Source organism: Anabrus simplex, chromosome 2 (assembly GCF_040414725.1).
Source record: "Anabrus simplex isolate iqAnaSimp1 chromosome 2, ASM4041472v1, whole genome shotgun sequence".
NCBI lineage: Eukaryota > Metazoa > Arthropoda > Insecta > Orthoptera > Tettigoniidae > Anabrus > Anabrus simplex.
In genome coordinates this window covers 804,820,593-805,397,308 of record NC_090266.1, presented here as the reverse complement: position 1 = coordinate 805,397,308, position 576,716 = coordinate 804,820,593, and the positions used below count along the sequence as shown (strand labels likewise).

At 41.2% G+C, this 576,716-nt stretch overlaps 1 long non-coding RNA gene across 1 annotated transcript; it reads right to left on the bottom strand.

Moving 5' to 3' along the window:
* Nucleotides 1-20,519: 20,519 nt before the first annotated feature.
* LOC137498555 (uncharacterized) lies at nt 20,520-28,583 on the bottom strand. The gene is made up of 2 exons (XR_011017840.1): nt 27,496-28,583; nt 20,520-22,628 (listed from the first exon to the last, which is right to left on the bottom strand). It is a non-coding gene; the product is annotated as an uncharacterized lncRNA (long non-coding RNA).
* Nucleotides 28,584-576,716: the final 548,133 nt, after the last annotated feature.

Below are 576,716 nucleotides of genomic sequence, written 5' to 3'. Positions count from 1 at the left end.
ATTGACGCTGGGACGTTTGGACCTCGCTCGGGCCCTGTGGAAAATTCCCGGGCACAAATAGGCAGTGAAGTTGGTTGCGGTCTATTGCTCGGCCTTCAGCGGCGAGTTGCGTGCGGGTGCATGTGTGGATGACAGGACATGCCTCCACGCAGTTCTTTAGCAAGTAGCTTCCCCTACCACCTAATATGGTGTTGAAATGAAAGCTAACACTGAATGTAAATACACTAATATGCAGGAAAGCATTTCTTTTGTATGCTTGAGTCCGATGGCAGGGAGGAGAGACATGGTCAGCTAAAGGGTTTGGGATGATAAAGAGCCCCGCGCTGCTGAAAATCCCAACCAACACGACCACCGTTCAAATCCCGGTTAACGCAAGCAGGATTTTGTAATGAAATGTCACGTCCCTGTATTTAGGACTCAGCGGTATGCAGAAGGTCACATGGTTATTGATTATCAGATGAAGAGAGACGCAGAATTGCAAGCTTGTTTTCTCTTTTTAGTATCCTATATTTCTTTCTGATTCAGCACTTACACATGGTTTTCCTCATCTTTACCTATATACTCGTAACCGAGTCATTAAATCACGGTCCATGGATGGAGTGAGAAAATTGGATGTTTCAATTGGTTACGTGAACGCTGGTGATCCACGAAATATCACTGTAATATTTGTCACAAATGGAAGGTAATCATTGATTTACTGAAATAAAGTCTCAAATCCCAGGTAGATTAAGAAATACCGTCGTTACTAGCAAGAAATATGAGTACGTACATACGAGCTGTAAACAGGAGTCCATTATGTTGCATTCCGCTGCTTGCGCCGTTTTTTGTTTCTATCTTGAGGTCCAGGGCTGGCACGGATGAATGGGAGTGCTATGTCTGTGATCTTTGTTATCTTTGTCCATATGTCTTGCATTCCGCTGCTCGCGCCGTCGTTTGTTTTTTCCTTAAGGTCCAGGGCTGGCACCAACGAGCTCTAGCTCTCTTTCTAGCTCGTTGGCTGGCACCGATGAATGGGAGTGCGGGTATTTTGTTGAACCCAAAATAGCATGATCCCTGGACCAATACATATATATATATTAAAAGGAAAATAGCATGATCCCTGGACCAATAAATCGGTTAATGAATCAGTTATAGTGCTCTTGAAGTGACAGCCCATCAAATTACATCGAATGAGAAAAATCAATAAAACGACACCAAAGAACTTCAGTGAGCAAAGACATCACAGACGACAGTGTTGGACAAACAAAACACTTACGGAAGCGCTGCGACGTAGCAGAAATAGTTGTAAGGCAGTAAAGTATGTATTCTCTAAAATAAAATATTTCGTATTATTTCTTAATTTACCTGGGATTTGAGACTTTATTTGAGTAAAAACAAGTACTCTCTTCAATTTGTGACAAATATTACAGTGATATTTCGTATATCACCAGCGTTCACATAACCGTTTCAATTTCATAGCTGACGCTGGCTCTCCTGAGTGTGGTTTTACCCAAGATCACCCTCTCCTTCCCTCTCTCTTTCCCTCTTAGCCTCCATAGATTACAGAATACTGAAGAAAGGCTGTTAGGCTGCAACCCACTCTCCCTCCCTCCATCCCTCCCCCCCCCCCCACACAGATGAAACTGATCTTAAGTTGCCCTGAGTCATGAAATTGAAATTTTGTAAAACGGGAAGTATTAATGATAAGAAGCGAAACGAACAGTGCTAAACAGAAGAAAATCATGACGACATTGGAAAACGCCTGAAAAATCTCCTAAGAAATCACTTGGAATCTCTATTAACCTAATAGTTGTTATTCCATAAGCGATCGTTTCACCCCTGTTCATGCTATGAATACAATGGCAAATCTCAGCCCATTATTCAATTTGATTAACGTCGCACCGATACAGATATGTCTTCCTTCCCACCTAGCCACTTCCTGTCCCAGCGTCGCCATAAGACCTGTCTGTGTCGGTGCGACGTAAAGCAAATTGCAAAATTCTGAGTTCCAAATCGCCATCTGTGCCCATATATCTCGAGCTCCAGCTTTTCATCTCCAGGCTCTAATGCCTAATTATTGGAGGTAATTTCCTCTGTCATCAGTCCACCTTTTCCTGGGTCGTCTTCTTCTTCTTGTTCTCCTCCCGTCAAGCTTTCCGGTATACATTCTCTTGACAGTCCGAGTATGAGGCGTTCTCTGTGTACGCCCAGCCCACCTTATGGTCTCCTGCTAACTTTTGCCACTGTGTTCGGCTGCCTAAACACTTCTTGTAATTCTATATATTGTCCTCATTCTCCAGCCGTTTTCATCTCTCACTTTCTTACTATTGCTATCAATGCTTACTTTATAAATAATGGCTGGTTCCTCGGTCCTCTGTGCAGAAAAATATATTTAAAGACTAGAATGCCTAAGAAGCTACACGTTTGCATGCATGTAGCTTCTAACTCGCAAGGGAGCAGGAAAATTCCGGAAATTCCGCCATGGGTTCTGAAAAGGAGGAGTTACCCAAAAAGAAAATCAAATTGTAAAAGGGGTGTTGTATTCATTGGCTCCCTTTTAAGAAATTCTTGTGGGCAGTTTGGACTCAAGAACTCCCTATGAGAGCAGTTTGGAAGGTCGGGGTAGTGATGGCGGTGTGAGTGTGTGTGTCGAAGTTGGTCCAAAAATGAACGAAAAGAAATCTCAAAGATTAGCTGGATGTTTGCATGCAGGTAGTCTTTAACCTGTAACGGTGCAGGGTTACTTGGCAACCGAACTTTCCACGGGTATCTCGACAAAGGGAATTGTCCTAAAAACTGAATCAAAGAAGTCCTTTCTAATTTCGTAAATGTTATACTTTGTATAAGGAGTAAGAGGGAGGGATGAAGCTCAACTCGTAGCTGCTGGCTCGTCACTCATTCTGTCGAAGTTCTATAACCTACCTCAGTTCATCAGTCCACTAGCGATCGCTGTTTGACTTCCTCTCACAAGGGGAACGCATCGAGAGTACTTCTTTGTTTTACTGTTGCTGTTCCCTTAATTAGGAGCTTTCACTTAGTTTTGAATTTGGTTCATTGTTATTTGTTACGACTTCTTTCAATTAGCGAAGTTAGGATGTCTGACCCTGCTTTACACATAACCGCATCAGAGCTTTTCATTTCACGACTATCATCTACAGATACATTAACTTGTAATAATTTATAACTTATAATAATTTATAACTTATAATAATTTATAAATAAACTCGTTGATTTTTTAATGGTTGTGATGTTAACCTTTCTTTCTTTCTTAATCTGTTTACCCTCCAAAGATGGTTTTTCCGTCGGAATCAGCGAGGAATCTCACCTCTACTACCTCCAGGGCAGTGTTCTGGAGCGTAAGACTTTGGGTCGGGAATAAAACTGGGGAGGAGGACCAGTACCTCGTCCAGGCGGCCTCACCTGCTATTCTGAACAGGGGCCTTGTGGGGGGATGGGAAGATTGGAAGGGATAGACAGGGAAGAGTGAGGGAAGCGGCCGTTGCATTAAGTTAGGTACCATCTCGGCATTCGCCTGGAGGAGAAGTGGGAAACCACAGAAAACCAGTTCGAGGATAGCTGAGGTGGGAATCGAAACCACCTCTTCTCAGTTGACCTCCCGAGGCTGAGTGGACCTCCTTCCAGCCTTGTACCACATTTCAAATTTCGTGGCAGAGTCAGGAATCGAACCCGGGCGTCCGGGGGTGGCAGCTAATTACGCTAACCACTACAGTACAGGGGCAGAGAGTGATGTTAATAATAGCATTATTTTTTCGAATTTTGTGTGGCCATTGCTAGCTTTGTAAGACAGACCCTCCGACAAGAGTGGGCAGTGTCTATCGTGCATCAACACAGCTTTGAGTCCCAAACCAAACCAAACCCCATGGCGCAACAGCCCCGAAGGGCCTTGGCCTACCAAGCGACCACTGCGCAGCTCGAAGACCTGCAGATTATGAGGTGTCATGTGTTCGACACTATGAATCCTCTCAGCCGTTATTCTTGGCTTTCTAGACCGGGGCCGGCATTTCATCGCCTAATAGCTCCTCAAATGTATCACAGGCTGAGTGGACCTCAGATCCCAGCAAAAATCCCTTACCTGGTCGGGAATCGAACCCGAGGCCTCCATGTAAGAGACATGCACACTACCCCTACACTACGGGGCCGACTTTAATGTAAGCTCTACCCAAACAAAACATTAAAATACCGGGCTGATTGGCTCAGACGGATGAGGCTCTGGCCTTCTGACCCCAACTTGGCGGGTTCGATGGTATTTCAAGGTGCTCAAATACGTCAGCCTCGTGTCATTAGATTTACCAGCACGTAAAAGAACTCCTACGGGACTAAATTTCAGCACCTCGGCGTCTCCGAAAACCGTAAAAGTAGTTAGCGGGTCGTAAAGCCAATAACATTATTATTATTAAACTTTAAAATACGACAATAAGACTGAATTTAACTTGTATTTTTTTGAGGTAGTCCATGCAACGGTTGGTATGGAAAAACAAACCGAACAACAACTAAGCTTATAGTTTTACGTGACTTGATATCGTAATCACAATCAAGGGACTTCCAAATTTACGTGGAATCCAAACTACAAGGACTTGACTTTATATTTCAAAGATCCTACATTATTTGCCGAGATTAGAAACTCGACTACACAGATGTGAAACCAATGATGATGTCACTCAATCATCACGCCCCTGTTGTTAGTATGATTGTTGATTGATGCTAATTTGGGTACTTCGAGGGAGAATTCTTACGGATCGAGTTAAATAATGTTGCTGAAAAAGAGTAGGTCGAAAACAAGTTGCTGATTCTAAAAAATAAGCTAGTAGCTTTAAGAATACACTGTACCTAAATGCTGATGGACAGTCGTTTCGACTAGAGGGAGTAAAAACTGATGGAACACCGGCAGAAGATAACGTGAATGAACATAAGCTACTACGTAACAGAGTTTCTACAACATCCCAATTACACAAGAATTCCTGAAAGTTCAGTGTCGACATGAGCGGGAAATTAATGGATGGGACACAACTGGCGTAATCGGGAGTGGGCAAAGGTTCCCAGTAGTGTGCGACTTATGGCGCAGTTGGCTAGGGGCAAAGGTCTCTTTCCTGCCCGGCATGTTTTCATAGCCGCTGGTTCCTAGTTCTCAAGCTCCCTCCGTGAGTCACCGGTGGAGTGTCAGCCTCGGGTTCGAACCCGGCGGATACAGTAATGTGTTGTTAGAATTCGGCACTTCATATCGTACAATGTCGGCTTACAGATGATAACTTATCTGGTGACATATTCGGTGTTTAAACGACAAAATTCATTCAACTTGCATCAACGTAGGTTATCTGTCCGACTCATCGGCTGAACTGTCAACGCTGAGGCCTTCGGCTCAGAGGATCCCGGGTTCGATTCCAGGTCGGTTCGGGGATTTTAATCGTCTCTGATTAATTCTCTGGCGCGGGGACTGGGTGTTTGTGTTTGCCCCAAAACTTTCCTCTTCATATGCACACAACACACTACACTACCAACCACGACAGAAACACGCATAGTGATTACATCCCTCCATATAGGGTTGGCGTCAGGAAGGGCACCCGGCCGTAAAATAGGGCCAAATCCACATGTGCTACAGAGGTCGCACCCCCGACCCAACAGGTGTGGGAAAAACGGTAGAATAATAATAATAATAATAATAATAATAATAATAATAATAATAATAATAACAATAATAATAATAATAATAATAATAATAATAATAATAAGAGACGTAGGTTATCTGTGTGGCAATAGTGAGCTCACCTGCATTATAATCAAGGACATAGCCAAGGGGGGTTGGAATCCCGCAACTCCATAGAATTTTTACAAAAGAAAATAAACAGAAACTGACAATTAACAAGTGAAAGTCGATTCAGTGGGTTGGCTCTTTTGAACATTCACAAAGGCACAATCGTAAAATCAACAGATCTCTTGAATCTATTTTCAAAGAAACCTCGAAAATTGGATTCTAGGTTGTAAACTGAACACACCATTCACTGTAAAACAGTTGACCATGATCATATTGTTCTTGTTCTGTATTTTAATGTAAGATTTTGCACTGTACCGGTACTGCAATCTGAATAACAGCACAATTTACTTGTATCAGTCCTTATAATTACACTCTTGCATGCGCGCACCACACGCGCCCAAACCATTTTGTATCTATAACCCCCACTATCGGTCGATCCTGGCTACGGCTCTTGATTATAATGCTGTCTAATTGGTTTGTGTGTGCTTTGCCATTCCTTGGAATGCCACCGTCAATATGTTACAATCTCCGAAATAGTTCGTGTCTCGGACTCATTCCACTCAAATCCGGTTTGCTAGTCCTATCGCGGAAGGCGTCCTCAGAGATACTCCTTTCGAGGTGACTGCTCGTTGTGGCTAAGGAGCACAAGGACTCATGGCTGGCAGAACCCCTTCCTTTACTGGAAACAATTATATCAATGCATCCATCGTTGGTCGCGTTCCCACTTAGGGTGAGTTAATACGTATTAGGTCTCCTGATTATCCGTATCTATATAAATAAAATTGTTCGTGTCTGTTTGTTTTGTCTGTCTGTTTGTCTGTTCCACCATCACGTCGAAACGGCTGGATAGATCTCAACCAAACTTCATATTTAGAGTATACTCATCCCGGGGAAGGTTTTGATATGCATATCATTTTAAAATCTTTGAATACACGGGGAGTTTATAGGAAAACCAGAATGGTTTTTCCACCATCACGTCGAAACGGCTGGATAGATCTCAACCAAACATCATATTTAGAGTATACTCCTCCCGGGGAAGGTTTCGATATGCATATCATTTTAAAATCTTTGAATACACGGGGGGTTTATAGGAAAACCAGAATGGTTTTTCCACCATCACGTCGAAACGGCTGGATAGATCTCAACCAAACTTCATATTTAGAGTATACTCCTCCCGGGGAAGGTTTCGATATGCATATCATTTTAAAATCCTTGAATACACGGGGGGTTTATAGGAAAACCAGAATGATTTTTCCACCATCACGTCGAAACGGCTGGATAGATCTCAACCAAACTTCATATTTAGAGTATACTCCTCCCGGGGAAGGTTTCGATATGCATATCATTTTAAAATCTTTGAATACACGGGGGGTTTATAGGAAAACCAGAATGGTTTTTCCACCATCACGTCGAAACGGCTGGATAGATCTCAACCAAACTTCATATTTAGAGTATACTCCTCCCGGGGAAGGTTTCGATATGCATATCATTTTAAAATCTTTGAATACACGGGGGGTTTATAGGAAAACCAGAATGGTTTTTCCACCATCACGTCGAAACGGCTGGATAGATCTCAACCAAACTTCATATTTAGAGTATACTCCTCCCGGGGAAGGTTCCGATATGCATATCATTTTAAAATCTTTGAATACACGGGGGGTTTATAGGAAAACCAGAATGTTTTTTCCACCATCACGTCGAAACGGCTGGATAGATCTCAACCAAACTTCATATTTAGAGTATACTCCTCCCGGGGAAGGTTTCGATATGCATATCATTTTAAAATCTTTGAATACACGGGGGGTTTATAGGAAAACCAGAATGGTTTTTCCACCATCACGTCGAAACGGCTGGATAGATCTCAACCAAACTTCATATTTAGAGTATACTCCTCCCGGGGAAGGTTCCGATATGCATATCATTTTAAAATCTTTGAATACACGGGGGGTTTATAGGAAAACCAGAATGTTTTTTCCACCATCACGTCGAAACGGCTTGATAGATCTCAACCAAATTTCATATTTAGAGTATACCCATCCCGGGGAAGGTTTCGATATGCATATCATTTTTAAATATTTGAATAGACGGGGGTTTATAGGAAAACCAGAATGGTTTTTCCACCATCAAGTCGAAACGGCTCAATAGATCTCAACCAAACTTCATATTTAGAGTATACTCCTCCCGTGGAAGGTTTCGATATGCATATCATTTTAAAACCTTTGAATACACGGGGGGTTTATACGAAAACCAGAATGGTTTTTCCACCATCACGTCGAAACGGCTGGATAGATCTCAACCAAATTTCATATTTAGAGTATACCCATCCCGGGGAAGGTTTCGATATGCATATCATTTTAAAATTTTTGAATAGACGGGGGTTGATAGGAAAACTAGAATGGTTTCTCCACCATCACGTCGAAACGGCTCGATAGATCTCAACCAAATTTCATATATAGAGTATACTCATCCCGGGGAAGGTTTCGATATGCATATCATTTTAAAATCTTTGAATAGACGGGGGTTTATAGGAAAACCAGAATGGTTTTTCCACCATCACGTCGAAACGGCTCGATAGATCTCAACTAAACTTCATATTTAGAGTATACTCATCCCGGGGAAGGTTTCAATATGCATATCATTTTAAAATCTTTGACCGGGCGAGTTGGCCGTGCGCGTAGAGGCGCGCGGCTGTGAGCTTGCATCCGGGAGATAGTAGGTTCGAATCCCACTATCGGCAGCCCTGAAGATGGTTTTCCGTGGTTTCCTATTTTCACACCAGGCAAATGCTGGGGCTGTACCTTAATTAAGGCCACGGCCGCTTCCTTCCAACTCCTAGGCCTTTCCCATCCCATCGTCGCCATAAGACCTATCTGTGTCGGTGCGACGTAAAGCCCCTAGCAAAAAAATCTTTGAATAGACGGGGGTTTATAGGAAAACCAGAATGGTTTTCCTCCATTTTCTCTTATACTATTGATTTACTGTAAGCTTCGTTTACCGTACGTGAAACGTCTCTTCATTATAAACAACTTTCGTTATGTTCATAATTTACCTTACTCTTTACATGACGGAGAAATTTACAATTTTCTGCTGGTACCATGCTCTGCATTGAGTGACCGACAGACCGACAACGAACCTACAGGTTACCATGGCAACGTCTCTGACTGCATGCCAGCAGGTAAGTAACGTATGGCCATTTTCCTCATTATGCTTTTAAATTCGTGGTTGTTCCTTGAGTAGAAGGCAAGAGAGGCGTCAATCGGCCTATCTGCGGGATATTGGCGGAATATCGTTGGATGTTATAACCGCCTTCGAATAGATTAAGTAATAACACCATTAGTCATCTTCTTATTATTTGTTTACCTAGGAATCAATGGACCTAAATTTCTCCTCTGTTAACGTTTTATTATATCCATAACTCACACTAGCATAATTTATTGAGGGGCATTTGATTTTCCAATACATTAACTTGGCATTTACATATTTGTCGTTATCCGGCTGTCCTCAGTTATAATCCTTTTTCTATTACTTTCAACTTTCTTAAGTGTATTATTTTCTTCCTTAATTACGCCGTATGTACGCGAGTGCTACAAACTACTGGATGTATTTCCACCAATACTCATATTTAGAATACACCTGTCCTTGATAGGTTTTAGGGCAAATATTGTTTCTAAATCCCTGAACTGACTGGGAGTTTATACGAAACCGAAACAGTGATTTTGCACTTCCACAAAATATACACAACCGACGTTAATTTAAATCTACCTGCCTTGGTAGAAATTAATTTCTAAACCTTTTTTCTCATGTGCATCATTTCGATACGAGGATTAATAAGGGAGATATCATTAACGGACCGTTTTTTTGTACAAGTCCCATCGGACCTAACTCACGAGCGGGTGGGTGTAAAGCGTATTCCTTACAACTTGAAAACTACTGAAGACATTCGAACCAAAATTCATATTTAGCATCCACCTGTCCAAAGGTAGGTTTTAAACGTAAATGACATTTCATGTTCCGGAATGGACTGGCGGTTTATAGGGAACCGAAATGGTGATTTTATTCTTCCACAATATATACAGAACAAGACCAACCTGACTGGAAATCGACCAAACGTGATGGAATTCCACCTCTAAACCTTTTTTTTCATGTGCATTTTTTCGTCAGGAGGATTAATAAGGGAGATATCATGAATGGTCACTTTTGCAGGTTAAGTCCAGCGGACATAGCCAAAAAGGTGTTTTACATGGAGCAGATTCTTTATCTATATAAATCAAATCGTAACGACTGTGTGCCTCTACACTGACTATTTTGGCGAAATTTTCGTACAGCTTTCCGTTTAAGGGGTAATAATGACCATCTGCATAATTTTTGGTTTAGTTTCCTGAAAGTCCTAATTTTTACCCGCCTCGCCCAAAATCCAGATTGCGGCATAATCTGCCAGAAGAAAAAGAAGATAATTGAAATTTGACAAAATTATACGTTTTAGCCTGTAACAAACGGAAAACATCCAAGATCATAAAATTTTTCACTTTTTATCCCCGAAGAATATCGAAATATGCAGGCAATTTTAATGATGGTGCAGACCATCGGAAATTCCTATCACATAACAGATTGCACAATCTCCGTTCAATTTGGAATGATCTACAACCTTGGTCTTATGACTTTTTGCCGTATCTGTATCCCTTTTACGTTTGATTTTTCTCTATTAATGGATGTTAAGTCAATTTGGAATTTTCACATGCATAATTCATACCTTCGATTACTTATATGAAATACAGAATCATCAAACTCTTCACGAAAATTGGCCCACCCAGTAGCCATATATGAGCCAAATGCTATGTATGTAGCTGTCACATAATTATCCGAAAAGTAATGTAATGTGAGATAATCTTACAAGAACGTTACCCTGTTCCACGTTTCTAACTCAATCTGACCCAAGAATAGATGACATATCATAGGACCAGCCATTTAGGCCACTAAATCCGGCGTGTCTTATGGTATAATCCTTTGTCGATATGACGTACGTTTAGTAGCAGTTAATCTGTAAATGAAGGTCTTCAATATTGTAAACACGCATATACTTTCGTATGTCGATCTATATATATTCACTGATGTCGATTTGTAGCGATCGAGAAAGGGTGGGTCTGCTATTGTAATCAGTACTCCCCACACCGACTTTGACTGGCAGTAGGAAAGGGTTCCTTCTCCAACTCCTGTGTAACTGTCATTAGTAAGGAAGGTCTACAATTGTAATGAATAGTTCACTTCTCGATTTGACTTGCAGAAGGCAAGTGAGCATGCAGTTTTGTTTAAAACTCCCCTACCCGATTGTGTTTGGCAGTAGGCAAGGGTGCCCGCCATTATAAAGAAATGTCCTCATCTAAAATGTGACTGGCATTTGGCATAGTGGCCTGCTATTTTGATGGAAACTCACCAACTTGGTGTGACTGGCAGTAAGCTGGCTGGAAGTAGGAAAATGGGCCTGGCATTATAATGATAACTGCACAACTCAATTTCGAGTGATAGTAGGGTAATTGCCTGCCATTATAATAAAAACTGTAATCTGTCTGGAAGTAGGAAAGGGGGGCTGCCATTTTAACGAAAACTCCCCAAATCGATTCTATCCGCATAGTAGGCAATGGGGCCTGCAATTATAATGTAAACTTCCCAACTCGATTGTGAATGGCAGTAGGCAAGTGAGCCTGCCTTTATATCACAAATCCATAACAAACACTTTACATTGGAAACAACGTACGGGGACCTCCCCATGCTCTTTCTCGGATAACGCTAAGAGACATGCAATTTTAAAACAATCTTATTTACTGCATGCACACTATTTACTTCGATATTCGAATACAATGTAGAATACGGTAGCGAAGCACGGGTACATTCGCTAGTCTATATAAATAAAATTGTTCGTGTCTGTTTGTTTGTCTGTTCCACCATCACGTCGAAACGGCTGGATAGACCTCAACCAAACTTCATATTTAGAGTATACTCATCCCGGGGAAGGTTTCGATATGCATATCATTTTAAAGTCTTTGAATACACGGGGGGTTTATAGGAAAACCAAACTTCATATTTAGAGTATACTCATCCCGGGGAAGGTTTCGATATGCATATCATTTTAAAATCTTTGAATACACGGGGGGTTTATAGGAAAACCAGAATGGTTTTTCCACCATCACGTCGAAACGGCTCAATAGATCTCAACCAAACTTCATATTTAGAGTATACTCCTCCCGGGAAAGGTTTCGATATGCATATCATTTTAAAATCTTTGAATACATGGGGTGTTTATAGGAAAACCAGAATGGTTTTTCCACCATCACGCCGAAACGGCTGGATAGATCTCAACCAAACTTCATATTTCGAGTATACTCCTCCCGGGGAAGGTTTCGATATGCATATCATTTTAAAATCCTTGAATACACGGGGGGTTTATAGGAAAACCAGAATGATTTTTCCACCATCACGTCGAAACGGCTGGATAGATCTCAACCAAACTTCATATTTAGAGTATACTCCTAGCGGGGAAGGTTTCGATGTGCATATCATTTTAAAATCATTGAATACACGGGGTGTTTATAGGAAAACCAGAATGGTTTTTCCACCATCACGTCGAAACGGCTCGATAGATCTCAACCAAACTTCATACTTAGAGTATAATCCTCCCGGGGAAGGTTTCGATATGCATATCATTTTAAAATCTTTGAACAGACGGGGGGTTTATAGGAAAACCAGAATGGTTTTTCCACCATCACGTCGAAACGGCTCGATAGATCTCAACCAAACTTCATATTTAGAGTATACTCCTCCCGGGGAAGGTTTCGATATGCATATCATTTTAAAATCTTTGAATACACGGGGGTTTATAGGAAAACCAGAATGGATTTTCCACCATCACGTCGAAACGGTTCGATAGATCTCAACTAAACTTCATATTTAGAGTATACTCATCCCGGGGAAGGTTTCAATATGCATATCATTTTAAAATCTTTGAATAGACGGGGGTTTATAGGAAAACCAGAATGGTTTTCCTCCATTTTCTCTTATACTATTGATTTTCTGTAAGCTTCGTTTACCGTACGTGAAACGTCTCTTCATTATAAACAACTTTCGTTATGTTCATAATTTACCTTACTCTTTACATGACGGAGAAATTTACAATTTTCTGCTGGTACCATGCTCTGCATTGAGTGACCGACAGACCGACAACGAACCTACAGGTTACCATGGCAACGTCTCTGACTGCATGCCAGCAGGGAAGGAACGTATTGCCATTTTCCTCATCATGCTTTTAAATTCGTGGTTGTTCCTTAGGTAGAAGGCAAGAGAGGCGTCAATCGGCCTATCTGCGGGATATTGGCGGAATATCGTTGGATGTTATAACCGCCTTCGAATAGATTAAGTAACAACACCATTAGTCATCTTCTTATTATTTGTTTACCTAGGAATCAATGGACCTAAATTTCTCCTCTGTTACCGCTTTATTATATCCATAACTCACACTAGCATAATTTATTGAGGGGCATTCGATTTTCCAATACATTAACTTGGCATTTACATATTTGTCGTTATCCGGCTGTCCTCAGTTATAATCCATTTTCTATTACTTTCAACTTTCTTAAGTGTATTATTTTCTTCCTTAATTACGCCGTATGTACGCGAGTGCTACAAACTACTGGATGTATTTCCACCAATACTCATATTTAGAATACACCTGTCCTTGATAGGTTTTAGGGCAAATATTGTTTCTAAATCCCTGAACTGACTGGGGGTTTATACGAAACCGAAACAGTGATTTTGCACTTCCACAAAATATACACAACCGACGTTAATTTAAATCTACCTGCCTTGGTAGAAATTAATTTCTAAACCTTTTTTCTCATGTGCATCATTTCGATACGAGGATTAATAAGGGAGATATCATTAACGGACCGTTTTTTTGTACCAGTCCCATCGGACCTAACTCACGAGCGGGTGCGTGTAAAGCGTATTCCTTACAACTTGAAGACTACTGAAGACATTCGAACCAAAATTCATATTTAGCATCCACCTGTCCAAAGGTAGGTTTTAAACGTAAATAACATTTCATGTTCCGGAATGGACTGGCGGTTTATAGGGAACCGAAATGGTGATTTTACTCTTCCACAATATATACAGAACAAGACCAACCTGACTGGAAATCGACCAAACGTGATGGAATTCCACCTCTAAACCTTTTTTTTCATGTGCATTTTTTCGTCAGGAGGATTAATAAGGGAGATATCATGAATGGTCACTTTTGCAGGTTAAGTCCAGCGGACATAGCCAAAAAGGTGTTTTACATGGAGCAGATTCCTTATCTATATAAATCAAATCGTAACGACTGTGTGCCTCTACACTGACTATTTTGGCGAAATTTTCGTACAGCTTTCCGTTTAAGGGGTAATAATGACCATCTGCATAATTTTTGGTTTAGTTTCCTGAAAGTCCTAATTTTTACCCGCCTCGCCCAAAATCCAGATTGCGGCATAATCTGCCAGAAGAAAAAGAAGATAATTGAAATTTGACAAAATTATACGTTTTAGCCTGTAACGAACGGAAAACATCCAAGATCATTAAATTTTTCACTTTTTATCCCCGAAGAATATCGAAATATGCAGGCAATTTTAATGATGGTGCAGACCTTCGGAAATTCCTATCACATAACAGATTGCACAATCTCCGTTCAATTTGGAATGATCTACAACCTTGGTCTTATGACTTTTTGCCGTATCTGTATCCCTTTTACGTTTGATTTTTCTCTATTAATGGATGTTAAGTCAATTTGGAATTTTCACATGCATAATTCATACCTTCGATTACTTATATGAAATACAGAATCATCAAACTCTTCACGAAAATTGGCCCACCCAGTAGCCATATATGAGCCAAATGCTATGTATGTAGCTGTCACATAATTATCCGAAAATTAATGTAATGTGAGATAATCTTACAAGAACGTTACCCTGTTCCACGTTTCTAACTCAATCTGACCCAAGAATAGATGACATATCATAGGACCAGCCATTTAGGCCACTAAATCCGGCGTGTCTTATGGTATAATCCTTTGTCGATATGACGTACGTTTAGTAGCAGTTAATCTGTAAATGAAGGTCTTCAATATTGTAAACACGCATATACTTTCGTATGTCGATCTGTATATATTCACTGATGTCGATTTTTAGCGATCGAGAAAGGGTGGGTCTGCTATTGTAATCAGTACTCCCCACACCGACTTTGACTGGCAGTAGGAAAGGGTTCCTTCTCCAACTCCTGTGTAACTGTCATTAGTAAGGAAGGTCTACAATTGTAATGAATAGTTCACTTCTCGATTTGACTTGCAGAAGACAAGTGAGCATGCAGTTTTGTTTAAAACTCCCCTACCCGATTGTGTTTGGCAGTGGGCAAGGGTGCCCGCCATTATAAAGAAATGTCCTCATCTAAAATGTGACTGGCATTTGGCATAGTGGCCTGCTATTTTGATGGAAACTCACCAGCTTGGTGTGACTGGCAGTAAGCTGGCTGGAAGTAGGAAAATGGGCCTGGCATTATAATGATAACTGCACAACTCAATTTCGAGTGATAGTAGGGTAATTGCCTGCCATTATAATAAAAACTGTAATCTGTCTGGAAGTAGGAAAGGGGGGCTGCCATTTTAACGAAAACTCCCCAAATCGATTCTGTCCGCATAGTAGGCAATGGGGCTTGCAATTATAATGTAAACTTCCCAACTCGATTGTGAATGGCAGTAGGCAAGTGAGCCTGCCGTTATATCACAAATCCATAACAAACACTTTACATTGGAAACAACGTACGGGGACCTCCCCATGCTCTTCCTCGGATAACGCTAAGAGACATGCAATTTTAAAACAATCTTATTTACTGCATGCACACTATTTACTTCGATATTCGAATACAATGAAGAATACCGTAGCGAAGCACGGGTACATTCGCTAGTATTTTAATAAATGTGTGTATGTCAAATAAGCTATCCGTTTCTCAATTACGCCTACCCGTATGACTCACGAGCGAACTACATACCTCTCATGCCGAAACCTTCCTTGCTTCCGGCTCCATGGCTAAATGGTTAGCGCGCTGGCCTTTGTTCACAGGAGTCCCGGGTTCGATTCCCGGCGGGGTCAAATCAAAAGACCTGCATTTGGCGAGCCGAACTTGTCCTCGGCCATTTCATTTCATTTACCTTCCTTGCAATTCCAGTGGCAGAAGCGATGTACCTCTTGATGTTTACCGATTCCGTATACGGAAAAAATTATCAAAATCGTCTACGATTTCGATTTGTTCCACAATCTGAATCTCAATATTCACGAGAGAAAGAATATTCTTCACACCGAGCTCGATAGCTCCAGTCGCTTAAGTGCGGCCAGTATCCAGTATTCGGGAAATAGTAGGTTCGAACCCCACTGTCGGCAGCCCTGAAGATGGTTTTCCGTGGTTTCCCATTTTCACCCCAGGCAAATGCTGGGGTTGTACCTAAATTAAGGGCACGGCCACTTCCTTCCCACTCCTAGCCCTTTCCTGTCCCATTGTCGCCCTAAGAACTATCTGTGTCGGTGCGACGTGAAACAACTTGTAAAAAAATATTCTTCACATCCAAGCCTTTGTACACAATCAGCTGTCTTCTCCAAGGTTTACAAAAATGGAGAAATATGCGTGTTACAAGGCAGGGTATGTTCATGACAGGCATGGTCACTTTGAAAACCCAATTTAATTTTCCTTTCTTTTCATGAACTCTGACAATTCATGCCCTTTTTGTAACTTTCTCTCTCTCTATTCAAATGCTCGTAGTGCAAGGCTTATTTATGCCTTATCCACTTTTACTACAGTATTCATTTGTGTGACTGGAAACAGGTTGTGGATTTCAAATGTGGATTTTCATTCATTTGTGTGATGTTTACACTGAATAGAAAGTGTAATTAAAGTACTTTATACAAGCAATAGAATATTTGTTGTAACTAAAATAGTTTTCTTCGGCAATAACTGTTCTTTTCCTTACATGATAATGTGTCGGAGTTCACATACATTACTATATGTGTACACAGGACCGCGTGGAGTGGCGGCGATTGTCGAGGCTAGGGAAGTAATGTGTGTGCGAGTGAGGCGGGCCTCCTACGCGGTCATGCCGTCTCTGAGGCGAGGAGATCTGTACTGATGAGACGTGAGGAGAATGTGAGAGGGTTGGCGGCCGTGGCCTAGGCCTATACTGCGAACTCTCCCAGCATTCGCCTTAGTGCAGGAGAATGGAAAACCACGGAAACAGGACATCCGACAGTGGGGACCAGCCCCTCTCCGTCTCTCGTATACAGGGGCATAGAGCCGTGGCCACCCTTCCTCTGCTCGGTTAGCTGGTCGAAATGCAGAGCTGTTGGACCACGGACCAGCTGTGGCCCACTCTGCGTCCGCCGACCAGAAAGAGTGAGAGCGTGGCAGATGAAATGGCTGGCGGCGCCGCCTACACCTGCTTCCCGCCGCTCACTCCCGTCTATGCGGTGCTCAAATGAGCAAATTTTGGCACCAGGGGCTAAATATACGATTGTGGTGAATAAAACATTCCTACTGAAGTCGTTGTCCCAAATCTCAATCAGATCGGAGACTTAGAGATGAAAGGGTTTCCTTGTTATTTAGCTGAGGATATTTAGGCATTAAAATTGCTGTTTTAGGCAGCCTCAGTGGGCAGTGGATGTATGTATGTTCAGTATTCAGCCCAAAGTCTGGTTGGATCGTCGACAGCTCCGCCAACAGAAAAATAATAAAATAAGAACTAAATATAGGCGTTATCAACATTTTTATAAATTGTATAAACAATTTCTTCTTCTTCTTTCACTTTTACCACATCCTGGTGATGTCGTGGGTGCGAACTGTGTTGCATATATGAACTTGGCCCTGTTTTCCTGCCGCATGTCCTTTCTGACGCCAAACTCATGTGGAAGGATGTATACAATGTTTCCGCTGAAGTTGTCAGTGTGGTGTGTTGTGGCAAACTCAAACACCCCGTCCCCAAGTCAAAGAAATAAACCTGCCGCGGTTTAAATGGCAAACCCGACCAGGAATCGAACCAGGGACCCTCTAAACCAGGGCCTCTCAGGGTGCATGCGCCTGGTGCACGGTGCAAAAGACGACTTCGCTTGGTTGACCAGTGTGCAGACCCCCACTCCTCGATTTGGAGCAATAGCGCTGTCTCTCTCTTTCCCCACGCCTGTCTCGCTCGCTCCCCCTGTCTCCCTCTTCCTCACTTGCTCCGTAGCGCTCCAAATCCGAGCCGAGTTGAGCCGAGCTTAGCCGAGTAGCCCAGAGACAAAGCGTTGGTCCGAGCCGAGCCGAGCGGGACCGATACACAGTGCAAGGAGCTCATGCGTCTCGATTTGCACGCTTGAGATTTTGGGCGTTTGAGAGGCCCTGCTCTAAACCATGGCCTCGACACTGGCTATTCAGGCAAGGAGCCGGACTTTGTATAAAAACTATTTTAAATTGAAATAATCTGGTAAACAATGTTATATTCGGCTCCTTGGCCTAATGGTCAGCACAGTAGCCTTCGGCTTCGGTTCTGAGGGTCTCGAGTTTGATTTCCGGCCTGGCTGGAGATTTCAGCCGCGGTGGGTTAATTTTTCTAGCTCGGAGACTGGTTGGTCTTGATCGTCTTGATACACATCTGCATACAACACACTACACTATCAGCCACCACAGAAATGGGCATAGACAGTACTTCCCTCCGCATAGGACTGTCGTCAGGGAGGGCATCTGGCCATATAACTGGGCTTAACTCACATTAGCGTTTACCCAGGATAACTGGGAAAGGGCCAGAAAAGATCTACGTATGGGATTTGTTATTGATCTCAATGCTGTGAAGGCAGAATGAAACGGTTCTGAAACAACTTACACTCCACCTACATTACAGTTGACTACTGTGTATTTTCAAGGTTTTCAGGTGTATGTTTGCCCCGTTTCTGTCAGGATATTTCTAAATCGAGAGAATGTCCTAGCATCCTCAGAGGGTGTTATCGGGCTCTACTTCCGGCCGACTTACTCGATATATCCAAGGAAAATATCCACTGTTCTAGCCCCTCAGTCAAGCAACTCAATGTTGAAAACACCCAACGGATATGAGCTACGAATTTTAGATAAAACACATACAGTAAAGTATGAGAATATATTCTTTATTCGTTCCTAAAAATTACATTCCTTTCCTTAATCATCGTTATGCGATCGATTTGATTAGCAGTTTGAATTTTTCTACCACTACGAGCGCTAACGTGAGTCAAAGCAGAGTTTCACATAATCCCTTATAATATATATATTTTGCTATTTGCTTTACGTCGCACCGACACAGATATGTCTTATGGCGACGATGGGATGGGAAAGGCCTAGGAAGTGAAAGGAAGCGGCCGTGGCCTTAATTAAGGTACAGCCCCGGCATTTGTCTGGTGTGAAAATGGGAAACCACGGACAGTGGTGCTCGAACCCACTATCTGCCGGTTACTGGATACTGGCCGCACTTAAGCGACTGCAGCTATCGAACTCGGTCCCTTATAATAACATTTGGTGTGGATATTCTTCAAAAATTTAAAAACCGCCTGAGGTTATTGTACCAAGGAACACATTACGGAAAAAAAGTATAAATAAGTTACATTGGCTGGGATTTGAATAAAAAAGAAAACGAGTAAACAAAGAAACATTTTAAGACTGGTTTTCCGGAACTGCATTCAGGCCGGAAGTGATTTTCGATTTTTTTGTAGTTTGATAGAGCCATGCAAGACTCAGAATTTGAAATCTTTTCGGGTCCTTTACCCCTTCAACTTTCGGTGCAATTGCAATTAGCTTTACGTCGCACCGACACAGATAGGTCTTATTTGGTGACGAAGGGATATGAAAGACCTAGGATTCGGAAGAAAGCGGCCGTGACCGTGGCCCAGCATTTGCCTGGTGTGAAAATGGGAAACCACGCAAAACCATCTTCAGGGCTGCCGAGAGAGGGGCTCGAACCCACTATCTCCCGGATGCAAGTACACAGCCGCACACCCCTGACCGCACGGCCAACTCGCCTGGGTCGGCACAATTGAGGAAATTGATTAATTTTACTTTTTTTATAATATGGGGACCGCTACTTTGTTTGCTAAGATATGTTTTCAATATTAAAATGAAATAACATTTAACAAAAGTGACGCAATTAAACTGTTCATTTCTCGCAAAATAGCCGCTAACGGTCAAAATAGTCATATATAGGCACTAACGAATGTTTTTTATTCATCATAATTGGACCTAAAACGGATTTTTAACTTTACTCCTCATGTTTAGCTGTTACGGGAACAAACAGGCATTTTACGAAAGATTATCAGCGTAATAATTTGCAACTAAACATTGTTTACGTACCTGTATGCTGGTTATTTCTCAGGACAGGATTTTCTTGACCAATAAATTACTTTTAAAACAATGCATTTATAATCTAGAATACTTCAAAAAATCTTAAAATGACCTAAAGTATCTTCTTCTTGTATCAAGTGCGCTAGTAATAAATAATGTCAATCAGTCAGCTCACAAGTAGGGTAACGATTTATTTGGCATACCATGTAAATAACATGACCTTGCCGTCCGTCTCCTTAGTGTAACGGTTAGTACGATAGTTAAGTTTGTAGCTCAACAACATTTATATTTTTACAGGTACTGAGCTATCAGGTTCCGATAGTTCAATATCGCGCTGAGCCTTATCTATTCAATCGAAATGAGAAGACAATTTGATGTTACTTGTTTATTAACTTAGCTGATTATTCCTATGTACAACTGTAGATTAATTACATCTCTACTATGATCAGGGATCGAACCCGTGATCCGAGACGTGCGAAGCCTGAGAGCTTACTAGTCTGTAGCTGACTGGTTGACGAATGAGTAATAAGTCTTATGAGACTGTTGGTTTTATATGCTTAGCTTTCAGGTTACAATCACGTGTCAGTCCACTGGAAAACAATCTTACATGTTTTTGACAAGATGGGTTGGTGACGTATAGTTGAGCAATATTGCAACACACTTGTGAAATATTGCAGTAAGTCGTGAGTGCCACCAAATCTGAACAACACATATTTTCTCAGAAAAGGAGGGTAATCTTGTTATTGTCAAAGTTTGTTATTCTCAAGAAACCCATGTTTCTTGGAGAGCGTTTCCTAAGTGAAATAATGTGAAGCAATATAATTTTACTTCCTCGTGAAACGACCAAGTATGGTCTTAGTTTATAATATATATTTAAAATCCCAAATTCTGGACTGTGAAAGTCCTGGACTCGACACTAGTTGTCGGGATACATAACTCCTCCACCGTCAGTTGCTTATTACCGTCCTCGGTAATATCTTTCTTATTTTTACATTTTACATTTTTACATAGATTGCATAGTTGATACAGTCTTTTCCTAAAGATTAACGAAATAATACACAATATACTTATTATAAAAATTACAGTCGTATATATAAAATGCTTTGTAGTAGTATTACCTTTTGGTACAGGTGTCAGGTCTGATTTCAGTTTCTTTACATCGAGGTGGGAGAAATGGAATTTTATTTCATTCCTTACATAGGGTTCGTCTTGGATTGATATGAGTGGGAATGAGTATACATAATTTGTTGGATGCTGTTGCAAGGTTATACTCATGCTGGAAATAGGGCAGGATTCATTGGTATATATAATATTTGGTCCGGATAGCTTGATAGTTCTTTGAAAATCTTGGCATGTCTGCAAAATAACCTGAGGGGTTTTGCTAAAAAAGAGAATATGTTCCCTGTTTAAGGGTTGAAATAATTGTACATCATTGTTAACAAAAGCAAATTCACATCCTGAAGTGTCTGTTAGATTACACTTAGTGGTTCTGACATTATAATATATACATACATAAGATTGAGTATTCTTAATACAAGGTACACTTGACCATTTCAAGGTGGAACCTTGTAAATAGTATCTTTCTGAAGGAATTAATACAAGATTGTTAATACTAGGCATAGGTGAAATTGAATACATTTGATACTGATTTCCATCTGTGATTGGCATAGCAAGAATCACAATCATTTCTTTGTCCATCATGAGAACTTGCGTTCTTGATAATTTAAGATTTTCGATTTGATGGTATTGATCAGTATGAATCAAAGTCTTAGTGGGATATATTGATATTAAATGATTTATTATATTTGATAGGTCTCTTTGTGAAAAGATTTTTATATTGGTCATTTCATTAAATGATAAATTGATGGTTTCTTGTAGCACTCGCACAATTTTATTAAATTTACTCGCGCACAGTAACACATATTGTAAATGTTCCAATATATTTATCTTGAAGTCTTCTTCCTGTAAGATACCTTGGATTACCTTCATATTATCATTGACATGGTTCATTTCATCATAGAATTTTTGAGTAATTGAGTTAGCAAATGATACAAGTTTATTTATGTGTTTAATTTCATTATTATGACTTTGTTTTAATGATTCTATTTGACTTTGCAAGTTGTCTAAATCATTCTGATCCAAATTTCCAGAGATGAATTTGATCACGGTACCTAAGCCATTTATTAAACCTCTTTTAGTCCTAGGTGTGTTAGGTAATATTTTATTTAATTCTTTCTTTGCTTCCTTAATGGCTTCATTTAATTCGGACATTAAATAAGGGAAAGTGTTATTACTTCGAGATATTAGGCTTGTAACAGTGTTGCGAATATTATTATAAGATTCTCTTAAACTATTGAGATCAAAATGAAACATGAACTTGTGGTAATCGTTAATTATTGTGGCAGGTCCCATTGAGTCAGCATAAAATCCTTGGGTTTTTATGGGCTGAGTGAGGATGGAGCCGTATCCGAGGAGGAACCTGGAAGTGTAAGAATACTTCTTTTAGGTTTTATGTCCCGGAAATTTCTTACATGTATTTTACCATTTTTCATTTTACAATGTACCCTGTTTTCTTCAATTTTGGTTATTACACCTTCATTGTACAGGTTTTTTGATTTCTTGTTTCTAGTGAGTGGATCTAATACATACACAGTGTCATTAATTTTGTATGTGTGATCAAAAGTGTCGTGTTAGGTTTAGTGCAACTATCTTTTAGAATTTTCAACTGATTTCCTTGTCTTTCAATATACTCATTGATTTTAGGAGAGGGTGAGAAGGTATGGTCTAACGCTTGGTAGTAAGGACCATAGAGAACGTTAAATGGAGGTCGTTTAGTTGTGGAATGGATTGAGGAATTGTAATTTATGATTATTGTGGTTACAAGTTCCGAGAGTGGAGTGAATTTATCAGAGTCTCTTGAAATACGTAATTTTTCAAGCAAGGTTGAATTGAATCTTTCTACTGGAGAGTTAGACGAAGAATTCAAAGGAGTGGTAGAATGGTACTCAATATTTGTGGCTTTACAGTATTCTTTAATGACCTTGTTCTCGAATTCTCCTCCTTGATCATGGGTAATTTTCTTTGGAAACCCATGGTGTGAGAAATATACTTGTAACTGACTTAGCACGGCTAAAGCTGTGCCATTCGGCAGTACATATGCTTGTCCGTATTTTGAAAATACATCTATCACAGTTAAGATGCGATTCTGTTCAAAATGGAACGTATCAATGTGCACTTGCGAAAATGGGTGATCCGCTGTTATGGGACCTTGGTTCTCTACTTCGTTAGGGTGTCTCTCATATTTGTTTCTCTGGCAAAGATTACATTGGTTTATCAGTGTTCTAATGTGCTCACGTAAGTGTGGCCAATAGTACTTAGTTCGAAGGTGTTCATAGGTTTCTATGATACCATTATGATTTTCAGAATGATAGTGCAAGATTAATTGCCTCTGAGTTTCTGGACATTCAATGTCTTCCAAGAACTTGCATGATCTAATGATAATTAGTTCAGAAGTAAATAATTTCTGACATGCTCTAATAAAGGGGATTTCTAGAGTTATGTCATCGAAATAAGTAGCATACTTATTAGATGTGACAATTATTTTGAGTAGCTGATCACTCAAATCTTTCTGAAAATTATTTCGTGTAACGATCATAATGTGCCGTGTATATTTCTTGAATAATTTTTGTTCAAGAATCTTAGGAGAATTGCCATATTTAACAATGATCTGATTACGATTCTGATTCAGATTTCGTTCAGATGATTTTAATGTAAATATGGGGTCTTCTTGGTTGGAGTGTATAGTTTCATTGTCCAATTCATTCTGGTATGCATCATCTCCGGGGATAGCTGCATTGGAAACTGTTTCATCATTTGCATTTATTTCTACTCTAGAGAGTGCGTCTGCTACATAATTAGTTTTGCCTTTGACGTACTTAATGTCAAAGTCAAATTCTCCGAGTTTTATCTTCCATCGATAAAGTCTCGAACTTGGGTCCTTCAGAGTGAAGAGCCATTGTAGCGGGCGGTGGTCACATTCTACTTGGAAGTGCCGTCCCCATAGATAGGGCTTAAAATGTTTGCTACTATCTACGATAGCGAGTAACTCTCTTTCTATTGTGGAGTAGTTTCTTTCTGCGGGATTTAAGGTTCTCGAGTAGTACGCTATGGGGTGTCCTTTCTGTGACAGAACGCTTCCCAGAGCAAAATCTGAACTGTCCGTAGTTAACGTGAATGCTTCTTCGAAGTCTGGGTAGACTAGCACAGGAGCATTTATTAAAAGGGTCTTAAGAGTTTTAAATGCGGACTTGTATTCAGCATTTTCTGCGTCGACTTTTGTTCCTTTCTTTAGATAGCGAACCATGGGTTGTGCTACTTTCGCGAAATCCTTTATGAATTTTCTATAAAATCCAGCTAGGCCAAGAAATTGTTTAATTTCCTTGGTAGATTTCGGAATAGGGTAGTCTTTGACTACTCTGATTTTTTCAGGATTCGGTTTTACTCCATCTCGTGATACAACGTGTCCAAGAAAGGCGACTTCTTTATGGAGAAACTCCGTTTTGTCGAGTTGTATCTTGAGATTTACTTCCCTTAATTTCTGCAGCACAAGAGTTAAGTGTTGCATGTGCTCGTCTAGAGATTTGCTATATATGATTATATCATCAATATACACAAAGCAGAATTTATACAAAAAGGGGCGTAGGACATTGTCCATTACACGCTGAAAAGTGGCTGGAGCATTTTTAAGACCAAATGGCATTCTTCTGAACATTAGATGCCTATTGTCAATAGTAAAAGCAGTCTTCTCTATAGACCGGGGATCCATTTCTATCTGGTGAAATCCCTGGGCTAAATCTAAAGTACTGAAATATTGGCAATGACCGAGGTTGTCTAAAATTTCTGTTATTCTTGGGAGGGGATATTTATCCTCGATCGTCTTTCTATTTAGCTGTCGAAAGTCTAAAACCAATCTCCATTTCTTTTCCCCTGAAGCGTCTAGCTTCTTGGGTACAATCCAGACAGGATTACAATATGGAGATTCACTATGCGTGATTATTCCTTGGTCAAGTAGCTTTTCTACTTCGTCATTTAGTAGTTTCTTTAATGTGGGTGGATACCTATAGTTCCTTTGATGTACCGGATCTTCATCTGTAGTGCGGATGAAATGTTTTACTGCACTAGTAAATGTCAAGTCACATCCTGGGTAGTAGAAAACGTCTGAGAATTCAGAGCATACGCTTCGAATTGCCTGGTCTTCTAAATCGTTCATGTGTTGGGTACGAAGATATTCGTTAATGTCTCTTTCTGTGATTGAATTTATTTCTAATGGTTGAATAATTATATTGTCTAAAGGTTCAACTAAAATAGGTTCAGTGAATTCTTGTTTCAATTGGGTGTTTGTTGGATAAAGAACATGGTAGTCCTCAGCGCATAAAATTGCATCTGAAAAATACTTTCCATCATATTCGAACCCAGGAACGTATACGTCTCCTTGTTGAATATTGACTGGAATAGCAGTAGTGTGCGCATCTAATGTTGGTTGAAAACGTTTCTGCTTATTGGAGGAGTGAAAGTGAAAAGGTATGTCTTTGTTGGCTAGAACAACTAGGTTCGATGCATAGTCAATTTTTGCTCTTAATCGGGCAAAATCAGCAGTACCAATTAATGCGTCGAAATAATTATGCCATTGCATAACTCTGAAATTTACAGGGGTGTCAATATTATATTCGGAAAAAATAGGAAATCGGACATTGTCTTCTCCTATTGTTTCAGAGTGAACCGATTGTATGCAAAATGGGTCCTTGAATATAAAATCTGAAAATAATGTATGTGCTATTGACGGATTCATGATTGAATTGCAAGCACCACTGTCAATCAAAATTTTTAGTCCAAATAGGTTGATAAATGGTAATTTGGGAGTATTACAAATATTGTTTAAGTCTTCGACTTGGATGACTGGGTTATACGAAAATCCTGACATTGTTCTTCATTGTCGTACTCATTTGAACAGTAGGGAGAGTTAACCTCAATGCTATATTCATTTGAAAAGTTAGGTGAGTCTGACTGAGGGTCGAACTCATCTTCTTGCTGAAATATTCCTGCTACGGAATATAATTCTTCTGGCTGTGTATTTTCAAGTGGTTCCATGTGAGAATTTACATTTCCTCTAACGGTTGAAACACCAGACATAGGTTGCGGAAAGCTTTGGTTTGGGCGGTTAGTAGGAGTGAAACGTCTACCAATGTTATTTGGAGTAGGGTAAGGACGATTCGTTGGAGCTGTGGATTTAAAAGGTTGTTGCTTTGTAGGCTGGAAAGGTTTGAAGTTAGATTGATTTGGATTGTTATTAAAGAATGATCGGTTAGGTTGATTCTGAGGTATGAATTGATTAGTTGGTCTTTCTTGGGTATTAATGTTGTGATTTATGAATGGGTTGTGTCTTGTGTAATTTACTGGCTGAGTGTTTTGAAATCTGTTAGGAGGTAACTTTGGTGTTCCTCTCAACTGATCCATGTAACTCTCATGTGCCCTGTCATTGTCAAAAGATCGACAAAGTCTGAGCGCTTGATTTAGGTCCGTAATGTGTGCGTATCTTAAGAAAGAACGGTAAGGTTCTAAGATACCGGCTTTGAATGTGGTCAAACTCAAGTCTTCTAATTCTCGAAGTTTTAATTCTAGAATCTGATCCCGATAGTTTATTTTACACAAACTTTTACATTGAAGAGTCAATGTGTCCAGTTTGTCATGATACTCTGTATACGACTCGTTCCGTTTCTGGTAACAATTCGAGATCTCTTGAACCAAGAGTCTTTCATCTTTGACATTACCATATTTTCTTATGAGTTTTTCTTTAAATTTCTCATAATTACTGTTAGCGTCTAAGTCTAAGATGCTACATGCTTCTCCTTTTAATTTGGCTTTAACTACATTAAAAAGAAAGTCATTAATTATGGCCGCATTGGGAGCTGTGGCAGCTCTCTTATGCGTGTTTAGGAAAGATTCACATCTTGCTATAAAATAATCTAGACTGCAAGATGAACTGCCGCTAAATTCCGGTAGTAATTGAATTTGCGCGTATTCAAATTTTGATAATAGCTCTGTTTCTGACATGTTGAGCTTATTAGTAATGAATAAATATAATAAATATTTAAATGATTATTAATTCAATTAACTGTGACAAGCGAAAGGTCTTATAGATTCTACACTATATTCACGTTAATATGAAAGGCAAGAAATTATTATTAGTTTTGTTTAGTGCTCATTCGCTGGCTTCGTTTGTTACACATGAAATGAACCAAGCTAATTAATATTCAGGCTCACAAATAAGGTATTTGTAGTAGACTTACAGGCATGAAAAGATGATCAGCGTTGACTGCATCCTGCATGAGCTGTGGAAGTCGGGTGTCTTCTCTGGTCGTCGTGATGGTCCGAAAGGCGCCTGGTCAGCGTTGTCGGTTCCAGCAGGTCGACAGGCGTTGTCAGTAGGCGGATGTGTCGAAAGGCCCCTTCCTTAAGGAGTTGTCGCTCGCCTCCGACAGTCTGCGATGATGAAGTAGTCGAAAGGCCCCTGGCGGAGTTGTCGTTCTACTTCTTTCAGAGCAGCTTGGCTTCCGATGAATAGATTTCTCAGTGTTGCGAATGGCTAATTTGGTGTCGCTAGCAAAGTCACGAAAGGCCTCCTTGTGAGGTTGTCAGTAAACTTCACCACCTTACTCGTAGATTATTGTGAATAATCATTAGCCATCCCGGACGGGCCCCCAGTTAAGTTTGTAGCTCAACAACATTTATATTTTTACAGGTACTGAGCTATCAGGTTCCGATAGTTCAATATCGCGCTGAGCCTTATCTATTCAATCGAAATGAGAAGACAATTTGATGTTACTTGTTTATTAACTTAGCTGATTATTCCTATGTACAACTGTAGATTAATTACATCTCTACTATGATCAGGGATCGAACCCGTGATCCGAGACGTGCGAAGCCTGAGAGCTTACTAGTCTGTAGCTGACTGGTTGACGAATGAGTAATAAGTCTTATGAGACTGTTGGTTTTATATGCTTAGCTTTCAGGTTACAATCACGTGTCAGTCCACTGGAAAACAATCTTACATGTTTTTGACAAGATGGGTTGGTGACGTATAGTTGAGCAATATTGCAACACACTTGTGAAATATTGCAGTAAGTCGTGAGTGCCACCAAATCTGAACAACACATATTTTCTCAGAAAAGGAGGGTAATCTTGTTATTGTCAAAGTTTGTTATTCTCAAGAAACCCATGTTTCTTGGAGAGCGTTTCCTAAGTGAAATAATGTGAAGCAATATAATTTTACTTCCTCGTGAAACGACCAAGTATGGTCTTAGTTTATAATATATATTTAAAATCCCAAATTCTGGACTGTGAAAGTCCTGGACTCGACACTAGTTGTCGGGATACATAACTCGATTACCTGCCGTCCTCAGGGACCCGGCTTCGATTCCCGGTACAGTCAGAAATGTAAGAATGGCAGGAGGGCTTGCACGTGGTTGCAATGGTACATGCAGCTTACCTCTGTTGGGGGTGTGCATGAAAAGAGCTGCACGACCTCGGGGCGAGAACACAAGTTTACTTTGTCCGGCTCCTCGGCTGAATGGTTAGCGTAGTCGACTTCAATTCAGAGGGCTCCGGGTTCCATTCCTGGCCGGTTTGGTGATTTTAACCTTAAATGGCTTTAAATAGTTATTTCAACTAGTTCGGCAATTGGGCTTTAGTACTGACCCCCAACATCACTGAAACTCACATACCGCATACAACACAATAACACGCAATATCCTATTCACAGCAGACGCCGCTCACTCTCTGCCTTACAAGGGCTGCACCAGGCATGCCATAGCCACACGAAATTATTATACCAGGCCTTACTATAAGAATAAATGCATTTATGATCTAAAATAAGGCTCTGGGCTATGTTTGACCTATGTGGTAAAAGGAACTTCCTCAGTCAGACACCTTGATTGCAGGTTACAAGGCGTAGAAAACAAACATCGGCTTGCATAAACCATACTGGGGTTTGATGTCAAATTATTATTTTAATGAAAATCTACAACATGGTTGTCCAGTCTTTGACCGGGTCAGGGATGTAATGAATGAACCATATATAGGCTGTTATTACAATGGGCTCGCCCCTTCCAAGGTGATTATTAATGACTGATAAAAGCGAGGAAATGATAAAGGAGAGAGTTGCTGGAATGAAAGATGACAGGGAAAACCGGAGTACCCGGAGAAAACCCTGTCTCGCCTCCGCTTTGTCCAGCACAAATTTCACATGGAGAGACCGGGATTTGAACCACGGTATCCAGCGGTGACAGGCTGACGCTCTGCCGTCTGAGCCACGGAGGCTCACGCTATTCTTTTATGATTACTTCAAATATAATCAGTTAAAGAAGGCCTGTCATCAGAGTACATGGTGTTAGGAATAAAATACCGTCTGCTTTATCGATCTACTTTATTCTATAATTATCCAATTACTATACACACACATACATCAACAACAAAATTATATTCAACTATAATGACCACACTCCACTAATTTCTGTCTATTATTACGTCTCTCACAGCAGGACTCCAGCTGGCTAGTCTCTACCTGGAATGGGCTGTAATTCTTATTGACAGGCTTCACCTTTCACTTTCGCTCCGCACGCTCAGACAATTCTCACACAACAGCTGCACGCAGACAGGTTTGAACACAGGACTGTTGAACAGCACAACACATAACGACTGTTCCTTGGCTCGACTCCAGAGTTAGTACGCCACTCATTCAGTCAGTGGCCGCTCCATACAGTGAACTACCCAACACTCTCAAATAAAAACAGCGGTCACATAACAGCAACAATTCATCGGTGATAACAAGCAATACAGTATTCCTCATAACAACACAATTAACACTGCTCCAACTTAACTCACACCAACTGTTCCACACACTGACTCCACGTTCGTACACATACAGTACTCAACTTAGTACTGCAAGGCAGTACACACACAGTACTCCGCTCAGTATACGACGGCACTGACTCCGGAGGGACACTGACGACAGCCGGCACTACTGCTGTCCCATTCCAATTACACCAACGGATTGACTTTTCGCGGCGAGTCTCATTTTATATCGCTGGTGATGGAGTACTAGAATTTTCGGGCCACAGCTAAAGGCGGAATATTCTCTTTTCTTGTTCGAGGAGGCGCACGGAAAAATCAGAGCAAGAGAACAATAGGAATAGTGGCTGCAGCATGTCCTCGGGCCGGCTTGGAGGTCCAAGACTGGCTTACTCATCCCTTCCAGAAATAACAAATGAGGCTACGACAGAGCTGGCATGTTACAATTGTTTAATTTTGAGCTGCAGTATGTAATAAAGGATTCCTGCAAGTTAAAAAAAGAAGAAATGACTAACGAGTGTCACCTAGCAAACTCTTTTTATATCGAAGAGCTGTGTTCAACATCAACTGACACAATAGGAGCATATTTAAAATGCAAAATGTCACAAGGTTCTAATTTAGTTTCTCTCTCTCTAAATGAACATTCCTCTACACACAGTAAATCATGAATAGAGCACATTGTTGTATATCCTACACTTTTCCAAGTACCTTTCCCGCCTCGTCTCTCACTTGCACCCCAAATTTACGTGGAACTGCCCCTTAAGTAGGACTGAATTTTTGTTTGTTAGCACTTCGATCATCCAATGTAGCTCCAGATGTCTCCAGTGAAGTTAAAGCGGAAGGCAGAAATCCGAAATTTGGCTTTATATAGCACACCTTTTCTTTCGTTGGCAGTCTGGTAAAAGCTCCTGTGCTGCTCATATACACACTGCCCTACTGTTGTCGAACGAATTTACCACGTCTTTCACTACTTAATCATTTTCACAGTGGTATCTACAAGCTTTTATCGACGTTCCCCGTCTGGTAAGAATAGGGTCGGGTGGCAAGAATACGTATGTCATGTAACGGTTCAAATCCCGTTACAAGGTGATATCTGTATTTTTATTATTTTATTATTTTATCTTTATTATTATTATTATTATTATTATTATTATTATTATTATTATTATTATTATTATTATTATTATTATTATGTCAGTATTATTATTATTATTATTATTATTATTATTTTATCTGTGAGATTACTATTATTATATTATCATTCTTATTCAATTCGATTATGCAATGCTTGTCGCTTGCATGATTGTAGTTAATTATATGCATATATATGTGTGTGTAGATTAACATTAAATACATGTACAGTGAGAATTGTTATATATCAGATGTTGGATATGACATCGTTACATTGTGCAATACTGCTGGAGTAAATGCAGAGTCATCGCCACGTCATGGCTACGTCATCGTGCGTATTTGGCACTGAGCTCAGTTCCTTTGATTTTCCTAGGGAGCCCCAGGGGATTTCACCATTACATGTAATATCTGTTGCGTTGTGGGAGTAGGTCATTGTTATTTCTGGAGATTACGTAGGTGTGTCATCCCAACGTCTATATAAGGTGGCTGTATCTTGTAGCGTCAGTCATTATTTAAACGGAAGCAGTACAGCGAAGAAGCCAAAATGGATAAGTGAACAGTCAGTATTCAGTCGGAAGGAGAGGCGACAGTTGGTCGGAGTGTGAACGAGATGCAGAGGCCTCAGTCGGTCATTAAGTCAACGGGAGTCTACGGGAAGGAGAAGACTCAGTGAGCCATTAGTTTTTGGTCATTGAGAGAGTGAGGCCAAAGTTGGTCGGTCACTTAGTTGAATACCATACAGATTTACCAAGAAATCATATGATATGGAGAAGAAGCAGTCACAAGGATGCATCACCAAGTTAGTCGTGACACATCTGCAGTAAACACCAGATCTAAGGAATACGTCGTAATTACACTCAAAATGTTGAAGGTACAGTCAAGTGAAACAGTGAGGGATATATTCTGTATAAACTGTTAAATGTCCGGTCAAGAAGAATTCAAATTCATGCCTAGTTTCTTTCAGTTGCAATGTCATAATTTCATATTCTCATCTGTTTTATCGCAACAAGTTTCACTATTTTTTATATATTATTTAAAGAATATATTTTGTTCTATCAAATGAATTTATAGTATTATTTCAATGACAGTAAAATATCTTAACCTCAAAATGAATGGGGAAACCGAACGCCAATCTCCTTTTCCCAGAACTTATATGGTATGTGTTCAAAAGTAAGCTTATTACCCCACACCCTAGAGATAGTCAAGATTCTCATTCTATTATTGCTGCACTGAGTGGTAGCTGGCGCCCTTCAAATAACGTATGTGTAAGTAAGCAGGTAAGAAGTAAGTGTGAGTCCAGGGTTCGACGATCGCGTATTTTATTTAATGAATGTTGATTTTCATAATTTCCATTTTAAATGCAGATATTGCATATTTTTCAATATAAATGCAGTTTTGTATGTTTCAAAAGTTAGTCAGCGAGTTAGGAAAGTCTCAGTCAGAACCATGAGACTTATAGGACAACAGACTTGATGGAGCCTTGAGAAGAACCCTCCTTTTTTGGTATTTGAAATTAATCTCTCTACATTTGGAAAGTGACTTATTGCAAAGAAGAGCCTTCATACCTTTACATAATGCTGACTGAATATGCTGCCTTCTGTAAGTCCTCACATGTACACTCTCCTCGTTCATTAATGATCACTGGAATGTCCTTCCTGGTACCTTTTTATGCTTTTAGTATCAATACATATCCTCCTATTGCTCCCTGAAATGAATATGGCTGCCAGTTACTTTGCCATCATGTTATCCATAGCTGATTTCTTCGCTAAATTCAATTTCCTAGTAAGCTCCTTCATTCTCTCCTTTCTCTCGCAAATATTCCTAACGCTATTTCTTTCTAATCTGCGCCTCCTCCTTAATATCTTTATTTCCCTGTTATACTGTACTGTAATATAATGGGTCCTTACCATTCCTTACTGCTTTCAAAGGCGCATACATGTTTTCACATTCTTTAACAATTACTTAAAACCCATTCTAAGGCTATTTACATTTTTACCTTTTCCTTTGATCATAATTGCTGTTTAAACATGTCCCTATGCCTCTTTTATTAACCAACAACAACCTGAGGTGCAGATGCCTGAACTACTGGTGCCTGAGCATCAAAGTCATGAAAGAACCCACGGGGGGCGTTCAGTCAGTAGACAATAATGTAGTAAACTTCTTTGAGCGTATACCAAGGCACGGACCAGGTGCACAGTCCCAGCTTACCCAGACTGAGAACTCACTGGAAGGCAAGGGAAGTGCTAGATAATGTGAATGAATTTATGTCAGCCAAAATCTCGAGAATGACACCTTCAACAATTCAATTATTCAGTCTTCATCCTGGTGAGATTTTTACTAGAACCAGTATGTGGGCATCCGATCTTAAACTCCCAGCCCGGTTCTAATTATTTACCGTATCTTACCAAAGTCGGAAGGATACAGTGCGTATAGAAATACAAGTACTATTGTGCTAGATATGCTATCTGGACACTAAATACGCACGCACACATATACTCACTCGTAGGTTAAAAGGAAAACTATAAATTATACTCACTGTTAAAAAGAAGTGACGAGGAGAAGAAGAAGAAAAATTACGCACCAAGAAGGATTCGTCAAAATAGCATGACATATAATATTGGTGATTCTAATGTTGATGTAAGTGGTTACAATATCTGAGCGAAAGTATAGTTTGGAACAACTGAAAGGAGACTTGTATCCTGTGGTTCTGTCTCTAGCTTGGATAATAGATGTGATTCGCAGTTTCCCTGTTACTGCATACCCTTTGGTGGTGCTATTTGAGGATTCAACCAGCCTCCGGGTTTACGACCTAACAGACAGACAGACAGACAGACAGACAGACAGACAGACAGACAGACAGACAGACAGACAGACAGACAGACAGACAGACAGACAGACAGACAGACAGACAGACAGACGAGCGTGCATGGAGGCATTCAGGTTTCATATGGTATCCTGCGGGCTATCTATCTATGTTTGCTGTAAGTGGTGCTCTAGATCGCGTAAACTCCTAACCTGCTGGAGTTGGCGTCCAAGTTGTTTCCAGATATGCTCTATGGCTGATAAATCTAGCAAACGGGCAGGCCACAGAAGTGTGTCAACGTTGCGGAGGTATTCCTGTGATTCCGTTACTGTGTGCGGCCGGAAAATGTCTCTTTGAAGCCTCGGCATGAAGGAAAGGACACGCGGCTGCGGAATGTACTTTGTACTGCACATATAGCTGTGCTATCAATGCCCCTGGTATCACCACCAGAGACGGCTGTCTGTCGTATGCGGTGGCTTCCCAGACCAGAACACCGGCATTGGAGGGCGGTGCGTTACGCCGCAGCAAAGGTTACGATTGTCAGTCATCCTTATTTTAGTACGACAGTCCGGCTTTGGGGCATCAAAATGACGCCTTGCTTTGTAGGTAAGCCAGACACGTTCTGTTCTCGTGTTTTTACCACAGTAATTGCCTTAAACGTAATAAAGTCAAAGATGACTGAACTTCAAACTTGTGCAACGCAGTGACGATGATCGTGAATATGATAGGTAGTTTTGAAGCGTTCACCTGGAGACCTTCAAACACGAACACGGTCGTCATCAGTGCTCAAAGAGAACCTAGATGCGTCACTAAAACAACTCCGTTCCAGTCCATAGCTGTCCATGTTTGTCGTTCATGACACCACTGTAAATGGAAATGACGGTGGATGGGTGTCAATGACAGGGTATTTAACGGGCGCCGTGAAACTAAATTTCCTTTAGCTAAGGGCCTGGAAATAGTTCGGGCAAACACAGAAGTCTGTAACGATGGTGCTATATGTGGCTGGATGGCGGACACTGTAACGGTTGGATCTGCTCGTGTTTGCCGGAGGATCAGACGATCCCCTCTCCTGGTGGTCAGTCGATGGTGTCCTGAGCCCAATTGCCGTGTGTACGTGCCCTCGCCCATTCAATATTATCAACATGCCCTAACAGTCTGGTCAGAACGTTTTAGGTGATGGTCGGTTCGTCGCTTCGATCATTCAGCCTCGAGCATTCCAAATTGCACACCCACTCAGAATCTGATAACTGTGCGAAATCTCTTTGATTGCGCCCAAGAAGCATGTCGAGTGAACGATGAGCTTTCCACAACCGGGAGCAGCGTTCAACTACATACGAGTCACCACCCCTCCCCTCTAGATCATTCGTCGACTTTGTGACTCAGTCGCGCATATTGTGGCCTATCAACCGGCACCGGTTTTGAGTGTCCTATATTAATGTGTTAATTCCCTGACTTGCGTTGCTTGCTGGTGTTGGATTTGAATTTGGACGTGAGGTCATGGCGGGCCAGTCTGTGGCCTGGCGCTAGGCGGCGGTATTAACTGAGTATGATATTTGACCTCTTGTATTTGAGGTCTTGGGTTTCGTAGTTGCCTAGTTGGTGGACGAGCGGGTTGCCTACATTAGGCATTAGGCAGTCCGTTATATACGAGAGCGAATCAAAAAGTCAGTTACATTAGCTCGTCGCTAGAGCACACTGTGTGACGTGACCGTGGCCAATGCGGAGCAAGCTACAGTAATTGCTGACACGTCCAATAGGAAGATTGGTGTGGTATCCCGTCGTGTTGTGTGTTTAGAGCGGGCTAGGCTCAATGGCGCGTCAACTGGATGTTCACTCCAAATTGGAGGTGCGGGTAACGATCAGATTTCTATCGGCTAAACAGCCCAATTGCATGAAAATTAATCGTGAAATCACTGCTGTATATGGTGAGCGTGCAATTTCTTGCCCAGGTATTGTAAAGTGGTGTAAGCAATTTGATGCCGGACGCGCGGATCTCACGGAAGAATATCGTGAAGGCAGGCTCGCAATGTCCGGTACCGTTGCAAATGTTGACCGTGTGGAGGGGATCATTAGAGGGAATTGGTGCAGAACACTGCAGGAAATTACCAGCATGCTGAACATTTTGTATGGCCGTGTGTTCTGCATTGTTAACCAACACCTTGGATTTTGTAAACTGTGTCAAAGATGGGTCCCATGTCTGCTCATCGATGTTCACAAGGGAGAACGTTTCCAATCATCATTGGCATTTATGGAACGGTATTCTGTGGAGGGAACGAGTTTCTGCGGCGAATCATCACAGAGGATGAAACGTGGGTCCACCACTTCACCCTCGAAACAGAGAGAACATCGATGGAATGGGTGCACACCACACCACCACCACGAAAGAATGCCAGGGTCCAACCTTCAGCAGGAAAGGGAATGGGGACAGTGTTCATTGAGAAGGAGGTTGTGGTGCACGTGGAATTTATGCCGGAAGCCATGACAGTCAACTCGTTTGCGTAAGGCAAGTCAAGAAAAGCGGCGGGGAAAATTGAGCGCCGGTGTGATTTTGTTTCACGATAAAGCAACACCTCACACGGCCCGGCAAACGTCCGAACTGCTGCAGCGATTCAAGTGGGAGGTATGGCAACACCCTCCATACAGTCCACACTTAGCGCCATGCGATTATCGTGTGTTCGGTAAGCTGAAAAAGGATCTCGGTGGGCGACGATTCCAAAACGATGAGGAGGTGAAAGCAGCTGTCCCCAGGTGGATACATAGCGTTGGAGGTGATTTCTACGCATTCGGAATCGAGAAGTTGGTTGACCGCTCCATGAAATGTTTACAGTCTCTTGATAACTATGTGGAAAAGTGAACTTACATTGTATATTGTCATAGCCGTGTTGCCTAAATATAAATGGTTTCATAAATGGTCATAACTTGGAAGTGTAACTTACTCTTTGATTCGCCCTCGTAGTTTGGTAGCCATGGCTCTACGTCTCTATTTGAGAGTAGTTATGTGACATTTGTTATAAATGTCGGCATTTCGTGTGAACTTATGTGCAATGTGCCCGGTTCTTGACAACCTGCACCCTATTTAGGTGGCCGTCGACGACAATGCCCCATACAGGACAGGCATACTCGAGTAGCGGCCTAATCATAGTAACAAACAGTAGGAGGTTGTTTTCTGTGGAAAGGCTATTGTCAGCGTTCGGTAAAAGAATAGTACATAATGCAACAAGCGTATAATGGCAATAATTAAGACACGAATACGTTTGTAAAACGAGTGAAGCGAGTTTTATGTTTTCAATACGAATGTCTTAATTACCATTATAGGTGAGTTGCATACGACTGTTTATGCTCGACGATAATCATAACTCTATTTTTTAATATTCATAAATTTATGTCCCGATGTCACTTGACAGTTGAGTTTACTGAACACAGCTCAGAGCGCATACGCTGGGTTATTGATTTTCCGTGAGTGGATCGGAGACGTTAACAATGCCACATGTTTTCAAAGCTTTGATAGAAGGTTATCATAACCTAGCTTTATTTCAAGTACAAATTATTTATTGTACAGTAGGTGAAGTGAACTTGCGGGAATGTGCTGTTTGGTTGTGGAATATTGGAAATAGAAGGTGCATTGATGTTAATATGTGTGTCCGACATGCTTGATTTTGGAAACAAGCGCGAAGCTAGTGCGATGAACGCAGGTGCGATGCTATCATTAACTAATTGGTCAAACAGTTGTATAATAATGAAAATATTAACTTGAACTATGAGTCTCATTAAGATTCAGTTTTCTGGCATGTAATATTTATATTTCGGCATTGTCGAGCATAAACAACTTGAATACCCTTCTGTTGGCTAAGGCAGACATTTGAGTGATATGCTGATGAACCGTTAGACCTCGGTCCGTGTAGTTAGAACTTGGAGACCATCTGATGACTTCTCCGAAGAAGATCAGACCGCCTTCAAATCTAGAAGTTCGTTTCGTGAATAGGGCCGCGTGACACTTATTCATATTAATTTTGATTCTCCCCTGCTCGAACCAGGGTTCGAGGGCGGAGAGACTGTCCTGGAGGTAGCATTCGACTCTGGGGGCCTGCCATGAGACCACGGAGATTGCCGTATCGTCAACATATAAGTATGGGGTTTAAGCATGACGGAGATAAATCATTTGAAAAGACAGGGTGCTATCACGCTGCCCTGGAGCACACCAGCCGTGATAGTGCGGGCAAAGGATAGCGCCTTCTGAACTCAAATTTGGAATTTCCTCTCTATGGGATAGTTCGTAATGAGAGTGGTCAAATGAGATGGAAAGCTGATTGCTTCTTTTATAAATTAGTCCGTCATGCAGACCTTGTCGAAGGCTTGTGTGATGTGCAGGATGTATCTGTGATGTGCAGGATGTATCTGTTGTTGAAGTTTTTGGGTTTAGCTCCATATTGACATCATCAAAACTTGTTTGGATATGTGTTAGAAGTATCATTTCGAATAGCTTCGAAATGATGGATAATAGAGATATGGGCCTGTAGTTCTGTGGGAACGTCCGGTCAGATTGAAGTTTAGTGAGCATAATTACTTTCGCAGTTTTCCAGAAGACTGGAAAGTGAGCGAATCGAAATATAGCATTAGATAACTTTGTAAGAAAGGTGATAACCTTCGTGGGGAGGTCCTTTAAGAAAACTGCTGAAATCGAGTTTAGGTCGGAGGTTTTACAATTTTTTAGCCTCTTTATATGAGACACGACTTCAGCAGTAGAGACGAATTTGAATTCCACAGGCGAGTGGGGGTCATGTGCTTCGAGCAGATTTTCCTCCACCTCGAATATGACGTCCTTTTTCGCATGTTCGGCATTAGGAGAACACGTTGATTCCAACGTGTCCTCCAGTGCCTCTGCCTTATCCTCATCAGTGTAAGCTAACATCTCTATCAGTGTAACGCGGGTATGCCTGTCCTTTCACCAGTAAACTTACGAGCCATGCGGTAGACGAAGTCGTCTGCTGCACTTAATTCGAATAATTTCGACTTGAATGCAGCTCTGCGATGATGTTCTAGTAGGGTTCAGAGGTTGTGCGTGGGTCTATTCCAGAGGAGGTGTCTGATGTTCATCCACATGGCGCGAAACCTGTTCTTGATGTTCATAAGTTGGAGCACCTCAGTGGGAAGAGAGCTCTTCACAGGTCCTACGGTGGAAGTTTCAGCTGCATTCCTGATGGCCGTCGTATTTACTTCCGCTTGGAGGTCTATATCCTCGGCTGAGTGAGTGTTGTGATTGTAATAGCATTATTCAGTGTATTGCGATAATGGCTCCAGTCTATGGTGCAGTGGTACAGCGGGATAGTATCAGGGTCGTGCTGCGGGACGGCGCGGCGTCTAGTTTGAGTAGGACAAATTTGTGTTCAGAATCAAGGAAGTCTTGTGTGGTAAGATACGGGAACAAGTTCAGGTTACGGGAAAGGGCTATGTCAAGGTTGTCGGGGAGTCCGTTAGGGTTGTAGGTTTACCGGTGGCTTGAACTAATACGTAGTTTCTATCGCAGTACCTGGCCAGGATACGACTTCGTTGTGTGGTAAGGCGACTGTTCTATCAAATGTTCTTGCAGTTCAAATCCCCCACGAGGATTGATCTTAGTTTGATTCGTAGAACCACTTTCCGTGGTTTCGGTGGTATTAAGTTGAGCATGGGGCGGTAGGTAGCACGATGCAACAACTAGAAGTCCTCTACTGGTCTCTGCTTCTACTGTTGTGGCATCTAGGGGTGTGAGGCCACCAGGGGTTCGTAGGCGAGTGTGTCAGCTTATTCTTGATAAAAATACACGTACCTCCGCCGATTCGAGTACCTCAGTGGGAAGGGAGCTCTTCACACGTCCTACGGTGGAAGTTTCTGTACTGAATCCGAGTGACTTAGGCCCCTAGTCAGTCATGATTTGATTGATAAAATAATATATGGTACATTTATTGAAATACAGAAGTGTAGTTGAAAATATTTCATCTGTGTAATGTGGAAATATGAGCGAGGAAGGACGACAGACTGGAGCCTGACGGATTAGCTCGACACAACAACATTTAGCTACTTCACAGCAGGGGATCTCATTAGTTGGCGAACAGGGAAATACAAGTCAACAAATAAGTCTTCGTCAGAAAGAGAAAGGGGGTAGGTGATACAAAGGAAGCTCGCAACATGAGTAATGCGCTGGGATATTTTTGGCAGGACGGAGATTCCCGTGACGTCATGGAAAGCTACAGCGGTTGCGAGGACATTCGCTAGCCTAGGTTCGGGCAGGTGGAGATTTAAATCACGTGACCGCTTGCTGGCCAATCGCTAAAAGTTGATGGAAGACTCAGGGATACCATCTTAAGGAATGATGGATGAGATATTCTCGTAACTTCAAAAGTAATCAGTAATAAATTATTGTGAGTACACGGATCGATGTAATGAATTTATTAGATGTCACGCATGGAAAAATAATCAATAATTATTGGCAAATTAAATAAATTGGAGGCTGGATTTCTTGGAAACCAGACAGCTTGAATGTCATTGGCTGGACGAAGACCACGTTGTAAGGGACGCTTCCGAAGGCGCGAAATGTGAGGAGCTAAATCCACCCGTATCTCCTAAATCTGTGATCGCCAGGAGTTCATATTTAATCCAGCAAATATGCTAGCGGAGTGGATTAATTTGATGTAAATTTTAACGTCCAATTCGGAGTGCAAGTACCGATATTAAAAATCCACCCCCTCCCTCAGGGGTATGACGTCAATGAATCCGCGAGGGAAAGCTTCATCCATATATACGGGACAAGGGATCCTCGCCACACACTTGAAATGAATCTCTGGAGCTGAACTGTCGGTCGCAGCTAACTTCAAATTCTACGGGCGTATAGTAACTCAACATTTAATGGCGCGAGCATCCGCCAGTGTTTAGAAAATGTGATCGCGCTCAAGCAACATGAACTGGAAATAGTTAACGTAGGACAGTGTTTGTCAGTTATAAATATCAGTGAAGTAAAGTAATTGCACTGTAGGAGAGTAATATAAATTGTACCACAATAAGTACGTAAATAACATACTGTGTGACGAACAGTACTTTAAGAGAATAATAGCCTGTACTTTGCAATATCGAACCGCTATCATGAACACTTCAAGAAGGCCGTATGAAACGGGCGTATCGCGCCGGACGACATAAATCGCGACGGGCGTAAAATTTAACACCTCGTCGTACGTGTCCAGGTCCATTGTGCGGAAATTGGACGAAGATTAAAATAGTGTAAAATATTAAATTTTTGGGTCTAGGATATTAATTTGTTGTATAAAAGTTAAAGTGTTCAGTTTTAACGTTGTCAATGGTGAAGTTTTGTGATAATTAAGGTATTAGTGTAAAATGGTAATGTGCCAGGAAATCTTTTGTGGAACTACGCCATCAAGAATGGAGGAGTAAATAGCAGAGAGGGGCCGAAAGGAGCCTCTCATCTGCAAAGCTGTAATGGAATACCGAGAAACTAAGATGAGTACATAATGTAAATAATATTTGGGAAATGTTGTCGTGATGGGAAAAATGGGAATAATTTGATTAGACTTGGTTACCTTCTGTAACAAGATGAGTCGCTTAACGACCCCATCCTAAATTTGTAGCACGGACAGTAGTAAATATAACAATGTAATAATAATCGGGTTTTTCTATGTATTCAGTTTGTTGTAGATGTAAATTTTGTAGATATAGGGTAGTACGTTAAGTCATGCATGCATTCATATTTTCTTTGTAGTCAAGAATAATTTTCTTTACATTTGATTTTGGTTATTATAGTTAAATAGACCCGATATGTCTTTTTTGTTTGTCATTTTAACGAGCTATGTAATGACATTGAAGGAAAGTCCAGCCTTGTCATACCAGTTGTGTTTTGTCGTTGATTAGTATGTTCATATTTTCAAAGTGAAGTTGTTAAAATTGTGAGAAGCGATAATAATAATAAAATTTCCAAGTAAATCATATCTGGATTGATTAGTGCCAAAATAAACCGAAATTGTAAAAGGGGTTATGCGTTAAACATATTAAGAGTGGACTACCGTGTAACAGGCGAAAATTAATTTTTTAAAATTCATAATAATAATAAATATAATAAAACTACGTTTTTAAGAAGTTTTTTTATAAATTTGGATATAATAATAATTCATGTGATATTGGAATTTTTAGTGAGCCGTGCGTAATAATAAAGTCAAGTGATCAGGTGTTGAGTTTATCAGGAATCATTTAATGACGGGATGTCGTTTTTAATTCGGAATTAAAGTGTGTGGTAATTTAACTTGATAAATTAATAATATTGAAATTTAAGATCGGTGCTAATAATCCATACATGCTAATGAACGTGTGGTTTAAATTACGGTCCAATATATTTTTACGTATAAATGTCGTGTCTTAAATTTGCAATTCAGTAGCCGGAACACGTAGGACTAATGTTACGAAACCATGATTGTCAAAATTTTGGTAAATATAATTTCAAAATGTTACGATTATTTGTGGAGAACGAACTAAGGCGTAGATCAACATGAGATAAAAAAAATGTTAAAGAATCTGCAGTCAGATAATAAAAGGTCGTACGATGTCAAAAGTGGAATAAGTAAGTCAGTTGATAATTCTGTGAGAAATAAATGAATCAAGGAATATTGAGATAGAAAGGAAAATAAATTCCGTACGAGAGACACTTGGGATATAAATGAGTGTAAAATGTACGGGCAGTGTCACAGAGAAATACTGAGTTACGTAGCGGGTAGAATTCGAACCCGGGACAGCATGTACGAAATAAATAGACTGCACCGCTATTCGTTGAGATACTACGGATCTAAGGATAATGAGAGTTCAGAGTCCACATAAATGATCGTATAGTGTAATCATTGTAATGACGAGCGATGACAATCATGATGTCGTGATAATAATAATAATAATATTGCAGATAAAGGATTGGACCGCCTTAATTAATTGAGCGTTGATAAAGATGTTAAACGGGAATCTAAATGATAATATGCAACCGATAATAATAATAACAATGTAAGGACGATGTTAAATCATCGCGGTCAGATTAATAATAATTGTCATAATAATAACAGTAATGATGCCGTTGGTTGATCAGTGAAATATTATAATTGCGACCGATATCTTAATATATTTTGGCGGAAGTGACCGGTTCATTAATAATAATAACCTCTTGAGTGACGTGAATAATAATAATAATAATAATAATAATATCTTGAGTCACCTATTCATTAATAATACTAATAACCACGAGAGGGATATAATAATCATAACAGTAATAACCATTTGTGTTTGCATCCCGCATAATATTGACGATATTAATCAAACGTGACAGTGCCAGGAACCGTTGAGTAATAATAATAATAATAATAATAATATTAATAATAATAATAATAATAATAATTGTACCGGGCGGTACACCTCCACGCCGCTAATTTAAAATGTGCGCCAGTTGAAACTCCTCTGCTGGAGGAAGTCTGAACTTTATTGACGGTATTAATTTTCTACTTTCACAGAAGATGTCACTACCTGTAAATTTCGGAGTTTTAGAACTGTGTCACTTTTGATGTGTTTTTGTTTTGCTTGAAGTAAGAAGTGTGAACTTTCTCTTCTAGAGGACACTACTGAAGAACTACAATAGTGCACCCTATTGCGAAGAAAAATAACTGTTCCTTGGAGAAAATTTTATTTCAAAAGTTTGTTCTTTGTTAAATTCCTTTCTGTTATTGTTTAAGTTGGCTGTATACCCCTCTCTTTCCCCTTGTTTGCATTTAACCAATCCCGAATTTCCGTTATTAATTTCTGACCAATCATAGGTATCTTCCCCCAACTTGAATATGTTGCTGTATCCTACCCAATAAAAAGTTTGTGGGAGGGTGTTTTCATTCCCCTAACACCTAGAACCTTCCGCGAGAGTATATAAACTGCTGATTTTAGGGTCTCTGCGCCACTTCTGTTCCATCTTTCTGTGTGTAAAGTACATAGCAGGGGGCGGGAAGCGCCTCTTTCTTCGGCAGCGGTCAACAACAAGGTAATGGCCAATTAATAACTTCTTTCTTTGCTAGCTCAGCAGTTTAACTCTCGGGGCGGGTCCGAAGTTTTTCCATTATGTAACCTTCCGTAAAATGTAAAGAAACTGGTATCTATCCTATCTTTTAAACTGCATATCGGGATAGAGAGTGCTTAACCCTCTCGAGCTCCCAATCATATTGTTTTGAGGTGAACTTATTTTCTCAACCTATTCTTCGTTAACGTAAAACAAATTGTTCTTTTCTAAAGTCACCTCTGTAGTATGGGATTAGCCCTTGCATTAGTGGCCTAGAGCCGGATTAGGTTTTAAAAACAAGTGTATTAGGAGTGCAGATCGCCTCCTCTCAAATTGTTATTTTAGAGGTCATGTAATTACCCCTTTTCATTTAATAGACCTCAGTAGGTTGGGTATTTTACCCCTGTGTCTATGTCCAGTGAGGACAACTTGAAGGTGGAGTTCGGTGTGGCCTTTGAGAGGCTTAAAGTTGAGAGCGAGTGGCTCTTTTTGTAAATTGAGTGTTGTATGCCTCGTGGAGGCTTTTCAGTGTAATTTGGAGCTAGGGCTCCTAGGCATGAATGGGGTTTTCTGCCCCTCTGTTGAAACTTGTGTTTGGGGTAAAACTGAGCTGATTGCCCAAGCATTGTGTTTTCAGGGCTCGAAGCCCAAATCCTGTAAATATTGTAACTACCCTTTGACTTGCTACTTTGTACCTGCCATGCTTGTTATTTCTTTGTTTTTCAAAAGAAAATATAACCTTGTTAAATTTTAAATTAATTTTACTTTCGTAGTTTGAGACCCGTTCACACCCGCACCTTCTTTCACGCATAACTACCACAGAAACACGGTAACAAGTGGTAGCAGAGCGTGGTTGAATGGGTCTCAATTTAGCCCCTTTTGACGGCTAAACAATGTTTTGTTCCGAACTCTAACAATTTTCTCAGTTGCTGGAATTTTTTTTTGAGTTTTTCAAAATTGTTCTGTCATCATGCCCGGACCTCGCGATGTTCTCCATCTTAACTATTTGCGCAAGGAGGAGTTGATCTATGAGTTAACTATCAGAAATGTACAATCTGGAGGCACGGTTGCAGTAGACACAAACAAGCTTAGAGAGTCCTTAGATTTGCCCATTTCCATCCCCAATTTGGGAGAGAAAGAAATTGACGACTCTCTTTCCACGATCACGGAGAATATTACTGGGCTAGCTTCTGTAGTTAGTTTTTTTGATGAAAATGATCCTTCTCCCAATCAAATTAAGCGTGTGCAAGCTAGGCTGTTTCATTTTTCGAATAGAGTTAACGATCTGTTGTCTCTAAAGTTGAATGACGTTCAGAAGAAGGAAGCTAGTACGCTGCTTGAAAATATGTCTGAATTATCTAGCAAGGTCACTCAATTGTTAACTGGGGAAGTTCCTCCCAAAAGCGACCTACCCACCACAGTGAATGCAGGTAGTGAGGAAGCGCCTCCCAAGGGAGAAGTCAATAGGATAACCGTTGCTGCTCAAACTATCCCTGCCCCATTGGACAACGAATCTGAACGCCGTGCATCGTTGAGTAACATCCGTTCGGAATTAACTTCCTTGCCATTGAAACCTTTGCCTACTATGTCACCCGGGTTCAGTAGCTTGCCTCATCCATTGGCAATGTTGCTCAGAGGTATCTCTAAATTTTCCGTTAACACCACCAGTGACGTAATTTCATTTTTAAGATTTCTAGTTGAATTTCAGGATCATGCCATTGTGTTTTCTCTTTCTCCATGTCAAATTTTGCAAATTATCTATCCTTATGCAATTGGTATTCTCTCTGACAAAATAGTAAGAGCCATAGCCGAACAGTCATCTATTGAAGATTTTCATGCACATCTGCTTGCAAATTTTATTCCCGCCCGCGCGAGGTCATCTCTGATTCAGAAGTACTATTATCGTGTACAGCGTTTGGATGAAAACCTGGCTGACTTCATCCAAGATATTAAATTCTATACTAGGGTGTTTGCTCTTCACTTTCCGGAGGATCAGATTGTACAGGCTATTGTAGAGGGAATTTCACCTCCCTATAGGTCATATTTGTGTTTCGCGGCGTGCCCGCAAACTTTCTCTGAACTTGAAGCATTGGCCGTCTCAGCAGAAGGAGTTAGATACGCCGATTCTTTGCGTGTAGCGAAAGAACCCCCGCCTTCCTTTAGTAATACTCGGCCTCCACCTCGCCGATCAGTCACCCCTCGTAAATGTTATGCTTGTGGGTCGCCTGACCACCTGCGCAATAAGTGTCCACTGATCAAGTCGAGTGGGACAAGGAATGGGGCTGGTTCATCACAAGGCTGTTTTAAATGTGGGGCTTTCTCACATATCGCCAAGAATTGCCCAAACTCAAACAGCACCCCCTCCTGCTCAACTTCTGGTGCAAATCCCACCTATGCCAATAATAAAAAGTGACTAGTGGCTTCGGCTGAGTCGACTAATCCATCTTCCCGGGACTCAGCCCCTGGTAAACAGGTTGTAAATTCAGGGAACGAGCAGTCTTCAAATTCATCTTTTGAATGCCCTAAAGAATGTCTTAGGATTGCGGCGGATACCCCCGCACCTATTCCTTTTCTTAAGGTTGAGTTAAATAACGAGCCTATAACCGCTCTATTAGATTCAGGTAGTGTTTGTTCAATTATTTCGGACCTATGGTATTCAAAATTTAAGTCTGTTTGTAAACTACCTGACTTTGTCTCCTCTCCTGTTCAATATGTTTCGGCTAATTCATCCCCATTAGAAATTCTAGGTTCCTTACTGGTCAAAATTCGTATTTTTAAATTTACATGGAAAACCAAACTGTTTGTGGCTAAGCACTTGTCTTGCCACATCATACTGGGAGCGGACTTCATTTCTCACACTGGTCTTGTGCTCGATCTTCAGAGTAAGTCGTGCACATTCAAATTTGCGTCCAAATGTAAAATTCCCTTGTTAAAGTGTAATTCTGTGTCATGTTCATCTATTTCGCCTACCCAGGATGAGATGTTGTTAGACCTTAGACATCTACCTGAGGAGCAGGCTGATAGTATTCGTAAATTATGTCAGTCATTTCCAGAGGTGTTTTCTGATACTCTTGGTGTTACTGACCTTATTGAATACAAAATTGAGGTCACGGATTCGATTCCTGTCCGTTTTCCACCATATAGGCTATCTCCACCTAAAATGAAGGCATTGAAAGAAATCATCGATCAAATGTTGAAGGATGGTATTATTAGGCCCTCTAAGTCGGCGTATTCTTCGCCTATTTTTCTAGTCCCGAAACCCCAAGGAGGCTTCAGGCCTGTCATTGATTATAGGGCTCTCAATCGGAAGGTGGTGTTGCAATCTGTGCCCCTTCCTGACCTTCATTCTTGCTTTTCATGGTTTCGTAAGGCCAAGTTCTTTACTATCTTGGACTTGAATCAGGCCTATAATCAAATTCCCCTTGCCGAAGAGTCTAAACATCTTACAGCGTTTGCCACGGACTGGAACTTATATGAATACAACCGCGTGCCTTTCGGGCTCCCCACGGGAGCAGCTGTACTCACTAGGCTACTAGATAGGGTCTTCTCCGACATCAAATTTGAGTACTTATATCACTACTTGGATGATGTCGTCGTATTTTCAGAGACTTTTGAAGAACATCTAGATCATCTGCGAGAAGTTCTCAATCGCCTTCGTAAGGCTGGGTTAACCGTTAAGTTGTCCAAGGTCGCCTTTGCTAAGCCCTCTATGTCATTCCTAGGGCATATTGTGTCACCTGATGGTGTAGCGGTCGATCATTCTAGAACACAGGCCATCCGTGATTTTAAACCTCCCAAGGACATTAAAGGTATCGCCAGGTTCATTGGTATGGTGAATTTCTTCAGGAAGTTTATTCCTAACTTCGCTAATAGAGCGGCGCCCTTAAACCTTCTTCGTAGGAAAGGCATCAAATTCGAGTGGGGACCTTCTCAACAAGCCGCTTTTGAAGATCTTAAATTAGCTCTCTGTAATGCCCCTGTACTTGCTATGCCTGATTTCTCGAAGAAATTCATCGTCCAAACCGACGCGTCGTCGCCAGCTGTTGCGGCAGTCCTTCTTCAAGAGACTGAACTAGGGAGGCGACCCATCGCCTATGCATCTAGGACTCTATCGGCTCAAGAAACCAAGTATTCCATCTATGAGCTCGAAGGTTTGGCAGTCTTATTCGCCTTAGAAAAGTTCCGTCTCTATCTGGAACACGTCAAATTCGACCTGGAGACAGATAATCAAGCTTTAAGCTGGGTCTTAGGTAGGCCGCGTCGTACTGGTCGTATAGCCCGTTGGGCCATCCGTATTTCTGCCTTCCAATTCGATGTCAGGCATATCAGAGGTACCGAAAATGTTGTTGCTGATGGACTCAGCCGTATGTTTTCTAACGACGTCGAGACCCATGAACCGGTCGACAGTTCATCACCTCCCGAGCCCATACTATCTGGTGTTAATGCCATCTTAACAGATGCTCCCATGCTTTTTAGGGATATTGAGAAATACCAACGTGAAGATACGACGCTGGCTCCGATAATGGAAACCCTTTCTTCTGGGGAACATGTCGTCCCTTATGTTCTGAGGAATGGTGTTTTATGTTGCCCTTCGAGGCATGACAAGATGATGAAGGTTGTCGTTCCAGCTGTTCTTGTGCCTATGATCTTCAAATACTATCATGAGATCCCATTAGGAGGGCATCTGGGTATCTTTAAAACTCGTGAAAAGATTCGTGAAATGTTCATCTGGAAGGGTATGGACGGTGAAATCCGTGAACTCGTAAAAGCGTGTAAACCTTGTTTGCTTAGTAAACCCACCATGTCCACCAAGGTAGGCCTTCTGTCTTCGCATCAAGCGTCGCGCCCCATGTAACGCCTGTATATCGATTATGTAGGACCCTTCCCCCAGTCGAAGGGAAATGCCAACAAATTCATCTTTGTATGTGTAGATGGTTTTACAAGATTTTCCTGGTTATTTCCGACTAAGCTGGCTACCGCTCAGTCCACCATTACTTGCCTAAATTCTATTTTTGCTTCTTTTGGTCCGTGCCAATATGTTGTGTCTGATAATGCTAAGGCGTTCACATCAAACCTTTTTTGTAAATTCTGTTTTGACTTGTCTATTTCTCGTGTAACTACTTCTGCTTATTACCCTCAACCATCGCTGGCTGAACGGGTTAACCGTAATCTCAGGTCCGCGCTTATTGCCTATCATCATGAAGATCATTCCAGGTGGGACACGTCCTTGCATTGGTTAGCTTTTGCTTTGAATTCGGCAGTTCATGAATCACATAAATTTACTCCAGCCTCGTTGATGTTCAAGTTTGTTCCCAACACGCCGCTCTCTAACCTCTGGTCTCTGAGTGACATTCTACCCGAGACAATAGATCCGGACAACATTAAAGATCTTTGGAAGAAGGCTAAAGCCAATCTTAAAGTGTCTCATGAAAAGGTTAGGGAAAGGTATGATCGTGGACGGAGACCCACCCCTTTGAAGGTAGGTGACCAAGTTATGGTCAAGAACTTTGTTCCCGCGGGCAAGCTTGCCCCCAGATTTCATGGGCCTTGTATCATTCTCGATTTTCTTACGCCGGTTACATTGTTAGTAAGCAATCCAGCCACCGAGAGGATATTTAGGGTTCACCTGTCCCAGGTGAAACCGGTGTAATTTCTGTGTTAACTTGCTTCATATAATTTGAAAGGAATATGAAGGTTATATTTTTTTTTGAGTTTCACTTTTAAGGCATTCTGCTCCTCCCATTATATTTTGTTTTATATGTAAGCTTTTGTAAGACCTTCCCCGATCCGTTAAACTGCCATTCTGTCCTTACCACGGCCATTACCACGCTCCCGTCTCCTGCTATACACACTGTGGCTTGCGTATATTAAATGCCATGGATATCTGCACGCCGCTGGCCCCTCAACTTCTCCACCAAGCCTGTGCCCTCAAAAAAAAATGATGATGGTCCAACAATTCTGCCGCCTAGTTTTAATGTTTCAGTGCCCCCGCAGCCGCGTGGCGCCGTGCCGCGCCTGGGCTCGAGGAAGGGCCCCCTCGACCCCAGCGAGGACGACTTGTGCACGGCGAGCCGGAGCTCTCCTCCCGGCCAAGGCTGATGTGCGGCGCACGACCTGCTACTTGCCCGCAGCCTGTATATGTTCACCGCGGGCGCGGCGTGTTTCAATACCACTGCTCCCCTCATAGTGCGGGCGAGCGGTATCTCAGGGTACTTGAGGGGTCCGGGCGGCCTCCTCTGGACGCAAGCTGCAATGGCCGGTCTGGCCATCCAACTTAATCAACATCAACTATATGGACATTCCAAATCAACTTTACTACCCTTTCTTGGGTATTCTACGGCAATTTTTGGTGGACTTAGAAAATTTTCCACAACTTTAAAAACTAAAGTTTTCCTTCTGAATTCAACTTCTACAAACATAAAAACTGTACTTCTCCAGTTACAACAAAAATTTTGAAACGGAATCAAACCTCATTACGAAAATCTTATAAATTCTTCAGCAATTAATCTTCATATCTACATCATAACTTGGACCTTGTCTCAAACAGATTTCATGTGTAACCCCTGGAGGAACTTTTGGGGGGGGGGGGGGAGGTCTGTACCGGGCGGTACACCTCCACGCCGCTAATTTAAAATGTGCGCCAGTTGAAACTCCTCTGCTGGAGGAAGTCTGAACTTTATTGACGGTATTAATTTTCTACTTTCACAGAAGATGTCACTACCTGTAAATTTCGGAGTTTTAGAACTGTGTCATTTTTGATGTGTTTTTGTTTTGCTTGAAGTAAGAAGTGTGAACTTTCTCTTCTAGAGGACACTACTGAAGAACTACAATAGTGTACCCTAGTGCGAAGAAAAATAACTGTTCCTTGGAGAAAATTTTATTTCAAAAGTTTGTTCTTTGTTAAATTCCTTTCTGTTATTGTTTAAGTTGGCTGTATACCCCTCTCTTTCCCCTTGTTTGCATTTAACCAATCCCGAATTTCCGTTATTAATTTCTGACCAATCATAGGTATCTTCCCCCAACTTGAATATGTTGCTGTATCCTACCCAATAAAAAGTTTGTGGGAGGGTGTTTTCATTCCCCTAACACCTAGAACCTTCCGCGAGAGTATATAAACTGCTGATTTTAGGGTCTCTGCGCCACTTCTGTTCCATCTTTCTGTGTGTAAAGTACATAGCAGGGGGCTGGAAGCGCCTCTTTCTTCGGCAGCGGTCAACAACAAGGTAATGGCCAATTAATAACTTCTTTCTTTGCTAGCTCAGCAGTTTAACTCTCGGGGCGGGTCCGAAGTTTTTCCATTATGTAACCTTCCGTAAAATGTAAAGAAACTGGTATCTATCCTATCTTTTAAACTGCATATCGGGATAGAGAGTGCTTAACCCTCTCGAGCTCCCAATCATATTGTTTTGAGGTGAACTTATTTTCTCAACCTATTCTTCGTTAACGTAAAACAAATTGTTCTTTTCTAAAGTCACCTCTGTAGTATGGGATTAGCCCTTGCATTAGTAGCCTAGAGCCGGATTAGGTTTTAAAAACAAGTGTATTAGGAGTGCAGATCGCCTCCTCTCAAATTGTTATTTTAGAGGTCATGTAATTACCCCTTTTCATTTAATAGACCTCAGTAGGTTGGGTATTTTACCCCTGTGTCTATGTCCAGTGAGGACAACTTGAAGGTGGAGTTCGGTGTGGCCTTTGAGAGGCTTAAAGTTGAGAGCGAGTGGCTCTTTTTGTAAATTGAGTGTTGTATGCCTCGTGGAGGCTTTTCAGTGTAATTTGGAGCTAGGGCTCCTAGGCATGAATGGGGTTTTCTGCCCCTCTGTTGAAACTTGTGTTTGGGGTAAAACTGAGCTGATTGCCCAAGCATTGTGTTTTCAGGGCTCGAAGCCCAAATCCTGTAAATATTGTAACTACCCTTTGACTTGCTACTTTGTACCTGCCATGCTTGTTATTTCTTTGTTTTTCAAAAGAAAATATAACCTTGTTAAATTTTAAATTAATTTTATTTTCTTAGTTTGAGACCCGTTCACACCCGCACCTTCTTTCACGCATAACTACCACAAAAACACGGTAACAATAATAATAATAATAATAATAATAATAATAATAATAATAATAATAATAATAATAATAATAATAATAATAATAATAATAATAATAATAATAATAATAATAATTTCAAGGATGATAATTTCGTGGATAAATGAATATTCTGACGATAGTTAATAAATTAATTGGTGACAACATCCCTCTACTCTTATGTTTGAATAATAAGAATAATAAATATTTAGTCATTTGTTACCTCGTTATCGTACGGTTTCCGCACGGTATTTCCCACCGCTTCTCGTTATCTCATATGTGGCAGTAGTCTACTGAGGCTACTTTGTACCATCTCAGATCATGTGTAAATAAAATATAAATGCTAATTCAGTGGAATGGCATCAGCTGGACATCGTAAGATAGGAACTGTCCGTGTAATCCATTTTTCGTAATTCACGAGAAACATTACCCAGTCCGAGTACCGGTCTCGGAAAAATGTATATAGCCGGGGTACATCATCTTAGTTAAAACGGGAAGCCGACCGTAACATGGGTTATGCTCGGGCTCCCGATAGAAGGAAGCTATATCCTTGAACAACGGTTCGATTCAAATGGAATCGATCCGTAAGTTATACTCCACTTGTAATTTCTTTCAGAAGCAACCCAGCAACATATTGATACCACTTGCGGTATGGCAAGTGATTTATTTATGTAACATGTGTGGGAATTTAAATATCGTTGCCAAATGTATCAAAGTCGTACGTCGGATGGCGTAATAAACTGCTCCTTCTGGCAAATTATTTCAAAGGAAACCATTCTCATAATCTTTTATTGTAGTTAGATGATGCCCTTTTTAAAGTTAACAGTCACTTCCTAGTCCTATCATGGAGTCCTTAAATTCAAGTTTACACTCGAGCTTTCCCCATTTTAATTTTAAATTGCTCCGTTCATTCCCGTGTTCATTTATGCCGCTATATTTATATTTGATGACTTAAATAATGAACCGACACCCCTGAGATAAATGCTAATCTGGGACTCGGGAGGTGGACGGGTGCAGTACAGAATGTAGTTTTGTAAGTGTAGAGATAAATGAGGTGTAAGCTGAGTTTCCCCAACTGTAAGGCTGAGGTCTGTTCAAAAATATCATACTAAGTAGTTTGACGATTGACCACCTTATCCGTCTGCAGCAGAGCATGGCATCTCATAAGGCAGTCGCCTCATGTGTCCAAGTTTGTTGCACATTCGGATCGTACGAATGGTATTTAAAAATACTCAAATAGCGAGAAATCATTTTTAGTACCTTAGCAGAAAGATAAAGCAAGCTCTTTTCAGACCATAATCCTGTCACGTTGGCATAAGTTAACTGCGCCGTACGGGCCGTGAGGTTGCGCTCCGGAGATTGTGAATTCTAATTTCATAGCAGGCAGCCTTAAAAATGGTTTTCCTTGGTTTTCCACTTTACACCGTCAAATCCAAAATTAAAAATCTAATTGCTTAAAGGTCGTTAAATGCACAGCAACATTATCGTTCTCTCTAATTTTGAACTTACGGTAATGAAATGGCGTATGGCTTTTAGTGCCAGGAGTGTCCGAGGACAAGTTCGGCTCGCCAGGTGCAGGTCTTTTGATTTGACTCCCGTAGGCGACCTGCGCGTCGTGATGAGGATGAAATGATGATGAAGACGACACATACACCCAGCCCCATTGCCGGCGAAATTAACCAATTAAGGTTAAAATTCCCGACCCTACCGGGAATCGAACCCGGGACCCTCGTGACCAAAGGCCAGCACGCTAACCATTTAGCCATGGAGCCGGACGAACTTACGGTGACCGATACATTAGAGTATACTTACTTTTACGAACTCGATAAAAAGCAAGCGTTATCAGACTATTATGTACGCTGGCTGACGGTCAAAATACATCCGCAGCCTCTGAAACAAGTAAACAACGATTAGTGTGTTGACCCCAGAACTATTTGTTTCTAGATTGAAAATTGCGCATTCATTCTTTCCCTGTGACATTGTTGTTAACAAAGAACCATCAAAGGAGCACGTTTACTTCAACAATGTGCGAAAAATGAAATGCACACATGAACGTCATATTGTATTACTTACCTATTTGCTCAGAGCTTATTTTCACATTGGACCGAGCTTCAAATCCTTTCATAAAACTACGGCGACGAAATTGAGATATTAGCTCATGAATTTTGTGATAATGGATTCTCCGTCACGTATTAGGGTCTAAGCTTATAAAATTCAAACATGAGATTTTATACTACTGAGGACTTTGGTCCGGAAACTGACGTCTTACTTTAGCAGAAACATACGTCTCTTGCAGTACTAAATACTCAGATTACGGTTGTGTACCTATGTTCCGTACGCAAAATGACTTAATGCTTCTAATTTAAGAAATATTGTTTCATTAACCTTATAATAATAATACTAATACTAATAATAATAATAATAATAATAATAATAATAATAATAATAATAATAATAATAATAATAATAATAATAATAGGAGCCTCCATGGCACCCTGTCACCCCATGTGAGATTTGTACTGGACAATGCGGAGGCGGGACAGGTTTTTTTTCCTCCGGGTACTCCGGCTTCCTCTGTCATCTTCCACCCCAGCAACACTCTCTCACATCATTTCATTTCATCCATCAGTCATTAATCATACCCTCAGAGGAGTGCCACAGGCTTCGGCAGTCGGCACAACTCCTATCCTCGCCGCTAGATGGGGGCTTCATTCATCCCATTCCTGATCCGGTCGAATGTCGAAACAGGATGGAGATTTTCGTTTTCAATAATAGTGGTGGTTGTAGTGATAATTGTTTTAAGAGGAAGTACAACTAGGCATCCATCCCCTTTCAATAATAATAATAATAATAATAATAATAATAATAATAATAATAATAATAATAATAATAATAATAACATACATACATACATTATCATTATAGACTGTTATGCCTTTCAGCGTTCAGTCTGCAAGCCTCTGTGAATTTACTAAACGTCGCCACAATCCTCGATTTGCAACTAGTGTTGTGGCCTCATTTAGTTCTATACCTCTTATCTTTAAATCGTTAGAAACCGAGTCTAACCATCGTCGTCTTGGTCTACCTCTACTTCTCTTACCCTCCATAGCAGAGTCCATTATTCTCCTAGGTAACCTATCCTCCTCCATTCGCCTCACATGACCCCACCACCGAAGCCGGTTTATGCGTACAGCTTCATCCATCGAGTTCATTCCTAAATTAGCCTTTATTTCTTCATTCCGAGTGCCCTCCTGCCATTGTTCCCACCTGTTTGTACCAGCAATCATTCTTGCTACTTTCATGTCTGTTACTTCTAACTTATGAATAAGATATCCTGAGTCCACCCAGCTTTCGCTCCCGTAAAGCAAAGTTGGTCTGAAAACAGACCGATGTAAAGATAGTTTTGTCTGGGAGCTGACTTCCTTCTTACAGAATACAGTCGATCGCAGCTGCGAGCTCACTGCATTAGCTTTACGGCACCTTGATTCAATCTCATTTACTATATTACCATCCTGGGAGAACACACAACCTAAATACTTGAAATTATCGACCTGTTCTAGCTTTGTATCATCAATCTGACATTCAATTCTGTTGAATTTCTTACCTACTGACATCAATTTAGTCTTCGAGAGGCTAATTTTCATACCATACTCATTGCACCTATTTTCAAGTTCCACGATATTAGACTGTAGGCTTTCGGCACAATCTGCCATTAAGACCAAGTCGTCAGCATAGGCCAGACTGCTTACTACATTTCCACCTATCTGAATCCCTCCTTGCCATTTTATACCTTTCAGCAGATGATCCATGTAAACTACAAACAGCAAAGGTGAAAGATTACAGCCTTGTCTAACCCCTGTAAGTACCCTGAACCAAGAACTCATTCTGCCATCAATTCTCACTGAAGCCCAATTGTCAACATAAATGCCTTTGATTGCTTTTAATAATCTGCCTTTAATTCCATAGTCCCCCAGTATGGCGAACATCTTTTCCCTCGGTACCCTGTCATATGCTTTCTCTAGATCTACGAAACATAAACACAACTGCCTATTCCTCTCGTAGCATTTTTCAATTACCTGGCGCATACTGAAAATCTGATCCTGACAGCCTCTCTGTGGTCTGAAACCACACTGGTTTTCATCCAACTTCCTTTCAACGACTGATCGCACCCTCCCTTCCAAGATGCCAGTGAATACTTTGCCTGGTATACTAATCAGTGAGATACCTCGATAGTTGTTGCAATCCTTCCTGTTCCCTTGCTTATAGATAGGGGCAATTACTGCTTTTGCCCAATCTGAAGGTACCTTACCAACACTCCACGCTAATTTTACTACTCTATGAAGCCATTTCATCCCTGCCTTCCCACTATACTTCACCATTTCAGGTCTAATTTCATCTATTCCTGCTGCTTTATGACAATGGAGTTTATTTACCATCCTTTCCACTTCCTCAAGCATAATTTCACCAACATCATTTTCCTCCTCCCCTTGAGCTTCGCTGTTCACAACACCACCAGGATGATTTCCTTTTACATTGAGAAGATGTTCAAAATATTCCCTCCACCTCTCCAGTGATTCCCTGGGATCTATTATGAGTTCACCTGAATTACTCAAAACACTGTTCATTTCCTTTTTCCCTCCCTTCCTAAGATTTTTTATTACTGTCCAGAAAGGTTTCCCTGCTGCTTGACCTAGCCTTTCCAGGTTGTTACCAAAATCTTCCCATGACTTCTTTTTGGATTCAACAATTATTTGTTTCGCTCTGTTTCTTTCATCTACATACAACTCCCTATCTGCCTCGGCCCTTGTTTGGAGCCATTTCTTATAAGCCTCCTTTTTACGTTTACAAGCTGCTCTCACTTCATCATTCCACCAAGATGTTCGCCTTTTCCCGTCTTTACACACAGCTGTTCCAAGGCATTCCCTGGCTGTTTCTACTACAGCATCCCTATATGCCACCCATTCACTTTCTATATCCTGAACCTGCTTAATGTCTACTGTTCGAAACTTCTCACTAATCATATCCATGTACTTCCGTCTAATTTCCTCGTCCTGGAGATTTTCTACCCTTATTCGTTTGCAGACAGATTTCACTTTCTCTACCGTAGGCCTAGAGATACTTAGTTCACTACAGATCAGATAGTGGTCTGTATCATCGAAAAATCCCCGGAAAACTCGTACATTCCTAACAGATTTCCTGAATTCGAAGTCTGTTAAGATATAGTCTATTATGGATCTGGTACCCCTAGCCTCCCACGTGTAGTGGTGAATAGCCTTATGCTTGAAGAATGTATTTGTAACAGCTAAACCCATACTAGCACAGAAGTCCAGCAAACGCTTCCCATTCCCATTAGCTTCCATATCTTCCCCACATTTACCAATCACCCTTTCGTATCCTTCAGTTCTATTCCCAACTCTCGCATTGAAATCGCCCATTAGCACTACTCTATCCTTGCTGTTTACCCTGACTACGATGTCACTCAATGCTTCATAAAACTTGTCAACTTCATCCTCATCTGCACCCTCACATGGTGAATACACGGACACAATTCTAGTCCTAATTCCTCCAACTGACAAATCTACCCACATCATTCGCTCATTTACGTGCCTAACAGAAACTATGTTCCGTGCAATGGTATTTCTGATAAAGATCCCTACCCCAGACTCTGCCCTTCCCTTTCTAACACCCGTCAAGTACACTTTATAATCTCCTATCTCTTCCTCGTTATCTCCCCTTACCCGAATATCACTTACTCCTAGCACATCCAGATGCATCCTCTTTGCTGACTCAGCCAGTTCTACTTTCTTTCTTCCATAAGCCCCATTAATATTGATAGCTCCCCATCGAATTCCATTTCGTTCGCCAAGTTGTTTCCAAGGAGTCCCTCGCCTGTCAAATGGGAGTGGGACTCCGTTACTCCCATAGGTCCGAGGCTTGCTTAAAATGTTCTGAGCTCGGTCGATTCATTAAGCAGGATGCTGCCCTACTTGCACATAGTCCAAGTGAGGATCTCTCCTCTAACGGGTTATGGATTAATAATAACGGGAATATCGTGGATTGCGGAGGTAAGTTTCTTAAGAAGTATTGCCGGAAGGTGCCGGGCTGAATGGGCGGACAGGGAAATGACCAGAGCATAAGTTAAAGCACTAAATTTTGAAATGTTATTTCTTTCTTTTTTCTTTTTTTAGTTTAAAATTTGATAGATAGAAAATCTGAATAAACAACAACAATATACTAATGACCTCGTCGGCTCTCACAACAGCAATGACTTAAAGTACAAAATCTGATACAAAATTAGAGAGAATTATCAACGTGATAATATACAAGGGGATGAGCATTGTAGCCCCGAACAGGTACGCTATTTATCAGAGCATGTTTGCTCTACTAATTTACATAGCCAAGGAGTCTGAGCTCCTAAATTGAATATAGTCCAGCCTTCCAGAGGCATAAGTTTCTTACAAAGTGATGCCTGACAAACTTTACAGTCAATTCTGCTCAACAGTTTGTTACACACTGGTCTATAAACAATCACAATTTAAACAGGGTCAATGAGTGCTCATTCTAAATGGCCTTAATGTATAAAGCAAAAGGTTTAACATAATCGGCCATGATTAAAGGATAGGAGGCGACACATATGCACAACTTTTAGAAAATTTCTTAAAACTCTAAGTGGGCTTATGGCCCGAAATTGCAAAGGCTAAACCCATTTTACAGAGGAGTGGCTAAACGAGAAATCTGAAATGCCTAAAACGAGTTAAGAATTTAGAGGATTAGAAAAAATTAGTCACCCCATACCAAGTTGAAGGAGAATCAACATAGGGTAATCACACTTTGTTCCCTTAGTTAACATTTTTCCCAGCCGGAATTCGAGCAGGGTCCTCCTTAATACACGCCACACACGATCAACTGGAGCGATGAAGATAACAGTACGGCCTTAAAGCGCCCAGCTTTTGTGGCGTCTCCGAGGGGAAGTTTCCATAACTCTTTACAGATAGGTTGAATGACTATACAAACCCCCGATTTTAATTGACTAGAGGAAATATTCCAAAAATTCCTAATTGTTCAATAACTAAGAAAAGAGGAAGCAATGGGAGTGTTGACAACGTCGATACATGAAAAACCCCACAAAAACTAAAGGTTTGCCACCCGTCGCGATAAAAATTTCTTAATAAATTAGTTAGAGTTCGATTCGCTAGGGGGAGCAACAAAATCGATTATACAGACATCTAGCGGTAGAAAATCCAAATATATTGTATAACAGTATTTCAAGTTCCGTAACACAGATGGCCTTATAGTATTCGCGCAGTTTAACAGGACGGGGAAGGTGTACCCCTGGTACAATAATAATAATAATAATAATAATAATAATAATAATAATAATAATAATAATAATAATAATAATAATAATAATAATAATAATAATAATAATAATAATAGTACCGTGGGCACACCTTCTCCGTCCCGCTGAACTGCGCGCCTTCTAGAAGGTAATCTATGTTATGAATCTTAAACTATGTAACTCAAGATATTTGGATCTTTAACTTTTAGATGTCACTACTATCGGCCTATGTGCCCCCTCTGATGGGATAACTGACAATTACCTTTTAAAGGAATTTTCTGTTTTCGATATTTGTAAACTTTAAGTTCTTGTAGGTTTTTTAATGTGGTAAGGTTGTCAAAACTTCTGCGGCTTCCTTCATCCTTAGTTATTAACCTGTCAGGAATTTTGTGTATATTTTTCCATCCAATTAAAATTGGGGGTGTGTACAGGCATTCTGCCGATCTCAAGAGAGTTCTGGAACTTTCTCCTCTGAGATGCTATAAAAGCTGGGCGCTTTAGGGCCGTATTGACATCTTCATCGCTCCCGTCTAGTATGTGTACGGCGTAATAAGGAGGCAGGAGCTGTAGGGCCGCATTCGAAAGGCCCAACAACTCAAGGTAATGGCAGAGATTTCTTAACATGTAATAGAGACAGGCAGATAACTTGAGGGGAAGGTTTCAAACATCTTTTATTAATGCAAAGTTCTAAAATCAATGTTTAAATGTAAACTTTCGGGAAGGCTGAGGACTTTGTTCAAATCCCTGGTGGGAAATTTAGGGAATAAGAGTGTTCACCTTCTGTTAAAACCCGTTCAACTTGGTATGGTTTGACCAAGATTTTCTAAACCTCTAAATTCTTCACTCAGCTTTGGTACTTAATATTTCACATCTAGTCACCTCTTTGTAATAAAGGCTTAGCCTCTGCAACTTCGGGCCATAAGCCCATTTAGGATTTTAAGTGTCTTTCAAAAAGGAGTGCAAGTGTTTCCCCTCCTAGCCTTTTGTTCATGGCCGATCGTCTTAAACATTTTATTTTGTACATTATGGCCATTTAGAATGGACACTCATTGCCCCTTTTTAAATTGTCATTATTTATAGACGAGTGTGCAACAGACTGTCGAGCAGAAACGTATTATCTGTAGTTTGTCAAGTATGATTGTATAAGAAACTAGTGCCTCCAAGAGGCTGGATTATTACATTCACTTTTGAAGCTCGACGTACTAGACGATGCGAGTGGAGCAATTATACTCTTTGTAAAATAGTGTACTTTCAGAGCTATATTGCTCATCCTTTGTAAATTATTGTGTTGATCATTTTCTCTATTGTACCTGATTTCTGGACTTATAATAATACATTTATTGCGGCAAAATGACCAGACGAAAAGAGGTAAATTACATCCAGATATAAATTATTCAAGTAATTTCACGTTTGCGCTCTGGCGCCTTGGTTTGCATAGTCTTTAATTGATTTAGTTCTTTTCCTGCACAGTTCTATGTGGTAACGTTCACATGTTTTTCAGCATAAGTTGTACTCGCACGTCTCAGCTGGCTCAAGGTATGATGTGTTCGTACAGATGAGATGATGAAAACCGTGTACCGCTAGTCTAGTAAACACGTGCCTCATCTAAAAATTCGATGTTCTCCATCATCATTTCTGTCTTAGATAAGTTGATCTCGAACTCATGCTTGGAGCACCATTTCTCTATGTCAATTATAGTGTTTTGAGTTTAATGATGTATTTTGATCCAACCACTACATCGTCGGCGTATGCGCATGCTACTATGTTCTCTCTTTGGGTTATTCGCAATGTTTCTTCTACTGCAAAAATGAATAGTAAAGGGCTTAATGGATCTCCCTGCAGTACTCCGTTTGTTTGGAATATCGGCTCTGTGACTAATACATTGTCCGAGATTTTTATTTTGTTCCATTGGAGCATTGAGCTTACAATTCTCATCCATATATTGTTCTTGCCTAGAGTCTCTTCCAGTTTCTTTATTACCAGCTTCCGGTTTACGAAATCGAAAGCCTATAAATACGGCGTCTATGAATACGGCGCAAAACTTTTCTTTTCCTTCGAGGGCTTCCCAGATGTCATTCAACAGCAGTTCTATTGCGATTAAAGTTGATCTTCCTTTTCTGAACCCGAATTGATTTTCTGGGAGATGTTCGATGATTGTTTCTTTTATTCTCTCAGTTATAATTTTTGTAAATATTTTGACGGGGATATTCTCCAACGCAATGCCTCTGTATTTATTGAGGTCTTTGGGATCTCCTTTTTCTTTATACAGCATTTTGATTATTGATTGTCTCCACCACTCTGGTATTGATGCTGTCTCCACGCATTTATTATATCGTTTTGTCCTGATAGGTACCGGTAGATAGTTGTCTTTCATATATTCACTATATAGCCTGTCTGGTCCTGCAGCTTTTCTGTTTTTTGTTCCTGCGATTATATATTGGATCTCACTTGAAGTCAGTGGGGCCCATTATGTTGGTAATTGCAGGTTTTAGCGCTTTTTAGTGTGTCTTTTAATCCTTCCTTGTCGAGAATGCATTGATAAATGCCTCGCATGCACAAATGATGAATGGGATGTCTACCAACTGATTTTCACAGGGAAACTACTGCCAGCGGGCAGGTTACGTCAGAATATGAAGAGATATTCTGTCGCTCGCAGCATGTTACTCAGCGCTACTGGTCTAATGCACCTCTTGTATTAGTAAACATCGTTTTCAACCGCATAGTTCTAGGCTGGTGTATAGTACAGCCGCACTATATTTGCTGTCTGCATTTCCGCAATGGCTAGTGTGATCAGCAGCGGTGAATGCACAGACATTATTGTAAGCTGGACAACCTGGCAGGAGTACAACAGAAGCTCCAAACAGACGTACGCCTTCTACACACATATTTCGCTGAACAGTATTAGTTTTTGTTCCATACAATCAACTCTTTTATCGAGTTGAATGTCTACACTTGTCTACATGAATTTATTAGTTTCATTTGCTGCATCTTTGGCGTGTCTACAAACAGTAGCGGTGATTAGGGGGTGGGGTGAGGAGGGACAGTCGCTCCCACCCCCACTTTCTAGAGTAAATATTACATTTTATTCCACTTTAGCCAGCTGGAACTAGGAATTATTTAAAAAAAGCTATTTGTACAAGCCTTGTTGTCTTATATGCTAAATCTTTCCTTTATTGTATAGCACCACGGCAGGTAGTGGATACTTTGCATGTGCTGTGAGGTAAGATAGTAGGAGTACATATTTATTGCCGAGGTCGTGGCCACTGAGTGGGCTTCCTTCCCATAAATTCTATCTGTGTCGGTGCGACGTAAAGTCAATTGTAAAAAAAGATATATTTAATTGTAATTGTAATTTCAACGCGAGAGAATACCAACTTTACTTTCACCGGACTAAATTATTTCGTTTGTATTATGTTATTTTATACGTAAATGTAAAAATCTACCCCGTGGATTATTGGTAATAATAGATTTTTAAGATTTTGATTCAATGCTGTATAATAAAATTTTCACCAGGTCACACAAACATACTACGGTGCATTTACTTAATAAATAACATAACACAAAGAAATAATTTAGGAACGTTGGTATTAGCTCCCGTTGAAATACGATTACAACTGAATATTTTTCTTTTACAGTTGGCTTTACGTCGCACCGAAATAGATAGGATTTATGGCGACGATGAGACAGGAAAGGGCTACGAATGGAAAGAAAGCGACCGTGGCCTTAAATAAGGTACAGCCCCAGCACTTGCCTGGTGTTAAAATGGAAAACCACGGAAAATCATCTTCAGGGCTGCTGACAGTGGGATTCGAAACTACTATCTCCCGAATGCAAGCTCAGAGATGCGTGCCCGTAACCCCACGGCCACCTCTCCCGGGATGATTAAATAGAAGTACGGCATGATTATGCAATTAAACATCATTTAGTATTTGAATACTCACGAAGAAACTAACAGACACTAAATAGACTGCCAGACTGATGAATGCGCGCGGCAAGTGAGTGAATTATAACTCAGTGGCCTCGACCGCGGCAAAAAAATATGTACACCTGCTACCCTACCTCACAGCACATGCAAAGTCTCCACTACTTGCCGTAGTGCTATACAAATTGGTTAGTCGACGAACAGCATTTTGTGCATATTTCCGTCAATAATTATATTAATAATTAAAGAAAATAAACGAAGGAATTAGCAGACAAGATAACGAGGTTTGTACAAACAGCTTTTTTAAAAGTAATTCCTAGTACCAGCTGGCTAAAGTGGAATAAAAGTGTAATTTTTACTCCACAAAGTGGCGGGGGAGCGGACTGTCCCTCACCCCACCCCCTAATCGCCGCTACTGCTTGTAGACACGCCAAAGATGCAGAAAAGAAAATCGAATAACTTATTAATTCATACACGTGTAGACATTCCACTCGATGGAAGAGTTGCTTGTATGAAACAAAAACTAATACTGTTCGGTGAAGTACGTGTGTAGAAGGCATACGTCTGTTTGGAGTTTCTGTTGCATTCCGACCAGATTGTCCAGATTAAACTAATGTTTGTATATTCGTCGTTGCTGATCACACTAGCTATTGCTGATATGCAGACAGCAAATATAGTGCGGCTGTACCATACACCAACCTAGAACTATGCGGTCAAAAACTATGTTTACTAATACAGGGGGTGCATTAGACCAGTAGCGCCGAGCAACATGCTGCGAGCGACACTCCGTTTCTTATCTCTTCATATTCTGACGTAACATGTCCGCTGGCAGTAGTTCCCCTGTGAAAATCAGTTGGTAGACATCCCATTCATCATTTGAGCATGCGGGGCATTTATAGGTAGAAAGTACGGCGTTCGATAGCCACCTGGTATAATGTGTCTGCGCTTGCTTATAGTCCACCGTTGTTATCCGAGCTGAGGAGCTCTTTAGCTATTTGCTGCTGCTTATTCAGATTATCTATCAAATTTTAAAACTCAAATTTCAAAATTTAGTGCTTTAACCTATGCTCTCATCATTTTCCTGTCCACCCATACACCCCGGCACCTTCTTACACCTATCAGATCCACAAAATTTTGGTAACAAGTGGTTGCAGAGCGTGGATTAATGGGTCTGGACAAAGCCCATTTTGACGGCTTTTCTTAAAGGTTGAAATTGAACACTAGAAATTTTTTGGTTTGTGATTTTTCCAAATTTTTCAAAATTTTCATTCATTTTGTCTGTTGCTACTTGCTCCTTGGTAACTATCCAAGGAAGAACTTAATTATGAACTATCAATTAGAAAGGTCCAGTCTTGTGGCACGGTTGCAACTGACACATCTAGACTTAAAGATTATTTCGAGTTTCCCATTAGTATTCCGGAGTATGCAGAGAAAGCAACTGGTGACGCTATATCCACTATCACCGCTAACATTACTGAACTTGCTTCTGTTCTGTGTTTTTTTAACGTGCTGAACCCTCCAGTAACCAACTTAGACGTGTTCAAAGTAGGTTATTCCACTTTTACAATAGGGTGCGGGACCTATTGTCTTTGAATCTCAACGATGAACATTCTAGAATAGCTAACTCTCTGAATCAACGTATTTCTGAGTTGTCTAATCAAGTTAATCAATTGCTGTCTGGGTCTGCGAGTGGAAAGTGTGACTATGCTGTCCCATTAGATGTCCATACGGAAGAGGACGCTAATAAGTCTTCTGAGAGTGCTGAATCGATTGAGCCACAACAAGCCTTTGCCCCATCCGAAAAGGTCGTAAACCCCATTAGTAATCCACAATATCTTCCTCCACTTTTTAAAATCAGTAACGCCACTTTCGAACCACCTCAACCTCCGGTGCCCTCTCCGGTCATATCACCAGGCTTTAGTAGTTTACCTCACCCTTTAGCCATGTTGCTTAAGGGGATTTCAAAATTCTTGGTTAATTCAACTAATGGTCCTGAAATTCCACAAGAAATCTTAAGAATAATTTTAATCTAGCTTTTGGACTCTGCGAGAGCGTTACCATCTTTAATTTAAAAATATTACTTCAGAGTCCAAAAGCTAGATTAAAATGATTCTTAAGATTTCTTGTGGAATTTCAGGACCATGCCTGAGTGTTTGCCCTCTCGCATTCACAAACCTTACAGATAATTTACCCCTACTCTGTTGCTGTCCTCCAAGATACCGTATGATTGTCAAGGCCATAGCGAAAAGAAGTTCATTCGAAACTTTTCATGCTCATCTGTTGGCGAAATTTTTCCCTGCTAGAGCGTTGTAATCTTTAATTCAATAATATTACTTCCGAGTCCAACGGCTAGATTAACATTTAGCAGACTTCTTACAAGATATTAAGTTTTACACCAGAGGGTTTGCCTTACATTATTCCGAAAGTCAAATAGTAGAGACTATTATTGAAGGGATTTCTCCATCTTACAGATCATATTTATGTTTTTCTTCCGGTCTGCAAACGTTTTCTGAACTTGAGGCTATGTCAGTATCCGCGGAAGGAGTAAGATACGCAGATACTCCGCAAGTCGCTAGGGAACCACCACCGTCTTCTAATATTTCTCGGCGACTACCTCGTCGAACCTTTTCTTCCCGCAAATGTTATGCGTGTGCATCGGCGGACTATCTTGGGAGAAGTGTCCTCTTAATAAAAACTAATGGACCAAGAAATGTTTCAAATTCGGTCGTTCATGCACCTCGCTAAAACTGTATCCCATCTAATAGTACACCTTCTTGTTTTACTTCTGGTTCTACCCCAGCTAACCAAAATAATAGAAAATGACTAGCGTATCCGGCTGAGTCACCACTATCAGCTTTTCAAGGCTCAGCCCATCTTAATTCTGGCATCGTATTTTCTGAGGAAGGAAGACCCTCTAAAACACCTTCTGAAGGTCCTAAAAAATGTCTCAAAATTGTCTCGGGTACTCCAGCATTTGTACCCTTCCTCAAAATTGAAATAAATAACGAACCGGTCACGGCCCTTTTAGCTTCAGGAAGTATTGGCTCCATTATTTCAGAAGAATGGTATTCCAAATTAAAAGTTTGTTGTAGATTTCCTAGATATATTTCTTTTGTTAAAAGTGTTTCGGCAAATTATACACCTTTAGAACTTTAGGATTTATTCAGTTTTAAATGCGTATTTCTAAATTTACATGCAAGTTCAAGTTGTTTGTTGCCAAAAACTTGTCATGCCCTGTGATATTAGGGGCAGATTTCATGTCATATTCTGGTCTTGTGCTCGATCTTCAAAGTAAATCCTGCATATTAAAATTTAACCGTAATTTCCATTTATGGCCTATCCCTTATAAAATGTAGTTCTGCGTCGTCTTCTATGATTCTCCTACCCAGAGAGAGATATCATTAGACGTTAGCCATTTAGCTGAGAATCGGGCTAATAGTATTCGTAAATTATGTCATTTTCCGATGTGTTTCCAGAAAATCTTGCTGTGACTGATTTAATTGAATACAAGATCGAGGTGACGGATTCGGTTTCTGTAAGTTTTCCTCCACATGGGCCATCTTCGCCTAAAATGAAGGTCCTCACGAAATCATAGATCAAATGTTGAAAGATGGTATCATTGAATTCATGTTTTCCTTGGTTTCGTGACGCTAAGTTATTCACCATCCTAGATCTTAACCAATCCTATAACCAGTTACCTCTGGCGGAAAAATCGAAACATCTGACTGCTTTCGCTACCGACTGGAATTTGTATGAATACAACCGCGTGCCTTTCGTGCTTCCCACTGGAGCGGCTGCTCTTACTATGCTGCTAGATAGGGTCTTCTCCGAGATTAAATTTGAATACTTGTAGCATTATCTAGATGATATTATCTTCTCTGAGACCTTTGAAGAACAATTAGCTCATCTAGAGAAAGCTCTAAATCGCCTTCGTAAGGCTAGATTGACAGTCAAGTTGTCAAAAGTATCATTTGCCAAACCATCTATGACCTTCTTAGGGCACCTGACGGAGTTTCCTTCGATCATTCCAGAACGCATGCAATTCGTAACTTTAAGCCTCTCAAAGATGTTAAAGGGGTTGATAGATTCATCGGCATGGTGATTTTTTTAGGAAGTTCATCCTAACTTCACTAATAGGGCGGCACCTCTAAATCTTCTTCGTGGGGAAGGTGTCAAGTTTGAATGGGGACCGTCGCAGCAAGCTGAGTTCGAGGATTTGAAATTAGCTCTCTGTAACGCACCAGTCTTGGCAATGTCAGATTTCTCCAAGAAATTCATCGTAAAGACAGATGCCTCGTCCTCTGCGGTCGCTGCGGTCCTTCTTCAGGAATCTGAACTGGGAAGGCGGCCAATTACCTATGGGTCTGTGACCTTATCATCTCAAGAAGCCAAGTACTCTATATACGAGTCAGAAGGACTGGCTGTCCTATTTGCTTTGGAAAAATTCCGTCTTTATCTTGAACATGTTAAATTTGAATTACAGACCGACAGCAGCCTTTGAGCTAGGTTTTGGCAAGGCCCCGTTGTTCCTGGCGAATCGCCCTTTGAGCGATTCGAATTTTTGCATTTCAGATTAACGCACGACATATTCGGGGATTTAAAAATGTGGTCGCAGATGGATTAAGCCGAATATTTTCTGGCGATTTCGAGTCTGTTGACCCGGAGGAAAGTCCTTCAACTTCTACTTCCATACCTCCTAGTGTAAGCGCTATTTTGACCGATGCCCCTATGCTATTTCATGATATAGCGAAATATCAACGTGGTGATCCGGTGCTGGTTCCTATTATGGAAACCCTGTCTCCCGAGGAACACGTTATCCATTATGTTTTGAGGAATGGGGTTCTGTGTTGCTCTTCGAGGCATGATCAGAAGATGAAAATTGTGGTTTCAGCTGTTCTAGTGCCTACGATTTTCAAGTATTCGCATGAGACCCTATTAGGGGGATACCTGGGCATCTTCAAAACTAGAGAGAAGATAAGAGAAATGTTTATCTAGATGAGTATCGACGGCGAGATTAGGAAGCTGGTTAGAGCATGTAAATCTTGTTTGATTAGCAAGCCCACGTTGTCTACTAATGTAGGGCTTTTCTCATCTCACCATGCATCTCGCCCTATGGAGCGATTGTACATAGAATATGTCGGGCCTTTCCTTCTATCTGAAAGGAACGGGGATAAATTCATTTTTGTGTGTGTGTGGATTGTTTCACACGGTTCTCATGGCTGTTCCCAACTAGGCTTGCCACTGCTCAGTTCACTATTTCTTATCTCAATACTGTTTTTGCATCTTTTGTACCTTGTCAATATATCGTTTCTGATGTCGATAAGACGTTCAACTCTAATTTATTTCGTAAATTCTGTTTTGATGTATCCATCTCACATGTCACGACGTCAGCATACTACCCACAGCCATCTCTAGGTGAGCGGGTTAATCGTCATCTTCGATCTGGCCTGATTATTTTCCACCGCGAGGATCATTCTCGTTGGTACACTTCATTACACTGGTTATCATTTGCCTTTAACTCGGCCGTTCACGTATCACACAAGTTTTCTTCCACATCTCTTATGTATAAATTTGTTCCCCACACGTCCTTGTCCAATTTGTGGTCAATAAATGAGCTTTCACCAGAGACAACAGACCCAGATAATGTCAGGGTTCTGGTGGAGAAAGGCCAAAATCAATCTTCATTCCTCTCATGAGAAAGTAATAGAGAGATATGATCGTGGACGGAGACCCACCAATTTAAAAGTAGGATATCAAGCCATGGTTAAAAATTTTGTTCCAGCAGGCAAGCTTGCACCCAGATTTCATGGACCTTGTGTAATCTTGGATTTCTTAACTCCAATCTCCCTCTTCTTGAGCAACCCTGAAACAGAAAAAGAAATCGTGTTCATCTGTCTCAAGTAAGGCCTGTGTGAACACTGTTGCTTTTCGTTATAGGCCACCAAGTGATGACATTTCCGATCTAATTATATTTCTTTCCTTAGTTTCAGTTTTGGGTAAGCAAGTTTAAATGAGGAGGCCTTCTGCCCCTGTTGGTGGTGAACATTTGTAGGTATTTAAGTTATTGTTAATTTCAAATTTTGTTGAAATAAATTCGTCCTTCGGCACTGCCAAACTTAACAGCTCCACCATGTAACACTGTCTATAAACCAGTTACGTTCGCCCTGAAATTCAATTGTTACAGTGGCCTAGTTTCACCTGAGGCCACGTCGTGACAACTGGCAGGGGATGCCGGCGCGGGGTATGGGTCCGCCTCGTTCCGACCATGTCTCCTTCTTTACGGCCGACTTGAGGACTGTCATCGGGTATCTGAGGGTACTTGGGGGTTCCGGGGGACCCCATCCCGACATCAGCAGTGGCGGCCGCTCTTGCCGTCGCGTGACTGACCGGACTTCTACAAATTCACATACAACACCAGTATTTCTTGATTTCAAAAACCCATTTAAAACAAACACTCTATCAAGACATTTCCATGTATGTTCAAAATTCAAGAGTTCCTAGATGTAAGATTTCAAATCTGTTCTGACTGTGGTAAGATCTTACGGGGCGGAGATCTCTACCGGGGTTACACCCTCTCCGTCCCGTTGAACTGCGCGCCTTCTAGAAGGCCATCTGTTTTATGAATCTTAAACTGTGAAACTCAAGGTACTTGGACTTAACCCTTTGATGTGGGCCTGTGGGTCAACTCTAGCGGGATTGCAGAAAATTACCTTTTAAGGGAATTTTTAATTTCAATGTTTGTTAACCTTAAGTTTTGTAGATTTTTTTATGTGCAAAGGTTGTCAACACTCCTACAACAACTACCTTCTTCCTTAGTTATTAACAAATCAGGAATTTTGTATATTTCTCAAGCCAGTTAAAATTGGGGAGTGTGTACAGGAATTTCAGCCGATCTCAAGAGAGTTCTGGAACATCCCCCTCTGAGATGCTATGATAGCTGGGCGCTTTAAGGCCGTCCTTTCATCTTGATCGCTCCAGTCTAGTCTGTTTATGGCATAATAAGGAGTGAGGGGCTGTAGGCCCGCGTTCGCAAGGCCCAACAACTTAATTCAATGGCAGAGATTTCTTAACATGTGATAGTGCCAGGCAGATAACATGAGAGGAATTTTCAGACTTCTTTGATTTAATGTAAGGTTGTAAAATCACTGCTTAAATGTAAACTTTCGGCAAGTCTGAGGACGTTGTTCAAATCCCTGCTGGAAAACTTGTAATTTAGGGAATAAAGAGTGTTCACCCTCAGTTAGTTCCTATTCAACTTGGTACGGGCTGACTAAGATTTTCTGAACCTCTACATTTTCACTCTGCTTTGGTACTTAATACACACTTCAAAATAATTAGGGGAACTTGCTCTTGAACCTATGCCGTGCTCCACAAACCAGTACCTCACACCCAGGTATATTACCAACTAAACTTTTATTCTTTACCGTCGAAGTATACAAAAGAACATCGGCGGATTCGCATTCATATTCAGACCATAAACGGAAATGTCCAAATAGGGGCGCAAACAAAGTGATAACAGTTCTCCAGGGTGGATTTTTATAACAGTTGGAGAGCTTCAGTATGGTGTATGTCCTCCACGAACATTTATCACAGCTTGCTCCGTATAAGTCGACGGAGGTCAGGTTGCGGTATCAGGTCCCATTCCTCAATCAGAGCCTGTTCGAGGTCTTGGAGTGTCTGTGGTGGAACAAGGCACCCGCGAACAATTCTGTCAAGCCAATCCCACACATGCTCGATGGGATTAAGGTCGGGACTCACTGCTGGCCATTCCATCCCTTGAATGTCCAGTTCTCGCAGGACAGCTCTGGTGATGCGCGCTACATGAGCCCTGGCATTGTCGTGCATGAGTATGATTATCATGGACGAAGACAAGATCCGTACGGCCATCAATATTGATGCCACCCCACACATCACAGAAACTTGTCCGAATCGGTCGCCTTCCTGGACAACACTGCTCACCACGGCGTCCCGATACACGGTGACGTCCATCACACTGTGACAGGGAAAATCTGAACTCGTCTGTGAAAAACACAGATCTCCATTGACGAAGTTACCAGTTGACGTGGGTACGGACAAAGAGAAGGCGAACTGCGCGATGTTACTGCGTTAAACGGGGCTCTCGAACAGGACGTCTGGGTCGTAAGGACACTTCTCTTAACCTGTTCCTTACTGTCTGGTCCAACACCGTGACTCCAGTGACCCTCCTGAGGTCATGTTCCAGTTCTCTGGCAGTTGCTGAAGGACGCCGCAACGCACAGATGGTCGGATATTGGTCATCGTGTGGGGTTGTCATGCGTCCACGACCTTATCCAACCCTCCTTGTGAACTGGCCCGTCTCACTGTTTCCGCAAACGGTGAATAACTGACGAAGAGACATTGAAATCCACCGCATTGCGACGAAAAGTCCATCCTTCCTTGATCAAAGTGACGGCCTTTGCGACTTGAACCTCGTTAAGATTTCTCATGGGATGTGCTGGTTACGTACAACGTGCTCAAATGACCGCAGTAGTCTGTGTATTTCACAACGACACACGGACGCACCGCTATTCACTTTGTTTTGAGGGGTCCCTTGACAGTTTAATGCATGGCTACGCCTACAGATGGAGTACAACTTCGATTTGGCATACCCTGGGTACCAATATAAATGGTCCATTATTGGACATTATAAATTTTCAAGCTAACTCATTCTTGGTTGCCAGCGTTTCGCCCTCGTGTGCTAGGGTTGGCTCATCAGTTGGTACCTAGCACACCTACCAATACGCTGGCTAGTGCATACCGTGGAGGCCATTGCGTAGGCTAACTGGAGCCACCGGCAGTGCCAATGCACTAAGAGACTTTGTCTCATTATCAAAAATTGATGCCTGCTTGGCCATCAGATGACATAGATGTTGATTCCTATAGCGAATCTGAAATATTTGTCCTGAATGAGTAAATTTATAATACCAATATAAATGGTCCATTATTGGACATTATAAATTTTCAAGCTAACTCATTCTTGGTTGCCAGCGTTTCGCCCTTGTGTGCTAGGGTTGGCTCATCAGTTGTTACCTAGCACACCTACCAATACGCTGGCTAGTGCATACCGTGGAGGCCATTGCGTAGGCTAACTGGAGCCACCGGCAGTGCCAATGCACTAAGAGACTTTGTCTCATTATCAAAAATTGATGCCTGCTTGGCCATCAGATGACATAGATGTTGATTCCCATAGCGAATCTGAAATATTTGTCCTGAATGAGTAAATTTATAATACCAATATAAATGGTCCATTATTGGACATTATAAATTTTCAAGCTAACTCATTCTTGGTTGCCAGCGTTTCGCCCTCGTGTGCTAGGGTTGGCTCATCAGTTGGTACCTAGCACACGTACCAATACGCTGGCTAGTGCATACCGTGGAGGCCATTGCGTAGGCTAAATTTACTCATTCAGGACAAATATTTCAGATTCGCTATGGGAATCAACATCTATGTCATCTGATGGCCAAGCAGGCATCAATTTTTGATAATGAGACAAAGTCTATTAGTGCATTGGCACTGCCGGTGGCTCCAGTTAGCCTACGCAATGGCCTCCACGGTATGCACTAGCCAGCGTATTGGTAGGTGTGCTAGGTACCAACTGATGAGCCAACCCTAGCACACGAGGGCGAAACGCTGGCAACCAAGAATGAGTTAGCTTGAAAATTTATAATGTCCAATAATGGACCATTTATATTGGTATTATAAATTTACTCATTCAGGACAAATATTTCAGATTCGCTATGGGAATCAACATCTATGTCATACCCTGAGTAGCTAAGGTCTCAAGGTACGACCATTGGAAGCCCATGTACCAAATTAAGGTTAACATAATGAGGACACACGTAGACCTATATTTTATTCGGCACTCCTTCTTCTATACTCAGACGATTCCATCACCATAACAATTGATCTGGCACACAACACCAGCAAATTCGATATCCCACCCTCGTATTTACCTTGGCTCGCAAGTATTTTACATTATTTAGACTTCGATCCCAATTATTGTATTGTTTCTTTTAATGAACATATCACTTTATCATTATCGACTTCTAGAAGTCTTTAGTTCGGTGAAATAATTATTCGATTTCTACGTAACTGGTTATTATTATTATTATTATTATTATTATTATTATTATTATTATTATTATTATTATTATTATTATTATTATTATTATTATTATTATTATTATTCCCAAAAAACATCTAAAAGAGTTGAATACCGGGCACATATTACTCAAACACGAAAAAGAAATACAAACTCACCGTAAATTAAATGGAACTTCATTCAATTTGCTGTTAACTATGACTGACGTCAATTGATATCAATTGTCAACTTAGGACTTCCATAAATCAAAAGGGGACTGAGATCGATAGCTGCAGTCGCTTAAGAGCGGCCAGTATCTAGTATTCGGGTGATAGTGGGTTCGAACCCCACTGTCGGCAGCCCTGAAAATGTTGTCCGTGGTTTCTCATTTTCACACCGGGAAAATGCTGGGGCTAAACCTTAATTAAGGCCACGGCCGATTCCTTCCCAATCCTAGTCCTCTCCTGTCCCATCGTCGCCATAAGACCTATCTGTGTCGGTGCGATGAAAAGCAACTTGTACAAAAAATCACAAGGAAGATCAAATAAGCGTGAAATCTTCGAATGATATGAGTCATAACTACACTCTTACATAGAAACATGGTTATTATTATTATTATTATTATTATTATTATTATTATTATTATTATTATTATTGTACCGGAGGTACACCTTCTCCGTGCACTTGAACTGAGCGCCTTTTAGAAGGCTATCTGTGATGTAAACCCGGAACTGTGTATTGGAAGATGTTTTGGACTTTAATCTTCAGATGTCTCTACTGTCGACTTATGTGCCCCTCTGGTGGGAGGACGGACTATTAATTTACAAAGGAATGTTACATTTTTTATGTTTGTTAACCTGAAGTGATTGTAATTGTTTTATATGTTGAATTTGTCAGCACTACATAGCCTCCTTCTTCCTGAAATTATTATCCAATCAGAAATGTTGATATTTATTTTGTTAGCCAATAAAAATTGAGGGTGTGTAGAGGCCATCGGCCTAGAGAGTACTGAAACTTTCCCCTCCGCTATAAAAGCTGGGAACATTTAGTCATGTGATCTTCTTCATCGCTCCAGTCTAAAGTGAATACGTTAGTGGAGGCAGGGAAAAGCCTTGCCCACATTCGGAAGGCCCACCAGCTCAAGGTATTGGCAGACATCTTTTGAATATGTGGTTGCTCCTGAAAGCTAACTTGAGGGGAAGGTTTAAAAATTTTTCTTAATGTAAATTTCTAAAGTTTAACATCGCCGTATAAATGTAATTTTCAGGAAAGTCTAAGGACTCTGTTCAAATCCTTGCTGTTAAAGATGTAACCTAGAGAATAAAGAGCGTTCACCCTCTTTTAATTCCCATTCAACCTGGTAATGGGGTGACTACGATTTTCTAAAATTTTAACTCCATTTTTGGAGCTTAATGTTTGTCATCATCTAGTCACCCTCTGTAGTATAGGCTTAGTCTTTGTAACTTCGGGCCATAAGCACAGACAGAATCCTAAGTATTTCCAAATATACTTCAAAAGGAGTGCAAGTGTTTCTCCTCCTAGCATTTTGTTTATGGCCGATTTCTTAAACCTTTTCTTTTAACCATTAAGGCCATTTAGAATGGTCACTTATTGCCTCTATTTAATTTCTACTTACTCATAATCTGTCGTGGATCAGACTGTCGAGCAGAAAAGAGAGTGTACTCTGTTCTCTAGTTTTATCTATTGTTTAGATATGAAATTGTTCCTTGGAGATGCTAGATTGTGGTAAGTTTTGGAGCTCAGTCTCCTGGAGTGTATATTGAATGGAGCAAAGGTGTTCTTTGAAAATGGCATACCTTTTGGCTACAAACTCCGTTTTTCTTACTTAAATTTTTACTGTGAGTTAATGCTGCGATCAGAACTATCGAGCTCACCGGCAGTCTATTCAAATTTCATTTCGTGTTGTTCATCAAGTTAAAAGCCAGAAAAAGAAAGGAAAGAAATAACATTTCAAATTTTAGTTTTTTAAATTACCCTCTCATCTTTTCTCTGTGCACCCATTCAAGCCTGCACCTTCTTACACCTCTGCGTTCCACAGAAACTCCGTAACAATTTTTTCGCTAGTAGCTTTACGTCGCACCGACACAGACAGGTCTTATGGCGAAGATAGGAGGGGAAAAGGCTAGGAGTGGGAAGGAAGCAGCCGTGGCCTTAATTAAGGTGCAGCATTTGTCTGGTGTGAAAATGGTAAACCACGGAAAACCATGTTCAAGGCTGCCGACAGTGGGATTAGAACCCACTTCTCCCCGATGCAAGCTCACAGCTGCGCGTCCCTAACCGCACGGCCAACTCGCCCGGTCAGAGTTATTATTATTATTATTATTATTATTATTGTTATTATTATTATTATTATTATTATTATTATTATTATTAAATATATAAAATATGTATAATATAACTATATATATTTTACCAGGAAAATAGCCCAACTTTATGAATTAATTTTAAAGTTAGCACGAAGTAGATCTCAGGGCAATACTGGATGATTTCTAGCTATGGCTTGGTACAGGAGGCAGGGTCCTATCTACAAGAAAATTTTTAAATAGATTGAATAATAGTTTTTATTCAGAAAATGCATTTAAAGTGCACATCACCTTACTGTTGATAGTTGCTGTCTTCAACATCGTCTTTTGATGACCCCTGCTCCCAGTTCACCTGGCTGAACGGGACTGGAACACGTTCTGCAAGTTGCCGATATTACGTTGCGATAAGGCTGGAACACACAGGTCGATTTGATATGGGTTTGATTCTCGAACATTCGACGTTCTGGACGATCTCCGACGTTCTCCGATATTCTCCGAAGATCTCCGACGATGTTGCTGAGTAATCACTCATCACATAACTTACACGAGTGTCCAAATTTAAACAGTCCCCCGACACTTTGGTTTAACAGCACTCTTTCATTTAATATGGTTGGGATATGCCGTCGAATTCACTCTCAACCTTGTAGATAGAATTTATAAGTTCACTAAAGATGAAGATGTGGGTAGCATCGAGAATGGAAGAAAATAAAGCACTGTTCATGAATAGAAATAATGAAACAGAAAATTTTTCACGCACTTGGCACAGTTCGTGGTGATTTTCCACTAAATATAGTAGCACTTGACATCGAAAGAAATGTATGCTAACTCTAGAGTTTATCAAAGACACTGCTGTCCGTCATGACATAATACTAAACACTTTGACGAAGAAATAAGGTTGAAATGAAAAGCACAGTTAGTTGTTAGGCGCACTTGACAATAAATAAAAGAGGTGACTGTTCGAGAGTTTATCAAAGAAACTGCTGTCAGTCACACACAAATAATTTACTCAAGTTCAGAAGAAATAATACAAAGTTAGTTTGAATTGGATAAAAAACACAGTTTGAGTTCGGAGTGAAACACTGGTGTCGTAGCACACGATTATGCAATCACTTGCATTAACATTCATGTGAATGTTCGAACACTTTCACAAACACCTTTGTTTATTAATGAAATTATGCCGACTGAGATTTTTAAAAAATGTCACAGTTAATAGTATAACGTAGTAGTGTCACACTGAAATTAATTATATGCGTTCAGAGATTAAGTTCTGCTGACTGAGATTTAAAAAGAAATATCATAGTTCCTAGTATATCGCAGTAGTGTCACATTGTAATTAATAATGTTTGTTCAGAGACTAAGTTTCACACAGGTAACGTGGTAATAAACTCAGTTCAACGAGAACGAAAATAAGTTATATCGAGAAGTTTCTACATGCACACAGAATATAAGTTCGACTTGACTGTTGTCACCTAAGTCCAATACACGACTTTTCATAATCAGAGTTCAAACACGCGCGCAGATGATAAGTTCAACTTGACGGATATAATCCAAGTCTACTACAAAGACTTTGAATAATTTGATCTTCAACACGCGCAAAAATTCGATGTTCAACTTCGACTAATAGACTCAATGTCCATCATAAAGACTTTTAGTTTAACACGCGCACAAATTATAAGTTTAACACGCCTGTCAGAGTTTAAGTCCCACATGAAGACTTTGAATATTCGAAGATAGCCTCTGTCAGCACTTCAACGAACACAGCAGCGTGGAGAGTTAGGCTGGACACCCAGCTATGACTGTCTGATCAGGTCAAGTGAGCTCATCTTATATTCAGTTTGGGGCTCCTACGTCATCAGATAACGTGATCTCTTCGAAGTTGATTATCTCGTGAATCCCTCTACGGATTTTCTTGAGATTCACAATTTGAGACGTTTATGTTATCCTCTTCAAAATGACGTATTGCTCAAGTCGCTGCGATTATTATTATAGAATTTTAAAATTTTTCCACATCGAATGTTCGCGAAGGGGTGACGTTCATATCCAGAACACACCAGGTCATACAGGCCACACATGGCGTCGGGCAGGTAGTCAATCTTATCCCTACAGCTACGTCACACACCCAGTTGTCGCCGGCTCGCCTGCTCGCTCCTCCGAACGTCAACAAACCAAGTTCGCTCTGAACGTCTTGCGTGATGATGGAATAAAAATAATAGTCCAAAAATACGGCATGTACATGTCGTAACCGGTACATATCCCTCCCTCGCAGGGAAAGCGTAATTACTATGAGGATTTTCTTTTGATTTCGTCTTACTCAAAGTAATTTTTGAAATTTGAGGCGTTGTAGATGCCTTTACGGCTGCCATCTGGTTTGGTGATCTTATAAGTACCGTCGTCCAAGGATTCAACAATCCTGTAAGGGCCAAAATACAAAGGGAAATTTTTTCATATACCCATAATTCTGGACGAGGCATCGGAGGTTTCCGAATTAACACCTTATCTCCCACTTGCAAGGGCTGTCTAAACTTACGGTTCCTATTCCCTCGTTGTCTGATAGTGGCAGCATGCCTCAATTTCCCTAAGGCTTTAGCGATTCTTGCTTCTTGATCGATCGCTGCATCTGGCGAAGTAGGGAGAATAGCATCCCATGTTCGATCAGGTGTATGCCCATGATGCACCAACATTGGAATATCTCCAGTAGATTCGTGGATAGTGGAGTCGACTATCTTCTGCATAACTGGAAGCACATCAGTCCATTTCCAGTGTTCTTCATGGTAGTATACACGACGGAATCTGGCGAACTCCCTCATCAGTCGCTCAGCAGGGTTAGCTTCTGGATGACGAATTGAATTCATTATATGATTAATTTATAACTCTTCTAAAGCCGCCTGCAATCCTGCGGATGTGAACTGGCTTCCATGATCTGTCAGCAGGAATGAATGTTTTCCCATCTCAGGAAAACCATTCCTGCGAAGTCTCCTTAAAATATTCCCGGTGTTCGCCCTCTGGATAGCTAACTACATGGTGAATTTCGAGAGGACGTCAACGATGACTAAGACGTGCTTGTTACCTCGGGTCGCCTTCGGAAATGGGCCGTGCAGGTCGAGCGCCATTACTTCCCGTGGCTTCTCAGGGATGATAGGCCTTGGATATTCCCTCATAAGATAATTATTCGGTTTAATCTGTTGGCATAGCTCGCAAGTTCTTACAGTCCTTCTAATATCATTCCGGAGGTACTCCGAGATGAACCTTTCTTTTATTACACTGGCCACTTTATCCACTCCAGCATGTCCTGTGATGAAGTGGCAATGCCAGATGATGGCTTCTCGAAATTTAGCCGGGGCATATATCCGTTTAGTGGTCCTGGTTGCGTCAACACACTTATAGAATAGGTTGTTGTCCCATGAGAAGGATTGGGCTGCCTGTCTAATCCGGGCATGGTGTGGATCGTGCTATGGAATCGATACTTCACAGAAACGAATAATTTCTCTTAGCCTGTGGTCTCTCCGCTGGGCTTGGTATAGATACCGAAGTCTTCTTAAAAACTCATCATCACTATCGGTGATTGAAATCGGACAGGCTATGGCTGTATCTGCGGGATTCCGACTGAGGGCGTCGGCTAGTACGTTTTTCTTTCCAGGTCGATGCACGATCAAGACATTAAATTGCTGAATGAATAGCGCCCAACTAGTGACCCGTTCATTTGTGAGATCGGAAGACAGAATGAAAGTTAGTGCCTTGTGGTCCGTATAGATAGTGATCGGGAACCCAAAGACAACTTTCTTCCAATACAGAAACGAATATACAATAGTTAGGGATTCTAGCTCTGTGATGGTGTACACTATCTCATGCGCCCTTAGCTTCCGACTTACGAAATGAACAGCTTGACATCGGGCTCACTAGGATCGACCTGGTAGAGAACTGCTCCGATCCCTATCCTACTGGCATCTCATTCAATATGGAAAGGCCATTCTTAATTAGGATAGCAGAGCTACACATTGTTCCTGAGCATCCTTTTAGTGGCAATAAAGGATTGCTCACATTCAGTAGTCCATTTCCATCGATTATCTTTCTTCAGTAATTGCTGGAGAGACGCTACAGTCTCTGTGTACTGAGAAAAGTGTTGCGAAAAAAATTGACAAAGTGCAAGGAATTGCCGAACATACTTAATCCTGCCAGGCCTAGGAAAATCCACATTGCATTGAATTTTAGCAGGATTTGGGCGGATGCCCTCACCACTGATGACATGACCAAGGAAAAGAACTTCCGTCTTGAAAAATGGGTTTTTCTTCAAATTAATTTTCAAGTTCTTTTCTCTCAATTCTTTGAGCACTATGTACATCTTCTAAGTGTTGCTCCCAGGTATCGGATGCTACCAATATATCGTCTACAGAAATAGTGGCGATGGCCTTTACTTCTTCAAATATTTGCTTTCCAACACTCTTATCAAGACGGCTCCCGAGTTCTTGATGCCAAAGCGCACGCGGTTGAAGACATATGTGATGTTATCAAAGATAAACCCAGTAAAGAGCCGGCTGTGCTCGTCCAATACAGTATGGAAGTAAGATTATGTCATGTCCATGCCTGAAAAATATTGTTTCCATAAAATCGCTTAATGACATCTTTAAGCGGAGGAGGGTAGTCGTACTTAAGTACCAGTCGGTCATTTAAGACACGAGCGTCCAAACATAATCGCAGGTTACCATTGGGTTTCCTTACTATGGTGAGCGGATTAATATAGGGCGTAACGCACTTGGAGATAATTCCGTCAGCCTCCATCCGACGAATCAGTGTCCTGCTTTCATCCTTATACTTCTCAGGCACCGGGTAGGGCTTGCGTTTATAGGGCGAAGAAACCTTGACGTTGAAGTGATGTCTAAAGAAACTGATCTCTCCAGGCTTCTTATCGAAGACGTCCGGATATGTCTGATAAATCTCTTCTTCCGCCGCTACTATGTTAGGGCGGCAATCTGGGTTTCAGTTACACTTGAGATGTAGGTGAAAAAATCAGGCCCTTTGTCATTCAAAATTTCATCGATGGTCCCTCTTCATCGGGATCACTCTCTTCCTGTGACAATGGTCCATCTTCATCATCATCATCATCATCATCATCATCATCATCATCATCTTCTTCTTATTATTCTTCTTCTTCTTCTTCCGGTTCACCCTCTTCTTTCTGTACCTGGTCGACTGAGGTGGCATCACCAATCACACCATCGACATGTGTTCGGGGTAAATCAATCCCTTGAACTCTAAGATCTTCACCGTCTACCAGCTGTAACTCTACAGATCCAATCCCACATAGATGAATAGTGTTGGCAGAGTAGTCAATGATAGCCTTGTATTTAGATAGAAAGTCTGAACCCAATATAAGGTTAAACTTCATAGGCGAGACTGTCAGAAATATATGATCACACACTTCTTCATTGATAGCAAACTCAAGGAAGACTTGTACCTTACATTTGATATTCCTGTCAGGAATAATGCCCTTGATCTTAACTTGCGTTGCTGGAAAAATGAGAATGTTATATCTGCCCTTGATTAATGTTATCAACTTGTCAGATATTAGGGAAACTTGCGCTCCCGAATCCACTAGTGATGAGACTTGAAGTTTCCCAGTGGTAATATTGATAATCGGAAGACTTCATTGGACATGTTGACGAATGGGTAATTCGTCCTCAGATAATAAATTATTATCATCAAAGTGCCAATAATTAACTATGTCCACATGGAATGACCCGAAATCCTCATGTTCAGGCAATCTTTTTTTTCCGAAAAAAAATTTCTTTTGCAACAACATCTGTGGACTCTGGATTCTGATCAAAGGTGTTGTTTCTCTTATGGTATTCTTGGTATTCAAGAGAAGTCGCTCCAGGTTGATGACCCTCTTGTTTCTACTGATGGAGGTAGTCCTGCGTTTCTTTCCACCGTTTGTGCAAGTCGGAATTGTTCGAGTCTCTACTCTCTTCTTGTCTTTTCTCTTGTTTTAACCAGGTAGGTTTGGTTTGATATGGCGCCTGGCCACGGTATGGGCGTTTCCTATACCCTTTGTACCGCGTAAGTTAAGATTGAGTATCTCTCCCTTCCCTTCTATTCGCTCGTTCAGGACCAAGGCCCCACACTGCTGGCTGCGCAGAAGCCTGTGCCTGGGGAAGACATGTCCATGCGCGTACCGCCATGTTGCGGGCGCTCCTCAACTTGACGCAGAGATCGTATGGAATTCATGCTTTAACTTACATTTCGCACACATGAAAACATTCACCTTATAAAATTAATGACAGCCTACACCGACTACTGTGTACACACGCAATAAATATACATAATATCAAGACTGTGGTAATATTAAAATATACTTCTGTATAAAAACTGAAAAATCTACACAAATCCTTTGGATAGCCTATAGGTGGCGCACCTAAAAGATTAGCAGACTGAATAAGAAGACTAAAAACTACACTACTACAAAAATACACTAGCGGTACCTCGAAAATGATCATGTCGCTCACTTTAATATAAGGGTCATGTTTGTAACTGATGTGTTTGAACATTGTATGGCAAGAAGGCCAGACTCAAAAGACGAGAATCACGTGGCAATCTGTCTCTTGAGAAACCTAGGATCAACAATTATTTAGCTTTATTGAAAATATGAAGACATGTTCAAAAAGCGGCCTACAACTGAAGTATGATTACATATCGTGAGATAAAAATTATCTGTCTCTCAGCAGGCTGGAGAACACATAAATTAAATATCTACAAACTCCTGTACCGATAACAATAATCTTCAATATCAACAAAAAAGGAAACCTGTGAAATAAAATCTTTCTATGAAAGGTAAATAGCTTATGATTCCTCTCAGATAAGTCATTACAGCAATACTATTTTTGCTAGTGGCTTTACGTCGCACCAACACAGATAGGTCTTACGGCGACGATGGGATAGGAAAGGCCTAGGAGTTGGAAGGAAGTGACCGTGGCATTAATTAAAGTACAGCTCCAGCATTTGCCTGGTGTGAAAATGGGAAAACACGGTAAACCATCTTCAGGGCTGCCGACACTGGGATTCGAACCCACTATCTCCCGAATGCAAGCTCACAGCCGCGCGCCCCTAACCGCTCGGCCAAACAGCAAATTTTACTGAATTATCTGAACAGATTGTTTAAAAAGTACATGACTGCAGAAATCTTTCTAAAACAATCAGATACATGTTTTATCATTTTCTGAATACGAAATGCCGGCTCTGCGGTGTAGGGATAGCATGTCTACTTCTTACCCGGAGGCTCCGGGTTCAATCCCCGGCCAGGTCAGAGATTTATACCTGGATCTGAGTGCTGGTTCGAGGTCCACTCAGCGTACGTAATTACAATTGCGGAGCTATCTGACGGTGACATAACGGCCGAAAGGATTAGCCGTGCTGACCACATGACACCTCGTAATCTGCAGGCCTTCAAGCTGAGCAGCAATCGCTTGGTAGGCCATTGCCTTTCGGGCCTATTGTGCCACGCGGTTTGGTTTGGATATGAAATAACGTAATTGGATGAGTAGATGTTAAATTATCATGTTTGTATGATTTGGATTTAGGTAAGTGCTGCCTGACATTCGTTACACTGGTGCTAATCTTCTATTGTGTATTTCTTAAAATTAAATTAATGTCTAGGGTTAGTTTGAGTTTCTCTGCGAGGTTTAGGCTGAAGTTTTATTTTTTACAGTTTGCTTTACGTCGCACCGGCACAGATAGGTCTTATGGCGACGATGGGATAGTAAAGGCCTAGGAATGGGAAGGAAGAGCCCGTGGCCTTATTTAAAAGTACAGCCCAAGCATTTGCCTGGTATGAAAATGGAAAACCACGGAAAACCATCTTCAAGGCTGCCGACAGTGGGGTTTGAACCCACTATATCCCGGATGTAACTTCAAAGCTGCCCGGTCCTTACCGCACGGCCAACTCGCCCGGTTAGGCTTAAGTAAGAATGTTATCATTTAAGATGTAAAACCCTCCTCATAATATTATCTTCTTAAATATTACTGCTTTTACAAACTCATTCTGAATTAACGTTATCTGAGCACATAAAAATTGAAAGTGCGTTCTAATTTTTCTCTAATATGAGCACCATGATTTACATCAGAAATAAAATAAAATGAAATTGAAAGTAAAGCACTTGCAAACAAAAAGGATTAATATCATAGTGAAAAGTTAATTTGATTACATTTTTCTAATGCAGACTAGGATTGACAAGATTGTAATGAGCTTTGTTTAGACTTTATATTGTCAGATTTTTCTGGAATAGCGTATTAACAGTTTTATTGTATTCTTTTATTAAAAAGCAAGTGGGAAAAATTGGAGAAAATAAGACACACGATATTAATAAATATTTTTTCACATAATTGGTAATTTGAAGCAATACCTTACCCTAATATTAGAAGGTTTTATCAAGTTGTATCAATCATATCTTACGGATTCTATGCCCAGGTTTATCAAATTTGTAATACCGCTGCACAGTTTGTATGAAAAACATGTAGTCTTTTTCAGATCGGTTTTTTAGTTCTAAACATTTGTCCCAGATGAATTGGAAAGAGGCAAACAAGAAAAAGAAGCCTAAATATTCTAAATTTCATGTCCATGCATTCTCTGAATCAACCACCCTATAACCTGTTTAGTTCTCGATTATGGTAAATGAAAGTTATATTTAACACTTCAATTTCTACTCACATGTGAAAAGAAATACCAGATCCCTTCAGATAGCAGTCTGTACAAATGAAGGCTGCACACGAATTCACCCTCGTGAATATATTTCCATTCCAGAGGTAATGCCTAACTTTAGGCCTAATATAGCCGGTCATTTTAACTAACGTAATGTATCAGCTCTCACATTCATTGAAAATATTTGACAATATATTATCACTCCGTCACATATAATACCAAACCAGATCTACTAACAGGCATGATTCAAATCGAAAACATGCAAGTGTCTGTAAACATTATCACGTGCTAGCCATGCATTCGAAGCTGAAGCGCCCGCAATATGGCGATGCGCGAAAGTGTTCAATATTCCGCTTAGCATCAGCGCGCTCTGTGAGTCTAGATAAGTAGTATTAAAGTCTTTGTTCAGGACTTTGTCGCGATGATTCAGAAGTGTTACCCTGAACTAGATGGGCGGCTACGTCCTACCTCTTGCTCGGTTTCAAAGTACCCTGCGCATGAGCAGTATCAAGACGTCGTAATACAGCATCTAATTGATCCAAGTTCTGAATGTTCGCTGCTACTAAGATCTCTTGAACGTGAGAAGGATACTGTAACGTAATGAGCTGTATGTGTTCCTTCTCAGACAAAGGAGGGTCTAAATACTGCATCTTCTTCAACTGAGAGAATAAAGTAAAAGTAAAGTAAACTCGTGTGCTCATACCGAGGTGGTGCAGCTCTTTTCAGGCACACCCCCATTGGAGGTGAGCTGCATGTACCAATTGAACCACATTCCAGCCCTTCTGCCATTCTTAAATTTCTGGCAGTACCGGGAATCGAAACCGGGCCCCCGAGGACGGCAGCTAATAACACTAACCGTTATGCTACGGAGGCCGACAACTGAGATAAAAAATCTGCATATCGAGAGGTGTTGATGGAGGTGTTATACCTTCTCGAATACAGTTGAAGTTTTATAAGATTCTGAGTTTCTGCATTCCAAAAACGTTCAATTAAAGCCTTCTTAAAGTCAGAGTATGTCTTAAAATTAAATTTGAAAACGGCGTACCATGAAAGAGCCGTGCCTTCTAATAATCGGGCGACTGTTCTTAATTTTCTATCTACGCTAATTTTGTGTTCTTGGAAATATTCCTCTACATTGAGCAGAAACACTTTAGCCGTGTAATCTTCTTTACCGGAGAATTTAGGAGGTTCTTCCTCTTGTACTTTAACAATAATCGTCTGGTATGATGTTTCGCCGACTCCTTCTATTGAACTATGTTTAGGTCTGGACGTACCTCGAGATTCAAGATTAACAACTTTAGTGGCTAGTTGATCGAGATAATTCTTGACATCTCCCAACTGGTGTTGGACTATTCCTTCGACTTGTTTGACATCATTCTTTAATTCAGCTTTAAGTTCACCAACATCTTTACCAATACGACTAATGTGTGTGGTCGTATTATTGGCTTGCTGAGTGAATCGTTTATCAAACTCTCCCTGCCTAGCTTTTAATAACGTAACTTCGTTTCCAACTCTGGAAATGTCATTCTTAACAGTGTCCCTAAGAGTATCTTGGACAGAAACAATCATAGCCTGCATTTGTGAAAGCTGACCATGTGACTCCTGAAATTCAGTCTTGAAATCCTCAATGTCCTGCGAAAGCAGTTGGACTGAAGGAAGAACTTCTATGACTTGATCTTTGATAGTGTTTTTCATCTCTTCGACATTACTAGTTAGTTGAGAATGGATTTCTGTGAATCGATCATCAATTTTCTTATTGGACTCTGTAAATATTTTTTCTATCCTAACACTTGCTTGGTTGAAACGCGATTCTAAGTTCGCATTCATTTCAGTAAATTGGGATTGAACAACATCATGTAAGCGCTTATCTAACCTGGCATCAGCTTCAGCTAATCGCCTATCCAAGTTGGTGTTTGATCCACCTAAATTGTTTAAACGCTTCTCTAGCTTAGCCAAATTAGCATTAGCTTCGGCATTTGATTCAACATTCACTCAGTCTAAGTTATTTAAACGTTGGTCTACATTAGCCAAATTAGCATTAGTTTGAACATTAGCCTCAGCTATGATAGAGATTGCTATTAGTCTCTGTGAGACGACGCTCTAAGTAAGCACATGTTGCAGTAAGCCTAGTCTCTAAATTGGCGTTAGCCTCACCCATATTAAGCCTAAGGGCTTCAATTGCTGCAAGCATATTAGCCATATTGTGGCAGTTTTAATATCTAAAATGTGGCACATAGACATTTTCAATCGTAAATGGAAATATCAGTGGCTTTAAAAGTTCAAGAGCAAAATCAACCATATGACAAGAACACATAAAACACATAAATTATTTGCCCCGTCCAGGGGTAATTTTCACTTTGTAAAAAGAAACACCACGTCCAGGGGTGTTGTGATTGTCTATTAATCTGACAGCACTATTGACATAGCTATCGTGCCCCAACGTGTAGGGTGCCACGTATTTTACCCTCCCCTCTGTACCAGTAAAATAGCCCGACTTTATGAATTAATTTTAATGTTAGCCCGAAGTAGAGCTCAGGGCAATACTGGATGACTTCTAGCTAGGGCTTGGTACAGGAGGCAGGGTGCTATGAACAAGAAAAAATTTAAATAGATCGAATAATCGTTTTTATTCAGAAAATGCATTTAAAGTGCACATCACCTTACTGTTGATAGTTGCTGTCTTCAATATCGTCTTTTGATGACCCCTGCTCCCAGTTCACCTGGCTGAACGGGACTGGAACCCGTTCTGCAAGTTGCCGATATTACATTGCAATAAGGCCGGGCAACCCAGGTCGATTTGATATGGGTTTGAGTCTCGAACTTTCGAGGTTCTGGACGATCTCCGACGTTCTCCGACGATGTTGCGGAGTAATCACTCATCACATAACTTACACGAGTGTCCAAATTTAAACAGTCCCCCGACACTTTGGTTTAACAGCACTCTTTCATTTAATATGGTTGGGATATGCCGTCGAATTCACTCTCAACCTTGTAGATAGAATTTATAAGTTCACTAAAGATGAAGATGTGGGTAGCATCGAGAATGGAAGAAAATAAAGCACAGTTCATGAATAGAAATAATGAAACAGAAAATTTTTCACGCACTTGGCACAGTTCGTGGTGATTTTCCGCTAAATATAGTAGCACTTGACATCGAAAGAAATGTATGCTAACTCTAGAGTTTATCAAAGACACTGCTGTCCGTCATGACATAATACTAAACACTTTGACGAAGAAATAAGGTTGAAATGAAAAGCACAGTTAGTTGTTAGGCGCACTTGACAATAAATAAAAGAGGTGACTGTTCGAGAGTTTATCAAAGAAACTGCTGTCAGTCACACACAAATAATTTACACAATGTTCAGAAGAAATAATACAAAGTTAGTTTGTATTGGATAAAAAACACAGTTTGAGTTCGGAGTGAAACACTGGTGTCGTAGCACACGATTATGGTAATCACTTGCATTAACATTCATGTGAAAGTTCGAACACTTTCACAAACACCTTTGTTTATTAATGAAATATATTATGCTGACTGAGATTTAACAAAAATGTCACAGTTAATAGTATGACGTAGTAGTGTCACACTGAAATTAATTATATGCGTTCAGAGATTAAGTTCTGCTGACTGAGATTTAAAAAGAAATATCATAGTTCCTAGTATATCGCAGTAGTGTCACATTGTAATTAATAATGTTTGTTCAGAGACTAAGTTTCACACAGGTAACGTGGTAATAAACTCAGTTCCACAAGAACGAAAATAAGTTATATCGAGAAGTTTCTACATGCGCACAGAATATAAGTTCGACTTGACTGTTGTCACCTAAGTCCAATACACGACTTGTCATAATCAGAGTTCAAACACGCGCGCAGATGATAAGTTCAACTTGACGGATATAATCCAAGTCTACTACAAAGACTTTGAATAATTTGATCTTCAACACGCGCAAAAATTCTGTATTCAACTTCGACTAATAGACTCAATGTCCATCATAAAGACTTTTAGTTTAACACGCGCACAAATTATAAGTTCAACACGCCTGTCAGAGTTTAAGTCCCACATGAAGACTTTGAATATTCGAAGATAGCCTCTGTCAGCACTTCAACGAACACAGCAGCGTGGAGAGTCAGGCTGGACACCCAGCTATGACTGTCTGATCAGGTCAAGTGAGCTCAGCTTATATTCAGTTTGGAGCTCCTACGTCATCAGATAACGTGATCTCTTCGAAGTTGATTATCTCGTGAATCCCTCTACGGATTTTCTTGAGATTCACAATTTGAGACGTTTATGTTATCCTCTTCAAAATGACGTATTGCTCAAGTCGCTGCGATTATTATTGTAGAAGTTTTAAAATTTTTCCCCATCGAATGTTCGCGAAGGGGTGACGTTCATATCCAGAACATACCAGGTCATGCAGGCCACACATGGCGTCGGGCAGGTAGTCTATCTTATCCCTACAGCTACGTCACACACCCAGCTGTCGCCGGCTCGCCTGCTCGCTCCTCCGAACGTCAACAAACCAAGTTCGCTCTGAACGTCTTGCGTGATGATGGAATACAAATAATAGTCCAAAAATACGCCATGTACAGGCCGTAACCGGCACAATATGTGTAGGCTATAAATGATATTAAAAATTACACACACAGATTTATTCTGAAGTTACACACTATTACCAATAACTAATTACTACTCCGTAGCACTCGCCTGTCACAGTTCACTTGTCGATAGGCAGCTTCGCTATTTATCATCTGTACCTGATTAATAATAATAATAATAATAATAATAATAATAACACTAATAATAATAGTAATAATAATATTAATAATAATCATATCGGATGACATCTAGCGTGGCCTTCTCTACCATTTACGAACAAAACGTACAAACAACATTCCTAGATTGTAGCACTTACATTTTGGCGATGCAGTTCATCGGCAGCCGTCCTTTTCTTACCGCGGCTCCATGATTATGGACTTAACTTAGGCTATATAATCAACGGAAGGATTCAGGATAATCCGATATGCACTTCTTTGGAGATACATTTTCTTGACACACTAATGAAACAATGTCGCAAATATATAAAACTTACACACACACACACACACACACACACACACACACACAGATGTACACTTAATATTAAGTTACACACGATTGCCTATAACTAATTACTTCTCCGTAGCACTCGCCTGTCACAGTTCACGAATCGAAAGGCTGAGAATACGTAAAGCGGCAGCTTTGTTATATATCTTCTATACCTGCCTAAACTTCTTCTCAGTTTGCACTGTCTTAATGTGTTTATAACCGTCAGCTTTGCCGGTTACTTGAGGGTCTCAAATCTATCTCTACCTGACTGTTGGTTCACGGGCTCACGCACTCGGCAAACATTGTTAATGTGACCAAAAATATGGCTTCCGATTGAGATAGCTAAATTAAATTCAGAAAACTTAATCGTCAAAAAGTACCTGTGTTTTGCGCCAGTGTGGCATAGGCTCATCAGTTGGATACCGCACCTTCCCAAGACACTGGCCGGCTATCACGCCGGTAGTGACACAACTTTTTTTAATGCTTTCATTCCGCACCCTGAAGGGGTGAGGTGGCCACTTAGATGGCAAAACCCTCTCTCTTACCGAGCTCGATAGCTGCAGTCGCTTAAGTGCGGCCAGTATCCAGTATTCGGGAGATAGTAGGTTCGAACCCCACTGTCGGCAGCCCTGAAAATGGTTTTCCGTGGTTTCCCATTTTCACACCAGGCAAATGCTGGGGCTGTACCTTAATTAAGGCCACGGCCGCTTCCTTCCCACACCTAGCCCATTCCTGTCCCATCGTCGCCGTAAGACCTATCTGTGTCGGTGCGACGCAAAACAACTAGCAAAAAAAAAACCCTCTCTCTGGATGGGAGAGTGGGCATGATTAAAGGAGGTGAGAATTATAAATGAGGGGTATGGAAGGGTATGGTGATGTCTTAGAGGTAGTTTTAATCGGTTTTTTTTGCTATGGGCTTTACGTCGCACCGACACAGATAGGTCTTATGGCGACGATGGGATAGGAAAGGCCTAGGAGTTGGAAGGAAGCGTCCGTGGCCTTAATTAAGGTACAGCCCCAGCATTTGCCTGGTGTGAAAATGGGAAACCACGGAAAACCATCTTCAGGGCTGCCGACAGTGGGATTCGAACCTACTATCTCCCGGATGCAAGCTCACAGCCGCGCGCCTCTACGCGCACGGCCAACTCGCCCGGTAATCGGTTTTTTTTGGGTAAGGGGTTATTTTATTTGGGTATATTTTATTTATTTGTTTGTTTGCTGAATATTGGTGGTATGGGTTCATCATATATTCTTTCTTTTTCCTTTGTTTTTTCTTCATATGTATACGAAAAGACTTATTACTGGTAAAGTCTGTATTTTAATACACTATTATAGATATGGGTGTGAACTATTTTTTTGCAATCGGTATGCTATTGGAACATAGAATAATAGTTGCATCTGAATCTGAGATATGTTACAAAGGTACAAACACCGAATGAATTGGATCAATGATATATATACACTGACTGACAGTGACAATGCAACACCAAGGAGGAGTGGTTCGAAAGGGATGAAAGTTGGGGAAAAACAGAGACGGCACGGATGAATAATTGATGTTTATTTCAAACCGATATGCAGGTTACACAATGCGCACGGCATCGACTCAGTAGGATGTAGGACCACCGCGAGCGGCGATGCACGCAGAAACACGTCGAGGTACAGAGTCAATAAGAGTGCGGATGGTGTCCTGAGGGATGGTTCTCCATTCTCTGTCAACCATTTGTCACAGTTGGTCGTCCGTACGAGGCTGGGGCAGAGTTTGCAAGCGGCGTCCAATGAGATCCCACACGTGTTCGATTGGTGAGAGATCCGGAGAGTACGCTGGGCACGGAAGCATCTGTACACCTCGTAGAGCCTGTTGGGAGATGCGAGCAGTGTGTGGGCGGGCATTATCCTGCTGAAACAGAGCATTGGGCAGCCCCTGAAGGTACGGGAGTGCCACCGGCCGCTGCACATGCTGCACGTAGCGGTGGGCATTTAACGTGCCTTGAATACGCACTAGAGGTGACGTGGAATCATACGCAATAGCGCCCCAAACCATGATGCCGCGTTGTCTAGCGGTAGGGCGCTCCACAGTTACTGCCGGATTTGACCTTTCCCCACGCCGACGCCACACTCGTCTGCGGTGACTATCACTGACAGAACAGAAGCGTGACTCACCGGAGAACACGACGTTCCGCCATTCCCTCATCCAAGTCGCTCTAGCCCGGCACCATGCCAGGCGTGCACGTCTATGCTGTGGAGTCAATGGTAGTCTTCTGAGCGGACGCCGGGAGTGCAGGCCTCCTTCAACCAATCGACGGGAAATTGTTCTGGTCGATATTGGAACAGCCAGGGTGTCTTGCACATGCTGAAGAATGGCGGTTGACGTGGCGTGCGGGGCTGCCACCGCTTGGCGGCGGATGCGCCGATCCTCGCATGCTGACGTCACTCGGGCTGCGCCTGGACCCCTCGCACGTGCCACATGTCCCTGCGCCAACCATCTTCGCCACAGGCGCTGCACCGTGGACACATCCCTATGGGTATCGGCTGCGATTTGACGAAGCGACCAACCTGCCCTTCTCAGCCCGATCACCATACCCCTCGTAAAGTCGTCTGTCTGCTGGAAATGCCTCCGTTGACGGCGGCCTGGCATTCTTAGCTATACACGTGTCCTGTGGCACACGACAACACGTTTTACAATGCCTGTCGGCTGAGATATCACGGTACGAAGTGGGCCATTCGCCAACGCCGTGTCCCATTTATCATTCGCTACGTGCGCAGCACAGCGGCGCATTTCACATCATGAGCATACCTCAGTGACGTCAGTCTACCCTGCAATTGGCATAAAGTTCTGACCACTCCTTCTTGGTGTTGCATTTGCTCTGTCAGTCAGTTTATAATGAATAGATGGATAGGATTTACGTTAACACTGACTTACAAACTACTTTTGAATAGGCCGTAATAATATATACAATACTTGTATACATGCAATGATAGATGAACTGTGTATGAGTCATAAGGCACATTGAAAATGGAGAATATGAGATAACAGATGGTACAACTGAGAGGTCAATGGTGAGGAGAGCCAACAGGTTGCCTGAGCACATAACTGTTATCCACCGATGACCACTGCTGGAGGGGGGTGGACTTGAAGTTGGGGATTCTCGATAAGGTTTATCCCAGTGCAGCCTCTTCCTGTGGAGGTGGCCTGTCTGTGAGTTCGGTGAGGATGCAGTGATAGTGAAGTGGGGATAGGGTATATAGGGGGATCATAGGGTGGATTGTACGAACTGGGATGTGACAGGGTTGTTGGGATCTAAAGCCTTGTCGAGGAATATTTGGAAGAGAAGGGAAATGTGGGTGTCAAGTTTGGGGAGGGGAAGATGTCGTATAGGTCGTTGGTATGTAATAAGGGAGGGAGTCGAAGGGCAATGCGAACTATTCGGCGTTCCATAGACAGGAGGGGACGATATAGGATGGGCTTCGTGTGGGACACAGCTGCCCAAGCGGGGTGACATAGGTGATGGCTTAGCGGATAAAGGTTTTGTATGTTGGGAGTGCCGGCCCCGTGGTGTAGGGGTAGCGTGCCTGCCTCTTACCGGGAGGCCCCGGTTTCGATTCCCGGCCAGGTCAGGGATTTTTACCTGGACCTGAGGGCTGGTTCGAGGTCCACTCAGCCTACGTGATTAGAATTGAGGAGCTATCTGACGGTGAGATGGCGGCCCCGGTCTAGAAAGCCAAGAATAACGGCCGAGAGGATTCGTCGTGCTGACCACACGACACCTCGTTATCTGCAGGCCTTCGGGCTGAGCAGCGGTCGCTTGGTCGACCAAGGCCCTTCAAGGGCTGTAGTGCCATGGGGGGGGGTTATGTTGGGAGTAGTAGTTTGGAGTTAAGACCCCAACTGGTGCCGGAAAGCCGACGTACCAGATGAGATCTTTTGGAGGATTTGGTTTGTAGGTTCTGGAAATGGGGGCGGAATGTGAGGTGCTGGGCTATGGGAACGCCAAGGTATTTGAGGGAAGATTGAGGGCGGATGGGGGTGTCATCGAAGGTGAGTCGGAGGCTGGCAGGATTGCAGATGATGAAAAAGACCGTTTTGGGAGGTCGGATTAGGATGGATTGGGTTTTGGAAGGATTGAGGTGGAGGTACCATCGGTCTCATCAAGAGATATAGGTGTACAGGAAGGGTTGCAGTGGTCTATTGATGCTCTGGACGGAAGGGATTGGGGCAAGGATGGCGGTGTCATCGGCGAATTGGAATATTTGGATGGGTGGCGGTGGATGGGGAATGTCGGCGACGAAAAGAATAAAGAGTAGTGGGGAGAGGGTACACCCAGGGGCATGAGGAAGGGTGGCGATAGTTGGCGGTTGAGTGATACACAGTTCGTACGGTTATTAAGGTAGGCAGCGAAGAAACGGATGTAGGAGGCTGGTAGTGTGAAGTAGTGGAGCTTGAAAATAGGGGCAGGGTGCCAGACGGAGTCGAAGGCTTGGGGAAAGTCGAAGGTGATTAGTAAGGACGGTCGGGCTAGGTTGAAGTTGTTGCTTATGGATTGGATGAGACGAAGGAGTTGGTGAGATGTAGATAGTCCTGGGCGGAATACGCATTGTGATGAAGGTAGTAAGTTAAGGGACTTCGGATAGCGGTGCAATCGGTGGATGAGGATTTTATCTAGGATCTCGGCAAGGATTGTAATGAGACACATGGAGTGGAAGGAGTCTACGTTGGATCGGCCTTTTCCGCGTTTGGGGAAAAGGAGCATTGTGGATCTCTTCCAGGATGTAGGATAGAAACCGGAGGTGAGTATGAATGTATAGAGGGATACTAGGAGCGTGAGGAGTTCGATAGGGGCTTGACGGATATCACGGTACCGGATTTCGTCGGGAGATGGAGCGGTGTCACGGGTGCTGAATAGGGCATTGGTAACATCGGTTTCAGTTATCGGGGTGTTCAGGACGTGGGGTGCGAGTGTGAGAGTAGGAGAGGGCTGAAGGGGGGAGGAAAGGATATTCTGTTAAACGGTGGTATCGGGCGGAGATGAGTGATGGTAGGGAGAAGGAGTGAACCGTTTGCGGAAGTAGGAGGTGAATATCTTTAGCTTTTCCTGAATTTTCGATGGAGATGTTCCGTTATGGATGGTTGACCGAGGAGGGAGGATTGCTTGCGCCCGAACTGAGAAGGTGAGGCATGGATGGAATTGAGGGACGTGCAGTTTTTGGGCCAAGTTATCCGCCGGTGGGCTTTCAAGTAGTTGGAAACTGTCCGCATGGTCTGACGGTGGGGAAGAAGGAAGTAGGGGTCACGTGTACGGGATAATTCGGATAGGTAAGATAGAGAGAGTTCCTGGAGGTGCAGGAACTTGGGTAGGAGACGGGGTTAGGAGAGCGTATGGAGGGAGATGGGAATGTGGGTCTTCGAGGCATTAGCTGTGGTGGCATGGATGTAGTTGGATAAGGTATCTATACGGACTCGGCATCAGTAGGAAGGAAACGTGATTGTGCGAGTGATTTTGTAATATGTTCACGGTATCCAGTCCAATTGGCTTTGGCGAAGTTTGGGTAACAAACGTGAGGGAGGAGGTTTAGGACGTGTGCGGGTGTTTGGAGGAGGATGGGGAAGTGGTCGCCGCCGATGCTTGGGAGGTAGGAAATGTTTAGAAGGTGGATTAAGGAGTTGTGAGAAATGACAGCGTCGGGGGTTGTTTGAGAAGGAGGGCGATAGGGACCCGGGAATGTAATTAGTGAAGAGTCAATATGGTTGAGGAAGCTGTTGAGGCGTTGGATCTCGCCAGATGAGCGACTATGTAGGTAAAGATCTGCAAGAATTATAAAATGACGGAATGTGGTGTGAATATAGGCCATGAATTCTAAGGGAAGGGGGCTGATGTTTCGGGTGTGGATGGTGGCGAGGTGCTGGATCCGGGAACGGAAGTATATGGTAGCGATGATGGATTGTGGATAGGAGTGTGGAGAGGTGGTGGATTGTGGACGCGTGTTGAGAGGGAATGGCGAACCGCAATGGCTACACACCCCCACGACCGATACCATATGGGTGGTCTGCTCTGTGGAGTGTGAAGCCAGGTAGATGGGCGGGCTGTATGTCACGGAGGATGGTTTCGTTGAGAAGAACTGTGTGTGCAGGGTAGTGTTGTAGGACGACACCACTACAAGCTATGCATGTGCTAAGCACAATGCAGTGCCGACGTACTAAGGGAGAATTGCATCTCCACTTGCATTATATGCCCTCCCGGGCTAGCTTGACAGAAATGGCTTCCAATTGAGACAGCTAAATGAAATTCGGGAAACTCGTCAAAAATGTTAATGTGACTTAAGTTCTTACTTTTGTCTGTCACAAATGAAAGTGCTCAAGCGCGCCATCCGTTATTCTTCCGATACACCTAATATCTCGCAAAACTGTTCTATACTGAATTCGCATAATGAATTGTCTCTCTTATACACAGTGAAGAAAAGAACACCGTTTCTAAACACTAACTGAAATATTCAATGAAATACTTTGTCACTTTACCGAACACGGACCGACACGTGAGGCTCGCAAGATTGCTGATGATTGTATCTGCTAGACACAAAGGTTCTTGGTCGTTTTGAAGACTGGAAACGCCTACATTCCTCCGCAAGAGGTGCGGCTTCACAGAGTCTTTCTTGACAGATCGTCGGTTCGAGGCGTCCATTCGGTTGTAATTCACATCCTAAATTCTCATTCAAAAGCCACAATTCACTATTCTTCCACATTCGATGGTAGTAACTGTCTGAAAATCGAAATGCGGGGGGCAGTAATACACACTTATAAAAGTAGAGGAACATGTTTTTGAACGTATGCCATGCTCCACAAAAAATACCTCTCACCCAAGTATATAACCAACTAAACCTTTATTCTTTACCGTTGAAGTATGCAAAAAAAAAAAAAAAAAAAACCGATGGTATCGCGTTCATTTATCAGGTCCCATTCTTCAATGAGAGCCTGTTCGAGGTCTTTCAAAGTCTGTGGTGGAACGGGACGCTCACGAACACTTCTGTCAAGCCTATCCCACACATGCTCGATGGGATTAAGGTCGGGACTCACTTCTGGCCATTCCATCTCTTGAATGTCCAGTTCCCGCAGGATAGCTCTGGTGATGCGCGCTACATGAGCCCTGGCATTGTCGTGCATGAGTACGAATTCAAGGCAAACACCGTATGCAGCAACGAACACATGCTGTAGCAGTATCTGCTGGATGTACCCCGCAGCGGTAAGATTACCATGGATGACGGCAAGATCCGTACGGCCATCAATATTGATGCCACCCCACAGCATCACAGAACCTTGTCCGAATCGGTCGCCTTCCTGGACAACATTTGGCATGTACTGATCACAACGGCGTCTCCTTACACGTTGACGTCCATGACACGGTGTCAGGGGAAATATGAACTCGTCTGTGAAGGTCTCCATTAGTGAAGTTGCCAGTTGACGTGGGTACGGGTGATCAAAAGGCGAGCTGCGCGATGTTGCTGCGTTAAACGCGGCCATCGAACAGGACGTCTGGGTCCTAAAGACACTTGACACTTCCATGTAAATGAAAGTATAATTTTGTCTGTATAACTCAACAGTTTTTACTCATACTTTTTTAAGCCTCAGTTATTTATACAAAAGTAGGTTCAATTCAATTTCCGTCCGTTTGTCAGTCTGTCCGATTGTTTATTACGACAGCTCGACAAAACAGCTTAACGAAATTTCTCGAAATTTTGTGTTCAAGATAGCAGGGTTGTGCACTAGTCTGTATACCGTAGTATTTGGCTAGTATTCATACAATTACTTCAATTATTTCTATTTATTTTTTTACAGTTTGCTTTACGTCACACCGACGTAGATATGTCTTATGACGACAATGGGACAGGAAAGGGCTACGAGTGGGGAGGAAACGGCCGTGGCCTTAATTACGGTGCAGCCCAAGTATTTACCAGGTGTGAAAATGGGAAACCACGGAAAACGATTTTCAGGGCTGCCGAAAGTGGGACTCACACTCACAACAAACCACACTGCCAATTACCACAGAAATACGCAGTAGTGAACACATCCCTTCAGGCTTCAGGAAGGGCATCGGGCCTTAGAACATGGCCAAATTTATATCCACTATAGACTTCGCACCTATAACCCAACCAGGGCGTGGGAAAAGGTCTGGATTATTATTATTATTATTATTATTATTATTATTATTATTATTATTATTACTAATAATAGTCCGCCTCTGTGGTGTAGTGATTAGCGTGATTAGCTGCCACCCCCGGAGGCCCGGGTTCGATTCCCGGCTCTGCCACGAAATTTGAAAAGTGGTACGAGGGCTAGAATGGGGTCCACTCAGCCTCGGGAGGTCAACTGAGTAGGGTTGGGTTCGATTCTCACCTCAGCCATCCTGGAATTGGTTTTCGGTGGTTTCCCGCTTCTCCTCCAGGCAAATGCCGGGATAGTACCTCACTTAAGGCCACGGCCGCTTCCTTCCCTCTTCCTTGTCTATCCCTTCCAATCTTCCCATCCCCCACAAAGGTCTCTGTTCAGTATAGCAGGTGAGGCCGCCTGGGCGAGGTACTGGTCATTCTCCCCAGTTGTATCCCCTGACCCAATGTCTCACGGTACAGGACACTGCCCTTGAGGCGGTAGAGGTGGGATCCTTCGCTGAGTCCGGGGGAAAAGCTAACCCTGGAGGGTAAGCAGATTAAGAAAGAAAGAAGGAAAGAAAGACAATAATAATAATAATAATAATAATAATAATAATAACAATAATAATAATACAGCGATGACAGTCGGGAAGAAACCCAAAAGGAAACACAGATGAATCATTTCAAATACTCCAGAAGTTTATTCTCCCAGGATGGAATTGTCTGTCTGTTAGGTCATCAGCCCACAGGCTGGTTGGATCCTCAAATAGCACCACCAAAGGTTATGCGGTTATAAGGAAACCCCAAAAACCAATGGCAGCACCAAAATGAGGCGTACTAGGCAAGATGAGGAGTGAGGTAGTTTGCCATTGCTTTCCTCACTGGGTCAGAAAGTACTATTGCAACACAACTGACCCTATGAGCAGCACCTTTCATAACACTCAGTTGCACTAGTCATGCTCTGAATGTCATTACTCAGCACTACTCATACCCCAGCAACTTCCATATTGTCACAGCCATGGATGTTGACTGGGACTTGGGTGGAAGCTACAGTTTACTCTGGCCTGTGCCAAGAGATGGATGCAAAAGTACTGTATCCATCAATAAATGACAGCAGGCAGAAGGATGGTATTATAGTAAGTGAAATCGAATGAAGACATTGCAAAGCCAATGCAGTGAGCTTACAGTTGCGATTAACGATATTTTGTAACAAGGACGTGAGTTCTTGTGTGTGCGTCTTTGAAAATGTAATCGCGAGTATCTCAGTTATTATTCCACGCACGGTAAAAAGCGCTTGTGATAGGAAATTACATTTTGCACACCGTTTATTACGTACATGTTGTCGATAGGTTAATATTAATAGAGAAATTAGATACTTCCTGACTGAGGTCCGTAATACCGCTACGCCAATGTACTGTATAGGCCGACTCGAAAGTAATGGTTGTGAATATGATAATACGCTGGAGAAATTTCCTCGAAGCGTTATGTTCCACCTGGGAATTAAGGGATACAAGTACCGAGCGAGTTGGCCGTGCGATTAGTGTCACGCTTTTGTGTCCAGTTCCTTCGCTGAATGATCAGTGTAGCTCCAGGCCTGGTCGGTGAGTTAAATCTTGAATGGTTAATTCCCTTGGCTCAGGGACTGCGCCTTCGTGCTCTCCCTAACATCGCTGCGACTCATAACATCACATATAACAGTAGCCTCCACCACAATAACTCGCAGTCTCACTTACACGGCAGACGTCACCCACCATCTGCCTAACAAAGGCTCCATGCACCAGGCTGGCAATAGCCACACGAAACTGCACCGATCAACAATTGAATTAGAGATAGCTACTGTTTTGGCAATATGGCGATGTGGCCAGTCTGGTAAATGTAGACAAACTGTACAGTGTAAAACGTGACTGCGATATCCTCGGACCTCGCATTGGTCGTGTGAGTGTCAGGTGACCACAGTACGGGCAAGACATGAGATCTCTAAGTACGATTGCGGCCAGATTATCGGTGCCATATGTATGGGTCATTCCATCTCCAAAGTCGTACAAATCCTGGGCTCTCCATGCACCACCGTTTCAAGAGTGTTCCATGAGTACGTGTAATCAGAAAATGCCATCACGATCAGGGTCAAGTGCCGTGAAGTACAACGTGTTGATGACGAAGGTCATCGTCGACTAGCTCTGTGAGTAAGAGGTGATAGACGGACCTAGAATCCAGCAGGTAACTAGGCAGTTCAATCCTTGACAACAGGGAAGTGTGAGAAGCCACCGTATGCCATCCGGAACCGTGTCATTCGCAATAGGGGACAGATGTCGCCATCCCTTATGGTTACCTCTGCTCATCGTTCGTCAAAAGGGGCAGTGACTGACTGGGTCAAAGGAACACCGCCTATTCGAAATATAGAAAAATGTCGCCTTTCAGATGAGTCGAGGTACCAGTTGGTATAAGACGGCGGCAGTGTACGAGTGCGCCACCCAGCATATGAGACAAAGGGGACCTCTTGCCAATAGGTCACAGTTCAGACGGTGATGGCGGTATCCTTGTATGAGGACTGTTCACGAGGGGTGAATGGGACCCGTGGTATATCTGCCAAAATCCCACCAACGAACGTTGCAGGAACCTGGTTTGTGGTGTTCCACTTGTCGCCTCCAGCATACTGCAGGAAACCTTCTCCTGTAGCAGGAAAACCCATCGTTCCCGAATTACGGCCGATTGGTTCAATGAACCCTCCTCAGACATGAGGATGCTCGGGTAGTCGCGAAGGTCACCCTAAGTTAATCCTTTTGAACACCTCTGAGATGCCATCGAGAGAGACCTGCACGCAGTGTACCCTTCTCCAACAAAACTCCATGCACTATAGAAGGTTGTGTGGTGGTCATAGATCAGTATGGCTCCCTAACGCCTTCGGCAGCCTATATTGTGGAGTCCATGTCACGTCACGTCACTGCCATCATCAGGATGAAAGGGGATGAAATGAAATGTCGTATGGCTTTTAGTGCCGGGATATCCCAGGACGGGTTCGGCTCGCCAGGTGCAGGTCTTTCTATTTGACTCCCGTAGGCGACCTGCGCGTCGTGATGAGGATGAAATGATGACGAAGACAACACATATACCCAGCCCCCGTGCCACTGGAATTAACCAATTAAGGTTAAAATCCCCGACTCAGCCGGGAATCGAACCCGGGACCCTCTGAACCGAAGGCCAGTACGCTGACCGTTCAGCCAACGAGTCGGACATGAAAGGGGATGATACACAGTTAAAGCCAGGTATTTTAAATTGCTCGTCAGTGCCTATAGTACCGTTTTAGTCTTGGAAATGCTAATTTTCGTATGATACTCACTGCACCTCCGTTCAGTAATAATAATAATAATAATAATAATAACAACAATAATAATGATATTTGTAGTTTATCATTACTTATTGGTACAAGTGGAGATGATGAAGACAAGAGGGGCTGTGAACCGTCTTCTTTTATTTAATAAAAACAATTCAGCTACCAATTACATGAAGAATGGGAGTGTATACCCAACGGAAGGGGAGTGGCAGGGGTCAATTCTGTATAGAGACGGTATGCCTCACTCATGCGTACCATGACGTCAGCGGAGTAATCTCCACTACAAGGCAGTCGCTCGGCAAACAGTCCTTGTTTGGAAACAAGTTCGGTCTCAAATGTTCTACCTATCAGGGTGTCACTGAGGTTATCACGCGGCAAGAATTTTCAATATTAGTCTTTTATAAACGCTAGTGCCTTATCCAACCTGGACGTTTGTACTCAAGTCAGTGTTCTAAGCTATGCCAGGGGTCACTCCCCGGACACACTGAGTAGGCGTTTACTTGAAATGTGGCGAACCCCTTCCCGTTCCTCCACTAGCTAGTCGTCCGACTCGTTGGCTGAATGATCAGCGTACTGGCCTTCGGTTCAGAGGGTCCCGGGTTCGATTCCCGGCAGGGTCGGGAATTTTAACCATCATTGGTTAATTTCTCTGGCACGGGGGCTGGGTGTATGTGCTGTCTTCATCATCATTTCATCCTCATCACAACACGCAGGTCGCGTACGGGAGTCAAATCAACAGACCTGCACCTGGCGAGCCGAACATGTCCTCGGACACTCCCGGTACTAAAAGCCATACGCCATTTCATTTCACTAGCTAGTCGATAGCACGAGGGCTAACTGTCCGATGGTTACCACGAGCAATGCTGATTAACTTCGGAGATCTGCTATTTCATATGGCCACGCCATTTGTGTATTACTTTTTTACAACAACTATAATAATAATAATAATAATAATAATAATAATAATAATAATAATAATAATAATAAAATAATAATAATTAGCTGAAACCCGGCAAGACAAGACGGTTAATGGGTCAAATATTTATTGATAGATTTCCTTATAGACGACATTCCTTGCACTTTACTTTTTACAGTTTTCTTTGTGTCACACGGACACATGTAAGTCTTACGGCAACAATGGGAAAGGAAATGGCTAGAAATGGGAAGGAAGTGACCGTGGCCTTAATTAAACTACGGCCCCAGCATTTGCCTGATGTGAAAATGGGAAGCCACGGAAAACGATCTTCAGGGCTCCCAACTGTGGGGTTCAAACCCACTATCTTCCGAATGCAAACTGATAGCTACGTGATTGAAACCTCGCAGCCACTTGCTCGGTGCATTCCTTGTAGAATCACCTTTTGGCACTACTGCAACTAGACATTGCAACATTGCCCGGCTCCATGGCTAAATGGTTAGCGTGTTGGCCTTTGGTCACAGGGCTCCCGGGTTCGATTCCCGGCAGTGTCGGGAATTTTAACCTTAATTGGTTAATTTCGCTGGCACGGGGGCTGGGTGTATGTGTCGTCTTCATCATCATTTCATCCTCATCACGACGTGCATCTCACCTACGGGAGTCAAATCAAAAGACCTGCATCTGGCGAGCCGAACTTGTCCTCGGACAGTCCCGGCATTAAAAGCCATACGCCATTTTATTTCATTGCAACATTTAACTGGCCATGGCTCAAAACTGGCTGAGGTAAATAGAGACCTACGCGTCCCTTGAGGTACATTCATCGTGATACAAAATGCCAAGCAAATTGGGAATTGATGCCTCTTCAAAGAAAATCGAAGTGTTTTATCGGATATTGTTAAGTCAATTCGAGGGATTAGAGCTCTCTGTCCAGCTTTATCTTCCCTTATTTTTTCCAAATCTAAACAATTTTTGTATATATTTATTAGAATTAGGCCCTAATCTGGTTACGTTTAGAAGCTGTTGAGAAACATTCCGATTTTTAAGGAGCATAACTATGGCTCAAATTTTTATAATAAGAATGTGTGGAGGCAAACCATTAATTCCAAGGAATTCAAGAATTATGTAGGAAATTGAAGTAGCTACGTAGCTTCCATCTTCAGTATTAATTTGTTGACGCTAGTGTATGGTTTTGAATTACCGGGTAAAAGCCCAATTACTTTCAAATCGCTACTGATCAAATGATCACAATGTCCCAAGTCTCTCACATGAAGGGAGAACAATTTTCTTGTATAAAATCATCTGCTTGCTAGGTAGTCAGTTTCTTTGTAACCGACGGTATGCATATTGAAACATTCAAGAGGCTCTAAATGTTGACAGAAGACGAAAGAAAAGGGTTGAACAGCTCGGCTCAAGTGGGCAGGATAAACGGAGTTCTCTGATTGGTTACTGTAGGCCGAGCCTCCAGCTCGCCTGAGTAGGTCATTGAGCTAGTTAATAGCACCACAAAATATTTTCCCACTGAGAAGGAAAGTACGTGACTGGCAGAGAAGCCTCAGTTATTTCCACACTGTATCGCGACCGAGCGTTGCGTAACGAAACCTTGGCCATGATTAACTACCTCCCCTGACATTCTATCGAATACTTCTTGAATGAACTGAGCAGCACGCAGCAGTTCCTTCTCAGATGGGTATACATTCATTCTGATTACCGCTGGCGGTAAAGCGCACATTTACTCTTGGGCATTACCGAGCTCGATAGCTGCAGTCGTTTAAGTGCGGCCAGTATCCAGTATTCGGGAGATAGTAGGTTCGAACCCCACTATCGGCAGCCCTGAAGATGGTTTTCCGTGGTTTCCCATTTTCACACCAGGCAAATGCTGGGGCTGTACCTTAATTAAGGCCACGGCCGCTTCCTTCCCACTTCTAGCCCTTTCCTCTGCCATCGTCGCCGTAAGACCTATCTGTGTCGCTGCGACGTAAAGCAGCTAGCAAAAAAAAAATACTCTTGGACATGCGACATGGGACACGACTGAAGTAGCTTGTTCTGTCTCGTGTCCCATGGGCCACGTACATGCACATCTCTGGGTCATTAGGTTAAGATGCCCTCAAAGGATTTGGAAGGCTTGCGGTTACTTCGAGAATTACGAAGAAAACGGGCGACCAGAAAGAAAAAGAAAGGAGATTTTGGGTCAACCCATATAATGTGGAATGCCTAGAGCACCTTAAAATAACATCGGACTGAACTACGATCGAACCTGCCAAGTTGGGGTCAGAAGGCCACGTAAGAAACTTAAGACACTTCATGAAGATTTTTCACAATTTCATACATTTTATTGAATTAACTGGGGGACGTTTCAAGAGTTACTGCATATGGTAAAACCGCTAACTGAGAAAAAATATACCAAATTCAGGGATCCTATTCTATCGGCTGAAAGATTATTGATAATACTCTTGCTGAATGCTTCTCCTATTTCTCGCCAGATATTTTCACATATGGGCCTATTTTAATATTCCTTTAATGTGTAATTATACAGCACTTCATGCTTCTCCATTTCCGTTATAAAATTTAAAGTAGACCGGGCGAGTTGGCCGTGCGCGTAGAGGCGCGCGGCTGTGAGCTTGCATCCGGGAGATAGTAGGTTCGAATCCCACTATCGGCAGCCCTGAAAATGGTTTTCCGTGGTTTCCCATTTTCACACTAGGCAAATGCTGGGGCTGTACCTTAATTAAGGCCACGGCCGCTTCCTTCCAACTCCTTGTCCTTTCCTGTTCCATCGTCGCCATAAGACCTATCTGTGTCGGTGCGACGTAAAGCCCCTAGCAAAAAAAAAAAAAATTAAAGTTGTTGCCTCTGTTGAGCTGCACATATTTAAATCACTACCGGTATACCAAACTCACGTGCGAAGTGATGCGACACGTCCTACGAAATGCAACAGGCGATACATGCCCGCTGACACATGGGAGAGTCCATGCCCTTGACCCATAAGTGTGCAGGCTTCCTCTTGATTGCACGTGGTGTTGCATCCACTTGGAACATATCCTTTTTGTTGCATCCCATGTGTCGTGTCCCTTGACCATTAAGTTCATTAAGTGTGACGACACTCATCAGGCCACCGCGACAAGAGATGTACAAACAATCTCAAAGTCCCCTTTCAAACAAAGATCGATATATAGAATTAATTCAGTGGATAAGTATTTCCTTAGAGCTCCAGCTCCAAATGTTCTATTTATTTATGCATCCAAATTGACAGTTCATTAAAGTGATTGTTGTATGTCGAATTTGCAGATATGTGCTCTATTTGTCCAAAATATATTTTATAACTTTCTTCTGAAGAGATGTTTCTCTTGAGATCTCTCTGTGAAGCCTTTTATCAGCTGCTGTTCAGATATATCTTGGTTCAGAACATGTAGTGCCTCTTTAATTTCGATTTTTTATTTTCCATTGTATTTCGACGCAGATGCCTCTAAAAGAATAAAACTTCCTTCCACACTGGCCCTCTGTTTTTCCCTTGAAGTACAATTACTCAAAAGTAATTGATTTTCCACATTTTCCTCTTCCCGGTATCCCGCAAGTACAGTTCTCAAAAGTAACTGAACTTCCACAATTTCCCCTCCACGGTATCTCCAAAGTACGGTTGTCTCAAAAGTAACTCAGTAAAAGTAACAGCGGACCATTTTTGAAGAAACTGATTAACTCTTCAGCCAAACCGATTATTGCTTGTATTATTATTATTATTATTATTATTATTATTATTATTATTATTATTATTATTATTATTATTATTATTATTATTATTATTATTCCAGGCCTTTTCCCACACCCTGGTTGGGTTATAGGTGCGAAGTCTATAGTGGATATGGATTTGGCCATGTTCTAAGGCCCGATGCCCTTCCTGGAGCCAATTCTGTGTGGAGGGATGTGTTCACTACTACGTATTTCTGTGGTATTGGTAGTGTGGTGTGTTGTGAGTGTATGAAGAGGTGTTTATTGAGACAAATACAAACACTCATTCCCCGATTCAGAGGAATTAACGAAACGAGGCTAAAATCACCGCCCGCCCGGGAATCAAAATCGGAGCCCTCTAAACCAAAGGCGACGACGCTGACCATTCAGCCAAAGAGCAGAACTCTGATTATTATTATTATTATTATTATTATTATTATTATTATTATTATTATTATTATTATTATTATTATTATAACGGAGATATCCGTGGTAGTTAGAGGTGAAAGAAGGTGCGGGCTAGAATAGGTCTCAACTACAAAATTAAAGTTAATTTAAAACTTTAACAAAGGTTATATTTTCAAAACTTAACAGTGGTGACATAGAATTTGAAAACTTAACAAGTCAACAACAAGCCAAAATCAGGTACCAAGAAATTATAAGTGTTAGGGGATAATACAAGATCTGGGCTTCTAGCCCCACAATTACAATCTTTGAGCTATGAGCCCAACTTTACCTATGTACCCAGTTCACACAAAGGGGCAGAAAACCCCAATCATGCCAAAGGAGCACTTGCTCCCAATTACCATGTTAAGCCTCCTAGAGGCACGTTTCACACACAAGAAAGAGCAGATGCGCTCTCAAAGTCTTCAAGCCTATTTAAGAGGCCATACACTGACTTTATATTAACTGCTCTCAAGGCACACATACAGTGAAACAGGGGTATCTAATACCCTATCTACTGGGCCTTCGCAGGAAGGAAAACAAAACGGGTTAAGTAAATGGCCCAAAATACAAAATTGAATGGAGGCGATAACTTGCACTCCTACACCAAATTTTTGTTTAAAACCTATGTGGCGCTAGGCCGATCATACAGGGGCTAATCCGAAGCTAGGGAGGTGACACGTATGAGAAAACTTTACTACATTAAAGAAGAGAAGAACGGTTATGAAAACGTAGTCACCTCCTTTTTCAAAAAAGAAGGGGAGTTCGAGAGGGTGAAGCACTCTCTATCCCAGCTTTACAGATTTATAATTTATAGATTTTACATAGACAGAAAAGAATTTACATTTTAAAAAGGTAGGTTACATACTATAGGTTTCGAACCCTCCCCGAGAGTTAAACTGCTGAGCTAGCAAGAAATGAAGATGTTAACAAGCCATTACCTTGTAGAAGAACTGCTGCTTGAAGAAAGAGGCGCTTCCCGCCCCCTGCTACATATTCACACGGTAAGAGAGATGTTACTGAAGTGGCACCGAGACAAGAAAATCAGCAGTTTATATACCCTCGTGGAACATTCGAGACCTTTCAGGAATGAGTAGACACACCCTTTCGTTTTTATTGGATAACAGCAAAAACTAATACACAAGACGAGGATGAAACATCTTATTGGTGGAAAATTAATTACGGAAATTCCCGATTGGTTACATTCAAAACGGGCGGAAAGAAAGGATTTATATTGCCAACCCACAAACTACAGAACAAAATTTATTAAAAATAAAACTTAGGAATACAATATTTCTTCAAGAAAGTTCATTCCATTGCACCAGAGTGTGTTACCATAGTTTTGGGTAGCGACATCTGTTAGAGATTGTCCACACCTCTTAATCGTTGAAAAACAAAAGGCAAATAAAAACACTCAGTGACATCTTCTGAATAACCGTGGAATTAGTTCAGTAATTAAAGTTCCAAGTTTCTCCAGTAGAGAAGTTTCAATTGGCGCAATATTTGAATTAGCGGCGTGGAGGTGTACCGCCCGGTACAATTATTATTATTATTATTATTATTATTATTATTATTATTATTATTATTATTATTATTATTATTATTATTATTATTATTATTATTATTTGGTACTCGTTTCAGACAGCTATGGGCTACGGTTGCTTAACTGCCATCATTTCCTTGAGTTCTTTTATCTTTCCTTCATCTTTTGCCAGTACTCCTTCATTCTGTGGCTCGCCCTACCTCATTATTCTTACGAGGATATTCTTTTTGTTTTCCTCGGTGGATCCTTCGCTATCACAAGTTTCTTTCTCAACATTTCCTATTTTCTACATCTGCTAGTTGCTTTACGTCGCACCGACACAGATAGGTCTTATGGCGACGATGGGACAGGAAAGGGCTAGGAGTGGGAAGGAAGCGGCCGTGGGCTTAATTAAGGTACAGCCTGGTGTAGAAATGGGAAACAATGTCTACATCTGCTGTCTTGATCCCACATTACGAAAATTCGTGATGGACTTCTTTCACCCAAAGGACTTGCATTTTTCTATTCCACAGGAATGTGATGATCTTCTTTGATATTCTTTCTGGGTCCAGTTTTTTAATGTGTCCATAAAAAAGCCTGTTTCCTTTTCTTCATTCTTGAGATATTCTCAAGCTTTACATACAGCTATTTCTTTACTCTCAGACGGAAAGTAAACTCATCTGATTTGATATTTTGTGTCCCATGATCTTACCTAAATATTTTCTGTTTTTCTTTTCTATATCGTTGTAGATAATGTTTCTGATGCGTATAAACATTCTGGTTTGACCACTGTACTGTAGTGCTGGAATTTGGCCTGATAAGATAGGGATTTAGACTTGTAAGTCTCCTGACACAGTCTGAACGCCAGCTCCATCGTTCTTGCCGTTCTTCAATAAATTGCTGCCTTTTAGTTGATATTCGAGGTCAGAATTTAACCACGGTACAGTACATAACTTGTTGGTCTTTGGGAATTGGCAGCATAAGGGGTGGCATTAGGCCTGGTAGTATCGCTCATATCTCAGTTACTTTCATATTGTCAAAGCCAAGCATGAGTATGAGACAGGAAATTGAAAATAAGAAATGTGCTCTAGCGCATACCAGAAGATACAGTGCATTGTAAACATTAGGTCTTGCCAGAAACGGCGCGTAAGTTATATACTCTGTCTTTTTGAAAGATATCTGCAACCCTGCCTTTTCTACGGTTTCCTTCAGAACTTCTATGTATTGATCGCAATCTCCAGAGTCTCTACAAAGAAGATTGTATTATCGGCATAGGCAAGACATTCAAATGTAAGCCCAGTCTCTTTTAGGTCTGCGGTTTTCTGATACTGCTTGGAGTACTGTACTGGCACATTTCTTCCCGCCATTCCCTACTAATCCACTCTAAAACACACAGTTGAACAAAATCGGAAAGAAGCCATCTCCTTGTCTCACACCTATTCTAATTCGAAAGGGTTCTGATTGGTCTTCTAAGAACTTGATCTATTATTGTGTGTTTACTAATGTTTCCTGCATTAGTGTTCTCATCTTATCGTCTCTTCCAAATTCTTTCAGCATTTTAATCAAAGTAACCCGTCTCCCGTATGTCTCTTTGTAGTCCATAAATGTTTTTTTTGCTAGTGGCTTTACGTCGCACCGACACAGATAGGCCTTATGGCGACGATGGGGTAGGAAAGGCAGTTGGAAGGAATCGGCCGTGGCCTTAATTAAGGTACAGCCCCAGCATTTGCCCGGTGTGAAAATGCGAAACCACGGAAACCATCTTGAGGGATGCCGACTGTGGGATTCCAACCCACTATCTCCCGGATGCAAGCTCACAACCGCGCGCCCCTAACCGCACGGCCAACTCGCCCGGTAGTCCATAAATGTCTTGATCGCCTTTTTATCTCCAACAAGACTCTTTGTCTTGATCAAGATATTGATGCTGAAGATTTATTCCGCATGTTATGGTGATGATTTTGGTACTTCTTCTTCTTCTTCGTATTATTATTATTATTATTACAGAATGTAACTCTAACTTCTTGGTACAGGGTCTGGGATGAGATCAGATGAAATTATATGGGATGATTTTATGGCCGGATGCCCTTCCTGTCGCCAACCTTAGTTGATGAGCTAGTGGAGATTAAGTGAATGGTTGTGAATGAAATTGCTTAAGGAGGTGGAAGAAATCGGCTCTGGACTATGAATATGACATCCATTTTTCTACAGTTGGCTTTACGTCGCACCGACATAGATACGTCTAATGGCGGCGATGGGATAGGAAAGACCTAGGAGTGGGAGTGAAGCGGACGTGGCCTTAAATTAAGAAACAGCCCCGACATTCGCCTGGTGTGGAAGCAGAAAACTACAGAAAACCATCTTGAGGACTGCCGACAGTGTGGTTCGAATCCACTATATCCCGAATGCAAGCTCACAGCTGCATGGCCCTAACAGCACGGTCAACTCACTCGGTTGAGTAGGAACTGTCCCAGCGATTGTCTGGAGGTGAAAATAGGAAACCACGGAAAACCATTGTCAGGGCTGCCGACAGTGGAGTTCGAATCCACTCATCTCCCGAATGCAGAGCTTGGCTCCAAAACCGTAGCGCGTTACGACGCGTGGCCACTCTACTTGGCATTATTATTATTATTATTATTATTATTATTATTATTATTATTATTATTATTATTATTATTATTATTATTATTATTCATGGTGAGGGTTACTGTAGCCACGTCCTAAATCGTGAACGATGGGCAACGGATGGGCAGCCTAGTAAGTGGTCCTGAGAGTCGGGATACCAGTTGTTACGGAATGGGAGTGGGCATCTCGGACATATTCTGAATTATGGCCCTCCTTGTGCTCAGGCGGCTAGGACTATGCAATCCACCGTTGGTCCCTAACCCGTTAGAGGAGAGATCTTCACTTGGACTATGTGTAAGTATGGGTAGCATCCTGCGTCATAAATTTTTTCATCGAGCTTGCTCAGAAAATTTTAAGCAAGCCTCGGACATAAGGGAGAAACGGAGTCCCACTCCCATTTGACAGGGGAGGGACTCCTTGGAAACAACTTGACGAACGAAATGGAATTCGACGGGAAGCCATCAATATTCATGGGGCTTATGGAAAAAGAAAGTAGGAAATGCGTCTGGATGTGTTAAGAGGTAATGGTATTCGGGTAAAGGGAGATAACGAAGAAAAGATAGGATATTATATATTGTACTTGACGGGCGTTAAAAGGGGAAGATCAGAGTGTGGGGAAAGGGCTATTGATCAGGTATACTAATGCACGCAACATAGTTTATGTTAGGCACGTAAATGAGCGTATGACGTGGGTAGATTTGGCGGTTAGAGGAATTAGGATGTAAACTGTCTCAGTGTATTCAGCATGTGAGGGTGCAGATGAGGATGAATTTGACACGTTTTATGAAGCATTGAGTGGCATTGCAATCAAGGTCAACAGCAAGGATAGAATAGTGCTAATGGGCGATTTCAATGCGAGAGCTGGAAATAGAACTGAAGGATGTGAACAGGTGACTGGTAAATGTGGGGAAGATATGGAAGCTAATAGGAATGGGCAGCGTTTGCTGGACTTCTGTCCTAGTATTGGATTAGCAGTTACATTCTTCAAGCATAAGGCTATTCGCCGCTACGCATGGGAGGGTAGGGGCACCAGATCCATCGGTCTAACGGACTACATCATAACCGACTTTGAATTCAGTAAATCTATTAGGAATGTGAGGGTATTCCGGGGATTTTCTGATGACACAGACCACTATCTGATGTGTAGTGGACTAAGTATCTCTAGATCTAGGATAGAGGAAACGGACTCTCTCTGTAGACGCATAAGAGTAGAAAATCTCCATAACGAGGAAATTAGACTCAAGTACATGGATAGGATTAGTGAAAAGTTCCGAACAGTCGACATTAAGCCGGTTCAGGATATAGAAAGAGAATGGGTGGCATACAGCAATGCTGTAGCAGAAACAGCAAGGGAATGTCTAGGAAAAGCTGTGTGTAGGGATGGGAAACAGCAGCAAGGATAGAATAGTGCTAATGGGCGATTTCAATGCGAGAGTTGGAAATAGAACTGAAGGATGCGAAAAGGTGGAATGATGAAGTGAGAGCAGCTTGTAAACGTAAAAAGGAGGCATATCAGAAATGGCTCCAAACAAGGACTAATGCAGAAAGGGAATTGTATGTAGAGGAAAGAAACAGAGTGAAACAAATAGTTGTTGAATCCAAGAAGAATTCGTGAGAAGAGTTTGGTAATAACTTGGAATGGTTAGGTCAAGCAGCAGGGAAACCTTTCTGGACAGTAATAAAGAATCTTAGGAAGGGAGGGAAAAAGGAAATGAATAGTGTTTTGGGTAATTCAGGTGAACTGATTATAGATCCCAGGGTATCACTGGAGAGGTGGAAGGAATATTTTGAATATCTTCTCAACGTAAAAGGTACCTGGTGATGTCACAAACAACCGAGGTCATGAGAAGGAGTACAATGATGTTGGTGCACTTGATGATGTGGAAAGGATCTTAAATAAACTCCATTGTCATAAAGCAGCAGGAATAGATGGAATTAGACCCGAAATGATGAAGTATAGTGGGAAGGCAGAGAAAAAATTTCTCCACAGAGTAATAATATTAGTGTGGAGTGTTAGTAAGGTACCTTCAAATTGAACAAAATCAGTATTGCACCTATCTATAACCAGGGAACAGGAAGGATTGCAACAACTATCGAGGTATCTCATTAATCAGTATACCAGGCAAAGTGTTCACTGGCATCTTGGAAGGGAGGGTACGATCAGTGTTTGGGAGGAAGCTGGATGAAAACCAGTGAGGTTTCAGACCACAGAGGTGTTGTCAGAATCAGAGTTTCAGTATGCACTAGCTAATTCAAAAATGCTACGAGAGGAATATACAGTTATGTTTATATTTCGTAGATCTAGAGAAGGCATATGACAGAGTATTACAAACTTAGTATTAGTATTACAACTTTATTACCCCACCATAGTTACAAACCATCGGTATAAGGAAATAAAGGCAGCACATGACTGGACTAACTACTTAACTGCATATAAATCTATAACTAATTCAATACTAAATCCTCTATGTAGCAGCTCACACATGGGCATATTGCCAGCTCCACATGTAGCATGCTACCTCTGCATTCTCCTGCCGAGACGGATACCATAACTGGGCTCTTCTTTCTTTGTCTCATTGACATTTACTCCCCTCACTCTTTTCTTCCTTACTCTAGTCTACAAGTACAGTCGGTCTAATTCAGCACTTTAGCTTGGGATAGGTCAGGCCTTTTTCTCCCTCTCAACTCTACGTCACACAACTCCGCCATCTTGCTCCTCCCTTTTACTTTTTCCTAACTTCTCGGTCAACAGTTCCTTTCTCACTTACTTTGCATGTACATTACCGACCCTTCTTAAGCTTACCCCCCTTAACCGCCCTCGTACTTATACTTTAACATTAATAGAATTCCCATTTACTCATACACACACATACAGGTATTATCCACACCCATGTGCTCTCCACAACTTAACAATATATAATACATCGACTTTTACTACACACATAAACATTCCATCCTTAATATCTCGTTCTCTTCTCGTTATTACAGAGCTCTTTCAGCACTTTCTCTCTCTTCTTATGAGTTTATTGTCTTTAACTTACTCTACTTCTCAGACTATTTTTCTCCTTCTATCTTTCCTTCCATCACCAACTCTATACCTTTTCATGTTTCAACCCTTTATATATATATATACTGTACCGGGAAAAATGTCTGTCTTTGGGGGCCGCTGACACTAGCTTGAAGAGCATGGAATATTTCTAAGGGTGTGGCATGTAAACATTGGAGTTGGTACAGAGAGGGGTATTAGTTCATTGAACTTAGATTTCTTTGGAAATTTAGTTTTATTGCTCATTGGAAACAAATTCATATCACCTTTCATAAGGTTGAGTTGAAGCGTTGTAGCAGGCTGGAATCTCCGGACTCCGGGACGGTTACTGGATGGTCTGGACAGGAACCACGTCCGTCCTGGATTTGAAGTTCTCGACGTTCTAGAATTTCTCGAAGTTATAGAGGATCTGGGAGTCTCGAATTTCTAGGTGCACACGTTGCGGGGTTCGATCTCACACGATAATATTGAGAGGTGAGGCGTGCTGCGCACACAAGTCCCCCGTATGGTACCCAACTCACTCGTAGCACTGTTAAATGAATTAACACTGACCTTGAAATATTGTATTCATTCATTCATTCATTGTAAGTGGAATGTGTCGAATGTTAATGAAATTGACACTAGAATCTTGACCCTCGAAACTTGATTCAAACACCTTGTTGAATCACCAAGGTTCATAAATTATTACTTGAAAGTAAAACAATTAAACTGGATATTTGACCACAAATTGGATGTCAGCCGAATTAATACTTGGGAAAATCATAATGTTAAGCTCACGACATAAGTTTGCTAACATTGGCACAGCAGACTGGAATGTTCTATTAGATCACTAATCTTTATCATCACAGTTCCTAACTTACTGATTTCGTCAGTTTATGATTAGAACACAATATTGAGCGCAAGATACACAGTTCATGCAAGTTCAGGACACATTAGCACGTTCGTAATAAATTAAACAAATTTAATGGCACACGGAAATGTCCTATTCCGTCTATATACAAAATTACGTGTACTTGGAGACTGTTCAGCAATCTCATTAAATGATCATTAAAGTTAAACTGCACTTGGAAAGAGTCTAACACTGTCCGTGAAGAAGGATAATGAAGTATAAATTATAAGTTCAATTATGGTACTGAAAAATTATATGTTCTCTCGTAACTTCACGAGAGGAAAACACAAATTCAGATATGGCATGGGTACTCTATGTTTCCACAGTCAATTACGATGACACAAGTTTAAACACAAGTTCAGATGCGGCACTGAAAAATGTACTATGTTCCCACAATTTGTTATGAAACATAAGTTCGAACGTAATACTCGGAAATACACTTTTTCACAGTTCGTCACGAAACACAAGTTCAATGTGGTACTTGGAAAATGGCAACACTCATATGGAAAGTTCTATATTCCCACAGCTTGTCGCAAAACACAAGTTCAAATATGACACTCGGGAAATTTCTATGTTCCCAAAGTCTGTTTACGAAACACAAGTCCAAACACAAGTTCAAACGTAGCACTTGGAAGAGTTACAACACTCATGAGAAAAATTCTAATTTCCTTCAGTTAGTCACTGAAACACAAGTCCTAACATGGCACTTGAAGAAAATTATAAAGTTCCAACTCCGCTGGAACCGAGCACTCAAGATGCAAAGTCTCGACCGACCATACGTTCTGCCTGCCGCACTTGTAGAGCTCCACCCCACCCGTATCGCAAAGACGGTGGAGTAACACTGAATCTATAGTCTGGATCGTCCTCCTTTTATACCTGGTTGTGACGAAGCATCTAGAAACGTGGGCATTATCTACCTCTATAACTCCCGAAGTACATGGTAGATTTTCTCGAGAATTTGATAGATTGCATCTGTTACGATGGCCTCCCTCCTCTGCGAACCATGTGACCATGCCACGGTGGGGAGGCTTGCGTGTCCCAATGATGCAGACAGCCGAGACGCAGGTGCAACCATATCGGATGGGTATCTGTTGAGAGACCAGACTAACGAATGGTTCATCGGAAGGGGGGTAGGAGCCTTTCGGTAGTTGCAAGGGCGGCAGTCTAGATGATTGACTGATACGGCCTTGTAATAATACTCTACATGGCTTAGCTGTGTTGATACTGCTACACGGCTGAAAGCAACGGGAAACTACAGCCGTAACTACCTCCCGAGGACATGCAGCTCTCTCTGTATGAATGATGTACTGATGATGGCTTCCTCCCGGGTAAAATATTCCGGAGGTAAACTAGTCCCCCATTCGGATCTCCGGGTGGGGACTACACGAGAGGGGGCGATCATCAGGAAGATGGATACTGACATTCTGCGAGTCGGAGCGTGGAATGTTAGAAGTTCGAGTCGTTGTGGTACGTTAGAGAATCTGAAAAGGGAGATGGATAGGCTAAAGTTAGACATAGTTGGTATAAGCGAAGTACGTTGGCAGGAAGAATAGGATTTTTGGTCAGGCGACTACCGAATTATCAACACGAAATCAGACAGGGGAAGTGCAGGAGTTGGTTTAATAATGAATAAGAAAATAGGGCAGCGGGTAAGCTACTACGACCTGCATAGTGAAAGAATTATTGTCGTCAAGATAGACACCAAACCAATGCCCACCACAATAGTGCAGGTCTATATGCCTACTAGTTCAGCGGATGATGAAGAAATTGATGGAATAAATGAGGAGATAGAAGATTTAATACAATATGTAAAAGGTGACGAGAATCTAATTGTGATGGGAGACTGGAATGCAGTGGTAGCCCAAGGAAGAGAAGGTAGTACAGTAGGAGAATTTGGATTGGGACAAAGGAACGAAAGAGGAAGTCGGCTGGTTGAATTCTGCATTGATCATAATTTAATCCTTGCCAATACTTGGTTAAAATACCACAAACGACGGCTGTATACGTGGACGAGACCTGGAGACACTGGAAGGTATCAAATAGACTTCATTATGATTAGGCAGAGATTCAGAAACCAGGTGTTGGATTGCAAAACTTTCCCAGGAGCAGACGTGGACTCTGACCACAACTTGTTGGTCATGAAATGCCATCTGAAGTTGAAGAAATTAAAGAAAGGAAAGAATGCAAAAAGATGGGATCTAGACAAGTTGAAAGAAAAGAGTGTGACGGATTGTTTCAAGGAACATGTTGCACAAGGACTAAATGAAAAGGCTGAAGGAAACACTATAGAGTAAGAGTGGGGAGTCATGAAAAATGAAGTCAGTAGGGCTGCTGAAGAAATGTTAGGAAGGAAGAAAAGATCAACTAAGAATCACTGGATTACTCAGGAGATACTAGACCTGATTGATGAACGACGAAAATACAAGAATGTTAGAAATGAAGAGGGCAGAAAAGAATACAGGCGATTAAAGAATCAAGTGGATAGAAAGTGCAAGGTAGCTAAGGAAGAATGGCTGAAGAAGAAGTGCAAGGATGTCGAAGACTGTATGGTCCTGGGAAAGGTAGATGCAGCATACAGGAAAATCAAGGAAACCATTGGAGAAAGGAAATCTAGGTGCATGAATATTAAGAGCTCAGATGGAAAGCCACTTCTAGGGAAAGAAGACAAAGCAGAAAGATGGCAGGAGCATATCCAACAGTTGTATCAAGGTAACGATATAAATAATTTGGTTCTGGAACATGAAGAGGCTGTTGATGCTGATGAAATGGGAGACCCAATTTTGAGGTCAGAGTTTGACAGAGCTGTGAGTGACCTAAATAGGAACAAGGCACCTGGAATTGATGACATTCCCTCTGAATTACTGACTGCCTTAGGAGAAACCAGCATGGCAAGGTTATTTCATTTAGTGTGCAGGATGTATGAGACAGGAGAAGTCCCATCCGATTTTCGGCAGAATGTTGTTATACCTATTCCCAAGAAAGCCGGTGCTGTCAGGTGTGGAAACTACCACACCATTCGTTTAGTATCTCATGCCTGCAAAATTTTAACACGTATTATTTACAGAAGAATGGAAAAACAAGTTGAAGCTGAGTTGGGAGAAGATCAATTTGGCTTCGGAAGAAATGTAGGAACACGTGAAGCAATCCTGACTTTACGTCTGATCTTAGAGGATCGAATCAAGAAGGATAAGCCCACGTACATGGCATTCATAGATCTAGAAAAGGCATTCGATAATGTTGACTGGACCAAGCTATTTATGATTCTGAAGATGATAGGGATCAGATACCGAGAACGAAGAATTATCTACAATCTGTATAATAATCAGTCTGCAGTGATAAGAATCGAGGGCTTTGAAAAAGAAGCAGCAATCCAGAAAGGAGTGAGGCAAGGCTGCAGTTTGTCCCCTCTCCTTTTCAATGTTTACATAGAACAGGCAGTAAAGGAAATCAAAGAGAAATTTGGAAAGGGAATCACAGTCCAAGGAGAGGAAATCAAAACCTTGAGATTTGCCGATGATATTGTTATTTTATCTGAGACTGCAGAAGATCTCGAGAAGTTGCTGAATGGTATGGATGAAGTCTTGGGTAAGGAGTACAAGCTGAAAATAAATAAGTCCAAAACAAAAGTAATGGAGTGCAGTCGAACGAAGGCAGGTGATGTAGGAAATATTAGATTAGGAAACGAAGTCTTAAAGGAAGTAGGTGAATATTGTTACTTGGGTAGTAAAATAACTAACGATGGCAGAAGTAAGGGGGACATAAAATGCGGACTAGCACAAGCAAGGAAGAGCTTCTTAAGAAAAGAAATTTGCTCACTTCAAACATTGATATGGAAATTAGAAAGATGTTTTTGAAGACTTTCGTGTGGAGCGTGTTATTGTATGGAAGTGAAACATGGACGATAACTAGCTCAGAAAGAAAGAGAATAGAAGCTTTTGAAATGTGGTGTTACAGAAGAATGCTGAAGGTGACATGGATAGATCGAATCACGAATGAAGAGATACTGAATCGAATTGGTGAGAGGAGATCGATTTGGCTAAATTTGACGAGAATAAGAGATAGAATGATAGGACACATCTTAAGACACCCAGGACTTGTTCAGTTGGTTTTTGAAGGAAGTGTAGGTGGTAAGAACGGTAGGGGTAGACCAAGGTATGAATATGACAAGCAGATTAGAGCAGATGTAGGATGCAGTAGTTACGTAGAAACGAAAAGGTTAGCACAGAATAGGGTGGCATGGAGGGCTGCATCAAACCAGTCTATGGACTGATGACTCAAACAACAACACGATGGCCTCCACGTTGGCGGTGTAAAAACAACAATATCTTAACTCCAAGTGGACTTTTACACATGTGTCGGAACATTACCATGTATGGTCACGCCTGGATTGTGTGGAGCTCACTCGAAGCGGCTACGTCACGGCTGTGCACGTCAGCGAGTTCGGCGGGATGCCTGTCTTCCAACTCGCGCGAAGTTTAACACACATACTTCGAACTTGTTTTCACGTAGCGGTGTTTCCGGTACAATACCTCCAAATTACATCCATCCACTTCTACTTAACACATCTTCCTTCTTCCTATTTACCTAAACCTTACCTTGTACTGCCTAAGACACTACCCATCCTCTTAACAATATATTATACATAGACATTACACTACACACAAAAAACAGTCCATCCTTCGTACCTCATTCACTGTTAACTCTTTCTTTTCATAGTTCTTTTCACACTGTCTCCCTCTTCTTCTTCTTCTTCTTCTTCTTCTTCTTCACACTATTGTCTTTATCTTATTACTACTACTTACACACTTCTACCATTATATTTCCCATCAGTTATACTGTACATTTTAATAATTATACCATTTATGTCCACAGCTTTCAAATTTACCCCCCGCCCCACATCTCCTTATTACTCCTTTTCTCTTTCTATTTACTTTAATCTTCTCTTTTACTACCTAAACCCCCATCAATCTTCATTCCGCTTTTCTCGTTCTCACAATATAACATTCGTCACCACATACTACCTTCTCACTCTCATGCCTTTTTTTACTCACTCAATTTCTTTATAAATTTTTCTCTCACCACATTCAAAAATTTAGATATATTCGTTCCTCTCTCACACTCCCTACACGGCAATGATGTCATCTTATATTCTTTAGTTAACTTATCCAATTCCGCCTTATTAAGTAATTTCCTTTTTCACCTCATCCATAACTTTACACTGGTTGATAACATGTAAATCCGAACACCCCTCCGCACACAATACACACCTATCCTTATTTTCCATCCCTACAAATCCCCTATTTTTTGGTACGCCTAACAGCCACCAATACAAGCCTATCTTTGCCCTTTTCCCCTCAAACTCCGTTTTCGGACTAGTTACTTCTAATAATTTGTTTAAAACTGATAGAGATGCTCTATTCCTACATTCCAATATTAAACTCTGTTCTTCTATATATAGTATCAACCAGTCTTGAATAAGCAAGCGGACAGAACGGGTATGCTGAGTGAGTGCTGCGGAATGGAGAACACCTTGCAACAATATAGAGCTGCGATAGGAAGTTGGCATAGCAAATGGAAGTGCAAGGAGATAAAGGATAAGAAGACGAAGGATTCGAAAGAGGGGTTAATGGCAGAGCTGCTTGCAGCAGTGGTGGTGACAGTGTTGCTAATGATAGGTGGATATTGATGATGTGTATAGAGTGGGGAGAAGGAAGGACAATAGGTCCATTAAAGTGTTGCTATTATCCACCCTGATGGCGGATATTGTGTGAAGGGGCACAGGAAATTTAAAATGAGAGGAAGTGTGGTCGAAGAGTGATATAGGTAGTGAAGCAATCCAAGGGCTGAGAATTGTAAGGAAACATGTTTGGATAGCGAGGAAACAAGGTTTGAGAGCACATATTAGAGGCCGACAGTTGGTAGTTGGAAACGGCCGGTGGTCACGTGTGTGGGGAGTGAACAAGTTTCAGGAAATGGATGACAATCATCAGCAGGTTAGCGAACAATTGGCGAGTGAAGGTGAAAGGAATGTCGAAGGAAGTGCTGAGTGTGCTGACGTAGTAGTGAATAACGGGGACGAAGTGACCGAAGTCCAGTGTCCAGAGGTGGAAGGTGCGTCGGGAAGATCACCGTGGGAGGAAGGATTGGTGCTGTCACACGCTAGCGGAGTAGTGGAAGGAGAAGAAGGAAGACGCCAAGAAAGTCTGGGTAGGGGAAGGAGTATAAGTTTAAAAGACTTGTGGGGTAAGAAAAACAAAGGGCAAGATGGCAAGGCTAGTGAGGAGAGTGCCAAAAAGGAAGAAGGGGGAGCTGAGAGAGAAAGAGCGAGGGTAACGAGAAGTAGAATGATCAACACAACAGGAGTTAAGAAATTTAAGGGAGGAAGAGTAGAGGAGAGGGGAATAAGTAGCTATATTGGAGAATAGGATTTGTAAATACTGAAGGGGTACTAAGTAAATTTGGTAACGGTGGGGGGGGGGTCATAAGAGTAGTGGAGAGTTTTGACATTGAGGCCCTTTTGGAGACATGATTAGGAGAAGGAATGAGGCTGACGTGGAAAGGGTTTGGTGGTAAGAAACATAACGAAGAAAAAACGGGGTAGGAGGGGAAGGTACCCAGGCGGAATAGCGTTGCTAATAAAGGAAGAAATACGCGATATGATTGAAGTTTTTAAAAAATCAGATGGAAGGTGTGATCTTGATGAGGGTTAAGCTAGGTGGGGGCGAACCTAATGCGGTATGCTTGGCCTTTTTATACAACCACCCTAGTGGCTCAGTATATGCAAATGATAGTTTATTTGAGGAGCTGATAGTGGAAATTAGTGGGATCAAGGAGAAGTATGAAGAAGCGGGGATGGGCGACTGGAATGCAAGAATAGCGAACTTAAGTCCCATATACACTGACTGACAGAGCAAATGCATCACCAAGGAGGAGTGGTTCGAAAGGGATGAAAGTTGGGGAACAAACAGAGTCGGCACGGAAGAATAATTGATGTTTATTTCAAACCGATATGCAGGTTACACAATGCGCACGGCATCGACTCAGTAGGATGTAGGACCACCGCGAGCGGCGATGCACGCAGAAACACGTCGAGGTACAGAGTCAATAAGAGTGCGGATGGTGTCCTGAGGGATGGTTCTCCATTCTCTGTCAACCATTTGCCACAGTTGGTCGTCCGTACGAGGCTGGGGCAGAGTTTGCAAACGGCGTCCAATGAGATCCCACACGTGTTCGATTGGTGAGAGATCCGGAGAGTACGCTGGCCACGGAAGCATCTGTACACCTCGTAGAGCCTGTTGGGAGATGCGAGCAGTGTGTGGGCGCCGGGCGGGCATTATCCTGCTGAAACAGAGCATTGGGCAGCCCCTGAAGGTACGGGAGTGCCACCGGCCGCAGCACATGCTGCACGTAGCGGTGGGCATTTAACGTGCCTTGAATACGCACTAGAGGTGACGTGGAATCATACGCAATAGCGCCCCAAACCATGATGCCGCGTTGTCTAGCGGTAGGGCGCTCCACAGTTACTGCCGGATTTGACCTTTCTCCACGCCGACGCCACACTCGTCTGCGGTGACTATCACTGACAGAACAGAAGCGTGACTCATCGGAGAACACGACGTTCCGCCATTCCCTCATCCAAGTCGCTCTAGCCCGGCACCATGCCAGGCGTGCACGTCTATGCTGTGGAGTCAATGGTAGTCTTCTGAGCGGACGCCGGGAGTGCAGGCCTCCTTCAACCAATCGACGGGAAATTGTTCTGGTCGATATTGGAACAGCCAGGGTGTCTTGCACATGCTGAAGAATGGCGGTTGACGTGGCGTGCGGGGCTGCCACCGCTTGGCGGCGGATGCGCCGATCCTCGCGTGCTGACGTCACTCGGGCTGCGCCTGGACCCCTCGCACGTGCCAAATGTCCCTGCACCAACCATCTTCGCCACAGGCGATGCACCGTGGACACATCCCTATGGGTATCGGCTGCGATTTGACGAAGCGACCAACCTGCCCTTCTCAGCCCGATCACCATACCCCTCGTAAAGTCGTCTGTCTGCTGGAAATGCCTCCGTTGACGGCGGCCTGGCATTCTTAGCTATACACGTGTCCTGTGGCACACGACAACACGTTCTACAATGACTGTCGGCTGAGAAATCACGGTACGAAGTGGGCCATTCGCCAACGCCGTGTCCCATTTATCGTTCGCTACGTGCGCAGCACAGCGGCGCATTTCACATCATGAGCATACCTCAGTGACGTCAGTCTACCCTGCAATTGGCATAAAGTTCTGACCACTCCTTCTTGGTGTTGCATTTGCTCTGTCAGTCAGTGTACAATAAAGAGGCGAAAGGAATTACTAGGAGCGAAAGAAGGAGTAAAGATAGTGGAATAAATGGGTATGGGCAGAAACTGCTTGAATTATGTTCCGCAGGTAATTTATACATCCTGAATTGATGGTTGACTGGGGATAACGAGGGGGAGTTGACATATATTACAAAGCAAGGAGGGGGTGTTTTCGACTTGGTAATCAGCTCGGAGGAGATGTTGTCGAGAATAAATAAAATGCAGGTTGTTAACTGGGCTCAATCTCATCTCGCCCCGATATCAATAAACTTGAGGAGATTGGAGCACGGGGATAGGATGGGAAAAGTAAAGTGTGATAGAGAAAAGGGTATGAGACTCATTAAATATAAATGGACAGAGGAGACTAAAGCAAGACTTGAGGAGTATTTACAAAATGAATTCCAAATTATTAATGTAGGGTGCGAAGTAGCATTGAGATGTAATAATTTGGATAGCGCCAGTAGTATAAGTCACGGGTTCTGTAGCTACCTGCCCCTCAGACTCTCGGGAGAGGCCTCCACCTCATTGACTGCAATGGTTAAGAGAGCGAGCCTAACCTCACATCCGCCATCTTATAGGGGCTTAACCTTATTTTTACGCACAAGACAGCAAGCCTAACCTCAAGGAGGGGCCTATCCTCAGTTTTACGGCAAGGTACCCTTCCTGACGCCTAAGAGAGCGAGCTCAGCCTTACATCCGCTATGTTGGAGGGGCTTAACCTAACTTTTTAAGCGCAAGACTGCAAGCCTAACCTCATGGAAGGATCTAACCTGAGTTTTAGGCCGGATGCCCTTCCTGACGCCTAAGAGAGTGAGCTTAACCTTACAGAACCTATCTTGGAGGCGCTTAACCTTACTTTTTACACACAAGACAGCGAGCCTGACCTCATGGAGGGGCCTAACCTCAGTTTTACGGACGGATGTCCTTCTCGACGCTATCTTGAGTAGTAGTGTAATGGGTATTCTCGAGACGTTATTTTGAGTAGTAGGCCAATGGAGATTAGCATATGAGAGCACACCTAACCGCATGGAGGAGCCTAACCTCAGTTTTACGGCCGGATGCCCTTCTCAAAACCAATTGCACAAAATGGCGCCTATACACAACACCGTATGAGACTCCTTAAGGGCGCTTGCGCAAGATGGCTGCTGCTCTTAGGAGACACCCTAGGGACGCTTGTGCAAGATCGATGCCCTACACAGGCTCTTATGAGACGCCCTAGAGTTGGTTGCGCAAGATGGCGGCTATTTAATTCTATAAGATGGCGGCTATACATGGGCACTTATGAGACGGCCTAGGGGTGTTTCCGCAAGATGGCTGCTATACATAGGCCCTTATGAGCCTCCCTATGGATGCTTGCGCAAGATGGCGGCTATACACATGCTCTTATGAGACAGCCATAGGCGATTGCACAAGATGGCGACTATCCATGGGCTCTTATGGAGAAAGATGATGGCTATGAACGCTTGTGTAAGATGGTGGCTATACACAGGCTTATATGGAGAAAGCTAGCTTAGAGGCTACAGCACAAGATGGCTGCTATACATAGGCTGTTATGACTTCTTCTACCTCTTCCTCCTCTGTTAAGGCATAGCTTTATGTCTCTATCAAACAAGTTTACACATGCATTCTACTGCGCAAGATGGCGAGCCACCCTCCTTCTCCTCCTATCCGTATAGCAAAAGGGCAAAAGGGCACTTCCTCCTAGCAAAAGGGCAAATGGGCAAAAAGAGCACCTCCTCATCTTCAGGGCAAAAGGGCTACTATTCCTGGCAAAAGGGATCCTCCTTCTAACAAAAGGGCAAATGGGCTCCTCCTCCTCCTCCTCTTGGCAAAAGGACTTCTCCTTACAGTTACTGAGGTTAGCTCTATCCCTCCTCTTAGAGACAGATATTTTCCTCAATTAAACGTTACATTACAAACAAATATACTTACGTTATCCTCGTCGCGTAAGTTTTTCGATTGAGGAGAAAGCGGCAGGCGGTGGAGGCGGTAAGGGGAAGGTAATACGTTTTTTTCAGCATGCTAAATATTATAGGATAAGCAAATGCTGTATTCGACAAGACAAAACAGGTTCAATCTAGTTACAGAATGCAATTGTAAAAATATAGAATTGAAATGCTGTAAGTATGACAAAACGTGTTAAGTATTAAACAGGAAACTTTTATCGCTACTGTGCTTCGTCAAGACAAGTTACAATTATCACACACTAGAATTGATTGTAAAACAAGACGAAACATGTTGGCTATCAGTGTTCAGAACAGAAAAACTTATAACGCAAAACATTACAAGATTTATCTCTCTGTTGATACAATCACACTCTTATGCAATCAGCGCACACACATAGAATTGCAAATGTTGTATATCTCCATCCGACATACTTCTTCTTAATCACCCCAGATAAAATGATTTTAATACTTTGCAGGGGATACCTTTGTCCTAAGGAGATAAATTTTGCGGGATTCGAACACATGCAACAGAAAGAATCTGTATAATTTTCGAACTCTGATTTAGTTACAATATAAAAAACATTTCTCTGTTGATACAATCGCACTCTTACGCAATCAGCGCGCACACATAGAATTGCAAATGTTGTATATCAGCATCCGACATACTTCTTCCTAATCACCGCAGATAAAATGATTTTACTACTTTGCAGGGGATACCTTTGTCCTAAGGAGATAAATTTTGCGGGATTCGAACACATGCAACAGAAAAAAAACTGTATAGATTTCAAACTCTGATTTAGTCGCAATAGAAGAAACATAGATTCAAACCGTGTTCTCTTCTCGCAAACACGGAAAGTGAAATTAAACAGAACGCCTAGTGCTATAACAAATACGTTGGTTACATTTAAGCACCCTAGCAGTCGAACAAATTATCATATAAACATAACTTCAAATTTCAGTTCGGAAACATATTATTTCAATCTGTTGGCATGGGTTACAAGCATGTAGCTTGTGCAGGAGAGGGCTACTAAGCAAGATGATTGTAAAATGCTGAACCGAAAAAATAATCGTGCTACACACATGATAGGGAATGGAACCCAGCGGTCACGTTTTATAGAAGGGCAAGAGGATGAAAAGACTGTTACTCCTTCTCCTTGTCCTGCCCGCGTTCTCCTCCTCCTCCTAGGGCTAAAGGGATAATGGGCTAAAGGGCTAATGGGCTAAAGGGCTTAAGGGCTAAAGGGATAATTGGTTAAAGGGCTAATGGGCTAAAGGGCCAAAGGGCAAAGGGGTTCCTCCTCCTCTACCACCTCCCCACGCCTTCCTCCTCCTAGAAGAAGTTAGCTGAAGTTGGTGCATTTTTCAGCAGCAACACCCTCATCGATTGTTATCAGCAAGAACGCTTCTAATTTGTTAGGTGTAGCAAAATAATCTCTATTGGTAAATGGTTTGTGTTCAGAACCGAAGAAATTTATGCTACACATAACAGGGAATGGAACTCAGGGGTCACGTCTTATCAGAATTACATAATAAAGAATAAGATCCCGACCTATTAGTGGTGCAATGAGTTGCGTTTTTCTAACAGAAATCAGTATCTGCTTGGTAGTTTTTAGTGTTTGGAACACCGAACTTCTGATCTTAACATTTCATGCTTATAGATTTGAACTCGAGAGACTTTCAATTACCTACTGTAATGTTGACTTCACTTAAAGATTAAAACTTTGTGTTCAGAACCAAAGAAATTCATGCTACACAAAATTTTGAAAGGGAAAAGAACAGATCTGCATTTAACACACACAGAACATTCAAAGTAAATATTTGCATGCAGCGAGCTGGCTGGCTCGCGAACGGAAATAAGCGTTAAATTACTAATGACACAGCAGTGTGCGTCGAAAGGCATGTCGTGGCTTACAGAGGAATATTATACCGAGTTATGATTACGTGGAATTTTTCAAATTGCCCGCTACTACGTGCCTAAGTTGGCAACAGTGAGGTTTAACCCCGTCAAGATGGCAGCAGTGAGGTTAGCGATGTTCTTTTGTTTAAAATTCCGTGCCATGACGTGCATTAGGTGGCAGCAATGAGGTTTAGCGCCGTGAAGATGGCAGCAGTGATGTTAGCGATGCTCTATTGTCCTTAAGAGTGTGATTAGGGCCCGTCAACATGACAGCGGTCAATAAAATCGTGTGGCTTTGTTTACAAACAAGAGCACGTGTTCGTGACGTCACGGTCACGTGGTATGCCACGTCAGCACCCGAAGTTTAAAATCCACGCTTACGTGGTTAGAACTCGTCAAAAAGCACGTAGATTTCAAACTCCGCGCTCTACTTCGTTAAGAGCAGCATTAAGAATAGCCATGTATAAAAATCTTGTGAACATAGCAGCAGTAGGAATAGGAGTGTTTAAAAGCGTGTACGCATCACCTACCGATTTTGCATGTATCAACTATCATACTAAACTTCTTCCGCTAGAGCGTGCAACAATCGCATGTGTATGTGCTGCCATCTTAGCATCACCTAGGTGCACGAAATTATAGCACAAGGAATAGCTATGTTCAAAAATCTTGTAAACATAGCAGCAGTAAGAATAGCGATTACCTATCGATAATGCATACATCGACTATCGTACTAAACATCTGTGTACAACGATCGCATGTGTGTACTGCTATCTTAGTATGATCTATGTGCACGAACTTAAAGCACAAAGAATAGCTATAATTCAAAATCTTGTAAACATAGCAGCAGTAAGAATAGCGATGTCCTATCAACGATGCATGCATCGACTATCATACTAAACTTTTAGTGCTAGACCGTGCAGCAATCGCTTGTGTGTGCTGCTATCTTAGCGTGACCTATGTACATGAACTTAATGACGTAGGTGCGAAATTTAAAATCTATGTGGTTTTTGACGAGGCGTGGATTTTGAACTTCGAGTGCTGACGCAGCATACCACGTGACCGTGACGTCACGAACACGTGCTCTTGTTTGTAAACAAAGCCACGTGCTTTTTTGACAGCTGCCATCTTGACGGACCTTAACTACACTTTTAAGGACAATTGAGCATCGCTAACCTTTCTGCTGCCATCTTGACGGCGCTAAACCTCATTGCTGCCACCTTACGCACGTCGCGGCGCGGAATTTTAAACAACAGAACATCGCTAACCTCACTGCTGCCATCTTGACGGGGTTAAACCTCACTGTTGCAACATAGGCACGTAGTAGCGGGCAATTTGAAAAAATCCACGTAATCATAACTCGGTATAATATTCCTCTGTAAGCCACGACATGCATTTCGACTCACACTGCTGTGTCATTAGTAATTTAACGCTTATTTCCGTTCGTGAGCCAGCCAGCTCGCTGCATGCAAATATTTACTTTGAATGTTCTGTGTGTGTTAAATGCAGATCTGTTCTTTTCCCTTTCAATATTTTGTGTAGCATGAATTTCTTTGGTTCTGAACACAAAGTTTTAATCTCTAAGTGAAGTCAACATTACAGTAGGTAATTAAAAGTCTCTCGAGTTCAAATCTATAAGCATGAAATGTTAAGATCAGAATTTCGGTGTTCCAAACACTAAAAACTATCAAGCAGATACTGATTTCTGTTAGAAAAACGCAACTCATTGCACCACTAATAGGTCGGGATCTTATTCTTTATTATGTAATTCTGATAAGACGTGACCCATGAGTTCCATTCCCTGTTATGTGTAGCATAAATTTCTTCGGTTCTGAACACAAAACCATTTACCAATAGAGATTATTTTGCTACACCTAACAAAGTAGAAGCGTTCTTGCTGATGACAATCGATGAGGGTGTTGCTGCTGAAAAAATGTACCAACTTCAGCTAACTTCTTCTAGGAGGAGGAGGGCGTGGTGAGGTGGTAGAGGAGGAGGAGGAGCCCTTTTGCCCTTTAGCCCTTTAGCCCATTAGCCCTTTAGCCCTTTAGACCTTTAGACCTTTAGCCCATTAGCCCTTTAGCCCTAGGAGGAGGAGGAGGAGGAGCAGGAAAACACGGTCAGGAGGAGGAGAAGGAGAAACAGTCCTTTCATCCTTTTGCCCTTCTAATAAAACGTGACCACTGGGTTCTACTCCCTATCATTTGTGTAGCACGATTATGTTTTCGGTTCAGCATTTTACAATCATCTTGCATAGTAGCCCTCTCCTGCACAAGCTACATGCTTGCAACCCATGCCAACAGATTGAAATAATAGGTTTCCGAACTGAAATTTGAACTTACATGTTTATCTGATAATTTGTTCGACTAATGTAACCAATGCATTTCTTATAACACTAGGCGTTCTGTTTAATTTTACTTTCCGCATGAGGTACATGCTTGTAACCCATGCCAACAGGTTGAAACAATATGTTTCCGAACCGATATTTCTTGTTTATGCGATAACTTCTTCAACTGCTAGGGACTTAAATGTAACCAATCTATTTCTTATAGCACTAGGCGTTCTGTTTAATTTCACTTTCCGTGTTTGTGATAAGAGAACAGGGTTTGAATCTATGTTTTTTCTATTGTAAATAAATCAGGGTTCGAAAACTATACAGATTTTTTCTGTTGCATGTGTTCGAATCCCGCAAAATGTATCTCCACAGGACAAAGGTATCCCCTGCAAAGTAGTAAAATCATTACACCTGCGGTGATTAAGAAGAAGTATGTCGGATGGAGATCTACAACATTTGCAATTCTATGTGTGCGCGCTGATTGCATAAGAGTGCGATTGTATCGAGGGAAATTAATCTTGTTATTTTTTGCGTTATGAGTTTTTCTGTTCTGAACACTGATAGCCAACATGTTTCGTCTTGTTCTACAATCAATTCTAGTGTGTGCTCTTAGGCGTCAGGAAGGGCATCCGGCCGTAAAACTCAGGTTAGGCCCTTTCATGATGTTACGCTTCCTTCTTGCGCGTAAAAGTTAGGTTAAGCCCCTCCAATATAGCGGATGTAAGGTTAACCTCTTTAGATTAGGCGTCAGGAAGTACATCCGGCCGTAAAACTGAGGTTAGGCCCCTGCCTGAGTTTAGGCTTGCTCTCTTAGGCGTAAAAAGTAAGGTTAAGCCCCTCCAAGATGGTGGATGTTGTTGTATGTCCGGCGCTCCCTTCCCGCTCCGCCAGCCAGCTGCACGCGCGCCTGTGTATCATTCTGCTAGCTTCGACGCGCAGCCCTCAGTGCGCGTGCCTGACCATCGAGTGTACTATAAATAGGAGCTCCCTGCCAGCTCACTTGCCCACTTGCCCCGGTGTCCAGCTCCAGAATACACCCTACGTCGAGCACGGAGGCTACTCCTCTTGAAAATGTGCTTCGACCAGGTGGACTGAATTTCTGGCAGTACGAGGTTTCACCTCTGGTCACCGCTCCCTTACCTGTTTCCGCTGCCTATGTTCCGTAATTCTTTTACAAGCCATTTTCATTCCCTAATTTATGCAAGCTCCCTTAGTTTCGCTAGGTGGAATTTCTTCAATCCATTGAACTTGCTTTTTAGGAATTCAGGCACTTCAACAAACAAGGACTCTCATGAACATTTATGTTAGTGTGCCAGATAGTTCTCGACTATCAAAGTGTCAATTCACAAAGACTATCTTTTCAAGATAGAAGTGTATATAAAGACTGCAAACCTGTACATATTGTATAAAGACAGACTTTTCTCAAGATTCAATATTACTTTTTGCTTCAAAATAAATTTCAGTTATTTGTGTAAATATCATAAAGTGAAGCAAATAAAGTTGTGTTCTGTAAACTTCAACCTTGGTTACAACACAACTCTATGGCGACGAGGTAAAAAAGCGACACTACCATTCTTCGGCCCCAGTCGCCAACTCTATGGCGACGAGGTAAACAAGCAACAAACTACAATTCTTCGGTCCCAGTTGCCAACTCTATAGCGACGAGGTACACACGAAACCCAACACTACAATTCAACGGGCCCAGTTGTCAACTCTACGGCGACGTGCTAAACAACAACGACACTCCAACCAGTTCTGACACACAGCTTACCTTACTCTTTCTTGCACGCATCTCGCAATGGCTACTGCGGAACAACTCGCTACGGTCTTCCAAGCCTTACAGCAGCAACAACAACAGTTTATGCAACAACAACAGGCAGCATTAATTCAGGCTATTCAAGCTATTTCTGTCTCTACACAGCCATCAGCTATTCCTCCGTTCTCTGCTTTTGATCCAGCTAAGGAAGAATGGTCAGTTTATTTAGCCCGCTTACAACAGCATTTCATCTGCCATTCTGTCACCGATGATCAACGCCGCCGCGCACTATTTCTTAGTTCGGTTGGCAATGCTACGTGTGAATTACTACGTAAATTAAGTCCAGAAGAACACTTATCTGAGGTACCCTTCACGCAGCTCTTAGCCCGTCTCACGGAACACTATGCCAAAGCTCCTCACATAGTGGCTGCTCGCTATAAATTTTTTCAGAGCAGAAAGCAACCCCATCAGACACATACTGAATGGATAACTGAATTGCGTGGTCTAGCTAAACCCTGCCAGTTCATCTGCTCCAAGGACGGTTGTGGTTCATCCTACACTGATTCTCTCATTCGGGACATGATAATTTTACATACTCCTGAAGACAAAATACGTTTTGACGCTGTCAAGCAGAGTAACCCTTCTTTAGAAGACGTCCAGCGTATTGCTACGATTTATGAGCTTACTACCAAGACTGCCGCCGCCATAGCTTCTCCACACGAAGTTGCACAAGTCTCGCCTCAGGCCCGCAAGTCCTCTGCTACAGTGAACCGTACGAATAAGGCGCTCTCCACCAAGCATTCTCGCCAGGTTCCCTCTCGTAATGCTACACGGAAGCCCAATTCTAAAAGCACCTCGAAACTCCTGCCTTCCTGCCGAGGTTGTTTCAAGCATCATGAACGTCGTGACTGTCGTTTTTTTCAAAGCTACTTGTGAACGATGTAATAAGCTTGGACACATCCAGACTGTCTGTCAAAGTTCGCTCCGCCCTGCTAAGACTACTGCAGCGCGCCGGAAGCATATACAGCCCCGCCAAGACATGGAAGTTGATCAGATCAATCTTATTCTTCCCACAAAGGATTCTCACAAAATCATCATTCCTCTATCATTCTCTGATCGATCTGTCGATTTTCAATTAGACACTGGATCACCTGTCTCTATTATTAACCTGACTACCTACCACGACTTAGGTTCACCTTCATGCTCTCCAGCCGACATCCAGCTCGTGACATTTAACAAGAAGAAAATTGACATCAAAGGTCAAATTAAGCTTCAGGCTAGTTATAAAGGAATTCAGAAGGCCATTCCTCTTCTCGTAGTTAACAACTACACTGCATCAAACATTATGGGCATGGATCTATTTAACTTATTTGGTTTCCAGATACATGACAACATTAATGTCGTATCTACATTGCATCCTACTTCTGACGTTACCGCTCTCCTAGCGCAGTTTCCTGAAGTCTTCGACTCTCAGCTCGGAACAGCAAAAGACTATACAGCTCACATACAGCTGAAATCCGGAGCTAAGCCTCGCTTCCTCAAAGCACGTCCAGTACCCCTAGCACTTCAAGACCAGGTCACGAAAGAATTAGAAAGATGGATACAAACTGGAATTGTCGTACCAGTTACTTCTAGTCAATGGGCTACTCCACTCGTGGTAATCAAGAAACCTGATGGTAATGTTCGACTTTGTGGCGATTTTCGATCTACAGTCAACGCACAACTTGACACCGATATCTTTCCTATTCCACGTCCAGAAGACTTATTCCGTCGTCTCTCTGGTGGACAATTCTTCTCTCGAGTTGATCTTAAAGAAGCATATCTCCAGCTACTTTTAGACGAAGAATCTAAGAAATTTCTCACACTCAACACTCCTCTCGGACTGCTCCAGCTCCAGCGGCTCCCATTCGGTATTTCATCCTCAGCGGCTATTTTTCAGCGCTATTTGGCTCAACTCACCGCCTCAATTCCCGGTTGTGCTAACTACCTGGATGATATTATTGTTACTGGAAAAGATCATCAGGAACATCTAACCAATCTCCGCCTTCTTCTCCAGAAATTGAAAGACAATGGCCTACGAGCGAATCTCGCTAAATGTACCTTCTTTCAGCCTCAAGTTCACTACCTCGGACATATACTTGATAAGAATGGAATTCGTCCTAGTATACAGAATGTCTCCGCGATAGTAAACATGCCAGCACCTCAGAACCTCAAGCAGCTTCAGTCCTTCATAGGCAAAGCGAACTATTATAATAAGTTCATTCCACGCTTCGCTACAGTGGCAGCTCCATTAAACGCTCTACGTAAAAAAGGTGTTAAGTTTCAGTGAACTCCGCAATGCCAACAGGCCTGGAAAACAATCAACAACGCCTTAATTCAAGCTATACAACTCACTCATTTTCAGCCCGACAAGATCATCACGCTAGCTACTGACGCTTCAGACTACGGTGTCGGTGCCGTTCTCTCCCAGAAGGATCGTTATGGACGAGACAGCGCCACTCCGCCCAGTTCCAGCTCCGGACAATACAACAGAAGCATCAGCAGCTCCGCCCCAGCATCGCAGTCGCCGCCAGCGCCGCCGCCGTTTCACGCCGTACCGGCGCATTTAGGAGGGGAGGGTGTTGTATGTCCGGCGCTCCCTTCCCGCTCCGCCAGCCAGCTGCACGCGCGCCTGTGTATCATTCTGCTAGCTTCGACGCGCAGCCCTCAGTGCGCGTGCCTGACCATCGAGTGTACTATAAATAGGAGCTCCCTGCCAGCTCACTTGCCCACTTGCCCCGGTGTCCAGCTCCAGAATACACCCTACGTCGAGCACGGAGGCTACTCCTCTTGAAAATGTGCTTCGACCAGGTGGACTGAATTTCTGGCAGTACGAGGTTTCACCTCTGGTCACCGCTCCCTTACCTGTTTCCGCTGCCTATGTTCCGTAATTCTTTTACAAGCCATTTTCATTCCCTAATTTATGCAAGCTCCCTTAGTTTCGCTAGGTGGAATTTCTTCAATCCATTGAACTTGCTTTTTAGGAATTCAGGCACTTCAACAAACAAGGACTCTCATGAACATTTATGTTAGTGTGCCAGATAGTTCTCGACTATCAAAGTGTCAATTCACAAAGACTATCTTTTCAAGATAGAAGTGTATATAAAGACTGCAAACCTGTACATATTGTATAAAGACAGACTTTTCTCAAGATTCAATATTACTTTTTGCTTCAAAATAAATTTCAGTTATTTGTGTAAATATCATAAAGTGAAGCAAATAAAGTTGTGTTCTGTAAACTTCAACCTTGGTTACAACAGATGTGAGGTTAGGCTCGCTCTCTTAACCAGCGCAGTCAATGAGGTGGAGGCCTCTCCCGAGAGCCTGAGGGGGAGGTAGCCGCAGAACCCGTGACTTATACTACTAGGGCCTTAGAGCTAGTAGAATACCCCATAAAGAGTGTAGCAGAAGTGATACGTCATAGAGGGAAAAGGGTGTAAGGGACCGAGGGGTGGTTGGATAGTGAGTGTAAGGGATTGAGAAGAGTAGTCTTAAGGGCGCTGAAAGACTTTAGGAAGGACGGAGGAGTAGAGGGGGAAAAGTTTTGTAGACTGAGGAGGGAATACAAGGCTAAGATAATAGAAAGGAAAACGTTATCGTAGAAGGAACAAGTGGAGGCGATCAATAGGGAATGCAAAAGCAAGGGAGGTGAAAATGTATGGGAGAGAATCAATAGAATTAATAATTCAGAGAGGAGGTATTGTAAACCTAAAATCTATTATGAAACATAGATGGAATATTTCCGTAAACTGTTAGGAGGGAAGGATAGGTGGAAAGGAGATAGAGGGGAGAAGGTGATTGGGAGGGGGTTGAGAGTAGAGAATTATGAGTTGTATAAAGAAATATCAGGGGAAGAGGTATTGGAAGTGTTAGGCAAAGCCAAAAATAGGCCAGCTGGGGGTGGGAACGGAATAACAAATGTATTTTGGAAAGAAGCGATAAAGAATAGTACGGTGAGGGAGTGTATAGTGAAGTTATTTAATAAGGTGTTTGAAAGTACCAATTTCCCTAAGGAGTGGCAAACAGGTATTATATGCACTATTTACAAAAAGAAAGGCGCGAGGAGCAACTCTAGCAACTATAGGGGCATAACTCTTTCAGATGCATTGAGTAAGGTGTACACGGGTGTATTAGCGAATGGGTTGAGAAAATGGGCGGAAGAGTTTTCTATATAATCGATCTATCAGAGTGGCTTCAGGAAGGGACGCAGAATAATGGATAATGTGATGATAGTGAAGACAATAATTGATAAGTATGTGAGGAAGGAAGGAAGGAAGAAAGGAAGGAAGGAAGGAAGGAAGGAAGGAAGGAAGGAAGGAAGGAAGGAAGGAAGCAAGTTGTATATAGCAGCGGTCGATTTTCAAAAGGCCTTCGACACAGTGAGTAGGAAGGCGCTGCTTGAGAGATTGTGTAGGGTGGGAATTTCCAAAAAGACGAGACGTGCTATTGAGGCCTTATATGAGGAAGTGTATTGTAGTATAAGATTAGAGGAAGGGGTTGTAAGTGGTCTAATCGAATCAAATATAGGTTTCAAACAGGGCTCCAAATTATCTCCTATTCGTTTTTTGAATTTTATCAATGACATATTACAAGGGCATGGGAAGGAATGGGCGAGTCCTCTATTAGGTGATATATAAATTCCTGATGTGATATTTGCAGACGATGTATTATTGATGACGCTGAAGGGAGGAGGTTTAGAGAGAAGTTTAAATGGGGTTTCGGAGTACGCTAGGAAGTGGTCGTTGAGAGTAAAGAATACTAAGAAAAAGGCAATGGTATGTAGGAAAAGTAGGAAAGGGAAGACAAAGAAGCATTGGGTGATAAATTGGGAGGTAAAAGAGGAGACAGATAAGCTAGAGTATTTGGGTGTTTGTATAAGCAGGAGTGGTAAATGGTCCGACCAAATTAATCAAGTAAGTGAAAGGGGCTAGCAGCACTTTCAGTTATAAGAATACTGTAAAAATTCCCAGGGATCGATTACAAACTACAGAGAATTGTATTTAAAACAGTGGTTCTAAGTAGGGTGTTATATGGAGAAAAAATATGGGGGGTTGAAAAGGATCGTATTAAATTTAATCAGATTGTTTGTAGATTTGGCAAAATTGTAATGGACCTCCCAAATTGTACGGCTAATGCACCGGTCAGAGTTATGTGTAATGACATAAGTGTATATAGGTTTATGTCATGAAGAGAGTGTTGGGGTACTGAAGAAGGCTGGCAACGGGTGGGTGCGGCTTGCTCTTACAAACGGTCTACTAGCACCAAATGAAGAGTTCTTTTGGAGATTACTGGATTGACAAGGTGAAAAATATCACTGAGAGATTGGGTTTAAGAAATTATTGGCGGAGGGATTGGGAAAGATGGAATCCAGTTTGTTGGAGGAATACGCTAAAAAGGATTAATGATATTCAATCACAGGAGCTGGAGGCCACTTGTTAATAGCATGTAAGGGAACTCGTGCGGAGAGAGAGAAATTCATGAGTGTGGGTCACTTGGAAGCTACGAAACTGCGGGGAAATGAACAGAAGGTTGTGAACTGCATAGCGAGGGAGTGAAAAGAACCTGGGAACTTGAACAAGCTTTTAGAGGCTGTCAGAAAACGTTGCATAAAAAGGTTAAAGGACGCTGAAGTTAGAAGGCGGTAGTGGGACAGATATATAAATTGTTCTCCTGTTGTAGTTATTGTGTTGCTGTGGATATAGGACAGCAGGGAGTGATGTAGATAAGCAGCAGAAAAGTAAGATCTCACACTGCTGGTTAGCAGAGTGGGGGGAGAAAACGGGTGTGTACGAGCGGTGTCCTACATCAGGGCTCGGCTGCCTGACTCAGCTGGTGAGTCTGACAGCTGACTGAGGGTATATCCGCGCAGATGCACGCCCATTGCCCATTGTAAGTAGACTGTTACAGTTAGCCATTGTTTCTTGTTTGTTTTCTGCCTTGTTTGCCGTTTTTGCCGAAAGGCATTATTCAGCAGGGATGTTTATTATTTATGTCTTACAGTGCTTTTTTCGGTCTTGTCTTGATTGTATTTGTTTTTGCATTGTATATGTTTTTGTTTGTTCTCCCTTTTCTATTTTCTCCGTAAAAATTAATTAGGTTGAAAAACTGTAAAATCTGGAGAAAAATAAATCTATCTATATCTAATATTCTTCCCTTTATCTTTTTCTTTCCTCTCCACGCACATGACTCTCCCACACTCCCCCAAGCCTAGTTTTTCATCCTTTTCTTACACTTATTCAACCAATATCCTTCATTCCCTACTATTTTCTGGAATCTACAAGACTCCTGTATTAATTCCCCTCCATTCCCTTCCACCAATCTTATCCAATACTTTATCACCCTTTTTACAATTTCTACCTCCATAGACTCTTTGCAAACTAATCTAGCCCCTCATTCGCTGTCCATCATAATCTTGATGAATTTCGCCACTACTTGGTTTAATTACCCCCTCTTCCAATCCCCATACTTCCACCCCAAATAACATTTTACTCCCAACCAGTGGTTGAAACACCATTTTCTGAATTTTGTATTTCATACCTGGGAATTTATTTTCTAATACCCTTACTGCTGAGAGCGCTCCTGTACCCTTTAATTTGGCCCTCCTACACTGTTTTTTCCACGATCCCTTTTTTATTGTTACTCCCAAATACTCTATTTTTCTACTGGTGTAATTTCTTCTTGGTTTACCTTCCACACTTTCTTTTCCTTCCTATCTCTCATTTTCCTACATACCATTACCTAGATCTTTCCCACGTTTACTCTGAGCGCCCATCTCCTCGTATAACCTACCACCTCATCTAACCCTCTCTGCAAACCCCTAGCCGTCAGTGCGAGGATCAATAGATCGTCTGCGAATAACAAACCTGGCATTTCTGTCTTGCCTATCCATGGGCATTGCCATCTCTCTCCTCCATGGTTCTCTAATATTATTATTTAGAGGTAATATAAATAATATCGGGGATAGTTTTCATCCTTGTTTCACACCTGTATTCGACTCAATACAATTACTCAACCCTTCTCCATGAAATTTGATAAACACGTAAACTTGCTCGTAAACTTTTCAATTGCCCCTTTCATTCTCTTAGATAACCCTATCTCCCTTAATCTCGTAAATAATGCCTCCCTGCTCACTGTATCAAAAGATTTTCCAGATCATATAATTTAGCCCCTGCTATCTTCACATATTTCGTAATCAACGTGTCTAGTATCCACACATTATCGATCGTATTTCTCCCTTTCCTCAACCCGTTCTGGAAAACCGATATTCTCCCATACGGTACTGCTCCACCCATTTCGTTATCCTATTTGCCAAGATCCCTGTATACACCTTAGACAAGGCATCTAAAACGTTATCCCTCTATAATTATTGGATCGCTTCTAACCTCCATATTTTTGTAAATTGGGCATAATACCTCCTTTCTCCATTCCCTCGGATATTTAGCTGTTTCAAGCAGCCTGTTAAAGAATTTTTCCATCCCCCTCAGCATCGCGCCATTGGCTCCTACTTCCCTCCACACACTATTAGTAATGCCATTCACACCACCCACTGCCATTGGCCTTGCATTTTAATACCCTAATTACTTCCTACCCTGTTATCTCCTCATCTAATATATGATTTCCCACCTCTAATTCTCTCATTATATATGTCTTCCCAATTTCTCTATACCAGTTATCTTCCCTTCCTAAAACCCTTTTAAAATACTCCACCCAATCTTCCTCCCTTATGTTCTTATCCTTCCCCATTTGATCTCCCTCTCCTTACCTTATTTATAGACTCCCAAATCTTCTCTATTCTATTTTCCCTACAGTATCCATTTATTCTTTCTGCCTCCGTATCATTCCACCCTCGTTTTTCCCACTGAATACACCCTTGTATTCTCTTCTTAATCTACAATATTCCTCTCCCACACCCTGTTCCCCTACCCTCCTAAACTCCGCTAGAGCTCTCAATTTACCCTCCCTTTCCCTGCTGCACTCCTCGTCAAATAATCCTGTCATTCTATTATTTTTTTACACCTTCTCTAATCTTACCTCTCCTCCCCACACTCCGCACTGGAAGTTCTATTAACTCTAACGCCAGCTCTATGTCCATTTCTTCCATCGCCCCCTAAATTCCCACTCTTAATGCTTCTCCTCTCTCCATAAGCTCCAACCTCAATTTCTCTCTCGTTCTCTCATTCCAATAGTATTTCCAACCCTCATCCCTATACCCCAACCCCATTTTCCTCCTTCCTCCATTCTCTTCTTCTACCTCTCTTCTAAGTTTAATCTTTATTGGCATATGTTCTGTCACCCCACATCCTATCACTTCAAAGCCTATAACTCTCCTTAAGGCTATATCCGAGCGTATTCCTATATCAAATATAGTACACTCCCCCCGTTCGTCGTAATATATGTCAATTCCCCGTTAAAATCCCCCTTCATCCATCTATGTAAAATACATTATTTTTCTAGTGCAACATAGATCCAGCAACTTTTTCCCATAACTATTTAAACCTTTATCCTTACTCCCGCTTTGGCATCCCCTAACTTCCGTGTCATCTGTCCCATAATCCGGCACTCCATTGTTAACTCTTGTATTACAATTACCCATTAAAATCATCCCATATTCTTCTTATATCCCTTTAATCTTATTCATTTCCTCAAGTAATTCCTCAAAAAAGATTTTATTCGCATATACCTAATCCATTGGATGATTGTATAGGAGGGCCAAGCAAATTGCCTCAGAATCCCCCTCCCCATTTTTATTCCCAGGCATACCACCCCCTCTACCTCACTCTGGATTCTCTCTACACTCTCGACTATGTCGTTTCTTATTACAGTAGTACTATTATTCCCCCTGGATTTCTCCACATCTTCCCTCTTTTCTTTCTTAGAATCCTCTGGATTCAAAACCCCCTAAAGACCTTTTTTTAGAAAATGAGATAAGCATAGCAGTAGATTTCAAAGGATGAGTTCGATCGGGTGGTTAAACTTTGAGTTTCAAAAGTCGCTAAGTTACATAGAACGAGCTACTTCAAAATCACTGTTAAATTAAAAATCCTCCATATCCATCACTAGTTACTTTCAAAAGCCTCTATGTGTGTCGACCAATGAGAAATTCGAGATATATTAATGAATAAGAATGACGTCACTTGTTTAGCAGTGCCGCCAACACTTGCGATCTTCTATTAACCACACATATTCGTATGGATCCGAATAAAGACAAAACAATATGATTTTCAGAGGATAATTTGAACGTATTCACGGGGATTTAGATTAAAGTAAAAAGCTTAATCACTGGATAAAGGAATAATTTTCCGTTCTTTTTACGTAGGACAAGAGAATTCTAAAGCAGTATGTTGGCAATATGCGTTACTCTGATAGTAGCTGGCCTCCTAGTGCATTAAGGAGAAAGTGACTCGTTGTCCATTTATTTATTTGATTTTTATTTGATTGATAAATAGGGTTCCAGAGAGCAAGAGCTCTGTCAAGGGGAACAATACATAGATAATCACAACAATGGCGGATTATCGCATAAGGTCTAAAAGTGAAAGAGTAATAATAGTGGTTTTACATATACTTTAAGTATCACAAGTTACCTAATGGATAGGATTATATTAAGCGGATTATCATCAGAGTAACAATACAGGAGGAACAACTTTTTGACTTTTAAGATTTGGAAAATGAAAATATCAGAGAAATAACTGTTACACATTTATAGTGCCTAACGGGTACTTCTTAAGCTTATTACGAAATGGCACAGTTTTAGAGATGATTGCTATGTTGTCAGGAATGCTGTTATATTCAGATATTAGTAAGTGTTGCACTCCCTTAGTGCCAAACCTTGTAGTATAATTTTGATGAACATGTAATTTATTTTTTTGCCTTGTCTTATATGAATGGATGTCAGTGACTTTAGGAAATTCAGAGTTGGTGAACATTTTGTTATGCAAGACTTTATGAATAAGAAGTGAAGCGTTTAATGAGATTAATTTCTTAAGAGGTAATATATTTGTTTCAGAGTACATTTTATTTCGAGAATATAGTTGATGAAATCCATACATAAATCTAATAACCCTGTTTTGTAAGACCTCCAAAGTATTTAAGTTATTTTGGGTTGCTTTGCCCCAAATGAAACACAAGTAAGAAAGTCGAGATTGTATCATTGTGAAATAAATTAGACGAAGAGTGTCAATTGTTAGTAGGTACTTAATCTTGCCAATGATACCAACCAAGACAGAGATTTTATTTTTTTACGTTTAATATATGAGGATGGTTCATGTTTGTGGGTTACTGTAGTCACGTCCTAGTTCGTGAACCATGGGCAACGGCTGAGTGGCCTAGTAAGTGGTCCTGAGAGTCGGGATACCAGTTGCTATGGAATGGGAGTGGGCATCTCGGACATATTCTGAGTCGTGGCCCTCCTTGTGCTCAGGCGGCCAGGACTACACAATTCACCGGTGGTCCATAACCCGTTAGAGGAGAGATCCTCACTTGGACTATGTGCAAGTAGGGCAGCATCTTGCTTCATGAATTTACCGAGCTCAGAACACTTTAAGCAAGCCTCGGACCTATGGGAGTAATGGAGTCCCACTCCCATTTGACAGGCGAGGGACTCCTTGGAAACAACTTGGCGAACGAAATGGAATTCGGTGGGGAGCTATCAATATTAATGGGGCTTATGGAAGAAAGAAGGTAGAACTTGCTGAGTCAGCAAAGAGGATGCATTTGGATGTGCTAGGAGTAAGTGATATTCGGGTAAGGGGAGATAAGGAGGAAGAGATAGGAGATTATAAAGTGTACTTGACGGGTGTTAGAAAGGGAAGGGCAGAGTCTGGGGTAGGGCTCTTTATCAGGAATACCATTGCACACAACATAGTTTCTGTTAGGCACGTAAGTGAGCGAATGATGTGGGTAGATTTGTCAGTGGGAGGAATTAGGACAAGAATTGTGTCCGTGTATTCACCATGTGAGGGTGCAGATGAGGATGAAGTTGACAAGTTTTATGAAGCATTGAGTGACATCGTAGTCAGGGTCAACAGCAAGGATAGAATAGTGCTAATGGGCGATTTCAATGCGAGAGTTGGGAATAGAACTGAAGGATACGAAAGGGTGATTGGTAAATGTGGGGAAGATATGGAAGCTAATGGGAATGGGAAGCGTTTGCTGGACTTCTGTGCTAGTATGGGTTTAGCTGTTACAAATACATTCTTCAAGCATAAGGCTATTCACCGCTACACATGGGAGGCTAGGGGTACCAGATCCATAATAGACTATATCTTAACAGACTTTGAATTCAGGAAATCTTTTAGGAAGGTACGAGTTTTTCGGGGAATTTTCGATGATACAGACCATTATCTGATCTGTAGTGAACTAAGTATCTCTAGGCCTAGGGTAGAGAAAGTGAAATCTGTCTGCAAACGAATAAGGGTAGAAAATCTCCAGGACGAGGAAATTAGACAGAAGTACATGGATATGATTAGTGAGAAGTTTCGAACAGTAGACAGTAAGCAGGTTCAGGATATAGAAAGTGAATGGGTGGCATACAGGGATGCTGTAGTAGAAACAGCAAGGGAATGCCTAGGAACAACTGTGTGTAAAGATGGGAAAAGGCGAACATCTTGGTGGAATGATGAAGTGAGAGCAGCTTGTAAACGTAAAAAGAAGGCTTATCAGAAATGGCTCCAAACAAGGGCCGAGGCAGACAGGGATTTGTACGTAGATGAAAGAAACAGAGCGAAACAAATAGTTGTTGAATCCAAAAAGAAGTCATGGGAAGATTTTGGTAATAACCTGGAAAGGCTAGGTCAAGCAGCAGGGAAACCTTTCTGGACAGTAATAAAGAATCTTAGGAAGGGAGGGAAAAAGGAAATGAACAGTGTTTTGAGTAATTCAGGTGAACTCACAACAGATCCCAGGGAATCACTGGAGAGGTGGAGGGAATATTTTGAACATCTTCTCAATGTAAAAGGAAATCATCATGGTGGTGTTGCAAACAGTCAAGCTCATGGGGAGGAGGAAAATGATGTTGGTGAAATTATGCTTGAGGAAGTGGAAAGGATAGTAAATAAACTCCATTGTCATAAGGCAGCAGGAATAGATGAAATTAGACCTGAAATGGTGAAGTATAGTGGGAAGGCAGGGATGAAATGGCTTCATAGAGTAGTCAAATTAGCGTTGAGTGTTGGTAAGGTACCTTTAGATTGGACAAAAGCAGTAATTGCACCTATCTGTAAGCAAGGGAACAGGAAGGATTGCAACAACTATCGAGGTATCTCATTGATTAGTATACCAGGCAAAGTATTCACAGGCATCTTGGAAGGGAGGGTGCGATCTGTCGTTGAGAGGAAGTTGGATGAAAACCAGTGTGGTTTCAGACCACAGAGAGGCTGTCAGGATCAGATTTTCAGTATGCGCCAGGTAATTGAAAAATGCTACGAGAGGAATAGGCAGTTGTGTTTATGTTTCGTAGATCTAGAGAAAGCATATGACAGGGTACCGAGGGAAAAGATGTTCGCTATACTGGGGGACTATGGAATTAAAGGTAGATTATTAAAATCAATCAAAGGCATTTATGTTGACAATTGGGCTTCAGTGAGAATTGATGGTAGAATGAGTTCTTGGTTCAGGGTACTTACAGGAGTTAGACAAGGCTGTAATCTTTCACCTTTGCTGTTTGTAGTTTACATGGATCATATGCTGAAAGGTATAAAATGGCAGGGAGGGATTCAGTTAGGTGGAAATGTAGTAAGCAGCCTGGCCTATGCTGACGACTTGGTCTTAATGGCAGACTGTGCCGAAAGCCTGCAGTCTAACATCTTGGAACTTGAAAATAGGTGCAATGAGTATGGTATGAAAATTAGCCTCTCGAAGACTAAATTGATGTCAGTAGGTAAGAAATCCAACAGAATTAAATGTCAGATTGGTGATACAAAGCTAGAAAAGGTCGATATTTTCAAGTATTTAGGTTGTGTGTTTTCCCAGGATGGTAATATAGTAAGTGAGATTGAATCAAGGTGTAGTAAAGCTAATGCAGTGAGCTCGCAGTTGCGATCAGCAGTATTCTGTAAGAAGGAAGTCAGCTCCCAGACAAAACTATCTTTACATCGGTCTGTTTTCAGACCAACTTTGCTTTATGGGAGCGAAAGCTGGGTGGACTCAGGATATCTTATTCATAAGTTAGAAGTAACAGACATGAAAGTAGCAAGAATGATTGCTGGTACAAACAGGTGGGAACAATGGCAGGAGGGAACTCGGAATGAGGAGATAAAGGCTAATTTAGGAATTAACTCGATGGATGAAGCTGTACGCATAAACCGGCTTCGGTGGTGGGGTCATGTGAGGCGAATGGAGGAGGATAGGTTACCTAGGAGAGTAATGGACTCTGTTATGGAGGGTAAGAGAAGTAGAGGGAGACCAAGACGACGATGGTTAGACTCTGTTTCTAACGATTTAAAGATAAGAGGTATAGAACTAAATGAGGCCACAACACTAGTTGAAAATCGAGGATTGTGGCGACGTTTAGTAAATTCTCAGAGGCTTGCAGACTGAACGCTGAAAGGCATAACAGTCTATAATGATAATGTATGTATGTATGTAATATATGAGGTGTCCAGGAGAGGGCACTATCAATTATTAGTCCAAGATATTTAACTTCTTTAACCCATTTCAACTTCGTAGTGCCAAATAATATATTTGTAGTTGCATTTAGGTCATTTTGTGATTTATCGAACATCATACAGACAGTTTTTGAGTAATTGGCTGTTAGAAAATTTTTTCTCAGCCATTCATCTAAGATATAACAGTCATGCTGGATATCTGCAACTATTTCATCTTCAGAATTTGATGAATAGAACAGTGAAGTATCATCTGCCAAAAGTGATATTTTACCCTTAAAAGAACACAGGGCTATGTCATTAATATATATAAGAAACAAAACTGGACCCAATATGGAACCTTGTGGTACACCAAAGCAGATCTTTTGTAGCTCACTTTTATTCATGCCAATCTGAACATATTGTTGTCGATTTGATAAGAAATCCTTAAACCAGAGCAGCGAGGGACCTCTCACACCTGCCTTTTCCAGTTTGTATATCATAAGTTCATGGCTAACAGTATCAAAAGCCTTTTTTAAATCAATAAACAGCCCAGCAGTCTTGTAACCTTTATCAATATAATTTTGAAGCTCAATTATAATGTCCATTAAGGCAGGATTCACCCCAGCCTTTTCTCTGAAGCCATATTGAAATCTGGAAAAATAATTGCATTTTTCGAGGTAACTAATAAGCCTAACTTTGACAACAGTTTCTAAGATTTTAGATAATTCAGGTGGTATTGAGATGGGTCGGTAGTTTCCAGGGTCGGATCTATCATTCTGTTTGTGTATAGGAACCACTCTAGAGATCTTTAATGAATCAGGGACAATGCCTTTTGCCAAAGAGCAGTTGATAAATTCAGATATTGGACCAGAGAGTCCTCGATTACAGATTTCGAGAAGTTTACTGGAAATACCATCACTAGCAACTGAGCGAGCATGTTTGAGAGAATTGATTATTGTAGACACTTCTTCTGGAGAACATGGTTCTAGGAAAAGGGAATTAGGATGATTATTGATTGTAGCAGTATGTTCAGGATGTGGAACAATATTTGAAGATAGTGTGGCAGGGACTGAGATAAAATTATTATTCAGGGCATTACAAATGTCACTTTTGTCTTCAAAACATTCATTCCCTAGCTTGATACGTGTAATATTGATTGTTGACTTTGAAGGTTTACCAAGAACTTCGTTTATGAGTTGCCAGGTGTGTTTAGTGTTGTGTAGATTGTTTTTAAATTGATTATCATAGTACGACTTCTTGAGAGTCCTTTTCAGGGTTGTAACTCTATTGCAGTAACTTTTATATTCTTCTTTAATTATACTGTTGTGTGGGTGTTTTCTCAATTTACTGTAGAGAAGTGCTTTATGCCTGCAGAGTGATGCAAGTTCTGGTGTGCACCATGCATTCAGAATGGTGTTTGCATTTTGATGATGAAATTTTCTAACTGTCGATGCATAGTCAAGACCACTTTGAATGTATCTGGTTAAAGCAGCATATGAAGCATTTATGTCCCCACCATCTACCCACTGGAATTGGTGTTGCTCAAAATATGATCTAGCCCTTTCATAATCTATATGTTTATATGAGTGTCGTTTTGGCTCACTGGGAGTAGGCCTATAATTAGATGTTTTTGAAATATCTAAACTAAAGAGCAAGAGATTATGGTCACTCATATCATCAATTATGTTATCTACAGACCAGTTATTAAATTTTATGCTGCATAGAAAGTGGTCGATTAGTGAATTGTTCGAACTCAGTCTGGTAGGGTATATTGTGTTACAGTTTTTAAGGCCATAGCTCTGCATGAACGATTTATATTCATTAGTTAATACTGCATTTGAGAGTAAATTTATGTTAAAGTCACCAACAACAATTATATTTCTATGTTTTATTTTGTTGAGTATTATTTCTATGTCATCACATACCTGTGTCCAGGTTGAAGTGAATGGATTGTAAACAGCTATAATAATATAACTACACCCTGACTTAGAAATCTCCAGAACCAGAATATTATGATGCTTTTGGACATTATAGATGATATTACATTGCCACAATTTGTTTTTAGCGTAAATTGATACTCCCCCACCCTTAAGTGATTTTTCAGAAGGAATTCTAAAGGAATGAAATGCTTCATAACCTGTGATATTATAAAAGTTAGACTCATCACCGTTTACAGACAACCATGTTTCGACAACAACTATAAAATCGATATTCTGAATTAACTCTATGCGATCAGCAATCATCTCTAACTTACTATTTCGTATGCTACGAGAATTGAGATACATTATTCTCAAGGTTGGAGCAATTGTTCCAAGTGAGGTAACCAAATCACTATATTGAAAGTATGAGTTCCATTGTCTTTCTGTCATTAGTGTAGTTTAAAAGAAGAGGAAGAGAAACAAATATACATAAATATAAAACATAAGAAGGAATCTGTGAAGACTGACAGCTCATTTAGGCCTAGATGCTGCGAGCCTAATCAATTTTTCAATATCGTCTTCACATTTTATTGTAAATACTTCGAGGGAGGTGGCAGAGATTTTTGCCAGAATCCTCCCTTGTCTCACAAATGCACGTTCAATTCCCTTTGTCCTAGCATCACGAGCCTTCTTGAAGAGAGATTCATTGTAGGGCGTAAGGTGTTCGTTCAAGTATATATTCACTTTTGGACCACCAAAGCCTAGGAGAGAAGAGGTTAGGATCTTCTGGCGTCTTGCTGATTGCAAAAGAGCATCCTTTTTCCAGCGTTGGCCAAATCTGACTATTACGGGCTTCACACTGGTTTTGTTGAAAGAAGAAACCCTGTGAACAGTGTCGATGCTGTCCGGATGTATTGGTACATCAAGGATTTCTCCAACTTTCTGGACAATTTCGGTTAAGTTTTCTTCTGAGTGGTACGGAATCCCGGATATTTTCATATTATTAGCTCTTGAATATTGTTTTAGTTCTTCAACGTCGAGTTTCAGCTCTGTCACTTCTCCGGAAAGGGTGCGGTTATTCGATTTTAAGTCTTGTACTGTGGTGTTCAGCACTATCAGTTCTGATTGCATTTTGCCCACCTCAACACTAAAATCGTCAAATTTGTCACTGACAAATTGGACAGAAGACTTCAGTTCTTTATACACTGACTCTAGTTCACCAAGTTTGCTTAATATTACGTTGAATTTTGTGGAAATGGAATCTTGTAAATTTGAGTCAGGTGGAGCGTCAAGCTCAGGTTCGAGTGACGCCGAGTTGCAGGCCAAACATATCCATAGCCTATCCTTTTTTGGAAGACTAAGGAGGCGATCTATTTCGTGTTTGGTTGACCTCATGCATTCTTCCTTCATGTGAAACCACTTAAGGCACTTTTTACACTTTACCTTCATATTATTATCTTTAAATTTCTCGGAGCACTTCACACATCTATCCGCCATGTTGCTCGCTACACTGCTGTTTGTAGAAAGTGAAACACTCAGAAGCAATGGTCTGAAACACTCCAAATCGGAGGAACGTGTAGAACTGTGGAACCATAATAAGTGTTTTAAATTGCAGAGATGTGACGTGCATGTAGGCCCAGCAGTTCCCTTCTGTGTGTGACCAGCCAGGGCAGTGTTATGCAACGTTCAGTCAGTGCGGAGGCGTCATACGAAGTGGAAACGTGTACCTAAGTGCCACTATGCCTCGCCGACATTACAGGAGGTAATATCAGCACGTGAGTGTGTTCGAACGGCGCAGAATGATAGGGCTCCGGGAGATGTGTCTGTCGTTCCGTGACATTGCGGCTCGTACAGGGTACGCTGCTTCAACAGTGAAGCGTATGTGGAACCAGTGGAGAGAAAGAGGGCCGTACACAGCGCTGGCAGAGTACTGGACGACGCAATGTGACCACAGCGCGAGATGACCGCCATCTTGTCCGCTTGGCCGTAACGGACAGAACAGCTTCGTCCACGGTGTTGGCGCGACGTTAGAGCACTGCAACGGGTGTGGGCATGTCTGCATCGACGGTTCGACTCCCTCTTCTTAGGGCCGGACTGGTGGCACGCATGACATTGCGCCGGCTCCCATTGACCAGCAACCACCAACGCCGTAGACTGCAATTGGCACATGAACGCCGACACTGGCGTGCTGATTGGCAAAATGTAGTGTTTTCGGACGAGTCCCGCTTCAACTTGTCCTATAGTGATGGCCGCATACGCCGTGGTGAATGCCATTGGGCAGGCTGTATTGTTGAGCGGTATAGCAGATAAACGCCAAGTGTGATGGTTTGAGGCGCAATTGCCTATAACATGCGATCTCGTCTCCTACGTCTTGAGGGCAATCTGATCAGCTACCGCTATATCAGGGAGGTTTTACAGCCCGAGGCACTGCCCCTCCTGCAGGCCGTTCCAGACGCCATATTCCAGAAGGACAATGTCCGGTCGCATGTGGCGAGGAATGTGCAAGCCTTCTTCGAAAAACGACGGATACCACTGCTTCCCTGGCCTGCTCGTTCGCCGGATATGTCACCCATTGAACATATCTGGGATATGGTCGGTCGGCACCTTGTTCGTTCAGGTCCTCCTGCAGCCACTGTTGATTATTTATGGACGCGCCTACAAACCGCGTGGCAGAGTAATCCCAAGCAGCATATTCAGGTGCTCCTTGATTCCATGCAACGACGTCTAGCGGCTCTGATTGCAGCGCGTGATGGCGCTACGCCGTACTGAATTTCCACGGTCACCGTGGATGTACAGTTCTGTAATTGTAATCATTTTGTGTCTTGTCATGTCCCTAACATGTAGAATAAATTGCTTTGTGATCACAGCTCTCGTCTTGGTGTTTTACTTTCTACAAACAGCAGTGTATATCACATTTATAATTCTATACCCATACCATTGCGACGTTCCCGCGTCCAGGTCGAGCCGCATGAGATCCAGGTTAGCTCGAATATATCTTAATTTACCGTTTCTCAAAATTTATGGGCTATGAGTTCCGCATTCGAGAAAAGATCGCCGGCTTATGCTTGCAGGAAAGACCTAATCTACGTAGTGGACGTCTCCTACCCGTAATTTGATTAGTTTCCGCATTTGGCTCATGAAAATATAAAACAATCATCACTTAGATCTAATACTTATTCTAAGAAGTCACTAAAAGAGTGCTTAAGTTTTACAATACAATATGTATTTGGAAATGAAAATAAAACTTGAGGAGTATAATTAAATGTTCAATTCTTCTTCGAGAAAGTAGGTAAGAAATAACTATATAATATCTCGGAAATGTCTTGGAAATATTAGATTGAAAATATTAGATGCATCTAATTGAATGAAGGGAAATATATTGTCCCCTTCAAAAGTGGTAATATTTTATTAGAAAGGAAATGATTTATTTCATCAGCGTGTTGGGACATTATTTTAATCTACAAGAGGGTGAGATTCTGTATTTCGTGCCAGGGCGAGCCAGTCGCTTCGCGAACAGGTTTTCCCGACCTTCAGAGAGCACGAGGGAGCAAGCTGGAATTCCTGTTATGTGGCCTTCAGACACATGTGTGCGTACCACGTGACCCGGCGAGCAAGCAGATCTCAATCGATCAATAAATGGAAAGTCGAGTGACGTAAAACTGGAGCAGCCAATAAAAGTGACAACTTTCACTGCAATTCAACAAATCCACCAATTAGAAGTAATTAAGAGACACACCTATGTCTTACGACAGGAAATTAGTGGTAATTCCAGAGGAAAATTTGGTAGAGGGTTTTATACTTCTGAACGCAAAATTTGAGCATTACTCTGACTGCGGCAACCGAAGAGATTGGACGTCGTTTGCTTCATCGGAAGACTTTACATTGGAGAAGGCATCGAGGACTGTATAAACAGCAATTCAGACACTCGACAAATTCACTACGATTAATTTAGGGTTATTCTAAGATAAGTGTCTTCAGCCAAACTATAAATCATCGAGAGTGAGTCCTGGGCTATTTCTAAGACTTTTTGTTAGTTTCAGCTTTCTACAAGAACTTGAAAGAAGAAAGGTCCTGAGTTCGAGTTTACTGCAAGATGGATATCCAGTCCTACGAAGAATACTGCAAGTTCCTGTACATCGTCAACGCCTCCATGAGTCACTAAACATGTAAGGCATCGGACATGGGCGAAACTTCGTTCGACGGAAGGTGATGTGACCACGTGCTAGATCATCAGCCACAATCCAGTTCACACCAGTCACATGAGTATTCTTTAAGAATTCAATTGCTTTCTATCTTTGTAAATAATTGTAAACGCAGCCTTACTTATTCCTTTGGATTTCTATTAGTTTTGCAGTAGTTTGATTTTTCATTCTTCTTTCATTGGTGAGAGGTAGTTAGAACCTTGGAATGAGTGTGTGTTTGCTCTATTAGTTAGAAATGTGTGTGAATCATCGAGAGAGACCTTAACTGTCCTAAGAATTTAGAAGACAGGAGAGATAAAAATTAAATGAACCCCGCGTTAATTTTGATTAGTTTTGAAATAATTTGAAAATCATTTGAAACAAATTAGGACAGTGTTCTAGTGTTTTTCTTCGTGTAGAATTTCATTCTACGATTGTACGACATGTTTATGGGTTCGAATTTATTTAGAGTCATCCGAATAACTTCACACGACAACTTTGCGAATGAGATTACGCACGGTCAGGGATAATAATAATAATAATAATAATAATGAGTAAAAATAATTAAAGCTAATTACGGGCTAAAATGATTTAATAAGGTCATGAGTTTAATGTTAGTTATTTTTGGGAAGTATTATCGTGTGCTCACTTTATGTAAAGTAAGCCTGGGACATGGCAAAATTCTCCTGACGGAGTATCGACGAGTTATAGGTATATTTCTGCGCTATGAAATTGAGTATGACTTGCAGATGGGCATTATATTTTGAGTAATAATTTATGCACCCATTAGAGTCAATTTTGGGAAGAGATGTGTCACTGGACATGATTTCTTCGAGCTTCAGTGCAGAATAATTGAGAGCCACGACATTATGATGAATAAAAATATAAATGCCGCAACTCATGAACCGTGAGCGCGTACTCTATTATTTTGACCTGTGTTATATTATTCTACTCGCTAAATTAGGATGATTTCTGTTTAGAATACTCCTTGAACATCGTTGTATAGTTAATTTCTTTGTATAAGTGATAACCTTAATTCTATCACATTCTGAATTGATACCTGGGATGTGTGTGATAGTGTCATCTAGAGAACGATTTCCCTAATTCGCAGTAAAATCCTAAAATTAATAATAAAGGGTTAGTGTTCGTATAAATAATGTTATAATAATGCCGTGTAACCCTGTGTGAATGTGTGATGTGAGATTTGATCTTAATCTGTGTTTTTTTGAATATTTCATGTACGATTTGTGAAGGTAATTTTCATTATGTGCGTCAAAGTTTTGACCGACTTGTATTATTTCGCGTGTCCGTAATTGGATCAATTTTGAATCTTTAGAAGATTTTATCGTAATTTAAGATAGATTAGGGCCTAATTTACTAACTCAAAGTGGATAAGAGAAGGCAACGTCCGTGGACTGATGTCACGAGATTTAATTGTTAGATATTGTACAGTCACTTTCTGCATAAAATTGAGCAAAAGTTAGAATGATAGATGTTCAAGTAAAATTTATTAAAATAATTTTATTCAGTCAATAATTATATAAATGATATAATTGTGGAAAGGAAAGTCTAGGGAAGACTTGCTAATCATAAATTAGTGAATTAAATAATTTTTAATAATTTAAATAAGGAGAAGAAAATAATCATTTTTTTTTGGAAATAATTAAAACCCAGAGGGAAGATTTTAATTTTAATAATTGGATTATCATCATAAGAGAAGGATATCAGATATTATTTTGTTTTTCAGTCAATTTTTCAGTAAGTTAATGATTTTTATATTTATTATTGCAGAAAAGAACAATCATTGAAAATTTATTTGAGCGCGATCCCTCACGAATGAAAGCACGAGGAGAAGATGTTATTCAAGAATTCAACCCAGATTTTGTTCATTTACTTGTTTCCTTTAAAAGAGTGTTAGTTTAATAAATGTGAAAACCTAATTTAGTCTCCTTTCATTTGTCGCTAGTCCTTTATCTATCCCTGCCTTTAAAAATTTCTGCACAGCCGATAGCGAACGGTCCACGACTGAGACCCTCGCTCTCCGGCGAGCTGAGCCCGGCATGAAGGGGGCAGGTATAGATTTGGCGGCCAACGTGGTTAGGCCCGATTTATTGGCTGTACCAATAAAAGGACTCGATCTTGTAGTCCAGAATTTGGACAAAAACAAGATGCGGCGACAAATAAAATTTTTCCAGGTTATTTTTGAAACATTTATAAGCCCAAAATTTTGTGGCGAACTACACTCAGGTTAAGTTTAGGAAGGGCCTTGTTGTTTAGTTATAAACAAAATCTGGAGGATAGTTGTCAAAATTTTCTTGTAGCGGCTATTTTCCGCATAATTTGGACTTAGGCCGTAGGATTGTATTTTGCGACGTTAATCTTCTCTGAAGGCTGTGACATCAATCCACTTGTGACTGATGAATTGGATTCTGGTATGTGGCCATCGAACTTAGTCCGCCCATGTCTGAATTGCCGTTTATCTCAAAGAAAATGAGTACTGTAACAATGGAGGATTTACGTAGACTCCTAGACGGAGTAGTGACAGACAGAATAACTTAAAACGGGACATGAATGAAAACCAAACTAAACTAGAGCAGAATCTTAATGAATTGTTAGTGCTTAAACTTAGTGAAAATAGTGAAAATCTAGAGAAAAAACTTAGTGAAAATAGTGAAAATCTAGAGAAAAAACTTAATGAGAATAGTGAGTTAGTAAAACGGGAACTCAAAGGTACTATTGAGGAAATCCAAAGCAAGACAGAGGAAAATATCGAAAAGCTACACATGGACGTTAAATTATTTAACGGGAAGTTAGCTTCAGTTCAAAGCGAATTGGTATTTGTGAAACAAAATTTTTCAAATTTAAAGGGAGAAATTCAGGTCGGAATAGACAATGCCATGTCAGCTATGTCTAATGAATTTAGTGAAAGACTGGCTAAGGTACAAACGGGGATATTACAAGGATTAGGCAAATATAAGGACGAGGTGCAAGATAAATTTCAAGCGATTGAGGAGAAAATCGATGAGAATACACAGGACTTAACAGCAACCAAAACAGCATGGTCTAGGAAATTCACTCAAATTTTCGAAACTGTGAAACAGGTAGAAAAGGGCGTTATTGCCGAAATAAAAGTAGCTCAAACCACCAACTCAGAGCGACTGGAATATTTTTACGAAACGATTGAGGTGACACAACAGAGTTTGCAAACTATGAAAACCTCAATAGATAAAGAAATAGGAGAGGTCAAAGCTAGTTCAGAATCTTATAAACAAGAACTACAGAATGGAATTCAGGAACTCACTAAAGAATTACAATTGCTTAAATTGCAAGGCGAAAGTCATAATATTGTAACCAATACATTGTTAGAGCGGCAAAGTAATTTAGAAAAGAAGGTATCCGGAGAAATTTTATCTTCAACTCCGAAGCAGGACGACCAAATGAATGTCAATACCAGTATAAATGTCACCAATCCAGCTCAAGGATATAATAGCGGAGGAGTAAGTCAACTTAATACGTCAGGTCAAACGCAGATAGTAAATATTATTCGAATGCAGGAGGACCATCCAAAAAAATTTAATAACGTAAAAGGGGTAACTCCCAGGAGTTTTATTAATGAATTACAAGAATATTTTCGGGACAACAAAATACCAGAAGAGCGCCAACTGCGAGTAACGGAAAGATATTTGGAGAATTCTGTATTGACATGGTTCACAGCGTTCCGATACTCATTCGACAATTTCGAAGGATTTAAGAGGGCTTTCCTAGAAAAATATTGGAACACGGACATTCAACATAATCTCAAGACAGAGTTGTACGCTAAGAGGTATGCCTTATCCACGCCAACACGATTTTCAGAATTTTTCTCCAGTCAGCTACGTAAGCTACGAGAGCTAGACACACCGCCATCGGAAGCTGAATTAATAAAGGTTATTACCAGGCAACTTCCAGCAGAGACGCAACGAATCATGATTGCCTCAAATGTACAAACTGCGATTCAAGCTGAAGCCATATTGAGACAGCTCGACATGACATCTAAAGAACCACAGAGGCGAAATTCCGGCCAAGAACAGCAAGTTTTCCAAACCAATGTTACCAGATCTGAAGAAAGGAACATTGCTAACCAAGGGAGAAATTGGGGTAGAAATATCGAAGGAAGACAACCCAGAGACCGATCTCCGAGACCAGGACGCCGAGATGACGAAGAATGGAATTATTCCAGACGTAATGTCCGAAGAAGACCATATGAAAACAATAGGGACAGATGGAGAAGAGAGCCAGAGAATAGAAGACCTGAAAGACGGAAAAGAAACTGGAGAGAAGAAGAAAGAGAGAAGTATTTGCGGGAACTCCAGCAGTCCAGTCAAGAACGTAAGAAATGGCATCGGGCTATACATGAGCAGGACGTCAATCCCGACATTGTTGGAGCGGAGAGTTTGGAGTACCAAAGAGCAAAACAAAGGGAAGAGAAAGAACATTCGGAAGATGATGGGTACAATCAAGGTGCCATCAAAAAAAAAAAACAACCCCTGAATTAGTAGGAGATAGTCTCGACGCTAACCCATATAGTAACAGTGAAACGCAAGAGTGGATTATTGTTCAAATTGATTCCTGGATGACAAGATCAGATGACCTACTCGAAGAAAATCTGGAGTCGAACACGAACTACCTAAAGACACTACCTATAATTTCGGCTAGAATATGTGGCGTAAAAGTAAAATGTTTAGTGGATACTGGATCTACAATTAGTGTTATTTCAACTTCTTTCCTAAATGATTTAAAGGACAGACATGATATCCCGATTATACCAGTATCTCACATTAAAATAAAAGGAATTATCCCGGATAAGACCGTGGCTTGTAAACTACAGACACTGTTGGATGTTGAAATTGGAAATACAAAATTTCAGAACGTATTCTTGGCTATGTCAAATATAAAATTTAACATCATTCTAGGAGTTGACTTTTTGACATCTTACCATGCCAATATTGACTTAAATTCCAACCAGATTCTTTTTCGATTGGATGAGACATGGGAAACGGCTATAGTTAATCCAGCCGATATCAATGATCAGTGTGTGTTTTTCATTAATAACGCCTCGACACCGTGGGAATCCGAAGACCAGGAAGCCACAGAAGAGGTAAATCAGGCTCTGGATAATATTATAGAAGAGGGCGACGATGCAACACACCCGTATGACCTCATAAACTCAAAGGTTAACCAAGCTATAGGAACGGAAGAAGAAAGAGGCCGACTCCGAGAGTTATTGTTAAAATATAAATCAGTGTTTGACGATAAACCAGGCCAGATCCCTGACTTTAAATATTCTCTAGTAGTCACAGACTGGACTCCGTTTAAAAGGAAGCCTTATCCAATTCCTGAGAAATTTCATTCTCGCGTAGGGAAAATTATTGCAGAAATGGAAAGAGACGGGATTATCATGAAATCCAGTACACCATTCATAAGTGCTTTAGTGGTGGTACATAAACCAGATGGATCTCTGAGAATATGTTTAGATGCGCGAAATATTAACTCCAAACTGATACCAGAAAGAGACCAGGCACCAGCAATTAAGGATGTCCTTAGAAAATTCCGTGGCATGAACTTATTTACATCAGTGGATTTTACCTCCTCGTATTACCACATTCTTTTGGAAGAAAAGTCAAGATTATTGACTGGATTTATGTTTGACCAGCAAACATACGTTTTTAGAAAATTGCCCTTTGGCATTTCTAACGCCTCGGCCGCTCTTATCCGTGCCTTAGATAGATGCCTTACGGATGAAGTCAAGAGTTTTATTACTAAATATGTTGATGATCTGCTTATGGCGAGTGAAACATTCGAAGAACACCTGGGTAAGCTAGAAAAACTGTTGAGCAATCTTTCAAAATTTGGGTTCCACATCAACCTAAAGAAATCACGCTTCTGCCAGTCTGAAATATTATTTTTAGGCCATATTATTGATGGAAAAGTTATAAGGCCGAACCCTATAAAAATTGAAGCTATTAGCAAATTTCCGAGGCCGATACGTGTCAAACAAGTACGGCAGTTCCTAGGCATGGCCAACTTCTTTGCGAGCCATTGTCCCAACTACACACAAACGGTAGCTCCACTTCAAGATCTATTAAAAAAAAGGCAACAGGTGGAAATGGAACGAAGAGTGTGACCTCGCATTTACTAAGACCAAAGAGATGCTGTTGAATTACATTAAGCTAGGATATCCTGATTTTGGAAAACCCTTTATAATACAAACGGATGCATCTGGAATCGGAATTGGGGCTGTGTTATTCCAAGAAGACGGAGAGAAGCCGAAAAATAAAACTTACCTAGCCTTCGTTAGTCGGAAATTACGAAATCACGAAAAGCATTATTCAGTAACCGAAATAGAAATGTTATCAATAGTATTTGCATTGAAATATTGGCAGAAAATCATCTACGGATTTCCGATCATTATTAGAACGGATCATAAAGCTTTAACCTTCATGCTAAAGGCTACTATGGCATCAGAACGAGTATTTCGATGGACAATGTTTGTGCAACAGTTCAACATTCAATTGGAACATTGTTCTGGGAAGAGTAATTTACTGGCCGACTGTCTGAGCCGTAATCCTAATGAGGAAGTACTGGAAATCAACCAACTTGAACTAGTTCCTGAGGATCACGAGTTCTTAAGAAAACTCAGATATATACGGCAAGCTCAAAAAAGAGACAATGACTTAAGACCTATCATTGATTTCCTAGAGGGTAAAATTAAACCTAGAGATCCTGGATACCGTAGAATAAGAAGAAGAGCATCCCGATACCAGTATTTAGATAACACCCTATTTAAATTTGTGGATCCGGAAAAATCGAAATTGAGAATTGTTGTACCTTCGAAATTATTTGAACCTTTAATTTGGCATGCACATCGAATTACGGGACATGGCGGTATCGATAAAACATTGGCTACCATCCAAGAAAAATTTATATGGGACAAACAAAGATCAATAGTGAGGAACATAGTTCGAACCTGTGACACATGCCAGAGGGTAAAGCCGAGCTCACATTTATTGCAACATAATCCTATTCCAATCATACCTTCCGAGCCTAAACAGCTGTACGCAATGGATTTGTTCGGTCCCGTTCCTACATCAAAGAGAGGTAACCGGCATGTTGTCGTCACCATTGACGTATTCTCAAAATATGTGACTTTATATCCAATTCAAAAGGCCAACTCAAAATCTGTCATTAGACGAATCACCCGTAATTTAATTCCGCATATGGGCAAGCCTAAAGCACTTCTCACTGACCACGGATCGCAGTTCACATCTGCTGAATTTCGTGAAGCCATGGAACAACTGGGTATTAAACACATATTAAACTCGATCCGACATCCATCTAGTAACCCGGCAGAGAGAGTGATGCAAGAATTATCTAAATTCTGCAGGATATTTTGTGGAAATGCACACTGGCTTTGGATTGATGTTCTACCCATTATGATGGAATGTTTAAACAATACAGTACACGAAGCTACGTCACAGATTCCTGTTACTCTTCACTTCGACCGACAACCGCATCGACCTTGGGACGATATTGTCCAATGCCCCGGTAATCTGAAGCCTACGCTGGAAGAAAACATTCGGAAAGCCGCCACTTCATTGCGCGAACAAGCTGAGCGTAGACAACGCAGAGTGAAGGATAAGAAGTTTTGCCGACCCCTCAAACTCAATGAGTATGTTCTTTTGAAAAAGCCAGCTACGTCAGAAACAACCAGCAAATATTACGCCAAATTTGCACCACTTTTTATAGGTCCTTATAAAATTATAAAAGTTTATGGGAATAACGCTTACAGAATCCAAAGTCTAGATAAAAATTATGAAGGTATTCATAACGCCCAGAATTTAAAAAGTTATTATTCTTCTAAACCTGTAGATGGTCATCATATCAATCTCATAATAGAAGAAGAAACACCGCCAGATACAGATGAAGATCCAACCTATCACCATGTTTCGACCCAAGTGAATCTACAAGATGAGATTTGTGAAGAATGCCGTGAATTACAAGAGAAGGTAATGGATCAACTTCGACGGCTTGGTGCTGCACTCGAGGCAGACAACGCGAGGCTTCGTGCTGGAACAAAACCCTAAATAGAAGTGACACATGATTACCACCTAAATTTTCAGGGAACATGTTAATTGGAGATTTCCTGTAATAATGATTCCATCTTCAGATCAAATCATTATTTAACCAAGGGAGAAATATGTCCCCTTCAAAAGTGGTAATATTTTATTAGAAAGGAAATGATTTATTTCATCAGCGTGTTGGGACATTATTTTAATCTACAAGAGGGTGAGATTCTGTATTTCGTGCCAGGGCGAGCCAGTCGCTTCGCGAACAGGTTTTCCCGACCTTCAGAGAGCACGAGGGAGCAAGCTGGAATTCCTGTTATGTGGCCTTCAGACACATGTGTGCGTACCACGTGACCCGGCGAGCAAGCAGATCTCAATCGATCAATAAATGGAAAGTCGAGTGACGTAAAACTGGAGCAGCCAATAAAAGTGACAACTTTCACTGCAATTCAACAAATCCACCAATTAGAAGTAATTAAGAGACACACCTATGTCTTACGACAGGAAATTAGTGGTAATTCCAGAGGAAAATTTGGTAGAGGGTTTTATACTTCTGAACGCAAAATTTGAGCATTACTCTGACTGCGGCAACCGAAGAGATTGGACGTCGTTTGCTTCATCGGAAGACTTTACATTGGAGAAGGCATCGAGGACTGTATAAACAGCAATTCAGACACTCGACAAATTCACTACGATTAATTTAGGGTTATTCTAAGATAAGTGTCTTCAGCCAAACTATAAATCATCGAGAGTGAGTCCTGGGCTATTTCTAAGACTTTTTGTTAGTTTCAGCTTTCTACAAGAACTTGAAAGAAGAAAGGTCCTGAGTTCGAGTTTACTGCAAGATGGATATCCAGTCCTACGAAGAATACTGCAAGTTCCTGTACATCGTCAACGCCTCCATGAGTCACTAAACATGTAAGGCATCGGACATGGGCGAAACTTCGTTCGACGGAAGGTGATGTGACCACGTGCTAGATCATCAGCCACAATCCAGTTCACACCAGTCACATGAGTATTCTTTAAGAATTCAATTGCTTTCTATCTTTGTAAATAATTGTAAACGCAGCCTTACTTATTCCTTTGGATTTCTATTAGTTTTGCAGTAGTTTGATTTTTCATTCTTCTTTCATTGGTGAGAGGTAGTTAGAACCTTGGAATGAGTGTGTGTTTGCTCTATTAGTTAGAAATGTGTGTGAATCATCGAGAGAGACCTTAACTGTCCTAAGAATTTAGAAGACAGGAGAGATAAAAATTAAATGAACCCCGCGTTAATTTTGATTAGTTTTGAAATAATTTGAAAATCATTTGAAACAAATTAGGACAGTGTTCTAGTGTTTTTCTTCGTGTAGAATTTCATTCTACGATTGTACGACATGTTTATGGGTTCGAATTTATTTAGAGTCATCCGAATAACTTCACACGACAACTTTGCGAATGAGATTACGCACGGTCAGGGATAATAATAATAATAATAATAATAATGAGTAAAAATAATTAAAGCTAATTACGGGCTAAAATGATTTAATAAGGTCATGAGTTTAATGTTAGTTATTTTTGGGAAGTATTATCGTGTGCTCACTTTATGTAAAGTAAGCCTGGGACATGGCAAAATTCTCCTGACGGAGTATCGACGAGTTATAGGTATATTTCTGCGCTATGAAATTGAGTATGACTTGCAGATGGGCATTATATTTTGAGTAATAATTTATGCACCCATTAGAGTCAATTTTGGGAAGAGATGTGTCACTGGACATGATTTCTTCGAGCTTCAGTGCAGAATAATTGAGAGCCACGACATTATGATGAATAAAAATATAAATGCCGCAACTCATGAACCGTGAGCGCGTACTCTATTATTTTGACCTGTGTTATATTATTCTACTCGCTAAATTAGGATGATTTCTGTTTAGAATACTCCTTGAACATCGTTGTATAGTTAATTTCTTTGTATAAGTGATAACCTTAATTCTATCACATTCTGAATTGATACCTGGGATGTGTGTGATAGTGTCATCTAGAGAACGATTTCCCTAATTCGCAGTAAAATCCTAAAATTAATAATAAAGGGTTAGTGTTCGTATAAATAATGTTATAATAATGCCGTGTAACCCTGTGTGAATGTGTGATGTGAGATTTGATCTTAATCTGTGTTTTTTTGAATATTTCATGTACGATTTGTGAAGGTAATTTTCATTATGTGCGTCAAAGTTTTGACCGACTTGTATTATTTCGCGTGTCCGTAATTGGATCAATTTTGAATCTTTAGAAGATTTTATCGTAATTTAAGATAGATTAGGGCCTAATTTACTAACTCAAAGTGGATAAGAGAAGGCAACGTCCGTGGACTGATGTCACGAGATTTAATTGTTAGATATTGTACAGTCACTTTCTGCATAAAATTGAGCAAAAGTTAGAATGATAGATGTTCAAGTAAAATTTATTAAAATAATTTTATTCAGTCAATAATTATATAAATGATATAATTGTGGAAAGGAAAGTCTAGGGAAGACTTGCTAATCATAAATTAGTGAATTAAATAATTTTTAATAATTTAAATAAGGAGAAGAAAATAATCATTTTTTTTTGGAAATAATTAAAACCCAGAGGGAAGATTTTAATTTTAATAATTGGATTATCATCATAAGAGAAGGATATCAGATATTATTTTGTTTTTCAGTCAATTTTTCAGTAAGTTAATGATTTTTATATTTATTATTGCAGAAAAGAACAATCATTGAAAATTTATTTGAGCGCGATCCCTCACGAATGAAAGCACGAGGAGAAGATGTTATTCAAGAATTCAACCCAGATTTTGTTCATTTACTTGTTTCCTTTAAAAGAGTGTTAGTTTAATAAATGTGAAAACCTAATTTAGTCTCCTTTCATTTGTCGCTAGTCCTTTATCTATCCCTGCCTTTAAAAATTTCTGCACAGCCGATAGCGAACGGTCCACGACTGAGACCCTCGCTCTCCGGCGAGCTGAGCCCGGCATGAAGGGGGCAATATATCAGGTTACATTATTTACAACGTCGTCGATTGAGAGTTATCAAATGCATTGGACGCAGATTTTTACGACTGAATTACAAACACAAATTAGAATCACATCTTTCATCTTATTAACTCTTGTGCGAAATGTTCCTACAATCTATCTCGCCTTCATCAAACACTTGCTAATTACATCACAGTGCAACGATTTCACCTGGTTGTAACTGTTCATATTCAATTACGGACAACAGGTTATTCATGAGAAAATGTTTTCAGAAACCATAAAAATATTCAACATGTATTACATTTTTCTAACAATCTTTCAAGATTCTTAGCGCTTTCTTCTTGTAGAGAAAGATAATCCATTTAGTTATTATATCCTTCAGAAAAATATGTTCAAAATATAATGCCTAAAATTTACTCAAATTGTTCTCTTAGTTGTAAGTCTTAATTAATTTAAGTGCTTATCTATGTCGTAATATGGTACTATTATCTATATCTGACAGTCTTTCAACCAGATCATACTGTTTTCAGGTGATCTATCTTGTACGAAGGCTCCATTGACTATTAGCAATCTAGCCGAGTGCAGCCCTTGTAAGGCAGACCCTCCGATGAGGGTGGGCGGGATCGCCCATGTGTAGGTAACTGCGGATTATTGTGGTGTAGGATAGTGTTATGTGTGGTGTGCGAGTAACAGGGACGTTAGGGACACTACAAACACCCATCCTCCGGGCCATTGGAATTAACCAATGAAGGTTATAATCTCCGACCCGGCCGGGATTCGAACCCGGGACCCTCTGAACTGAAGGCCAGTACGCTGACCATTCAGCCAACGAGTTGGAGAGTTATGGAATGATGATAGAACACAATGAAGGAGTTTGTGCATGTGTGGTGCGCTGATGCAAGACTTGTCATTATAAAGACTCTGATACAAGTGAATTACGTTTATATTCAGATTACGGTACACTAAAAACGCAGAACCAGAACAAGAACAATACGATCAAGGTGAACACATTTACAGCGAATGGTATGTTCAGTTTACAATCTAAAAGCCAAATTTCTAGGCTTCTTAGAAGATAGATTCAACAGATCTGTTGGTTTTACAATTATGTTTCGGAATGTTTATTTAGTTTGTCAGTTTCTGTTTATTTTTATTTTTTGCAAAATTTCCAAAGCGGTTGTGGGGGGGGGGGGGGGTAGGGGGTCTATCCGCCAGTAACCCTACCTTGGCTAGGCCCCTGCAACTGCTACTCTGTTAATAATCTTGACCATAATGGCCAGTATTGGGTCCGTAGTGACTTAATTATAGTAAACAGAGAGATGGATGATCCGCCTAGTCAATGTATTAAACTTTTTCTTTTATATTTTTATTTCACATTTACATTATATCTAGTAGAAGTTTCGAGAATATGCAAATTCTCTTCTTCAGCTAATTAGGTTAAAATTCGCTAGATTCAAAACCCAAAATTCGCTAGATTCAAAACCCCTGAAGAAGAGAATGTGCATAATCTCGAAACATGTACTAGATGTAATGTAAATATAAAAGAAAAATGTTATCACATAGTATTGACTAGGCGGATCATCCATTTCTCTATTTACTGTGCTACTCTCTTATACAACTCATTCGGATAACTAGAACAATTTATTTTCGAACTAGCAATTACCCGCGGCTACGCTCGCGTGGATTTCGTAATGTGATCAAAGTAATCGTTCCTCGCCATTATCTGAAAATTCCTAAAGTATAAAAACTCACCCAAAAATTGAGTTTCATTTTCACCAGAAATTCTTTGTAAACCGTGTTTGTGGTATTGCCTTTTGGGGCTAAGGCGACCAAGTGACATAGAACTGTACATGTGAGAAACAGTCTTCTCTCAAGTAGAAAAAATAACTACATGTTTCCTTAATTTTGAAGGCGATTCCAAATACCTCTTCCCACATCTGTAACATCTTCAGTTTTTGAGATATACATAAGTATCCCCATAAAAAGAATTCAACCCCTTGATCAGTCCTTCCCCCACTCTCACCCCCAACTAAATGTATTTTCCGAAAACAAAAATACATGTTTCTTTATTTTTAACCTACCAATTTTCACGCCTGTAACATTTTCAGTTTCTAAGATATAAGTATCCCCTAAAAAATAATTCAACTATTTTTTACTTATTTTCACCCCCTGTTATGTACATTCTCCGTAAACAAAAAGGTAGATGTTCCTGTATTTTTAAAGGACTTCCCAAATACCAAGTTTCTTGTCTCTAACATGTTAAGATATTGACATACAATGTAGATATACCGGTACACATTTTCAAAATTCACCCGCTTTTCCAATTCTATTCTGCCCCTTAACTGGATTTTCCGAAAACAAAAATTAAGTGTTTCATTATTTTTAAAGGAGATTCCAAATACCAGTTTTCATGCCTGTACGTGTGTAGCACCTTCAGTTTTTGAGATAAATATATAGTCATCAGAATAATTCAACGTCTTCTTCTTCACTTCTTCCCACTCCTCTCCCACTTTAAGTGGACTTTCCGAAAACAAAAAAAAAAAAAAAATACGTGTTTCAATATATTGAAAGGAATTTTAAGATACCAACTTTTACGTGTGTAACAGCTTCGGTTTTTAAGTAAAATATCATCATACACATATTTCAACTCCTTATTTACTTATTTTCAACACCACACCCCTTACGTCGATTTTCCGGAAAAAACAAATGTGTGTTTCTTCATTTATAAAAGAGATTCCAAATACTAATGTTCACGTCTGTAACATCTTCAGTTTTGGAAATATAAGTGTACTCATAAAAGTAATTCAACTATTTTTTTCACCCCCCTTCCTACCCGTTAAGTTGATCCTCCCCTACCCTAAAGTGCGTGTTTCTTTATTTCTAAAGGAGATTCCAAATACTAATTTTCACGTCTTGAACATCTTCAGTTTTTGAGATATAAGTATCCACCCCAGCACGTTAAGTAGAATCCCCCCTCCAAAAATGCGTGTTTATTTTAAGGTGATTCCAAATACAAATTTTCACGCATGTAAAGTTACGTATTTGTGATATAAGTTTCTCCATAAAAAGAATTAAATTTTTTTCACTTCCTTTCACCCCCCACTTGAGCGAATTTTACGGAAACCAAATAACTTGTTTCTTTATTTATAAAGGAGCGTCCAAATGTCAATTATCACAACTGTAACATCTTCAGTTTTGAGATATATGCATCCTCATAAAAAGGAATTAAACTCCCTTTTCACCGCCCCCGCCCCCAAGTTGATTCTCCCTCCCCTCCAGAAAATGCGTGGTTCTTTATTTTTAAAGGAGATTACAAATACTAATTTTCACATCTGTTACATCTTTAGTTTTTGGGATATATGTATTCTCATACAAAGTATTCAACTAATTTTTCAATTCTTTCTTTCCCTTAATGGGATTTTAATTGAATTCTTCGAAAACGAAATAATGCATGTCTTTATTCTTAAACTAGATTCCAAATACAAATTTTCATGTCTGTAACACACTCAGTTTTTGTGATATAAGTATCCTCATGAAAATAATTCAACTCCTTTTTCACTCCACCCCCGCCCGTTATGTTGGTTTCCCCCCATCCAAAAAATGCGTGTTTCTTTATTTTAAAGGAGATTCCAAATACCAATTTCCACGTCTGTAACCTTCAGTTTAGAGATATAAGTTTCTCCAGAAAAAGAATTCAATTTTTTTTTTACTTCCTTTCATACTCCCCACTCAAGTGAAATTTCCAAAAAACAAACAGTACCCGTTTCTTTAAAAGAGCTTCCAAATATCAATTATCACAACCGTAACATCTTCAGTTTTTGAGATATATGTATCCTCGTAAAAGGAATTCATCTCCATTTTCATCCCACCACCTACCAAGTTGATTCTCCCACCAAAGGCGTGTTTCATTATTTTTAAAGGAGAATCCAAATACCAGTTTTCACGTTTGTAACATCTTTAGATTTTGTGTATATATATTCTCATACAAATAATACAAATAATTTTTCAATTCTTTCACCCCCCCCCCCGTAAGGGTTTTTTTCCGAAAATCAAAGTATACATGTTTCCTTATTTTCAAAGGAGATTCCAAATACCAATTTTCACGTCTGCAACATGTTAAGTTTTTGAGATATACTGTAGATACGCTAATTTTAAAAATTCACCCCCTTTTTCAGTTCCCCTTAAGTGGATTTTCCGAAAAAATATTTATGTTTCTTTACATTTACAGGAAATTCTAAATATCAGTTTTCAAATCTGTAATATGTTACGTGTCTGAGATAATTTGCAGATCTAGTCTTTTTTTAAATTCACCCCGTTTGTCACTCCTGTTCACCTTCTATTGATCGGATTATCCAAAAACACAAAAATACCTGTTTCTTTGTTTTCAAAGGAGATTCCAAATTTCAATTTTCATGTCTGTATCATCTTCAGTTTTTGAGATATAAGTCTCCCCATGAAAGGTGATCACCAATTTTGCCCCTTTTTTCAGCCCCCTTAATGGGATTTTCCGAAAAAAGAAAGTACGTGTTTTTAAAAGAGATTCCAAATACCAAATTTACGTCTGTAAACTTTTAAGTTTTTGATATACGGATATCATCGATTTAAAAATTCAACCTCCTTTTTACCCCCTTAGTGACGGAATATCCAAAAATCCTCCCTTAGCTAGCACCAACATGTTAATATTAATGTATGCCCAAAATTTCATTTCTTTACGTCCAGTAGTTTTGGCTCGGCGATGATGAATCAGTCAGTCAGTCAGTCAGTTAGTCAGTCAGTCAGTCAGGACAAGTTATTTTATATACAGGGTGAAGCGTAATTCGCGCACTCGGGCGTCGCAGCGCGACTCCTCACATGCCAGCAATAAAAAAATGTCTCTTACAAATTTTCGTCTTGCGAGTATATCCGGTAGAAAACGGACGTTGAAGAGTAGCAGTCTGGCAACACTGTAACCATATGTAGGGTAACTACCGCTGTCAGCACGTTTTCGTTGTGCTGTACAGTTGGTGCAGTGGGGAGAGATTTTGGTCGGCATGCAGGAGGTCGATGGTTCGATCCTGGGTTGAGGCGCATTTTTTATTTGCTAATTTCCATCTGACATTACCTACTGTAATACAGTAAGACACCGTTTCTGAGGTCACATGTATCCTAGATTTACAACATAATAATAATAATAATAATAATAATAATAATAATAATAATAATAATAATAATAATAATAGTCCGCCTCTGTGGTGTAGTGGTTAGCGTGATTAGCTGCCACCCCCGGAGGTCCGGGTTCGATTACCGGCTCTGCCACGAAAATTTGAAAAGTGGTACGAGGGCTGGAGCGGGGTCCACTCAGCCTCGGGAGGTCAACTGAGTAGAGGTGGGTTCGAGAGGTGGGTTCGATTCCCATCTCAGCCATCCTCGAAGTGGTTTTCCGTGGTTCCCACTTCTCCTCCAGGCGAATGCCGGGATGGTACCTAACTTAAGGCCACGGCCGCTTCCTTCCCTCTTCCTTGTCTATCCCTTCCAATCTTCCCATCCCTCCACAATGCCCCTGTTCAGCATAGCAGGTGAGGCCGCCTGGGCGAGGTACTGGTCATTCTTCCCAGTTTCATCCCCCGACCGAGAGTTTGAAGCTCCAGGACACTGCCCTTGAGGCGGTAGAAGTTGGATCCCTCGCTGAGTCCGAGGGAAAAGCCGAACCTGGTGGGTAAACAGATGATAATAATAATAATAATAATAATAATAATAATAATAATAATAATGATGATGATGATGCATTAGGATACGTACTAAACAGCATGCGGTTACCAGACGCAATGTTGAAAGGCAGAATTATTGGAACCATGGTGATAACACATACAAATTGTAACCGAGTTTGGACATTATTCGCAGAGCACGTTGCTAGGCCTACTGGTAACGTAAGGCCCTAACGAAATGTAATGGACCTGAACGAGGCAAGAATAATAGTTGGTATTAATCTATGGGATCAGGTTTCATATCTAGTGGATGAAGTGGTGCGAATAAATTCACGCCCACGACGTGGAAAGGGTGCCTTTCAACGCTGACCAATGATTGCCGATTTCTAGGATCGTAGTATGTAAGTGCAAATGGTTTCTAGAGGACCCGCTGCAATCGCTGTTGACGATTAAGATGCCAGATACCATACCACCTGGACTACATTTACGAAATAAAAAACATACGCTTCTACCCAGGATCGACCAGTCGACCTCCTGCATGCTAACCCCAGATTCTATCCACTGTACCAACTCCACAGTACGACTAACTTATGCAGACAGAGGTAGTTACCCTACATGTGGTTACAGTGTTGCCAGATTGCTACTCTTCAACGTCGTTTTTCTGCCGGATATACTCGCAAGACGAAATTTTGTAAGAGACTTTTTTTTTCTGGCATGTGAGGAGTCGCGCTGCGACGCCCGAGTGCGCGAATTACGCTTCATCCTGTATATAGATAAAGAGTGAGTGGACTCTTCACTCATTCTTGGGAAAGATGCGGAGAAAGGAGTATCTCATTCAAAGGAAACATTTGAGGTGTTACACACTAAAGTGGGACAATTCACAGTCTCCATGAATGAAATCTATGAGTTTATTATTAGACTCTGAGAGAATGCCGGTGAGTATCTGAAAAATCACACCAAGCAGGAGTGCAATATTGGACTGAAAGGAGAGCCGCTTCAAAAAGCAGTTGTCATCGCCTCCAATAGCAGTGACGCAGATACGAGTTAAGAAGGTTAATTGCATTGCTCACTCAGTAACAGTTCCATAAGCCGTGCTCTGGAATGCCAGTCTTGGCATCATCATTCCGCCCAATACTGCGTCATAGTGCGGCCCCCCTTTTTCTTCACCGGAAGGAGGGAGGGTGATGACTCTGGGGCCTCCCTCACGCTGGAGGATATGAACCAGTGATAGACAGCTCTATTATTTTGGAAGGTCGTACAAGAATACATGTGCACAGCAGTGAACGAGCACTAATGGACTCACCTGTACTATTCATTGCCCTAGTCACAGACTATCAGCGGAGGCCGAAGCACGGGACTGATGGCCTTGTTCAATATTGGTGAAGGAGTGAGATCTTTTATGCCTATCATCTTGACTAAGTTCGTATTTGCCCTTTTCTCTTCTTGCAGGATCGCAGAAGGGTCCTTCGAGTAGTTATTTATGATACATTATGGGCACTGACGAACTTTGAACTGGTCAGTATTCTAGCAAGACACGATACACAAGCCGACCATCGCCAGTTCACTTGTGGGCGCTGTAATGGATTATTGAAAAAAAATGCATAACCGTGGCGAATAAACATTGTGAAATATTTAAGTACAGATGTCATCATCATCATCATCATCATCATCTGTTTACCCTCCAGGTTCGGCTTTTCCCTCGGACTGAGCGAGGGATCCCACCTCTACCGCCTCAAGGGCAGTGTCATGGAGCTTCAGACTCTTGGTCGGGGGATACAACTGGGGAGTATGACCAGTACCTCGCCCAGGCGGCCTCACCTGCTATAGTAAACAGGGGCCTAGTAGGGGGATGGGTAGATTGGAAGGGATAGGCAAGGATGAGGAAAGGAGGCGGCCGTGGCCTTAAGATAGGTACCATCCCGGCATTTGCCTGGAGGTGAAGTGGGAAACCACGGAAAACCACTTCGAAGATGGCTGAGGTGGGAATCGAACCCGCCTCTACTCAGTTGACCTCCCGAGGCTGAGTGGACCCCGTTCCAGCCCTCGTACCACTTTTCAAATTTCGCGGCAGAGCCGGGAATCGAACCCGGACCTCCGGGGGTGGCAGCTAATCACGCTAACCACTACACCACAGAGGCGGCAAGTACAGATGTACGGTAATCATATAATTTACTTTCTTCGTTAATAAACAGGTAAGTAGTGGCGTTAGGGGTAGAAGTGAATCTCCAAGTGGTTACGTTCGTTAGGTTGGTACTTCTCATGCGCATGTGTAGATCGAAGATGGAGGAGCACCAATCACCACGTGGTCGTGATAGTTGTGCCATTACTGTCAATTCAAGTTTTGATATTTATTTAATTAATGGCTCATATGTGCACATTGTGCAGTATTGTGTAGTTAACTAATTAAGGAATGATTCGTACATTCAAGGTGGATTTATGCGCATTATTTTAGGTGTTTATTTGCGTATCAAAGTGCGATGAAACTAACCTCGAATGTTTTTCAAACTGATGCTGGCTGGCTTCGTAGACGATGCCGGCAGTAAGCGCAATGGATACCAAAATAAGCTTCTGTGAGTACATTTTGAACACACAACGTACTATTCTTGCTACTGCGTGAACATGCAATATAATGTAGCCTACGTTTTAATTTTTCTGTGTGGGTAATAATACGTTTTTGGGTGGGTCGGTGGGTCCCTGGGGACGTAAAGGAAGGATCTCTCCTCATTGCTGCTTCACGTATCGTTCCATATCGTTCGTATATGTTTTTCTGATTCCTAAACATGCACCCGCGTTCGTAAATTGTGAACCGTAAATTCCTCGATTATGATCAGGCGCTCAAGCGATATCGAAGCGATCTCTCGAGTTTTCTTCCTTTGTTTTTAATTTCCAGTATTTGAATGGTTCATTGTGATTTCTATGGTGAATTTCTATCATCAGTATGGACCATGTGATCTGAAGTGCTGTAACCCATGGTGTGCTTATTTTGTGTTTTGTGTACATTTAAATGTCAGATGTTGGCCCGTGACGTCATAGTTTCATCATGGCTGACCTTCAACAAGTTGAAGGGATGTACTGACTGTGAGCTATGACGTAATAAACATGGCTATCATGGCAAATATTTGCAGTTTATAATTAATTACAAATTGCTTAAAATCATAATTTTCGCATCTAAGTTCCTTTCTTGGACATTGTAAAATTCGCCCTGGTGAGTGTGTGACTTGGCTGTGTAAGTGGGTGTTGTGCACCAGGCTTGTGTGAAATACACAAGTGTTCCCTACCTCCTTGCACGCTCTAATTGTTTTGTGATAGACCAAGATCCCGAGGGCCGGTCCGATAGCAAGGGGAGGACTGGTATACTCAGGACAGTCCCAAAGGACGAGATAAGGGATGTGCCTGTGCAGAGCCATTGTAACGAGAAACAGTTTGTAAATGGGTGTTTCCCCGAAAAGGAACACGCGGATACAGCCAGAACACGACATGACTCAACAAATTTGCTCTTAGTTCCTTAGGGATTGGCCAACCCTTCTCGCTGCTGTAGTGGCTGCCCCTGTCGTGCCATTTCGTCCAAGTGTCATTTCGTCCAAATTCCACGAACAGAGGCAGGTAGTTAACTCTTTACCGGCCCACTAGTGCTATTTCGTCCAAACACCTATGATCTTTCTACAGGACAACGTTAGCCCAAACACGGCACGTATCTCTTTGAACTGCCGGCATGGTGTTGAGGTAGGTACTCCCTTGGTCATCAAGATACCCCGATCTGTCCCTGATAGAACATGTGTAAGACCAGCTCGAATGACAACTCCGTACCAATGCCAATATCCAGGATATCGAGGGCCAGTTGCAACTGTTGTGGGTCAACTTGCCTCAGGAAAGGATACAACACCTGCATGACGCTCTTCCTAACCGAATCACTGCATACATCCAGGCTCAGCGGGGTGCAACATGCTACTGACAAGGGACCAGTAGTATGGTCGTTCTGCCAACCTTCACTGTACGTTTCACTTGATTTTATGATCACTGAAATAAAATCATATAACCTGTCAATACGTAAGGTTTCATTTAATTTCCTTCTCTCCTTCTAGGCGCTTAACTTTTTTGTCAGTGAATGTATACCAATCTATATATATAAAATAACTTGTCCTGACTGACTGACTGACTGACTGACTGACTGACTGACTGACTGACTGACTGACTGGCTGACTAACTGACTGACTGACTGACTGACTGACTGACTGATTCATCATCGCCGAGCCAAAACTACTGGACATAAAGAAATGAAATTTTGGAGATACATTCATATTAACGTGCAGGTGCTCGCTAAGGGAGGATGTTGGGATATACCGTTGCTAAAGGGGTGAAAAGGGGGGTGAATTTATAAAATGAGGATATCCATATCTCAAAAACTTGAAAGTTTACAGACGTAAAAATTGGTATTTTGAATGTCCTTTAAGAATAAAGAAACACGTATTTTTCCGTTTTCGGAAAATCCCATTAAGGGGGTGCAAAAAGGGGGAAAAGTGGTTGAACACCTTTTATGGGGAGACCTATATCTCAAAAACTGAAGATGTTACAGATATGATAATTGAAACTTGGAATCTCCTTTGAAAATAAAGAAACACGTATTTTTGGATAATCCTATGAATAGGGGGTGAACAGGAGTGAAAAACGGGGTGAATTTAAAAAAAGACTAGATCTGCAAATTATCTCAGACACGCAACATATTACATATTTGAAAACTGGTATTTGGAATTTCCTGTAAAAGTAAAGAAACATACTTATATTTTTCGGAAAATACAACTAAGGGGAATTGGAAAAGGGGGTGAATTTTAAAAATTAGCGTATCTACAGTATATCTAAAAACTTAACATTTTGCAGACGTGAAAATTGGTATTTGGAATCTCAATTGAAAATAAGGAAACACGTATTCTTTGGTTTTCGGAAAAAACAGTAAACGGGGGGAGGGGTGTGAAAGAATAAAAAAATTAGATGCATTATTTGATGATAATGTATACGTACCAAAAAATATAAAGACGTTACAAACGTAAAAACTGGTATTAGAAATCTGCTTTAAAAATAAAGATACACGGAGATACGGAGATGAATTAATTTTACTAGGATGCACATATCTCAAAAACTGAAGTTATTACAGTCATGATAATTGGTATTTGGAATTTCTTTTAAAGAAACAGGTACTGTTTGTTTTTGGAAAATTCACTTGAGTGGGGAGTGTAAAAGGAAATTAAAAAATTGAATTCTTTTTCTGGAGACTCTTATATCTCAAAACTGAAGGTTACAGACGTGGAAATTGTTATTTGGAATCCACTTTAAAAATACAGAAACGCGCAATTTCTTGGTGGGGTGAAACCAACTTAACCGGACTGTGGTGGAGTGAAAAATGAGTTGAATTCATTTCATGAGGATACTTATATCTCAAAATCTGAAGATGTTACAGACATGAAAATTTGAATTTGGAATTTTCTTTCAAAGTAAAGAAACACGTAATTTTTTGTGTTTGGAAAAACCACTTAAGGGGGGGTGTGAATTAATTGAAAAATTAGATGAATACTTTGTATGAGGATACTTATATCACAAAAACTAAAGATGTTACAGACGTGGAAATTAGTATTTGGAATCTCCTTTGAAAATAAAGTAACACGCATTTGCGGGGGTGGGAATCACTTGGGGGCGGTGGCGGTGAAGAAGGAGTTTAATTCCTTTTTCTGAAGATACATATATCTCAAAACTGAAGCTGTTACAGTCGCGATAATTACATTTGAAAGCTCCTTTATAAATAAAGGAACAAGCTTTTTTGGTTTTCGGAAAATTCACTTAAGGCGGAGGGTGAAAGAAGTAAAAAATTTTAATTCATTTTATGGAGAAAGTTAGATTCAAAAACTTAAGTTTACCCACGAGAAGTTTTGTACTTGGAATCTCCTGTAAAAATTAAGAAACACGCATTTTTGGGAGGGCGGAATCAACTTAAAGGGCTGGGGTGAAAACGAAGTTGAATTCATTTCATAAAGATACTCATATCTCAAAAACTGAAGATGTTAGAGGCATGAACATTTGTGTTTGTAACCTTCTTTCAAAGTAAAGAAACACGTGTTCGTTTGTGTTCGGAAAATCCACTTAAGGGGGTGAATGAATTGAAAAATTAGTATTATATCTCAAAAGCTAAAGACGTTAAAGACGTGAAAATTGGTATTTGGAATCTCCTTTAAAAATAAAGAAACACGCATTTTTGGGGAGGGGGGGGGGTGAAAAGGAGTTGAATTACTTTTATGTCAAAAACTGAAGATGTTACAGACGTGAAAATTAGTATTTGGAATCTCCTTTAAAAATGAAGAAACACGCATTTGTTTTTTCGGAAAATCGATTTAAGGGGTGTGGGGTTGAAAGTAAGTAAATAAGGAGTTAATATATGTTTCTGATGATACTTTATCTTAAAAATGGAAGCTGTTACAGACGTGAATGTTGGTATTTTTAATTTCCTTTCAAAATAAAGAAACACGTATTTTTTGTTTTCGGGAAGCCCACTTAAGGCGGGAGAGGGGTGGAAAGAAGTGAAGAAGAGGAAGTTGAATTATTCTTAAGAGTACACATTTATATAAAAAACTGAAGTTGTTACATACGTACAGGCATGAAAACTGGTGTTTGGAATCTCCTTTAAAAATAATGAAACACGTATTTTTTGTTTTCGGAAAATCCAGTTAAGGGGCTGAAAAGAATTGGAAAAGCGGGTTAATTTTTAAAATGAGTGCTGGTATATCTACATTATATGTCAAAAATTTAACATGTTAGAGACAAGAAACTGGGTATTTGGAAAGTCCTTTAAAAATACCTGAACATGTACCTTTTTGTTTTCGGCGTGGGCACTTAAAAGGGGGGTGAAAAGAAGTGAAAAATAGTTGAATTATTTTTATGAGGATACTTATATCTTAAAAACTGAAGATGTTACAGACGTGAAAAATGGTATATGGAATCTTCTTTAAAAATAAAGGAACATGTATTTTTTTTTCGGAAAATATACTTAAATTGGGGTGGGGGAAGGACTGATCAAGGGGTTGAATTCTTTTGACGGGGATACTTATGTATATCTCAAAAACTGAAGATGTTATAGGTGTGGGAATACGTATTTGGAATCTCCTTTAAACATAAAGAAACATGTATTTATTTTTTCGACTTGAGAGAAGACTGTTTCTCACATGTACAGTTCTATGTCACATGGTCGTCTTAGCCCAAAAAGGTTATACCACAAACATTGTTTACAAAGAATTTCTGGGGTAAATGAAACTCGATTTTTGGGTGAGTTTTTATACTTTAAGAATTTTCAGATAATGTCTTCGTACAGTACTGAAGAACGATTACTTTTATCAGATTACAAAATCCTCGCGAGTGAAGCCGCAGGTAACTGCTAGTATATATCAAAACTTTTAAAGTGTATAGATGTAAAAATTGGTATTTAGAATCCCCTTTTAAAATAAAGAAACACATATTTTTTGTTTTCGGAAAATCCCAATAGGAGGGGTGAGAAAGGGTGAAAAAGTGGTTGAATGCCTTAAATGAGGAGACTTATATCTCAGAAAGAGAAGATATTAATGAATTCAAAATTGGTATTTGGGATCTCATTTGAAAATAAAGAAACACGTGTTTTTTGTTTTTGGAAAATCTAATTAATAGGGGTTAAACGGGAGTGACAAATTGGGGTGAATTTTTAGAAAGACTACATCTACAGTATATATCAGAAGCGTAAAATGTTACAGACGTAAAAACTGGTATTTGGAATCACCCGTAAACGTAAATAAGCATAGGTGATTTGTTTTTGGAAACTCTAATTAAGGGGAACTAAAATGGGGGTGACATTTTAAAATGAGCATTTCTACAGTATATCTCAAAAACTTAACAAGTTACTGAAGTGAAAAGTAGTATTTTTATCTCTACTGAAAATAAGGAAACATGTATTTTTTTTTCTGAAAAACCACTTGGGTGGAGGGGTAAAAGTGACTGAAAATGGGGTAGAATTATTTTAATTAGGATACTAATATCTCAAAAGCTGAAGATGTTTCAGACGTGAAATTTGGTACTTGGAATTTCCTTTAAAAATACAGGAATACGTATTTTTTTGTTTTCGGAAATCCACCTAAAGGGAGGAGGGAAATTGAAAAATAAGTTGAATTATTTGTATAAGGATACTATTATCTCAAAAACGAAAGATTTTGCAGACGTAAAAATTGGTAATTGGAATCTGCTTTAAAATTAAACAAACACGTATTCTCGGAAAATCCAATGAAAGGGGCGGGGTGAAAAATTGAAAAATTAATTGATTTAATTGTATGAGGTACTTAGATCTAATAAAAACTAAAGTTGTTACAGACCTAATAATTGATATTTGGATCTCTTTTAAAAACAAAGAAAAAGCGTTTTTGGGCGAAATTATTTTGGGGGGCGGGTGTGAAAAGGAGTTGAATTCCTTTTATGTGGACACATATCTCAAAAACCGAAGATGTTAGAGTCGTGATAATTGGTATTTATAATATCCTTTACTATTAAAGAGACAAGTATTTTTAACGGGAAATTCACTTAAGAGGAGGGGGGCGGAGTGTGAAAGGAAGTGAAAAAAAGTGAATTCTTTTTATGTGGATACTTATATCTCAGAACTGAAGGTAACAGACGTGAACATTGGTATGTGGAATCTCCTTTAAACATAAGGAAACACGCCTTCTTTTGGGGGGGGGGGGGTAACTCAACTTAACGGCAGTGGGGTGAAAAAGGAGTTGAGACCACTTTATTTTACTGTTCATAATGTGCTTATTCTGATCATAAACTGATCATTTTTATCTTTCCGGGTTCGTTTTCAAGAACCATCTTTTCCTTTGGGGTACATAAAGTTAGATTACAGTAGATTCTCCTGGCATATAAATAAAAACTTAAACACATTTGAAATAAACGATATGAATTGACCGTGCAATTGTTCACCTCTATAATAAGGTCAATAATCACGGAAGTATATCACTCGTGTTACCAGAAATCTCGCGCACTTGCCTACGCGCGACGATGATGCTGGTCACATTGTCAGCAATGACAAGCCAGAGGATGTAATTTACCGCCAAGTAGCGGTCTTGCATCTTGCTGTGGGTTCCAGACCATCAATAATAATAATAATAATAATAATAATAATAATAATAATAATAATAATAATAATAATGTTCTGGACCGTCGTCAAAATGTGCGGACCGCGCTGGAAACGGGTCCTGACCGGGTAATGACTACGATTGCACTCCGGCCGTGGGTTCAGTACCGCCAAGGCATCCAATACGACACCGCGCCGGATCTCCTCAAGGATTTGATCCATATTAAAATGCTTACAGGAAAAGATGGCAAAGATTTAGGGACCCAACTGACCGGGTGGAATACATGGACCTAGCCCGGGAAGTACGAAATCGATTGCTAGAAAGAAAGATTGAAAAATGGGAGGAACTTTGCCGTAATCTCTCAGAAAACGAGTCAGATCACTAATTTTGGTGGATTCTCTCAGAAAGCGAGTTAGATCGCGAATTTCGGCGGATTATATATAAAACATTAAGCATTCAATTATAAATTTCATTATAATACCTCAGCGAAGCACGGGTATCTTGCTAGTTTATAAATAAAGCTCTTTCAGAAGGCAAGTTGCCTGCACTTGTCTCTTCTTTTGTTAACGTTGCATCCCCTTGTAATACAATGTGTAGTTTACAACATAATGTAATGGCACTGTATGGATAAAGTGCTAGATAACAATTGCTTGCACACACGCAAGAATTATACTCATATACTTGTGAAAATTTAGATTTTATAATTCCACCTTTACAATACTGTAATTGTCTTTATTACAAAGAGTACATTAAATTACACTCGTGAAACATGTTTCGTCCTCTTATAGGACATCTTCAGTCACAAATACAAATACATAACATTAAAAATAAGGCGAGGACACATTAAAATAAGTGAAAGCAAAGTCTTTGTATCCTGTGACGCGGCGTGATAGCGTCTTGTCAATCTTCAATGTTAAAATGGTGCAGTGGGCACTTAGTTCACATTTTAACGGCATTTTATTCTTCAGTTCATTCATATTTTCTTTTTCTTTTTTAGGCCCCTATTGTCAACACACAATCACGTTCAACTAGCATCAGTATAACTCCACCTCCTAATCAAGAAATCTATTATAATGTGGCATCACCACAACACTGTTTTATGCACAATATGCACATACTTTTATTTGAGTAGCCACTTACGGTGTTTTATAATTGACAATTCGTTGTTTTGAACAACAGTTTTATCTATGATTTTAATTGGACTTCATGCTTCATATCATGTTCACACTGCACCATTTTAACATTGAAGATTGACAAGACCCTATCACGCCGCGTCACAGGATACAAAGACTTTGCTTTCACTTATTTTAATGTGTCCTCGCCTTATTTTTAATATTATGTATTTGTATTTGTGACTGAAGATGTCCTATAAGAGGACGAAACATGTTTCACGAGTGTAATTTAATGTAGTCTTTGTAATAAAGACAATTACAGTATTGTAAAGGTGGAATTATAAAATCTAAATTTTCACAAGTTGATTCTTTGACAATACGGGCTCTAATATGAAATTTATAACGTGCAATTATACTCATAGAGGCGAACGTGCGAAAATGTAACTCAGTCTGTTTCTATAAACCTTACACTTACGGTATCGTTCAATATTAATACGCACTACTAAATTTGTTGTAGGCATAGGCTGTAAATGCTGCGAATTGATCTCTTAGACGTTAGAAAAGACGAGCTGGAAATCAAATCTAGCTTAGCGAGGTCCTAACAGAAGTATGGTATAGCATCTTACTGTCTATGGTTCACTGAACATGCAGTATACGGTATTCTACCTTGAGAATATCGGTTGCTGACTACTATCTAACTTCTTTTGGTGAATCCTTGTTCTCTTCTAACCTATAGTATTAGGTTTACTGACAATCTACAGGGGGTTTATTGAACCCAAAATATTCTATCGGAACTTCAAACAGACGTATCTGTTAAGAGTAAAAACAATAACACATGGTTAGCTCAACGTATCTTTTTGACCCGAGGATTGACGCTTTCTTGAGATAAGCATCTGTACAACTGTTGGAGTAGGAAAGAAGCGGCAATGACATTAAGTCTGTAGTCCATATTTTAGTCGCCTCTTACGGCAGGCAAATGTTAGGGCTGTACCTTAATGTCATTTTCTGTTATCAGTTTTATGACGCACTGACTTAGGGTTATAATTCGTAGAAAGTGAAAACAGTTGATAACATTTCTAGCTCATACCCTACTGGCTCGTCTATAAATAATTTAATTCATGCTGAGTTAAATGGCACTTCAGCGGAAGGCCTAAAATTTATTTCTCAAATATATACGTTATTATCAGTCCTATCGATAAATACTACATAAAACATTTACAGATAATACATATTCCGATCATGTATGTGTTGTTGAGTTTTACTGTGTCAGCTACGATAACAGAGATAATCATACATTTAGACTTAGTCCATAGAAGCGCCGCGACACGAAAACAGAAAAACAGAATTAAATGATAATCGGTATGTAAATAAAGTCTGGGAATCAACCGCTACCGGACAGGCTATAAATAATTGTATTCACGCTGTATGAGATGGTGGATTAGGGCAAGGTCTAAAATCTCCTTTCCTCATCTTATTCTTCTTATTATTATTCTTGTCCTACCGCTTTTCGCACACCCGTGGGGTCGCGGGTGTGAACTGCTTCGCACATGTATCGATTTGGTCCTGTTTTACGGCCAGATGCCCTTCCTGACGCCAACCATATCTGAAGGATGTAATCACTATTGAGTGTTTCTGTGATGGTTGGTAGTGTGGTATGTTGTCTGAATATGAAGGGAGAGAGTGTTGGGACGGACACAAACACCCAGTCCCCGAGCCAGAAGAATTATTCAGAAGCGATTAAAAACCCCGACCCTGCCGGGAATCGAACTCACGACCCTCTGAAGCGAAGGCCAGTACGCTGGCCATTCAGCCAATGAGTCGGACGTCCTTCCCCATGTCTATGTTATTTATGGTCCTATCGATGAGTACTATATAAGAAAAGTTATAGAAAATAGAGTTTTCGATCATTTAATTCTTATAACATACAGTTCTAGTGTATCGGCTACGACAATAGAGATATTAATCAATTTAGAGTTGGTCCATATCAACGCCGTCACGAGAAACTCATACCAGAGAGCACTTCAGTTCGTTCATGTACCTTGATCTGGAAGACACGTATGGTATAAATTCATAGCCTGGAGAGGTCTAACTCAGCTCGGGTGCTTGTAGTACTCTTCATCGTTCTTTAGTTTTACGAGTGATCTCTCTTCCTCATTTTGATAAGAGCTGAGGTTATCCAGACCAATTTTACAACCTCACGGCAAGTTACGGCAACTCATACATACCTGCAACCATACGCTGCTGAAATTCTCTTCCGGCTATAATTAGAGATATACCTAGTAGAAATGTATTTAAAAAGAGTTGTGAAATAGTACAAAGACTCAATACATTAGAACTCGTAGTAATGTTATTCTATCTATCGAGAAAGCACCTTTCATTATCCTTTGGACTATTATTTAAGCTACTTTAATTTACCTAATTATATGCACGGAGTAAGTGAAATGAGGTACATCATTTTAACTGGTGGTGGAAGATGGTATTCTAAGCAAACATCTTTAAAAATGCTCCTATCTTAATTATTGTAGGAGAAAATAAACACAACTTCGGTCAGTGTTTCTCAGAAGTCAATAGGCACTTGATATTCCCCTCTGCTAACCAGAACGTTAACACAGCTGTGATTTCTCCAGGTCACTCTCCCCTCCAAGGCTGTGCAATGTTCTAAGTCAATGTGTCTCAACGTTACCGCACTGTGACCTGCAGACGGGTATGAGCTCTGAGTACAGGCGAAATGGCTTTATCATATCATGAAATGTGGGATATAATTTTAATTTATGGTGAAGCAAGATATAATCGAGCAAGAACAGGACGAAGGTGTTGGAAACGTTCAACCAACTGAAGACACCCAAGGGTCGGGCATTTGTCGGTGTTCTTCAGAGATTTCGAGACACTGGACAACTTCAGCCCACATATGAGAGAAGGGGTCGTTCACGGCAACAACATGTACTGACGGCAGAGGAAGACATTTTAGACTTGATCGAAAACGACCCGGAGAGGAACACTTGAGGAATAGCCCATGAGGTCGATGTGTCTCAGTACGTTATATATCGAACACTTAGGGAACGGGTGTTGTATACCCACCAAGCACAAAGTATTCAGTACCTTTGAGAAACAGATTCTCCTCGTATGGAGCGATTCTGTCAGTGGTTTCTGAGTACGAAACGGCAAAATCCGAATGTTTGCAACTGACAAATCTTGTATCACAAGATGTGGAGTACAAATTTTTCGTAACACTCATATCTGGAGGTTTGAAAACCTTTAAACCTCAGTGGAGTGAGGGGCTTTATTTTTCTTGATTTCACTCCTTAATCCACATCACGTTTTTCTGACTCCGTCCCCTCCTAATTCCTGCCAACAGGCAGAGTCATGCTTGGATTACGCAAGAACTTATCCTCACCGACTTTGCCTCGCCCCAACACCCTCTAGCTACAGCAGACTTAGTTTGCCATTGTTGCCTGAAGAGTTACTGAAAACCTAAAACATAACCCTTTTAATATTTACCTTTAAAATTAATGATTGCTGACAATTTATTGACATAGGTTGCTTAGAATAGTCTCGTATATCACCTGTTAGACGGACGTACCGTATTTTCAATTATACTCTGTATAGAATTAAGAAAATTAAGACTCTGTAGTTGTAAAATATTGTACCAGGAAAATAAGGCATACGTGTTTGTCAAAGGGGTATACGGTTCTTCTTGAGCGGTACAGAGAGAGGTATGTGAAATGACAGTATATATTTTTAAAAACAACATTTATTCCCTTCATTGAGCATGAACGATTGATTCCCAATCATTTATCTTGATAATAGATTTACAAAAAATGGCTAGCTTCCGTTGAAGTGATTGAAAGGAAAGAATGATTATCATACAAATAGGCTTGTCCAAAAATAACGAACCTTTCTCCAAGTCCTTAGGGTTTTCTCTTAAATGAAAATAAACTATGTCTTAAGGCAACGAATTCTTCTGAAAAAGTCTTTCTTGAAATATGTTCAAATTAAGTGAACAGAAAATGATTAAATTAAATATTTTACAACTTGTAATGTGAATTCTATTTAGAGTTTTGTAGCACTTGAGACACAAATCTTTGCCTACAGTTTATCAAAATATGTATCATTGAAATTTGCAAAAACTGTGAAATAGTAAATAAAGTTTGTCTTGTAAGAATTTAATCTTGTCTTTTAAAACAATTGCGTTAGACCAGAACGATTTCCAGTTAAAGTTTGAATGTTCGTAGAACTATCCATTCCAAAATCAAGGACTCTACCGTTCCACAAATGGAAAGTTAGTCTGGTGGAACCACAAAGATTTTTAAAACACTTACACTGATTGACAGAGCAAATGCAGCACCAAGAAGGAGTGGTCAGAACTTTATGCCAATTGCAGGGTAGACTGACGTCACTGAGGTATGCTCATGATGTGAAATGCGCCGCTGTGCTGCGCACGTAGCGAACGATAAATGGGACACGGCGTTGGCGAATGGCCCACTTCGTACCGTGATTTCTCAGCCGACAGTCATTGTAGAACGTGTTGTCGTGTGCCACAGGACACGTGTATAGCTAAGAATGCCAGGCCGCCGTCAACGGAGGCATTTCCAGCAGACAGACGACTTTACGAGGGGTATGGTGATCGGGCTTAGAAGGGCAGGTTGGTCGCTTCGTCAAATCGCAGCCGATACCCATAGGGGTGTGTCCACGGTGCAGCGCCTGTGGCGAAGATGGTTGGCGCAGGGACATGTGGCACGTGCGAGGGGTCCAGGCGCAGCCCGAGTGACGTCAGCACGCGAGGATCGGCGCATCCGCCGCCAAGCGGTGGCAGCCCCGCACGCCACGTCAACCGCCATTCTTCAGCATGTGCAAGACACCCTGGCTGTTCCAATATCGACCAGAACAATTTCCCGTCGATTGGTTGAAGGAGGCCTGCACTCCGGCGTCCGCTCAGAAGACTACCATTGACTCCACAGCATAGACGTGCACGCCTGGCATGGTGCAGGGCTAGAGCGACTTGGATGAGGGAATGGCGGAACGTCGTGTTCTCCGATGAGTCACGCTTCTGTTCTGTCAGTGATAGTCACCGCAGACGAGTGTGGCGTCGGCGTGGAGAAAGGTCAAATCCGGCAGTAACTGTGGAGCGCCCTACCGCTAGACAACGCGGCATCATGGTTTGGGGCGCTATTGCGTATGATTCCACGTCACCTCTAGTGCGTATTCAAGGCACGTTAAATGCGCACCGCTACGTGCAGCATGTGCTGCGGCCGGTGGCACTCCCGTACCTTCAGGGGCTGGCCAATGCTCTGTTTCAGCAGGATAATGCCCGCCCACACACTGCTCGCATCTCCCAACAGGCTCTACGAGGTGTACAGATGCTTCCGTGGCCAGCGTACTCTCCGGATCTCTCACCAATCGAACACGTGTGGGATCTCATTGGACGCCGTTTGCAAACTCTGCCCCAGCCTCGTACGGACGACCAACTGTGGCAAATGGTTGACAGAGAATGGAGAACCATCCCTCAGGACACCATCCGCACTCTTATTGACTCTGTACCTCGACGTGTTTCTGCGTGCATCGCCGCTCGCGGTGGTCCTACATCCTACTGAGTCGATGCCGTGCGCATTGTGTAACCTGCATATCGGTTTGAAATAAACATCAATTATTCGTCCGTGCCGTCTCTGTTTTGTCCCCAACTTTCATCCCTTTCGAACCACTCCTTCTTGGTGTTGCATTTGCTCTGTCAGTCAGTGTATATCACCTGTATTACTGGAACACTGGACTGGACTGGAGAACATGTAGTTCAGCGAACCACACGTGGAATCCCCTGTAGTCGGATGACGTGATGTTCCACATCGAACCAAGTCTTCTCTTCCCTCCCTGACAGGTGTAGATGATTGCGATAGGCACTCGTCAAGATTTGTCGTATTCAAATGTAGTTGTAGAACACGAAAAGTTCAACTGACTATCATTAACTTTAAGAGTGTCCCTTTTAACATAGCACATTATTTGGTAAAGTGCACACGAGTGAGTTATTTCAATCACTGGCAGCACATTTCAAGACTTTGTACACGCCTAATTCTATCCTCCGTAATTAATGTCACTCGGATATCACAGTTTATTAAAAGTACAATTCAATTACTCGTAAGTAATATTACTCGAATATCGCAGTCTATCTATAGCACAGCTCAATTATCTGTAAATCATGTAATTCGGAGATTACAGTTTATTAAAGGCATAGCTTATTATGAATAATTATAAGGGTCGTTACTTGGGAACGAAGTTCACTTCCACTGATAAAAATCAAATTTGAAAGTAATGTCACGAGAAATTGTATTTTACAAATGCTATTGCAGAAATCAAGCCCGATCGTAAAGCTCATTTCACGTAACTTTACAAGTATTTGCACGCAATGATAAAGTCTACTTATGGAGACGAAGTGTAAGTCTCATAATATTTATAAGAATTAACACACGACAATAAAGTCAATTCGTGAATACAACTGTTTGAGAAGTTCAGAGTTTGAACGTGAAGGGAAATAAAATGCCATTCAATGTTTCACACTTGTCACAAACGTATCGAAATTGAACACAGTCTTTAAATGTACAAGTTAAAGTACGGCTGCGAACAGTCTGTTTCAGAGGGCTAAGTAGTTTGTAGTTCTCTAAGAAATGTTCTCAATTCACGCGCGATTGTTTGTATTAAATGCTTTAAGTAGCTTCTATTCAAATACTGTCTCCTGTTTAATTACTAACGTCTTAAACTGTGGTTAGAAACATACAGTTAATAACTACAACCATCACAAGTCACTGTGATATTCAATCGAAAATTTCTAAGTGCCGTAGCACTCACTGAATTTACAAGTCGACTTGAAGATTCTCGCGTAAAATACTGAGTTCGACCGCCGTGTGCAAACCCTCTCACCAGCCTGCTAAGCTACGTCTGTGAATGCTGAACTTGAACTGGTGATCCTGTCTGTTTGTCTGTCTTAAAGTTTTCATTCCCACCCTGAAGGGGTGGGGCGGGCCATCTAGAGGGTAACGCCCTCTCTCTGGCCAGGCGAGGTGACGGGGTTGTAAAGAAGTGTGGGAAGAACGAGAGGGTAAATGGGTGTGAAAATAAGTGGAGGTGAAGGAGATTAAACGATCTCTAGCCTAAGAAGTGCAGAAGAGGTTGGTCTTTATTGAGAAGAGATATAATGTCGTAATGCTACAATAAAAGATGTAAGAAACGGAGCTTTACATGAAGGTGTTAGGGAGAAGATGGAGGGCTGGGGTGGTAAAATGAAGAGAAGTTGAAGAGGGAAGGGAGGAGAAAGCAAAAAAAGGCCTGGGAAAGGTAATGGGGGCATAAAGTAGTTGGAAGAGGGTGGGGCTGAAGAATAGCTGAGATGTGGACGAGGGGACTGTGAAGGTGGAACAGGCCGGGGACGACTGCGTGGTGATGGAGGACGGTGCAACTGTTGTGGAGAAGAATGAGAAGGTTCAGTCCTATGATAGCGGCCGTAAAGGTGGATACCTCGGTCGATGAGGTGCTGGATGTCGGCGTGTGTCGGCAGTTGAAGTCTCACCAAAAATCTAGGACCGTCGGTATTATAGATGAGAGATGCTCTCCTTACAGGTATTCCTGCCTGGCGAAGGTCACGTGTAATGACGTCAGGCGCTATACTGTGATCCATAGTGCGGAGAACACACCTGTAAGTGGACGGACGATCGGATGGCGGTGGTGACGGAGGTGGACATCTCGCATTCTCAGGAGAATCAGTAGAAGGTCCCTCGACAGATGGTAGTTGAGACGTTTGCTGGTGACTTGTCTGATCGAAGATAGGAGGGAGAGGAAGAGAGGTCAGGAGGGGAGAAGGGTGGGGCGTAGTGGTCGTAGTAATAGGAGTGATGGGAGGGAGATGTGCAGAAGTAGTTGTGGTAGTGGTGGTTGTAGTGGTAGGAACAGGTACGGTAAGCGAAATGGTGGGAGAGGTGGAGGCAGAGATGGCGGTGGTGGTGATGGTATTAGTTGTGAAACAGGAAGACGAAGGAATGAGAGGTGAGAAATATTGAGGAGGCATTAAAATATGAAGGCTTTCACGGCCGGTGTCAATATAATAAAAATCTTCCGGGCCATTATGCCATGGTCCATTCCTCTCGTTTCTTCCAGACGTTTCGACTACTGCTGCGGTGGTCATCTTATGTGGCGTCGTGTAGATACGCTCTCCTGTATCCCGCAGTCGCCAGCGAAGCTGCGATGAATAACCACTCCGGTAGCTTGGACGGAAGTGCAGGCACTGGCAGAGTGAATATGAAGAAGTACCTCTGGTGCTGGAGCAGTCGCCAGCGGGATACAGAAGAGTGTATCTACACGACGCCACAGAAGATGACTACCGCAGCAGTAGTCGAAACGTCTGGAAGAAACGAGAGGAGTGGACCACGGCATAATAGCCCGGAAGATTTTTATTATATTGAGGAGGCGTTCTGACGGCAGGCGGAGCAGGTTCTTGAGCTCTGATGTATGTTGGGGTAGATGATACTCGATGAAGTCTGCGATGAATAACCACTCCGGTAGTTTGGACGGAAGTGCAGGCACTGGCAGAGTGAAAATGAAGAAGTACCTCTGGTGCTGGAGCAGAGCCGTAATAAAGACGGGTGACACTAAAGACACCGAGCGGGCGAAGTTCATTATAGATGTCCTCGACCGAGAGAGCTGGGTCAACATCACTGACTAGACAATAATACATGGCTGGGGAAGGCCGGCCTCCAACTTGGCGCCAGCCGATATGCTTTATTAGGCTCGGCGAGGGACGGAAGTATAGGTGAGGCGTCACCGCGGCCGATCAAAAATAAAGGATAATGCCCGCTTGTAGAGAGATGTGTGGTGATCCTGTCAAAACTGCTCTCTTTTATATCATCCAGCGGGGCTGTCTCTTGTAGCTAGTGGAAAATTGTATTTCTATTTCACTGAATATCTTCTAATTCCACGGGTAGATTTCATCAAATTTACAGGGCTTTACGTTTGAACTATGGGCTACAATGTGATATGGTTTTTAAATTGAAATTCCAACGGGTTTAGAATTTGGAAAATGTTCTGGTAGGTTCTCGATCGCCACGACTTGTTCACGTGCTATTACGTCATCGGCAACGTGGAACAGGTGGTGTGGACTGCACGCTGAATATCTGGCTGTGCCGTGCCGTGTTGTTGAGAACTCATGTAAACGCTGGCCGTACTGTTGCAAATATCGGATTTTATAAATTTTATGTTACCGGTGACCAATGGTTCCTGGAACAATATATTGTGTATACGATGGCTTGGCACAACAGCAGGTTTCCTAGTCTGAACCGTATTATCTAAAAATGTTAATAATAATAATAATAATAATAATAATAATAATAATAATAATAATAATAATACCCGTGTGGGGATTTACCAGTTACCTCCATCGGGCGCGTCCCATTGGAATTGGGGAAGCTCGCTGGCTCTGCCGCGAGCACAGTCAGAGGGTAGTAGGGAAATAAAATACCACCGTGAAAAAAAAACTGGTCCCTTGCCAGGGTTACGGCGAAGACTGGTAAGTGACCAGAAGCCAGAAAACATCTTGAGGCAACCTCTAGGGCTAACAACCCTAGTTGTAAAAGGATGGGTACCCGTCCAAAGCAAAGTCAAGTCAAAAAGCATGATGGCACAACATTTCAAGAAACATACCCCAGGGGGTAAATCTTCGGATAAATCCCTCGCCGTGAACACCACGGCGCACGAGTCTCGTTCGGATTCTGGGGGAGACTCGACATCATGCAAGAGACGAGTCGGAGCGTCTCGGTGTACCCCGAAGAGTCAAAAACTCAGGCCAAAATCTAAAACCTTTCTAGCAACTTTCAACATAAATTCACTTACACAAACTGGCAAGCTGAAAACCCTCACCAAAGCTCTTCACGAAAATCAGATATCCATAATGGCCCTACAGAAAACAAGTTACCCAGATGAAGAGATTTTTGAATCCGAAGGCTACCGATTTTTCAAGAGCAAAGCGCAAAAAGGAATCCTCAATGGAGCTGTGATGCTTGGAACCGCGTTTGCTGTTAGAACCAAGATCCTTAAATCGGTTGCAAATTTCGAACCTGTGAATGACAGATTGTCTATACTCACAATTAAATGCGCGAACAAAACCTACGCCCTAGTTAACGCACATGCCCCTACAAACGATAAGAACAAGTCTGATCCAGACGAAGTTGATAATTTCTGAGACCTACTGGATGAAAAATTAAACCAAATCCCCAAACACCATGTCAAGCTTCTTTTGGGTGACTTCAATGCCCAACTAGGTCGTGAACAGAAGTACAAGAAAGTTATAGGAAATGACCCTGCTCACAAAAGAACCAATCCCAACGGCAAAAGTCTGGTGTCCATTTGCGAAAATCACAACCTGCAGGTCATGTCGACCCACTTTCGCCATCTTCCCAGAAAGCAAATGACTTGGCGTTTTCCCGTCCAAGCTCTCGGAGAGTTCCAAATTGATCATGTTGCAATCTCCAGGAGAAACAGCCCTGAGATTATGAATGTGAAGGTAAAGAAAGGCATCAATGTGGCCTCAGATCATTATATGTCTCTTATCAAATTCAAACCAATTCCCGCAAACACAAGGAAGACAACCAAACAGATCACACGCTTCGACAATGATAAACTTCGGCAAAGGGTCGAGGAGTTCCAGGAGAAGGCTAGACCAAATGACACTGACTTTAACAACGCCAAAAGTCTCCTAGTTGAGGCCGCCAAAGACGTAGAAATCAAGAGAAGCAAAAGGCATGCCTGGTGGAATGGTACCTGCGAATCAGTCCTCCAAGAAAGACTCAATGCATGGAAACAGTACTACTCTACGAAATCAGAAAATGATTGGGAAACCTACAAAACCCAATGTGCCCAAGCAGCTAGGGTGTTCAGAACTGAGAAACGTAAATGCGAAAAATCTCTCATTGAAAAGATAGAACGGACCTTTAGGAAGAATGAAAGCAGAGAGTACTACAGAGCCTTCACACGCAAACTCACTGGCTATAAACCCCCATCTCTATGCTTTGAGCGAAAGGATGGCACACTGGCGACGTCAAATGAAGAAAATTGCAGCATTCTGGGAGATTACTTCAAGAATGTACTTAATTGCTCTAAACCGCAAAGCGCCATTGAGACCAAGGAACCCTTACTCAGGTACCAAGATTCCAGACCACCCGACAGAGATGAAATCAAGCGCCACATTGCCCGTCTCAAAAATAACAAAGCGCCAGGGGAAGACTCAGTAGTAGCAGAACTATGGAAATATGCCCCAGAGGAATCACTTGATATCTTGCAAAAGCAAATAGAAGAAATTTGGAACAAGGAGACCCTACCCCAAAAATTGGAAAATAGCTTTGATCCACCCATTACACAAAAAAGGCAGCATGAAGAACATCAACAACTACAGAGGAATATCTTTGCTACCCATGACTTACAAAATTCTATCACTTGCCATCCTGGAACGTTTGGAAGCACAAGTCGAACATCAAATAGGTGAATACCAAGGAGGGTTCAGAAAAGGTCCCTCAACAGCTGAACAGATCCAAAATCTCAAAACGATCATCAGATATTGTACACTAAGTTCCAAGCAGTATGTGTCTGTCTTTGTGGACTTTAGGAAAGCGTACGACTCCATTGACCGGGAAGTCCTGCTAAACATCTTAAATGAATTTGGAGCTGATTTGAAACTGTTGGCACTAATTAGAGCCACCCTGACCGATACAAAATCCAAGGTGAAGTTCCACGGATGTCTCTCGCATTCCTTTGACATCAAAACAGGAGTCCGACAATGTGAAGGGCTATCCCCGATACTCTTCAACTGTGTTCTTGAAAAGATCATCAGAATCTGGCGGGTGAGATTACAGGAAACCAACTAGAGTCCATTGAGAATAGGAACCAAATCCAAGGGGATCGCAACAGACTGCTTAGCATTTGCCGATGATATTGCTGTTCTTTCAAACGACATAGAAACCGCTAGAGCTCAAGTTACAATTTTAAAGGAAATTGCCGAACAAACTGGTTTGCAGATATCGTTTGAGAAAACAGAAGTAATGTCTAACAAAGAGGCTCCACCAAAACTCCATACAAAATACGGGGACATCACCCGAATAGACAAATTCAAATACCTGGGTGAGAACATCATGAAAAATGGACTGGACAAAGAAGCACTTCAGGAGCGAGTACGCAAACTGGAAATAGCCTACCAAACATCCCGCACAATCTACAACAATAAATGCCTTCCCCAAAACACCAAGATACGTCACTATGAAACAGTTCTGAAGCCAGTAGTTCTATATGCAGCCGAAACCCTGTCTCTAAATGCCAACAAGGGACTCCTTGAAGAGCTGGAGAAAAGAAAACGCAAAATTGTGAGAGGAATCTTGGGATCAAAGTACAAAAATGGAATCCATCAAAAGAGATCCAACAAGGAAGTCTACAGCAAAATAGAGAAAATTACCGACACAATCAGAAAAAGACGGGCACGATTTAAGGTCATCTGAAAAGAATGGACGGAAGAAAGTTAACTAAAGAAATCTTTCACTTTTTTGATTCAAACCCCAAAACCACAATTCCCTGGTTTAGAAATACCAAAGAAGACCTGCAATTGCTACATATCTCAGCTGAAGACGCCCTTAACAGAGATCTCTTCCGCAAGAAAATATTGACGAACGGGCTAAACCGAGACGAGCAACCGAAGAGAAGACACGGTCCCCCTTGGACAGAGGAGCGTAAGCAGGCCCACTCACAAAGAATGAGGGAAATTTGGGCTCTAAAGAAGGTCAAATTCAGTGTCAAATGCAACAAGACTTAACGTGGTCCTTGATGGTCCCAGCGAATTATATTATAATAATAATAATAATAATAATAATAATAATAATAATAATAATAATAATAATAATAATAATAATAATAATAATAATAAGTGAAACACGAACATTGTCATACATAACCAAATGCCAGCTTGCTTCATGGGAATAAAAGCTAAATGAAATGCAAGGTTTCAGAGACATTCGCTCTTCTTGTAATTCAGTGTGTAGAATACATAATAATCTGCCTATCTCTGGGGGATCCAACGTGAATTTATTGGTGGTTGGATAATAACAGAAAGAACGAGAGTCTGCACTCAGTGCGAGATTACTCTTCTCGTCAGATATAGATCCTCTGCACAGAAATTCACTCAAGATGCTTCATATGCAATTCCTTTCAGTAGATAACCTTGTAAATAATGGACATGTCATCGTTCACGGTAGAGCACAAATTAATACATCCAACCTCCCTCTGCTGTTAAGGTCATGGGAATGCTGGCGGTGCGTGATCGGTGGATTATACAAAGTGTTCGGATATTCCCATTACAAAATCCTAGAGCTTGTTGGTGGGACTGGGTTGATTAAATTTTGAATAGGAACCCGTTTCCGGAAACGTGCAGCTTCCGTGCTGCAGGCACAACAATTACACATCAAGTGTTTAAATCTCCCGCATCTGCTGGGTGAAAGAGCGGTAGTAAGATAATTAGTTGTAACTCAGTTAACAGCATTTACAAACCAACATTCACTAATTTGGTAACACAAGAGAAATATAAAGAAATGTAATTATTTTGTCCCTTTAACAATTCTTTCTTCGTAAACAAACCATCATTGACTAATTTGATGACAACTGTCAGTGTTAAGGGAAAATAAAGAAACATAGTAATTCACAGACAGTATGGAAACCATAGTACTCTCAGTGGTGGAGTTTATGTTGAATGAAAACCACTGTGGTTTCAGACCGTGGACGGGCTGTCAGGACCAGATTTTCAGTACGCGTAAAGTAATTTGAAAATTTTACGAGAGGAATAGACAGTTATGTTCATGTCTCGTAGATGTAGAGAAGGAATAAATGATAGAGTACCAAGGGAATAGGTCTTAGCCGTACAAGAGGATTATTAGATGATGGATAAATACAGAAAATTATAGACATTTAAGCTGACAATCGGACTGCAGTGAGCATTAATGCTAGAATATGTTATTGGTTAAAAGTACTTGCAGGGGTTTGACAAGGTTGTAATCTTTCACCTTTGTTGTTCATAGTTTACATGGATCATTTACTGAAAGGTATAAAATGGCAGGGAAGGATTCAGTTAGATGGAAAAGTTGTAAGCAGTTTAGCCTATGCTGATGAGTTGGTGTTAATGGCAGACTGTGCTAAAAGTCTTTAGTCTAATATTTTGAAGCTTGAAAAGAGGTTCAGTATGACTGAAAATTAGGATTTCCAAGACTAAAATGATGTCAGTAAGAAACCTAGGAGAACTGAATGTCAGGTAGGTAATAAGACACTGGAACAGGTTGATCATTTCAAGCATTTAGGATGTGTGTTCTCCCAGGATGGTAGTATGCTCCCATGGCGCAACAGCCCCAAAGGGCCATGGCCTACCAAGCGACCGCTGCTCAGCCCAAAGGCCTGCAGATTACGAGGTGTCGTGTGGTCAACACGACGGAACCTCTCGGCCGTTATTGTTGGCTTTCTAGACCGGGGCCGCTATCTCACCGTCAGACAGCTCCTCAATTGTAATCACGTAGGCTGAGTGGACCTCGAACCAGCCCACAGATGCAGGTAGAAATCCCTGACCTGGCCGGGAATCGAACCCAGGGCTTCAGGGTAAGAGGCAGACACGCTATCCCTACACCGCGATGCCGGCTAGGATGGTAGTACACTAAGTGAAATTGAATCAAGGTGCAGCATAGATAACTGAGTTCATAATTGCGATCAACGGTATTCTGTAAGAAAGAAGTGAGTTGTCAGAAGAAACTATCTTTACATCCGTCTGTTTTCAGACCAACTTTGCAGTACGGGAGTGAAAGCTGGGTGCAGTCTGAATATAATATTCATAAGTTAAAAGTAACAGTCATGAAGGTAGGTTGATGGTACAAACAGATGAGAACAATGCCAGGGGTATTCGGGATGGGCAGATAAAGGCTAAGTTAGAAATGGAGGAAGATAGGTTACCTAGGGAAATAATGAGCTCGGCCATGGAGAGTAAGAGAAGTAGTGAGAGACCAAAGCGATTATAGTTAGATTCGATTTTAAATTATTCAGAGGAAAGACGTGCGGAATTAAACGAGACCACAGTGCTAGTTGAATCTAGAGGACTGTGGAGACGTTTAGTACACTTACACAGACTTGCAAACAGAACACTGAAAGGAAGAAAAGGCCATATTGTACTGTATGTACCTATGCATGTATGTATTGAACCCTTTAAGGTCCTTCGCAAGATACCTAACTTCGTTACCTACTAGCAAATCGGCATGAGATCATTCTCTTGGGTCGTCAACGGATTCTTCGTCACTTGATTAGGTAAGAGGCGGGTTTCAGTAATTTAAACTACTGTATCTACTAAATGAGAGGAGTCGAGTCAAAGGAAATGGATATTTATTCATTAATGACGATGAGGTCAAAGAAACTTGTGACATTATTTTTATCCTAAACCATGAACTCAGTCTTGTTCATAAAAAAATAACAATAATAACGATGATGACAGATACTGGCTTTGGAGACCTTAATTCAACTGCCTGAGGGGCGTCCTTACTAGAAACCACTGTCTTAATTTAAGAATGAAATAACGAAAGCCTGGAGATCCGTAAGATCGGTTTCCATGTGAGACCGCATGTACCACCATAATGATTCGTAATGATCCAGCCCCCGTAGCACGAGCTAAAGGATCTTGGTATAATTAAAGTAGTCCAACCGATATGTGCCACACAGCGGTTGTATGGCATGGACCCTTAATTGAATCGATGTGATCTGCGACTATGTCATGGACCGACATCTAACTTTGTGATTTACGTTAAAGTCACTGTGGATGATGACCGCAAGGAAAATTATGCTCTAAAGGCAGATGGTCCAAAACCAAGTCACTGAGATTGATGACCCCATGACCATCCAAATTTCTAAGCTTAAGACTGAACACAATTAAGTTACAGTAGTTGATGACCAAGGTTTTCACATTAATAAATCCCCAGCACATCTGATGCTCAAAAAATCAAAATAAAAAGTAATAACAACAAACCCTCACAACACTTGTGGCTGTAAAGTCCCTTTGCCATCGGATATATCCCTTTAATCGTTACGTTAATAAGTTGAGATTTCCCAGCAAATAAAAAGTAAGATTTCCATAATACATTTCCAAGTTAGTCACTTGGTTTTAAGCTAATTCTCAAAATACGATTTTACTGAAGTAAATAAGTTAATAAATGAAGTAATCTCAAAATCCGAATTAACAACAAATTTATCTACGCCGGACGAATGGTTTCTTTAAAATCCCTAATTATTTTATCACATTATTCGTAGTAACTCGGGCCTGTTTATCAAAACATTCCTCTGAAGAAAATCTTGATCTAATATTGTTTTACGCTCATACTTTTCTTCATCGCTGCTGAAAACGGGATACATTGTCATAATTTCCAGTAATATTTATTTATTTATTTATTTATTTATTTATTTATTTATTTATTTATTTATTTATTTATTTATTTATTTATTTATATCATGACGTCACTCAATAACCTTACATTATAACACTAACAATTATTAAGAAACTGGCTTGGATAACCCTAACATTAAATCATACATTTTGAATTAATTTACACACAATGCAAAATAAAACAATCCATGTCACATCGCTTATAACGCTTACCATTATCCGTTGGACTTATTTCGGCACCACCTTCGATATGGTTTCAGGTCGATGAGACTTAAGTGTCGTAATGCACCTCACCCAACTCTAGGGTGGATGGACTACTGCACCCGATATGCTCCACAACTATGACCTCATATAACAAGAACCTACATTTGTGCCTTGGGAACCAACAACAACACAACACATTCACCCATCACGAACTCTATGGATTGACAGCTATCGTGACATTCAAAAACACTTTGTACAACCCTCAATAACATCAAACAACATCACTACCGATTCTCAAATTTTGACATCCCCGAAAAAGGGTTATTTCCAACATATCGTACCATCGTGTCAATTCCGGCGCTTCGATCATGAATTCAAGTTTCTACTCAAAACGAGTCTCCTCTAAATAATGAAATCTAATTCCAAATATTTTCTTACGGATGACAAAGCTCAGTTAGTTTCTTTCTGAAATAAGCTGGCTCGACCACCAAATAGCCGGCTCTCCCGCGATATCTCTAAACAAACACTCATGTTATCTTAACTTGCATCAAATACAAACCTCGCCTCGCTGGGAATTCACATGAAATATAATTCTTGACCCACATAGATTATGCAAAGGGGTTTAATTTAAAACGTCACCCAAATATTCTTATCCATCGCGCTGCTACGGTTTCACGTGGAATCCTAACTATGGACTGACCCTATTCCCATATCATTAAATTACACAATATAATTTCTCAGATTTCCTACACTGAAAATCCCGGCATCAACACTACAGGATTTCAACAACCTGATCCACATTCCTTCATGCCCTTCCATTTTCGCAAGACTTGAAACGCTCGCTATCACAAATTCTCTACACGACAATAATATAGAATATCTCTCTCGGGTGACTCACTATGCTGTTATATAAAACACTCTGTGACAACTAACCATCTCTCCTCGCATATCTGAGATAATATTTCCAAACCGAAACTCACAAATTGACTTACACAAATTTTACCGTTATTTTCCTCTCATCAATTCTACACAGATTTCAACAGACTTTGGAATAGCAATCCCCTGTAACAAATTTTACCGGTCTCGCCTCGTAATTTCCCTTGACAAAATTTACATCGTCGAACACAACGGTGTGCCTTCCGCACGAGCTGACACTCCACCATTACCGCGCACTCGCTCTAAATGGTAAACCACGAATTTACGCTTACAAGAATATCATCTTTACACTAAACCGAATTTTATGATGATTTAATGTCTTAACGTCTTAACTTTGGCAAACCACAAATATAGAAAATAAACGTACGGAAATGATACTTTGCTTTAGACATTATATTCGTTTCTCAACCATCAAATCTACTACTATACAACATTTCACACGCTAGTTTCCGGACTTTCCCGATTATCCAAGAAAAATAAAAAAATGACCTTTTGTCATATTCCTCTAACATTTTCACGAAATAAAAGGGTGACCAAAATGCATCACAGATACACGAAAAAATTGGTGACATGAAATATATAAAAGCACTTTATAACCGTGGCATTTTACATACCTGTAGTCGTACGTCGTCTCCCATCATTGCAGCCTCACCAGCCTCTCCCATTCTTTATCCATCTCGAGAAGTAGCAGCTTTACAAAATAAATTTTTCCCTTCTCTGTTTTTGGTATCATTCACCTGAAAATAATGACATAAACAAAATAATGCCCTTCACACGTTCTCTTCCTCGCGAACGGAACACGTTTGTCAAAGCTGCGATCCGCACACGCAACGAAGTTAACTAATAAATATTAGTTCATTTAACTGCAACCTCAGCATTACAATGACCATCTGTTGCCTGGGCTAGAATTTGCATGAAGGTTCCTCATGGGAATACCGTTAACTTGACTGACAATTTTTGTCCACTTGGAGATGATATTAGATAACCACCTGTGGCCAAACCGCCCTCCCTGTGGGGACTTAGTGTGCACAACCGATTTTTACTGTTCTTCTGAGTAGCGTGCGGTCACTTCAAATTCTCTCAACACAATGCAGGATTACAACATGGCCCATCGTTCTTTTATAACATTTACTCCCACTCTCATGTCATCTGCATTTACCGCCAAAATTTTACAGACACATTTTCTACCCCATAAAAATGCAATTATGGCAGATCACGACATCGCACATAGTTGCTTACTTTAGTAGCGATGTTGCTGATAAGCATTTGAGGGTTTCTCTTAACCAACTGGTTTGTTAAATTACATCATAATATATGCACTATATTTGGTCGATGTTACAGAGTTCAAACGAACAGGCGCGTCTTTCGAAAAATTTCCTTCTGGAGCTATTTAGTGACCTAAAGTCTTTACCATTAATAAACAAATCGTTTCACTTACAATTTCCTGACGTTTACTACGGCTGTATCGTCGCCAACTCTTCTTAAAATGTACTTTTATTAGAAAAATAGTCCCGAAAAATCCATGCGCATTCTACACATGCGGGTGACGTAATTCCCGTAGCGTGAGAAAATCACCACCTGTTTATCCACCTGTCGTCTCTGGTCAGAAATAAAAAATGTAGCTAGAGCTCATGACTTCTAATTGATATGGGACCTCATCTAAATGACTTTAGGACTCTGGCTTCTTATGACTCAAAGGTCATGGGTTCAGTATGTATGTATGTATGTATGTATGTATGTATGTATGTATGTATGTATGTATGTATGTATGTATGTATGTATGTATGTATTTATTGAGCCCATAATCCTACGAGTTCAAAACAACCGCTGTGGGAAAGATTAGAACCAGAGAGCGGGAAGGAGAGCATCCATCTTGTGTACTTCGAGCCTACCAGGCAAGAGTTAGATCCATGTTCCTTGTCTGTTTGTCCTCTTGTCACGTGATCCAAACTGCGAGCAAGAGCGGGACATTTCGGGATACTTCGAAGATTTGCATTGACATTTTATTATTAACTACCATGATTTACTGAGATTCCCGCCTACTGTCACAAAGGGAATAATTACTAGAAATTTGTGAAATTGTATGGCAGAATTTTACCTCACAAAGAGAAGTACGGATAATAATGTCCATGAGAGGAGTTCATCGGTCATACACCAGAGCCAAAACTACACGTATCAGAGCCAACCCTCAAAAGACGCGGGAAAATTAGCGGAGAACTTTAATTACAGTAAGTACGCTCGCTGGAGGAATATGAAAAAGAACTGGAAAATATCACGTTTGTAATCAGCATTATGAAGGGAATTTTTGGTGCAAAATTTGGAAAATCTGTCAAACATAGTAGAAAATGACGTGGTATTGTGCAATAGTATGAGCCTTGTCTCTCATCATGGGATTCCTGATATATACTCCACAGGGCGAGTTGGCTGTGCGGTTAGGGGTGCGCGGCTGTAAACTTGCATCCGGGAGATAGTGGGTTCGAACCACACTGTCGACAGCCCTGAAGGTATTTTTCCGTAGTTTCTCATTTTCACACCTTAATTAAGGCCAAGGCAGCTTCCCTCCCATTCCTTGGCCCCTCCTATCCCATCGTCGCCATAAGACCTAGCTGTGTCGGTGCGACGTAAAGCAAATAGCGATAAATACTCCTCTTCCCACAAAAGGATTCACACTGCATTCATCGGTTCGACAGTCGATGTTTAGAAGAGAACTTAACAAATTTAAGATTTAGGGGATAAACTCGTGGTCTCGAAGGCCGTATCGGCTTGAGAGAAGTAGTGAAAGTGTAAGGTGTTGATAACATTAAAGTAAAGTTTAATAACCGTAATGGGATATCCACCCTAGCGCGACGGTATCATGTACTGTAGCTATTACGAAGGTTCTAATGTGAAGAAGACATTAAAATGTAGTGAGCTATCGGAAAATTTTTACACTGTCTTTTGGTTAAACCTGATCATGAGGAAAAACATTTGGTTGAGATTGGGAAGGCGAGACGAGTGTTATCTTTTCCCACAGTTACGCAGCAACGCAGCAGCCGTTAGCAGCATTTATGCGGTCCAAGCGATCGCCGCTCAAGAGAGTTGTATAGCCTGCACAGGTTTTTCTTGAATGTCTCGAATAAAGGGACACAAGTATTATTATGTTATTTTTTTAATGTGTAAAAGGTAGGAGTGGATCAATAATCAGTTTTTGTTACCTCAAGACGTGTGTGGATTCAGTGCTGATAATAAATGAATTTAAAAGAAGAATCAGGCATATTATAATGCCTGTCAGCATTGTCATGATGATGTTCTAAGCCAATCAATGTAGCTGGCTAAAGATGTGTCCAGGACAACTTCACGTCATCACTGCAACTGCAGACCTGTCTATTTACATTGTACCAGGAAATTATTTGATAATAAGCCAGACTAGATATTTCGGAGAGTAAAGCTATCTTAATCACAGTGCACACTGGGTGTAGACATGGAGCTGGGTACAGAGAGAGGTCCTAACTACAATGAGTTCCAAATTCTTTAAACTGAATTAATTCCCATAAGGTTCACCTTAAAATTGTGCTGGTTACAGTGAATTTGTTTCCATAGATCTTCCTTGATGGACAGCGACTCAACCACGGAAACACGATCCTCTGTAGGCAGCAACCAAACCATGGAACACGATCCTTCGTGTGCAGCAACCAAACCATGGAACCATGATCCTCTGTAGGCAGCAATCAAACCATGGAACACGATCCCTCGTGTGCTGCAACCAAGCCATGGAACCATGATCCTCTGTAGGCAGCAACCAAACCATGGAACACGATCCCTCGTGTGCTGCAACCAAGCCATGGAACCATGATCCTCTGTAGGCAGCAACCAAACCATGGAACACGATCCCTCGTGTGCAGCAACCAAACCATGGAACCGCGATCCCTTGTAGGCAGCAACCAAACCATGGAACCACAAGTCATTATAGACAGCACGGGGTCGTCGTTGATTCTTGAAGGTCCCGGCGCGGGGTATAACCACCCACTGATTATGTTACGCAAGTATTCACATTTAAATATCTCCCGAGTATCGGAATGATTCACGTAAACCACAGTACTTTGTGAATGGTAATAGTTGACTCGGTTCTAACTTAGAACCCAAACGTAAAATTAGGAAAATAAGTTGCACTTGGGAAAATTGTGGTGGCTTTTCCACAAGAGAAAAGAAGGAAATAAGATTTGATTTCTATCACTTCCATAGAGTCTTTCTGCCAAATTAATATTTGCACTGTTCATTGGAACTCATAACAACACAGTTTATTCCTATTCACGTCGAGATATAGAACGTCTGATGGAATAACTGTACTCTTAGAAATATAATGCTTAAGAAACGGAATATTTGTAGCGACCTTCTTGGAGCACAGTTCACTTGGAAATTTCACTTGTAGTACATGAATGTCTATGAGTGCACTTGGGTCTATGTCGTGTAAATCAGTAGGAAAAATCGCTATCATTCCGAACTACTGCATTCTATGCGAAGCAATTCTTCTTCTTCTTCTTCTTCTTCTTCTTGTTATTATTGAAAAGTCTGTTCGAAGGAAAATAACATATCACTTTCACTACCGCATTTGATATAACGTCTAAGTGAATTATTAAACACTTGTTGTACGAAAAATAAAGCCTCTGAATAATCTATCATTCACATGTAATTTTAAAGTTTAAGTCGAGTTCACTTGAAAAAAATCACTGTTATGGCTTCTGGCACACATGTAAATGTTAGGTATACAAGTCTTAGAATCACCTTCTTCAATATTTATAAGATCGTCAACGAGGTACAACTTACTGAAAGTTTATAAGTACCGTAACGCTGGAATTATTCTATGTTCCTCAACTCGCACGTCACTTGGGCGTAATCTCGTCCTGCAGGCTGACTCCGTATCATGCGGCGAACGAACATCGTCGTGTTGTCGGTGTGAACTGCCTTGACAGGACCAAGATTGATGGCCTTTGAAATAGATCTAGCTCTGACGTAATGTTTTATATAATATTGAATATCTCCGTAATCCCTGGATCGATTTTGGAGAAATTAATACGAGGAGACGTTTGAAATGTGCACTGTAAGATGTCGTTGTTTCTGAATAAATATCTCAATTGGTTTTGTTTGTTTGTCCCGTTCATCTACGGGGTCGGGTATGAAATGAGATTAATCTGCCGTGGCGGGTTTTTATGACCGGATGCCCTTCCTGACGTCAACCTCATTAGATGAGTTAATGAGATGAAATGAATGGCATGATATATGGTAGTAGTAAGGGATTGGGTGAAACCCGCTGCCGGCACATAGCCTACTCCTGTCGAATAGCACGAAGGGGTCTGCTCAAGGCTTTACGTCCCCATCCGACGGACGAATCACCATCAACAGCGTATTATGCCCTCATTCCATATGAGCACTGCGGAGAGGTTTGGAATTTAATCCAGGCTTCTGGCACGCAATCTAGTGATTAGAAATTGTGTACCACTTCAGCGGCCTTAACGATCATGTCCACCAGGCGGGCTACCTCAATTGGTTTAGGATAAAGAAATATTCTTTGTTTGGATGTTTCCAGATCGTACGACGCAAATTGTCCTTGACACCGCGCTGTCCGTGTGATGACGAAAGTAGTGATGTGCGGGGTGACTACATGCTCCTGCGACACTTGTTAGTATGAGAGCTGAAAATACACTCGCTAATACTTTATAAATTCTTTATAACGTATTTTATTTAAGAAATACTGATGTACGGTCAGTCCCGATACAATATATATATACTAGCAAGCTACCGTGCTTCGCTACGGTTTTAAACTGTAAGTTATTATTCAAAGCTTTACATTTTGGAGAGTCCACTTTCAGCTGAGCCTGTGAAGTACGCCCTCAGTTCGTATATAGACGGTTTTGGGGGAATGATTATTTATTATCTGATCTGACACTCATTTGAACCCCATACGGAAGAATTTGAATGTTTCAAGTCCTATCTTATTTAATATCTGGGACGTAAATGCGACCAACCTGTGAAATTTTGATTTTGTACGTCGAACAGTAATGGAAGGAATACTTTTTAAGGGGTGAATGTTTTTAAATATTTATGAACATCTAGTACATAGAAGACCACCCTTCATACAAAACAAAAAGTTCGTGCGTGAAACTGTTTCGGAAGAATGGATATTGTGTTTTTGAGAGGCAGCCACCATCCAAACCAATCAAGAAATACTTTGAAGTACACGATATTTTACACCTAGGACATAAAAGAGTACCTTTCTTGGAAAATTACAAATCTGTACGTCAAACGGTTTTGGAGGGATGAATAATTTTGCTTTTATAATTTGACAATTGTTGTTCATTTGTAACAAGCACTATGCTTTGAAATAAACCTTAATTAAAAGTAAATCTGGAATTCTATTTGTTGAAGGTGAGATTTTCCATGGATCGTGTTGGTTAACTCTCAGTTATCGTTTGGGGTCCATGTTAGCCGGTTTTCAGATTTTTGCGTTTCTTTTCTGATTTTGCTGTGCTTATATTTTCGTTGTATTTCAGAATGTTATAAAACTCTATTGTAATCGTTTTCACTATTAACACCAAGACATGTGACTGTAAATTTGTAACAAACGTAGAATATTATTACTATTTTCTTATTTTTCCATTCAATCAAATTCTATCGTGACTAAGTTTAACAAATTTCAGTAAGCACATTTTTTCCATTATTTAAAGTAGTTATGGTCTCCTCTGAACCCTGTCGATCGGTCGACGAGGTGATATGAAAGAATCCGGAACGCCCTAAGATTCAAGAGTTGATTGTTCTACCGGAGCATCCGAGACAGAGTAAGTTCAGTGCAAACAATCAGTATTTCTTCGGTTATTTTGTACAAAGCTGTGTTTACGACAGAGGTACAGTGCTTATTGCGCGGGTAGCAGAAGCCCCAGTTTCAATTCCCGGCTCGTCTTAAAGTTTTTTATTATGAACTAAGGGCTGAAACGTGCTTCGCTGAGCCTCGTGAGGTCAACTGAAGGAGAAGCGGCAGACTCGACCCAGAAAGCCAAGCAGTGCGGCTAAGGAAATAATCACGCTGATCGAGTGGAACTCCAACATCTACGAGGCACCTTACTGGACAGTATTAGTAGTCATCCTGGGAGGCCGTGGTCCTAAGTCGGTTTTATACACCACAATGAGTATGTATTTATCACTCACAGAACGAAATATGCACAGCGAAATTTGTTAAATAAAATTTTGGCTGGCACTGTTGAAGTCACCTGCGATTACGTCGGATGAGGCTAATTATCGCACATCTAATGCACCTAAATCCAGTAAATCCGCACAATTCCGCAAGTATGATCGCATGAAGACTCCTTCCCGCCTTCACGAACGCACAAAAGGTATACTCATGCCAACTAGCCAACGTCTTCAGCCTGAAAATAGCCACGGTGAAATTTAAGACGGCTATACATCTGTATTAACAATGATGCAATCTCTTATTTTAGACGCTAAATTAACTTTTCAGTATGAGCAAGTAATTTATTTTCAATTTAAAGCTAAATAAATTTCATGGTTAAAATAATTATTTAGAAGGATTAGCTTTGGCCACAAGAGTGACGTTCATTCCTCCTATTGCAACCTGACAGCACGACGCCTTCGCAAATTTTGAAATAAATCGCTCACTGCAGCGGTTCACTGAGGTGCCACACCAACAAGTGTAATGTGAACCAGCCAATTAGAGAACAAGAACATTAACATGTCACAGCACCAGAATTCGTGTGGCTCCAAGCTATCTGTGTAGTGCGAACTAACAAATTCGAGAACAAGCTACGAAATTTTGAAATTCACGTATCACAGCAGCAAAATTCCAATGGCCTCACACTGTAAGTGTAGTGTGAACTAACCAACTTGAGGGTAAGCTAAATTTTTTTGACCAAGCTCGATAGCTGCAGTCGCTTAAGTGCGGCCAGTATCCAGTATTCGGGAGACAGTAGGTTCGAACCCCACTGTCGGCAGCCCTGAAAATGATTTTCCGTGGTTTCCCCATTTTCAAACCAGGCAAATGCTGGAGCTGTACCTTAATTAAGGCCACGGACACTTATTTCCCACTCCTAGCCCTTCCCTGTCCCATCGTCGCCTTAAGACCTATCTGTGTCGGTGCGACGTAAAGCAACTAGCAAAAAAAAAAAAAAAAAAATGACATTAACTGATCACATCACAGTAATTCCTGAGGCAGCTGTCCATAGTTTTCAAGAAAAGTAAACAACGGACACGTGTTTCATGAAAGGGAATAAAAAGCATTTAAAGACTGGGGTGGTTATAATAACTGTACCCTAATTATAAAGGTTTCAAAGAGCAAACAGCTGAAAGGTCTCATTAGCAACGCTATCAGCACCGGATATGTAGGGTCCTCAGACAGCATAAGCAAATTTGGTAATTGATTGATCGTATCAAACAATAATTTCAACTTTTATTAAAGATGGAACTTTATACCTTCGTTGTCTGTACGCTAACTGCATGATTTTATTTAAACCGACCCAGCTACAGCACTGGATATATTTCTTTTTTTCTTTTTTGCTATTTGCTTTACGTCGCACCGACACAGATATCTCTTATGGCGACGATGGGGTAGGGAAGGCCTAGGAATTGGAAGGAAGCGCCCGTGGCCTTAATTAAGGTACAGCCACGGCATTTGCCTGGTGTGAAAATGGGAAACCACGGAAAAGCATCTTCAGGGCTGCCGACAATGGGGCTCGAACCCACTATCTCCCGATTACTGGATACTGGCCGCACTTAAGCGACTGCAGCTATCGAGCTCGGTACTGGATATATCGACGTATTCTTTGCTCATGTACAATATCTACATTTTAAAATTCTCTCTCGTTATCATCCCTTGTTTAGTCGAACATTTCACCAAACCTTTACTCTATTCACATCTCGGAGTTGGATGGTAATTTCTGAACACTTAGGTTGCTATAGTAAGTACTTCTATGTGTTAGGTGGTGCACTGCAGAGAACGGAGACGTCATGCTATCTCGTATCAGAGACACAGTGTAACGAATTTTCCAACATCTCTGGGGAAATAATGATAGAGGGCTGTCGTTCCAGGGAGCTTTTCTCTCATTCCACGCCAATCGTTGCTCCTCGCTGTTCAATGGTTGCTGCTAGCTCGTGACGCCAGTTTCATTACGCCAGAAGCCCTCTCGAGGGCAGTAGTTGAGCTGACGTCTTAACGCTGCTCCCCTGGGGTGATATCATGAGTCAAAATATATTACTTCTTATCTTGCGGACCGAGGACGCTAACAGTTTGAAGCAAGTTTTAGAGGGGAGGGGTGTTAATTCTCATGCAAGCAGAATTCATCAGCTAAACGACCAGGCAAACACTGCTCTGTGATAATCACAACAGAAGAATTTCATCAGAGCATCAAATTAGAAGTGCCATTTTCCTCCAGACACAGTTCGCGTCACTGTGGAGATGGTTTCAGTGATCTGATCAGACACGCCCTTTGAGTGTTCGTTTGACACATTGAAGTAGATTGAAGTGAGGACTCATGAATCCGCTGGACCGCGAGTCTTCATGTTTAGGAACAATATAGCATGTCAAAGGTCGAAGTTCTATAAATGAAGTCCATGATATGTTGCCGCTGAGAGGTTTGTGGTATAACGTTTGGAATTGCAGCTACGTCTGGTTTGACTATTTGTAATCTATTGTAGTCTCGTACATTTCGATACGATCAGTTAATTATTAAATTTGCTTATGCTCTCTGAAGACTCCGTATATCTGATGCTGATCGTGTTGCTGCTGAAGATAATAATAATAATAATAATAATAATAATAATAATAATAATAATAATAATAATAATAATAATAATATCGTATTATTACATGTTCCGTCTTAAAGCTATTTGAGTTGATGCAATCTGGGTAAATCGCGCGCCTATTCCGAAATTCGTATTTCATTGTCAAGTTGCATTTGCGAAGTCACAGCGATGGTCAGCGTTCCTAGCAGAGAAAATTAGAGTTTTGATTAAAAGAATTAAAATGTCGAGGAACATAATAATTTTGCAAGCTGCACACCTCGTATCTACTTCAGAATTCTTTTAAACTCGATGTACTGTATAGTGCAACTGTATAAGCGATCAGATCTCGTGCCGAAGGTTGGGAGTTTGACACCTAACCTAATCGACTGTCCATTAAGCAGCGTGCTTAAATGCCAGAGACATCTGTCAGTATAGTTCGTGTAACCGTAAAAAATGTCCGTTCAGAACAAATTCTGACCCACCTGCGTCCTTTAAGACAAATAATATTTTATGCGAAGTGGATGAATCAAGACACATTTCCAGTCTTCGGAGAGTTTTACATTTTCCCAGATTTTCTGTATGATTTCTGTAAATTCTTTGACTGAATTTGGACCAAGATTCTTAGGGAATTCTGCAACAATCCCGTCTCTTACTGAGGTTCTGCTGTTCTTTAGTCGTTTAATGTGGCTATGAATTTATTCCTGGTTTGGTGGAGGTGATTCTGGGTGAGTGAAACTGAATGCTCCTTCAAGAAATCTTTCAGTGGGTTCGGGACAGTTAAGAAGTTCTGAGAAGTACCGTGCAAGTTCTTGGCAGTTTTCTTTATTAATAAGCGCCAATTTCCCGTCTTCTTTCCTGAAACATACGTTCTGTGGTATGTATCATCGGATTTTTTCTGTGAGCGTTCTGTAGAAATCCCTTGTGTTGTTGTTTCTAAAGTTTTCTTCAATTGAGTCCAGTTGCTCTTTCAGGTGCTTTCTTTTTCCTTGCCTGATGATTTTGGATACTTGTTTTCTGGTCTCAGAAAATTCTTGTTGAGTTTTCTGGGATTTTCTACTGTTGTATTTCTGAAATGCAGATTTTCTTATCTCTAGGGCTTGGCTGCATGTTGAGTTCCACCAGGGGTGTTTTGTATTCCTTTATAAGGGTACCATTTCTCGTGCCTTCTGTATGATTTTGGTGTGGAATTCTTCCCATGTTTTCGGTGGTAGATTTTCCCATGCTTCTTTTAGATCCGTAACAGGAATCGTTTTTATGTCAAATTTCTGTTGTGTGATTTTCTTGGGGTGGTATTTTCTTGGAGTAAATTTTACTTTAACTCTTGTCAGATAGTGATCAGTGTCGATGCTTGCTTCTCTTCTCACTTGCACATCGTGTACTTCTTTCTGTAACGGATATGAGATAGCTACATGATCAATCTGAAATTCGCCAATGGATTCAATGTGGGACCTCCAGGTTTTGTGTTTCTTGGGATGCTTCCTGAGGGATGTGTACATGATTTTAATGTTGCACTGTTGACATAGTTCAATGAGTCTTGAACCGTTTTTGTTGGTAAATTTGTGCACCGGGTAGAGTCCGATGGTTTTCCTGTGTTCCTTTTCTCGGCCGATTTGTGCATTGAAATCGCCGAAGAGGATTTTGACGTCATCCTTTGGAATATTTGACATTACCTTTTCAAGTTTGATCCAAAATTTGTCCACGTTTCGGGGGTTCTTGTTGTCTATATTTGTAGGGGCGTGTGTATTGATTAATATATTTTTATTGGCATACTGAATCCTCATGGTCATTAGGCGATTGTTGATGGAATTAACTTCTTGGATCGAGTTCAGTATCCTTTTATGTACTACGAAGCTCGTACCAAATAAAGGGGTCCTCTTTAGAATCTTTTGGTCTGTTTAACTTTTGAATATACGGTAATTTCCATAATCCAAGGTAGCATCATCAGTAAATCGAGTTTCCTGCAGGGCAAGGATAAAAATTCTGTGCCGATCAAGTTCTGTGACTAAATTGAGTAATTTTCCTGGTTGAATCAAAGTGTTGACATTGAATGTACCAACGTATGTGTGGGGTTTGTGGGTTAGTTTACCAGAGAGCTCCGACTCTCTCCCATGTTTTCGTGGTCGTCCAGGCTCCCAAGAATCCGAAAGCCTGGTTGCCGTCTCAATGCGACGGGTGGATTGGGTACCACCTGGGCTAATGTTGTTACTACGCTCACGAATCATGTTTGGCTTATAATAGGAGATCCAGCAGTGCTGGGTGCTTAGAACCAGGGATTGTTAGTTCCTGGAGCTTGGTATTGCTGCCGCACCCACAAGGTATCAGAAGCGGACCAGGAAGACGGTGGATACCACTCAGACGCACCTGGATTTTAAACAGGCTTTTTATTACTATCCCAAAAAGCAAGGATGCCTCTTCCGCTAGTTCCGCCGTACCAATGATCTTCATCTCCGCCTTCACTGCCGTTGAGGTCTTTACTCGTAACCCTGAGCTGGGACCCTTACCAGATGTTACACACGGGGTCAGTGTGCTCTGGGACTCACATAGGCAGGGGCGCCACTCCCTGGGCAGGGCTGCCTCCGAAGAAGGTCCCAACCTGCTACCAACTTTGCTTTATTATTATTATTATTATTATTATTATTATTATTATTATTATTATTATTATTATTATTATTCAGCGGAGTGATCCTGCGTATTAACACGCTACGGCTATGAAACTAAGCTTTGCATTCGGCAGACGAGTGGGTTCCAACACCCACCGTCGGCTGTCCTAAGAATGGTTTTATTGTTTTCCCATTTTCACTTCCAGCAAATGCTGAGAGAGTTCCTATCCATAGGTCAAAATCGAATCCTTCCATATCGTTACCAATATTCATTCATCATCATTAATTTCATCTTCATTGCCTCCTCAACCGAGCTTGACGTCGGAAAGGGCATCCGGTCGTAAAACCTGCATATAATTTCATCTCTCCTCATCTCCGACTCCGTATCAGGAAAACGGGACTAAGGGACAAACCTATATATGTTATTATTATTATTATTATTATTATTATTATTATTATTATTATTATTATTATTATTATTATTATTATTATTATTATTATACTGGCTTACACATTCCCCGTTCCGTTGAACTGCGCGCCTTCTAGAAGGCCATCTGTGCTATGAATTTTGAATTAATGTAATACAAGATACTTGGACTTTCAACGATTAGATGTCTCTACCATCGGCCCATGTGCCCCCTCTGGCGGGATTAAGGACAATTCATTCTTAAGGGAATTCCAAATTTTTGAAGCCCTCAAACCTTAAGTTTGTGAAGATTGTTTTCTTTATGTGTCAAACATATCAGATGTAAGGCTTTTCAGGCGTTTGCTCTATTAGCCAGCGTTTCGTCTTAGGTCTGACATTAGACTCGTCAGAGTGGGATGTGTCAGACCCTACCCACTGACGCTGGGTGTATGCAGGTGAGCTTATCAGAAGCCAATACAAGAGGCACAGTCTCGTAACTGCATACGGGAGATAAATCTCCACAATGGAATTATTGTCCGCCTAGCAATTCCGAATGGAAAATTCTAATTTCCCATGCATGGCATCCACACCAGTGGAATTTTTCTGTTTTAGTTTAGAGAGTGCTGCATCGAAATCTGATGTAGTGGTGGGTGGTCCTCTGTTGACTTCTTGAACTGATTCCATATCCTCCAGATATTCTTCAAACATAGCTGGCGAGCAAACAAACCCGAGCTCCAAGCTCCCTGCAGAAATTGCGACATGTGTTGTTGAATGTAGATGTTTCCTGCCACTTACTAGTACTTAATAAATATGAAATATTCTTTGTACATTCGAATGACTGATTAATTAAATGAGCACTTCAATAAGGGCTCACCATCGCGATTTACGTTTCTTCACTTTGGTAGCATTCTTGAATCTTGAAGTTTATTTAGGCACCACTCCTTCTGTCTGAGTGTTCGGAACTTCTTGAATCTGACATCACATTTAGCTGCAACAAGAGTGTGATCACTGTCGATTTCAGCACCTGGATAACTATGACTAGATTTCACTTGATTTCTGTACCTCTGTTTAACCATTATATAGTCAATCTGGTTTCTTCTTGTATCTCCAGGGGCTTTCCAAGTATAACATCTTCTTTTGGGAACCTCAAAACATATGTTTGATATAACCATCTCGTACTGCTAACAAAATTCTAACAGTCTTCTCTCTCTTGAATTTGTTTCTCCCAGACCAAATTTACCACTGTATTGAACATTTTCATTTGAACCGACAGCACAGATGCATTAACATCACCCATCAAAATCACATTGGCGTTCTTGTCCATAATTTCAAATAGTTCTTCGATGTTTTCATACATCTCTTGTACATCGTCATCCTTACTATTGGTAGTGGGGAAATACACTGTATTAAGACGAAATCTACTGGTCTGGCATTTACTTTCACCATTACGATTCTGTCATTAATACGATAAGTGTTCTCAATATTTTGGACCAGTTTACTTCTCAATACGTTCACCACTCCACTACTTCCGGTTCTATTGTTGCCACTATGAATTATTCTAAAGTCCTCAGATGTGAAGTCACCATTGCCAGCCCATCTTGTCTCACATGCACCTAGAACATCTAATCTGTTCGTCACCATTCATTTTTTTAGTTCCTGCAATCTTCATAGTTTGAGCAATGTTTTTACATTCCATGTGCCAATAAAAATTGTACTGTTTTCCTTGCGAGGATTTTTCGGGATTACGACCGGGGAGGTCACGCTGTTGTTCCCACTCCTGCCGGATCTTGGCTTCCGATTTCCATGATCAGTAGAATCAACTCTGTCATCAGAACTCATCATGGCTACTATACATACTACTATACGATATTTAATGCAGTAGTTTCCCGTTGCTTTCTACATCCTCCTGCCGTTGACCTATAGTTTCTTCCGCTTTTAGGGACGGTTTCCCATCCCAAGGGCAAGAGATTGCCCTTAACCTTCACCTGCTCATCCGCCCTCCTAAGAGGCCGTTAGCGTGGTGGTGGTGGACTCTTTATCCAGGGAGTCACTCGGCTTTCCTTTTTAGTCGCCTTATACGACTGGCAGAGGTTGCCGTGGGTGAATTCTAATCCGCAATCCATACGGACAGACAGCCACGAGGGGTGTGAAAATGAAAGACTCCCTAGGCCTCGAATGCACTAATATCGTCGGGGTTGGAAAAGAACAAGAGTTGTCCAAAGAGGTTGGACAGGATAGATTAACGTGATTAGCCTGGCACAAGTAAGTGGAAGCAATGCCATGATTTAGCTGAGGAACCCATGGTTGCCAACCAACGCTCCAAAGTTGAGAGCCCCTGGGCTTATAAACCCTTATAAACCCATCCAAAACCCAATCAATCATCATCCGTCGTAGCTGCCGTCACTTGTCAGTGACCCGTGCCCCAACCTCCTCCAACTCACTAACCGCGACACTCCACTTACCACTCAATCCTCCCTCAAGTACCTCGATGTAACCATAGACGAATACCTTACTTTTCGCCGCATTTCCCGACCATTCAAACCGAATACTTCCGTCGAGCCCAGTTGGTTCGTCGGCTTGCCGGTACCAACTGGGGTCTCAACTCCAAACTTCTCCTACTCACCTACACCGTCTTCATTCGCTCACCCATCGTCTATGGTTTCACCGCCTGGTTGGCCGTTGCCGATTCCCACCCTACCCTCGTTAAACCCTTCCTATCAATTGAATGCCGCCTAGTCCGTATCGTTCTCGGCCTTCCTCCACTCATTCACACCTCTGACCTGTACAGCATATTCCCAGTTCCCAAACTACATACTTCCTCTCGATTCTCGCTACCCGCTATTTCCATCGTTCCCTTGACCGTAAGAATCCCATCCTCTCCCTTCTTCTACAATCCCCTCGCGACACCCCTCTTTTTATCAGCACCTCATTCCATATCTTCAAATCCCTTCAGCTGGCCCCTCCGCCCGGACAGCATGTGGGGCCTGTGTACTGGAAATTTCTCATATTCATTGCAATCATTCTGATTACCAACCTTGGTGTTACCACGTCACTCATTTTCTCTACCACACATTAGCCAATTTGTACATACCTCCACTTCTATGTTTTGTATCAATTTACACTTAGTGTAGTGATACTTAATAGATGGTCCCTTAATTAATCAGAATCCATAGAGGTCATATGTAAATGCTTCAGCGAAATCCAGCTTTCTAATATAAATTTTATAGTTTTTTAACCTGGGGTTCGTGCGTTAGATCATTTATACTTCACTTATACTCTATATTATTATATATTAAATATCAAGGTAATTAATTGTCTAGATGTCCTAATAATCTGTTTCTGAGAAGAAAAGGTATATATCTATGTAACTTTCTATAATTTTATTTTGATGGTTTCTTCTGTTCTAACTATGTAAAATGTATTTATCTGTGTATATACCGTGCTGTCCGCCTCTGTGGTGCAGTGATTAGTGTGATTAGCTGCGACCCCCAGAGGTCCGGGTTCGATTCCCGGCTCTGCCACGAAATTTGAAAAGTGGTACGAGGGCTGAAACGGGGTCCATTCAGCCTCGGGAGGTCAACTGAGTAGATGGGAGCTCAATTCCCTCCTCAGCCATCCTGGAAGTGATTTTCCGTGGTTTCCTACTTCTCCTCCAGGCAAATGCCGGGATGGTACCTAACTCAAGGCCACGGCCGCTTCCTTCCCTCTTCCTTGTCTATCCCTTCCAAACTTCCAATCCCTCCACAGGGCCCCTGTTCAGCATAGCAGGTGAGGCCGCCTGGGCGAGGAACGGGTCATCCTCCCCGGCTGTACACCCAGACCCAGAGTCTGAAGCTCCAGGGCACTGCCCTTCAGGCAGTAGAGGTGGAATCTCTCGCTGAGTCCGAGGGAAAAACCTACCCTGGAGGGTAAACCGATTACGAACGAACGAACGAACGAACGAACGAACGAACGAACGAACGATATATCGTGCTAATCAAGTTGTCCCGGGCGAGTTGGCCGTGCGGTTAGGAGCGCGCAGCTGTGAGCTTGCATTCGGGAGATAGTGCTTTCGAACCCCATTGTCGGCAGCCCTGAAGATGGTTTTCCGTGGTTTCCCATTTACACACCAGGCAAATGCCGGGGTTGTACTTTAATTAAGGCCACGGCCGCTTCCTTCCCATTCCTAGACGTTTCCTATCCCATCGTCGCCATAAGACCTATCTGTGTCGGTGCGACGTAAACCAAATAGCAAAAAATAAAAAGCAATTTGTGTTACTCATGTAGTTCGTGCTGCAGCTATCCATGTTGTCACTAAGAATAACTGCTCATTGAATGTCGGTATGTCCGACTCGTTGGCTGAATGGACAACTTACTGACCTTCAGTTCAGAGGGTCCCGGGTTCGATTCCCGGCCGCGTGGGTGATTTTAACATTTAATGGTTAATTCCAATGGCTCGGGGGCACGGTGTTTGTGCTGCACCCAATATGCCTGCAACTCACACTCCACACATAACACTATCCTCCACCACAATAACACGCACTTACCTACACATGGCAGATGCCGGCCACCCTCATCGGAGGCAAGAAATAGCCACACGAATTTATTATACCTAGATTCCCTATATTATACATGAAAAAATACGAAATGAAACAAAAATGAATAATAATAAATAAACATAGAAACCCGTCCCTCCTACGCCTGCACTATCTAATAATGAGTAATCGTTCCCTAGCCTCAAGACCACCCAGTCCTTCAACACATCATCAGAACCAACAATCCTTTTCTTCCCCATCTCCCTCTTCCTCCAATGCCGAACGACCCCATCCAATCCCCTGGTCAGGAAGATGGTGACACCCTCAAGGTTGCCCGTCCCACCCCTTCAGGATGGGGAATGAAAACTTGGAAAGAAGATCCCTGCTACTTTCTTGTCTAGATCGTCGTCGTCGTCTCAAGAGGGGCTTGTGGAGCCAGGGAGCTGGCTGCTTTGGATGGCAGTGGCAAAGTAGATTAATGTGCTCTTAAAAATACTTTTATCGGATGGCAGACGGAGATAGTTTTGCTGAAGTGGCATGTAAACTTAGCGTAGGGACTCTGTAATTTTCTATCTCAATTCCATCAAGTAGGCCTTGTTAACTTAACATTACTTCTTTTCTAAAACCTGATGCAGGTGCCTATAGGAGGCTACTATTTTCTAAAAGGAGAGCACGAGTAAGGACCCTCGTTCCACTTTAGCCTTTTCGTTCTGTGAATAGAATTTTTTAAATGTGAAGCTAATTTTCTCTTCGCTGAAGTTTTACCATTTTCTAGTCACAGTGTAGGATGAGCTTGTCGCCTGTGTCCTCGGGCTTTCGTGCCCCATTAGATGTTGTTAAATTATTTCTTGGGGATCATCAGAGACGTGTTTGGTATCACTTTCCAAACTGTTCTTGGTCTTTTCTAAATTTATATTGACCGGGCGAGTTGGCCGTGCGCGTAGAGGCGCGCGGCTGTGAGCTTGCATCCGGGAGATAGTAGGTTCGAATCCCACTATCGGCAGCCCTGAAAATGGTTTTCCGTGGTTTCCCATTTTCACACCAGGCAAATGCTGGGGCTGTACCTTAATTAAGGCCACGGCCGCTTCCTTCCAACTCCTAAGCTTTTCCTATCCCATCGTCGCCATAAGACCTATCTGTGTCGGTGCGACGTAAAGCCCCTAGCAAAAAAAAATTATATTGTGACCTTGTTCGGCTGTTCCTTATTTATGGCCTTTGTAGTATGGGTTTATGCTCCTGTTTAACTTTTCCTGGACTGCAGTAGTCTCCTTTTTGATGTTAATAAGGTCATGAATGTTGACATGGTCCTTGATTAATCCCTGATGGATTCAAGGCCGACCATGTAATTCTTTGAAAAGATAAGAACGCACATCGACCTCTTCAGATAATCATTAGCAAATACTGTGATAACTTTAAATCTTTTTGCTAGTTGCTTTACATCGCACCGTCACAGATAGGTCTTATGGCGACGATGGGATAGGAAAGGCCGAGGAGTTGGAAGGAAGAGGCCGTGGCCTTAATTAAGATACAGCCCCAGCATTTGCCTGGTGTGAAAATGGGAAACCACGGAAAACCATATTCAGGGCTGCCGGCAGTGGAATTCGAACCCACTATCTCCCGGATGCAAACTCACAGCCGCTTGCCCCTGACCGCACGGCCAACTCGCCCGGTCTAAATCTTTTAATTGTGAAAGTATTCTAATTCTAGCTACACATGACTAGGCCGTATAACTAAGCTACTTCTGGACCAGCCAAAGATAATTCTACGCACTTTTCCTCTGTTCAGTGTAATCAGATATAAAATTGAAGTAATTTCCTGTAAGGTTTCCTCCTTACCGTTTCGTCCCTCCCGAGATATAAGCTTTAAGGGAAATTATCAGTCAGATGCTATGTGATGGGATTATTCGACCTTCAACTTCTGCATAATCGTCACCTACATTTCTTGTGCCAAGGCCGTGAGGAATGTCGAAAAATTACTGACAATTCTTGAATATTTGCCCCTTTTTTTTTTTTTTCATTATTTATCTCAGAAGAAGAAATAAAAAAAAATATTTACCCCTTTTATTTCTTCTTCTGAGATAAATAATGAGCCTGGCAATGCCCTAGTTGACTCTGGAAGTATTTTATCACTTGTTAGTGAGGATTGGTACCTCTGTATTGTGACCGTTCGTGGACGCCGTGGTTTGTAGATAACCATGAACTATCAAATTATTTGCCGACTAGTATTCAGAAGGTTCGCATGATACTCCACTCAGGGCATGGCCCTTCGAAGAGTATTCGGTCACATTCAGATAACGACGACTGAGCTATAGATACTGCCAATCATAAAATGTAAATTCTACACTAAGGCAAAGTTTTCAAATAAATCGCAACAGAAATTGGAAGGATCACATTTTAATAAAAAAAAAATTAATTGATTGAATATGAACAACTGAAATGAACAACGTAAAATAAATCATATGCATTCCTTAACATTAAATAAGGACCGAGTCCATCTTGCATTGTCCATCATAAACCGGAAATAATTATTTAACACAAATTCACAGAAATGTAGAATCTTATGGATATACCAAAGTCTATCGGGTCATATTATGTCATTCACTCGCCGTCGCAAATGTTAATTGTACCTGTCTACTCCGCCTTGCCTTTCATAGTTATCATTGTTCCTATCTGACTAACTAAATATCGGTTAACTTGAACCCCCCCAACAGATTTCAGCATTTATAAATGATCACACATGGCAACACAATACACATAAATGAGTAAAATGCACGTCGTTTCCACCCATCGAGCTGCTGGGCTGCACCTGAAATGAATCTTTATCTACTGGCATGAAAATATAAGTTGGTGCCGTCTGGACTGCGTCGAGGTCTGCCTTCACCGTCAGCTGAAATGCTACTACAGCATGAATCTACTATAAGCATCTACTACATGTACATCGATCGCAATAGGTGACTCTGATCTTAAACATAACTATCACTGAATTGCATTTTAAGACCCTAATCGTGCGCATATTCCAACATTTCATTACTTGCAACTACGAATCTTAATTTATTAATTCATGTACTTGATGACTCTCTTCAATACCAATGCCTAACGCTGGACTAGCTTGTCAATCATCTCACAAAATATGCGGCGGAAATTCTATTAACAATACCATTAACAACTTAACACGTCTCGAAACTCAATATAATTCGACACGCAAACCATAAAAATCAACCTAAATTATCTCGTGTCCGCCACGCTTTATGACGACCCTACGCTCGTCATCTCATTGTATACCGCACAAAATCATCACATCCTAACTGCACAAGCAATATTAAGGAAGAGTCTTATTAACATTATACATGAACATTACCTAATACACCTTAATGAACATCCATATCACATCATGGAATTATACCAAGATCACGCACCAATATTTCACACACACTGTCACACTGCAACTTACCTGTAGTAAATGATATTATTTTTGTTTCGCAGCGATAAATAATACGGACACAACGCAGTAAAACGTCTCATCCACGGTAATTGACGGCATACAATATTTACCCACGTATGATCAATCGCGACCCGACAGATACAACCGAAAATCTGTTAGATCGTTCAAGTTAACACCCCCTTGTCACCTACGTGACATTGACAAAAGGACTAACGCTACTAAAGCATTCTAGGAAAGCAAAAGATAGACAAGTACAATAACTTATCTGGCTTCTTCATGGTAATTCCGCAGCGGTTTAATCATCATTTTTGTAATTCCGTCCATTCCGGCAGAGGCCTGAGTCCGCCAGGGCACTATATTGGTTTAGCACTCCATGTTGTTCATTTACATTCCCTGGTCAGATAGTGATTTAACATCTCCGGCCGCCACCTGAAACTTGTACAATATAATTAGGAATACAATTTCACACTAATTGTATCTTCACTATTCCAGTTTGATACTGGCCTGAGGAAACATATAATTCGAGGTTTGCAAATGATTTTGGCTATTATATAACTTATATCTGGGCTTATTCTTTATGTTTATCAATTACAGAACCAGATCTTTAAGCTTGCTTCAATTATCTTCCTTCATACAGTAATCAGTAAGTAAAACACGAACTCCTTCCATTATTATTTACAATAATAATAAGTTGCTTTCCATAAGCAGAGAAATCCTATGCTAGCTATACATGTGTTTTTGACATTTGAGGAACTGAATAACAACTCTAACCTTCATCATAGAAGTTGCTAAAGGAAAACACACACTATTGTTCTTCTTCTTACTATGAAACACGTCAGCACGGGCCCATTAGATGATTTGCCATATGAAGTTTCATGCTAATCCATGGCCCCCTTTACAACTTCAAACTAGATATCATGTCTAGCCACATTCTTCTCAGCTGATGCTGACATTGTACTGAGCTCTTGCTTGTAGATAAAGCTGATCTTGACGTAATTCGACATATACCACGGGGTCTTGAGTTCGATCCACCGGCTCTCATCCATTATGTCTATTCTACACTTACGAGTTGTATCGGTTCTTTTATAAATATGCGCGTAAGCCGCACATTGACACGTTACACCTTTTTCCAAGTCATTGATACACATTTCATTTCACTTATGACTTTCAATGACCGGCCGACATATTGCTACAGGTCATTGAAAGGTCATAGTATGAAATCAGTTTGTAATTGCCTCTGTATTCTCCCTCGGCTGAAACTTGTATTTCGTCGCCATAAGACCTATCTGTGTCGGTGCGACGTAAAGCCCCTAGCAAAAAAAAAAAAAAAAAAAAAAAAAGAAACTTGTATTTCTTATAACTCTTTTTGTCCTGAAGTATTAGGTTTGATCGTGTGCAAGGCCAGGATTTTCAAGTTGCCCTGGAAATTTCGGTTCCGTGTAATTGTGAATTTATTATGTGATGCTATTCTAGTTGCTAATTTCATGTGCCATTTCGGTCTAATTTTAGTCCTGCAAAATCGAGCCTTTTGATTCAAAATTTGTCGCAATGAAACTGTTGCTTTCCTAGTTTTCAACTTTTGTATCTTATTATAAATGTCTTTGTTATCCTTGGTAAATACCAATACTTCGTTGGTATTAGTCACCTCCGCTATCTGGACATTATTACTGTAACCAATAATATTTACATACTGCTGACTGAATATTTCCGTTTTCTGTAGATCCTCACATACACACTCCCCTTGTTCATTTATAATTCCTGGAATGTCCTTCTTGTAACCTGTTTTTGCCTTACCCCTCCATTTTTCACTAAAATTTTTATGACTGCCAATTATGCTTGCCATAATATTATCCCTAGCTGACTTCTTCGCTAGATTCAATTTCCTAGTTAAGTTCCCTCAATTTCTCCTTACTTTCACAAGCTTCTCTAACCGTGTTTATATACAACCTGCACATTCTCCTTAATCTCTGTTATAATATAGCGGGTCTCTACCACTCCTTACCACCTTTAAAGGTACATACTGCCCCCTTTATGCCGGGCTCAGCTCGCCGGAGAGCGAGGGTCTCAGTGGTGGACCGTTCGCTATCGGCTGTGCAGAAATTTTTAAAGGCAGGGATAGATGAAGGACTAGCGACAAATGAAAGGAGACTAAAATAGGTTTACACATTTATTAAACTAACACTCTTTTAAAGAAAACAATTAAATTCACAAAATCTGGGTTTGATTCTTGAAAACATCTTCTCCTCGTGCTTTCATTCATGAGGGATCTCGCTCAAATAAATTTTCAATGATTGTTCTTTTCTGCAATAATAAATATAGAAATCATTAACTTACTGAAAAATTGATTGAAAAACAAAATAATATCTGATATCCTTCTCCTATGATGATAATCCAATTGTTTAAATTAAATATATTCCCTTCCGGATTTCACTTATTTTTACAAGAAAAAGATCATTTTCTTCTCCTTATTTAAATTATTGAAAATTATCTAATTCATTAATTTATGATTAGCAAGTCTTCCTTAGACTTTCCTTTCAACAATTACTTCATATTTATAATTATTAATCGAATAAACTTCTTCTAATAAATTTTACTTGAACTTATATCATCCTAACTTTTGCTCAATTTTATGCAGAAAGTGACTGTACAATATCTAACAATTAAATCTCGTGACATCAGTCCACGGACGTTGCCTTCTCTTATTCACTTTGACTTAGTAAATTAGGCCCTAATCAACCTTAAATTACGATAAAATCTTCTAAAGATTCAAAATTGATCCAATTACGGACACGTGAAATAATACAAGTCGGTCAAAACTTTGACGCTCATAATGAAAATTACCATCACAAAATCGTACATGAAATATTCAAAAAAACACAGATTAGGATCAAATCTCACATCACACATTCACACAGGGGTACACGGCATTATTATAATATTATTTATACGAACACTAACCCATTATTATTAATTTTAGGATTTTACTGCAAATTAGGGAAATCATTCTCTAGATGACACTATCACACACATCCCAGGTATCAATTCAGAATGTGATAGAATTAAGGTTATCACTTATACAAAGAAATCAACTATACAACGATGTTCAAGGAGTATTTTAAACAGAAATCATCCTAATTTAGCGAGTAGAATAACTATAACACAGGTCAAAATAATAGAATACGCGCTTACGGTACATGAGTTGCGGCACTTATTTTTATTCATCATAATGTCGTGGCTCTCAATTATTCTGCACTGAAGCTCGAAGAAATCATGTCCAGTGACACATCTCTTCCCAAAATTGACTCTAATGGGTGCATAAATTATTACTCAAAATATAATGCCCATCTGCAAGTCATACTCAAATTCATAGCGCAGAAATATACCTATAATTCGTCGATACTCCGTCCGGAGAATTTGCCATGTCCCAGGCTTACTTTACATCAAGTGAGCACACTATAATACTTTCCAAAAATAACTAACATTAAACTCATGACCTTATTCAATCATTTTAGCCCGTAATTAGCTTTAATTATTTTTACTCATTATTATTATTATTATATTCCTGACCGTGCATAATCTCATTCGCAAAGTTGTCGTGTGAAGTTATTCGGATGACTCTAAATAAATTCGAACCCATAAACATGTTGTACAATCGTAGAATGAAATTCTACACGAAGAAAAACACTAGAACACTGTCCTAATTTGTTTCAAATAACTTTCAAATTATTTCAAAACTAATCAAAATTAACGCGGGGTTCATTTAATTTTTATCTCTCCTGTCTTCTAAATTCTTAGGACAGTTAAGGTCTCTCTCGATGACTCACACTCATTTCTAACTAATAGAGCAAACACACACTCATTCCAAGGTTCTAACTACCTCTCACCAAAGAAAGAAGAATGAAAAGTCAAACTACTGCAAAACTAATAGAAATCTAAATGAATAAGTAAGGCTACGCTTACAAATATTTACAAAGATAGAAAGAAATTGAATTCTTAAAGAATACTCATGTGACTGGTGTGAACTGGATTGTGGCTGATGACCTAGCACGTGGTCACATCACCTTCCATCGAACGAAGTCTCGCCCATGTCCAATGCCTTACATGTTTAGTGACTCATGGAGGCGCTGACGATATACAGGAACTTGCAGTATTCTTCGTGGAACTGGATAACCATCTTGCAGTAAACTCGAACTCAGGACCTTTCTTCTTTCAAGTTCTTGTAGAAAGCTGAAACTAACAAAAAGTCTTAGAAATAGCCCAGGATTCACTCTCGATGCTTTATAATTTGGCTGAAGACACTTATCTTAGGACAACCCTAAATAAATCGTAGTGAATTTTTCGAGTGTCTGAATTGCTGTTTATACAATGCTCGATGCTTTCTCCAATGTAAAGTCTTCCGACGAAGCAAACGACGTCCAGTCTCTTCCGAAGCTGCAGTCAGAGTAATGCTCAAATTTAGCGTTCAGAAGTATAAAACCCTCTACAAAATTTTCCTCTGGAATTACCATTAATTTCCTGTCGTAAGACATAGGTGTGTCTCTTAATTACATCTAATTGGTGGATTTGTTGAATTCCAGTGAAGATTGTCACTTTTATTGGCTGCTCCAGTTTTACGTCACTTGACTTTCCATTTATTGATCGATTGAGATCAGGCTGCTCGCCGTGTCACGTGGTACGCACACATGTGTCTGAAGGCCACATAACGGGAACTACACCCTGCTCCCTCGTGCTCTCTGTAGGTCGGGAAAAACCGGTTCGCGAAGTGACTAGCTCGCACTGGCACGAAATACAGAATCTCACCCTCTTGCCGATTAAAATAATGTCCCAACACGCTGATGAAATAAATCATTTTCTTTTTAATAAATTATTACCACTTTTGAAGGGGACAATACCTGGTTTCGCATTCCTCAACAATTGCTTTAAACCCATCCCACAGACTGTTTACATTTTTATTTAACGTTTCCCATCGATCATAATTACTTTTTAGAAACTCCCCCATTGCTGTCTTATCAGCTACAGGCTCCTATGGTACTGCCTGATAATCCTATTTTTAAAACCTTCCTTTCTATCAAATTTACTTTTAACTACGACAAAAACAACTTCGTGATCACTAATACCATCTTTTACTTCAGTTTCTCTATAGAGCTCACCTGGTTTTACAAGCTCTACATCCAGAATATTCTTCTGTCTCGTTGGTTAAATCACTTTCTTTTCAGCTGTTCATCCGCGGTTAACATATTTGCCATTTGTTGGCCATGCTTCATGTTGTTCGCATTACCTTCCCAGTTGACATTTTTGATAAGTTGAATTCATCCACTACAACAAGCGATTCCAACTGAGGTGCTCCCATGGCAGCAGCCCCAGCGCTGTGCTATAGCACCGTTGAGGTGGTGGAGGAAGGAGGGGAAGTGGCAGAGGCAGAACCACAGGTCGTCAAGTCAGCGCGCAGCATATGAAAACAATATTATTTATGACAGTTCTGTGAACATATAAACACACAATTAATTCTGTACATACTTTGTGTTCGCCTTAATGCACATTTAGCGTTTAAGTCGATTGTTGACATCGTTTTGCGGCAACTAATTTACCAATAATGGGTATAATCGATTTGGCAGTAGAAATTCTAAGTACAGCCTCTAAGTCCACATCAGACAGAGAAGTCCTAGTTCTCCATTTATTTAAATTCAGAATTGAAAACATCTGCTCACATGCATACGTTGTACCGAACATTGACGTACATTTTAAGGCAACTGTTTGAAGTTTTGGAAATTCTTGTGGTTGAACACCTTTGTAAAAATATATTAAACCACCGCTGTAGTGGTAGTACCTGTCCTTTACGATTTCGTCGCACTGCAGTCTTATCAGCTCTGTTTGGAAATATGATGGTGATGTTTCAAGACTTGCTGAAAATGGGGTCATAAATATTTCAAGTTGAGGTGCCATATCATTCATTTCTTTGAATCGGGCATTGAGTTCAGAGTGCAAAGTCTGTAACGACGTCTGATAGTCTCCAAGATTTTCATATGTAGACAAACTCTTAAATTCGCCCGGAAGGACGTGGGTTCGAATCCCCGTCAGGAAGTCGTGAAATTTAAGAAACGAGAGATGATTTGTTTTGACAAGCTTATCGCCTCAAAGTGAGCCACAGCACGTGGACCCAGTACTTCCGAGCACTCTATTAAAAATTCTTTTACAAATTCACCATCAGTAAATGGTCGCCCGCTTTTTTTGCAATTTTCAGAGCAACAATAGCCCATAGCGTGCTCGAACTGTGCCTTCTAAAGTGTTGGGTTCAAGTATCTGCGGCCTTGGCCGTAATTAAGGAACAACCCCAGCATTTTCTTGGTTTGAAAATGGGAAACCACGGAAAACCATCTTCAGCGCTGCCGACAGTGGGGTTCGAACCTATTATTCCCCGGATGCAAGCTCACTGCTGAGCGCCCCTAACCGCGCCACCAACTCGCCCGGTGTGTTTTCTTAGCAGCACATCTAAGTCTAATTCTAAACAGTTCTTAATAATACAAAACCAAAAACGAAAATAAATCTCCTAAATTGCAAGTAAAACAATTCCTAATGAGTAAGTTATTAGGTATCTCTGAAGAACTTGGCAATTCCGATTTTAACTTAGCAATTTGTTCGGTTCTTGTTGCGCCAACAATGTCATCATTGGTGGAAACATGTATATTGTGGTAGTGTCGTCGAACGGTTGAAGACTTTACGCTTAAAATGACATGACAAATTAAACATTGAGCTTTCCCTTCGGTATTGAGAGCAAAATATGGATCCACCCATGAAGGATTAAACGACATTTTTAACGAAGGAGAAACCAACTGCTCCACTGTCTGTTCTATCGAATAGATTCTACTGAGAATGACACACATACACAGAGAGAATGAGAATGAATGTACTGAAATGAAATGGCATATGGCTTTTAGTGCCGGGAGTGTCCGAGGACAAGTTCGGCTCGCCAGATGCAGGTCTTTCGATAAGACACCCGTAGGCGACCTACGCGTCATGATGAGGATGAAATGATAATGAAGACGACACACACACTCAGCCCCCGTGCCAGCGAAATTAACCAATGATGGTTAAAATTCCCGACCCTGCCAGGAATCGAACCCGGGACCCCTGTGACCAAAGGCCAGCACGCTAACCATTTAGCCATGGAGCCGGACAATGTACTGTCTCTTATGTACACATGCACAGACCACTGCGGGGGGGAGGTGGGGAAGGAGGGGAACGGTACTGCTAAGTGCAGCGCTGGTGCGCCCCAGCACTAAGTGCTCGAGTTGGAAAGGCCTGCACTACAATCACGTTCCTTTCCGTATCGTTTCTCATATAGCTGATTATCTTATCAAATAATTCTGAATCAGAGTCTTCGCCACCCTTTCCAGGTCTGCCTATTATCTTTAGAGATGAGCGTTGCGACATGAATTTCATGTTTGTCATCTTTAACTTTTGTGTAGCTTAGAAATTCTTCTTTCACCCGAATGTAATACTTAAAATTACAATCATGTCTCTACGATAAACACTCCAGTCCGTGAGAAAATTTCTATTACAACATCTGGTAAGAATAAGTCTATTAAATTACTTAATTCTATTCCTTTCTTTACAATCATTCTACAGTTTAACACTAACATTTTTACGCCGTCCCTGCTTGACTTCCAGATCCCTGTACCCTTATCGAAGTTGTGACACTTGCACGGAATGACACCTGCACGGAGATGGAATGTGTTGACACTTGCACGGAAAGCCAAAAATTCCCGAAAATTACTAAGCATGGCTATTTCAAACAGTGACACTTGCACGGAGGTCCAAGGAGAGTTGGAAAACCAGAAACAGGGGAGGGGAAGGCCCACTCGGTAAGTGGAATTCATTGCTACAGTTAATACCTGTGTGACAACTAGTGTTCCGTGTGGAACTGGTGATAATTGCTCTGCAGCTATGGAGTTCACTGAGACCGCCTTTGTTTATTTACGACGGACATCAGTATATTGTGGACTATACCAGTAAAGATCTAATGACTTATTGGCGGTGCGTATATTTCAAGAAAAGTAAATGTAAAGGAAGAATAACAACGAAAGATAATACAGTTTTAGGCGAAACAAGTCATGTTTGCATTCCGGACGACGCGGCGAATGTAGTAAAAAGAAAGTGTAGTAAATGCAAACAAACCTGCAAGGGAAACAGACAGTATGATTTCAACAGTTTACACCGAAGAAGTAGGGCAGCTCTTCGATAGAGGCTATGACCTTGTGACATCGTCGCCATCACATAGAAGTGCCAAACAATCATTACATCGCATCCGACGGAAAAGAATGGGACCTACAAAAGACCCGATCGATTCTGGAGGTGTAATAATACGGGAAAGACACATAGCAATGAACGATGGTGGAAAATTCCTACTTGAAGACTACAGGGGGCTTAAAGACAGGATATTAGTGTTTGCCAGCGAGAAAGGAAAATCTGCTTTATCAAGTTGCTGTTCCTTCCTTGTCGACGGGACCTTCAAAAGTTCAAGCAAGCATTTTGGGCAGTTACTTAACATCCACGCCGATCTTGGAAGTTCGTGGGAAGAAGCCAACACGATACCAGCTGCCTACGCGCTGTTACCAAACAAGAAACCGGAAACATTATGCGCGTTTGTTCGAAGCTGTTAAAAACAAGGTAGTAGGATGGAACCCTGTGACACGTATTATGGACTTCGAAATCGCCATCATCCAATCAGCTAACGCTGTTTCCTCAAGCTGAGATTTATGGTTGCAACTATCATTTTAATCAATGTCTATGGAGGAAACTACAAGATTGTGGCCTTGTTACTGCACTGTTACTGTACGGGGAAAAGGAAGAAATTAGAGTTCATATTCGAATGTGTTCAGCACTAGCGCACATTTCCCTAGAAATGATTGATGATGGTTGGCTATGTATTCAGGAGAGCTCGCCTGAAAATCAGAATCTACAGGTGTTTTACGACTATGTCGTCGATCGATGGCTGGATAACGAGCACATGCCAAGGAATATGTGGAACTATTGTAGAAGGCGGCATCGGATCAATAACGTTTCTGAAGGCTGGAACCAAAGAATAAACAGTTTAATTTCGAGAGCGCACCCGAATGTATATTCGCTGATCAAGACTCTTCGAGATGACGCAGAGTACTACGGTCACCAATTTGACATGATAGTTTTGAATATCGATGGGAAGAGAAGAAAGAAATCAGCAGTGAAGATGGATGAGAGTATTTCAAAGGTCTTAAAAATACTTGAAGTTGATGGCAAACTAAGATCATTCCTAGTTTGTGTTACTTACGCTCAGAAACTGCAGTGAAACTACCCTGGAATATTACAAGATTTGTAAATCATGTAAATATTTAAATATATAAATATTTTGAATCATAATTAATAAAGAGAAAACGTGACAATGGAATATCACTGCATAGCCATGCAAATATCTTGAATCAGCACTTAAAAAATAAAAAACTTGATGAACTTGCATAAAATGAAAAAAATATATCTATGAGGAACGCAAAGAGACTACCTCCCTGTGGTGTTCCCTGGAAACGGCGCTAAGTCGGCTAGATGTCTCTTACAATGTATAAAATTGACAAGAAAAACAAACCCCATGGCGCAACAGCCCTTGAAGGGCCTTGGTCTACCAAGTGACCGCTGCTCAGCCCGAAGGCCTGCAGATTACGAGGTGACGTGTGGTCAGCACAACGAATCCTCACGGTAGTTATCCTTGGCTCTATACACCAGCGCCGCTATCTCGCCATCAGATAGCTCCTCAATTCTAATCGAATCACGTCGAACCAGCCCTCAGATTCAGGTAAAAATTCCTGACCTGGCCAGGAATCGAATCCGGGGCTTCCGGGTAAGAGGCAGGCACGCTACTCCTACACCATGGGGCCGGCATTCATAAAATAAACAGTTACTTAGAAATTGCATCTAAATTCACTACGGTACCGTGATCACCAGAGCCAGGATTTTTGATGACATGTCATCTTTCAGTTGGTTCTAAATAGACATTGCTAACTTGTATAGAAATCCTTGTCATAGTTCCCACATTGTAGAAATTCTAATTACCGAGCAAGTGGCCGTGCGGTTAGGGTCGCGCAGCTGTGAGCTTGCATTCGGGAGATAGTGGGTTCGAACCCCACTGTCGGCAGCCATGAAGATGGATTTCCGTGGTTTCCCACTTTCACACCAGGCAAATGCTGGGGCTGTACCTTAATGAAGGCCACGGCCGCTACCTTCCCAAGCTTCCACCCTTCCGTCGCCGAAAACCTTCGATGTCTTAATGCGACGTTAAACAAATAGCAAAAAAAAAAAAATGCTAATTTATTAGATCATTTTTGTCATTTTTGTCATTTTTGCCATTTTGTATTATTAGGTCATTTTATAAATTTGTAAGGCATTATGCGGCCATTTTATGGAATTTATTGTCCGGCTCCATGGCTAAATGGTTAGCGTGCTGGCCTCTGGTCACAGGGGTCCCGGGTTCGATTCCCGGCAGGGTCGGGATGTTTAACCATAATGTGTTCTGGGTTCGTTCCACTGGCACGGGGGCTGGGTGTACGACCCGCAGATCGCCTACGGGAGTCAAATCAAAAAGACCTGCACCTGGCGAGCCGAAGACTATTTTATACTTTTTGAGTCATTTTCTTAGATGTTGAAGCATTTACGCGTGTGGTATTGGATTTCCAGGAGGGGCAAGTATGTATGTGCACCTTCGTCACTCCGTGCAAGTGTCACCATCCTACTTCTGACTCACCAAGTAGAGTCAACGGCTCCGTGCAAATGTCACTCCGTGTAAGTGTCACTCCGTGCAAGTGTTCCAACCCCACCCTTATCACCGCTCCCTAGTCCACCCCGTTTCCCGGAATAGACCTCCTTATATCTCTTCTGAACAAACATGCAACTTTTACGTACCACTCCGGTTCAAGTGAAGGCCATCTGAGCGCAGATCCCTATCTCCCAGCCACCCATTAGCAACTAGAAATCTCATTCCCAGTTTCCCACATACCCACTCCATAGTCTCATTTAAATTCCCAATCTTCTTCCCGTCACTATCCCTCCTAAACACTATTCCACTGGTATTCTTCTTCTCTTATTATTATTATTATTATTATTATTATTATTATTATTATTATTATTATTATTATTATTATTATATCATTTTACTTAAATACAGTTGTTGATATAAATAAATGTTACATTCTTTTATAGCAGCCTAATTGCATGCTCCTATTAATTTTCAGGAGGTATTAGTTAAGGCCCAGTGAAGGAATGCCAGATTTCCAGCATATGTATACGGCTTGAGATAAAAGTTCAATGCTCGACCACTGTTATTACTGTTATAATCATTATCAAAATTTTAGGGATCCTTTAGAAACTTCTGGCACCCATTTATCTGCATGCATGAATATTATGAATTATTATTATTATTATTATTATTATTATTATTATTATTATTATTATTATTATTATTATTATTATTATTATTATTATTATTCATTTACAATTTCCAACCAACGTGGTTGCAAAGATATTACACTACAGACTGATGTCTAGCTTCAGGGATGAATGGTCAGCGTCTTGGCCTTCATCTTCGTGGTCCTGGACGGGTGGAGGTTTAGCTCGGGGACAGAGTGTTTGTGCTCTCCTCAACATTACTGCAGCTTAGCGCCACACACAACGATCTCCTCCACCACACAAACATACAGTTTCCTATACATGGTAGACACCGCCCACCCTTCTCAGCGGGTCTACCTTTATAGCCACATGGAGTTAGTATTACAAAAAATGATGCAGCGAGTACACCAATGTTTAGTTCCACATTTCTGCCCAAAAATGGGAGTCTCTTTACTAAATGTCTGCACTTCCTGTCCAGAAATCGAACCCATAACTCTAGTGGTGAACCGATGTATTCATGAAATAGCCAAATACAACAAGCAGAAAAGATAAACTTAAGTCGTGAGAGAAAATCATATAGTTTTACTAATAAAAATTGTACTTGAATGTATATAGTTTATTCTCATAAGAAAACGCCGTCTACTATCCGGAACACGTAACAAACCTTTAATAAATTAAGTCAAAATAGGATTTTAGTAGCAATTTACGCTTCAGGATATATAAAAGCAGTCCACCGCACAATTACAAACAGTCAATATTAAATTCTTAATGATACCAGAGCGAAATCATCTCCGTAGAGGAGTGGAACCCATTCGTAACCTCGGCACTAAGTAGGAGGGAATGATCATGTTTTACCTGGCTGTCTCTGACTAGTTGCCGTACTCATTTTTAGTGTAGACTGGGCGAACCCCAAGGACCAAGTATTTTTCCAGAATTCGATAGTTCGTTCCTAAATTTTCGACTTACTGACGGAGAACCGAACCCACTTCCCTCCAGGTGAACTGACCACCCCTCTACCCCCTCGGCTGGTCAACACTTTATATTCATATTACAAATTCGAAATATTAAGGTCTCCGATTACATTTAAGAGTACCGTATCACACAATATTGTTAAAACATTCAGAACTGCAAGTTACACATCCATTTTCATAACTTGGCAGGTTCGATCCTGGCTCTATCCGGTGGTATTTGAAGGTGCTCAAATACGTCATCCTCGTGTTAGTAGATTTACCGGCACGTAAAAGAACTCCTGCGGGACTAAAATCCGCCACTTCGGCGTCTCCAAAAACAGTAAAAGAGTAATTAATGGGACGTAAACCATTATTATTATTATTATTATTATTATTATTCTGTCCGACTCGTTGGCTGAATGGTCAGCGTATTGGCCTTCGGTTCAGAGGGTCCCGGGTTCGATTCCCGGCCGGGTCGGGGATTTTAACCTTCATTGGTTAATTCCAATGACCCGGGGGCTGGGTGTTTGTGCTGTCCCCAACATTCCTGCAACTCACACACCACACATAACACTATCCTCCACCACAATAACACGCAGTTACCTACACATGGCAGATGCCGCCCACCCTCATCGGAGGGTCTGCCTTACAAGGGCTGCACTCGGCTAGAAATAGCCACACGATATTAATTAATTAATTAATTATTATTATTATTATTATTATAGGATATGAAAGGTCTAGGAGTGGAAAGGAAACGGCCGTAGCCTTAATCAAGGTAGAGCCCCAGCATTTGCCTGCTGGGAAACCACGGAAAACCATCTTCAGGGCTGCAGACAGTGAGATTCGAACCCACCATCTCCTGGATGCAAGCTTACAGCTGTGCGGCCTTAACAGCGCGGCCAACTCGCCAGGTATATTATTATTATTATTATTATTATTATTATTATTATTATTATTATTATTATTATTATTATTATTATTATTATTATTATTATTATTATCCTTCAACGTTTCAGTCACGTAGATAACTATGGTGGAAAATTTGTTCCCTATCTCGAGACTGAAAATTATTACAACTTGAGGTCATTGATGCTACTATTCCTAGGAAAGTGTAATGATGTGTTTCTGCTGACGTGCGAGACCACATGACCAGTGCTTCCAATTTCCATGAAATCTCTGCTCACCGATCAGTGCCCCATAAAAATATAATTAATCTTCTGGATGTAGTAATCTGATAGTGACTGGGTACGACAGCATAACGGCGACAGAGAGACTCCACCAGTTCTTGAGTAACGCTGCCGTTGGTTCCTTGGAAGTGCTAGGGACTCCTTTCATCATCCGTCTTCTTTACTACAGATACGTTATCGTAGTATTTGTGAAATAATTACAGTATTGCTTGGGTCACCTTTAGCCACCAGTCTCTGGTAAATGTAACATGCCTTTAAACCTGTGTTTAACTGTATTTGTTTGGAAATAACCCGGTTAGCACCACGAGGAAATTGTATGTCACTATTGTAGTATTCACTCAAAGCGGGTGTGAAATACTCCAATGATAATCACACTAAAAATGGCAGTACCAATTATATCTGAAGTAAATTGTAAAGTTGATGACCTTACCCGCTCACTGAGATAAGATTCTAACTTTACGACTTGGCTCAGGGAATTATTATTTGGTTTACCTTCCTTCCTTCCTTCCTTCCTTCCTTCTTTTCGAGCTGAGAAGCTCAAAGTGTAGAGCGATGACCTTCTGAGCCAAGGTTCACGGGTTCGTTCCCAGTTCAGTCCAGTGGTATTTAAAGGTGATCAAGTATGTCAGTCTCGTACCGGTAGATTTACCACCACGTCAAAGAACTGCTGTGAGAAAAAAATCTGGCCTTTGGCGTCTCTGAAAAACAAAAGTAATTAGTAAGTCGTAAAAGTAAATTTCCTTCTTACAATGTTCCATTGAGGTGCGTGCATGTTTCACCGCCAACTGGTTCGTGTAATTATACTTTTGGTATTGTGAGTTGCAAGGAAGTGTAGAGACAGAAGAGTCATTAAAAGAACCATCGAAATTAGCCATCCGGAAATCGAAGTCAGGACCGCTCAGATCAAAAGGCAGTGTGCTACCACTCAACGACGGAGCCGTACTTCCATCGTGGTGGAGAGTGTGGCCCTACGAATTAAACCAAATCAGGCTGAGTGGCTCAAGTGGTAGATCGCTGCCTTTCTGCGTTCCAAGACGCCGGGATCGATCCTGGTGGTATTTAGAGAAGTGCTCAGATGCGCCAGTCTCGTGCCGGTAGACTTATTAGCATTGATTTTTTGTTTTTTTGTTTTTTGCTATTTGCTTTACGTCGCATCGACACAGATACGTCTTATGGCGGCGATGTGATAGGAAAGACCTAGGAGTGGAAAGGAAGCGGCCGGGGCCTTAATTAAGGTACAGCTCCAACATTTGCCTGGTGTGAAAATGGGAAACTACTGAAGACCATCTTCAGGGTTGCCGACAGTGGGGTTCGAACCCACTATCTCCCAGATGCAAGCTCACAGCTGCACGACCCTAACCGTACGGCCAACTTGCCCGGTATTAGCAGTGCAAAAATCACCCGCGGAAAAAAATACTGGCACCTCAGCGCCTCCGAAAGTAGTTAGTGGGATGTAAAACCAATAACATTACTATTAGTTAGACGAACTTATAAACGTTCCGATAATTCATTCTATGCATATTTTGTACAATTTGCATTACGTCGCACCGACACAGATAGGTCTTATGGCGATGATGGGATAGGCAAGGACTAGAAGTGGGAAGGAAGCGGCCGTCGCCTCAAAGAAGGTACCGCTCCAGCATTTGCCTGGTGGGAAAATGGGAGACCACGGAAAACCATCTTCAGGGCTGCCGACAGTGGGGTTCGAACCCACTATCTCCCGAATGCAAGCTCACATCTGCGTGACTCTAAGGCACGGCCAACTCGCTCAGTCATTCTATGTAAATGGAGTGGTTTTCATTGTTTTGCTCGATATTTAACGCCGGATTAACACAATTGGTACCGAGCTTGATAGCTGCAGTCGCTTAAGTGCGGCCATTGTCCAGTATTCGGGAGATAGCGTGTTCAAACCCTACTGTAGGCAGCCCTGAAGATGGTTTTCCGTGGTTTCCCATTTTCACACCAAGCAAATGCTGGGATGTACCTTAATTAAAGCCACGGCCGCTTCCTTCCCACTCCTAGCCTTTTCCTGTCCCACCGTCGCCATAAGACCTATCTGTGTCGATGTGACGTAAAGCAACTTAAAAGAAAAACACAATTGGTTTTCAACGACGCTGCGATTGAAAACGGCTAGGACGGGGTAGGCAGCGGATGTGACCTTAATGAAGGTGCACTCCTGGTATTTGTCTGGTACGATAATCGGAAGCCAAGCAAAACCATCTTCAGGCTTGTCTCCGTTGGGGTTCAAAACCATCATCTCTCGAATACAGACTTGCAGCTACACAACCATGAAGTAATCGGCTCGGTGTAAATGGAATGTAATCTTATGATAATCTGGTTTTACATACTACTGTAACGGTTCAAATCCCGTTACAAGGTGATATCTGTATTTTTATTATTGTATGATGTTATCTGTATTTTATTATTATTATTATTATTATTATTATTATTATTATTATTATTATTATTATTATTATTATCATTATTTTTTGATTCGTTGTGCCCAGCTGTGGAGCGCGTTTGAACTTATTTTGCACAATGTTTCTTCTTCTTTTCTTCCCAATATTTCTTCATTTTTTCACTGTGTTCCTTTCTGCGTGTTTCTGTCCAGCCTGTATTTTTTCTTGTTGGTTTCTCTGCAAATTTATGTTTGTTTACTAAGCTTCTAAATTTCATTCTATCTTGAACGGTTTCGTCCTCAATACCCATTTCTTGTAGATCTTCATGAATTTCTGCTAACCAATTGTTGCGGATTTTCAGGGTTAGAGCTAGATTTAGAATTTTCTTTGTCAGCCTGTTGTTATCCATTCTGTGTAGGTGTCCGTAGAATTTTAGTCGTCTCTTTCTGATGGTATCTGTGATTATTTCTGTGAATTGAAAAATTTCGTGTGGTTTCTTTTTCATCCAAATTCCACTTTCGAACTTTGGTCCTAGGATTTTTCTGAGAATTTTCCTCTCTTGTTTCTCAATGCTTTTCATTTGTGACCTGCCGCCAATGATCAGTGTTTCAGATGCATAAAGTGCCTCTGGTTTGATGACTGTATTGTAGTGTCGTAATTTTGCATTTTTTGATATACATCTTTTGTTGTATCTGTTCCATGTGATTTTGTAAGCCCTTTGCAGTTTAGCAGTTCTTTCTTTGTTAGCTTCCTGATTTAACCCTGCTGGCTGAATAATTTCACCTAGATATTTGAATTTGTCTACTTGGGAAATTATTCCACAGTTGGTGATTAATGGTTGATTGTCGAATCTTGATTTAGTTCCTTCCATAAACTGCGTCTTTTCAAATGAAATTTGAAGTCCGGTTTTTGCGGCTATTTCATTCAACTTTTCTATGGATTGGATTGCTTCTTGTCTGTTGTTTGAAAGGATCGCAAGGTCATCTGCGAAAGCTAAGCAGTCAAGGTGAATTTTGTCTTTAAGAAGTCTGCCAATGTTTATACCTTTAGTTTCTTTTCTCCATTCACGAATCACTTTTTCCAAAACTAAATTGAATAGTAGTGGGGATAGTCCATCTCCCTGTCGGACGCCAGTTCTGATTTCGAACGGTTCAGAAATTTCTCCCAAGAACTTAACTTTTGATGTTGTGCTGGTCAGAGTTTGTTTAATCAATTCCCTCGTTTTCCTGTCGACTTGAAATTCCTCTAGTATGTTGAACAGGGTCTGCCGATCTATGGAATCATACGCTTTTTTGAAGTCAACAAAGGTGATTACTGTTTGTTTGGTTTTGCGAATCTGTAGTATGGTTTTTAGGTTTAGGATTTGTTCTGCGCAGGATCTCCCTTTTCGGAATCCAGCCTGATAATCTCCAATCAGGTGGTCTGTTTGTTTCTCTAATCTATTAAGTAGAGCTTTAGAGAAGATTTTATATACGAGTGAGAGGAGAGAAATTCCTCTGTAGTTGTTAATATCTGATTTGTCACCTTTCTTGTGAAGTGGGTGAATCAATGCGCATTTCCAATCCTCCGGAATTTCTTCAGAAAACCAAATGTCCTGTAAGATTTTTTGAATACTCTGGGCCAGTTTGTCACCACCAATTTTCAACATTTCAGCGATTATTCCATCTTCTCCTGGTGCTTTGTTGTCTTTTAAATCTCTGATTATTTGTTTGACTTCTTGTAATGTGGGGGGTTCTGAATCTGGATTAGGTGTTGGTTTTTCATAGGTGAATTGTTCCTTTGGAGATTCACAGTTTAAAAGGTCCATGAAATGGTTTGCTAGGAGTTCACAATTTCCCTTATTACTTGTTTCCAAAGTCCCATCTGTACGTTTGAAACAGAGACTAGGTGCCTGGTAATTGGATAATTCTTCTCTGAATGTTCTGTAGAAGTTCCGTGTATTGTTTTTCTTGAAATCATCTTCTATTTCTACCAGTCTGTTTTGATCATATTTTCGTTTTTCAGATCTGATGATTTTTGAGGTTTGTTTCTGTGTTTTGAAGAATTCATCACGATTTTCATCAATTTTTCTGGGAACTCCAGTTTAGCCAGGACCTAATTCTGACTTCTATGGCCTTGTCACAGGTGTCATTCCATCACCTGTGTTTGCGTTTCCTTGGGGGATTGCTGATGTTTTGTGAAGCTTTCAAGAGTGTGTCCTTGAGTTCTAGCCAGTTTGAAGGAGCATCGTTGGAGATATTCGCAAGGAAATTGTCTGAGTTCTGTCTCAGAAATTCAGGGTCGATTCTTGGGTTCCTGATTGTTTTGGTTTTCTTCCTGTTGGGTTGAAACTTTACTTTAACAAGAGATAGGTGGTGGTCGGAGTCAATAATTCCCTTTTTGACTTTAACGTTCATAATTTCTTTTTGGTTTTTCTTGGAAATAGCCACATGGTCTAGTTGAAATTCTCCTAAATGCATGTTCGGGGATCTCCATGTCATTTTCTTTTGTGGAAGTGCCAGGAAATGGGTTGACATCAATTTTAGATCAAAATTCTCGCAGAAGCCAATTAAACGTTCTCCATTTTTATTGGTTCTTTTGTGAGCAGGGTAAAGTCCTACAGTGGTCCTAAATTTCTTCTCTTTGCCAATTTGTGCATTGAAGTCCCCCAGCAGAATTTTGACATGATGTTTTGGAACTTTGGCTGTAGTTTCTTCTAGTAATTCCCAGAAGTCATCTACCTTCTGTGGGTCTTTTTGATTGTAATTGTTTGTAGGTGCATGTGCATTGATTAGTGTATAAGCTTTGTTTCCTGATTTGATTGTCATTAGCGAAATTCTTTCAGAAGGAGATGTAAAGTATAATACCGAATTTGTGATATTTTTTCTCACTGCAAAACCAGTGCCAAATTGTAATATTTTGTTAGGGAGGAGGGTAGCTGGTTTACCTTTATAAATTCTATAGTTTCCTGATTCAAAATGATTTTCGTCACTGTACCTAGTTTCTTGGAGTGCCAGAATTTGGATGTTGAGTTGGTCTAATGTGTCTGTTAAGTGCTTCAACTTTCCAATTTTGCGAAGCGTGTTGATGTTTAAAGTGCCAATAAAATGTTTTTCCTTTGGGCGAAGAGATTTGGGAAGCTCCGATACATTCCCGCATGATGTTCTCGGTCCCCCAGAATCCGATGACCGAGAAAACCTAGTATGAATACTAGGGCCTGGGGTAGTAGTATCATTAACTGACGTTGCCATCATGCTAGTAAGTTGAAGATAATGGGGAGATTGATCTTTGTCAATCTCATAGTTACAACTAAGGTATTGAGCCTCAGAGGTTGCCTCAAGATGTTTTCTGACTGTGCATATATACGTATGTGTAGAATAACACTCAATACCTGTACAGTGAGAATTGTTGTATATATCAGAGATTGGATGTGACGTTGGTACATTGTGCAAGATTGGTGGCGATTCTGCCAAGCCATTGCCAAGTTATGGCTACGTCATCGTGAGCTTTTAGAATATGCGCTCAGAGAGTCGGCCGCCCCGGGCTATTTCACCACTGTATGTAATATCTGTCGCGTAGGTGGGAGTATGTCATTGTTATTTCTGGAGATTACGTAGCTGTGTCAACCAACGTCTATATAAGGTGGATGCATATTGTAGCGTCAGTCGTTATTTAAACGGAAGCAGTACATTGAAGAAGTCTACTAGATCAAGAGGCCTCAGTCGGTCAGTCAACGAGTGTGAACGAGAGATGGAGAAGACTCAGTGAGCTATTAATCATTGGTCATTGAGAGAGTGAGGCCAAAAGTTAGTTGGTCCGTCACTTAGTGGAAGACACGGGCGCAAGGGCTTACCATGGAGTCAGAGAGGGCAACCCTGGACCTGCCAAGAGGTAATACCATATTGACTTACAAAGAAGTCAGATGATATGGAGAAGAAGCAGTCACAAGGATGTATCACCAAGTTAGGCGTGACACATCTACAGTAAACACCAGATCAATGGATTACGTCGTAATTACACTTAAAGTGTTGAAGGTACAGTCAAGTGAATCAGTGAGGGAAATATTTCGTATAAATTGTTAAATGTCCGGTCAAGAAGAATTCAAATTCATGCCTAGTTTCTTTCAGTTGCAATGTCATAATTTCATATTCTCATCTGTTTTATCGCAACAAGACTCACTATTTTTTATATATTATTTAAAGAATATATTTTGTTCTATCAAACGAATTCATAGTTTTATTTCAATTACAGTAAAATATCTTAACCTCAAAATTAATGGGGAAACCGAACGCCAATCTCCTTTTCCCAGAACTTACATGGTATGTTGTCAAAAGTAAGCTTATTACCCCACACCCTAGAGATAGTCAAGAGTCTCATTCTATTATTGCTGTACTGAGTGGCAGCTGGCGCCCTTCAAATAACGTATGTGTAAGTAAGCAGGTAACAAGTAAGTGTGAGTACAAGGTCCGACGAGTGTGTATTTTATTTAATGAATGTTAATTTTCAGATTTTTCAAGTTAAATGCAGTTTTATATAATATTTGTAAATTTAGTCAGTGACTTAGGAAATTCTCAATGTGTCGAAGCAGCGTGGGACTCGAATAAATTCAGAATTTGTTCTGAAAGACAGCATATCATAGGTTCATTTTGGGAGGAGTATGCACAATTTAAGCCAACGGAAATTATTACCGGTAAATGTAAGGAGTGTAAGTTTGTGATATATATTTGTATTTTGGGGATATGTCAAGGGATTTGAAGAGGGAAATTAATTTGAGATCGCGTACTATCACTAGTGAACCAAAGATGGACAAGGAAGACAATAACAAGTCATGTGACGACGAGGTCATTGCTTCTGCGGACATCCAAGGTGATATTCAGAGTAGGGAGCAGGTGAATACGATGGAAGCTTCTATGGTAATTCAGGAAAGTGCAGAAATTGAGAAGCACACTGAAACCCAAAAGGAAATCGCGGGGGGAATGAACCAAGATTTTCTAAATTTGCTGATGGCCAGATTTACCGAGCTCAGTAATGAAAATAAGAAAGAGAAGAAAGAGATGAAAGAATTATTTAGTAGTAGTAGTGAAAATAATAAGAAAGAGATGAAAGAATTAATTAGTACTAGTAATGAAAATTTTAATATACTGATTAACTCTGTGAGTAGCAAAATGGATCAATTAATTAGCAGCAATAACCAAAATTGTAATGTGATCGTTAGTAATATAGATACTAAGATATTAGAGATAAATAATCAAACATCTAAGTTAGAAAGTAAGTCAAATGAAAAGTGTGTTGAAATGGAAGGTGAAATAGAATTGGATCGGAGCAATATTCATACTCAAATTGAGCATGTCAAAGGAACTTGTACAGATAATATCAAAGAATTAAGTGATAAAAGTTCTAGAAATCAGGAAGAAATTCAGGAGCTAGTCGAGAAAAGATTGGACAAAATTTACAATGCAGTTAGGGAAGATACGAGGGAACAGATTAGTAGAATTGAACAAATTGAAAGCAAACTTGTGGAAGTCAGTGAACTACGGAACGAACAGGAAACGCCATCACAGCAGGTGAGAGAGAGAGAGAGGAAGAATTGCAGGAAGACATGAGAATAGTGGAAGAGAACGCTGAGAGGGGAGCGGAAGAAGAAATTTTGAGTTGCCAGGAAGTGATACGGCATGAAGTTACAGGTAAAACGGCGGTAGAGGTGCTAGTAGCGAGTGGTTTGTTCAGTAGGGATCGTGATTTAACCAAGTTTTCTGGAAAACAGTTCAGTACTATAGAATTGGTAAAAGTAGTTGAGAAAAGATTTGCAAGGAAGTTGAGGAATAATGTTATTGAAAGGGAATACGTGCTGGATGTCTTGTCGAATGTTTTATCGGTGAAAGTAGAATATGGTTTCGAGTGTACTGGGATAATATGTCTAATTTAGGAGAGATTAAAGAGTTCATTGATAGGCTTTGGAAGGAATGTGTGCAAGGGCGCGCGCGAGAGAGAGAGCGCATGATGTCTGGGGAAAGTAGTATAGTAGTGAGAGGGGGGGGGGGGGGGAAATGTTAGCCGTGTCTCAGAGAAGAGGTAGTAATCATGATCCGCAGAGGATTAATAGTTGTGTTGATGGTGATAGTGGTCGGAAGAGTAATCAGAGAGAATCGGGAGATGGGAGGCGTATGGATTTGAGTTATGAGAGAGAAGGTCAGAAGAGTAATAAGAGAGAATCGGAAGATGGGAGGCGTACGGATTTGAGTTATCAGAGAGACTATGATAGTCTTAATATGAATGTTATCCAGGTGTCGTTATCGAGTCAGAGAATTTGAGTTATCAGAGAGACTATGATAGTCTTAATATGAATGTTATCCAGGTGTCGTTATCGAGTCAGAGAATTTCAGATTCACAGGGAATCGGGTAAATTAAGTGAACAGTCCAAAGGTAGAAGATGAACTGGTATTTAGTATAAGTAGTTATGTAGTGAAAGTAGATTGAAGTATAGTGTGATTGTGACCTAAGTAATGTTAAGTGAGATATTTAAGTAGTGCCGTAGTCGTAGATCATGCAGTAATTAATGGTAGCAGTAAGTTAGACGTAAGAAGTGTTCTGGTAAGTGATGTAAGTACTTATAATACTGAGAATATGATGTAAGTAGTGAGGTAGTCGATGATGGAAATTGTGATATGAAGAAGGTAAGGGAAGGTTCTATTAGATATTATAACAGCCGTTGGGTAAGTCACAGAAAGTAAATAAAATGATAGCGGTACCAATCATAATTGAAGATAATTGTTAGTTTCAGCCACGCCTTGTTGTACCAAAACTTGTGTATTCAGTTGTTTTAGGGGCTGACTTGGTTGCAAATCATGGAAGTAGAGAAGACTTTGATTTAGGTAGTGTGTGTTTGTTCTGGGAGGAAACTAGCAAAGAAGTACGTGTTAATTATGATGGTCTGAGGTAAGTGTTTGGTAACGTGTGTTCTTTAAAGATAGGTGAGAGGTAAGTGAAGTTGTTCCTACTGAGAGGAAATGTTTTGTTGGGTGTGTTACGTGCCTGTACGACCAGTATCCGAGGGATAGTCGGTATGAGGCAGTGACGTGAGGTAATTTGAGTGAATTACAGGAGGAGTAATTGTGTTCGATGTTAGGTAAGCATCGAGATGTATTTAGTGGTGAGGAAGAACACGTATATGAACATAAATTTGTAGGACATGACCATTTATCATTGTGGGAGGTAAGTACCCCAGTCAACTTAAATATGCTAGTGACGTCGAAGAACAGATAAACATTATGCTGGATTACGGTGCAATTGAACCATCTTGTAGCCATAGTATTGATTCTTTAATTATTGTTGCCAAGGAGGATGTGATTTCTTGAGATATGTAAGTTAATAAGGGCAAAATTGATTCGTTTGAGTGACAGAGTGCTACTCAGAATTCTATTTTCATCATCTGCAGAGGCGGGAAATATGTCGAAGTTAATTTTTGTATCCGGGGTATTTCACTATTGTGAACCGTATCGGGGAGTGTGCATATTCTTATAAATTCAGGAAGGGGATATTGTCGCTATTTATAGTATTATTTAAGGAAGTACTTCACGTGAGATTTGTTGAGATAAAAAAATGGAAATGATTAATTTTGTGAGAAACTGGCAAAATAAAACTAACAACTGCGATTTGCGTGTGAACCAAGTGTCGTATTGGTGCATTGGAAGAATAAGTGCTACATTGTCATGTTCTGTGTGGCAAAAGCGGAGAACAGGACATTGGACAGTTAACTGCGATAACAATATGCGAGAAAAGTTCTCATATAAGTGAATTTTCACAAAACGTTTTGATATGTTAAAAAAGAAGAATGTAGTGTAATCATTTAAAATTATTTGTATGTGTTAAATTGAGTGCTGTACTCTTGTGATTTGTATGAGAGAAAAAGAGAATGGGACAATGAACAGTTATCTACGATGGCAATGTGCGAGAAAAATTCTCATATTTGTGATATTTTATAAAATGTATGGATGTGAAAAAGAAAATTATTGTGGTATACTCATTTAAAGTGTTTATCTGTGTCAGTGTTATATATATAATTTTGTTCATAAATCAATCGATTCTTTGTTCTTCGATTTATTTATGAGGGAGGCGAATTGTAACGGTTCAAATCCCATTACAAGATGATATCTGTATTTTTATTATTGTATGATGTTATCTGTATTTTATTATCATTATCATTATTATTATTATTATTATTATTATTATTATGTCAGTATTATTATTATGTTATCTGCGATATTGTTACTATTATTGTAATTATCAGTCTTATTCAATTCGATTTTGCAATGCCTGTTGCTTGCAGGATTGTACTTAGATGTATGCATATATACGTATGTGTAGAATAACACTCAATACCTGTACAGTGAGAATTGTTGTATATATCAGAGATTGGATGTGACGTTGGTACATTGTGCAAGATTGGTGGCGATTCTGCCAAGTCATTGCCAAGTTATGGCTACGTCATCGTGAGCTTTTAGAATATGCGCTCAGAGAGTCGGCCGCCCCGGGCTATTTCACCACTGTATGTAATATCTGTCGCGTAGGTGGGAGTATGTCATTGTTATTTCTGGAGATTACGTAGCTGTGTCAACCAACGTCTATATAAGGTGGATGCATATTGTAGCGCCAGTCGTTATTTAAACGGAAGCAGTACATTGAAGAAGTCTACTAGATCAAGAGGCCTCAGTCGGTCAGTCAACGAGTGTGAACGAGAGATGGAGAAGACTCAGTGAGCTATTAATCATTGGTCATTGAGAGAGTGAGGCCAAAAGTTAGTTGGTCCGTCACTTAGTGGAAGACACGGGCGCAAGGGCTTACCATGGAGTCAGAGAGGGCAACCCTGGACCTGCCAAGAGGTAATACCATATTGACTTACAAAGAAGTCAGATGATATGGAGAAGAAGCAGTCACAAGGATGTATCACCAAGTTAGGCGTGACACATCTACAGTAAACACCAGATCAATGGATTACGTCGTAATTACACTTAAAGTGTTGAAGGTACAGTCAAGTGAATCAGTGAGGGAAATATTTCGTATAAATTGTTAAATGTCCGGTCAAGAAGAATTCAAATTCATGCCTAGTTTCTTTCAGTTGCAATGTCATAATTTCATATTCTCATCTGTTTTATCGCAACAAGACTCACTATTTTTTATATATTATTTAAAGAATATATTTTGTTCTATCAAACGAATTCATAGTTTTATTTCAATTACAGTAAAATATCTTAACCTCAAAATTAATGGGGAAACCGAACGCCAATCTCCTTTTCCCAGAACTTACATGGTATGTTGTCAAAAGTAAGCTTATTACCCCACACCCTAGAGATAGTCAAGAGTCTCATTCTATTATTGCTGTACTGAGTGGCAGCTGGCGCCCTTCAAATAACGTATGTGTAAGTAAGCAGGTAACAAGTAAGTGTGAGTACAAGGTCCGACGAGTGTGTATTTTATTTAATGAATGTTAATTTTCAGATTTTTCAAGTTAAATGCAGTTTTATATAATATTTGTAAATTTAGTCAGTGACTTAGGAAATTCTCACTACTAACTACTTTTACGGTTTGCGAAAACAAGAGGTGCCGCAGTTTTGTTCCAAAGGAGTTATTTTATGTGCCGGTAAATCTACTGACATGAGGCTGGCTTATTTTGAGCATCTTCAGTGCGACGTAAAGCAACTTAAAAGAAGAAAACAATTGGTTTTCAACGACGCTGCGGTCTGAGTCGGGATCAAACCCGTCAGCTTGGGCTCATAAAGCCGGCGCTCTACTGTCCGAACCACTCAGCCCGACCTGTAATCTTAAAGTATGTACCAGAAATACAAACAGAAACTCAAGCACTGCTCATATCCGAAGTAAAGTTCTGATGTTCCTCTAATAATCGTTAATAAATACATTCGAGTAATTTTCCTTCTAACTGTGGAAGGAAGTGGAATTTCAATATAATTAACAGCAGGGATTCAGCTAAGATGGGAAAAAGCAGCATTTCACTTTTCTACATGACCTCCTAATTTAGGAATACATTTTTCCCATCGTATTGGCAGCTTTTTATTCCATCCTCGAAGAAAGAACGAGGATATGTTTGCAGCCAGTTGCGCACGAATTCCTCTAATCCCGCAGTATCATCGAATTGCTGTTCCCTCTACGTCTCTTTGAGTGGACTAAACAATGAAAACTGTAGGGCGATAAATCCGGGCATAAGATGTGCATTCGTGCGCGTAGAGGCGCGCGGCTGTGAGCTTGCATCCGGGAGATAGTAGGTTCGAATCCCACTATCGGCAGCCCTGAAAATGGTCTTCCGTGGTTTCCCATTTTCACACCAGGCAAATGCTGGGGCTGTACCTTAATTGAGGCCACGGCCGCTTCCTTCCAACTCCTAGGCCTTTCCTATCCCATCGTCGCCATAAGACCTATCTGTGTCGGCGCGACGTAAAGCCCCTAGCAAAAAAAAAAAAAAGATGTGCATTGGTGTCCATTGTATTTCTTCCAGGTTATCGCGTGTTAAAGCAGCAGTATGAGGCCTTGAATTACCATGGAGACGTCGTTTGTTGCGGTGGGCATTTTTTGCATCATCCGGAAGTTAGCAGAAGAAGACAGCATTCACTGTTTTCCGATCAGAGTGGGGGAATCAACTAATAAAATGCCCATGGCGTCTCAGAAAACAGTTGCAAGGTCCTTAAGTTAGGTACCATCCCGGAATTTGCTTAGAGGAGAAGTGGGATAAACACTTCGAGAATAGCTGAGATGGGAATTGAACCCCCCTCTACTCAGTTGACCTCCAGGGACTGAGTGGACCCCGTTCGAGCCCTCATACTACTTTTCAAATTTCGTGGCAGAGCTCGGAATCAAACCCGGTCCTCCGGGGATGACAGCTAATCACACTAACCAAGTTAGAAGCTCTGCTTGAACTAAATTAGGAAAAGTAAAGAACAATAAGACTTTAAAATACACAGGATTCGTCCAGTGCCTCTGATATAAAACATGTTTTCTTTTTTAAGAAGACAGCTTGGCCCTCCGTTCTTGCAACACACTTGTGTTCCCAATCGAGCTTTAGTACGAATGAAGCTCATATAACGCGCGAGATGAAAGAAATTTTCGAGATGCTTGCGTTGAAGTATGTGCTACAGATATAAGACTATTATTTTAATATCTTCAATAGTCCACAGTTCACAAACTTAATTCAGAAAGCTGTTGATTTCAGATCAAAATATTTTTATGTTGATGCTGTTGAACTTTGAGTGACCTTAGAACAAAAGGCCCGAGCTCTCAAGATCAGGGAGCAAATAATATCAGAAAGATTTAAAATGGCAGAAAAAGCAGTTCTAGCTACTATTAATTTGTGGGCAGAAAATTAAAAAAAAAGATTGACTAAAGGTCCATTACATAAAGAATCTAATACGAGTATATATTCTACTGTGTCCATGAGGTTTCATTCATTAAAATACAAGAAAAGAGTTAGCGGTTCAATAAAAGAAAAATGCTGGTAATCAGCTGGGAAACGGGGTGAATTTCCGCAAAGAATAGCATAAAACAATCTGACATTATAACCTCCATATTGATTTTACCACACATGATGTCCGACTCCATGACTAAACGGTTAGCGTGCTGGCCTTTGGTCACAGGGGTCCCGGGTTCGATTCCCGGCAGGGTCGGGAATTTTAACCTTTCTTTCTTTCTTAATCGGTTTACCCTCCAGGGTTGGTTTTCCCTCGGACTCAGCGAGGGATCCCACGTCTATCGCCTCAAGGGCAGTGTCCTGGAGCATGAGACATTGGGTCGGGGATACAACTGGGGAGAATGACCAGTACCTCGCCCAGGCGGCCTCACCTGCTATGCTGAACAGGGGCCTTGTGGGGGGATGGGGAGAATGCAAGGGATAGACAAGGAAGAGGGAAGGAAGCGGCCGTAGCCTTAAGTTAGGCCCATCCCGGCATTTGCCTGGAGGAGAAGTGAGAAACCACGGAAAACCACTTCCAGGATGGCTGAGGAGGGAATCGAACCCACCTCTACTCATTTGACCTCCCGTGGCTGAGTGGACCCCGTTCCAGTCCTCGCACTACTTTTTTAATTTCCGTGGAAGAGCCGGGAACCGAACGCGGACCTCCGGGGGTGGCAGCTAATCACACAAACCACTACACCACAGAGGTGGACTCATTTTAACCTTAATTGGTTAATTTCGCTGGCACGGGGGCTGGGTGGATGTGTCGTCTTCATCATCATTTCATCCTCCTCACGACGCGCAGGTCGCCTACGGGTGTCAAATCAAAAGACCTGCATCTGGCGAGCCGAACTTGTCCTCGGACACTCCCGGCACTAAAAGTCATACGCCATTTCATTTTTTTACCACACATAATAGCTCGTATTGAAAATAAAGATCATTGAATAAATAAATACAATGATCACAAACACTGAAGCTCTTCAGGCTTTTCCAATCGTGAAATTGTCAGCGTTTCGCCCCAGTGTAGCAGTGGGCTCATCAGTTAGATTGCTACACCTTTCCAAGACGCTGGCGGCTAGTGCGCCGTTGACACACCACTGCAAGACTCTTATGTAGGACAGTGCAGTGACAGCGCATGTGCATCCGCTTGTATAAATGCCTGCCTTTGGTTTTTATATCAGAAATAAGGTTCCTACAATACATACAATAAATACAATAATCTATGTTACACTCTACTGCTTCTGTTACGTAGCTTGTACTGCACGTACATACACGTCACACTACTATTTCAGGAGAGACTGTATTTGTGGTACAGTTCACACGGATCATAGAGAGCGCTCTCTTTCATCGGTGAGCAATCGGCCGGGCGATGCCGAGCGAGCAAAGGCCTCATCCGGAAAAAACGATCTCTAATATCCTTAAGTATCGCTCTCTTGGAGCTCTCTAGTGCCCGGTATCTGCTGACCATCTGGCTGGGCAGCAATCGCTATTGATAGGCAAATACCTTTAAGGCCTGTTTTCACATGTAGGACTGTGCTGCGACTGTGCTGTGGTCATGTGGTCCTTGTTCATTGCATCTGTGCTCACAGGTTGGAGACATGGATCCGAACGAAGAAGACGTAGTTATTGCCTGCGCAGCGTACATTGTTTTACAACAAAAGAAGAAGAGAAATAAGAATTATAAAGGCATTCATGTTGTTGAACTAAAATTATCACTTGTTCGTCTATTTTTAAGGAAGACAACTGCGTCACCCTAGTACTGCAGACTATCACACAATGTATCTCAACCAACGAGCACAGTACTCAGACAGTGCATTGCGCACTCTGTTATTCTGTGCTCGTTGGTCACTGGATCACGTACGACCGAGTGCTTCCGATTACCACCGAAATAAGACGGAAGTCCGGCTTGGCGACACTAGGGCGACCGTTTCTAATTTTCACATGTGGTACTGTGCTGAGACCAGGCGACGACTGTGTGGGCCGTAATCGCTCTGCTTGGCGATCCATGACAGCACGGTACCAACACGGTAGGGACACAGTCCTATATGTGAAAATACTCAACTGCTGTTCAATGTAAATGGAATGGTTTATACTGTTTGGCGATTGCGGACGACACAGCACAGTCCTACATGTGAAAACAGGCCTTGAATGAGCTGTTGCACCGCGGGTTTGTTTCTTTGTTTATTGCGTCATGAAACATTCAAATCCAACACTGATGCCGTCCAAAACATCAGCAAACAAACTGTACAGAGTACGCTGCATTCAGTGGGGTACGGTACTTTGTCTGCACAGGTACATTGATGACATGTGGCTTGTTGAACAGTCACGCGTGGTGGAGACCTCATGAGATTATGGAGAGAAGATTGTGTATTTCTAGGCGACTCTGTAATGGTGTCGGATTGTTCTGTTGGAGTTCGAAAATTTGTGAAACTGTGGTACCTCTTGATAGGTGTAACGCACGTAGACTTCGTTGCAGTCATTTTTACCCCTATATTTTCAGCCTGTTTCCCATTGAAATGCTTTGTGTAAACAAGATAATGTCACCTCCCATCGAGCAAGGATCACACGGGAAAGATTCATCGAATACTGTACCGACTTCCTAGTGCTGTACTGGCCTTGTAAATATCCGAATTTAAACCTCACTGGAACATAATGTGGATATCACTAAATGTAAGCAAGCTTGTAGTTTTTACGCGTCTGTTGATATCTTGATCATAGCCACGGGACATTCAGTTTTATTAGGAAGCCGAACCACAGACGCATGACTTTTCATTTACAAACACCACACTCAATGATCGAGACTCAATCCTCGGCCACCTTGGTGACAAGCCAGTGACAATGCCACTCGGCTATTACGCCCCGTAAGCTGATTTATACTTGTGTTCGATTACCCCCTCCATCACTCAACAGAATATTATACATTTCTAAGTACTGTAATTTGTTAAAGTTGATTGCCTTAGTAAGTTATATCTTTAAATAATTTAAAATACAATTTTCGTTACTATAATGTTTGATTTCCTAAAATCTTAACTCACTCTGCTACAAGTGGAAATTTAAGAATTGCATACATCTAAAGCACACATGTATATAATGAAGTAGAAATTTCTGTAGTATTTTTATCCTTTGTTTGATAAATGTTTTAGGGTGCATTTTCTCTCTGTACAATATATCCAAATCCAGGTTGCCATAAATTTGATGTCAAGTATATTCTGTGACCCGAAATTAATTATTGTGACTAAGCTTGTAATTTCATGAGCTCTATATTCATTCTTTTCAATCACATGCCCCTCTGGCTCAGCCTTTTAGCAACCAAATACCAATGGTCATTTCTGTCACATATACTAAATCAGTGAACAAACGCCTTTGTACCTAGACACTTATACGAGTATATAGTGTCTGTTCATGCTCAATCGCCTTTTCCACAGAAGTTCACAGTAATGTTTGACGTGAAGGATCACAGCGTTAGGCTTCGTGTGCATGAATCAGCGTCCCGTTTAAAGGCTGTCTAGGATCATATGCTACACGGCCGTTGATGGTCAGTAACATTGATATCATGGCTACGAGTAAAGACCGTGTCGGCATATAATTAATAGTATGACTTGGCCTTGCAGTTGCAAGGATAAGGAGAGTAAATGCTAAGCAACTAAAAGTGGCATTTATGTCATTAAATGGTGCACGTACTGTATAAATGATCTCCATGATAACTGCTGGTACTAAGAATTTATTATATCGCATACACACCGACTAACTCAGGCGTGCTCTTAAAGGCATTGTCGGTGATGAAATCCTGTTGTGAAACACGTGAGTGTTGATTTAATCTCTTTAATTAAAACAGCTGGTATATGCTATTTTGATTCAGTTCGAAATTTAGCGGAATTCAGTGGATTTTCAACTAAAATTTAGCGGAGGAAAGATTTATGGGTTGGCAACACTGTTCTATAATTCTGTTTGGCATGTGGGAATATTCCTAGTTAGCTTCCCATAGGTTGTTTCTGCAAGAACATAAGTTCCATCAGTATGTAATAATGGCGTATTTATAAATGTCCATGTTATTTTGAATGGATGACCAATCATGACGACAATGGAACACAATCAGAATTTAGGCTGAACTACATTAGAGATCGTAAAATGTAAAGGAAGAATGGTTATAAAAGTAATCGCAATAAGTTAGTTGTCAAGGTACAGTTATTTGGAAGACAGATTGAATTTTACTAATTTAAATACAGTGTAGTATTTTATGTTTAATATTCCTTAATACAGTATATGAAAAAATTACATGATATTGAAAGTACATTTTTAGCACAGAGATAAGCTTACCCACCGTTTATTAACAAGCTTTGAGATGTGAATGCGGTAAGACCTATAATCGGGATTGACTTTTCGGTAATTGGGAAATGGCTTATTATTTTTTATCATTATTAGTATTGTTATTACTATTAAACACAAAGAATGTAATTTAACGTCGCAGTCACTGTTAACATCACGATCATAGGCACAGGACCTCAATTTTTACGTTAAATTCTAAACACATTAACCTACATTTTCGTTTCAAATAATAATAAAAGGTAATTTTGCCGTGTCCGGTTAAATTGCGCGGGTGTTCTGCTCTGAACTGAGTAAGGGCAGGCCGTAACATTTCGTCAGAAACTGGGGTAGGAGGCCTCCACCCCGACATGGTGTGTCCCAATGGCTAACAGGGGTCGTCCTGTAGACTACGTATACAGGATAGGTGTGAATAAGGCTTAGCCGAATAAACACCCGTGGATTAACTGAGGCAAAGAGGAGTGCAGTCAACGGCCTCGATGGAGGAAGTGGAGTTTCCCAACGGCTGAGTGGGTGGACAAACTGGCTCTAAGGCTCACAACCGCAGTTGTAACAACGGATGGAGCAATCTGTCCCCACAATCTTACAATGATGGATGATGGAAACGCTTTCGAAAAGAACTAACCCAGGTGGTACCCGGTTACGGAAATCCACCGTCGTTTTAGGAGGCGTACAGAGGCCTTCGGATTCCAGGTAGTCTGTACCAGCATGCAAGATGGAGTCGAAGCAGTCTGGTAGCCAGACAAATGACGAAATAATGACAAATATGAGGATGGCTGTCACCAGAAGCCTGCGAACTGAGAAGCATCACTATTGTGGAACGATCAACATACAGACTCTGCTACAGACTGGAAAAAAAAAACTAAAACGGACTCCGGATGAGATGGAAAAGCAGAATATCTTAATACGAGCATTACAAGAGACACAGTTCACGGAAATGAGGACCCTAGAATCAGAGAAATATAGAATCTTCAAAGGGAAACCATGACAAAATGTCGGAAGTAATCTGCAGCAACTTTGCACAGTGTTTTGTGTAAATAGGCATATAACTGACTTTGTAACAGACTTCTTCCACTGAAAGGCTCGCCATTGTAACATTGAAATGTGCCAACAAGAGATATACGTTGTTCAATGCACAAGCCCACATAAACGAAGACAACCGAAGAAATCCAGAGAAAGTGGAAGAATTCTGGGACCAGTTAGAGAGGGAACTACAGAAAACTCCAAGCAACTGTAAAAATTCTTTCAACGCACAAGTCAGAAGAGAAGTATAGTTTCGAGAAAAGCTTTCAGCCAGCTCATAACAGAACAAACAAACGTGGTAAAAGGTATGATATGCAGACGAAACGAATGGCAAATTCGAGACATACAAGGCGGTGCTCAAACAGACGGCACAAACCCTCCGGAAAGATGAAAGAAACCAAATCTCTGAGGAGCTCCGCAGCACTGAGACAGAATTTAACAAGAACAATATATATTTTTATAAGTTGCTTTACGTCGCACCGACACAGATAGGTCTTATGGCGACGATGGAACAGGAGAGGGATAGGAGTGGGAAGGAAGCGACCGTGGCATTAATGGAAGTACAGCAGCAGCATTTGACTGGTGTGAAAATGGAAAACCACAGAAAACCATCTTCAGGGCTGCCGACAGTAGAGTTTGAACCCACTATCTCCCGAATACTGGATACTGGCTATCGATCTCGGTAATAGCAATATTAGAAAATTCTGTACGAATGCCAAGCAACATTTAAAAAGTTATCAAGCACCAAGCTTGAGATTTCGAAGGGAAGATGGAAAACTGGCAATGAACAAGGATGAAAATTGTGAGATCTTGGCAGATACTTCGAGAAACTGCTAAACTGTGAAGAACCCAACGATAAATGGCCTAGGAAAAATCCGGAACAAAGAAACAAAGATGAAATAGAACTTCGTAAATTAAATGCGAAACTGAAGAATAACAAAGCTGCAGGTGAAGAATCGATCACAGCAGAGATGCTGAAAAGTGGTGGAGAAATCAAAAATAAAACTTAAAAGCAGGAAATGGAAAGGATCTGAGAATCCCTGTTGACTGGAAAACTGTTCTCATTCATCCTTTACTAAGAAAGGTGATAAAATTGATCCTAATACCTATCATGGCATTTCCATTGTCTCCGTAACGTATAAGGCACTATCCAAAGCACTGAAGACGAGGCTAGTGGAGCAAATAGATCATCAGCTTGGAGAATATGACACGAGCTTCAGAAAAGGAAGAGCATGCGTGGAGCAGAACTGAAGCCTGAAAAGAGTACTGGAATACTAAATCTCAAAAGGTTTAGTAGAGGTCTTTATATACTTCAAAAGAACACATAATTCGGTTGACAGGGAAGCGCTGTTCGACATACTGGTAGAATTCGGAGTAGACACCAAAACAACTCAAATTATTAAGCAGACGTTAACGGACACCTGTTCAAAATTAAAATTCATGGGGGAGCTCTCGAAAGAGTTTGAAATCAAACCAGGGTCCAGACAGAGTGATGGGCTATCTCCGGTTCTCTTCAACTGTGTTTTGGAGAAGATCATCCGGGAATGGGAAAAGGAAATGGACAAGAAAGGACTGCTCAACCAGGTATGTAGTGGAGGATTTAAAAAAATGGCATCAAGATCAACTGCCTTGCATTCGTAGATGACCTTGCGATCCTGTCTAGAAACACTGGCACAGCTAGAGAGCAGATAAATATATTAAAGCACGCCTCCAGATTTCCTTTGAAAAAACAAAAACAAATGTATGACCAACATTAAGACAGCCCCTCATCACTTGAAGACAGAGCATTGAATAATAGAAAGAGTTGAGAGCTTCAAGTAACTCGGAGACTGAGCTCGATAGCTGCAGTCACTTAAATGCGGCCAGTATCCATTATTCGGTTTTTTCTTTATTTTTTTATTATTATTGTTACAACTTCTCCTTTGCGGAGGCTGCCACAAGGACAAAGTATGTCGACTACACAGTATTTTGTCTTCTAAGTTACTGTTGACTTTGCTAGTGTGCCAGGTAGAAAAATCACCACAAGGCTCAGGATTAAATTTGCAATACGGTTCTTCAGATGTTATATAGATGATTACGGAGTATGGTCACTGAACCTCGTATTGCGGCGATAGCGATTTCGTGAAGTCGTGTCCGGCTGAGACTGAGAGAATCCCAAGGCTGTTCAATAAATTTAGAGATTGTGCCTCGAGCTCCGATCATGAGTCCATGGACGGAAATATTGTGTAGGTGATATTTATCTTTATAGTAGTTTACAGTTGGCTGGTAAATTGACTTCTTTTCGGCGTCCACCTCTTCGGCCTGGCCAACGTGCGACTCGAAGCGTATTGTGGGATCTAAGATTAGTCCTTGCTTGCTAGCTGGTTGAAAGACTATCATGTCAATACGCCTGTTACTCCCGTCGGTAGCTAGGCCAGAGACCTCTTCGTGCACCGTGAAACCGTGATCCCTCAGCGAGGTCGCAATCATGTGTCGTATTGTACGATGGCGGGAATTTCTCAATACCTCCCCGTGAGGGCAGGCTCCCAGGACATGGGTTCGAACCCCACTGTCGGCAGCCATGAAGATGGTTTTCCGTGGTTTCCTATTTTCATACCAAGCAAATGCTGGGGCTGTACCTTAATTAAGGCCACGGTCGCTTCCTTCCCACTCCTAGCCCTTTCCTCTCCCATCGTCGCCATAAGACCTATCTGTGTTGGTGCGACGTAAAGAAACTTGCGATAGGAGTACCTCGGAGAAATCGTAGAGCTGAAAACTAGCGAGAGAGAAGCCAACTACACCAGGCGAGAGAAGATGGCCGCTGCTTTTCGCAGGACACATGTTCTATACAAGAGGAAAGCCATCTCAAGGCGAGCTAAACTAAGACACTGCAACACAGTGATTAAAACAGTGTGTCTGTATGCTAGCGAATGCCGCCTAATGACAGGAATGTCGGGACTAGGAGAAGCCGAGAAATTTGAGAGAAAGATCCTCTGCAAGATAATGGGTCCAAGAATCGTGGACTTCCAGTGTAGGTTACGAGGAAGGGGAGAATCATAGCAGGAAAGCGAAAGATTGACTGAGTCAGTGAAGAAAAGACGGCTCAAATTTTATGAATATGTGTTTAGAATGGACGAGAAGAGGCTGATAAAACAGATTTTTAGAACACTGCCAACAGTAGACCTAAAGTTTTCTACAAATGGTTTAGGAGGTAAGAAGGGATCTTGCGTGGTCCGGATTAAATCGAGAAGACATCCTAAATCAAACATAGTACAGATTAGTGATTGACAGCTTCAGAGGCTTCCATGGGGAACAGAAACTGAATAGGTGATGGACGGAGGAAAGAAGACAGTTTGCCAGAGAAAGAATGCCAAGATTTTGGACTGCAGAAAGGCTTCCAGTAATGTCCGATTGTTGCTAAACGTTGTCTCAAATGGCCGTAAACGAATATTGGTACAAGCTCATAATTTGCAAGGAAATAAAATTATACGTCCGTCTTTGTGGTGTATTTGTTAGTGTGATTACCTGCCACCCCCGGAGGCTCGGGTTCAATTCCCGGCTCTGCCACGAAATTTGAAAGGTGGCACGAGGGCAGGAACGGGGTCCACTCAGCCTCGGGAGATCAGCTGAGTAGAGGTGGGTTCGATTCCCACCTCAGCCATCCTGGAAGTGGTTTTCCGTGGTTTCCCACTTCTCCTCCAGGCAAATGCCGGGATGGTACCTAACTTAAGGCCACGGCCGCTTCCTTCCCTCTTCCTTGTCTATCCCTTCCAATCTTTCCATTCCCCCGCTAGGTGAGACCGCCTGGGCGAGGTACTGGTCATCCTCCCCAGTTGTATCGCCCGATCAAGAGTCTGAAGCTCCAGGACACTGCCTTTGAGGCGGTAGAGGTGGGATCCCCCGCTGAGTTCGAGGGAAAATCTGACCCTGGAGGGTAACCAGATAAAGAAAAAGAAGAATAAATTTATATTCTTCATTTGTAGTTAGCTTTGGCTCAAACTGACTTTGCCTGCCTTAGAACTAGCTTTGAGTAGTTCTAAATAATAAAAAGGAATAACTGGCCATTTCTACCTCAGTTGAGTTTTTGAATGTGTAACAGTAGCATGTGTTATTTCTGTGTTCTCTATGGGGTGAGTTTAAGTGTATATGAAAATGGATATTTCACTCAGGTAGCTGGCAAAATTAGCATCTCTTACAGAATACATATCTATGACTGTTGTTTGCGTTGGAAAATCTAATCTCTGTAGAAGTATTACGGCTTATGGTGACTGGCTCATTGCCTCCAAAAAGAGAAGGTAAATGTGGAATGAAAGAGTGAAAGCTACCCCCAGAAATGATAAAACCCTACTCAGATGCGGTGAAATTCATTATCACAAGATAAGCAAGGTCCTTTAGAGAGATTTATTGGCTGCTGGGATTGACACTGATGCTTCAACAGTATGACGTAGTCTTCTTGATGCTGAGCGGAAGGCAGAAAGCCCTACAAATATCTTCCACATATTTAAGCAAAACTCTGCAAACACCGACACTTGATGAGGGAGCCACATTGTATATGCATTAAATAGGGTACAAACAAGAGTGGTGTGGTGGTAATTTTGAAACTTCACGACGGGAGCTGGTGTTATTTCAGCAATGACATACCGTTAGGCACTGAGCTCTCGAAATGACTGACTTGCTTCTTGCTTTCTTAGTGTTAAATCTGTATATGGAACGAATAGCACTGACCGGTTAGATGTTCCCTAAATTGAATCCCTACGCGGTCGGTGGGATTTGAGAAAGGGACGAAAAGAGACTCCTGCTCGTAGATTTACTGGAATGTTGGAGAACATTTTTTCAGCACTGTGGGGTCTCTTAAAAGTCAACAGCAATTACTGTTGATACGTTGCACACATATTTTTATTATTATTATTATTATTATTATTGTTGTTGTTGTTGTTGTTCCGGGTTTCCCGTGGGCAGAGAGGTGAGGGAACGTGCTGGGTTGAATGTATGGACAGTGCACGATTCAAAGTACGAGTTAAGCTAACAAAATTCAAGAAATTGTATTCCTTTCTTCTCTAATAAATCTCTAAATTATCACAACAAGTTAACAAAACTTAGAAGAGCAAGGTTAATCGATAAACCTTTAAAACTTTGAAACAACACTGGAGCTCGTCAGTTCGAGAAAACAAGATACGAGCAAAGAAGCTCTGACACAGGTACAGCATGAGCATATTAGCTCCTAACAGGTACAATTATCAAGGGAGTAAGCTCCCATTTACACTAACATGGCTATGATCATGATCGCTTTAATAAGTACGATTTGCTACATTCTCAAACCAAATAGAGGCTAGCCTTAAATTTTTGAGAAAGAGACCACGTCTCTTATTACACTTTAAACATGGGTCACAACCCATTTCACAGTTTTTTTTACAGAATCAGCCCAATTATGGGCTATTGATAAAGTCTTTCAAATTACATTGGTGGTACCAAATTCATCTGTTAGCTTGAAGCACGAAGATCTTGATTACTTACTAACGTTACCCTTCAATAAACTTATATACAGAGTCCTCATGCCTATAGTACTTGGCCACGTCAAAGCGAATTTAGAAAAGGAAACTTTTACAGCCGGCCGATCATTGAATGGAAAGGAGGCGGAAATCAAGCACTCCAAAATAGAAACATTCAAACCCTAAGTGGGCTGATAGACATTCCAATCGCCTACTACGGGGTGACTACGTGGGAGAAACATTTCAGGCCGGAAAACGCGAGTTCAATTTCAGAGTTACAAAATTTAGTCACCTGATTCAAACTGAATGGGAGAATTACGAGGGTAACTACTCGTGCTCCCTCACATTCAACCAACTTCCCATAAGGGAAATAATTATTTAAGTCCGGAGACCACCCTACATTACGATGAGAAATAAATCCCTAACAGTTATACTGATTTGTCAGTAATATTACACTCTAGCTTGAGATAGGCTGATAGAAGTACGGGAGGTGGCGGAGAAAGTTAGTGGCAACTTCAGAAATGAAAATAATAACAACAGCCTGCCAATAAGTTTACCAACATTGAGGTACAGACACTCTTTTAGGATTAATTAGGGTTTTGTCCTTAAGCTGTCTCTTATATATCGACGGCAGAGTCATCTAACCACCGAAGAAAAATATTATAATATCTCAAAGTTCAGACTCTTTAGCAGAGATGGACACAGTAGAGAACATCTCACGAAATACTCAAAGAGAGATACCGTACCCCCAGTACAATTATTATTACTGATGTCCAAATCCAGGATTATTCGTTTGCCTTCTGTACCCCACGTTGTGAATTCGATCCATTCGAGATCGGTGACATTTGAGAACGTGTAAATGCGACAACTCCGTATCGCTGGCTCCCTTTGAGCCAGCACCGAGGTAGCGTGCCTGCCTCTCCGGCTCTTCGGCTGAATGGTCAGTGTAGTTGCCTTTGGTTCAGAGGGTCCCGGGTTCGATTCCCAGCCGGGTCGGTGATGTTAAACTGTATTTCCCTTGGACCGGGAACTGCGTGTTTGTACTGTCCCCAATATTCCTGCAACTCACACACAACACTATCCTCCACTAAAAACATGCAGTTCCCATACACGGCAAATGCCGCCCACGCTCGTTGGAGTGTCTGCTTTACAAGGGCTGTACCAGGCTAGGAACAGCCAGAGGGCTAGCTCAGACTCGTGAAACAAACTAAGAAACTGAGTAGTAAAGAAGCGACCGTAGCCTTAATTAAGATACAGCTCCAGCATTTGCCTGGTGTGAAAATGAGAAACCACGGAAAACCATCTTCACGGCTGCCGACAATGGTGTTCGAACCCACTGTCTCCCGAATGCAAGGTGATCGCTACGTGACCCAAGCAGCACAGCCACTTGTTCTGTAATAACACCATTCTTCTTCTATTTATTACTATTATTATTATTATTATTATTATTATTATTATTAAACAACCGTAGATGTGTTTGTTACAGCGCTTTATGACGCCAAGCAAAATTATTAATAATAATACAACAGGTTTCCTGAGAAAAAAAGAAGGGAGCTGGTTTGAGGAAAACAATATAGGCCTATGCATAACTAGTGAGACAACGTTACACAAATTTTTAATAACAACAAATAATAGCAAAAAATCTTCAGTATGACAGCAAATGCATAAACTGTTAATGAGGTCAAATTTTATTGGATAGAACACGAGCAACAACACTCTAAGAGGAGATCAAAGGATTTATATAGGGGGTAATTTAATTGCACTTTTACATTATTGCAAACAATGAAATGAACTCAATCATAGGCGATCAGTAGTAACTGCAAAATTTAGCGAGGAACAAGTTACCTCCTTTATTAAAGGGTTATCCCATTCTGCTTTTACATTATTATAATTTGGTTCCTACCGATTTCCTCTGCGGTCAGTTTTTATTCCCGATTCTCTCTAGAAAGGAAGCTGCATGGCTAAATGGTTAGCGTGCTGGCCTTTGGTCATTGGGGTTCCGAGTTCGATTCCCGGCAGGGTCGGGAAATTTAAAGGTGATTGGTTAATATCGCTGGCACGGGGGATGGGTGTATGTGTCGTCTTCATCATCATTTCATCCTCATCATGACGTGCAGGTCGCTTACAGATGTCAAATCAAAAGACCTGCATCTGGCGAGCCGAACTTGTCCTTGGACACTCCATTTCAGTTCTGGAAAGGAAAGTGAATATATCACAATTTCCCCCTCACCAGAAAGGAGCAGCAAGATTGAAACAAGCTGATTTTCTCCCACAAAACGTCTTTCTTTCTGTTAGAATTCTATAACGTTGAATGAAAATCGAAATCGTTATTAAAGGCGCAAATCGATTTGGTCGCATAATATTTAGCCTTCGCTTTGTGCTGGTTGGACTGAATTAGTTAAGGGGGCATTGTGCGTTCATTCGATATAGGCATGGCATAGTGCATGGAGGAGTAAACCATGGCGGGTGTGCAAAATGAGCGGAAAAGGCAAGGAATTAATTTTCCTTTCAGAAAACGCTGAAGAATGGTATTAGGAAGTGGACATGTCTATTGAAAGCGTGAAGTGCTTTTTAAAAACTGATCAAAATGTTGAAATGATCATAGAACTAAATGTCCATCTTTGTAATAATAATAATAATAATAATAATAATAATAATAATAATAATAATAATAATAATAATAATAATAATATTGAAAAAAGTTCATGACAAACATCATTAAAGCCCCTCAAAATATCACAATTAACAAAAACATAATATCTGGGACAGGTTGCTTTAAATACCTGGGAGAATGGATAACAAATAACACAAAAGAAAAGGTAGCTATTGATATAAGAATAAATAAAATGGAAAGGACATTTCATATGACAAAAATCATGTGTAATAAGAAATCTGTATCCTGAAACTTGAAATTAAGACATTATCAAACAGTGGCCCAGCCAGAAATTTGATATGAAGCAGAAACTCTTAAACTTACAAGATTTGGGGATGTTGAAAAATTAGAAAAGGTTGAAATAAGAAATTTGAGAAAAATACTGGGACCTATAAGAAACAACAATGCTGAATTTTGACTGCGATCAAACAGAGAGCTATTTTTAAAAGTTGAAAAACTGATAACTGTAATGAGGAAAAGAAGACTCCAGTTTATTGGACACATGTATAGAATGAATAACAATAGGCTAACTAAACAAATCTTCAACTTAATGAACACTTACAAATCCAAGCCAACGTGGTTCATTGAAATTGAAAAGGATATGACAAACGCTGGAATTAAAAGAGGTACGATAGAAAACAGAGCGCGTTTCAGAGAAGTAACACGAAAGGCAGGATTTCAGGAGAGAAATAAATTAACAACTGGAAGAAAGTGAACTCAAGAGGAAAAGGAACAACATTCTCAGAAAATGAAGGAAGTTTGGAAACGAAAGTTAAATGCAAAGGAAAGTAACCAAAGTTGATTTATCGTACCCTAAGAAGGGTTATTCGAATAATAATAATAATAATAATAATAATAATAATAATAATAATAATAATAATAATAATAATAATAATAATAATAATAATATGGGTTTTACGTTCCACTAACTACTTTTGAAGGTTTTCGGAGACGCCGAGTTGCCGGAATTTTGTTCCGCACGAGTTCCTTTACGTGCCAGTAAATCTACCGACACGAGGCTAACGTACTTGAGCACCTTCAAATACCACCGGACTGAGCGAGGATCGAACCTGCCAAGTTGGGCCATCTTTGTAAGCGTTGGAAAATTAAACAGATAAATTACTAGAAAATGCATTAAAATTGCAAAAAAACTATTCCGTTTGCTTTACGTCACACCGACACATATAGGTATTATGGCGACGATGGGATAGGAAAGGGCTATGATCGAGAAGGAAGCGACCGTGGCCTTACTTAAGCTACAGCCCCAGCATTTGCTTGATGTGAAAATGGGAAGCCACGGAAAACAATCTTCAGGGTTTCGGATAGTGTGGTTCTAACCCGATATCTTCCGAATGGCAGCTGACAGCTACGTGACGCAAACCACGCAGCCACATGCTCCGTCACGCATTGAAAAGAAAAACAATTGCGGATGTCAGTGAACTTCCATGGAAGCTAATTCATAAAGAGGTCAACAACAGCTAAAATATCTTACTACGATGAAGGTTGTGTGAATAAGGAAGGGAATAAGGAAGGGAGAAGAACAGTAAGGCCTCAACCACCCAAAACTATGGAGACTATGCATTGTATGCTAAATTCCATCGAAGAAGAAAATATTGATATGTGAGAACATTGCGGAGAAAAATATTTTTGCTTGTGAATCTAACTTCACAGTCCTCCTCTGTGGTGTAGTGGTTAGTGTGATAAGTTGCCACCCCCAGAGGCCAGGGTTTGATACCCGCCTTCGTCACGAAATTTGGAAAGTGGTACGCGGGCTGGAACGGGGTCCGCTCAGCCTCGGCAGGTCAACTGAGTAGAGGGGTTTCGATTCCCACCTCAGCCATCCTTGAAGTGGTTCTCCGTGGTTTCCCACCAGGCTAAAGCCTGGATGGTACCTAACTTAAGGCAACGGCTGCTTCCTTCCTCTTCCTTGTCTATCCCTTCCAATCTACCCATCCGCTACAAGGCCCCAGTTCAGCATAGCAGATGAGGCCACCTGGGCGAGGTACTGGTCCTCCTTCCGAGTTGTATCTCCCTGACCCAAAGTCTCACGCTCCAGGACACTGCCTTTGAGACGGTAGAGATGGGATATCTCGCTGATTGCGAGGGAAAAACCAACCCAGGACGGTAGACGGATTAGAAAAGAAAGGAAGAATTTAACTTCTGGATCTTGTGCTGTATAGAGTGTGTGTTAGTAGATGGACATATCAATAGATGTTTTAGATGTTCTACATCTAAGTAAATGGCACCCTTATCAACCCAGCTCCAACTAGAACGACTTCCAAACAAACAAATGACTTATTTAGTCAATAAGATTGAAAAATAAGATAACGGAGATGTCACAATTTCATAGTATTCTAAGGCCGTCTCTTATAAGAGCTTAGCTTGTCCGGTAGGGAAAAGGTAATTCTAGCCAGAAGTACACAATTTAACCTAGTTAATAAATAAATCAACAACAACGTAATGATATTACTACGATGAAAGTCGTGTGTATAAGGAAAGGAATTAATAGTGTGAGAACAGTAAGGTCTCCACAAACTTTATAACCTTGACAGTTCGAAGACTGTGTAAAGAGTGACAGAACATTGTGTGCCTAGTAAGGAATATTTGTTAGATCGTCAAATTGAGAGGGAAACAGACTATACCCTTACTTGGGAGGGAATCATATCGTGATTGTTGGGAAAGAATCGGCGTTAACCCGTGATATCTAATGTTTACATGTTGCCAGGGGCACTTCGAAATTCTCTCTGGTATCCTATCTCTGCCGAGGAGGTAAGTACAGACTCAAGCGAGACGGACCTTCACAGTACAAACTTATTTCAGGAGAACGGAAAATTTGAGACGAGCCAATAGCACGGATAGCGAGAAGCCCCCTATTAGCAGAACACAGAAGTAATGATCTATTATTGAATATGAGTCCACCGGTTGTTGCTAACAGTTGGAGGAAAGGGCCACAGTTTACAGCAAAACGCAAAATATCAGATCAAACAGAGCAGCACACATGCTAGGTACGTTAAAATAAACAAAAAATCTGTCACAATTTTAAATTTTACGGAACGTTTATATCCATTGGCCGAAAACTGTGATATGTGATATTTTATGAAGCGTCATGGCTCCTTTCCTATTCCTCCGTACCTAGCATGAGTGCTGCTCTGTTTGATCTGATATTTTGCGCTATGGTATAGGGGTAGTACGCCTGCCTCTCACCCGGAAGTTCGAGTTTGGATTCCCGGCCAGTCCAGGTATTTATTTCTGAACTGAGGACTGAATCAGTCCCGTGACACCAGCTGAGGAGTATCCCGTGACGTTGACCACGTGGCATCTGCTTGGGCAGCAGTCGGCTCTTTAGGCGATGCCTTTAATTGGGTGTTCGCACCACGGTTTTTTATACACCTGATAGTGTCTGTGTTAACTGGAACTTAAATTTAAAATCTCTTTCTTGTCCTGAATACTGCATTTAGTAGATATAGCGAACACTACAGAGGTAACTTGTCACCAACCAGATTGTTCTTGGCGTTACCTTCATTTTACGGGTCAAGAGACCATGAACATAGGGCGTGTATGGTCTTTTCTGTAACCTGTGTCGCTGTAGTGACTCTATTAGTGAATATTGGGGTTAGGAATGGGAAGGAAACTGACATAAGTACTATATAATCTCATAATCACCATTCCGGCATTGCCTGTAGTTAATGTTGTATCAATAACAACTATAACAAACCAGTAGATTAATAGCACATTAAATGTCTTGGCCTGCTAAGACGGCTGCTGCTGAACCAGGTCATCAGATACTGCAGGGACACTTGGTCAGCGTGACGACATCCTCAGCTGTATTGCTCGAATTTCTTGAGCGTTTTCGCTGCATATTGTATCAAACAGCTCCTCAAATGATCTCACGAGGCTGAGTGAACCTCGTTCCAGCTCTCAGTCCAGAATTATAATCCATGGACTAGCACGGAATCGAATTCAGATGCTCCAGATAAGATCTACCATTGTAGCCATTACGTAGTTTGATAACATATTGCAAGTAGTTAAAGATCTACCATTGTAGCCGCCACATAGTTTGAAAACATCGTGTAGGTAGTTGAAGATCTACCATTGTAGCCGCAACATAGTTTGAAAACATCGTGCAAGTAGTTAAATATCTACCATTGTAGCCGCCACTCAGTTTGAAAACATCGTGCAAGTAGTCGTAGATCTACCACCGTAGCCGCCACTCAGTTTGAAAACATCTTGCAAGTAGTCGATGATCTATCACCGTAGCCACCACGCAGTTTGAAAACATCTTGCAAGTAGTCGTAGATCTACCACCGTAGCCACCACGCAGTTTGAAAACATCTTGTAAGTAGTCGATGATCTACCACTGTAGCCGCCACGCAGTTGGAAAACATCGTGCAAGTAGTCGTAGATCTACCACCGTAGCCACTTCGCAGTTTAAAAACATTGTAGGTAGTTGAAGATCTATCACTGTAGCCGTCACGTAGTTTGCTTTCTTTTGCTATTTGCTTTACGTCGCACCGACACAGATATGTCTTATGGCGACGATGGGATAGGAAAGGCCTAGGAATGGGAAAGAAGCGGCCGTGGCCTTAATTAAGGTACAGCTCCAGAATTTGCCTGGTGTGAAAATGGGAAACCACGGAAAACCATCTTCAGAACTGCCGACAGCGGGGCTCGAACCCACTATCTCCCGTTTAATCACGTAGTTTGAGAACACCGTGTAGGTAGTTGAAGATCTATCATTGTAGCCGCCACGTAGTTTGGAAACATTGTGTAGGTAGTTGAAGATCTATCATTGTAGTCGCCACACAGTTTGAGAACATCGTACAAGTAGTTGAAGATCTACCATTGTAGCCGCCACACAGTTTGAGAACATCGTGCACGTAGTTGAAGATCTACCATTGTAGCCACTACGCAGTTTGAAAACATCGTGCAAGTAGTTGAAGATCTACCATTGTAGCCGCCACGTAGTTTGGAAACATTGTGTAAGTAGTTGAAGATCTACCACTGTAGCCGCCACTCAGTTTGAAAACATCGTGCAAGTATATTGCATTGTATTGTATCTTCAATGGGGGAGCATTTTTTAAACGGAGAAGTCATTTCTCCTTTAGCAGGTTAGCAGACTTGATTTGCTAACACGGCGGGGCCACACAGTTTGGTCTGCCACTGCTAAGCAGAGTCCAGGAGGGGCGTGCTATTCCAGCTGATGAGTCCAAATGGCACGTCTGGACGAAACTTTGCATAATGCACACGGCCTAACCACCCAAAAGCTGGTTCTATTCCTGTGATTATAAGATCTGCGGCCGTGAAAGCCTTTTTTGATATCGTGCAAGTAGTTGAAGATCTACCATTGTAGCCACCACGCTGTTTGGAAACATCCTGCAAATAGTTGATGATCTACCATCGTAGCCGTTACGTGGATTGAAAACATCGCGTAAACAGTTGCCGACCTACCATTGTAGCCACTACGTAGTTTGGAAGCAACGTGTCAACCGTAGGCAATCTTCTGATTTTAAATGAGGATTACTGACGGCATTCGGGAAGCGCAATAGCCGAATGACTTTGCTTTTTCACCAAGGCGGCCGTAGTTCAAATTTTGGTCAGTGTACAGTATGTAGGATTTCTGAAATGATAAGTCACGTCCCTGTGGATCGACATCCACGTAAAATCAGAGATACCGTGTCTGAGATCACGATATCAGCAATGACGTAAAACTACAAGCTAGCATTCTTCGTTGACAAATGAGTTGGCTGTGCGATGCGAGGCGTATGGCTGTAAGCTTGCATTCGTGAGGTGGTGGGTCAAAACCCCACTGTCGACAAGCCTGAAGATGGATTTCCGACATGTTCCCGCCAGGCATACACTATGTCAGGGCTTTATCTTAATTAAGGCCATGGCTGTTATCTTCTCAGTCCCAAATGCCTCCCATCCCAACCACGATCACCGAACCTCTATACGTGTTAATACGACGTTAAGCAAATAAATAAATAAATAAATAAATAAATAAATAAATAAATAAATAAATAAATAAATAAATAAATAAATTTCCGCCTCTATGGTGTAGTGGTTAGTGTGATTAGCTGCCACCCCCGGAGGTGCGGGTTCAATTCCCGGTTCTGCCACGAAATTTGAAAAGTGGTACGAGGGCTGGAACGGAGTCCACTCAGCCTCGGGAGGTCAACTGAGTAGAGGTGGGTTCTATTTCCACCTCAGTCATCCTCGAAGTGGTTTTCCGTGGTTTCCCACTTCTCCTCCAGGCAAATGCCGGGATGGTACCTAACTTAAGGCCACGGCCGCTTCCTTCCCTCTTCCTTGTCTATCCCTTCCAATCTTCCCATCCCCCCGCAAGGCCCCTGTTCAGCATAGCAGGTGAGGCCGCCTGGGCGAGGTACTGGTCATCCTCCGCAGTTGTATCCCCCGACCCAGAGTCTGAAGCTCCAGGACACTGTCCTGGAGGCGGTAGAGGTAGGATCCCTCGCTTAGTCAGAGGGAAAAGCCAACCCTGGAGGGTAAGCAGATAAATAAATAAATAAATACATAAATAAATAAATAAATAAATAAATAAATAAGGATTAAGATGGGACTCAGAACACCCTCCACCTGACGCGTTGTGATAACTCAGTACACTTCCGTACACTAAGAAATCAGGAAACTAACCAAAGCAGTCGCCTCTTACCATGCGTGCCAGTATAATTTTCTCCATTCTTACATCAGCAAACCAATTTCATTCTTACACAGTACACTTCATGCGAGTCAGTTCTCCGGAAATGTTTTTACTATCTTTTACATAGAAGATAAGTAGATCTATCTTGGTGGAATGTTTTATCTTGCATGCAGCAGTGAAGAGAAGCGAGCGAGATAAACAAGAGCTCTGAAACCTACTACGTGTGTTACATCATGCGAGCGTAGTAGCGAGCCCAACCTCATTCATGCCCTCCCTCCCCATCCCGCTAGTGGTTACGTAACACGACACTGCAACACGTTGTCCATCACGTCATTCGTACTTCTTGTTGGAATTAGCACTTATCCATCGTCACCAGCTTTTCCCCGCCATTTGTTCTCAGGAGAAATATTGTTAAATTCTAACTAACCACCAAAAGAGTTTCGCTTTTAACTGGATTCTCTCTGGCTTCTCTACAGAAAATCAAGGTTTTTTTTCGGTTTGTTTAATACTATCTACTGTGGGAAATCATGGAAACATCACGTCCGGCTCCATGGCTAAATGGTTAGCGTGCTGGCCTTTGGTCAGAGGGGTTCAGGGTTCGATTCCCGGCAGGGTCGGGAATTTTAACCACCATTGGTTAATTTCGCTGCCATGGGGGCTGGGTGTATGTTTCGTCTTCATCATCATTTCATCCTCATCACGACGCGCAGGTCGCCTACGGGAGTCAAATCAAAAGACCTGAACCTGGCGAGCCGAACATGTCCTCGGACACAGCCGGTACTAAAAGCCATACGCCATTTCATTTCATGGAAACTTCACGACTATTTTGGAAAATTCTTTCGTCATTAAAGATGTTAAATGAACGAGCGGAGTGGCCGCGCGTGTTAACGCGCTTCAGCTATGGTATCAAGTTCTGCATTCGGGAGACGAGTAGGTTAAAACCCCAACGTCGGCTGTCTTGAGAATGATTTTCTGTGCATTTCCATTTTCACTTCTAGACGAACGCCGGGACAGTTCATATCCATAAGTCACAGCCGATTCTTTCCATCTCCTTACCCAGTTCAGTTCATCATTATTTCCTCGGCTGAGGTTGGCGTCATGAAGGGCATCCGGCCGGGAAATCATGCCATATAATTTAATCCCTCCTCATACCCGACCCTGTATCAGGAAACGGGAGTAAGGGGCAGACATACGTTAAAAATATTATCTCACAAGTCAACTAGTCGTCCATCGGTTTCGTCCTCAAGATATCGGGTTCGATCCCGGCCGTGATTAACGGCATTCCTGTTTCTTTCTCTTCTTCTTCTTCTTTCTCTTCTTCGTCTGGTGCCGTCACTTCACACGATGTTGGTGACCTCCACGGAGTAATGTGTTCCTACTTTGTGTTCCCCGTATCACAGTTACCGTATTGTAGGGTTGCCGCCCAGGAAAATCTTCTCCGCCCACGCTCAAATTTCCTTTTATCTTGACTTCTATGGTCAGTTGAATCAGGCTGGTACTTACTGTCTCTGAAGATGCGAGCGAAGTAGGCTGTTTTCCTGCTTTTTCTCATGATTTCCCAGCACGAAGGAGCAGTGTTGCCAGGTCTACAAATAAAAATCGTAGATTGTACGTAAATATTTCGGGAGTTTTAGTGAAAATTTCGGGGTAGTTTCTCGAGCACTGAAATGTTATATTATATCTAAATTAAAGAATGCAATAGGAGTTTGAAGTTATTATGACAAAAATATACAACTTCCTTCACCCATACTTTCTGGCCATTCTATGCTTCTTCTTCTTCTTCTTCTTCTCCTTCTTCTCCACTCTTCCTGTAGATATAGTTATTGATCAGGCGTAGAAATTGTGTGCCAATTTTGAAGTCGTAGCAGGATGCAGATTTTGTATTCTATGTGCGAATTGGTGATTTCTCTTCGAATGATGCAGTCAATCAAGAGTTTTGAATTCAATAAGAGGGAAGAAATTACGTAGTTCGAACCAAAATTCAATGCAGGGAAGTACGTAACGAGTGATCATAAAACATCATGCAGTGAGACGAGGAAAGAGTTTTTCGGCACAAGTATATTATGCACCAGTAATCATTATTGTTCATTTTCCTTAAATTTGAATTAGAAGAAATTTCGGGAGATTTCTTGTTTTATCGTGTTTTCCAGTGTGTTGCAAAAATATCGAGAGATCTCCTGAAATCTCTGCGATACATCCTCAATTCAAAGGCCTGCCATCAGTTCAATGACGGTGCCTTTGGTGTGCATTCTTAGGCATCGAAACCCGACACACCAACGAGTTTCGAGCTGGAGATCACGGTTATGTTTCATTTCCACAAACACACTTTTTATTTGATTTTGACCTACATCCAGATCCTATTCTCGTGTTATTCAGCGTCCTACGTTCTTAAAATGTGACAAAATTTCAAAGTGTTTCGGTGCAGGGCGATGACAGAGTTGGCGAATTTCTGTTTGCTGAATAACGTGAATTTTGTTCTTTAAATGTTTATTTTAAGATCATAATTCTTGCGTAATTCATTGACGCAGTTCAAAAGAATGAGATCTTCTAAGTTGTCTTTGAGTCTGTTATCACCGTATCGTCTACATAGCGGATGGTGTTTGCTTCTATTTTATCTTTATTCCTTTATTAACTTTATCACAGCAAAATCGAAAAATATAAGTTAAAAGAGATTGGAGAGATAATACAACCTTGGAGATGGTTTTCTGTGGTTTCTCATTTTTCACACCAGGCGAATATTGATTCTGTACCGTAATTAAGGCCCAGTGGCGGTTCGTGCATGGAGGGCTTTTGGGTGCCGCCCGACCGCCTTTTCAAAAACATTTAACGTTATTTCACTCTCTACCTTTTACATAAAGAGATGGAAAATTGCAGCGAAGTTGAACTTATGTGGTGTGCTATTCAGTTATACTGTACAATGTTATCTTCATTATTTCGGCTGTAAACGTTTCGCTTTTTTATTTTCAGGAAAATAGCGAAGGCTTTCAGACCGTGGCTGCTGTCTAAAATCACTATGTTTTCTCTCTAGTCCTGAGGCAGGACTGTGGCAGGAGAGCCCTCAGTAGGTCGCTAGGCTTGGCAAGCGTGTGGGGTGCGGGATGAGCCTGGAAGGACAATATGGGTTTGTCAGGGGAAGGAAGAGTGCAGGCGGGAGTAAGCGCTGTACGGCTGAGCCCTCAACAACATCCCCAACTACTTTACAATGTACCTAGGCATTTTCCCTCACGTCTTACATGGATTGTTGTTAGAGATGAATTCCAAAACATTTGACAAAACAACAAATTCCATTATACTAACTATTTAAACAATTCAGTTCTATAAAGAAGCTAAAATAAAGATTCAAAATGTAACCATAACGTGACGGCACTATTTGTAGGGTGGTCAAATGAAATAGCGTATGGCTGTTAGTGCTGTGAGTGTCCGAGGAACAGTTCGGCTCGCCAGATACAGGTCTTTTGATTTGACGACCGTAGGTGACCTGCGCATCGTGATGAGGATGAAATGATGATGAAGACGACACACACACCCAGCCCCCGTGTCAGCGAAATTAACCAATTATGGTTAAAATTCCCGACCCTTCCGGGAATCGAATCCGGGACCACTGTGACTAAAGCCCAGCACGCTAACCATTTAGCCATGGAGCAAATTGGTAAATACGTTTTAATGCTTTGAAATTTGAGAAAGGAGAGAGAAATTCGGGAGTGCACTGTTTACTTTTTTCGCTAGTGGCTTTACGTCGCACCGACACTGATAGGTCTTATGGTGACGATGGGATAGGAAAAGCCTAGGAGTTGGAAGGAAGCGGCCGTGACCTTAATTAAGGTACAGCCCCAGCATTTTCCTGATGTGAAAATGAGATACAACGGAAAACCATCTTCAGGGCTGCCGACAGTGGGATTCGAACCCACTACCTCTCGGATGCAAGCTCACAGCCGCTCGCCTCTAACCGCACGGCCAACTCGCCCGGTTTCTTCGTTTTTATGAATGTCGTTATTATCACTTGTGATTGTGATCAGTGAAACAGTGCAATGCCATAATAGTCGGGATTGCATTAGCTGTTAGTCTGGTAATGTATGTGCATAAATGCCATAGCAGTGAAATTAATTAATTAATTAATGTTGTAGTGCAAGCAGATTTCTATTCAGTCAGAGTCATCGGATTATTATTATTATTCATCTAAAAGTATCGTACTGTAGTGTTGGTCAGTAAAAACTGGACCGAATGGAGAGGGGAAGAGATTGCGGCACGGCCCTGCCAGAGTAAAATGTCACGAACCCCCACTGTATAAGGTCATGGCTGCTACCATCGCAATTTTAGCCATTTCCCATCCTTCCGTCACCGAAGACCTCCGAGGTGTTAGTGTGACGTTAAAAACAAGTAGCAAAAAATTTAATGCAATATTGCGCAATGTTGATCCACACTCGCTAAAACACGGTACAGTGATGATTATTATTATTATTATCATCATCATCTATATAGGACACCAGCTGTTGCACCCATCGTTAACAGTAAAATAACATTTTCAAGTACCGTATATGATTACACTTCTTCGAGCATTTATTCAGACTTTTACTCAGAACTGAGACTTTATGTCTTGATATTTCGAAGACTCCGGGTCAACTCAATAAGCAATAACGCCTACAGGAAGGCACGTCTACCGACCTCCAGTTCTCCCTCTCCTTTCCAGCACGCCTCGCCCGGCGCTCAATATATTATCATTTCATTATTTGTCGTGTGGAACATATATACATGACGCTGACGATGAAAAATTACGTTTTCGTCGCCATAAGACCTATCAATGTCGGTGCGACGTAAAGCAACTAGCAAAAAAAGAAATACGTTTATATAGCCTTAGTAAGATCGATTAATTTTATACTGAGGGAGATACTGGCGACTTTTTGTCTGTTTGTGTTCAGACGTTCCCCTCAACCTAGTTTCCTTAAATACGAACAGCAAAATGACTAATTAATATTTTAATCGCCAAGTTTCATGAAATTTCACCCAGTCGTTTTGTCGGGGCACTGTAACAAACGTTAAACTGAACAGGAAATTTGCCATTACTTGCTCTGTCCGAAATATAAACCAAACATGAGGTTAACATTCAAAAACTATCAACAGAAAGATGATGTGCTTATATTTTAGGATTTTAGGGCTGAAAGGTATTTACTCCTCTCATGAACGTGTAGTCCTACACTGAGAACGGTTCGACCCTACTAAAGTAAATAATGACATCGAGTGCAAGTAGATGTTATCTGATAATGATAATCAGTGATGATGTATGTTGTATGGCATTAAAACTATCTGGACTCTCCCTGGGATAAATGTCTGTGACTTAAGATAAGGTACTAGCACAACATTTTCCTGGGACGAATGAGGAAACATTCTGGTGAAGTTAGACGTAATAAAACTACTATCAGCGTCAGGATTTTATCACGAAACTATCAAACAATTCAGCTACCTAGATTTGGTGCTTTTATCAAGCGAGTTACGTCATTGTGTGTTTCTTTAAACCTCAGCAAACGAGTTAGTCCATCATTGAGTAAGACCAAGCAACTTTATCTTGTAGACGGTGGGTTTCTCAACAACTGTTCTCTGACGTACAACTCAATATTTGTCTGATAATGGGAGGAGAGTCATGTCACAGTTTACAGTCTGTCTTCCCCTAGCATTGTTGTTGGTGTTGTTGTTTATTCCTTGAGGAGTTGAGTTTGTCGTAAATATGTTACCCTAACTGTAAATGATGACACTGGTAGCCTGTAGATTGTTAATGCTGAAAGGGGGTCTATTCCTCAAATTTCCTCAAGTAAAATGGAAGAACAAAACTCAGGAATGCCGCCGAAAATTGTTATGATCTGGTTTAGAGAATTTCATCTTTGGTTTCTAGTCTCCACATAGTTGAAACAAGTATGAGTGTGTTTGAGGTAAATACCACTTTTTGTAATAATAATAATAATAATAATAATAATAATAATGATGATAATAATAATAATAATAATAATAATAATAATAATAATAATAATAGTAATAATAATAGTACTGGTTCTGCTTTCCACTAAGTACCTTTGAGGTTTTCGAAGATTTCGAAGTGCCAGGATTTCATTTTACAGGAATTATTTCACCTGCCAGTAAATCTACTGACAAGAGGCTTGAGCAGCTTCAAATACCACTGGACTGAGCCAGGATCGAACCCGCTGTTGTGGGCTTAGAGAGCCAGTGCTCTAAATCTGAGCCACTTCGAACCGAAAGGAATGTACTTTCAACCATTCTCTCTGTCGTACTTGTCTGTAAATGTTCAAATGTCTTCTCTGATCTTCACAAAACTTCGTGTGGGGGCGTGATAGCCCAGTGGCTTTTCACTAAAACGATCGTTGTTCGAATCCTGGCCAATGCACTTGGGATTTTTGAAATGAAAAGTCACGTCTCAGTGGTTCGGATTCCATGTGAACTTGGAGGTCCCGTGGCTACGATCACGATGATGTTGGTGCTGCAAATAAACGGTAAGAACTTCAGACATTGTCTCAAGTATCCTCTGAGATCGTTCGAATCTCTGCTACTCTTCGTGTATAGGAAGTACTTCACATGCATATCCATTGTTAATATTTTTATTTTTTTTACAAGTTGCTTTACGTCGCACCAACACATATAGGTCTTATGGCGACGGTGGTATAGGAAAGGGCTGGGAGTGGGAAGGAAGCGGCCGTGGCCTTAATTAAGGTACAGCCCCATCATTTGCCTGGTATGAACATGGGAAACCACGGAAAACCATATTCAGGGCAGCCGACAGTAGGGTTCGAACCCACTATCTCCCGAATACTGGATACTGGCTCTCTATATCCATTATTAAGGCAATGAATGAAGTCAGTGCTACCAATTGAGATTAGGACGTTCAAAATTCTACTATGTCCCGTAACTAACTTTTAGAACGGTGTGTTGTAGAAATATTCCTTATGCATATCCATTTACTGCTTTTACAGTCATTGATCAAGATATTCTACTATATGCTAACAGCACGAGTTTGACGTTTGCAATTCTTCCCCGAATAACATTTGAATGACTGATACTGTTTCGACCAAAGGATGCACGCAGTATGGTAAGTGTCTTTTCAATGGGAAACCACACGGGAGAGAAATGCCATTCCCTCTTCTCCCTGTTTTTTTCCTAAATTTATTTTGGCAGTCACTTCATGTAGAAGTTATATGGCAGAATTCCCTTCCTGATGCCAGCCCTATGTGGAGGAAGGTATTCACTATTTCGTGTTTCTGTAGTGGTTGGTAGTGTCTGTGTTGTACATAGATGAAGAGAAGTGCTGTATATTAAGACGAACAAACACTCTTGTCCCGAGCCAGATGAATTAACCACGCGCAGTTAAAATCCCTGGCCCGATCGGTAGTCGAACTCGTGACCCTCCAAACCGAAGATCAGTACAATGACCATTCAGCCAATGACCTGGGCTGAGAAATGTCACAATCTCATTAAATAACTTAAGAGTACTCCATGTGTTGAAACATTCTTCTTCTCTCAGTCAAATTAGTTTTGCTATTCAAACATTCATGAAAGAATCGATCAATTTCATTCAAAATTATTATGTTCAATTCAGGGCCCACCATTCGAACATTATTTTGAACAGTGGATAGATGGTTGTTATGATCACGAAGGGAGTTTCAGATATAGATACTGATGTTCCACAAACTATCTTAATTACATCGAAGGAAGCAATTGGTAACTGACTGCTACCAAATCATATTTAAAAAAGGAAAATGAACAATTTCGTCCTTGGAAAAAGTGAACAACGCAGAACCATTGAACGAAGATATTACGCCACATGACGCAGTGTCGCTATCTGGTAAATACTTAAGTAACTGTTTTACAAACACTGAAAACGGTTTCTGATGGTATGATTTTATGTAGGGCGAAGTTGAGCGCGGCAAGTAACTGCAGTATCGTGAATTACTACCACATTCCAAAGTATTTTGAACGTAAACGTAGAAAATTCAGCACAGTATGTAGGAGACCGAATTGCTCACTTACTTGCTGAATTTCTGCACGGAGACAGGACGTGTAGTAACTCGAGTAAAGTCAAGCTACCGTTTATTGCTATTTGCTTTACGTCGCACCGACACAGATATGTCTTATGGCGACGATGGGTTAGGAAAGGCCTAAGAATGGGAAGGAAGTGGCCGCGGCCTTAATTAAGGTGAGCCTGGTGTGAAAATTGTAAACCACGGAAAACCATATTCAGGCCTACCGACAGTGGGGTTCGAACCCACTATCTCCCGATTATTGGATACTGGCTGCACTTAAGCGACTGCAGCTATGGAGCTCGGTCTACCGTTTATTGAAGTAAATTGAAATAGGCCTGTTCATTTCAACGATGCGGTGGCATCTTACAGTCGCTCGCATAAGTATTCGTCCATGTGTCCTGTTCATATATTGAACACCAAAACTGCATTGCAAGACTTCGGGTACGTTCAGAAACAAATACGCAGTGAATATGCAATATATATGTACAATAATACCGGCAGAATATACCTCGTGCACGTCAGTACTTTTTAATAATAAATAATGAGTGCGGTTGGGCTGGGAAATGGCAACGCAAAAGTATTTGTCCGCCTTGTGCACTATCTTGTGTAACGTACACAGCATTGAGGAAGTCCGACACGTCACCAAGTTCAGTCCATCAGTGATACAGACATTGTCGGTGAGACAACATCCAGTGCATGCCCCGAGTACAATGGGCAAGATAAGGAAACGAACTGTTGTTGAACGCCAACGAATTATCCAACTCCACCCATTTGCTAATTCGCAAAGAGTATTTGCTGAAAAAAAAAAACAGAAATACCGCGAACTACAGTCGCAAGTATCATTCAACGAAATAAGACCAGTACAACTTACTCAACAGAACAAGAACTGGGTGGCCGAGGAAGCTGACAACACGCGAAGAGCGAAGCATAATACGCACCGTCCAGAAAAATCCCCATGTGTCTGGACCTGTGCTTCGAACAGGAGTACAAACTCCACTGGGAAGAACATCAGCACCGACACCGTACGACGTATGTTACATAGAGCTGGTTTGCAGGGGCGTACAAGTCGGAAGACGCCCTGAATAAGTGAGGTGAACCGTAAGAAGAGGCTGGTGTTCGCCAAACAGTACGTTATGAAGCAACGAGCATTATGGAAACGCGTGTTGTTTACGGACGAGAGCAAATTCCGTTTATCCAATTGCTCTGGAAAGCGACGTGTATGGAGAAAGAAGAACGTCGAGCTCCAAAGTCAAAATCTGCAACTAACCGGAAAATATAGAGGAGGTTCCATAATGGAATGCGGGCGTATGTCGACGGCTGGGGTAGCCAACTGCCATATAATACCTGAACGGATGGATAAGATGGTATATTGGAATATATTAAAGCAACACTTAACACCCAGCGCGGCAAAATTAGGTCTTAGTTGTGGGTACTTCTTTCAGCACGATAATGATCCTAAGCACACTGGTCGTGTTGTTAGGGAATGGCTACTCTACAATCCACCTCATGTGCTGCAGACACCACCCCACTCCACAGACTTAAAAACCCATACATTATATATGGGCAGAATTAAAATGTAAACTGAGCAAGCAGCGTACTTAAAATAAAGCAGCTCTGAAACAATACTTCATGGAAGAATGGCACGAAATAGGCCCGGAAGTGGCAGAAAAACTGGTGACATCCATGCCGAAATGTTTCAAGCCGTTATTGATTCCAAAGGACGTTCGACACGCTGAACATTCCTTGGCTTCTTGTTGTGGACGAATACTTTTGCAACGTGGCTTTTCTGCAAGCAGTGTAATTGTTTCTTATTTGTTCCAAGTGCCGGTGCTTAGGGTGCTATAAATTATGTCCTCAGATGTTCAGTTGGTAAATAAATCATACTATTACTTGTTTGCAATTGGAATACTGGGTAATACACCAGAAAAGTTAAAAGCTTGTAAGAAAAACCCACTTGTTTCCAGCAAAACTGACTTACACTGCTTATGTATTATTTTCAATAATAATAATAATAATAATAATAATAATAATAATAATAATAATAATAATAATAATAATAATAATCTATTAATACAACAACTCTCTCTAATCTATATATACTGTATATAAAAATGGATGTATGTGTATGCGTAAATGACACATCTCCTCCTAAACCACTGGAGCAATTTCAATCATATTTTGAACACTTATTATTTGCTATCCGGAGACGAGCACTGCGGGGGTAAGCCACCTCTAGCCCCCTTAGGAGTGGGGTGTTAGGGGGTCAGGTAAAAAAATAATCGAAAATAGTGTCGAATCCGTAGTTTTTAGGGTCGGTGACGTGAATAGTGGCACTCCCGATTTTTTAAAAGTCAAATTTCTGCTCCCATTTGGGTGGGGGGCGAGGGGGGGACTGATGATGGATGTATGTGTGTAAATGACACACCTCCTCCTAAACCGCTGGAGTAATTTCAATCAAATTTTGAAACTTATTCTTTGCTATCTGGAGACGAGCAGTGTGGGGGTAAGCCACCTCTAGCCCCCTTAGGGGTAGGGTGTTAGGGGTTCAGGTAAAAAAGTAATCGAAAATAGTGACGAATCCATAGTTTTTGGGGTCGCTGAGGTGAATAGTGACACCCCGGGTTTTTTAAAGTCCAAGTTCAGCTCCCTTTGGGGGGGTGAGGGGGATTGATATATAAAAATAAGCGAAAATGGATGAATGTATGTGTGTAAATGACACATCTCCTCCTAAACTACTGGAGCAATTTCAATCAAATTTTGAACACTTATTATTTGCTATCCGGAGACGAGCACTGTGTGGGTAAGCCACCTCTAGCCCCCTTAGGAGTGGGGGGTTAAGGGGGTCAGGTAAAAAATAATCGAAAATAGTGTCGAATCCGTAGTTTTGGGGGTCGGTGAGGTGAATAGTGGCACTCCCGGTTTTTTAAAAGTCAAATTTCTGCTCCCATTTGGGTGGGGGGCGAGGGGGGGACTGATGATGTATGTATGTGTGTAAATGACACACCTCCTCCTAAACCGCTGGAGTAATTTCAATCAAATTTTGAAACTTATTCTTTGCTATCTGGAGACGAGCACTGTGGGGGTAAGCCACCTCTAGCCCCCTTAGGGGTAGGATGTTAGGGGGGTCAGGTAAAAAAGTAATCGAAAATAGTGACGAATCCATAGTTTTTGGGGTCGCTGAGGTGAATAGTGACACTCCGGGTTTTTTAAAGTCCAAGTTCATCTCCCATTTGGGTGGGGGGCGAGGGGGACACATATAAAATTAAAGGAAAATAGTGCCGAATGACACATCTCCTCCTAAACCACCGGAGCAATTTCAATCAAATTTTGAACACTTATTATTTGCTATCCGGAGACGAGCACTGTGGGGGTAAGCCACCTCCAGCCCCCTTAGGAGTGGGGGTTAGGGGGGTTAGGTAAAAATAATCGAAAATAGTGTCGAATCCGTAGTTTTGGGGTCGCTGAGGTGAATAGTGACACTCCCAATTTTTTAAAAGTCAAATTTCTGCTCCCATTTGGGTGGGGGCGAGAGGGGACTGATGATGGATGTATGTGTGTAAATGACCCATCTCCTCCTAAACCACTGGAGCAATTTCAATCAAATTTTGAACACTTATTATTTGCTATCAGGAGACGAGCACTGTGGGGGTAAGCCACCTCTAGCCCTCTTAGGAGTTGGTGGTTAGGGGGTCAGGTAAAAAAAATCGAGAATAGTGTCGAATCCGTAGTTTTGGGGTCGCTGAGGTGAATAGTGACACTCCCGACTTTTTAAAAGTCAAATTTCTGCTCACATTTGGGTGGGGGACGAGGGGGGACTGATGATGGATGTATGTGTGTAAATGACCCATCTCCTCCTAAACCACTGGAGCAATTTGAATCAAATTTTGAACGCATATTATTTGCTATCTGAAGACGAGCACTGTGGGAGTAAGCCACCACTAGCCCCCTTAGGGGTGGGGGTTAGGGGGTTCAGGTAAAAACATAATCAAACATAGAGTCGAATCCATAGTTTTTGGGGTCGCTGAGGTGAATAGTGGCACTCGCGATTTTTTAAAAGTCAAGTTTCTGCTCCCATTTGGGTGGGGGACGAGAGGGACTGATAATGGGTGTATGTGTGTAAATCACACACCTCCTCCTAAAACCACTGGAGCAATTTCAATCATATTTTGAAACTTACTGTTTGCTATCTGGAGGCGAGCTCTGTGGGGGTAAGCCACCACTAGCCCCCTTAGGGGTGGGGGTTAGGGGGGTCAGGTAAAAAAATCGATAACAGTGTCGAATCCATAGTTTTTGGGGTCGCTGAGGTGAATAGTGACACTCGCGATTTTTAAAAGTCAAATTTCTGCTCCCATTTGGGTGGGGGGCGAGGGGGGACTGATATATAAAATTAAAGGAGAATAGTGTCCATTACATAGTTTTCGGGGTCGTCGAGGTGAATTGTACACTGCGGACTTTTAGTATCAGGAGAGAAACCACGTGGGGATAAGACAGCCCAGGAATCCTTAGGGGCGGGGGGGGGTCAAGGGGGTCAGATATACAAATTAACGAGAATTTGTCGAATCCATGCTTTTCGGGGTCGCTGAGATGAATAGTGACACTTCGGTTTTTTAAAGTCCAATTTCAGCCCCCTTTGTGGGGGGGGGGGTGAGGGGGATTGATATATAAAAATAAAAGAAAATAGTGTCGAATACTGTACATCGTTTTCGGAGTCGCCGAGGTAAATTGTACACTTCGGATTTTTAGTATCAGGAGATAATCCACGTGGGGGTAAGACAGCACAGGAACCCTTAGGGGCGGGGGGTGAGGGGGGTCAGATATACAAATTAACGAAAATAGTGCGGAATCCATACTTTTCGGGGTCGCTGGGATGAATAGTGACATTCCGAATTTTTAGTATCAGGAGACAAACCACGTGGGGGTAATACACCCCAAGAAAAGTTAGAGGCAGGGGGGCAAGGGGGCTCAGATACAAAAATCATCAAAAGTAGTGTTGAATCCGTACTTTTCGTGGTCGCTGAGATGAATAGTCACACTCCGGATTTTTTTTAAGTCCAAGTTGAACCCCCTTCGTGGTAGGGGGCGATGGGAGATTGATATATGAAAATAATCGGAAAGAGTGTCGAATCCATAGTTTTTTTTTTTGCTAGGGGCTTTACGTCGCACCGACACAGATAGGTCTTATGGCGACGATGGGATAGGAAAGGCCTAGGAATTGGAAGGAAGCGGCCGTAGCCTTAATTAAGGTACAGCCCCAGCATTTGCCTGGTGTGAAAATGGGAAACCACGGAAAACCATCTTCAGGGCTGCCGATAGTGGGATTCGAACCTACTATCTCCCGGATGCAAGCTCACAGCCGCGCACCTCTATGCGCACGGCCAACTCGCCCGGTAATCCATAGTTGTCGGGGTCGCTGAGATGAATAGTGAGAATCCGGATATTTTATAAGGTCATCCCCTTTTTGGGGGGAGGGGGGAGTGATATATAAAATTAATCGAAAATAGTGTGGAATATATAGTTTTCGTGTTCGCCGAGGTTAATTGTACGCTTCGGATTTTTAGTATCAGGTGACAAACCACGTGGGGGTAGGACACCCCAGGAACGCTTAGAGGCAGGGGGGCGAAGGGGTGAGACATATATCATCGAAAGTAGTGTCGAATCAATACTTTTCGGGCTCGCTGAAATGAATAGCAACACTCCGGAATTTTTTAATGTCCAAGTTCAGCCCTCTTCGTTGGGGGTGATGGGGGAGTGATATATAGAAATAATAGAAAATACTGTCGAATGCGTAGTCTTCGTGGTAGCTGAGATGAACAGTGACACTCCGGAATTTTAGTATCAGGAGACAAACCACGTGGGGGTAATACACGCGAGGAAACATTAGGGGCGGGGGGGGGGGGCGAGGTGCTGAGATACACAAATCATCGAATGTAGTGTCGAATCCATATTTTTTGGGGTCGCTGAGATGAATAGTCACACTCGGGAATTTTTTATAAAGTCCAATTTCAGGCCCCATCGTAGTGGGGGAAATGGGAGAATGATATATAAAAATAATCGAAAATAGTGTCGAATCCATCGAATCCATAGTTGTCGGGGTCGCTGAGATGAATAGTGAGACTCCGGTTATTTTATAAGCCGATGTTCATCCCCCTTTGGGATCGGGGGCGATATATAAAATTAATCGAAAATAGTGTCGAATACATAGTTTTCGATTTCGCCGAGGTGAATTGTACACTTGGAAATTTTAGTATCAGGAGACAAACCACGTGGGGGTAGGACACCCCAGGAACCCTTAGGGGTGAGGGGGGGAGAAGGGGCTGTGATATAAAAATCATCGAAAGTAGTGTCGAATCCATACTTTTCGGGGTCGCTGAAATGAATAATGGCACTCCGGAATTTTTTAAAGTTCAGCCCCCTTCGTGGTGGGTGGCAATTGGAGAGTGATATATAAAAATAAACGAAAATAATGTTGAATCCATAGTTGTCGGGGTCGCTGAGATGAATGGTGAGACCCCGGATATTTTACAAGTCCAAGTTCATCCCCCTTTCTGGTCGGGGGTGAGGTTGGGGGCGAGGGGGGACTGATATATAAAATTAAAGGAGAATAGTGTCGAATACATAGTTTTCGGGGTCGTCGAGGTGAATTGTACACTGCGGATTTTTAGTATCAGGAGAGAAACCACGTGGGGATAAGACAGCCCAGGAATCCTTAGGGGCGGGGGGCGGGGGCAAGGGGGTCAGATATACAAATGAACGAAAATAGTGTCGAAGCCATAGTTTTCGGGGTCGCTGAGATGAATAGTAACACTCCCGATTTTTAAAACTCAAAGTTTAACCCCCTTTAGGGGGAGAGGGAGTGAGGTATAATAATAATCGAATATACTGCCTAATCCATAGTTTTCCGGGTCGCTGAGATGAATAGTAACATTCCGGATTTTTAAAGTCCAGCTTCAACCCCCCCCCCCCCTTTGGCATAGAGGGTAAGAAAGGGTGAAAAAATAAATGGTCAAGAATGCCCAAGGTAACAGACGTGTGTATGTTCCAGTATGACTTTCAAGTATGACTTACTACTTGGAAAGCATACTGTGGGAGTAAGACGCCCCTAGAACCACTTCGGAAGCGGGTGAAATATATAATCCATATTAATAAATAGAATTCAGTTTGGCGCGATCTATATATACTGTACTATACATACATAAATTAAGGCATCAAATGAAAACAGACGTGAATTAATGAGACCATTCTAGGCATCCTAGAAACTTAAAACTTGGTACCAGACAACTTGATGACTTCGGGATCCCTAGAAAAATCTAAAATTCTCAAAATTCTCTGAGAGGGACACGTTGGGAGTTTCAAATCTGCATAAGAACACAGTCGGTGAAATTTATCCTGAACGATAACCTATAGGTTTCATGGGCTTAAAAGTTTCCTGAAAGTCCTCATTTTTAACCCCCTCCCCATATCAAGATGGCAGCACAATCCCCCAGACGAGTTACAAAATAGAAATTTGGCAAAATTATAGCTTTTTGCCTGTAACCGAAGAAAAATTTACGAGATGTTAAAAAAAATTTTACCCCCAAAAATATCGAAATATGGAGGCAATTTTAATGACGGTGCAGACCTTCCTTTCGAGGTATTTGGTGGCTAAACGGTAAGTCGTATCACAAAACGGATGGCACAATCTCTGTTGAATTTGGAGTGATCTACAACTTTGGTCCTGTGACTTTTTGTCTATCTCTATCCCTTATGTTAAATTTGGCTCTATTTCTGGATTTACCTAAATTTTGCACTTTGTACACGTATAATTGATGGTTTGATTCACTTATAGGAAAGATGGGATCATCAGATTCTACACGAATATTGGCCCACCCAGCCAAATTCTATGTTTGAAGCTGTCGCATAAGTCTCTGAAAAGTAATTCACTGTGTGAAAACCTTACACAAATTTCACCCTATTCAACGTTTCTAAAATAATCTAACCTTAAAATAGATGAGATACGAGGAAATATCATAGGGCCAGCCATTTAGATCGCTAAATGAGGCCTGAGACGTCTTTTCATACAATCCGTTTTTCAATATGAAAGCAACGTTTAGCAGCAGTTATTCTGTAAATGAAGGTGAACATGCATATACTTCCGTATGTCGATCTACGTTTATTAATTTAAGTCGATTTGTAGCGATCTAGAAGGGGGTGTGTCTTACATTGTAATTAATACGTTACAAATCAATAGTGACTCTCAGCAGGAGGGCGTCTGCTGTTGTAATCAGTACTCCCCACATCGACTTTAACTAGGAATAGGAATGGGGTCCTTCTCCAGCGCCTGTGTACCGTTGTAATGTATAATTCCCTTCTTGATTTGACTAGCAGAAGGCAAGAGAGGGTGCAATTAAAAAAAAAACCTCTTTTACCTGATTCTCTATAATATTAGGCCAACGGCCGTAGCCGTGCTGAAACACCGGATCCCGTGAGATCTCCGAAGTTAAGCAACATTGGGCGTGGTCAGGAGTTGGATGGGTTGCCACGCGCTGTTGGTGGGGGTAAGGGAATGGAGGAGCGGAAAGGAACTGGCCACCCTACCGCACGTAAACTCCGGCTCAGGAACACCTCTGCGGAGGTTCGGACCTGCCTTCGGGCAGAATAACCCTTACCTTTACCTTTACCTCTATAACATTAGGTATAGGTACCCCCCATTATAAACAAATTTACCCATCAAAATGTGACTGGCGTTACGCATAGTGAATTGCGGCAGACAAGTGGACCTGTCGTTATCATCACAATTCCGCAACTCGCACTTTACATTGGAAACAACGTCTGCGGAACTCCCTATGCTTTTTCTCGGATAACGCCAAGAGACATGCAATTTAAAAAATCTTATTCACTTCATGTACAGCAATTTACTTCGATATCCGTATACATCGCAGAATACCGTAGCGAAGCACGGGTACATTTGCTAGTACACTATAAATAACTGCCCCACTAGTTTTGTTATAGAATAAAATAATAATAATAATAATAATAATCCTCTAAATGGTAAAATTACCTCAACCTAAATTATCTTACAAATTATTTGCAATAAGAAAAATGTTTTTAAAAATATTATTAGGTTGTCGAAAACATCCCAATGTACCAGTTAATGTTAATATTGCTAGAACAAAAATTAAATACGAGCCTGTTTTGAAAATTGTAATGTATCCCAGGTCAATACTAATCCCTTGTCCGCAATCTGGACAGAGTATATTTAGTTGTTCGGAATTTGGACGGTTTTTGCCTTGTTCGCAATCTGGACTGTTCGCAATCAAGACACAACTGTCTTAATTAAGGTACAGAGAAAATACGGGAAACCATCGTCAGGGCTGCCGATAGTGGAGTTCGAACCCACTATCTTCCGAATGCAAGCTGACAGCTATGTGACCAAAACCGTGTAGCCACTTGCTCGGCGAAGTAGTCTAACATATTTAGACAATCACTGTTAATCTGTTGAAAATAAAAAAAAAGTTGAACAGTGGCACTAGAAAGCAGTCGGTAGGAAATGACAAGTTTTACGGCAAACAAGTAAACTATTTTTGGGATAGGAGCAGTGGCGTATACTGAGGGCTACCAAGGCTATCAGTGAAGCCCAAGCCTCAAATGAGAACGTCGCTCGTATTTCTGAGAACAAGGCATCGGAGACTAACATCGCAGCCCAGGCCTTCGGCCCACTCCCCTCGAACCACCGCGCGAGGCCAGCTGGCGAATGTCGGAATGGTGCGGGGAACGACGGGATGCTAACCTTGAGCTGTGCTAGGCTTCGGTCCGTCAAATCGCCGCCGCTTACGAGACAGCGGTGGAAAGAGAAGGCCCAAAGACTCCAAGTTTTCCAGAAGTGTCCGAATTGATGGGATTCACCCATGTGTTACAGTATCACAAGTTTGTTTTTGCATGTGCAGGACATCTTATGGGTTGCTTATAGTTGGAAATTATTGGTATATTTCAGTTGATCTCAGAACAATTTTAGTTTATCTGAAGTTATAGTGTTTAACGTGACTGTGACCTTCTGATGTTACTTTTGTGAAATGGCTGAACCGTGTGTAAGTTGGTGGATAAACCATTCGCGCAACTGAAATATGAAGATAAATTGCTGATAATTAAAAATGATAAGCCTACCCCACCTCTTACTCAGTTACAGCGTGAACAGGAGCAGAAATACTAGAATCCATACAAAGGGTATTTCAACTTAAGTAAGCATGAAAAGTATTTGTGGTTATGTGGCTCATGCGAACTTCAGAAACTTTATTGTTGGCCATGCCTTGGCCATGCCTATTGTTTGCAACTGAGAGAATAATAATAATAATAATAATAATAATAATAATAATAATAATAATAATACCGGGCGAGTTGTCCGTGCGGTTAGGAGCGCGCAGCTGTGAGCTCGCATCCGGGAGATAGTGGGTTCGAACCCCACTGTCGGCAGCCCTGAAGATGGTTTTCTGTGGTTTCCCATTTTCACACCAGGCAAATGCTGGGGCTGTACCTTAATTAAGCCGAAAGCCGCTTCCTTCCCATTCCTAGCCCTTTCCTGTCCCATCATCGCCATAAGACCTATCTGTGTCAGTGCTACCTTAAGCAACTAGCAAAATAATAATAATAATAATAATAATAATAATAATAATAATAATAATAATAATAATAATAATAATAATAATAATAATGTCAGCCTCTGTGGTGTAGTGGTTAGTGTGTTTAGATGCCACACCCGGAGACCCGGGTTCGAATCCCGACTCCGCAAGGAAATTTGAAAAATGGTACGAGGGCTGGAACGGGGTCCACTCAGCCTTGGGAGGTCAACTAAGTAGAGGAGGGTTCGATTCCTACCTCAGCCATCCTCTAAGTGGTTTTCCGTGGTTTCCCACTTCTCCTCCAGGCAAATGCCGGGTTGGTAACTAACTTAAGGCCACGGCCGCTTCCTTCCCTCTTCATTGTCTATCCCTTCCGATCTTCCCATCCCCCCCCCCCAAGGTCCCTGTTCAGTATAGCAGGTAAGGCCGCCTAGATGAGGTACTAGTCCTCCTTCCCAGTTGTATCCACAGACCCAAAGTCTCACGTTCCAGGACATTGGCCGTGAGTGTAGAGGTGGGATCTCTCGCTGAGTCCGAGGGAAAAACTAACCCTGGAGGACAAACGGATTAAGAAATAATAATAATAATAATAATAATAATAATAATAATAATAATAATAATAATAATAATAATAATAATAATAATGCATAGCTTCTGGAAAGGCTTGATGGTGACCTGATGAAATGAATGGTGAAGACGTCATAAGCACCCAGTCCCTGAGCTAGGGGAATTAAGAGTACGAGGAGGCTGATTCGTTGGCTACCATCTACATTGATCAGGTGTTGAGTATTGTCAGTAGCAGAGGCTAGGGCTTGTGAATCATCCTTAACACAGCAGGCTACTCTGATAGCTATTGGCTGCAGCTCAAAACCCTTAAGGCTTGACGTTCACTAAACCAACTATCGAAAATGGGTAACCTAAGTCTAGTGATAGCCCATGTCTTGATTGCAGCATACGCCACTGGATAGGAGGTGTCTGGAATGTTTGTTTGAGTTCAACCCTTTGTGCGTGTGGCTGGAGCCATCGACCCCTCCCCACAGGAGATACAAAGTTGCTCAACCCCCTTGACTAGAAATGTTGACTTGGATATGGACAAAATTGTAATTTACGGGCGGCAGATAAATTAACCCTCAATTGGTACACCAAGTTCTGGTACACACAGTTCTTCGCAATTTCTTCTACACACCATTAGAATTAATTCAGCACTAAGGATTAATTCACTTATTGCCTTATCAAGCACTTGACGTGTATTTACATTTTTGTTGCCAAATTCTAGAGTCTAGGCCATTAGTAGACCATGGTAAGGTGCCATTTGGGCTGCAAGTTAGCTGTCGCTGCATACCTAGGATGTTTTTTTACCTCATTCGTTCTAAGATTGTAATAACTCGCAATTTTAAATCAATGCACACCGAGCTCGATAGCTGCAGTCGCTTAAGTGCGGCCAGTATTCAGTATTCGGGAGATAGTAGGTTCGAACCCCACTGTCGGCAGCCCTGAAAATGGTTTTCCGTGCTTTCCCATTTTCACACCAGGCAAATGCTGGAGCTGTACCTTAATTAAGGCTACAGCCGCTTCCTTCCCACTCCTAGCCCTTCCCTGTCCCATCGTCGCCATAAGACCTATCTGTGTCGGTGCGACGTAAAGCAACTAGCAAAAAATGTCAATGCACACTTCATTCTCTAGATAAGCTATTTCCAGACATTCTAATGATAATTGGAAACTTGATCGTGAAGGACCCCGCATGTGCGGGTTACTTTTAATTTGTATGCGTATTGCTACCCATTTCTATCATTTACAATATTATACTAACAGTTGTAGAGAGCACTGTTGCGTTTCCAAACCTTTAGTCACACATCCGCTGTTGTTAGTTTTCATTTTTAAAGACTGCAGTTATTAAGTTCTGCTCAGTTGAGTATTGAGCCGTGACATTGCATGCTTTTGTGAGGGGATTGGTCAATAAACACCAGAATAAGAAAGAAACTCAAATTGTGAAACTACTGTATGTGAAAATGATACACAGTTCAATGTACTGAGCAGGCAGTGTACAAAATAAAATTCATTGATAATTTTTTCAAAGATTACACAAAAAAATACACCTGTGGTCAAAAATATCACATCTATGCTGTATGCCATTTTAAAATAGATATACTTGCAAGGGTTAAACAAGGTAAATAGACATGTTTTTAATACCTACCATATATTCTTGTAACTTCAACAATTCTCTCCTCAACGAGAGGAGCTACACATTGAAGGCATGTTAAATCTTCTTCTTCTTTATCTGTTTACCCTCCAGAGTTGGCTTTTCCCTCGGACTCAGCGAGGGATCTCACCTCTACCACCTCAAGGGCAGTGTCCTGGAGCTTCAGATTCTGGGTCAGGGATACAACAGGGGATGATGACCAGACCTCGTCCAGGAGGCTTCCCTGCTGAAGGCATGTTAAATAGAGTATTATAGTGGACTTCACTGGAATGAAATTTAAATTGGTTCGGTCACTCAAAGTTTTTTTTTTACAATTGGCTTTACGTCGCACCGACACACATGGGTCTGATGGCGACTAAGGCATAGAAAAGAGCTAGGAGAGGAAGGAAAGTGGTCGTGCTCTTAATTACGGTACAGCCTCAGCATCTGCCTGGTGTGCAAATGGGAACGCAAGGAAAACTATCTTCAGGGCTGACGACAGTGGGGTTCGAATCCACTATCTCCCGAATGCAAATTGACAGCTACATAACATAATCCGCGCAGCCACTCACTCGGTCCTGATCCCTTTATCACGGTGTGTGATTATTGGACGGCATTTTTCGTACATTCGGTATAGGCTACCTGTTTGTAGAGTATTCCATGTTCCTGAGAGGTCAAAGAAGGTGCAGGCCTACATTTGCAAATAACCTGAAGAAACAATGGTTCAGATATCTAAGTCAGCCCTACATGATCGGCGTGAACGAGATGAAGACCGAGCGAAGGGACTGCGCGGTTAGGGTCACGTAAGCTGTCAGTTTACATTCTGGAGATGGTGGGTTCGAATATACCGTCGGGAATCCTGAAGGTACAGTAGTGTTCTGTGGTTTCCCATTTTCATACCAGGCTCTACTTACGAAGACCCACCCTAGGCTTTTCCCATCTTTGCGTCACCGAAAATCCACGATGTGTTAGTGCGATGTCAAACCACTAGGAAAAGAAGGGGATCAAGTAGGTCTGTGGAAGAAATTATACATTTCCTGTTGATTCATATTCATGAGCTTAGCAATACCATTGGTCATCATTTTCTTGTGCTATATAATCATTATTAGTCTGGAGCTCGATGTATATATACCTGCATAGCTTTTGGCCCGGGGTTGTAAGGTATAACATTACCTGAAGTTAATACAGGGAAGGGAAATCATCATCACCGCATTCACTCGGAGCATCAGCTTTCTATCCACGGATTTCTGAACGGTGTAACTTCTAAGCTATATTCCGAAGTGGACTTAAACCTCACCGTATGAAGGCAGGCCGTCGGTAAGAGCGAATGATTTTTGTAAATCAGATTAAGAATGATCTACCAAGTTCTAAAGTGATCATTTTAAGTAAATTAAGTAAGCGTTGTTCTAGTGTGTTAACTTTAAACTGGGTTCATAACAAATCCTTTGTACACTCCCGAGTTCTCAGCTTTAATGTGCATTAACTAAATACCAGTACGTAAGAAAGAGAGCAAAGTATCCAGATTAAACACCAACAAGTCCTCTTATCTTCTGTGACGTAACTGGGCAGTATCAGTTTTAGTTCCTCCTTCACACTGCACTTTGTATTCTTCGCAATAACATTTACTACTCCTTGTCAAATATTCTCCCCCTAGCAGGTGACATATTCTAGGGATTCGAACAGGCTGGGAACTCAGGAGTGTACAAAGGAGTTGTTATGGATACAGTTTAAAATTAACACACTAGAATAGCGCTTACTTAATTTACTGTTAATAGATTAAATCAATATGTACATTAAAGGGGAAATGTTCTTATCTAAATTGGAACAGTCAGGAATGTTTAAGGTCTATAAATGTTCGGTCAAATAAACCTTCATTCTCTCCCTCAAAATAAGTAATTACTTAATGACTGAAGACTTCTCTTGCGGTTTGGAGCTTCCTTCTTTCTTCTTTCCTGAGCCTTCTTACTGGAAAAGTTACTTGTTCAGAGGCGCGCAGCTCGCGGGCGAGTTTACTATATAGGCCTACTACGGTTTTGCTCCAGACGTCCGACGGGCAGCGATCTCCCTTACAACTCTCTGGAGAAAGGCTGGACGGTTGACGTTCTGTTCTCGTCAATCGAAGCCTGACGTCCCTCCCTCACGGGCTTCACATAGCACAAGTCCAACAACTACTCTCAGCTGGCTCTCAACAGTCGACGATCTGTTCTCATGAATTCCCCATAGCGAAAAACTCGTTGCGTTTCCAGTTGGTTCTCTTGTCGGTCCTCCGAATTGTCAGCATCCGCCTCCAACAACACATTTCGAAGACCTTAATATGCTTTAGGTCTGTCCTTCATTCGGGTTGCACGGATTGCTGGCTGAGGAGGTGTGATTTTCGGTAATTGAAAGGTTTATGGCCCAAAGTGATATCAAGGCCCATTTTTCAGCGTTCGAGTTCATCAGAAGTCAGCACTGATCTGCATTTAGGGCAATCGCCCAGGCGGCAGATTCCCTATCAGGTGTTGCCTAGTCCTTCCTTAAATAATTTCACAGAAATTGGAAATTCGTCAAATAAGTCCCTTGGTAAAATATTCTAATCCCTGACACCTCTTTCCATAAACAAACATTTGCCCAAATGTCTACCTATAGTAGGAATGTTCCTTAATGCCATGACCGCTTCCTTTCCTAAACAATCGTCGCCATAAAACGTACCTGTGCCGGTGCGACGCAGATTCTAAGAAAAAAGAAGAAAAGAAGAAAAACAATACTCAGCCTTATATGTCTACTAATGTCATTCTACGCCATCTCTGAACTGACAGCTCGAAACATGCCGCTTAGTCGAGCAGCTCATATCACTCCGAAGTGTTCCCAGCCCAAAGTTTGCAACTCTTCGTAACACTATTCTTTTGTCGGAAATCATCCGGAACAAATCGTGATGCTTTTCTTTGTATTCACTGAAACCGTACCCTAATTGCGGTCTTACCAGTAACTTATATTCCCTCTCTTTACATTCTTACTACAACCCCTAAATACCCTCTTAAGCCATAAACACTTTTGTGTTGCATAACAGCGGAAATTTCCATGAGCCATCTGGCGATCGTCTGGCAGATACTTGAAGCAGGGTGTTTCCCTTCGAGAAGGGAGAATTTACGATCGGATCCTTTACGGACCAATCTGAATCCGTATCTAGTAATATTAGCTACCGAGCTCGATAGCTGCAGTCGCTTAAGTGCGGCCAGTATCCAGTATTCGGGAGATAGTGGGTTCAAACCCCACTGTCGGCAGCCCTGAAAATGGTTTTCCGTGGTTTTCCATTTTCACCCCAGGCAAATGCTGGGGGCTGTACCTTAATTGAGGCCACGGTCGCTTCCTTCCCATTCCTAGCCCCTTCCTGTCCCATCGTCGCCATAAGACCTATCTGTGTCAGTGCGACGTAAAGCAGCTTGTAAAAAAAATATTAGCTACCCTGACCACTGCACTATTTCATTTTAAGGAGGACTCGATTTTTCAGTGGAGGAATCATCCGAAGTTACGCCACTTTTTCACAGATGTCATATGAAGACCAGAGGCACCCCTACCACAAATACTTGACTATATAACCTACACGTCTGTGTCTCGGAAACGTTTTCCTTTGTGAGACTTATTTTGTGAACATTTTGAGAAATAAAAATAATTTTAATGATATAGATTCATTAACTAGTGCCCTGTAAGGAATCCGTGTACATGAAACGTATATTTGATTAACTTTCCGGGATGACTGAAAACTATTATTATTATTATTATTATTATTATTATTATTATTATTATTATTATTATTATTATTATTATTATTATTATTCGAATGTGAAGCAAGGTGGTAGTGAGTCGAAATCGTGGACTGTGAGCAATACAGAACGAGTAAATGTAAGTACAGACACCAAGTCGCGTAATTTAGTGAAGTGAAACGTGTAGGAACGCGTAAATCTTTTACTAGGTCCCCACGTCTAGAACAGTGTGTCGTGAAAAATTCTGGTGTCGGAAAGTTCGCGTTGTATAGTGGCGTTCGAAAACCGGGAAATAACTCAGTGTGTTTGTTCGCAGCATTAGGAGTGGATGTTGAAGGAACGAGGCCATAGACTTTCGTGGTATGAACGGGAACGAGGACTTCAAGGAAATCAACATGGAGGAAATGACTAACTACAGTAAACATACCATCATGGACTTCCCCGAGTACGAATGGAGACGTGGAGAAGTATAAGGCTGAGTACAAAATTACTTTCTATTGCATGGGCAAGTCGCGTGGCAAGTTAAATTTTTTAAATAAATTGTAATAGTACGCGATATGTTTTAGATTAAAATGTGCATAAAATATAGGTCACAAATGTAAGGTTATGCAGACCAAAGGTATCCACGAAATGTCACTGTAATATTTGTCCCAAATGGAATATAATAATTGCTTTTACACAAATTAAGTCTAAAATCTGCGGTAAATTAAGAAATAATAGGAAATATTTTATTAGTGGAGAATAATATGTATACACACATTACTACGTTTTAACTACTTTTGGTGCTACCTCGCAGCGCTTAAAATAACAGACGTATGTGTTTTGTTTGTCCAACACTTTCGTGTGTAATGTCTGCGCTCACTGAAGTTCTTTGGTTTCGTTTTATTTATTGTCCTCATTCGTTGTAATTTGAAGGGCTGTGACTTCACTTGTCAATTCAGGGTAGTGCTGTAAAGGAAGAAAGAAGAAATGGCATAATTTCCTGGATTGTATCGGGATATACAAGAATTAATTGGCGACAAAAAGCTGTGGCCATTGTACATTAGAAGAAATGTATGGACTAGTCAACTAAAATACAGAGATAGATTATCACTCACAGTGGTGTCTTTTGGAAATGGTTGTCCTATGCACTTTTCCATAGATTTTTTGAAAGGTTGTAGACGAAAGTCTAACGCTTTAACTCCGAAAAAATAGCAAAATTTATAGGAATCTGGAAATGGTTAGAGAAATGTGTCGAAAAAAAAGGATGGTTATTTTGAAAAAGAAGAACATATTATGATATATCGTTAGGGCGAGTTGTGGACTTGTGCCCTAACTGATTCATTAAGTGATTTATTGCTCCATGGATCATGCTATTTTTCTTTCAAGAAAAATATGTTTTGTGGTACTTACGATATTTCTCTGTAATGTGCAGCACCAAGTTGTCGAATGCGTCCTTAGTAGATTTTCTGTACAGTTCCAGCCACACGAATTGGGAGCAGTTTGAAGTTCATTACGCCCATGTTTCTGGCATAGCGTTTCAGTCGTGACCAGTACCCTTCTACTTATTTGGTGCAGGCGCCAGTGATGGGATCAACGAAATTTCTGTTGTGATTAACTGTTTTATGTATGAATGGTGAACCTCCCCCCCTAAAGTAGATAATTTATCATATCCCCGCCAACGGTCAGTCCATAAATCCATTCGAGGTAGAACATGTTCTAAAATAATGTCAGTTAATATTTTTGATTTTATATAGACCACATAAATAATCATTCCCTAGTTTCAGTGTCATAAAGGCCAAAAATCCATTTTTCTTTAACTATTCTTCCAACATTATGCTTTCTTTTGGTAATGACATTTTCGTCCAACTTATCTTTATCATTAATCTTATTTTTATCATTAATTTCCACGAGCGAATGTCTCGGAAATATCTGAATTGCTGCACCGCACACTTCTTCGTCATGTTCATGATATTAGCACTCCCTAAGACGCGAGTTTTAGATGCCCATAACCACATTAATACAAATATAGTTTCCACTTCTAATTTTGAGTTGCTAAAAAAGTCCCTTTCCGGAGGCTTCTGAAATTCCGGCAGTTTTTTCACCTGAAAATGTAGCCTAGCAATCCACCACCTTCTTTCTTTACCAAAGTGCAGTTGCCTCTACATTTTCTGCTGACACATCTGCCTTCCTTCGGCAATAACTTTATTTCTTGTAGCTTCCTTATAACACGGTCATTTCTACGTTAAAGGACGCAAAACATCTTGAATGCTTTTGACCTCCATTTTGCTGTTTGAACTGCCCGCGCTAGTCATATGGACAAAGATAATGATAATTCACGGACATAGCACTCCCAATCGTCCGTGCAAGCCCTGGACCTCAAGAAAGAAACAAAAGACTGCACGAGCAGCGGAATACAACAAACAAGAGTCCTGTCTACTTATACATATCTCTCTAGATACTTTTGTAGTAACTACGGTACTTCTTAATTTACCGCAGATTTTTCACTTTATTTGTGTAAAAGCAATAATTATGTTCCATTTGGGACAAATATTTCAGTGACATTTCGCGGATATCTTTGGTCTACATAAGCCAAATGTAATGTTAGGAGAAGTCTGAGTGTTTTTAATTGTGAAATTTGCATGCTTACTTCATGGGAGTTTATTATCTTTCTTTCGGATGTTTCACCCCACATACTTTCGTTTAATTTTATGTAATATTGGGATTGTGAGTACCCGTTGTTTTTGGAAATATTGAGAGTAGTATAATACAGGGATTCGGCCGCCTCCTCCTCCTCCGGCTCCCAGTGGCCGCTTCCTCCTCAGCCAGTGGCCTCCTCCTCCTCCTCAGCCAGTGGCCTCCCAGTGGCCACCTCCTCCTCCTCCTCAGCCAGTGGCCTCCCAGTGGCCACCTCCTCCTCCTCCTCAGCCAGTGGCCTCCCAGTGGCCTCCTCCACCTCAGCCAGAGGCCTCTTCCAGTGCTGCCAACTTAACCTAACTAGCGCGAGATAAACAAAGCCACGTGCTTTTTGACAGACAACAACGCACCGCTAACCTCAGTACTGCCATCTTGACGGGCCTAAACCTCAGTAGTGCCAACTTAACCTCACAAGCGCGAGGTAAACAAAGCCACGTGCTTTTTGACAGCTACGTGCTTTTTGACAGATTTGTAAACAAAGCCACGTGCTTTTTGACAGACAACAACGCATCGCAAACCTCAGTACTGCCATCTTGACGGGCCTAAACCTCAGTAGTGCCAACTTAACCTAACTAGCATGAGGTAAACAAAGCCACGTGTTTTTTGACAGCCACGTGCTTTTTGACAGATTTGTAAACAAAGCCACGTGCTTTTTGACAGACAACAACGCATCGCTAACCTCAGTACTGCCATCTTGACGGACCTAAACCTTAGTGGTACCAACTTAACCTAACTAGCGAGAGGTAAACAAAGCCACGTGCTTTTTGACAGCCACATGCTTTTTGACAGCTGCCATCCGCCATCTTTGAGCACCGTGCTGCCCTCTTTCGTCACCTGTCATCGGCAGTGCTGCCATCTTGACGGGTCTAAACCTTAGTGCTACCAACTTAACCTAACTAGCGCGAGGTAAACAAAGCCACGTGCAGCCGTCATCCGCCATCTTTGAGCACAGTGCTGCCCTCTTTAGCTACTTACCTTTGAAATGTGGTGGCGGATAATTTGAAAAATGCTTTTTGACAGCAGCCATATTGCATCGCAAACCTCAGTGCTGCCCTCTTTAGCTAGATACCTGTGGTAGCAGACAATTCCACGTGACAGCAGCCATCTTTGAGCACCGTGCTGCCCTCTATGTGGTGGCGGCAAATTCCACATGCTCTTGTTTGGAAACAAACTCACGTGCTTTTTTGACAGCTACCATCCACCATCTTTAATCAACAGAGCACAGTGCTGTACTCTTTAGCTAGATACCTTTGAAATGTGGTGGCGGCAATTTGAAAAATTCTATGTGCTCTTGTTGGGGAACAAAGCTACGTGCTTTTTCTGACAGCTGTCATCCGCCATCTTTAATCAATAGAGCACTGTGCTGCTATCATGCGGGCAATTTCGTTAGCTGTCATCCGCCATCTTTAATCCAGAGAGAACAGTGCTGCCCTCTATGTGGTGGCGGCAAATTCCACGTGCTCTTGTTTGAAAACATACTCACGTGCTTTTTTGACAGCTGTCATCCGCCATCTTTAATCCAGAGAGAACAGTGCTGCCCCGGTGGCGGCAAATTCCACGTGCTCTTGTTTGAAAACATACTCACGTGCTTTTTTGACAGCTGTCATCCGCCATCTTTAATCCAGAGAGAACAGTGCTGCACTCTATGTGGTGGCGGTAAATTCCATGTGCTTTACAAACCTATGTGCTTTTCTGACAGCTGTCATCCGCCATCTTTAATCTAGAGAGAACAGTGCTGCACTCTATGTGGTGGCGGCAAATTCCACGTGCTTTACAAACCTATGCGCTTTTCTGTCATCCACCATCTTTAATCTAGAGAGAACAGTGCTGCACTCTATGCGGTGGCGGCAAATTCTACGTGCTTTACAAACCTATGCGCTTTTCTGTCATCCACCATCTTTAATCTAGAGAGAACAGTGCTGCACTCTATGTGGTGGCGGCAAATTCTACGTGCTCTTATTTGGAAACAAATTCTACTCGCTCTTCAGCTGTCATCTACCATCTTTAATCAAGAGAGCACCGTGCTGCCCTCTTTGTGGTGGCGGATAATTTGAAAAAATTCTTTTCGACAAGCAGCCATCTTTAATCCAGAGAGAACAGTGCTGCCCTCTTTAGCTACTTACCTTTGAGGTGGTTAATTTGAAAAATTCTTTTCGACAAGCTGCCATCTTTAATCCAGAGAGAACAGTGCTGCCCTCTTTAGCTACTTACCTTTGAGGCGGTTAATTTGAAAAATTCTAGCTGCCATCTTTAATGAAAAGGGCATCGTGGTGCTATCTTGCGGGTAATATTTTACGTCACAGCTGTCATCCACCATCTTGCATTGCTAACCTTAGTGCTGCCCTCTTTAGCTACTTACCTTTGACAAGCTGTCACCCGCCATATTGCATCGCAAACCTCAGTGCTGCACTCTATGTGGTGGCGGATAACTTGAAAAAATCTTTTTGACAAGCAGCCATCTTTAATCAACAGAGCACCGTGCTGCCATCTTTAGCTACCACCATCTTACATCGCTTACCTCGCTGCTGCACTCTATGTGATGGCGGTTAATTCGAACAAGTTTAATCACGCATCGGGTAAGCTAGAGTAAGCACGTGCTGTTGTGATGACATCATCATACATGTTTAGACTTGTCCGTTTTCTTAAGAGTAAGTCGATGTAAAGGAATGTGGTAGCGGTAAATTCGAACGAGTTTAAACATGCATCGGGAAAGCTAGAGTAAGCAAGTGCTGTTGTGATGACGTCATTGTGCATGTTTAGACCTGATCGTTTTTCTTAAGAGTAAGTCGGTGTAAAGCAATGCAATAAGTACAACATTTTTTGAATGCGATCAAATATTTATTTACAAATGTACTACAACAGTGTTCGTTTTTGCTGCTGACAAGGTTGGTGTGCTTCTTAACAACGTATGCTTCCGAAATGCCTCCTGCAACATTCAAATTAAACAAAGCATTTAGAAATATATTATACTAAGTATGTTATGCTTTACAGAGAAGATCATGTACTTCTTACCTTGCTGTTATTCCTTTTCGGAATCATCATCATCATCATGAAGTACTAGAGAAAGTTCATTCATACACTGTGTACAGTGTTCAATCCTCGGATTTGGTCCATCCCAATCATCATCACCATTTTCTCCTCGATGCTTGTAATGTCGCTCACAAGTTCTGCATAAAGCTACTTCGATTGACATCTTACTGTGTAGAGGAAGGATGTCCCAAAAATTATGTACGTAAGAGGCAGCGTACGTATATAAAAATCCTGGTGGTAAGTATTGAATAAGATGTTTCGGCATCGATGATCTACGTTTATAGAACATCTTAATAGCCTCACTCACTCGTGAAACATAAATAAGATGTTGCGTATGAGCATGCAAACAGCATGCACATTTACAGTTTTGTTCCATAGCGTACGATGTCGAAGCACACACTAATGAAAATGATAAAGATCTATTCTTATTTATAGTCTCGTAACAATATTCGTTAGCGGATGGTAAGTAACATCACTCATATGAATAATAAGACAATAGGCTGCTGTGTTAGCAGGAATGTTTTCAGATGTTTCAAATTCTAAACGAATATCAACTGGAGATTCTTTTATAGATTCTTCATGATAAGAGCAGTCTATAACTACAATCGGTGCTTTATTTTTAAATTCTTGAGGTGTAAATAGCGGACGATCTTCTTTCTGATAATACGATGATTGAAATTTACAAAACATGTCATAGAGCATCCCAAACTTATTTTTCTCAAAGTTAATGTCGATGTTTTCGTAGGGATACGTAATTCCATTGAGATATAGTCTAACGTGTCTTAATTTGCAGTGATCAAACAGTGAGCTATCTTTTTCGTGATTGAATTTACGATTAGTTTGAAATCCAAAAATAATGTACAAGGGCTTCTCAGTAAAACGTGATGTTTTAACTGCCCAGCTATGCTTGTTTGTAGGTGGTAACACAGGATATTCATGCAGCTCCCAACTTCTAAAACGTATAGGTAATGGTGTATCATTTTCTACAATCTTGAGCAATCGAAGTTTTTCACGATCAGATAAGGTTACATGTGGGATCCGCCACAGTATACGATGCAGTGTTATTTTCGATTCTACAGGTGTTTCTACTGCTTTAAGAGAATTGTAATCACTTCGATCACGGATTAGAATAAGCTCTTGTTTTACGTTGATTATAATACGTGTAAAGTCTTCTGCGAATCCAAAAATATGTTTCAGTGATAACATACCCGTAAAAGTTCCATCCTCATTAATCATCCAGTTGTTAGTAGATTTTGGACACCATCCAGCCATCCGCAAAAGATTACTTTCTTCATCACAGAAAGAAGGGTAGAGTTTCATTGCGCTTGTAATACCAACATTCTTCGTTCGATCTATTTCAACATTATTTACTTCATATCGCGCTTCAGAAAAGAGAAAAGCTAGAGCATGGTTGTTTAGTTGTGAAGTGCTTGGTCCACTTCCATCAGACTTTTCTAATCGTCCTTCAATATAGAGGTAGCTTTCGTGTGGTAAGGTGTAAACATCTTGTTGATTAATAATAAAATGAATTTCATCATTGTTATTTAATCCAAACGTAAAAGGTTGATAAGAATGAAGCTCACTTCGTACTACACCTTCACGACTTTCTACTGTATTCGTAATGTCTAGCATTTCTTCCATTCTGTTGTAGTAGTGTATATCCTAAATCTTGGAGTATCTGCTTATGGGTATCTGTTAACTCGATGAGTCTCTGCACACATGTAGTATGCCTTCGGAATGTACACCGTGTTTTATAGATGGTTTTCATACTGGTTTAAGATGTAGTTTGTAAGCTACGTACGCGTGCTGATCTAAATGAATAAGCTGATTATGTTTATTTACAAGTCTAAGAGTAATGTTGCTAATGTGTTTTACAGACACAGGATGATAAAGAACTACTGCTGGTTTCTCACAAATAGTATATCCACGTTCCTCTGTAACAATAAAGTCGTGCAGGACGTGCGAAGGTTGTAGATTACTATTCAAGTCTGTAATAATATTACAAGTAATGTTCACATTATAATCATCGAAGAGTTTTATAGGTTGATCAGACTCGTAACGTACGTTCGGTAGGAGCTCCCTCGATGAAAATCCAAGCAGTGGTCCAATCGAATCAGGTTGTGATTTGAAGTCAATCTTAAATGATGATTCAATAACACATTTGTGCGTAATGTTGCTTATAGTGATTGAGAACTTGTAATTATGATTACTAAAACTATCTTCCCCAAACTGATCAATTAACGTACTTTCAATATAGTCGTGAATATCATCTACTGTATAACTACCTGAGGGTAGTGTTAGCACATACTCATCGTAATAGAACTTGTTTAAACCATCACGCACATTATAGATTTTATTGTAGCTTTCAAACGATACTAGTCCAAGACTATGCGGCTGATAACCAAGTTCGATTGGTGGATTAAAATAGACGGTTGTTTCAGGTCCTTCTCCACGTACAGCAAACGTTCTTTCACTGTTCGTCATCACGCATACACTAATGCACTTTCTCTACTGTCTGGGTCTGATATAAGAACATAAGACATAATCGTCCGCACATGCGTGTATTAAAGTTTTGCACACGGTTTTTATTGTAAACAATGTCTGCACTGCTTCCGAAATAACGTATGAGCTCAAAAGGAGGAGGTAAATCTCCATAGCTATCAAAATACCATACTTTAGATTTACGTTTTACATAAGCAACGTAATGAGTTCCAGGTCCACGACTGTCGTCCAAGTTAATTACGGCACTTTCACGTTCACGTGGACGTGCTGGTAGTTGATCACGCATATACACTCCTCGAAAATAATGAATTCCTAGTTGTTTAGCAAACGTAAAAACTTCATCATGCGTTAGAGCTCGATATGGCAGTGCATTCAGTAGACGTTTTTTGGAGAAATGTAGATACCAAGCCCTTTCTTGTATGGCGCTAGCTTCATGTTCACACCTTTGCCTCGTAACGCAATTGCCTCCATCGTCTTGTTATGACGTTCACTCTCTTTCAACTGTTGTTTCGCTTCTTCTACAGCTTTGACAGTTCTCGCTACAGCACTAGCACCACCTAGCAATGACCCTAAAGCTGCTAAGCCAGCAAACAGCGCAGGAAGAAATCCTCCTCGTTTTGGTACAGGAATAATTCGCGCACGTTTACTAAATATTGCTCTGCACTTTGGAGAAATTCTCGCTCTTGCTGCGCGTAACGCCTTAGTAATAGCTACACGAGGATTGTATTCCCCTCGAATAGCTTTTTGCGCAGCCTTTATAACATCTTTCCATCCAACAGTTTTTACTTTCTTCTTCTTCTTCATGTCGTTTGGATATCGTTGTTTCACCATGCTGGACAAGACTTTACTAGTCAAGAGCAAATCATAAACTAACCGTTGCCTCTTGTTTCGTTTAATATATATATTACTATTACGTACTTTATGATTCAGTTATCATGAAGATTATAAAGCAGCAAGACACGCTACCTGTTACCGACATTGTACCACATCTCTTACCTAGTTCTAGTACAACTACAAGAAAACGTCATGGAACGTTGTTTCCTTTTACTGTGCGATGTATTATATCAGGTCCGTCGGGATGCGGTAAAACAAATCTTTTACTCACACTTATTACTTCTGTAAATGGTATACGCTTCGAGAATATTTACGTTTTCGCAAAGTCACTCTATCAGCCGCTATATACTATTCTACAAACTGTAATGCACGATCTAGTTAAAGATGGAATAAGATATTTTAAATTTAATTCACATGAGCAAGTACCATCACCAGACGATGTGCTTCCTAATTCTCTAATGATCTTTGATGATGTCGCAACAGAACAGCAAAACGTTATTCGTGCATTCTTTAGTATGGGTCGACATAAATATGTTGATTGCATCTATTTGTGCCAAACCTATTCTCGTGTGCCCAAGCAGTTGATACGCGACAACGCAAATGTTATTGTGCTTTTTCGGCAAGATGAGCGCAACATGCGACATGTGTATAACGATCATGTTAACACTGATATGACATTCGATGACTTTAAACGTATGTGTGCTAAATGTTGGTCATTACACCGTTACAGCTTTTTAGTTATTGATAAAGAAAGTGATGTACAGCATGGACGATATCGCATGGGTTTCGATCATTTTATATGCATTAACACAGAATTACAGTAACTACTTGATTAAAAACCACCATCATGTTAACATCTAGCAAGGAGATCACAAAACATATCATCCAAGCTCGAAACAATATTCGACGGAAATTTAAAGAGCTTAAACGTATTCAAGCAGACACGGATTTATTTTTAAAAACACAACTAAGTACACCACTCAAAGAAATTTTTAATTCTACTTCATTACCGCAGTCTACTTCAAGTTTTGCTTCTATGCAAACATCATATCATAAAGAGAAGCATGAAGAAGAAAAGCATGAAGAAGATACGGAAGAGAAGAAGCAGGATGTAGATCAAGAAGAGGAAGATAAGGAAGAAGAAGAACTTAATGATGCATCACCATCTAAGCGTGTTGAGTTTTTAACTACAGATGTTATTGCAGAAACACCTACTACATCGACGCAAAATCTACCATCTTTGTCTGAGGTTATGATTACACCAGAATATCGCAATCAGTTTAGAACTTTTATTCAAGATACCTATGGATCTCTCTTTGCACCTTATATAGAAAAACTTTTTACAGGACAAACTGACACTACCTATGGTATTCGCTACGAAGATGACTGTTTCCGGATAGGAAATTCAAATGTTAAGATTAATAGCAACAAACTCATTGTAAAAGGTGTTACCTATAAACCTACGAAAGGACTCTTAGAACTTCTTTTCTCACGAATACCTGACAAGGATATAATTTTACAAGATGATCTTAAAAAGTATAAAGCAATACTTTTTGCTACCGATGCAACACGACGTAATTACAAGAGAACAGAAGCTGTAAATGCGAATAAGAGTTACAAGTATCGTGAGTTTATTTCTAAGCTGTTTCCGACTGCACGTAGTCTAGACGTTATCTACAAGCCTTTGTTGCCGTATGTGGATGTAAGATACTGGAATGACCCAAACTTACTCGTTGAACGATTACAACTTTTAAGAGCATCGCAAGAGGCTGGTCACACTGGTCACGGATCAGAAATTCTAGAAATAGAAAGAGAACTACGTTATGCCGGTATTATTTTATAATGGCTCGTCAAGAGAAGATCTCACCTGTAAAGGTAAACATCGCACATGAGTTACATAAACCAGCACGTCGCACCTACTGTCGCAGACGCGTTATTACACGAGGAAAAGATGATCTCTGGCAAGCAGACTTAGTAGAAATGATTCCATATGCTTCTAGTAATAAGGGCTATAAGTATCTACTTACTGTTATCGATGTGTACTCAAAGTTTGCTTTTGCACAACCCGTGCGTTCTAAAACAGCAGCTCAAGTTAAAGAAGCATTTAAACATATTGTTGAAGAATCGAAACGCTGCCCAAGGCTTCTTCAAACAGATCAAGGTAAAGAGTTTTACAACAAGGATTTTTCTTCTTACCTCAAGTTACTTGGCATTCAACACTACTCTACGTTCAGTAATCTCAAGGCAAGTGTTGTAGAACGCTTTAATCGTACACTCAAAACAATGATGTGGCGAGAATTTACAGCGCAAGGTTCATATCGTTGGATTGATCTGCTACCTAGACTTTTATCTACCTACAACGATACACCTCATCGCACTATCGGAACAAAGCCACGTCTTGTTACAAAGAATACACCTCGTCTAGATGCTATTCATCTTGTAATCAAAACAGCTGATCCACGTCGCTATCGCTTTAAAGAAGGTGATTTCGTTCGCATCAGCAAACACAAGTCTATCTTTGCAAAAGGATACACACCTAACTGGAGCACTGAAATTTTTCAAATCAGAAGTGTTAAGCTTACTAATCCAGTTACGTATTTACTTCGCGATCTCAGAGGACAGCCTATTGAAGGAGGATTCTACATCGAAGAACTGCAGAAAACAAAATATCCTGATCACTATTTAGTTGAACGTGTTATTCGACGTCGTGGTAATAAACTGTATGTTAAATGGCTTGGTTTTAATAACAGCTTTAATTCATGGATTAATAAAGAGGATGTACTTTAAATCTTATGTGTGTTTTCTTTTAATCCTCTACGTTTCCTTTCTTCTAAGTCACTAGGACATGCTGTAGGATTAAACAACACCTGTAATATGTTTTGACAATTCATATTTATTTTAGACTATATACATACATTTTTATCCTTTGTTCATGTTACGGTCTTTGTCACTCAGTTTTTCGTTTTATTGCACCAACAACGACAAGTGCTGCTATATTCTTCTGAGCAGCTAAAGCACTAGGTAATAACACATACACACACATACACAGCATAACTTTACGAAGCAGATTTTAACAGCTACACTCTATGCAGGCAGCATGTAACTACGTATCAGGCGAACGTGTTCTAGGGCCGCAGGGGAGATGAAGCACGAAGAAAAGAAGATCAATCACTCTATTGATGAGTCCACGCCCAACATGCTTCCTCATCTTTCTCCCAGCACGTTTCTTCACCTTTTCCTTGTTTACTCTCTCCACAGCCATGATAAGTGTTTATAAGCGAAGACAACTCGTTAGTTTTAGGTCCGTGATACAGTTTAATTAGTTGACATGTACGGCACTGTCTCACAGAAGGTCTTCTAGCTAAACTCACGTGTTCATGATGTAAACTACACGTTTGAAGCTCTGACAAAACAGGATCTTGAGTCCACTCACGAGGCACCTTATCCCAAATCTTCTTTACAGCATTCGCAGCTACATTGACCAAAAATGCCTTTGGTAATGCATTTAACTCTTCTTCAGTAAAAGTGTTTAGTTTCTTTTTGCATGCATAAAACTTTACGATCGCCTTTTCAACTGCGTTACACTTAGTATCTGTTAGAAATGACATGATGTCTTTACTCTACAAATGTTTCTTTTACACTAAGGTTATTTCGACACTGCACTTTACATATGTTGTTCACTTCCCGACATGCACTGCGACACAACCAATCAAAGAGCATGCATACATGTTGTAAAGACTGTTTAGTTGTTTCTCTACTATGCTCTTTCGGAAGAGTTTTAAATGATGGGCACCCCAATTCATGCATGTCGATAACTTCACATGATGATGGTAGAAAATCACGCAACCATTCTTTCTTTTCACAACCCTTTAAAAGAACAAGATCTGCTCTTGACAAATGTGCATTCATCATTAAAGGTAGAAAACGATAAGGTATTCCTTTTTCTTCCCACTTCAAACCTAAATTGTTTTCAATCCACTGAGTCTGCTTTTTATCTTCATCTGTTTGCAAACAGTAAGGGAACGGTGGACTAAATACTAAACTAACAAGTTTTGGTGCCCACAACACACAGCAATCTAACACAGCCACCTCTTTAAACACAAACTTGTTTCCGTTTACTTTAAAGCCTTGCACATCAACTATTAATGTTTTCGTCATGTTTGCACTCCACACTCTATCACTGTTTCCCGAAGACTAAAGCTTTTAGTCAACGAACTGGTTTAAACATGCATGATAACGTCATCACTGCAGCACGTGCTTACTCTAGCTTACCCGATGCGTGATTAAACTTGTTCGAATTAACCGCCATCACATAGAGTGCAGCAGCGAGGTAAGCGATGTAAGATGGTGGTAGCTAAAGATGGCAGCACGGTGCTCTGTTGATTAAAGATGGCTGCTTGTCAAAAAGATTTTTTCAAGTTATCCGCCACCACATAGAGTGCAGCACTGAGGTTTGCGATGCAATATGGCGGGTGACAGCTTGTCAAAGGTAAGTAGCTAAAGAGGGCAGCACTAAGGTTAGCAATGCAAGATGGTGGATGACAGCTGTGACGTAAAATATTACCCGCAAGATAGCACCACGATGCCCTTTTCATTAAAGATGGCAGCTAGAATTTTTCAAATTAACCGCCTCAAAGGTAAGTAGCTAAAGAGGGCAGCACTGTTCTCTCTGGATTAAAGATGGCAGCTTGTCGAAAAGAATTTTTCAAATTAACCACCTCAAAGGTAAGTAGCTAAAGAGGGCAGCACTGTTCTCTCTGGATTAAAGATGGCTGCTTGTCGAAAAGAATTTTTTCAAATTATCCGCCACCACAAAGAGGGCAGCACGGTGCTCTCTTGATTAAAGATGGTAGATGACAGCTGAAGAGCGAGTAGAATTTGTTTCCAAATAAGAGCACGTAGAATTTGCCGCCACCACATAGAGTGCAGCACTGTTCTCTCTAGATTAAAGATGGTGGATGACAGAAAAGCGCATAGGTTTGTAAAGCACGTAGAATTTGCCGCCACCGCATAGAGTGCAGCACTGTTCTCTCTAGATTAAAGATGGTGGATGACAGAAAAGCGCATAGGTTTGTAAAGCACGTGGAATTTGCCGCCACCACATAGAGTGCAGCACTGTTCTCTCTAGATTAAAGATGGCGGATGACAGCTGTCAGAAAAGCACATAGGTTTGTAAAGCACATGGAATTTACCGCCACCACATAGAGTGCAGCACTGTTCTCTCTGGATTAAAGATGGCGGATGACAGCTGTCAAAAAAGCACGTGAGTATGTTTTCAAACAAGAGCACGTGGAATTTGCCGCCACCGGGGCAGCACTGTTCTCTCTGGATTAAAGATGGCGGATGACAGCTGTCAAAAAAGCACGTGAGTATGTTTTCAAACAAGAGCACGTGGAATTTGCCGCCACCACATAGAGGGCAGCACTGTTCTCTCTGGATTAAAGATGGCGGATGACAGCTAACGAAATTGCCCGCATGATAGCAGCACAGTGCTCTATTGATTAAAGATGGCGGATGACAGCTGTCAGAAAAAGCACGTAGCTTTGTTCCCCAACAAGAGCACATAGAATTTTTCAAATTGCCGCCACCACATTTCAAAGGTATCTAGCTAAAGAGTACAGCACTGTGCTCTGTTGATTAAAGATGGTGGATGGTAGCTGTCAAAAAAGCACGTGAGTTTGTTTCCAAACAAGAGCACGTGGAATTTGCCGCCACCACGTAGAGGGCAGCACGGTGCTCAAAGATGGCTGCTGTCACGTGGAATTGTCTGCTACCACAGGTATCTAGCTAAAGAGGGCAGCACTGAGGTTTGCGATGCAATATGGCTGCTGTCAAAAAGCATTTTTCAAATTATCCGCCACCACATTTCAAAGGTAAGTAGCTAAAGAGGGCAGCACTGTGCTCAAAGATGGCGGATGACGGCTGCACGTGGCTTTGTTTACCTCGCGCTAGTTAGGTTAAGTTGGTAGCACTAAGGTTTAGACCCGTCAAGATGGCAGCACTGCCGATGACAGGTGACGAAAGAGGGCAGCACGGTGCTCAAAGATGGCGGATGGCAGCTGTCAAAAAGCATGTGGCTGTCAAAAAGCACGTGGCTTTGTTTACCTCTCGCTAGTTAGGTTAAGTTGGTACCACTAAGGTTTAGGTCCGTCAAGATGGCAGTACTGAGGTTAGCGATGCGTTGTTGTCTGTCAAAAAGCACGTGGCTTTGTTTACAAATCTGTCAAAAAGCACGTGGCTGTCAAAAAACACGTGGCTTTGTTTACCTCATGCTAGTTAGGTTAAGTTGGCACTACTGAGGTTTAGGCCCGTCAAGATGGCAGTACTGAGGTTTGCGATGCGTTGTTGTCTGTCAAAAAGCACGTGGCTTTGTTTACAAATCTGTCAAAAAGCACGTAGCTGTCAAAAAGCACGTGGCTTTGTTTACCTCGCGCTTGTGAGGTTAAGTTGGCACTACTGAGGTTTAGGCCCGTCAAGATGGCAGTACTGAGGTTAGCGGTGCGTTGTTGTCTGTCAAAAAGCACGTGGCTTTGTTTATCTCGCGCTAGTTAGGTTAAGTTGGCAGCACTGGAAGAGGCCTCTGGCTGAGGTGGAGGAGGCCACTGGGAGGCCACTGGCTGAGGAGGAGGAGGAGGTGGCCACTGGGAGGCCACTGGCTGAGGAGGAGGAGGAGGCCACTGGCTGAGGAGGAAGCGGCCACTGGGAGCCGGAGGAGGAGGAGGCGGCCGAATCCCTGTATTATACTACTATTGAGTTATTCGTAGTCTGTTATTAGAGTCGTCATCGTAATGTTTACGCCTGGAAGGAAACATTACCAGTATAGTGATTTATTTATTGATTTGCGAGGACATGTTAGAGCGTGTCTTGTTTATTTGAGTGAGGACTGGCATTCGAGACCTTAAATGTAACCTACATGTGGGTTTGTTTGATAGTATAATAGTTAATGCGTAAGAAGTAATGTGAAGAAAATCCAAGAAGGAGGTTCAAACTTAAATCCACCTTTTATAGCTGGGCGTTCGCCGTGCAGGCGAGAAATATTCTGTTTATTCAATTGGCATTTAAAGGATCATCTGTGAAGTAATTTTAAAGGAAGAATTAAGGGCTGTGAGTATAAAAATGTAGTAGCTTTACTCTAATTACCCTGGACAAATCATTTTAAAGAAATAATTAATTTGCTGTGAATAGAGGAATGACGTTATCTACTGATGTCGCGAGTTTCGAAGCCAGGGCTCTGGTGTGAAAAGAATTTCACATTGGGAATGGGTTTCTGAACTAAGGACATTTAGACTGATGCATGATAAAAGTCATTATTTCCTTACTGGAACTTACGTCCACATTTATAACTGGGCGTACGCCGTGCAGGCGAGAAATATTTTGTTTATCCCATTGGCATTTAAAGGATCATCTGTAAAATCGTTTTTAAAGGAAGAACTAAGGGCTGTGAGTAGAAAAATGTAGTAGCTTTACCCCACCTTTACAGCTGGGCATTCGCCGTGCAGGCGAGATATATTTTGTTTATCCAATTGGTATTTAAAGGCTCATCTGTAAAATCATTTTTAAAGGAAGAATTAAGGGCTGTGTGTAGAAAAATGTAGTAGCTTTACCCTAATTCGTTATTTTGTTTATCCCATTGGCATTATTGCATTACGAAGACGTTATTAAGTAGGGAGATTTCAAAGCCGAACCATTAGAACACGGAGACCGCTTGTTCGAACCTCGGCGGTCGCATCTGGCGTGACCACCCACACGGACGTTAGCCGTGGCCGGCTGTATTAAACATGTCAGTGTTTGAGTTGTTGTTTGTCGTATATCAGATCAGTGTGTTTATTGATGACGCAAGTTCTGCCTTGTGGTCATTTTGTATCCTGGGTTCGTGTCCGAACCACGGTGTTTCGATAATTTTCTGTTTATCTAATTGGTGATAGTGCAAGAAACCTTGCACTATCACGGTTTTCGGAGACTATGAGATGCCTAAATTGAGTCCCGCAGGAATTCTTTTACGTGCTGGTAAATCTACGGACACAAGGCTCACGTATTTGAGCACCTTCAAATACACCGGACTGAGCTGAGATCGAACTCGCCAACTTCAGCTCAAGAGGCCAGCGCTCTACCACACCTGAGCTACGTAGCCCGACTTAAGACAAAGCAGAAACATTGTGTGTGTGTGTGTGTGGGGGGGGGGGGGGATGAAACGCAGTTGGGGTACAAGTGATACCGAACCAGGTTATTTTTATTTATAGTGCAGTGTAATTTGTGTAGTGCGGACCATACCATGTAGACTAGTCAGAAGGTAAAGTGAACTATGACGATATAATAGCTTTCGTAAGTTACATCTAAGTGAGTGAACATGGCGACCTTGAAGCAATGCCGGAGCACTTACGGGGCAGGGTGACGGGTGCAATACATACAGTACATAAGCTTACATTTCCTTAATATTGTGAATAACAACATTCTTCTCGATGGTTTTGAATTGAATAGATATTTAACATAGGCCCTACCCAAATCTGCATAGTGTTTGTGTGATTAGGTTCCAGTGTAAAGGGAACTATTTAAATAACTTGTTTAACACGAGCATGGTCATGGTAAGAATATTCATCATCGTACTCGGTGTTGCCTATGAACGACGATGTTGACTCTTAACGATACCTAGATATGGCTGCCGCATCACTTATACTCTACTAGGTAGATACCCGTGCTTCGCTTCGGTATTATACTGAAATATATAATTGAATGCTTAACGTTTTATATATAATCCGCCGAAATTCGCGATCTGACTCGTCTTCTGAGAGAATCCGCCAAAATTCGCGGTCTGACTCGTTTTCTGAGAGATTACGGCAAAGTTCCGCCCATTTTTCTTTCTTTCTTCCTTTTCTTCCAGCAATCGATTTCGTACTTCCCGGGCTAACTCCAGGTATTCCGTCCGGTCAGTTGGATCCCTAAATCTTTGCCATCTTTTCCTCAAAGCATTTTAATGTGGATCAAATCCTTGAGGAGACCCGGCGTGTTGTCGTCTTGGGTGCCCTGGCGGTACTGAACCCGCGGCCGGACTGCATTCGTATACAGATTTCACCGAGAGAACCAGTCGTGATGTAAACATAAGCACGTGCTTGGGTTAACGTTTATTGGTTAGTGCTGCCGCGGGACACCTACGCGGAGACATGAAACTAGTTCGTTAGCCACATCATGGCTAATGCGATCCTAGATGCAAAATGTCCGAAATAAAATTCCTCAAATAATTTAAGTCAGAGAAATATCCAAAAAACTATTTGTATTCAATGCTATTTAAAATAAACAAGCATTTCAAATTGAAGAGCACGAGGGACGCATTCGCTCATGCTTGACCCGCCATTTTGTTAAGCTGTGAGCTTGGGAAGCAAGCAGTACAGTGAGTGAGTGAGTGAGTGAGACATTACTTGTTCTTGTGCAATGTGGATCACCGAGTTGAGTTCGTTAAGCATCGCAAAGGGAAATCTTTGAAAAGTGGCGAGAAGGCAATTGCATTGAATGTGTTTCATAAATTTTGTAAGAAATACCCGACTTTAACTTTAAAGGATTTGCGAAGCCGACATCCGATTTCACTTGTGTTTCGGAGTGGAGCATTAATACCGCACGCAGCGAACGACTGCACCAAGATTGGTAAGAACACCTGGGAAATCGAAGAAGCGCTTACTTGGAAGGAGTGCGTCCTTTATCATATTCTGATTAGGTAAAGTACCGGTACTGTACATTTTATTGTTTTAATATTGCCTCTTCTAAGTTCCTCGCTAGAATTTTACTTGATTAGAATATTAAATATGTGAACTTTTACTTATATGCGCTGTTATGATTGATTTATTACGTATTTACGTTTCGGCCATAAATTCAAATCTATCTTTCTTTTCTGATATGTTAAATATCGAGATGCCATTTGTCATTCATTGCTGTTTAGTTTTCGCGGACAGTGAGTATAATTTGTGCCGTAATCCGCAACACAATTGCCTGTCAACTACTGTACATGTTGACGTCAGTGGTATCCGGCAACAGTCTATGTAGAGCTAATCCTGATGTAATAGCCGCAGTCAAGCGAAGTAACGACAGTTTCAAGACTGCCCACGTGGTTCCTGCCATGTGTCCGGAACTAGCCCAGTGATTCTGCAATCAGCGTTTAGACCGCGGATGGATACATACGAATACACATTTTTCTTTGTTTACATCAGGTTCGGTTCTCTCGGTGACGGGAGAATAGTCACTATCCGGCCAAGACCCGTTTCCAGCGGTCCAGAACATTATTATTATTATTATTATTATTATTATTATTATTATTATTATTATTATTATTATTATTATTATTATTATTATTATTATTATATAATTCGCTGGGGCCATCAAGGACCACGTTAAGTCTTGTTGCATTTGAAACTGAACTTGGCCTTCTTTAGAGCCCAAATTTCCCTCATTCTCTGTGAGTGGGCCTGCTTACGCTCCTCTGTCCAAGGGGCACCGTGTCTTCCCTTCGGCTGCTCGTCTCGGTTTAGCCCGTTCGTCAATATTTTCTTGCGGAAGAGATCTCTGTTAAGGGCGTCTTCAGCTGAGATATGTAGCATTTGCAGGTCTTCTTTGGTATTTCTAAACCAGGGAATTGTGGTTTTGGTGTTTGAATCAAAAAAGTGAAAGATTTCTTTAGTTAACTTTTTTCCGTCCATTCTTTTCAGATGACCGCAAAATCGTGCCCGTCTTTTTCTGATTGTGTCGGTAATTTTCTCTATTTTGCTGTAGACTTCCTTGTTGGATCTCTTTTGATGGATTCCATTTCTGTACTTTGATCCCAAGATTCCTCTCACAATTTTGCGTTCTCTTTTCTCCAGTTCTTCAAGGAGTCCTTTGTTGGCATTTAGAGACAGGGTTTCGGCTGCATATAGAACTACTGGCTTCAGAACTGTTTCATAGTGACGTATCTTGGTGTTTTGGGAAAGGCATTTTTTGTTGTAGATTGTGCGGGATGTTTGGTAGGCTATTTCCAGTTTGCGTACTCGCTCCTGAAGTGCTTCTGTGTCCAGTCTATTTTTCATGATGATCTCACCCAGGTATTTGAATTTGTCTACTCGGGTGATGTCCCCGTATTTTGTATGGAGTTTTGGTGGAGCCTCTTTGATGTTAGTCATTACTTCTGTTTTCTCAAACGATATCTGCAAACCAGTTTGTTCGGCAATTTTCATTAAAATTTCAACTTGAGCTCTAGCGGTTTCTATGTCGTTTGAGAGAACAGCAATATCATCGGCAATTGCTAAGCAGTCGGTTACGATCCCCTTGGATTTGGTTCCTATACTCAATGGACTGTAGTTGGTTTCCTGTAATATCACCCGCCAGCTTCTGATGATCCTTTCAAGAACACAGTTGAAGAGTATCGGGGACTCCTGTTTTGATGTCAAAGGAATGCGAGAGACATCCGTGGAACTTCACCTTGGATTTTGTATCGGTCAGGGTGGCTCTAATTATTGCCAGCAGTTTCAAATCAACTCCAAATTCATTTAAGATGTTTAGCAGGACTTCCCGGTCAATGGAGTCGTATGCTTTCTTAAAGTCCACAAAGACAGACACATACTGCTTGGACCTTAGTGTACAATATCTGATGATCGTTTTTAGATTTTGGATCTGTTCAGCTGTTGAGCGATCTTTTCTGAACCCTCCTTGGTATTCACCTATTTGATGTTCGACTTGTGCTTCCAAACGCTCCAGGATGGCAAAGGATAGAATTTTGTAGGTCACGGGTAGCAAAGATATTCCTCTGTAGTTGTTGATGTTCTTCTTGCTGCCTTTTTTGTGTAATGGATGGATCAAAGCTATTTTCCAACCTTCGGGTAGGGTATCCTTGTTCCAAATTTCTTCTATTTGCTTTTGCAAGATATCAAGTGATTCCTCTGGGGCATATTTCCATAGTTCTGCTACTACTGTGTCTTCCCCCGGCGCTTTGTTATTTTTGAGACGGGCAATGTGGCGCTTGATTTCATCTCTGTCGGGTGGTCTGGAATCTGGGTGCCTGAGTAAGGGTTCCTTGGTCTCAATGGCGCTTTGAGGTTTAGAGCAATTAAGTAAATTCTTGAAGTAATCTGCCAGAATGCTGCAATTTTCTTCATTTGATGTCGCCAGTGTCCCGTCCTTTCGCTCAAAGCATAGAGATGGTGGTTTATAGCCAATGAGTGTGCGTTTGAAGGCTCTGTAGTACTCTCTGCTTTCATTCTTCCTAAAGTTTTGTTCTACCTTTTCAATGGGAGATTTTTCGTATTTACGTTTCTCAGTTCAAACACCCTAGCTGCTTGGGCACGTTGGGTTTTGTAGGTTTCCCAATCATTTTCTGATTTCGTAGAGTAGTACTGTTTCCACGCATTGAGTCTTTCTTGGAGGACTGATTCGCAGGTACCATTCCACCAGGCATGCTTTTTGCCTCGCTTGATTTCTGCAACGTCTTTGGCGGCCTCAACAAGGAGACTTTTGGCGTTGTTAAAGTCAGTGTCATTTGGTCTAGCCTTCTCCTGGAACTCCTCGACCCTTTGCCGAAGTTTATCATTGTCGAAGCGTGTGATCTGTTTGGTTGTCTTCCTTGTGTTTGCGGGAATTGGTTTGAATTTGATAAGAGACATATAATGATCTGAGGCCACATTGATGCCTTTCTTTACCTTGACATTCATAATCTCAGGGCTGTTTCTCCTGGAGATTGCAACATGATCAATTTGGAACTCTCCGAGAGCTTGGACGGGAGAACGCCAAGTCATTTTCTTTCTGGGTAGATGGCGAAAGTGGGTCGACATGACCTGCAGGTTGTGATTTTGGCAAATGGACACCAGTCTTTTGCCGTTGGGATTGGTTCTTTTGTGAGCAGGGTAATTTCCTATAACTCTCTTGTACTTCTGTTCACGACCTAGTTGGGCACTGAAGTCACCCAAAAGAAGCTTGACATGGTGTTTGGGGATTTTGTTTAATTTTTCATCCAGTAGGTCCCAGAAATTATCAACTTCGTCTGGATCAGACTTGTTCTTATCGTTTGTAGGAGCATGTGCGTTAACTAGGGCGTAGGTTTTGTTCGCGCATTTAATTGTGAGTATAGACAATCTGTCATTTACAGGTTCGAAATTTGCAACCGATTTAAGGATCTTGGTTCTAACAGCAAACGTGGTTCCAAGCATCACAGCTCCATTGAGGATTCCTCTTTGCGCTTTGCTCTTGAAAAATCGGTAGCCTTTGGATTCAAAAATCTCTTCATCTGGGTACCTTGTTTTCTGTAGATATCTGATTTTCGTGAAGAGCTTTGGTGAGGGTTTTCAGCTTGCCAGTTTGTGTAAGTGAATTTATGTTGAAAGTTGCTAGAACGGTTTTAGATTTTGGCCTGAGTTTTTGACTCTTCGGGGTACACCGAGACGCTCCGACTCGTCTCTTGCATGATGTCGAGTCTCCCCCAGAATCGGAACGAGACTCGTGCGCCGTGGCGTTCACGACGAGGGATTTATCCGAAGATTTACCCCCTGGAGTATGTTTCTTGAAATGTTGTGCCATCATGCTTTTTGACTTCACTTTGCTTTGGACGGGTACCCATCCTTTTACAACTAGGGTTGTTAGCCCTAGAGGTTGCCTCAAGATGTTTTCTGGCTTCTGGTCACTTACCAGTCTTCGCCGTAACCCTGGCAAGGGACCAGTTTTTTTCACGGGGGTATTTTATTTCCCTACTACCCTCTGACTCTGCTGGCGACAGAGCCAGCGAGCTTTCCCAGTTCCAATGGGACGCGCCCGATGGAGGTAACCGGTAAATCCCCACACGGGTATTATTATTATTAATATTAGGGTGGGTGATATTAATTTAAATCAGGTTACTCTCTTCTTCTTATTCTTCTTCTTGTTATTATTGATGTTCTGGACCCCACAGCAAGATGCAAGACCGCTACTTGGCGGTAAATTACATCTGCTGCCACTGTCATTGCTGACAATATGACCAGCACCATTGTCGTGTGTAGGCAAGTGCGCGGGATTTCTGGCGATACGAATGATACACTTCCGTGCATTATTGACCTTATTATAAAGGTGAAAAATTGCACCGCCAATATCATTCCTGTCGTTTATTTGAAATGTGTTTAAATTTTTATTTATATTCCAGGAGAATCTACTGTAATCTAACTTTAAGCTCTCCAAAGGAAAAATCGCTCTTGAAAACGAACCCAGGAAAGATTAAAAATGATCGGTTTATGATCAGAATCAAGTACATTATGAACAGTAAAATCAACTGGTCTCAACTCCTTTTCCACCCCACCACCGTTAAGTTGATTTACCCCCCCCCCCACACACACACATAAAAGCGTGTTTCTTTATGTTTAAAGGAGATTCCAAATACCAATGTTCACGTCTGTTACCTTCAGTTTTGAGATATAAGTATCCCCATAAAAATAATCCACTTTTATCACTTCCTTTCACACTCCCCCCTTAAGTGAATTTTCCGGAAAAATACTTATTTCTTTATTAGTAAAGGATCTTCTAAATACCAATTATCACGACTGTAACATTTTCAGTTTTTGAGATGTGTCCTCATAAAAGAAATTCAACTCCTTTCCATCCCCGCCCCCCAAAATGCGTTTTTCTTTGTTTTTAAAGGAGATCCAAATACCAGTTTTCACGTCTGTAACAACTTTAGTTTTATTAGATGTAAGTATCCTTATAAAATTAATGAAATATTTTTTTCAATTCTTTCACAACCCTTCATTGGACTTTTCGAAATCGAAGGAGTTCGTGTTTCTTTACTTGTAAAGCAGATTCCAAATACCAATTTTCACGTGTTCAACATCTTTCGTTTTTGAGATAATAGTATCTTCATACAAATAATTCAACTAATTTTTCAAATCTCCTCCCCCCCCCCACACACACACCTTACTTTGATATCCGTAAACAAAAAATCACGCATTTTTTATTTTAAAAAGAGATTCCAAATACCAATTTTAACGTGTGTAGCATCTTCAGTTCTTGAGATATCAGTATCCTAACAAAAATAATTCAACCCCATTTTTAGTAATTTACCCTCCCCCAACCAAGTGGTTTCTCTGAAAACCAAAAAACACGTTTCTTTTTTTAATAGAGGTTAAAATACCATTTTTCACTTCTGTAACATGGTAAGTTTTTGAGATATCCCGTAGACATGCTCATTTTCAAATTTCACCACGGTTTTCGTTCCACTTAAATTAAGTTTCCGAAAGCAAATCACCTATGTATCTTTACTTTAACAGGAAAATCCAAATACTAATTTTCAGGTCTGTAATATCTACAGTTTATGAGATATAAGTATCCTCATTAAAGGCATTCAACACAATTTTCACCCTTTTTCACCCCTCCTAGAGGGATTTTTCTTCATTTTTATACGAGATTCTAAATGCCAATTTTTACATCTGTAAACTTTTAAATTTTTGAGATATAGGCACACTCATTTTCTAAATTCACCCCCCTTTTCACCCCTTAGCGTCGGAATATAAAAAAAAATCCTTCCTTAGCCAACACTTACATTGTAATTTAAATGAATGCTCAAAATTTCATTTCTTTATGTCTAGTAGTTTTGACTTGGTGATTATGAATGCGTCAGTCAGTCAGTCAGTCAGTCAGTCAGTCAGTCAGTCAGTCAGTCAGTCAGTCAGTCAGTCAGTCAGTCAGTCAGTAAGTCAGTCAGTCAGTCAGTCAGGACATGATCTTTCACATATAGATATTTGGTCCGTTATTGGACATTATAAATTTTCCAGCTAATTCATTCCTGGTTGCTAGCGTTTCGCCCTTGTGTACTATGCTGGGCTCATCAGTTGGTAAATAGCACACCTACAAGAAGCATGGCTAGTGCATACCGTGGTGGCATCATCATCATCATCAAATGCTTTCATTCCTCACCCTGAAGGCGTTGGGCGGGCCACCCAGAGGGCAACACCCTTTCTCTGGCCAGGAGAGATGGTGTAGTGTGGAAGGAGTGGTCGATGGAATGGTACTGCAATTTCTGGGGTCGTTTTAATGGGCTTCGTGGTTGAATGGGACGTGGTATCAGAATAAATTTATTACAGGTATGTGGGGGGGCAGTTTTTTCATTTTACGATATAGCACAAAATTGTTTCTGATCCAACACATAGTTGAGAGTAAATTAATAGAATAAATAAATAGGTTCAGGAGAATGACACACAATGATATATGATGAAATTTTCAATGACAAGGTGAGAATGATAATAACATACATTGCCACAGATGACTGAATTATATACATATTGTAATGCAACGAAAATGTGATGTTACAGAGTTCAATGTTATTTGAAAGATGAATTGTAAATTGTGATACAGTACGGTTAATGGTGAGTAGTCGCCTGAGAATGACAATTGGGGAGGTGTAGTGTAGAAGGTGGGGTTGGATTGAAGGTAAGTGTTTATCTCAGTACAGTCTGTTCCCGTGGAGGTGGCCGGTCTGTGGGTTGAGTGAGTATGCGGTGGTAGTGGAGTGGGGTTAAGATATAGTAGGGGGTATTAGGGTGGTCTGTAGGGATTGGAATGTGACCGGGTTGTTAGGGTCAAGGACCTTGTCGAGGAATCTCCGGAAGAGAAGGGAGACGTGAGTATCAAGTTTGGGGAAAGGGAAGATGTCATAGAGGTCCTTGGTATGAAATAAGAGAGGGAGTCGGAGAGCTCTACGGACAATTCGGGGTTCTGGGTACATGAGAGGACGGTATATGTTGGGTTTGGTGTGGGCTACGGCTGCCCTGGTGGAGTGACCATAGGTAAGCAGAGCGGATAAAAGATTTGTGGGTGAGGAGGATCAGTATGGTGTTTTGACCCAGCTGGTGCCGGCAAGCCGACGTACCAGATGAGATCTTTTGGAGGATTTGGATTTAAGTTTGAGGAAGTGACGGTGGAATGTGAGGTGCTGGTCTATGGTGATACCTAGGTATATGAGGGATGGTTGCTTACAGATTGGGGTCTCATCGATGGTGAGTGGGAGGTTGGCCGGATTTCGGGAGACGGAGAAGCGCCTTTTGGTAGGTCGGATTAGGTTGGACTGGATTTTGGAAGGATTGAGGTGGAGGAAACATCGATCGCATCAGGAGGAGAAGATGTTCAGGAAGGGCTGCAGGGATTTGTTGATGCTCTGGACAGACAGGAGCGGGGCTTGGATGGTGGTGTCATCGGCAAATTGGAGGATTTGAAAGGGTGGTGGTGGTTGAGGGATGTCAGCGACGAACAGGATAAATAGCAGTGGGGATAGGGGGACCTTGGGGTATTCCTACTGTCGCAGGGAAGGGCTGGGAGAGATGGTCATTGAGATAAGCAGCGAAGAACCGAATGTAGAAGAAAGGGAACGTGATGAGGTGGAGGTTGGAAATTAGGGCGGGATGACATACAGAATTGAAAGCCATGTTAGGATCGAAGGTGATCAGAAGGGACGGACGGGCTAGGTTGAAGTTATTGACTATTGATTGGATTAAGCGAAGAAGCTGCTGAGAGGTGGAGAGACCTGTGATTGCAGGTAGGGATTGCGGCATTGACCATCTCCCCATCTTACTCCAAATACCCTTACACTCCTCCAGATCAAATCCACCTCCCCCTCGTCTAATACCAAACTTTGCAAAGGCCAATTGGTCAGGCTACCTCAAAACATCCCCAAGTCCCTCTCACGATCATCCCCCACTCCTATTGATAGGGGTGTATTCGACGAATGAGGATTTTATGTAGGATTTTGGCAAAGATTGTGATGAGGCAGATGGGGCGATATGAAGCAAGGTCGGAGGTTTTTTTCCGGGTTTGGGGAACAGGAGCATTGTAGATCTTCTCCAGGAGGGATAGAAGCCGGAGGTTAGGATGACTGTATAGAGGGATGCTAGGAGCATGAGGAGTTCAATTGGTACTCGACGGATATGGCGGTATCGGATTTGGTCTGGATCTGGGGTGGTGTCACGGGTGCGATTCAAGGCTTTTGTTATTTCGGCGACGGTTATAGGGATGTTTAGGCTGTGGGGTGTGAGTGTGTGTAGGAGAAGGTTGAAGTGAGGGGGAAGAGATGATGTTTCGGTAGAGGGTGTTATCTGACGGTTGTGAGTAGTGGTAGGGCGAAGGGCTGAAGCGCTTGAGGAAGTGAGAAGAGAATATCTCCAACTTTTCCTGGGTGTTGGTTGGAGTTTGTCCGTTGTGAATGATCGGGTAGGAAGGATTGCTGTGTTGTCCGAGGAGGTAGTATAGCATGTACCAGAATTGAGAGGGCGTGGCATGTAGGGAGGTGAGGATCGTGCAGGTCTGGGACCAAGTTTTCCGAAGGTGTGCTTTTAGGTAATGGGAGACGGTTCGCATAGTCTGACGATGGAGGCGAAGGAAGTAGGGATCACGTGTGCGGGAATATTCAGATAGGTAAGACTGGGAGAGTTTCTGGAGATTAAGGAACCTGGGAGGGAGGTGAGGTTTGAATGGCGTGTGAAGTGAGGTGGGAATGTGTGTTTGGAGGCATGGGTTATGGTGGTTTGGATGAAGTCGGCTAGGATGTCTGCGGATTGGGCATCAATGGGAGTGGGGGATGATCGTGAGAGGGACTTGGGGATGTTTCGCGGTAGCCTGACCAATTGGCTTTTTCAAAGTTTTGTATTAGACGAGGGGCAGGTGGATTTGATCTGGGGGAGTGTAAGGGTATTTGGAGTAGGATGGAGAGATGGTCTTTGCCGATGCTGGGGAGGTAGGAAACATTTAGCAGTTGTGCGAAATGACGGCGTCGATAGTTGTTTGGCTGGAGGGGCGGGAGGAACCTGGGAGTGGGATTAGGGACGAGTCAATACGGCTGAGAAAGGTGCGACAGTGTTGAACCTCGTTAGGTGAACGACTATGGAGATTAATGTCAGCTAGGATGACAGAGTGCTGGAATGTGGGTTGAAGGTAAGCAATGAAGTCCATCGGAAGGGGGCAGTACTGGCGGGTGTAGATTGTGGCAAGGCGAAGCATCCAGGCAGGGAAGCTCACAGTAGCGATCGCGGATTCGCTGAAGGATTAGGGATGTGGGGGAATGTGGGTCCGTGTAGGGAAAAGGGCTGCACTCCCGTCCGAAGTCCAGTGGATGATCAGCACGATGGAGGGTGTAGCCGGGTATGTAGGAAAGTTGGTTAGGACGGAGCATGGTCTCGTTTAAAAGAAGGGAGTGGGCGGGATATTGCTTGAGGAGGGTCAGGAGGTGCAGACACTTTTTGGAAAAGGACTGTATTTTGAGGAGTATGATATAGAATGGAGATGAGGATCTGGTTCTATAGGGTCTACTAGCCAAAGTTAAACAAGGGTTTCTACGCGCTAGAATTGAAAATGGGTGTTGAGGTCGGAGTGAGTTGTCTGAAAGTGGAGGTTTAAGGCTTGGTTTGCTGCTGCTTGGAGGCGGGTGAGGACAAGTTGATGGGGATACGGGAAGATATTGAGGTGTGATAGGGTGAAAAAACCTGACGATGTCCTCTCTGGAGGATGGGGCGAAGAGGCGAAGATGGTGTTTGTAAGAGTGGTAGGAGGATCGAAGGTTTTGAATGCGTCTACACGATCAGGGTGGTTTTCGGGAGGAGGACGGACGGACTTTATAGTGTCGGGAATATGTGGGGTGGGCCTGATCACATGTTTTGCAGTGGGATGGGAACTGAGTGTTTGGGCACTTGTTGGTAGGGTGGGATTGTGAGCAGTACCCACAGACCGGCTGTTGAGCCCTCTATTGAGCGGTATTGTGCTCGTTGTAACACAGACACCGTTCGCAGCGTATAGGGTATGGGTAAGGGGCCTTCGAAGGTTCTACTCTGTAGTGCTGTTTAAACGGCGACACTCCGGTCAAGAAGACGATCAACGTCTGCGATGATGGGCAATAATGTTCTGACCACGGAGGTCGACCCGGACGAGTTGCGGATGCGAAATACGTTCTTCACAAGGATGTTTTCAACTGTAAGTTCTTGGTGAATGACATCATCAGGCATGTCCGGGTCGACCCTCTGATCACACAGCTGGACAGGTTGTACCGAGGGGGTGGTGGGGGTGTTTCGATGGCAGGTTGGGGTAGATGCTTGAATGGAGATGAAGATCCCAACTGGGCTGCTCCAATGGTAAGAACCAATTTGAAGGCGGCTTCCTCACTATTAGCCTTTATGATGAAGCCATTAGATGTAGGGCGAATGTCGGCGATGTCTTCCCGTTTTATGTGGAAACGATGAAATTTTCGGAAGATATGTTGAGAGGAGCGAAACACTGGTGATGGATTGATAAGCAGGAAACTGCGTGCCTTGAGGGTGGGGTTGGATAGTTTGGATGGAGGTAACTGGTCTGGGGGCTTGTGAAAGAGGTGGGAATTCGGTGTTGGAGGCAGTGTGTGGTGGGGGTGAGTAAGATGAAGCTTCCATGGCGTCCGGTGCGTGGTGCTGAAGAGGAATTGATTCCGTCTCGAATTCAGGGCGACTTCTCCTTGAATCTGAGTTGATGGGCATTTAGGTGCTACTCCTCTGCTGTAGTCCCGCTGAGGCACTGGTGGGATAGGTAAGTGGCATGTCGGTGCTGAAGATGACGGTGAAGGCTCAAGCTCAGTGCACATTATCCCAGTGTAGTGCGAAGGACAGCTGAGAGTTGATGGAGCAGATGATGCGACGGTGGTAATTGTGGTGATGGAGGCTGAAGTTGTCGTAGTTGTATTAGTCGTAGTGGTGATAGTGCTTGCCGTGAGAGGCATGGCGAAGTAGTACTACCGATGGAGTATTCAGCGTCTGGGGTAAAAACCCCTCTCAAATCCAGTCTGAAGGTCAATTGGCAGGTGGTTCTTTTGGGGAAAATGCCCCATCGCGGGGGTGCCGTGGGTGAACTCAGTAAACCGGGAGTCACCCAGCGGAGCCCAATGAAGAGCGAAGAGACTTGGGATGAGACCCCGACAGTAGTGCTATGTCCGAAGGTGAAACCTCGTTGTCAGTTTCTCAGTCCACCTGCTGGTCCACGTTTTCAAACGGCAATAAACTGTTGTGGCCAAGTTCGGCGTAGGTACTGGCTTTGGACAAGCGTTTCGAGCGAAAGATATGTGTCTCTCTCGTCGAAGGATGGTGACCGTGGAGGCTACTACTACTAAAATGTTTTCATTCCTCCCCTTAGACGGTTACGCCGTCTCTCAGGCCGGGAGATTTGTTCGATGAAGGAGATGTTCGGAGAAGGTGAGGGAGTTGGCTGCCGTGGCCTATACTAGGAACTGTCCCGGCACTCGCCTTAGTGCAGGAGAATGGAAAACACCGGAAAACCATTCTCAGGACAGCCGACGGTTGGGGCCAGCCGTGAGGTCCAGGCCTGTCCCGTCTCCCGAATCCAGAGGCGTAGAGCCACAGTAAAGCCGTGGCGACCCCTACTCCCGTGGAGGCCACTGCGTAGGCTACTTGGAGTAACCGGCAGTGCCAATGCACTATGAGCGACTTTGTCACACTTTCAAAAATTGATGCTCGCCTGCTCATAAGTAAATTGGTATTATAAATTTACACATTCGGAAAAAAATATTTCAGGTTCTCTATGGGAATCAACACCATCATCACTTATACTCTGTCAAAAGCCGATGTTTAACAGGCGATATTTAAACTCTGCCGGTTCGGAACGACCATACTTTATTTGACCACGTACGGTCTCTAAAGGCTTTCCACAAGGCAGTGTATTAAACCCCTTACTGTATGCTATCTACACCACTGACTTGGACGCAATGTGCCGGGTGATTCTCTTGCTCCCACTAATTTTGTTTTACGCAACCCAGCTAACCACCGGTTTTATATATACCATGAACACATGGGCTTTTCTGGTACGCACAGAAAAAACACACAGATATATTTGCATTTATCCCCTCACAGTAACAGGAAGACATTCTCTTCTTTTTATACTTCCACCACTTTTCTACACATATGTGGGGTTGCGGGTGTGAACTGTGTCGCACATGTGGATTTGACACTGTTTACGGTCAGACGCCCTTCCTGACGCCAACCCTATATGGAGGGATATATCACTATTGCGTGTTCCTGTGGTGGTTGGTAGTGTGGTGCGTTGTCTGAATACGAAGAGGAAATTTTTGGGACAAACACAAATACCCTGTCCCGAGCCAGAAGAATTAATCAGACGCGATTAAAATCCCCGACATGGCCGGGAATCGAACCCGGGACCCTCTGAACCGAAGGCCTCAATGCTGAACATTCAACCAACGAGTCGGACAATAGGATGACGTTATACTGTAACATTATTAAATAATGGCAATCACGAGTGCGCTCTTTAAATTATATGAGAATGAAACATCTGTGAAACCCGGTGGTTATTGAGACCGCGTTTAAACCATTACATGAGCTATAATCTGCACACTTCGTGTCGCAGAGCGCTATAGCGTTGTTGCTGAGGGCAAGGAAAGCGAGAACGTCTTGCATGTAAGGTGGGAGGTTCGAATTCGTTCCGAGGGTACTTCTTCTATTTCAGTTTTTGTAATTTTTCTTCTTCTTCTTCTTCTTCTTCTTAATCTGCTTACACTCCAGGGTCGGTTTTGCCCTCGGACTCAGCGAGAGATCTCACCTCTACCGCCTCAAGGGCAGTGTCCTGGAGCTTCAGATTCTGGGTCTGGGGATACAAATGGGGAGGATGACCAGTACCTCGCCCAGGCGGCCTCACCTGCTATGCTGAACAGGGGCCTTGTGGGGGGATGGGGAAGATTGGAAGGGATAGACAAGGAAGAGGGAAGGAAGCGGCCGTGGCCTTAAGTTAGGTACCATCCCGGCATTTGCATGGAGGAGAAGTGGGAAACCACGGAAAACCACTTCCAGGATGGCTGAGGTTGACTCAGTTGACCTCTCTAGGTTGAGTGGACTCCGTTCCAGCCCTCGTACCACTTTTCAAATTTCGTGGCAGAGCCGGGAATCGAACCCTGGCCTCCGGGGGTAGCAGCTAATCACACTAACCACTACACCACAGAGGCGGACTTTGTAATTTTTACCTTAATATGCGTGAAATATTCACGTTTATGCATATTTTCAGTAAATGGCAGTGTATGTGGCCCTCGAAGGACTGATTTGACACCAGGGTCGGAGAGATACGGAATAGGAAGTAGGAGGAAACCAAACTACACAAACAATGTTAAGCTACGGTATCAAATGCTCCAAGTGTTAACTTGCTTGGTTCATGCACACCTGGGCCCGCTCATGATTGGATCTTCTAGCACGCCGAAGCATGACCAGTATTATTGATCTGCAAGTTTCGGTGATGAGTTGCCAGAGGTGCTCGGAATTTTCTGGCCCTTCAGTGTAAAATATTTGAATCAAATGCTCCTGCAGGATGAAGTCCAATGGCGTTAAATCCGATGACCAGACGGGCCAAGGTACAGGTCTTCCTACTTCTATCCATGTTCTTGGATGTGTCTCATTCAGATGGCGACCGACGGCTAACATCGAATGTGGTGGAGCTTCATCTTGGTGAAACCAAATAGTAAGACGATCTGCAAGTGGTACATACTTCCGCAGAGGTGGGAGTTCATGGTTGAGAAGGTGCGGGTGTGATTGTTAAATGACTGTCGAAGAAATATGGTCCGATAAGCCGATCGCCCAAGATCCACGCCATACATTCACGCCTCATTGTACTTAATAGGCTGCCTGTCGCACCCAGTGAGGATTGTCAGCATTCCAATAGTGCATGTTGTGGCGGTAGACGGTTACGTGGAATCGCGATTTGTCCGATAACACGATTTACGACAGGAATGCTGCATCTTTTTCCACATTTCCTAATAGTTACTGACAGAAATTCGAGCCTCGAAACTTTGTCCGTAGCGTGGAGCCGTAGATGTTATGTACAGTACATGCTGTATTCGCAATACGGATTGCTGGCTGATGTTCAACTGTTGTGCATTTGCCCGTGTACTCGTGTGTGGGTTATTGCAAGCTATGTCTAAAAAGACTGCCTCCTCATTCTCACCAGATGTTACATTTTCCTCGTGGACACGCCTGTTGTCCGTACACGTATTTCAACACTGCTGAGAGATTTTGCAGTCGGATGGCGCCTGTCTGGATACCTTTCCTGGAACAGACGTAGTTCTTGGCGCGCATTTTTCCTTGCTTCCCAATATTTAAGAAGCATGTCCACGTTTTGTCCGCCTCTGTGGTGTAGTGGTTAGCGTGATTAGCTGCCACCCCCGGAGGTCCGGGTTCGATTCCCGGCTCTGCCACGAAATTTGGAAAAGTGGTACTGGGGCTGGAACGGGGTCAACTCAGCCTCGGGATGTCAACTGAGTAGAGGTGGGTTCGATTCCCACCTCAGCCATCCTGGAAGTGGTTTTACGTGGTTTCCCACTTCTCCTCCAGGCAAATGCCGGGATGGTACCTAACTGAAGGCCACGGCCGCTTCCTTCCCTCTTCCTTGTCTATCCCTTCCAATCTTCCCATCCACCCACAAGGCCCCTGTTCAGGATAGCAGGTGAGGCCGCCTGGTCGAGGTACTGGTCATTCTCCCCAGTTGTATCCCCCGACCAAGAGTCTGAAGTTCCAGGACACTGCCCTTGAGGCGGTAGAGGTGGGATCCTTCGCTGAGTCCGAGGGAAAAACCGACCCTGGAGGGTAAACAGATGATGAATGAATGAATGAATGAATGAATGAATGAATGAATGTCCACGTTTTCATCCGTGGAAAATATGAGGAATGACTGAAGCGACTCACTCAGGTCGTGTAGCAGAGCAGCGCACAATGTTTATAACAGCGGTGTTCTACTGTTTGCACGTGGCACACACTGGCCTATGCCTGGTATTAAAATATAATTTTGCCGAGCTCGATAGCTGGAGTCACTTAAGTGCGGCCAGTATCCAGTAATCGGGAGATAGTAGGTTCGAGCCCCACTGTCGGCAGCCCTGAAGATGGTTTTCCGTGGTTTACCATTTTCACACCAGGCAAAGGCCGGGGCTGTACCTTAATTAAGGCCACGGCCGCTTCCTTCCACTTCCTAGGTGTTTCCTATCCCATCGTCGCCATAAGACCTACCTGTGTCGGTGTGACGTAAAGCAAATAGCAAAAACATAATTTTTTTACTGTTTAAAATTTGCTTTACGTCGCACCGACACAGATAGTTTTATGGCGACGATGGGAAAGGAAGGACCAAGGAGTGGGAACGAAGCGGCCGTGGCCTTAATTAAGATACAGCCCCAGCATTTTTCTGGTGTGAAAATGTGAAACCAAGGAAAACTATCTTCAGGGCTGCAAACAATGCGGTTTCAACCCACTATCTCCCGGATGCAAGCTCACAGCTGCGCGGCCCTAAAAGCACTGCTAACTCGCCCGGTGGTATTAAAACATCATATCAATGCAAAATAAATTTAAGATGTACGATTCTAACCATCAGTTATATGCTCCGTTAATTGCTAGGCTAGCATCTACCCACGTGCGCTGCGGTGAAACGGTGAATGTTCGTTTGTATTAAGAATAGATTAGAGTACATTACTCTGTCAGTTCACTATTTCATACGCTCTTTACATCAATGTAACGTCCGACTCGTTGGCTGAACGGTCAGCGTACTGGCCTTCGGTTCAGGGGGTCTCGGGTTCGATTCCCGGCCGGGTCGGTGATTTTATCCTTAATTGGTTAATTCCAATGGCACGGGGCTGGGTGTATGTGTTGTCTTCATCATCACTACATCCTCATCACGACGCGCAGTTTGCCTACGGGCGTCAAATAGAAAGACCTGGACCTGGCGAGCCGAACCCGTCATGGGATATCCCGGCACTAAATGCCATACGACATTTCATTTCATCATGGTAACCTAGTTTTAAGCATTAGTTTTGCGCTTTGCTACATCCGATCACTAAGCACGACATATTAACATAGTAACATGGTAGACTTCTGTGGTGTAGTGGTTAGTGTGATTAGCTGCCGGAGGCGCGGGTTCGATTCCCGGCTCTGCCACGAAATTTGAAAAAGTGGTACGAGGGATGGAACGGGGTACGCTCAGCCTCGGGAGGTCAAATGTGTAGAGGTGGGTTCGATTCCCACCTCAGCCATGCTGGAAGTGGTTTTCCGTGGTTTCCCACTTCTCCAGGCAAATGCTGGGATGGTACCTAACTTAAACACACGGCCACTTCCTTTCCTTTTTCCTTGTCTATCCCTTTCAATCTTCATATCCCCCACAAGGCCCCTGTTCAACATAGCAGGTACTCGCCTGGGCGTGGTACTTGTCATTCTCCCCAGTTGTTCCGACCCAATGTGTCACGTTCCAGGACACTGCCCTTGAGGCGGTGGAGGTGGGATCCCTCGCTGAGTCCGAGGAAAAAACGAACCCTGGAGGTTAAACAGATTATGAAAGAGAAAGAAATGACCCACGATGTGAGGGCATTCGGATTGGCTCTGTGGATGATTATCGAAGTAAAAATGCGAATATAATTTACAGGCTCAAGAGGAATTCGAACCCACCTACCAAACGCACCTGTATTAAGATCACTGCACTTAACCTACGACACCATGGCGAATCCAGCAAGTAGGTTTACAGAAAGCGTACTAGATGGACTACTACTTCCGCTTCACAAATACACACACGTTTCCTATCAGTATGCCATCGCTTTTAGCGTTCATTTCGTACTCTACTGTAAGCTTATAATTGGCATTTAGTTTTACACAACCGTACGCCAGTTTGATGCATTGTATAAATGCCTGTCGTATACGGTACATGTTTTTGCAACGATAATGGCGCAGTGAGTGACTAAAGGCGATTGTTGCTTGGAATACGGCAAAGGAGAATAAACCATAACGACACCAGTGTCGTTCGGTGGGATGCCTAACAGCATAAAACGTCAGGCGCGGCTGACTCACCCGGTATTACTCATAATCAATTTATTTTAATTCGACGCTTATCATTTCAGATTCACGAAAGTGCTATCAGGAAATTGGGGTACCCTCGAAGAAACATACGAATACATTCCTACATCTATGAAATATTAGAATTTTCATCCGTCACGAAATCGCTCGGAAAGAGCGGGTCCCTTTTATGGGTGAAAGGACACTTAGGACTTCCATACAATTATCCGGTCAACAGTCTGGCCAAACAAGTTGCACGTACTGGCTGATTCCTTCCATTACGCCTTCCCTGCATTGAATTTTACGTACATAGCAGAAGGAAAATTTAGGGCGAATGGCAGCTCTGTCGAACAGGACTGCTCAAACAAGAGGTCATTTCTATGCCTCCATTCAGCCAGCTTTCCCGCACAAACCATGGTAGCAAGACGTAATATTGGCTAGAGGCCACCAACATCTGGATGAGATTCAACATGTGTCATTCCCGCTCACCTCAACAGGATTGGTGACCAGTAGATGTAACTGGATATTTCTGCGGAATCCGCAATTGCGGATCGCTCGGCTAAGTTAAACAAATCTAACCTCACACCTTGGTTAAGTTAGGCTAATATTACACCTTGGTTAAGTTAGGCTAACCTTACACCTTGGCTAAGTTAAGCTGAGTTAACCTGATACTAGGACCTAACCTCACACTTTGGCAAGGGATTAACCTCACACTAGGTAAGGGCTTAACTCCACACTCTGACGGGGCGTAACCTCTTACATTGCAGGGTCTAAACCTAAAGCTGACCACGCGTTAACCTAACCAAACCTAACCCAACTTTACGTTAGCTAACAGTGCGAAGTTAACTTCACTGGATGTTTTTACGCCAGGCTGCCCTTCCTTACACCCGGAAGCCCTTTTCGACAGGCCTTAAACTCACTAAGGCTGAGGTGGAAGCTGAGGCGGGGGCTGAGGTTGAGGCTAACGCTGACCTAAGAAGCTGAACGAAAATTATTTAATGTGTGCGGAGTTAACCTAACCGACACTTTTTTACGCCAGGCTGCCCTTCCTTACACCAGATTTCCCTTCTCTACACGGTTTTGAAGTTTTAAATAAAAATGAAATTTACAGTTAAAAATAGGTCGGAGGTGAAAACAACTCTTAAATTAAAAACTGTAATAACTCCTAAACCGATGGTCCCAGAAAATTTATTTTTAACTTAAAATTCATAAAAAATTATCCTCTAACTGGTGATAGCAATCAACTCACCCACGAAAATTTCTTTGCAAAGTTTTGGGTAAAAACGACTTTTGATGTTAAAAGAGTATAGGAGGATGCATTAAATGACTTTTAGAGTAAAATTTAGGTAAGGGGTGAAAACAACACTTAACACTAAAATTTAAAGACTTCTAAACCAATTGTACTAGAAAATTGATTTTAGCTTATAAATTACTCCTTCCATTACGCCTTCCCTGCATTGATTTTTACGTACATAGCAGAAGTAAAATTTAGGGTGAATGGGAAACTCTGATGAACAGGCCTGCTCAACACAGAGGTCATTTCTATGCCTCCATTCGGTCAGCTTTCGTACACAAACCCTCGACTGGTTTTTGCAAAGTTTTGGGGTAAAAATGACTTTTGACGTTAAAAAAGTGTCGGAAGGATACTTTATACGACTTTTATAGTAAAAATTATGTAGGGGGTGAAACCAACCCTTACATTTAAAATCTAATGTCTCCTAAACCGATTCTCCTAGAAAATTATTTTTTAACTTAAAATTATTCTCAAACTAGTAATATATACAAACTCACTTTTCACTGTTTATTTCTCAAGTTTTGGAGCAAAACGAGTTGCAGCGTTTAAAAGGTGCTGGAGCATACTTTAAATGATGTTTAGAGTAAAGAATAGGTTGGGGTGAAAACAACCCTTAAATTAAAAATTCAATATTTCCTAAACGGTTAGTTGTGGAAGACTGATTTTTAGCTTAAGGTAAGGTAAGGGGTATTCTGCCCGAAGGCAGGTCCGAACCTCCGAAGAGGTGTTCCTGAGCCGGAGTTTACGTGTGGTAGGGTGGCCAGCTCCTTTCCGCTCCTCCATTCCCTTACCCCCACCAACAGCGCGTGGCAACCCATCCAACTCCTGACCACGGCCAATGTTGCTTAACTTTGAAGATCTCACGGGATCCGATGTTTCAACACGGCTCCGGCCGTTGGCTCTTTAGCTTAAAATGTATCAAAATTTATCTTCTAACGGATGTTATAGATCAACTTACCCTTGACTGGAGTTTTTTTTTGGGTAAAAATGAATAACGCGCAAAGAACTGCATTGAAAATGGATAACACAATTCTTTGATAATACGATGCAGACATTAATAATAACAATTATTAAGTATCACCTGCTCCTCAACCAATCCACTAAAGATCACCTGACCGAGCTCGATAGCTGCAGTCGCTTAAGTGCGGCCAGTATCCAGTATTCGGGAGATAGTAGGTTCGAATCCCACTGTCGGCAGCCCTGAAGATGGTTTTCCGTGGTTTCCCATTTTCACATCAGGCAAATGCTGGGGCTGTACCTTAATTAAGGCCACGGCCGCTTCCTTCCCACTCCTAGCCCTTACCTGTCCCATCGTCGCCATAAGACCTATCTGTGTCGGTGCGACGTAAAGCAACTAGCAAAGAAAAAAAAAGATCACCTGCTTTCAGCCTGAGGATTACTTGCTTCTGACTCGGGGATCACTTGCTTAAACTATTCATGGAACTGCATTGAAGATGGATAAAGCAAATTCATGATATGTAAAAATGAATACGATACAGAAAATAATAATGTTTTTTTGAGTATCACATACTCTTCACCCGATCTACTAAGGATTACATGCTTCCAACCTGGAGGTCACATGCTTATGCTGAGGACTGCTTGGGTGACCTAACACCTTGGCTAAGAAGCGGACTTATACTTTGGCTAAGGTTGCGGGCTTAACCTCATCACTCGGCTACGTGTGCGACAGGAGCTTTGGCGACTTTACACTCTGGCTAAGAGTACGGATTTACACTTTGGCTAGAGTAGGGGCTGTTATGAGTAAGGGGCTTAACTCTGGCTAAGAATGAGACTTTACACCGTGGCTAAGAGCAGGGGCTTGACCTGACTAACTACTCTTCCTTAAACTAGGCTGCCTTTCTCTACAAAAGTCTGGATAACCTTAGGAGCTGAGTTTTGGTGTAGGCTTACCTTTACGCTGACCTAACAGGCACAAGTCTGGGCGACTTTAGAACTGAGCTAGAGTTTAGGCTTTCACGCTGGCACAAGTCTAGGTATCCTTAGAGCTGAGCTAGAGTGTAAACTTAAACTCACGCTGGCACAAGTCTAGGTAACCTTAGAGCTGAGCTAGAATGTAAACTTAAACTCACGTAAATGACTGCTCTTCGCAAAGTACGGGTCACTTTGGGGTTTTTAGAGCTCAGTGTAAACTTAATCTAACTGGCTGCTTTTTCAGCTCGCATGTGCATGGGATTCATTTACAAGCTGTTCTTACTTTGTTTGAGGCGCTGACCCCAGGCTCAATCTTAGCTCAGTTCGAATACGACAAGCTCGTGTACTACTGTAATTGCTAGAATAGCGTACTTAGAGTAGCAGAGTAGAATTTGCTAAGCTACTTTAGGCGGAGATGACACTCAAAACTTTAAGATGCTGCGGTAGATTAGAGATTACGTGGACATGTTCGCTACCTCTCTAGACTATCTCGTGCAAGGTTCGAACCTTATACATGATGCAACTATTTGAGCTGAGGATGTGAATAAAGAGTAGTACTAGAAATGTCTTACAGTGATGACTAGGAATAAAAGGCTAAATAAGTAGAACTTTTTAAATCTAATGAAATATACTGTATATTTGTTTAATTACTACAATCGTTAAGGTTATACATCTTACTTCGATAGTTTAGCATGCTCGTGATGGTTTCACGAAATAATTATTGTTTTGCAAATGACCGGATCTACTGAGTATTACTTGCTTTTAACCCGAGAATGACTTACTTCTAACCTGAGAATTACCTACTTTTGACCTTTAGAGTAGCAGAGTGGAATGTGCTAAGCTACTTTAGGTGGAGATTAGATTACACTCAAAACTTTGGTGAGACAGATCACGTGGACATGTTCGCTGGCTCTCTAGACTATCAATCATCATCAAGTACCATTTTATCTGCACTTAGGGCAGTCGTCCAGGTGGCAGATAGCCTATTTGCTGTTTACCTAGTTTTTTCTCAAGTAGTTGCAAAGAATTTGGAAATATATTGAGCATCTCCCTTGGTAAATTATTCCAATCCCCAACTCTTGTTCTTATAAATAAATATTTGTCCAAATTTGTCCTCTTGAATTCCACGACATCTATCCACTGACAACTCGGAACATACCCCTTAGACGAACAGCTCGTCTCCTTTCTCCCAAGTCTTTTTCTTAGGATTTTTTTCAAGTTCTCGAATCAAGTAATCTTGGTGAGGGTACCATAAACTGGAACCATACTCTAGTTGTAGTCTGACCAGAGACTTAAATGCCTTCTACTTTACATTGTTACTTATTCTTCTTTTTACCGATACGTTTCTGCTTATGCAGGTCGTACAACATCCTTACTACTACCCCTAAATACTCTCATAAGCATAAGCAGAGATCTGAACCCTTTATTTACAATACCGCTTAAATGATTACCCCAAAGAAGATCATTCCTTATATTAACACGTAGGTACTTACAGTTATCTCCATAAGAAGCTTTCATCCCATCAAGGCAGTAATTAAAACTTACAGTACTTTTCCTATTAATGAAACTCACAACCTGACTTTTAACCCCGTTTATCATCATACCATTGCTTGCTGCCCATCTCACAACATTGCTGAGGTCTCTTTGCAGTTGCTCACAATATCCCCGAAATCTTATGAATTCCAGCTTCCTTTCTAGTTTTAAATTTTGTATCTTATTGTAAATGTCTTTGTTATTGTGGGTAAATTTTAATACTTCGTTAGTATTAGTCACCTCTTCTATCGGGACATTTTCCTTGCAACTAACAATATTTACGTACTGCTGGCGGAATACTTCTTCCTTCTGTAGATCCTCGCATACACATTCCGCTTGTTCATTAATGATTCCTGGAATGTCCTACTTGAACCTGTTTCTGCCCTAAAATACCTATAAATAACATTCCGTTTTTCACTAAAATTTGTATGACTGCCAATTATGCTTGCCATCATATTATTCTTAGCTGGACTTCTTCGCTAGATTCAATTTCCTAGTAAGTTCCTTCAGTTTTTCCTTACTTCTACAACCATTTCTAACCTGAACCTCCCCCTTAGTCTCTTTACTTCTCTGTTATCATAAAGTGGGTCTTTATATCTCGTGCAAGGTTTGAACGATGTAACTAATCACTGCTACTTGAGCGAAGGAAGTGAACAAAGCGTAGTACTAGAAGTGTCTTATAGTGATTACTAGGAAAAACAGGCGTAATAAATAGAACGTTTTTACAATTTAATGAAAACATTTGTTTACAATCGTTATGGTCATACTGTATTTCATCATCGATCTGCTGAGGATTGCTAGCCCCATTTTTTAAAAAATAACGTACTTTCGTCTTGATATTTTGTGGAACACTGTATCGTTACTAGATCCTTACATGCTGAGGTGGGGATGACACCCAAAAACTTTGCAGAGGCAGATCAGAGATCATGTTTAGTCTTTTGAAGCTTCGGAGGAGGCTAAGGTTGAAGGGGAAGAGGAAAAAGAGGAAAGGCTAAGGCTAACGCTGATGAAGAAGAGAAGCAGATCACGTAGAGATGTTCAGAATAACAAAGCTGAGGATGAGAAAGCTAAGGCTGAGGCTGAGCCGCGGGCTGAGGCTAAGGTTGAGGCTGAGGCTGAAGAGGAGGATAAGGCTCAAGCTAAGGGTAAGGCTGAGGAGGAGACCTGTAAACAAATAAATATTTTCATTAAATTTTAAAAACGTTTTACTTATTACGCCTTGTTTTCCTAGTCATCACTGTAAGACACTTCTAGTACTACGCCTTGTTCACTTCCTTGATTCAAGTAACATTGATTAGTTACATCGTTCAAACCTTGCAAGAGATAATCTAGGGAGCCAGCAAACAAGTCCAAGTGATCTGCCTCACCAAAGTTTTGAGTGCAATCTCCACCTAAAGTAGTTTAGCACATTCCACTCTGCTACTCTAAAGGTCAAAAGTAGGTAATGCTCAGGTTAGAAGTAAGTCATCCTCGGGTTAAAACCAAGTAATACTCAGTAGATCTGGTCATTTGTAAGACAACAATTATTTCGTGAAGCCATCACGAGCATGCTAAAGCTTCGAAGTAAGATATATAAACTTTAGTATTGTAGTAATTAAACAAATATACAGTATATTTCATTAGATTTTAAAAAGTTCTGCTTATTTAGCCTTTTATTCCTAGTCATCACTGTAAGACATTTCTAGTACTACGCTTTATTCACATCCTTAGCTCAAATAGTTACATCATGTATAAGGTTCGAACCTTGCACGAGGTAGTCTAGAGAGGGAGCGAACATGTCCACGTAATCTCCAATCTGCCTCAGCATCTTTGAGTGTCTCCTCCGCGTAAGGTAGCTTAAAAAATTCTACTCTGCTACTCTAAGTGCGCTATTCCAGCAATTACAATAGTACACGAGCTTGTCGTATTCGAACTGAGCTAAGATTGAGCCTGGGGTCAGCGCCGCAAACAAAGTAAGAACAGCTTGTAAATTAATCCCATACACATGCGAGCTGAAAAAGCAACCAGTTAGATTAAGCCTACACTGAGCTCTAAAAATCTTAAGGTTACCCGTACTTTGCGAAGAGCAGTCATTTACGTGAGGTTAAGTTTACACTCTAGCTCAGCTCTAAGGTTACCTAGATTTGTGCCAGCGTGAGGTTAAGCCTAAACTCTAGCTCAGTTCTAAAGTCACCCAGACTTGTGTCTGTTAGGTCAGTTAAAGTTAAGCCTGCACTCTAACTCAGCTCCTGACGTTACCCAGACTTTTGTAGAGAAAGGGAGCCTAGTTTAAGGAAGAGTGGTTAGTCCAGGTTGAGCACCTGCTCTTAGTCACGGTGTAAAGTCTCACTCTTAGCGATGTTTAAGCCCCTTGCTCATAACAGCCCCTACTCTCAGCCAAAGTGTTTAGCCAGGGTGTAAAGAGTCAGCAAAGCTCCTGTCGCACACGTAGCCGAGTGATGAGGTTAAGCCCGCAGCCTTAGCCAACGTATAAGTCCGCTTCTTAGCCAAGATGTAAGGTCACCCAAGCAGTCCTCAGCATAAGCAAGTGACCTCCAGGTTGGAAGCATGTAATCCTTAGTAGATCGGGTGAAGAGTATGTGATACTCAAAAAATATTATTTTCTGTATCGTATTCCTTTTTACATATCAATAAATTGGTTTATCCGTCTTAAATGCAGTTCCATGAATAGTTTAAGCAAGTGATCCCCCGAGTCAGAAGCAAGTAATCCTCAGGCGGAAAGCAGGTGACCTTTAGTGGATCGGTTGAGGAGCAGGTGATACCTAATAAATGTTATTACTAAATGTCTGCATCGTATTTACTTTTACTTATCAAAGAATTGTTTTGTCCATTTTTAATGCAGATGAATGTGCGTTATTCATTTTCACCCTGAAAACTCCACTCAGGGGTAAGTTGATCTATATCACCGGTTAGGGGATATTGTTTGATAAATTTTAAGCTAAAAATCAATTTTCTAGCACACTCGGTTTAGGAGATATTAAATTTTGAATTTAGGGGTTGTTTTCACCCCTACCTAAGTATCTTCCGATACTTTTTAACGTCAACAATCATTTTAAACCCAAACCTTCAGAAAATAAACATTCGGGGGTGAACTGATCACAATCGCCAGATAGAGGATAACGTTTGATGAATTTTAAGCTAAAAATCAATTTTCTAGGGCTATCGGTTTAGGAATTATTAAATGTTTAAGTTAAGGTTGTTTTCACCCCCTAGGTAATATTTACTCTAAAAGTAATTTAGAGTATCCTCCAACACTTTTTTTAACGTCAAAAGTCGTTTTCACCCCAAACCATTGGAAAGAAATAGTCGATAGCATCCTATAGGTCGTCTGTTGCGGGGTCGCAGCAATTCATTTTAAATGTACGGAGAGATCAATCAATCAATCAATCAATCAATCAATCAATCAATCAATCAATCAATCAATCAATCAATCAATCAATCAATCAATCAATCAATCAATCAATCAATCAATCAATCAATCAATCAATCAATCAATCAATCAATCAATCAATCAATCAACCAATCAATCAATCAATCAATCAATCAATCAATCAATCCTGATCTCCATTTAGGGTAGTCGCTCAGGTGGCACATTCTCTATCTGTTGTTTCCTAGCCTTTTCTTAAATGATTTCAAAGAAATTGGAAATTTATTGAACATCTCCCTTGGTAAGTTATTCCAGTCCCTAACTCCCCTTCCTATAAATGAATATTTGCCCCAATTTGTCCTCTTGAATTTCAACTTTATCTTCATATTGTGATCTTTCCTACTTTTAAAGACGCCACTCAAACTTATTCGACTACTTATGTCATTCCACGCCATCTCTCCGCTGACAGCTCGGAACACAGCATTTAGTCGAGCAGCTCGTCTTCTTTCTCCCAGTTTTTCCCAGCCCAAACTTTGCAACATTTTTGTAATGCTACTCTTTTGTCGGAAATCACCCAGAACACATCGAGCTACTTTTGTTTGGATTTTTTCCAGTTCTTGAATCAAGTAATCCTGGTGAGGGTCTCATACACTGGAACCATACTCTAGTTGGGGTCTTACCAGAGACTTATATGCCCTCTCCTTTGCATCCTTACTACAACCTATACACACCCTCATAACCATGTGCAGAGATCTGTACCCTTTATTTACAATCCCATTTATGTGATTACATCAATGAATATATTCCCTTTATTAACACCTACATACTTACACTGATCCCCAAAAGGAACTTTCATTCCATCAACGCAGTAATTAAAACTGAGAGGACTTTTCCTATTTGTGAAACTCACAATTTGACTTTTAACCCCGTTTATCATCATACCATTGCCTGGTGTCCATCTCACAACATTTTCGAGGTCATTTATAGGAATATCAGGTTAGGAATTATTACATTTTAAAGTTACGTGTTATTTTCAGCCCCTAAATAATGTTTACTCTAAAAGTAATTTAGAGTATCCTCCAACACTTTTTTTGACGTCAAAATTCGTTTTCACCCCAAAACTTTGGTAAGAAACAGTCGATAGCATACAGTTCCTGTTCATCCTCCCCTGTTGTATTCCCCGACCCAATGTCTCACGCTCCAGGACACTGCCTTTGAGGCGGTACAGGTGGGATCCCTCAGTGAGTTCAAATTTTAGATTTTCGAGAGATAATATAAGGGACATATCAGAATAATGATCACAAGTTAGAGGAAATGTTTTTGATGAATTTTATGCTTTCTTTCTTTCTAATCTGTTAACCTTCCAGGGTTGGTTTTTCCCTGGGATTCAGGGAGGGATCCCCACGTCTACCACCTCAAGGGTAGTGTCCCGGAGCGTGAGACATTGGGACGGGGGATACAACTGAGGAGGATGAACAGTATCTCGCCCAGGCGGCCTCACCTGCTATGCTGAACAGGGGCCTTGTGTGGGGATGGGAAGATTGGAATGGATAGACAAGGAAGAGGGAAGGAAGCGGCCGTGGCCTTAAGTTAGGTTCCATCCCGGCATTTGTCTGGAGGAAAAGTGGAAAAGCACAGAAAACCACTTCCAGGATGGCTGAGGTGGGAATCGAATCCACCTCTACTCATTTGACCTCCCGAAGCTGAGTGGACCCCGTTCCAGCCCTCATGCCACTTTTCAAATTTCGTGGCAGAGCCGGGAATCGAACCCGGGCCTCCGGGGGTGGCAGCTAATCACACTAACCACTACTCCACAGAGGTGGGCTGTATGTGTTTTTATTTTAATTTTTCCAATTATCGTCGCGCTCGAGGAGATAGGTTTTCGGCAACGAGGAGACAGGAAAAGGCATGGCCTGAGAAGGAAGCGATTGTGGCCTTAATAACATCTCTAGTATTTGACTGATGTGAAAATTGGGAAACTATGCAGAAACATATTCAGGGCTGCTGAAGGTGGAGTTCGAACCCGCGATCTCCGGAATGCAAGTCTACATTTGTATAAGACACCTACTGCGCAGCTAACTTGCTTGGTTACAGAGTACTGTTGTTCCTTCTTCTCTTTGACGCCGCTATTGAGACTATACTCGCCATAACAACAACAATATAATCAAAGCTAATCTACACTTCCTCGTACGGTGGCGTGTCGCTTTACTCTCGATAATATTATGAAATTTCATTTCCACAGAAAGCGATGTTCTCATCTGTGGACAAGGCATGTTCACGTTTAGCCATATTGTGTAATATGTAAGACATACAACAGCAGAATAACGTTGGGCGCACACACTGAAGAAATTCATTGGTTGAGACCGAAAAAGAGCAGCATGAAAGGTACTTCCACTTCCATTTTCGAGCCAATATTGAAACTTAAAGGATGCCTTGTTAAACACCGGCTGAACTTTGTTTATGCATTGGAACATCGTGCGTAACTTTGACGTTGTTTAGATAGACATTGTCTAAAGAAGGTTTAAAACTAGTCATCGTTTCTGCAATGGGCCCATTGTTTCCATGTTTTCTCCCGGTTTTAACAATTTCTCTACGTCGTCAAGTGTGAGTGAAGTGTTACGTCTAGTGATATAAATTTTACTTGGCTCCAAACTACTGTACCTCTATCGGATTTAGATTTTACTGGTATGGTTTAGGCTGGCAGACTTATCACAGTAGGTCCCTGACGTTCGCCTTAACTATCAATACACTAGCAATCGTACCGTTGATTCACCTATTGGACCAAACTCACAAGTTTTGCATTTATCATGGCATCCTCAAAATGCCATCGTTTTTCCTTAGGAAAGGTTGACTGTCGCATTTTTTCGAGGTTTACTGAGTGGTAGTTTGCATTACCTATTACGGTAACACTATTCGGTTCCAGATTAGGTAATAATGCTTGGAACAATCTTTTGAATGTAGCATCATCCAATTCCTGATGGTAATCACCATTTAAAATTCGCTCTGGGCACTTTTTCTCCGCCGCCAACAAAAGTATTGCCGAGAAGGTTAGCTGAGGGCGTTGCGGCACAACCAGTATGACTGCAATCTCTGTACTTGGGAGACAGGTGGGTCTGAATTCCCCATCGGCCATCCACGAAATAGTTTTCCCTGGCTTTCCATTTCTACTCCAGACGAATACCGGGACAGTATCTTCCTTTCCCATTCCTAGCCCCTACAGTTACACCTACACCGACAGGCTCACACAGCGGTACAAGTAGCTCGTCCCCATGGGGTGTGCCGGGAAAAGCATCTACAGAACGGGCAAGCCAAACATGTCGTCGGAAACTCCCGACACTGAAATCTAAAAGATATTAAAAATAAAATAAAAAGGTTTTCATTCCTGCAGGGTCATTATGACCCCACTTTCCACACCGTTGCTTTCAAACCAATACTGGCACTTCTCACAAAAGCTTGCCGTTTGCTTAATACTGTGCCATCCTGCCACACCTTAGAGACTGCATGTCCTGCTTTTAGCCACGTTTCGTCTAAATAGTCGATAACTCGGTTTTGTTTACGGCTCTCCTGAATGGATCGCACGTACCTGTGGCGCCACTGTATTACGTCAAATCACTTTTTTTTTTTACAATTTGCTTGACGTCGCTCCGACACAGATGGATCTTATGGTCACCGAGCTCGATAGCTGCAGTCGCTTAAGTGCGGCCAGTATCCAGTATTCGGGAGATAGTAGGTACGAACCCCACTGTTGGCACCCCTGAAGATGGTTTTCCGTGGTTTCCCATTTTCACACCAGGCAAATGCTGGGGCTGTACCTTAATTAAGGCTACGGCCGCTTCCTTCCCAGTCCTAGCCCTTTCCTGTCCCATCGTCGCCATAAGACATATCTGTGTCGGTGTGACGTAAAGCCAATAGCAAAAAAAGATCTTATGGTCACAATGGGAGATGAAAGGGCTAGGAGTGAGAAGGGCATGACCGTGGACTTAATTAAGGTACAGCCGCAGCATTTGCTTAGCGTTAAAATGAGAAACCACGGAAAACCATCTTCAGGGCTGCCGACAGTGGGGTTCGAACCCACTATCTCCCGATTGAAAGCTGATAGGTATGTGACCCGAACCGCGCAGCCACTTGCTCGGTGCAAGTCGCTTTAATAGAGTCGATGCTCTTCCTCACTTTTTGAACACAAAGCATAATTCGTTCATTTAGCAAAAATAATAATGTGAGAGCCTCCGTGGCTCAGACGGCAGCGCGTCGGCCTCTCACCGCTGGATACCGTGGTTCAAATCCCGGTCACTCCATGTGAGATTTGTGCTGGACAAAGCGGAGGCGGGACAGGGTTTTCTCCGGGTACTCCGGTTTTCCCTGTCATCTTTCATTCCAGCAACACTCTCCATTATCATTTCCTAGCATTTATTTATTTATTTATTTATTTATTTATTTATTTATTTATTTATTTATTCACAAAGCACAAGATACAGCTACACTGAGCAAATTTCACTTGCACTGCCAAACAGACTATTTAACCAACGTAAACTTTCATAATAAAATATAACAAACATGACAAAATATAACAAGATCAGCTACACAGCCTACTAATAACTGTCCAAATCGAAAACCATAAGAATGTCCATATTGATAGCCAAGTCGTCGTGGGTCAAGATGGCGGTATAATCCCTTCACATCAACTTATCTTTAAGAGGCTATTTACACACCTCTCGAATACACTTTTATTTGATGCTATACCGAGTTCTTGTCTCCTGTTAATATTGTTAAAGAGTGTCGGGAGGCGGATTAGGAAAGATCGTTGAAGTATTGAGTGCTGAGTGTGGGGAATGTGGAGAAGGTCTTTGGTTCTGGTGGAGCGGGAAGGAGAGAGAAGAGTGAGACAAGATGTTCCGAGCGGTAATGCCCATTTAAGATCCCGTGGAGGAAACTCAGTTCAGCTACCTGTCGCCTGGTGTGTAGCGGTGACATATTAATTGCCATTAATACCTGCTGCGTAGACAGATTTCTGAGCTTGGGGTTTCTGTTCCTTACAATTGCAGCAAAGAAGGACACTGCTCTGTCTAACTGCTTAGTATTGGAGGGGGAGGCTGTTGTCCAAATAGGAGAGCAGTAGTTTAAGAGAGGTTGAATGATCGTGAGGAAGAAGTGACGAAGAGCAATGGGGTCAGAAATTTCTGTGAAGCGATAGAGAATGCCTAGTAATTTCATAGCCTTGGTTGTATATGTTTCTATGTGGGTCTTAAATTGTAATTTTGTATCAAATATTACACCTAGGTCACGCTGTTGCGTAACTACGGTGATGGGCTAGTCGAGTAGGTAATATGATGTCGACCGAGCTCGATAGCTGCAGTCGCTTAATTGCGGCCAGTATCCAGTATTCGGGAGATAGTAGGTTCGAACCCCACTGTCGGCAGCCCTGAAAATGGTTTTCCGTGGTTTCCCATTTTCACACCAGGCAAATGCTGGGGCTGTACCTTAATTAAGGCCACGGCCGTTTCCTTCCCACTCCTAGCCCTTTCCTATCCCATTGTCGCCATAAGACCTATCTGTGTCGGCGCGACGTAAAGCAAATATCAAAGAAAAATATGATGTCGGTAGAGGAGATTTACGTAGTGTTATGGTCATGTGGCTGCATTTTTGTGGATTGGGGATAAGTTTCCAAGTACGGCACCAGTTCGAGAGGGCATTAAGTGAGGACTGTAGCAGAGCTGCATCTCCTGGATTCCTGATCTCCCTAAATATCTTGCAGTCGTCAGCAAAGAGTAGGGTATTGGCTGTTTCGTTGAGTTCGGACGGCAGATCGTCCATAAACAAAGAAAACAGCATTTATCACTCATTAATAAATCACCTTGGGAGTGGCGACCCCATTGTAATAACAGCCTATATATGTTTCATTCATCACATCCCTGACCCGGTCAATGACTGGAAAACAGGTTGTAGATTTTCATTTTTAAATAATAATGTTATTGGTGTAACGTCCCATTAACTACTCTTACGACTTTCAGAGACGTCGAGCTGCCGCACTTTTTTTTCCACACAGGAGTTCTTTCACGTGTCAGTAGACTGACACGCGACTGACCGCCGGACTTGCCAGGATGGGGCTCTGAAGGTCACTGTTCTACCGTCTGAATTTCTCAGCCCGGACCTCTTTCGGACAGTGCTCTCATTGAAGTTGAGGAAATCACAGTCACTGATGCGCTCCATACTTTTCTCACATTTTCAACTTCATTCCTAAAGAAAAATGCTGCACTTTATGCCGATTCCATTTAAGTAAACTCAAAGTATTTCCAAGCACGAGTCCCCTTTCTTTCAGATGCTGTTCGTGCTTTCTTTGGAGAAAGTGGCTTTCCTTGAACTTTGAATTCGGCGCGAGCCATGTAAACACTGCAGGCTGACACATACCGGTAAGTCAAACATGGTGTTTTGTTTACAACTTCTTCCAAGGTCCACTGCTGGCTATCTATCGTCCAATAATCTACTACAAACATTTAAAACAATTTGCTTAATTTTCCTGTTTAGCTTCTCCGCTTTTGTACCCTCCGAAATACCGGACAGGCGATGCTATAATCACAAAGGACGGACCCTCTTTTTGTTTACCGGCAACAGCCATTACGAACCACATGCACGTACAGAAGCAAAATGGCCAAATTCAACGCACGGATGCATCTGTAAGGAAAGATAGTTTTCGTCGAATAGTGTTCCTTTAAAAAGAAATAGGATAAATTTTATAATGTCGTTGATTTATATTAGTTTCGTATATATAGAATAGTCCGGCTCCATGGCTAAATGGTTAGCGTGCTGGCCTTTGGTCACAGGGGTGCCAGGTTCGATTCCCGGCAGGGTCGGGAATTTTAACCATAATTGGTTAATTTATCTGGCATGGGGCTGGGTGTATGTGCCATCTTCATTGTTATTTCATCCTCATTACGACGCGCAGGTCGCCTACGGGAGTCAAATCAAAAGACCTGCATCTGGCGAGCCGAACTTGTGCTCGGACGCTCCTGGCACTAAAAGCCATACGCCATTTCATTTTGATAAATAGAATACACGTTAAATATTGTTAGGTTCTTTTGTTCATACAAGTAGATTATGATACTCTAGTAAGTACGTTAAAGTCGTCGTTAAAATGTCAGTGCGACGTAAAGCAACTTGTAAAACAAAATGTATTTTAAAGGAGCCTAGACGCACTCAAGCACTATGTGGTTGGTCCGAACAATCTTAAGCCTGTGAAGTTAAACTCACCGGTCCACACATACTGGCCCAACATACAATTTTGTATTTTATAAAATTATTTAATCTGTTTACCCTCCAGGGATGGTTTTTCCTTCGGACTCAGCGAGTGATCCCACCTCTTCTGCCTCAAGGGCAGTTTTCTGGAGCGTGAGACATTTGGTCGTAGAGATACAACTGATATGGAGGACCAGTACCTCGTCCAGGCGGTCCCACCTGCTATGCTGAACAGGAGGCTTGTGGGTTATTGGAAGATTGGAAGGGATGGTCAAGGAACGGGGAAGGAAGCGGCCGTGGCCTTAAGTTATGTACCATCCCGTCATTTGTCTGGAGGAGAATTGGGAAACCACGGCACACCACTTTGAGGATGACTGAGGAGGGAACCTCAGTTGACCTTCAGAGACTGAGTAGATCCCGTTCCAGTCCTCGTACCACTTTTAAAATTTCGTGGCAGTGCCTGGAATCGAACCAGGACCTCCGGGGGTGGCGGCTAATCGCACCAACTACTACGCCACATAGGCGGACAATTCATAACACTGCTATCCATTAATTTTAAATTCAACATTTCTTGTAGTTAAATGTGGTATATTTAGGTGTGGGGGTATGTTATTTGTTGAACAGAGCGGCACCGAAATGGCGCGACACGACTTCCTTGGACAACACAGACCACGAGATCACGTGTCTTGACGGATTTGTGGGCGTAAACCAGATACATTTAGCAATTTTAGCCGTTCGGCCTTGTGACCCTTGAGTGCAACTTCGGACATATTTTTAGCTAGGCTACATAGATGTTGAAGAGGTGGTATTTTGTGAACGGAATCGAGCAGGTCAGGGTATGACCTGCATGTCGAAGGATGATTAGTTTAGAAGAGACATGGGTCCTTTGTAGCGAAGACCTTCAGTGTCATATGTACCCAAGTTTGAAATGAGGGGTTTGGGGTTGGAGTCTATACCAGAGTAGAATTTCCTGGCAGACCTTAGTGTTCTGGTATAGATTTCGTCAATTTGAAGGTCGTTATGAATTTCTCGGTTCCGTCCATACCATTGAACACCTATAATCATTCGGAGGGTACGATTTTGAAAACGCTGGATTTGATTCAGGTGCGTTTTGGTTGCGATCTCCCAGACGGGACTGGCATATTCGAGGACTGGCCGAACGGAGGTTTTGTACAGTAGGAGCCTCTTTTATAAATTAAGCCCATTATCGGCTTTCATAATGGGAATAATTTCATAAAGGCGTTTGTACGCCTGGGCCGAAATTCTGGATACATGATGTTTGAACGTCGGTCCTCTATCGAGGGAAACCTTAGGTATTTAGTGACATCAGTCCACCGGATCACTTCTCCAAAAAAGATCAGTGGTTGAGGGTCAGATCTTATACGTTTGGAGAAGAGTGTAGCACTGCTCTTCGTGATATCAATTTTGATTCTCCACTGTCGAAGCCAAGGTTCGATAGTGGAGAGGGCTTCCTGAAGTTAATTTTGAACTCTGGGTGGTTGCCAAGAGACAGCGGATATGGCGGTGTCATCTGCGTACATGAAGACATTCACGCGCGGTGGACGGTGTATGTCAGACATGTATAGATTGAATAGCATAGGAGAGATATCTCCACCCTGTGGGACCCCAGCACTGATAGGACTGGTATCCGACAGGGATTTGCTAACTTGAATCTGGAATTTCCTATCTGAAATATAACTACGGAGGAGGTGCACCATGTAGTTGGGGAAGCCAAGAAGTTTGAGTTTATAGACGAGACCTTGGTGCCATACACTGTCAAACGCGCGTGAGAGGTCAAGAAAACAGACTCCTGTGTGCCTCCTATGGTTATAATTTCTTCAGTGATCCTCATTATTTGGTGCGTGGTAGAGTGATCAATTCTGAATCCGAACTGCTCGTCGTTGAGGAGGTGCTTGTCATCGATGATGGCTTGAAGACGGACAAGTAAAATGGATTAGAAGACTTTGTAGAGGATAGATAGGAGGGAGATTAGTCCATAATTTTGAGGGAAGGTGGGGTCGGGGAGTACTTTGGGGATCATAATAACTTTAGCGAGTTTCCAAGATATAGGGAAATGGGCGAATCTGAAGTTAGCGTTGAAAAGCATAGTGATGAAGGTTAAGGCTTTTCTTGGAAGATTTTTCACAAAGGTGGCCGAGATATTGTCAATACCAGGTGTTTGCCTGTTTTATAAGTTCCGGTTCCGGATTGATTTAAGATGGGGTTCTCTGGACAGTTGCCACTGCTTGCGGGTGCGATTTTTGAGCAGAACATCATCATACCTACACCCTCAGGCAATAGTAGTCCCATAGTAGTCCCATCGATTTACCGAAGAGGCGACATATTGTAGGATGGTTCACAGATTGAAAAACTTCGGTCCTGAGCAAAAATATTTTTCCAGACCTAACTACTTCTAACATACCCACGATAACATTGGCAATGTAATGGCCTTCAACATCACTGGTTTCATCGATTGAAACGAATATTTTGTTTCCGCAGACTTTTTCTCTGATATTCCTTGTTGTGTCCTCATAGCATTGGGATACATAGTTCCTTCTCAGAGTAGACTCATACGGAATTACACTGCCCGTATAACTTTCTAAGAAATCTCTTAGTTGAAATTGTTCAATTTTGCAGAGTGAAATGTTCGAAGAAACCAAAGCTTCACACAAGTCTTTACAAAACACAGAGGAAGTACCGCCATCGGTGGATGACTGTGAGTGTAACAGTTGAGAAACCTTTTGTTTGCTACTATTTTGTACTCCACGTATTTGCTTCTATCGACCGATATGTTGCTGAACGGTAAATCTCCTATCTCCTGCCACTTTCACTTCACATATTTTGCAGAAAAGACTTTCACCATCGGCGGTAAAAGTCTCCTCGCGGAATTCCGAAATTATTTGTTTGAAATGAACAGCCCTAGATGGCTTTACTCGAAAAACAATCGCGGCCGATAACACAAATCCACTTACCACACGCATGGTTGCACTGAGGTACTTAACCAGACTGGCAGATAATGTATGTAATCGTCGCTGGGAAAAGGAAGCACAGATAGGTCTTATGGCGACGATGGGACAGGAGCGAGCTAGGAGTGGGAGGGAAGCGGCCATGGCCTTAATTAATGTACAGCCCCAGCGTTTGCCTGGTGTGAAAATGGGAAACCACGGTTAACCATCTTCAGAGCTGACGACAGTGGGGTTCGAACCCACTATCTCCCGAATACTGGATACTGGCCGCACTTAAGAGACTGCAGCTATCGAGCTCGGTTCAGAATTATTTGATAAGATAATCAGCTATGTGGGAAATGACATGGAAAGGAATGTGATTGTAGCGGGAGATCTCGATTTACCAAATGTCAATATTGGGAAGATAATGCGAACGATAGGAAGCATGACCAACAAATGGCAAGTAAGTTAATATGGGAAGGAGAGCTGATTCAGAAAATGATGGAACCAACTAGAAGGAAGAATAGACTAGACGTGGTGCTGGTAAAACCCAGATGTGCTCTATAGAGAAACCGAAATAATAGAAGGTATTAGTGACCACATAACTATTTTTGTCGTAAATGTGATAGAAAGGAAGGTCTTAAATGTAGGACTATTTGGCAGTACCATAAGGCTGATAAAGTAGGCATGAAGGAGTTTTTAAAAAGTAACTGTGATCGGTGGAAAACGATAAATAAAAATTTAAACAGACACATGGGATGGGTTTAAAGCAATTTTTGAGGAATATTAAAACAGATTTGTATCTCTGAAGGTGGTAAGGAATGGTAAAGACCCACAGAGAAATACATATACTAAGAAGGAGGTTCAGATTGGAAAGAAATAGAGCTAGAAATGGCTGTGGAAGCAAGAAGAAATTGAAAGCACTTAATAGGTAATTCAATCTAAGTCAGCTAAGGATAACATGACCGGGCGAGTTGTGAGCTTGCATCCGTTAGAGAGTGGGTTCGAACACAACTGTCGGCAGCCCTGAGGATGGTTTTTTCCTATCCCCTGGTCGCCATAAGAACTATCTGTGTCGGTGCGACGTAAAGCAAATTGTAAAAAAGATAATATGATGGCAAGCATAATTGGCAGTCATACAAATTTTAGTGAAAAATTGAAAGGTATGTATAGGTACTTTAAAGCAGAAACAGGTTCCAAGAAGGACATTCCAGGAATCATTAATGAACAAGGGGCGTGTGTATGTGAGGATCTTCAAAATTTAGAAGTATTCGGTCAGCAGTATGTAAAGATTTTTTTTTTTTGTTGCTAGTTTCTTTACGTCGCACCGACACAGATAGGTCTTATGGCGACGATGGGACAGGGAAGGCCTAGGAGTGGGAAGGAAGCGGCCGTGGCCTTAATTAAGGTACAGCCCCAGCATTTGCCTGGTGTGAAAATGGGAAACTACGGAAAACCATCTTCAGAGCTGCTGACAGTGGTGTTCGAACATACTATCTCCCGAATACTGGATACTGGCCGCACTTAAGTGACTGCAGCTATCGAGCTCGGTGTAAAGATTGTTTGTTACAAAGATAATGACCACATAGAGGAGGTGACTCATGGTAAAGCAGTATTAATATTTACCTATGATAACAACGACATTTACGTACAATAAGATACAAAAAGTTTAAAATTAGATAAACGGCTGGAACTGAAAAGATTTCTGGGGATATACTGAAGACAATGGGTTGGGACATACTACCATATCTGAAGTACTTGTTTGATTATTGTTTGCATGAAGGAGCTATACCAAATGAAAGGAGAGTTTCCATAGTAGCCCCTGTGTATAAAGGAAAGGGCGCTAGACAAAAAGCTGAACATTACAGGCCAGTCAGTTTTACAAGCATTGCATGTAAGCTTTGGGTAGGCATTCTTTCTGATTATATTGGACATGTTTGCGAAATTAATAACTGGTCCGATAGAAGGCAGTTTGGGTTTAGGAAAGGTTATTCTACTGAATCTCAGCTTGTAGGATTCCAGCAAGCTATAGCAGATCTTGGATTCTGGAGGTCAAATGGACTGTGTCGCGATTGACCTGTCTAAAGCACTTGATAGGGTGGATCATGGGAGACCACTGGCAAAAATGGGTGCAATTGGACTAGACTAAAGAGTGACTGAATGGAATGCTATTTTTCTAGAAAATAGATCTCAGAGAATTAGAGTAGGCGAAGCTTTATCTGACCCTTTAATAACATACATACATACATACATACATTATCATTATAGACTGTTATGCCTTTCAGCGTTCAGTCTGCAAGCCTCTGACAATTTACTAAACGTCGCTACAATCCTCGATTTGCAACTAGTGTTGTGGCCTCATTTAATTCTATACCTCTTATCTTTAAATCGTAGAAACCGAGTCTAACCATCGTCGTCTTGGTCTCCCTCTACTTCTCTTACCCTCCATAACAGAGTCCATTATTCTCCTAGGTAACCTATCCTCCTCCATTCGCCTCACATGACCCCACCACCGAAGCCGGTTTATGCGTACAGCTTCATCCATCGAGTTCATTCCTAAATTAGCCTTTATCTCCTCATTCCGAGTACCCTCCTGCCATTGTTCCCACCTGTTTGTACCAACAATCATTCTTGCTACTTTCATGTCTGTTACTTCTAACTTATGAATAAGATATCCAGAGTCCACCCAGCTTTCGCTCCCGTAAAGCAAAGTTGGTCTGAAAACAGACCGATGTAAAGATAGTTTCGTCTGGGAGCTGACTTCCTTCTTACAGAATACTGCTGATCGCAACTGCGAGCTCACTGCATTAGCTTTACGGCACATTGATTCAATCTCACTTACTATATTACCATCCTGGGAAAACACACAACCTAAATACTTGAAATTATCGACCTGTTCTAGCTTTGTATTACCAATCTGACATTCAATTCTGTTGAATTTCTTACCTACTGACATCACTTTAGTCTTCGAGAGGCTAATTTTCATACCATACTCATTGCACCTCTTTTCAAGTTCCAAGATATTAGACTGCAGGCTTTCGGCACAGTCTGCCATTAAGACCAAGTCGTCAGCATAGGCCAAACTGCTTACTACATTTCCACCTAAATGAATCCCTCCCTGCCATTTTATACCTTTCAGCAGATGATCCATGTAAACTACGAACAGCAAAGGTGAAAGATTACAGCCTTGTCTAACTCCTGTAAGTACCCTGAACCAAGAACTCATTCTACCATCAATTCTCACTGAAGCCCAATTGTCAACATAAATGCCTTTGATTGATTTTAATAATCTACCTTTAATTCCATAGTCCCCCAGCATGGCGAACATCTTTTCCCTCGGTACCCTGTCATATGCTTTCTCTAGATCTACGAAACATAAACACAACTGCCTATTCCTCTCGTAGCATTTTTCAATTACCTGGCGCATACTGAAAATCTGATCCTGACAGCATCTCTGTGGTCTGAAACCACACTGGTTTTCATCCAACTTCCTCTCAACGTCTGATCGCACCCTCCCTTCCAAGATGCCAGTGAATACTTTGCCTGGTATACTAATCAATGAGATACCTCGATAGTTGTTGCAATCCTTCCTGTTCCCTTGCTTATAGATAGGTGCAATTACTGCTTTTGTCAAATCTGAAGGTACCTTACCAACACTCCACGCTAATTTGACTACTCTATGAAGCCATTTCATCCCTGCCTTCCCACTATACTTCACCATTTCAGGTCTAATTTCATCTATTCCTGCTGCCTTATGACAATGGTGTTTATTTACTATCCTTTCCACTTCCTCAAACATAATTTCACCAACATCATTTTCTTCCTCCCCATGAGCTTGGCTGTTTGCAACACCACCATGATGATTTCCTTTTATATTGAGAAGATGTTCAAAATATTCCCTCCACCTCTCCAGTGATTCCCTGGGATCTATTATGAGTTCACCTGAATTACTCAAAATACTGTTCATTTTTCTTTTTCCCTCCCTTCCTAAGATTCTTTATTACTGTCCAGAAAGGTTTCCCTGCTGCTTGACCTAGCCTTTCCAGGTTATTACCAAAATCTTCCCATGACTTATTTTTGGATTCAACAACTATTTGTTTCGCTCTGTTTCCTTCATCTACGTACCAATCCCTGTCTGCCTCGGCCCTTGTTTGGAGCCATTTCTGATAAGCCTTCTTTCTACGTTTACAGGCTGCTCTCACTTCATCATTCCACCAAGATGTTCGCCTTTTCCCATCTTTACACACAGTTGTTCCTAGGCATTCCCTTGCTGTTTCTACTACAGCATTCCTGCATGCCACCCATTCACTTTCTATATCCTGAACCTGCTTACTGTCTACTGTTCGAAACTTCTCACTAATCATATCCATGTACTTCTGTCTAATTTCCTCGTCCTGGAAATTTTCTACCCTTATTCGTTTGCAGACAGATTTCACTTTCTGTACCCTAGGCCTAGAGATACTTAGTTCACTACAGATCAGATAGTGGTCTGTATCATCGAAAAATCCACGAAAAACTTGTACATTCCTAACAGATTTCCTGAATTCAAAGTCTGTTAAGATGTAGTCTATTATGGATCTGGTACCCCTAGCCTCCCATGTGTAGCGGTGAATGGCCTTATGCTTGAAGAATGTATTCGTAACAGCTAAACGCATACTAGTACAGAAGTCCAGCAAACGCTTCCCATTCCCATTAGCTTCCATATCTTCCCCACATTTACCAATCACCCTTTCGTATCCTTCAGTTCTATTCCCAACTCTCGCATTGAAATCGCCCATTAGCACTATTCTATCCTTGCTGTTGACCCTGACCACGATGTCACTCAATGCTTCAAAAAACTTGTCAACTTCATCCTCATCTGCACCCTCACATGGTGAATACACGGACACAATTCTTGTCCTAATTCCTCCCACTGACAAATCTACCCACATCATTCGCTCATTTACGTGCCTAACAGAAACTATGTTGCGTGCAATGGTATTCCTGATAAAGAGCCCTACCCCAGACTCTGCCCTTCCCTTTCTAACACCCGTCAAGTACACTTTATAATCACCTATCTCTTCCTCATTATCCCCCCTTGCCCGAATATCACTTACTCCTAGCACATCCAGATGCATCCTCTTTGCTGACTCAGCCAATTCTACCTTCTTTCTTCCATGAGCCCCATTAATATTGATAGCTCCCCATCGAATTCCATTTCGTTCGCCAAGTTGTTTCCAAAGAGTCCCTCGCCTGTCAAATGGGAGTGGGACTCCATTACTCCCATAGGTGCGAGGCTTGCTTAAAGTGTTCTGAGCTCGGTAAATTCATGAAGCAGGATGCTGCCCTACTTGCACATAGTCCAAGTGAGGATCTCTGCTCTAACGGGTTATGGACCACCGGTGAATTGTATAGTCCTAGCCGCCTGAGCACAAGGAGGGCCACGACTTAGAATATGTCCAAGATGCCCACTCCAATTCCATAGCAACTGGTATCCCGACCCTCAGGACCACCTACTAGGCCACTCAGCCGTTGCCCATGGTTCACGAACTAGGACGTGACTACAGTAACCCACAAACATGTAATAATCAGGAGGGAAATTTCTCACGGCAGTGTTATTGGACATTTACATTTTCTTATATATATATCTTATATGAGTAAAGAAGTGGAAGGAGAGATAATACTTTTTTGCGGATGATGTTTTCCTGTGTAGAGTAATATAAAGAAGTTACAAGATTGTGAGTAACTACAAAATGACCTCGATAATGTTGTGAGATGGACAGCAGGCAATGGTATGTTGATAAACGGGGTTAAATATCAGGTTGTGAGTTTCACAAATAGTAAAAGTCCTCTCAGTTTTAATTGTTTTAATTACTGCGTTGATGGGGTGAATGTTCCTTACGGGGATCACTGTTAGTACATAGGTGTTAATGCTAGGAATGGCCTTCCTTGAGGTAATCACATAAATGTGATTGTAAACGAAGGGCACTGATCTCTGCACATGGTTAAGTGGGTGGTTAGGGGTTGTAGTAAGGGTATAAATGGGAGGGTATACAAGTCTATGTTAAGACCCCAAATAGAGTGTGGTTCCAGTGTATGGGACTTGGTTCAAGAACTGGAAAAAATGCAAAGAAAAGCAGCTCGATTTGTTCTGGGTGATTTCCAACGAAAATATTGCAAAGTTTGGGCTGGGAAGACTTGGGAAAAAGAAGACGATCTGCTTAACTAAGTGGTATGTTGCGAGCTGTCAGTGGAGATATGGCGTGGAATGACATTAGTAGACGTATAAGTTTGAGTGGTGTATTTAAAAGTAGGAAGGATCACAACATGAAGATAAAGTTATAATTCAAGAGGACAATTATGACAAATGTTCGTTTGTAGGAACGGGAGTTAGAGATTGGAATAACTTACCGAGGGAGATGTTCAGTAAATTACCAGTTTCTTTGAAATAATTCAAGAAAAGGCTAGGAAAACAATAGATAGTGGATCTTCCACCTGGGCGACTGCCCTAAATGCAGATCAGTAGCGAGTAATTTTGGTCTTGATTTTTAATGATAGCTCAGTTATTCGATCATTGGAGTCTTCTGTTCCCTTCTCAGGTGACACGGCAAGCCTTCGCAAGACAGATGGAGAAACGTGGTTTTCTCGAGGCTGGAATTACGGGTTTTTCATTGCCCAGCAACGGCATATATACAGGTATTATTAATGCAACAATTACTATTGTACTGTATCAACTACTACTGAAGAAACTGAAGTGAATGAGTGAATTTCGAAACAAAAAATAAAACATGATCAATGTAGCACAAGTACGATTTTTTACATACCAAGTCAATTGGAGGTATAAACTTACACATATTTTAGAGTGAAGAGTTTGGAAAGGGGACCCTGTGCAATGGTAGATAAAAGAATTGAATCAAAACAATATTTTATTGAAACTAAGCAGGGTCGACTTTTTTCTGAACTGCTCATTGAAAACAGAGGCTACGATAAATATGCGTGCCCGTTGTGATGACCCCGCGTTCCCCTACTGTGACACGTACTACATTGTGAATACTACTGCTCTATGACAGCAATAGAATATTGCAGTTGCAGTCCTGATTTTTCTAGATGCTTGATGCTTTCTGGATGCCAGCTAAAGTTACAGATGATGTAGGCAGTTGTGGAGATCACTTTGAAGTCGCTGAAGGCAGTTTGTGATTCGCAAGCAGATACAGCACTTTTAGGATGAAATGTATCTACAACAACCTTTATAGCATCCCTATAGAAGTTAACTGCTTCTATCCATGTTCCCCACTTGGTTAAGACTGGTGTCGGGAGCAGTGGTATCTCTGGTGATTGCTGTTTGTATGCTAGCACCCGTTGTGGGACTTTTAGAAAAACCTTTTTTGTATTGCTGAAATTAATCTATTCACTTTTGGAAACTTACCTTTAATATATTAGGTAATACGTTGCAGTCCACGAGCCAAGCACGTAAAAATGGATCATACTGGGATAAAGCACATTCAGAGTAGTTGCAGCTTGAACCATATACTAGAGGACGCGTACTGCTCCGAAACATTCATTATAAGTAGGTCAGAAAACGTGTCGTGATATGTAATTGCTGCGTGAGCTGCCTGGATACTTCTTTGAACGTTTACTTTCAGGATTTTTATTACCTGTTAATTATGTGTGAACTGAATTTTTATAGATGTCTTTATTGTGACGAAGAACGATATTTTACGAACTTATTTGCTTCACAATTTATTTTATGTCGCACCAGCACTGATAGATCTATGGCGACGTTGGGATAGGAAGCGGCTAACAGCGGGAAGGAAAGGACCGTGGCTTTAATTGAGGTACAGCCCCCCAGCATTTGCCTGGTGTGAAAATAGGACCACGGAAAACCACGTTCAGAGCAGCCGAAGTGAGTCTCGAACCCTCTCTCTCCCGAATGCAAGCTGACAGGTACGTGACCCAAATCGCACATCCACTCGCTCGGATTTCACGAAATGTTTTGTAGCTTTAGAGTTATTGCTTTGTGTTTAATTTAAGGTTTTTGTTTATTTTGTTTCGTGTGGAATTTTGCCCTTTTGGCAGCCCAGATTATCTGGGAAGTAGTTGATCCTTTCCAATAATACAAGTAAGTGACAACTGTATGTATTTACACGTCGCGCTATAGATATAATGTACATGATTCCAGCTGTCGTTGGGGCTGTCACCACTCAGCTAAGCGAACCCGAAAACCGTACGTGAAATACTCTCAAAAGACCACGAGTCCATGACTGACCGCTCAGTTACGTATACCACGGCGAGGAGATGTTATACCAGACGGTTCATGCGTGTGCGCCCTTTACGCACATGGCCGCAGTGCACCAGAAGGCCTTGAAGTACTGGCGAGCACTTTGACCAATCAGAATTCTACATTATTCTTTAATAATTTAAAAATATACGGCAAGAAACTTTTATGCTTTTCAAGACACTCTACAAATCTACAAGCCGAGAGCTTTCATTAAAATGCTTTACAATGTCAATCGGTTCAGCCACTCTCTCAAACTCTCGGTAACAATAATCAGTTTAGTGTTTTAAATATAGGTCAAGATCGGGTGACGCGCTACATGTTTCTATTAAGGGCATGTATTTTTTGTAAGGGTTTGGGATTGACAACTTCTTGCAGAAAGGGAAGGCCAACATGTGCGCTTGATTATTTAACACTTAGTTTGCTATATAAAACTAATTTAGGTCCATTATGAACCAAATAATAGAAGGATGCGTAACGGGGGATTTGCCGCAAGGACGGGTGATATGCCGCGCACCTGGGAGAGATCACGCAATGAGGTAGAAATGATAGATTATTAAAAGAAATACGTAATTTTGTAACATCTAGTGTGGAGAATTTGTACAAAATATTTGCTAAATATGTTACGTACCATTATAGAATGATTACTAATAAAAATTCAACAAATAATTTAAATTTTAATTAAACTTAATGATTGTACTCAACAACATTACCCAGTGGACGTAGGCGATTCAGGTGTGAGCACTGAGAAAATGCAGGGATCATTTTAAAATTCACTGTTACAATAGTTTAGCTCAGATTATTTTCAAACGTTTACTGTAGAGACTAGAAATAATGGCGTTTATATTGACTTTATATTTACCTTGTAGTCTACTAATGGAGAAGAGACCCTCTACGTTTTAAACGGATTGAAAGCGACGTTCTTGTATTTGCATGGGTTGTTTCACAATGCCAAGAAAACTAGGAAAATCGTTGCCTCGGAGACTTTGAGCGGAAGAACCGGGAACAATAGTTGAAATATTCATTTATGACAACTCCCATATTAATGGGACTATTAGTTTATGAGAAAGAGGGCGTGTACATTGGCGCGTTTTGTCGTCCGTTACTTGGTCCTGCGCACCATGGACTCCCATTCCTAGTGTTATGCGTCCACTCTCGCCTCGTTCAGTTCAGTCTGGTTTAGTGTTGTCTTCGTCTGGTTTACTAAAACTTAATTACTTCTCTTTCATTCAAACTGCACCGTACCATGCTTCTGCGCCACGCATTATCGTATTTCAAAATGACATCAAGTCAAGTAATTAAGAGGTTGCAAGGTCTTGAAAATATTAGGCTACAGGAATCATCACCAGATGATGTCAATATGCATATCAGTGAAAAAATGGTGATTTATACTATTAATCTCCGTAAGGAAACGTCGTATAATGACACATACATCCGCTAGAATACAGCAGAAATGTAAGTCTATATGGCCCCAAGAGTAAAGAGGTCAGACTATTTCAAACTCTTCAGAAAGAAAAACGAAACGCTCCACGGTGTCGGATAACATAATAAAAAATAAAACCTTATTTTTAAATGGGCACGTTGCTTTTCTTCTCCTGCTTTTTATATTCCGCTGGCATTATTAAATTTATAACTGAAGAGTAAAGGAAATTCTATTTCGTACTCTATAAAACTCAAAACACGGTGCGGCGTGTCACCCGTGACAGCACTGCGTCACGTGTCCCAAACCTACTGGACAGATGCCACACACGGATTTCAAGGCTGTATTGATGTAGTAATGGCGAACTCCTCATGCAGAACCTTCACAATATCCAGTACTGTCTATCAAAACTGCTAAATACAAAATAATTGAGCAAACACAGATGACAAAACAATAATTTAAGGAGTCCCTAAAACTTTTGCAAGAAAAATATTATACTTCCATGTTTAAAAACAGCAACAGATTGAAACTATACGAGAAATTGTGCACTCAATTGGTAGAAGCCTTTGGAAATGAGCTAACTCAACTACTTTCAGCGCATACCCTATGGTGACATCCAGCGCCAAACTTTCAAATTGAAGGGGGTGCGGCATGTCTACCGGCGCGGTCTTGCCCTATAGGCTAGATGCTGCAGGATCACAGTAAATCATTAATACTTTTTTCTCTTGCATATCAGTCGACCACAGAGCTGTTAATCCATCATTTACAAATCTCATAGTATTTTGAGTGATTTGTATAACTTAGGGCCGGTATTATAATAGAGGTTTAAAATGTAGGTTCAGTTTAAACTTCGGTTTATCTGTTAGTTGCGTATTATAAAACTTAAGTTTATCTAGAGATTAATGTTAATGCCACTCATCTACCGTTTAAACTGAAGTTTAAGAATACATAACCTTACAACATGGCAGAACGAATGGATGTCGAATATATATTTGTGGTGTTTGAAGAAGTGGTTCAAATTATTGAACGACCACGGGCACCGCGAGTTTTACGAACAAGGACACGTCACTTTCATATATGGAACGAAACAGAGTTTTAAAATAGGTTTAGGCTTACAAAACAGACCGTCATAACCCTATTTAAGCAAATTGGTGCTAGAATAAAAAGGGTAGGAATGTAAAAATGACTTCTTGAACTGTTTGAGTGTCAAAAGTGTAAATTTTAGAAAATAAAGTAACTTCCATTTATTTCAGAAATCATGCTACAAAACAACTCAGTCAGCTACTATTAGCATTCCGGTTTTATGCCTCCGGTAGTATGTTTATTACAGTGGGAGATTTCGGAAGAAATCATAAGGCCGCTGTTTCACGGACTATACAGGCTGTTAGGGGTATACGTGCAGATATTAAGCTAATCGGGAAAGAAAAATACATCTCACAATATATGCTATGTACTTTCTACCTTCTATTAGTTTGCCCAAAACTGAGCCAAATATTTCAGGACCTAAAGTGTTTTGAACGGCCGTAGCAGGATACGCCGGTTATGTCATTCTGTCCACGCGTAGTGGAAGTACAGTAGCAGAGTATAGGGCTTGTTCAAACTGTTTCTTATCGCAGGCCAACACATGTTGTTGTGCACTTCCCCTAAAGGCTTGGCAGGTAGGAGAGGATGACTCACGTGCCAGGCTACTTGCTGTACTCGAAAACCGGTCTAGGGTACTCTGTGTGAAAAGTACACAGAATCCTTACAGTGACGTCGAAGATCCGTACCAGCACATGCATGCGAATCAAGTGTCGTGTAGTTGTGTGTGATTTATAAGACGTCAATGGCATTACTGAGTGATCCAAGCTGACAAAATGAAAGGAAATAGTTAATAAGTAAATGAAAAATGGACGCTACATTTCTGTGCAGTTATTGCGACAGTCTACGATGAATTTCTGACAATAGGTAATGCAAGTTGTCTATGCTTATTCATAAACTTTTCAGATCAATGAAAGGACGGTGGACACTGAAAGAAAAGGCTATAAGTATTCAGTGAAATTGTTATTAATGAGACAAATTTCAAAAACCGTAGTTGCATCTATGTGTGAAGATTGCTCGAAGGAAAAAGATCTACTGTGGAATTGCCGCCGGGCATTTGTAAGAGAAGGCTTATTCTTCTTTTTCCTAATCTGTTTACCCTCCAGGGTTGGTTTTCCCTCGGATTCAGCAAAGGATCCCACCTCTACCGCCTCAAGGGCAGTGTTCTGGAGCGTGGGACATTGGGTCGGGGATACAACTAGGGAGAATGGCCGGTACCTCGCCCAGGCTGCCTCACCTGCTATGCTGAACAGGGGCCTTGCGGGGGGATGGGGAGATTGGAAGGGATAAATAAGGAAGAGGGAAGGAAGCGGCCGTGGCCTTAAGTTAGGTACCATCACGGCACTTGCTTGGAGAAGTGGGAAAGTACGGGAAACCACTTTCAGGATGGCTGAGGTGGGAATCGAACCACCTCTACTCATTTGACTTCCCGAGGCTTAGTGGACCCCGTTCCAGCGCAGTTCACTGATAAATATTTTCATGTTGAAAATAATACACGGACTCTCGAAATTCCGTCCGAGGATACAGTGTTGGTGAAGGGGTGAGATGTAAGGGAGAAGCGCGGAGATGGACGGTTTCGGGGGGAGGAAGGGTGTGGGAGGAGGCTTTCCCTTGGGCAGAATCCGAAACAGTCTAGCAGTAAAGATTTCCTCACAAACCCCTATACGAGCATGCGACAGCCAAATATCCATAGTCGCATATAATAACATTAAATAATGACCTTGTTTGCCCTGTTATTTATATTTTTAGAAGAAAAATAATAAGCAAATATATGGATATATATAGGCTAATATTTGAGACCAGTAATTTTGAATCAGATTGGACCTCTGGCTTGCATCCCGCGTTTTCTGAGATTTGGCATTAATGAATTAGTTTGTGTTCGTGCGGAAGACTTGAATGAGTGTGGTAGTACTGGTCAGTACAGTACTGCGCGATGGAAGCCAGTCACCTAAGTTTGAAATTTCGTGGCAGAGCTGGGAATCGAACCCGGGCCTCCGGGGCGTGGAAGGTAATCACACTAACCACTACACCACAGAGGCGGACAGAAGGCTTATTACTGGACAGTAAGTGCCGATAGGTAAAAAGATGATTGTAATGGACCCGTTTAATTAAAACGTCCGTATTAATAATTATGTTACTACTACTACTACTACTACTACTACTACTACTACTACTAATAATAATAATAATAATAATAATAATAATAATAATAATAATAATATTATCTATACGTTCCACTAACTAAATTTCACGGTATTTGGAGAGAGACGCTGAGGTCCCAGAATTTTGTACCGCTGTACTTTTTTAAATGCAAGTAAATCTACAGACACGAGTTTGGCGTATTTGAGCACCTTCAAATATCACCGAACTGAGCCTCCATCGAACCTGCAAGGTGAGATCAGAAGACCAGTGCTCTATCGTCCGAACTACTGAGACCGGCATTAGTGCTTAGAGTAAGTTGGTCGTGCGGTTAGGGGCGCGCAGCTGTGAGCTTGCATTCTGGTGATAGTGGGTTCGAACTCCACTGTCGGCAGCCGGGAAGATGGTTTTCCGTAGTTTTCCATTTTCACATCGGGTAAATGCTGGGACTGTACATTTATTAAGGCCTCGAACGCTTCCTTCCCCCTTGTATCCCTTTTCTCTCCCATCGTCGCCGTAAGACCTATTTGTGTCGGTGCGACGTGAAACAATTTGTAAGTACATGTTTCGGTAATTTCAGAGACATGTCTGCAATTATAGTATTAATAATAATTCGGACTTGTTAATAGTTCACTATTTTCTTTAGTGTTTTCTGACAGATGACGAGCTACGAAGTTTAAGTGGGGCGATTAACTTTTATTTTCGTAATAGTTAGTAATAATAGACTAACACAGTTATTATAATAATATTGTTAGTTGCTTTACGACGGATGCAAGCTGACAGCCGCGCGCTCCTAATCGCACGGCCGATTCGCCCAGTAATAATAATAATAATAATAATAATAATAATAATAATAATAATAATAATAATAATAATAATAATAATAATAATAATAATAATAGATATTTACGTGCCAATGGAGACGCGCGGTGTCGGAATTTTGCCCACAGGTATTCTTTAACGTGCTTGTAAATCTATCGATCAGAAGCGGACGTATTTGAGCACCTTCAAATACCAGCGGACTGAGCCAGGATCGAGCCTGCTAAGTTCATGAAACCAGTGCTTGAACCATCTGAGCCACTCAGCCTGGCAACGTTTATTTTGATACGTTTAATAGGCTCTGCAAAAGCAGCAGTAAGCTAGAATGTATTCATTTACCATTAAACATGTTCTTTTCGTTTGGAAGCACGAAAGGAAGGTACGTTTAATTAATTTACTTTTATAACATGTCCCTTATTGATATGAAGCAAAACGTTCGATGTGCTTTGACAATTCAATTCCGATACTACTCGCTTGGAAATCCTATCCCATGCATTATTTCGTTGACGTAAGAAAATTTATTTACGTACATGTCAACACGGGGTGTTTCTGTATACGACGAGTCGGGCTTCTAAAAATCCATGATATTGAAATCACATTGTGGGAGAATATTCCACGTAAGCAGTCCGACAAAAGCACTAGACCTGTCACGTGCCGGTTTGGTTGTCTGCTGTTCGTAGCGACGGGGATGTGGTTGGACGGGTTCCCGCCCTTTACATGAAACCGGACCAGAGGTATGAGCTGTCTATCTGACCTTGACCTGAATAACAGCTGTCAGTGATGCGAATTATCGTCCGTACTAGTACGTGAGTTATTTCGTAGTAGTAGCATCAGTAGTAGTAGTAGTAGTAGCATTTGAATAATGCCAGTGTATGAATAACATGATATGCTGCTAGTGTATCGTGTTGCAGAACAGAACACGGGTCGCCCTCCATGAATCTATTGGAAAAGGCTTCCCAACAGACGGGTGCCAAATCCAGCATCGATACTTGCTGTACTGCAGCATATTCACGATACAGGTTGCGTTACATCACGCTTTGAAAAGCGAGGGCTGAACGGCCACGTGTAACCCTAGACGCGGAAGAAGACATCCTGACAATAGTAAACGATGATCCCGGGCGCGTACTATAAAACGTGTCGTTGGTGTACCAACTTGGACCATACGTAGGACACTGCAAGAAGAGCGACTGACTGCATCCTGACCACAGCTGATTACCATTTTTTTTACGAGTTGATGTACGTCACCACGACACAGATAGATCTTACGGCGGCGACGGGACAGGAAAGGGCTAGGATCGTGAAGAAGCAACCGTGGCCTTAATTAAGGAACAGCCCCATCATTTGCCTGGTGTGAACATGGCAAACCACGGAAAACCATCTTGAGGCCTGTCGACAGAAGGGTTCGACCCCACTATATCCCACTCATGGGTTGTGGAACATCCCCATTCCAGCACCGGTTCAGAATTAACACCTGGATGGGTGTAGTAAGGGGACGGCTACGTGGACTAATAATTTTTTATTAATGTTACCTTGCTCCTGTAGATACAGTACATTACTGGACCTTTCGGAGGACGTGTCGCTTCAACTAAGCAGAACCACGTGGATTTTACACGATAAAAAAGCAAAGTAAAGTCATCTCCGTACAGGCCATGAAGGCCCTTTGAGGGGTGGAAAGCAAAGGCTTCCACCATTCGTAACCTCGGCACGTGATGGGGTAGAGTGGTTAGCTCTACGCCTGGCCACCTTTTCCCCCACTAATCAACCTGGTACTCATTTCTTGTGTAGACTGAGTAAACCTCAAGGGCCATATGGACCTCCGGAAGTAGAAATATCGGTTCTTTAATTTTACGGCTTCCTGACGAGGATTCGAACCCACGTCCTTCCGGGCGAACCGAGCACGCCTTTACCGTTTCGGCCAGACAGCCCCTGGATGTTACACGATGGTACAGACATTTCCTCAACGGTGGACAGTACGAAGTGGAACTATCAATTGGCCAGCCAGATCTCCAGAACTTATTCCAATGGATTTGTATGTCTGGGGAACATGAAACATAAAGTTTATCGAACTGAAGTAACCACTTGGGATGACTTCCGTGGTCGTATTGTTTAAGTAGCAGAGCATATTCTGAACAATTCTGATGTCTTGGCTTGAATGCGTAGCAACTGGATTCGGAGAAGTGAAGCCTGCAGAGAAGCCAAGGGTGATCACTTTGAACAATTGCTACGAGTTTTATTTTGGTATGTCAGATGTTACGCCATTTCTGCCACGTAATGGCTTGCGAGTACAGTACAGAATCGATATAGTATTTTGAGTCGATAATTCGATATTCTTATAAATCTGAGCAGAGAAATTGATATACCGGTAACAAAAATTATAAATCGAGAGTTTCAGTACGCGAGTGCCTTGTACGTGGCGAAAGCTGAATACAACACACGGAAGACGTGCTTGTTAAAACGCTAGACATTGACCTTGAACGCAGTTCGGCAGTTCCTCAATCCTACCCTCCACGTGGTTTGGGTTGTTTACGTGTGTTCGAGCAATTTATATTTTGTTTCTTATTCACTACGAGTTAAAACAGAAGACACTTTGCGTTCTAAGAGCCGATGACCATAAAACAGCAATCATCATCACCATCATTATCATCATCATGTATAAAAATTCAATAAAATGATTGTTTTATATTCATCACTACTGAAATAGCAACTATAAGTAAACATTTAACTTAAGAAATTTGCCTAGAGTGTTTCGTTAATTTACAAAAAAAAAAGTTTAAAATTTATTTTATTGTAAGGCCATCTGCATGTTTTTTGTTTTCTAACTCTTGTATTGTAATGTTTAACATAGGTACATTTTTTGTACACAGGCATTTTCGTGTACGTTCGTAAATCCGTGCTTTTCTATTCGAGATAGTCTTGTTACCGTCCACCTGGAATTAGTTCATTATTTTCTATAACAGAGTGTTACTAATGCGACTGTAGTTCCTACGGCCACACCACTCTTATGTCTGTGTCACTTATGTGCGCCTTGTTCGGCTCTGTCCTGCTTGACTATGTGGCTCCCGTTACCTTCTTCCTGTTCTTCAACTGCAGCCTTATGTCTTAACAGGTATACTGTATTCTACCGACATCATCTTAACACGCAGTAGCGTAATCTGCTGCGATTTGTTATTAACACCATCATAGTAAAATGTAGGATGTAGTTGTGGCGGAATCTTCTTAGATACGTTCGACATCTGTGAATTGTGTATAATTTGATAACATATTGTACTCATGAAAGCGACCGTCGGCCTGGCGTTCAGGTTAATAGCTACATGTCTCTAACGTGTAACCTTGTTTATGTTTCTTAGATTTCTTGATGTGTATGTTTGATGCTTATACACAATACGAGATTAGAGCTGACTCATCCCCACGAGCTTGACCTGGTTCTCGTTTTACGCATAGTAATCTGTAGTTAACTACTGCGACCGATGTTGCCTCACGTGGTTTATATTTCAGCTTGTTTCATCTTAAACCATTCATATTTTACTATTTTCTTCCATGTATTACAGCTTTTAATGACCTGATAATAATAATAATAATAATAATAATAATAATAATAATAATAATAATAATAATAATAATAATAACGTTAAGTGCTTTACGTCCCACTAACTACTTTTACGATTTTCTGAGACGCTGAGGTCCCCGAATTTAGTCCCGCAAGAGTTCCTTTTATATACCAGCAAATCCACCGACACGAGGTTTACGTACATTATTTGAGCACCTTCAAATACCACCGCTGGGCCAGGTTCGAACCTGTGAAGTTGGAGTCAAAAGGCCGGCACCTCAACCGTCTGACCCACTCAGCCCGGAAGGAGCCACGAAATGTAGGTACGTTTAATTTATTTAGTTGTATAACATGTCCATTATTCCTTTGTAACTAAACGTTTGATGTGTTTCGATAATTCAATACCGATGCTACTCATTTGGACATCCTATCCCATGAATGCTGTCGTTGGCGTAAGGAACTGCCTTCTTTCTTCTACCTTTATGCAATACACAACGGGGATCGTACCGTATTTCACGTCTCGGCGCGCCTATTCCAACCAATAATTATATCACACGCTCGTACAGGTCCCACACCGACACAGGTTTTCAAGTCATTTCCATACTCACTAGACCACGGGGCTGATGACCACAGATATCCCAATCTCCTAAAGGACGTAACAGCAAATGAACCAGTATTAACGCTGAAAATTCGATACATCTCCAGGGTCCGAAACCGACGACCAGGGTTGTCTGAAGCCCCTAAAACGGAAACTAAATACTAACAACAACAAAACCAGTCTGGCGAGAATGTAACGTAACATGGCATACACTACTGTAGAAGCCGCCTTCAGCTGTTATCGTAGTTCAGTTGCTCTTAAACATAAAACCAGTTTGACAAGTATGGTACGAAACAACATCTCGTGCATTGCATAGGTAGCGTTCAGCTGTTACGGTAGTACATTTGCTCGTAAACAAAAACAGAAACCAGTTTGGCACGGATGGCGCGTGACTTGCCTGTTATCAAAGGGAAGCTATTCATTCACAAGAACAAGGCATACTACCTTTTCTAAAAACATCGTATATCTTTGCTCTCGAAGATAACTTCCGATGATTACTAAAAGTTTGATACATAGTGGTTCGTCACATCGTTCTCTATTGCTAGAAGAAATATCTGCAGGTATACCCCTAACTCCCTGAATAAATATTTCTGTACTAATTGCACAAGCAATTATATTTCCTTACAATTACAATTAGGACAACGTTTATAGTTTTTATGTGCCATTTTACCTACAAGAAGTAAACAAAACATTATCGATAGTCATTTCTTCCTGCAAGTCACTAAAAAATATTATCGACAGTCATCTTTTCTCGCAAGTCACTGGTACCAAGATCGTATATTTCCTTCTTCACCGCATTTTAACTTAGGCCGGCCATTATAAGACTCAACATCTGTTAAAAACTCAAGTTACAGTTTAACTCAATCTTCAGTTTAAACCTTCATTATAATACCGGCCCTAAGTCCAGCTCTTTACAGTTGATCAAACATTGCCTTGAGACGCTGTCAGGTTCTAGCTTCCCCACCACAATATTTTCAATAAATCTCCTCTTCGCATCTGTTGTTTCATCAACAGCAACCCATATGAAAATGTTTCCCATATGCTGTCTTATGTTGTGCATTACTTTGCCATAACAGACTTAAAGATAATTCTTGTGTGGAGTTGATTGGTGAGGAACATGTAGTTTGCAGTATTTTTCCAGAAAAAGATGTGAATTCAGGCACATCTATTTTATACCATGAGATACTGGCTGCAATAATCAGACTGCATAAGTCTTCATAAAACGTGTTACTTGAAGGCGAAGTCTGTGTTTGTGTTAAAAGTTTTTTTCTGTAGATTTAATTTCTTCTGTGCAGAGCACTTTGGGCATATTGTTCAAGCTGGGATTTTATGGAACATGCAATATGTTTGTTGCATGCTTGATAAATCACTACTTTTCCATCAGTTGTGAAGGACTCGCCAACTGCAATCCATGATTTTAACTTTGAAGCCAGCAAGGTGCCATATTGACACTAGAGAAAACTGGTAATCATGAATTAAGTTCTTCAACTGTTTAAAAGAAACTAAACCCTAGTTTAGAAATTTCGAAAAAAGAGAGCTTTAAGAATAAAGAGGGAAATTGTTAAGTAAGAAAGAGAACAAAATAATGTGTTTCGAGAATTATTTCTAGAAACTTCAATATGCAAGTGGCTAGTTTAAATGCAGTTAACTCTAATGGAGTTCAAATACCGGTCATTCGTAATTATCTTAATCTGAACCCCCCTTCCACCTGATGAGGCGACTTAGAATAGCCCAACATTAAGTGCGAAACTTCAACATAGCAATTTATATAATATGAGAAAACAAAAACACTAACATTTGTAATTTTATGTAATATCACTAAGAATCAGAATACGTACAAATATTTAAAAAATAATTAAGATGAAATTCAGTTTTAAAAACCCTGACATAGTGGTTTTTGAACATATGACTTTCCCCATCATCTAATAGCAAGGAACAAAATACGTATTTAGGCCTGCATAGAAATCCCAGCTCCATTGGCGGTCGGTGGTCTCTCAGGTCGGGGGTGGGGGGCGGCCACAGTACATTTTCCCACAACTCTTTCTTTGTTACTGACCAGTACTACCACACTCATTCAAGTCTTCCACACAAACACAAACTAATTCATTAATGCCAAATCTCAGAAAACGCGGGATGCAAGCCAGAGGTCCAATCTGATTCAAAATTACTGGTCTCAAATATTAGCCTATATATATCCATATATTTGCTTATTATTTTTCTTCTAAAAATATAAATAACAGGGCAAACAAAGTCATTATTTAATGTTATTACATGCGACTATGGATATTTGGCTGTCACATGCTCGTATAGGGGTTTGTGAGGAAATCTTTACTGCTAGACTGTTTCGGATTCTGCCCAAGCGAAAGCCTCCTCCCACACCCTTCCTCCCCCCGAAACCGTCCATCTCCGCGCTTCTCCCTTACATCTCACCCCTTCACCAACACTGTATCCTCGGACGGAATTTCGAGAGACCGTGTATTATTTTCAACATGAAAATATTTATCAGTGAACTGCGCTAGAACGGGGTCCACTAAGCCTCGGGAAGTCAAATGAGTAGAGGTGGTTCGATTCCCACCTCAGCCATCCTGAAAGTGGTTTCCCGTACTTTCCCACTTCTCCAAGCAAGTGCCGTGATGGTACCTAACTTAAGGCCACGGCCGCTTCCTTTCCTCTTCCTTATTTATCCCTTCCAATCTCCCCATCCCCCCCGCAAGGCCCCTGTTCAGCATAGCAGGTGAGGCAGCCTGGGCGAGGTACCGGCCATTCTCCCTAGTTGTATCCCCGACCCAATGTCCCACGCTCCAGAACACTGCCCTTGAGGCGGTAGAGGTGGGATCCTTTGCTGAATCCGAGGGAAAACCAACCCTGGAGGGTAAACAGATTAGGAAAAAGAAGAATAAGCCTTCTCTTACAAATGCCCGGCGGCAATTCCACAGTAGATCTTTTTCCTTCGAGCAATCTTCACGCATGGATGCAACTACGGTTTTTGAAATTTGTCTCATTAATAACAATTTCACTGAATACTTACAGCCTTTTCTTTCAGTGTCCACCGTCCTTTCATTGATCTGAAAAGTTTATGAATAAGCATAGACAACTTGCATTACCTATTGTCAGAAATTCATCGTAGACTGTCGCAATAACTGCACAGAAATGTAGCGTCCATTTTTCATTTACTTATTAACTATTTCCTTTCATTTTATCAGCTTGGATCACTGAGTAATGCCATTGACGTCTTATAAATCACACACAACTACACGACACTTGATTCGCATGCATGTGCTGTTACGGATCTTCGACGTCGTCCGAGAGTCGAGAGTCCGTGTATTATTATCAACATGAAAACATTTATCAGTGAACTGCGCGATGGAAGCCAGTCACCTAAGTTTGATGTTGCCGAACACTTTTCCTTATTGATCAAACTGTACAGTTTTACAACCTAATGCAATTTTTAAAGCATTTTTCGAGTCCAATATTTGACTTCAAATGCCGAGGGAAAATAAAATAACAGTTTCATTCTCTAGGGAGGACACCGTCCGGAAGTCCTTAAGGGCTGGCCGTTACTGCCCAGTTGTAGTTATAACTCGTTAACCTATGATCGGATTATTTACGGAATGGTATAATGTTATATCCTATAAGATTGGCCGCCTGACGACTGCGCTATTTCACTCGCAATACCCCGTGGATAACGGGTAACCCATGTCAATGTTTGGGACCGCTCTCTATCTGCCCTATTTTGTAACTGTTCTTATAAAAATGCAAGTTCACCCCATTAAAGACACCTGCACGGTGATCCCGTACTGCGTGATACTTGCTTTGTAAACATTTTCTTTGTGGTACTTACTGTGTGTACATCGTGGCATTAAGGAAATTCTATTTCAATGATAGAATTGTTAGCAAGTATTCGGAGGGGAAACCATATGCGCGAGAGATAATTTAGACTAACTCATGGAGGGTAAGAGAAGTAGAGGAAGACGAAGACAATATGGCTAGTCTCAGTTTCTAATGATTTAAAAATAAGAGGTATTTAACTAAACAAGCCCATAGAACTTGGTAGAAGTAGAGGAATTCAGTAAATTCAAAAAGCCATCCAGATTGAACGCTGAAAGGCATGACAGTATCTAACAAAGATGTATGTATACGAATGTATGTTGGTGAAATAAAACGGGAATTAATGCGCGGTATTCTTAATCTGAGTACTCAAGTTCAGAAAATTGTTTCGGGAAGAATCCCAATTGCCTAATGTGCATGTTGGATGGAGACGGTCGGAATGTGAAATAACTAGTGTGGTTTTGATAGTATATTATAGGAGTGGAGGTCGCAGTCATCAAGACCATGGACTTTCGTGATATGAACAAGATCTGGAGTCCACACTACCTAGAAAGCAAACCGGCCGAGATGGCCGCCTACATCCCAGTATGGACCTCTCAGGGCTCGAGCGGAGAAACGCAGATTGATAATCATGATCATGTAACGCGTCGGATACATTTAATAAACTGTAAATACTTGATGATAGTGCCGATGTGAATGTGCTTCCGAAATGAGGCACGGATGTAACTTAAGTAACAATCTGAGTGTGTATAACTTGTGTAAATATACGTGTTTATATCATGGGATTTTTTCTTATTTAATTTTAAGTATTTCACGTATTTCTTCAAAGTACATTTCTACGATTGTTCTATAGAGACTTAAACGCTCTTCTCTTTTCTGGTCCTTATGTATAAGCTAGTTGTTATTTATTAGTTTTGTCTACGTTGTGATGAGAATCATCATATTTACATTCCTTCTAAGTTGACTGGGTTGTCATTCGTTTATTCCTTAAATTTTGTTGTTGTTATAGGTCTCGATGCAATGTCAAAGAGGAAACCGGAATACTTCTAAGGCAAGGAAAACTATTAAGGCGCCTTCAGGAAACAAAAGAAGAGCGGGAAGGTCGACTGCCTCAGACTACCTTCCACCATTCCTCAAAGGTCACTAATAAGGAAACCCTCCTTCTCTAAATCTCCGATCTGATTGAGATTTGGCACAACGACTTCAGTAGTAATGCTTTATTAAACCATATCAAAATTAGACATCCAGTTGTATATTTAGCTCCTGTTTTGGCTTGTCAAAATTTGCTCATTTAAGCTCTGTGTAGGCAGGAGTGAGTGTTGGGAAGCAGGTAGAGGTGGGGAAGTAATATGTGTATGAGAGAGTAAGAGTGAGAGCGTGAAACATGAAGTGGCCGGCCGCTCCGCCTCTACCTGCTTCCCACCCCTCACTCCTGTCCACGCGGTGCTTAAATGAGCAAACTTTGGACACTCCAAAACAGGTGCTAAATATACAGTATGACTGGGCATCTAATTTTACTATGTCTGAATAAAGCATTACTACTGAAGTCGTCGTACGATATCTCAATCAGATCGAAGACTTACAGATGGAAGGGTTTCCTTGTTAGCACATTTTGATGTTTCCAGTGTTTGTCAATTTCATGATTGGGCACTAAAATAACTCCACACGTGCGAAGCCGCTGTTAAACTATTGATCATAACAGTGTAGATTACTGCCAAGAGAGAAGATTTTATTAGCTGTTTCTTTTAGGAATTACTGTCCTAGCCGCGGGTAATGAGCACTGTAAAAGTATGTGTTTAAACGATGATTATGAGCAACAGCTAATTAATATGCTTGAAGTAACTTCTTGTAAATATTTACTTTCTTCTCTGTGCGAGCTGGCTCACAGTTCAGGTAATGTAGCTGTAACTTTTATCTGGAAAATGGTGTGTTCGTATCCCACCGTAGAAAGTCCTGAAGATGCCTTCCCATGGCTTTTCAGTTTTTACACCACCTTACCTAACTGTACCTCACTTATAACCATGCTGTTTCCTTCCCAGTCCTAGACTGCTCACTCATAACGTTGATAAAAAATGCGTGGGAATTTCGAGTAGAAGCTTCGGTGTGCTACAATATCCAATGATTTATTAACAGCTCGACTCCTACAGCACTATCCCTCACGGTATAAACACTTCTAGGATAGCTAAGATTAGAATTTCAATCCTATCTTCTCTTCAATCATGTTACCTGCCATTGAGTGTACATTGTTTCAGAACATTTGATCTGCACCATGGTTGTAGGCAATGAAGTTATTTAGGGAGATTTTTCCCTCTGCGAACTCTTCCATTCATGAATTAATATCGTTCCACGAAACGAATAGATTTTCTGAGTCTTCCATCTGTAGCTTTCCACGATACTCGTGCTATCGGCAGGAGTCACTTACTTCTTCTTCTTCCTCATTAATTCTTGATTAGATTTGCCGCGGGAAGTCATCAACAAAATTAAAATTAAATTATTCATATTCCTCAATGCGACATTATTTTGCTATATGGCTAAGACTCCCTACTGTCTTAAGTTTCTCGGCAACACTGGGAAAAGAGAGGATCAGGGCTGGACATTTCATGGATGTGGCATTATTTAAGGCAAAGCCGCAGCATCAGACTAGTGTACATCAGAGAAACCACGAAAAATATTTGATTGTCCTCAGTGGTTTACCACAATGGAAGAGTTCGCAGAGGGAAAAATCGCTCGGTACAATTTCGTTTGCTGTTCTGTGAATCAAGCAGCCACATAAATAATTCACTTGATTATCGCCTGCTCTAGCTGAGCTGTTATCATTAACTGACAGATCTACTGGAATGAGCTTGGTTTAAGTTTATATGAGAAACCCTGTATACGTATGCTTCATCCATTGTGACGACTGTCTTCCATTTTCACTGTTCCATATGCGTTTCACTATGCGTGTATACGAAAATTGAGCATGGAAAAGGGCCCTAACATACCCGTCACAATTACGGTTAATTTTCGGCGCCATTTCAAGACACTCACGAACGACAATCACACACCTACGAAGTCAGGCACTCCAACGGTCACTTAACAGGTCGCAGTAGCGTTACGCAATCAGTCGGGTATAAACCGAACGAATTCTGTAAACCCAGGAAGATCGGCTCAATGGCTGAATGGTTAGGGTCTTGGCCTTCGATCATTGGGTTCCCGCAATAAATTATCGGGCGAGTCGAGGAATTTTAATCTTATAACGGTTAATTTCCTTAGTTCTGGGACTAGTTGTTCGTGTCGTCCGGAACATTTCTGCAACTTACACACAACACACAATACTATCTTTCACCACACAAAAACTCTGTTTCCTATACACGGCAGACTTCACCAGGCTATTCATTGCCATACGAAATATTAATAATAATAATAATAATAATAATAATAATAATAATAATTACTAATAATAACAACAACAATAATAATAATAATAATAATAATAATAATAGTAATAATAATAATAATAATAATAATAATAATAATAATAATATATTTTGTGTCTACCACTTAGTCCCGTTTCCTGATACGGGGTCTGTAATGAGATGAGATGAAATAATATGCTACGTTTTTACGGCTGGATGCCCTTCCTGACGCTAACCTCCGTTGAGGAGTTAATGAAGATGAAATGAATAATGGTGAATGAAATTGGTCAAGGAGGTGGATGGTATCGGCTGTGGCCTATGAATAGGAGTGAAAATTGAAAACCAAAGAAAACCATTCTCAGTACAGCCGGCGGTAGGTTTCAGATCTACTCGTCTCCCGAATGCAGAGCTTGGCGCCATAGCCGTGGCGTGTTCACATGCGGGGCCAATAAATAATAATAATAATAATAATAATAATAATAATAATAATAATAATAGACAAAGTCCGCCTCTGTGGTGTAGTGGTTAGCATGATTAGCTGCCACCCCCGGAGGTCCGGGTTCGATTCCCGTCTCTGCCACGAAATTTGAAAAGTGGTACGAGGGCTGGAACGGGGTCCACTCAGCCTCGGGAGGTCAACTAAGTAGAGGTGGGTTCGATTCCCACCTCAGCCATCCTCGAAGTGGTTTTCCGTGGTTTCCCACTTCTCCTCCAGGCGAATGCCGGGATGGTACCTAACTTAAGGCCACGGCCGCTTCCTTCCCTCTTCCTTGCCTGTCCCATCCGATCTTCCCATCCCTCCACAAGGCCCCTGTTCAGCATAGCAGGTGAGGCCGCCTGGGCGAGGTACTGGTCATTCTCCCCAGTTGTATCCCACGACCAAGAGTCTGAAGCTCCAGGACACTGCCCTTGAGGCGGTAGAGGTGGGATCCCTCGCTGAGTCCGAGGGAAAAACCGAACCTGGAGGGTAAACAGATGATGATGATGATGATAATAGACAAAGACAAAGTCTCCACCGTACAGGCCATGAAGGCCGTTGGAGGAGTGGAAGGTAAAGGCTTCCACCATTGTTAACCTCGGCACGTGATGGCGTAGAGTGGTTAGCTCTACGCCCGGCCACCTTTGCCCCCAGGAATTAACCTGGTACTCTTTTTTGGTGTAGGCTGAGTGAACCTCAGGGCCATATGCACCTCTGGAAGTGGAAATTTCGTTTCTTAAATTTTACGACTTCGTGACGGGGATTCGAACCCACGTCCTTCCTGACGAACCGAGCACGCCTTTACCGCCTCGGCCAGACAGCCCCTAATAATAATGATAATAATAATAATAATAATAATAATAATAATAATAATAATAATAATAATAATATATTTTATATTATTACCTAGGAAGATTTACTATACATATCTACAGAAAATGTACTAATTGCATGTTTGAAGCTAGTACAAAACGAAAGCAAGTTTATATTTGTTGATATCATGATCATAGCTATGGAACTTCCATGGACGTGACTTATCATCTTGTCGGATTCAAGGTATTCTACCCTATTTGTATTTTTACGATAAAATTGTGTTACTTGATCGAATTAAATTAAACTGAAGAAACTATGAATTAACGTTCCTGCTCCTTGGTTGGGTACTGACCTTTAGTTCAGAGTTTCCCGGGTTTGATTCGCGGCCGGACCAGGGATTTTAACTACGTATGGTTAATTCCTCACTGGCACAAGGACTGCGTTTTTGCACTCATCTCTGTACACATATCTTCATATACACACAACACATCACACTACCAACCACCACAGAAGCAACAGTGAATCCATCCCCCACATAGAGTTAGCATCAGGAAGGACATCCGTCCATAAAAGTGGGCCAAATCCAGGCGAAGTGCTGGCACCAAGGAATTTTGAAAATGACAGTAAGAACAAGAATAAAGTATAATATGAATTAATTGTAACATCAACTACATGCACATATGTGTTAATAAAATAATACTTTGTATTATACAGGATTATTCAACTAGGATATTTCACGGAAATAACGTCTAAAAATTAAAGATATCGGTATTCTGTTTTCGTATTCGTAAATGATTCCCAGAGGCTTGTAATATAATATGCTACTTATTCTCATGGGGTGATTAACAACCGAGATATTGATACTAACTCAATATTTTTAAATGAAACGGCACGCATACATACAGCTGGTCTAAACGTTCAACTGCCTACAAGTTCAAATATGTATGTATCAAAATCGGACAGTTACTTCTTGAGATATCAATAAAAACCGCATTTGGGCTTTTGCGTGCCGCGTCAGACATTCTGCGGTCGTCCAAGGACGAATTGGCACGCAAGTTGTTTCCTGGCATTGATTCCAGCCACAGAACGGATACCGGGCCGATGACCTTCGATGTTAGGCCCCTTAAAACAACAAGCAAGCATCATCAAAACGAATACCACGCATGTATTTTAAACTATCGTACACATAATGTGATGTACCGTCACATACCCTGGGTGTGCAACGTTATTGGCGAACACAACGGGGAAGGGAGATTAAAGTTCTTTTGTTTTGTTTTGTTTTGAAATCCATGAATAACAGGTTGCGCTCAGTTTGGCGTTCTTCCTCACGTATGGGAATGGGAAGGATTTGGAATGGAAGTCGGCCGTGGACTATCTCAAAGGTCCTTTTTAAAATATCAAACCTCCCTGTCCTGTCATGTGTTCGCCTGTCATACACACTTTGCAAACACATCTCATGTGTACGATATGCTTACATGCCTGGTATCCATTCTGTGGCTGAAGTCAACCCGCAGGAAACTGCTTGCGCGTCAATATGTCCTTGCCCGACTGCATGCCGTCTGATGCGGCATGCAAATCCGTGCGTGCTGTTCTTATTCATATCTCAAAAAAGTAACTGTCCGATTTTGAAAATACTTACATTTTTGAACTTGTACGTAGTAGAACTTTTTGAGGCCAGCTGTATGTATTCGTGCAGTTCTATTTAAACATATGGAGTTAGTTAGTATCAATATCTCGGTTATTAGTCACGCCATGAGAATTAGCACATTATTTTACAAGCCCCTGGGTATCATTTACGAATATGAAAACAGAATATCGATATCTTTAATGGTTTAGACGTTATTTCCGTGTAAGATCTTAGGTGAATACCCCAGTATAGACATATTTATTGGATTCATGTCATTTGAAAGATGTGAACTGCGTGGAATCCTGGCGATGGCGAAGACATTGCTTCACGGGGAGGAAATGGATCGGCCACGAATAATGAATTGTTGAATTGAAGGAAGATGAGCAAAGTTTTCGGGAAACATATAGATTCAAGCATCTGGCGCCTTTTACATAGCATAACCCAAAAAGATATCATGTTTATTAACATTGGTCACGAAAGCATCATTCTCAGTAAATTGTGATTCAAACTATTTAACATCGGACATTTAGCAAGAAGAAGTTAATGAGCAGTGCAGTAATCTCCAATAATTAATAGCATGATGGAAGACCATGCTCCTGCTGAAATATGAATCTCAGATCTGAGTGGGCTATGTTGTCTCTTCATCTTAAACAGGAAGAATATTTTCCAAACATCCTTCCAAAGGGTAGAAATGAGATGCACATGTTGTTGTTGTCTTGTGATAAACAGAGGGACATTTCCACAAGTTATCATGCATTTGTAGAAGTTGAAGTTTGCATTCCTACCAACCTTAAAATATTATTACTGGATCAGGTTATCGTACCGGGTGCTTCAGATACATAATCTGCGGTAGAATGGGTTGTCTCCCGGATCTACTCTAGGGGATTTAACTGTGGTGTTTTGCGAAGAAGCTCCTGAATGTTGCAGGGGCTGCGGAATAACCAGGAGCTTAATTTGCTGAAACGTATGTGCATTGTTCAAGGTACAAACAATTCTCATACGTACATAAACATTCAGTGCAGTAAAATGCATAGAAGTGGAACGGTCATGCCATACGAATAACGAACTCGTGGATATGATGCCATCGCAATGAAGGAGAAGCAGCTGCGCTTTGTGCACAGATATATTTCGACAGGCGATATCCAGATTGTAGTGAGTTACGGATTATAGGGAAGATATTATCACGCCAGCATGTCACGCTGCATGTTGCAACTCGTCCACTAAGGATATGGCAGAGGGATTCGGACTTGGTGAATATGATGATAGAAGCTGTGGTCGCAGAACTTCATACAAGTACTAGAACTGTGACACACACTTTGGGAAAACAGCACGTCAGACTATAATCTACTTTGGCACCCGTTCAAACGTCACGCAACTCAGCGCCTGCAATCGCAGGACCTTGCCCAACGTGAGCCTTTCTGCATGTGGATCGTTGAACAAGTGAGCAGCGCATATCTAACGCTGTTACTTAAATGTAAATTTACGTATATAGTTTCTCGTGTTGTTTCTATTTATCAGGTTATGCTTCCAAGGTCACACGACTTAAGTCCCACGGACCTTTGTACGGAGCTATTTGTGCGATCTGATTTCTGCATCATTGCCTGTGTCTCGTGCATGAACTTCGTGCTGCAACAGCAAATATCATGTCAACGAGAGTTCGAGGGAGCATAATGAGAAGAGCAGCGTTGTGTGTTGAACAGGAAGGAGACTATGTTGAACATTTGTTGTAATGAAACGTACAACATTATACATATATCTTGATTTTCCGTTCATTTTCCTTTCCATACGAATGCACCTGCGAGGTCTTGCTACCCAACATACTGCGCAGTGTGCGCCTGGCTGGTGCGACAACCCAATATACCGTGGAATATGTATTCGAAGTATTCGGTACAATCACTGGGGAAGAACGGTTATCTGCAGCCTTTGCAAGAAATCTAACCGCATCGATGAGAATATTTCTGTAAAGGACCGAGAACATTGTAGCTTACTTCCTCTCCTTGGTATCTTGAATTAAGGACAGTCGGAAATGATATCAAAGATTTGAAAAGTAACAGATGCCTTTGAAATGTGATATTATACAGGAATGTTGAATATCAAACGAGTGGGTTGATCACAGATGAAGGGGTACAGAACCAAGTTAGTGAGAGGAGAACCAGAAGGTGGGAGAAATACTGCTAGGACATACAGAACTTACGTATAATATTTTGGAGTTTTTTAGAGTTATAATTTTTATGATCTTTTTTATACTTTTAAACAGACAAACAACAAATTAGTAATTGAACAATAAATAGTACAGCTAGTAAAGTATCAAACTTTTTTTTTTAAAAGTTCCACACTAATTTCAAATAAATTAAACACAATCCATAAAGTCACTGTTCCTTTCTTCCATTTCTTTTTCACATTCAATCTGTAATACTGTATCACTCATTTTGTTAAACAGCACTTGCACTTGGTTAACATAGGTCAGCTAGTTTACTGGCATATTTTTCCGAGGCACTCCCTTTTCTTCGGACTAGTAAAAGCTTTCCTTATCCAGAAACTCACATCCGAGAGGATATTTTCTTCACTTGCAGGACTCTTCCGGTGGTTAACACGCTGTCCACATAACACCCTAGTAGCAGCACAGCTGAACAGTTCAATTCTGATGGCCTGAAACTGAAGCACGGGCGGATCAACCAGGCAGATGCAATGTACATGTCTGACTGATTTATAGCATTTTGTAATAACCCCCTAATTTTTCTCCATACCTGTTCGATGATTTCACACTGAGCAAGTCTGTGATGTTTGGTACCACTACAGTTCCTACATAACGTGCACAAATAGTTTTCTTTTATAAGGATGCGGTGCAGCTTACTATTTGTGGGTGTTTTATCGCGTATTACCCTGTACCAGGTGTCCCGAGGTGTTTTGGGAACTGCACGATTCGATGCATTCCTCCAAGCACGGTGTCAGTTGACAATAAGCGCTGTCTTCATGATGTTAGGGGCTTGATATTATTGTCAGAGCATATGGTGGTACAACGTCTTCGTTCTAACTTCTGTAGATGTAAATAGGTCCCGGGGAACATAACTCAGTTCACATCTTAAGTATCTTTCATGCGGCGCGTGGTGATTGATATCATACACTGCAGGTGGGTTACTACTTTTGCTGGGGTTGCACCATTGCTTTAAGAAATATTTTTGATATGGGGTGTCCAGGTGATTGTATCAATTTCAAATTTCGTTTAAGGAAGAGCGCTTTGGTTTTTGTATGCACGTCGACAAGAGCGAGTCCTCCTTCAGATCTAGCTAGTGAAAGTTTAGCTCTACTCATCCGGAATATTGCACCGTGCCATATGTATCATCGTATTGCTGAAGCTATCCGAATGCCTATCATTCATGGCGTAGTCAAGATTTGGCTTATATACCAGAATTTGCTGAGCGCATATATGTTTACATACTGTGCTCTTTTCTGCAGGAGTTGTAATTTATATTTAGCTTGTTGTAGAACGCCTTTCACAGAGGTGAGCGCATGGGACCAGTTCTTCTTAATCATGTTCTGCACACTGTTAAAAATGCCACTCCTGATACCTTAATTTCTTTTCTTACATTCATCCACGGCCAAAGATCTCTGTACTCTTTGCTTCTATTATCTATCAGCATGGTCTTGATCTGAAAGTTAAGAACTGCTCCAGAATAGTGACCGTAAGTCTCTAGTAGCATTATTAGCTGTTGGAAATATGTGTTGTGGTAGAAAATCAGGCTGACATCATCAGAGTAAGCAAATATATCTGAAGTTCCTGGCGAAAATGTGCGCTTTAAATTACTAATCAAAGGCTCTAATGATATAACAAACATTACCATAGATAAGGGATAGCCCTGCCCTGCCGAACTCCTCTCCCAGCACTGACTGCACTTATTAGGCAGCCATTCACATCATTGATATTGTATGTTCGACCAATCACTATTTTCTCAGTTATTGACGTGAATTATGCTTTGAAACCCTGAGCTTTAAATACCTCCAGCAGATATCTGTGATTTGCTCTATCAAAATCATTTTCAAAATCCAGTGAAATGAGCTGTCTACGTTGACTTTCCGTCAATGATTTGCTTATTATGTCTCGAATCACATACGGTATTGAGGATGCTGCGTCCTTGGACTACACCTGATGGATGACCGAATGTTGCGTCCTCAGCAAAAGCGCTAAGTGTATCTTTCAAGCATCGGGTGAGTATCTCATGATGGAAATTTAAAAGAGTTATGGGACGAAAGTCAGCTGTAGTCTTGGGATGCTGTTTATGTTTTTTGGAACGAGTACTATTACACCTTCTTTCATCCGCTCGATATTCCTTCCCGGTTTAAGAATATCGTTTAAAGCGTCTTTGTACTCTGAAAATTCATTCCGGCTCCTTGGCGAGTAGTCAACATTGTGGCTTTCGTTTCGCGCGGTCCCGGGTTCAATCCCCGACCGGGCCGGGGAATTTAACAGCATCTGGTTAATTCCTCTTGCTCGGAGGCTGGGCATTTTCGTTCGTCTTAATATACATCTTCGTTGACATACAACACACCACAGAAACACGCAATAGTGAATACATTCCTCCACATTAGTGTTAGCATCAGAAAAAGTCATTCGGCCGTAAAACTGGGCCAAATCCACACAAAGTACCGACCCCAGATAACTGGGAAAAGGGCAGGAAGAAGAAGACTATACTTTGAAAACTCATATTCGTATTCCCTAGTCTGGAAGATCTCTTGTGGTATGTTAGTTTTGTATTGTAAATCTCCCCCTAGGATAGTCCAGTCCAAAATCTCTAATATTCCAATCTAGATGCAGATATTTGCCATCCACAGAGTGGATTCACCACCCTCTCCTAAAACTTGCATATCAGAAGCCCATGTTTGTGCAATTAGGCCCCCTCTATCAACCATCAAGACAGCATCTTCAAAATCTACAATTAAGGCTACTTTAGAAAACGTTATTTCACTAATAGCGGACCAGATTATTTTCATATCGGTCTGTTTTGAGGACGACATTTCTGGGGGTGGAAGAAGGCACAATACAGAGGGAATCGTAATGAAGAGATGAGGACTATATCAGAAATGTACCAAATTCGTGGGGACCATGTAATGTTCGTTAAGGAGTGGACAGATAAATTCAGCTATGGATTATAAGGGAGATGTAGAGAAGATGGTTAGACAGGATATTTGAAGGTAACCCAAGACAGATCCTCTGTCAAGGTTGGGTGGCATCTGCTATGTTAAATACTGCGTGCAGGTGTAGAGAAAGGACGTGTTCAGAGTTACAGAGAAGTGTGGAAGCAGTACAAACACCCAGGCCTATAAGGGCAAGAAAATCTTGATACACAACAGTCATCGAGATCTGAAATTGAAGATAATTAAAGCTTATTAACTTATTTTCGCAGATGGAAAAGGACAAAGGAGCGGGCCGCACGATGTAGGGGTAGCGTGCCTGGCTCTTACCCGAAAGACCTGTGTTCGATTCCCGGCCAGTTCAGGGAGTTTTACCTGGATCTGAGGGCTGTTTCGAGGTCCACTCAGTCCACGTGATTACAATTGGGGAGCTATCTGACGGTGAGATGGTGGAAGCGGAAGTCTAGGAAGCCAAGAATAACGGCCGAGAGGTTACGTCGTGCTGACCATATGGCACCTAATAATCTGCAGGTCTTCGGGCAGAGCAGCGGTAGCTTGGTAGGCCGTGGACCTTTGGGGTTGTTGCGCCATGGCATTTGGTTTTAAAAGTATAAAGGGAGTGCTTTCCTGACGGGGATCATGTTTAGGAATGAAAAATCACGTAAAAATGATGTGAAACGATGCCTCAAGTAGCAGAGGGGAGAGATCCTTCCATTATGGTTGTGAGGGACCCGCCAGCTCACTCCGAGAAGTATTCTTACTTATATGGAAGAATTAAATCGGAGACTATGTAAATGCGAGATGTGTTGCTACTTGCCAGCTGTGGTGAAGAGCAGATTGCTATTGACTTCGATAGAGATATCCTGTTTGCAGCACAGCGCTGCCACATTACGTGAAAATAAGGAAAATCGAAATTTCAGTTTCGGCCACGCTCGAACGTAGAATATGCCGCTTTTCCATGGAGTATTAGAAGCTTGTGGGCCGATTCGGGGCAGCTAACCTGCGGCTTGCGCCCCTAGACCTCTTTAGGTCGTCGTGCAAGTCGGAGACCTAACACACCAGACCATCGGTCTTGTCACGTCGACGTTGGCAAGCACTGAGCACCATACTGTCATGTCGTGTGAGCAGCGCCATTTTGGATTTCTAACATCCGTTTTACCAACCCGATGGGAATGTTTTGCTAGGATGAATAACTGCATAATAATTGTAGATGCCAGTGGTAATTAACACCTTTCGCCAATAAATTGCCATATTTAAAACGCACAATATTTTCTTCAGAGCATCATTCTGGTGTTATAGATTGCTTATTTGACTTCATTTTATTGGAGGTTACCACGAATAGACAGAGGAAATTATTAGACATTTCAATGTTAGACGTTATTATTGTAGTCATTTTTACATTTAGCCGCAGACGACCATTATACATTATTTACGTAGATGTATTGCGAGTGGATAAATTAGATATTGCACCCAAATTTCCCTAGGCTCTATGGTGGAATATTCAGTTCATTACTTTTTATTAGGAACAAAGCAGCATTCCACAAATTCTAGCAAGAACTGCAGAACTTGTCATCGTCGTAGAAAATTTAAACAATCATTGCACAGCTGGAGCACGCTCGGTTGGGGGTTCTTAAGCAATTATGTCATAAATGCACTTAGCAAGAAGTGAGCACTGGCCGCCGCACCCTGGGAACCGAAACTTTCTCAATTTTTCACGCATCATTCGTAGATGTGCCACAAGGAAAGAGGATAGTTGAAATCCTTTGATTCAGATGATTAGATCCCGTAGAAAAATGGCTTAGCCAATCAAATTACTCCATTTTAAGCGAAATTTCCCACTGGGAATATTTAGTCTAACTCGGGAATTTGTATAATGTTGCACGTCAACTGGGCTTGTAATGACTGTATCAGAGTGTATATACATTTTGGTGGTCTTATTTAAATTAATAACAACGTAATTGAGATACAGTCATTGGGTGCGACTGATCACGTGTTGATGGCATCGATACAAACGGAAGAAAGGAAGTGCCGCCATCAAACAAATAGCTGGCGTTTTAGTTTAATGGCACCCACGCCAAGTCATTTACACAAAACAGTACGATCGTACACCTACTTTCAGCTCCGTACCGTAATGCCAGCATAATTAGGAACAACGGACATCTAATAATGACTCGTCCAAGCCCCTGGATTAATTTGTGACGCTCCGTAATACACCGGAAGTTGAGTTAGAATCACATAGTCGGACCGAAGGTTTATAACAGAAAGGTGAACCGAACCCTGGGACAGTAAGTGTGCAGTCAGTCAGTCTACCTCAGTATCAGTACGATCAGCCGTGTGCGTGTATAGTATCCTTTTGTGTCCAACAGACTTCGAGTAAACGCCAGGCGACCGACTATTCAGAACTTAGATCAATATAATTTGGAAATGTAACTGAATACTCACAAATTATATATTTATTCGCTTTCACTGGTCTAAGCAGATGAATTCGTTAGCTTAATAATGCGCCACTGCCTGGACAATGTACGATCTCGTAAGACAAGGTGCAGATACATAGCCGAGGTAAAAATAGCCAGTTTCTTTAAAAAAAGTTGAGTTGGAGAGGCTTAGCAGGTAATTATTATATTATATGTAATATTATACTAATATAATATAATAATTCTCTTCTGGACCTGTTCACCTGATGAGTTAAACTGAGCATTGTCCCTGTATTGCAGGAGGCCATAGCCCTTATAGGATTCATAAGGCTCTTTATTTATTTTTATTTTATTTAGCAGGCAATAGAGGGAACATTTTGGTAAATGACAACCTCTTGTGTATTCACCAGTCTCCAAGTTCGCTAGCCTGTCCTTGAGCTCATTAAGGACATTCCGCTAACCGGATAGGTAGAGAACAATGAACGAGAAGGAAGGACAGGAAACAATTGCTAGGACAGGTATTCCGAGAACCGAGATTTTAAAGGACCACTTCTTTTCCCGCAGAACTTACCAGCTTATAGGAAATTATGTTGCTGCAGGACGTCACATTACCATAATATAGTGAGATTATCACCGGGATTGTGTTAGGATAACAATTAGTATTAGAAGATATAATTAATTTGAAGAAGAGTGTTACGCGTGTGCAAAAAATAAGGCGTGTGTTATCAGTGTATGAATAATGTGCCAATTTGGATATCACCAATCCTCACCATGACAACGCTAATGTTTAAGATGGCGTAAATACCAATGAAGGTGGCAACGGGACAGCATGGGGTAGCCCGATGACGCAGCTTGGATGATGTGAGTACTAGATCATTGAAATGTGGTTTAATTAATCTGTAAATAATTAACTATATCCTTGACCACGCTGTCATCCGTTGGATATAATTATGCCAGTTTTTAATCTTATGTTTTAGGAAGGAGAGCTAAAGTCTCCTTAGAAAAATGTTATATCACGTACCATAAATTACGGGCATGTTGTGATTTAATGTTGAAGGCCCGGCATTAAGTCATTATCTGCTTAACGTGTATTATTTCATTATATTCAGGTTTTGGGATATCTACTGTGTCGTTTAATAATCTAAAATTATATCGATCGTATCCCTAAGTTTTAAGTCATATGGGAATAAATAATAATAAGAAGGAGTGAAATAATAATATGATTTGTTGCGAATGAAAATTTTGTAGTGATGGGTCGCGACAATAATGATAATAGTCATGATATTTTTGATGACGTGATTACCAATAACTATTTATGAAATTTTGTGAAGTCAGATAATAGGAATAATAAGAATACTGTTGCGATATACATGAGATATTTAGCCAACTCTAAGTTATGGGTTTTACGAAGTTTTCAACATAACGTCAGAATATTAGGATATTGATGACCATGGAAGGATCTGTTATTGATAGACATACGGTAATAAAGTCATTGGAAACTTCTAAGAAATAACTGATAAATATTTTGTGTTGTTTACGTAGCAGTGAGTTAATTGATACAATGCCGACAGCATGGGTAGATTTGAGTTGAGGTCTGATATAAATAAAAATATCGAGCAATTAACAAATTTTGTCCCGCAAAGAGAAAGTACTAAAACCCCGCAAGAGGAGGATAATGTTACGTTCAGGTACCAGTGAAATAAATCCTGGATTAACAAGTGACATGCTACGCGCCGTTATGAGAGCCAGTGTCTACGAGTAAGGATGAAAAGAATATAAACAAGCTCCGAGGAAATAATAAGAGAGAAATAGAAATAAGAATCTACGTTGAAAATATGAGATGAAATAAAGAGGGACAAGACGCTTTGAGATAGAGAAAGGCAGATTCTTGTTTATAAATTCCGTCACAATCACAACATCCAGACGCAATGGGAATATTTATTTCATATCTAGTTGATTCCATATTATGAGTTAAATTGATACCCAATTATTTCATACATTAAAATTACACCTGTGGGTAAAAATAATCAAATTATAAGTACCTGACACGGTAACATTTTTCTAAGAAGGTTAAATAATATTTATGTCCATGATTTTTGCTTGACCCTTCATTCGTAATTTAATCTAGGAAGAATAAGTATAGGATATTTAACGAGGATCTTGCAGACGGATGTATTTGCGTGAAATAGGTTAGATGCATATTTATTTTGATCTGACTCTTTTGATGTTATGTTAAGAGATATTTTCAAACTTGTTTAAATTGTTAAGGTAACCATGATATGAGATAATTGGCCTTGGTCACACACCGCCCACGGTGAAACATTACCATAGCCACTGTGACGAGTGAAATCATCTGAACATTTAGTAGTATTCAGTCATTGGAATGACAGGTGCGGTCAGCATCTTAGAAGAAAAAATAACAGGCTGATTGGTACGTGATTGTATTGATTTGTGTAAATAGTATAGGTTAAATATGATAGGGTGTCTTCTCTTTCAGGAGTGTATTTAGATGGTAGAATTAGGATAAGAGGATAAAAGGGGCTTAGCTAACTAATATTTTCTCGTGTCATTTAGTTTGTTTTCTGGTCAACGTGGGAGGATACACCTACACTGTAATGTAAATATGAGCTCAGTAACCTTAGGAAAAGAAGGCAGCTTGGATACTCCTTTTAAAACAACATTTCGCTTACAGTATCCAAGCAAATTGCAACTGAATAATTAAATCACTGAACAGACCTCTGTAAAGTGTAAATAAATAGACTGCAAATGTAAAACCTCAGACTTTAAAGCATTTCTTTAGTAACTGGGGTAAAATTTCTGCGAGCTATGCAGACCCGATCAGGTTAAAAATTTGAGTGTGTAAAATGCTAATATGTAAATGATCTGTTCAGCTGATCTAAAAGAATAATTGATAATAAATTTACCCACAGAATCCATATAACACAATGATCATAAGTGCTCGCAAGTGTTTACAACTTGCTCATATACAAATCATACTGGCTATAGTTAGCTCGTATTCAGTTTATATCCAACTCAGGTCGATTATGTATTGTAATAAGTTGATGTAATTTGTTTAAGTAGCCATCCGATTACCAGGTCATGAAAGGCCAGTTGAGGCCATATGTATTTTAACGCTAGACTGCAATGGTATTTGGAACGACGTCATTGGGGACAAGAATGGCAGCAGATAAAATTTCTTATGCTAATTTATATAACGATGCTATAACAGGGAGCAGTAAACTCTCAAAATTGAGGTGTGTTCTCAGGAAACTCCTGTCATTGATTGGAGCAGTTTCAATTCATAAATTTCAGTGTAACTTTTATTTTATTATTTTAATTTTGATAACTTTCCAACTTCCTCGAAATTGCTGCACTGCGACCTCATGCCCCATTGATGCGAAGAGGTAATCGTCAGATGATGCCAGGTCGGTGAGTACGGAGTGTGCGGAATGATGTCCCATCCAGGCGATTTCAAAGTGCCTTTCAGATTACAGTAGCGAGAATGATCGCTGGTACAAAGAAGTACCAGGTATATGCACAAGTTTTTGCCGGTTTTTGTGGCAAAGGAAACACGTAGTTTTCAAAGGAAATTCATTTTTCGTTTATTCAAAATATTGGCCGAAGCGGTTTGGCGTTGGTGTTGAAGGACCGGCTTTGCCAGGTGACAGCCACGATTTTATCCACTTCGGATTTTCAAAATAAATCCAGTTTTCTCACCCGCCACAATTCGGTACAGAAATGATTTTCTTTCGTGGCGTTGAAGCAACATTTCGCAAGCTACTTCGCGATTTTCCACTTGCCGTTCATTGAAATCGTGTGGGACCCATTTACCGAGTTTACTGATCTTCCCCATTGCTCGTAAACGTCTGCTGATTATTTCTTGTGACACATTTAATGTTTGTGCGAATTGCTGTTGAGTTTGAGTTAAGTCAACATCCAGAGCGCGCACTGTCTTTCACATTGAAATCACCACGTTTAACACTCCAGTGGTCGCGCGGATCACAATAGTGATCCAGCCGTTTAGTTTGTTTCGTCCCTATTTTTCGGTATGAATGTTGACCTTGAGCATCTGTGTACCTTCCTCGCGCCCCATCCCCTCTCTGATAATGCAGTAGTCTGCTAAACTTGACTGATGGATGTTGCGTTATATAGCAATTTATTCTTGTGGATCACAACTGTGATCCGTGTGACCGCTAGCGTGACTTGTTTTGACTTTGTTTTCTTATTACGGTGCCTAAGCTCAGTTCATGTGCATATATCTACTCTGTTTTATGAGTTTATATTAATTATTGGTATATAAGTACAAAATGGATGACTATGAGATTATAAATCGATGGCTGAATGAACCAGACACTGAGGTACCGCAAAAACATTATGGAGCGAGTGAGACAAATAAAAACGTCCGGTAAATTTTCAGGTATTTTTTTATAAATGCATGCATAAATGTATTATATTGTACAGAAAATAAAGTTATTTTCACAATGCATAATCATATTCATTGAAGAAATAGCATAGAATAGCCTTATATCACAAAGAAAGTACGGATCACAAATCCGCGCGACTACTGACGTGACTTTTCTTCGCGCGACCACTGGAGTGTTCAATTGTCTCACATGTTCTAATCGATGGAGCGTGTTCACCACATGTTTCTACCAGCGAATGATAACTTTCCACAGCCTTTTATTTGGATTAATAAGAAAAGCAATGCGTGCCGCAAATGTTCTTTTTCAGACACAAACGCCGACATGATCACTGAACGATACAAGACGCTAGTGTTTGGTGGACTTAACTTGTGTGTGGTGGTAGGTTAATGTCAGACGAACAAACTGACGTATGCGTCGAATTCATACGCTGCGTACTGTTCGCTGGCGCCATCTCTTAGTGAAACCGGAAGAGACTCATGCATACACCTGGTAGGAACAATAGCGTGAGGGTATTCGAAATTAGGAGATAATAATGGTAAGTTAGGAATGAAGTCGATGGTTGGAGCGGTGCGGATATATCGATTTCGGCAGTGGGGTAATGTGAGGCGAATGGAGGAAGACAGGTTACCCAGAATAATAAATTACTCGGTTATTGAGGGTAAAAGAAGTAAAGGGAGACCAAGACAACACTGGTTAGACTCAGCTTCCGATGATTTAAAGATAATAGGTGCCGGTATGGAACTAAATGAGGCCATAAAGATAGTTACAAATAGAGGATTGTGGAGGTGTTAAGTAAATTCACAGAGGCTTGCAGACTGAATGCTGAAAAGTAGAACACACTATAATTAAGATGTATGTATGTATGTATGTATGTATTTATTTATTTATTTATTTATTTATTTATTTATTTATTTATTTATTTATTTATTTATTCGGCTCGTAGGCTGAATGAGTAGCGTAGGTGCGTTCTGTTCAGAAGGTACGGGATTCAATTCCCGAACAGCTAGGTAATTTTAGCTGTATCTGGTTAACTCGTCTGGCACAGGGACACAAAGATTACTATATGAAAATAAAGTTGGAATTCAATATGACAAACTGGGGCAGATATTCATTTGTAGGGAGGGGAGTTGGGGATTGGAATAACTTACCAAGAGAGAGATGTTCAATAAATTTCCAATTTCTTCGAAATCATTTAAGAAAAGGCTAGGAAAACAACAGATAGGGAATCTGCCACCTGGGTGACTGTCCTAAATGCAGATCAGTAGTGACTGGTTGACTTGGTGTTCGTTTCGGCACATACACACGTATCAAGCCATACTACCAACCACCACTGAAACACACAATAGTAAACACATCCCTCAAGTAGAATTGCTGTCAGGAAAAGACCGTAGAACAGGGCCAGTACGCAGTACGCAGCCGTGACCCCACCACAGTGTGATATTAGTGGCAAAATGATAATAATAACAATAATAATTCACTTATTTGATTTTATTTTGGCACTCGAGTCTGCATCTATTAATGCTTCCTGTATTGGCTGACTTCCGAGCGATAAAGATAGGAACCTGTGCCCGGACAAAGTTACTGAATTACTACCTCGCGGGAAGAATAAATATAATATAAATGAATTACTTTAATAGAGGTTTAGGCTCCCTCCCATGGCTGGTGAAATCCTCCCGAGGATCTCGTCAAACATACCAAGCTCTTGCATCATGCAGAGCGCTGTCTGTCCTGACCTTGGCGTGTATACAGCTTTCAAAGGGATTTAGCTTCTCACTTCTTTCTGCCGACCTGAATACCGGCTACCGCGTTTACTCACAAGTTAAAAATCTCGACTCACTCCCCCTGACGCAGTATGTTTTCAATAGGAATGGTTGTCGTGAACCTCATTAGCAGTGGCGGCGAAAAGGTCCCCGCAGACCCCTAGGGGCGGTGGGGGGGTGGGGGGCCTTGACTTGTGAGGGGCCCATGACTGTTTCTTAATTCAGTACCTGAGGAGTGATTTTACATATTGTTAAAGGTACAGCACACAACATAGTATTATTTGTATTACAGAGAGTTATTCCAAACTTAGGCCGTTGTAGTGCAGTAGTATGGTAGTTATTTCTGAAATAATGTCGGTTTCCGAACCCATTCCAATAACAACCATCCCTTGCTGCCACTCACAACAATCAACAAGGTTTTTGAAGTAATTAGTCATTTCTGAGAACCCAGCAGTCAGCGAAGAAGCAATAACAAATACATCCTCCTTATCTAAACTTTAAATACTGAAGTCTCGAGCCTGTTTATGACTCTCGGCAGTCAATGTACAGTAGCTAAGTAGGGTTACTATTATTTGGTCCTAGGAGCGAAATTATTTCTTAATATTATGACGGTCAGCGTATTTTGGTTACTATAATATTGGAATATGCATTTCTTGTGTGTGTTTGTTCGTACCATATAAGTTTAAGTGTATTAATTTAATTCCTTTGGATTTGAAAACTAAATTATGTAATTATTATTTTCGTCGTTGCGTCATTGTTGTTCATTTTAGTAATATACAAACCTGTACTACGAAATAAATTTGTAACTTTCCTTATCAGGAAACGAGGGGCCCATTTTCAATTATTGCTGGGGGGGGGGGCGAGTTTCTTAGCGCCGCCACTGCTCGTCAGGGACTTATCAAATATCTCGCGTTGCTATATAGTAAATGAATCCAAAGAGAATTATTATAAATAACGTATATGATGCGTTTTGTGGCCGTTCACAGGCTTGAAGTTTGAAAAGACCTCATATATCCAAATCATAAACAAAGATACCTAGCTTCAGTTCTGCGGTGACTCGTGAATCCCAGGGATATAGTTTCTCGTGCAGAAAATCTCATATGTAGTGACGTTGTTGTGAACCAGGTTTATTACAGTGCTCAAAAAAGTGTTGCATATTACGACTTCTCACGCTATATGCCACGGTAAATAAAACATGTGTGCAGCATGCGCTGTATGCCAATATCTGAGATACAGTACATAGTGGCGCTAAACTCAGACTAGGTCCGATATTTTTCCGATAGGAGACATTTGGCGTGTCGATCAGTTTAACAACATCACTTGTAAGTTCACGGCTCCAAGGCTAAATGGTTAACTTGCTGCCCTTTGGTCCAGAGGGCGCTGGGTTCGATTCCTTGCAGGGTCGGTGATTTAATAATTCATTGGTTAGTTACGATGGCTCGGGGGCTGGATGTATGTGCCGTCTTCATCATTAAAATTCATCACAGGTAGGGCCCGATTCTTACTGTCACGCAGGTCGCCTACAGGGCGTCAGTTCGAAAGAGCTGCACCAGGCCTCTTCGGAGGCCACACGCCATTATTACTTGTAAGGTCGATGGTGTATAGACAGTACAGTACATATAGGACCGACGTAAACATGGAAAGAGTACTCATTTCTGCTAATGACTGCATTCGGATTGTGACATTGCTGCAAGAAGGATGGCGACAAGTGGATGTCCCCGCTCGTGTTGGAGTGAGTCAGACTAATGTCTCCAGAGTTTCGAAAGAGTTCACAGAAACGGTTGTTGATCGAGAACGAAAGGGACGCTCACGCAAAACATCTCTCAAGGATGATCGGTATCAGCACGGTGCAGACCAGACCCAGTGATTGCTACTGCCACCCCGTTCCACCAGGATCTTCAGAGGACCACCGGAGTGAATGTGTAGGATGAGACAGTGTGAAATCGGTTGAACGACGGAGGACTGATATCAAGGAGGACTCTAAAAAGTCTTAAATCTCACGATAGAGCAGGTCGTGTGAGGTGGGCAACAATCTTAGCCCATGGCATTAGGAACACTGGAAGGCATATACACTATTCTCTTTCCTGACTTGCACCCATACAACAGGAGCATTAGACTCTGGAGACGATCGGGTAAGGTGGAATGAGCCCTTCATTCCGGGGAACTATCAGCAGTAACGGGGTTCCATCATGTTTCGGAGTGGGATCATATTTGGTCGACGTACTCTTCTTCTATTTACTATCCAGGTTAACATGACTGGTCTGATATACAGAGAAAACATTCTACACAACCTGTAGTTACAGGATTTGCTGTCACTGTGGGCTAGTGCTCTTTCCCTTCGAGTCACAGTGATTAATCAATTCCCTGAAACGCATGACACATAGTGAATGGTGTCGCCAGAATATTCTCTGTACATTAACTGTGTTGAATATAAATGGCATGAAATGAACAGAGCAATTATTGTCCAGCGTCCTGATTCTCCTGGTAACTTTCAGAAAATGGCTGAAACTGCTATCCAAGAGTGGGATAATCTGCCCCGAAACAAGTTGGTTTATTTAGTGCTGAGAATGCATCCAGCAGAGGCGATTAGGGGAGGGGGGCGAGGGGGGGGGGAGAGTCTCCCCCCCCCCCTACGTTTTGGAGGAAACATTACAGTTTTATTCCATTTCATCCGGCTGAAACAAGGAATTATATGGATTACTTAAAAAAGCAATTTGTGTCCAAGTCCTGTTGTCTTATCAGCTAATTCTCTTCCTTTATTTTCTTTAATTATTAACAAAATTATTAATGGAAATGCGCACACAATGGCTAATCGATTTGTATAGCGCCACAGCAAGTAGTGGAGACTTTGCAAGTGCTGTGACGAGGAAAGGTAGCAGAGGTACATTATTTTGGCAAGGTCATGTTTTTCCCGCTTACCGCGTGCATTCGTCAGTCTGGCAGTCTCCCCACTGTCTGTTAGTTTCTTAGAGTGTAGTCAAATACTAAATGATTTTAAGTGTATAATCACGCCGTATTTCTTCTTAATTGTAATACATGTGTAATATTGTTCCTTTGGTGAAAGTTTTACTGTATAGTATTGAATCAAAATCTCAAGAAACTATGATTACCGCACTTAAGTTGGTAAACTGTCAACCTTCACCTCTCTGTTGAAATTCGCTCTGAGATCATCAGAAATCTTTCTATTTTCTTTCGCTTTTTAAAAATTTTGATGTATGTACCAGCCCCCCCCCCCTTCCGTCCGCTATAACCCACATGCCCGGGCACTATTTGTTGTCTGTATATTTTTTGCCCCCACACTTTTAATTCCCAATCCCCGCTACTGAAGGCATCGTCGCGTTCAATCATGCTACAGGGCCCGAGGTGGCTATACACGGTACTGATCTGCCATACCATTTTGTGTTCGAAATTCCACACTACAAACTTTGTGCTTATTTGATTTTGTATTGGTGACTGCATACTCTTTTTCTTTGTAGGCCTGTATACCCTTGGCAATCTATAATGTACGTACATAAAACCAAACCCAACCCCATTGCGCAGCAGCCCCGACGGGCCTTGGCCTACCATGCGATCGCTGCTCATCCCGAAGGCTTGCATACTACGAGGTGTCGTGTCGTCAGCACGACGAATCCTCTCGGTCGTTATTCTTGGCTTTCTAGACCAGATGTATGTGCATGCACATAGCAAAATAAAAAGTACATTAAATCAGAATATGCAGAACTTTTTCAGCACCGTAGAATGGAAGTCTTCTCTCGCTTCCTGTTATTCTCCTGATTGGCAGTATCAAATATATAAAGTTCTATTATGGTAAATTGAAGGCGTTCCTACGTGTACATTCAAATGACTCCTAAAGTTGCCGATCGTTGACTGGATTCACAATGTCTCCTCTTATCGCTGCATGTATTATAAAGTGGACCGCACCACTGCGCTATCATCCTATACTGGAACTACGACCAGGAAGAGGCACGATGAGGACTTGTAAATTAGATTCTGTTAAACATAATATAGAACTTACAAGGAAAATATTACCGAGCTCGATAGCTGCAGTCGCTTAAGTGCGGCCAGTATCCAGTATTCGGGAGATAGTAGGTTCGAACCCCACTGTCGGCAGCCCTGAAAATGGTTTTCCGTGGTTTCCCATTTTCACACCAGGCAAATGCTGGGGCTGTACCTTAATTAAGGCCACGGCCGCTTCCTTCCCACTCCTAGCCCTTCCCTGTCCCATCGTCGCCATAAGACCTATCTGTGTCGGTGCGACGTAAAGCAACTAGCAAAAAAAAAAAATTAATCACTAATCAGTTTCGACTTTCTGTCCACCGAGTTCGAACTGGTCGAGTTATCACTTGCGTCGATTAATTCAAGACCTACTTAAGTCCGTTTTATATGTTATTTAGGAAGCAACAAGAAACTATGAGTTATCGGCGCGTGTTTAGATCAATGTAGTTGGTTTAGAAATTACAAAATATTATTACTTTTCATTTCATGTAGGAAATATTTTAGATACCCGTTTTACGTAATAGGTATAGAAAATATTTGGACTTAGAAATGTTTGATACGATATCTTGGATTTAAGTTGTTTTTGAACGGTGAAATTATTTCAGATGTGCGATAATAATTATCAACCCAAGTTGTCTCTGTGAAAATAACATTATTACTTTATTCCTTAAGATCAGAAACCAACTATAATGTAAAATCTTTGTAACTGAAGTTCCCATTCAGAATAATTATGGTCTCACAGCCTTTCACGCTAGCGGAAGTATAGTTCATCGGATAGCAGTGCATCATCGTTTTCCGTGCCTGAAATCCGTACAGAATTTTCTGCACTACTAGCACTTGGATTATTCATTTTGTTAAGATGTTTTCCCGTCAAACTAGTCGTATGACAACTGCTGAATCTGTAAAACATAAGTTTAAACATTCGTTTAATTAGTACTATCTGCGCACTTTTTAGCGATAGATTTACACCCTAGTGCTGAAGCGGTCGACCTCGGCAATCTACGAGGTTCGTACTGGCAATCTTTGAAGCACAAATTATGAATCGCTTATGCATCGCTGTGCGACGTCTGGCGTACACTTCACGTACTAGTACTCTTGTTGTTTACACAGCAAAGCCAAACTATAGAATTCACTCTAGGAATAAGATTCGCATCGAGAAATGTTATATAATGTTATATAATGTGTGTGTGTGACACAGTTGTTAGCTTAAAATAACAAAGATTTAGAAAATTCATATCGATCGATCATATTATCGATTCATTCCAGATTTCATTTCCATTCATCTGGCAGTACTAACGGAACCGGGAGCGCTCCCTCCTTACTCCTTAAACCCGTACACAAATCTATCGCTAAAAAGTGCGCAGATAGTGCACATAACTTTAAAATGAGAAATGTTAGGAAAAATGCTGTATATTTACAATGATTGATTTCAGTAGTCTTGTGAAAAAAGTCACAGCTCCTCATGATGGAAATTCGGGACTTATATGGTTTTGAAACATTTTGGTCTAACCTGGATTTGCAGAGTTTTGGGATAGTACATCATATGGACTGAAGTAGTTTTGACACAAAAAGCTTATACGGATTTCACACTAGGAATTAACCAGTTTTGAAGCAAATACTGGTATAGATAGATGATGAACCATATTATAATCCCACCATGGCAGCCCTGAAGATGTTTTTCCGTGGTTTCCCATTCTTAAACCAGTCAAATGCTGGGGATGTACCTTAATTGGACCATGTTATGCATAAAGAAACCAAGTAACAATTTTGCTGAAATTGCCATATTGTAGAAAAATCTTTGAACTACATGTCTGCAGATATAGTCTTTGGGCACGGAATAATTACCGGTATTTTGAAATCTAAGATTGATAAAAGTGCTAGTTTTGTATCGCACATTCGGGAAAACGCATAACGGAACCAAGTGCCAAGTAATCTTTATGGTATGGTAAAATATGTGACTAGGTATTCTGCATAAACGAACGAAGTGCTTTCTGCCAGATATTTTGTTGTGCTGTTTACGAGTTATTAATTATTAATTCTGCAATGAGTAATTGTTTTTAAAATTGGACTAAACTTATAATGCAGTTAACGAAGAATTAAATTGGTCAAAACAAGCAAGGAGACAACACAAAGTCAACAGATTAGTATAAAGCATGATGTTTCTTAGGATGTCCAATACGAAAATTGAATTTATAGTAAGTTGCCCTGCGTTGTTGTCCTCCCTAGCCTATTCAAGGAACTGTCAACTTAACTGAATCTGTAACGTGTTGTGACTTCCCCTCTCGGAGAACAATCATCGAACGAGAAATGCAACCAAGCAAGCTAAGGGCGCCAATCTTTAAGTTGATGACTTAAAGATAAAAATTTATAATCAAGCTTGGACGGACTCTTATCACAGGGGTGGGGTGATAGTGCACTAATCATTAAGCAGGAGAATTAGAAATCAAAAGGCTAATTAAGGCAGATTGATTAAAGTGAACTAGAAAAATACTATTTATTATATTTAATATAAATGACGACGGTTTAACGAGAACTGAATTTAAAATAGAAAATGAATTTAACAAAAAATTGAATGACTCTACTTCGCGAAAACTTGCAATATCTTTAACTCGCTTGCTCACCATGTAGTCTTGTTCTGCTGGTCCTTGGAAAGCTTCCATCCTTGTAGCGGGAACATCGTCGGTCGTCTTTGAGATCTCTTCATCTGCAGCTAAGTACCATTCCTGCCTTGCAAATTGCACCTCCCACTAATTGGAAGATGGCTTCAAAACTAACACTCCCTATTATGCTCTATCCCATATATTGGAGATAAGCCCTAAGTCATAGTTAGAAGAACCACCTTGGGTTTTATGGAGAGGATACTCAATTAAGAATCCTTCCAACTTTACGGAAAATGTGCTCTGAAGTTTCATTTCTATCTAGATTAATACTACCTATTGACTTAGACTGGTTCAAACCGGTCTTGTAGCCGAGCTGTACGTACTTCCTGATGAGAGTGGCTATACACCCCTCATTCAGAATTTCTAAGTACCAAGACGAAGAATCAAGAAGAGAATCAGGTAGAAGATCACGTAGAAGATCCAGTAGAAGATTGTAGAGTAATATCGATCAGAATGACGCCAAGAGCTCCAACACGCCCTTTTATAACCTTCTCTGGCTCTAATTACAGGTCGCTACACGTGGTCCAATCAGATGACACGTCTCTCCCCACTCCAGATATTAGAGTTGACGGGTCTAAACCCTGATATCAACTGTTCTTCTATTAGTCCTTTCACTCAGTATCCATGGCAACATGACGCTCCTTTGAAAATATAGGCGGTGATCAGTTTGAATAATTCTGGTCGAAATACGGTAGCTATCGTTAGAACGCTTGAACACGTGCTCGCTTTTCCCAGAACTTGATGTCTAAATTTGTCCTTCCTTCTTCCTCGGTGATGTGGCAAGATAGAGGAAATCTACTGCAAGTTAATTTTAAACGAATGTCGCAAGAATCTAAGTGAATATTAGGATATTCAGCCCTCGTTTACAAGTCGTAGTTACAAAGTAATGAAATGATAGTGAGCAAATGATTAAACATGAATTATAATACAATTACATACCAAAATAAATATCATGACGTTAAATTCCTGAATTAATTACACATAATAAAATTAACATAATTACACTGTAACGTCTGGAACGTTACAGTGTTAGTGAAAGAGCTCAAATTGGTGATACAAGTAGTTGTGATAACAATGGTATAATTACTCCGTCTAAAGAAAGGCCTGATGCGACAGGTGCTGACGAGAGAGAAAACATTACAAAACCCCACAATTTACACCCGGAAAAAGCAGAGAATGCAAGAGGAAAACTTAAAGAAGACCTGAAGAATGCTCGCCAGTCCGACAAAAAGCACATTTTAGATTTCCATACCTCCTTAAAAAGAAACTCTCTTCGATTTTTGATACCAGGGCGTTCATTCTTGCTAAATGATTCTGAATTTGGAGATGTAGAAAACCGGGCGAGTTGGCCGTGCGCGTAGAGGCGCGCGGCTGTGAGCTTGCATCCGGGAGATAGTAGGTTCGAATCCCACTATCGGCAGCCCTGAAGATGGTTTTCCGTGGTTTCCCATTTTCACACCAGGCAAATGCTGGGGCTGTACCTTAATTAAGGCCACGGCCGCTTCCTTCCAACTCCTAGGCCATTCCTATCCCATCGTCGCCATAAGACCTATCTGTGTCGGTGCGACGTAAAACCCCTAGCAAAAAAAAAAGAGATGTAGAAAGTGCCTTAAAGACTTAACAAAAACTCTACACGGAAGAAGATTACGTTAATGTTATAAGAACTTGAAGAATCCATTTACAAATGCAATCTGAAGACTTATTTTCTGCCAGCCCAATGGGGAAGGCTATTGTGAAAAGAAAGAAACCAGAAATCAAAGAATCAACTGGCTACGCTTCCATGAAGGTGAAGTGCGCAAAGAAGGCGCACATTATTATATTTTTGAAAAGACCAGTTTTGAGGTCAGAGAAATAATACTCATGGAAGATTATCTACTGTATCTTTTTCAGCCTCTTCTGTGGCCCCAAAATAAACCTATTATTACAGCCCAAAATGAAGGATGTAAAATCCATCATGCATTTAATTCCAAGTGACGCAAAACCTGTTTACAGGACTGTCTCTGGCGAAAATGTAGTTGATGGCACTGAGGGATTTAATATTAGTATTGTCTTAGAAATAGAAGCTGAAGAGAATGAACTGTGTATCTGCCGTTGTTAATTTATACGTAGAAGTTGATTTTGTATTCCACTGTCATTTTTGGAGGTATTTATAATGTTCGTATATCGTATACACTATTAATGAGGTATCGGCTCTCTTAAATATCAGCTATATTGTAGGCCTACATAAAAATGCATAACGGAATCAGTTACCAGGTTCCGTTTAACATATTTGGTACAGTAAATAATCAATAATGCATGAAGGAACCAAGTGCCAATTTTGAGTGTATGGAAGTAATTAGTAATCGCTTGTTCAAAGAATGCATAATAAAGTAAAATACATCCCATTGTATGTGACAATGTTAAATTAAATGGTCTAGAGTGTAACAGGAATTAAACATCAAAGGTTAACTTTGAGCTTCAATATCTCAGTTCCACCATGAAGGCGCTTGGTTCCTTTATGCATAACATGGTTCAATTAAAGCCACGGCCACTTCCTTTCCAATCCTACCCCTTTACCATCGTTGCGTCGCCGACAATATTCAATGTGTTAGTGCGATATTTACTACCGCTTCACTAGCAATGTGTATATATATTGAACCCTTAATTTGTAACAATTCAGCACTGATAGTTTACCTGACTCAGTTGGTGACATCTTTAACAGTTGCATTCTCAGGTGTTCTAATGGTTCTTCGTCACTTGCTGACATGATAACGGAAACAAATAAGATCTTACTACGTGAAATTAAAGTCTTGAATAACTTAACGTTCGAGATAACTGAAGTTATATAGAATTTAATTTCCGGCAATTTACGTCTTTTACATTTTTAGAGTACCGGCTATGATAATGGACGAATTTCGGTTTTTGTTACAATCAACGCCGAACCACGAGGAAATGGGTGAACAGAATTTAATGATAATCGGTATGTGAAGTCAGGGAATAAGGAATTACAGCTCAGGCTGTAAATGATTTATTCCCGTTGAATGAAATGGTAGTTTAGGGAAACGAGCCTAAAATTACATTTTTAAATTATTGGTCCTATCAAAAGTACTACATAACAAAAGTTGTAGGAAATACCATCCCCGATCATTTATGTCTTATACAGTTTTACAATACCGGCTATGATAATAGAATTGATGAATTTAGAATTGTGTTGCGTAGTCCATAACAACGCCGAGCATTGCTAACTTGGAAATATTGTTCAATCGTGTTAACTGGTGATGGTTTTGTCATGTTTGCCTTAAGGTGTAAAACCGCATGGTCATCGGTCCATATCGCCAAGGAAAATTGTGATTATAAAAAGGAGATAAAAGAATCGTAATGGAACGATCGCTTGAAGAATAAAACAAGAGGGAGTCACGAAAGAACATTAGTTGCCCTAATATCACAGAGTCAGAAGAAAACTAAATGTGAAGCCCTAAAATATCGATAGCTCATAAAACTCATCTAGAATAACATTACGTTGAGCACTGATGTGATATAATTTGTCTCTTCTGTTGCCACTCATCTCCGATAGATGGGATTACTGCTGCGTCCCGTGTAAAACAGTCTGACTGAATATTGGCGTAAAGTAGCTGGGGAGTTTGATAACTTTGCAAATGCTATATAATACGATATACCCGTCAACGGCGGATACAGCAGCTAGTCTTTAAATAAACCACAATTAATGTTAATAACTCTGAAGTGAAGCTTCTAAGTTTGGAAAATAAAATTGAGTGACTTCCAGGTTAACATCCGTTCGACACTTGGCCTTACGTTATCAAGCTACCATAAGTTTCCATCTAAACAAATCTATTTAACACACAAGGTTATGATGACCTCATATTAGAAAATGGATGCAAATATTAAAATCGAATAATGGCTTTTCGGAAATTAATTTACACGAAACAATTTAATTATTTGGGTTTGTTATTCTGATGGATGGTCAGTTCGTGTGAACAGTCGCACTTGTTTGTAGCTTCATGAAAAATAAATACATGTGCTTAACTACTATTATTACAACCCTAATTGTTCCGTACCTTGTAAACGTTAAAATAAGTTATAAAAATCTATCTTCCAATAAAAGTCTGGATAAATGCCAACTAACTTCCCGAGCACAAATATAAAATCCTTAAAAAATATAACACAGTTATCGAATTACAATTATAAACACGCGCGACATCGAACTTGGAATCCCTGGCATGGACCACAAACCCATCGCGTGAAGCTTCATGCGGTATCGACCCCGATATTAAGTCACGGTAAAGGTAAGGGTAAGGGTGTATTCTGCCCGAAGGTAGGTCCGAACCTCAAAGAGGTGTGCCTGAGCCGGAGTTTACGTGCGGTAGGGTGGCCAGTTCCTTTCCGCTCCTCCATTCCCTTACGCCTCCCCACCCCCATTCACAGCGCGTGGCAACCCATCCAAATCTTGACCATGCCCAATGTTGCTTAAATTCGGAGATCTCACGGGATCCGGTGTTTCAACACAGTGGTTTGCTACTCTCAGGAGGAACACTCCAACTGCACCTATAATTCGAACCTACATGACTTCAACTGTCTTACGAGACCTACTCCCATGAGATGATCTGACCAATCGCCCATGCCTCGATCACTACCGATTCACAGTCACAACCCATCACTACCATTACTAACCATGACGACAACAACTACAACATCAGTAACTAAAAATGGATCGACTTCTTTGCAACAAAAATCTCTATAATACTCTGTCACTAAGAATCTGAATGTGAAGTTAAAACGCTTTCATCATTCCTAAAGGGACATCAGATTTCTTTCAGAAAGAACGAAATCTCCGCAGCTAAGACATGTGAAACACTCATACAATGTTATCTCGTTCAACGTCCGACTCCATGGCTAAATGGTTAGCGTGCTGGCCTTCGGTCCAGTGGGTCCCGGGTTCGATACCCGGCAGGGTTGAAGATTTTAACCTTCATTGGTCAATTCCGTTGGCTCGGGGGTTGACTGTGTGTGTGTGTGGCGTTTTCATCATTAGAAATTATCCTAGGTAGGGCCCCATCCTCACAGACACGCAAGTCACCTATACGGCGTCAACTCGAAAATACTATATCTCCAAATAATCTAAGACATGTAACACATTACAGATTTGAAAAACTGGTATTTGGAATTTCCTGTAAAAGTAAAGAAATATAAATATTTTTTCGGAAAATCCACATAAGGGGAACTGAAAAAGGGAGTGAATTTTTAAAATTAGCGTATCTACAGTATATCTCAAAAACTTAACCTGTTGCAGATGTGAAAGACCTCCACCAGGCCTCTCTTTCAACAGCTGTGCTTGCCTCGAGCAACTAACTCGGACTTGACTCCTTTATACACTCGCAAGCTATTTCCCACTGACAAAAACAAGTTATTAAGACTAAATTTTAAAACACTTTCCAATGCATGGATAAAAACATTTCACTAACCAAACTGGGATGTGTATTAACGAGACCCCAACAACACAATATTTTTGACAGCTTATAACTAGAGACGAATTTTTATGTAACTTCAAAGTGCGAAATATTTACATAAAAAGTTAGTAAATATCAGTGAAATATGTAATTAAATATGTCATATTAATAAAATATGTAATAGTATTAAATCAGTAAATTTACACAAAATTTCGTAACGTTTTAATATGACTTATGGTTGAGACACGAGACAATAAAGTTGTTTTAAACACCTCCATAGTATACGACAAAGTCATCATTGTTGCTTTATATAGTTTATACAGTCTACTGTTGTCTAAATTTGAATATCTATATATATAAAATAACTTGTCCTGACTGACTGACTGACTGACTGACTGACTGATTCATCATCGCCGAGCCAAAACTACTGGACAGAAAGAAATGAAATTTTGTGGATACATTCATATTAATATGTAGGTGTTCGCTAAGGGAGGATATTTGGATATTCCGTCGCTAAGGGGGTGAAGAGGGGGCGAATTTTTAAAATGAGGATATCTATATCTCAAAAACTGAAAAGTTTACAGATGTAAAAATTTGTGTTTGGAATCTTCTTTGAAAATAAAAAAACACGTAAATTTTTGTTTTCGGAAAATCCCATTAAGAGGCGTGACAAATGAGGGAAAAAAGGTTAAACACCTTTTATGAGGAGACTTATATCTCAAAAACTGAAGATGTTACAGACGTAAAAATTGAAATTTGGAATCTCCTTTGAAAATAAATAAAACAAGCATTTTTGTGTTTTTGGATAATCCGATGAATAGCGGTTGAACAGGAGTGACAGGGGGGGGGGGGTGAATTTCTCAAAATACTATATCTCCAAATTATGTAAGACATGTAACACATTACAGATTTGAATCAGGAGTGACAAGGGGGGGGTGAATTTCTCAAAATACTATATCTCCAAATTATCTAAGACATGTAACACATTACAGATTTGAATACTGGTATGGAATCCACATAAGGGGAACTGAAAACGGGAGTGAATTTTTAAAATTAGCGTATCTACAGTATATCTCAAAACTTAACCTGTTGCAGACGTGAAAATTGGCATTTGGAATCTTTTTTGAAAATAAAGAAACACATATTTTTTTGTTTTCGGAAAATCCCATTAAGAGGGGTAAAAATGGGGGGGGGGAAGGCTTGAATACCTTTTATGAGAAGACTTATATCTCAAAACTGAAGATGTTGCAGACGTAAAAATTGAAATTTGGAATCTCCTTTGAAAATAAGGAAACTCGTATTTTTGTGTTTCTGGACAATCCGATGAGTAGGGGTGAACAGGAGTGACAAGAGGGGTGAATTTTTCAAAATACTATATCTCCATATTATCTAAAACAGGTAACATATTACAGATTTGAAAAACTGATATTTGGAATTTCCTGTAAAAGTAAAGAAACATAAATATTTTTTTCGGAAAATCCACATAAGGGGAACTGAAAAAGGGAGTGAATTTTTAAAATTAGCGTATCTACAGTATATCTCAAAACTTAACCTGTTGCAGACGTGAAAATTGGTATTTGGAATCTCCTTTGAAAATAAGGAAACACGTATTCTTTGTTTTTCTGAAAAGACTCTTAACGGCGGGGGGGGGGTGAAAGGATTGAAAAATTAATTGAATTATTTGTATGAGAATGTATACATACCAAAAGAATTAAAGCTGTTAAAAACGTGAAAACTGATATTTGGGATCTATTTTAAAAATAAGGAAACGCGCAAACACGCATGGTGGGGGGGGGGGGGGAATAAAGTTGGAAGAGTGGGGATGAAAACGGAGATGAATTCCTTTTACGAGGATACATATATCTCAAAAACTGAAGATGTTACAGAAGTGATAATTGGCATTTGGAAGCTCTTTTAAAGGAACGAGTAAGGTACTGTTTGTTTTTGGAAAATTCACTTGAGTGGGGAGTGTGAAAGGAAGTAAAAAATAGAATATCTTTTTCTGGAGAATCTTATATCTCAAAACTGAAGGTTAAAGACCTAGAAATAGGTATTTGGAATCTCCTTTAAAAATCCAATTAATGGCGGTTAAACAGGAGTGACATATTTGGGTGAATATTTTGAAAGACAGTATCTACAGAATATCTCAGAAACGTAGAATGTTACAGACGTAAAAAGTGATATTTGGAATCTCCTGTGAATGTAAAGAAACATAGGCGATTTGTTTTTGGAAACTCCTCTTAATGGAAACTAAAAAGGGGGTTAAATTTTAAAATGAGGATTTATACAGTATATCTCAAGAAACTTAACATGTGACAGAAGTAAAAAATGGCATTTTTAACTCTATAAAAATAAGGAAACGTGTATTTTTAGTTTTCGGATATAGCACTTGGGTGGAGGGGGGGGGGTAAATGACTGAAAATGGTGTTGAATTCTTTTAATTAGGCTACTGTTATCTCAAAAATGAAGATGTTACAGACGTGAAATTTGATATTTGGAATCTGCTTTAAGAGTAAAGAAGCACGAATTCTCCGAAAATCCAATGAATGGGGAGGGGGTGTGGGGAGGTGAAAGAATTGAAAAATTAAATGACTTAATTGTATGAGAATACTTAATCTAATAAAAACTAAAGTTGTTAGGGCCTACAGACGTGAAAATTGGTATTTGGATCTCCTTTAAAGACAAAGAAAAGCCCGATTTGTGGGGGAGGGGATCATCTAGGGGGGCGTGAGTGAAAAGGAGTTGAATTCCTTTCATGAGGACACATAAATCAAAAACTGAAGAAGTTACAGTCGTGATAATTGGTATTTAGAAGATCCTTTACTATTAAAGTGTCGTGATGGCACCGATGCCGGGAATCGAACCAAGATATATTAAGTCCCATAGCATATATTAAGTTAAGGAGATTAGAATTGAACTAGTGGATCCCCAGTACAGGAGACCACTAGGAATGTATAAACGAAAGGATAAAGAGTTTTCTTACAAGAAGAATTATGGTTATTAATTGTGTAAAATGTGCTACTTTATATTTGAAACATTTAGAATTGGATATGTGAAATTACTTGTTCTTCAAGTCCTGCTACGGAAGGCTTATGAGTAACTTGTTATTGAGTTGTAATCTTATCTATGTAAACTGACCAAGGGTTGAGTAAATGAACAGTGGCTAGCTACAAGCACAAATCCAGCATTCAGAATAATTAGCATTGGGAGAGGCAAGGAAAGAATACATGACTCATGGAAGGATGGAGCATCGGAAAATCTCCACTTCATGGCAAAACATTCCACTCAGTGAGAGATATGAGTTAGGCTGAGTGAGACAGAGAATAAGTGGTTCTGAGATTGACCACTATAGCACCACCTACTGGAGAGGGATCCCAGTTGGGGGTAGACTAGTACTAGGGTGGGAGTTCCCCCTCTCACTAGTTAGCAGGGGCCAGACCAGGATATATATACAAGCTGCAGAGGCTTAAGGGATATCTTTAGTCTTGGACAAGAGAACGCTCTACGTAGGTCAAGAAAGTCGGTGGTAAGACTGGAGGTGCTGACATTCAGAATGAGAGAGAGGAGTAGGACATAGCCGCGTTAGAAGTGATATCTGAAAGACTTAGTCTCTCAGACAGTAGTTGGAGATGCGGACTTAGGCTTAGAGACAAGCTAGAGGGCAACTCTCAGGTTTTCAACATAGACTCTACCCAGGTCGGAAGTCAGTATTCTAAAAGCTTCCGGAGCAGGCACATCACTGAAGTATGTTGTAAATAGACATTGTAAATATGTACGGTATTTGGGAAGTCAGAGTTGAAAGCAAATATATATCATATTAAATGGGACTCAGTACTTCATTTAATGGTTCAGGGCACCCAACCCACAGATTCTCCAAGCCGCTCGGGAGAACAAATCGTCCAGAACATCTCGGGACAAGGTGAGTCACGACAGACTTACGTTTTGGTGTCAGGTATGTGGGGTGCCCTTAGTTCGAACTCCGACGAACAGTAGAACCATATCAGTCCGATGTTCGCGCACTTCGAGAAGAAGATTGTCCGAAAACCGCGCATCGCAGAAGATTGAACCGCGCACCGAAGAAGATTGTCCGAAAACCGCGCATCGCAGAAGATTGAACCGCGCACCGAAGAAGATTGTCCGAAAACCGCGCAGCGCAGAAGATTGAACCGCGCACCGAAGAAGATTGTTCGAAAACCGCGCATCGCAGAAGATCGAACCGCGCATCGTAGGAGCCACAATTCAGCCCAGCTTCAGGGAGCCAGCAGCCCAGCAGCCTATTAAGCAGACTATACGGATCGCAGCCAACAAGCCCAGCAGCCTATTAAGCAGCCTACACGGATCGCAGCCAACAAGCCCAACAGTCTATTAAGCAGCCTACACGGATCGCAGCCAACAAGCCCAGCAGCCTATTAAGCAGACTATACGGATCGCAGCCAACAAGCCCAGCAGCCTATTAAGCAGCCTACACGGATCGCAGCCAACAAGCCCAGCAGCCTATTAAGCAGCCTACACGGATCGCAGCCAACAAGCCCAGCAGTACAGAAGACATCGTAGGGTGAGTCCACTTTAATTCAGTATGGCAAGTCAGGAGGAGGATGTAGATTTAAATGCAGGAAGGCCAGAATTTCAGATAGCAGAGGCTGATGATGATGATGATGCACGTAGCTTAGAAGGACCGTATGTAACTGTAGTAGAGGGACACAGACTGATTGGTCGAGAATTTGACGGTAGTCAGCCAGACAGACTACGAGAATTTCTTGCCAACGTAGATGCGGCTGTACGCATGATCAGGGAGAATGATCAGGCACTTTTCTTTAAATATATATTGACAAAAATTACAGGCAAGGCCCGAGAGAAGCTCTTGGTAAGAGCTGATATTACTAACTGGGAGAACGCTAAAGTAGCGCTAAATGAATATTATGGTAGGCAGGGCACGTTAGATCTATATATCTGCCAAATGTTCCAAAGCAGTCAGGAACCGCGAGAGAGTGTAGCATCCTGGGCGCATCGCGTAGACACGATGGCGTCAGCTTTCAGGGATGCTTTATTAGAGGGCGAATGCCTACAGGATAGGCAGGCACAGTTGAAGTGCGTGAGAAAGATAGGAGTGGCTAGTTTCACACAAGGGTTAAACAACCCAAGAATCCAATGTAGAGTGCAGGATCAGCAACCTTTAAAATTTGAAAGAGCCGTGGCAATAGCTAGGCAGGAAGAAGCAGTCATTATATCCAAACAGGCTAAGGATGGATTGCAAAGTAGGCGGAACACACTAGGGTTCACACGGAGAATTGAAACTAACAAGCCTAATGTAGCAAAACCAGAAGGAAGGTGGCATCCTAAGCCTAGAACAGCAATGGTTAGGGTGATTTGCTACAATTGCAATAAAGAGGGCCACCTAGCTAGGCAATGTACAAGTCCGAGAAAGGAAACACAGGGTCAACCTATCGGAGAGTCAGAATTAAAAAGACCACCGACAACGCTAACGTGTCGGTATTGTAAGAAACAAGGACACATAGAGAGAGATTGCCGAAAGAAGCAAAGGGACCAAGTAGGTGTAGAAACGCGAACGGTCCGCACAGTCAAGGCGGGCATGAGGAAGAGTACCAGGGGTACACGAACTTGCTACAATTGCAATAGGAAAGGGCATGAGCAAGATAATTGCAGGCTACCGGTTAACAGACAACATACCGAAATAACGAGATGCTATTCGTGTGGTAGAGATGGTCACTTGGAAAGGGACTGTTGGAGAAATATACTTGGTAAACAGTCCACTAAACAGTGCTATGCTTGTGGGAAAGCGGGGCACTTACAGAGGTACTGTCGCACGAAAACAATGGGTCAACAGATAGGCAGAACGGACATGAAAGTCTTCCGAAGGTCTGGAGACGAGGGTGACAGGGGGTCGCAACAAACCGAGGAGGGCCCGTTTGGATCAGTGAGTAGCCAAGGACAGGCTATGAAAACCAGGTTAGCAACAAACTAAGCAGGGACCGAAGGCCGGAGACAACCTCGGAATCCCGTAGAAAAATAAGTCTCGAAAGTTCAGATGACGAAGGCACGATGTTACTTAGCATCGTCCAGAGAGGGAAACCGCTTCGATTCTTGTTAGACACAGGGTCAGAAATTAGCCTGGTCAAAGAAGGAAGCGTACCAAAAGTATGCGCAATTATGAGGGGACATGTCATAGAACTCACCGGGGTCAGTGAAGGCAAGCTATATACCAAGGGTACGGTACGGTTTGAGATAAGTGGTTCCAGTCACACCTTCCATGTAGTGGGTAAAGACATTAACTTGACCCAAGATGGCATTATTGGGAAGGACCTCTTGTCAGATGGCGTAATAAATTACAAGGAAGGCTACGTCATAATAAAAGGGACCAGGTACTCAATGGGGGCTCGAGAGACAAAGCTGATCCGTCTCGAACCTAGGACCGAGAAGGTAGTGGCCATTGAGGTAAATAAGAATCTACCTGTTGGCGTAATAGAGCGAGCAGAAGTAGCACCAGGGGTGTATTTAGCCGAATGTTTAACCAGGTCCCAGAGAAATGAGGCTATTGTAAGCATTATTAACACCACCGAGAAAGAAGTAGAGATACAGAGCCCTGTGGTATGCATTCATGAGGTTGATTACACATGCCTGTCACAAGGGAAAAGGGTAAGGCTAACCAAGGAGACCGAAGACAATGGTTTAGGTTTCGGAAAGTTGCGCTCACAGAGAGTGACCGAACAGTTGCGGATAGACCATTTGAACATGGTGGATGCAGAGAAAATATTGGCCATCTGTACAGAGTATGATGATGTATTTCACTTAGAGGGGGACAAGTTGACCCATACGAAGGTAATACAGCATGAGATTCCAATATCTAGGGAACAACCTCCTATTAACGTACGGCCCTATAGGCTCCCAGAAGCACAGAAGGGAGAGATACGAAAACAAATAGATAAGCTGTTGGAGGATGACATAATCAGTCCCAGTGTGTCACCCTGGAATGCGCCGTTACTTTTAATCCCAAAGAAACTAGATGCCTCAGGCATACAGAAATGGAGGGTCGTTATAGACTATAGGAAATTAAATGAGGTTACAATAGGAGTTAGTTATCCCCTACCATTAATTTCCGAATTGTTAGATGCCCTTGGAAAGGCTAAATATTTCTCGACTCTAGATTTAGCGAGTGGGTACTACCAAGTGCTACTGAAGCCTGAAGATAGGCCTAAGACCGCCTTCTCAGCACTAGGGCAGAAGTATGAATATAAGAGAATGCCGATGGGTATCAGAGATGCCCCAGCCACATTCACAAGGCTGATGAACACTGTGCTAACAGGGTTAACTGGCATTAAATGTTTATGTTATCTGGATGACATAATTGTGTATGGTAGCTCAGTAGACGAGCACAATGCCAAGTTACGAGTAATACTCCAGAGGCTGCGAGAGAATAATTTAAAACTCCAGCCTGATAAGTGCGAATTTTTAAGGGCCGAGGTGGCATTTTTAGGCCACGTAATCACGGAAGATGGAGTCCACCCAGATGCTAAAAAGGTCCAGGCAGTCAGGGATTTTCCCAGGCCGACCACTAGCCGCCAGATCAAGCAATTCTGCGGGCTGAGTGGGTACTATAGGAAGTTCATCCCTAACTATAGTAAAATTGCAAAGCCACTTTATGAATTAGTAAAGAAAGACGTTCCCTTTGTGTGGGGAGACAGACAGGAGCAAGCGTTTGAAACACTGAAGCGAAGGCTAATAGAGGAGCCTGTACTGCAATATCCAGATTTTGAAAAACCCTTCGTTGTTACCACTGATGCAAGCAACGAGGCAGTTGGAGCAGTACTGTCACAAGGACCCATTGGGAAAGATCTTCCAGTTGCCTATGCAAGCCGGACGCTTAACAAGGCAGAAGTAAATTACAGTGTAACCGAAAAGGAATTATTGGCAATAGTGTGGGCAGTGAAGTATTTCAGGCCGTACTTATTTGGGCGGCATTTCACTGTAGTGACGGACCACAAGCCATTGAAGTGGGTTTTCAATGTGCAGGACCCGTCTTCACGCCTGCTGAAGTTTAGGTTAAAGCTGGCAGAGTACGATTTTGTCATAGAATACAAGCAGGGTAAGCGGAACTGTAACGCCGATGCCCTGAGTCGTAATCCCATTGTAGAGAAGAGCCAAACTAGAGTGGTCAGTTCAGCTCGGAAAGGACCCCAGACGGCGGTCAGAAGAGACACTCAGTATCCTGATGACGTTAAGGTTAGAGTAGCGAGTTCAAAACCCGAGGACGCCAAGGCAGAGGGAATCGAAGTCGGCTACACCACGGACGAGGGCTCCGAGGACGCTAAGGCAGAGGAATCCAAGCCCGAAGGTAGTTCACCGGAAGGAGAAATAGAAGGGCTAAGAGAGGAGGAGAAATTAGCCATAATGAAGGAGTGTCATAACTCATTAATAGGAGGCCATCAAGGGATTGCGAGGACATTCGCAAGACTGAGCGAGCGAATACAGTGGAAGGGTATGAAAAAGGACGTAGAAGAGTACATTCGCTCTTGTCCATCATGTCAGCGAAATAAGGGGACTCGGCCAGACATCAGAGCCCCCATGGTAATTACAGATACTCCAAGCACAGTCTTCGAGAAGATGTCGCTTGACGTAGTAGGCCCTATGCCTTTGACGGAAGCTGGTAACAGGTACATTCTCACCTGCCAGGACCAGCTGTCCAAGTATCTAGTGGCAAGTCCAATGCCAAATCAAGAAACAGATACGGTGACACGTACATTAATAAATAATGTCATCAGTATATACGGGATACCCAACCAGATATTGACTGATCAGGGTAGTAACTTCATGAGCGAGGTGTTCAAAACACTCTGTAAGGTGTTGAGGATACAGAAAACTCACACCACAGCGTTCAGGCCACAGTCAAATGGGAGCATTGAAAGATCCCATAAGGTATTAGTGGAGTACCTTAGGCACTGTGTTTGTGCCAATGAACAGAACGATTGGGACCGGTATCTCCCAACGGCAGCTTTTGTCTACAACACGACCAAGAGCACAAGTACGGGGTTCACGCCTTACGAATTGATATTCGGTAAGAAGGCAAACATCCCAGGAGTATTGCAAAAACCACCTGAGTCAGGTTAAAACGAGTATCAGACAGTGGTTGAGGAGCTAACCCAGCAGTTAAGGAGAAACCACGAGGCAGCAAGACGAACCTTAATAGAGAGAAAAGAAAGAGAGAAGCAGGACTATGACAAGAAGCAAAACGAAGTAACCTTCCAAGTAGGAGATAAAGTTTTGTTACGTAATGACGCACTGCGACGAGGGAAATCCAGGAAATTGAGCCCACCTTTTGAAGGTCCATACATTATAGTAGGCGTATCAGGTGTAAATTGCACCTTACAAATGAACAAAAAGGGAAAGAGAACAAAGGTTCACAAAAATAGACTAAGGATGTTCCTGTGAGAGCTAAGTGGGATAGCAAAAGAGGTAGACAAATAAAAGAAATTAGCTAGGTTAATAATGAGGGAATGTAAACAGTCAGTTAAGTAATAGAAATTAAGTTTGGGAATAATATAATTGTTAGGTAACGAATTTCCTGTCGTACCTTACAGTTGACAGAAGACGATGGCGGAGATAACGAGTTGGTTCCACATCGTAGTAACCCTGTGGATGATGATGTCGTCTCATCTCGAGGCAGGTGGAGAGGTGATAGACGTCAGAGTGACGCCATATGAGAATACACCTGGTGTATATTTCGATGACCAGGGCGAAGTGCAGTTATATACTACAGAATGGACCCTAGTAACGTATGTAAATTTGAATCAGCTGACAGAAACATTTGCTCTAGCTCAGAGATATGTGAGACGAACGAGGTTGCTATGTTTGCAATTAGAAGTTACTTCAAATTTTACTTGCCAGCAGGACGTAAATATGCTGCAGACACATTTGGAAAGAATAAAGGGATCAAAAGATGTTATTAATAGGATCACAAAAGGCGTGGCAAGGGAAGAAGGGAATAGACGAAGGAGAGGATTAATTAATGCCGTAGGATCAATAGCGAAAACGTTATTTGGAACACTTAGCGAAGACGATGCAGAACGATACGAGGGAAAGATTTCTGAGCTAGAGAAGGAGCAGCTCTCTATTATGAAAATTGCTAAAGAGCAGATGATTGTTGTTAAGTCCACCCTACAAACCATGAACAGCACCATCTACGAGGTAAATGCAAATGAACTTAGAATCAGTAAGAATTTAGATGAAATTAGATTGTATTTACAGAATGAAACACTCCAAGTAGCTGGAGCGATTAGGCAAGCAGAATTGGAGATAGCTATTAATAGACACTTAATTGAAATTGAAGGTCTTCTAATGCAGTTGCATGATAATTATAGTATAGTATTGGAAGGTATTATGAATGCTCAGTCTGGGATAATACATCCTCAGATAATTACACCAGATGAGATCATTAAGGCCTATAGAAAAGCGCAGGGAGATTTTCCAAGAGGTATTTCCTTGCCATTTGAATTAAAGTCGACTTATGGCTACCTTATATACAGGGTAGCTTCAGCAGAAGTGTTTTTAAGTAAAAATTTCTTAGTGTATGTAATGAAAACACCCTTAACAGATAAGACATCCTATTTATTGTATAAAGTGATACCTTTTCCTACTCAAGTGATAAATAACCCTAATCATTACGTGTATGTGAACGAGGAAAAGAATTATATAATCATGGATAAGGAAAAACAAACATTCGCGCAATTGAGTGAAGAACAATTAAACGAATGCAAACAGGTAACTTCCATGTGGAAATTATGCAAGGTAAGGTTTCCAATTAATACGGTGCACACGCAAAATAATTGTGTTGTTAAATTAATTAGTGGAGTCAATCAAATGCCTGAAAATTGTGCCAAACGCGTGTTGCCCGTTAGAGACTTGATGTGGATTCTCATAGAGAATAATAAATATATATATGTGTCCCCTGAAGAGAAAAAGGTGACTTGCATGTGCAAAGATACTACTAGTGATATCATGCTTAAGGGTACAGGTACGATAGAAATAAGTCCTATGTGTACACTGTATGGCCCAAATAGTAAAATTCAGGGAGTAGGGAAAATAAATAGTACGCAAGACAAGGATTTAGTGCCAATGATAGCACTACAGTATGATTGCTGTGAGCAGATAGACAGTGAATTAAGGTTAGATCAGGTCCCTGAGTTAAATAAAGTAGCAACAACTAACTTGTTAAATCACATCGATGACTTACGTTGGGCTACCCATAAGACAGAGGAAGTAGAAAACATGGTCAGACAAAAAGAGGAAGAAATAAGGCAAAAAGCCATGTATCAACATGTAAATATATATAGATACATAGTCTGGACCATGGTGAGTATAGTGGGTTTATTCGTATGGTGTTATTGTTGTAATTGTTGTTGTTGTAATTCCTGTAGAAAGGTAGGATACTCTTTCAGTAAATGTATGGACGATGCGAAGGAGCATTGTCCAAGTATCTGTATCAAACAAACTGTAATCAATAAGGAAGGTAAGGCGAAAACCTCGGAAGAGAATGTTAATGTGATATTTCAGCACCCCAGGCTTGTTGGGAGACGTCCTGACTCACCTGCGGGGCTTTTGAGACTGGAAAGTCCCAGGCTCACTGAGAGACGTCTCAGTTCACCTGTGGAATCCCGAGAAGTAGTAGTTATCGAGGCAAGTTCACACGAGATAAGAGAACGAGGCACGCCACCACCAATAGCCAGGAGACCGTTAAGGTCATCAGAAGCGAGGCTGTGAGTTCCTCATAGTCGAAATGGACGCAAATGTGTTGCGCCCATTTCTTCCCGGGTAGGGGAGGTGTCGTGATGGCACCGATGCCGGGAATCGAACCAAGATATATTAAGTCCCATAGCATATATTAAGTTAAGGAGATTAGAATTGAACTAGTGGATCCCCAGTACAGGAGACCACTAGGAATGTATAAACGAAAGGATAAAGAGTTTTCTTACAAGAAGAATTATGGTTATTAATTGTGTAAAATGTGCTACTTTATATTTGAAACATTTAGAATTGGATATGTGAAATTACTTGTTCTTCAAGTCCTGCTACGGAAGGCTTATGAGTAACTTGTTATTGAGTTGTAATCTTATCTATGTAAACTGACCAAGGGTTGAGTAAATGAACAGTGGCTAGCTACAAGCACAAATCCAGCATTCAGAATAATTAGCATTGGGAGAGACAAGGAAAGAATACATGACTCATGGAAGGATGGAGCATCGGAAAATCTCCACTTCATGGCAAAACATTCCACTCAGTGAGAGATATGAGTTAGGCTGAGTGAGACAGAGAATAAGTGGTTCTGAGATTGACCACTATAGCACCACCTACTGGAGAGGGATCCCAGTTGGGGGTAGACTAGTACTAGGGTGGGAGTTCCCCCTCTCACTAGTTAGCAGGGGCCAGACCAGGATATATATACAAGCTGCAGAGGCTTAAGGGATATCTTTAGTCTTGGACAAGAGAACGCTCTACGTAGGTCAAGAAAGTCGGTGGTAAGACTGGAGGTGCTGACATTCAGAATGAGAGAGAGGAGTAGGACATAGCCGCGTTAGAAGTGATATCTGAAAGACTTAGTCTCTCAGACAGTAGTTGGAGATGCGGACTTAGGCTTAGAGACAAGCTAGAGGGCAACTCTCAGGTTTTCAACATAGACTCTACCCAGGTCGGAAGTCAGTATTCTAAAAGCTTCCGGAGCAGGCACATCACTGAAGTATGTTGTAAATAGACATTGTAAATATGTACGGTATTTGGGAAGTCAGAGTTGAAAGCAAATATATATCATATTAAATGGGACTCAGTACTTCATTTAATGGTTCAGGGCACCCAACCCACAGATTCTCCAAGCCGCTCGGGAGAACAAATCGTCCAGAACATCTCGGGACAAGGTGAGTCACGACAAAAGAAACAAGTATATTTTGCCGTAAAATTCACTTGAGGGAGGGGGAGGGGGGAGGAGTGTGGAAGTGAAGAAAAGTGAATTATTTTAATCTCAAAACTGAAGGTAATAGACGTGAACATTGGTGTTTGGAATCTGTTTTAAACATAAAGAAACACGCCTCCTTTTAGTTTGTATTTGGGGGGGGGGGGGGTAAATAAACTTAACGGCGGTGGGGTGTAAAAGGAGTTGAGACCAATTGATTTTACTGTTCATAATGTATTTATAAGGAGCCTCCGTTGCTCAGGCGGCAGCGCGGCGGCCTCTCACAGCTGGGTTCCGTGGTTCAAATCCCGGTCTCTCCATGTGACATTCGTGCTGGACAAAACGGAGGTGGGACAGGTTTTTCTCCGGATACTCAGGTTTTCCCTGTCATCATTCATTCCAGCAACACTGTCCAATATAATTTCATTTCATTTGTCATCCATTAATCATTGCCCCAAAGGAGTGCGACAGGTTTCGGCTGCCGGCACAATTCCTATTGTCGCCGCTAGATGGGGCTTTATTCATTCCATTCCTGACCCTGTCGAATAACTGGAAATAGGCTGTAGATTTTCGATGTACTTATTCTGATCATAAACCGATCATTTTTAATCTTTCCTGGGTTCGTTTTCAGGAGCTATCTTTCCCTTCGGAGAACGTTCTTAGATTACAGTACCTTCTCCTAGCATATAAATAAAAATTTAAACACATTTGAAATAAACGATAGGAATGAGATTGACCGTCCAGTTTTCACCTCTATAATAAAGTCAATAATGCACGGAAGTATGTCATTCGTATGGCCAGAAATCCCCCACACTTGCCTACGCGCGACAATTGTGCTGGTCACATTGTCAACAATGACAATGGCAGCAGATGTAATTTACCGCCAAGTAGCGGTCTTGCATCTTGCTGTTGGGTCCTGAACATCTATAATTATAATAATAATAATAATAATAATAATAATAATAATAATAATAATAATAATAATAATAATAATAATAATAATAATAATAATATTCTGGACCGTCGTCAAATGTGCGGACCGCGCTGGAAACGGGTCCTGGACGGGTAATGACTAAGAATGCAGTCCGGCTGCGGGTTCAGAACCTCCAAGGCACCCAAGACGACAGCACGCCGGATCTCCTGAAGGATTTTATCCATATTAAAAATGCTTATAGGAAAAGATGGCAAAGATTTAGGGACACAACTGACCGGGTGGAATACCTGGACCTAGCCCGGGAAGTACGAAATCGATTGCTGGAAAGAAAGATTGAAAAATGGAGTGAGACTTGCCGAAATCTATTAGAAAACGGGTCAGATCGCGAATTTTGGCGGATTCTCGCAGAAAACGAGTCAGATCGCGAATTTCGGCGGATTATATATCTAAAAAATAAGCATTCAATTATAAATTTCAGTATAATACCGTAGCGAAGCACGGGTACCTTGCTAGTCTATATATATAAAAGAACTTGTCCTTACTGACTGACTGACAGACTGACTGATTCATCATCGCCGAGCCAAAACTACTGGACAGAAAGCAATGAAATTTTGGGGATACATTCATATTAATATGTAGGTGCTCACTAAGGGAGGACTTTTTGTTCTTCCGTCGCTAAGGTGGTGAAGAGGGGGTGAATTTTTAAAATGAGGATATCTATATCTCAAAAACTGAAAAGTTTACTAATGTAAAAATTGGTATTTGGTATCTTTTTTGAAAATAAAGAAACACATATTTTTTTGTTTTCGGAAAATCCCATTAAGAGGGGTAAAAATGGGGGGGGGGAAGGCTTGAATACCTTTTATGAGAAGACTTATATCTCAAAACTGAAAATGTTGCAGACGTAAAAATTGAAATTTGGGATCTCCTTTGAAAATAAGGAAACTCGTATTTTTGTGTTTCTGGACAATCCGATGAGTAGGGGTGAACAGGAGTGACAAGAGGGGTGAATTTTTCAAAATACTATATCTCCATATTATCTAAAACAGGTAATATATTACAGATTTGAAAAACTGGTATTTGGAATTTCCTGTAAAAGTAAAGAAACATAAATATTTTTTTCGGAAAATCCACATAAGGGGAACTGAAAAAGGGGGTGAATTTTTAAAATTAGCTTATCTACAGTATATCTCAAAAACTTAAGATGTTGCAGACGTGAAAATTTGCATTTGGAATCTCCTTTAAACATAAGGAAACACGTATTCTTTGCTTTTCTGAAAAGACTCTTAACGGGGGGCGGGGGCTGAATGATAGGATTGAAAAATTAATTGAATTATTTGTATGAGAATGTACACATACCAAAAAAATTAAAGCTGTTAAAAACGTGAAAACTGGTATTTGGAATCTGCTTTAAAAATAAGAAAACGCGCAAACACGCATTGGGGTGGGGAATAAAGTTGGTAGAGGGGGGATGAAGATGTTACAGAAGTGATAATTGGCATTTGGAAGCTCTTTTAAAGAAACGAGTAAGGTACTGTTTGTTTTTGGAAAATTCACTTGAGTGGGGAGTGTGAAGGGAAGTAAAAAGTAGAATATTTTTTTCTGGAGAATCTTATATCCCAAAACTGAAGGTTAAAGACCTAGAAATAGCTATTTGGAATCTCCTTTAAAAATAAACCAACTTAACGGACGGGGATGGAGTGATAAAGGAGTTGAATTCTTTTCATGAGGATACTTACGTCTCAAAAACTGAAGATGTTACAGGCATGAAAATTTGCATTTGGAATTTTATATCAAACTAAAGAAACACGTGATCTTTTGTCTCTGGAAAATCCACTTAAGGGCGGGGGAGTGAATTAATTGAAAAATTAGTTGAATACTTTGTATGAGGATACTTATATCTCAAAAACGAAAGATGTTACACACGTGAAAATTAGTATTTGGAATCTCCTTTAAAAATAAAGAAACACGCATTCTGCGGGGTTGTTGGGAACAACTTGGGGGCGGGGGTGGTGAAAAAGGAATTTAATTCTTTTTTATGAGGTTTACATATATCTCAAAACTGAAGATGTTACAGTCGTGATAACTGGCATTTGGAAGCTCCTTTATAAACAAAGAAACAAGTTTTTTGGTTTTCGGAAAATTCACTTAAGGGGGAGGGTGAATGGAAGTGAAAAAAGTAATTCTTTTTATGGGGAAACTTATGTCTCAAAAACTTAAGGTTGCACACGTGACAATTCTTACTTGGAATCACCTTAAAAATAATGTAATACGCATTTGGGGGGGGGGGGGGAGGAATCAACTTAACGGGCTGGGGTGAAAAAGGATTTGAATTCTTTTTACGAGGATACTTATATCTCAAAAACTGAAGATGTTAGAGGCATGACCAGTTATATTTGGAATCTTCTTTCAAAGTAAAGCAACACTTATCTTTTGTCTATGGAAAATCTACTTAAGGGGGTGAAAGAATTGAAAAATTAGTTGAATTTTTTGTGTGAGGATACTTATATCTCAAAAAATTAAAAATGTTGTCCGGCTCCATGGCTAAATGGTTGGCGTGCTGGCCTTTGGTCACAGGGGCCTCGGGTACGATTTCCGGCAGGGTCGGGAATTTTAACCATCATTGGTTAATTTCCCTGACACGGGGACTTGGTAAATATTTTGTCTCCATCATCATTTCATCCTCATCACGACGCGCAGGTCGCCTACGGGTGTCAAATCAAAAGCCCTGCACCTGGCGAGCCGAACCCGTCCTAGGATCTCCTGGCACTAAAAACCATACGCCATTTCATTTCAACTAAAAATGTTAAAGACGTGAACATTGGTATTTGGAATCTCAATTTAAAATAAAGATACAGGCACTTCTGGGGAGGGGGAATCAACTTAACGGGTAGGAAGGGGGATGAAAAAGGAGTTCATTTACTTTCATGAGTATAATTATATATAAAAACTGAAGATGCTACAGACGTGAAAATTAGTATTTGAAATCTCCTTTAAAAGTAAAGAAACACGCATTTGTTTTTTTAATTGGAAAATCGACGTAAGTCGTGTGAGGTTGAAAATAAGTAAATAAAGAGTTGAAATACATTTATGAGGATACTTTATCCTGAAAACTGAAGCTGTTACAGACGTGAATGTTGGTATTTTGAATTTCCTTTCAAATTAAAGAAACGCGTATTTTTTGTTTTCGGAAAGTCCAGTTAAGGCGGGAGACGGGTGGAAAGAATCGAGGAAGAAGAAGCTGAATAATTCTTATGAGTATACATTTATCTCAAAAACTGACGGTGTTACGGACGTAGAGGCATGAAAACTGGTATTTGAATATCCTTTAAAAATAATGAAACACGTATTTTTTTCTTTTAGCTTTCGGAAAATCCAATTCAGAGGCTGAAAAGAATTGGAAAAGCGGGTGAATTTTTAACATGAGTACCGGTATATCTACATTATATGTCGTCCAACTCTATGGCTAAATGTTTAGCGTGCTGGCCTTTGGTCACAGGGGTCCCGGGTTCTATTCCCGGCAGGGTCGTGAATTTTATCCATTATTGGTTAAATTCCCTGGATCGGGGGCTGGATGTATATGTTGTCTTCATCATCATTTCAGCCTCATCACGACGCACAGGTCGCTTACGGGAGCCAAATCAAAAGACCTGCACCTAGCGAGCCGAACCCGTCCTGGGATCTCCCGGCACTAAAAGCCATACGCCATTTCATTTTACATTATATGTCAAAAACTTAAAAAGCTAGGGACAAGAAACCTGGTATTTGGAAAGTCCTTTAAAAATACAGGAACCTGTACCTTTTTGTTTTCGGAGAGGGCACTTAATAGGGGGTGAGAAGTAGTGAAAAATAGTTGAATTATTTTTATGAGGATGCTCATATCTTAAAGACTGAAAATGTTACAGACTGGAAAATTGGTATTTTGAATCTCCTTTAAAAATTAAGAAACATGTATTTTTGTTTTTGGAAAATACACTTAGATGGGGGTAGGGGGAGGACTGATCAAGGGGTTGAATTCTTTTTATGGAAATACTTATGCAGGCCTATATCTCAAAACTGAATATGTTACAGATGTGGGAATAGGTATTTGGAATCTCCTTTAAAAATATGGAAACATGTATTTATTTTTTGACTTGAGAGGAGACTGTTTCTCGCATGTACAGTTCTATGTCGCATGGTCGTCTTAGCCCGAAAAGGTAATACCAAAAACATGGTTTACAAAGAATTTCTGGGGTAAATGAAACTCAATTTTTGGGTGAGTTTTTATACTTCAGGAATTTTCAGATAGTCTCTTAGTACAATGCCGAGGAACGATTACTCTGATCAAATTACGGAATCCACGCGAGCGAAGCCGCGGGTAATTGCTAGTCATTAATATATTAACTGCTTGTTGCAGACCTTCCGATATTTCTGTTTGTGTCCCGGTCTCCCTACCGGAAAAGAATCAAAACCAACCGCCTGACGAATGAAACGTTCGACAGCATACACTCGTCTGACAAAAAAGGTGATTTCACAACCCTACCCACAATGTTAGTTTGAGGAAGGTATCGCGTAGCGTCGCTTGCCCATTGATTAATCACTAAGCCTAGATGTTAGACGCGTGAAATATTCAAAGTCAATTATAATATTACTCAAACAGATATTACTCATTAGTTGAGTTCATTGCCTCTTAATTGGCAAGTGATAAAGTGTTCTAAGGCGATTCCCATGATAGAATAAATCACAGCTCAAATCCACCGCTTGATAAACCATTCGGCTTTGAGTCTAAGTCCCCAAACTGTACTTCGAACAATTTCTGCTCCTACCCTAGAGCGACCCAGGTAGACGTCTTCTCACCTCCAAGTCTTCAAAACGTCCATGTCGTGGCATTACAGCGTTCCTAGCATGCCAATAATTATTATTATCCCGCCAGAACTCATGACGCTATCTTCCGAAAAAGTGCTGAATTTCTTGGATTTGGCGTTGATTATCTGGATAAGGTATGGCCATTACAGACGTGACATTTATATTATTGTGTCAGCATGACTCCTGCCTGAAATTTCAATAGAATCAGTCGCACTATTCAACGTCCCCGTCCCGTGCCTGGTACCAGTGGCACGTGCCAGTTATTATCTCACACTATTTATTCTGCACTTCCAAGATTTAATAGCCATAATTATACAACATTTCACTGGACCTCGATGTCATTTTGAAGTTTAAATACGCCCCAAGGGATTAAATATTCCTAGAAGTATTTCTACACCAAGCCCGCCAACTTTGCCTGAGTGACACTTGGTGAAGACGACACTGAACTGCCGATTTTTGAACGTAGCGAGGACACAAAATGGCGCTCTCCTTCTGAGCCTTAGATGACAGGGTCATTATAGGTATATGTCAGAAACATCATGCAATGAAATACTTCTTGTTATGTCTTAACTTGATACTCTGGAATTGGATTACTCACTTGATCAGTATTGAGTATACTTACGTTGTAACAACTGAGCGAGTTGTAGCAGGGAGCTTCCACACGGGAGATGGCGGATTTGAGCCCCACTGTTGGCAGCAATGCATGTGCATTTCCGTGGTTTCCCATTTTAAAAACATGTAAATGCAGCGGCTGTAATTAACGCCATAGCTACAACCCTCTCCTATGCTAGATTCACCGAAATCTATCGTAAGTTAGTGGGACGTTAAACAGCCAGCAAAAAGGAAAAAACATTGTACTATTTTATAATAAAATTGTTGGTTTTATGTCTCATTAACTACGCCTACGGCTTTCGGAGACGTCGAAAAGGCGGAATTTCGTCTTGTCGAGTTCTTTTTACGTGCCAGTAAAACTACCAACAGGAGATCGGTTTACTTGAGCACCTCTAAAACCAACGAATTAAGCCAGGATGGAACCTGCCAACTTGGGATCTGAAAGTCACCACTCTATCATTAGTCCCATGTTGTTTAAGTTTGTGTCCTGGAAAGTCACGGCAAATAGCTTTGTTCAGCTAACGTGGTATTTGTGTTGTATGATTTACGGTGATTATCAGTAGGTCCTAAGAAAGATGCGACAATTAGCCTCGTGTATCTAATGTGGTGTCTGTGTGGGAAACTCAGTAGGTCCTAAGAAAGTCACGACAGTAAGCCCTGTTTACCTAATGTGGTGTTTGTGATGTATGAGTAACTATGATAATCAGCTTGGAGGACACAATCACCGCCTCCAGGGATATATCAGGATTCTTGTTTTCTTTTGTTGTTTATGAGTGATAGAAATGGAACTAGAAGCCAGCAAGGGTAGATATTCGTTCTTGTTATTTCTCATTAGGAGCATGGAAGACCATGATCAAGAGCCACGTACATTAAGCGCATGCGATTTTTAGTCTGATAAAACGTGACTTGCTGCACTCGCTGTATTTATGTGTGTTGTGACCGCAAATACGGCCAAGGACAGGAAAGGTATACGTTAAAAATTGATGTGGAGTAGACACGCAAAGTAATGTCTAGAAGGCCAGGAACCCACTTAGGGATATGTTCTAACATTGAGTCCAGTATCTCATTCCGGTATTAAACTCGCAGCGGGGTTGGTATTGAGCCCGGCCAGCCAACACCAGACCAGACTTGAAGTGATCCATGGAACTGATGAACCACTTAACATCTGTAGTAATTCGTTCGTAAAGTAATAGCAATAGCAATTTCTTTACGAGGAAAGGAATGGAAAACTATCTCACTTCTCATCTAGCCTAGTATGCCTCATTTTGGCGCCACAATCATTTTCAATGGTTTTCCTATTATTGTATAATTTTTGGCTGAGCTACTAGAAATACAGCCAGTATCAGTTTACAGACAGACAGGAGGGTAAAGTGGCGTAAGGCTACCGGTAACGGGTTCGCCCCTGGCCTGGAGTCCCGGATTTGATTCGTGGCTCGTCCGAGAATTTGAATTCTAGACTCGTGAGCTTCAAGAGGCAGCGGACTCAGTCAAGAAGGCCAAGCAATCCGACTGAGAATGTCATGACTAAGGCTCGGATAATTATGTGCTTAGCTTTTCAGAAATATGTATTTTTCTGCTTAAAACGTTGAAATTAGGTGATTAAGTTTCCAAAATATGTTCTTAAATTTGTGTTATAATTATACCCCCAGTTATTTGAAAATACAGTTGAAATCTCCAGCTGCTTGAACAAACTAGTCCAGAATACAAATGTTCCGCCAGACGCACTTCCCGCTAAAGAGGCCGCCGTTTGCCGCAGTATCCGAATCTTACAATACTTACTGCGGGTGCATATACAGTACATGCTATTTTCTAATTTCTAATACCCCCACTTCTGCAAGTGCTCCCCTCCCCTTAAATTTGGCCTTTCTGATCTGATCCTTCCAAGATGCGTTACTACTAATTATTACACCTAAATACTAATTTTTTTTCCTGGTCTGATTTCTTCCTGCTCTACTATCCAAAAGTTATTTTCTTTCCTCGCTTTCCTTTTCCTATATACCATTATCTGCCTCTTCCGTACATTTACTCTAAGTGCCCATCTTCTAGTATATTCCACAACCTCTTCTAACCCTCTTTGCAATCCACTTGCTGTTAGTGCCAAGATCAATAAATCGTCTGCAAATAGCAGTCCCGGTATCTCCCGCTTCCCTATCCAAGGACATTGCCATCCCTCTCCTCCATGTCTGTCTAATATACTATTTATAAGCAATAAAATAATATCGTTGACAGCTTACAACCTTGTCTCACACCCCTCTTCGACTCAATACACTTACCCAACCCCCTGTAATTTAATCATCACCATTACTTTCTCATATATTCCTTCTATTGCCATCCTCATTTTCTTCTATAACCCAATATCCCTTAATCTAGTAAATAACGCCTCCCTATTTACTGCATCGACGGCTTTCTCTAAATCTATTGCTCCGACATATAATCTCATCCCTGCTATCTTCACATACTTCGTAATTAAGGTATCCAAAATCCACATATTATCCACCGTCTTTCTCTCTTTTCTAAACCCATTTTGGTACTCCGATATCCTTCCATACTTCTCTGCCCAATTTTTAATCCTATTGGCTAGAATTCCTGTATATACCTTCGACAACGAGTCAAGGAGTGTTATTCTCTATAATTTTTAGGATCACTTCGACTCCCTTTATTCTTGTATATTGGACATATTACCCCTTTTCTCCACTCGCTAGGAAATTTTGGCGTTTCCCATATCTTGTTAAAACATTTAACCATCACCTTCAACATCGGTTCATTTGCTCCTACTTCCTTCCATACCCTGTTAGAAATACCGTTCGCCCCACCCGCTGCATTAGTTTTTGCTTTACTTAACACACTAATTACTTCCTGTCTTGTTATCTCCTCATCTAGTATCTGTACGCCCATATCCCCATGCCAGCCTCCCCTCCCACCCAAAAGACCTCTAAAATATCCTACCCACACACTTTCTCCTATATTTGTTCCCTTCCCCGTAGGCCTAGTTCTCGTTATCTTATTTATAGGTTCCTAAATCCTCTGAAATCTTTTCTCCTTGCAATATACGTTTACTCTTTCAGCTTCCGCCTCTTTCCAGCATTTCCTTTTCTCGTTCAATAACTTCTTGTAATCTCTTCTTAATTCGCAATATTTCTCCCTTTTTTCTTGTTTCCCTTCCTTCTTAAACTCTGCTAGAGCTGTCATTACAACCTCTCGTTTCCTCTTACAGCCTTCATCAAACCACTCTATGACTCTGTTTTTGTCTCTCTCTTCTCTTATCTTCGCTTTCATTCCCACCTTCCATACTGGGAGTTCTATTATTTTTAAAAATTTATCCAGCACCCTTTCAATTTCTACCCTTATACTATCTCCCCTCTCTTTTAACTCTGATCTCAATTTCTCACTCGCAGTATCATTCCAGATATACTTCCATCCCTCCTTACACCTCACCCTTTTCCCTACCCCTCTCTTCACTTCACCATTATCATCTCTTAGTTTTATCTTAACGGGCATGTGTTCTGTGAATGGGCAATAAAGAGATGTTCTATTCTATTCTATTCTATTCTATTCTATTCTATTCTATTCTATTCTATTCTATTTTCTAATTTTATTCTATATAATGCGAACCATGTGACCTTGTCGCGGTGGTGAGGTTTTCGTGTCCCAGTGAAGCAGATAGACGAGCCGCAGGTGCAACCATATCGTATGGGTATCTGTCGAGAGACCAGGCTAACGAATGGTTCATCGAAAGGGGGTAGCAGCCTGTCGGAATTTACAAGGGCGGCAGTCTAGACGATTGACTGATAATATCTTGTAATAATACTCAGCATGGTTTAGCTGGGTTTATACTGCTATACGGCTGAATGCAACGGGAAACTACAGCCGTAACTAACTCCCGAGGACATGCAGCTCTCTCTCTGTATGAATGATGTACTGATGATTGCTTCCTCGCGGGTAAAATATTCCGGAGGGAAAATAGTCCCCCATTCGGATCTCCAGGTGGGGACTACGCAAGAGGGGCCGATCATCAGGAAGGTGGATACTGACATTCTGCGAGTCGGAGCGTGGAATGTTAGAAGTTTGAATCACTGTGGTAGGTTAGAGAATCTGAAAAGGGAGATGGATACATTAAAGTTAGATGTAGTTCGTATAAGAGAAGTACAGTACGTTGGCGGGAAGAGCAGGATTTTTGGTCAGGCGATTACTGATTTATCAACACAAAATCAAACAGGCGAAATGTAGGAGTTGGTCTAATAATAAGAAAATAGGGCAGCGGGTAAGCTACTACGACCAACATAGTGAAAGGATTATTGTTGTCAAGATAGACACCAAACCAATGCCCACCACAATAGTGCAGGTCTATATGCCCACCAGTTCAGCAGATGATGAAGAAATCGAAAGAATATACGTCGTATGAAGAAATAGGAGATTTAATACAATAAGTAAAAGGTGACGAGTATTTAATTGTAATAGAGACTGGAATGCAGTGGTAGGCCAAGGAAGATAAGGTAATACAGTAGGAGAATTCGGACTGTGACAAAGGAGTGAAAGAGGAAGCCGGCTGGTTGAATTCTGTACCGATCATAATTTAGTCCTTGCTAACACTTGGTTCAAACACAACAAACGACGTCTGTATACGTGGATGAGACCTGGAGACACTGGAAGACATCAAATAGACTTAATTATGATTAGGCAGAGATTCTGCAACCAGGTTTTGGATTGCGAAACTTTCCCTGGAGCACACATGGACTCTGAACACAACTTGTTAGTCATGAAATGCCATCTAAAGTTGAACACATTGAAGAAAGGAAGGAATGCAAGAAGATGGCATCTAGACAAATTGGAAGAAAAGAGTGTAAGGGACTGTTTCAAGGAACATGTTGGCCAAGGACTAAAGGAAAAGGATGTAGGAAACACGATAGAAAAAGAATAGACAGTCGTGAAGAATGAGGCCTCTAGGGCTGCTGAAGAAATGCTAGGATGAAAGGAAAAATCAACTAAGAATCAATGGATAACTCAGGATATAACGAACCTGATTGACGAACGGCAAAAGTAAAAGAATGCAAAAAATGAAGAGGGCAGAAAAGAATACATGCGATTAAAGAATGAAGTGGATAGAAAGTGCACAACAGCTAAAGAAGAATAGCTGAAGGAGAAGTGCAAGGATGTTGAAGGTTGTATGGTCGTAGGAAAGGTAGATACTGCATACAGGAAAATCAAGGAAACCTTTGGAGAAAGGAAATATAGGTGTATGAATATTAAGAGCTCAGATGGGAAACGACGTGTAGGGAAAGAAGACAAGGCTAAAAGAAGCAGGAACATATCCAACAATTGTATCAAGGTAATGACGTAGAGGACATGGCTCCGAAACAAGAAGAGGCTGTTGATGCTAATGAAATAGGAGACCCAATTTTGAGGTCAGAATTCGACAGAGCTTTAAGAGACCTAAATAGGAACATTCCATCTGAATTACTGGCTGCTTTGGAAGAAGCCAGCATTGCGAGGTTATTCCAATCTGTGTGTAAGATGGATGAAACAGGAGAAGTGCCATCCGATTTTCGGCAGAATGTTGTTAAACCTACAGTATTAAAAAAAAAACCGGTGCTGACAAGTGTGAAAACTACAGCACCATTAGTTTAGTATCTCATGCCTGCAAAATTTTAACACGTATTATTTACAGAAGAATGGAAAGACAAGTTGAAACTGAGTTGGGAGAAGATCAGTTTGGCTTCAGAAGAAATGTAGGAACACGTGAAAAGCAATCCTGACTTTACGTCTGATCTTAGAGGATCGAATAAAGAAAGACAAGCCCACGTACATGGCGTTCGTAGATCAAGAAAAAGGCATTTGATAATGTTAATTGGAACAAGCAACTTGAGATTCTGAAGGTGATCGGGATCAGATGCAGAGAACGAAGAATTATCTACAATCTGTATAAAAATCATTCTGCAGAGATAAGAATCGAGGGCTTGAAAAAGAAGCAGCAATCCAGAAAGGAGTGAGGCAAGTTCGCAGTGTGGTCCCTCTCCTTTTCAATGTTTATATAGAACAGGCAGTAAAGGAAATCAAAGGAGAATGTGGGAAGGAAATCAAGATCAAAGAAAAGCAAATCAAAACCCTGAGATTTGCTGACGATATTGTTATTTTATCCGAGACTGCAGAAGATCTGGAGAAATTACTGAATGGTATGAACAGAGTCTTGGGTAAGGAGTACAAGATGAAAATGAATAATTCCAAAACTGCAGCAGAGTGCAGTCGAACGAAGTCTGGTGATGTAGGAAACATTAGATAAGGAAATGAAATTTTAAAGGAAATAGATGAGTATTGCTACTTGGGTAGTAAAATAACTAATGATGGCAGAAGTAAGGAGGACATAAAATGCAGACTATTAACAACGTAGTGGAAGAAAGGGTAACTTCAGAAGCATTCATATAACTGATAGCGCACGATATGCACCTTGTTGCTGAAACCGTAAGGTTTCCAAATGTGAAGAGGTTAATAGCATCCGTGAAGCAAGTGTCATTAAAGCACCCAGACGTGCAAGTTTATTCAAATAGTATCAATCAATCAATCAATCAATCAATCAATCAATCAATCAATCAATCAATCAATCAATCAATCAATCAATCAATCAATCAATCAATCAATCAATCAATCAATCAATCAATCAATCAATCAATCAATCAATCAATCAATCAATCAATCAATCAATCAATCAATCAATCAATCAATCAATCAATCAATCAATCATCTGCATTTAGGGCGGTTGCCGAGGTGGCAGAGTCCCTATCAGTTGTTTACCTCACATTTACATTTATAATTGTGTACCAAGCTTTTTCTTAAATATTTTCAACGAACTTGGAAATTTATCGAATATTTCCTTTGATAATTTATTCCCATCCCTTACTCCTCGTCCTATAAATGAATATTTGCCTCAATCTGTCGTCTTGAATTCCAACTTTATCTTCATATTATGATCTTTCCTACTTTTCAAACCTCCACTCAAGCTCATATCTTCTTCTTATGTCATCCCACACCAATTCATCACTGACAGCTCGGAGCATACCGCATATTCGAGAATCTCGTCTCCTTACTCCCAATCTTCCCAGCCCAAAGCTTGCAACATTTTCAAAACACTACTCCTTTGTCGGAATCCACCCAAAACAAATCGCGCTCATTTCCTTTGAATTTTTTCTAGCTCTCGTAACAAGTAGTCCTCTACATCCTTACCACAATATCTAAATACCGTGTGTAATTTATCCATAAGTTTTTGCCGGTTTTTGTGGTAAAGAAAACATGTAATTTTCAAGGGATTTTCATTTTTCGTTCACTCAAAATATTGGCCATCGGCTTCTACACACTTCGCCCATCTTCCAGGTAAGTTATGAAAACCATGCCTGGAAAACTGCTTGTCTTTTGCGGTAAACCATTCATCGAGCTATTTTCCCAATTTCCTCGAAATAGCTGAAGTGCTTCTCTGCGAGCGCGTGTCCCATTGATACGAAGAGGTGACAGTCAGATGGCGCGAGGTCGGGGAGTTTCGGCGGGTGCGGAACGATGTCCAATCCAAGCGATTTCACTGGTTTTGCTGTGTGAGATGGCGCATTGTAGTGGAACAAAATCACGTTGCCATGTCTTCTGGCCCGTTCCGGGCGTCTTTCGATCAATGCGTGATTTAAATTAATCATTTGTTGGCGATAGCGTTGTGAATTTACTGTTTCACCGGGCTTCAAGAGTTCATAATACACAATACCGCTCTGGTCCCACCAGACACAAAGCATGGTCTTCTTGCCGATGCGATTTGGCCTTGGTGTTGAAGGACTGCCTTCGCCAGGTGACAGCCACGATTTTCTCCGCTTTGAGTTTTCAAAATAAATCCATTTTTCGTCACCCGTCACAATTCGGTACAGAAATGATTATCTTTCGTGGCGTAGAAGCAGCATTTCACACGTGATTGCGATTTTCCATTTGCCATTCATTCAAATCGAGTGGGACCCATTTTCCGAGTTTATTGATCTTCCCCATTGCTCGTAAACGTCTGCTGATCGTTCCTTGTGACACATTTAATGCTTGTGCCAATTGCTGTTGAGTTTGAGTTGGGTCATCATCCAGAGCGCGCACTGTTTTTCACATTGAAATCACCACATTTAAACTGTCAAAACCACGTCTCACATGTTCTAATCAATGGAACGTGTTCACCACATGCTTCTACCAGCAAAAGATGACTTTCCACAGCCTTTTACGTCTGATTAAATAAGAAAAGCAATGCGTGCCGCAAATGTTCTTTTTCAGGCACAAACGTCGACATGATCACTGAACGATACAACACAGACGCTAGTGTTTCGCTAACTCAACTTGTGTGTGTTGGTAGGTTAATGTCAGGCGAACAAGCTGACGTATGTGTCAAAATCATACGCTGCGTACTGTTCGCTGGCGCCATCTCGTAGTAAAACCGGAAAAGATTTATGCATACGCCTAGTACTCTCATAACCATGTGAAGAGATCTGTAACTTTTCTTAACTACCTCGTTAATATGATTACCCCAATCAAGATCATTCCTAAGTGCTTATGTTGTTCCCCATGAGGTACGACCACCCCATCAACACAATAATTAAAACTGAGGGGAAACTTACAACTTGACTTTTCATCCTATTTACATTCATAACATTGTCTGCTGTCCATCTCACAACATTGTTTAAGTACCCCCTGCAGTCACTCAAAATCTTGTAACTCTTTTACTTCTCTACACAGTATAACATCATCCGCATATATCCTTATCTATGTTTCCACTTGTTTACTCAATCATTTATACATATAAGAAAATATAAAAGTCCAATAATACTTCCCTGCGAGATCTCGCTCTTAATCATTACAGGATCAGATAAAGCTTCACCTACTCTAATTTTCTGAGGTCTGTTTTCTAGAAATGTTGCTACCCATTCAACTAGGTACTCTTTAGTCTAGTCCAATTGCCCTCATTTTTTTCAGTAATCTGCCATGATCTACCCTACCAAAAGCATTAGATAGGCCAATAGAGATAAAGTCCATTTGACTTTCTGAATCTAAAATGTCTGCTATATCTTGCTGGAATCCTACAAGTTGAGCTTCACTGGAATAACCTTTCCTAAACCGGAACTTCCTACTATTTTGCTAGGGGCTTTACGTCGCACCGACACAGATAGGTCTTATGGCGACGATGGGATACGAAAGGCCTAGGAGTTGGAAGGAAGCGGCCGTGGCCTTAATTAAGGTACAGCCCCAGCATTTGCCTGGTGTGAAAGTGGGAAACCACGGAAAACCATCTTCAGGGCTGCCGATAGTGGGATTCGAACCTACTATCTCCCGGATGCAAGCTCACAGCCGCGCGCCTCTACGCGCACGGCCAACTCGCCCGGTCTTCCTTCTATTAAACCAGTTCGTAATTTCGCAAACGTGTCTAATATAATCAGAAAGAAAGCTTTCCCAGAGTTTACAAACTACACATGTCACGCTGACTGGTCTGTAATTTTCCACTTTATGTTTGTCACCTTTCCCTTTTACACTGGGGTTACTATTGCAACTCTCCTTGCCGCTGATTTGCTACTATCTCTGCAACCACCAGATAGGGTAGGGTACACGGCTGGATGCGGCGTGCTATTATGTGTATTATTTTGGGCTTATAAAATCTGTCCTCGAAAAGCTAAACAATTTCTGATAGATGTATTAAGTACAAACAAAGTCCGTATACCGCTACTCATTATTTATTTATTCCTATTGTCAGATGCCCATTGTTATCAACTTCGATTGTTGACAGCAGTTGGCGCTACGATACTGAATGAAATGTCTGATAGAAGTGATTATACGATTTAAGAATGTTTGCTGGCTGCTGTTTGGATTCACGAGCTTACAATTAGTGGCAAATCAATTAAAAATGTGAGGGACGATATCGTTGTGCGGTTTGTGAAAGCAGCACTGACAAAGACGACGTTGTTAGCGAGGGAAAATAAATCCTCTTTAACGGGCGATGTTCAAGACGCGCCGAGAAGTGCAAGAACATCCACGAAACTTGAACTTTGTGCTATCTATCGAATAATCTCGTGTCAAATCCATACGAAACGTGCGTCAGTGTTGGGGATACCGGAATCAACCATCAGGAAACACATCAAAGTGGATCTGAAAATGAGATGTTGGCGTCCATTGAGTGTCAATGAATTATCAAATTATGATTTGGAGAGATGTGTTGATGCTTGTGGTCGGATGCTGCAACAATTCCAAACAACTGATCAGAAGGCAGAAGTCATGTTCTCTGACAAATTTGCGATTTATCGCAGTACCCGTAGTCGCAATGTTTACTTTTGGGGAAAAGAAAATACACATTTTTTTCAAGAAATCCAGAGAACCCCACCTCATATCATGATCTGGGCCAGAATGACACAAACGCATTTGTTTGGCCCATGTTTTTTCATAGTTCTGTTAATCAGAACAGTAACCATCAGGTAATTAATGACTGGCTCATACCTCAGCTGCAAAATTCCTGAATCTTAGACGTTGTTTGGTTTCGACACGATTGGGTGCTGGCTCACTTCGCAGTGGCTGTTCGACAACGTCTGAACTTTGGGAATCGCTGGATCGGTCGAGGGTCGGACAATGATCCAGCTCCTAAGGAGTTCTGATGTAACAACACCCGATAACGCAATCTGGGGTTACATCAAGGTACAGGGGAGGAAGCAGCGGTATGTTGGATTTGAAGTTCTGGAAAATGCGGTGCGCGAAGCTTTCCACACAGTGACCCCAATGATGTTGCTTAATGTGAGCATCAGAACATGGCGGCGTATTCAGCTGTGCAGAGACCATGAATAAATACATGCGGATGTTTTAGATTCCTAAGATGTAAGTAGAAATTAATAGGTAATGAGTATATGTACTTTTATATAACGTCAGTTTAATTTAATTTAATACAGCAGTATACGGACTTTGTACGCACCCTGTACTTTATCATATCGGATACCATCAGCCCACAGAGGGACCACAGGATCATTAAAAGCTTTAGCTGGTGTATGACTGCTAGTTTTCTCAAGATGAACCGTTGTCAGTAAAAATTACGGCTATGGATCGTATTTTAAATCACCGACTTTGAAGTGCTATGACGTTATACTGCTTTTGTTTGCTAGGGGTTTAACGTCGCACTAACCCATCGAAGGCTTTCGGCGACGCAAGGACGGGAAAGGGCTAGGATTGGGAAGGGAGCGGCCATGGCCCAGCATTTGCCCCGTATGACAAAGGGAAATGACGGAAAATCATCTTCAGGGCTGCCGACGTTGGGATTCGAATCCACCATCTCCCGATTACAAGCTCACAACCGTGCAAGTCTAACTGCATGGCCAAGTAGCTCGGTCTTGTACTGCTAGTAGAGTACCTAAATACGGCCTATTGATGTAAAGAAATAAATTAAATCTCGCCACTGTCACACCTACACGAACACGCGCAGTTAATTGAACCTTTATTCATGAGCAGCCTTCAGATGCACATACATTCATCATTATGGTTTTCATCAGCAAATTACATGTGCACAGAAAATAACAGTATTTTCACCTGCAGGATACGTAGAACATACATATACCCAGAAAATTACACAGGATTTCATCATTTCCATGTGGTAGCATATGCACAACGAACGTACCCACCAGTAATTCCACCAGACGACTTCACTGTCTAGACCAAAATAATCCAAAAAAAGGACACACAACTTAAATCACTCGTGCTATACACGAAACTGCTTATAATGGAGCATATTGCGTAAGCCTATCATACACATACACACAGAAATTGCCTTGATTTCACGAATGAAGCCAAGATTAACGTAAAAAAGTACCTAGGGTCTACGCCTCATTGTCATTCCAAATGCAAAGGAAAAAACGACATTACACAAGTGAAGCTTCTTTCTACGCTTTAGCTTTACAATGCGCAACAAACAGCATTCTTCGAGTTTTCAGCTAAAACAGTTTTGTATCGCGAAGAGTTTTTCTCCACACTGGATGAGGTTACTGGTGCATATTTAAAGCACACAATTCTCCTTCGTTGGGCTCTAGATCTCCTTTGCCACTGAGAGCACAAGTTATTTGCACAAGTTTATTGTACTTCGGTTTCTCTGACAAGACGTTCCTTAATTTTGTCAAATCTTATTTTCCTCACTCTCCGGTAGAATTCTCAAGTTTCTCCCAGACTTCAGTAATGTCCTGCAGAGCTGATGAAATGGTACGTCTTTCTTTTCATCATCATCATCATCATCATCATCTGTTTACCCTCCAGGTTCGGTTTTTCCCTCGGACTTAGCGAGGGATCCCACCTCTACCGCCTCAAGGGCAGTGTCCTGGAGCTTCAGACTCTTGGTCGGGGGATACAACTGGGGAGTATGACCAGTACCTCGCCCAGGCGGCCTCACCTGCTATGCTGAACAGGGGCCTTGTGGAGGGATGGGAAGATTGGAAGGGATAGGCAAGGAAGAGGGAAGGAAGCGGCCGTGGCCTTAAGTTAGGTACCATCCCGGCATTCGCCTGGAGGAGAAGTGGGAAACCACGGAAAACCACTTCCAGGATGGCTGAGGTGAGAATCGAACCCACCTCTACTCAGTTGACCTCCCGAGGCTGAGTGGACCCCGTTCCAGCCCTCGTACCACTTTTCAAATTTCGTGGCAGAGCCGGGAATCGAACCCGGGCCTCCGGGGGTGGCAGCTAATCACGCTAACCACTACACCACAGAGGCGGACTTAATTAAGGTACAGCCCCAGCATTTGCCTGATGTGAAAATGGGAAACCACGGAAAACCATTTTCAGGGCTGCCGATAGTGGGATTCGAACCTACTATCTCCCGGATGCAAGCTCACAGCCGCGCGCCTCTACGCGCACGGCCAACTCGCCCGGTCGCCTTTCTTTTCAAGTTTCGTTATTGTGGGACTTAAGAAAGCAAAGTTAAATTTAATGTACTGTATACTAAGTCTTCTTGAACTTCCTTCACATACATAGCTACTAAAGACTCAGTAATGCATACAGCTTCATCTTTTTCGAGGACTGAGTTTATAAGTTAAAATTGTCCCCCATAATAGCACGCACTTTTGGAATAAACTCACACGACTAGGTGCTTTGATGTCTCTTTCTTCACGGATGCTATAAACCTGTACAGATTTGGAAAAAATACTCCTTACTGTTTCAGCATCAATGAGCAAACCGTGCACTAAACAAGTTAAATGAATCATCTTGCTATACAGACCTTTCAACCCTTGGCATGCTTGAACCATATAACGTGTAGTGCCTGTAATTAATAGATGCACGACCGGGCGAGTTGGCCGTGCGCGTAGAGGCGCGCGGCTGTGAGCTTGCATCCGGGAGATAGTAGGTTCGAATCCCACTATCGGCAGCCCTGAAAATGGTTTTCCGTGGTTTCCCATTTTCACATCAGGCAAATGCTGGGGCTGTACCTTAATTAAGGCCACGGCCGCTTCATTCCAACTCCTAGTCATTTCCTATCCCATCGTCGCCATAAGACCTATCTGTGTCGGTGCGACGTAAAGCCCCTAGCAAAAAAAAAATTGATGCACGTTATCATGCCGGATACCATCAAGACAAAGACACAAGAGGACCACAGCGTCATCAAACGTTTTAACTAATATATTACTAGTAGTTTTCTCAGGATGAACGGTTGTCAGTAAAAATGTCGGTGGTGGATCACATTTTAACTCACCGACTGTGACGTTGGCTTCGTAACGGCAGTAGCGCCAGTCGTCCCGTCCATTGTAATTCATACTGCGTTGCTGCCAATTTCACTATGAATTGGGACTAAAGTTCTGGTAAGTAGTACATACGCAGGGTTTACTCGTTAGAGAGAGGACGTTTGACGTACTTCTGTAACGTTACTCGTTAGAGAGAGGACGTTTGACGTACTTCTGTAACGTTTCACGTAGCACTGGATGCTGCAGTTTGCTGAGTGGTACATCAGCCGCAAGAAATGCTTGACAGTTATCTTGTGAGAATTGCCATTTTGTTGGACCAGGTCTCAAATTTTGCATTTCGGGAAGCAAACGTCGCGCCGGCTTCTTTAAAAGGGCCCATAGACGTGCAATATTATTGCGCAAAATGGATTGTACAATATACTGTTAGCTGCCTATTATTGCACAACAATCGGGTTTGTGCAATAAATAGAATCGTATGGAGATAGTAATGCTGGTTGTGTAATATATTGTGCAAATTCGGCCATAGACGTACAATATACTTGGCAATATATAATCAGTCCATGCCGATATTTTGTTTGAACACTCTATTCTGTATCACGAAGCCGCTTCACTTCCTTCCGGAAGTTTGTACGCAGAGAACTGATTTTTTAAAATAACTTATTGCTTGTCGTCGTTCGGGTATTTTTCGCGATATTTGTCAATAAGCACCTCGTTCTGTTCACCATTTTTAACGCGATTACTGTAATCTTTGCTCTTAACGTCCCATAGAGCCGGAACACTTCCATAAATTCCAAAATAAACTTTTTCACCACCTGTTTGTTTGCCATCAAAATACGTTCTCCCCCACTTGTTGATACCAACCGGCGGGAGGACGCGATATTGCACAATATTGCCAACACACGGCACAGTATTTTGCGATTTGTGCAATATATTTCAAACTTTTTTTGATTTCGTACAATATATTGCACAACCCTTCAATATTAAATACACACGATCAATTATATTGCACAAACCCCGATATTGCGCAATAATATTGTACGTCTATGGGCCCCTTAACTATGCACATGGCACGTGTTACGCTGTTGCAGTATGTTGCGTAACGTGTGAACGCATATCTGCAGTTACGGTTTCTCACAAATATTGCAAAATGATACAGTTCCGTCAGTTTAGAAAACGTCTCCAAACTCCCGCAAAAAAACAAGAAAAAAAACAAAACGGTTCAAATTAACGCTCTTCACGCTTTCGGAACTCCTCTTATTCACTGAAACGACAATTCCACACCGCCAGTCTGTCTTACAAGTTCGGCTGACAACTGAAACTTCGGGTATAATTTCGTGTTAAGGTACGGACTATATAGCATAAGGGCAATGGACGCGTAATGAGACTGACGGCTCCAGCCTCTTGCTGTCCTTTATGACCGGGGAATTCCTATCTTGAAATATTGTAGAACACAAAGACAAGGGCACACGGATGAAACGAAAAAGGCAATTGCTACAATTGCCAACTTTCAAAAATGTGGACAGGAGACATCTAAGAAGTAGAACATAGGGAATATGTACTTATGAATGAATACGCCAAAATATGTGTTCGATTATAAAAACGGAAAAAATATGTAAATAAATAAAATATAAAACGAAATAGAAGATAATTATGCCCACAATTATCCGAGTCTTAAGTCATGCAACCGATCACGTAACAGTCGGTGGGTGGCAGGCCAACTCAGTGTAGGCCTGTGAGTTGACAGGTGGGAAAGTATCCGATATACAAACAGTAATGCTATTATATTTTTATGCCTTCACGGCCCGTGATATACATTATAATCTTTTGGGATTTTGCATTTTCGTGGAGACTTCTCTCCCCGTATTCAGCAGAGTCTGTCCACGACGAAGACTTCTCTAAACAATGACGGTTTGAGCTTGAATTTACTTTGATCGTTGGTCTATTGTAAGTAGGGGCGGATGACACAGATGCTTGGCCCCTTTCAAATAACAAGCATCATACTGTAAGTGGTACTCTCGTTCGTCACCAGATGACTCACTGTGCACCAGGAAATGACGACGCTATGTTAGCTCGTAGAAAGATGTATCCTGGTCACTACGTCTCTGTGTTGCGAAATCGGCAGTAAGGTTATCAGATTCACCAAAGACGACGGGAGAGGAATGTGGTAGCTGAAATAAATAAAATAAAGTGGAACGAAAGACTGACAAGGGCAAAAGAATAGAAGAGAAATGAAGATGAAAAGTAAAGTGAGTCAAAACTGTGAAAGGTATGTGGGAGTCCGGAGTCGGTGAACGAGGCCGGAATGGTGGGGGGGAAATGAAATGGAATGGCGTATGGCTTTTTTAGTGCTGAGGGTGTCCGAGGGCAAGTTCGGTTCGCCAGGTGCGGGTCCTTTGATTGACACCCGTAGGCGACCCACGCGTGATGAGGATAAACTGGTGAGAAGACGACACATACACCCAGTCCCCATGCCAGCGGAATTAACCAATTATTATTAAAATTCCCGACCCTGCCTGGAATCGAACCAGAAAACCCTGCTACCAAAGGCCAGCACGCTAACCATTTAACCATGAAGCCGAACGGGTTGGAGGGAAAGGATTTACCACAATGGAGTTGAAGAAACGTGAGTAAAAACAAGTAAGAATAAATACAGCAACAGGCTCTGACAGACAGATTGTGAAAGTCTGACGCACAATAGAGTGAACCATCTAGTGATGAGGATTGCTCAGGTTGCACAATAAGTTTCTCTTGAATTGCGAATAACGTGTTCGTGATAACTTCTCTACACAGATCAGAAAATAAGGAATTATCTGTCTTCACCGGTGATCCTCATGACACGGATGTGACAATTTATTTTTCTTAAGTACCGTGAGGACCAGTCACGAAAACCAAAACACCGGGCGAGTTGGCCGTGCGGTTAGGGGCGCGCAGCTGTAAGCTTGCATCTCGGAGGTAATGGGTTCGAACCCCACTGTCGACTGCCCCGAAAATGGTTTTCCATGGTTTCCCACTTTCACACCAGGCTGTACATTATTTACGGCCACGGCCGCTTCCTTCTTACTCCTATACCTTTGCTATCCCATCGTCACCGAAAGACCTATCTGTGTCGGTGCGACGTAAAACAAATTAAAAAGAAAACATAACTTTTACAATTGCTCATCCGTTGCCGATCCTGTTCCTATCCATCATTTCGTATTCCTTGTGTGCCATTAAACAGTTATATATGATTTGTGTTTTTCTACAATGTTGCTTTACGTCGCACCGACTCGGATAGGTCTTATGGCGACGATGGGATTGGAAAGTGTAGCAATAGGAAGGAAACGGCCGTAGCCTTAATTAAGATACAGCCTAATGTGAAAATAGGAAACCACGGAATGCAATCTTCAGGGCTGCTGACAGTGGGGTTCGAACCCACTATCTACCGAATGCAAGCTCTCACCGCACCGCCAGCTCGCTCCGCCTTGACCATCGTTGCTGTGGCATGACATGCTAGGTTCTTCTAAAACTACATCAGCGTGAGTATCCACTGTCATCCTTGTAGCAGTCAACGTATTAAATTGCATCGATAGGTAACGAATGGGTAATGTACCGAAGTTCCATATTTACCTGGTTTTATCACAGCATTGCTCGTAGGAAATGTAGGTTGATTCATTACACCACAGTCGTTGACTTATAGTCGTGCGAAAGTGGTCCGTGCATCATGTTATGAGTCATTCTGCTTCACAAAACCATACTAGGTCTTTATATCACACAACGAAAAACTCGTGCTCCACACAGATCATGAGGGGCTTTATACCTGCCTTGGAAACTATCAAGTATGCAACCTTACCACATCCCAGGCAACTGGCTGTTAAAAGAATTCTTGTTTGGTATTTGAACCTCATACCTCGAGCACTATCCACTATAAAACACCTCCCAACCCGCTGGCCATGTGAGCTACTGCGGCACTTAATTTACGGATCCCCACTTCCCAGCCTATACATTACCGTGCTCCCTGTCTGTGCGTCCACCTCCTGTTTTAAAATACGTATTCTACTTATCTGTTCTTGTTTTAGAGGGTCATTCGAGGTACCCATAATGAATTAAATAGTGGCGCTCACGATCCCTGCTGTCTTCCAGCCCGCAAACACACATCTCGTTATATCACCTCGTTTTAGGGAGAGAGACCGATGTTTTTCAGAATTGTAGTAAATGTGAAGGGATTCATAAAACTGGATCGCAAGGGGCTGGTGGACCACCCGATGTACTGAAGTGCCACGTGCCCAGTCCGAATGATCGGCTGCCAAGAAAGTATCAGTAATAAATAAATAAATAAATTAATTAATTAATTAATTAATTAATCATCATCATCATCATCATCATCATCATCATCTGTTTACCCTCCAGGTTCGGCTTTTCCCTCGGACTTAGCGAGGGATCCCACCTCTACCGCCTCAAGGGCAGTGTCCTGGAGCTTCAGACTCTTGGTCGGGGGATACAACTGGGGAGAATGACCAGTACCTCGCCCAGGCGGCCTCACCTGCTATGCTGAACAGGGGCCTTGTGGAGGGATGGGAAGATTGGAAGGGATAGACAAGGAAGAGGGAAGGAAGCGACCGTGGCCTTAAGTTAGATACCATCCCGGCATTCGCCTGGAGGAGAAGTGGGAAACCACGGAAAACCACTTCGAGGATGGCTGAGGTGGGAATCGAACCCACCTCTACTCAGTTGATCTTCCGAGGCTGAGTGGACCCCGTTCCAGCCCTCGTACCACTTTTCAAATTTTCGTGGCAGAGCCGGGAATCGAACCCGGACCTCCGGGGATGGCAGCTAATCACGCTAACCACTACACCACAGAGGCGGACAATTAATTAATTAATTAATTAATTAATTAATTAATAATTATAATACTGTATAAAAATAAATGTCCGCCTCTGTGGTGTAGTGGTTAGTGTGATTAGCTGCCAACCCTCGGAGACCCGGGGTCGATTCTCGGCTCTTCGACGAAATTTGAAAAGTTGTACGAGGGCTGGAACGGGGTCCACTCAGCCTCGGGAGGCAAACTGAGTAGAGGTGGGTTCGATTCCCACCTCAGCCATACTCGAAGTGGTTTTCCGTGGTTTGCCACTTCTCCTCCAGGCAAATGCCAGGATGGTACCTAACCTAAGGCCAGGGCCGCTTTCTTCCCTCTTCCTTGTCTATCCTTCCAAACTCCCCCACCACCACAAAGCCCCTGTTCAGCATAGGTGAGGCCACCCGGGCGAGGTACTGGTCATCCTCTCCAGTTGTATCTCCAGACCCACAGTCTCACGCTTCAGGACACTGCCCTTTAGGCGGTAAAGGTGTGATCCCTCGCTGAGTCCGAGGGAAAAAACGAACCCTGGAGTGTAAACAGATTAAGAAAGAAAGAAAGAAAGAAAGAAAGAAAGAAAGAAGATTAAAATAAATAAGTTACACCAGGGTGCGAAATTGTTCATAGTGGCTGGGGCGAGGGATTGTGATTTCTACAAATACAACTACTTTTTTAACAAAAGGCGATAATAAAACAGGCCTACTTCAAATAAACTTAAGCTTACCTCAAAGACTGGGGTCGTATTTCTCTTCACTGGGTGGAGTGTATCTGCCAGGTGTGATGTCCAGAGGGGACCCAGATATCATCTATAGTAACAGAATTCCACACCTGTACTTATTCTCATCGTTTTATAAGGACATGTCAGCCTGCTTGCGGGAGATGGTGTGTTCAAACGCCACTGTCAGTAGCCCTGAAGATGGTTTTCCGCGGTTTCCCATTTTCACACCTGGTACTGTAAATGATGGGACTGTACCTTAATTCAGCCACGGTCGTTTCATTCCCACTCCTAGCCCTCTTCTATCCCGTCGTCGCCCTAAGACCTAGGTGCCGGTACGACGTAAAAAAATGAATATATTGTGCCCTTTTCAAGGCAACAACTGCGGTGAACTCTTCCTTCTTCTGTGCGCCGGCTGCTCCTGTAATAAATGACATGTAAATCATACTCACCGCTGCATGTAGACTCTTCTTCCTCAGTCGTGACCGTCCGCTATCCCCGAGGAGAGGCCACCCGACGATCAAGGAGTGAGGAAATGAAAAGATGGGGGGTAAACTAACTAAAATGACGGTACCCAAAGACTGAATTAAAATTTAAATAAAAGACTGATTTATTGAATAAAATGCAAAGTGCCAAAAGGAATGAACGTAAACTGAACTAGTGAAAAATGTAAACAAATGAACTAAATGAGACTAAGAAAATTAAAGATTGAAGATCTGCCTTACACTAACACCATAATCTGCCTAATAAACTGACTGAAGGTCAAACACATTGATTAAATAATTCCAGACTATGTTGTCACTGTCTCCAAGTTAATAACATGACTCAGTTTAAAACTCTGGTCAGAAAGACCACCTTCTTGAACTACAGAATGGTATTACGTAGAAAATATCTCTCCAAACTAAATTAAAATAGTTGAATCATAATAAAGTAATTAGTTACGTCATCAATCCACTGACTCATAGGAGTTATCAAATATTTATCACATGTGGCTCATTTGGTAAAATACCCAACTTTAAAATAATCATGGCCTGCACTAACCAAGTGTATCACATCAGGAATAATTCGAAGAAAAACAACCATGAACATCACCCTTCATTTCCTACATGACCATTGTCTTATTAAAACACCTCATGATTAAACAAATAAATTATTGAAACATCAATCTGAGTGTTACAACCACTCATCTAAATTTTAAACTTCACTTGCATATCTGTGATAGACTGGACTGCTTAAAAATAATCCAAAAGATTAGGCCAAGTGCCTGATGTTAACATTTTAAATGGTAGCGATCCTTGTACATTGAAATTTCTATCGAATTTGCCGCTAACTGCATTTCATTATCAACTTATTATTTGTGGTACCACCACTAGATGGAGGCAGATGCCATCTTGTTTACCTCATTCATTGCGGCAGTTTATACAATTGGTTTATTAAAGATCGCTTCATTTCTAAATAAAATGTAGTGGATTTTTTTAAAAAAATTGGTAATTACTTAAATGCCTGGTATGAGCATACCACTACTATCGTTTCGACTGTGACCTAATCGACGATCCATTAACCTAACATCTGAAATCTTATTTACATCATTAAATCTGTTAAATGGAGAAACATTGCTCCGACAAAGAAAATACAAAAATCAAAACTAGCCTATCTACACCTATCTATTTACATCAAATCAAATATAAATAATTCACATACGCCTACGTCCTACAAATAAACGGTCATAAAGTACACTCAGAAAGAAATAAAATAAGCAAAACTATATCCCACCATCGCGGCCTACTGGAAATTAAATAAGGATGGAATGCGCACAATAACCTCGGAGTCTCCAGAAAAATATACCCCGCTGCGAGTAGCAAAAATATTGCGAATTTGACGGCAATCTCTAACCTCAGACGATAAATGTCTGGACATGATACAATTCAACCTTTGTGGACAATAACTGTTATTTCATGTCATCCATGAATTTACATGATTATAAAAAAAATAAAAAAACAACATTGACTCGTCGCTCTGCTCACATTGTACAATGGCTAGCATATTTGCCGAGCATCTACTTTCCCTGGAATTATTTAAACAAATACAGGCTTCTGCCTACAATCATAACCCATGTCGTAACACATTTAACACTCTTGGTTAAATTATTCATTTCACAATTCTCTTTGCTCATTAATTCTCGACGTCTTTATTATTCATTATTCTTACAATACGGCCTCGCTCGTATCCGGCGGGCAAAATATCTGTCGTGCACATTACGACTTCTTACGACAGTTCATGACATGGTCCAAATATCATATTTCCATTATCAACGTAGATCATCAGGGATATTAATCATCTAGCTCGATCTCTTGATCATTCTCTGCTTCGCATCTCACAAAAAAATATTAGAGCTGACTCATCAATGGTTTCCTGGCACTCACTGTTTCTATATAAAAAAAGTGGCGAGATTGCCTCTCAAAACACAGATGTTGAAAGATGTGTAACCGCAACTACACAGAAATAAATACTCGCGTCTACCAAAAATCGTCGCAAAAGACACGGGATAAGTACTATCAGACGCGGTCATCTGAAGGATGATCCGACAACATAAAACAAGCTGAATGCGCATAAAAGCAAAAATAAACATTAAAATCATCGAGGTGGCGTTTACAAGATCAAAACTCCAACAAAAATATGACTCAAAACCAACGATATAATAACATGATGAATATTAAAAATTACTTATAAATCGGCATTACACTCATAGATCAAATATCATAGCTGCCTAAACTGTCAAAGTGACATACTACAGAACACGCAAACAACATCTACCTAAACGAAGTGCACAAATAACCCTATTATTATTATTATTATTATTATTATTATTACTATTATTATTATTATTATTATTAATATTATTATTATTATTATTATTATTATTATAGTTACAATTATGATTATTTAAAAGATGTGAACTATTTACAATCCTACCTAATACTCTAAGCTACATTGATCATCGATTAGTCACGGTCCTACATTATTTATTTACATTATTTATTGATGCTCATACCTGTGTGATGGCAGCATGTTGGCTCACCCTCCAGCCTCGGTCATGGTGAATTTAGAATTCCATCTTCAAGCTGATGTGGTATTCCAAATTTTTACACACGCAAATTTGACACATATTTGCCATGGCGTAACACACGCTTACGTTGACAGAAAACACTCGTATTTCTCGCACTCCACTGCAGACTCCTGTCGTGAAGTTAGACGGTCGTCCCCGCTACCAGCCTGGAAATCACCTGTTGGTCTGCCACCGTTCTCTCAGCTTTTGTTTACATAGCAGCTTACCGTACATTCACCCCAACGGGACATAACTGTTTGCTCAAGGTTACCACTGCGGCCTTCATTAAAGAAAAGTCATTCTCCTCCCTGTCTGCCTTTACAAGTTTCTCCCCGTAAACATCTCGCTTGCCAAACAGTTTATTAAATGATAAAAAGCAAGCTAAATACAGTTCCAATGTTGTGGAGAAATTTATGCTTATAACAAATGTGAAACTACCCGTGGGTTAGAGAGGTTTTATGTAATTATGCTGAAAACATGGACTTGTTCCTCTCGACTCGTAATGTGAGTTTATTTAAGCCAAGTGTTGAAAGTGTAGCTCTTGTCTGTTATCTCTGCATAAATAGTAAGAGTTTGTTAAAGTGTTCATTTCTGTAGTGTTACTCTCCCAAGTAAAATAATACAAGGCTTTCTCAAAATGCCTACAGGTGTCTCTAATCACTTTCTTACCAGCCAAAAGTAAAGCTGACTAACTAAATTAGCTGTCACACTCTGTCACATTGTCGCTCTGATTCACACTGTCAAACTGAAGTTTCACCGAGAGTACTCAAGAACCACTGCGAAAACTCAAGACACACTGAGAATCTCAAGAAACACTGAGAAATCAACCCCCTGGTCGCTGGGTTTTGTAAAGAGTTCTCCCCCACCTAGAAAATAGTTCCGTGGAAGGGATGTGGCGTAATGATCTAGCCCTCAGGAGCGCTTTATCGTACATCCGTAGGTTAGAGTTTCCGAAATTTATGTACAAATCTTCCTAATTTCAGTCTGACTTACATGTAATATTGCGCCGTGGGAAATGATCACAGGATAATCCACACGACGGCGCGCGTCACTGGTGTTATTTTCTTCCGGTGAATGGCTCCATCCCGCCATGACAGTTCGTTCTTCTGGGTCCTCTTACTCCTCCGTGTGAAGTTAAATTTTATTAATTAGGCACTAATTAACCACAGATTCGCACTGATAATTTTCCAAATATTATAAAGACGTCAGGACACTGTTTTTCACCACCACACCGGGCTTCAGATCGCGAAATACTGATTGTAGATTCCCGCTTATGACAGTTCATTCAAATTTAGAATTTTGTGATTGGCTGAGACTTTCGCGCTCTTCGTAAAGTGGATACTTCCATTTCCTCCCAAGGATTGGCGGGTATTGTCGTTGTCCCTTTTGTCCTACCTAAGTAGGTCAGGCCTCAACGCGTGATTTTCTCGTGAGAACCAGAAGAAAGTCGCCACTCCTAGGCGGTGTCATAAAATTTATTGGATGGAATCGTTAGGGTGGTTTACAAGTTGGTCGTGCTCTAAGGAGAGTTTTGTGGATTCTACTCGCCGCCTGACTGGCGCCAGAAAGTTCCTTTGTGACTGCTAGTTTCACAGCCTAACTGTGGTATCCCATATGCGAAATATTCAACTTTTAATTTGTAAATTAATTACGTAAATTCGCTTATGGGTGCAATGCTCCCTTACGACGTTAGAAATCTTACGCGATAGTGGAAGATTTCTCAATTCAACCAGTGATATTACACACACTTGCAGCCATAAGCGAATGCATACTCCTAACTATGAAGTATACCTCTGCTTATGTCTGAGTTTTTTTCTGATTTCTCTCTCTAAACTTTTGTTCTCTTCCTCGAGGTCATCTGCAATCTGTTTCATGACTGCCAGTATCTCGGCTGAGTTCTGTTCGCATTCCGGACAATTTTCTTCTGTTTGTTGACCTGTCTCAATCTCGAAATGACTGTCGTCTCCTGGGTTCGTTGATAGGGTTTCCTGGTCATCTTCTTCTTCTGCTTCAGTACACGGGTCATCATCATCATCTTCTTCTTCCGTGCCGGAACTTGTGTCTTCTCCTGCGTTTGAGCTCCTTGGTTTTTCCACGAGATTCACTTGAGCTGCGCCTGGTGCTACTCTATATATTTTAAGATTAGATGCATTCATAACCATTTCATTTTCTCCATCTAAACTTCTAATTTTATATGCATTGTTTTGCATATCTGGAACAATGCGGTAAGGACCGATGTACAATGGTGCGAATTTTGCGTAATACTTCCTTTCAGGATCGGAGATGGCTGGTCTACGGATCAATACCATTTCACCTACTGTTAATGGCTTGTGAAATTTTTTTCCTCGAACCCTTCTCAGCCTGCGGTCAGCTTGCTCTCTTAAACGCTCCTGTACCTGTTGTGTACACACTTCCGGAGATAATAGGGGTTCTGGCGGACAATTGACCACTGGATTCCACGGCCTGGCCGGTTGTAAGCCATTATGCACTGTGGCCGGGATTTTCGCTGTTGCTTCATGGACAGTATTATTTATGCAGTCAGTGATCAATGGGAGAATATCGACCCATCGCCAATGCTGTTCTGGGATATAAATTCTACTGAATTTTGCGATGACTTTCATTACTCTTTCTGCCGGGTTCGACTCTGGGTGACGTGTTGAACTCAGAACATGCTGTATTCCTAGTTGCCGTAAACCTGTTTTGAACTCTGCGGAGGTGAACTGTGTTCCGTGATCTGTTAATAATTTCTCCGGTTTTCCCATAGCCGGAATTATTTCCCTATTAATGCATCTCAAAACTGACCTAGTATTGGCCTTTTGCATTGGAGAAAGGTTTGTAAATTTCGAAAATACACCCATGGTGACTAATATAAACTGATTGCCTCTCCGTGATTTCGGGATTTTTCCATAGATATCCATCGCGAATAACTCACGGGGCTTTGACGGTAGAATAGGAATTGGCTTCTGTTTTACAAGGTAGGAGTTCGCCTTGACACGCTGGCAAGTGTCGCATGTAATTATTGCATCTCTGACAGTTTTCCTTAGGTCTTTCCAGGTAAAGGTTTCCTGAATTGTGGCGACGGTCTTATCAATACCTCCGTGCCCAATAATACGGTGTACATGCCATATCAGCTCTTCCTGTAATTCTTTCGGGACTACAATCTTTAATTTTGTATGATCCTTATCCGCATATTTTAAAAATTGATTATTTAACAACCTGTATTCTTGTGCGGCCTTGTGAATTTCGTCATAACGAGGGTCCCCTTGTCGAATTGCTCCCTGGAAATACTGGATAATCGGCTGTAAGGTTGGGTCAGCCTGTTGAAAGGTTGGTAACTGGCTCAGTCGGAGCAGTACATTTCGGTCTTCCTGTGTTAAGTCCACATAATTTACCTGCTCTACACGTTTATTTGGGTTCCTGCTTAAGGCGTCAGCTAAGATGTTCGCCTTGCCTGCACAGTGTTCAATGGTGAAATTAAATTGCTGCACGAACAGTGACCATCTAGTAATTCTGTCAGATGAAACAGCTGATTTTAACATGAACGTTAAAGCTTTGTGGTCGGTTCTTATGACGATTGGAAATCCATAAATAACTTTTCGCCAGTGCTGTAGGGCTTGGACTATAGCTAGCATTTCCAGCTCTGTAGTTGTGTAGCTCCGTTCGTGCGACCTCAGTTTTCTACTATAAAAGCCTAAATAGTCCTTCGTTTTACATTCATCGTCCTGTTCCTGGAATAAGACTGCGCCTACGCCCACTTTAGATGCGTCTGTCTGGAGGATGAATGGTCTGTTGACGTCAGGATATGCTAATTGTATACTCCTGGCTAACAATTCTTTAGCATTCGTGAACGCTGTCTCTGCTTCCTGTGTCCATTTCCATCTGTTATTCTTACACAGCAGGTCTTGTAGTGGTGCAACGACTTCGGTGAAATTTTTACAATGTTCTCTAAAGAATTGACACATACCAAGGAATTGGCGAACATGTTTCACCTTGGTAGGCCTGGGGAAGTTACTTATCGCTTCTAACTTTACCGGGTTTGGTCGGATTCCCTTGCCGTCTATCACGTGTCCTAGGAATAGGATTTCCGGCTGACAGAAGTGTGATTTCTTGATATTTACCTTGAATCCAGTTTCTATAAGGTTTTTGAACAGTTTACCTAAATTTTGGAGGTTTTCTTCAAAGGTTTTAGTTGCAATTATCATGTCATCGATGTACAAAGTAGTAACTGCTTTGACTTCGTCTGTTAAGTTCCTGTCAAGTGCTCGTATGAGAGCGCTACTAGAATTCCTGGTTCCGAACGGGAGTCTTTCAAAAACATAGGTCTGTTGATCAAACATAAACCCTGTTAGTAATTTCGACTTATCATGCAGAACGATATGGTGAAAGGAACTGGTCAGGTCCACACCTGTAAAAACTTCCATGTCTCTAAATCGACGAATTGCGTCCTTAATAGGCATGGCTTGATCATTCTCTGGGATTAATTTGGAATTTAATTGGCGAGCATCTAAGCACAGCCTCAGGGAATTGTCGGCTTTCTTTACTATGACAAGGCTGTTCACGTACGGAGTGGGTCGCTTCGAGATTATCCCATTTTCTTCCATTTGTTTAATTATTTGTTTGACCTCCTCGTGGTATCTCTCTGGCACTGGGTACGGCTTTCGTTTGTATGGTTCCCAGTCCAAAACATTGAAAACGTACGTGAAATTAGGTATGAGGCCTACTTTGGAATCGAATACGGCCTGATGTTCAATTAAGAAGGCTCTTAATTTATCTTTCTGTTCTTTTGTTCCTTTAAATTCTGCAACCTTATCATTAATTGATTTCTCAATATCTTCTGCAGTATCAGCCATAAAAATGTCTGTAAAAATCCCCTCATGGTCCAAGATATTTAATTGTTCATCCGCATGCTCGGTTCCTAAAGTATCGTGGAACTCTCCGTCAGTACTGTTATCTGCTTCGTCCTCCTCACCAGTTTCCGGATTTATTGCAACCTTGTCGTGACCTCCATTCCTTCGGAATCTCACAACGCCCCCTGCAAGGTCAATGACGGCATGCGTTTCCCTTAGAAAATCGGCTCCGAGAATTACGTTGTAGTTAACTCTAGCCATTATAATAAATGTATGACTGTAGGTTGAGCTTCCTATTGTCATCTCCAGGTGTGTCTGCGACTTACAGGTAGTCACCTTGTCTGGCACGATCCCTTTTATTTTTACTGTCGAGACCGGGATCTCAGGTAGGCTCATTCTCTCTTTCAAGTCATTAAACAGGGTCCTCGAAATAATGCTGATACTAGCACCAGTATCTAAAAGTCCTAAAATACTTGTTCCATTAATTTTGACTTTAATCACAGGTAGAGGTAAAATTTGTGGGCTCTCCTGCTTGAATTCATCATTTAATAAGTCCTCAGGCTGTGCTATCCATGAATCTACTTTTGCTACTTCCCATTCTTCATTCTCAATGGTTAAATGTGTGGTTGAGTCAGTGTCTGATGGAGCTACTAATTTGTAATTGAAGTTTTTATTTTCTAGCACCGGTCCCCTCGTACGTTGGTGCATTAGGGTTGAGCGGCCTGCGGTCCTCGCTTCCTCTCCCTCTTGTCTGCTGGAACTCGAGGCTTTCGGCTCCCGTGATATCCGGGTTCATGTCCTGGGATTCGATTGCCTGTTTCCACGGATCGCGCTGCTGTTTATTATTCAGGTCATTAATGTATCGGCGCCCCTCTTGGTACCTTGGGTCCGAGTTCCTATCTCGCTGGTAATTTCTTCTCTCGTTCCATCTTCTTTCAGGGTCAGGATAATAAGGCCTGTCTCTTCCTCGATCTTCCCATCGCCTTCTATCTCGTGAGAGGTACCTCCTTTGGTATGGCTGCCTGTCCTGGTATCTCGGTCGCCTGTCTGGATAATTAGGTTTTCTATACCACGGACGTTGGGTTTCTTCCTCCTGGCGTCTCGTGTCCATATCTCGCCGCGGTACAGCACCTGAATTCGGGCCGTTTACCTGCGCGTTGCCTCGTGCATTCTCACTTGTGACATTAGCTAGGTAAGCCCTATGTTCCTGCATCTGCCTAGTTACTCTCTGCGGTACGTTACTGGTTGATGTGGCGTCTAGCTCCCTTAAAATTGCCTCAACTTGAGCTGGATCATCTACCCTCGCCGTAATTAGCATTCGCTGCACGTCCGACGGAAATTGCTTGATTATTGTCTGCACGATTTCTGCGTCAGACACAGGGGAGTCTAATTGTCTAAGTTTCACCAATTGTGTTAGGAAAAAGTCTAGATAACGTGTGGGCTGTGTTGACATGTACTTGCGAGTGTACAAGTCCATTCTGAGTGCTTGTTGTGTTGACAAGGACCAGTACCTTTCGAGGAAAGCTTTTTCGAAATCTTCGAATGTCTTAAAGGTATCCACGAAACCGTAGTACCATGTCTTTGCCTGTCCCTCTAGGTATTTTTCTACAATACGTAGTTTCTTGTCTTCTGGGGCTTTTATATCTTGGAAATATTGTTTCAATTCCCTAAGATATACCTTTGGGGTAATTTGTGACGTTCCACTAAATTTCTTTGGTTGATCGTCACTCGTACGCACAATGTTTATTATCTGGGTGGAAGCTTCAGTTCTTTGTGTACTTTCCGGCATTGTTCTTTCCACGTTAAATACTTGTGTTATCGGCTCGCTCTCTGTCTGCTCACACTGCGGCTGTATCCTAATCTCCTTTGCTACCTGTGACTCGGTTGCCTGCTTGTCTACCAGCAGCTTGACTAAGGTCGACATGTTTTCGCCCTGGGTCTTAATTGCCTGGATTTTTCCCTCAATGACCTCGTTAAATTCCTGTCTTATTGACTGCTCACTGAGTGTAATCTCACCCTCAGTCTCTGCTATCTTCTCCGACAGTTCTGTTAACTTCTTTGTAATGTCCTGGGTTTCCGACTTTAGGGTCATGATTTCGTGACTCGTTTTCTCCTGAGTCTCTCCAACCTGCATGCATACTTTACTCATTTCTTTCCTGGTCTCGTCCTCAATTTTATCTATTCGTCCTTCCAAGAGTATGATACCTTGAGCTAAATCCTTGCCCTGATCTTGTATCATCACCCGGGTTTCCCTCATACTTTCCTCAACAGTCGCGCTATGGCTGTCTAACTGTTCTTGTATTTGTGCTTGTGCATCTGCTAACTTCTTTATTTCTTCCATCGTCTCCTGCCTGTTCGCATTACACGCCTGCATGAGTTTGTCCTGGTTTGCCTGTAACTCTTTCTTCAATTCAACCTGGCTCTTTATAAATTTTTGCTCGAGTTTTAGCTCGCACCGTTTGAATTCTTCTAAAACCTGTCCTTGGACTGCCTCTACTTTATTTGCAAGTTCGGCCTGACTAGATTTCAATTCGCTTTGTGTGTTTTTTAACTCCTTGGCTAATTCTACCTGGCTGGATTTTAATTCGCCTTGTGTGGTTTTAAATTCGTTAGCTAATTCGGCCTGGCTACTTTCTACCTTGTTTACAAGTTCAGCCTGACTGGATTTTAATTCGTCGGCTAACTCTGCCTGGCTGGATTTTAATTCATCTTGATTTATTTAGAGTTCAATAGCTAATTCTGCCTGACTACTTTCTATTTTATTCGATAGTTCGGCCTGACTAGATTTTAGTTCATTAGCTAGTTCTGCCTGACTGGATTTCAGTTCATTAATTGTTACGCTTAAATCACTGATGGTTTTAATTAACCTGTCCCACTGCTCCTGACTAATCGACATTTTGTATACTGAGAGAAACGACTAAGACCTTCAGGCTCCCCAACAATACTTCCAACACATGCAAGACACAGTAATCACCAATACAAAACAATTTTATCCTAAATTTGGATAAAATTATACAAAACATGTCATTTATAGTTAATACCACTACTTGTCAAACAGTACTATCACAGCATTCATATTTATCAACACTCAATAAACCTATGTTCATGGCTGTTAGTCTGGGTACAAAAATAAATTAAATATAAACTGCAAAGTCCCGGGGATAAGCAAATCTGGCCCCAAAGGTGGGCGACACGCTTTTCACTCCTCACTCCGGCCCCTGTGCCCTTTTCAAGGCAACAACTGCGGTGAACTCTTCCTTCTTCTGTGCGCCGGCTGCTCCTGTAATAAATGACATGTAAATCATACTCACCGCTGCATGTAGACTCTTCTTCCTCAGTCGTGACCGTCCGCTATCCCCGAGGAGAGGCCACCCGACGATCAAGGAGTGAGGAAATGAAAAGATGGGGGGTAAACTAACTAAAATGACGGTACCCAAAGACTGAATTAAAATTTAAATAAAAGACTGATTTATTGAATAAAATGCAAAGTGCCAAAAGGAATGAACGTAAACTGAACTAGTGAAAAATGTAAACAAATGAACTAAATGAGACTAAGAAAATTAAAGATTGAAGATCTGCCTTACACTAACACCATAATCTGCCTAATAAACTGACTGAAGGTCAAACACATTGATTAAATAATTCCAGACTATGTTGTCACTGTCTCCAAGTTAATAACATGACTCAGTTTAAAACTCTGGTCAGAAAGACCACCTTCTTGAACTACAGAATGGTATTACGTAGAAAATATCTCTCCAAACTAAATTAAAATAGTTGAATCATAATAAAGTAATTAGTTACGTCATCAATCCACTGACTCATAGGAGTTATCAAATATTTATCACATGTGGCTCATTTGGTAAAATACCCAACTTTAAAATAATCATGGCCTGCACTAACCAAGTGTATCACATCAGGAATAATTCGAAGAAAAACAACCATGAACATCACCCTTCATTTCCTACATGACCATTGTCTTATTAAAACACCTCATGATTAAACAAATAAATTATTGAAACATCAATCTGAGTGTTACAACCACTCATCTAAATTTTAAACTTCACTTGCATATCTGTGATAGACTGGACTACTTAAAAATAATCCAAAAGATTAGGCCAAGTGCCTGATGTTAACATTTTAAATGGTAGCGATCCTTGTACATTGAAATTTCTATCGAATTTGCCGCTAACTGCATTTCATTATCAACTTATTATTTGTGGTACCACCACTAGATGGAGGCAGATGCCACCTTGTTTACCTCATTCATTGCGGCAGTTTATACAATTGGTTTATTAAAGATCGCTTCATTTCTAAATAAAATGTAGTGGATTTTTTTAAAAAAATTGGTAATTACTTAAATGCCTGGTATGAGCATACCACTAGTATCGTTTCGACTGTGACCTAATCGACGATCCATTAACCTAACATCTGAAATCTTATTTACATCATTAAATCTGTTAAATGGAGAAACATTGCTCCGACAAAGAAAATACAAAAATCAAAACTAGCCTATCTACACCTATCTATTTACATCAAATCAAATATAAATAATTCACATACGCCTACGTCCTACAAATAAACGGTCATAAAGTACACTCAGAAAGAAATAAAATAAGCAAAACTATATCCCACCATCGCGGCCTACTGGAAATTAAATAAGGATGGAATGCGCACAATAACCTCGGAGTCTCCAGAAAAATATACCCCGCTGCGAGTAGCAAAAATATTGCGAATTTGACGGCAATCTCTAACCTCAGACGATAAATGTCTGGACATGATACAATTCAACCTTTGTGGACAATAACTGTTATTTCATGTCATCCATGACTTTACATGATTATAAAAAAAATAAAAAAAACAACATTGACTCGTCGCTCTGCTCACATTGTACAATGGCTAGCATATTTGCCGAGCATCTACTTTCCCTGGAATTATTTAAACAAATACAGGCTTCTGCCTACAATCATAACCCATGTCGTAACACATTTAACACTCTTGGTTAAATTATTCATTTCACAATTCTCTTTGCTCATTAATTCTCGACGTCTTTATTATTCATTATTCTTACAATACGGCCTCGCTCGTATCCGGCGGGCAAAATATCTGTCGTGCACATTACGACTTCTTACGACAGTTCATGACATGGTCCAAATATCATATTTCCATTATCAACGTAGATCATCAGGGATATTAATCATCTAGCTCGATCTCTTGATCATTCTCTGCTTCGCATCTCACAAAAAAATATTAGAGCTGACTCATCAATGGTTTCGTGGCACTCACTGTTTCTATATAAAAAAAAGTGGCGAGATTGCCTCTCAAAACACAGATGTTGAAAGATGTGTAACCGCAACTACACAGAAATAAATACTCGCGTCTACCAAAAATCGTCGCAAAAGACACGGGATAAGTACTATCAGACGCGGTCATCTGAAGGATGATCCGACAACATAAAACAAGCTGAATGCGCATAAAAGCAAAAATAAACATTAAAATCATCGAGGTGGCGTTTACAAGATCAAAACTCCAACAAAAATATGACTCAAAACCAACGATATAATAACATGATGAATATTAAAAATTACTTATAAATCGGCATTACACTCATAGATCAAATATCATAGCTGCCTAAACTGTCAAAGTGACATACTACAGAACACGCAAACAACATCTACCTAAACGAAGTGCACAAATAACCCTATTATTATTATTATTATTATTATTATTATTATTATTATTACTATTATTATTATTATTATTATTATTATTATTATTATTATTATTATTATTATTATTATTATTATTATTATAGTTACAATTATGATTATTTAAAAGATGTGAACTATTTACAATCCTACCTAATACTCTAAGCTACATTGATCATCGATTAGTCACGGTCCTACATTATTTATTTACATTATTTATTGATGCTCATACCTGTGTGATGGCAGCATGTTGGCTCACCCTCCAGCCTCGGTCATGTTGAATTTAGAATTCCATCTTCAAGCTGATGTGGTATTCCAAATTTTTACACACGCAAATTTGACACATATTTGCCATGGCGTAACACACGCTTACGTTAACAGAAAACACTCGTATTTCTCGCACTCCACTGCAGACTCCTGTCGTGAAGTTAGACGGTCGTCCCCGCTACCAGCCTGGAAATCACCTGTTGGTCTGCCACCGTTCTCTCAGCTTTTGTTTACATAGCAGCTTACCGTACATTCACCCCAACGGGACATAACTGTTTGCTCAAGGTTACCACTGCGGCCTTCATTAAAGAAAAGTCATTCTCCTCCCTGTCTGCCTTTACAAGTTTCTCCCCGTAAACATCTCGCTTGCCAAACAGTTTATTAAATGATAAAAAGCAAGCTAAATACAGTTCCAATGTTGTGGAGAAATTTATGCTTATAACAAATGTGAAACTACCCGTGGGTTAGAGAGGTTTTATGTAATTATGCTGAAAACATGGACTTGTTCCTCTCGACTCGTAATGTGAGTTTATTTAAGCCAAGTGTTGAAAGTGTAGCTCTTGTCTGTTATCTCTGCATAAATAGTAAGAGTTTGTTAAAGTGTTCATTTCTGTAGTGTTACTCTCCCAAGTAAAATAATACAAGGCTTTCTCAAAATGCCTACAGGTGTCTCTAATCACTTTCTTACCAGCCAAAAGTAAAGCTGACTAACTAAATTAGCTGTCACACTCTGTCACATTGTCGCTCTGATTCACACTGTCAAACTGAAGTTTCACCGAGAGTACTCAAGAACCACTGCGAAAACTCAAGACACACTGAGAATCTCAAGAAACACTGAGAAATCAACCCCCTGGTCGCTGGGTTTTGTAAAGAGTTCTCCCCCCACCTAGAAAATAGTTCCGTGGAAGGGATGTGGCGTAATGATCTAGCCCTCAGGAGCGCTTTATCGTACATCCGTAGGTTAGAGTTTCCGCAATTTATGTACAAATCTTCCTAATTTCAGTCTGACTTACATGTAATATTGCGCCGTGGGAAATGATCACAGGATAATCCACACGACGGCGCGCGTCACTGGTGTTATTTTCTTCCGGTGAATGGCTCCATCCCGCCATGACAGTTCGTTCTTCTGGGTCCTCTTACTCCTCCGTGTGAAGTTAAATTTTATTAATTAGGCACTAATTAACCACAGATTCGCACTGATAATTTTCCAAATATTATAAAGACGTCAGGACACTGTTTTTCACCACCACACCGGGCTTCAGATCGCGAAATACTGATTGTAGATTCCCGCTTATGACAGTTCATTCAAATTTAGAATTTTGTGATTGGCTGAGACTTTCGCGCTCTTCGTAAAGTGGATACTTCCATTTCCTCCCAAGGATTGGCGGGTATTGTCGTTGTCCCTTTTGTCCTACCTAAGTAGGTCAGGCCTCAACGCGTGATTTTCTCGTGAGAACCAGAAGAAAGTCGCCACTCCTAGGCGGTGTCATAAAATTTATTGGATGGAATCGTTAGGGTGGTTTACAAGTTGGTCGTGCTCTAAGGAGAGTTTTGTGGATTCTACTCGCCGCCTGACTGGCGCCAGAAAGTTCCTTTGTGACTGCTAGTTTCACAGCCTAACTGTGGTATCCCATATGCGAAATATTCAACTTTTAATTTGTAAATGAATTACGTAAATTCGCTTATGGGTGCAATATATAGGCCTATATATAAAGTAAGGTTCTCCTCCGGGTAATTTTAGGAACACATTTTTGAAAATTTAGGAACAATTTCTGGAATAAATCGTTGCTGGGGGCACACTCCCCGCAGTAAATTTGCTCCCTGAGTTACACTGTTCTTTTCCTAACTCATTCAAGTGTTTTATAGTTCATTACAAAGCCTAATCGTAAGCTTGAATCAACATACATGCATCTTCATTGCAGACTGTTATATATTTCAGTGTTCAGTCTGCAAGTCTCCGTGAATGAACTGCGCGCATCCAAATTGCGCACTCTGCAAACAGCATTGTGGACTGAATTACTTAACACTTCTTGTCTATAAATCATTAGAACAGAGTCTGGCCCTCGTCGCCTTGGTTTCCGTTGTACTTCATGGGCAAGTCTCTATTATTCCCCTAGGTAACCTACCCTTCGCCATTCATCTGACATGAACCGATGTATGCACACAACTTTAATTTGGCCTTTGTTTATTCATTGCGTATTCCTTCCTGACATTGTCCCCACCCGTCGGTGTCAGTAATCATTAATAATTTAATGTTATTTATTTTACGTCCCACTAACTACTCTTTTACGGTTTTCGGAGACGCCGAGGTGCCGGAATGTAGTTCCACAGGAGTTCTTTTACGTGCCAGTAAATCTACCGACACAAGGCTGGCGTATTTGAGCACCTTCAAATACCACCGGACTGAGCCAGGATCGAACCTGCCAAGTTGGGGCCAGAAGGCCAGCGCATCAACCGTCTGAGCCACTCAGCCCGGCCAGTAATCATTCCTGCTGCTCTCAAGTACGTTACTTTCAGCTCACAATGTCTCACAGTATGAACTCTTTCACGCTAGCCCAGGCTTCCAGAGTCTCAAATACTCAGACCGGCTTAGTTTTTTATTTTCTATTTCAAGTTCACATCAAAATTATTGTAAGGGCTCCAGTTTGGTATCAACTTTTCTTAGAGTGCCCTTTAGGGTTTCTACGTTGGTCGCAGGGGGTAGTGGGGGTGGTGAGGAACGCGAGTGAATGCGAGGAAACGCCGTCCGCCCCTCAGGTCTTGAGAAAAATACCTAATTTTATATTTTAAAAAGCCTGGAAGAAACTAAAAAGTATTTTTAAACACATTAAATAATTAACTATTTTCTTTTGTGAACTGAAAAAACATCAATATTTATGCGATTTATAAATGTTTTAAATAAATAATTAAATAAAACGGGTGTGTTAATGACCATGCTTTTGAAGCAGGTAGCTAGTAACTGGTCCGCCTCTGTGGTGTGGTGGTTAGCGTGATTAGCTGCCACCCCTGGAGGTTCGGGTTCGATTCCCGGCTCTGCCACGAAATTTGAAAAGTGGTACGAGGGCTGGAACGGGGTCCACTCAGCCTCGGGATGTCAACTAAGTAGAGGTGGGTTCGATTCCCACCTCAGCCATCCTAGAAGTGGTTTTCTGTGGTTTCCCACTTCTCCTGGAGGCAAATGCCGGGATGGTACGTAACTTAAGGCTACGGCCGCTTCCTTCCCTCTTCCTTGCCTGTCCCATCCAATCTTCCCATCCCTCCACAAGGCCCCTGTTCAGCTTAGCAGGTGAGGCCGCCTGGGCGAGGTACTGGTCATTCTCCCCAGTTGTATCCCCGACCCAATGTCTGAATCTCCAGGACACTGCCCTTGAGGCGGTAGAGGTGGGATCCCTCGCTGAGTCCGAGGGAAAAATGACCCTGGAGGTAAACAGCTAGTAACTGTCTTAAGTTTCAAAACAACTGATATCATTTACCCTTACATATTTTAAATTATTATTATTTGTCAAGAATGTCCAGCTCCTTGGGTGAATAGTCAGCTTAGCCGCCGGTCCAGAGGGCCCTGGGTTCGATTCCTGGGCGAGTCGGAGTTTTTAACCTTAAATTGTTAATTCCCTTGGCTCGGGGACTGGGTGTTTGTACTGTCCCCAACATCCCTGCAACTCACACACCACACATAACACTATCCTCTACCACAATTACACGCAGTTACCTACACATGGCAGTTGCCGCCCACCCTCATCGGAGGGTCTCCCTTACAAGGGCTGCACGCGGCTAGAAATAGCCACACGAAATTATTATTACTGGGAGGTAAGAGTGTGTTAGAAGGCATAGTCCTTAGATTTTGACTTTCTTTTGCACAATAATTTATTTCCCATTCGTGTTCGATCTGCAAGTCGCCTCTAAACGACCTGTGTTTCTAGATGACGTAGAATATGCTGGTGTCCTGACTGTCAAACTCGGCCGCTGAGTGGTTCAAGGCCAGTCTGTTCTGCATTCTCCAGGCGCTTGTCCTTGACACGGCAGTTTTCAATGCCCTGCTATAGTTTACAGATGCGTCACAGGCGAGCAGGTTTGGAGTGGTTTCCTTATTGCGTAACTCACTTTTTCAAGACGTGATGACTGCCTACAGTCTAGACTTCACGTGATATCATATAATCATCATTGTATTTTCTTTTGGGATTCGCATATTAATTGCAAAGTGCGCCCGATGTTTTGCGCATTGCGCAGGTTGGTGTAACGCAGGGGTTTACACCCTCTTCTTACTCAAGGTCTAACAAATTTTGGCTGGCCTTACACATAATTATTCCGATTTTTAAAAATACAATTGGCTTTACGTAGCACCGACACAGATAGATCATATGGTGACGATGGGACAGGGAAGGGCTAGGAGTTGGAAGGAAGCGGCCGTGTACTTAATTAAGGTACATTCCCAGCATTTCCCTGATGTGAAAATGGGAAACGTCTGAAAACCATCTTCAGGACTGCCGACAGAGAGATTCGAACCCACTATCTCCCGAATGCAAGCTCGCAGCTGCGCGCCCCTAACCGCATGGCCAACTCGCTCAAGTCTAAAATATCAGCACAATGTTTTTCAACTATATTATATGTATTTCAATTGAATATGTGTGTGGTTATTATTACAGTAAAACGTGTACGTTGACCACCTTTGGTTCCGGTCCGACATGGTCAACACAGATACAGTACTGCAGGTGGTCATGTTACACAAAAAGTACTGTCCAGTATCCTGAAAGGCAAGTGAGGACATACTGTACACATTGCTATATTTTACCGTACTTCAGTGTGTATAGGGACATATTTATACTGTACATTATCCAAGTCAAACTGTGCCTTAATGAACATGTCAGTTTCTACTACATTTTGAAGTAGAGTAGGGCCTTCTGTACAACATAAATTTGAGAATTTTCACCTTACTTAGAAAAAAGTCTTTAGTACAGTACATGTTTGCTTCGTGGCCACTTTGTATTGACCAGGTTTGATCGGAATCAAAGGTGGTTGACTTAAAATATACTGTACACAGCTTATTTCCCCGTTTGTCCTTTTACAAATGGTATATTAATTATTGTGGTTGATAACATCTTGAAATTACCATTTCCCAGGCCACTTTTAGGGTGAGAATCTCATCACAGTGTCAACTTGCATAACATCGTTTAAAGCACGGGTGTCACAGATGGCCCGCCATAAGTGGAGTGTCCATGCTTGAAATACCTGTGCAGGCGGGTGCAAGTCCCTTCCCTGCGTTGCTTACTCAGGTCTGTGCACGCCTAGTGGTGACAGACTCCAGTTACTTGTTTTGGTCTACAAATAATAATAATGTTTTAATGCAGCCAATGGCCATGAAACAAGAATACAATGACATACACAGACATGGACAACAGTATTCATACCCCAACCCATCCAAAACAAAATGCTTTATTGCTGGACCAATACGGAGTACAGGTCAAAATTACAAACCCAAACGTATACCTTGTACAGCAGTGTGCATTAAAAACCACAAAATAAACTGGAAGTAAATAACAGTACATAACAAAGCAAAAAATTCGTACTCCATGACATTACTTGTCTGGACATAAGTATTCATACTGTATCCCAGAAGAGTTCACAACTCAATGAAGAAACAGATATTACCAACTCGATCAGTGGCGCGTTTGTTTGCGTTTCCTGTATATTACTTCTTTCAACCTGCTGGGCATTGAGAACACCAGTTTCCGTGTTAGTTCAGATGAAATGTTCCCCATTCTTGTTGTAGTAACTGTTTCAAGTGTGCTTTACTTGTTATGTGATGTCTTCTTAGTCTGGACTCCAATTCACTCCAAAGATGTTCGATGGGGTTGGTATCCGGCAATTGGGGAGGCGTTTCTAATGTGTGCGGCGTGTTGTAGAGTACCCACAAACGAACAATTTCCGCCGTGTGTTTAGGATTATTGTCGTATTGGAAGTAAAACTCATTAGCAATCCCATGTTTTCGGCGCTGTTGCGAAAGTTTTCTTTCAGGATGTTTAAATACTGAAATGTGTCCATAGTCCCCTCGATAAATACCAACTCCCCGACTCCTGAAGCGGCCATTGAGCCTCACACCATAACCCCACCCTCGCCGTGCTTCACAATGGTAACGAGATTCTGCTCATCGAGCTCTGTGTTAGGGCATCTCCACACTAAAATTCGTCCATCACTTCGGAAAATATTAAATTTACTCTCATCTGTAAACATCACTGTCGACCAAAAGGCATTATCTTTCGCCACATGTTCTTTTGCAAACTGTAGTCTCTTCCGTCGATTCACTTTCGTTATGTGCGGTTTCTTTCTTGGGGCCCTAGATCGATACCCAGCACGATGAAGGACCCTCCTTACTGTTTTCTGTGACACTGCATGATGGAAATATTCTGCTAGCTGCAATGCTATTGCCGAAGATGTAGTGTGTGGTTGTTTTTTTATTGTGGTTCCTATGAACCTTTCTTCTCGTGCGGCCAGTTTCTTCGGACGACCACTTCTTTTCTTGCTTATAAGAAGATCATGTCCTTTTAACCTTTGCGTGATGCTTTGCACAGTTGGTTTACTTCTTCCAATGATGTTTCCGATCTCGGAATACGATTTTCCTTGGTGGTGAAGGCGTAGAATAAGTCGTCTCTCTTCAACAGACGTTTCCCTAGTTTTCCTCGCCATTGGACACGTACCGTCTTTGCCAGCTGATCAGTCCGTCTCTGTCTGCATCTACTACACATCTAATGCCACGGAACAACACAGGTTTCTGTTTACTCGTGCAAACCCCGTTTTTACTCGTAAGGTATGAATACTTACGTCCAGACAAGTAGTGTCATGGAGTACGCATTTGTTGCTTTGTTATGTTCTGTTATTTACTTACACTTTATTTTGTGCTTTGTAATGACCACTGCTGAACAAGGTATACGTTTGAGTTTGTAATTTTGACCTGTACTCCGTACTGGTCCAGCAATAAAGCATTTTTGCCTTGGATGGTTAGGGGTATGAATACTTTTGTCCATATCTGTATATATCCACACCTGCTTAGTTCAGGTGGAGATCACTATCAGTCTTTCACAAATTCACTAATTGAGCACTTTCTCTTGGAGCATTCATGTATATGATATCGCCCGCAGATTTGACCACAAAGCTTGCACACACGCTGATCACTTGGGTCATGGAATTTCTTCTCTGAGCACAACTTAAAATGGAAACCATGGACCGCCATTCTTGTAGCGATGTGGCGCAGCTGGTAATTTGTTCCCATCCACCTTCTGTCCATCATGGCCTCGGTAGTGTAGAAGGAATCCCAAACTTCCATTTTCTTGGCTTTCAGATCTTGTAGAAGCTTCTCGTATGCCGCATTAACTGGAAGTATCAGCTCATGCCGAAGGCCCTCTATCAGACGCGATCGGGTTGCCCTTGATACCTAAGAGAAAACGAAGTAAAGGGTAGAATTTACTGTGATATAGTTAGTGAGAAACCCGGTTCAAGAGCATTCAAAATAAGGATTCAAATTACTGATCTTGAGAGAGTTCACGAAAGTTCCTTCTGGCCTTCTAGAGTGTTCTGCCGGCCCTTTCGGCAACCCTGGAAGTTTAGAGGCTTGCAGCAACGCTATTAACATCATGAACTGAAATGTTGAAGGATTAAGAGGTGACCTGAATCTACTGACGAAGAACGTAATAGTTAAGTACGATATCTGCGTAATGACAGAAACCTTCATTAGAGAACATAATAGCATCATTATACCAGGATTTTACCACTACGAGGTAACAGCAAAAATGCCCGGAGAAAGAGGAAGACCATCAGGAGGAGTATCAGTATTGGTTAAACCATATCTCACCCCCTGTAATGGGAGAAGATGACATGCTCGTCGTACGGACTAAGACTGGTGTAATTTTGGCAGCGTCTTTCAACCCCGAATGCTCTGCAACGGATATTGTTGACAGTCTTGGCATAGCGATGAACAAGATAAAAAAAGATGAGAGAATTATATTAGCAGGTGATCTAAACTGTGCCATAGATAAGCAAAAAGGGAAAACCGGAGAAGTTATGGAGTTCCTGCAATCACAAGGTCTAAAGCTGCTTAACTGACAATCCGACTGGGCGTATCTGTCCAAACGGAGGGAGTACTATAGATCTCATCCGTACTAAGGGATTCAAGACAGTTGGCCCGGCTAAACCAGTTTGCTCAGAAGAAGCCGTCGTGAGAAAACACATCCCGGTCAGCGCAAAGATCATCTCAAGCATAAGCGAGACTAAAGAAGAAAAGAAAGCCAACACACTTGGCAAGAAAATCGACATTGAGAAAATAAAGGCCGAGGCTACTCAGAAACGATACATCGAGAACTTGACAGAGAAGGAAAATTTAGATGAAGCAGCTCTCTTTCTAGAAAGACTCCTTAAGGCAGCGGTATTACCGCGATCTGAAAGGAAAGGAAAACCCTGGTTTGAAAAAGAGTGTTACTTACAAAGAAAACAAACGATAGAGTCACTCCACAAGGCTAAGAATATAAAAACTAGAGAAGTACCGTACTCGAGGAATATAGAGCCAAAAGAACGGTGTACAAAAAGCTCTTGGAAAAGAAAATAAGTGACAACATCGAAAGAGAAAAACAGGACATTATAGAGGAAGTTAAGAGTGATCCATATAAAGCACTACGCCCCAAAGAAATAAGATTCCAGCCAAACATACCGATGGAAACTTGGGAGGAGCATCTGCGCAAGGTTATCTGCTCGAAGGAAACCAGGCCTCAGTTCAGACAGCCAGAAGTCTGTCATGAGCCCCAGCCTTTAACAACAGAAGAAGTAAGTTCGGCCATCAGTAAAACTAAGCAAAACAGGGCCCCAGGTACAGATGGTATTAGGAATGAGCATATTGAAAAGACAGCGGCAGAAACTACTGTATGTGTATATGAACTGCTCTGCTTAATAAGTGGTCTATAAGTAATGCTTGAGACATACAGCTGCGTAGGCTGTGGCATAAGGACTGACACAGAAATATGTTAGTGTGTGTTTGTGTTTGTATTTGTGTACTTTTGTTTCAACATGGTTGCTTGAATATATGCTACATTTATTAAAGCGTATCTTATTTTGTGTAAGTTTATAAAAGCATGACGTTTAGCTACTGAAGCGATATAGTGTTCGGTATTATACTGCTTCATAATTGTTCATAGGAGAGTTGAGCATGTTAAGCCCCTGACAAGTAAATGTCTATTATTTTGTACGTCATTGCTTACGGCAACCGTTGAGTGTTTCTCTGGTACACGGTAATCGACACATTTTATACAAACACCGTGTTGAATACATTTAATTACGTACTGTCTTCATAATATTCCGAGCTAGTCGCGGCAGAGATGTGGTTACTGTTCGAAAAAAAATTGATGTGGGCAAAACTAAATTCAAACTCGTCATGAGCAATATGCCAAAGGTACATGACAGGAATTCAGGTACATAGACTACGTGAATAAGACAGAGAAATGGGGGTACAATGGATTTATTAAAGACATTAACCCATTCACTTACGACATGAAATATATATGAAGGGGTCGGGGCAAAAATGGGCCAAGCAGCATTTTTTTTAACTTTAAGGGAGAGCAGTTAGAAAGTTTGTTCAAATCGTGAAATCGTACCATTCACGGGAATGATGTAATAATAGCTTTGAAAGGTTCAGTAATATTCATTGTATGTGATTTGCAGGCATAATTTCTTTTGGGCTGCTATTTGTAGAGTAAAAGTCAATACATTTAATACCACGTCACAGAATACTGTGGCTTGGCACTTTATTGCCCCAATGGGAGTGACACTTATCTTAGGAATATTATTTTATGATAATGAAACAATGTCTGATATTTCAACTATTTTAATCAGAAATGAAAACTAACACCAATCTTCAATTAAAATAACATTTCCACCAATAATATTTAAATTGGTAGCAGCGGAAATCGGGGTAGAACTGGCAACTGAAAAGAAATTTAAATAAATCAAGATAAACCCATCACGGAAAAAGGTCTGTTTGTATCTTTTAACTATGCTGTTCTTTTCAAAATATGGAATTTAGGGACTTATATGCATAACATTAAAACTAAAAGATAAGCTGCTCCTTTCCTACACTTCTTCAACTTCATTAGTGTCTTCAGGATCAGTAATCAAGCTGAGATAAAACTGGTGATGGACGGGTGGGACGTAGTCCAGGAGTTTCAACACATCTTGCAGTTTATTTTTCTTTATTTTTCGCACAGTAGTGTACTTTCGTTTCAATCTCAACGTTGTGGTGTTGCCTCTTTTTCGCACCCTACAGTCTTCAAAATCCATATTCACTCTTGTTTTTTAGTTTGATAAACCATGGATTACTTGCTTCAAATTTGATCGAATTACGCCTGTGAATTTAAATTCCATGCCATATACACATGTTTTTTACTGGTGTTTAGGAGTCCAACTTGTAATGCTGCCAGGTCATAAACGTCGCCTTGTTTCATGTCTGTTACAATGAACTTCTTCTTTCTCCCACATTCTTGAATGATACATTTCTAGTCGGCAGCGTCGTACACAGGCGGTTAATTTCGTTGGTACTTCTCAATTTTAACAAAGTCTCTATCTGATAGCAAGAATGTGTGGCCAGATGTTAAAAACCAGTGTTTAGTGTGAATTAAATAAGGCCAGAGTGCCATTATATTCCAGTTTTTATTCTGGCCCCCGCAGTTATAAGAAAAACTCACAAGCTTTTTAGCATCGACGGCGTTTGTTTTCAGATACTTCAAATCTGCACTACCTATTTCGTCACTGCCTCTCCTACGGTACTCTCATTCCACAAAAACATGCACACTAAGTCTTTACCGCAGTCATGAATGCCTACATTGTATGTCCACAATTTCCGTAGCTTGGCTATCCTTCAGGTGTCCTGTATCTCCGTTTTACAAAAATAGCTCCAATACATCCAAATAAATAAGCATTTTGCTTATCAAAATCAGCGAAATCCCAAAACCCATTAAATATTGACAATATCTGTTGTTCTTCAAGTTCAAAACATCTCAGGGGACAGCGACATAGCTCTCCAACTTTTGCTCCTGGAACAACTTTTCCGGTCTTTTGCGCTACATATTCTCTTCCTTCGTTTCGCCTCTTCTTATTCATCTGTATAGTAATACGTCTATTTCTCTTCCTAGAATTCGGGCCTTTCTCAGGCGAATGTTACGGTATCCTTGAATGATCCATGATATCCTAAACAGTGCAAAACACCAAGTCTTAGTACGAGAAATACCCATGTTGTATCCTCTGTTATGTAACTAATAACGATACTTTAACAAGAATGCTGCAAAATTATGCACTAGTTTTTCTGTTAACTCGTGTAAACCTCTGGTCGCAAGTGACAATGTAACCTTTCTTGAGAAAAATGATGACTGACAGCAACAGATTTAAAATTGGAGCAATATAGTGCCAAGACACATAATGAATATTTGCGAATGTTGGTCAACAAAGGCCTTAAACTAACTTGAGTAAACTTTGAACTGAAAAAGCCACTTGCTATAGATCCAAGAGTGTGTTATAACGGTTCCTAAAACATAACCTAATGACTTAATAAGTTACATACCCCAAGCAACAATGGCGGAAACTTTAGTTATGGCCAAAATAATGCCAAGCAAAACTTACCTCACTTCCATTTTCAGAGGAAATTTCGCATGCTATGTAAGGAAGATAGTCAGCGTCTACATCAGGATCACTGAGATATTCTTCAGAATCACTCGAAAACACAAGCTTCCTCCTACAATCCATGGTAATCTGCGTCTCCTGGTTGCTTGACACTGTTTTGCTCCGAGTGTTTCTAAGAACTGGTGGGGGCAACAAGATGAAAGTCACATGCAGTGCCACTTGAATGTGTTTCTATGGAAGTTTCCAGTGTTTACTGATAGCTTATCATAACCCTCAACAAATGGCACCGACAGCTCAGTTTTGACAAAAATGTTGCTTGGCACTCTTTTGCCCCGACCCCTTCATATAAAAACACTAAGCCTGTTGGCCACATAAAATCAAAGAAAATATGTGCCCCGCACATGTCCATGTAAAACACAAAATGTATACACTAGGGACTCGGCTCTACTAAGAAAAACACGACTTGGGATTGACTTCGGATGAATACATTTTAATTTAAGTCGACGCAAGCTTCGTTTCAATGTCATAATTCCCTTATGGGATGCGCTACGAAAAGCGTCTATACATGACCGCGGTAGATAGTTAAACACACTAGTAACCGATCCAAAATATACATATTTGCATATTAATAACAAAGTCAATTCAATTCAGCCCTGAGCTGCAACTTATGATTACACAGATTTTAAATATGTAGCCGCCCACATAGCAATTGATGGCATCGAGGCCAGCGACCATCTAATTGGCTACCGAGCCAATAAAACACACAGAAAAATTAACCTAAAGCAACGCTAGTCGCATCGACACATATACAAAGGAAACAAAACAAACACAAACAATCAGCCATCATCATCACACCCATGTCATCGATCAAACCAGACAGGCATGAGAACACATGTAAATAAAGTAGGCGTATGAAACCTGTAAAATAACAACATGAAATATGCATAAATGCTCCACATGTGGTCAGCGGGATCCTCCTCAACAGGCCGGTACATGGGTTACGTCAATGAGTCAGACGCAAGGGCAATCCCTTAAGGCTCACTTTCACTGTCGCAAACAGCTGTTACCTGTAACTTCCTAATTGTCTTGGGAGACACACGCATAACGGTCTGACAAGCCTTCAACAAAGCATGGCCTTTGGGGCAGTACACCTTACTTCTCAAGACACGGGGTGCGTATACCTGCAAACTCTCTTATGAAGACAAGGCTAAATTCACAACACAGTTACTGCTTTCTGCATAAAATGACCAGCGATCTCAATTCGCAGATTAAAGACCAACACACATCAACAAGGGCTTAGCCTCTTTCATTTGAATACATACATCGCATACAATAAATCTCGAGACCAACTCGGGCCTTGCACTCGGCATTATATGGGTTCTCGCCCTCCTCATATCATGACTACGGCAATTCCAGCCTCCTTCAAATGTCTAAATATAGCACCCCCTAAAGTATACAACAACTTCCTCGTGAATTCTCACGGCTTGCATAACCAGCCCCAGGTTAAACATTCTTCCATCTATACGTGCACATCTGGCATCTTATTCGACCATTCAACTGTTCTATAAGACCGTCAGTCATGCTTTCGCTGAATAGTAATGACCCTAATTACACAACGTTGAATTTCCGCGACTTGGCTTCTGGATATCACATCTGAAATTCCCATGCATGAATAAAAAAAATACATAATAAAACTACAACTGTAATCTGATCTCCCATACATCATCACCGGCGTATAGCCTCTGTAAATGACGATCAGAGCTTGCATACTGACCACAAATGGAATACACTGAAAAACATAAAACAACACTCCTATAACTACACTGACATACCCTCAAACCCATCTAAACTAACAAAAAAATAAAAAGGAAAATAAAGGCATGCACCAGCCCAGGACGTAATTACTGTAAATTGAACTACAAAACCACTGTGCCCTCTGGCTGACAATTAACTTTAAATTATGTATACACATATGATCTAAACTAGAGTGCAACTATTACCCAGGCATGCTAAAAATGACAAAGAGCTTATCTTGCGCCGGCTTGATCACCCATGATACTTACATGGTCACTGGCGTCATCGCGAACTTAGGCCATGGTCATCTCAGTCTTCAGGATGTGGGAAGTCATTCCATCGATGCTCGGCGTGGGCTCCATAGCGCTGATTGATGTGGCTCCTGTAAACAGTTGAATTAGGCACCGTTTCTTCGCCGCTAGTCATACACGTGTGTAAGATCACGCCCTTAATGCTCGGCCGTTAATTGACTACGACCCGTAAGCGAAAAATTAGTTCGTCCCGCTCACCATTAATTTAAGGGCAATTCGGCCCGGACGTGAAGAGTCCTTGGCGCGGCAACGCAACACACGATTACGAGAGTTCCCCGATCGTGCCCGCGAACTGTTATTATTACATATATACTAATCACCCCCGGATCGAATTAATATACTGCACATACATTGTGCCACAGTTGATTACAATTATTAATTGTGTTATCTCGAACACGTATCACTGGCTCAGTTCTCACATATCAGAACAATGTGTCCTCTATTAACTATGGTCTTCGGCGGGCGATCGACCAACCGGCACGAAATTCAGACAGAGAATGAGGTGACGCTCCCTTGCTACTCGCAGTTATAAAGACTCGCAGAGTTGATTCAAAGGCCGGAACTCCCTTCTGAAGAATAGAAAGTCTGTTGAGCGGCGGTTTAGTTTGAATGAGAAGCCGTTGATAATGCGAAATAACATCTAGGTCTTCAGTAGCCACCAAATATATTCTCAGACAAGCTAAAAAATTACACTTGTCTATCTGGACATATTAGAACTGTGGAATATCGGCGAAATGACAGATTATTATCATAAATGAAACTGTTTCAAAGATGCAGTTAGAGGGTTGGTAATCCTGCCATCGCGGTTGGGCAGTTCGCAGAGTCCTCCTACTAGCTCGTGATTGGCGGATTTCGAAACTGGCTTGACAAAGAGTACTGCGGCGGTTTCCAGCAACCACGTTCAAATTTAAATAAAACTCGTTGTCTGAAGCCATCCACGGGCCGCTCCCCTTATGCTAGCGTGGTCAGGTACCTAACCGTCTTCCAAACAGACTCCCACACAAAGCCAGATTGCGCAATGGGTCCACAGTGTTCTATCACGATTAAAATTTGCCAATGAAGCATATGATGATATGGTTCATTTCTCCTCCTTCCCCGTAAAAAATACGAGACAGCGTCTGGTATTTTTAAAATATATTATGATTCTTCCTTCCTTAACACTGTGACTCTACGTCTACTTCTTTCTCCGCTAGTAGTTGCTTTCGTTCAGCCAACAATTGTTCCTTCTCCTTCCTAGCTTCATAATCAATTTCGAGTAGAGTCTCAATTTTTTTCTGGTGTCTATCACATTGCTGACATGACTGTACTTGTAGCTGGGTTGGATCCTCACACATAGCCAAGTTCACTCCTTCCATTTCCTCTTCTTCTTCTGCCTCAGGAATCGCCTCCACGGGATCCGGCTTGTCTTCTTCTTCTTCTTCCTCTTCCAGGTCATCATCATCATCCTGCGCTTCGTCGATTCCAACCTGCCCTGGTGGGAAATATGGTTTTAAATACAAAGTACGGAATGTTTTGTCCTTTAGTCATTGTCGAGTGTATTTTGGGCACGCGCCAGTAGACTGGCCGACATCTGGTGCCTGAGTGTTTAAACTCGTGCTTTGTTCCGCCTGCCGGTAATTGCGGTAGGCCTCACTCTCTGCTCGATGGTCTTGGTCATTTGTACCACTCTGAATGGCCGTCTTCCAATCAACCTCTCTCTGACGTTTGTCCCTCAACTCTTCTACGTATCTCTGGGATTCCATATTTCTGTTCTGATATTCCGGACGACGATTAAAGTTACTTCTTGGCGTACAGCTCCATACGCAAAGCTTGCTGAACCCCGATGTCCCAAAATTGCCTTAGGAACGCTGCCTTAAATTCGTCGTAATGTACCCGGATGAGATGGGCTCTAGTTATTATGACTTGATAATATAAAACAAATGCAGACATATGGGAATATTACATTATGTACAGTGTCAGTTTGGTGTGGAAGGAATAATTTCAACATAGTCAGACGTATTTTCGACAATCTGTCGCCATGAGTTAAGCCTGTCATTATGGGTAGTATTATTTCCTTGTCGAAAGCTAAGAGGATTAAATCTAGAACTCACAACAACAGTCCTAATTCTGAACAAGGTGCAGCCGGTGTGTCACAAAATACGGAGAAGCTGACGAAATAGAGTTTCCAACGCCTCGAGGCATTTTGTTGTCAGGTTGTAAGGAAGAGATATATAAACTATTCGCTGCAGTGTTAGCCAATGACATAATTCATCAGAGACTCGCAGATGCGCCAACATAAGAGAAACCAAGGTGAACTCCAGTTAGCTTCTCCGATAAAAATAATTAAATTATTCCAACCACAAATTTGAACAGAGGGGATTTTTGTGATATCATCCCAATGTTGATTAATTGTAATTGTAATGAATTAAAGTAAGGAATTCTTGGAAATGACTCACGCTAGCTCACCATTGGTCAAGACGATCACGTCATCAGGGACGCCGACTTAGCGCGCGAAAAGTAGAGGACAGATATCAAGTAATATCTCCGTGATCGCCGAACGATATAAGATCAGAATACGACACGTGAATGTGTATCGCCAGTTTATTAAGTGGGATACGTTAAGAGATCCAAATCCACCTGCAAATGCCGATTTAGGATAACCAACCCCCTCCCTCTGGTATGACCACGGATGACCCACGCGCGAAACCAGGTCGACCATATATTCTAGGGAGTCGAGTTTCACATCAACCAGTCGTTTGAAATAATTTGATACGCTGATACGGTGACTCTGTAACTAAGTACCAGAAAACGCATTATAGATTCTGTTAGAGTTGAAAGTACGTTAGTAGTCATGAAGGTGAAGACGAACGGTGATAATTTTTCAGAATATCGAGTGTAAATTATCAGTATCACTGTATGTGGAAATAATATATTTCTCAACATTTCATGTGTTGGAATTTAAAGGATCGACGGAATGCCTATAGTACTTTTTGAAGGCAGTGTTCAGAGCCTGAAATAAATATTTCATGATAGACGGTGTAACAATTATTGTAGCAGGGAACTGTAGGAGCAAGGCCATCACAAGACGGCATCGTATACGTCAGGAAGTGCGGGTTAAAGAACGCGATACGCGCCGGTTCGAATGAAACGACACTTCGTCGTAATGTGTCACGACTCGTGGTTCGGGCTCAAGGAAGAATAATATTGTGCAAATGTAATGGGTCTAGAGGTACCTATAAGTGTTTTTGTATTCTTGTATAAATCATTGTAATTATCTAGTAAGATGTTAATCATGGGTAATCGCCCAGAAGTGTTTTGATGTGTTAATTTTTTAAAGTGCGATATGATGAACGAGTAAATCACCATGGGGCCATGAGGCTTCTCATCCGCTACGAGACAATGGAATTCTACATAGGAATGAGTACACAAATTTAATATTTCGGGATGTTATCACGATAAAACGGGGTTCAGTGTAGATTAATCATGGTTACTTAACATGGATCTCCTCCCGAATCCATGATTTTTGAGATAGACAGACGAACTAATTTATATTAACGTAATTATGGGTTAGATTAATTAACTGAGTATTTGTTTGCTGTATATAATATAAATATGGGATATTTCTTTCAATTAATGCATGCTGTTTGTGAATACTTTGATTTAAGTTCATTTCAAGTGTACACAAATTTAATATTTGGGGATGTTATCACGATAAAACGGGGTTCAGTGTAGATTAATCATGGTTACTTAACATGGATCTCCTCCCGAATCCATGATTTTTGAAATAGACGGAAGAACTAATTTATATTAACGTAATTATGGGTTAGATTAATTAATTGAGTATTTGTTTGTTGTATATAATATAAATATGGGATATTTCTTTCAATTAATGCATGCTGTTTGTGAATACTTTGATTTAAGTTCATTTCAAGTGTTAGATTTCTTTTTGTGCTAACCCATTTATTTGATTTTCAATCACTGCGGTGATTATTTGTATTTTAGTATGAATATTTTTTACCAGACAGCCAGATTATGAAGGTGCCAGAGAGTGTAAAATTTGTGTTGCGTATGGAAGGTCATAATAATAATAATAATAATAATAATAATAATAATAATAATAATAATAATAATAATAATAATAATAATAATAATAAGATTTTGTGGGCTTGCAAGTTAAAGTATAATAATAATGACAGTGCTTCGTGAGTTGGCTATTGCAAATAATAATCAATGTGGAGATAACATGTAGCGTTAAAGAATTTAATTCGGGCAGTAAGTTTGATTTTACGTAAATTGTTGATTTCATGTTTTTGGACTTTATCTTAACCATTAAACTTTGTTTAAAAGCGATAGAGGCACGTGAATAGAATGGTCACGATATGTTGAAAGCCCAGAGTGGTTTGAGCCCATACTTAGAGTTGGAAGTCATGAGGACTAAAATCCGGCATGAAGTAAAATTGAGCCGTACTGTTTGTGATGATGAAATAGATGAATCTCAAGGCCTAAGAGGATATAAAATGCCGATTCCGGTGTTATGAGTGGCAGAATCCCCGCAACGAGGATTAAATTATGAATTAAATGTTTGAAGAGTTCCAATAAAAAAATGGACTTCAAATGAATTGGAAGGAATAGTTTAGCAATCGCTGGCATTGGAGGTATTTGCCCAGCCGCGATGTGTCATAGGTTGTGAGATGTGTCTTGGGAGGACATGTGTCCTCATGAAATTAACGGCAGTACGAAACTGAAGGTGCGGTCCCGAATGCCGTGTTGTCCCGACGGATATAAAGCAGATCTTGGTGGTTCATAACGGGATTTAACATATGTGACTGAATTCTAAAGAGGGGAAATTAAAATATCAAACTTTTCATTTTTAATAATAATAATCCAAGTGAATCTTGTCTTAAATCAATTGCTTAGTGCCAAAGTAGACCGAAATTGTGAAAGCTTATGCATTAACCATAAATATCGCTAACAGTAATGTAACACGTGAAATTAAGTTACCATAATAATAATAATATGAAGAGAAATAATAGGAAGAATGTATTAGATTAATTTGAGAATAATTATGGTGAGATCAATGTAAAATATTAAATCCATGATGAATAAGTGGTGCTATAATGTTACTCTCCACTGATAAAAATAAATAATAATAATAAGAATAAGAAGAAGAAGAAGAAGAAGAAAAATTTGAAGAATCAGAAGAAAAAGAACTTGAAATTGTATTTTGAGAATAATAATTATGATGAAAGGAAATTAAGATATTTAATGGACGATGATTCAGTGTTACGAATATAATAATAATAATAATAACTATAACAATAATAATAATAATAATAATAATAATAATTTATTATGAAACTGATCATTAATTTGTGCGGATAAATTACGATAAAGAACGACCCTTCGTTTGAAACGTCGGCAATGGTTGGCATATAATCATCCCGGATGACAAATGATAATAATCAAATATAGGATTATAATTGAAATTAATGATAATAATAAAATAATTGATGGTAATCAAAGAATATGATAATGATCAGATATAGGATGATAATGATAATTATTTAATAATCGTAGGAAGATATGATAGGGACAGTCGTCATGTGTCGAACTGGTCGGAACCAGATTTTGGTTTTCCACGGGGGAGACTGTTAGCGGTAGATGCGAAATAATCCACGGACGGCACATGTCTTCATTGTCAGAGCATAGTAATGAACCTTTCCGTACGTCTTGTATTGACAAAAGTAAATATTGAGATAAGCTTTGAGTTAATGAGCTATACCTGGCATGTTTGTGAATCTGGAAATATAGGCTAGAGTGTGTCCGTACTATAAATTCCCGTTTTAAATACGATAACATTTCCACGATGGGGGCCCGGCTCACCTGAATGTACATACCGGAAGTGACTCATGTCCAACGGAGCGGGGAGATGACAGTAAATAGTTACTCTCATGCCTTCGTCTCCGAAAGAAGATCTCCAGCGGTGAAACGTCCACTCATACGGATGTGGATTCGATCCCTAGTAACCAATGGAGCGAATTCACCAAATATTTTACTCTACCAGAGAAGTGAGGTGAATCCAAGTATTATGTCATTTCTTTTCCAGGATGGAAGTTTCCCAATGTAACAATTGTCATCATGTGCAGTTTGCAAAATAAGTCAATAAATTGCTCCTCATTGCAATTTCAATAGGAAACATTTTCCATATCTTTTTATTGTAGTTAGGCCAGTATGCCCATTTAAGTTGTCACTTCCCAGTCCTATTGTGGAGTCCATAATTTGCATCCATGAACGAGCCGTCCCCCGTTACCTTAATTTGCACGCCCCGTTCATCCCTGTGTTCATTTGGTGCGCCGATATATATTTTGATTATTTTATTAAATTTTTTTATCTTTTACGAACTGATCACCCATGAGATTAAGGTTAGTCTGGGACTCAGGAGGTGAGCCGGTGCAGTACGTTGTAAACGTGTAATGAAACGTTAACATCCAATTCAGGGCGGAATCTGGTAGAAAATTCTCCATTACACGCAGCCTTCTCTCCTGTGGTACCCTGGCATCTACAAAATAATTATCCATCTCTCTAAGGAAAGCTCGTGGCGTACGGTCGTCCATGTCGCTGAATCTGCCGTATGGAAAACATTGTATATCGGCGCTCCACCCGTTATATTTGGTGTAGACGATCTCTCAACAGGTTTAGGCAAGATTAGTAATTCACTAATTAGCGCTGGTTCGCTGGTGGCTCGGCTCCCTATCAATACTACTGTGTTGTATCGAACACTTTAACTTCTCCATTTCCTTATTCGTTCTCAAGTCGATCAACTCTATTTTGTCCTTGACATATTGCATGTCCTTATCTACGGAGATCAGGTTGTTGGTGTTTTTCTGCGATACCTCGATGCTCGCTCCTACCTCCTGTATATTACGTCGCGATCTGTCAATATCATTCTCTTTATCTCTCCCGCTTTGTCAGTGATCTGCTCTGTAACCTCCTGCTTCAGTTTCTCCCCCATTCTATACAGCAGTATTTCGCAATATTACAACGTCAGAAGTTATTGCACACACTATATCCACATCTGGTATACAGCAATTCTTACTGTACATGTTTTACTGTTAATCTACTGAGATGTTCCAAACTCTCTGACTATCTTTCGAAACATATAAAAATATGGAAATTCTGCATTTTAAATGGAAATTATGAAAATTAATATTCATTAAATAAAATATACAATCGTCGGACCTTGTACCCACACTTACTTCTTACCTGTTTACTTACACATACGTTATTTGAAGGGCGCCAGCTACCACTCATTGCAGCAATAATAGAATAAGGAGACTATCTCTAGGGTGTTGGGTAATAAGCTTACTTTTGACAACATACCATATAAGTTCTGGGAAAAGGAGATTGGCGTTCGGTTTCCTCATTAAATTTGAGGTTAAGATATTTTACTGTCATTGAAATAATACTATGAATTCATTTGATAGAACAAAATATATTCTTCAAATAATTTCAATAAAATAGTGAGAACTGCTGCGATTAAAACAGATGAGAATATGAAATTATGACATTGCAACTGACAGAAACTAGGCATGAATTTGGATTCTTCTTGACCGGACATTTAACAATTTATACGAAATGTATCCCTCACTGTTTCACTTGACTGTACCTTCAACACTTTGAGTGTAATTACGGCGTAATCCTAAGATCTGGTGTTTACTGTAGATGTGTCACGCCTAACTTGGTGATGCATCCTTGTGACTGTTTCCTCTCCATATTATATGACTTATTGGTAAGTCTGCACTCTATGACCTCATTGCAGGTCTATCCTTCTATGACTCCGTTGTAAGCCTTCCCGTCCGTATCTTCAACTAAGTGACCACCTACAGTACTGTATCTATGTTGACCATGTCGGACCGGAACCAAAGGTGGTCAACGTACACGTTTTACTGTAATAATAACCACACACATATTCAATTGAAATACATATAATATAGTTGGCCTCACTATCTCAATGACCAAAGACTAATGGTTCACTGAGCCTTCTCAATCTCGTTCACACTCGTTGACTGTCGTTGACTGACCGACTTAGGCCTCTGCTTCCAATTGAATAATGACTGACGCTACAAGATACACCCACCTTATATAGGCACAGCATGGCACACCTACGTAATCTCCAGAAATAAACATAATTTACTCCCACCTCGCGACAAATATTACATGTATTGGTGAAATCCCCTGGGGCTCCCTAAGAAACTCCAAGACCGTGAGCGCAGTGCTAAATACTCACGATGACGTAGCCATGACGTAGCAATGACTTGGCAGTAATGCCAGCAGAATTGCACAATGTAACAATGTCACATCCACATCTGATATACAGCGACTCTTTACTGTACATGTTTCTAATGTTAATCTACACACATGTATATATGCATACAGTTAACTACAATCACGCAAGCGACAAGCATTGCAGAATCGAATTGAATAATAATTATATTACAATAATAGTGATCTCACAAATAAAATAATACTACTATGGACATAATAATAATAATAATAATAATAATAATAATAATAATAATAATAATAATAATAATAATAATAACACAGATAAAATAATAATAATAATAATAATAATAAAAATACAGATATCACCTTGTAACGGGATTTGGACCGTTACACTACACACACATACGTAACAATTTGACTACAATCACGCAAGCGACAAGCACTGCATAACTGAATTGAACAATAATAATAATAGAATAATAGTAATCTCACAGGTAAAATAATAATAAATAATAATAATACGGACATAATAATAATATCACAGATGAAATAATAATAATAATAATAATAATAATAATAATAATAATAATAATAATAATAATAATAATAATAATAATAATAATAATAATGCAGATATCACCTTGTAACGGGATTTCAACCGTTACAATTCGCCTCCCTCATAAATAAATCGAAGAACAAAGAATCGATTGATTTATGAACAAAATGACATATATAACACTGACACGTATAAACACTTTAAATGAGTATACAACAATAATTTTCTTTTTCAACATCCATACATTTTATAAAATATAATATATATGAGAATTTTTCTCGCACATTGTCATCGTAGATAACTGTTCAGTGTCCCATTCTCTCTTTCTCATACAGTTCACAAGAGTAAAGCACTTAATTTAACACATACAAATAATTTTTAATGATTACACAACATTCTTCATTTTTTAACATATCAAAACATTTTATGAAGAATCACTTATATGAGAACTTTTCTTGCACATTGTCATCACAGATAACTGTTCAATGTCTCATTCTCCGCTTTGTCATACAATACATGACAATGTAGCACTTATTCTTCCAATGCAGCAATACGACACTTGGTTCACACGCAAATTCACATATGTTAGTTTTATTTTTGCCAGTTTCTCACAAACATTAATCATCTTATTTTTATCTCAACAAATCTCACGTGAAGTACTTCCTTACATATACGTATAATATTATAAATACCGACAATCTTCCCTTCCTGATCTTATAAGGAATATGCACACTTCCCGATACGGTTTACAATAGTGAAATACCTCTGATACCAAAGAGAATTTAGTCATATTTCCCGCCTCTGTAGATGATTAAAATGTAACTCTGATTAGCACCTTGTCACTCAAACTGATTCAGTCTTGCCCTTATTAACTTCCATATCACAATAAATCCATCCTTCCTCGCAACAACAATTCAAGGATCAATACTATGGCTACAAGATGGTTCAATTATTCCGTAATCCAGCATAATGTCTCTTTGTTCTTAGACTTCACTATCATATTTAAGTTGAATGTGGTACTTACCTCCCACAAATGATGAATGGTCATGTACAACAAATTTATATTCATATACGTGTTCTACCTGACTTATCACTAAATACACCTCGATGCTTACCTAACACCGAACAAAATTACTCCTCCTGTAATTCACTCAAATTACCTCACGTCACGGCCTCATACGACTATCCTTCGGATCCTGGTCGTATAGACACGTGACATACATCACAACATTTCTTCTCACTAGGAACACCTTCACTCACCTCTCATATCTTTAATAGAACACACGTCACCAACACACTTAACTCAGACCATCATAATTAACACGTACTTCTTTGCTAGTTATATCACAGAACAAACACACACTACCTAAATCAAAGTCTATTCTACCCTATGATTTTCAACCCAGTCAGCTCCTAAAATAACTGAATACACAAGTTTTGGTACAACAAGGCATGGCTGAAAGTTACAATTATCTTAATCTTGATTGGTACCGCTTTCATTTTATTAACTCTCTGTGACTTACACAACGGCTGTTATAAGATCTAATAGTAACTTCACTTACCTTCTTCATATCACAATTTCTATCATCGGAGTTACTACCTCACTACTTACATCATATTCTCAGCATTACAAGTACTTACATCACTTAACATATCATTTCTTACGTCTAACTTACTACTACCATTAATTACTTCATTATCTACGACTACGTCATTACTTAAACATCTCACTTAACATTACTTAGGTCACAATCACACTGTACTCTTAAATCTACTTTCACTACATAACTACTTATACTACATACCTGTTCAACTTCTATCTTCGGCCTGTTCACTTAACTTCGATTCCCTGTGCGTTTGGAATACTCTGACTCGGTGACTATCCCTGAATGCCATTCGCATTTTGTCTATTACTCTCTCTCTGATGACTTAAATCCTCACGCCTTCCGTCACTTTGGCCTATAGAGTTTCCTCGCCTTCCTTCTCCGGATTGCCCCTGGTAACTCTGCTGAACCCTATCACTATTGAAATGTCTATTAGTCGTCTGCTGATCATAATTATTCCCTCTCCAGCTATTATGCCCATAATTTCTTACATAATTCACATTTGCACGCCGCCCATTTTCGTATTGTCTCTGGTAACTCTGCTGACCTCTATCCCTATTTAAATGTCTATCATTCCTAGGCTGATTATAATTATTCCCTCTCCAGCCATTCTGTCCATAATTCCTCACATAATTCACATCTGCACGCCTCCCATCTTCCGATTCTCTCTGGTTACTCCTCTGATCATTATCTGACCTGTATCCCCCTTCCTCTACCGTTCTACTTTGTGGTCGATTACCACCTACGCTAACATTCAGAGCCTCGAAACTACCTAATAATACCTCCATTTCTTTAATAGTACTGACTTTCTGCATACAGGCAGCTTCCCTAATTCTATAAGAATAATGCTTTAATATAATCCTTACGATATCAACTTCTGAACCAATACTACTAAGATTTTTCCATACGAGCACGTGTGTCAGAAAATATTCTGTCATAGACACTCCCTCCTGTTGTCTATATTTACCAAGCGTAATCTGTTCTCTCTCACGACCTTGTATATTCTCATCCCAATACTTGTCAATGAACTTCTCTTTAAATTCTCCTAAATTAGACATATTATTACGGTACACTTGAAACCGGGTTTTACTTTCACTGATGAAGGAATTAGACAATATCTCTAGCACGTATTCCCATTCGATAATATTATCCCTCAACTTACTTGCAAATCTTTTCTCGACTAATTTTACAAATTCCATAGGATTAAACTGTTTTCCAGAAAACTTGGGGAAATCTTGGTCCCTGTTGTATAAACCACTCATTACTACTATTTCTCTGGTAATCTGACCTTCTCTCATTTCTTGCTGTAGTACCCTCTGGCAATTCAAAAAATTTCTTCCGCCATTCTCTCCGCATTCTCTTTCATTATTCTCAATTCTTCCTGTAATTTTTCCTCTTTCTCTGTAACCTTCTGTGACAAAGATGCTTGTTTGTTCTGTAGTTCACTGACCCGCCCAAGCTCTTTTTCCAACGTTTCTACCTTATTCACACATTCCCTCGTATCTTGCACCACTGCATTATGGATCTTATCCAGTCTTTTATCTACGATCTCGTGAATTTCTTCCCGGGTATTGGAAATCTTATTACTTAACTCTACGATATTCTCTGCACATGTTCCTTTGACATGCTCAATTTGAGTATGAAGATCGCTCCGACTCAACTCCATTTCTCTTCTAAGATCAACACACTCTTTATTTAACTTATTTTCTAACTTAGATATTTGATTAGTTACCTCTACTACCTTAGTAACTATTTTAGAATTTAGTGATTCACTTAACCCATCTATTTTATCATTGATCACATTAAAATTTTCGTTATTACTACCAATCATTTCTTCCATTTTACTACTTATGGAGTTAATATGTTTATTACAATTTTCATTAATAGTATCAATCTTTTTCTCCATCTTACTACAGCTACCAATGACTTCTTCCATTCTACTACTGAACTCGGTAAATCTGACCATCTGAAAATTTAGAATATCTTGGTTCATCCCCCCGCGACTTCTTTTTTAGTTTCAGTGTGCTTCTCAATTTCTGCACTTTCCTGTATTACCTCAGAACCTTCCATCGTTTTCACCTGCTCCCTATTTTCAACTTCACCTCGGATGTTCTTAGAAGCAATAGCCTCGTCATCACGTGACTTGCTATTGTCTTCCTTGTCCATCTTTGATTCACTAGTAATAGTACGCGATCTCAAATTAATTTCCCTCTTCAAATCCTTTGACATACCCCCAAAATACAAATATATATAAAAAAATTACACTCCTGACATTTACCGGTAATAATTCAGTTGGCTTAAGTGTGTATACTCTTCCCAAATTGAACCAATGATATGCTGTCATTCAGAACAAGTTCTGAATTTATTCGAGTCCCACTTTGCGTCGTCACAATGTAAGAGTTCCTAACTCCTTTACTACCTTTACAAATATACTAACCTGAATTTAAATCGAAAAATATGAAAATTAATATTCATTAAATAAAATGCTCAATCGTTGGACCTTGTACTCACACTTGGTTCTTACCTGATTGCTTACACATACGTTATTTGAAGGGCGCCAGGTACAACTCAGTGCAGCAATAAGAGAATGAGATTCTTGAATATCTCTAGGGTGTGAGGTAATAAGCTTACTCTTCACAACATACCATGTAAGTTCTTGGAAAATGAGACTGGCGTTCGGTTTCCCCATTAAATTAGAGGTTATTTAATTCTGTCATTGAAATAATACGATAAATTCATTTGATAGAACAAAATATATTCTTTAAATTGTATAGTAAAATAGTAAGTCTTGCTGCGATAAAACAGATGAGAATAAAAATGATAACATTGCAACTGAAAGAAACTAGGCATGAGTTTGAATTCTTCTTGGCCGGACTTTAACAATTATACACGAAATTTATTCCTCACTGGTTCACTTGACTGTACCTTCAACACTTTGAGTGTAATTACGAAGTATTCCTTTGAATTGGTATTTGCTGTAGATGTGTCAAGCCTAATTTGGTGATGTATCCTTTTTGTTTCACTGACGACTCAGTATCCATGTGATGACTTCTTGATAAGTCTGTCCTATATGACTTCATGGAAAGTCTATCCTTCTATGACTTCGTGGTAAGCCTTCCCGTCCGTATCTTCAACTCAGTGACCGAGCAACTGTGGCCTCACTCTCTCAATGACCAATGACTAATGACTCACTGAGTCCTCTCCTTCCCGTAAACTCCCGTTGACTTAATGACCGACTGAGGTCTCTCCATTTCGTTCACTCAATGACTGTTCACTTATCCATTCATCTTCTTCACTGTTCACCTTCCGTTTAACTAATGACTGACGCCACAATATACAGCCACCTTTTATAGACATTGGTTGACACACCTACGCAATCTCCAGGAATAACTATGATCTAATCCCGCCTCGCGACAAATGTTACACCCTATGGTGAAACCGCCGGCGGCACCCTGGGTATTTTCTAGAAAGTGAGCTCATCGCTAAATACTCACGATGACGTAGCATTGACTCTGCAGATACTTCAGCAGTATTTCGCAATATTACAATGTCAGAAGTTATTTCACACACTACATCCTCATCTGATATACAGCAACTCTTACTGTACATGTTTTATTGTTAATCTACACACACATATATATATACGTAACAATTTGACTACAATCACGCAAGCGACAAACATTGCATAATTGAATTGAACAATAATAATACAATAATAGTAAGCTCACAGGTAACATAATAATAATACGGACATAATAATAATATCACAGATGAAATAATAATAATAATAATAATAATAATAATAATAATAATAATAATAATAATAATATGTAACGGGATTTGAACCGTTACAATTATTGAATCTTTTGTTGTCTGAGTCATCAGTCCATAGAGTGGTTTGATGTAGCTCTCCATGCCACCCTACCCTGTGCTAACTTTTTCATTTCTACGTAACTACTGCATCCTCCATCTGTTATATTCATACCTTGTCTATCCCTACCGTTATTACCGCCTACACTTCCTTCAGAAACCAACTGAACAATTCCTGGGTGTCTTAAGATGTGACCTATCATTTTAATCTCTTCTTCTCGTCAAGTTTAGCAAAATCGATCTCCTCTCACCAATTCGATTCAGTACCTCTTCATTCGTGATTCGATCTACCCATCTCACCTTCAGCATTCTTCTGTAACACCGCATTTAAGAAAAGCTTTTATTGTCTTTTTTCTGAGCCAGTTATCGTCCAGGGTTCACTTCCTTACAATGCCACACTCAAGACGAAAGTCTTCAGAAACCTCTTGCTAATTCCTATATCAATACTCGAAGTGAGCAATTTCCTTTCTTAAGCAAATTCTTCCTTGCTTGCGCTAGTCTATTCGTACATTTTATGTCCTCCTTACTTCTGCCATCGTTAGTTATTTTTCTCCCCAAAGAACAATATTCATCTAATTTCTTTCAGACTTCATTTCCTAAGCTAATATTACCTGCATCACCTGCCTTCGTTCCATTGCACTCCATTACTTTTGTTTTGACTTATTTATTTTCTTCTCGTACGCCTTACCCAAGACTCCGGCCATACCATTCACCAACTTCTCTAGATCTTCTGCAGTCTCAGATGAAATAACAATATCATCGGAAAAAGTGAGGGTTTTGATTTTTCTCTTTAGATTGTGATTCTTTTTCCAAATTCGTCCTTGAGGTCCTTTAGTGCATGTTCTATGTAAACACTGAAAAGAAGATGGGCCAAACTGCAGCCTGGCCTCACTCCTTTCGGGATTGCTGCTCCTATTTCAAAGACCTCGATTTTTATCACTATAGACCGATTTTTATACAGATTGTAGATAATTCCTCGTTCCAGGTATCCGATCCAATCACCGTCAGAACCTCAAATAGCTTAGTTCAATGAGCATTATCGAATTACATTTCTAGATCTACGAACGCCATGTACGTCGGCATGTCCTTCTTAATTCGATCCTCTAAGATCAGACGTAAAATCAGATTGCTTCACATGTTCCTACCTTTTTTCTGAAGCCAAACTGATATCCTCTCAACTCGGCTTCAATTTGTCTTTCCATTCTTCTGTAAATAATATGTATTAAAATTTTGCAGGCGTGAGATACTAAACTAATGGTTCGGTAGTTTTCACACTTGCCTGCACCGGCTTTCTTGGGAATAGGTATAACAACATTCTACCGAAATTCGGAAGGCACTTCCCATGTCTCATATACCGTATCTTACACACAGCATGGAATGAACTTGCCATGCTGGTTCCTCCCAAGGCAGTCAGTAATTCGGAGGGAATGCCATTAATTCTGGGTGTCTTATTCCTATTTAGGAGTCTCAAAGCTCTGTCGAACTCTGACCTCAAAATTGGGTCTTCCATTTCATCAGCATCAACAGGCTCTTCTAGTTCCAGAACCAAATTAACTATGTCTGTACTTGAAACAACTGTTGGATATGTTCCCGGCATCTTTCTGCTTTGCCTTCTTTCCTTAGAAGTGGTTTTACATCTGAGTTCTTAATATCCATGCATCTAGATTTCCTTTCTCCAATGGTTCCCTTGATTTTCCTGTATGAATCATCTACCTTTAGTAGGACCATACAGCCTTAAATATCCTTGAACTTCTCCTTCAGCCATTCTAGATTCCCTCACACTCTTTTACTTCAGCTTGTCTAGATCCCATCTCCTTGCATTCCTTCCTTTCTTCAATTTTTTCAACTTCAGATGGTATTTCATGACAAACAAGTTGTGGTCAGAGTTTGCGTTTGCTCCTGCGAAAGTTTTGCAATCCATCACCTGGTTTCTGAATCTCTGCCTAATCATAATGGAGTCTATTTGATACCTCCCAGTGTCTCCAAGTCTCCACGTATACAGCCGTAGTTTGTGGCGTATTAGCAAGGACTAAATTATGATCAGTGAAGAATTCAACCAGCCGACTTCCTCTTTCATTCCTTTGTCCCAATCCGTATTCTCCTACTGTATTACCTTCTCCATTTTGGCCTACCACTGCATTCCAGTCTCCCATCACAATCACATTCTCGTCACCTTTTAAATATTGTATTAAATCCACTATCTCTTTATATATTATTTCGATTTCTTCATCATCTGCTGAACTAGTAGGCATATAGACCTGCACTATTGTGAAGGGCATTGTTTTGGTGTCTATCTTAACAACAATAATCCTTTCACTATGCTGGTCATAGTAGCCTACCCGCTGTCCTATTTTCTTATTGATTATTAAATCAACTCCTGCATTTCCCCTGTTTGATTTAGTTTTGATAATTCTGTAGTCTCCTGACCAAAAGTCATGTTCTTCTTGCCAACGTGCTTCACTTATACCAGCTACATCTAACTTCAATTTATCCATCTCCCTTTTCAGATTTTCTAAGCACAACGATTCAAACTTCTTACATTCCACGCTCCGACTCGCAGAATGTCAGTATCCATCTTAATAATGATCCCCGATCTCGTGTAGTCCCGACCCGCAGATACGAATGGGGGACTATTTTACCTCCGGACTATTTTACCCGGGAGGGAGCCATCATTCATACAGAGAGAGCTGCATTTCCTCGGGAGTTATGGGTATAGTTTCCCGTTGCTTTCAGCCGTGTAGCAATATCAACACAGCTAAGCCATGTTGAGTATTATTACAAGACCGTATCAGTCAATCATCTAGGTCGCCGCCCTTGCACCTTCCGAAATTCTACTACTCCCGTTTCGATGAACCATTCGTTATTCTGATCTCTCAACGGATACCCATACTATATTGTTGTACCTGCGGCTCGGCTATCTGCTTTACTGGGACGTGCAAGCCTCCCCACTGCAGCAAGGTCACATGGTTCGCAGGTGAGGCATTGAATCTCTGATGTGAAATCACTGGCAAATGAGGTGCGTGTAAATTCACTAATTTTATAATTATCGTGATCTTGATTTTAGAGTTACGTTTGGCCATCAGCCACGTTGAGTTAATCTTAAATTTAGCGAATGGTAGTGGTCGGCCCATAATGTGAATTGGCTGTTACTCAGATTCAATTAAAGGTTCAGGTGACTCTTGCTGCGTTAATCGTCAGTTTGTAGAAGAAGTTCTGGAGATCAGTTCAAGATAATTAGATTTTCCAGAATGTAAGAAACTAACCCGCTGTTACTTATGGAATCCAACAGCTGAACTTCCAGGTTGTTGCTGCTGTTGTTCTCGTACAAACTTCACGAGCGGTTTTGCTTTAAATAGCCCTTCGGGCATTTTCATGTTGTCATCATTAATTTCATCCTGAAATCGTCCAGCCTCAGCATTGTGTTAAGGTCATTGACCTCAATTATTATTATTGTCACATTTGTTTAATTACTGAATGAAAACCTACAATCTGTTTTCCAGGCGTTGGCCGGGTCAGGGACGTAATGAATGAATCAATATATAGGCTATGGGTACGATGGGGTCGCCACTCCCGAACTGATTAGTATTAATGATTGTAGGATGACAGGGAAAACCGGAGTACCCGGAGAAAACCTGTCCCGCCTACGCTTTGTCCAGTACAAATCTCACATGAAGGGACCGAGATATGAACCACGGTATCCAGCGGTGAGGGGCCGACGCGCTGCCGTCTGAGCAACGGAGGTTCTTTGTTTAATTAACTCTCGTCATCATATTGATGCGATTGTTTTGAATTAATAAATATAGTTAGATTACTCGAGCTTCTAATTTCAAGTAGGTAGGTCTTCCTTGATACCCAATAGTCATGCCAGCAATTGACGAAGAATCGTTAAGTAACCTTGAAACGCAAGAGCCTACAATTTCATGCTGACGACTAGAGCAGGTGATTAGCCTGCGACATGCCTACTAAAGGGTTCATTACATACATACATACATACATACATACATACATACATACATACATACATACATACATACATACATACATACATACATACATACATACATACATACATACATACTGAACCCATGACCTTTGTGCCCTAAGAATTTTAAGTATGAAAGTTACTACATGAGGCCCCATGTCAATTGTATGAGGAGCTTGAACATTTCTTGATATCACGGGAATGACACGTGGCAAGGAGGTGGCTACCTTCATTCCCACGCGATGACACGTGACGTCATCCGCACGTGTCGGCAGTGGATGGATACAGAAGAAAGTTCATACTGAATAAATATAATTAAATGAAAGAATTAGTGGTCAGCGCAATATAAGGAGGGTCTTGTATTTATCTATAAGAAAACTGGTCTTTAGTAAGACGGATTTGAGACTGCTAAGCCATTTCTGGGGATTATTTTAGATGGACGCGCGTGTCTAGCTTACCCTACCCAAGTCGACAAACAATAGTGCCTATCAAATGAGGTTATTTAACCAGTTAATTTAATACGAATAAATTTTAAATGTTCAGGAACACTACCAATATCAATATAGCAAGTATGTGGTTACATCAAAACTCTTTTAAATACAGTTTATTTAAGTCGAAAAACTTACGCAAGTTTTCTTGGCGGCAAAGCGAAAATGCCTGGAGAGAGGGGGCAATGGCTATAAATATAGAAGCCACGCCATGTTGAAACCCCTGCATTTTGTATCGTGAGGCTGAAGACAGAGGGTTGAACTGCTCTGTAAATCGATCGACAAGTAGACAAAGTCCAACCAACAGATTTTAGCCGATGTGGCTGAGGTCTTGGCTCCATGTGGAGATGGTTTTTCTTTGAGCAGAAGTAATTGTATAACAAGGACGGTCAAAATACCGAAGAATTATTTGTAAATTTGTGTGCGGTAAGGAAAGTAATTCGTGTGCGGTTAATACATACTATCAGTCGAGTGCGATCAGCAAGATCAACAAGTGAAGGGCATTTCTTTTTTATGCTTTATTTCAAGGAAAAAGGAAGAAAAATGCAATGTACAGCCAAAAATGTAAAAACGGCTATATAAATGAAAAAGGGCCGCCGGTGAGGCCAAAGATGAACGCTGGCGTGACTTAAGGTACGTGACATGCCATTTTAACGCCTACTACATCTTGTTTCATGATGTCAAATTTATATGTATTTAAAGTGGGTATTTATGACCCAGTTGGTCACCCACATGTTTTATCGTCTATGTCAGAATATAACGAAAAGGGTCATCTGTTTTACTTTCTGCTTGGATAATTTTTTAAAGTGTTGCGAGTGCCGTGTAATGTTGTAAAAGTTACTAATGAGGGTTTCGAAGTGATATCACGTCCAAAGTAGATCGTCATTTTTGTGTATTTTATTGCTCATATTTGGTGATGTCAAATTAAGATGTTTATTCGACGCAAAATTTTCAGTTGGAATTTTGATGGAATTGGTGCAAAAGGTATCCCTGGTTACCCATTTTCAATCGGATGGAAGCGCTGTACGTAGTGTTGAGTAATGCAGATCGGTGAATTTGTCACGAAGTCTAACGTATTCTATGTCCGTTCAAACCGTGTCTGAGTGACAATAATAACAGTAAATTTGTCAGTCACTTTCGTGGAAATCCAGTTTTAAAATACGAGATCATTTTATGCGAAGTTGTTCATTATTAAAGTATTGTGCGTTATTAGGCGTCGGGGATTCTAGTAAGGATTTTTATTCCAGTTCTTTTGTTAGTGAGAGTCGTCGAGTTTGAGAAAGAGATTTGTCGTATGAGTTGAGATATGATTTGTGAGTCAGGTGATTGGAAGCCTGTAGATGAAGCCGCGACTTTGTGGGAGCCCGAGGAAGATTTTATAATGTTTGGGAATGGAAAGTAGAGTACGGGAATCCGCGCCGGTATTAATTTGCAACGTGTACAATTATTGTAGGGCATTTAAAAGTAAATCTATGTGCATATTTGGTTTGGTCAGAATATCGTATTTTGTTCTATTTTGCGAAGCCAAAGGGGTTCATTCTTTGAAGCCAGTCATGTATGACGGCAGACATATGTTTCATGTTGAAACTGGCAGCGAGGTTGATTTGTGTCCAGGGCCGCCTGCTGATCGGAGTTCACCGCTCGAAGGTAACGGGGATGGGCGCGTGCTACGTGTTAAAATGAAATTGCATTCTTGGCAGTGGAGATAAATAAGTACGGAATCTAGTTGAAATTTTCATACGGGAATGACGTGTAGGTTGTTAGATACTGTGAATTTGTTTAATTGAGATTGTAATGTATATCTGACACCCTAATGTTGGAGTATAATGAGCGAGGTTAGCCAATTTCAGGGCTGTCCAAAATATAGAGTGGTGGTAGTGATGATTGGTTTTTTTTTGTGAGGGTGCACAAACTTTATGATATGTTTTGACAAGATATGACATCGTAATTGGCTTACATTATACGGCGAGTTACTTTTGGTTTGTAAGTAATTATTAGGGTTATCCAAGTATTAATAATGACTAGGGTTAGATTAGATTTAAAGTGTGGTGTCATGAAACAAGATAAAATACTGGAAATGAATGATGTAAATTTTTCCAGCTGCAAAATAACGATAGTTGATAAACATTAAACATGAAATGAATATAACTGCGTCAAACGTTGAGTAGGCACTTGTGAAAGAAACCACTCGTCCGTGGAGATAGAATTTGTTGTTCACTATGATTTCATTAAATCATTTTTAATTTATTTAGTTATTAAATTGAGTGGAACCGTATTTGTGAAATAATTTTAAAGCAAGCTGATAACTTGGGGATGCATTCTGGAAATCTTAGTTTACTTTCTGGGAATATTTAAATGTTAATGTAGCGATTAAGGGCACATATCCGAAGGTAATGGATTTTACTGCCACAGAGTATTGTGAACGTTGTTGTTGTTGTTGTTGTTGTTGCATTATTTGACTTTGATCGATTTAGCAGTAAATGTGCTGGGGTTAGTAAAGTGGAAACTTTGGTCATCAACCGATGTAACTTAATTGTGTTTAGCCTTCAGCTTAGAAACTTGGATGGTCATGGGGTCATCAACCTCAGGGACTTAGATTAGGGCCATATTCCTCTGTAGCATCATTTTCCTTGCGGTCATCATCCACAATGTCTTTAAAGTAACTTAGAATTTTAGAGGTCGCTCCATGACATAGTCGCAGGTCACATCGATTCAAATAAGGGCCCATGCTGTATAACCACTGTGTGGCACACACCGATTGGACTGCCTTAATTCTACCCAGAGTCCAGAGTTCGTGTTACGAGGGCTGGACCATCAAGAATCATTATGATGGTACATGTAGTCTCACATGGAAGCCGAATTTAAGGATTTCCAGACTGTCTTTCTTTCTTTACTTATTTAATAATTGAGACAATGGTTTCTAGTAAGGATGCCCATCAGGCAGTTAAGTCAAAGGCTCAAACCAGCGTTCGGCCCCTCTGTGTGAAAATGATTGTGGTGGAGTGGACAAGAGAGAGTCCGAATTATACATGGATTACAAATTATTAATTTCTTCAGTAAATTTTTCCAAAATAAAATACAGATATTTTATGAATAAAACCTTTCATTTGAGTAGATAGGTTAGGATTACTGAACCCTACCTTTACTCAGCAAGTGACGAAGGACCCGATACGACCCAAGAAACAGATCTCATGAAATTTTGCTGATAGGTAAGGAAGGCAGGTATCCTTCAGGGTGGACCAAAGGGTTCATACATACATACATACATACATACATACATACATACATACATACATAACTTGGGTTTACGCGGAAAAGGTATTAACCAAAAATGCGAAAAATGAGTTATTAATCGTTTTAAGTCCAACAAATTATTCTCTATATAAAGGGAATGCTAATAATTATAATGCTACTTGCTTTACGTCCCACTAACTAATTTTACGACTTTCAGATACGCTGAGTTGCCAGAATTTTGTCCCAAAGAAGTTCTTTTACGTGCCAGTAAAACTACAGACACGAGGCTGACGTATTTGAGAACCTTCAAATACCACCGGACTGAGCCAGGGTCGAACCTGGCAAGTTGGGGTCAGAAGGCCAGCGCTTCAGCCCTCTGAGCCACTCAGCTCGGGTAAACGGAATGGGAACTAATTCCTATCTCTTACAGTTCCTTAGCAACGAAACCTTCATAAATTTCTAAGTACGTTATACACAAAATTCTGTCTGCAAAATAGCATTAAGTGCATTTAATACCTTTTCCCTGTACACTTTAATATTGATTTTTAAGTATATTCTGTACCGACAGAATGGGTTAAGTCCATAACTGGTTATTTAGTATCTAGTGTGTGTTATCCATATTGCAGTGATTTGGATTGTTTGTGAACATTGTGGATGTATGACATGGCTTTCTCATAAACAGACCCTGTCTTTATTTCGGCAACGTTTGGTTTACAGTCTGTTTTGCACATACCTTCTTCTGATGTGAGCCAACTATACTACTATGTGTATACAATTATTTGACTGTGTACGAGTCTGATGCACGACAATTCCGCGTAGTGGTTTGCGTGCAACGAAATTAATGCCAAACGTGTGAGTTCAGTAATTGGAACTTGTTTGTTCTGTTATCTGTCTTTTTCTCCCACATCACGTTACTGAGTCTCCTTGTTTTCAGATACCGGTACCTGTGGAAGTCAAAACGGGAGCTCTTTCGTCGTACATAGTACAAAGTACACACCTTCAAGTGGCGGAACACATGTTCTTGGAAAGTGGTCACTCTTAACGTGGGGGTAGACTCAATATACGGTGTCATAGAAAATGCTAAGTAATTTGTTCCTGTGTACAGTATATCGGACTGGCTTGCAATGTTCCAAAGTGTTCAATCAAAAAGGCTTCGAAATAAGAAAAGCGATTCTTACAGAGGAGAGGAATTTAAATATACTTATTTCTTTGACCTTCATCAAAAGACAAAACTGCTAATGAGGAATAGGTCCAAAGTTGACAATGGTGGTGTTATCAACTGGCTGAAAGTATACAAGTGTTTCAAGTGTACAGAGGACAATCCATGTGTTCCGCAGTACAAGTAAGAACACTCTGATCAGTCTCACTCAGTCAGCGTTCTTGGAAAGGGAAGACCACCCGCTTGCCCAAACAAAGTGCCAAAAGGCTATTAGTCTATTAGCACAGCAAAGAAGAATGATCTTCTTCAGCGTTGTCATACAGGTATTATTCCTGAAGTGTTGCATGGCTGGTAGAATAGTCTGCCAACTTCCGACTCTACAGCTGACAAAATGCTAGAACCTGCTGTGGAGGATAGTGCAAGTGGTAATTCTGAAGTTAGTACAAAAAAAAAGATAACACAATTTATATGGTTTTCTTACAAGTTGCTTTACGTCGCACCGACACAGTTACGTCTTACGGCGACGATGGGACAGAAAAGGGCTAGGAGTGGGAAGGAAGCGGCCATGACCTTAATTAAAGTACAGCCCCAGCATTTGCCTGGTGTGAAAATGGGAAACCACGGAAAATCATCTTCAGGGATGCCGACAGTGGAGTTCTAACCCACTATCTCCCGAATACTGGATACTGGCCGCACTTAAGCGACTGCAGCTATCGAGCTCGGTATTTTAAATGTTAGTTGCAAAAAAAATTTTCACAGTGATCATGTTGTTCAGATAATGTTTATTAGGATTAAAAAGCGTGATGAGAGTTGTAATCAATACTAAGATGTAGCCTAATAAGCAGAAGTGTCCCATTTGAAACTGTGATTTACCGGGCGAGTTGGCCGTGCGCGTAGAGGCGCGCGGCTGTGAGCTTGCATCCGGGAGATAGTAGGTTCGAATCCCACTATCGGCAGCCCTGAAAATGGTTTTCCGTGGTTTCCCATTTTCACACCAGGCAAATGCTGGGGCTGTACCTTAATTAAGGCCACGGCCGCTTCCTTCCAACTCCTAGGCCTTTCCTATCCCATCGTCGCTATAAGACCTATCTGTGTCGGTGCGACGTAAAGCCCCTAGCAAAAAAAAAAAAAAAAAACTGTGATTTTTCACGATCATTCAAACTTTAAACTTCGTTTATCTCAGGTGCATGATTTTGGACTCAATACTTTACCTTTGTAATCCCACGTAATAATAATAGGCCTAATAATGGTAATAATAATAACCATAATAATAATAATAATAATAATAATAATAATAATAATAATAATAATAATAATAATAATAATAATAATTTTCCTACCGAGCTCAATAGCTGCAGTCTCTTAAGTGCGGCCAGTATCCAGTATTCGGGAGATAGTGGATTCGAACCCCACTGTTGGCAGCCCTGAAGATGATTTTCCGTGGTTTCCCATTTTCACATCAGGCAAATTCTGGGGCTGTACCTTAAGGCCACGGTCGCTTCCTTCCCACTCCTAGCCATTTCTTGTCCCATCGTCGCCTTAAGACCTAACTGTGTCGGGGCGACATAATGAACTTGTAAAAAAAATAGATTTTTACTAACATTGGACGAGGAAGAGTGGTGTTTACAGCAGGTGTACCATTCTAGTATTTTTAAGATTGGCCTATATATATATATCGGCATTTCGGTTTAATTTGTCATGGCAGTGTTAGGACATTCTTTGTTTGGCTGAAAATCTAAATTAATTCATGAAGTGGAAAACATTCTAGTCAGCAGAAGTAGGGTATTCTTTTTCTTAGAGAAGTAGATCCGTAACTGACAAGAAATGTTCATGCTGTGTTACACATTGCTCAAGTTGTACAGTACGTTGACAAAGACATGTGAAGACCTTATTTCATTGAGTTAATCCGGAAAATACTTGAGTCGTATATTTGACAGTCTCATTAGCAATACGAGATATGTGATGGTCCCTATCCCATTAAGGGGAGTGGGAGAGCCCTATCTTGACAATGTTAATTTGACAGAAATGGTATCCCAATATCGCAGAAACTAATAACGATAAAGTTTTGAAATTTTTTGCCACTGATAATTACAACCTACCATAGGTACTGAACTGGAATGAAGTGGCTTGAATACATTTTTAATGTTCCATATTTTAGCAAGAAAACCAATTTTCAGAAACTGAGTTCATAGTAAGAAGCAATGTTCACTTACACGTTTACCCACGTCAGCACCTAAAAACAGCATGGTCCATAGTTAGCATTATCCGAGTGTTTGTGCCGGTAACATATCCACTCATGATTCTGGAGCATATTAGTGAAAACGACAGCCTTCTACATCAAACGGTCACTGAAGTAGATAACTTCAAAGAAAAGCATGCCCAAAGTTGTAAAATTTCTCACTTGTGCATTAATATACTAAAATATTCATTAAAACGTTTACGGGTAGCGTATCATAATAAATTACACACCATTTCATTCAGCAGATTCCAGTAAATTTCATGAGACAATATCTGGAAAAAATAATTTACAAATCTGCTTTCCCACTCCCCTTAATATCCACTGTATGACCTCAGAGCAGTGATTAAATTTAGATAATAAACACACATTCAAGTGATTAAATTGTAATTACTCTGCATGGTTATATTTAGCTTGTGTACGGGTGTGTGTTAATTCTGTCTTAATGACATTAAAATGACTCGCTATTAAAGGAATTATCCTCCGAGTACTTATTATCAGTGTAACCTTGTTATTTGTTTTACGTCACAACAACATAGACATTTCTTACGTCGATGATCGGAGGTGAATAGGCCTTGGCGTTAACTAAGGCCTAGTCCCAGGATTTGCCTGGCATGAAAACGAGGAAACCACGAAAAACCATCTTCAATGCTGCCAACAGTGGGGTTCGAACCCACTATCTCCCGAATGCAAATTCCAACTACGTGACTCGAAACGCGCAGCCAGCTCACTCCGTCAGTATAACCTACTGAAGATGGAGAATTACGGCTTTAACTTAAAACGAAAAATTCAAAATCATAGAGAGTTCCGTGATGTAACAGTGCGGAATTCTTTATCGAAAAGATGGGAAGTAAAGGAAATACTGGTGGACGTATGACGGAATGCAGAAATACTTGTCTTCTTGAGAACTGGTGCCCTACCGTGTTATCTTAGTAACATTGCAACTGTGGTTCTTGATTGGATAAAACTTAACTGAATGATGTACAACGAGGTAAAATACTGAGGTAAATTTGTTAATCTCGAAACTCTTTCTCTGTGAAAGCACAAGCTCTGAAATACACTGACTGACAGTGACAATGCAACACCAAGGAGGAGTGGTTCGAAAGGGATGAAAGTTGGGGAAAAAACAGAGACGGCACGGACGAATAATTGATGTTTATTTCAAACCGATATGCAGGTTACACAATGCGCACGGCATCGACTCAGTAGGATGTAGGACCACCGCGAGCGGCGATGCACGCAGAAACACGTCGAGGTACAGAGTCAATAAGAGTGCGGATGGTGTCCTGAGGGATGGTTCTCCATTCTCTGTCAACCATTTGCCACAGTTGGTCGTCCGTACGAGGCTGGGGCAGAGTTTGCAAACGGCGTCCAATGAGATCCCACACGTGTTCGATTGGTGAGAGATCCGGAGAGTACGCTGGCCACGGAAGCATCTGTACACCTCGTAGAGCCTGTTGGGAGATGCGAGCAGTGTGTGGGCGGGCATTATCCTGCTGAAACAGAGCATTGGGCAGCTCCTGAAGGTACGGGAGTGCCACCGGCCGCAGCACATGCTGCACGTAGCGGTGGGCATTTAACGTGCCTTGAATACGCACTAGAGATGACGTGGAATCATACGCAATAGCGCCCCAAACCATGATGCCGCGTTGTCTAGCGGTAGGGCGCTCCACAGTTACTGCCGGATTTGACCTTTCTCCACGCCGACGCCACACTCGTCTGCGGTGACTATCACTGACAGAACAGAAGCGTGACTCATCGGAGAACACGACGTTCCGCCATTCCCTCATCCAAGTCGCTCTAGCCCGGCACCATGCCAGGCGTGCACGTCTATGCTGTGGAGTCAATGGTAGTCTTCTGAGCGGACGCCGGGAGTGCAGGCCTCCTTCAACCAATCGACGGGAAATTGTTCTGGTCGATATTGGAACAGCCAGGGTGTCTTGCACATGCTGAAGAATGGCGGTTGACGTGGCATGCGGGGCTGCCACCGCTTGGCGGCGGATGCGCCGATCCTCGCGTGCTGACGTCACTCGGGCTGCGCCTGGACCCCTCGCACGTGCCACATGTCCCTGCGCCAACCATCTTCGCCACAGGCGCTGCACCGTGGACACATCCCTATGGGTATCGGCTGCGATTTGACGAAGTGACCAACCTGCCCTTCTCAGCCCGATCACCATACCCCTCGTAAAGTCGTCTGTCTGCTGGAAATGCCTCCGTTGACGGCGGCCTGGCATTCTTAGCTATACACGTGTCCTGTGGCACACGACAACACGTTCTACAATGACTGTCGGCTGAGAAATCACGGTACGAAGTGGGCCATTCGCCAACGCCGTGTCCCATTTATCGTTCGCTACGTGCGCAGCACAGCGGCGCATTTCACATCATGAGCATACCTCAGTGACGTCAGTCTACCCTGCAATTGGCATAAAGTTCTGACCACTCCTTCTTGGTGTTGCATTTGCTCTGTCAGTCAGTGTACATTTCTTACTCCCTAATCAGACATTTTCCTACATAACGGTATGACTCAAGTACAGAGACTTCTTAAGTATCGTATGACTACCATGGAGGCAACTTGGAGTCATTCACCGTAGATTTCAATATTCGGCGACTATGCTCTCAGCATCTTACTTGGAGAATTTTCTTCACTCTCATCAGGAAAACATCTTTGATATTTAAGTTGCCTCGATGAACTATGGAAACTATTCATCGTTATGCAGTTTAAAATAATATAAAACTCGAGTGGGGTCACTCTCTTATCTGAAGGCAGATACCAGATCCCGGTACAGTCGCTTGTAAAATATATTATTAATGTTTTGTATACATACAACAGGGTTACAGACTTCATTCAGCATTCATTATAATTATTATCAATATTGATCTAATTCATTAGATTTTATATTATGATTTACATCATTTAGATTGTAGTATTAATCAGTTATCACGCATTTTATGTCATCTAACCATTCGATAAAGGAATTCCGTTTGTAGTTATTACGAACGTAAATAAGTGAGATTTGTTGATTTGAAATCTAAGTCATATGTTAACTTGTAATTGGGTCTCCTGCTTGACTACTCATAATGTTATTCTCCTTCATTCATTTCTCCCCTCCCTACTTGGAAATTGAATCAATTACTATTATTGCAAGAAAACTGAACTGGCCACAACAATTGTGGAAATGCGACCACAATCTACATCTGACCTGATCCATATTCTTGTGTATTGCCAGGTGTGCGAGTTTGTCACCCCACGCCTTAATAATAATAATACATAAAAGAGGTATGCTCTCCGAACTTGTCTCTTATTACAGTGGCTGGCGCTCAACTAATTTAAAGAGTAATTGTGTGAATGTAATTAAAGCCATAGTTTCCTTTTCAGTTTCAGTCACAAAATATCGAGGGTGAAGACTCTACTGTACTCCCAACCTACATATTTAATTGTTGTCACCATTATCATCATCAGCAGTGTCACCTCTATCGAATATCCACTGGGTTTCCTCCGTGACTACTCATAATGTTATTGTCCTTCATTTATAGTATTCATTTCTCCCCTCTTCTATTTCTATCTCAGCGCAGGCTTGTTCATTCATACCAGGAATTACGAAAGATGTTTCTTGTTTCTAGTGGTGTTCACATTCTTCCAGGGTTCTAACAGTGGTACCCCAGTAGCGCACTGTACCAGATCTTCCATTTTTCTTAACTCTTCTCCCCTCATAGTAACAAATTTGAGTATCACGTATGCAATTTCTCCGGCCAACGTATGTCGAACTTCTAAATGTTTGGAGTAAAAGGAATAGGCATTAGGTCAATGTTTTATAAGCAAAACTTATGACGAAGCAACAATATACGAATCGAAACGAAACCAATATTCCGTATATACGTTGAAAATTTGGTTATACACTATATACATTCACTAGACTTGTGTGCTTAAAAAGACCAAAACACTAACGCACCACTTTAAGAGACAGCAATACGAAGCTGACTGCATAGAACTGCTGGTGGTGAGAAATTAGCAAAGAAAAGGCGTAAAGTGATGTCGGGTGGGTTGGACAAACATCCTAATGACCACGATGGAACCACTTGCTTGTACATACCTAACTTAACTTACTTAGCCTACTGGCGGCCTGCAATCCTAATACGGCCTACGACGTGAAATTGATTCGTAGTTTTACCCTTCGATGTATTAACTTCGTTACTGAGAACTCGCGTTCGGGAGATGGTGGTTTTTAACCCCACAGACAACAGCCCTGAAGATAGATTTCCGTAGTTTCCCATCTTCACACGAAGCAAATGATTTTCCTGTACCTTAATTAAATATACGACTGCACTCCTGGCGTAACACGACTTTCTTAGAATATTTTTCATAAACTACTTTTTATTGCTTGTTTTTCGTCGCATTAACATCGACAGATTTTAAGGCAACGATGAGTCAGGAAAGGCCTAGGACTGGAAAGGAAGCAACCATGGCCTAAATAAAGATACAGTACCTGGTGTGAAAAAGGGAAAACACGGAAAACCTTGTTCAGAGCTATCACTAGTGGATTTCGAACCCATTATCTCCCAAATGCAAGATAACAGCTGTGTAACACAAACCATGCACGCTTTGTTATAAACTTATATGAATACTTGCGTTCGGGAGAAGGAGGTTTTTAACTCCACTTTGTGAATATCTGTTGAATATATTTGCAATATTATTAAGTACGCTGTGCATTAATTAGCCAGAGATTTTTTTAGTCGTTGGCTTCTCATTAGTACGACCCTAGTTCGAATCCCAGCCAATGCAGGTTGATAATTTAAAAATAAAATTCACCCAATTCTACATAAAACAATAACTTAGATTCCATGCATGGGCTATAAGTACGACAACTCACGTAAGACCACAAGAATGCTTGCTTTTTCCTTAAGTTTTCTAAATCCACTTTTCCCCTAGCAGATAACAAATTGATCATCGCTGTAAAGAAACCATCAGACATCCTAGAAAGACGCAGAATATTTGTGAATGGTGACCATGATATCTCTAGCTCTTGACTAATATTGACAGCTATTAAGTGAGGTATAATTTCACGAGTTGTGAACATACTGCACATGTATCTTCTATAGCTTGAGTAAAACGCTTCCTTCTACCTTCGGATCTCAAGAAATGAACATTAAAGATAGTGAGCAAATGGATGGTGGTGGAGTAAGCAGCTTGTCTTCTCCGTTTAACTCACGTCACTAAGACTCATGGCTAGAAACGGCTCAGAGAGTAAAGCACTGGCTTTTCCAACTAAAGTTGGCGGGTTCGATTCCGATTCAGTCCGGTAATATTTGAAAGTGCTGAAATACGTTAGCCTCGTGTCGATAGATTTACCGGCACGTGAAATAACACATGCTGACCGAAATTCCGGCACTTCGTTGTTTCCGAAACCATAAAATTAGTTAGAGGGGTGTAAAACCATTATTATTATGATTGATTGAGCGCCATGCTATCTGTATCCTTCCCTCACTGTCAATAAACTTCCTTGACTAGCCATTTTATTAAATTACGCCCACTCTCATATCGATCTTTAGGACATGTTCGACGGTAGGTCCAGGAAGTCAACTCAGAGGTGGAGTCAGTGTTCAACTCAGTGTTGGAGTAAACATCTTGTGACATAGTGCCTTCAGACAACCTATGTACCAATTTCCACCTTCCCATTGCACTCCCACCTAGCAGCGAAAGTGAAACTTTAATGGAAAATAATGCATTTTCTCGAGTGGGTCTTTATAATAAAAATGTGTATCTGTTTTTAGTTTGTTTGTTTGTTCGTTTGTTTCATTGTTTGTTTCTTTGTTACATCGCAGGAAAACTGCTAAACAGAATTTCTCGACACTTGATGATTAAGTACAGGGATTGCTAGGTTTTTCACGAGGTTATATATTAGGTAATTAGTATACAGTTGTGTAGCAATATTTGGGAGACCAGTGCAGGCAATGTCAAAATTCTCCATTAATATTACTGTATCATAAACTGTAGTTGAAAAAGTTGTAGAAATGGCAACTTCTGAAATATTAAGTCTTATACATTTTTACCGTGGGAGCAATAACAACGGAGATATTCGTGAATTTAGACTAGTACTTAAGTCCATCAACGGCGATGTCGTTCGCACGTCATGGCAACGAGCTAACTGACGATGGTGATAGTTGTTCTCGTTCATTCTTTCTTTTCCTTGACCGGATCAAACATGATTCTTGAGGACATCTCTACTATTGGCAGCCCATACACCAACTTGGGATCACGACTGATTCATGTTTGAGCAGACCAGCGGAAGTTTCTGATTCTGATTTTCTCCACACGCACCGAAGTTGTTCCCCGATCCACGAAGGAATCCAGACGTCATTAAATTATCCTATTCACGCAAGTTGAATACCAGATTGTTTCCTCTGGGCGAAGGTGGAAGGGTTAGATGTTTTTCTTTTAAAATTTCATCTACGTCGCACCGATACAGATAGGTCTTAAGGTGACCTGTATCATAAATAGCAGTAGAAAAGTTGTGGAAATGGCAACTTCTCATATACTTCGTCATATGAAATGAAATGGCGTATGGATTTTAGTGCCGGGATATCCCAGGACGGTTCGCCAGGTGCAGGTCTTTCTATTCGACTCCCGTAGGCGACCTGCGCGTCGTGATGAGGATGAAATTATGATGAAGACAACACATACACCCAGTCCCAGTGCCATTGGAATTAACTAATAAAGGTTAAAATCCCCGACCGGCCGGGAATCGAACCCGGGACCCTCTGAGCCGAAGGTCAGTACGCTGACCGTTCAGCCAACGTGTCGGACACTTCGTCATATACTTTGCTGCAAGTGATCATGTGCTTTCTTTAAGAAACCCACACTGTATTTATTACAAAGCATTATATATATTGAACCCATGAACTTTGTGCCTAAGAATTTTAAGTATGAAAATTATTACAGGAATTGTAATAGGAAGGTCGAAATTTAATATATATCACGGGAGTGACACCTGGCAAGGAGGTAGCTACTTTCCGTCCCACGCTCTGAGATGTGACGTCATCCGCACGTGTCGGCAGTGGAATGATACAGAAGAAAGTTTATGTTGAATAAAATGTACAATTAGTAAAAATTAATGGATTAATTGATTTTCAAAATTAGAGGAATATTTAAAAATTTCAGTTCACAGTGTTATTCGTATTGATTAGCTACATCATGATAAGACATTGAAATATTTCCTTTCTTCATTACACAAATGCACATTGCGGTGACTATATTTACTGTAGAGACGAGATTGTATCTGGTGGAAACTGCAGAATTCACACCTAGCCCGTACATCTGTGAAAATATGCCAATGAACGCCCTTGTTTCCTAGCCTGACATCTTATTTTCCCTCTTCATTTGTTATTTCTTGGTTGTTTTTCAGCACTAAACTTTCTTTTTGAAGTTTTCCTGGGGTCACTGAAAGTCAATAATCCAAGATCAACATCCCTGCAAGTGGAATTTTTTCATGTATTTCACCTCATAAATAAATAAATAAACAAACACATATGCATCAATGAATGCTATTTCAAGTAGACCCCAAAAGAGCCTCTGCCACCATTTCTTGCATCTTCCGTCAAGTCCATTCACTGTCCTTTGTCTGCCAAATCAGTCCCTCCCGTATGAGAGTTATAATCTGCAACAACTGTTGGGCAGATCACTTCTTTCCTTGTGCCATCCTTTTCTTCTCTAGAAACAGTGATAAGTTGTCTAGCATGTTAGATGCAAGAGTTACAGATTTGGTATCTTTCCACTTGAAATATCCTAAGCCAGTATTTGACATCCTGCAGTCACTCTCACCACGAGACATTTTCTTGTCGTCTGCCATATTTTGGGGAAAACCTTTTCTGTTTTACACTAGCCGGCAAATTATATTCAGGAGTAATTGTGTCCTCCACTTTCTTCCATTTTATACTTGAAGAAGAAGCAGAAAACCTATAACCTTTGTTGCAGTCATTGACCGGGTCAGGGATGGAATGAATGAAGCCGCCATCTTGCGGCAAGGATATGAACTGTGCCGTCTGCCGAGTCCCGTCGAACTCCTCTGGGGCAGTGATTAATGACTGACAGATGAAATGATATTGGAGAGTGTTGCTGGAATGAAAGATGACAGGGAGAACCGGAGTACCCAGAGAAAAGCATGCCCCGCCTCCGCTTTGTCTAGCACAAATCTCACATGGAGTGACTGGGATTTGAACCACGGAACCCAGCGGTGAGAGACCGACGCGCTTCCGCCCGAGCCACGGAGGCTTTCCATTTTCTACTCATTCCCCCCGCATTGCCTTTCCCACTCCCACAAGTATCATCAGCCGGAAAATCGGGACTATCCTCTTTGCTGGTACTCACATCATCCACTGTTCCAATTACAATCACTGTTATGTCACTTCCATTCTCAACATGCCTAGATAATCTGCTAACAGAATTGCCTCCTGAACCGTTGATTGCTGTTACTTATCTGACTTGAGCAATTTCAGCACTAAACAGGTAATCAAAGACATTGTGAACGCATGTATCGGCAAGCGGCAATGAATCACTTTCATAATCTTCTTGCTCAATATCAATGTCACAGTTATTATTCAATATCTTCCTGTACAATTTCCAACAGTTCATTATCACTCAAAAACATGGTCATATTTACCAACAATGCACTAAAAATTCTAAGTCAATAAACAGTTTATCGCAAAGTGGACAGTGATTATCTGAGGTTATGTTCATATACACATTGCGCCTTCTCACAGACCGTCGCTACTCTGGAGTCCACTAACATAAAAGTCACTATTTACACGCAAAACAGTTAAAATTTTGTTGAAAAGTATTTAGAACACGAAAAGAATGTTCGATATTCACAATAAACACGTTTTCAAAAAGTCTTGTCATGTGAAATATCATTCAGACACCATGAAAGACATTACATTTTCAACAAGGGTCATAACCATGGTAACAACCGTTTCTGTTACCAAGGAGATCAAATACAAGCTACCCAACATTAAGTTTTCACGTTTGCCTTATAGAATGAAAATACATGGATGCTCTAACAACTTCCAGACGCGATATCTGCCGAACATTATCAGTAAAGAGGAAAATTAATAGCTGGTACTTACAAGTACCGTCGGTCAGCTAAGGGTTAAAATTGAGATCGTAATGTATATTTGAAACCTTAAATTTAGAGTATAATGAGCGAGGTTAGCCAATGTCAGGGTTGTCCAAAATATAGAGTGGTGGTAGTGATGATTGTTTGTTTGTGAGGGTGCACAAACTTTATGAAATGTTATGACAAAATATGACATCGTAATCGGCATACATTATACGGCGAGTTAGTTTTGGTTAGTACGTAATTATTAGGGTTATCCAAGTATTAAAAATGACTAGGGTTAGATTAGATTTAAAGTGTGATGTCATGAAACAAGATATAATACAGGAAATGAATGATGTAAATTTTTCCAGCTGCAAAATAACGATAGTTGATAAACATTAAACATGAAATGAATACAACTGCGTCAAACGTTGAGTAGGTACTTGTGAAAGAAACCATTCGTCCGTGGAGATAGAATTAGTTGTTCATTAAGATTTCATTAAATCATTTTTAATGTATTTAGTTATTAAATTCAGTGGAACCGTATTTGTGAAATAACTTTAAAACAAGCGAATAACTTGGAGATGCATTCTGGAAATCTTAGTTTGTTTTTCTGGGAATTTTTAAATGTTAACGTAATGAATAAGGGAACATATCCGAAGGTAATGGATTTTACTGCCACAAAGTATTGCGAGCGTTGTTGTTGTTGTTATTGCATTATTTGACTTTGATTGATTGAGCAGTAAATGTGCTGGGGTTAGTAAAGTGGAAACTTTGGCCATCAACCGATGTAACTTAATTGTGTTTAGCCTTCAGCTTAGAAACTTGGATGGTCATGGGGTCATCAACCTCAGGGACTTAGATTAGGGCCACATGCCACTGTAGCATCATTTTCCTTGCGGTCATCATCCACAATGACTTTAGAGTAACTTAGAAGTTTGGAGGTCGGTCCATGACGTAGTCGCAGGTCACATCGATTCAATTAAGGGTCCATGCCGTATAACCACTGTGTGGCACACACCGATTGGACTGCCTTAATTATACCCAGAGTCCAGAGTTCGTGTTACGAGGGCTGGACCATCAAGAATCATTATGATGGTACATATAGTCTCGCATGGAATCCGAATTTAAGGATTTCCAGACTTTCCTTTCTTTATTTAATTATTGAGACAATGGTTTCTAGTAAGGGTGCCCATCAGGCAATTAAGTCAAAGGCTCAAACCAGCGTTCGGCCCCTCTGTGTAAAAATGATTGTGATGTTAAGTGGACAAGATCGAGTCCGAATTATACATGAATTACAAAATGTTAGTTTCTTCAGTAAATTCTTCCAAAAATAAAATACAATATTTTACGAATAGGTCTTTCATTTGAGTAGATAGATTAGGATTACTGAACCCTACCTTTACCTTAGCAAGTGACGAAGAACCCGAAACGACCCAAGAGACAGATCTCATGAAATTTTGCTGATAGGTAAGGAAGGTAGGTATCCTCCAGGGTGGACCAAAGGACTCAGTAAATTTTTAAATATACGGCCGGGCTGCGTGGCTCAGACGGTTGAAGCGCTGGCCTTCGGATCCCAACTTGGTAGGTTCGATCCTGGCTCAGTCCGGTGGTATTTGAAGGTGCTGAAATACATCAGCCTCGTGTCGGTAGATTTATGAGCACGTAAAATAACTCCTGCGGCACTAAATTCCGGCACCTCGGCATCTCCAAACCCGTAAATGTATTTAGTGGCACGTAGAGGAAATAATGTTATAATTATTTTAAAAAAATACAATTTGCTTGGCGTCTCACCGACACAGATAGGCCTAGGTCTTATGGCGACGATGGGATAGGAAATGGCTAGTGATAGGAATGAAGCGACAGTGGCTTTGATTAAGGTACAGCCCTAGCATTTATTCTTCTGGTGTGAAACCACGCGAAACCATATTCAGGGCTGCCGACAGCAGGGTTTGAACCTAGTATCTCCCGAAAGCAAGCTGACAGCTACGTGACCCAAACTCGATCAAAGCATTGTATTTATTTTTATTTATTTACCCACCTAGCTGCCGTGATCGCTAAGGGATCGAGTCTATATGGACTGACAGCGTGGTTGGCCGGTTCGAGTCTCATTGGCCGAGAAATCTTTACTATCAGAATATTGGCCGGCATGGTAGGAGATGTGGTGGTATATAATCCCCAATCCCTGGATCGCATGCCAAAAACCTGGATTCAGTTCCAAATTTCTCCGCAGTGTTCACATAGAGTGACAGTATATCAGATGGGGACGTTAAGCCTTGGTGTAACTCGACATTAGTAGGCTATGTGCCGACACCGGGTGTCACTCTCTCTCTACCTCATTATCATCATCCCACACCCAGACGCGTTAGTCGCCCATGGGGGTCAAATTGAAATACATGTACCAGGCGAGCCGAACATATCCTCGGACACCAAAAGCACTAAAAGCCATACGATAATGTATGCAAACGCATTATATTTATTACTATATGTATTAATTTAGTTATATGGTAAAGTGAGGAAACTGGAAGGTCTCCATATTGGATCTTAATTTATTTAGGGGTTGCCTGGCCGAGGCGGTTCGCCCGGAAAGACGTGGGTTCGAATCCCCGTCAGGAAGTCGTAAAATTTAAGAAACAAGATTTCCACTTCCGGAGGTGCATATGGCCCTGTGGTTCATTCAGCCTACACCAAAAATTAATAAGAGGTTAATTCCTGGGAGCAAAGGCGGCCGGGCGTAGAGCTAACCACTCAACCCCATCAAGTGCCGAGGTTACGGATAGTGGAAGCCTTTACCTTCCACCACTCCAAGGGCCTTCATGGCCTGTACGGAGATGACTTTGCTTTTTACGTAATTTATTTTACGTTGTAACTGAGAAATACAGAGCTATTTACAGACCTGGTGATAGCATTGGAAACGTTTTGAGTCACGTCTGCGTCAAGAAGGCAGCCAGAAGTATGGTCAGCGTGGTAGCTACGGATCCAAAGTTTCTCTTTCAAGGTGTGGCCTTGCGGGACGACTACGTTGGAGATTAAGTGTGGTAAATCTCTTTCTTCTGATTGGACAGCAACAGCCCAAGCGGTGTACGTCATAACGGTTGAAGAGGGAGGGTGGAAATCTGGCTGGACGCGGAGCAGTGTTTCAGTTCAATTTCTATTACTTATTAAAAGTCACTAGTCAATGAATATTGTCGCTGTTCCGTCGTCGGTACATGGTAGCCTAGTGCCATCTATTTCGTCATATAATTTGCTGCAGACGATCATGTGCTTTCTTTAAGAACTTTCCGGCAGCAGGCTTACCGAGGTAGACAATTTGTCACCTATGGATAGCAGTAACTACGTGGTCAAGGATAGACAAAGACAAAGACAAAGTCATCTTGGAGGAGTGGAAAGTAAAGGCTTCCACCATTGTTAACCGCGGCACGTGATGGGGTAGAGTGGCCCGGCCGCCTTTGCCCCCAGGAATTAACCTGGTACTCATTTCTGGTGTAGGCTGAGTGAACCTCAGGGCCATATGCACCTCCGGAAGTGGAAATCACGTTTCTTAAGTTTTACGACTTCCTGACGGGGATTCGAACCTACGTCCTTCCGGGCGAACCGAGCACGTCTTTACCGCCTCGGCCAGGCAGCCCCTGGTCAAGGATAAAAGTGCTTATTAATATATGGCATGGTTCGAATGTAGGTAAGCAGCGTGTGATTGCCCAAACGAAACGTGATAAAATCAGTGAATATAAAAAGATAGTTTTAAAGCGAATGAATTGCTTTTTTGAATACCATATTTCGATGGTGATATTCCGAAACTTGTGTTTATACTTAAAACTAGAGAAGGGCACACTATATACAGTATATGCAATTTCATGTATCGCTGTCTCGCTATAGATGGTAGTATATTTCTCGCTGTATTTCATAAATGCTTTCGTTACTGGACCACTTTATTGTATATAGGGAGAATCTTCCAGCATTTGTTAATGTTTATTGAGCGTGTTTTTATTTTATAAGCTCACCGGACAAAAATTGTATCACCCCTGGAAAAATCATTACAACCATCATTTAATACCATAATTTAATTTAGGAAATGAGTCCACAAGGTTGTGCAGGTACATCGCATCCAGGTTAAGCCACTCGCTGAGGATTTGATAGCACAATTCCACCAAATTCCGGGGATGCTGATGTCGGCGTTTTATCAGCTGTTCAAACATGTCCCACAGATTTTCAATGGGATTCAAGTCAGGTGATTTTACAGGCCAATCTAAGTGTAATAGGGTGGGGGAAAGTGTTGATGAAACCAGTCACATATGCGTCCAGCCCAATGAACTTTGCTCTTGTCATCTTAAAAAATCGGGGTGTCAAAGCACACTCATCATGCAGATGCAGACTGAAGGTCAACGCTTGATCATCCAGTATGTTTAAATAGACATGCTGGTTCATGTTAGTGGTCACTTCAGTCAGGGACCCAATCCATGATACCAAAAACACTTCCAAAATTTCACAGGCCCACCTCAGGTTTGAACCTGACCTTGCACATATCCAGGATGAAATTCTTCATTCGGCATTCGTTGATACCGAAGACTTGTGTCTTTGGAATACAGAAAAAAAAGTAATTCTTCAGACCACATTACGTTCCACCAGTCAGCTACTGTCAACGTTCGATGACTTCGAGCCCATTGAAGAGGCGGAGCTTCATGTGCCTGTGTGAACAATGGCCTCTTGCGAGGTGACCGACTCCAAATGTTCATTGCATGCAGTTCCCGACGCAATGTTCTGTCGCTAACAGGTTGGGATGAACCTTCATTCACTGACTGCAGCAATTCCTGTCGGGTTTGTAAGCGATTTTGATTCACAAGCTGTGAAACGCGTCTCCGGTCTTTCTCAGTCAGGATCTTTTTCCGACCACAATTCTGTCGTCGTGTTTCGTGGTCACGTGTAGTACACCACTGCTTGTAGACACGCTGGACAGTCCGCTGTGACACAACCAACAAGTCCAGCAACTTCACGCACCGTATTGCCGTGAGCACGGCCAAACACGATTGACCTTTTTTGCCACTCTGGTCACATCCTTGTATCAACCCACGTTGACGCACACTGTCCGCTTGGAACATCATTGTCTCACGAATCGCTACTGCCTTATGCCCACGTAGAGGCATTGCGCGTGCGGTTGAACACGGGACTCGTTCGCTGCGCCATCTTTACAGGATTAACGATCCATCTGTGCGTACTCACTAGGGCGACTATTTTTTGTCAGGTGAGCTTATTTGTTGTGTGTCGATGATGTCCTCATGCACGGATTATGGTTACTTCATAATTCTTCTACCGCTTTTGCCACACCAGTGGTGTCGCGGGTGCGAAATGTGTCACACATGTGGATTAGGTCATGTTTCACGGCCGGGCCCCGTTCCTGACGCCAACACTGTGTGGAGGGATGCACTGGGTTATCGCTATTGCATATTTCTGCGGTGGTAGTGTGTTTTCTGAATATGAGGAGGAGAGTGATGGGACGAACATAAACCGACAGTCTTCGAGATAGAAGAATTAATCAGACGGGATTTAAATCCCGGACATGGCCGGCAATCGAACACGGGACCATCAGAACAGACGGCCTCAATGCTGACCATTCAGCCAAGGAGTCGGACTATGGTTATATCAGAATATAGGTAGTCGTAGTTTTTAAATTAGTGTGGAGTGGTTATTGAACTACCTAGGTTCATTTCACACTGCATTTAATCGTTTTCAGTGGGTTAGGTGTCTGACTCGTTGGCTGAATGGTCAGCGTACTGGCCTTCGGTTCAGAGGGTCCCGGGTTCGATTCCCGACCGGGTCGGGGATTTTAACCTTCATTCGTCAATTCCAATGGCTCGGGGCTGGGTGTTTGTGCTGTCCCCAACATCCCTGCAACTCACACACCACCCATAATACTATCCTCCACCACAACAACACGCAGTTACCTACACATGGCAGACGCCGCCCACCCTCACTGGAGGTTCTGCCTTACAAGGCTGCACCCGGCTAGAAATAGCCACAGGAAATTATTATTATTATTATTATTATTATTATTATTATTATTATTATTATTATTATTATTATTATATTATTGCCGGGCTGAGTGGCTCAGACGGTTAAGGCGCTGGCCTTCTGACCCCAACTTGGCAGGTTCGATCCTGGCTCAGTCCGGTGGTATTTGAAGGTGCTCAAATACGTCAGCCTCGTGTCGGTAGATTTACTGGCACGTAAAAGAACTCCTGCGGGACTAAATTCCGGCACCTCGGCGTCTCCGAAAACCGCAAAAGAGTAGTTAGTGGGACGTAAAACAAATATTATTATTATTATTATTATTATTATTATTATTATTATTAGTGGGTTATGTAAGGCCCGTAGAGGATGTACCAGTACAGAGCTTCATGTACACGCCCGGGGATAGAAACAGAAAATTATCACACCTATCTAAATTCGAGAGATACTTTTTGGTTAACTCTGGCGCGAAAATTACGGACATTTCAGTTAATTATGTTATCTATATATTACACCCATATGATCGAGTCCAACTGGATATTATATTTAATCTAATAAATATTAAATAGAAATACAAAGAACATAGCAGATTCTCAGTACATTTATTGCGCGCAGAATCAAAGGTCACCCTAGTAGAGGCTCTAAGAACGCCAGCTCGCTTCAAATCACGAGTGGTTGTGGTTGTAAATGTATTAAGTCGTAAACTACCACTCAACATCAGGGTGCACGTCCGGAGTACATCACTGCTTGTAAACACGTTGGACAGTCCGCTGCGAAACACCAACAAGTCCAGCAACTTCACGCACCGTACGGCCATGGGTGCGGCCATACACGATTGCCTCTTTTTGCCACTCTGTCACTGTCCGCTTGAAACATCAACGCAAAACTTTCCTCAAGGGAGCCAGCGTTAATGCATCAACGGAGTCGATGCTGGAGTCGAGTGCGTCGGTTCCAGAGACAGCAGTCTCGACTACTGTCAACTCCGTTCGCAACTCATCTCTACTGTGCGCTCTGACGTAACACCAAGGTAGGTTATTATTGAACTATGCAGGAGCTTTTAATTGCACCACGACACATCCAGTTTTCTGTTGGCTTCGCTGTTGCGCAGACGAAAGGCAGTTCTAGAAGCATTTGGTTTCAGGTTGTTTCTGTCGTAGCATAGCGTTCCACTTCCTTGAAGCATTCCTATAGTGGTGTCATCGGTGTAGATTATGTGCCATGCATATTCCAATGTTGGCTGGTTGTTGGTGAAAATGTTATACAATGTGGATGCCTTTTCTTCTATAACCGCAATGTGCTGCTCTTAATTTGATGAGTAACAAAGAAATGCCTATTCTGAAGAAATATCTGAATAAGGGACATGAAGTAGAAGTTCTTACTTAGTTGACAATAATAATCTTCTGCAGTCGGTGTTCTATAGCCCCATAAAAAAACCAAACCAAACCCCATGGTACTACAGCCCTTGAGGGGCTTTGGCCTGCCAAGCGACCGCTGCTCAGCCTGAAGGCCTGCAGATTGCGAGGTGTGGTGTGGTCAGTGCGACGAATCCTCCCGGCCGTTATTCTTGGCTTTCTAGACCGCGGCCGCTATCTCATCGTCAGATATCTCATCAGTTCTAATCACGTAGGCTGAGTGGACCGCGAACCAGCCCTCAGGTCCAGGTAAAAATCCCTGACCTGGCCGGAAATCGAACCCGCGGCCTCCGAGAAAGAGGCAGGCATGCCGCCCCTAACCACGAATCCGGCCTTCAGTCCCATAAGCATCAGATAAATGGACAAATGCTACTCCACTTATCATTTTATTCTTGAATCCATCTTCGATGTTGTGTGTTAGATTAAGAATTTTACTGCCTCAAGAATTTCCAGCTCTGAAACCGGCAAGCTCTTTGTGGAGACTGTTTCATAAGGTGAAAATCCGTGTGCCCATCAGCCTACATTGATTAGGAAGATAATGGAAGTAATAATAATGGCGTGTGGCCTCCGAAGAGGCCGAGTGCAGGTCTTCCGATTTGACGCCGTATAGACGACCTACCTGTGATGAATTCTAATGCTGAAAACGACACACACACCCAGCCCCCGAGCCATTGGAATTAACCAATGGAGGTTAAAATCCCCGACCCGGCCGGGAATCGAACCCGGGGCCTCTGGACTAAAGGCCAGCACGTTAACCATTTAGCCATGGAGCCGGACATAATGGAAGTGATTCGTCGAAACGAGAAGGTAAACGTGAGGGAACGATCTTTCGGAGAATGAAGGAGGAAAAATCTTGGAAGAGAAGAGAAATGGAAGACTTCCCACGCCTCAGATACCCTAATATCGTTAAGCTGGAAGAAATTATAATTTTACTGAGAGAGGTCGATAGGAAATATGACAAAAGAAAGCAGAAACTTTTTAGGTCCCTGTGTTCAACATTTCACTGATTATTATTAATTGCTGCCTGCTGTCATTTCTTGATGGATACAGTACTTTTGCACCCATCTCTTAGCACAGGCCAGAGTAAAGTGTAGCTTCCACCGAAGTCCCTGTCAACATCCATGGCTGTGACAATATGGAAGCTGTTGGGGTATGGGTAGTGCTGAGTAATGACATTCAGAGCACGACTAGCGCATCTGAGTGTTATGAAAGGTGCTGCTCATAGGGTCAGTCGTGCTGCAATAGTACTTTCTGACCCAGTGAGGAAAGCAATGGCAAACTACCTTACTCCTCATCTTGCCTAGTACGCCTCATTTTGGTGCTGCCATTGGTTTTTGGGGTTTCCTTATAACCGCATAACCTTTGGTGGTGCTATTTGAGGATCCAACCTGCCTCTGGGCTGATGACCTAACGGACAGGCAGACATTGTTAATTGAGGTATGCTCTGTTCCTCTTGGTGCCAGTCACCTTTGCTAGATAGCAACACTGCTGCAAATGTATAAAACCTAACTTGTCAAAGACGAACACACAGCGACTACACTCATCAGTGCAGACACAACATTGACGCATGTTACACGCTTGCTTTCATGAAAAAGCATTAGTAGTAGCAATACGAAATTGTTCGCGGTGGATTTCAAAGTAAAGCACGCCGGAAACTTCGACCGTCATTTTCTCGGAAACGGTTGAGTGTCTGCGGATAAGCCGAAACATGTGTTCGCTTATTTCAGCCCCTCTTTTACTGTGCGAAGTTTCTGGGAAATAGGATTGTTACACTTGGCGGGCTCTCCTCGTAAGTGATTTGTTCTTGTTCTGGTGAAGTAGAACATTCCTTTTCTAATACGTCGTATTGTTGGTAATGCTCAATTGCGTAGTTCTATTTTGGCGAATACATTGAATGGCTATCCAATAGTGGCGTGCATTTTTCGAACTTGAGACGGGAAATCAATCTAAGTGGTTTTCCGTGGATTTTAGAGAATACATTGAATGGCTGAGGGGAGAATAGAAGCCCCCTCTACTCAGTTGACCTCCCGAGGCTGAGTGGATCCGTTTCAGCCCTCGTACCAATTTTCAAATTTCGTGGCAGATCCGGGAATCGAACCCGGGCCTCCGGGGGTAACAGCTAATTTCACTAACCACTACACAACAGAGGCAGACCATCCAATACTCATTAAATCTAATGGGTTGACCAGTTTTGCCAATATTACTATAGACCTATTTACAAATATCAATTGACCACTGAAATTTGCTGGTATACTAATAGTTTATAAGGGATCGGGAGAGTTGGCCGTGCGGTTAGGGGTGCGCAGCTGTGAGCTTGCATCCGGGATATAGTGGGTTCGAACCCCACTGTCGGCAGCCCTGAAGGTGGTTTTCCGTGGTTATCCATTTTCAGACCAGGCAAATGCTGGGGCTGTACCGTAATTAAGGCAACGGCCGCTTCCTTCCCATCCCTAGACATTTCCTATCCCCTCGTCACCATAAGACCTATCTGTGTCGGTGCGACGTAAAGCAAATAGCAAATAGCAACAAAAAAAATGTATATGGAATTAATTTATTGACGGCTATCTCGTCATAATTACCGTAATAAATCCAAATATTTACCACACGGCAGTTTCTCATGAACAAACCAGTTTAGTATGACCACTCTCTAAGTTTTGGAAAATCCAACCAATCTTCTGGTTGTTGGAAACTACACACTTTTTAACTGTCTTTAGAAGTGAATTTAGAACATTTACAATTTGATGTACCAACAAGTATCACTTAGCCCGCCCCGCAGTGTAGGTGTAGTGTGTCCGCCTCTTACCCGGAGGCCGTGGGTTCGATTCCTGGCTAGGTCAGATGTTTTTACCTGGACTTGAGAGCTCAGCCTACGTGATTACAATCATTGAAGAGCTATCTGAGATGGTGGCTTCGGTCTAAGAAGCCAGGAATAACGGTCGAAAGGATTCGTCGTGCTGAACACACGACACCTGATAATCTGCAGGCCTTCGGGTGAGCAGCGGTCGCTTGGTAGGCCAAGGCCCTTCGGAGCTGTTGCGTCATGGGGTTTGGTTTGGTTTTAAACAAGTATCACAGAAACACGCAATAGCGAATACATCCATCCAAATAGAGTTGATGTCAGGAAGGGCATCTGGTGGTAAAACTGAGCCAGATGCACATGTGCTACACCCGCGATCCAACCAGTGTGTGAAGAGGGGGAAATGAAGAAGTAAACAGCTTGTCCACTTATTTAGGAAAATGAGAGATTTGGCACTTCGTCATTTCAGCCTTTTGAACAGTGCAATCCACAAAAGGAATATAGTTCTATGTACAAACATCGTGAGCAATGGTAGGTTGATGTAAATAGCCGCCTGCGGTATGGAGAGGGTTATTACATCACATTCTCTTGCTCATTCAGTGGGGGACAATTTATTTCATAAGTACCATGGCTCCAAGGTCAACAGGGGTGTCATTTTTCGTTTGTGGGACGCACATATGCCTCCAGAACAAATCACATAAGAAATGTCATGCAAACAGGACAAGACTGACTGCTGAAGCGGTTGGGTTCGAAATGTAACGGCGACCTCTAATTAACCTGAAAATATTGTTTATGTTTGCGAAAAGGTAAAATTATATATTTTGTATCAATTATAATGTATTTTTTACGGGGGTTTAAGTAATATTTTTTATTATTCCGTTATAAAATTTGAAAATCTTATATAAGCTGAAAGCAGTATTTTACATTCAATTTTCTCTGCTTTAAAATATTTATGTTGTGATATATCTGAGGTAAGATTGAAATTCAATTTACTTATTTAATTGGTTTTCGTTTGAATGGTTGAACTTCTTAAAAGTTAGACATATGCGCTGTAAAAATCACCTAAACCAGCAAAAATAAATATGAATTTACGATTTGTAATTTATTCAACGTTGTTTAAAAGGAAATGTACGTTTCCAGCCTTTAAAGATAAATTAATCTTCAAATCCTAAACCTCTTCATAACTTGCGCCTGAAGCATTAACAGAAGACACGTCAACGCACCTGTTTGCCCTTTCTTTTAAATAAATACAAATTGGCTTTCAATCTTGCTCGACAATTCAGCCAATCTCTATTTGTATTTTCTTATACTAGTTGTTCTGCCTGCTGTAATTTTTTACCGAGCTCGATAGCTGCAGTCGCTTAAGTGCGGCCAGAATCCAGTATTCGGGAGATAGTGGGTTCGAACCCCACTGTCGGCAGCCCTGAAGATTGTTTGCCGTGGTTTCCCATTTTCACACTAGGCAAATGCCGGGGCTGTACCTTAATTAAGGCCACGGCCGCTTCCTTCCCAGTCCTAGCCCTTCCCTGCCCCATCGTCGCCATAAGACCTATCTGTGTCGGTGCGACGTAAAGCCAATAGCAAAAAAAAAAAAAATAATGTAATTTCTTGATGGGTGGAGTACTTTCGCATCCATCTGTTGGCACGGGCCAGAGCAAAGTGTAGCTTCCACCGAAGTCCCAGTCTCATATATTCTGAGCATTCTGGGTGTTATGAAAGGCGTTGCTCTTAAGGTTAGTCTTGCTACAATAGCACTTTCTGGCGCAGTTAGGAAAGCAATGGCAAACTACCTCACTCCTCATCTTGCCTAGTACGTCTCATTTTGGTGCTGCCGTTGGTTTTTGTGGTTTTCCTGTAACGGCATAGCCTTTGGTGGTGCTCTTTTTGGATCCAATCAGCCTCTGGGCTGATGACCTAACAGACAGACACATAATAATTCTTAATGAGCCATTTTAAATGATATTTACTACTATATGTAATTTTCCACTAATTCTGAATTAACATACCGGTAATGAAATGGACCTATAAACACGAAATGAACACAATGTTAATGTAAAAGAGGACACTCGCACCTATTATCCGAGGCAGAGGTATTGCCCAATTAAGGTTAAAATTCCCCACCCAGCCGGGATCAAACCAGGCCCCTTGAACCAAATACCAGCACGCCAACTGTTTACCAAACTCTAGCATTGGGAAGGACAAGCTGAACTCTTACGATGCTTGTACGGTAAGTGGTCCTACAACTTGTCTGCTCTGCCTACGTGCAGCTCTGTGAGAAGTAAAGGAAATGATGAAATCAATTATTGGCTGAGGCTATGCTAGTCGGACCACGTCACCCTAATCAAGTTAATGACCACGGGCGATGAGCTTTGTGAGCCCGACTAGACGGAATGACATATAAACATGGACCTCTAAGCGGACAACAGGAACACCCTTCTAAAGATAATTAACCGAGAGACCTAAGCGATTAGAAGTGTTTGTTCAACTTTTCCCATTCGAAATCAGGACACAAACACCATATACTAACTTTCATCACACACAAGAGCAAATAGATCATTTCCAGGAGGCAATGAAGAATCACAATAACTGCCAATACGAGAGATAGGAGTATATGTCCATTTATCTTGTAAAACCAACCAAATATGAACTAAAAGTAAGCTGCTGCTTAAAACCGACTAAAAGTACTCCAGTGGGCATTTAACAAAATCAAATTGCTGTTGCTGCTCCGTGTAAAGAGCTTGGAACATCTTGGCCATCTGCCCTATGTAGTTAGTGTACAGTTTTATGTGCTGGTTTGTATAGCTATGGTTTCTATACCAGTGAGAGTATTTATAATCACCGGGAAAGTGGCTGTGTGGTTTGGATCACGTAGGTATCAGCTTGCATTCGGGAGACAGTGGGTTCGGACCCCACAAGATGGTTTTTCGTGGTTTTCCATTTTTACACAGGCAAATGCTGGGGCTGTACCTTAATTAAAGCCACGGTCACTTCCTTCCCACTCCGAGCCCTTTCCTATGCCATAGTCGCCATAGGACCTATCTTTGTCGGTGCGACGTAAGTTAAGGCAGATTGTATCATATATAAAAAGGTATTTGTAGTTAACAAGAACTACATAGTGTTGGGAATGTAACTTATCATAGTGGCTTTCCCCTTACTCGGTTGTAGTTGAAGTGGGGATACTCCGGGAAACGACTTCTAGGATGACCGAGAGTTGGATTTTAACGTAAGAGAAACAAAGAATTTTCATGTAGTTTCATGTGATTGTTGAATTGGTAGGGATTCGAACCCCACGCACTTTGGTAAGATACATCGATCCAAACCATGAGATTCTCTGCTCGATTACGATACCGGAGGCTTAAGTGCAGCCCACTTCAGCCAGTCTTGAATTCGTGGTAAAGTCAGGAATAGAATCCAGGCCAGTCGGACAATTAACTACCATGCTAACCTATAGACCACGACGGGGATTTCACTGTTTACTGTAAACTATGTTATACTCAAGTGCTCGTTACAAGATGTTGGAGGTTTTCAATCCATGAAGTGATAGAAGGTAAACTACATGTGTTAGCATTATTCTTTTATGAGAAATATCTGACGTTAATTTAGTTATGATTTTTTATGATAAAAATCGATTTGTATCGGACTACGACGTTTGTGACTGAGTACAGATGTGGCTCCGTTGACAGCCCGACAGATTTTTCAAGTATGGGTCTGACCGTCTCACCGCCCAGTGGAATAAATATCTTCACAGTTCTGGTGACTACTTTTGGGCTAAGAAATATTCTACTACACATTTTAGTAGGTAATCTGTTTTCATTTCACTGCCCCTTATGATTCCTTTCTTCACAATTTGCTTTACGTCACACCGACACAGAGAGGTCTTATGGCGACGATGGGATACGAAAGGCCTAGGAGTGGGGAGGAAGCGGCCGTGACCTTAATTAAGGTACAGCCCCAGCATTTGCCAGGTGTAAAATTGGAAACCATGGAAAACTATCTTCAGGGCTGCCGACAGTGGGGTTCGAACCCACCATCTCCCGGATGCAAGCTCACAGCTGCGCGCCCTTAACTGCACGGCCAAGTCTCCCGGTGTGCCCCTTATGCAGGATGTATCAGAACTATGCCAAAAACAAAATCAGGGATGCTCTTCGCGTTGTGATAAGGACGATGGTGCAGTCGGATTGGCGGACAAAACGAGATTACTTTAATCTGCCGGGTGCGCGATTCAAATTGACGAACTCGCCGTATTTGCTCTGCCAAGCAGCTGTGGTGCTTCAAGGGAGAGAAGGGGAGAGCGGGGAAGTGGGTGTATGATGGAGACAGAGATAATGCTCCGCGCGTATGTGTAAGTGTCCTCGTTCGACTCGCACAGGATTGTAATTATCTCCTGAAAGCAATATTCACAGTTCGTTTATTAAACAGCCGTAACTACACACTCACTACAAGAACACACTGCAATTAAGACACACTTGTCGGTCAAGGAATGCACAAGATCGTTTCCGCTCTCGTCTGTTGGTCGCAGTAACCTCTTTATTATTTAACATATTCCAAACTGAAACGCTACCGCCCCATGATTGTGTATTTCTTCACTCACACCACTGTAAATGGAATGAAATACTGAACGAAGGAAGCGATATAGCCAATGGTTTGATTACAGTAGATGTTTAATATGCCCACCTCCTACTTCGATGCACCGTTCACAACGGTGTAGCAGTGACTTTTTGGACTCAGTTCCGGATGTGTGGTGTGTCGCGAACGACCTGGAAAGCTGCCTGTATTTTTAGCATAAGTTCATCTTCTCTTTCTACGGGGTTCGAACAGTAATCACTTTGTGGAAAACAAACTGTACCCTGCCTACAGGGGCTGGGAAGGGACTATAAGGAACTAACGAGAAACTTGTGCACTCGAGCCGAGCATTACCTCTGTCTCCTACTTACCACTTCCCCTCCATCGCCTTCCCTCCTCTGACGCACAGCAACACGCAGCGCCTGGCTCTCCGGAATAGCAAATACGGAGGGCCCGGAAGTAATGAAGTAACCTCATTTTCTCGGAAAGAAAATTTTTCTCCGCCAATCAGATTGTACCATCTTTCTTACCATAACACGAAAAGCATCCCTGATTTTTTGGTAGTTATTGTTCTGATACACCCTGCAGATACGGTACAAAACCTGTGGACACCCACAACGAACATTACACAGTGTGTTCGAAATGACTCTCCGCAGCAAGCAGTGCAGCTCCATGTGCACAGTTCGGGTGGCAGCGATGTCTATTCAGGGTCAGCTGCGAACGGATAGCTCGAGAGATTGCGTAATACAGTGTATCGAGGGATTAAATGACAACGGTTCTGTAATAACGTATTGCACACAGGTGGACTGTTAACAAGGCCAGTAAGAAAGCAACCACAAAAGGTGTGAATTACAAGTCTAATGATTGTTGTACACTTACCACGTTCACATCACATGTTGAAAATATTCACAAAGAAGTTCCAAGAATAGGGCAACGCGTTTGCTCTTATCAAAATGTTGCACCAATGTTTCACAACGCACGGAATTCACATTTTGTTAGGCCTACTTTTAATTCGTCAATTGTTCTTAGAGTAGACTGGTAAGCTGAGGTCTCATCAGCAACTCAGAAAAATGTCAGGTGGTGTCGAATCGGGACGACTTGGTGGCCAGAGCCTTCGTGAAATTATTCATTCCCCGAATATATTACTTAAAAATTACGTGGGGTGATTGGAGGTATAAGCTGTGGCTCCGTCTTGTTGCAAGAATAAGCCCATACTTTCTGTGTCATTTAGTTCCACAATGAAGGGGGTGCAAGATGACAGTAAACTTTTGAATCCACCATGCTGTTAAACATATCCGCCAAATAATTCGTGAACGTGAGGTTACAATCCACAAGCTCATTTTTTTGAGAATGAAGTTGTCTTTCACGAATTGTATGTGGATTTTCAGATGTCCAGAGTGGGTATTTTGACTGCTTATGCAACTACTGTAGTTAAATGGAACCGAACTTCATCGGTGAAAAGTATTGATGATGATGATTAGAAAACCGTTGAAACCACCTGAAATATAAAATCCTCTTTTCTAGGGCTGGATTAACCGTTGGGGGGACCCCGGAACAGTCTCCTTGTGGGGGTCCTTATAATACGATTCATTTCTTCATTAAAAACACAAGTACCTATATTTTACTACATTATTATACTTCAAAGAAAGTAATATGACTTAAAATTCATGCATTATACTGTAGGCGTACATTATTATAGAGCAAGGTCAAAATCTAGAATTACAAAATTACCAACAATTTAAGGTATCATAGACAAAAATCACTGAATGCGTAACATTTTCACATCAATACCTACTTACGTAAAATAAACTTTTCGTGTCTTTTATGCAACAAAACCATGCACGATATCAGAACAATAGATTTTTTTACTATAATATGTTACATCATTAAGAGTGTCAAATAAGAGGGGCGGGTTTGAATCATGCATGTCCTCAATTGGTTTTTGAACAGCTTCGTTTTCGTGAAAAACCAGTCAGCGCTTCAACTGTGACCATTACTACTAAGTACCAACTAATAAATAATGTTATTGGATTTACGTCCCGCGAACTACTTTTTCGGTTTTCGGAAACGCCGAGGTGCCGGGAATTAATCCCGCAGGAGTTCTTTTACGTGCCAGTAAATCTACCGACACGAGGCTGACGTATTTGACCACCTTCAAATACCACCGGATTCAACCTGCCAAATTGGGGTCAGAAGGCCAGCGTCTCAACCGTCTGAGCCACTCAGCTCGGCGTAAGTACCAACTAAGTAAATTCTTAGAGCAACTTCTGTGTTTGAGAAAGGACATTTCAGATTGTTTTTGACAATGAAGTTGTGATCAAATATTTTAACGGAATAGCAGCCATCGTTGTTAAAGTCGTTCATGCGATCTTTTATTAATACAGCAAATTGAACCAGTTCGTTCTTTAAGTACAAGGTGTACAACTTTGCTTCCGCCGTTTGCCGATGGATGGCGTTAACGGTACGTAGCGGTCGAACGAAACAGATCGCAGACGTCAGGCAGTTAGCTTGGACCTCGGTCAACATAATCCCATTCAAACATTAGTCGATGTGTGTCTGCATCATAAAGTTGTTCTCGATTGAGCATGGCAGTGTACGAGCCAAATTCTCGGCATTTGCGGGAGGTGTTACTGTTTTGTTTCAATATGAAGAAAACAGCGGCTGAGTCTCATCGAATGCTCTCACGTACGTATGGTGAGGACGCTATTAGTGGAAGAACGTGTCGTGAGTGGTTTCAACGCTTCAAGAACGGCGATTTTAACGTCGAAGACCGGCATAGTGGTGGAAGAGAGAAAGTTTTCGAAGATGCAGAATTGGAGACATTGCCGAGTGAAAACTCACGGCAAACTCAAGAAGAATTGGCACGATCAGTGGGAGTGACACAGCAAGCCATTTCAAAACGTCTCAAGACCATGGGCATGATGCAGAACGAAGGAACTTGGGTCCCGTATGAGTTGAAACCAAAAGACGTTGAACGGGGACGAAAAATGGGTTCATTAGGATAACCCTAAACGTAAAAATCATGGGGATATCCCGGCCATGCTTCAGCGTCGTCGGCAAAACCGAATATTCACGGCTCCAAGATCATGCTCTGCATTTTGGTGGGACCAGCTCGGCGTCGTGTACTATGAGGTGTTAAATCCCGGTGAAACAATCACAGGTGCTCGTTATCGAACGCAATTAATGCGTTTGAGCAGAGCATTGAAAGACAAACGGCCGCAATACAGCGAGAGGCACGATAAAGTGATTTAGCAACATGACAACGCTCGACCCCACGTTGCAAAAGAGGTCAATACATACCTGAGAATGTTAAAATGGGACGTACTACCCCACCTGCCGTATTATCCAGACATTGCTCCCTCTGATTATCACCTGTTTCGATCAATGGTTCATGGCCTGGCTGACCGACACTTCCGATCTCATGAAGAAGTCACAAATTGGATCGATTCGTGGATCGCTTCAAAAGATGAACAATTTTTTTGACACGGGATTCGAACACTGCCCGAAAGATGGGAGAGATTCGTGGCCAGCTATGGACACTACTTTGAATGATACATGTGTAAGTAATCTGTTTCATTAATGCCTCCAATGTTGGGGACAAAACGGAGGAAGCAAAGTTGTACACCTTGTAAAAATCATGATCGTCTGAATAAACTGACACAACTTTATCTGTAGCCAATTAAATCTGTGCATTGCCCATTTCAAGGGCTCTTCAAAAATCCAAATAGACGCAAACCTCCTTCCATACATCCATTTCGACAAACACACTGTTAATCTATAGATCACAGGCAAGAAGCTGTCGAATTTTAAATTAACTCCTTTTGATAAGTTTACTTCCGCAGTTTTACCAGAATCAACAGGGGTCAATCGTTCACTCCGAGCTTGTGGACGACAGAGGACATATTCATGAGAACCTGATATTTCTTTCGCTCTTGTCTCATATCCCCCAGAAGAGTCCCGTTCTGACAAAACACAGGCTTTTCAGGACTTTCACAGCTTCTACAGTACACCTCAACGTCATTGTTGAGTCTTGGAGGTACTTACTGGTAGCATCAAGGCGTCCTAGAATATTATTGCACAATATTAGATAGACTGACACTTCAAGACTACATATATGTTCCACATTTTTATGTATACGATGTCTCTTTGAACTCCCTTCGCACACATAGATACTAAAGACTCACTAATGCACACAACACCATATTTTTTTAATTTCGAGGACAGATTTTATAAGTTCAAAACTGCCCGCTTAACAGCACGATCAGCATCCCACCTGGTGTACATTACTTGCCGAGGTTGTCTTAATCATCATAAGTGTATTAATTATCATATTATTGTCCGCCTCCATGGCTAAATGGTTAGCGTGCTGGTCTTTGGTTACAGGAGACCGGGGTACGATTCCCGGCAGGGTCGGGAATTTTAACCACCATTGGTTAATTTCGCTGGCACGGGGGCTGGGTGTAGGTGTCGTCTTGATCATCATTTCAACCTCATCACGACGCGCACGTCGCCTACGGGGGTCAGATCGAAAGACCTGTATCTGGCGAGCCAAACTTGTCCTCGGACATTCCCGGCTCTAAAATCCATACGCCATTTCATTTCATTTCATCATATTATTATCATAAGCGTATTAAGAAGTGTGGAGGTAGTGACAAATCAGTGGCACACAGTTTGAATAAACTCACGCGCCTGGGTGCTTTAATGACACTTTCTTCACGGATGCTATTAACCTGTTCACATTTAAAGAAATGATCCTTACTGTTTCAGTAACACGGTTCATATCGTGCACTAAAGAAAAAATGAATCATCTTGCTACACAGAACTTTAGAGTTTGGAAGGCCACAGTATATAATTTAATGTGACACTAAAATGTGCTTGCCATGAGACACAGAATAATAGTATGCATTTACATGCATTTGTAATAAAGTTTCGAGCCATAGGTTCTTAGCGAAATTTCAAGTGTTGTTGAAGGCGTACAGATGCCTGATGATTGCTACTAAAAATGTTATTACTGTTGTTAAAATCTGATCCTGAAATTTTTCTAATATATATTTCCCTCCACGTTACAAACCATTTGGACATTGTTCGTCTGGCTCCGAAGGATAGACCTTTTACGGTCGTACTGTCGACGTTATGTGTTCTTTAAAAGACGGGAATTACTGGCTCATAAATTTATGTGTTCTCTGACGAACTCCTTAGGTTGCAAAATTAATTTTCAAATCGAATATTGGGTTCTAATATTTCAACTGAACTTTTGTTGCGGTTAATGGCGATTATGTCTATGCTATGATTGCTGTCACCATCTACTACGCAATGGGCTTCCTCGTTTCATGGATCTCAGACTATTGGCTACCACGGCTGAGACAGACTTGTGACGTTTGATACGTAGTAATTCCCTCTGAGGGCATTTCCCAAGCACGTGTGGGAGAGTTTCTTACTCACAGCAGTACCTGGTGTGGACTGTGCTAGTGGAACGTTCAGGGAGGAAGCGCACCGGAGTGACCATCGCCGACATCGTTTAATTCATCTCACCATTCAGGCATCGAGAGTTCATTATGACTTATTACCCAAGAGTTAACCGATGGGACTTGCGCCAATAACGGAATCGCTGTCCCTTTAAGAGCATAGTTACGCCAGGCCTCGAATTCTCCGTCTTGAAGAATGTCTCCACTTTTTTTCTATTAATCTGTAGTTCGTTGAGGCAACGGGTTCTTATAACGTCATAGTCGCGAACAGCATTCATATGCTGATTATTTGTAGCTTGAAGTTCATTGTTGATATTTAATTATTGTAAGTGGCTTCCCACGTGGCGCGAAGTACTGAGAGACACTTTTGTTTATAATCTGTGTACAACATGCTATTTGGTATATCACTTGGACGTTGAAGAATATCCTTTACACCACCCTTGATGATGATATCTGCTTCAGTGGCGCATTTCTCAGGAATTTTGCCAATATGAAAGTGTATATTAATGTGGGCGAAGTGAACTGGTTAATAACTGTTAGTTTATGCGGTGGCTGTAATATACTAACGGAAAATGAAATCACAAAATCAAAAAGAGATTACACTAGAGGGATGAAATTTAGGCTAAGCCATTTTATAGGTAATGTGTTAATTTGATTACCTTTTCCGGGACACAGTTTCAAGTATCTGCGAGAAGACTTGTTAGTACATTAATAACCGCTGTAGTCGGCAAAAGTTTGAATTTGATTTGCCATTTTTAGGATGGAGTTCCACGCCTATCAGTAAAAGGAATGACGGTTGGATGACGCTGGATTTGTCGTTCTGTAACGTCCCGTACGTGTTCAATGGGTGATAGATCTGGTGATCTCGTGGGCCAAGGCAACTGACTGGTCGACACTTTGTAGAGCAAGTTGGGTGACCGAATGGTATGAAGACGAGTGTTATCCTGTTGGAAAACATCCCCTTGAATACTGCAAATGAATTACAGCACAACCGATTAAATCACCAGTCTGACGTACAAATCCTCTTTGGAGGTTGTTGGGATAAAGAAAAGAGTGTTCTTGCCGTCAAAGGCAGTCACTCCCCACACCATAACTCATGGCGTAAGTCCAGTGCACCGACGCCGCAAAGAGCCCGGTTCCAAGCACTCACATGGCATCCTTCTTACAAATCCACGGTCATCACTTGCACCAAGACAAGAACGGCTCCCACCTGTGAACACGACAGACCTTCACTCCTTCATCTTTCCTCTTGATACCACTGGAGTCGCAGATGGCAGTGATTCGAAGTTAATGCCATGAATACTGCAGGGCATCTGGCTCGGAGCTGTCCCTCAAGTAATCGATTTTTTTACAGTTCACTGTGTCACTCTGGCGCCAGATGAAGCTCTAAAGGCTGCTGCAATGCAGTATGATACATCACAGCTATGCTATGGATACGACAGTCTTCCCTCCCCGTATTGGTGCGTGTGGGGTCCGTTCCCGGTCTTCTTGAGACCGTGTCTTTCCGTGACCATTGTGATGAACTGTGGATACATCCCTGCCATGTCTTGCTTCAGTTTGACGGAAAGAACATCCTCTTTCTCGTAGCCCTCTTACACGGCCTCTTTCAAACTCAGTAAGCTTCTGATACTGTCATCTTCGTCTCCTTAAAGGCATGTTTGCTCACACAAACCTCATAACGTCAACACTTGACGATAACTAACGTTCATGAAGTGTATACCGCGTATTTAAAGTAAACTTATTTTGCAAGGTCATAGTGGCGCTACTAGCACCACTCTTCGACTAGTGCGCAAATTTTAATAGGCGTCATCTTTAAGATTTGCAAACACGTCTCCCGAATTTCGCTTATCTTGCACAACTCCTTCATGGTGTTGGAATTTCATTTTCCGCCAGCGTAGATGGATTGTTGCAAGGCTGCCTAAATTGTATTTCACTTTCTTCAAAGTTTTTCAGTATCTGCGTTGAATATCAGGGTTTTCTTGAATGAGTCTCTCAGGTATTCGATTTTTCATCATGGCCTATGCTGACAAAATGTTCACAGGTGGTAGACAACTCGTTGGATATCACTTTCACTTGTTCAAAAATAATCGCTGAAAGAGTCGTGTAATTGATTTGTAGACCTATCCCGTTCAACTTTTAAATGGTGCTGGTAACTAACAGTGAGGCAGACTCTTTGTCTTCCTGACAATAGCAATGTCGTCGGCAAAGCGTAATAAAGTCATTGGATTCGTGTCAGTTGTTAATTCAAATTCATGCATATTTGCAACATTCCTGTCAATGAGTTCATTTAAAATGCGGTTTATGCAACGGTTGAACGGAAGAGGTGAAATTCAGTCAGACCTTCGCGCGATTGCAACAGTGTTTTATTTTCTGTGAGAGGTTTTATGGTGAGAAAATTCAGAGATTCAGGTAACTGAGAACGTTCGAGTGTCGGCTGGAGATAATGGTGCCCAAGTCAAACGCTTTAGCGACGTCCAGAAACTCCATGCATGTGGAAGATTTGCCTGATACAGGTGTGTGTATAATTCCATGATATTTATGTTTATGAAAGTTTCCGGTGTCATAAAGAAACCTATCTGGTATTGATTAAGGTAAAATACCCTATCAAGGTACGGACTAGGTAGGGGGCAAAGGGGGTTACTGAGACTCTAACGGTTCCAGCCTACTGCTGTCCGCAATGACCGAGCATTTATTATTTTCAAATATAATACAGAGGCAAGGGTGCACTGACGAAAGAATTGAGAAAGGTAGAAAATGTGGGCAGGTGACATCTAAGAAGTAGAACGTGTCGCCGAATATAGCAAATATATGCTTATGAACAAATACGCCAGAATGTGTATTAATTTTGAACACGACAAGAATATGTAAATAAGTGGAACATGTTTAGTTAAATAAAAGTATTTAAACACAAAATTATTCGAGTTTTGCTGATAATATTATGGTTCCTTTATCATCTAGTTATACTTCTCCGGGCTTTATTGTAGATATGGCTAATGGCTCCTCCAAGTTCGTCGTAGACTATCTAAAACTTAATTATAAATTACTAAACAAGGTAGTAAGAAACCACGTGAATCGGGTACATGAGCGTTGGAGCGTTGGTCACACTGATAAGTAATTAGAAAAATGATTACATATCCCATGCCGTTGTCATTTCATCAGCTGCTGAAGTTAGCCAATCAGATCGCTTCGTGAACGAATTCAGATGGGCTTTGCGAGGTGGTGTTGCTAAATCTGCACGTGGCCTATGACCGGCTTGAGAGCGCCAATAGAAGAAATAAACTTATCTGGGGGAGGTTCGGCCCATAGCAAGTACGCTACGGTGGCATTGCCTGAAACCCACAATGTGTTAGTGTTTGATGCTCATTTCTCAGCATGGCTCTCAAGCCCGACCAAGCCACGTGAAGGTTTAGCAACACCGCCTCGTAAAGCCCATTTGAATTGGCTCGCGAAGCGATCAGATTGGATAGATTCAGGAGCTAATAAAATGATAACGGCGCGAGATATCGACACACTTTTTTCAAATTAGCTATCAATATGGCCAGTGCTCTAATGCTTATATACTCGGTTCACGTGGTTTTCGACCACCCTGTATATTTAATTTACCCGTGTGCCTAAATTATTATTATTATTAAAAAGTTCATCGCAATTTGGATATATCGCGGTGGCATTGATAACTTACAGTAGTGTGATAATAAAGTACAGTTAAAATATAATTACCCAACACCAACAAAAACAACTACAACAACAAGAGTACGACTAGCAATACCACGGAAAGAAAATATTCTAAATCCAGCACCATCATATACAAATGTACACACAACTTAAGTATTTCCACTACTTAACAATACCACCTACAATACTGTAGGTTGAGCGTACAGACTGGTTTTCAATACAATATTTTTCCATCCTGGATTTGAACTCTGCATATCAGCAATACCTCTGGAAAAGACACGTCGTAAACACACCGCCTTTGTTACATTTCTGGTTTGTTTGAGGTTGCTACGGTCCCGTTTGAGTTCAGTATTGGATCATAAAAAATGCAGTGTTTCATTCATTCCTTATGTTCCGATTTAAATACCAAAAGTTTCCATATATTCATGATATTCTAATTTTCAGCCCTGATTTTTTAGCTCACATATTAAATTTACAAGAAGTACTCGCACGTTTACTTTTAGTAAAATTAGCCGTAATCCCCTCTAGCCTCAATAAAATTACCTTACCACATATTGTCAGGATATGCTATATCAGTTATTCCAGACCGCATTTCTTCCATTGATCAGATCGCTCCTCCTAAAAACGTAAAGCAATTTAGGGCATTGATAGGAATGGTAGGTTTCTATCGTGAATTTATTCGCCAATTTTCTCAGCTTTCCGAACCACTTAACATGCTTAAACGCAAATGTTAAAATTCACTGGGGAGGAATCCAACGAAATATTTTTCAATCTTTGAAATATTCATTAAATCATGCACCCATTTTGAACTTCCTAACTTTGAGCCACCTTTCGAGGTTTCCAAAAATGCTTTTGATATGGCGCTTAGCTGAGTTTTGAATAAAATTGTGAACGGCAGTTCCCTTCGAATTGCATAATTTAGCTGCCTTCGCTCTCCTACTGAAAATACTTATTCAATATACGAACGAGATGCCTTAGCATTGATACAAACTCTAGACCCCTTAGCAGATTACTTGGCACACAAACAGTTTTCTGTGAAGACCGACAACGGGGCTCTTTCGTTGTTACTTAATAACGCACATAAAACTGATAGAACTGGCCGTTGGATCCTCTGGATTTCAAGATTTAAATTTTCACTTGAGTTTATCTCCAGATACGAAACTTCTGTGGTCGATGCCCTATCTCGCCTTTTTGATTATCCCCCTGTGATTAAATGAATGATTTTACGAGTATCTTCAATCATTTTCCAGTGGATTCCTCAATCCGCCTACTAAAATTAATCTAATTCATTCATTAATGAATTTTACTTTATATTTCCAGTCCTGTTTGGAATTTCATTCATCTGATCAATATTGCAAAGATATTCTTAATAACGTTTCTCCACCTGATTATTACGGACCTTTCTGCCTTTCGAAATGTCCCCTCATTTTCAAACCTACTCCAAAAGCTATTCCTAAAATGGTACTTCCGAAAGTATTACGATCAATGGTTCTAAAATACTATCATAGTTCACCGTCTGGAGGGCATTTTGGTGTAGATAAAACCGATTCTCGTCTGACAACTCAATTTTATTGGCCTAACGTGCTTAAAACTATTTACAATTTCGTAAGATCTTGTATCCAATGCCAAAAAAATTAAACAACTAATATGTTGTCGTCAGGCACTTATGCTTTTTATCCTGGTATGTATCCCGTTCAGATTTTTTAATTGATATCGTCGGATCCATAACCACATCTTGCAAAGGAAATTCCTATATTTTTTATTGTTAAATGGTTTCTGCAAATTATTAATCCTTCGTCTTTTAGGTAAGCTGTCTTCAAATATACTGGCGGAAAAAAATAACCAAACACCAAGAAGGGGTTGTGCTTGTGCTTGATTAACGAACTTTGGTAGGCGTGTTTATACATTTGAAAGATATAGTTGGTTCAAATTTCCCGAAAATCACATTAGCGTGGGGCTCGTTGCGGCCCCATGCATATCAGGTTTGCATAAATACAGCCTGTATTGTGCGAGAGCGTTAGTTACCCGTGAGATTGGACGGAGTGACTGTAAGTGGGCCAAAAATGCCTTTACGACGATGAAATGAAATGGCGTATGCCTTTTAATGCCGGGAGTGTCCGAGGACATGTTCGGCTCGCCAGGTTCAGGTCTTTTGGTTTGACCGCCGTAGGCGACCTGCGCGTCGTGATGAGGATGAAATGATGATGAAGACGACGCATACACCCAGCCCCCGTGCCAGCGGAATTAACCAATGATGGTTAAAACTCGCGTCCCTGCCGAGAATCGACCCCTGGTCCCCTGTGACCAAAGGCCAGCACGCTAACCATTTAGCCGTGGAGAAGGACTTTGCGACGATGAAGTGGCCAGTAGCATCAGCTCACTGCGGTTGAATGAGGCCGTATAGTATGGCTACGTGAAGGTGGATTTTTCTTCCGCGTTATTGCAGAATGACTTGGCAGGAATGTCTCCACTGTGCATACGTACTGGCAACAGTGGTCTAGAGAAGGTACGCTCGCAAGAAGACCGGGCTCCGGACGTCCCCGTGGCACCACCGAGAGGAAGGACCACCGTATTTGGCGTATGGCTGTGGCGCAAAGGACTGCGTCTGCAGCAGCAATTCGAGCTGCAGTTAGCACCACAGTGACGCAACTGACTGTTCGAAATCGGTTACTTGAAGGACAGCTCCGAGCCAGACCCTCTGCGGCGTGCATTCAACTTACCGCAAGACACCGCCGTTTGCAAACTTCAGTGGTGTCAAGCGAGAGCTCATTGGAGTGGAGGTCAGTTGTGTTTTCCGATGAAAGCCGGTTTTGCCTTGGTTGGTGCCAGTGATGGCCGTGTGTTAGTTAGAAGGAGGCCAGGTGAGCGCCTGCATTCCACCTCTGTGCGGCGTCTACAGACTGGACCTACACTGGGAGTTCTGGTCTGGGGAGCAATTTCCTATGACAGCAGGAGCACTCTCGTGATTATCCCACGCACCCTGACTGCAGACGTGTGCGTCTGTCTGATGATTCGACCTGTTGTGCTTCCATTCATGAACAGCATTCCCGGGGGTGTTTTCCAACAGGATAATCACGTCCCCCTGCCAGTGTTGTAACCCAACGTGCTCTACAGAGTGTCAACATGTTGCCTTGGCCTGCTCGATCCCCCGATCTGTCCCCAATCAAGCACGTCGACAACTTCAGTACCATCCACAACCGGCATTAACCGTCCCTGTCTTGACCGACCATGTACAACAGGCATGGAACTCCATCCCACAATCTGACATCCGGCACGTCTACAACACAATGCATGCACGTTTGTATGCCTGAAATTAGACAAGTTATTAATGGACCAGCATGGCATTTTTGCGATTGCTTTTCTCGCGCGGATATTAACCTGTAGTCTTGTACCTTGAATCAATTAAATATGTTACTTGGAAAAATATATTGCCGAAATTTCCGTATTCTACATTCCTTATTTCATGGTGTTTGGAAATTTTTCTTCAGTGTATAATTATTAACTTACTGCTTCATCAAATATTCTCAATTACTGGGTTACAGAAATAGTTAGCATCTCTTCCAAGGCCTTTTCTGGCATGTGTTTTTTTAACGGAATTAAGACAATTTTCACATTTCCCTAACACACTCAGATTAACGTCGCAGTGCCTTACCATAGAAATCTAAAATTAAGTATTTCACTCCGGGATTCAGAATTACCACCCTGTGTTTCATCATTCAATTCTACCATCAATAATTCTATATATTATTTCACCGGATATAGTATTCTAGGGAAGAGATTGTCAAAGTCCTTTTTTTATTGGGACCTTCCTTCTTTACTGCAATCTGTACATAATCAGGATGCTTCACCCAATTTGAAACACGCACTTCCAAATTGTACAAAGGATTCATTGCAAAACATATAACCGTATGTTTAAATTTGCAGACTTAGTTCATTTGCGCCACCACACACAAAGCTCAGCAGTAAATCAACTTTCTGCTGAACTTTGTACAATTTAGTTAGGCCCATTTCGTATTATTGCACTCAGACTCCAGTCAATGCCCTGTTGTAGCAGGGTTCGAACCGATATGAAGTGAAAAAGGCTCACCTTTCTCAACTAAAATAATAGTGTCTCCATCGGTGTAAGATGGGAATTTTATTTTCACTCTTTTCCTCCTTGATTCCACCCTCCGATTTGTCCGAACCCTCCCATAGGAGATTTCATAGCTTAATTTGTACTTGGGAGTATTCTAATTAAGATTTTCTTCGACCTATAGGCCTAATAATGATAATATTCTAAAATTGTACAATTTCATATAAATATTATATTTTATAGTATTTCCTTTCCTCTTTCATCCTGGAGCGCTGCATTATCAGCATGTTTAGTCCCTTATCCCTTCTATTTATTCATATCATCCCTTTTCTTAAATTTTTATATTGGTATTCTCCTGTGATGATTTTATTTCGCCCATTTGGAATTTACATTCCTTGCGTTTGTCCATCTGCTAAAGATGGTACCACTCTTCTTTTCCGGGAAGGCAGTACATTACCATATAAATCTAAAATTAAGTATTTCATTTTCACTCCGGGATTCAGAATTACCATCCTCAATTTTAATATTCGATTCTACCATTAATAATTTTACATATTATTTCACCGGATGCAGCATCTATCATGTTTCGGTCATCACGTCATCTGGATCATTGCGACTTCTGTCAACACTCATTCAACGCGACGAAAACAACAACAACAACAACAATAACAACAACAACAACAAAAACTCCGTTGAATTCTTTCTCCGAGCAGTCGGATGATATATCATCATCAGCTTAACTTCATGTTGCATGCCGTCTCTTCGAGTTTCAACCTGGATACATCTGCACTTCTTATCTGCATTTCCAACATGCATATACATCCTAGACCAACCCTCCAATATACATGGCTATTCAGGTAAGTTTTCCACCTCAAATTACTCGTAAACGGTTAAAGATATTACGAAGGGACTCGTAATCAGACTTCCATACGTAGCGCGAATCGAGCACGGCAGTTTTCAGTTGGCAAATGAAACACGTTTGAGTATATTACATTTTATCCAGAAGTACTTGTCCGATTTTCAAAATAATCACGGTGCTGAATTTGTGTTTATAGGTTTAAGGTTATGTGAGGAACAGTCTATTTCTATTAAAAAACAAAGTTAGTACCATTATCTCAGATGATACTGACGCCATGCAAAAGTACTCTAATCTAATTATGGGCCCCTTGGTACCATTAGTTCAAATGAAAACAGAAAGTTGAAATCTTGAACGACCCAAGAGTTATTTGAAGTGGACAGCTTAGCTAAATAACCCTGTATATTTTAATGCTGTGGTGGCTTACAACAATACACTTCGCGCATACTGCATTCTACCACGGCCATTACTCTGGTGACTTTCTTCGGTCGCTTGGGCGGAAACCAGCTACATCACTAGCCTGATGCAATCAACAGTCATTTCTAGAACCATCGAGTACGCTCTACGCTCCCTCCTTGGTTTAGTATAAATAATGGATTGTTCTGTTAATCAAATCAGTTCGTGTCAAGCATCGAAAAGAGCAAGCGGTCTTTCTGGGTGTGAACTTGAAGTAGCCTTCGAGCATTCTCTATGCGATCATTGCTAGAATACCTTATTTCTGCTCCAAGGTAGGGGAAAGACCGGGACAATATTCATTCTTGCCAGTGGGGCTGGACTTAAGCTTATTGCTTTTCTTCTTTCTCCTGTTCGCTTCTTTCTAGACAGTGTAACTTGCAGTACTCCAGGTGTCAGAAATTACTACTGTTTAATTTAAAAATCAAATTTGGTGTCAGATTCTCCGTTATTAATAATTCTACGGGGAATTTTATCACAATGTTTAGTGACCTCCTTAATGTCTGTGACTTATTTAAAAAATTTGTAGGGTCACAACATTCAGTGGGTAGTACATTTCACCACCACCACCACCACCACCACCACCGTGGTTTGAACAGGCCTACATTTCATTTTTGGTTCAGGTATGAGTTAAAGTGTAGTCTGAGTGTATACTCAGTGAAGAAGTGTGTTGAAATACTAATCCACTCTTCCACATCCTAGAAATGATTTCCTCCAATTCAGATTCAACTGAATTTCACGATGGTACCTAACATGTAAGATGCGGCTGTTTCCTTCCAGGGAAAGTGCTATATATTACAAATATACACAGCGGTGCAGAAATCATGTCTGCATAGATAATTAGACTTCATAGTCTCTAAGTGCACGAGGCAGCTGACCACGATATTGTTGTAACCAAGGTTGAAGTTTACAAAACACAACTTTTATTGCTTCACTTTATGATATTTACATAAATAACTGAAATTTATTTTGAAGCAAAAAGGAATATTGAATCTTGAGAAAAGTCTGTCTTTATACAATATGTACAGGTTTGCAGTCTTTATATACACTTCTATCTTGAAAAGATAGTCTTTGTGAATTGACACGTTGATAGTCGAGAACTATCTGGCACACTAACATGAATGTCTTTGAGAGTCCTTGTTTGTTGAAGTGCCTGAATTCCTAAAAAGCAAGTTCAATTGATTGAAGAAATTCCACCTAGCGAAACTAAGGGAGCTTGCATAAGTTAGGGAATGAAAATGGCTTGTAAAAGAATTACGGAACATAGGCAGCGGAAACAGGTAAGGGAGCGGTGACCAGAGGTGAAACCTCGTACTGCCAGAAATTCAGTCCACCTGGTCGAAGCACATTTTCAAGAGGAGTAGCCTCCGTGCTCGACGTAGGGTGTATTCTGGAGCTGGACACCGGGGCAAGTGGGCAAGTGAGCAGGCCGGGAGCTCCTATTTATAGTACACTCGATGGTCAGGCACGCGCACTGAGGGCTGCGCGTCGAAGCTAGCAGAATGATACACAGGCGCGCGTGCAGCTGGCTGGCGGAGCGAGAAGGGAGCGCCGGACATACAACACCCTCCCCTCCTAAATGCGCCGGTACGGTGTGAAACGGCGGCAGCGCTGGCGGCGACTGCGATGCTGGGGCGGAGCTGCTGATATCTCTGTTGTATTGTCCGGAGCTGGAACTGGGCGGAGTGGCGCTGTCTCGTCCTGAAAGGAACCCATTGTTATTAAATGATCTAAAGCGCGTTCAGCAATAGATTTATCTGGTTTAGGAATAGCATCAATAGCTGGACAGGGGCGGTAGCGCAGACGTATCTGATCTTGATGGCGGCAGATACGTTTCTCCGTAGTCTGTATCTCGTAGAGACGATGACCCAAAGATCTGCAGATGACTCCAGGTATCCAGAGTGGGTTGGATTTGAATGTCCTGGTGTAGACCTTGTCGTTGAGGGAGAACTTCGTTGGTGAGGTCTTATGCTGGGCCGGAAGAGGCTGTAACAGAGAAAGTAAAGTTCTGTGAGGTCGTCCATGGAGCTTCTGTGCAGGAGTGATATTATCAGCGCCGGGTAGAGTTCTGTAGTTGTTTAAGAGTTGGAGCAAGGCTTGGTCTTTAGTTAAGCCTGAAGAGACAGCTTTCTTCATACTTCTTTTAAATGTTTGTACGAAGCGTTCAGCTTCACCATTAGATTGAGGGTGAAAAGGTGGTGCTAGGATATGACGAATGCCATTATGTGTACAAAAGTTCTGAAAAGCAGTAGCTGTAAATTGAGGTCCGTTGTCCGAAATGAGTACTTGCGGTAAACCTTCTGTAGTAAAGATTTTCTGGAGAGCACGAATGGTAGCTTCGGTTGTAGTAGTCGAATGCATATCCACTACATATGGAAAGTTTGACAGTGAATCGATGACTATTAACCACATGGAATTGAGGAAAGGACCTGCGAAATCGATGTGAACTCGTTCCCATGGAGTAGTAGCAGGAGGCCATGAAGCAAGATCAGAAGACGGGGCGTTCTGATTCGTTTGACATTGCTCACAATGACGTATTATCTTTTCGATGGCGGCATCAATACCGGGCCAGTAGCAGTGTTGGCGGGCGAGTTGCTTTGTTCTGGAGATACCCCAATGGCTTTGGTGTAATAATTCGAGAACTTGTTTCTGTAGGCTAAGTGGGATAACCACTCGGAAGATGGCGCCTGCTTCTAGTAGTACAACTCCGGCACGAGTCGTGAGACGATGCTGCATACGATGATAAGGTGCCAGGTGGGCAGGAAGTGTGCTCTGAAGAGGCCAACCGTTGCGGATGTAAGTACGTACAGTAGCAAGTGTACTGTCCTTATCCGTAGCTTTAGCTATGCAGGTAGCATCAATAGGAAAACTGGATACAGTATCTTCAAGTTCTATGTCCAACTGAAGACATTCAGATTCTTGAGAATCGAAGGCAGTATCAGGACCAACGGGTAAGCGGGAGAGGGCATCAGCATTACAATGCTGGGATGTGGCTCGATATACAATCTGATAGGAATAATCAGAAAGGAACATGGACCATCTTTGAAGCTTTCTGAGGGAATTCTCTGGGATCTTATTACCAGGATGGAATAAGTGTACGAGAGGCTTATGATCGGTAATGATCAGGAAATGGTTGCCATAAAGATATTCATGGAAACGGCGAATACCAAAGATGATGGCTAAAGCTTCTTTCTCTATCTGTGAGTATCGACGTTGATGGTCATTAAGTGTTTTCGAAGCGAAGGCGATAGGGCGTTCTTGTCCATGATGATCCTTCTGGGAGAGAACGGCACCGACACCGTAGTCTGAAGCGTCAGTAGCTAGCGTGATGATCTTGTCGGGCTGAAAATGAGTGAGTTGTATAGCTTGAATTAAGGCGTTGTTGATTGTTTTCCATGCCTGTTGGCATTGCGGAGTCCACTGAAACTTAACACCGTTTTTACGTAGAGCGTTTAATGGAGCTGCCACTGTAGCGAAGCGTGGAATGAACTTATTATAATAGTTCGCTTTGCCTATGAAGGACTGAAGCTGCTTGAGGTTCTGAGGTGCTGGCATGTTTACGATCGCGGAGACATTCTGCATACTAGGACGAATTCCATTCTTATCAAGTATATGTCCGAGGTAGTGAACTTGAGGCTGAAAGAAGGTACATTTAGCGAGATTCGCTCGTAGTCCATTGTCTTTCAATTTCTGGAGAAGAAGGCGGAGATTGGTTAGATGTTCCTGATGATCTTTTCCAGTAACAATAATATCATCCAGGTAGTTAGCACAACCGGGAATGGAGGCGGTGAGTTGAGCCAAATAGCGCTGAAAAATAGCCGCTGAGGATGAAACACCGAATGGGAGCCGCTGGAGCTGGAGCAGTCCGAGAGGAGTGTTGAGTGTGAGAAATTTCTTAGATTCTTCGTCTAAAAGTAGCTGGAGATATGCTTCTTTAAGATCAACTCGAGAGAAGAATTGTCCACCAGAGAGACGACGGAATAAGTCTTCTGGACGTGGAATAGGAAAGATATCGGTGTCGAGTTGTGCGTTGACTGTAGATCGAAAATCGCCACAAAGTCGAACATTACCATCAGGTTTCTTGATTACCACGAGTGGAGTAGCCCATTGACTAGAAGTAACTGGTACGACAATTCCAGTTTGTATCCATCTTTCTAATTCTTTCGTGACCTGGTCTTGAAGTGCTAGGGGTACTGGACGTGCTTTGAAGAAGCGAGGCTTAGCTTCGGATTTCAGCTGTATGTGAGCTGTATAGTCTTTTGCTGTTCCGAGCTGAGAGTCGAAGACTTCAGGAAACTGCGCTAGGAGAGCGGTAACGTCAGAAGTAGGATGCAATGTAGATACGACGTTAATGTTGTCATGTATCTGGAAACCAAATAAGTTAAATAGATCCATGCCCATAATGTTTGATGCAGTGTAGTTGTTAACTACGAGAAGAGGAATGGCCTTCTGAATTCCTTTATAACTAGCCTGAAGCTTAATTTGACCTTTGATGTCAATTTTCTTCTTGTTAAATGTCACGAGCTGGATGTCAGCTGGAGAGCATGAAGGTGAACCTAAGTCGTGGTAGGTAGTCAGGTTAATAATAGAGACAGGTGATCCAGTGTCTAATTGAAAATCGACAGATCGATCAGAGAATGAGAGAGGAATGATGATTTTGTGAGAATCCTTTGTGGGAAGAATAAGATTGATCTGATCAACTTCCATGTCTTGGCGGGGCTGTATATGTTTCCGGCGCGCTGCAGTAGTCTTAGCAGGGTGGAGCGAACTTTGACAGACAGTCTGAATGTGTCCAAGTTTATGACATCGTTGACAAGTAGCTTTGAAAAAACGACAGTCACGACGTTCATGATGCTTGAAACAACCTCGGCAGGAAGGCAGGAGTTTCGAGGTGCTTTTAGAATTGGGCTTCCGTGTAGCATGACGAGAGGGAACCTGGCGAGAAGGCTTGGTGGAGAGCGCCTTATCCGTACGGTTCACTGTAGCAGAGGACTTGCGGGCCTGAGGCGAGACTTGTGCAACTTCTTGTGGAGAAGCTATGGCTGCGGCAGCCTTGGTAGTAAGCTCATAAACCGTAGCAATACGCTGGACGTCTTCTAAAGAAGGGTTACTCTGCTTGACAGCGTCAAAACGTATTTTGTCTTCAGGAGTATGTAAAATTATCATGTCCCGAATGAGAGAATCAGTGTAGGATGAACCACAACCGTCCTTGGAGCAGATGAACTGGCAGGGTTTAGCTAGACCACGCAATTCAGTTATCCATTCAGTATGTGTCTGATGGGGTTGCTTTCTGCTCTGAAAAAATGTATAGCGAGCAGCCACTATGTGAGGAGCTTTGGCATAGTGTTCCGTGAGACGGGCCAAGAGCTGCGTGAAGGGTACCTCAGATAAGTGTTCTTCTGGACTTAATTTACGTAGTAATTCACACGTAGCATTGCCAACCGAACTAAGAAATAGTGCGCGGCGGCGTTGATCATCTGTGACAGAATGGCAGATGAAATGCTGTTGCAAGCGGGCTAAATAAACTGACCATTCTTCCTTAGCCGGATCAAAAGCAGAGAACGGAGGAATAGCTGATGGCTGTGTAGATACAGAAATAGCTTGAATAGCCTGAATTAATGCTGCCTGTTGTTGTTGCATAAACTGTTGTTGTTGCTGCTGTAAGGCTTGGAAGACCGTAGCGAGTTGTTCCGCAGTAGCCATTGCGAGATGAGTGCAAGCAAGAGTAAGGTAAGCTGTGTGTCAGAACTGGTTGGAGTGGCGTTGTTGTATAGCACGTCGCCGTAGAGTTGACAACTGGGCCCGTTGAATTGTAGTGTTGGTTTCGTGTGTACCTCGTCGCTATAGAGTTGGCAACTGGGATCGAAGAATTGTAGTTGGTTGTTGCGTTTTTACCTCGTCGCCATAGAGTTGTGTTGTAACCAAGGTTGAAGTTTACAAAACACAACTTTTATTGCTTCACTTTATGATATTTACATAAATAACTGAAATTTATTTTGAAGCAAAAAGGAATATTGAATCTTGAGAAAAGTCTGTCTTTATACAATATGTACAGGTTTGCAGTCTTTATATACACTTCTATCTTGAAAAGATAGTCTTTGTGAATTGACACGTTGATAGTCGAGAACTATCTGGCACACTAACATGAATGTCTTTGAGAGTCCTTGTTTGTTGAAGTGCCTGAATTCCTAAAAAGCAAGTTCAATTGATTGAAGAAATTCCACCTAGCGAAACTAAGGGAGCTTGCATAAGTTAGGGAATGAAAATGGCTTGTAAAAGAATTACGGAACATAGGCAGCGGAAACAGGTAAGGGAGCGGTGACCAGAGGTGAAACCTCGTACTGCCAGAAATTCAGTCCACCTGGTCGAAGCACATTTTCAAGAGGAGTAGCCTCCGTGCTCGACGTAGGGTGTATTCTGGAGCTGGACACCGGGGCAAGTGGGCAAGTGAGCAGGCCGGGAGCTCCTATTTATAGTACACTCGATGGTCAGGCACGCGCACTGAGGGCTGCGCGTCGAAGCTAGCAGAATGATACACAGGCGCGCGTGCAGCTGGCTGGCGGAGCGAGAAGGGAGCGCCGGACATACAACAGATATCACAATGATATTTGGGAGAGATGAGCTAACCTTCGGGTGAAATTCAAATCAACGGCTTGGACGAGAAGGAAGCGACACTGCGTAGTCACTGAAAAGCTTTTGTCGATTCTTGTCGAACAGTTTCTGTCAAGGTAGCAGAGCGACATTTAGGTGTAGGGGGAAGAGTGATTTTAATTTTAATTAATTTTATATTCCTGGGAACTGTACAATCTTAGCAAACAGAACTTATCACTAATGAGACAACGCTCTCCTTTAACACAATTGCGAATACTACACAGATTTGAGTTGCTAAACGCCAAATGACGTCTGAGCTAAATTTGTGCCGAACTGACCTATGTTAACCATGTCCTGTCCTCTCTGGTAATCAATCGCCTGTCGCTATCTTGCGTTTCTTCTCGTACGCCCACTGATTCCACTTCTCAAAGTTCATTAATGAACGTCCCTTTACTTATCAATTTTAAGAGATGCCAGACTGCTAGTAGTTTGTTCTTCAACGTGTTCTGGATCCTTGCCGTCACTTCTAATTTAAGCCAGATTAATAGTATACAGTATATAGACTATGCAATATACACAATTTAATTGTAAAATATTAATAGCAGAAATTTGTCGACACTAATCAAGCATTACGTACGGTTACCTGCCTAGCGAAGTTGGTAGGCCACTAGCCTTCTATGATCAAGATTGTGGTCTAAAAACTCCTACTGTCTATTTTCGCTTAAAAATGTATAACAATTGAAGGTATATGAAATGTCAGGCATTTGTACCCGTTCATCGCACGGGAATTTGCTTCCTTCTGAAATTTATGCGAAGTAACGTTACTCTAATCTCTCGTTTAATGCGACATGTTAAAATGATATTTTCCTACGACAGCTCAGTGTATTAACGAAAATGTAATGAAGCTGAACAAATTCGAGAGAGAATGAGGAAGATTTCCGAATTTACGTACGGTACAGTTTCTGGTCCGAAGTTATGCGGAATTATCCGTGGTTCTCAGGTTACATATTGTATATCTGACCACTGGCGTGGCGCTCTGACGTTGATGATACCTCTCTTAATATCTGTTCTGCCGAAAAGAGTAAAATGGCTCTTTAGTTTTTCCCGTTACGCACCTTGAAGTGACATGCCTGACGTGCCCCACGGGCTTGGACTAAAAATCCAATTTTTCGTAACCATCTGCGTTATTATCCGTCGTACGATAAATACGCACATGGCATAAAGGAACGGGAATAACATATTCTTAAATGTTTGTTACATACAGTCCTTGAACACAAAATATTTGAGAACAATCTTCCTGTAAATACCAACTCCATGTTATTACCATGACATCTTATGCACCTGATAACACAATCCTGAGTGAGTAGATTCCAAATAAATAGTTTGGGGGTTTGTACGAAGACCAGAAGAGTCCTTCCAATTTTCTCTTAACACTATTGAATATATCTCGACCAAACTTCATATTTAGGGTCTATTCATTCAAGCACAGATTTCATTATGCATATCATTTAAAATCACTGGACAGACTGGGGGTTCATGCGAAGACTGGAAGAGATTTTTTTCCGTTTTCTCTTACACTATTGATTATATCTCCACCAAACTTCATATTCAGAGTATACCCATCCAGGGGAAGGTTTCAATATGCATATCATTTAAAAATAGCTGAATAGACTGGGGGTTATACGAATTCCAGAAGAGTTTTTATTTCATTTTCTCTTACACTATTGATTATATCTCCACCAAACTTCATATCTAGATTCTACTCTTCCAGGAGCAGGCTTCGATATGCATATAATTTAAAAACCACTGAATAGACTGGGAGTTTATAGGAAGACCGGAAGAATATTTCAATTTTCTCTTACACTATTGATTATATTTAAAATCTTTAGACTATATGTGAAACGCCCCTTCATTTAAATAACTGTTGCACATAATTTCGCTTACTTTTCAAATGACGGAGAAAATTACTATTGCCTACAGGCTTCATGCTCTGCAGCCAGTGGCAGACACCCTCGCAGACCTACAGTTATTTGAAGGATCCTTAACAGGAGAAAATCTGAGGATGCACATTATCTTTCTCGGCTTTAAATTTACACCCACTTAATGTAAATGAACACCGAGTTAACTTTTCCCTTTGGTATCTGTCTGTCTGGTTATTTATCTCTTTGTATATTCCTAGAAGTGGAAAACTGCTGGACTTATTTCAACCAAACTACGTATTTGGATTCTACTCACTCAGGATTGTGTTATTGGGTGCAGATTATATCATAGTAATCACATGGTGTTGATGTTTATAGGAAGATTATTGTCAAACATTTTCGTTAACATTTGCTTTATCAAAAGACTGTAATACAACAAACGATGTGTTATTTCCGTTCCTTCATGTTATGTACGTATTTATTGTACGACGGATAACAACGCAGATGATTACAAATAATTGAATTTTTAGTCCAAGACCCGTGGGACACGTCGTGAATGTCACTTCAAGGTGGGCAACGAGAAAAACTAAAGAGCCATTTTACTATTTTCGATAGGAAAGATATTACGAGAGGTAACCTCAATGTCAGAACTCCACACAGTGGTCAGAGATACAATATGCAAGTGAGAACCATGGAGATTTTCGCACAACTTCGGACCAGAAACTGTACCGTACAATAAATTCGCAAATCATCATTATTCTCTCGACTGTGCTCAACTTCATCATATTTCACGTTACTGCCACGCGCTTTCGTACGAAAATATAATTTCAGCATGTCGCATTAAACGAGTCAATGGAACAATGTTACTTCGCTTAAATTTCTGAAGGTAACATGTAATCCACTGGAAATTTCCGTGCGAAGAACGGGTACAAATTCTACTTTACTTATATAGTCCCACACGATGGTTCTAACGAACAGTGACATCAAATAGGTTACTTCCGCTTACATCTGAGGGCGACGGGATTTTCGACAAGAATCACAGCAAGCTTCCGGCGTAGAACGGTAACGGGTTCATAGCAATATGCGTAAAGTTCAAGAGTGAACACCAAGCTCAGGTGAGGCGCGGGAAGAACAGGCTGGAGGAGGGTACTCGGAATAAGGAGATAAAGGTTAAGTTAGGAATGAATTCAGTGGATGAATCCGAGAGGACTCGTCGTGCTGATCACATGATACCTCATAACCTGCAGGCCTTCGATCTGAGCAGCGGTTGCTTGGTGGGTCATAGCCCTTCGGGGCTGTAGCGCCATGGGGTTTGGTTTTGTTTATAATCACTAGAGCCCGGAAGTTCAGGCATTTATTTTTACTAAAATAGGCAGCGAAATAAGCCTTTAACATTTAGGAAATAGGCAGTAAAATCATTAAAATAGGCATTTATAATGACAAGAAAAAGCACTAAAATAATAAAGATACTTTAATGTAGGCTACGTAACACACTTCTGCATCGCATTTTAGTACATCTCGCTGTGGGTGGGGATGATAGAATAACGTCAGCGGTATCCCATGTCAGTCTAAGAAGAGGCGACTAAAAGGGGGACCAGGGCCTCTCAACTTGGAAGTGTGGGTTGGCGACCACGGTTCCCCTAGCTGAGTGCGGCGTTGCTTCCACTTTCTTATGTCAGGTTCCTTGTTAAACAAGCAAAGCCTTGGTGCAACAGCCCTATAGGGCCTTGGCCTGTCAATATGGCTGATTGCCCCCAAATTCTAAATTACCAGGTGGACAGCGCGACGCATTCTTAGCTCTATTTCTTGACCGGACGTGCAGCCTCTCGTATCAGACTGCTCTTCAGTTGGTGTCGCGAGGATGAGTGAACTCCGTTCCAGCTTTGAGTCCACAATTAAAATCCCTGGAATTGCCGGGCATAGATTACAGAGCCCCCGGCTAAAAGGTAGACGCATTACCTCTACACCACGCAGCTGGCGTTTTGCTGTAATAGTGGCATAAAATAATAATAATAATAATAATAATAATAATAATAATAATAATAATAATAATAATAATAATAATAATAATAATAATTGTACCGGAGGTACACCTACTCCGTTCATTGAAAGTGAGCGCCTTCTTTTAGAAAGCCATCTCTCATATGAACAGTGAATCTTATCTCCGAAGAAGTTTCGAACTTTGTCTTCAGATGTCTCTACTGTCGACTTATGTGCCCCCTCTGGTGGGAGGATGGACAATTAATTTTTAAGAGAATTTTGGTATTCATAAGTTCTAAACTGAATTGTTTTAGATTGTTTTTGTGTTCTAAGGTTACTAGCACTTTTTCTTCTCTTCCCTTCTTCCAAAAATTTTAGCCAATCAAAATTTTGGGATATACATCACGATTGGGGGTGTGTACAGGGCTTCGGCCCAAAGAGTTCTGGAACTTTCCTCTCCGCTGTAAAAGCTGGGACCTTTCGGGCCATGTTATCTTTCGATCGCTCCAGTCAAGAGATTTAGAGTATGTTTATAAAGGAGGGAGGGGAAAGCCTTGCCCATAACCGTAAGGCCCACCAGCTCAAGGTAATGGCAGACATCTTTTAAGCATGTAAGAGTCTCAGAAAGCTAACTAGAGGGGAAGATTTCAACATTCATTCTTAATGTAAAACTCAAGCTTCCAATGTAAACTTTCAAACCAGTCTAAAGATTTTATTCTAACTTAGGGAATAAAGAGCGTGAACCCTCTTTTAATTACCATTCAACTTGGTATTGGGGTGACTATGATTTCGTAAACTTTAAAATTTTTCTCTTGTTTTTGGAATTTACATTTTTCTCTCCATCTAGTCACCTCTGTAGTATAGGCTTAGCCTCTGTAACGTCGGGGCATAAGCCCGCATAGGGATTTTAGAGTTTCAGTGTTTAATTCAAAAGGAGTGCAAGAGTTCGCTTCCTAACATTTTGGTTTAAGGCCGATATTTAATCCTGTTCTTTTTTCACTAAGGCCATGTAGAATGGGCACTTGTTGCCCCTCTTAAATGTCAACTATCCATATTTAAATGTAACTTAGGCTGTCGAGCGGATAAGACAGGGAAAACTGTTTATATTTTATCTATTATAAAAATAGAGAATTGGGCCTTGGAGAGGCTGGAATGTTGTAAATTTTGGAGCACCTTTTCCTAACTTGTAATTGATTGGAGCAGTAGTGCTTTTTATAATAGTGTAACGTTTGAGCTACCATATTCATCTCTTAAAATCATTATGCCTATTGTACCAGATTTTTCTTAGGTTTCAAATAACTATTGTTTCTAGAGCTAACGAGTTCGCGTTTTGTCTATCCAACTGTTACTTGGTGTTGTTCATTTAGATTTAAACTGAGGAAAAAAACAAGGAAAGAAATTAAATTTTAAATTTTACAGTTTAAAATTAAGATTTAATCTTTTCTCTGTCCACACTTTCACGCCCGCACCTTCTTACACCTCCCTGGTCCACAAAAACAAGGTAACAGTAATATTAATAATAAAATTGATTTTGATAATAACAAATGCTAGTGCCGATTTCAGGTGCATAGTTGTTTAATCGTTGTCCTACTTTTCCGAGGATTACGAGTTCGGTCCCTGGTGACGTGACTGGCACTAGAGAGAGAGAGATTTTCTGCTGTGTCCGATCTAAATAATAACTTCTAAATATTAGCAGCTGAGATGGTTGTGTCAGTTGCCTGAAGGATGCCTTCCATTGCGCACGGATGATCGAGACGGAGGGCAGATAAGCAGGTGGCTGTGAGGCTGAACGGTACCGGACTCGGGGTCGTACTGGATACCTCCATGTGGTGCAAGGAAGTCACTTCTGTAGGTTATTCTTGCAGCGTGGCGCACCCACTCTTATTCAGTTTAATGCCCTCCACACTGTATAGGAAAGATCACCTTCAGGTGAAAGGTCTTATTTCACTGAGATAGATATAGGGATAGATAAGAAATGGGTGAGCCCTGTTTTCGCAGAGCTCCACACGTAGGTCTATGAAGACCCTTTGTGCCCATAGATATAGGGATTAACCAGCTGGTTTCTTCACTTGACTGCGTGGTTCGCTTCCTCCGATCGCTTCAGGCACCATGAACGACATGAAAAAGTCTTCCTGGACTTGAGGCCTCGTGACCTTGCAGGGGACGACGGGGATCTGTCTCCTGTTTCGTCCTACATATCTGCAGCAATGTCCTTTCGGATGTGAGGTGGATCTATCCCGATTAGCGGATACGATCGTTTACCTTGCGTTTCCCCCTTTCCAGGCCTCAGGACATCTGCAGCGGATCAAAAATAACATAGGTTATCTGACACGAGTACAGGCAGATAATAACCAAAGCAATCCAAAACCACCAAGTATGAATACACTACCAAAAGGTCAATACAGTCAGTTGTACGTCGTCACAGACTAATTGGTTTGGGTTTCATGAAAATTGACGCTAAATGTTAGGCGCCTATTTTCGACCAACATTATTTTACCTGTTCCTCTGTACACCAATCTACAAATTGTTTACCAAGTGAGAAGATTTTATTTTGCTGTTTGCTTTACGTCGCACCGACACAGATAGGTCTTACGGCGACGATGGGACAGAAAAGGCCTAGGAATGGGAAGGAAGCGGCCGTGGCCTTAATTAAGGTACAGCCCCAGCATTTGCCTGGTGTGACAATGGGAAACCACGGAAAACCATCTTCAGGGCTGCCGACAGTGGGGTTCCAATCCACTATCTCCCGGATGCGAGCTCACAGCTGCGCGCTCCTAACCGCATGGCCAACTCGCCCGGTGGTAAGGAAGCTGCCGTGGCTTTAATTAAGATACAGCATCAGCATTTGTCTGGTATAAACATTTGAAACCACGGAAAACTATTTTCAGGGCTGCCGACAGTGGGGTTCGAACCCACTATCTCCCTAATAAAGGATGCTGGTCGCACTTAAGCGACTGCAGCTATCGAGCTCGGTTCCTAAGTACCAGTAGGCTACGTATGAAGTACTTATGGTTACGAGCGAATCAGCAGTAAGCTATATATTATATCTCATCATGAACGGCTTTTATTAACAAGGGAATTCTAGTCTGATTCAATTGAGTAGTTGTTCACTGGACTGAGAAGAATATCAGGGAAAAACGACATGGTGCACCGAAGAATTGGTCATTTTAATAGGAATGAAATTATGAAAATATGTATTTTATCTCCGTCCTCTTTCACAAACGTCGAAATCTCGTAATATACAATACTAGTGTGGAGCAAAGAATAAAAAGAATGTCGTGCTTGCGAGATTCGTAATGTATTTTTATCAGGTTCCGCTCTATGAATCTTGGATGGCCTGCATGATACCCAAGGAATGTAGAAAACATATATATATATACCTCTTTGTTTAACACTACAAACTTTGGTAGACATATTTTACTTATTTCAGTTACTACACACAGTTATCTTTCCTGGCAATACGTGATGAAGATCATTGGTGAGATATCTGTGCTATTTACAAAGGCAAAGTGATCACTACAAACTGCAACTCTGTTCTCGTTGATCTCAATTTTAAGAGCGACAGGAACTCTGCGTCCCATTATCCATCCTCCAGGTTTATAGCACTTTTATGTTTAATACAAAAGTTCTAGAAAGTGATGTCTCTTAAGATGCCAAAGACATACAAGAGATAGAACTTGGAGAAATATTTACTACCTTCTGTAGATATTAGTATTTCCTTGTGAGCAATTCGGTTACACACAGTGAACTGATCTGCAAGAAGTTCATTCTAATTATTTTGAGACGTATCGCTTCAGTAACAACGGAAGTGTTCGAGAAACCGACGTGCGTAAATAGTTTAAAAAAATACGCCGCAAATGTCTGTGTGTCTGAAGTTGGTGCTCCCAGCCGAGAAATGCCGCCGCGCCAAACGGAGAAATTTGCAACTTCTATCTACACCAAACAAGCAGGTACATTATATTGCCGAGGACATCGTAGCGAGCTATGCAATAGATTAGGATACTAAGATAATTAATGTTAATAAGTACCTAATGGCCGCCTCTGTGGTGTAGTGGTTAGCGTGATTAGCTGCCACCCCCGGAGGTCCGGGTTCGATTCCCGGCTCTGCCACGAAATTTGAAAAGTGGTACGAGGGCTGGAACGGGGTCCACTCAGCCTCGGGAGGTCAACTGAGTAGAGGTGGGTTCGATTCCCACCTCAGCCATCCTCGAAGTGGTTTTCCGTGGTTTCCCACTTCACCTCCAGGCGAATGCCGGGATGGTACCTAACTTAAGGCCACGGCCGCTTCCTTCCCTCATCCTTGCCTATCCCTTCCAATCTTCCCATCCCCCTACAAGGCCCCTGTTCACCATAGCAGGTGAGGCCGCCTGGGCGAAGTACTGGTCATACTCCCCAGTTGTATCCCCCGACCAAGAGTCTGGAGCTCCAGGACACTGCCCTTGAGGCGGTAGAGGTGGGATCCATCGCTGAGTCCGAGGGAACAGCCGAACCTGGAGGGTAAACAGATGATGATGATGATGATGAAGTACCTAATGTGTTTAGTAATGATCTTTCACACCCCGATGTTACACCACTAGCAAAGAAATAAAACAAAAATTTTGTTCAGATACACCAGTGATTCTTGCGTATTCGCTATTCAGGCCAGAGAATCATACCAAAAGTACTGAGACGGTTTGATTTCCCACAGTTATGAATGTCTACCTTCGATCTCTGGCTTCTTAGGGTACGGCGATATCAGCTGTCTCTAGAGACACAGAGGGAGAGCTGTAAAGCTGGTTTTCATTTCCAAGAGCAGAGTAGGCCAACTTGACACAACTGCAACAAAATCCTGCTTTCCGAGAAAAACGCCTCTAGTGTGACGTAATCCCTTATTATGCACAGTGAGTTGTCGGTGTAGGTTGGCGGGAAGGTCTGGTCAAAGAAGGACTCCGCTAGAATTGCAGTTAAACGATGAGAACTTGGAAAGGAAATCTGAGCTTGTAATGAGTCGCGTCATTCTGAAGGGAGGACGGTGAATGGTGACTCACCGGCTGACGAGACCAGTCTGATTTACAACCCCACGTCCGTCGCAGACCGAATGTAAAATAAAAGGTATAATGGCATAGGAAGATATTTAAGATATTTTTAAAATAATCCTAATGGATATTTGGTAACAATAATACAATTATTTTTATCAGGTTCCTGTCACTCCTAAAATTGAGATCAACGAGAACAAAGTTGCAGTTTGTAGTGATCTGTGTGTAGTAACTGAAATAAGTGAAATATGTCTACCAAAGTTTGTGAAAGTGATGTTTCTAAGTTGCCAAAGACATACAAGGGATAGAACTTGGAGAAATAGTTACTGCCGGGCTGAGTGGCTCAGACGGTTAAGGCGCTGGCCTTCTAACCCCAACATGGCAGGTTCGATCCTGGCTCAGTCCGGTGGTATTTGAAGAAGCTCAAATACGACAGCCCCGTGTCGGTAGATTTACTGGCACGTAAAAGAACTCCTGCGGGACTAAATTCCGGCACCTCCGCGTCTCTGAAGACCGTAAAAGTAGTTAGTGGGACGTAAAGCAAATAGCATTATTATTATTATAGAAATATTTACTAGCTGCTGTAGATATTAGTAATTTCCTTGTGAGCAATTCGGTTACACACAGTGAACTGATCTGCAAGAAGTTCATTCTAATTATTTAATAATAACGATTTATTTATTTATTTATTTATTTATTTATTTATTTATTTATTTATTTATTTATATTTCACAAAGCATAAGATACTGTTACACTGAGCACCTCTCACTTGCACTGTCAACAGATGAATTAACGAACGTACAGTCTGATAAAAATAATTAGCAAGCATAACAAACATTTTTCAACAAATGAGTAACAAGATCATGTACATATAAAAAACGATTGCCCAAATCGAAACCTCGAGAATGCCCATATTCTCAGCCAAGTCGTTGTAGGTCAAGATAGTAATAATAATAATAATAATAATAATAATAATAATAATAATAATAATAATAATAATGTTATTTGTTTTACGTACCACTAACTACTCTTTTACGGTTTTCGGAGACGCCGAGGTGCCGGAATTTAGTCCCGCAGGAGTTCTTTTACGTGCCAGTAAATCTACCGACACGAGGCCGACGTATTTGAGCACCTTCAAATACCACCGGACTGAGCCAGGATCGAACCTGCCAAGTTGGGGTCAGAAGGCCAGCGCCTTAACCGTCTGAGCCACTCAGCCCGGCGGTCAAGATAGTGGCAAACTACAGTATTATTAAGGAACTGCAAGCCCTATAACGTATCCTGCTCTGGAATATACGCGCATAATTATATGTCACGTTTACGTCCTTTGTTGATATTTTTAAATAGGGTTGGAAGGAAAATTTGAAAAGTGATGAATTATTGTGTGCTGAGTGTGAGGAATCTGGTGCAGCGGGAAGGGATACGGAAAGAGAGTAATGTTATTGGTTTTACGTTAACTAACCATGTTTTAACGGTACGCTTTCACTTTCATCCATGTTAGGGACATACGAAATGTCTGATCATCAGTTAAATGTGTGTATGAACTTTCTGATAACATGTAGACCCTATAACCATAATTTCTATAGTAGCATGTGCAGAGGTAATTATTTGAGCGGTTCGTGCCCCACCGTCGGCAGCCCTGAAGATGGTTTTCCGTAGTTTTTAATTTTCATACCAGGCAAATGCTGGGGCTCTACCTTAATTAAGGACACGGCCGCTTTCTTCTCACTCCTAGCCCTTTCCTGTCCCATTGTTGCCATGTCGCCATAAGACCTAACTGTGTCGGTGTGACGTAAAGCAACTTGTGAAATATATTTGAGCCTACAATTGAGATAGGTGCCCTCAACTGATCTGTCATTCCAGCATTTTCCTGGTCAGAAACCTTTGGATAAATAACACTCATTGTTACTGTTCTCACCGCCAGAACCGGAACCTCAGATTTCTGAATAGCACAGAATGTCGCTCGATAGCAAAGATTACTTCACACACTTCGTAAAGTAAAGTAAACTCGTGTCCTCATCCCGCGGTTGTGCAGCTCTTTTCAGACACACCCACAATGGAAGTGAGCTGCATGTACCATTTCTTCCACATATCACCCCTCCCGCCATTCTTAAATTTCTAGCAGTACCGGAAATTGAACCCGGGTCCCGAGGACGGCAGCTAATATTACGGAGGCGGACACACTCTTGGTGACGAAGGCACATTTACTGGAGTTGCTATTTCTGCATTTATGAGTCAAGAGGCAACACGGTAGTCAGTTTTGTGTATAGGATTTGTCAGTAATAGGTCCTCCTCCAATATCTCCAGATCTGAAGAAAGACAGTGGGCATTCGGTTTCCATATTCTCAAATGGCATTAAAGGTCTCTTAAAAACATGTTCCCCTTTTATATGAGTTTGTTAATAACGGAGATGGAATAATGGGACTATAAAGGTTTTATCGGGCCGATGACCTCGATGTCAGGCCCCTTTAAACAACAAGCATTATCATCATCATCAAAGGTTTTATCCGCCAGGACAGGAGTGTTAATTTAGACAAATTCCACGATGTGATAATTTTTCACTCACAATTATACCTTTGGGAGCAGATCGGCATTGTGCATGTCTACCCCTTAGTTCCATTTCCTCGTACGAGGTCAGGGATGAGGTAAGATAAAATTAAATGCCATATTTTACGGCCGGATGCCCTTCCTGAAACAACTTCAGTTGAGGAGCTAATGAAGATGAAATGAATGGTGTTAACCCTCACCCACTGACGTGGAGTCTCACAGACTCCAGTAGATGATGAGTCATCCGTTCAGACCTTTCACTTTAAATCCCCGTTCTACCTACTACCTTCCTCTTTCGTAGTCTTAAGCAATCAAGCAGCTGGTCGCATAGGAGTTTTGGCTTCACCGCGCTGTCGATGTCAGCATGAGGAAGATGGAGATCTCAACCACATTTTGTTTAAGTGTGGCCTTTATGGTGCTTCTCGAAGCCGCTTTTTATCTGAACTATCTGATCTACAAGTGCCGTTCCCGACCAGCGCTGCATTAGTGTTGCACGGTGAGAACAATTCACCGGGCGAGTTGGCCGTGAGGTTAGGGGCGCGCAGCTGTGAGCTCCCATCCTGGAGACAGTAGGTTCGAATCCCACTGTCGCCAGCCCTGAAAATGCTTTTCCGTGGTTTCCCATTTTCACACCAGGCAAATGCTGGGGCTGTACCTAATTTAAGGCCACGGCCGCTTCCTTCCCATTCCTAGGCCTTTCCTCTTCCCCAACGTCGTCATAAGACCATGGCGCAACAGCCCCGAAGGGCCATGGCCTACCAAGCGACCGCTGCTCAGCCCGAAGTAATACAAATTAGGAGGTGCCATGTGGTCAGCACGACGGATCCTCTCGGCCGTTATTCTTGGCTTCCCAGACCGGGGCCGCAATCTCACCGTCAGATAGCTCCTCAGTTGTTATCATGCAGGCTGAGTGGACCTCGAACCAGCTCTCAGATGCAGGTAAAATCCCTGACCTGTCCGAGAATCGAACCCGGGGCCTCCGGGTAAGAGGCAGGCAAGCTACCCCTACACCGCGAGGCCGGCAATTCGAATACGGAAAAAAGTTTATTTTGCATTCTAGCTAGCCAAAGCGTGAACAAGAGATAAACGCTTAGCAGTCAGTGATCGAAAAGTGTCGAGAGAAATTTCATATCATATGTTTTCAAACTCTAAAATAGAATTGCACTTTTCAATAATTGTATATTACCAATGGGCAATATTTGATTTATACACAACTCTTAACCCACAGCCTAACCGCTTTTGGAGTTACTGAATAATGAAAGATTACGTAAATAATTTGGAGTAAGGAATAATTCATAAATAATATTTTAAGCTTTGACCATTTATATGTTGTCGGGTCTTGAAACTGATCAAGCAAAACCATGAAGTTGTAACACATGGCTAATTGCCTCGCTGAGTGACTCAGACGACAGCTGACTGGCTTTCACAGCCCAGGATGTTCGGGTTCGATCCAAGCTCAGTTCGGAATTCAAATATAGTAGTCACGTGTCTGTAGATTTACCACCACCTAAAAGATCTCGTATGGGATAAAATTTCCAGCACCACGACATTTCCGAATATCGCTAAAGTAGTTTGTGGGGCGTGAAACCATTACTATTATTATTATTATTATTATTATTATTATTATTATTATTATTATTATTATTATTATTATTATTATTATTATCATACCGTTTGCACCACATGTATGGAGTCGCGGGTGCGAACAGTGTCGCACATTGACGCCAATCCTATATGGAAGGATGTAATCACTATTGCGTATATCTGTGATTGTTGGTAGTGTAGTGTGTTGGTCTGAATATGAAGATCAAAGTGTTGGGACAAACAAAACACCCAGTCCCCGTGCCAGAAGAATTAATCAGACACGACTAAAATCCCCGGTCCACCCGGAAATCGAACCCGGGACCCTCTGAACCGAAGGCCTGAACACTGACCATTCAGCCAAGGAGTCGACATTATTATTATTATCATTGTTACTATTATTATTATTACCGTGTTTTGGTGGATCGCAGAGAGGTAAAAGAAGGTGCTGGGATGAATGGGTCTATCTGCAATATCATAATTAATTTAAAACTTGAACTGAAGTTTGTATTTCTTCAGAAACAACAAACTTAACAACTTTTCTCTTGGTAAAATAACAATGACAAATTTTGGGATTAAAAATAGAGAACCCCAGAATAGGGAATTTAACAGCTTTATGCTGCAAGCCCAAGATTTACAAGTTCTGAGCTACCAGCTCAAGTTTACACAATTTACAATTTTATAAATGAGGATTTTTTTTTTGTTTTGCTTGTTGCTTTACGTCGCACCGACACAGATAGGTCTTATGGCGACGATGGGACAGGGAAGGTCTAGGAGTGGGAAGGAAGCGGCCGTGGCCTTAATTAAGGTACATCCCCAGCATTTGCCTGGTGTGAAAATGGGAAACCACGGAAAACCATCTTCAGGGCTGCCGACAGTGGGATTCGAACCTACTATCTCCCGAATATTGGATACTGGCCGCACTTAAGCGACTGCAGCTATCGAGCTCGGTGAGGAATAATTTAGGCAAGGGTATAAATCCCCCCATTCAAGAGCACTTGCTCCAAAAGTTACAATCTCTAGCCTTCCAGAGGCACCCCTCGCAATTACAGAAAGCTTAGAAAAGAGCTTACATGCTCTCCAACATTAACAAATTTCTAATATCCCGCTTAAGGCAACATTACATCAAAAATCTTACACTCTCTGACCTCTTTAGGCACGATTTACAATAGAAGTTACTTTTACTCAGGGGTATCTGTTACCCAACCTACTGGGCCTTCATGGACAAAGAACAGGTTAGATTACTGGCCCAAACACAAAATGAATGGAGGCGTATACTTGCACTCCTAGTGCGCCCTGGTGGGGGTGTGATAAGCGTCATGCAATTATAATTTTGATGAATTATTGAGGAATATATATTTAATATTCAGAATAAATAGTATCTTACTGTACATACAGTAAGGGCAGGCCAGGCCGAGATGGCAGGTTTCACCATACCACAGACTGTTGTCTCCATTGAGATTAACAAAAACAATGAACAGCAGAATTAGAATTCTCAGAAATCGTGACGAGGGGGAAAGAGAAAGGCACGAGTTGTTGACTAGTTGCGGAAGGTTTTCATAGCCCCGAGCAGAATAGGTAGTGACAAGAGCGCAGAGAGCCGGGTGCAAATTTCTGAGAAATGATGGCGGGGTATCTCCATGTAACTAGCGGGAGTTGAACGCGGGGTTGGCACTGGAAGAAAAAAAATATGAGCCTTCCCGGTCACGTGGTTTAGGTGGACCAGTGGAAAAATTCACTTGACCAAAGCAAGGCGACAACTTCGTATTGTAAGAAGCACTAGCGAGGCTAACTCCGTGGATTAAACTGATAGAAGGAAGTGAAGTATCAATTCAGAATAAACTGGAATGTAGGAGCCTTACTATACCATACAACTTATAAAAAGTTAATAATTGCGGGAGATTGCATGGTGTAATTCTGAGAATTCATGGACGCTATTCGTTGATTGGCTGAAGGCAAAGGAAGCCACAAAAGAGCGCGAAATTCCGAGCCGGGATACGGCAGCTAAATTCGCGAATATATCGGTTACCAGCGAACGATAATAGTTGAGAATTGGTATAGAGCCTTTGAGAACATAATTACATCATTGGATCATATATTAAAGCCACGGGCCAAACCGCAAAGTGTCGTATGAAGATATCGGGACTGCGCGTCCCAAGATAAACTCCGTTGAACTCGGAAGAGAGGGGATACAAGTATAAATATGAGGTCGTGGACAAGGACTGGCAACTACTTCTGACAAAGTGTTCGAGCGGTCACCACGCCAGTGGTGCGTAACTACTTTTGACAAAGCGGTCGGAGCTGATACCACGCCTGGGGTGCGTAACTACTTTTGACAAAGCGCTCGGGCTGATACCACGCCTGGGGTGCGTGACAACTTCTGATATTTTGTTCGAGCCGTGATTACGCCAGGGGTGCGTGTGTGTACTTACTCGTGGAGTAGGGTTCGAAGTATTATATTGTTACATAGTACAGTGATTCATGACGTGATGTAGCTCATATTACAGTCTTGAGCAGTATACTAGTATGAAGTGTTTCAAATAGACAGGACTCAGTAAAGCATAACTTACGGAGTGTGAAATTCTACCAACAGATTAGGAAGTGCGTTACGTGAGAACGGTCACGAGTGTTTATGTCACCTAGTAAACAGTCGACTCTAAACTGATACCTGGTCAGCTACACGAACGTGAGACGGGAAATTCAAGTGCGCGTACGGGCCGTTGTAAAGGGAATCCCGAGGTATCCCATGTTCCTAGTGTCCGGGAAAGGAATGAAGAATGTATATCTACATTAAGTGGGCTAGATACAAGGCCGAGAGTGTAAAATTTGTGAGTAGAATTTAGGGTGGAAATTATTCCAAAGTGCAACAGTTATTTTATTTGTTTTTATTCAAAATGTGTAAAGTTGAAAAGGGTCAAGGATTAATTCTTCAAGCTGGCATGAATACCAGTGGAATGCAGGGCTAAAGACTGGACGGGGGCTGTGCTTCTCGTCCGGTTTTAGCAGACTACAATGGCAGAGATGAGTAACCTTTTAAAATATTTGTAGATTGTTATCGTTAGGGGGAGGAAATCATATTATTTTATCATGGTAACTTGATTGTGAAACGAGCCGTTTCCGGCTCGTATAAATTCAAAGATAGATAGACAAAGGGACAAATTAATATGTACATGATTAGATCGAGCACTCATCATAATTTTGATTATTAAATAGAGTATAGTAGGGTTGAGTTGTTCATTCAAGTGCTTGAGTTGTTTGATATGATATGGAGCACGTTTCACGTAAAGATAATGTTAGTATTCATTTAGAAGTGCGTCCAAAGTGTTTTTCCGTTATCGGAACTTTTATAGATATTAAGGCATGTTGTTAAGATAATCCAGAGGTAGGATTGCCAAGTGATTTAAATTATTGGGGGACGGAATGAAGTCCATTGATTTGTTTGTAAATATCGCGAAGTTCGCCAGTGGACAAAATAATAATAATCTGTACAAGTGTGGAAGTAGTACATTAAAATTTGGTAATGTGTAAAGGCGTGTTTAATAATAATCTTTGAGAATAAAGGCACGGGCCTAGTTGGATAGAATGATTGCAAATTAAAGTAATTGAAATGTGGCGATCACATGTGCCGTGAATAATTAATTTGGGCATTGAATCCGATTTTAACACTAATTGTTGATTTAACGTTTTTGGACTCCATAATAATCATAAATAATTTTGGTAGAAACGAGATAGGCATTTTGATAATATGGTCACGCTATGTTTGAAGCCCAGAGTGATTTGAGCCACAAGTTGAGATTTGGAGTTTTGTGGGACAGAAATCCGGCCCGAAATGAAAGTGAATTGTACTGATGTTGATGAAGAAATAGATGGATCTTAAGGCCCACATAGAGGTTGTATTTATATACCGGTGTATTGAGTGGCAGAATAGAGTCCACACACCGAGGGTTAATTAGTGAAAATGTTTTGAAGAGTTCCAATGGATAAATGGACTTCAAAATGGAAAAGGAAGGAATAATTTAACACTTGCAGAGATTGGATGTATTTGCCCAACTGCGAGGTCTCATGGGATTTGAGAATTGTCTTAGGAGCATATGGTCTCCATGAATTAACGACAGTACGAAAATAAGATTGCGGGTTCGAACACTATTATGTCCCGACCGATGTGAATTCGGATCGTGGTGATTTCTGTTTGGGAGAGAACGTATTTGACTAAATTATAAAGATGGGGAATAAAAATAAAGATTCTTGAAAGAATAATAATAATAATAATAATAATATTCCAAGTAAATCATATCTGGATTGATTAGTGCCAAAATAAATCGGAATTGTAAAAGGGGTTATGCGTTAAACATATTAAGAGTGGACTACCGTGTAACAGGCGAAATTATTTTTTGAAATTTAATAATAATAATAAATATATATAAAAAACTATTTTTTTGAAGAAGAATTTACTTTTTTTATTTTGGACATAATAATGATGTTGGGAGTTGAAATGAAAAATTTGAGATGTTTAACTAATAATAATAATAATAATGAGAATATTTGAAGAAGGAGAAGAAGAATAATCAAAGAAGCTACTTTTATTTATTTCAGATGAAAATAAAAATCGCGAAAAGTTGAAATATTATTCCGAGGATGATTACGGGTTACGATAATCATGATCTCCACAAATAATAATAATAATAATAATAATAATAATAATAATAATAATAATAATATTTAATAAAATATTTTTTTATTTTATTTATTTTTCTTATTATTTCGGATGATGATGATGGATGATACTAGGGAAGTCAGCTGGCGAATTAACGTAATAATGTCAATTGGTTGTAAATAATAAGTTAAGTTAATAGTTGTAAAATGAAGGCAAATCCCTACATCTGGACCATTAGGTTAGAGTCCCTTTGTCGTATTCCTTCAACTAACGATTAGCATATCTTGGTTAGGAACCCGGGGAGAGTTTGTAGTTTCCCGGGTTGGTCTCATCTCAATGAAAGTGGAGGCGATAACATGGTCCATGTGATCGCGCCTACTTAGCCAACAGATAATTGGTCCATGATCAAATATGGTCATGGTGTTAACGAAGTTAAATCTGATACCTTCAGATATCAACGGTTCTACCACCCAAATGGAATAGTGGTCAAAATTGATAAATATTATGTAATCATTTTTCAGGAATAATTTGCTTAAATAAAATGCTCCTTTAGCATTTGCAAGGAAACAGTTCCAGGTTCTTGTTCTTGTAGAATAGTAAACCCTTGGTGACCGTTTAAATATCCGTCCCCATCCCTAGGATGGAGCCTTCATAATTTCCCTTTGATCTGAATATATATATATATAATTTGTGTGTTTTATGATGAGCTTTAAAGTTAAAGATTAGAGTGTCCCGTTCAACCCTGTAGTACTGATTGGATGGCGCCCTTACATTTAGTTTGAGATCTTATATCTCAAAATATTTTTTATTGTTTATGAGTTGCGATAGATTCGGACCGTAACACTCCCTGAGATAAATGCTCGTTGGGACTCAGGCTTTGAGCGGGTACACTAGATAATGAAGAATAAAATCCTAACGGGGCTCTCGGCCCAGATGTACAGGGGCTAATCCCAAGCTACTGAGGTGACTCGAATGAAGGTTACTTTAACGCATTACAGAAAAGAAGAAAAACATTCACAAAATCGTAGTCACCTGGAACCAAGTTGAAGTGGAACTCGAGGGGGTAACGCACTCTCTATCCCCGATTTACAGTTAAAGACTTTATGAAATTTTTTCATTAGCCGAACGGAACTTTACATTTTAGAAAATGTTGGTTACATAGTTAAAAATTCGGACCTTCCCCTCGGATAAGTATGCGGATACAGCAAGAAAGATAGAATTTATGCGGCCATTACCTGGCTGATGTTCCGCTTGCCGAAGGATGAGGCGCCCCGCCTCCTGTCATAACAAACACTCTCATAAAGGCGACGATCAATGAGACAAGGTAACTTGAAAAGCCGCAACTTATATATTCTTAGGGAAGGTTTGAGAGAATTCTGGACTAATCCGGACACACCCTCTCAATTTTTATTGGCTAATTCACAGTGAACAAGAAATGCGGGATTGGTTGAAAATTAATTACAAAAATTCATGTTTGGCCGGATTCAAAACTTGCAGAATGAAAAAGAAGTGTTGCCAACCCAAAAATAAATGAACATTGATTCAGTTATGAAAACCTAGAAACACAAGACTTCTTTAAATTACAAGTTCTTCCACCTTGCACCAGAGTGCATGACCTCCGTTTTTGTAATGGCACCTATGGAGAAATATCCACACTTCTTGATGTACAGCCAAACAAAACAAAATAAATCCAATCAGTTTAGGAAACTTAAAATGATAAACTTCTCAATTATTCACTACTGACATCTTCAGATTACTGTCCCAAATTCCTGTAGTAGCAATTTCACATTTTGGTCGATAGAGGAGTTCACAAAGGCGCTTCTTTTGAATGTGCGGGGTTGAGGTGTACCTCCTGGTACAATTATTATTGTTATTATTATTATTATTATTATTATTATTATTATTATTATTATTATTATTATTATTATTATTATTATTATTATTATTATTATTATTATTATTATTATTGTGTGGGTTACTGCAGTCACGTCTTAGTTCGTGAACCATGGGGAACGGCTGAGTGGTCCTGAGAGTCGGGATACCAGTTGCTACGGATTGGGAGTGGGCATCTCGGGCATAATTCTGAGTCATGGCCCTCCTTGTGCTTAGGCGGCTAGGACTATACAATCCACCGTTGGTCCCTAACCCGTTAGAGGAGAGATCCTTACGTGGACTATGTGTGAGTAGGGTAGCATCCTGCTTCATGAATTTACCGAGCTCAGAACATTTTAAGCAAGCCTCGGTCGTATGGGAGTAACGGAGTCCCACTCCCATTTGACACGCGACGGACTCCTTGGAAACAACTTGGCGAACGAATTGGAATTCGATGGGGAGCTATCAATATTAATGGGTCTTATGGAAGAAAGAAAGTAGAACTGGCTGAGTCAGCAAAGAGGATGCATCTGGATGTTCTAGGAGTAAGTGATATTCGGATAAGGGGTTATAACGAGGAAGAGATAGAATATTATAAAGTGTACTTGACGGGTGTTAGAAAGGGAAGGGCATAGTCTGGGGTAGGGCTTTTCATCAGGAATACTATAGCACGCCACATTGTTTCTGTTAGGCACGTAAATGAGCGAATGATGTGGGTAGATTTGTCAGTTGGAGGAATTAGGACGAGAATTGTCGCAGTGTATTCACCATGTGAGGGTGCACATAAGGATGAAGTTGACAAGTTTTATGAAGCATTGAGTGATATCGTGGCCAGGGTCGACAGCAAGGATAGAATAGTGCTAATGGGTGATTTCAATGCGAGACTTGGAAATAGAACTGAAGGATACGAAAGGGTGATTGGTAAATGTGGGGAAGATATGGAAGCTGATACGAATGCGAAGCGTTTGCTGGACTTCTGTGCTTGTATGGGTTTAGCAGTTACGAATACATTCTTCAAGCATAAGGCTATTCACCGCTACACATCAGAGAGTAGGGGTACGAGATCCATAAGTGACTATGGTTTATTAACCGACTTCGAATTCAGAAAATCTGTTAAGAATGTACGGGTTTTTCGGGGATTTTTCGATGATACAGACCACTATCTGATCTATAGTGAACTGTGTATCTCTAGGCCTAAGACAGAGAAAGTGAAATCTGTCTGCAAACGAATAAGGGTAGAAAATATCTAGGTCGAGTAAGTTAGACAGAAGTACATGGATATGATTAGTGAGAAGTTCCGAACAGTGAACAGAAAGCAGGTTAAGGATATAGAAGGAAAATGGGTGGCTAACAGGGATGTTGTTGTAGAAACAGCAAGGAAATGTTGAATCCAAAACGAAGTCACGGAAAGATTTTGGTAATGACTGGAAAGGGTAGGTCTAGCAGCAGGGAAACCTTTCTGGAGAGTAATAAGGAATCTTAGGAAGAGTGGGGGAAATAAGAAATGAACAGTGTATTGAGGAATTCAGGTGAAGTCATAACAGATCCCAGGGAATCATTGGACAGGTGGAGGGAATATTTTGAAAATCTTCTCAACTTACTTTGTAAAAGGAAATCTTCCTGGTGATATTGCGAACAATCGAGCTCATGGGGAGAAGGAAAAAGATGATGGTGAAATTACGCTTGATGAACTGGAAAAGGTGGTAAAAATAAAGTCCATTTTGATAAAGCAGCAATAGATGAAATTAGACCTGAAATGGTGAAGTATAGGGGGAGGGCAGGGATGAAATGGCTTCATAGAGTAATAAGATTAGCATGGAATGTTGGTAAAGTACCTTCAGATTGGACAAAAGCAGTAACTGCACCTATCTATAAGCAAGGGAACCGGAAGTACTGCAACAACTATCCAGGCAAAGTATTCACTGGCATCTTGGAAGGGAGGGTGCGATCAGTGGTTAAGAGGAAGTTTGATGAGAATCAGTGTGGTTTCAGACCGCAGAGGGGCTGTTAGGATCAGATTTTCAGTATCCGCCAGGTGACTGAAACATGCTACGTGATGAATAGACAGTTACATATGTTTGTTTCGTAGATCTTGAGAAAGCATATGACAGAATACCATAGGGAAAGCTGTTCGCCATACTCGGGGACTTTGGAATTAAGGGAGATTATTAAAATCAATCAAAGATTTTTATGTTGACAATTAGGCTGCAGTGAGAACTGATGGCAGAATGAGTTCTTGGTTCAAGGTAATTACAGGGATTAGACAAGGCTGCAATCCTTCACCCTTGTTGTTCGTAGTTTACATGGATCATCTGCTAAAAGTTATAAAGTGGCAGGGAGGAATTCAGGCAGGTGGAAGTTGGAAATGTAGTAAGCAGTCTAGCCTACGCTGAGGTCTTGATATTTATGCCAGATTGTGCAGAAAGCCTGTAGTTTAATATCTTGGAACTTGAAAGGAGGTGCAATGAATATGGTATGAAAATTAGCTTTCGAAGACTAAATTGATGACAGTAGGTAAGAAATCCAAGAGAACTGAATGTCAGATTGGTGATACAAAGCTGGAAGAAGTAGATAATTTCAAGTATTCAGGATGTGTGTTCTCCTAGGATGGCAGGATAGTGAGATTGAATCAAGGTGTAGTAAGGCTAATGCAGTGAGCTCGCAGTTGGGATCAACAGTATTCTGTAAGAAGGAAGTCAGCTCCCGGTCGAAACTATCTATACAATCGGTCTGTTTTCAGACCAACTTTGCTTTACGGGAGCAAGAGCTGGGTGGAGTTAGAAGTAACAGACATGAAAGTAGCGAGAATGAGGTGGGAGGAATGGCAGGAAGTTACTCGGAATGAGGAGATGAGGGCTTAGTTGGGAATGAACTCGGGGGATGACGCTGTGCGCATAAACTGGCTTCGATGGTGGGGAGGATAGGTTCCGTAGGAGAATAATGGACTCTGTTATGGAGGTTAAGAGAAGTAGAGGGAGACCAAGACGACGATGGTTAGACTCAGTTTCTAACGATGGGCTCACTCCTCAGCAGTCCCAGTTGTTCTACATACATTTCTTCTCGGCTCCGAAGAGATTCTTTCTGCTTTCCAGCTACTTCGGTGGTGGGGAGGATTGGTTCCCTAGGAGAATAATGGACTCTGTTATGGAGGTTAAGAGCAGGAGAGGGAGACCAAGACAACGATGGTTAGACTCAGTTCCTAACGATTTAAAGATGAAAGATATAGAACTAAAAGAGGCCACAACACCAGTTGCAAACAGAGGATAGGACCTGTGTGTATCGATGCGATATAAAGTAAATTATAAAAAATGCTGTACTTTATATATATATATATATATATATATATACCTATATATACATCTTTTTTACAATTTTTCTTTATCTTGCACCAGCACAGATAGGTATGGCGACGATGGGATATGAAAGGCCTAGGAGTGGTAACAAAGCGGCCGTGGTCTTTATTAAGGTACAGCTCCAGCATTTGCCTGGTGTGAAAATGGGAAACCACGAAAAACCATCTCCTGGGCTGCCATCAGTGGGGTTCGAACCCACTATCTCCCGGATGCAAGCTCACAGCTGCGCGCCCCTAACCGCAAGCCCAACTCGCCCGTTACTTTCTTTTATTATACCGTATTAGGTAATAATAAAAGAGAAGAAGGCGTTGCATCCTCATGCGATTAATGTGAAGAACTCAAGCTTGTTATTTTGTAGCGTCGTTCACATGGGACTCGGTAACGTGAGTAAGCCAATCGGACACCCAGTGCCTCACGCGGATCGTGTTTGTCAGGCTTCAGCGGTACGCGAGCCTGATGTAATCTCGCTTTCGAACAACACGATGCATTGTCTGACACGTTTAGCTCAGACTCGTGTCACGTTCAATAATCGCAAGCAATACGGAATTTGATCGTGAGTGACAAAACAATACGTGATAATGTGGAACTTTAAATTACGAGAACGGCGATGATGATTGTAGTTTGAAGGTACCAAACATCGAGATCATCGACCCCAATTTTTTTTTTGCTAGGGGCTTTACGTCGCACCGACACAGATAGGTCTTATGGCGACGATGGGATAGGAAAGGCCTAGGAGTTGGAAGGAAGCGGCCGTGGCCTTAATTAAGGTACAGCCCCAGCATTTGCCTGGTGTGAAAATGGGAAACCACGGAAAACCATCTTCAGGGCTGCCGATAGTGGGATTCGAACCTACTATCTCCCGGATGCAAGCTCACAGCCGCGCGCCTCTACGCGCACGGCCAACTCGCCCGGTCGACCCCAAATTACGAATATAATATTGAATTATGCAATTCATAATAATAATAATAATAATAATAATAATAATAATAATAATAATAATAATAATAATAATAATAATAATAATAATGGTTTTAGACCCCAGAGAAATCCTGTTATAGTTTCTTCGAGTTGATGCCCATTGGTGACCTACACGTCTATGAGGATTGGGCCCTACTTAGGATAAAATGTAATGGTAAAGTTGGAACAAATACCTACTCCACGATCCATAGGACTTAACAACCAATGAAGGTTAAGATCCCCGACCCAGTCGGGAATCGCACCCGGAAGTGCTTGGAATGAAGACCAGCATGCTTTCCAGTTAGCTACCGAGTCGGACATGTAATTTAATAATAATAATAATGTTATTTGCTTTACGTCCCACTAACTACTTTTTAAGGTCTTCGGAGACGCCGAGGTGCCGGAATTTAGTCCCGCAGGAGTTCTTTTACGTGCCAGTAAATCTACCGACACGGGGCTGTCGTATTTGAGCACCTTCAAATACCACCGGACTGAGCCAGGATCGAACCTGCCAAGTTGGGGTTAGAAGGCCAGCGCCTTAACCGTCTGAGCCACTCAACCCGGCGACATGTAATTTGGTGGTGAGCTGGGATGAGAGATATCTCTAGCTAACATCCACAAATAAAGATTTCCTGTGTAGCTACATTAAAATTTCTGACGACTGAACGAACGTATTTCCACGATCCGTGTTGGGGATGCGTATAGCCTCTTTCAAACAGTTTCTCATCAGCTTTCAGATTCACAAGGTCTCATTCGTTCATGTCTTCTGCAGGCAACAGGCATACTTGAAAGTCTAGAGGATGAGAAATCGAATATTACTCAGCAGAGACCCTAGGGGGAGTGGAAGGTAAGGGCTTCCACTTTCTGTACCCTCAGCACTGAGAGGAACAGAGTGGTCAGTTCTATGCTTGGTCGCCTTTGAACTCAGGAATTAACCTGGTACTCATTTCTGGTGCAGACTGAAAGAAGCTGAAGTCTATTTCTAATTTTCGACTCTCTGATAAAGAATCTAACCCACGTAGTTTGAGGCGTGCAGAAGACATACTTACTGCCTCGGCTAGGCAGTCCTCTGCTTTAAAACAGCCTGTACATTATTTTAATTTTGTGCTCATACAGGCATCAGTGAAAATACGCAGCCTATTTCCAGTCATTCCATCGGGTCAGGAATGCAATAAATGAAGCCCCCATCTAGCGGCGAGGGCTAAAATTTTGCCTGCCGCCGAAGCCTGTCGCACTCCTCTAGGGCAATGATTACTGACTGATAAATGAAATGTAATGATATTGGAGAGTGTTGCTGGAATGAAATATAACAGGGAAAACCAGAGTACCCGGAGAAAACCTGTCCAGCCTTCGCTTTTTCCAGCACAAACCTCACTTTTAGGGACCGGGATTTGAACTTAGGAACTCAGCGGTGAGTCTTCGGCGCGCTGCTGCCTGAGCCACGGAGACTTTTTATAGGCATCAATAAGGATTTAAAATTTATAAAGTTTATTATACCCCTAAAACGAAGTTAACATAAATAAAGTGTAAAAAAATAGGCAGAATATTTCGGGAACATCGCTTGATTAGCATTTTTGATGCAAATTACCCATTGCTCACATTTTAAGCATTACGTTTTAACCAGACAACCAAGTAGTAACACTATCCCTTCATCGGGGATTGCAGCTTCCTGGTCTTGAGACGAGGATGAGTCAACACTCTACAGCAAGCGACCCTTCCTACGCGAGTCTCGATTGTTGCACAGTGAAGTATAATGTATTCAGCTCATGACCTCATGGACATGCTGTTATCGAGTGAGTTGGCCGTGCGGTTAGGGTCGCGTAGTTGTGAGCTTGCATTCGGGAGATGGTGGGTTTGAATCCTACCGTCGACAGCTCTGACGATGGTTTTCCGTGATTTCCCACTTTCACACAAGGCAAATGCTGGGGCTGTACCTTAATTAAGGCAACAAGCACGACCTTCCAATAACCAGGTACCTGTATTACGCATAATTTCACCACTACTATCAACAACTAAATTAAGAACTCTACGGACAACCTTTCCAAGCATGAATGGAATTTTCTAACACGCTATGTAACGACTGGGAACCAACAATACTTCTTATCGATGGAGGACTCGAGATTTCCCAAACAGAAAACAGTGACTACGAATTGTCATAAGATGCACTGTTGGCCTTTTGATACTCGTGACTAGATAAGGGATGTTGCGTATCAGATACAGTAATGGTTCAAGGTTTGGTGAGGGGTATTAGGGACTAGTTCCACCGCACGTCTTCGAAGATAACTTGACGGGACCTCAGTGCATTCCCTGCTTCTCTTGTTAGTGAATATATCCCTCAGTACATTCCCTGCTTCTCTTGTTAGTGAATATCTCCCTAATGAGTCCAGCTCCATAATTTGGTTAATTTCGCTGTATGAGCCGTCTTCATCATTATTTCATCCTCATCACGACGCGCAGGTCGCCTACGGGAGTCAAAACAAAAGACCTGCATCTGGCGTGCCGAACTTGTCCTCGGACACTCCCGGCACTAAAAACCATACGCCATTTCATTTTTTCCCTAATGACATGAACGAGGATATGATTTCAACAGAATGGACAGTGGGTTGGGTGAAGATGTTCTGTCACATGGCCAACAAGAACATCTGACTTCACCCCACTGACATTTTCCATCTACGGATGTTCATCGCTGAATTTTGTAACGTGCAAAAATACCTTTCCAGCAACGTAGTCATCTACGAATGTGGTCGTTTTCAACATCTGCTTCATTAATGAACACTTGGTGGGTCTAAGAATCTGTTGTCGTCAACAATCCCATTGTGCCTTCAGCTGTATAAGCTTACTCCTCTATAAGCAGCCCTTGTTAGGATTAGCGAATTCGCAAACACTGCAGAGTATGGCAGATGTTGTATGTGTTCATAATAATTACTACTAGTCATGATCACAGTGGGTCATATGAAAGTCAATTAAATGCATGTACTGGCTTAAGGTTTCGACATCCAACAACATTCGTCACTTAATGTCCTTTAAGCGCTTCACTGCTCCTAAAGACAGAGGTAATACTTCAGTTTCATCCCAGTATTAAATAAACTCTGACAGTTCCTTTTACAGACTTAGTACAGTCCTTTTTGTTCATTCATTACCATTTAATTATTGCTGGTTTGACATTAATGAATAAATACATAAGTAAAGGAGCAAGTTATCCTCTGATGATGTGGGCAATATACTCAAGTTGTAATCTGCGGGTTGTGTTATTCGAAAACGTAATGCATCATTCTGTATATTTCGATAAGTATGAATCTTATTACTCTATGAAGCAATTTAATTCGTGCCTTCCTACTATGTTTGACCACTTCTGGTCTAATTTCGTCTATTCCTGTCTAATAACGGACCATTTATATTGGTATTATTAAGTATGAACGATCCATTGACATACCAGTGGGCCAGAAGAGCTACCGTCGTACAGGCACAAAGGCCCGTGGTAGAGTGGAAGGTAAAGGCTGTCCAGCACAAAGCGGGATAGGGTGTTATCTCCTTGCCCGGCTGCCAATAGCCTCACGAATTAATCTACTACTCATTCTTGGAGTGGGCTGAGTGAACCTAAGGGCCAGTACCTCTCCAAAAGTGGAAGGCTCCTTCTTCCGAATGATCCACGTCGACTTGACAGCTCCTACACCAGTGTATACTCTTCGTACATTATAGTCTATTATTTCATAGATACACCTTAATTATAGACTGTTATGCCTCGCAGAGTTCAGTCTGTATCTGCGAATTTACTAAACGCCTCAGCAATCCTCTAGCTAGCTCTGTGGCCTTGTTTAGTTCCATACCTCAAACTCTTTAGAAACTGACTTGGTCTGCCTCTTCTTCTCTTAACCCCTATGCTCGAGTCTAGTATTCTTCTAGGTAACCTACCTTCTTCCATTCCTCTCACATGACCCCACTGCCGAAGCCGGTTCATACGTACAGCTTCATCCATTGAGATAATTTCTACAGTAACTTAGTCTTAATCACCTCATTTCAAGTACCCTTCAGCCTTTGTTTCCGTTTGTTTGTACCAGCAATTACTCTCGCTACTTTCAAGTCTGTTACTTCCAACTTATGAATAAGATGCCCTGAGTCCGCCCAGCTTTCACTCCCGTACAACAAAGTTGGTTTAAAAACAGACACGTGAAGAGAAAGTTTCGTTCGGGAGGTGCTTTTTTTCTTAGAGTACCGATGATTGCAACTGCGAGCTCACTGCGTTGACTTCGCTGCACCTTGATTCAGTTTCACCTACTGCTATACTGAGATCCTGGGAAAATGCACATCCTTTAAAATTCAAGTAATCTGCCCGTTTCAGTTTTGTATTCCCAACCTGACAGTCAGTTATCTTTGGATTATTACCTATTAACATCAATTTAGAAATGTTAATTTTTGTGTCATACTCACTGCAACATTTTTCAAGTTCCAAGATATTAGATAGCAAGGTTTCTGCACAATCTGCCGCTAAGACCAAGTCGTCTGTTATGCCAAACTCTTAACTACATTTCAGCTTAAATGAAACCCTCCCTGCCACTTTATACCCTTCAATAAAGGATCCGTGTAAACTATGAACAACGAAGGTGGAAAATTACAGCCTTGTGTAACCCCTGTAGCTACCTTGAACCAAGAACACATTCTACAGGGAGAGGAAGCGAAAAGTTGCCGCACTGTGTGATGGGACGTTGGGGGAACATATTGGTCGCAGGAGATTGCTAGACTCACCGGTAAGTTGTATCAGACCGAGCTCGATAGCTGCAGTCGCTCAAGTGCGGCCAGTATCCAGTATTCGGGAGATTGTAGGTTCGAACTCCAGTGTCGGCAGCCCTGAAAATGGTTTTCCGTGGTTTCCCATTTTCACACCAGGCAAATGCTGGGTCTGTGCCTTAATTAAGGCCACGGCCGCTTCCTTCCCACTCCTAGCCCCTTCCTGTCCCATCGTCGCCATAAGACATATCTGTGTCGGTGCGACGTAAAGCAACTAGAAAAAAAAGTTGTATCAGGGCGGGCGGGAGTTCAGTGTCATTACGGTAGGTCTAAATTATCAGTTAAGATTTAACAATGAATGAAGTTGAAAACTAATGTAGATATTTATCTTCATCAAGGCAGGTATTGAAAATTATGTTCATCGTCCTCGACAAAAAATTTGCAACGGCATAAAAAGAATCCGAAACATATGTTGTATCTCCGACTCTGAAATTTCACGGTTAAAATAGACCCTGTTCCGCACTATTTCCTGCGTAACTTCGTATATGCTGTCTTAAAGGCATTGCAGCACCACAGGAAAGGTCTAGACATTTTAGAACGGTTCTGTCATTTGATTTATTCTGTGGGAGAAATGTCTCAAGAGGAAATATCCGCTCTCCAATACTATACATCACCATACTTATAGCTAACACAAATAACGTTCAACAAGTGTAGGGATGTAACACTAACGCAACAAGAACTCCACTCGTAAGCTAAATACTCATTCTGTACGCGTTGCCGCTGCCTGACCGCGCACTCTATCCCTACCACTTGGGAACATAGCAGGCATTTCCACAGTCCACTTGCTCGGCCGCAGCGGCTTAAGTGCTGGTAACTTTTCGTTGCCTCTTGTATACCATGAATTCTCACTGCAACCCAATTGTCAACGAATATGTCTTAGATTGCTTGTAATAATCTACCCTTAATCCCACAATCCTCCAGTGCGGCTAATATATATTCCGTCGGTAATTTGTCATATGCATTCTCGGGATCTACGAAACATAAATATGACTCTCCATTCCTCTGGAAACATTTTTCAGCGACTTGGCGCATACTAAAATCTGGTCATGACAGCCCCTCTGTGGTCTGAAACTACTGTTGCCTTGCTGATGGATAGATACAATTACTGATTTCGTCCAATCAGAAGGTACTTTACTAGCATTCCACGCTAATCTTATTACTCTATGTAGCAATTTAATTCGTGCCTTCCTACTATATTTGACCACTTCTGGTCTAATTTGGTCTATTCCCGCTGCTTTATGAAATGTGGTTTATTTATCATCCTTTCCACTTCCTCGAGTGTAATTTCACTGCCGTATTTGTTCTCCTCCCAATGAAATCGGTGTTCTCGACTTCCATAGAAAGATTCCCTTTTACGTAAAGACGATTTTCACAATATTCCTTCCATCTGTCCAGTCATTACCTGGGATCTACTACTGATTTACCCAAAACACTATTCATTTTCTTTTTCCCCTCCAAAATTCTTTATTATTGTCCAGAAAGGATCCCTGCCGCTTGACCAAGCCTTTCCAGTTTAAGTTATTGCCGAAATATTTCCGTGACTTCTCCTAAGATTCTACAATGATTTATTTCGCAATCATTCTTTCATATACGTTCTTTGTATCCATTTCTTATACTCCTACTGTTTACGTGTGCAAGCTACTCTGCCTTCTTCATTGTACCCGTATGTTCGCTTTTTCCTATGTTTATACACGGTTGTTCCTAGACATGCCCTTGCTATTTCTATTACAGCATCCCTTTATACCACCCATTGTCTTCCTATGTCCTGAAACTTACGACTGCCTATTGTTTGGATCTCATCACTAATCATATTCTTGTACTTCCGTCTAATTTGCCTGTCCTGGAAATACTCCACCATTATTCGCACGCAGAATATTTCACTTTCTCTATCCTAGGCTTAGAAATAGTTCGCTACAGATAAGATAGTAGTCTACACCATCGAGAATTCCCCGGAATACCCGCAATATTCTTGGCAGATTTCCTGAATTACAAATCCGTTATGATATACCCTATTATGGATCTAATCCCCTTATTCTCCCACGTATAGCGATGGATAGCCTTATGCTTAAAGAATGTATTCGTAACTGCTAGGTTCGTAAACGCTTCCTTTGACTATTAGTTTCCGTATCTTCCCCATATTTACCCATCTCCTTCTCATATCCTTCTGTTTTATTCCCAATTTTCGCGTTGAAATCACCCGTTGGCCCTATCCTTACTGTTGTCCCTGATTACGATGTTACTCCGTGGTTCATAGACTTCATCTTCATCCGCACGCCCACATGGTGAATATACTGAGACAACTCTTTTAATTTCATTTTTTACAGTTTGCTTTACGTCAACCAGATACAGATATGTCTTATGGCGACGATGGGGGAGGGAAGGGCTAGAAGTGGGAAGCAATCCACCGTTGCATTTGCCTGATGTGAAAATAGGAAACCACGGAAAACCATCTTCAGGTTTACCGACAGTGGGATTCGAACCCACTATCTCCCGAATGCAAGCTGATAGCTACGTGAACCAAACCGCGTGCCCACTTGCTCGGAAATGCATTATGCAACATATTATTTAATCGAATAGGGATTCAATAAAAGTGTTACGGGGTTACCCGTCGAACGCAGAGGTGAAAAAAGGTGCCGGGATGAATGAGTCTAACTACAATGTCAAGAACAGAATTTAAAATTTAATGTGAAGGTTATATTTTCAGACACCAAAATTAACAATTTTTACAAGTAGCAAACGTTAAATAAGATGGGTAAAAGTCCACGATCCAGAATCTTAAAACCTTGGGGTTTAAGCCCGTAGCTTTACATTTCCTGAGCTACCCGCTCAAATTTACAAAGCTCATGAATTTACACAAGGGCAGAAATCCCCTGATACATGGAGCACTTGCTCCTTAAACTATAATATCAGGCCTCACAGAGGCACTTTTACAACACTTGAAACAGAGCTAAAGTGCTCTCAGTTTTCCAAGCCTACTCAAGGCAACATAACATGAAAACCTAATAATCACTGGCCTTACAAGGCACTATTTACAATTAGAAATCTTATTACGCAGAGGTATCTAGTACCCAACCTACAGGGCCGTAGTGGAAAAGAACAGGTTAAATAAACGGCCCGAGTACAACATGAATGGAGTCGAAGATTGAGCTCCAAAAAATTTAAAGACCTATAGGGCACTTGGCCGACGAAACAGGGGTTTATCCCAAACTACTGAGGTTGCTCGCATGGAAATAACTTTAATACATTGCAGAAACAAATGTGGCACCTCAAACCAAGATGGAGGGTAGCTCGAGAGGGTATATCACTCTCTATCCCCGACGTACAGTTTAAGATTTTATGAAGTTTTACATTAGCCGGCAGAAAGTTACATTCTTTGGAAACCTAGGTTACATAGTTAATATTTCGGACCTTTCCCTCAGGTTAAACTGCGGAGCTAGCAAGAAATAAAGATGTTATGTGGCCATTACCTTGTCGAAGAACTGCTGCCTGATGAAAGAGGCCTCCCGCCTCCTGCTTTGACACACACACTCAATAAGATGACGATCAAGTGGCCAAGAGACGAGAAAATCCGCAGTTTATAAACCCTCGGGGAAAGTTCGAGACCTTTCACTAATTAACCAGCCACACCCTCTCAATTTATTAGTCAATTTAAAAAGTTACACTGAAAACCGAAGAAGAAGACTATGATTGGTAGAAAATTGTAATTACAGAAATTAGGGATTGGCTGGATTCAAAACTGGAGGAAAGAAAGTTAAATATTGCCAACCCAAAAATAAATGAACATCAATTAGTAAAAAGAAACTTATGAATACAAAAATTCTTTAAATCAAAAGATCTTTCACTTCACACCAGGGTGCATGATCATAGTTTTTTGTAGTGACATCTCTGGAAGAAAATCCAAACTTCTAGATGAATGGCAAACAAAACAAGTAGAAATACAGTCAGTTCAGTAAACTTCATAATAACAAAATTACATTATATTTCTGTGGTGACATCTTCTGAGTAAATTTATAAGTTGGACTAGTTTCAATTTCACTGTTTCTCCACTAGAGGAGTTCTTTTAGGCGCTAGATTTAAATGCGCGGCGTTGGGGTTTACCTCCCGGTACAAAAAGAAATAATATTGTACCCAGTATTGATACATCTACTTGCCACATAAATCATTCACAAGTCAGGTCAAAGAAGTAGGGCCTATCGTATGAACAAATTTAGAAAGCGAAATTAAAACAAAAGAAGAATACTTATTTCACAAAATAACGGATGAGTATTTTCTGTCCCACAAAATCGTACAATAATGCGAAACATTTCATGTCTCTATCTAAATGTCATCAGACATGGATCTGGGCAGGCAGAAACGAGTACCAGGTCAGTTCCAGGGAACAAAGACGGCCTGACATCAGTTAGGTGTAACTACTCTATCCCACTTACAACTAAACATATGAACCATAACCCTCAAATTTTAATGGAACTTTGCAAATTAGTAGAGTTATGGAAAATAATCAATATTTTCTTTATTACATTTGCAGTGGTACAATGTCATCGCTGGACATAAAGAAATGAGATGTTGGGAATACATTTATATTATTGTGTAGGTGTTCAGTAAGGAAGGATTTTTGGATATTCCATAACAAAGGGGGTTAAAGGGGGGGGGTGAATTTTTAAAATGAGTAAATCTATATCTGGAAGACTGAACAGTTTAAAGACGCGAAAATTTGTATTTGGAATCCACATTAAAAGTAAAGGAACACGCATTTTTCGGTTTTCAGAAAATTCACTAAAGGGGGTAAAACAAGAGAAAAGAGGGTTGAGCCCTTTTATGAGGATGCTTATATCTCAAAAGGAAGAAGATGTTACAGACGTGAAAATTGGTACATGGACTCTCCTTTAAAAACAAACAAATATGTGTCTTTTCTTGTCGGAAAGTAAAGAAACACTATTTTTGTTTTAGGAAAGTCCACTTAATGGGAAAGGGGGTGAAAGGGAGTGAAGGTGTTGAATTCGTTTTATGAGGATACATGTATCTCAAAACTGAAGATGTTACAAACATGAAATTGGTAGTGTACTTGGAATCTCCTTTAAAAATAAAGAAACATATGTTTTTTTGTTTTCGACTTGATGGAGGACTGTTTCTCACAGTTTCGTGACGCATGTTCCAGTGTTAGCTCTGCTAGTATCCTTTACTTTTAAAGGAGATTTTAGATACCAATTTTCACGTCTGTAACATCTACAGCTTTTGAGATACATGTATCCTCATAAAAATATTTAAACCCCCATTTTCGGTCCTTTTCACTCCCTTAAATGGATTTTCCGAGAACTAAAAATACGTGTTGCTTTATTTCTAAAGGATATTCCAAATACCGATATTCACTTCTGTAACATATTTAGTTTGTGAGATGTAAGATTCCCAATTGAAGGATTCAAATCCATTTTCAGATTTTCAGTCCCTTTCATCTTCCCCCACCCTTAAGTGAATTTCCCGAAAACCAATAAAAATTTTAAATTTTAAAATTTTCAAGGAGATTCCAAATACCAATTTTTACGTCTTTAACATGTTATGTTTATGAGATATACTAATTTTTAAAATTCACCCTATTTTCCCCCTTAAGTGGATTTTCCGACAAGATAAAATGCATATTTCTTTGTTTTTAAAGGAGATTCCATATACCAATTTTCACGTCTGTAACATCTTCATCCTTTTGAGATATAAGCATCCTCACAAAAAGGATTCAATCCTTTTTTTCTTGTTTTTACCCCCTCAAGTGAAATTTCCGAAAACAGAAAAATGCCTGTTTCTTTACATTTAACGTGGATTCCAGATACCAATTTCCACGTCTTTAAACTGTTGAGTTTTAAGATATAGATTTACTCATTTTAAAAATTCACCCCCTTCCCCTTTTCACCCCCTTGGCTATGGAATATCCCAAAATCCTTCCTTGCTGAGCACCTACACAATAATCACAATAATATAAGTGTATCCCCAACATTTCATTTCTTTATGTCCAGTAGTTCACGCTCGGCGATAGTGAATCTGTCAGCCAGTCAGGACATGTTATTATATATATTATATAGACTAGCAGGATACCCGTGCTTCGCTACGGTTTTAAACTGAAAGTTATTATTCAAAGTTTTACATTTTGGAGAGTTCACTGTCTCTCGAGCCTGTAAAATACGCCCTCAGTTCGTACATCAAACGGTTTCGGGGGAATGATTATTTATTTTCTAATCTAACACTCATTTGAACCCCACACGGAAGAATTTGAATATTTTAAAACCTATCTTATTTAACTTCTAGGATGTAAAAGCGACCACCCTGTGAAATTTTGATTTTGTACGCCGAACAGTAATGGAGGAATGAATATTTTATTAAGGGGTGAATGTTTTTGAATATTTATTAACATCTAGGGTATAGAAGAATACAACTTCACAAAAAAGTCGTGCCTGAAATGGTTTCGAAAGAATCGATATTGTGTGTATGAGAGTCAACCACCCCCTTAGGGGAGAAATATTGTTACGTATACGATATTTTAAACATAGGACATAAAAGATGACCCTTCTAGTAAAATTACAAATTTGTACGTCAAACGGCTTTGGATTGATGAACGATTTTGTTTACGGAGCTAACCTAATTCAACACTTTAGGAGTAGAACGTTATTCCACACCTAGAATTGAAAATATATGCCGCTATTTGGAATGTTGTCTTCATATGTTAAACCGTTTCGGAGGAAGGAATGGTTACATTTGTTTTTGGATCTTAACCCCCATTTAAGCCTCCGAGCTGTTAAATTTGTTTCAAACCTTCAGCTATTTAACACCTAGGATATCATTTGAACTATTAACTTCATAATTCAAACGGTTTCATATAAATGCGTATGTTTGTCATCATTCCTCAACCCGCCCTCCAGTCAATACCCCCCTTAGGGGTGCATTGCTTAAAGTCCACTTCTATTTGTATCATTGTAAAAAGAATTCAACTCCTTTTACACCCCCTTAAGTTCATTCCAAACACCCTCCCTCCCCTGCCACAAAATACGCACCAAGCTCGATAGCTATAGTCGCTTAATTGCGGCCAGTATCCACTATTCGGGAGATAGTGGGTTCGAATTCCACTGTCGGCAGCCCTGAAGATGGTTTTCGTTGGTTTCCCATATTCACACCAGGCAAATGCTGGGCCGCTTCCTTCCCACTCCTAGCTCCTTCCTGTCTCATTGTCACAATAAGACCTGTCTGTATCGGTGCGACGTAAAGCAACTTTAAAATTTTTTTAAAAAATATACGCGTGTCTTTATTATATTAAATGAGATTCCAAATACCAATTTTCTCGTCCGTAACGTCCTTCGTTTTCGAGATATAAGTATCCTCAAACAAAGAATTAAACTCATTTTTCAATTCATTAATCCCCCTCCCTTTAACTGGATTTTCCGAAAACAAAAGAATGCGTGCGTATTTTTAAAGGAGATTCCAAATACAAATTTTCATATCTTTAGTATCTTCAGTTTTTGAGATATAAGTATCCTCACAAAAAGAATCCAACCCCTTTTTCAGTCCTTTTTACAACCTCCACCCCTTAAGTGTTTTCTCCGAAACAAAAATGTGTTACTTTATTTTTAAAAAGAGATTAAAAATACCAATTGTCCGGTCTGTCACGTTTTGAAGATATACTGTAGATATGCTCATTTTAAAAATTTACCCTCTATAACACTTCCCCTTACGTAGATTTTCAGAAAACAAATTATGCGTGTTCCTTTATTTTTTTTTACAGGAGATTCCAAATACTAATGCTCACGTCTGTAACATCTTCTGTATTTGATATATATACTCATAAAAAGAATTCAATATTTTCATTTCTTTTCACCCAGCCTTCCTACTTAAGTGGATTTTCCGAAAACAGAAAAATATATGTTTCTTTATTTTAAAAGAAGATTCCAAAAACAATTTTCCATGTCTGTAACATATTCAGTTTTTGAGATATAACTATCCTCACAAAAATACTTCAACCCCTTTTGTCAGTCCTTTTTACAACCTCCTTAATTGAATTTTCTGAAAACAAAAAATTCATTTTTCTTTATTTTTAAAGAAGATTCCAAATTCAAATGTTCATGTCTGTAACGTCTTCAGATTTTTAGATATAAGTATCCTCATAAAAAGAATTCAACCCCTTATTAAAGCCTTTTTACAAACCCCTTAAATGAATTTTCGGAAAACAAAAAGTTACGTGTTTCTTTATATATAAGGGAGATAGCACACACCAACTTTCACGACTGTAATATCTTCAGTTTTGGAGATACCAGTATCCTAATAAAAGTAATTCAACCCCCTTCTCAGCCAATTTATCCCCCCCCTACATTTTTATTTTTCGAAAACAAAAAATATGTGTTACTTTAATTTTAAAAGAGATTAAAAATACCAATTTTCCCGTCTGTAATATGCTACATTTTTGAGATATACTATAAATATGCTCATTTTAGGAATTCACCACCTTAAGTGGATTTTCCGAAAAAAAGTTATGCGTGCTCCTTTATTTTTACAGGAGATTCCAAATACCAATTTTCACATGTGTAATATGTTGCGTTTTTGAGATAAATTTTAAATATAGTCATTTTAAAAACTCACCCGATTTGTCACTCCTGTTTACCCCCTCTTGAGTGGATTTTCCAAAAGCAAACAAATACTTGTTTATTTATAAAGGTGATTCCAAATGCCAATTTTCATGACTGAACCATCTTCAGTTTTTGAGATTTAAGTATCCTCATAAAATATATTCAACCCCTTTTCCAACTTTTTTCACCGAAGACAAAAAAATAAATTTTTCCTTATTTCTAAGGAAGATTCAAAATAGTTTAAACTGTTAAGTTTTGACATATAGATACACCCATTTTAAAAATTTCAAGCCTTTTCATCCCCTTAGCGACGGGATATCCAAAAATCCTCCCTTAGTGAAACCTACACACTAATATAAACGTATCTCTAAAATTTCATTTCTTTATGTCCAGTAGTTTTGACTCGACGGTGATGAATCTGTCTGTCAGTCAGTCAGTCAGGACACGCTATATTACACTGACTGACAGAGCAAATGCAACACCAAGAAGGAGTGGTTCGAAAGGGATGAAAGTTGGGGAGAAAACAGACGGCACGGACGAATAATTGATGTTTATTTCAAACCGATATGCAGGTTACACAATGCGCACGGCATCGACTCAGTAGGATGTAGGACCACCGCGAGCGGCGATGCACGCAGAAACACGTCGAGGTACAGAGTCAGTAAGAGTGCAGATGGTGTCCTGAGGGATGGTTCTCCATTCTCTGTGAACCATTTGCCACAGTTGGTCGTCCGTACGAGGCTGGGGCAGAGTTTGCAAACGGCGTCCAATGAGATCCCACACGTGTTCGATTGGTGAGAGATCCGGAGAGTACGCTGGCCACGGAAGCATCTGTACTCCTCGTAGAGCCTGTTGGGAGATGCGAGCAGTGTGTGGGCGGGCATTATCCTGCTGAAACAGAGCATTGGGCAGCCCCTGAAGGTACGGGAGTGCCACCGGCCGCAGCACATGCTGCACGTAGCGGTGGGCATTTAACGTGCCTTGAATACGCACTAGAGGTGACGTGGAATCATACGCAATAGCGCCCCAAACCATGATGCCGCGTTGTCTAGCGGTAGGGCGCTCCACAGTTACTGCCGGATTTGACCTTTCTCCACGCCGACGCCACACTCGTCTGCGGTGACTATCACTGACAGAACAGAAGCGTGACTCATCGGAGAACACGACGTTCCGCCATTCCCTCATCCAAGTTGCTCTAGCCCGGCACCATGCCAGGCGTGCACGTCTATGCTGTGGAGTCAATGGTAGTCTTCTGAGCGGACGACGGGTGTGCAGGCCTCCTTCAACCAATCGACGGGAAATTGTTCTGGTCGATATTGGAACAGCCAGGGTGTCTTGCACATGCTGAAGAATGGCGGTTGACGTGGCGTGCGGGGCTGCCACCGCTTGGCGGCGGATGCGCCGATCCTCGGGTGCTGACGTCACTCGGGCTGCGCCTGGACCCCTCGCACGTGCCACATGTCCCTGCGCCAACCATCTTCGCCACAGGCGCTGCACCGTGGACACATCCCTATGGGTATCGGCTGCGATTTGACGAAGCGACCAACCTGCCCTTCTCAGCCCGATCACCATACCCCTCGTAAAGTCGTCTGTCTGCTGGAAATGCCTCCGTTGACGGCGGCCTGGCATTCTTAGCTATACACGTGTCCTGTGGCACACGACAACACGTTCTACAATGACTGTCGGCTGAGAAATCACGGTACGAAGTGGGCCATTCGCCAACGCCGTGTCCCATTTATCGTTCGCTACGTGCGCAGCACAGCGGCGCATTTCACATCATGAGCATACCCAGTGACGTCAATCTACCCTGCAATTGGCATAAAGTTCTGACCACTCCTTCTTGGTGTTGCATTTGCTCTGTCAGTCAGTGTATATACTAGCAACTACCTGCGACTTCGCTCGCGTGGTTTTCCTAATTTGATCAAAGTAATCGTTCCTTGGCATTGTACTAAGACATTATCTGAAAATTCTTGAAGTATAAAAACTCACTCAAAAATTGAGTTTCATTTACCCCAGAAATTCTTTGTAAACCATGTTTGCGGTAATACGTTTTGGGGCTAAGGCGACCATGCGACATAGAACTGCCCATGTGAGAAACAGTCTTCTCTCAAGTCGTAAAAGTAAATACATTTTTCTTTATTTTAAAGGAGGTTACAAATACCTATTCCCACATCTTCAGTTTTTGAGATATACATAAGTAACCCCACAAAAAGAATTCAATCCCTTGATCAGTCCTTCCCCCACCCTCACTCCCATCTAAGTGTATTTTCCGAAAAACCAATACATGTTTCTTTATTAAAGGAGATTCCAAATACCAATTTTTACGTCTGTAACATCTTCAGTTTTAAGATATGAGTATCCTAAAAAAAATTCAACTACTTTTCACTTCCTTTCACACCTTGTTAAGTGCCTTACCCGAAAACAAAAAAGGACAGTTTCCTGTATTTTTAAAAGACTTTCAGGCTACCAAGTTCTTTGTCTCTAACACGCTAAGTTTTTATATATAATCTAGGTATACCGGTACTCATTTTAAAAATTCGCCCGCTTTTCTAATTCTTTTCAGCCCCTTAACTGGATTTTCCGAAAACAAAAAATACGTGTTTAATTATTTTTGAAGGAAATTCCAAACACCAGTTTTCATGTCTGTACGTATGTAAAACCTTCAGTTTCTGATAGAAATCTGTACTTATAAGAATAATTCAACTTCCTCTTCTTCACTTCTTTCCACCCCTCTCCCGCCTTAAGTGGGCTTTGCGAAAACAAAAAGCAAAATATACGTGTTTCTTTATTTTGAAAGGAAATTAAAAATACCAACATTCACGTCTGTAACAGCTTCAGTTTTTAAGATAAAGTATCCTCAGAAACATATTTTAACTCCTTATTTATTTATTTTCAACCCCACACCCCTTAAATCGATTTTCCGAAAAAAACAAAAGCGTGTTTCTTCATTTTTAAAGGAGATTCCAAATACTAATTTTCACGTCTGTAACATCTTCAGTTTTTGAGAAATAAGTATACTCATAAAAGTAATTCAACTCCGTTTCAACACCACCCCCCCCCCAATTTCCTACCCGCTTAGTTGATTCCTGCCTCCCCAAAAGTGCGTGTTTCTTTATTTTTAAAGGAGATTCCAAATACCAATTTTCACGTCTTTAACGTCTTTAGCTTTTGAGATATAAGTATCGTCATACAAAGAATTCAACTAATTTTTCAATTCATTCCACCCCTTAAGTGGATTTTCCGAACTCAAAAGAACACGTGTTTCTTTACTTTGAAAGAAGATTACAAATACAAATGTTCATGCCTCTAACATCTTCAGTTTTTGAGATATGAGTATCCTTATGAAATGAATTCAACTTCGTTTTCACCCCAGCCCTTTAAGTTGAATCCGCCCTCCCAAAAATGCGTGTTTCTTAATTTTTAAAGGAGATTCCAAGTACAAAACTTCTCGTGTGTAAACTTAAGTTTTTGAATCTAAGTTTCTCCATAAAAAGAATTAAAATTTTTCACTTCTTTCACCCTCCCCCTTAAGTGAATTTTCCGAAAACCAAAAAAAGCTTGTTTCTTTATTTATAAAGGAGCTTCCAAATGTAATTATCGCGACTGTAACACCTTCAGTTTTGAGATATATCTATCCTCAGAAAAAGGAATTAAACTCCTTTTATACCGCCAAGTGATTCCCACCCCCCAAATGCATGTTACTTTATTTTCAAAGGAGATTCCAAATACTAATTTCCACGTCTGTAACATCTTTAGTTTTTGTGATATAAGTATCCTCATAAATTCACTCCTGTTCACCCCCTATACATAGGATTATCCAAAAAAACAAAAATACGCGTTTCTTTACTTTCAAAGGAGATTCCAAGTTTCAATTTTCATACCTGTAACATCTTCAGTATTTGAGATATAGGTCTCCGCATAACAGGTGTTCAACCCCTTTTCCCCCTTTTTGCCCCCCCTCAATGGGATTTTCCGGAAACGGAAAAATACGTGTTTCTTTATTTTTAAAGGACATTCTAAATACCAATTTTTACGTCTGTAAAGTTTGAAGTTTTTGAGATATGGATATCCTCATTTCATAAATTCACCCCCTTTACACCCCTTTAGCGACGGTATATCCCAAAATCCTCCCTTAGCGAGCACCTGCACGTTAATATGAATGTATCTCCAAAATTTCATTTCTTTATGTCCAGTAGTTTTGGCTCGGCGATGATGAATCAGTCAGTCAGTCAGTCAGTCAGTCAGTCAGTCAGTCAGTCAGTCAGTCAAGACAAGTTATTTTATATATATAGACTAGCAAGATACCCGTGCTTCGCTACGGTATTATACTGAAATTTATAATTGAATGCTTAACGTTTTATATATAATCCTCCGAAATTCGTGATCTGACTCGTTTTCTGAGAGAATCCGCTAAAATTCGCGAGCTGACTTGTTTTCTGAGAGATTACGGCAAAGTTCCTCACATTTTTCAATCTTTCTTTCTAGCAATCGATTTCGTACTTCCCGGGCTAGGTCCACGTATTCCACGCGGTCAGTTGGTTCCCTAAATCTTTGCCATCTTTTCCTATAAGCATTTTTAGTATGGATCAAATCCTGAAGGAGATCCGGCGTGGTGTGTTCTTGGGTGCCTTGGCGGTACTGAACCAACGGGCGGACTGTATTCGTAGTCATTACCAGGCCAGGACCCGTTTTCAGCGCGGTACGCACAATTTGACGACGGTCCAGAACATTATTATTATTATTATTATTATTATTATTATTATTATTATTATTATTATTATTATTATTATTATTATTATTATTATTATTATTTTATTATTATTATTATTATTATATGCTTTGAACCCCACAGCAAGATGCAAGACCGCTACTTGGTGGTAAATTACATCTGCTGCTATTGTCATTGTTGACAATGTGACCAGCACCATAGTCGCGCCTAGGCAAGTGTGCGGAATTTCTGGCGATACGAATGACATACATCCGTGCATTATTGACCTTATTATAGAGGTGAACAATATGACGGTCAATCTCATCCCTATTGTTTATTTCAAATGTGTTTAATTTTCTATCTATATACCAGGAGAGTCTACTCTAATCTAAGAACGTTCTCCGAAGGAAAAGATGGCTGTTGAAATCGAACCCAGGAAAGATTAAAAACGATCTGTTTATGATCAGAATAAGTACATCGAAAATATACAGCCTGTTTCCAGTCATTCGACAGGGTCAGTAATGGAATGAATAAAGCCCTATCTAGCGGCGACAATAGGAATTGTGCCGGCTGCCGAAGCCTGTCGCAGTCCTCTGGGGCAATGATCGATGAATGACAAATGAAATGAAATATTAGACAGTGTTGCTGTAATGAATGATGACAGGAAAAACCGGAGTATCCGGAGAAAACCTGTCTCGCCTCCGTTTTGTCCAGCACGAATATCACATGGAGTGACCGGGATTTGAACCACGGAACCCAGCTGTGAGAGGCCGGAGCGCTGCCACCTGAGCAACGGAGGCACCTTATATGTACATTATGAACAGTAAAATCATTTGGTCTCACCTCCTTTTACACCCCACCGCCGTTAAGTTTATTTAATCCCCCCCCCCAAAAAATTAAAGTAGGCGTGTTTCTTTATGTTTAAAGGAGATTCCAAACACCAATGTTCACGTCTATTACCTTCAGTTTTGAGATATAAGTATCCCCATAAAAATAATTAACTTTTTAACTTCCTTTCACACTTCTCCCTCCCCCCCCCCCAAGTGAATTTTCCGGCAAAAAATACTTGTTCCTTTAATAGTAAAGAATCTTCTAAATACCAATTATCACGACTCTAACTTCTTCAGTTTTCGATTTATGTATCCTCAAGAAAGGAATGCAACTCCTTTTCACTCGCGCCCCCCAAGATTGTTCCCCCCCAGAACGCGTTTTTCTTTGTTTTTAAAGCAGATACAAATACCAATTTTCACGTTTGTAACAACTTTAGTTTTAATTAGATGGATGTATTCTCATACAATTAAGTAAATTAATTATTCAATTCTTTCACCCCTCCCCCCTTCATTGGATTTTCCGAGAATACGTGTTTCTTTACTTTTAAAGCAGATTCCAAATATCAAATTTCACGTCTGTAACATCTTCATTTTTTAGATATCAGTAGCCTAATTAAAAGAATTCAACACCATTTTCAGTTATGTTTACCCCCCCCCCTTCCAACCAAGTGGTATTTCCGAAAACTAAAAATATACGTTTCTTTCTTTTTAATAGAGATAAAAATACCATTTTTCACTTCTGTAACAAGTTAAGCTTTTTGAGATATACTGTAGAAATTCTCATTTTTAAATTTCACTCTTTTAAGTTTCCCTTAAGTGGAGTTTCCGAAAACCAATCACCTATGTTTCTTTACATTTACAACAAGTTCCAAATACCCACTTTTTACGTTTGTAACATTTTACGTATCTCAGATATTCTGTAGATAGTCTTTCAAAAAATGCACCCCAAATTGTCACTCCTGTTTAACCGCCATTAATTGGATTTTCCAAAAACTAAAAAAATACGTGTTTCTTTATTTTTGAAGGAGATCCCATATACACATTTTCAGTTCTGTAATATCTTCAGTTTCTGAAATATAAGTAGCCTCATTAAAGGCATTCAACCCATTATTCACCCTTTTACACCCCTCCTATTGAGATTTTCTGAAAACAAAAAATGCGTGTTTCTTTATTTTTAAAGAAGATTCTAAATACCAATTTTTACATCTGTAAACTTTTAAAGTTATGAGATATAGGTACACTCATTTTAAAATGTCACCCCCCTTTTCACCCCCTTAGCGACGGAATATCTAAAACTCCTCTCTTAGCGAGCACCTACATCTTAATGTGAATGTATCCCCAAAATTTCATTTCTTTATGTCCAGTAGTTTTGGCTCGGCGATGATGAATCAGTCAGTCAGTCAGTCAGTCAGGACAAGTTATGTTATATATATAGACTAGCAAGATACCCGTGCTTCGCTACGGTATTATACTGAAATTTATAATTGAATGCTTATTGTTTTAGATATATAATCCGCCGAAATTCGCAATCTGGCTCGTTTTCTGCGAGAATCCACCAAAATTCCCGATCTGACCCGTTTTCTATTTGATTACGGCACGTTTCCTCCCATTTTTCAATCGTACTTTCCAGAAATCGATTTCGTACTTCCCGGGCTAAGCTCAGGTATTCCTCCCGGTCGGTTGAGTCCGTATATCTTTGCCATCTTTTCCTACAATCATTTTTAATATGGATAAAATCCTT